This window comes from Neovison vison, chromosome 2 (assembly GCF_020171115.1).
Source record: "Neovison vison isolate M4711 chromosome 2, ASM_NN_V1, whole genome shotgun sequence".
In the NCBI taxonomy this organism is placed as follows: Eukaryota; Metazoa; Chordata; class Mammalia; order Carnivora; family Mustelidae; genus Neogale; species Neogale vison.
Genome location: NC_058092.1, coordinates 41,409,320 through 41,986,035, shown reverse-complemented (window position 1 = coordinate 41,986,035; position 576,716 = coordinate 41,409,320). Strand labels below are relative to the sequence as shown.

The 576,716-nt window shown below is 39.3% G+C and overlaps 6 protein-coding genes, 1 non-coding gene and 2 pseudogenes across 13 annotated transcripts; 7 read left to right on the top strand and 2 right to left on the bottom strand.

Moving 5' to 3' along the window:
- Positions 1-21,033: 21,033 nt before the first annotated feature.
- On the bottom strand, positions 21,034-43,038 carry BTF3L4 (basic transcription factor 3 like 4). The gene is made up of 6 exons (XM_044238225.1): positions 42,966-43,038; positions 39,290-39,356; positions 35,248-35,361; positions 23,332-23,533; positions 22,031-22,090; positions 21,034-21,487 (listed from the first exon to the last, which is right to left on the bottom strand). Exons 2-6 carry the CDS (start codon positions 39,341-39,343, stop codon positions 21,441-21,443), a joined length of 477 nt encoding a protein of 158 aa, XP_044094160.1. The 5' UTR covers positions 39,344-39,356; positions 42,966-43,038; the 3' UTR covers positions 21,034-21,440.
- A 1,178-nt stretch (positions 43,039-44,216) lies between these two features.
- On the top strand, positions 44,217-77,117 carry TXNDC12 (thioredoxin domain containing 12). Its single transcript, XM_044238224.1, has 7 exons — positions 44,217-44,441; positions 64,202-64,262; positions 70,796-70,848; positions 71,654-71,727; positions 73,577-73,646; positions 74,376-74,459; positions 76,264-77,117. Exons 1-7 carry the CDS (start codon positions 44,345-44,347, stop codon positions 76,341-76,343), a joined length of 519 nt encoding a protein of 172 aa, XP_044094159.1. The 5' UTR covers positions 44,217-44,344; the 3' UTR covers positions 76,344-77,117.
- KTI12 (KTI12 chromatin associated homolog) lies at positions 65,650-68,008 on the top strand. Its single transcript, XM_044238223.1, has one exon. The coding sequence runs from the start codon at positions 66,400-66,402 to the stop codon at positions 67,462-67,464; it is 1,065 nt and encodes a 354-aa protein (XP_044094158.1). The 5' UTR covers positions 65,650-66,399; the 3' UTR covers positions 67,465-68,008.
- A 21,303-nt stretch (positions 77,118-98,420) lies between the features above and the next one.
- On the top strand, positions 98,421-169,743 carry RAB3B (RAB3B, member RAS oncogene family). Of its 2 annotated transcripts, XM_044238222.1 has the most exons (6): positions 98,421-98,593; positions 108,214-108,441; positions 146,505-146,623; positions 150,297-150,421; positions 163,782-163,969; positions 168,366-169,743. In XM_044238222.1, exons 2-5 carry the CDS (start codon positions 108,214-108,216, stop codon positions 163,967-163,969), a joined length of 660 nt encoding a protein of 219 aa, XP_044094157.1. In that variant the 5' UTR covers positions 98,421-98,593; the 3' UTR covers positions 168,366-169,743. The 2 variants fall into 2 exon arrangements, with proteins under 2 accessions (XP_044094157.1, XP_044094156.1); XM_044238221.1 differs by lacking the exon at positions 168,366-169,743 and having other exon boundaries at positions 163,782-164,363.
- Positions 169,744-189,463: 19,720 nt separating this feature from the next.
- On the top strand, positions 189,464-189,541 carry LOC122901403 (annotated as a pseudogene).
- A 17,820-nt stretch (positions 189,542-207,361) lies between these two features.
- Positions 207,362-323,006, top strand: NRDC (nardilysin convertase). 2 transcript variants are annotated; one of them, XM_044238215.1, is made up of 33 exons: positions 207,362-207,871; positions 254,333-254,660; positions 257,652-257,785; positions 258,697-258,766; positions 258,923-259,004; positions 259,864-260,017; positions 286,430-286,503; positions 290,152-290,247; positions 291,732-291,854; positions 294,140-294,197; positions 296,108-296,181; positions 297,551-297,620; positions 300,363-300,440; positions 301,761-301,881; positions 301,958-302,016; positions 302,307-302,361; positions 305,621-305,725; positions 307,208-307,331; positions 307,876-307,962; positions 309,896-310,015; positions 311,360-311,411; positions 312,292-312,442; positions 312,901-313,028; positions 315,389-315,551; positions 317,310-317,341; positions 317,587-317,725; positions 319,746-319,793; positions 320,087-320,139; positions 320,552-320,635; positions 321,274-321,364; positions 321,597-321,713; positions 322,540-322,629; positions 322,787-323,006. In XM_044238215.1, exons 1-33 carry the CDS (start codon positions 207,528-207,530, stop codon positions 322,982-322,984), a joined length of 3,702 nt encoding a protein of 1,233 aa, XP_044094150.1. In that variant the 5' UTR covers positions 207,362-207,527; the 3' UTR covers positions 322,985-323,006. The 2 variants fall into 2 exon arrangements, with proteins under 2 accessions (XP_044094150.1, XP_044094149.1); XM_044238214.1 differs by lacking the exons at positions 257,652-257,785; positions 258,697-258,766 and having other exon boundaries at positions 207,363-207,871.
- Positions 323,007-323,681: 675 nt separating this feature from the next.
- Positions 323,682-496,685, bottom strand: OSBPL9 (oxysterol binding protein like 9). Of its 5 annotated transcripts, XM_044238217.1 has the most exons (24): positions 496,547-496,666; positions 459,124-459,174; positions 436,708-436,786; positions 397,264-397,340; positions 367,840-367,935; positions 367,025-367,072; positions 364,951-364,980; positions 363,999-364,049; positions 353,764-353,802; positions 349,435-349,525; positions 347,465-347,569; positions 342,190-342,349; positions 338,331-338,443; positions 337,918-338,036; positions 332,708-332,793; positions 331,362-331,533; positions 330,022-330,106; positions 329,120-329,230; positions 328,789-328,852; positions 328,526-328,666; positions 327,111-327,189; positions 326,177-326,268; positions 324,660-324,795; positions 323,682-324,384 (listed from the first exon to the last, which is right to left on the bottom strand). In XM_044238217.1, the coding sequence occupies exons 1-24, from the start codon at positions 496,655-496,657 to the stop codon at positions 324,310-324,312; spliced, it is 2,211 nt and encodes a 736-aa protein (XP_044094152.1). In that variant the 5' UTR covers positions 496,658-496,666; the 3' UTR covers positions 323,682-324,309. The 5 variants fall into 5 exon arrangements, with proteins under 5 accessions (XP_044094152.1, XP_044094151.1, XP_044094153.1 ...); XM_044238216.1 differs by lacking the exon at positions 353,764-353,802 and having other exon boundaries at positions 496,547-496,685; XM_044238218.1 differs by lacking the exons at positions 397,264-397,340; positions 436,708-436,786; positions 459,124-459,174; positions 496,547-496,666 and adding an exon at positions 382,901-383,056.
- On the top strand, positions 478,026-479,483 carry LOC122899965 (annotated as a pseudogene).
- Positions 496,686-556,854: 60,169 nt separating the features above from the next.
- LOC122901569 lies at positions 556,855-556,963 on the top strand. Its single transcript, XR_006383571.1, has one exon. It is a non-coding gene; the product is annotated as a U6 spliceosomal RNA (small nuclear RNA).
- Positions 556,964-576,716: the final 19,753 nt, after the last annotated feature.

Genomic DNA, 576,716 nt, shown 5'->3' with positions numbered 1-576,716 from the left:
AACTGTAGGAAGTTTCATTAATGTAATGATTTTGTCATGGGCCAAACTGTTTTCCTATTATTGTAGCCATTGCCAAAGGACTCCATTCATCAAGGAATTTTTTATCTTAGGAATATGAGAGCACCACTTAGACAGTGTATAATCAAGTAGTAATGCCTGGGAAATTCTCAAGAAACCTTTCTCATCATTCTCTGATAGAATCTAGAAAATGGAGAGTCAGATTGAGGTTATATTAAATCTGGAGTAAAATAGTAAAACCTGCCATTCCAAGTTTGACACCTGTAATTTAGTGTTAGAATCTCAGACTTTGATAGAAGTTGGAGGTCAAAAATAAAATACAAAAGTCACAGATTAGAACTTGGTATTCTAAATATAGATCTTGAGTTGCCATTATTGAAATTCCTAAAGTAAAATTTCTAGTTGTGATTTCGGAATCTAATTATACAGGGTGCCTGGGTAGCTCAGTCTCTTAAGCACCTGACTCTTGATTTCGGTTCTGGTTTTGAGACTGAGCCCTGGGTTGGGCTTCACACTGGGCATGAAGCCTGCCCAAGGTTCTCTCTCTCTCCTTCTGTTTCTCCACACCTCCCATCTCTCTTCATCTCTAAAAAAAGAGTAGAAAAGAAAAGGAAAAAATTATAGGATTCAAGTTCAAAGAGTAGAGCCTGTGCTTTCAGTAGCAGAATTTTGGTTTCCAAGTAGTAGCTGAATTCTGTTGATAGAATTCTCAGGTTCAGAGAATAGAACCTGAAGTTTCAGTAGTAGATATTGGAGTTCAGTACCAAAATCTCAGGCTCTGAATTTGGAGCCTAGAGTTCTAATAGTACAATGTCAGGTTATGAGAGTAAAATCTAGAAGTCCAATAGAATTTCAGCTTCAGAGAAAGAATCTATAGTTTCTGAAGTAGAAATTGGAGTTACAAGGTTAGAACATGGAGTTATATCATTAGAATCTTGGATTTTTGAGATCAAAACTTTAAGTTCTGATAATACAGTACTGAAGTTTAAAGGCTTAGCTTGAAATACAAGCATAAAATATGGGATTCAGATAGGACCATCTTGAATTTCAATAGGAATCTTGACGTGGTGTAATGGTACCTTGAGGTGCAATATCAAATTATGAAAATTTGAAATTGGAATCTAGTTTACTAGATTACTATTAGAATTTACTAGATTACTATTTTACTAGATTACTAGAATACTGTTATAATCAGCGATAATGCTAATGAATAACATTTATCAAGTGCTTACTATGGGGACACCTGGGTGGCTCAGTTCGTTAAGCGGCTGCCTTCGGCTCAGGTCATGATCCCAGCGTCCTGGGATGGAGTCCCGCATACGGCTCCTTGCTCCGCAGGGAGCCTGCTTCTCCCTCTGCCACTCTGTCTGCCTGTGCTCACTCTCTCTCTCTCTCTCAGACAAATAGATAAATAAAATTTAAAGAAAAAAGTGCTTACTATGTGTCTAGCAGTAAATGCTTTACGTGTAGTATTGTTATTATCATTGCATTTAATGTTTACAAAAAAATCTGCCAAGTGAGTTCTATTATTACTATGCCTATTTTACGAACAAGAAACTGAGGCCCAGATAATTCTGAGACTGAATGTAGAACTTGGAGTTATATTGGTGGAATCTTGATGTAGTTAGTTTTCATCTCTGTTTTCAACCATTATCCTGTATTAATAGTGAATTTATTTTGCCTCAGCAACAATAACTGTTTGCTGTTTACTGAGGGAGGACTCTTTTAATTTTTTATTTAAGATTTTATTTTCAAATAATCTCTACACCTAATGTGGGGCTTGAACTCACATCCCCAAGATCAGGAGTTACATGCTCTGCCTCCTGAGCCAGCCAGGCACTCCTCAATGAGGTAGGACTCTTAATCAGAAAGTAGGATATTGTTGGTGGTAGTGGTGGTAGTAAGCAGGATCTCCGCTGAGCAGGGAGCTCCATGCAGGACTCTGTCCCAGGACCGTGAGATCATGACCCGAGCCAAAGGCAGATACTTAACTGACTGAGCCACCCAGGTGCCCCAGAGAGTAGGATTTTGACTGCAACTCTTAGAAGTGTATAAAATTGAATGTAACCTCCCTGTGTTCTTTGGCTGTAGATGAAAGAAGTCTTCCAATCAATGAGCCATGCAATTAGGCTTATGTTATGTACTCTGAAGCATTCCAAAGACAAGACCCTGTCCTTGTCCTGCGAAGCTAGCCATGAATAAGCCAGGACAACCCCAATATAGAGCAGAATGTAATCCAGTGCTAAACTGTGTGTGTCAGCATTATTCAAACTGAGGGAAAAGATCAGCATAGGTTACCACAGTCAGGGAGGCTCCACAAAGGAAGCTTTCAAGGCATTTCAAAGATAGGTAGAGTTTAAATAGGCAAAGAAGAAGATGGGGCATGTCAGTTGGGAAAATACTCAAGGAAAACATGGAAATATGATCTAACATGGTATACACTAGCAATTTTTCAGCAAAGAAATATTTGTGGAATGTCTACTACTCACCAGACACACTGTAGGCCCTGGAAAACGAAAAAGAAATCACAAGAAGTTTCTGCCCCTGAGGAAATCGTGTGGAAGAACAAGTGTAATGACATTGGCATTAGACATACCTAGGTTTGAAAAACCGGCTCGTTAACTTACTATGTGACTAAGCAAGCCCCTCTGTATCTTCGAGCTAGTGTCTTCCTTTATGCAGAGGATAATGATACTTTCCTTAAAGCGTTGTTGTAAGGATTGTTGTTCTTTCTCCACATTCTCACCAACACTTGTTATTTCTTGTATTTTTTTATTTTAGGCTGGTTTTATTATTTGCTGAAACATGTGAGATCAAGTTGCAGTCTCATGACCCTTTACTCATAAATACCTTAAGGATTTATCTACCAAGAAAAAGGACATTTTCAAATACAATACAATTCTCAATTTCAGGAAATTTAACATTTGTTAAATATTTTTGTCTAACACATAGTCCTTACATAATTTTCACTCATTGATGTCCCTTAGGCCAAAAAACAACTCTCCACAAATATTTTCGCTTTTCTGCATAGGTTGGGCTTTCTGAGGAAAAAAAAAAATCCGTTAAACCTGGTTTGAATAGCGATCCTAAAGAGAGAGACTTCTGAAGAGATAAAGTCTTACATTCCCCACTTCTCAGCCACTTGTTAACATTCCACAAAGATGAAGTCAAGATCTTTTCCACCTTTCCCCAGATAGGAAGTGTTTACATTCCAGAGCCAAGATAGCTCTGTCCATCTCTGGAAGGAAGGATGGGCAGCTATGAAGGCCATTCTAGATTAACTCTGAGGTTCACAATTTTGGAGTTTCTCTTACATAGTACAAACACCACTCTACAAGCAGGTGACACCAGGCCTCTATCACCCTATGGGAAAATAGGACATAGAAAGCAGCTGCTAAGATTGCTGTGTCAGTAAAAATAGTCTCTCTCTGATCCAGATCTGGTGATTTCATGCTCCTGTCTGTGTGCGTGCGCGCGAGCGCACGTGCGTATGTGTGTGTGTGTGCATGTGCATACAAACAAATTGCTCAAGTAAGGTAACATCTCAGACCCCTTACTTACAGTTTAGGACTTAACCCTTTATAGCTTTTTTCCCTCCCCAGATCCAGGATCTTATTGAGGAATCACATGCTGCATTTCCTTTGTCAAGTTTCTTTAGTACCTTGTAATATTCACCCTTTAACCTTTCTTTGTCATTCATCACACCAACACCTGTGAAGATTTAGACCATTTGTTCCGTAGTTCCCTTCTTTCTTACCACAAAAAAAGGATACAATATATACTCTTCTGTATCTTGCTTTATCACTTAACAATATAGCTCAGAGCTTAGTATATTGAGATCTTTCTTTTTTTCTACAGCTGCATAATGTTTCATTGGTTGGGAATCCTGTTTCCCTAGTATATAGCATATGCAGTAGGTATTCAGTGAGTGTTTGTTGAGGAAGTAGAAGATCCTAAAAAAAAAAAAAAAAAGGCACAAAGCTGAAGAAGTAAATGTGAAACAACTGAGCAGAAGAGCCATATATGGCCTGGACAGAGACTACTTTGGGGTCAGACAGACTGGGAATACGAATCCAGCTCTCTTGACATTGGATAGTGTGGCACAGGAGTTAAGCAAGCAAGCTCTGAAACCAGATACCCCAGTTGGTTTGACTCTCCCACTTACTTAGCTCTGTTTCCCTGAGAAGGTTGCTAAACCAATTGTGCTTCAGCTTCCTCATCTGTAAAATGGAAATGATAAGAGCACCTACTGCATACAGTTGTTGTGAGAACTCAAGAAGTATGACCTATCCTTTATAGAGAGAGCTCAGTAGTGATTAGCTGTACTTTATAACTATAATTTTTCTAAATTCCAGTTTCTTCATATGTAAAAGAGGGCTAGTAATAGGCATTCAGCAGAGAAGCTGTTGAGGACTAGGTGACATAATGCCTATGAGGCATCTAGCATAGTGATGAGCACAGAAAAGCAGTCATTAAAGGAATGTGATTACTGGGAGGGTTGTCAGTACTGTAAACTCCCTGAGGATTGTACTGTTTATCTTATTCATTAACTCAGGCCCAAACACAAGACCTGTCACGTTGGCTTTAGGTTAGACAAACCTATTTGTGTTTATATTCCAGTTAGGACACCTGCAAGCTGTGTGATGTTGGACAAGTTACTCAACCTCTCTGATCCATATTTCCTCAGTGATAAAACAAGGATAGTAGTACCTATCTCAGGGTTGTTGTTGGAATTAAATAGGATGATAGGTATAAACCTATCTGATCTCACCTTAGATGATGATTAAAAAAAACAAAAGTAAAGCCGATACCTGCCCGTGTATGTATACACTGCAAAACAGTTTTCTAATTCTCTTCCTGTGGTGGCCATGACAGTGTGACTTGCAAACCTCCAACTCAGTGCCACTTGTAATTTTACCTCCAAAACAGGACTTTTAAAGTGCGTGGAGATCTGTATGTGCAAACTTGAAAGCTAAAATAAATCAAAATTAAATTCGAATTCATTGAATGAGGTCATCATAAAAAGTAGCTATGTAGTTTAGTAAACTTGAGGTCATGACTGGTCATGTTCTGGGGGATAGGGCACAATCAAAGCTGTGGATTTAGTTCTAAACTAAAAGCTTAGGTTTTAGTTCTATTTTATTAGGCTCAGGCAATAAGGTTAAGGAAATGACTCTCACAAGCAATGCCAAATGAGTTTCATTGTTCTGCTTTATTACCACTACCCCCAAACAGCCCTCAAGCCCCAAGGGAAGGAAGAAAAGGCAGATAAGAAGCAAAATAACACAAGGGGCAAGGTAGGAATCCTCTTGTGCCCTTCGTGAAGGTCAGGGCTGGGTAGCCCCTGGTGCAGGCCATCAGAGCCTCCGGCAGAGAGCAGAGAGTTTTACTGAGGAAGTCACTTACAGAACCAGCGCTGTGTCCTATTTGCTGTCCCATCTGTTCTAACAGGCAGGAGTTAGCAAGATATCCCAATACCACTAAAAGGTCTAATTAGACAAATTGCACATTCAGAAGTTTATCAATGGCCTAGATTCTGGCGCTCTGGATTCAGTCATAGTCAAGATAATCTGACCTTAGTGGCCAATGATTCAACAAAGAATACATAAGGTATGCATGTTCTTGTAACTATTTTGTAAAACATATGTCACACTTTCACAAACATTTTTTGTTATCTGCAGAATAGAACTTTGATTCCTTTTATTACTTGGTATACATTTTATAAAAATTAGGAAGACATATACTAAAATCCAACACATGGTTTTCAGTCATAATAGAAACCTGAGAGTAAAATAGAAGTCTGGCATCTTAAGGACCAATTTTTCTCCTGTGCCTCACAATGACATAGTTCCTTTGTAAGTTATTGAATGAATGAAGTAGCAAAAAAAATGATTTGAATTTATGTCTAATTCCTGGACCCTTTTTCATTTTACTTGGCCATATTGTACAGATAAGTAGTCCTCTCTATTGTTATTTTTATTTTTTTTAAGATTTTACTTATTTGACAGAGAAAGAGACAGTGAGAAAGGGAACACAGGCAGGGGGAGTGGGAAAGGGAGAAGCAGGCTTCCCGATGAGCATGGAGCTTGAGGCAGGGCTCAATCCCAGGACCCCGGGATCATGACCTGAGCCTAAGGCAGACACTTAAACGACTGAGCCATCCAGGCGTCCCTAAGCAGTCCTCTCTAAATCCTGTGAAAATTATTCTGTAAGAGGAATAATGCTAATGAGTAAAATAGAAAGCTGTCATTTTTGTGCAAAGCTAAAACACTGACCCTCCATAAATATTAAATAACAATGGGAGTAATCCACCAGTGGTAGTGGGCTTAACCCTTATAGAATCATGTGGAATTCCAGGAGGTAGAAAAGATCATTAGGGATTTTCAAATATGTTCAGGTAATAGAGGTCCTAGAAGTCATAGTGCTCTTTGCAAAACATCACATTACTAAGAGCTAATATCATTACATAAACAAGAAATGATCTCACTAGCAGACACAGCATGGTGTAATGGGAAGAAACAGCCTTTGAAGTCTCACAGATCTGAGTTTTCCATTCATTAGCTTGAGACTTTGAGTAAGTTAATTACTCAAGTTGGTTAATCTTTCTGTGCCTCTAAGTCCTCACGTGAAAAGTGGGGAAAGCAAATCCCTGTTTCAGGGTTGTTAAGGATTACTTTCGACCTATGTATAGTTTATATGTGGACAAGTGATAGCTATAGGTCCATAATTTTCTATCCAAAATTCTCAGAGCCAGATTTATTTCAGAATTAGGAAATTTTTTGGATTTAAAAAAGTTAACATAAGACATAGGTCTTATAAGTAAGAGTCCAGGTGAATCTGAGGCAGTACCCTATAATCAATTTTTATGTTTCTGCAGCTTGTACCACATTTATTAAAAATATACTTTTTTGGGGGGCATCTGGGTGGTTCAGTTGGTTAAGTATCTGCCTTCGGCTCAGGTCATGATCCCAAGGTCTTGGGATTTAGCCCTACATCGGGCTTGCTTCTCAGCGGAGAGCCTTCTTCTCCCTCCTCCCTCTGCTGCTCACCCTGCTTGTGTGTCCTCTCTCTCTCACTGTCAAATAAATAAATAAAATCTTTTTTATTTTTTAAAAGATTTTATTTATTTATTTGACAGAGATCTCAAGTAGGCAGAGAGGCAGGTAGAGAGAGAGGAGGAAACAGGCACCCCACTGAGCAGAGAGCCTGATGCGGGGCTCTGGCCCAGGACCCCAGGACCATGACCTGAGCCGAAGGCAGAGGCTTTAACCCACTGAGCCACCCAGGCACCTCAATAAAATCTTTTTTTTTTTTTAAGTTATATATATATACACGCTTTTTTCCAACCCATCTTTTTTTTTTTTTTTTTAAGATTTTATTTATTTATTTGACAGAGAGAGATCACAAGCAGGCAGAGAGGCAGGCAGAGAGAGAGGAGGAAACAGGCTCCCTGCTGAGCAGAGAACCCGATGCGGGCCTCGATCCCAGGACCCTGAGATCATGACCTGAGCCGAAGGCAGCGGCTTAACCCACTGAGCCACCCAGGTGCCCTCAACCCATCTTTTTTTCCCCAAAGATTTTGTTTATGTTTGCAGAACCCAGGACCTTGAGACCATGACCTGAGCTGAAGGCAGATGCTTAACCAACTGAGCCATCCAGTTGAGCCACCCCTAAATCCATTTTGAATCTGGTTAGGATTTTGGATTTGTGGATAAGGGATTGTAAACACATATTATTACTTGAAGATAACATGACTTTATATATATATGTAGATCTCCAAAGTCTAAGAATACCTTTGTTTTTTTATGAAGGATGTGTTGGTGCCAAATTCAAGTCCTTTTTGCCAGTTGTGCATCCATTCTCTGGTAGCTGCCAATGTTGGCTGTTAACAATTCAGTTTTCCCCCTTCTTGGAAACTTGTCCTCAACCAGACAAGTTTGGGGCAAGCGAAGTGGGGTGAATTGTCTTGGGGGCAAGGGAAGTGGGGAGAATTGTCAATGGCTGTCTAACATAGTCCCGTGTCTGAGGAGATTAATCTTGGAGTACAGTTCTTGTTTTAGAGTTTCCCTATGGGATTACTCTTCAAATCTACACTTTTCCTTAGTTTTCCTCCCCTCTCCTATGTTGCTTCTGTCTCCTCATTTGAGCAAATCCCTCAATAAATCACTTGAACCAGAATCCCTATCTCGGGCTCTGCTTCTAGGGAATCTAACCTATGACATCTGTTGCCAAGAGTCCTCCTAGAAAGCAGATTCTAATGATGGTATCCTGGAGTTGGATCACACAAGGACTATAGGGTACGTGGGATATGAGATTCCCTGACATACTGTAGAGGTAATTGCAGTCTTTCACCTGTAGTGATTTGGGGTAGGATACAGGTAGAAGGAAAGGGATGCTCAATGTAATAGCTGCAATGTCTCAAGCATTTGAAAGATAGATGGGAAATAACAACTATAAGGATTGTGGAAGTGGGTGACTGTTGCTAAGAGCCATTGATTAACTCATGAAAGAAAATGACAGGCTGAGATATGTTAATCAACAATTCAAAGCAAAGGACCTCACTGTTAGTATTTTTTTTTTTAAGATTTATTTATTTATTTATTTGACAGAGAGAGAGATCACAATAGACAGAGAGGCAGGCAGAGAGAGAGAAAGGGAAGCAGGCTTCCTGCTGAGCAGAGAGCCCGATGCGGGGCTCGATCCCAGAACCCTGAGATCATGACCCGAGCCGAAGGCAGCGGCTTAACCCACTGAGCCACCCAGGCGCCCCTCACTGTTAGTATTTAAAGAGACTCTCATTTCTTGGGGCACCTGAGTAGTGCAGTCCAAGTTAAGTGTCTAACTCTTGGTTTTGGCTCAGGTGTTAATGTCAGGGTCATGATCTCAGGGTCATGATTTCAAGCCCTGCGTAGGGCTCTGCATTCATTGAGGAGTCTGCTTAAAATTCTCTTTCCCTCTCCCATTCTCTCTCAAATCAATCAATAAATCTTTTTTTAAAAAGATTTTACTGGGGGCAGCTGGGTGGCTCAGTGGGTCAAAGCCTCTGCCTTCAGCTCAGGTCATGATCCCAGGGTTCTGGGATCAAGCCCCGCATCGGGCTCTTTGCTCCACGGGGAACCTGCTTCCTCCTCTCTCTCTCTGCCTGCCTCTCTGCCTACTTGTGATCTCTGTCTGTCAAATAAATAAATAAAATCTTAAAAAAAATAAAAGATTTTACTTATTTTTTTGATACAGAGAGAGGGAGAGAGAGCGAGCACAAGCAGGCAGAGTGGCAGGTAGAAGCAGGCTTCCAGCTGAGCAGGGAGCCCAACATGGTGCTTGATCCCAGGCCCCTGAGATCATGACCTGAGCTGAAAACAGAGACTTAACCAACTGAGCCACCCAGGCACCCCAATAAATAAATCTTAAAAAAAAAGATAAAAAATAAAGAGACCCTCAACTCTTACAACCAATGGTCAGAGACAATTAATTATGAAGCAGAACTGTGAGAATTGGAGAATTATAGAGAAGTTTGAATTCTCAGTGTATGAGAGGCTCTTCATAAAATTTGGGTCCTAAAAAAAAAAATGGGGTCCTGATAGGGAAGAAGTAGTACCCTTGATTTGAGGTAAAGATATCTAAGTAGAAGCCTGGGTGGCTCAGTGGGTTAAGCTGCTGCCTTCAGCTCGGGCCATGATCTCAGGGTCCTGGGATCGAGTCCCGCATCGAGCTCTCTGCTCAGCGGGGAGCCTGCTTCCTCCTCTCTCTCTGTGTCTGCCTCTCTGCCTACTTGTGATCTCTCTCTGTCAAATAAATAAATAAAATCTTAAAAAAAAAAGATATCTAAGTAGAAGCACTCGATAAATATGAATCCCAAGATTCCTCTGAATCCTCTTGTAACAGAACTAATGTGAGTTCACTTCTTAGTGAGTCACAGATAGAAACTACACCAGCTGAGTTGTCACACAAATGAAACTTTATTTGCAACAAATAAGGAGATACAGGGGGTAATTTCCAAAGATGTGTCTCCCTGAGCAAGGGTGAATGGGTTTCTTTTATTTAGGGTCAGGATGAATATTTAATTGAGGAAGGCTTATTGTGTGTGTAGAGGCAAGCATAAGATCACACTTGTGCCTTAAGAAAACATGCCTGTACATGTATTGTATATTATGTAAGTGAAGCTTGTACTCTTCCTTGGGTGGAGATTTTAATATTGTAATGAAATAAAGGTAATTATTAGTGATTCCAGAGGTCACGCCATGGCTCATCTGCACAGGTGCAAGTTGTTGGTGGTGGGGGGTTAGCTCAAACTGGGTCTGGGTGATATGGGCTACCAGAGCTCTTCCTCTGTTTGCAGAATAGTTTTGGTTTCCATCACGGGATGTTACACCAATAAGGTCTTTTGTCTGAGTTAAGAAGTCAACTGGAAAGAAGGGAAATGTGGGAATGCTTAAGGGAAATGTGGGGCAAAGGTCTGTGGATACAAGCAGGTGAGCTGTAAAAGTTATGTCTTGGGTCTAGCTGGTAACACCCTGAGCCTATAGGAGTGACCCATTCTCTCAGGAAGGAAGATAAAGGCTCATCCCTCCCCACTTTGAAGTCCCTCTCAGGATATTTTCCAATTTCTCTTCCTGGCCATGGATCCATATCTAGAATCAAATAGCCTAACTAGGCAAGATTATATCCCAAAGTAGCTATAGGACCTGACTTACATATAATGACAAGTACCAAGAGAGTATGCCAGAGGGTTGGATAAATGGGGGTGGAATTTAAGGCTGGATAAGGGACAATTCATCAATATCAGGGCACTCTGCTGTGGCATAGGATTTAATACTCTGCCAGCCCCAAGAGATGGTCCTACACTGCTGGGATGGTTCCTTGAAGCTTGAAAAAGTGATAAATCTGTATTAAATCAGGTAGGCAGGAGTGACTGGGTGTCTCAGTTGGTTAAGTGTCTGCTTTTGGCTCAGGTCATGATCCCCAGGGTCCTGGAACTGAGCCCTGAGTCAGGCTCCCTGCTTCTCCATCTCCCTCTGCCCCATACCCTGCTTGTGTTCTCTTTCTCTCCCTCTCTCTCAAATAAATAAACAAAATCTTTAAAAAAATAATAATAATAGGTAGGGGGAGCCTGGGTGGCTCAGTTGGTTAAGCATCTGCCTTTGGCTCGGGTCATGATCCCAGGTTGCTGGAATTGAGCCCCATGTTGGGCTGCCTGCTCCACAGGGAGTCAGCTTCTCCCTTTTCCTCTGCCTGCCACTCTGCCTACTTGTGTGCTTTCTCTCTCTCTGTCTCTCTGTCAAATAAATAAATAAGTAAATAAAATCTTAAAAAAAAATAGATATGACAGAACTGCCAAGAAAACTATGGTTAAATGAATCAAAAGTCTCCAAGAAGTGGGCCTGCTATAACAAATCCGTTACCTAGGACAGAAAAATCCACCATGCTTTATGGAAGAGCCTGGAAGACACTCCATTTACGGAAGCAACAAGGAATGCTCTAGCTAAGGAAAGTGTTAGAATCACTAATAAATGGAGTCTTTGGCCAGAACATCTCACATTGGTTCCACTAGGTACATGGACCTAGCCAGTTATTTTGCCTATTCCTGAATGTACAATAGGAATGGGCATACACAGAAATGGAAGAACCCTCGCATTAGTTTCTTGACCTGTAGAATGAGAGCTACTAAGTATTAGTAAGAAACGCCAAGTGGAAGCCTCTGAAATTGCTCCTTGACAATGGCCAAAATAAATAAAAAACCTGTCACATTTTAGGGGACTGGCAGAGTTTAGTGCCTCAAAACATTAAAGAATGCAAGAATGGTGGTCCCTGTCATATTCACATTTAATCCATCAGTCTGCCTCTACAAGAACTGGTAGGTCATGGCAGATGACAAGTAGACTAGCAGAAACTTAATCAAGTAGTATCTCCAACTACACCTGCTATCCTAGATGTGATACTTTTCTAGAAGAGATTAGTGGAGCCTTAGGTACATGGTGTATAGCCACTGATTTGGCAAATGTGTTCTTTTCCACACCCATTTGAAAAGATGATCACATTGGATGGGCAACAGTAAGCATTCATGATCTTGCCCCAGCATAATGTTAATTCACATGTTCTTTGTCCATAATATAATCTAAAGGGATCGGAACTTTTTGAACATCTTGCAGAACATCATATTGGTCCAGTATGTCAATACTATCATGTTAATCAGACACCATAAGAAGTATGTGGTGATTAACCTGGATGCCTTGGTGAGGCCCTTGCGCTCCAGAATATGGGGGAGAAACCATACAAAGGTTTAGAGGCCTGCCACATTGGTGAAGTTTTTAGGGGTTCAATGATCTGGAACTTTTGGGGATGTTCCCTCCAAAGAAAAGAACAAACCATTGCACAAAGTACCTCTTGCCACCAAGAAGGAAACACATTGGGGCGCCTGGGTGGCTCAGTGAGTTAAAGCCTCTGCCTTTGACTCAGGTCATGATCCCAGGGTCCTGGGATCAAGACCCGCATCAGGCTCTCTGCTCAGCAGGGAGCCTGCTTCCCTTCCTCTCTCTGTGCCTGCCTCTGCCTACTAGTTATCTCTGTCAAATAAAATAAATAAAATCTTTAAAAAAAATCTTTAAAAAGAAGGAAACACATTAGGATTCTCTGGGTTTCAGAAGCATCATATTCTGCACTTGGAAATACTGCCATGACCCACTTATCAATGGGTACGGGTTAGTGCCTTTGATTGGGTCCCAAAGCAAGAAAGGACTCTGAAAGGTCAAGACTGAGGTATGAGTAGTGCTGCTGCTTATGCTATATGACTCAATAAATCCCATGATACTTTAGCCATTTGGCAGTAGAGAACAACACTGTGTGAGATCTCTGGCTGCTAGTTGACTCAAATACTTGGTCATCCATGCATTTATAAATTAAATTGATACCAGTTTACCTTATATGTGCTTACGTATTCCAGGCTCTGTCCTGGACACTGAAGACACAAAGATGTAATAAAACCTATTCCCTGTTCCCAAGTAACTCAGAGTCTAATTGTACTCTCACCGTTGCATGCTATTTGATTCATCCATTCCTCTCTCTTTCCTGGCATTTGCTAAGATTCAGGTAGTGATAAAGAGGGCTTGAATGGGGAAAAACTTGAGAAAAATTCTATTAACTAAAAATATATTACAGGGGTGCCTGGGTGGCTCAGTGGGTTAAAGCCTCAGCCTTCTGCTCGGGTAATGATCCCAGAGTCCTGGGATGGAGCCCCACATCAGGCTCTCTGTTCAGCAGGGAGTCTGCTTCTCTTCCTCTCTCTCTCTGCCCACCTCTCTGCCTGCTTGTGATCTCTCTCTGTCAAATAAATAAATAAAATCTTTTTAAAAAATAAATGAAAATTAAAAAGTATATTACAAACTGGCCAAGACCACCATGATTTGATTTGAATAGGCCATATTAGTCATGCTTTAATAATAAAAACTCATTTTGATTCCCTACAATATGCACGCACTTCATAAACATTTATTTCCCCCAATAATTCTGCAAGGTATGGTCACCTCTCACTCTCCACGTGGAAAAATGGATGTCTAGGCAATTAAGTAAATCATTCAAGTCATATACAGAGTGATGGAGCTAGAATCTGAATGGACAACCACTGGTGGCCCCTCAAACCCTCTTTACCATTACACTGTTCTACCTTCATGCTAATTTCACTGGTCCATAGTGGTCTGAAAATACCTTAATCTATTCCAACTCCTTCATTTAACATTAGATTCCCATCTGACACCCTCCAGTGACAGTCAGCTCTTCAAAGCAGTCCTTTTCATCTATGATCCGGAGATTCTTTTGGAGGAAATGCAAATGTCTTCTCTCTAGGATCATTTAGGTACAGGGAATGCTCACTCAAGCTAGCTGAAACAAGCAGTAATGGTGGCAGAGAGAGGTTTTTGTTTTTGTTTTTAATTTATTTGACAGACAGAAATCACAGGTAGGCAGAGAGGCAGGCAGAGAGAGGAAGGAAAGCAGGCTCCCTGCTGAGCAGAGAACCTGATGCGGGGCTCAATCCCAGGACCCTAGGATCATGACCTGAGCCGAAAGTAGAGGCTTTAACCCACTGAGCCACCCAGGCGCCCCGAGAGAGGTATTTTAAAAACACAAAAATCTCACTGGCAAGTTAGCATCCCAGGAGCAGAAAAAGGACAGCCAGTCTTCATGAGGACAGGACTTTTTTCTGAGGCTGTATTCTGTCTAGGGTTGTGTAACCTATGATTTCTGCTTCATTCTTACCAGCCTCCCCAGCTTGCACATTACCCACCATTAACACTCTAGCTCCATCCTTCTTGACCTTTTAGTTCAAGGGTCCATTGTTATCTAAGTCTAATTTTAGTACAAAGTGTTTAGAAATAAATGGGTTGGCCCACCAATGCCTGGGGTGGAGTCACTCTGAAAACATGACTGTCTGGTCTTGAGCAGGATGTGTGGATATAAAACAGTTTCAGAGGGGAGTATGAGCTGGGTTTAACACACTGTGCAACCTTGTATAGAAAACAAAGATGAACATCTTCTGTGACACTTAAAGTCTATGGCGCTTACCTGATTCATGGTATGATTTCTTTTTAAAATTTTATTTATTTGAGAGAGAGAGAGCAAGTAAGAGAGAACATGAGAGGGTAGAAGGTCAGAGGGAGAAGCAGACTCCCGGTGGAGCCAGGAGCCCAATGCCGCACTCTATTCTGGGACTCCAGGATCATGACCTGAGCTGAAGGCCGTCACTTAACCAAATGAGCCACCCAGGAGCCCCATGGTATGATCTTTTATTTTCAATGTTTACTGTTTTCTAACTGTATTGTAAGTACCATGGAGGTAGGATTTGCTCCTATCCATCTCGGTCCTTCACAGCATCTATCCAAGTGTTCTCAACATTGTCACCTTGGAGACAACTTGATGCTGAGGTAAACTGTTTTCATAGTATTTGTGGTGGGATATAATCACCTATTGTTGGCCAATCTCTTAAACATAGGGTAGTGAGAGGCGTGCTGACACTTTTTTTGAGTTGGGGAGAAAGGGCGGGGGTGGGGGGAGAATCCTAAGCAGGCTCTGTGCCCAGCACAGAACCAGACAAGGGGACTAGTCCCACAACCCTATCATGACCTGAGTCAAAATCAAGCATCAGGTGCTTAACCAAATGAGCAACCAAGGTGCCTGACACTTTTTTTCTTATTGTGGTAAACTGTATGTAAAATTTACCACTTTAACCATTTGTGAGTATACGGTTCGGTAGTATTAAGTACATTTATATTGTGCAACCACTACCACTATCCATCTCCAGAACTTTTTCATTATCCCGGACTAAGTAACCACTGTTCGGTCTCCATACATTTGACTATTCTAAGTTACTCATATAAGTAGGATCATATAATATTTATATTTTCATGTCTGGCTTACTTCACTAAGGAGATTATCAAGGTTCCTCCTTATTTTAGCATGTATGAGAATTCCATTCCGTTTTAAGACTCAATGATATTCCATTATATGTATATGCTTTTTGTTGATTCCTTCATCTGTTGTCAGACATTTGGGTTGTTTCTACTTTTTGGATATTGCGAATAATGCTGTAATGAACATGGATGTACAAACATCTCTGCTTTTGAGTATATACCTAGAGGTAGAATTGTTGGATCATATGGTATCTCTGTTTAATTTTTTGAGCAATCACTAATCTGTTTTCCTCAATGGCTGCAAAAATGCACAAATGTTCTAATTTCTCCACATCCTTGCCAATACTTTTTTTTTTTCAATGTTCCAAGATTCATTGCCAACACTTTTTAAAAAATGATTTGTTTGAGACATTCAGCATGAGCAGGGGGAGGGGCTGAGGGAGAAGGACAAGCAGACTCTCTGCTGAGCAGGAAGCCTGACGCGGGCCTGGATCCCAGGACCTCACTGAGATCATGACCTGAGCAGAAGTCAGACACTTAACCAACTGAGCCACCCAGGCACCCCAGTACTTTTCCTTCCCCAAATAACCATTCCAATAGGTGTGAAGTGGTAGCTGATTGTAGTTTTAACTTGCATTTCCCTGATGACTAGTGGCATTGAACATTTTCTCATGTGCTTACTGGCTATTTGTGTATCTCCTTTGGAAAAAAATCTATTCAAGTCTTTTGCTCATTTTTGAATTAGGTGGTTTTTTGTTATTGAGTTGTAGTTATTTATATATTGTGGACATTAATTCCTTTTTCAAAAAAAGATTTTATTTATTTATTTGACAGAGACAGACAGAGGGAACACAAGCAGGGGAGTGGGAGAGGGAGAAACAGGCTTTCCACTGAGCAGAGAGCCCAATGTGGGGCTCTATCCCAGGACCCTGGGATCATGACCTGAGCAGGACATTAATTCCTTAGCAGATGTATGACTTGCAAACATTTTCTCCTATTATTTTTTTTTAAGATTTTATTTCATTTGAGTGTCTCAAGAGAGCACAAGCCAGGGGGAGGGACAGAGGGAGAGGGGCAGCAGACTCCCCACTGTGCAGCTAACCCTATGCAGGGCTCCATCCCAAGACCCTGAAAGCATGACCTAAGCCAAAGGCAGATGCCTAACAGACTGAACCACCCAGGCACCCACTTTCTTCTATTCTGTGGGTTGCTTTTTTCACCCTTGATGTCCTTTAAAGCACAAAAATTAAAATTTTTATGTAGTCTAGTTTGTTATCTGTGCTTTTGATGTCATATCCAAACAATTATTGCTAGATTCAATGTCATAAACTTTCTCCTGTCTCCTTTTCAGAATTTCACGGTTTAAGTCTTAGTTTAGGTCTTTGATCCATTTTGAGTTAATTTTTGTCTGTTGTATAAGGTAAGGGTCTACTTTCATTCTTTTGCATGTTGTTATCGTTTTTCCAGTACCATTTGCTGAAAAGACCATCCTTTCTGCATTGAATGGTCTCTGTACCCTTGTCAAAATAATTTGAGCACACATGTGAGGGTTTATATCTGGGCTCTCTATCCTCTTCTATTGGTCTATGTGCCTTTCTTCATGCCAGTATATTGGAGCCTTGTAGTAAGTTTTGAAATTAGAAAGTGAGTCCTCCAACTTCAACTGTTTCAAGTATTTAGGACCTCTTATGATTCTATATAGATTTCAGGATGGGTTTTTCTATTTTTACAAAAGATTTTGCTGGAGTTTTGACTCCAACCAACTGAGCCACCCAGGTGCCCCTGAGTGTAGAAATATTTTGCCTCCTTGGTTAAGTTTGTTTCTAGGGGCGCCTGGGTGGCTCAGTGGGTTAAGCCGCTGCCTTCGGCTCGGGTCATGATCTCAGGGTCCTGGGACTGAGTCCCACATCGGGCTCTCTGCTCGGCGGGGAGCCTGCTTCCTCCTCTCTCTCTGCCTGCCTCTCTGCCTACTTGTAATCTTTCTCTGTCAAATAAATAAATAAAATCTTAAAAAAAAAAAAGTTTGTTTCTAAGTATTTTATTCTATTTGATGCTGTTATAAATGGAGTTGTTTTCTTAATTTCGTTTTTGGATTATTCATTTTTATGAATAAATCAGAAATATAACTGATTTTTGTATGTTGGTTTTGTGTCCTGCAACTTTGCCAAATTTATTAGTTCTTTCTTACTAGACTTTTTTTTTTGAAGATTTTATTTATTTATTTGACAGACAGAGATCACAAGTAGGCAGAGAGGCAGGCAGAAGAGAGAGGGGGAGGCAGGCTTCCTGCTGAGAAGAGATTCCGATGCAGGGGCTTGATTCCAGGATCCTGGGATTATGACCTGAGCCGAAGGCAGAGGCTTTAGCCTACTGAGCCACCCAGGCACCCCTTGTTTTTGTTTTTTAAGTTTATTTATTTTAAAAGATTTGAGAGAGAGAGAATGAGCAGGGAAAAGACCAATGGGGAGGATATGATAATCCAGGCAAACATATATGGCAGAACAATTTAAAGGTTGAACTGGAGGGTAGCAGTGTAGAATGGAGCCTTGCTGTGCCTAGAACCATGAACTCCTTTCTGCCATGACTTGGGAGATGACACACCTGAATCATCTTTCATCTTCATGTTAACCATTTAAGGGGTTCTAAGGAACCCTATCTGACCATTTTTCAGGCTTATTTTACAGAAGAGTTATTAACAGGTTCAGAGAGCAAGGCCATCATTGCATTATTACAGGGGCACTATTCACACTGTGTTCTACAAAAATGGTGTTCCCTAGAACACAAGAAATATGAATGACAGCCTCTGAAGTTGTATACTGCAGCAGCCTGGTTGCAAAGGTTACAGCATGGTACGTAATGGAACTGATGTCTATCTAAAAACCTGTGTATTTCCTACTATACCATACCATGTCTAATCATGATGTCATTTATGGATACATAGCATAATTGGGTTAAACACTGACTTACAACAAAGAAACAAATCAAACACAGCCCAATATGGGTCTTCACAGGAACCTGGTATGCATACTAAATTAGTGGAATCCCATAAATACTAATTAACAACAAATCAAAGTGCTTTATATATTCTTTTTTTTTTTTTAAAGATTTTATTTATTTGTCAGAGAGAGAGAGTGCACAAGCAGGGGGAGTGGCAGGCAGAGGGAGAAGCAGGCTCCCCACTGAGCAAGGAACCCGACATGGGATTCGATCCTAGTACCCTGGGATCATGATTTGAGCCAAAGGCAGACACTTAACCCACCTGAGCCACCCAGGCTTCCCATTTCTTAAACCATTACTTAATAGGAAAAGTAGGATAAAACAAGTATAGGGTCCCAACTATTTACTTTGGACTTCCCTAAGACAGATAAATGAGGAACTTCACATGAATGGAAAGGACTAATCACAAAAACTAAGACCATGAATCAATTTTGTACAGACATTTCTTGAATTATCCCCAAATTTTAAGGTAAATTTTCCCAGCAAACGCTTATTCTATAGTTATCTTGGCAAAAAATACATGATCCTCTTGGAAAGAATACATTTAGTTACTATGTCATATATTAAAAAGCTGTATAATTAATATTTATGCCAAGAACACTATTTACAAAAGTTTCATCCATAATTATCCATGCCTGCTTACTCTGAAGGCAGGAACATTTCTTTGGATTGAATCAAGATCTCAATATGCCTTCTCCAGCAAAGGGGAAGGTATGAAAATACAAAACAAAAAAGAATACTGGCCCAGCTCATTGCACCCAATGGAGACCAGCCATAAGAGTAGTCTGGGTGAGTAGTTAAAATATGATCAAAAAGGAAAAAGAGGAAACACATACATTTTGTATGTGTATGTATACACATACAAAAAAACTTTATGGGTCTTGATAAAAACACACATTTCTGAAAATATATAAAATCAGTTCCTTGAGAATTTTCAGAAATGAGATTCACTGAATTACAGGAGCAGAAAAAAATGTTAAGATTTAGAAACATCTCACTTGTCTGATGATGAACTTCAGAGCAGTTAGGTGACCTGGCCAGGTCACATAGTTAACGCCAAGCCTGGACCAGGACCCGAGTTTCCTATTTCCAGATGAGTGCTTTTTTTCAGTTGCTATACTATCTCTTACATGTTCTTAATCACTTGGAAGTCTCCGTAACTCTCTCTGTCCCACAATGCGCACATTGGGGACAGTCAGAGGAAAAGAATTCGGGACTATGTAGACCATTTAGAGCTATTAATCTAACAATGGATGAAACATTATTTCAAATAATAACTGGGCTGAAATTCCTCTGGGGTTGGGGAGTAGAGAGGAAATACAAAAGAAGGAAATTCTGTAGACAATAATAAGAGAAGCACAAGAGGAAATATTATCCTCTTTTGTTATTTTATTACTGTTACTTTATTTTGTAGTTAGGTCCATATATTATATAAAACAGAACAGGAAAAATGAACAAATTTATAAAATAAACTGAAGTGTCTGGATGAAAAAAATACAAGAGCTTTGCCTTCTTGTCTATCGATCTCTTGATATGTTTGTTGGTCTTGCACTTTAGATATCAAATAAAGATATCTAGCTTGAAACAAAAGTAGATATGCTGCAAGGTTAAGCCATAGTTAGTTTGCTGGTGGGCCAGGAAATGATAGATTTTCTAAATCTTATCCTTAAATACTGGCTATAACAAATGCTGATATAGCAAAATGCAAGCTTTTATCATCAGACAGCAAGAGGGAAACTTGAATTAATAAATGCAACTTACCTCCAAGTCCTCTGAAAGGAGGTGAAAAAAATAAATACTGTATTTTACCAGTGTTCCCTAAAAGCATTACTCTAAGCATGCAGGAGGATGCTGTGAGCAGCTACAACAGTGAGATCCAATCCAGAGGTAGGTTCAAGACCAAGAGTTAGGAGAGTGGTTGACGAAATCCTCCTGGGGCCGGTACCATTTCATAGAATGACCATTTGTGCTGGGGAATGAGTCTATGACCCATCTTTTTCTGATTCAAAAGGACATTCCTAATTTTAACCTTGCTGAATGTAACAGGCATTTTTGCACCAGCTATTAAGAACAGCTAGTATAGAGGATAAGGCTGGCATAAAATTATTTAGCAAGCACATGCTAGCTATTCCAGTTTGAAATCTACCAAACTATAAAATCAGGGAGGAAATAAAAAGTTGAAGATGGAGTTGTTGTTCCTCAGGATGAGAGAAAAATGTCTTACCAAAAGAGGGATTAGGCACTCACTTAACTCTATATGGAGAACATCCTTCTCAGGCTAGGTAGAAGATGAGGAAGAGCATTATCAAAGGCTGACCAGGCCACTGGGAGACCAAAAGGAGAGCGAAAAGGATTTAGGAAGAAAGCCAGAAGAAAATCTTCTGGGTCTGACTAGGTAAGTGAATCTAAGGCCATGTACCAAAGATATGCTATCCACTATACCAACATGGAGCTGGTGACAAAATATCTGAAGACATTTGAAACCCAGAAAAATGTATAAAAAATATGGTAACAAAGCAAATTAAAACCAAACTTCCAAGGGTAAAATCTCCTCAGATCTGAAATCCAAGGTACTCACTTTTCTAATTCTGTGCATTATTAGAAAAAAATAAAAAGTAACAAATGTAAAGATTTGTTTTATTTTCTACTGGGGGAAGAAGGAGGATAAATAGAACTGTTTTCCAATTTGCTCTCCACTGTATACACACATACCCACACGCATACATCACATACACACCAAAAATACCCCAACAAAAAAACAAAACAGAAAACAGAATCAAACACCAAAACACCCTCAAACTGCACCAATACTTCGTATTTTGACCAAAAGAATAGATCCTGGGAGGAAGTGCAAAATGCAAAATCAAATGACCGAAAAATGCTGAACAAACAGCATTATCAATATACAAAATATTTATATTACTGAACTAGTAACAGTTGATGTTCTCCATGTCTGTAAAACTTTGGAACCACATAGCTGATTTGTTAAATCTAGTCCATGCCAGTTTCCAAACTCCAGAAAAAATTTTAGTTAGCTTCATTCTTTGATGCCTCATCAAAATTTTCTACGAGATCTGGAGGAAAAAAAAAGTAAATGAGTTAAAGATACAAAAGAAGAGAAAGAGGTAAATGAAATTCCTAACTTCTAAACCTAATAAAAACCAAATTGTGGCTATTAAAATTAGCCTGAAAACATAGAGGACAAGAAGAAGAAATTAACTGGTGGTATTTCACTAATAATGCTTCATTTATCTGCTTTTAAAATACTAATCCTAAGGAAATGTTAGTCCTTTTTTGTCTGAGCAAACTCAGATGAACAGCATTTTCGTATGTCAATCACAATTCCCATGGAAATCATGTAACGGTAACTATGCAAATTTAAAATCACTGTGATTCTAATTTAACAAATGCAGGCAACAGAGCTTTTGTGACAATTTCTGATTCTAAGTTCTAAATGGGAAGACTTTTATTCTTTTTCTTTAGATTGTATCCATACTATTGTGAATCAATTTAAATTCACGAGTTCACCATCAAAAAAAACTGTAAGTCATTATAAAATGAATTAAATGAGATAAGCAGGCTGCTAAAAATCTTAGTGCTAAAGAAATGTCTCTTACCTGGAACATCATCATCCTCTTCATCAATGTCTTCTGGTTTTGGTGCTTTGCTATCCAACACTACAAAACATTTTAGAATTAGTTCTTAAGAACAAAGGCCTTTAATAGAACACTTATATTGTTTATTCTTTTCTCCTGTCTAAATCTTATAATAGTTGTTCAGAAAAAGCTAAAAAGATTGTCTGACCTAATACCATATTTTTTACTTAACACTAAAATCAGTAACACTTTAACTTTATTAGGTATATACTAAATACAGCTGGCAGTTTCAGTGGGCAGTGAGGGTAAAATTTATTTGGAAAGTGAAATAATTCTGATGGCTGGAATAAAAAGATACTACAGTTAATTTATTTTATAAATTTCATATGCTTAAATTTAAAAAAATCAATATTCAAGACTTTCCATCTCTTCTGATATAAGGAAGTATTCAGCCATATAGTATTGGCACTGATAAAAAAGGCTCTTGGATTTTGAGGGGTGACAAGACATTTGAAACCAGGGCTATTGTGGAAATTCAGAACTTATAGTTGCCATGCCTGTAGTTCAATCAACAATATTAAACAAAAATACAGTTCTCTCCTAACAGTATCTTCTTCTTGTAATTAGTCAGAAGTGAATATCATGGGGAGCCTGGGTGGCTCAATGGGTTAAGCCGCTGCCTTCAGCTCAGGTCATGATCTCAGGGTCCTGGGATCGAGTCCCACATCTCTGCTCAGCAGGGAGCCTGCTTCTCTCTCTCTCTCTCTCTGCCTGCCTCTCCATCTACTTGTGATTTCTCTCTGTCAAATAAATAAATAAAATCTTAAAAAAAAAAAAAAAAAAAAAGAAGTGAATATCAGGGGCGCCTGGGTGGGTCAGACCCTGGGCATCTGCCTTCAGCTAAGGTCGTGATCCCAGAGTCCTGGGATCCAGGCCTCATTGAGCTCTCTGCTCAGCAGGAAGCCTGCTTCTCCCTCTTCCACTCCACCTGCTTGTGTTCCCTATCTTGCTGTGTCTCTGTCAAATAATAAATAAAATCTTAAAAAAAAAAAAAAAAAGTGAATATCAAATGCTGTCTGTAAAATGTGGTCTACAGACCTTTTAGGTAATTACAACTCTATTACCAAAATGTATCCATATATTCTATAAGCTACACTGCACCATTATTAAAGAAATAAATTCAAAGATTTATGAAGCATATGAGTAACATTCTGTATGTAAAATTTACATACAAATAAATCCTTCCAGTATAAAATGGACCTTTTAACTCATTAGGTTCTTTAGATTACAGCGAAGGAAGGATACTGAACGGAAATACCTACCTTGCCGTGGGAACTGTTCAGCTAACTTCCTAAGACTTGTTAAGCTGTCAGCACCAAGCTGACTTAATATTCCAGGAAGCATTTCTGTGATTGGTTTGGCTTCTGCATGACCAGTAATTGCAAAGGTGTTAGCAGAAAGGGAAGCTTGGACTTTGGGATTGTTGAAATGAATAACTGTCCCATCATCTTTAATCATGTTCACCTGTATGATCATAGAAGAAAAATATACTCACATATCTGGTACAACTAAAACATTATCTGTTTAAATAACAACTTAGCCAATTATGGTGTTTTTGTTTTTAAAAACAATCCCAAGGTAGTAATTGTCTAAGCAGTAGATAATGGGTGGAAAAAGACCCTAGCAGCAACAAAATAAAATGGGGTAGACAGCACAAATTACTAGGATGGTCAAGAAACATTTTATTACAGAATCTAGATTTTAAATTCAAAGACTTTTGCTACTATGAGAAAGAAGTTCATGCCATATTTTAAAAATAATGGAATTATCAGCTAAGAACTGGCTTCTTAATAAAATTACCCACTGTCTTACCCGATTTACACCACTAAACTAAATTGGTACATCTGGTGGGTGGGACAGCATCTTTCTCTTAGGTGACACATTGTAAAGGGTAATAGTGTATGGTAAAAAATAACCACTGAAAATCCATAAAGAACACTCAGAAATTTAACCAGATGTTTCATTCCTCTCAACACTTAGTAAATCTACAAAAATTTCAGTTTGTTCTCATATCATTCTTTATAAAAGATTTTGTCAGTTCCTCTAACTCTTATGTATAGCTTCTCAACAACCTTCAATAAGCCTTGTAAATGTCAAAGAGGCTCTCCAACCCACTTGCCTGGCCACCTGAACATGCTTCATCAATCACTGGGAAACCTTTAAAATCATCCTCACATTGTTTTGGTAGCTTTCACCACATGAATTGACTGTTTCAGATTCAATTTTATCCACTGCCTGAAAAGGAAGGTTAAACATGTGCTATTTAAAAATTATTTTTCTCTCTCACTCATGCACTTTCTTATTATGTTTTAGTAAAGCTGAATTTGCATAAGTTAAATGTTTGAATAATGTGATTCCACTAGTAGTTAATTCCACTGTGTAAGTTACCTTGATGGTAACATGCTTATTTTAGAAAAAGGTTAGGAGAGTTAACTCTTGGCTACTTTAGAAGCATTTCATGATCCATCCAAAAACTGCCCTTGTCAAAATCAAGCAGAGATGCGGTGTTCTCCATGGTCAGTGGAAGTGGGAGATCATCACCACTGATAGCACCAGAAAGGAAGGGGAATAAAGGGCTTCTAAATTTCAGGCATACCTGGAACACAGAGAAAGAAGGCAAATCCTCTGGAAAAAAATTGCAACTAAGATCTACAAGTAATTTCCTAGGTTTCTCTGACAAAAATCACTATCTGAATTCTATACCGTTCCCTCTATCCATATTTTAATTAAGGTTCTATTATACATATTACACCCAGTAAGCATTCAATCCAGCTGTTCTGAACAAATACCATTGTGAGTTAAAAACAATTTATACTGACTTTACAGAAAGAGAAATTATATAGTTCTGAAGATAATTATAGTTTAGGTAGAAAAGTTTAACAGTAAAGTGGCTGAAAATTTGGAAGAGGAAGGACTTGAGAAGGAGGTGGCATAGTGGATATGGAATGGAATGTTCTGCATCTATCCTAGAATGGGAAAAGAATAAAGATATGGTAGGACTCTATATTCTAAATTAAGACCAAATCTCTATAATACATCTAGGAATGAAAAGAGTCTGAAATATTAGAATCTGAGATATTTATTATTTATAAATGTTAAAATCACAAGAGATTTGAAATCAATATTGGTCCAAAAGTCAGGCCATGTATTTGTTGAAAGAGGTTTTCTAGTTCAAATCCCTTTTAGAGAAATAAATACTAAAGACAAAAGCTCTTGTTTAAGCAACATATCCAAGGACAAATAGTTACATGCAAACCTAGAACTTGAGTGTGGGTCCCCGAATTTCTGTTTAGTTTCCTTCCTCATTCTTAAAAATGTTTATTTCCCTACAAAAATTCAATTCTGTGACCTTGTGAAAGCTTGCCAGAGAATTATTTATCTCAAAATACAGGCTAAATGGAGAATGCAAAAAAATGCAACACAGATATATACATAATATATATCTTATTGGCTACAAAACAAGCAAGAAGCCCTAGCCCTGGCCAAATCATGAATTTTCCTGTGTTTAAGATTCTTTACCAAAGGCTAAAAGTTAGGTCCTATTTTACAACCTGATAAAGGTCTTTGTAGTTTAAATTGAGTTTAGTGTGAAAAGCAGGATGAATTCCATCTAAGGCTGTGAAATAGAAATAAATTTAAATATGGTTATTTTAAATAGGGTTGCACAAAAGTTGTAGCTCTGTGAATAAAAAGGTCCAAAAAGGAGTGGAGAGTTTAGTTAATTTTAGAAATGAGAATTAAATTTTAGAAGTTAAAGGCTAGAATATTTTCTTTCTACCATTCCTTCCTCTCTACTGAGCAAATAACATGGTTATATAAGGCTCCTAGATGCAAGCTATTAGACTATCAAAGGATGAATTGTTGGGTTGAGCAAGATCAGTTAGACACTTCCCCCACCAAAGGAAGGGATAAGGAACTTGTTAAATTCCCAAAGCAAACTGTACGCATTTCATATGAAGACTTCACTTTTTCTAGTGATTTTACTGCTGTGTGTTCCACATAAGTGGTAAAATCTACATACGTATAAAAATAAAGAGCACACAAGGAAACAGACTATTAACCTAGCCACTGTACCAGCTCAGGTCTTTTCCCAATCAAATAACCCTTTTATATCAAAATGTTTTTTCCACTTTAACAGGTAGCTGAAGGTAAAGGATGCTACTTGAGCAATGGAGGAAGTAGCATTTTTGAGACCCTAGTGCACACCACCAGATAGATGCCCTTGCTCTTATTTTTTGCTTGAGTAATGCTGACATGTTTTGTAGTTATCGAAAATATTATCTCACATGCCTAGTACAATTACATATGCTGTTTTCACTGTTTAGAAGAACCCTTTTCTTTTCCACGTTGCAAATTCCCATTTATACAAGACTTGGATCAGATGCTTCTTTCTCTGTAAAAATTTAGGATTCTTTGTGCACTTCCTGCACCTCATGGGTATTGCAAATATATGGAATTATCTTGTAGTGTAATTGTGTTTGCAAGTCTTTGACTTTATTAGAAGGTGAACACTTTCTGATCAGAGACCATGCCTTACTAGACATAGTATGCCCCCAAGTGTCCAGTACGTAACAGTCACTCAAATGTGCCAAATGAATGGGACACCTCAAATTCAATTTATTTTAAAATCTTGGATGCTGTCAGACTTCAACTCTCCAAATGCTAAAGGGTCATCTCAAATTTAGAAATAGCTCCAGTAGTTCTCTTAATGAAGATGCTGAGAACCTCCTGAGCTATATCTTAGCCTTGACTTTTCTTATTGTTCAGACTTTTCAGAATCAGCCTGAATGCCCTACAGCATTCAGGAGCATTTAAGTCATTCTTGGCAACTGCTGGGTGGCCCCATTATGCTGTTATCAAAACCAGCAAAGGCTGACCTCTGAGGAGGTCACATATATTATCACAGCAACCTTCTATCTGGTAAATCTGATGTGTGCTTTAATCCTACACAACAATACGTTTTTATGGCTCTAGGAGGCTCACAAATTTATCACTGACTCTACAGCTCTTGCTGATAACTGCCCTCTCAGTTCACAGAGGAAGTTGAAATTCTTCCATGTGATTTTTTGGGTATCTAAGTCCCCACTAGGCTGGCTAGCTGCGGTTCTGAGAATTGACATTGTCTTAAAAATCAAGTTTTACTGCTACTCCTTCCTTTATGTAGTGGCATTTATTTATCTACTTATTTTTAAAAGACTGCATTTTTAAATAATCTCCACACCCAACATGGGGCTTGAACTCACAACCCCGAGGATCAAGAGTTGTATGCTCTACCAACTGAACTAGCTAACTGCCCCTGTAATGGCATTTAAATGTTTATCAGGAAATTCACCTTTTATTGCCTTACTCCTGTATCTTAATGGGGTGAAATAATAGACATTTTAAGAAAAAAGGACATAGCGTCTGGGGTTTTGTGAGGCTAAGGGAGGTAAAAGTTTGAAAATTATGGCCTTGGTGCATACTTCCATAAGTATCTTTCACAATCAGTCCTTTTAAGCTTAGCACCTGCTTATTTCTAAAGGCTAGTATGAACATAATCTATTATTGTTGATATGAAATAAAGCTAACAGCTGTAATTAAACTGTACAATATGCTGGGATCATTTTCTCTTATGCTTTGGAGGCAAGAGTCTGATGAGATGGATTCTTCACAGCTATGCTATAGATAGTATAAAATGACACAACTATTTGAAAAGCAATTTGGCAACATGAAAAATTCTAAAATGTTCATGCTCGTTCAGCCACTAACTGTATATCCAAGAATCTTTCTGAAGGAAATTAGAGATAAAGATACATATTATGTATATTGAAACCAAACATGTGATTCTTTTATTATCAAAGCATCATAATGTATTATAAATTATAATGTATTATAATAATGTATAATAATGTATTATGTATAATGTATTATAAATTAAGAAATGTTAAATTATGGTATATCCATTGGAACATATGCAGACATCTACACTGTTGATTAAGAAGAAGTTGTTTGTTTGTTTGTTTAAAGATTTTATTTATTTATTTGACAGAGATCACAAGTAGGCAGAGAGAGAGGAGGAAGCAGATTCCCTGCTGAGCAGAGAACCCGATGTGAAGCTGGATCCCAGGACTCTGAGATCATGACCTGAGCCGAAAGCAGAGGCTTTAACCCACTGAGCCACCCAGGTGCCCCTGTTTTGTTTTGTTTTTAAGATTTATGTAGTTATTTTAGAGACAGAGAGCGAGAGACCATAAGCAGGAGGGGCAGAGGAAGAGGGAGAGAGAATCCAAAACAGACTTCATGCTGAGTCTGAAGCCCATCATGGGGCTTGATCTCATGACACTGATATCATGGCCTGAGCCCAAACCAAGAGTTGGATGTTTAACTCACTGTACCACCCAGGTGCCCCAAGAAGAGTTTTTTAATGATATGAAACAATTTTCATAATATAATGCTATTTGGGGGGAAAAATTCTGAATTGTGCATCTAACTACAGTCTCAAACATGTTAAAAGTACATGCATCCAAAGATAGGAAGGAAAGAAAAAGCTAATAGTAGTTGTTTCTGGGTAGTGGGGATTATGATCAAATGTTCGTAGCTTTTTATCTTCTGTATACCCATAACTTCCTATAATGACAATATATATTTTTAAAGATTTTATTTATTTGTTTATTTATTTGAGAGAAAGAGAGAGAGAGAGACCACAAATATGTGAGCAGGGGAAGGACCAGAGAGGAGAAGGCAAGAATCTCAAGCAGACTCTGCACCGAGCATGGAGCCCGACATTGGGCTTGATTCCATCACTCTGCAATCATGACCTGAGCTGTAACCAAGAGTCAGAGACTCAACCAACTGAGCCACCCAGGCACCCTGACAACAAAATATTTTTATATTGGAAGGGGGATGCTATTTTAAAAAACAGAAAATGTTCATCAACAGATGAATGGATAAATGTGGTATTATCCATACAATGGAATATTATTCAGCTATAAAAGGAGTGAAATTCTGATACATGCTAAAACATGGATGAACCTTGAAAACATTATGCTAAATGAAGTATGCTAGACACAAAACAAATATTGTATTACACAAAATATTTACAACAGGCATATCCACGGAGACAAAGAATAGGTTACGGGCTATCAAGTTGGGGAAGGGGGAATGAAAAGTTATTGCTTAATGGATATAGAGTTTTGGTTTGGGATGATAAAAAATTTTGGAAATAGGGGCACCGGGGTGTCTCAGTCAGTTAAGTGTCCGCCTTCAGCTTAAGTCATGATCCCAGGGTCCTGGGATTAAGCCCAAGTGTTGGGACTTTCTGTTCAGTGGGGAGCCTGCTTGTCCCTCTCCCTCTGCCTGCTGCTCTCCCTGCTTGTGTTCTCTGTCAAGTAAATAAATAAAATCTTTAAAAAAATTAAAAAAAAAATTTTTGGAAATAGATAATAGTTGTGGTTGCACAACACTGTAAATATAGTACTACTGAACTGTACTCAAAAATGGTTAAAATGACAAATTTTATGCTGCATATATTTACTACAATAAAAAAATAGTAAAAAAAACCCCCCAAAATCAGGATCTTAAAAGAAAAAGTGAGGCTGCTATGATAGGATAAGGTAAGTGGGACATGGTATTTCCCTTTTACTCTCCTGTACTCAGAGCTGTCTACACATTGCCACCTGAGGCTCTGGTTGGAGGAAGAAAGAATTGTAGTTAAGGGTCAACCAAGGTTCTCCTTCTGGTATAAGTGGTTCAGGAAAAGTAAGAACCAGGAAAAGGAAAATATAAACAGTAAAACTTATGAGGACAATTATAAAATTTACATTCTCAGCCCTAAGTGTTTTCCTGAGCTCCAGTGTCCTATGGCTAACTTTTTTTCTTTTTAATAAGTAATCTCTATGCCCAACATGGGGCTTGAACTCACAATCCTAACATCGAGTTGTATGTGCCACTGAATAAGCCAGCCAGGCACCCCAATGTCTAACTTCTTGAGAACAATTCCATCTCAAATAATCAGTATCCCTTAAACTTAATAGGCCCCAAATAAACTCATCATGAGAGCATGCTACAGACTATAATGAATCAACAAGGTCCCTGCTATCAAGTTCTTATAATCTGAAAAAAAAAAAAAAAAAAAAAAAAAAGACTAATTGGTTAATAAGTAACCATTATACCCCACAATATGAGGTTGTCATTAGTAAATGTATTACAGCAGAGCAACTTAAGCTAAGGGCAATGGAAGTAGAAAGGGGTTGATTAATTAATCAGACCTGGAAATAAAGGAAAAGTTCCAGAGGCAGAATCATATCCTAGTTACTTACAACAGAAGATGCCCTCTGAATATAAAACTCTATGAAGCAACTAGGCCATCTAGATCAAAGATTCCAATTTTTGATGACACTGCTTACCAAATAAATTTGATAAAATCAGTAACTTCTGAGAAATAGAACAGATCCCACTGTTGACAGATTTATGTTATCAGGTAAAGACAGGTAACAGCATGGTCGCTATATTCAACTAGATTCTAGATTACCAAAAAAGAAGCACATCCAAATACCTTCAAATGTTATAGCATATAAAACATTTTTAGAAATTTAGATTATAAATTTGGATTTTGGAATTTTGGATTATAAATCTTCTGGGGTCTGCCTAGGAATTCCTTCGTAAAACCTAGGCTTTTGTATGAAACAGTCTCTGACACTCCAGTACCCTTACTTTTTGCCAGCTTTGCATTTCTCTGTCTTTGGTAACATGTAAAAGAAATCTATCTATGACTTATAATTTATTATACGAAATCAACAAACTAATGAATACATCAAAGACCAGAGAAACGTGTCTTAATCCAAATAGTCCTTCAGTTTTTTAAAGTTTCTAAAGAGTACATAAATTAAACTTTGGGAGAGGGAAAAAAATCACCAATACCAACAACTTAGAAAGTAAGATTAGAACTTTACTTGGCAGAAGTATATTCCATGAATTTTTGGAATCTATCACTGATTTCCCTGTTCCCCACCCACCAAACTGAATACTTTCTACTTGTTTGATGTTTTGAAGGTCTAAGTACAGAAAACACAGTAATATTATTTTTTGTTTTACAAGAATGGCAATGGTGTCTTCTCTTTTTGGAAGTTTTTATCTGCTTTTCTAAAAGTGCTGAAAAACAGAAAGAGTACTTTCCTCAAAGGTCAGGACTTTTTTTTTTTTTTTTAAAGTAAACTCTATATCCAACGTGGGGCTCAAACTCATGTCCCCAATATCAAGAGTTCCCTGCTCTACTAAGCCAGCCAGGTGCCCCAGAATTTGGCACTCTGAAACAAGTTTCAGACATTCCAAATAAAAGATGACAAAATTGTAATTAATGTGTTTCTTCTATGCTGATATATTTTTTTCACATCTTAGTGTTTCTGAAAACTTCTGTACAACTTTTCATGTTTATATTTTTTAAAAAAAATTATTTATTTATTTGACAGATAGAGATCACAAGTAGGTAGAGAGGCAGGCAGAGAGAGAGGAGGAAACAGGCTCCCTGCTGTGCAGAGAGCCCGATGCAGGGCTCAATCCCAGAACCCTGAGATCATGACCTGAGCCCAAGGCAGAGGCTTAACCCACTGAGCCACCCAGGTGCCCCTTTTCATGTTTACATTTAATGCAGTAGTTTCTTTTCTCATTCCAAGAGCTGTTTTTAAACCAAATGTGTCATCATTTTCTTTAAAAATTTTTTGAAAAAAACTCTACGTTAAACTTAGTAACACAAACATAATGTTTGAGGCAAGCTAGGTTATATATAGTATACTAGATATTCCTACACAAAATCTGCCAAGTGTTATATAAAGTACAAGTATCTTAGCTCTCAAAAAACCAATTTTAGAAAGAGGGAAAGAAGGAAAAAAGTAAAACTCCTCCCATCTTAGCTTCAAATATTCAGAAATTTTATAGCTGTTACCTTACATTGTTGATGATCTTTATGCATATTTTCTCTTTAGTCTGTGAGGGCTGGAAGACATCATACACACATACAGGGTTGGGGTGCAATGAGTGTGTGTATGTGCTTATTATGTAGCACTAATTTTCTTTTCTTTTTTTAAAGATTTATTTGGGAGGGAAGGGGAGAGAGAGGGAGACAGAGAGACAGTGACTGAGACAGAAGGAGCAGGGGGAGCGGCAAACAGACTCCTCGCTGAGCATGATCCCAGGACTCTTCATGATCCAGGGCCTGAAGTTTAACATTTAACCGACTGGGCCACCCAGGCGCCCCAGTAGCATTAATTTTCTGTGCTATGACTCCTCAAAAAGCTAGAAATGCCATCAGTAGTAGCTACAAAAGGAATTCACACCACAGTTTAATAAATGCTATAATAAAATAAATACAGGACATTATAAAGGCACACAGGAAAAGCATCTGACCCTTCTTTACGCAAATGTGTTAAGTGTGTTACCAGGAAGGCTTCTGGGAGAAATAATGCCTGCATTAAGACCTGAAAAAAGGGGCGCCTAGGTGGCTCAGTGGGTTAAGGCCTCTGCTCAGGTCATGATCCCAGTGTTCTGGGATCGAAAAAAAAAATTCTTAAAAAAAAAAAAAAAAAAAAAAAGACCTGAAAAAAGAGAAACATCCATGTCTTTGGAAATACTGATAGGGATTTCTTTTATATGTAATGGTGTAACTAATTCTGCATGGTATGTGTTCAATAATACAGGGTATAAGGCAGATACTTTCTTTCTCTGGTGATGGTGGGGGTTTGAGGGATAAAGAGGGGAGCAGGAGGAGAGGAAAAGGCCAAGAGAGGATGTAAGAAAGTGCAACTGAAAAGACCAAAAGCAGGATAAAACTGACAAAAAGAATGAACTCGGTTTTAACACTTAGACTCTAACACTTACTAGCTAAGTGATCTTGGGCAGGTACCTAATTCTGTCTCTGCTTTCTTCTCCGTAGCCAGTAACAACTGACTCAAAGAGATATAGTGAATCTGAAATGGGATAATATGTTTATCTTGTTATCTAATTAATTTCCCTATTAGACTGTAAGCTCCAAAGAACAGAGATTCTGAATAATAACTTATGAACTACTATCTAGCAAGTCCTTGGCAAATTGCTTGGCACACAGTAGATGTCCACCAAGAATATTGACTATCAATACTTTATTAGCAACTACAAAAATACCATCACTTCAGCAATGCACTGTAACAAATTTGGTTGTATTCTGAAAAGATCAAAGACTGTTAACTAATTGGTTTTCTTATTATAAAAATCATTTATAAAGTTAATGCTATCTGACCACAAAGAGTTTTATTAATCATAACCATAAAGTGTCCCAGTTTGTTTTCTGAACAAAAACAAACATTTAGAAAAACATGCCCTTGGAGATATTACATAGTTAAATCTATACTTCAAAGAGGTATAAATAGAAACTTTTCCTCTCTCTAAAGAGGTATTTTTCAACCAAGGGTGACTTTGTCCCCTAGGGGGCATGTGAAAAAATCTGAGGACATTTTTGGTTGTCATAACTCTGCAGGGAGGGTGTGTGTGTGTGTGTGTGTATATGTGTGTGTGTATATGTGTGTGTGTGTACATATAGTGGGGCTACTGGTATCTAGTGTGTAGAGGCCAGGGAAGCTGCTTAAACATCCTACAATACACATGACAGTTCCCACAATAAAAACTAGCTGGTTCAAAATGTCAATAGTGCTGAGGTGGCAGGGCAGGGAGGGGGTAGGGGGAGTCAGAGAGTAGAAATGCATGCAAGGTTGTAAGATGGCCAGAACATTTATAAGTTGTTTATGTTTAAGGGGCGCCTGGGTGGCTCAGTGGGTTAAAGCTTCTGCCTTCGGCTCAGGTCATGATCTCAGGGTCCTGGAATCAAGCCCCACATTGGGCTCTCTGCTCAGCGGGGAGCCTGCTTCCCCCTCTCTCTCTGCCTGTTGCTCTGTCTACTTGTGATCTCTGTCAAATAAACAAATAAAATCTTTAAAAAAAAAAGTTGTTTAGGTTATCAGAGTTATTGTCTATTATTGCAATTTACTCTTTTTTTTTAACCAAGATTTATTTGGATTTTTTTAAAGAGAGGTTTAGACGGTTTTTTCCTCATATATACCCCAGATAAAGAGAATGATCTCTCTGAGAATTATTTTGAGGTCAATAAAAATATATAAAAACTTACAATAGCTCAGAAGAAAAAAATGCATATAAAATGCTTAATTTCAAGACTTGCAAACGAAGTTCTAATCTTTATCAGAGTAGAAATGCACAGGTACATTAAGCAAAAAGGAAGAAAGATACACGTGTCTTACATTTTCTACCATTTTATCAGTATACTAATTTTGAAAGTACAAAACAGACTTAAATGATGTGTTAATATTTATTCATATATGCACAGTAGGAGGAACATGTGGCCATTTCACTGCCTCTTCTCTGGTACTCTGCTATTTATTAGTGATCCTTGCCTCCACATTATCTCTGATCTGTTTTATAGCACATGGGCACGAATGATCTGTTAAAAATTGTGAGGTGGTACCATACATAGTAATGATATTAAATATAATTTAACTTAAACATTCAATTTAATTTATGGCAGTGAAAATTTAAACATTGGTTACTATCAGAAATGGAATTATCAGGTAGGAGTGAATTTAGATGGTAACAGGTCATAAAGAGCTGATGTTATCATTTTTCTTGCGCATCTTTTGAAATAACATCCTTTGGCTTCATATTTAAGAAAAGTAGTATCACCAAAATATAATGAGATGATTTAAAAAGGTTAACCAATAATTTCCAGAAAAGGTATAATAACAAATCCAATCCATGTAAAGCTATTGCTAGAGCTTCTTGATTGAGGTAATAAAAAGATACTGTTGAGTAAAAAGGGAAAAAAAATCCACCTTATTTGAAGAAATCTTGGAGTTTATTTCTATATTATTAGGAAAAAATAACTTATTTTACAAGAAAATTTAAAAGCAGTTCCATAATTTTGTCACATATGCCAAATTCTTTGAGACAGAAAAATATGAATTCCTTATCTGTCAACTAAAATCATTTTTTTTGATCATCCATTTTTATACAATAAGCAAATTCAACACCTAGTCCTTCGGACACCTGGCTGACAATATCTGATTCTTCTAAGCTGATATTTTTCATCTGAAAAGTGTAGATAATTATCTATCAATGTGCTATTTGTTCACATAATTTAACCATTTACAAAATGACCATACCTCTTCAATACCAGCTATATTATTCACAGCCAGTTTTTTTAGAGAACTCTGGAGTTTTTTGTCATCAGCTGTAGCTGTTCTATGTACCACCTTCTTCTTTCTGCGAGCTGTACCCTGAAAAATAACCAAACAGAAGTATTAGGATGCTTTGCATCTTGGCAAGTGTAGTCAGTCACATGTCTTCCTATTCCCAATACTCTAATTAAAACCCACATAAGAAATTGCTGACTTAATACTAATGACCAAGAAGACTGCTCAGAGTTGTGTTAGCCTAACCAGATTTTTGACGGTCAGTTCTAGTCAGTTCTTATTTTTTCTAATATCCATTTATCATTTCCACATATCATGTTTCAAAAGTTTTCAATAATAAAACAATACAATTGTGTTTTATGACAACTTCCAAATATTACAAGGAATGCTTTTTTATAGTACCTGCCACCCCCTGACAATAAAGTTAAATCTAAAGATATTCTGAAACTTTGAAGATTCTGACATAATTAAGAATCAAATGCCTACAACTGAGTGTTCTACATTCCTAGAATCTAGGAATGAAAACAATCAAGTTCTTACTTCAAGGAGCATACATTACAGTGGGATGGAAAAGTCAATAAATACATGAATGAATTAGATCTTTTCAAATGGGATATGGGTATTAAGGCAAAAAACCCCAGCACAGTACTAAGAGTATTTATTGGGTGGGCGCAGAGCAGTACTTTATTGTTCAGGGAGGACCCTCTGAAGAGGTGACATTATGAGCTGAGATCCAAGCAGAATGAAACAAGAGTGAACCTATTGTTTCTACAGAGAGAAAACAGGTCAGTCATGGTTTTGGCAGACTGTACAAAGGGGAAGGAGGAGGAAAATGCAATCAGAAAGATAGGAAAGGGCCAAATCACGTAGCCTAGAATGCCATGGGTAGGAGTTGGATTTTATTCTAATTGTAATACGAAGGTTTTAAGCATGGGAATGATTTATCTCATTTATGATTTTTACAGATGACTAAAGTTGCTGTAAATAATGAACTATAATGAGATCAATCAGGAAGCTACTGCAGTCTTGATGAGAGATAAGAGTTCTGGCAGTGGAGATGGTGAGAGCTTAGACTCTCTGAAGAACCAACATGCTCATGGATTGGACGTGGGATATGAGGAAAAAAGAAATCTAGAATGATGCTCAGGATATTGGCCTGAGCAAATAGTTTGACAATTATACTATTCACTGAGATAGAAAGAGCTCGTTTTTAAATGGATACTTTGAAACTTTAGATATATATTTCCACTGAAAAACTATTTAAGGGGCATCTGGGTGGCTCAGTGGGTTAAGCCTCTGCCTTTGGCTCAGGTCATGATCTCAGGGTCCTGGGATCAAGCCCCACGTGGGGCTCTCTGCTCAGCAGGGTGCATACCTACCCTCACCCCGCCCTGCCCGCCTCTCTGCCTGCTTGTGATCTCTGTCAAATAAATAAATAAAATCTTTAAAAAAATGAAAGAAAGAAAAGAAAAACTATTTAAAATAAATTCCGGGACCAATTTAAAAGAAAATATAACCTAAAGCAGAAATAAAATGTTACCAAAAGAAGCCTAAGCGTTGAGGGCTAAATCTTTCTGAGTCCTGGAAGGAGGAAAGGAAGGGAGTTTTCCATCTCTGGGTACCTCCTGAAGTACTCAGGGAATCAGCTTTATAGAGAGTAGGCAGGGGCTTCAGCCTCAGCAATGCTGGAGGGAGTGGAAGAATGTTCTGTGAGTAGCAGCAAAGGTTGTGACAAAATCCAGTTGTTGAAGGATGGACTAGAGGTGACTATTTTCACAGATGGTCATTTATTTGAGAAATGTTCCTAACTCAGGGGAAGCTCAACTGCTTGCTGTATGCCTCAAATGAAATGATTCTCAGGTACCTCAAATTTGACATGTCTAAAAGCTTGAGTCCATGAAACTATTCCTCCTATATTTCCTAAGTTTTATAGCTGGGGGTACCACCATCTACCTAATCTTTATTTCTCTTCATATAAATTATGTCATTCCAACTCCCAAATTTGTGTTCCATATAAAGCAACAGTCTCTCAACTGTTCTCCTCTATGCCAAACTTTCATTTCATTCCTTTCTCCATGTTGCCAGCACCTATCGTTCTAAAATGATTGTTCTTAAAATCTTTCAGTAGTTGCCCCCTGCCTATAAAATCCTATACTCCATGGATGCCAGGGTGGCTCGGTTGGGCAACTGCCTTCAGCTCAGGTCATGATCCTGGAGTCCTGGGACTATGTCCCGCATCAGGCTCCCTGCTCAGTGGGGAGCCTACTTTTCCCTCTGATCCTCCCCCCTCTCATGCTCTCTCAAATAAATAAATCTTTAAAAAAAAAAAAAAAAATCCCGGGTGTGCCTGGGTGGCTCAGTGGGTTAAAGCCTCTGCCTTCAGCTCAGGTCATGATCCCAGGGTCCTGGGATTGAGCCCCACATCGGGCTCTCTGCTCAGCGGGGAGCCTGCTTCCCTGTCTTTCTCTCTGCCTGCCTCTCTGCCCACTTGTAATCTCTGTCTGTCAAATAAATAAATAAAATCTTAAAAAAAAAATCCCATACGCCATAGTATGACATATAAGACTATGATACAACCCCCAATTCCCTGGTTGTTTCATCATTCTTTATCCATTATATAGTCTAAACTCTAACTATACCAAACTAAAGCAAGCCATTCCATTAAGCGCCAAGCTACCACAGCATCTTAAGTGCCTTAGAAAGCATGAGAATGACGATCCCCTTTTCCCTCTACCCACTTACCCTCACCTATCTAACTAGTGATAAATTCTTGTTCTCCAAATCTCAGCTCAGTGATGAGTTCCTTGTCCCTCCTAGGCAAGAGCACCTTGTACCTCATTTTAACATTTATTATTCTGTAGTGTAATTGTAAGCATGTCTCTCTTCCAAGCTAAGCTGTGTCAAGAGAAGAAAATCTTGAGTAGTTTCTCTACTATGTGTCTGGAACATAGTAGGTACATAGTAAACTAGTTTTATTTACCACCTGGTTTAAAATATGTAATAGTGCTGAACCAAGCTCTTCCAGGTACATTCTATGGTTCCTGAATATACCTAGATTTTGCATTGGTTCATTACCTTATACTTGATGCTACAGTGTGACCACTTTGGTTACATGAATGTGTTAATATGACTCCAGAGTCCTATAACTGTATCACTATGGAAGGAGAAAATAAGTCACTTCTTCCCTTCCCCTACTATCTCCTTCCCTAGGAGCTATGGTTACCATCATAGTAAATGAAAAGTAGAGTTGCTACATAAGTGTCCTACCTACCCTCTTCCCAGGTCTGAACTGAGTACTATTCTCACTTTTCCTTTTACGAAGATTGTTTTGGGCAGAGATAAGGGCAGAGTACTCTCCTTGAGCTGGGGGCTAGAACTGAAGGGAATCAAAGATTCTCAGGATGAACTCTTCCTCAGGCTTCAAAGTACATGGAATAAGAATGTCTGTGCTCATATTGACCAACACAGAAGAACAGGCAGGAATTTGGGAGGAAAACCTAGCAATGGACAAAACACACAATCAGCTTGAGCATTTCCAGTTAAACCTAATAAACCTAGCTGTACAAGTAGGTATATCCAGTCAAGATGAGGTAACCTCAACATCTGGGATGTCCTGCAAAAGAGTCTAACATAACAATCGCTATCGTTTATTAAGTATGCATGCTGTGCCAGACACCATGTTAGGCATTTCATAAGTATTACTTTAATCCTCAGATGCATCTATTTCTGTTCTGCAGATGGAAAGATGGAAGCCTAACAAGGTCAGATAACTTGTTCATGTCACATAACTACCAGATGTTAAGAGGATTCAAACAAAGGTGGCTATTTCCATTGCACCACCAGACAGAAGTTTTCTAGTTACCTCTTTTAAATCTAGACAAGTTATTTTCAAATTGGAATGTGGTTTGATCTTGATAAAAGATTTTAAATTTTCAATGACCACAAATCCAAAATAATACTACTATCTGGCAATAATACATTTTCCTCTCAATTTTTCTTATGCCACACTCACCTTGCCCCCTATCCGGACCTGAGCCTGAAGTTTGGCTAACTTTTCTTGATTCATGCTGTTGGTAAATCTAGGGGGGGAAAAATAGATTTGTTAAAGTCACTGTTTTACCAAAATAAAATAACTGTTTATGCAACAGTACCTTCTGGCTCACTAGGCTTGCAATATGCGTCACCATTATGATCATATTAATACTGTCTCTATATTCTTAATAAGTATTAAAAACTCGTTCTAGCTTTATAAACCAGATATTAAGAGAACCAAAATTAAATAAGACCACAAGGGAGACAAATATACGAACAGAAAACAGAATGGGACTCAAAGTTACCTATTTGAAGATCCCTCCTTAAAAACAAAATTCACGGGGCTCCTGGGTGGCTCAGTTGGTTAAGCAGTTAAACATCTGCCTTCAGCTCAGGTCATGATCCCAGGGTCCTGGGATGGAGGCCCGCAGGTCAGGCTACCTACTCAGCGGGAAGCCTGCTTCCTCCTCTCCCTCTACCCTTCCCCCCTGCTCATGTGCATGCTCTCTCTCTGAAATAATGAATAAAATCTTAAAAAAAAAAAAAAAACCCACATCAAAATTCATTTTGTTGGCATTCAGTAAAACCTACCCAATTATAAAATCTCTAGACAAGCCAGTTTTTTCCCCCAGAGATTTTTACAGCAGAGCAGTTACCAAATGTTATTAGCACAACCTTTAAGCAGACTTTTTCCTCCCAAATCATAAATGAACCATATATAACCTTGTAACCATAAATAGACCCCCCCCCAAAGAAACCTGGACAAAGAAGAAATTCAACAATAGGCTGTCTAGCTGTCAAGATATGAGGTAGTCATATCTTTTATTCAAGGTCAGATGGTATGTTAATAACAGGAAAAGAAAGCCAGATTTTTCAGACATTCAGCACTTTAGCAGCCCCTTCCACAGAGTTCATTCAATATTTTGCACTGATATAGTATGTCACACTGGTCAAGATATTCCTGCATACACGGTAAAATGCTTCACTGCACAATTTGATAAAAAAAATCTCTGCTACATTAACTCTAAATCTTTGTGTGTTTAGTGGGGAGGAGATTCTTAAATATAAGCTTTTTAAGGCTAATTTTGATTTTGAAAATTCTAAGAAAATTGTAAAGTCATAAATCCTAATCTGATCAGTGATATTCCTACTAAAGAAAACAGTTCTTAAATTTATAATGGGTTGTAACATTCCACACTATATAAACAAATACAAGCCAAGGTTAAGGGGCATCTGGGTGACTCAGCTTGTTAATTGTCTGCCTTTGGCTCAGGTCATGATCCCCAAGTCCCTGGATTGAGCCCTGCTTCAGGATCCCTCCTCAGTGGGGAGTGTGCTTCTCCCTTGCTCATGCTCTCTCTCCCTCTCTCTCTCAAATAAATAAATAAAAATCTTTAATAATAACAATTAAAAAAAAAAAGCCAAGGTTAAAAATCTTGTTTTACTCGTTCTGTGGACCAACAGATTATTACTAAGATTTGAGAGAGGGAATAAAAACTTTTACGGCCAATTCTCTAACTGCTTTATAATTATCATTCACATGACAAAGATAATGTCTTTCAAAGATGAAAGAGAATCAAAGATTATATAAGCACTATTCTGTATTCTGACACTGGACTTTAGCAGTAACCTGTATATACACATGCTTCAAGCTAAATAAAGTCCAGCTCCCAAACAACATTCAGAATTTATGATTCCTCAATCTTTGCCCATCGCTGTATCACAATGCTCAGCAGCTAAAAACTCCTTTACAGGAGGAATACAAAGCCAGAAGGCTTAGGTGTGTGACAATCTCAACTCAGCCACAGACCCACAGACTTAAAAATTGCTGATGCAAATTCCAATGTCTATATTCAATATCCACAGAAAAGGACAAATATTCACTTTCCCCAAAGGAACGTGGCCCCAAAAGTACAGTGAACTAACAAAGAACCTAAAAATTTTTTTACAAAAAAGGGGCTAAGTGAAAATATTAGAACTAGACACGGTAAATCTGAGACTCTTCTGCATTTTGAAGTACCAATCCCCAAGAGAAGAGATGGAAGACAGGAGAGACTGAAGTCAAGATGAAGAGCCTTGACTTGTTTGAAACAAAAGAAAAACCAAAATTAACTCTTTATCAATGTGTAGATGAAAGAACAGATTCCATTCTATGTAATCAGTACAACAGAAAACTTGTTCCCAAAACTTATCTCAGAGAAAAACCATTTTAGGGAAGTTGTAAACTCAAGGAGGGTGAAAGGTTGTCCTTTGTCCACTAGCATGTTGGGGTGTGTGGAGTTGTAGTAGTAAAGAGGATTGGACTCAGTCTATAAGAGATGAGATGCCAAGCTCAGAATCTAAACTAGACCTCAAAGATCACTTGATTTAATTCTCTATTCCTCAATCAACCTTTACTTCATTATACCCAATATTTCTGTTTTGTATGTGAGGCCATCTCAAATACCCACAAGCAACAGTAGGGCAGAAATAAATTGTAAACAAATAAAATAGATCATCTCTCTCCTAATTTAATAGATTTGGAAATGAGGGTCCAAAAGGGAGAAGTCACTTCCTACACCCAAAAGGCAGAAGTAACTTCCTAAGAACATAAATTACTGAATTCTTCCTTGGGGACCCTAGGGTCATTTAATCCTTTACTCAAGGACTCAAGAAAGGTGTAATGAGATCATAATCAGTATTTATTGAGTGCCTAAGTTCTAAGCATTATGGTAGGCACTTTCACCATGTTTACATATCCTGTTTACACACGGATAAAATAACTTCAACCTTTAGTCCTAACTTTTTATTATGTGGGGTATCTCTAAGAGAGGCACAAACTTTGGAATCAAAAGGATCAAGGTTCTACTACTTAGGACTTCGGAAAGGCATTTTACTTTCTGAACTTGTGTTCCTTCTGCATTAGAAAAGGTTTTAACACCACACATCTCATACGGTTGTTTTAAGGATTAAAGGTTAAGTTATTGAGCACAGGGTATGCCTCACTGTAGATACTCAAAAACTGGTAACTATTGTTACCACTCCCGAGGGGACAGCTATGGTGTTAAGTGAAAGAACGTGGGAACGGAAGTTGAAACCGCCATTCACTAGCAGTGTAACAGGGTGCCCGTCGGTCAATCAATTTCCTGACAGCCTACTATGCTTCAGGCAGTGTGATGGGGCTATCGAGATGGTCAAGGCAATTTCTCAGGGAGGGAACAGAACTGTAAACAAATACTGCCATTACGAGGTGAAGAGAGCTGTAACGGAATTCAGTCCCAAGCGCGTCGGGGCTGCTAACCTCAGTTTCCCTATCTGTAGAGTGGGAGGATCAAAGGAGACTACAACAGATAGCTGTTGTCACAGCACTGTTGTTGTGAATAAAAAAGAGTAACGGGAGAGAGGCGGGGGACCACCCGCCTCCTGGGACTGAATCTGGGCGGCAACAGCGCGGGCCCCCACAGGGAGCGGTGGTGCTGGGGACCTTCCCTCAGGTGCCGACCCCCAGCTGCGCCGCCGGTAACCGACAAGCCAAGCCAGCCGCCTCCGCCCCCACTCGGCGCGCCACGGCGGAAGTGGCAGCCCGAGTGGTTGGCGGGTGTCGGAAGAAGAGGGCGGGGGGAGACCGTGCGCAGCGGCCTATGGCCGTGGAGTGGCGGGACCGCCGGGGGTCTCACCTGAAGCAGGGAGGGTCCTCCAACAACAGCACGCGGCAAGAGCAAGATGGCTGCCTCAGTCGAGACAGAGAAAGACGACGGCAACAGCAGCGGCGGGAGCGGGGCCCACGTGATACAAGCAGCTCCGCCTCTCTCTCTCTCTCTCTCTCACAGGAGCAGCCTATCCCGGGGAACGCATTTATGAACTACAAAACCCAGGCTGCTCTGCGCCTCCCAATAGAAATGCGGCAGGTGCAGGTGGCCGCACTGCATTCTGGAGCTTGCAGTCTCCTGAGAATTCCATTGTGTCTGTGCCTACAAATTTGTAGGGATTCTAATAAAAAAGAGGTGTGTATTTTTGTTTGGGTGTGTACTTTTGTCACGTTATCTTTCACTAAGCATTAACTCCGCACTGTCGGACTCAACTAGTGTGGACTCATTAGTATGGAGACTCAGCCAGTCTCTGAGCGAGGAGACGGGAAATTTTGATCTGTTTGTTGTTTAAAAAACAAAACAAAACAAAACAAAACTGAGAAAGAAATAATTAACCCAGAAAGCTTAAAAACAACTAGACAAGCAGATTTAACCAGAAAAGCTTTACGCTTTAAATGCCTGCAGTGACTTTTGTCCTGGTTCCCCGAAGAGCTAGATCAGTTTTGCAATAAGAATCCGAAGTTTGGTTTTCTCGGAGCTTGCATCAGTTGGTTGCATCATCCCTGAGTGGAAGAACTGCGGCTGTAAGGAAAAATAAGTCCAGCGCTGCTTCTCCAGCAGGAAAAGGGCATTCTTGTTAAGGCTCAAGACCAGGCACTGCAGAACAGGTTTGCCAGGTCTCGTGGCCCGGGCAGGTACTTAAGAATGAAATCCGGTTGTCTAGTCTTTTTTTTTTTTTATTTGCAGAGCAAGAAAGGGGAGACCAATGGCAACGCGCCCACTGTTGGGAACTGCTGACTTCACCGATCAATAATTAGCTCTGTGAATATTAAGTGCAGCGGTTCTTGGTGGGGAGGGGCTCGCTTGCAGGCCGACGCAAACAGCACTGGTTCTCCCGAGCCCTCTTCCCGTACCCCACCCCCGCTATCTCCTCCACCTTTTCCCTCCCGGTCTTCCGACAGAACACCCAGAATTGAGGGGAAGCAGCTTGCGCTGGAGAGCAACTCGCACACCCTTCGACGTGATCTGCACCTTTAAACTTACTCCATCTCAAACCGGGCCCCGGAGGCACCACCCACATCCGTCTAACATCACTTCCTCCAGGGTTACGGAGGCGCGGGGAGGGGGGAGAATCTGGGAACGCGAGGGGTTGGGCTGAGCCGCACTTGGGGAACGGCGCGGACCTTCTGCTAGCACTCTGGTTGTCTCCCGTCTGCTCAGCCCAGTGGCCCCGCGCATCTACTTCCATGGAGCTCCGGTCTCATCTCGGGGCCACCTGTTTGCTGGGCTTCAGTTTCCTGCTTCTCGTCACCTCTTCTGATGGACATATTGGGCTTGGAAAGGGTCAGACCAACTTCTTATCTTAATCTTTTCTCATACTGGGCCCAGCCCAGTATAACCCTCCTGTGCTAACACGATTCTCCTCCCGTTCTATCTCTTCGGCCACGCCAGGATTCTTACTATCCTCCCTAACCGCTCCTAGATTTGAGGATTTCTTGAGGGTAGGAATAGCGGGTCTGGGGAATGTTGAGATGAGGGAGTTGTGCTGGAAGCCTCCCTAAATTCTTGGGTTGGGAGTAAGGAATGACCCTTCAATTAGGGAAAGCATGTTTAAGAGTCCAGCATACGTCCCTAGCACTTGATAAGCCCTCAGGAACATTCAGTCACTTTTCCGGAAGAAATAGGGCTTCTGGACACCTGCATATACAGAGATCTTTCCTTGGCTCTGAGATCCCCACGCTTACCTCTTCCCTAAAGAGTTGGGTTCTTGTCTCGTCTGTACAGGTCTTGGGGAGACTGGGCCTTCCATACCAGGAAGGTGTGACTGGTATATAAAGAAAGGCCAGATGAAGGGTAGAAGTTCTGATGTTAGAGGGTAACTAACAATTGTCCTTGGTGTGCTTCAGTCAATGTATTTGAAGAAACTGTATTTTTTTTAAGATTTTATTTATTTATTTATTTGACAAGTAGGCAGAGAGGCAGGCAGAGAGAGAGAGAGAGAGGAGGAAGCAGGTCCCCGCTGAGCAGAGGGCCCAATGCGGGGCTCGATCCCAGGATCCTGGTATCATGACCTGAGCCGAAGGCAGAAGCTTTAGCCCACTGAGCCACCCAGGCGCCCGGAGAAACTGTATTTTTTTGAGGAGGGAGGCAACGGTGGTTAGGAATGGGGGATGGGAGGTGTGACTCCCTGCTCTATCCCCTTCCCTACATCTTGAAGCTCAGGGTTTGTGCTTTTGCTAAGTGGAAGAGTGGTAGCATGGATTCCGTTCTCCCTCCTTTTTTTGTATGGACCTTACTGGATGGAATGATTCTGATGCAGCTCTGCTGTTTTAAATTCTTCTATATCCTTCCTATTTGCATATTTATTGGTAGGTGGACATTCAGTGTACCTGAATATGGTCACTCTAGCAAATAATTAATTTTTGAACCCCTGCTGTATTCCAGGCACTGCCCTAGGCACTGGGGATATAGCAGTGGACAGGATGGATAAGGTTCCTGTTCTCGCAAAGTTTATATTCAAGTGAGAGATACAGAGAGTGGACACATGAACAAGAACAAATTAAGAAGCAAGGTAATTTCCGCTAGGGATAAGTGCCATGAAGAAAATGAAACCATGATGGAGTAGGATGTCTGGGGAGGTTAAGGGAGCCAGCATTACATGAGCTAGAAGCCAAAGAAGGCTTCTCTGAGAAGGTGATATGTAGGTTTCCATCTCAGTGATGAAACTGCTTGGTGAATTCTACTGGGCCAGAATGTTTTCAATACTGACAATCCCATTTTAAAACAGATTACTGTATATTTAGCACAAAATTGTAAGTACCAAGGAAGACAGAATGTGGTGTTAGGAATGTGCGTGTAGATTTGAGTTTTATTTCATTCTGCTATTGACCATGTGAGAGGCTTAGGACAAGTTGCTTAACCTTTCAAAGCCCCGTTCTTCATCTGCAAAATGGGCATAATAATAACTACCTTGGATACTTAGCAACTAATTTATTACTGTTTATTACTGTTGGGTATAGGCAGTATCTTGGAGTCACCTATTTAGTATCTTTATTCCTTGTTAGACATTAAGTCATGTGTGGTGGTTCCAATTGCCATTGCTGCATAATAAACTACACCCAAATTTAGTGGTATAAGGATATCATTTTGTTATGCTCATGATTCTGTGGGCCAGAAATTCAAACATGAAGGCATGGTGGGAAAGGTATGTCCCTTGGTTCTGTGTCTGGGGCCTCAGCTGAGCAGGTTACTTCTTTCTGTGGTCTTTCTTCAGGGATTAGGTGTGGGCTTCCTCCCGGTACGACAGCTGTATTCTGAGAGGGCCCGCCCCAAGAGAACAAAGAGGAAATGCGTTGCATTTTTGTCATCTGGCCTTACAAAGTCTCATAGCATCGCTTGTACTGTAAGGGCATGTTCAAGAGGAACGACCCCCATGGAAGGAATGTTGAGGTAACTTTGTAAGAAAAAGCACATAGAGTGAGAGATATTATTGCAAGTATAGTCTGCCACAGTAAGCCGGGACCATTTTCATTCATGCTTAGGAAGAGTTGTCAGAAGAAGAAGTGAATGGTACCTGATCATTGAGATCCCTGTCTTTTTTCAGCTTATAGTCTGAAGATTGTCAGACAAGTAAGCAAGCAATGGCATAGACTGTGTATGTACTGGGAGCAGGGGAATACCGGGTAACTGTAGGAGGTGGGGGGGGGTGGGGACTTGAGGCAGGAGGGCTGTGTTGCGAGGATTAAGTGAAAAAGATGCTAGGCACTTCATATTGTGTTACAAACTTAGAAAGTATTTAGTTAGTATTATTACGCCCTCCCAAGGGAGAGTATTTATTTGTTCTGAAAGGAATTAATAATTTTTCAAACCTTTGTTTTTTTGTGTTTCTTGGGTATTTCTTTGGAAATAAATTATAGCCCACCTCCCCCACCTCCCCAAAATGTGTTAGCTGAAGCAGGGTTCCTGAAAATCTTGATAGTTGAGATTTATTCCCAAATGTTTCCAGAAGATGGCCTGTTGGTTTGCAGAGAGGAGAGACTAAAAGACCCTACTTTTTCATTAAGAACAGGAAGTATGGTGGTGTACTGTGAGCACTGGATGGGAATCAGGAGGCCTGCTTTTTAATGCTGGTCAGACCAGGGAAGCCTGGGGACTCTTTACTGAATGAGAGTATTGAACTATATATAATTCCAAAGAGTCCTTCCAGCTCTAACATAATGTTCTCAAATACAGTTGACTCTTGAGCAACACAGGGGTTAGGCGTGCTGATCCCCCCACACCCCATATTCAGTCAGCATATAACTCCTCCAAAACTTTATTGATAGCTTTCTGTTAACCAGAAGCCTTACCAATAACATAATCAATAACACATATTTTTATGTTATATGTTTTTATATAATAAAGTTTTTATATAATAAAGTAGCCTAGAGAAAAGAAAATTAAGAAAATTGTAAGGAAGAGAAAATATATTTATAGTACCGTACTGTAAAAAAAAAAATCCTTGTATAAGTAGATTTATGCAGTTCAAACCCATGCTGTTAAGGGTCAACTATAATTTTGTTGTTCTCTGTGTCATAAAAATTTGGAATATGTCACCAATGGGGGAATTGTAATGACTAACATTTTCTGTACATTCACTATATTCCAGGCACTGTACTGTGCATTTTTCGTGTTTTGACTGGTTTAATCCTCATGATACCCTCTAAGATGGGTAATACTTTTTCTCATCATCCTCATTTCAAGAACCTAAAATGGGGTAAGGAGTGGGGGGATCACACAGCCAGTAAATGGACTCTCTGGGATAGAAATCCCAGAGGTTGTCCTTTTAACCAGTACACCGATCCTGCCTCTGACTGCAGAAACTCCTTTGAAGACTTCACAGGAGAAATGAGAAGGCTGTTAATGGGGGCCATTCATGTGCTCTCCAGCCTGAAACAGAGATGGATGACTATGTCAAGTCTCTGGAATAAAAATTTGGCACATCAGAAGTATTCACCTTCCATACTGTGCACAGTCACAATAACCCTATGGGATAATTTGTTAGTCATATTTTGCATTTGTGAAAATAGTCAGAGGATGGAACTAGGCTTCCAGCCCAGGTCTGCTCCACTGCAGAGAGACTCTCCTTTCTTAGCCACTGTGTTATTCTACCTCCCGGTACAGTGTTGCTTGTTTTAGAGGCTTGGCTGCCAGCTCTGGCACTTGACCTTTTGTTTTGTCAGCCCAGGAAGGGGTGGGTAATACTTTTCTGATTACATTCATGAAAACAATTTTAAGATGAAGGACTTGGGAACTCTGATGTAAATGCTGTGTTTAGAAGTGGTCCCTTTCCCCTCCCTCCCTCCCTCGAAAATTAATGTTTTAGGGGAAGGGCAACTGGATGGGAGCCTTTAGCTTTGCAGATAGCGGCGTAAGGTAAGTGGCTGTGCATGTGACACTTGAGGAAATTGGACTGTCTTCCAGTGCTCCACGTTGGCATGTGTGTATGCATGGGTGGTGTCAGGGAAGTAGGTGATTTTCTTTTCCTTTTTTTTTTTTTTTTTAAGATTTTACTTATTTATTTGACAGGGAGAGAGAGCACCAGCTGGGGGAGCTGCAGGTAGGAGCAGGCTTCCTATGAGCAAGGAGCCTCATGTGGGATTTAGTCCCTGGGTCCTGGGATTATCACCTGGGCTGAAAGCAGACGCTTCACTGACTGAGCCACCCAGGCAACCGAAGTAGATGATTTTAGTAACAAGGTTAACAGTCTACCCCTTCAAGTTATTTTGAAAGGAAAACAAAAGCACTGGTTTTCTAGATCTGAAGCTGGTGTTTTCATTCTTTTCTTTTTTTTTTTTTAAAGATTATTTATTTATTTATTTGACACAGAGAGAGAGAGATCACAAGTAGGCAGAGAGGCAGGCAGAGAGAGAGGAGGAAGTAGGCTCCCTGATGAGCAGAGAGCCCGATGTGGGGCTCGATCCCAGGACCCTGGGATCATGACCTGAGCCAAAGGCAGAGGCTTTAACCCACTGAGCCACCCAGGTGCCCATGGTGTTTTCATTCTTTGTTGGTGAGGCCATATTCATTCATTTGTTCATTTAACCTTTGCTAAAGAGGCAGTATACTAGTGTGTGGTTAAAGTACAGACTCTAGAACCTTATCACCTAGGTTCTAATTCTAGTTCTGCCATTTATTGGCAGTGTAACCTTGGGCAAGCTGTTTAACTTCAGCTTCCGTATCTGTAAAATGGGGATAATTAGAGTTTCTACCTCATAAATTTATTGTGAAGGTAAGATAATATATGTAAAAGCATAGAAAACAGTACCTGGCATATAATGAATGCTGTATGAATGTTAGTCATTACTAATATTATTGTTGTTATCATCGTATTATTGTGATTATCACAAAGTAAACATTCAAAAAATGATAGTGGTGATTACCACTACTATAAAAAATTCCAAAGTACTTTAAAAATTATTATTATTTATATTTGATTAATTAAAATATAATGTATTCTTAGTTTCAGAGGTAGAGTTCAATGATTCATCAGTCTTATATAATACCCAGTGCTCATTACTTCACATGCCCTCCTTAATGTCCATCACCTAGTTACCCCACCGTCCTAACCCCTCTCCCAACCTGCAACCCTCAGTTTGTTTCCTATGATTAAGAGTCTTTTATGATTTGTCTCCCTCTTGTTTGTTTTATTTTTTCCTCTCTTCCCATATGATCCTCTGTTTTGTTTCTTAAATTCCACATATGAGTGAGATCATATGATAAATGTCTTTCTCTGATTGATTTATTTTGCTTAGCATAATACTCTCTAGTTCCATCCATGTCATTGCAAATGGCAAGATTTCATTTTTTGATGGCTGAGTAGTATTCCATTGTGTGTGTACATAGATAGATAGATAGATACACCACATCTTCTTTTCAAAAAAAATTTTTTTTATTAACATATAATGTATTATTAGCCCCAGGGGTACAGGTCTGTGAATTGCCAGATTTACACACTTCACAGCATTCACCACAGCACATACCCTCCCCAATGTCCATCACCTAGGCACCCTATCCCTACCCTCCCACCCCCCAGCAACCCTCAGTCTGTTTTGTGAGATTAAGAGTGTCTTATGGTTTGTCTCCCTCCCTATCCCATCTTGTTTCATTTTTTCCTTCCCTATCCCCCACCCTGCCTCTCAAATTCCTCATATCAGAGAGATCATATGATAATTGTCTTTCTCTGCTTGACTACTTTCACTTAGTATATTACCCTATCCATCCATGTCTGCAAAAGTTAAGATTTTAGGTTTTTTGATGGCTGCAGAGTATTCCATTGTATATATACCACATCTTCTTTATCCATTCATCTGTTGATGGACATCTAGGCTCTTTCCGTAGTTGGACATTGCTACTATAAACATTGGGCTCACGTGCCCTTTTGGATCACTCTATTTATATATTTGGGGTAAATACCCAATAGTGCAATTGCTTGGTTGTAGAGTAGCTCTATTTTTTACTTTTTGAGGAACCTCCATACTGTTTTCGAGAGTGGCTGCATCAGTTAGCATTCCCACCAACAGTGTAGGAGGGTTCCCCTTTCTCTGCATCCTCACCCAACATCTAGTTTCCTGAGTTGTTAATTTTAGCCATTCTGACTGGTGTGAGGTGGTATCTATCTCACTGTGATTTTGATTTGTATTTCCCTGATGCCTAGTGATATGGAGTATTTTTTCATGTTGGCCATTTGGATGTCTTCTTTGCAGAATATCTGTTCCTGCCTTCTGCCCATTTCTTGATTAGATTATTTATTCTTTGGGTGTTTAGTTTGATAAATTCTTTATAGATTCTGGATACTAGCTCTTTATCTGATATGTCATTTGCAAATAGCTGCTCCCATTCTGTCAGTTGTCTTTTGATTTTGTCAACTGTTTCCTTTGCTGTGTAAAAAGCTTTTTATCTTGATGAAGCCGCAGTAGTTCATTTTTGCCTTTGTTTCCCCTTGCCTTTGGAGATGTGTCTAGCAAGAAGTTGCTGTGGCCAAGGTTGAAGAGGTTGCCGCCTGTGTTATACTCAAGGATTTTGATGGATTCCTGTCTCACATTTAGGTCTTTCATCCATTTTGAATCTATTTTTTGTGTGTGGTATAAAAAAATGGTGCAGTTTCATTCTTCTGCATGTGGCTGTCCAGTGTTCCAACACCATTTGTTGAAGAGACTGTCTTTTTCCATTGAATTTTCTTTCCTACTCTGTCGAAGATTAGTTGACCAGAGTTGACCATTTCTGGGTTCTCTATTCTGTTTCATGGGTCTAGGTGTCTGTTTTGTGCCAGTACCATACTGTTTTGATGCTTACAGCTCTGTAGTAGAGCTTGAAGTCCAGAATTGTGATGTCACCAGCTTTGGTTTTCTTTTTCTTTTTCTTTTTTTTTTTTAAAGATTTTATTTATTTATTTGACAGAGAGAGATCACAAGTAGGCAGAGAGGCAGGCAGAGAGAGAGAGAGAGAGGAGGAAGCATGCTCCCTGCTGAGCAGAGAGCCCGATGTGGGACTCGATCCCAGGACTCTGAGATCATGACCTGAGCCGAAGGCAGCGGCTTAACCCACTGAGCCACCCAGGCGCCCCTGGTTTTCTTTTTCAACCTTCCTTTGGCTATTTGGGGTCTTTTCTGGTTCCTACAAAGTTTAGGATTATTTGTTACAGCTATGGAAAAAGTTGATAGTATTTTGATAAGGATTGCATTGAATGTGTAGATTGCTGTAGGTAGCTTAGACTACCTACAATATTTTTAACAATATTTGTTCTTCCAATCTGTGAGCATGGAACATTTTAATATTTCTTTGTGTCTTCCTATCTTTCATGAGTATTCTCTAGTTTTCTGAGTACAGATCCTTTGCCTGTTTGGTTAGGTTTATTCCTAGGTATCTTGTGGGTTTTGATGTAGTTTGTACAGATTGACTTCTTAATTTCTCTTTTTTCTGTCTCATTGCTAATATATAGAAATGCAGCTGATTTTTTTTTAAGATTTTATTTATTTATTTGACAGACAGATCACAAGTAGGCAGAGGGGCAGGCAGCAAGAAGGGGGGAAGCAGGCTCCCCGCTGAGCAAAGAGCCTGATTCGGGGCTCAATCCCAGGACCCTGGGATCATGACCTGAGCCAAAGGCAGAGCCTTTAACCCACTGAGCCACCCAGTGGGTTAAAGCCTCTGCCTTCGGCTCAGGTCATGATCCCAGGGTCCTGGGATCGAGCCCCGATGTGGGACTTTCTGCTCATCAGGGACGTGGGGCTTTCTGCTCATCAGGGAGCCTGCTTCCTCCTCTCTCTCTGCCTGCCTCTCTGCCTACTTGTGATCTCTGTCTGTCAAATAAATAAATAAAATCTTAAAAAAAAAAAAAGAGTGAGAGTTTGGCTTCTTTGCCAGATCAGATGCCTTTTATTTCTTTTTGTTGTCTGATAGCTGAGGCTAGGACTTCTAGTACTATGTTGAACAACAGTGGTGAGAGTGGACATCCCTTTTTTGTTCCTGACCTTAGGGAAAAAGCTCTCAGTTTTTCCCCATTGAGAATGATATTCACTGTGGGCTTTTCATATGGCTTTTATGGTATTTTATCCCTCTATCCTTATTCTGTGAAGAGTTTTAATCAAGAAACATATGCTATACTTTGTCATATGTATTTTCTGCATTTTTTGAGAGGATCATATGGTTCTTGTCCTCTATTTTATTTATGTAGTGTATCACATTGCTTGATTTGCAGATGTTGAACCACCCTTGCAGCCCAGGAGTAAATCCCACTTGGTTATGGTGAATAATCCTTTTAACGTATTGTTGGATCCTGGGGTGCCTGGGTGGCTTAGTTGGTTAAGCATCTGCCTTTGGCTCAGGCCAGGACCAGGCCCCCGTTTTAGGCTCTCTGCTCAGTGGGGAGCCTGCTTCTTCCTCTGCTGCTCCCTTTCCTGTGTGCACACACACTCTCTCTGTGTCAAATAAATAAATAAAACATTTAAAAAAATCTACTGTTGGATCCTACTGGCTGATATCTTGGTGAGAATTTTTGCATCCATGTTCATCAGGGATCCGTAATTCTCCTTTTTGGTGGGGTCTCTGGTTTTAGGATCAAGGTAATTCTGGCCTCATAGAAAGAGTTTGGAAGTTTTCCTTCCATTTCTGTTTTTTGAAACAGCTTCAGAAGAATAGGTATTGATTCTTCTTTAAGTGTTTGGTAGAATTCCCCTGGAAAGCCATCTGGTCCTGGACTCTTGTTTGTTGGCAGATTTTTTTTTTTTTTTTTTGGCAGATTTTTTATTACTGCTTCAATTTCCTTGCTGGTTATGGGTCTGTTCAGATTTGCTATTTTTCCTGGTTCAGTTTTGGTAAGTGTAAATTACCAAAGTACCAGATTGCCTAATTAGTTGGCATATAGTTGTTCATAATACGTTCTTATAATTGATTGTATTTCTTTGGTGTTGGTTGTGATCACTCCTCTTTCATTCATGATTTTATTTATTGGGATCCTTTCTCTTTTTTCTTTTTGATTGCCAGGGATTTATTGACCTTATTAATTCTTTCAAAGAACCAGCTCTTAAGTTTTTTTTTTTTTTTTTAATCTGTTCTGCTATTCTTTTGGTTTCTATTTCATTGATTTCTGCTTTAATCTTTATTATTTCTCTTCTGCTGGGTTTAGGCTTTATTTGCTATTCTTTCTCTAGGTCCTTTAGGTGTAAAGTTAGCTTGTGTATTTGGGATTTTTCTAACTTTTTTGAGATAGTCTTGTATTGCAATGTACTTCCCTCTTAGCCCTGCCTTTGCTGTATCCCAGAGGTTTTGAACCAATGTGTTTTCATTTTCATTCAAATTTTCATTCAAATTTTAAAAATTCTTCTTTAATTTCCTCATTCACCCAATCTTTCTTTAGCAGGATCCTCTTTAACCTCCAAGTGTTTGAGTTCCTTCCAAATTTCCTCCTGTGATTGAGTTCAAGTTTCAGAGCATTGTGATCTGAAAATATGCAGAGAATTATCTCAGTCTTTTGTTATCAGTTGAGACCTGGTTTGTGACCCAGTATGTGATCTATTCTGGAGAATGTTGTATGTGCACTTGAGAAGAATGACTATTCTGTTGTTTTAGGATGGAATGTTCTGAATATATCTGTGAAGTCCATCTGGTCCAGTGTGTCATTCAAAGCCCTTGTTTCCTGGTTGATCTTCTGGTTAGATGATTTGTCCTTTGCTGTGAATGGGGTGTTGAAGTCCCCTACTATTAATGTATTATTATTAATGTGTTTCTTTACTTTGGTTATTAATTGGTTTTTATAATTGGCTGCTCCCACGTTGGGGGCATAACTATTCAAAATTGTTAGATCTTATTGATGGATAGACCTTTTAAGTATGATATAGTGTCCCTCTACATCTCTTACTACAGTTTTTCGTTTAAAATCTAGTTTGTCTGACATGAGGATTGCTACCCCAGCTTTCTTTTGAGGTCCATTACCATGATAAATGGTTTCCACCCCCTCACTTTAAATCTGGAGGTGCCTTTGGGTCTAAAAATGAGTCTCTTGCATACAGCATATCAACGTGTCCTTCTTTTTTATCCAGTCTGATACCCTGTGTCTTTTGATTGGGGCATTTAGCCCATTTACATTCAGAGTAACTATTGAAAGATATGAATTTAATGCCATTATATTACCTGTAAAGTAATACAAAGTATACCTGTTACTGTAGATTGTCTCTGTTCTTTTCTGGTCTTGTTACTTTTGGGCTCTCTCTTCACTTAAGGGATCCCTTTTAGTATTTCTTGCAGGGCTGGTTTAGTGATCACAAATTCTTTTAGTTTCTGTTTGTCCTGGAAGCTTTTTATCTCTCCTTCTATTTTGAATGACATCATTACTGGATAAAGTATTCTTGGCTCATATTTTTCTCATTCAGCATCCTGAATATATCCTGCCAGTCCTTCCTGGTCTGCCAGGTCTCTGTGGTTTGGCCTACTGCTGGTCGAATGTTTCTACCCTTGTAGGTTACAGACCTCTTGTCCCGAGCTGCTTTCAGTACTTTCCCGTTGTCTCTGAGATTTGCAATTATATGTTAGGGTGTTGTCCTATTTTTTTTTTTTCCTAATTTTTGAGGGGGGTTCTTTGTGCCTCCTGGACTTGCATGCCTGTTTCCTGCCACAGATTAGAGAAGTTCTCTGCTATAATTAGCTTCAGTATACCCCCCTCTCACTTTCCTATTCTAGGATCCCAATTACTCTAATATTTTTTAGCTTTATAAAATCACTTATCTCACAGATTCTCCCCTCAGGATCCAGTAATTGTTTATCTCTCTCTCAGCTTCTTTACTCTCCGTCATTTGGTCTACTATATCACTAATTCTCTCTTCTGCCTCATATATCCTAGTAGTTAGAACTTCCATTTTTTTATTGTATCTCATTAAAAGCCTTCTTGATTTTGACTTTTTGTGATTTTAGTTCTTTTATTTCTCAAGAAAGAGATTCTTTAGTGTCTTTTATGGTTTTTTCTTTTTTTTTTTTTTAAAAGATTTTATTTATTTATTTGACAGAGATTACAAGCCCAACTGGTATCTTTATTTTTTTTTAAAGATTATTTATTTATTTGACAGAAAGACAGAGATCACAAGTAGGCAGAGAGGCAGGCAGAGAGAGAGAGGAGGAAGCAGGTTCCCTGCTGAGCAGAGAGCCCGATGTGGGGCTTGATCCCAGGACCCTGGGACCATGACCTGAGCTGAAGGCAGAGACTTCAGCCCACTGAGCCACACAGTCACCCTGAGCCCAACTTTATAATCATCATTCTGAACTCTAGTTCCGACATCTTATTAATGTCCATACTGATTAGGTACCTAGCAGTTAGTACTGCCTCTTGTTCTCTTTTCTGAGGTAAGTTTTTCCATCTTGTCATCCTGTCCAGAGTAGAATAGATGAACAAGAAAACAAAATACTAAAATGGCAATAACAACCCTAGAGAAGTATACACCAAACAAATCAGAAAAGACACAAAATCGAAAAAAATAAAAAAATAAAAAGAGACTATAATCAGACAGATGAACAGAACAGAGCAATATAATGGATCCTGTGTGTATTTTGGTCTTTTTGTTAGAGAACTAGATCCCCAAATTGTAAAGAAAGAAAAACTTAGGTATGTATAAACATAAAATTAAATATAGTGGAAGAATAGAATGTAACTGTAAAAATGAAAATTAAAAGACACACACACAAAGAAAAAAGGAATAGAAATAGACAGATGAACAGAACAGAGCAATACACTATATCCTGAGTGTATTTTTGGTCTGTTTTTTGGAAGAAACTACATCCCAAAATTGTAAAGGAAGAAAAACTTCTATAGATACAAAAATAAAATTGAAATACAATGAAAGGATAGACTTTAAGTGCAAAAATGAAAATTAATAAAGATTTTTAAAAAGAGTTAATAAAATAAGATATTGGTTGAAAAAGGAAAAAGAACCAAAAAATGAAAATTGAAAGACTAAATAATCGTGGGGGGAGAAAACCGAGAGAGATATATATGTATAAAATACTATTTTCCTTTCATGCTGGAGTTTTGCAGTTCTGTGTGGTTGTTAAAGTTGGTTTTTAGCCAGATGTTCTTGCTAATCTTCTGGGGGAGGGGCTTGTTGCACTGACTTTCAGATGTCTTTTCCCTGGTGGAACTGCAGGTCCTTTCCAGGTGAATTGTTTCAAACTATACCTCTAGGCTTACTCTTAGGGATAATGCAGTAGGGCAGCTACACATATGTTGGATCACTGGGAAAACATGTTAATTAGTAATCAGGAGATCTAAATTTTGGTTGTGGCTTACTATGTAGTTTTTGGGTAGCCTTTTCTTTTTTATGAGAGGATTGCACTAATCTCTAAGCTTCCTAATAAAGTAGCACTAGCCACGTATCACTTCTAAGTTTTAAATTAATTAAAATTATAAATTCATCTCTAAAGTTGTATCAGCCAACTGACACTGTCAGCCAACAGTCAGCCTGTGTCAGGTATTCAGTAGCTACTTGTGGCTAGTGGCTATCTTGAATAGTGTAGGTATAGAACATTTTCATCACTGTAGAAAGTTCTATTGAATGGTGCTTGAACAGGGTGTCTTTTAGTAAAACCTCCTATGACTTTTAGCTCTGTCAGCTAGCTTCTTAGTAGCTCAGATGTATGGAGAAATTTAATTTTACCTGATATTAATCTAGCTTCTCTGACTTTCTCTTGGGTGACATTTGCCCAATACATAGTTTCAATCAACTTACTTTGAACTTTTTCAAGTTCCTGTTTTAAATCTTTTTTTTTTTTTTTAAGATTATTTATTTATTTGACAGAGATCACATGTAGACGGAGAGGCAGGCAGAGAGAGAGAGACAGAGGGAAGCAGGCTCCCTGCTGAGCAGAGAGCCCGATGCGGGACTCGATCCCAGGACCCTGAGATCATGACCTGAGCCGAAGGCAGCGGCTTAACCCACTGAGCCACCCAGGCGCCCTCAAGTTTCTGTTTTAGATGCTCTTACATTATAGGATAGTTTTTTGTTTTGTTTCGTTTTTTAACTAAATTCTGACAGTTTCTTTTAACTTTAACTGAATAAGTTAAATAAATAAGTTTAGCCTACTTATTTTTATGTGATTATTAACAGAGCTGGTCTCTTTAAAAAAGATTTTATTTATTTAGTTAAGAGAGCACGAGGGCTGGGGGGAGGAGCAGAGGGAGAGGGACAAGCAGACTTTGCTCTGAGTGTGCATTCTGACACAGGACTCCATCTCACAACCCTGAGATCATGACCTGAACCAAAATCAAGAGTTGGACACGTAACCGATTGAGCCACCCAGGCACCCTGACAGAGCTGGTCTTATTTCTTTCATCCAGTTTGCACTGCATTTTTTACAAGCTTTGTGCCTTTTTTCTTTCCTTTTCTTTAGGGGTTGAGTATTTTATTGTTCTTTTTTGTTTTATCTCCATTATTAGTTTGAAAGTTGGCTCTCTAGTTCTGTTCTTTTGGTGGTTACTTTTTTTTTTTAAGATTTTATTTATTTGACAGAGAGAGTGACATAGTGAGAGAGGAAACACAAGCAGGTGGAGTGGGAGAGGGAGAAGCAGGCTTCCTATGGAGCAGGGAGCCTGACTTGGGGCTCAATCCCAGGACCCCAGGATCATGACCTGAGCTGAAGACAGCTGCTTAACAGCTGAGCCACCCAGGCCCCTTAGGTGATTATTTTTGAAATTTTACTTGCATACTTACAAAATCTAACATTAATATCTTAACCCTCGAATGGTAAGAGGGTCTTAAAACATTTCAACTTAAGTTATCTCCTCTTTACTTACAAGAAGGTATTCAGGGATTTACTTTTGTCTTTTAACTGTACAAATTGACCATTAGCATTCTTTGTATAGGTAATATTTAGATTTATCTACATGTTTGTCAGTGTATTTGCTCACTACTCCTTGTACCTAGGTTTTCTTCTGGAATCATTTTCTTCCTGAAATATGCCCTTTATTCATTCTTTTAGTTTCTCTGTTTATTCTCTCCAAGGGGATTATTTCATATTTCCCTTTGTCTTGGGAAGTTATTTCCCAGTACTTCCTCTACAATCTTTGCTCTCACCAGGTGACCATGCTTCCTACGTAACAGAAAACAGAAGCAGTCGGAAGAGGACTTTCAAAAATTGTCATAACTACATCGACCCACCTTCTAGCACGACCCTGAGATCATGACCTGAGCCAAATTCAGGAGTCTGATGCTCAACTGACTGAGCCACTGAGGTGCTCCTGAAACTCTAACATTTTTATACTAGCTTTCTTTGTCTACTCAGTACCTCTTGGCCTCTTCACATTTTCTCTCTTCTTATCTCTCTGTGCTGTAGTCTGGATAACTTTGATTTATCTCTCCACTTGTCTCTAATTTGCTCTTTCAACCTATCCATTGAATTTAGTTTTTTTTTTTTTTTTTAAAGATTTTATTTATTTATTTGACAGAGAGAGATCACGAGTAGGCAGAGAGGCAGGCAGAGAGAGAGAGAGGAGGAAGCAGGCTCCCTGCTGAGCAGAGAACCTGATGCGGGACTCGATCCCGGGACCCCGAGATCATGACCTGAGCCACCCAGGCGCCCTGAATTTAGTTTTTAAAAGAATTTTTTAAAAGTTCATTTATTTAAAAAAAAGTTTAATATTTTAAATCTCTATACCCCACATGGGGCTCAAACTCAACCCCGAGATCAAGAATCGCTCACTCTTCCAACTGAGTCAGCCAGGCACCCCTCCATTGAAATTTTTTTTAAGTTACAGAATTTATTTTTTGAACAGTGTAATGTCTATAAAAAAAATTGAGATGAGAATAGAGTTCCCATGTAAGGCCTCACTTTCACTACCCCCAGTTTTCTCTATTATTAACATCTTACATTTGCATGGTACGTTTGTTAAAATTGATGATCCAGTATTGATACATTATTATTAACTAAAGTCCATGGTTTACATTAGGGTTCACCTTTGTGCTGTACATTCTATGGGTTTTGACAAGTGTATAATGAGATATGTATGAATTTGCTCGGGGTGCCATAACAGATTCTACAGACTTCGTTAAACAACAGAAATTTATTTTCTCAAAATCTAGAGACCAGAAGTTCAAGATCAAGTGGTTGGAAGGATTGGTTTCTACTTGTAGATGGCTGTCTTTCTGTGTCTTCACTTGGTCTTCCCTTTATATGTGTCTATGTCCTAATCTCTTCGTAAGACTGCAGTTAAAATGGATTAACACCCACACTAATGACCTCATTTCAATTTAATTACCTCTTGAAAAACCCTGTCTCCAAATATAATCCTGCTCTAAGGTATGTGGTTTAGGACTTCAACAGACCAATTTGGTGGGGTAGACACAATTTAGTCCATAATAACATATATCTGCCATTACAGAACATACAGAATAGTCTCACTGCTATAAAAATTCTGTGTTCCACCTACTCATCCCTCCCTCACTTGTGAACCCCTGGCAACCACTGATCTTTTTTACAGTTTTCATATTTTTGCTTTTTTCAGAATGTCATGTAGTTGGAATCATACATAGCCTTTTCATGTTGACATTGTTCACTTAGCAATATGCATTTAAGTTTCCTCTGTGCCTTTTTGTGGCTTAATAGCTCATTTCTTTTTATTACTGAATGTGCATTGATTTTATATTTCAAGATTTTTCTTTTCTTTCTTTTAAAGATTTATTTATTTATTTATTTGACAGACAGAGATCACAAGTAGGCAGAGAGGCAAGCAGAGATAGAGAGAGAGAGAGAGAGGAGACTTCCTGCCGAGCAGAGAGCCCGATGTGGGGCTCGATCCCAGGACCCTGAGATCATGACCTGAGCCGAAGACAGAGGCTTTAACCCACTGAGCCATCCAGGTGGCCCCCCTCCCTTTTTTGAGACAGAGAGAAAAGGAGGCAGGCAGGGGCAAAGGGAAAGGGAGAAGGAATCTCAGGTAGGCTGTATGCCCAGTGTGGAGCTCAGTCTTACCACCTAAGATCATAATCTGAGCTGAAATCAAGAGCCAGACACTTGACCAACTGAGCTACCGAGGAACCCCCCCCCCATTTTTTTTTTTTAAAGTAGGCTCCAAGCCCAATGTGGGGCTTGAACTCCTAAACCTGAGACCAAGGGTCAGATGCTCCACCAAATGAACCACCAGGCACTCCTATATTTTTAATTTCCGAAAGTTCTGTTTGGTGCCTTTCAGATTTGCCTGTTCATTCCCTGTGTTGCATTCCCATTTTTGTGATCCCTTGTGTTATTTCTTCAAATGTTCATACCTAGTTATTTTATATCCTATGGCTGATAATTCTAATATGTGAAGTCCTTAAGAGTCTAAATCTATTTGTTGCTTTTGCTGATTCTTAATTGTGGTGGCTTGTTTTCTTACATGCGTGGGGATCTAGGATTGTGAACTCGTAATTGTTTATCTGTGGCTATTCTGGAGGCCTAAACAGGGAAGTACTTTCCCCTAGAAAGACTTGGCATTTATTTATCTGGAGACCTGGGGGTGTTATCACTTTAGTCTTTTTTGAGTTGGTTTATTATCGAGTCTCAGATTTATCTCCTCCATTTTGCTCTATTGTAATGCTTTATCTTCAGATCAGTCTTCCCTTTTGCTAGTCGCTCACTATTCCTCATCTGGTTTTAGCTTATTTTGTGTTTATCCCTGTAAGCTTAGTGAGCACATTCTGAAAGTCCATTTTGTCAGGATTTTATTGTTTTGTAGGTGACTATCCCTCCAGACTATCTAGTTGGGCATTCCACCAAAGTAGGATTCAGTTGCCTCAGTTTAAGTGTTGACAGGTAGAATGGTGGTGATTAGTCACATTAGGCACCTTCCAATTCTCCCAGTTTCACTCTCAGTTAATCATTGACTCATCAGGTTTAGACTTTGGGCCCTAGGCAAATGACACATTTTCTCTTGGCTAGCAACTCTTGCTGTTGGGAATGAAAAGTGATGATGATTAGTTTGGACAGTGCATCCCTTTGCTAATCTGGATGATCTGTTTATTCCCCTGTGGTAACAGTGATGGAAATTTGAATTTATTTCAGGGAAAGAAAGGCCCGAAAGATAGTATAAAAACTGGGATGTCATAAAATTGAAGTTTAAATCCCAGCATGGCCATTTACCAGCTCTGTGACCTGGTACATGTTATATAACTTCTCTGAGCCTTTGACGTCTCAAGCTGTCAAGAATAACAAACAAAGCTGCTCTTTATTGATCATTTATAAAATGCTAAGCAGTGTACTGATACATATAGTATTTCTTATGTAATATTCAGTAACAATCTTATGAGATGTAGATATTATTATACCTATTTTACTGATGAGAAAACAGAAGTATAGGGAAATATAGAAAGTGTTATTCAAGCCAAATTTAAATGAGATAACGTGTATTTAACACAAGTACACATAAGGTGACCAATAAATGACAACATTATTATGATCACTTAAATTTTCCAGATATAAAATTAAGTCATTTACATGATATGGCCTAAATAAGATTCATTTACTCAATAAATATATTTTTAAAGATTTTATTTATTTATTTGACAGAGATCACAAGTAGGCAGAGAGGCAGGCAGAGAGAGGGAGGGAGGGAGAAGCAGGCTCTCTGCTGAGCAGAGAGCCCCATGTGGGGCTCGATCCCAGAACCTGAGATCATGACCTGAGCTGAAATCAGAGGTTTAGCCCACTGAGCCACCCAGGTGCCCCTCAATAAATATTTTTATGGAGCACTTACTATGGCCATGTGTAGTGCTCAATGCTGGGGAAGCTGGAAGGAATAAGATAGATATGGCTTTGGCCCTTAGGGAATTCCCTTTAGAGTGAGGGAGACAGGCACATAAACACAGTTCAGCCTGGGAAGTGCTGTGATGAGGCAAGAAGGTGGTGTTTGGGAGTTAGAGTAAAATTAAAAAAAATATATTTTATTTATTTGAGAGAGAACGAGCGCATAGGCATGATCCTGGGAGGAGGGGGAGGGGCAGAGGGAAAAGTAGGCTCCCCACTGGGCAGAGAGCCTAATGCTGGGCTCAATCCCAGGACAGTGCGATCATGATCTGAGCTGAAGTTGGATGCTTAACTGAGCCACCCAGACACCCTGGGAGTCAGGGAAGATTTACCAGAAGTAAAGATGCCCTCTAGATTTGTACTTGAAGAATGAATTGGAAGTGAGGGTGGAAGATCAAGGAGGCAGCCAGTTTAAGGAAATGAAAGTAGTTTTGTATATAGGATTTTAGACAAAGTATAGAAAGTGAGCCTTGGGAGATGGGCAGATTCTGAAAGCCTTTGTAAGTCCTGCTACCAGAGTTTAACCTTTCCTTTTAGGTAATTGGAGAGCCTCTGAAAGGTTTTTACTCAGCAGAGATGTGATTTTTTTTTTAAAGATTTTTATTTATTTATTTGACAGAGAGAGATCACAAGTAGCCAGAGAGGCAGGCAGAGAGAGAGAGAGGAGGAAGCAGGCTCCCCGCAGAGCAGAGAGCCCGATGCGGGACTCAATCCCAGTACCCCGAGATCATGACCTGAGCCGAAGGCAGCGGCCCAACCCACTGAGCCACCCAGGCGCCCAGAGATGTGATTTTAAAAGATCACTCTGGCAGAAGTGAGGGGAATAATAAGAGTAGCTTTACATACATTATCTCATTTAATCTTCACACCAACACTAAGAGGTAGCTATTATTTTTTTTTTAAAGATTTTATTTATTTATTTGACAGAGAGAGATCACAAGTAGGCAGAGAGGCAGGCAGAGAGAGAGGAAGGGAAGCAGGCCCCCCGCTGAGCAGAGAGCCCAACACGGGACTCGATCCCAGGACCCTGAGATCATGACCTGAGCCGAAGGCAGCGGCTTAACCCACTGAGCCACCCAGGCGCCCCAGAGGTAGCTATTATTATCTTGACTTTAAAGATGAGGAAATTGGGACTTGGAGAATTTGCTACATTCACACATTTAATAGGAAGTAGAGTCACATACCCATGTATTTCTTTTTTTTTTTTTTAAAGATTTTATTTATTTATTTGACAGAGAGAAAGATCACAAGTAGGTAAAGAGGCAGGCAAAGAGAGAGGGGGAAGCAGGCTCCCCGCCGAGCAGACAGCCCGATGCAGGGCTCGATCCCAGGACCCTGAGATCATGACCTGAGCGAAGGTAGAGGCTTAACCCACTGAGTCACCCAGGCGCCCCCCCATGTATTTCTGACCCTAAACTTATGTTGCTGTATTGTATCCAACTAGTAGTGATTTGTATGACCTACTTTATGTTTTCTTTATGGAAAATTCTCATTCATTCTTACAGTATTATTTACATACTCGGTGTTAGTTTACAAAGCATTTCACAGCCATTATTTAATCTCCTTAAAACTATGAATTATGTGGTGTTATCTCTATTTTATAGGTATGAAAGAAAACTGAGGCTTGAGGTATGGGACTGTTCATGGTCCCATATACCTAGAAAGTGGTGGAGCTGGGACTTGAACATGAAGCTCTTGACAAAGGAAAGATTTTTTATGCATATTTTATGAATAGGCCACGTTTCTTTTTTTGGGTTTTTGTCCTTTGTTCACCAGTTTATGTTTATAAGGCTCTTTCCTTCCAGGTTTTGGAGATCACATTCATTGGAGGACACTAGAGGATGGGAAGAAGGAAGCAGCTGCCAGGTACAAGATATGGTTTTATGTTATTTATGGGGGAAGGGGTGCCTGGCTGGCTCAGTTGGATAGAGCGTTGTTTATGTTATCGGTAAGGCTTCTTACCCAGGTTGGGCCTAGAGATTACTTTTTTAAAAAAATACATTCAGTAGGTTATATATGCTAGCAAAACATTTTCCAGCCATCAACTTAACATTAATTACAGGTGAAGGTTATGCCAAAACAGCCAGAACTGAGTAGTTGCCTGATGATAACACTACTACTACTACTACTACTACTGAGTGCTTATTATGCACCAGACACTGAATTATGTGAATTAACTCATTTAATTCTCACAACAGCTCTTCTGTAGTGGGTACTGCTGTTACCTTCATTTTAGAGATGAGAAAACTAAGGCACAGAGCAGTTAGGTAACTTGCTTAAGATTACACAGCTAGTAAATGGTGGAGCCAAGATTCAAACCCAGGCACTCTGGATTCAGAGCCTGCACTCAACCAGTAAACTATATTGCCTAATAGTCTCAAGTTGAATAGTCTTAACTTTCAATTATTTTTAGTCTATCCACTGATGCAAATAACTGATAAAGGAGGGAGAAAAGACAGAGCAAGGGAGGGAAAGCTAAAGCACTGATCTAAGTGCTTTACATGCATTAATTAATTAATTATATTTATTAAATAAATTATTTAATCCTTGTAATCTATGAGGTTCAGCCTTTGAAATAAGAACTGTTGTTATTATTTTATGGGAGCGGAAATTCAGACACACAATGATTAAATAACTTGTCAATAGATTACACAGCTGGTAAGTGACAGAGCCAATATTTGAATGTTCTTTACTGTAGTATACTGGAGAGACACAAAGACCCACACACTTCTGCACCTACAAAATTACAGTTGACTTCTGGACAATGCTGGGGGCGTTAGGGGTGCTGACTACCTGCTTAGTCAAAATCTGCATATAACTTTCGAGGCCCCAAAAACTTAACTACCAGTAATCTCTTGACTGGAAGCCTTACCGATAACATAAACAGTCAATTAACACATAGTTTGTATGTTATATGTATTGCATACTGTATTCTTACAACAAAGTAAGGTAGAGAAAAGAAAATGTTAAGAAAATTATTATAAAGAAGAGAAAATACATTTATAGTACTGTGCTGTTGAAAAAAAAAAGTCTGCATTACAAGTATATCTGTGCAATCCAAACCCATAATTTTTCGAGGGTCAACTGTATCTTGTTAGAACAGATCCTGCACCTTCATGGCTCTGAGTCTCACACATTCTGTAGAATAGGGTTGCCAGATTTAACAAATAAAAATACGGATGCCCAGTTAAATTTGAATTTCAGGTAAGCAAGAAGTAATTTTAAATATGTCCTATTCAATATCTGAAACATATTAAAAACATTTTTTGTTGCTTTTCTGAAGTTCAAATTTAACTACGCATCCTGTATTTTATCGGGCAGCCTTACCCAGGAGAAAAAATTGTTAGTTTTTCACGTTCTAAATCCAACGACTATTCCTCGATAAAGTCTTAAGTAATTTTTTGGGGCAGTTTGTTTTCCTCTTCTCTACTTTTACATCCCAATCTACTCTATCCATTATAGTATTATCTTACTCTGCTTGTAGGTGCTTGATTTTTCCCGTTCAGATCCTTAACCTCCTATGGGGGGAACTGCCTGATGTTCATTTCAGAATTCCCAATCATGGAGAAGTTAAATGATTGAAAAGGTTATTGAGTAAACAGTTACTGAGAGTCACTGGGTATAAAGTATGAAGTGGAACTAACATTTGTGAATGGTCCTTTTCCTTTTGCAAGCTGAATGTAGGCAAGCTGAATGTAGTGCTGATAGTGCTCATTAAGGCCCTATTAAAAATGGTTGGGCATTGTTTTTGGCCACAGGGAGAATCACATTCTTTTGATAACTATATGACATAAATAACTGCTGTCATTCTAGTTACCATCACCTTTCTGAGATAGCAAGTCCTAGAGTTAGTTGGGGTTTCACTCGTGTTCCTATAGCAACAGTAGATCCTTTAAGCCTCGAGAGGGACAGGAAGTGCAGTTTGCCTTTCCGGCTTGCGTCCGTGACGTTTACGCCCCGGAAGTTGACGCTACGCCGTTGCACATGGCCGCGCCCTGTAAGGATGCCGCTGGTGGTGTTTTGCGGGCTGCCGTACAGTGGCAAAAGCCGGCGCGTGGAGGAGCTCCGTGGGGCTCTGGCGGCCGAGGGCCGCGCGGTGTACGTGGTGGATGACGCGGCGGTGCTGGGCACGGAGGACGCGACCGTGTACGGCGATTCGGCCCGTGAGAAGGCGTTGCGCGGCGCTCTGCGAGCTGCGGTGGAGCGGCGCCTGAGTCGCCACGATGTGGTCATCCTCGACTCGCTTAACTACATCAAGGGATTCCGCTACGAGCTTTACTGCCTCGCGCGGGCGGCGCGCACCCCGCTCTGCTTGGTATATTGCGTGCGGCCCGGCGGTGTGAGCGGGGGACCTCAGGTGGCGGATGCGACAGACAACCAAGGCCAGAACGACAGAGTGAGTTGGAGGCCGCGCACTGAGGAAAGAGGGAGACCTCTGGCGGCTGGCAGCAGTGCCCTCAGGGAACCCCAAACAGTGGACTTTGTAGTTAGTGGAAGAACCCAGGTCAGTGTACCTAAGGAACTGGAGCAGGAGAATACCAAGGCGCCAGATCTTCCAGCTCGTGGGACTCCAGACTTCGATAAAGATGCAAAGGGTGATTCAAGTGCCGTATATCCTCCTGAACTTATGGAGGCCCTAACACTGCGCTTTGAGGCTCCTGACTCTCGTAACCGCTGGGACCGGCCCCTCTTCACGTTGGTGGGCTTAGAGGAGCCGTTGCCCCTGGCAGAGATACGAGCTGCCTTGTTTGAGAACCAGGCTCCCCCACCCCATCAGTCTACACAGTCCCAGCCCCTTGCCTCTGGCAGCTTTCTGCACCAGTTGGATCAGATTACGAGCCAGGTGTTGGCGGGATTGATGGAAGCCCAGAAGGGCGCGGTTCCTGGAGACTTGCTTAAGCTTCCTGGAACCACTGAGCACCTGCAGTTTACCCGGGCTTTGACCATGGCAGAACTGAGTCGCCTCCGTCGCCAGTTTATTTCCTACACCAAAATGCATCCCAACAATGAGAACCTGCCTCAGCTGGCCAACATGTTTCTGCAGTATCTGAACCAGAGTCTGCACTAACCAAGGCTCCTGCTATAACCTCCCCTGCTCTCTGTTTTGCTTGATGGAGTAATCTTACAGTCTGCAGAACATGTTGGTGTGTGGCACTAGAGCTGTTGTGACTGATTTACTTTCCTCTGTGCCAGGCCTTGAGTTTACAGCATAAGTTGAGACTAGAAAAAAAATGGAGAACTGGCTTGGAGATTCGTGGCAAGTTTCTCCAGGGGACAGAGTTCAGGTGGACACGGTTTGTTTAGATTGGGTTCTACTTGGGGTATCACACACTGATGATTTCCCCCATCTGAATTGTGAGAGAGCAGACTGGTTGGATGAATTGTTTTAAAACAGTTCGAACAAGAACTGAAGATGGCCCTGTTCATCTGCACTCACTTTGTTCATACCACAAATAAGTTTTTGAGTACTGTGCCTACTTTTTGTTAGTCTATTCTGGGGTCAGGGGTCACAAATAAATCCACTGGTTTTTGTTCTTGGGAAACTTTGGTTTTAGTGGAAGTGAAAGATTTAACTATTGGATTATTTCATCTAATAAAATCTTTTAGAAGAAGTAAGTCTGTTGGAATCTTTTTCACTTAATGTAACTTAATATTCTTCATGTAATTTACCTAATGTAATATTTAGATATGTGAGTATCACTGTTATGCCTTTGACCAAAATAGTACTTTGATAGTGCTTAGTGAGAGACTAGATATTTTGGTCTAACCTAGAGTAATTACGACAACTTCTATTACTGTTGAGCTTCATTCCGTTTTTTTTTTAAAGATTTTATTTATTTATTTGACAGAGAGAGATTACAAGTAGGCAGAGAGGCAGGCAGAGAGAGAGAGGAGGAAGCAGGCTCCCTGCTGAGCAGAAAGCCCGATGCGGGACTCGATCCCAGGACCCTGAGATCATGACCCGAGCCGAAGGCAGCGGCCCAACCCACTGAGCCACCCAGGTGCCCTCATTCCGGTTTTTAAGGCAAATTTCATTTTAAGCTGTTTTTCATTCTTTTATTGATTTCTTTAAACAAATGGTGGATATCTGCCTTGTCAGCATTTTTGATTTTCAGAGATGAATTAGATATGCTTTGTCCTTGAGAAATTAATAGTTTAGTGAAAAATACAAGTAAACATGATTATGGGATGAAAAGGGTTGGCAGTTGCAGGATGATGACAGAATGCTTTGGAACCCCAGAGGAGGAAAGGACTAGTTAGCTGTTGAGAGAAGGTAGTTTTGCGAAGGCTTCATAGAGGGGTTGATATTTGAACTGTCACTCTAGAACATGGGTCAAAAAGGGTCAAATATCAAATATTTTAGGCTTTTGATAAGGTCTCTGTTGCAGCTTATTAACTATAGTGCCTTGTATCACAAAAGCAGCCATATACAGTAAGTATACAACTGAGTATGAGTGCGTTTTAATAGAACTGCACTGAAGGGTGAATTATATTGAATTTTAACATCACAAGGTACTATTTCTTAGATCTGTTTTTCAAACATTTAAAAATGAAACTTCTCAGTCTGTTGCAGGGAGACAGGTAAGAGAGTTCAGTGTAGTAAATGCAGTGATCATATACACTGTATGATGGTGTGGTGATACAGGGGTTAGATGAGGGAGAAAGTCAGTGGCTGCTTACATAGGACTCTCGTACAACTTGGGGTTTTAGCCTTGAGAGCTTAAGAGCTTCATCTGGCCAAGACTGGTTCAATAATCCACCACTGGCCAAGGTGGATTATGTTGTTCATCATCTTAAAAAAGAAAAAGTTTTTTCTTCCTGCTTATAAAAATTACATTTAATTATTTAAAAAATTGGAAAATGCAGAAAAAAATATAGTAAAACCATAATCCCATCTTCTAGGGATAACTGCTATTATGTTTTGGTATGTTTCTTTCATTTCCTTTTAGGAATGAAAAAGAAGTTTTTTGTATGTTACAGCTCTACAGAAGCAGGCAGTGGGCTGGATCAGGTCTACAGACTGGTTGGCTAAAATCTGCTCTAGAAAGATAAATAGGAATTTTCTTGGGAGAGGAGGGAGCAAGGCATTCTTAAATGCTCTGTAAATGCATGGAGTCATTAAAAGGATGGGCTGCATTGTTGGTGATCCGTTTCTTGCGCATCAGGCAATCTTAGCCACCATTTGTTAATACTAGATATTTTGGATGTATTATAATTACATGTGATATATTAGATGGAATATGATATATTAGAATTCCTGGGTGAAATGGAGGTTTGGATTAGGCAACCTCTAAGGCCTTTAACAACCTCTGTTCTCTGATTCAAAGTTAGTTGATTATTGGTTGTGGATTGCCATCTTAAATTGAAGTAAACTTTAATGGTCAGAAAGAACATTGGTTTTGGAGCCAGAATTAATGAATTTAGCTAGTAAGTGGCAGAACCTAGATTTTATGTGGTCAGATATTTAATTTCTTAGAACTCTTAGTCTGTGTTTTCTCCCTTCTTTTATAAGAACAATAATATACCTCAAGATTGTTGTGAGGAATTTTTTAAAAAAAAGATTTTACATATTTATTTGAAAGAGCGAGAACATGAATAGGGAAGGGTCAGAGGAAGAGGGAGAAACAGAATCCCTGCCGAACATGAGGAAGGAGTCCATCCCAGGACCTGAGATCATGACCTGAGCTGAAGGTGGATGCTTAACTGACTGAGCCACTTAGGCACCCCTATATTTGTTCTTTAAATTTATTTTATTTTATTTTCATTATTTTTAAGATTTTATTTATTTATTTGACAGAGATCACAAGTAGGCAGAGAGGCAGGCAGAGAGAGAGGTGGAAGCAGGCTTCCCACTGAACAAAGAGCCCGATGCGGGGCTTGATCCCAGGATCCTGGGATCATGACCTGAGCTGAAGGCAGAGGCTTTAACCCACTGAGACACCCAGGCGCCCCTTTAAATTTCTTTTAAAGTAAGCTGTATGCCCTACGTGGGTCTTGAACTCAGGACTCCAAAATCAGGAGTCACATGTTTTTTTTGACTGAGCCAGCCAAGCACCCCTGTTCTAGTTTTTAATTTGACATAGCAATGAAAAGTTTTATTAACTTTTTCAATGGTTATATAACATAACATTTAGAAGTACTGTAATTTGATGTTTCCTTCTCTTTTTGTCTTTTCTCCCTAGCTTTAAAACCCAAATTTGCAGAATTTACAGGAATGTCAAAACTTACTAATAATTGTACTACAGTAATCTATAATATTTAGGTTGCCTAAAAGTTTTCTTAATCTAACTCATACTACGTTGTACATTAACCTTTGTCTTTATCAGGTGGTCATTTTATTAGGATAGACTTAAATAAGTGGAATTACTAGATTGTAATTTCTTTGTTTTCTTTTTAAGTGGGTTGCCTCTGATGGTGATTATCCACAAGTCCTGGTGTGGAGCTTGCAAAGGTAAGTGCAAATAATTCAACCTCTAATGGGTTCTTAAATATTAACACTTAAAAAATAATAGTACAGACTTTGCCCCTGCATTGCTGATAGCTGTAAGGACTACCAAAGAAATATGTGGTATAGATTTCTTGTCCCCAAGAAGTTTGCAGTTATCTATGCAAGGGATTGGAGGGCAAAACAATGAGATATGGTTAGGGAGAGTTATAGGATTAAGTGCTACAGTAGTCATATGGACAGTAAATTAGGAGACTGAAATATATAGAGACATGAGATGTGTTTAGGGAAGCTTCCTGAAAAAGGTGGAAACCAGAGTTATTTGTGACATGTGTTTTTCTGCTGGGCCAACTTGCTGCTTCCCAGTCAGCTTTTTTCTTTTGTTTGGTATGCTACACTCTACAGAATCCTAACTGGAAAAGGAGTATGAAATTAGTGCAAATAGTGTAACTATATATATATACATATATGTATATATATATAATGTTACTTTATTGTCTATTACTTCAATAGAAGTTACTGAAATGTGGCTATAAAAAGCAAATAGAAATAATTGTTTTCATTTGTATGCTATTATCCATATTTTATAAGTGGGATAAAAGCTTGAGAGAAATGAAGTCAGTCACTCTGGTGACATACCTGTGTGGGTAAGTGACAGAAGCATGACCAGAATTTAGGTGTCCTGATTTCTGGTTCTTAGGAGTTTAAAAAAAAAAAAAAAGTTTCATTTATCTGAATCAACTTAGCAAATTAGGGTTTGGATTTGACAATGATGTTTTCGTGTATTCTAAGATATATTTTCCCCTCTTAGCTTTGAAGCCCAAATTTGCCGAGTCTACAGAAATTTCAGAACTTTCCCATAATTTTGTTATGGTGAATCTTGAGGTAAGACTTTGAGAGTTTCTCCTTTCGGCTATGATTTTAAGTCTTTGTTGTTTTAAAATGATCATCATTAATGGTATAAAATCATATTCAGCAGAGCTGTCTTCCTGTATACAGTGTTTTCCTCTTGCTCTCTAATACTAAGGCTTGTGTGTCAGCTGTAGAAAGCTGTCCAGCCTCTACTTGTCAGAGGAAGAAGAGGAGAAATGGGATAAGATGACTACATTTTAAGGTCCCTTCAGTCTTCGTCTAGGATTATGACATGTTTTACATCATTGTATGGCTGTACTAGAGGTACATGCAAGACACAGATCCCTATGTGGTGCAGTTGAGCCCCTTCTCTGTGCTGGGCTTGTATGCACAATCTTCTGGTTTCTTCATTAGATAGGCTTTATGTACTTGGCATAGATTATAGGTCTGTTACTATCAAGTCAGATACCAAATTTTAGAAGGGATTTTTTTCAGCTGCTGGGACTCTATCTCTGTTTTGTAGAAAGAGCATCTTGGGACTGAAGGAATTAGGTGATTTAGCCAAGTTCAGAGAGCCTAATAAATGATAAGAATAGGTGCTGTGACCTAACTGCTGAGTTTTAGGCTGTACTCTGCAAGTGAGGGATGCTTGGATGCTCTATGATGAAACATCTAGCCCTAAGTTTCTGTGAAGATAGCATTACTTAAACATAGGACTGGAAATCTTTTGAGGACACTAATGGGGAATGTTGAGGCAGCTAAGGGATTGTAAAGGATTGCTGTATGACTAGTGGATAGTCTGAATGCTGACACACCTCGCTCAAGGCAAAATTATATTCATTTGAAGAAATCCCATTTAACTCCTGAAATGGGATCCATACCAAAAATAACAACAATCAACAATACTGTTGATTTCTTATGCATATGAACTTTTTATCACTTTTCAAGTTAGAACCATCACTCAAAGGAAACAGAAATGTCTTAACTGAGCATTCTCCAAATTCAGACTTTTCTTCAAAAGAAAGCTAACCATGTGGTTATATCTCCTGGGAGGACTATAACTCCATAATTATAGCCAAAATATCAGTCTCATTAATTCATTGATCCAAGAAATACTGTGTGCAAGTCACTGATGTGGGTATTAGGAATCAGTGATGGAAAAACAGATAAAATTCCCCACCCTTACTGAAGTTACATACGGGAAAATGAATTATAGGGAGGCAGACAAATCAGTTAAACAAAATATGTCAGGTGATGTTAAATGCTATGGCTAAAAATGAAGGATGGAGGGAATAATTTGCAATTTTAAATAGATGGTTAGGAAAAAAGGTGACATTTGAGCAAAGATTTGGATCAAAAAGAGAGTAAGCCATGTGGATAATGAAGGAAGGAAGTCCTGGCAGAGGGTAAGAACAAGTGCAAAGGCCTGAGTGAGGTGCATGCCTGGCTTGTTTAAGGACAGCAGCAGCAAGCAGGTCAGCATCATGGAAAAAGACTGAACAAAGGCTAGGACATAAAGTCAGAGAAGTGCCCAGGTGGCAGATTATGTATAGGCCTCTTAGGCCACTTGGGACTTGGGGTTTTACCCTGAGTGAGAGGGGGAGCCCCTGAAAGGTTTTTTGTTTTTGTTTTTGTTTTAAGATTTATTTACTTATTTGAGAGAGAGTCAGAGCCAGAGAGAGACAGCGGGGTGAAGGGGCAAAGGAAGGTAGAGTCTTAAGCAGATGCTGCACTGAGCGTGGCGCCTGACTTGGGGCTCAGTCTTACAACCCTGAGATCACAACCTGCGCTGGAACCAAGACGGCACCACCCAGGCACCCCACCTCTGAAAGGTTTTGAAGAGGAAAAGGACATGATCTGACTTAAGGTTCATACTTAATAGGATGAAGAGGAGCCCAAGGATGAAGATTTCAGCCCTGATGGGGGTTATATTCCACGAATCCTTTTCTTGGGTAAGGTGAAAGATCTTAATCTGGGGATCTGTGATGTGGAGGGAGAGATAAAGGAATCAAGGAACCCTCTCTATTTAGCAAAACTATATGAGGATGGTTAAAAACAAAACAAACAAAAGCTAGTTTCAAGAGAACGGGGGAGTTCCAATGCCAGAACTTCAAGTCTGAAAGGAATTTTTTTCCATTAGCTAACTGTTTTTGTGAACAGTGACAGAGTACTGATCATCCATTATTCATTTGCGTATTAGCCGTATGTCAAACACTGGTAGGCACTACAGGGACAGAGATAAGCCACAATTCCTACTCTGTACTACAATTGCACTCTGATCTCAGAGTACAACTGAGACAGCGGAATACTATAACCAAACGTCTTTCCACAAACAATTTACAAAAGATGTTAAATTTAGTGGCCATCTAATCTTTGCTCAGCATTCTGCTGGATTCTATAGGGGAGACAAATAGAAATGTAGAATCCCACCATCATCAAGAAGAAAGGGAGCATGCCAGGAAGAGAGAACAGCATAAGCCAAGGCATGGGGGACATGAGTTCAGGGAGCTGCAAGGAATTCACTGTGATTACAGCAGAAAACACAACGGGTAGAGTGGTGAGAGAGTGGGCTGCAAAGATGGGCAGGTCTCATTTTCTAGAGGGCCTGATGTACTATATAGCATTTGAAATACCTCTTTGTTGTAATTATTGCAGTCCTTGTCCCATTTTGTCTATAATAGATCCCAGTGGCAAGGTCCATCCTGAAATCATCAATGAGAATGGAAACCCCAGCTACAAGTATTTCTACATCAGTGCCGAGCAAGGTATGGTTATGTTGAGAGAGAGAGGACGGAGAATTGCTGCTGAATTTAAGTAAAATGGAGCACATGCAAGGTCTAGGGGAGGAGACTCAATGCTGTGTGTTAGCTGAGCATCTCCAGCATGACTAGCTTTTGGCTAGAACCTGTGTAGAGTATAGGAGAAAGATGAGACTGAGCCCGTTCCCTCGCTGCTTACAATGCAGTTTGGAGCTAACAGAACAGAATTCAGAGGAGGGGGAATGCCATTAGGTGATCAAGTCTAAAAGGTTTCATAAATAGTAAGCTTTAACTGGACATAGAAGGATAAGAATTTGTCTCTATGGACATATGTGAGGACATTTCAAGCTATGGAAGCAAGGGTGGGGGTGTAGCCCAATATGGAGAGTACGCAGGCTTGCCAGAGGACACAGTGACTGGACTGAATCCTGAAGAATGAGACCTAGCCAGCAGAAGAATGCAAAAAGCATATTCCAGGCAGAAAGAATAGCATCAGCACAAACAGGTGAAGGAAGGTTGAAATCATGTCAGGCCTTCTTGTTCTCTAATCCTTGAGCACAATCATTCTGGAGGCAGGAGGTTGGAATTCATGTTAAGTACTTTCCTTGTTTTCCTTCCAGAGTTTCTCCTGTCATCTATAAGGGGGTTTTTTGCTAAGTCGCCATGTGTCCCACATTGCCATGGTGTCAGGTTGTTGCTCACTTTACGTTTTGAGTCCTTGGAGCTCTTGTTTCTCAGAATAGGGAGAGGAAGGAGATCTGGCGAGGAGATAAACTCGCCAGATCTCCTTCCTGTGGGTAAAGAGAATGTCATCTTCCTTACCCAAATGCAGATCACTGGAGGCTGGCCTTAGAGGGAAATTTCCCACATGGGAAGGGCAGCTAGCTAGATTTTAGGTCCCCAGCTCTTGACCCTGGGGATTCACCTTCTCTTTAGAATTTCATCCAACTTGCCACAGCCATCATCAACTTTTAATATTCACATATTGTGTCCAAAGATAGACACAAGACCCTTGCTGAATCCCCCATGACTCAGCTGATGTGGAACTGGAACATCAAGCCTGCCTTTACTAAAGCCTTCAGCACAGCAAAAGGGAAATAATGAACTACACTACTTGTCTCTTATGAGGTCATAGGCTGGCTTTCTGTGATTTACAGACTCTGGCTCAACCAGCTCCTGGCCTGTCGCTGTGTGGAGAGCCTATAACAAAGCAGCTGCCCTCCTTGAAGCTGTGTTGACAAGAATGATGTCCTGAGATAGTTCGGTTCTTTTTTTTTTTGCCTGAGAACTTGGCTCCTTCTCAGTGTAGTTGGTGCTAGAAATGACTGCCTCCTTCATTGAAGATCATACCTCCTCTGAGTACACGCACATACTCACCTGTAACTTCCACAGGAAGTGAAATAAATGCAGCATCCATCCGAAGAATATCATGGGATGGGTGGAGGGTGTTTTCTCTTCCCTTAACGATGACAAGTGAACATCTGTAGTCTGTGACAGGGATTCAGCCCTAATCCTGGAGGATAAGCCATAGTAACTGGTAGTATTTTTGTAGTATTTCATAATTTATAAAGCTCTTTTATTATCCATTCATTTAATTTTTTATAATAATCCTGTGTGAAGTAAGTAGTGTTCCCTCATTTTACAGATGGAGAAACAAATTCAAAGAGATAATTGACTTTCAAGGACTCAAATCCAGAATTAGATCCTGTGCTCCTATAGTATTTCTCCTATAATAAAAATCTGTTAGTTGCCAAATGTCAGATATTAAAAACCTGCTTCATACTCTCTCCCCCCAATCTTTATTTCACAGTTGTTCAGGGGATGAAGGAAGCTCAGGAGAGGCTGACGGGAGATGCCTTCAGAGAGAAACATCTTGAAGATGAGTTATAACATGAATATATCCTTTCTTTCATCAGAGTTAGTGCTCTGGAAGGAAAGCAGCAGGGGAGGGAATATTGAGGATTCGCTCAGAACAATTAAACCAACCAGGAAACCTTGCTCCTGCCTACATGGGGAGGAGCGCTCTCACTGTGGAAGACTTCTGCTGACAGGAGCTGGTCTCCACGCTTGTGGATCCAGCAGAGTGTGGCAGACTTCCTTCTTCCGCCTCCTCCTAGGTGTCCGTCACTGAACGTGAATGACAGCTTTTGACACAAAACTTGAGCCATTTGGAGTTGTACTCCTCACAGTTCAGTATTTGAATTTTTTTCCGTTTCCTCCTGCTTTATTCACCTTGGTGGTGAAAGGAGACCAGTAGCATCTTTTCTACGGTATTAAAATTACAGAAATAGTTCACCATTTAAAAAAAAAAAACCTAAAGGTAAAACAGTAATTCTACCCCCACTGAAGAGATCAGCCTATTTCTTCTCCTTTTCTCCTGGGAATAATTTTGGGCTTCTTCCTGAATCCTGGTAACTTCCATCCTCTTCTCCTGCTTGGGCTTCCCTGTTTGCACGCATGTGTATGCAGGAATGGCTGTGTGTTTGGACTCAGCCCCAGCTGGAAGCATGCTTTCCCCTGGTACTGTTACAGAAACAGAAACCTTCAAGCCCTAGGTGGAGCCATTTTTGTCAAGTCGTCAACTGTATTTTTGTACTGAGGTTAACAAAAAAATTTAGAAATACTAATTGTTCCATTAAACTTTAATAAAACTTTGAAAGGAAATGAGTTGTGATGGCCTTTTTGTTACTGGAGAATGGAGGGAGGGATGGAGATCACTTCAGGAAGAAAACTAACCATGAGGGCCTGATCTAGGATTCCTCCCACTCCTGCTCCTCCTACATTTAAATGGGCATCAGAGCTCTTCTGCTCTTTAAATAGCTGAATTCCTTCACTGTTACTGTTACTGTTTTCCTGCAGGGCAGGCTTTTTCTATTTCCTGGACTATCTATTATGACAGCCTCTTAACTTGCCTTCTTAGGCCCAGTACTCTCTCCTCCTACAATCCATCCTCCTTGCTTCCCACCCCCATCTTCTCAAAATGCATATGTGACAGGGTCACTCCCCTCTTTAAAGTCTTTCTTGCCGCCTCAAGGCAGTAGTATTAACATGAGATATTTGGACATCCGGTGTGTGTGTGTGTTACCTTATTTTGTTTGCGTTTAGTCCTAACATCCCTATGAGAAAGTTATATAACAATCTTCGTTTTACAGAATAATTTGAAGTATACAATGAAACCGAGGCACAGAAGAAAGTCGAGATCTTTACCATGGTCTTTAAAAAGCTGCCTGCTTGGGGCACCTGGGTGGCTCAGTGGGTTAAAGCCTCTGCCTTCAGCTCAAGTCATGATCCCAGGGTCCTGGGATTGAGTCCCGCATCATCATCATTATCATTATCATCATCATCATCATCATCATCATCATCATCATCGGGCTCTCTGCTCAGCAGGGAGCCTGCTTTCTCTTCTCTCTGCCTGCTTCTCTGCCTACTTGTGATCTTTGTCAAATAAATAAATAAATAAATAAAATATTAAAAAAAAAAAGCTGCCGGCTTCTTCAGCTGCATTTGTTCCTTTCATGTCTTTACATTTCGTGTCATGACACCAAATTTGTTCAAGTTCCCCTCACAACATGCTTTTTTATGCTTTTGTGTCTTTGCTTGGCTTGCTTCCACTGCTCCCTCTTCCTTAGAGTCCTTCCTGACCTTTCTCATGAGGAGAAAGTATCCCCTGTACCTAGTCCCACAAGCACATGTGGCCTCACACTACATTACATTGTAGTTCTGGCCTCACACTACATTACATTGTAGTTCTCTGCACATCTGTGGCTGTTACCAGGTGGCCATGCTTCTCCTCTGCCCTGTGTACCAAGGTCCCAGAATGTAGTTCAAGTGAATTGTCAACCTCTCTGGTAGGTTCCTTTCATCTGTTCTCTTTATAGTTCTGTGGGATAGGTATTGTTAGCCTCATTAATGGAAAAGGAAACCATGGAGAGGGAATTGATTTGCCCACAATTTCTAGACTAAGTAAATACTGAATTATAACCATGCTTATCATACTTCAAACTTTTTTCCGACCACACATTGCATTACCCCCCTTATGTCCCAAGGTGTGACTCAGAACAGGAGTTTTCAATCTGGGGTACAGACTTTATAAGAGATACATGAACACAGAAACTTAAGTGAATTGATATTCAGCTCATTTTTCTTAAAACTGATTTCCCAGGATTCCTCAAAAAATTAAACATAGAATTACTGTAGGATGCACCAAGTCCACTTCTGGGTATATACCAAAAGAACTGAATGCAGAGATTTGAATGGCCTTTTTCATAGCCTTTTTTTGTGATAGCCAAAAGATGGAAGCAATTCAAGCATACCTTTGTGGATGAATGGATAAACAAAATGTGATGTATGCATACATCAGAATGTTATTTGGTCTTAGAAAAGAAGGAAGTTCTTTTTTTTTTTTTTTAAAGATTTTATTTATTTGTCAGAGACAGAGGGAGAGAAAGCAAGCGAGCACAGGCAGACAAAGAGGCAGGCAGAGGCAGAGGGAGAAGCAGGCTCCCTGCCAAGCAAGGAGCCCAATGTGGGACTCAATCCCAGGACCCTGGGATCATAACCTGAGCTGAAGGCAGCTGCTTAACCAACTGAGCCACCCAAGCGTCCCATAAAGAAGGAGATTCTGAGGCATGCTATAACATCAATGAACCTTGAAGACATAGTTATGCTAAGTAAAACAAGCCAGTAACAAAAAGGATAAATATTGTATGGCTACACTCATACAGGGTATCAGTCAAATTCATAGTTGAAGTAGAATGTGGTTGCCAGGGGCTGAGGAAAAGGGGAAATGGGGAACTAGTGTTTACAGAATTTCAGTTGAGAAAGATGGTAAAATTTTGGAGATAGACAGTGGTGATGGCTGCATAATGATGTGAATGTATTTAATGCCATAGACATGTACACTTAAAAGTGATTTAAATGGTAACTTTTTAGGTATATATATTAACCATGATTTTAAAAAGTTTTCCCAGGAAGTGTTATCATTCCCTCCTCCATTTTCTTTTTTTTTTTTTTTAGATAATTTTTTTTAAAGATTTTATTTATTTATTTGACAGAGAGAAATCACAAGTAGATGGAGATGCAGGCAGAGAGAGAGAGAGGGAACAGGCTCCCTGCTGAGCAGAGAGCCCGATGCGAGACTCGATCCCAGGACCTTGAGATCATGACCTGAGCCGAAGGCAGCACTTAACCCACTGAGCCACCCAGGCGCCCCCATCCTCCATTTTCATTATTCACTTTTCCCCACTTTACTGGGGGGGGGGGAAAGCATACCTCTCACTTTGAATCTTGATGGGGTGCATTGCCTTATCGTGTAAAAACCTCTGAGGGTACCAAACAAAGGAAAACTGAAATATTACAAGGCTTCCATGATTAAAGCTTTTTGTCCTGTCCCTAGTTCTGTCTTAAGCATAGTTGTATTAGGAGCAAAATTTGAGATTAGAAATGAGCAGTTTGCCCCATTTGGAGCTGTTCTGAATTCAGACAAGTTGTATAGTGGAGAGGTTGAAAATTTTCTTCTTCCATTCCCCAATTATTATTTAGAAAGGCATCTCTCCCAAGGGAGAATTCAAAGGAAGGATAGAAGAAAGTTTGAAGTCATCTGGTTGGCAAACTCAGGGCAAGTCTTCATCTTTTAGAATTCAGAATTAATCTTAGAATTTGGAGCTAGAATAGTTGTCAACAGGGATTCATGTTACCGTGTTTATTTGAACTGAAAAATGGAATTACGATGTTGCCCCTGGGCAAAGACTTAAAGAGATACTTCACAAAAGAATATATATGAATAGCCAATAGGCATATGAAAATGTATGATATTATCAGGCATCAGAGAAATGCAGATTAGAGCTAGGAGATAGCATTTCCTACCTACTGGAATTGCTAAATTTAAAAAGACTGATGATACCAAGCGTTGGAGAGGATTTGGAGCAACTCTTGTATACTGCTGGTGAGAATGTAAAAGGGTACAACCACTGCGGTAAACAGTTTGGGAGTTTATAAATTTAAAAAATGCACTTACTATGTAACCCACCAATTCCGATATCATGACTATATGGATTATATGAAACAGAGGTCTACAAACAAAATTGTAGGAGTGCTTGGGTGCTCAATCGGTTAAGCAGCTACCTTCGGCTCAGGTCATGAACCCAGGGTCCTGGGATCAAGTCCCACATCAGGCTTCCTGCTTAGCGGGGAGACTGTTTCTCCCTTTCCTTCTGCCTGCTGATCCTCCTGCTTGTGCTCGATCAAATAAATTTTAAGAATCTTAAAACCCACAAAAACTTGTACAAGAATGTTCATAACAACTTTATTCATAATATCCAAAATCTGGAAACAACCTAAAAGTCTATCAACAAATAAATGGATAAATAAGGATACCTCTCAGAATAAAAAAGAACAAAACTACTGATACATGGAACAACATGGATGCATTCTTGAAAACATGCTGTGTGAAAAAATAGACATAAAAAAGAAGAATATATGTATATGAAGTTTTTGGGACAGGCGAAACTTACCTATAGTCTAAGAAATCAGGGCACCTGGGTGGCTCAGTGGGTTGAGCCGCTGCCTTCGGCTCAGGTCATGATCTCAAGGTCCTGGGATCGAGTCCCGCATCGGGCTCTCTGCTCAGCAGGGAGCCTGCTTCCCTCTCTCTCTCTCTGCCTGCCTCTCCGACTACTTGTGATTTCTCTCTGTCAAATAAATAAATAAAATCTTTAAAAAAAAAAAAAGAAATCAAATAGTGGTTACCTGGGAGGCAGGCAGAGGGAGGTGGCGGGGATGGGGCAGCGGTCACAGAAGGGAACTTTCTGTGGTGACGGAAGTGATGGTTACATAGGCGTATACCTTTGACAAAACTCATTGTACTGTAAACACACATTTTATTGTATATAATTTATATGCCAATATATTCAATTTTAAAACACCTATTCCAAATCTCCAAACTGAAGTCTCTGAAGAAAGTCTGATGCAGCTGATTGATTTAACAGTGAAGACTGACTTGGCCAATTAGGTAATACATAAAACTTTTCCCATAAATTGAATGAAAACCAAGTGTTTGATTAAAACATACTTAAATCACGTAAGATAAATAGATTTTGTCAAAGTATATATTTTATTTATTTTTTTAAAGTATATATTTTAAAGTTTTTATTTAAATTCCACTTAACATACAGCGTCATGTTAGTTTCAGGTGTACAATATAGTGATTCAGCACTTCCATACAACACCTGGTGCTTATCACAAGCGCTCATCTTAATCTCCATCACTTATTTTACCCATCCCCCACCTGCCTCCCCTCAAAGTATATCGGATTGGCAAAGATTTTCTTAGCCATTTCTGAGGAATTGGGTTATACAGTATACCTCAAAGGCAAGGAAAAAATCTGAGATGTAGTTAACAAGTATTTTATAAGTCTTTGTGGCATACTTCCCAGAAACTGAGAAGGAAAATGACTAATGAATGAGCAACAAATTCTTTCACAAAGTAGATGTTTTCTACTTCTTTGCTTACAACGTGATTGAAAGATGACCTAATTGAATTATCAACTGATATGTCATTTGACATTTTTGATGTTAGAGCACTGTGATTTTGGGGGATATCACTCAGTTAAGAGTTGAAAGAATTTGGGCGCCTGGGTGGCTCAGTGGGTTAAGCCTCTGCTTTCGGCTCAGGTCATGATCCCAGGGTCCTGGGATCAAGCTCCACATCGGGCTTTCTGCTCAGCGGGAAGCCTGCTTCCTCCTCTCTGTCTGTCTGCCTCTCTGCGTGCTTGTGATCTCTCTCTCTGTCAAATAAATAAATAAAATCTTAAAAAAAAAGAGTTGAAAGAATTTAATGCCATCGCAGTATCAAAACTCCTTCCATTCCCATGTATTTATTTATGTGAATATTTCTCAGCATTTATATTTCTAAAAATAATAACTAGTGTAAGAAAAATTGTTTGAAACTTTTAATGTTCTTGTAAAGCATTTTTGTAACAAGCTTGCATAAAGGCTTTTCTGATTTTCCAAGAGACTGTAACTTAATTTGGTTTACCACTTACTATTAAAAAGGGTACAGACAGTGCTCGCTTCGGCAGCACATATACTAAAAAGGGTACAGACATTTTACAACTCAATGGAGTTAGATGTTAACTTACAAGAAAACTAATAAGATGAAAATATTTTTTTCCCAGGGAGAAGATAACCTTAAATGTGATGGTTCTATTGCTTTTAGATCACTAACCAGTTTTGTATTTGATTTAGCAGCCTTCTTTCAGGATTCCTTTTTGTTACTGACAATAAAGATGGACATTTCTTATATCCTCCTTTGAATGGGTTGTGTCATTTTGCTGATCCTCATTAATGAGTTAATAAAAAATTTGCAGGTGCTCAGAAACTGAGAATGAGGTTTTTTTTAACATTTTGAGAATTGCTTTTGATATAAAAGTTAATGCTGAATCCTGCTAGCCATAAGTAACATTCTTCCCTCAGATACATGAACCATATTTTTAAAAAGTTTTGTCACTAATAGATGGACTTCCAATAAAGTTTTACTTTTATATTTAATAATTAATGCTTATTGGGTTTTTTTATTGGTTGTTTTTTTTTTTAAGATTTTATTTATTTATTTGACAGATTGAGAGATCACAAGTAGTCAGGGAGGCAGGCAGAGAGAGAGGAGGAAGCAGGCTCTCTGAGGAGCAGAGAGCCCGATGTGGGGCTCTGGGATCATGACCTGAGCTGAAGGCAGAGGCTTTAACCCACTGAGCCACCCAGGCACTCCAATGCTTATTGTTTTGATTGATTCTTATAGTGATAACTGAATCTGGAAAAATGTTTTAAAATTTTTTAAATTAAAAAAAATTGTTGGTTGCCTGGGTGGCCCAGTTGTTTAGGCGACTGCCTTTGGCTCAGGTCATGATCCTGGAGTCCCAGGATGGAGTCCCGCATCAGGTTCCCTCCTTGGCAAGGATTCTGCTTCTCCCTCTGACCGTGCCCCTTCTCATGCCCTCTCTCTCTAATAAAGAGAGAATTCTCTCTCTAATAAATAAATAAATAAAATCTTTTTAAAAAAATTGTTAACTTTTACATTTTTAGCTTAGGTTCCCCTGAAAGCCAGGCCTGAGATAAGACCTTCTATACAAGTCACATATTTCAGTAAGAGATTCTAGAGAACAGGAGTGGGAAGCTGGGGAGAGTGAAGTGTAGGAGGGATAGTTAAAATAGGGTTTATTATTGAGCTGGTTATCTTTATTGGTCAAGGATTGCCTCAGAGAAGTTAATTTCCTGAGGGAATATACATACAGAGGTAATAGCCTTGAGGCAGAAAGCAAGACATAAGCAAAGGCTGCACTTTTTTTTTTAAAGATTTTATTTATTTATTTGACAGAGATCACAAGTAGGCAGAGAGGCAGGCAAAGAGAGAAAGCAGGTTCCCACTGAGCAGAGAGCCAGACGCGGGGCTCGATCCCAGGGCCCTGGGATCATGACCTGAGCTGAAGGCAGAGGTCTTAACCCACAGACACCCAGGATCCCCGCCAGTGCTGCACTTTTTTTTTTTTTTTTTTTGCTACCCTACAATCCAGTAATTGCACTACTAGGTATTCACCCAACACCCAAAGGATACAAAAATACAGATTCAAAGGGGTATATGCACCTGATATTTATAGCAGCATTATCAACAATAGCCAAATTATGGAAATAGCCCAAATGTCCATCGACTAATGAATAGATAAAGAAGATGTGGTAGATATACAATGAAATATTACTCAGTCATCAAAAAGGATGAAATCTTGCCATTTTCAATGATGTGGATGGAGCTAGAGGGTATTATGCTAAGGGAAGTAAGTCAGTCAGAGAAAGGCAAATGCCATATGATTTCACTCATGTGGAATTTAAGAAGCAGAACAGATGAACATATAGGAGGGGGGAAGAAAAGAAGGAAACAAATCACAGAGACTCTTTTTTTTTTTTTAAAATCATAGAGACTCTTAAAAATAGAGAACAAACTGAGGGTTGATGGAGGGAGGTAGGTAGGGGATGGGCTAGATGGGTGATGGGGTTTAAGGAGGGCGTTTGTGATGAGCATTGGGTGTTGTGTGTAAGTGCTGAACCACTGACTTCTACTCCTGAAAGCATATTGCACCGTATGTTAACCAACTAGAATTTAAATAAAAAATTGAAAAAAAAAGATAAGGAAAAGCACTTATAGCTACGTGTCCTCATCCTCAATCTCCTAATATAACAGGTTGCTGCAGCAACAACTAAAGGGGAGAGAAAGAGGGTAAAGGATTGTAAAACAAGACATGAAAGTTATTTAACATAGCTAAAGTTATTTAACACAGCTAGAGCTAACATAGTTAAATAACATAGTTATTTAACATTCCTCTTACAGTCAGAGGAAATTTTAGCATTTTAATTCCAATTAAGGGCATAGTTTTACTATAGAGAAGTATGGCATGGTGATCAATAAAATATTTTAAAGTATATAAAACGTTTCATTAGGTTAAAATTCTGTGAGTAGAGTGAGAAAAAAACAAGTTTAAGGAGGAACTATGATATCAAATTTACAGCTGTTAAGAAGAGCTTGTGTATGTATTAGTTTTAAGTGGATAAAGTGGGCCAGAAATTATGTTCTTTACAGGTATTTAAATAATGAAATTTTAAATATCAAGTTAAAGGTGTCAGCTTTAAAGTACATAGTTTTCCAAAATTCTTTCAAGGATTGTTCAACCTAAATTTCTTTCAAGACTACTGATTCCAAACATTCTTCATCTGGTAATGCAAATACTTATATAGCACTATGTGCCAGAAACTGTTCTTAACCTTCCTGTGATATTTACTCATTTGATCCTAATAACAACCTGATGGATTTGGTTCTATTACCATCATTATCATCTCTGCTTTATTGTTAGGGAAACTGAGGCACACAGTGGGTAAGTAACTTATCCAAGATAGTAGATATCAGAACTGGGATTTGAATGTGGGCAGTTTGGTGAATCCATGTTTTTGGTTTTGTTTTTTGTTTTTTTTTTTAATATTCTTATTTTATTTTTTAATTTTTTAAAAAAGATTTTTATTTATTTATTTGACAGACAGAGATCACTAGCAGGCAGAGAGGCAGGCAGACAGAGAAGGGAAGCAGGCTCCCCGCTGAGCAGAGAGCCAATGCGGGGCTCGATCCCAGGACCCTGAGATCATGACCTGAGCCAAAGGCAGAGGCTTTAACCCACTGAGCCACCGAGGCACCCCTATTTTTTTTTTTTAGATTTTATTTATTTATTTGACAGAGAGAGATCACAGCGAGAGGCAGTGAGGCAGGCAGAGAGAGAGAGGAGGGAAGCAGGCTCCCTGCTGAGCAGAGAGCCCGATGCGGGACTCGATCCCAGGACCCTGAGATCATGACCTGAGCCGAAGGCAGCGGCTTAACCCACTGGGCCACCCAGGTGCCCCTATTTTTTGTTTTTTAAAGATTTTATTTATTTATTTGACACAGAGAGAGAGACCACAAGTAAGCAGAGCAGCGGGCAGAGAGAGAGGGGGAAGCAGGCTCCCTGCCGAGCAGAGAATCCAATGCAGGGCTAGATCCCAGGACCCTGAGATCATGACCTGAGCCGAAGGCAGAGACTTAACCCACTGAGCTCCCCAGGTGCCCCAAATCCATGTTTTTAACCACTATATCATCCGATGCAATTTCTAGTCAAGCAACTCAAGGAATGGATCAATAGCTATCTGTATAGTGGGTCTACATTTTCAGGATAACTAATACAGTCACAAAAAAAGGGAACATAATTGTAGATTCCAAAATTTTTTTTCTCAAACCCCACTCTTCATGAAAACAAAGAAATTTTTTAGAGTCAGATCTGAGATTTTCCAAGTATTTGAGATTTAAACTGCCTGCTTTTTAAATTTTTCTTTTCTTTCTTTATTTTAAAAATTTATTTATTGGGATACCTGATGGCTCAGGCAGTTAAGCGGCTGCCTTTGGATCAGGTCATTGATCCCAGAGTCCTGGAATCAAGTCCTGCATGGGGCTCCTTTCTCAGCAGGGAGCCTGCTTCTCTCTCTGCCTGCCACTGCCCCTGCTTGTGCGTGCTCTCTCTCTCTGACAAACAAATAAATGAAATCTTAAAACACAAATAAATTTTTAAAAATATTTATTTATTTATTTTAGTGGGGAAGTGTGGAGGGAGAGAGAGAATCTTGAGCAGATTCCTTGCTGAGCGTAGAGCACCATAGAGGACTCTATTCCATAACTGTGAGATCACACAACCTGAGCCGAAATCAAGAGTTGGACCCTGAGGCCACTGAGCCACCAGCCACCCACATTTTTATTCTCTTCTCCCTGGAGTGACATCTAAATCTCAGAGAATTATGCAGTGTCATGACATCAGATAGGAGACATTGCCTGTGCTCACATCTTCTAGATGTAGGGTGTCCTACCTTGTCCTGGCACATCCTTCCATGAAAGCATCTGTTGAGATGTCTACTTTCCAAAAGCCTCCAGTGGCCAGTCCACTCACTCTCTTCCTTTATCTTGTCAGCAAGACCCCTCTGGCTCTATCAGCTTCTCAGTACCACTTCCATTTTCTTCTGCGGGCAGGAAAATGTGACCTCCCTCCTGGGCCGCTCAAGGTCCTGAGGAGCAGGACAGCATCAGGGCTATGGCTCCCGGTAATGCATCTTCTCCAGGACTGGCGCTGCTGAGTGTCCACTTTGCCAGCAGAAGCAATCAACGCTGAGCCTCCGGACTTGGTGCCACAATCCAGAGCCTCCAGCCAGGCACTGAATCAAAATCCATTCAATTACACTGGTTGCTGCCTATCATGGACGAAAAGAGTGATTTGACTTTATTGGAGGAGAGTCTTTTTTTTTTTTTTTTCCTAAGATTTTACTTATTTATTTGTCAGAGAAAGAGACAGAGGGAGAGAGCACAAGCAGGCGGAGAGACAGGCAGAGGGAGAAGCAGACTCCCTGCTGGGCAGGGAGCCCAATGTGGGACTTGATTCCAGAACCCTGGGATCATGACCTGAGCCGAAGGCAGACGCTTAACTGACTGAGCCACCCAGGGGTCCCTGGAAGAGAGTCTTGATCTGGATTTCTCTCCCACTAAGTTTCTTTCTACTATAGCATCACCCTTGGTGGATTTACAGACTGCTTTGTTTACCATCATGCTACCTTGCTCAATATTGCCTTTGAGCAGTGAACTCACTTTCCAGCAATGCTTGCGTGAGGGACCTGAACTGGAAACTGTTGGGGGAAGAGCTGGCAGAGCATAAGTCCTCCATTTTGCTGGCAGGACCTTGCAGGTAAGACATGGCTCTGGGGCTAAGTGTTCCGGCAGCAGCTTCCTGATCCCAGCTTGTAGCAATGGTCGTGTATTCCAGGAGGACAGTGGCCTCCTTATCCCCAGATTACAGCCAAGGTGGTATGACCCTGGAACCAGAACCTAGGAGGCTAGATTCCTGATTCTCCACCTTCCCTATTGATGTAAAATTTTCATGTCCTTTTTCAGGACAGACTATGATGTTGTGGGAGTCAATCCTTGAGGTCCGGCCCAGTATCTTTTGCATCTTTTGCTATAGACCTCCTGCTGATTTTTTGGGTACCTAATTCTCTGTATTAAAGGATTTTCTGACTAAAATAGTTAGAATTGCTCCTATTAACCACAACAGAACCATACTGGTTATAGTGGTAGACTTTTTAATTAAGATATCACATATACAGGGGCACCTGGGTGGCTCAGTGGGTTAAAGCCTCTGCCTTAGGCTCAGGTAATGATCCCAGGGTTCTGGGATGGAGCCCCACATTGGGTTCTCTGCTCCGCGGGGAGACTGCTTTCTCCTCTCTCCCTGCTGCCTCTCTGCCTACTTGTGATCTCTGTCTGTCAAATAAATAAATAAAGTCTTTAAAAAAAATCACATATACAAGTGTAACTCCAAGTTCATCACTTCAAGGTTCTAGATTTGTAACTGGATGTAGTAAATTAAGAGACTTGGGGTTACACCAACTTTAGTGAGCGGGTAATTGCCCTTTGAGTTGCATTATATTAATTGGGATTTTTCTGAAGTGTAAATATGGGGCAGGGGAAGGACAGAGTTCATGTAGGGCAAATAAATTAGTGGATTGTATGGATATTTTGATTCTTTTTGGCCATTGCATTAAAACCCCGTTCTTAGGTTTAAGAAATCCTTCAACTTTAAAATTTTGAAGACGGGCAAAGCCCCTTTTCCATTTTAGAAGTTGGAAATACTAGATAATTGTTTTCCTAGCCTAGGTAGCTAGACTTTTGGCACATGACCTAGGCTCAGCCAATCAGACCCACCTTCTGCAGCTTTCTGTAGAAGAAATTTGACTGAGTTCTTGAGAGAATGCTGATTGTACTGTCCATGGTGGTGTGTAGGGTCAGAAGATAGTTGTGTTGGCTATACAAGCTTAGTGTTTAACAGCGACAGTAGTGGTGCTTTCCCCGGCATGTCTGCAACACGTATCCCCAAACCTGGTTCTCTAGCATCCCTGGATATTTTATGATCTATTTAATGTATATAATATTCTTTCCTTCCATAAATAAGCCAGAGTAATTTTCTGTGGTTAGCCACTAACCATGACTGATTTGGTTATCAGTAACTATTGTTTAAAATGTTATAGCCTGGGGCACCTGGGTGGCTCAGTCAGTTGGGTGTCTGCCTTAGGTTTGGGTCATAATTCTGGGGTCCTGGGATCGAGCCCTGCATTGGGCTCCCTGCTCAGCGGGGAATCTGCTTCTCCCTCTCTCTCTGCTGCTGTCTCTCTTTCTCTGTCAAATAAATAAATAAAATCTTTAAAAATAAATAAATAAAAGATTATAGTATATCATGGAACACTAAGTCCCCTCAAAAAAGAGTCCATGGCTCGCTAAGTTTGGATGGCCAGGTTTCTCTTGGAATGATTCATAATTCAAAGGAATACTTTAGAAATTCTGAGAGGTCTCCCAATAAAGAGATTTGTGCTTGTTAGCAGACTGAGTGTGAAGCTGACACATGGAGGGAGGGGACACACTGAGAAAACTGCCAGAGAAACATGGCTGGAGCCAGTGGATTAAGTCAACTTTGAATTGCACTTTGGTTTTGGACTTTGAGATATATGAGATAACATTCCCCTATATTTAATACAGCTGAATCTCAGCTTCCCATTACTTGCCATGAAAAGTGATGAAAAACATCACCTAACAGCTTCACCACTCATTTATTTGACTTTCTCATCACCAATGACCTCCACTCTCTCTCAGTCTCCCCCTCCAACTGTCTCTCTTATTATCATTCAAAGACGTTCTACCTTTGAAACCTTGAACTTGGAAATTCTATTCTTTGACCACAACCACCTATTTGTCCTTCCAACCCAACTGATCAACATCTTCTATTACACTTTGACCTTATCCAGAGGAAGTTAATTTTTGTTATTTAAGTCACTGGGTCTGTGGTTCTTGGTTATCGCAGGCCAAGCCAATACATTCTTCATCATCTCTGTCACCACCAACAGCAGTATTTGTTGCCCAGATTTTTGTAGTGTAAGATCCATCAGGGCTTTTATCTATCTTATTTGCTGCTGTATCCTCAAAGTCTAGGGGAGAGTCTGGCACATACTGGGAGTTTAATAAATATTAAAGAAACAGGGCACCTGGGCGGTTCAGGTCATGATCCCAGGGTCCTGGGATAGAGCCCCTGCATTGGGCTCCTTGTTCAGTGGGAAGCCTGCTTCACCCCTTACCCCCACCCCGTCTCTCATGAATAAATAAAATCTTAAAAAAATAAATATTAGTGAAACAGCTAAATAAAGGAATTTATTTTAGTTATTTTAGGTGGTGTCCTTGCATACATCCTTCCCCTCTCTCTAGCTGATCTCCACAGAGACTACTTTCTTTATGTTAAAATTCTGGTTATATCATTTCCCTGCTTGAAACTCTTTATTGTCTCTCTTCCATTATTTTAAGGATGGAATCCAAAATCAATAATATTGTTTAAGTGGGTGGTGTAATTTGACCCACATGTCTGTCTCCATCTTCGATGCATGTAATTCTCCCATTCTATCGTGAACATTCCAGCCACAAGTGTGTTCTTTCCATTTCTCAAATTTCCTCAGGACCTTTACACATGCTCCTTCCTCACTGGAGTATCCTTCCCCATATTTTCACCCATGTCATTCTTCAGAAGTTGCACTTAAATGTTACTTTGCAAAACGTTTCCTGATCATGCCACCACAATGACCTTTTATATCCCCACTGCTTTTCCTTCAAAACAATTATCACGATGTTAATTATTGATGTGATTATTTAATATCTGATTTACTCATTAAAATGTAAGCTCTGTGAGAATAGACTCTGTTTTGTTCGTTATTGTTTTTCTAGTGCTCAGACTGCAAACATACCTGTATCCCATAAATGAATAGTTGTTGAATGAAAGTAGGGGGAGTGTTAATTTCCTAGGGCGGAACGTTCTACTTCACCTCTTAGTACCAACAGCCAGAGTAAGGTCTAGAAATAATACAAAGGAGGGGATGATTAAATTATCTCTAAGTAAGAAGGGTGGAATGGATGGCAGGATGAATAAGGAGTTTTCTAGGTAAAGGAGGGGTATTGAAGACACACAAGGTAGAAAAGGCATGTGCAAAAACACTGAGGTTTAAGGTCATTCTGTGTGTCCAGAGAGCAGAGACCAAAACCATTAGTAGTGATAGATAAAGAAAGAAAAAATGATCTGATCAAGTTGGCTAAAGAGGTTAAATTTTATTCTATAGTGCAGCAAACATCACTGATTTTTCCAGTTCTTTCCTTTATTTAGGTCTGCTTTGTCTCTTATCCATGGATACTTGGAAAAGTCATTTAACCTTGCTGAGCTTCAGTTTTCTTTTCTGTTGAATGGCTGATGAGAGATATGAGATAGTGCATGACTTCAGACGTTCCAGAAATAACACAGATGCTTATCAGATGTTAGTTCTCTTTGGGGGTGCCTGGCTGGCTCAGTCAGTAGAGCATGTGACTCTGGATCTCCTGGACATGAGTTTGAGTCCCATGTTGGGTATGCCCAATGTAATTTTTTTTTACTTAAAAAAAAAAAAGTTCCCCTTTTTTTTCACCGCTGTAGTCAGGTTGATTTCAGCACCATAGCTTTGGGTCAGTCCTGAGAGAATGAAGTTCCGATTTAGAGCACAAGAGGGAGCACGAGACTGAACCTTTGCAGGGGGTCACAGGTCTGATTTCGCCTCCCTTAGCAAGCCCCAGGAGAAAAGACAAATAGAGAAGAGACATTCTTCCAAAACTAGAAAAGTAAGCTGACTTATTTTAAAGATTCCAAGTAAGTGGTAACTGTTCTTCAGGTTCCTGAACATGTATTTGAAGGGGTGAAACCATCAGCAAGCATAATGGATTTAGTTACAAGAGCTATGAGATCCCTTAAAGTAGCTGGCATTTTTGAACATGTTATTATACACTAACCTATTTTCCATACATTATCACTTTTAATTTAGCTCTCCCAAAGAGCCAGTAAAATAATTCTCATCCTCTTTGTACAGATGGGCAACCTGTGTGATCAAGAGAAATTTAATCACATAACTACAAATGGTGAAAGTGGGATTTGAACCTAGACCTCTCTGACTCCAAAGCTTATGTGCTTTTGATGACCCCACCCTGCTTTCCCTTAGAAAGCCTTGGGGTTTATTTTAATTCAATTCCCTTATTTAACAGAGATGGTCTAAAAAGAGAACAGATCAGTAGTGAGTGATAACTGATGAGACCAAGGGGGATGTGTGTTCAGCGTGGGCTTGTGGACAGGAAGACCCTGACCACAGACCATGGCTATGCCCGTGCCACTGCTGTATAAACATCCTACAAGAGGGGGAGGTTTCCAGTTTGGTCAGTTAGCCATAGTCTAGAGACACCTGTCCTCTTCGACCCTTAAGTTCCTCATCTCTGAAACGAGCTGACTCTTTCTCCTCCATCTGTTCTCAACTCAAATGTCACTTTCTCAGAGAGACTTTCCATGTTTAATAATTCTAAAATAATTCCCTCTCCTAGTTACTTTTATTCCATCCTATTGGAATATTTCCTCAAATGCGCTTATCACTAACTGAAATTATCTTTTTTTTAAAAAAGATTTTATTTATTTATTTGACACACAGAGAAAGATCACAAGCAGGCAGAGGCAGGCAGAGAGAGGGGGAAGCAGGCTCCCTGCTGAGCAGAGAGCCTGACTTGGGGCACGATCCCAGGACACTGAGATCATGACCTGAGCCGAAGGCAGAGGCTTTAACCCATTGAGCCACCCAGGCGCCCCAACTGAAATTATCTTATGAATTTTGTTTACTTGTTTATTTGTCTCCCCTCCTAGAATTCATAACCTCCCAATAAGCAGGGTTCTGTCTGTTTGTTGATTTAAATATTTTGTCTTATTTATTTAAGTAACCTTTACATCTGACAAAGGGCTTGAACTCACATCCCCAGGATCAAGGGTCACATGTATCCAGGTCTCCTTGTGGTAGGGGATTTTAAACTGGGTTTCAGGAGAGCTCTCTTCCTCTACAATGTAGAGCTTGTATTACAAGAGAAATTGGAGTAGCAGTTGGAGAGTGAGGAGGCTGTTGCCCTGGAAGGAATGGAGTGGAGAGTTCTCAGGAGGTAGAATGGATCAGCTTCTGTGAAGGACTGCCAAGGTGGGTGAAGGAAGTGGGAGGGGGTGGTGGGTGGTACCTGGGTTCTGACTATTCACATCTTGAATGTTTTCCTGTTTGTCTCAGATTGCACTCCTGCTGACCGTGGTATGCCCTGATGATGGGATGGTGTCCTCAATGTACATTTTAACCAATTTTACTTATAAACTTTTGCTAGTGGGGAGAATGGCCATGCACATTCATTTATTTTACAAATCAAGAAACTGAAGCACAGAGAAGGAAGGAATGATTAGTGCATGAAGTGACATCTGAGATACTCATTATCTAAATCTGTTCCCACTCCTGTGGTAGATTGTTGAAAGGCAATAGATTTCTCTCTTCCCTGTATCCTCGCCATGCCCCTTTGTGATGTGACTTTGCTATTCTTCCCAATTAGAGGTGAAGTTTATTTCTCTCCTTGGAATCTGGGCTGTGCTGGCTACTTGATTTGGCCAATAGAATCAAGTACACATGATGTTATGCAATTTCTGAGGCTAGGCCTTTTATTTATTTTTTTTTTAAAGATTTTATTTATTTATTTGACAGAGAGCGACAGCAAGAAAGGGAACACAAGCAGAAGAATTGAAGAGGGAGACCAGGCTTCCTGCCGAGCAAGGAGCCCCATGTGGGGCTCCATGTGGGGCCCAATCCCCTAGACATGGGATCATGACCTGAGTTGAAGACAGATGCTTAACAACTGAGCCACACTGGTACCCGATTCTGAGGCTAGGCCTGAAGAGATTGCATCTTCTGCATTTACCCTCTTAGAATGGTGCCCTGAGACCACCAGGGAAGCTGAGCTAGCCTGCTGGTGGATTAGAATTGGAGAAGCCAGACCTCAGCCAGAACCAACTGTCAGACCCAAGAGGGAGGCCGTTTTGGACCTCCCGGTGCAGGTGAACTTCCAGCTGATCTCACCTAAAACCAGCAGACTAATCTGTTCAGCCATCCACAGAATTGTGAAAAACAATACATTATTGCTGTTTTAAACCATGCATTTTTGGGAGTGGTTTGTTATGCAGCAGTAGGTAACCAAAACATCTTCTGTGCTTCTGTTGTCAGTAAACAGCTTCCCTGTCTACCTGGTTGTTTATGCCAGTTCCCTCTCCCTCATATCTCACATTTAATCCTTCCTAAATATGTATCAAATCTCTCTACTTTTCACTTTCCCTATTGCTAGGACTTGAGTTCTGATCCTCTTCATCTCTCACCTGGACTATCACAGCAACCTCTGACTGTGCTCCGTGTTTACTGAGCGCCGTCTCCCTGCTTCCTACCTTTCCCATCCAGTTTGTCACACCCACCACAATCAGAACATTCTTTGTTACATGCAGATGTAACCACGTTACTCCATTGCTTAAAGCCTTTTGCTTGCAAGGTAAATTCCTAAATCTTTAGTATGATTTATGAGTCCTTAAGATCATCTGGCCCCTGCCTCTTCTCCGTCCTGTCTTCCACCACTCCTCTCATTGAACCCTGTGTTTCTAGAGCTGCTTTACAGATTCTGGTGACCTCCTGACACCTGCTTAAGCACCCTATCCTGGGGCACCTGGGTGGCTCAGTGGATTAAGCTGCTGCCTTTGGCTCAGGTCGTGATCTCAGTGTCCTGGGATCGGGCCCCCACATCGCATCGGGCCCTCTGCTCAGCAGGGAGCCTGCTTCCCCCTCTGTCTCTGCCTGCCTCTCTGCCTACTTGTGATCTCTCTCTCTCTGTCAAATAAAAGAAATAAAATCTTTAAAAAAAATGTTTAAGCACCCTATCCTAATTGCATGAGGCAACCTCTGAAGGGGTCAGATGAAAACACTTAACCCATCAACATACCTAAGTTCCTAGGCTGGTCATGAGGGACTCATACAGGGGTGTGGATTTGAACCTTGTAAAGATTTGAACATTCCAAATGACATCCGCCTTTATGATACGAACTTTTCTAAATGACTGATTCTCATTCAATAAAAAGCATAAAAAAATAAAAAGCATCAATTTTATATTCCATATAAAAACCAGGAGCTGGAGAAGGCTGATTACTCTTACAATTAGAAAGGTATCTGGTTCTGCCATTTATCAGATATATACCCTTGGCAAGTCACTCGAGTTTTCTGAAATCTGTTCCTTTATTTATAATATAAAAGGGGATGACAAGTCATACATTGCGTGATTGTATTGAAGACTAAATGAAATCAAATATATGAATGAACCCGTCATATTTTAAGGTCTTAATGATTATAGTTATATTTTTTAAAGATTTTATTTGTTTATTTGAGAGAAGGCATGAGTGAGGGAGGGGCAGAGGGACAAGCAGGCGCAGGACCCTGAGGCCATGACCTGAACCCAAAGTCAGATACTTAACTGACTGAACCACCCAGGCATCCTTTAATGATTACAGTTATTAATCAATCTGATCCAAGGCAAAAGATAGACTTTTGGGTTAGAATAAGTCTTTCTTCCTGTTTTTATTTGGACATTTAGATCTGGAAGTGAAGACAGTTAAATATAATTGATATGTTCTTCTCTCTGGTGGTAACTTGCTAGTTAATCGTGAGATAGCTGTTGGGGGACGTTACTGATACAGCTCAAGTGTCAGAAGTGGCCTCTCTGCCCCGTTAAGATCCAAATGCAATGGGCTTAAAATTCAATTTTCATATTTACAGCCCTTATAAGTTCTAAGCCTTCCTGGAAATTTTTTTGTAAATTCTATGAGGGCTGTGCTTTCATAGTCTCTGTCTCTAGCTTTCGTTTTCAACTCAGAAAAACAAAGCCCTTTGCACTAGTTCCCTACTCACTCATCTTCAGTACTCCCTTCAGAAAGCATTCCTGAGCTTAATGACCCATACTAAAGTCTCAAGAGTCAAAGACAGTGGTCACATCGTACATGTGACAACATATTCATTTTATGCATCCTAGAGCTTAAACACTCTTTTGTCTGCTTGCTATGGGAGGGTTTCTTCTAACCTTTTACCCATGTAGCCCCTACCCTTACACTGATTTTTCTATTCATCTTTTTCCTTCCCCCCTTCAAGTTCTCTTTATTTCCTCTTCCTCCTATTTTGCCAAGTAAATTCTAAATTCTCCCTTTTCTGCCCAGAGCAATATAGTATTCCTCCTTCTCTTCCCATCCTTACATAGCCACACCCTTCAAGGCCCTGAGTAGGACAAAAGGGCCTTCTGTATATTAGGGTCTATCCTTCTTGGAAGGCATTTGTGGCTAAAAATAACATTTGTTTATAATAACCACAGTTTATTATGTACCTGGCACTGTATCAAGTGCTTTCCAGCAGCTATCTCATTTTCTTATTTGGTCTTCACAATGACTCTAGGAGGTAGCTCTCATTATTTCTATTGCTACAAGTGAGGATGAGGTGTGTGTCTGTGTGTTCAAAAAATTATGCAGTTTGCATAAGATCACACAGCAAGCAACTGGTGGAACAAGGATTGAAAACAAGATCTAGCTGGCCCCAATTCTATGCTCTTTCCATTTTACTACATGGCCTTCCAGGAGAAGGAGAAAGAGAAAGTAATCAGAAGACCTGAGGCTACATAAACACAACACCATCTGTTCTCATATTGTTTCACAACTTTAAAAGTTGTTTTATATGTTATCTCATTATTCCTGTGAAGAATGAATAGTCATTATCATTACACCAATTTTGAAGTGAGTAAACTAGGGCCTGGTAGGAGACAGGGAGTGAGGGAACAGGTAGTATAGGATATTTGATTTTAAGATCACAGAGGCACTAGTTTGGGGTTAGTAAGAAGTTTAGGGTGTGACCATGGGAGCCAGTGGCCAAAGTGAAATGAGGAAACCAAGGACTGAGGGATCAGGAAACCACGTGGCTACTGAAGTCAGGATGGCAGGGCAGGGGATAATGAGAATAACCGCAAGCAAAGGATTGACATTTTCAATGCATAGGGAATAACTGGGGGCCTGTGTGACATTTGCGATGAGTAGAAGGAGGTATGGCTGAAGAGCAAAAGAGAAGGAATTCTTACAGAAGGGTAGGAGTGGCAATGCTGACTCTACCCCCTAGTTTTAGGGAGTGGGAAAGTGAGAAATCTTCTTGCAGAGGGGCTACAAGAGGAGTCCTGGAAGAGGGTCAAGTTTCAACAAAGGCAAAGAAATAACCTGAAAACTCTCTGAAGAAGCAGAGGATGTAGGAGAGTTTATTGATAAAGGAACAGGATTCTAGAGGGCACAGTGGAAAGGTCTGCTGGGGAGGTGGGCAGTGGGAAGGTGAGTGAAGGGGAGGAGGATGGAGAAGCTCAGAAATGTATAAGGATGAGTCTGAGAGAGAAGTTAGACAACCAGAGGGACTATCAATTGGGCAGTTTCCCAGGTTGGAGAGACAAATTGCAGATAGGGTCATAATGGAACTTTGGGGAAAATGGTTTTGGTATTTGACTCAGACCTCTAAGATTTCAAATGGGAGAAGAGTGTGGGGAAGAATGATGTTTCTAAATTAAAACTGGCAACTACCCCTATGCTCTTGGGAAGATTTAAAGTGAAGTCCAAGTTAGGATGGGAGATCAAATGCCTCCTGTACTTGCCTCCTCTGACAGAATTGGGACTTCCTAATGAAGGCAGTAAGTTTCTCACTCCAAGCTACTGCTAGCAATGGGGGAGCCATTGGAAGTTTTTATTTTGTTTTGTTTTAATAAGGTTGATGGTAACATGGTGACATCTAGAACAATCACTCAGGCTGCTGGTGTGCAGGATGAATTGAAGAGTGTAGGTGGGGAGATCTATTAGGAGGTGGTTACATTAGTCCAGGCAAGAAGTGATGAGGTCTGAACCAGGGTGAGAGCTGTGGAGATGGAGAGGAAGGGCAGGGATAGGATATATTAAGGAGCTTTTATTACCAGACTGATAGGATGTGGGAAATGAAGGAGTGCATAGACTAGAGGACAATGCCCAGGCTTCTGACTTAGTTTCCTCTTGTAGTCAGCGGCCCAGGTTCTGCCTTTCTCCCTGGGCTTTTGTGGGTATGAAGCAATAGGACAGGAGAGTGCTTTGGAGATGGCAAAGCTGCATATCCATCATCATCATCTGCATTATTATCAAAGCTCTCTGATCACCATACATAGTAAGTTCAGTCTATTGAATGAGATGTGACAATTAAGACAAATCACGGTAGTCACCCAGAAATCGGCGAACTCGGGATGGAGGGGGCGAGTCCAAGATACAACGAATTTCCTGCACCTGCCGGCCCCCGGAGCCCGGGGCGGAGCGAACACGGACCCCGCCCCTAGGCGGGGCGTGGGTGGAGCCTGGATGCGACGGTAGCGGAGCCGAGCGGGAGCCGGAGCCTTAGCCGTAAGTAGCCGCGGTGGGTGCTAGACCCGAGCTGCACAGACTCGCACGGACTCGCACCGCCCCGCACCGCTCTGCCCGAGAACCCGGCTGAACCTTCTGCCGCGTGCCGCCAGGTCCGCCGTCCCGCTGCTTTACCAGCAGCCAGCCGCTCGTCCCGCACCCGGAGTCCCAGGTAAGGGGCGCGGCTCGGGCACCCCGCTCGGAGAGAATCTGGGACCCACCCCGGCTCAGGGCACTGGCGACAGCGAGCGGGCGCTGAGGAGTGCGGGCAGCGGAGGGGACACCGAGGATAAGGGGCTGGGGGAGGCCGCTGAGGAGGGGGCACCGTGGCCGGGAGAAAGGCGCGTAGCCTGGGAAGGGGCGCTGAGAGGGGTCTACCAGACTGCGAGGACGGCGAGGGGTGCTCCGAGGGCAGGGGGCTGCGGCAGGTGGGAAAGGGGTGGCCACTGGAGCGCAATAGGCGCTTGCTGGGGGGAAACATGAGGCGTTGGGGGCGGGGAGATGTAAGGAGGGACCGAGAGGGGCAGTGCGGGAAGGGGGTGCCAGGCCGCCGAGAGGCGTGAAGCGGGCGCTGAGCGAGGGCACTGAGGACAGCGAGGGCAAGGGGGCGGCGTGGAGGGCAGTAGACCGGGTCCGCAGGGGTCGTGGTGAGCTGAGAGGAGTGAGGTGATGAGGGAAAGGGGCGCTGGGCAGAGATGGGTGTTGGTCGGGGAGAGGGGAAGAGGGCGAGGGCATGTGAATCGAGAGCTGGGAGCGAAAGGGATGCGGAGCCTGAGGCCAGCTTGTCGCGGGCACGGGGGATAACCGTGAGTGGGGGCTGGGGGGGTGGGGCTCGGAGGAGGGAAGCCTGCAAGAATGGGAAGGTGGGAGGCAAGGCTGGGTCTACCCAGACTGCAGAGGAAGGGGGCGGGGAGCTGGTGGAGGGAGAAGGCAGTGGCCTTGGATATGGGCAGTGGGCGCCTGAGTTCTGGCTAGGGGTGGGAGTGGAGGGGCACTGACGGCTGGGGGTGGAGAAACTGTCTGGGAGCTTGGAGAGATTAGGATAGTGGGTGTGTTGGGTTAGGTTGGGGAGGAAGGCAGGTGTGGGTTGTGTGAGGGTGGAAAGATAATCGGACCCGTGCGGAGTCCATAGACACCCAGGTGCTAAATCTGTCTTAGCTATTCAGAAGGCCTAGGAGGGGGCGCAGGCGCTGAACTCTGTTACACCACCACCTGGGATCATAGACAAGAGAATTTTGGATAGAAAAATTCATCCACTGGCTGCCTCTGTTCCTGAATCCAGATGTAGGAAGGACTTTAGGGAGAGCAGGGTGGCAGCCTCTGGAAGCTAATACAGGTGTGGAGGTGGGTGGGAGAAAGACAGGGCCCTCCACCCCAACTTCCTGAAATTCAGATGGAAAGGGGTTGGGGACAGTAAAAGGAGTGTGTGTTTACAGGTGGCTGTCCACCTGTTCTGTGCATATAAAGGGAGAAAGACCATGGAATACCATCAAAAGCCCTGGCTGTAGTAGTGGGAAATCCCACATTGTGTTAGCCAGAGAAGACATTTTGCCAGAAGACGATGGGTAACGGAAGTCTTTCTGGTCATGAAGGAATTAGCCAGCAGTGGAGGAGTTGTGTGCCTATCAGAGGAAACACTATGGGAAGAGGCAAAACTCGAAAATTATCTGCAGTCCAATAAATAAATCTCCAGTTTCTTAAGGAATATCCTGTGAAGAGAGATAGCAATAACCCATAGAGGATGTTTTAAAAGGTTTCCCCCCTAAGCTCAGAACTCCGTACAGTTCCTTTCCACCTCCCCAGAGTACAGAATGGGGTGCAGTGCACAGTAGATGCTCAGTGAATGTTGATTCAGTGAACAACTGACCTGTGCTGGTGCTCCTGCCTCCAATTCACTCATCACTCTCCCCCCTCAATTGTTGTAAGAAGCAAATGTGGTAACATGGGTGAAAAGAGCTTCATAAACTATAAAGCAGTGTACAAAAGAGAGAGGCCACTAATATTATGCAGGTGTGCCTACATTCTGTGCAAGATAAAATGCATCAAGAGCACTTAATAGAGTGCCTGGCATTTAGTAGGTGTGCAATAAATGGTAGCTATTATGATACAGTTTCTGTGGCTTGAAGAGACTTGGGGAAATAGTGAAGAGGTGGGCTGGGCTAGGCTGACTGTACTGGGTTGGGGAATCTCTAAAGAAAAGTTGAATTAGGGGCACCTGGGTGGGTGAGTTGCTATCTGCCTTCGGCTGGGGTCATGATCCCAGGGTCCTGGAATCCAGCCCTCGTTGGGCTCCCAGCTCAGCGGGTAGCCTGCTCTCCCTCTTCCACCAGGGAACCCTGGTGGTGTTCCCTCTCTCACTGTGTCTCTGTCAAAGAAAGAAATAAAATCTTTGGGGAAAAAAAAGGTTGAATTAAACAAGTTAGTAGTGTGGCATTAGGGCAGAGTTTGCATATAATAGGGTGAGGTCCATATTTGCCCAACTCCTTGCCTATCCTCACAAAGTAAATGTTCCCAATGAGAAGATGGAGTATGTTTATTGAGCATCTGCTATATGTCATATATTATCTAGATGCTTTACCAACATTGACTTTAATTTTCCCAACAATGCCTGTGTTACAAATGAGGAAACTGTGTCTTAGTCATGTAAAATTTCTTGCCAAAGTCTCACAGCTAATAAATGACAGATCTGGAAACTGAATCTAGTTTGTTTGATTTGGAACCCTAAGCTAGTTCTACTACCTAGGATGACTAGGTAGAAGAAAACATGAAGCAGACAGACCAAAAAAAAAGCAAAAGGAGGTTTATAAAACACTCTCCCATATATTGGTTTTAATTCTTGCAACAGTTTACCAGGAAGTCTTTGATTAACTCATTTTATAGATGAGAAAATTGATCTGCCTAAGGTTTAAAACTGCTGAAAGAGCCAGGGCTCAATCCAGGTCTCTCGGACTCAATTTGTGCTCTATCAAAAGAGAGTTCGGGGGTGACTGAGTGGCTCAGTTGGTTAAGCGTCTGCCTTCAGTTCGGGTCATGATCCCAGGGTCTTGGGATCGAGCCCTATGTCAGGCTTTCTGCTCAGTGGGGAGCCTGCTTCTCCCTCTCCCTCTGCTGCTCCCCCTGCTTATTCTCTCCCTTTCTCTGTCAAATGAATAAATAAAATCTTAAAAAAAAAACAAACAAGAAAACCCCCCAGAAAAACAAAAGAGAAGTTTAGGGTGCCTGGTTGGTTCAGTTGGTTAAGTATCTGTCTACCTTCAGCCCAAGTGATGATCTTAGGGTCCTGGATCAAGTCTAGTGTTGAGCTCCCTGCTCAGCAGGGAGTCTGCTTCTCCCGCTGTCCCTCCCTCTCTGTGCTCCCTCTCTCTTTCTCTGAAATAAATAAACAAAATCTTAAAAATGAGAGAGAGAAAGAGAGAGGCTCATTCATTAACTTGTTTACTGCATGTAATGAGTTGATCTCTTACTATATTTTCAGGCTCTCTCCTACTCTCTCCCCTCTTTCCTAGCTGGAGTTAGCTTCTTCTTAGTGCTTCTTTCTGCTGCCTATCAGACTGAAAGCCTTGTTTTTCATACCAGTCCTCAGAGGGGTCGTTTCCTTCTTTCCCGCAGCTTGGGACCAGAGATGACTTCTCAGATGGTCCCTGGGCCTTCATCTTTATTGCTTGTCACGGAGACAGTGAGCTTACCCAGCTGTATCATTTATGTGACTGGCACAAAAGACAGGGAAGATCTGACTGATGATTATCTTACAAATGTGTTCTGCACTCACCACTGTGCCGTGACCTGTCTGCTCATATCTGCCTCAGGCGGCTGCCTGCTGGGATGCTTTTTGCCTCTCTTCCAGATGTCCGTGTAGCCCCTGCCACCTTGCTGAAAAGATTCCCTGGGAGGCCTCCATCTGAATATGCCTTTCAGCAGAACCTCTCTGCCCTCCACCTCTCCCTATTCTCACACCACCTACTGGGAAAGCTACGCTGTGTGCACATCAACAGATCTTGGCAGTACACTATGGCAGGTGGTAGAAAAGAGCTGCGCAGGGTGCTGGAGATGCTCCTTTACTCACCCTAAACATGTTGAAGTTTGAAATTTTCCTAAGCCTAATCCAGTCTGGGAGTCATTAAATAACAGAAGGTTATCACACTCCAACTGACTTGCTGTATGACCTTGGACAAATCACTTCTCTTTAGGAAGCCTCATTTTTTTTTTTTTTTAAAACCTGTGAAATGAAGGGTAGTGGATCAGATTAGGAACTGAAACTAGTTTTTACTCTTGCCTCACTCCCTGTGGCAGACGTAGCTCATAAAGGCAGGCACCTTTCCCACCGATTCTCCAACGAGGCCACATGTGTTTCTCTCAACACCGTTTAAGAGACACATGGATTCTCTTACTTAAAATCCACCGCAGCTTTCGGAGGTAGGTAATATTATCATATCATAGATGAGAACACTGAGGTTCAGAGTTTAAAATGACTTGCCCAAGTTCATACGTTGAATTTTGAGAAAACTGGGACCAGGAGCCAGCCTTTTTGTGGTAAAGCTGCCACTCCCAGTTCCGTTCTTCCAAAAATCTAAGAGTGGAAACAGCTGCGTCAGAGAAAATGAAGACTAATAATATGACATCTACATCAATAGTCTGGCACATGGCAATGCTCAGTAAATGTTTATTGAGAGGTGTAACGTACCCTAAAGATTTGCTATAGGTCCAGTGTTGACAGGGTGTAAGGATGGATAAAATTCAGAGGAATCCAGAAGAGGAGGCAGACAGCTAATTGTAAAACAAGCTCCAATGATGTAGTCCAGATTAGGAAGAGAGCAGTTCAACAGGATTTGACTGCAGAAGTGAATTAAAGGGGCCAGTGAAATAATATTTATTGAGTACCTCTCATGGGCCAAGAAACCGTGCTAGATTAATTACATATGGCAACTGCTCATTCTGTTTATACCACAACTCTGTGAAGGAGGTAGTGTTTTCTCTATTCTAAAGTAAAAATGCTGTGACTTTGAGAGGTGATATGACTTGCCCAAAAATTCAGCTGAGGAATAGAGCAGGGATTTTGAACTTTGCTCTAACAAAGCACGGTACTAAGTCTAGTCTCAAATGTTGGCTGTGAGGCTTGAGCAAATCCTTAATTTCTGGTTCTCAGTTTTTTCTTAATTAAATGGAAATAATAATATCTGTCTTCCTAATTTTACCTCCCAGGTTTAGAGGATAAAATGAGATAGAGGTCGTGAAATGAGGTAAGGATCAAATCTGTGTTTTCATAAAGTTACTGAAAGTTTATTCATTTATAACTGCTGATATTTAACCAGCAGTTCCATTTCTAGGGATCTTTCTTAAGGAAAAATAGGAAACTGAGCAAATATTTATGTAAAGATACAATAATTAAGAATAGAAAAATAAAGGTATGATATTAAAGAAAGGGTCCTATGACACTTCCAAAGGATGGAATATGATGTAGTCAATTGAAATGACGTTTATGAAGAGTTTTAAAAGTCTCAGAAAAAATAGTTATGGTATAATGTTAAGTGAAAAGAAGCAGGATAAAAAATGAATGGAAAGGTGCCTGGGTGCCTCAGTGGGTTAAGCCTCTACCTTCAGCTCAGGTTATGATCTAGGGTCCTGGGATTGAGTCCTGCATCAGGCTCTCTGCTCAGCAGCGGGCCTGCTTCTCCCCCATGTCTCTCTGCCTGCCTCTGTGCCTACTTGTGATCTCTGTCAAATAAGTAAATAAAATCTTAAAAAAAAAAAAGAATGGAAAGTATGATCTCAGCTATTAAAATACACATAGAAGATAATAGACAAGGATATATGGTATGCTATCATTTATATATAGATAAAAAATATAAACAGACCTCTATGTTTGTAGATACAGAGACTAACCCTGAAGAATATATACATTGGTATCATATGTGCCTCTGGGGAGAGGAAAAGAGAGGCTGGGAATCAGGGGTGAAAGCAGGACTAACTTTTCACTATAAATCTTTAGGTTGTATATTACTTATTTTTTATATTATCTTGATGAGGCTGGAGAAGGCTGGCTGAAGACGAAGCACAAGCTGACACCCTGCAGCCTACCACCCCTGGCTGGGATTTGTGCAAAGCTCCTCCAGGCATCTCCCAACAACCTAATGTTAAGACCTCAAGAGAGGGGAAAACAACGGCAAGGCACCCATTATCTTGTAGGTCCTCTTTTGCATATAAAAGTTCTTTTTTTTTTTTTAAAGGTTTTATTTATTTATTTGACAGACAGAGATCACAAGTAGGCAGAGAGGCAGGCAGAGAGAGAGGAGGAAGCAGGCTCCCTGCTGAGCAGAGAGCCCGATGTGGGACTCGATCCCAGGACCCTGAGATCATGACCTGAGCCGAAGGCAGCGGCTTAACCCACTGAGCCACCCAGGCGCCCCTAAAAGTTCTTTTGAAACCTCCCTTTTCCTAACCTCCCCAACCCCATAGTTTATCATTAGCCACCCCTCACAACCCCATGCGGCAACTCTTTCTGCCCACCAGTCCTGTTGGTGTGCTTTAATAAAGTCACCTTTTTGCACCAAAGATGTCTCAAGTATTCTTTCTTGGCCATTGGCTTTGAACCCTGACATCTTTCTTACATCATTAAGGCCCGTTAATAATCCTACATATCTGAGTGAACTTTCTTCAAGAGAGCTTTTAATTTTCTACATTTGTCAGTTTCTTGTCCTTGTCACCTCAGAGGCTTATAAAGCTAATTCATCCAGTCAAAATCTCTTTCTTTTCTTTTGAGGAACAAAAACAGGAATTTCTCTTTTTTTATTAAAAAATTTTTTAGTTTAAATTCAATTAATTAGCATATAATGTACACTCAGTTTCAGAGGTAGATGTCAGTGATTCCTCAGTTGCATATAATACCCAGTGCTCCTTACATTTGGTGCCCTCCTTGATATCTTCATTCGGTTACCCCATATCCCACCTCTGTCTGCTCCAGCAGCCCTCAGTTTGTTTCCTATGATTAAGAGTCTCATAAGAGGTTTATCTCCCTCTCTGATTTTGTCTTATTTTTTTCCTCTCTTCCCCTATGATCCTCTGTTTTGTTTCTTAAATTTCACATATCAACAAGATCATATGACAGTTATATTTCTCTGATTGGCTTATTTTGCCTGGCATAACACCCATGGGTTCCATCCACATCATTGCAAATGGCAACATTTCTATTTTTTTGGATGGCTGAGTAGTATTCCATTGTATCTGTATACCACATCTTTATCCATTCATCTGTTGATGGACATCTGGGCGCTTTCCATACTTTGACTATTGTAGACATTGCTGCTATAAACATTGGGGTGCATGTGCCCTTTAGGATCACCACATTTGTATCTTTGGGGTAAGTACCCAGTAGCGAAATTGTACTTCTATTTTCAACTTTTTGAGGAACCTCCATACTGTTTTCCAGACTGTCTGTACCAGTTTGCATTCCCATAACAGTGTAGGAGGGTTCCCCTTTCTCCACATCCTTGCCAGCATCTGTCATTTCCTGACTTGTTAATTTTAGCCATTCTGACTGGTGTGAGGTGGTACCTCTTTGTGATGAGTGATGTTGAGCATTTTTTCATTGTCTGTTGGTCATCTGGATGTCTTCTTTGGAAAAATGTCTGTTCATAACTTCTGCCCATTTCTTGATTGGATTATTTATTCTTTGGGTGTTGAGTTTGATAAGTTGTTTATAGATTTTGGGTATTAGCTCTTCACCTGATATGTCGTTTGCAAATATCTGCTTCCATTCTGTCTGTTGTCTTTTGGTTTTGTTGACTCATTCCTTCAAAAACAAATTTCTAAAGAGAGTGACATCCTGGACATTATCTCATGTGAGGACTGTCCTCCCACCCTCCTCTGATCGCTTACACAGCCTGTCCAAGAACCCAGTGCTGAGCATAAGGAGAGATTGCAGGTGGACAAGTAGGGCACCTGCTACTCCAATAGGACTGTGGGGCCGAGTGCTGGATTATGGGGTTCAGATCCAAAGTGATCTAGGAAAGGTGGCAGGTTTGAGAGAGCTGGGATCTCAGGGAAGGCCTGGCACATAAATAAATACTTGATGAATGGATGAGTGAGCAAATAAGAAAATAAATAAACAAAGGATTGAGGCTTTAAAGGATTTGGAACAATAATGACTTATATTCGCAGCTGTGTGGGATTTACCAGTTTATTAAAGTATTACTTATTGTTATCTCATTTGCGTCCTGTAACAGCCCTGTAAGAAAATCAGGACAGAAATTGTCCTTTCCATTTTCCAGATGATGAGATTGAGTCCCAGAGGGATGATATAACTTTTATTAATCCAGAACACATTTACTGATTGCTTATTATATACTAGGACTTGTGCTAGAGGAGAAAGATGCAGAAATGAAGTACATTAAGTCCAAGATACTTGGTCTGAAGGAGTAGCTGGAGTGGTAAACAGTTTTGAAATGATACCAGGGCTGATAGTGTACTCTGGGGGCATGGAGGCAGGAGTGCAATCCTTTGCCTTGCACAGGGAAGGTGAGACTTCATTTAGATCTATAAGGATGAAGATGAGTTTCTTAGAAGGGTATTGTAAACAGAAAGAATATGTGTCTAAAGGGACAAAGCAAGAAATAACATGACATATTTCAAGTATGTCATTTAAAAGTGGCATAAAAGGGGGTGCCTGGGTGGCTCAGTGGGTTAAGCCTCTGCCTTCGGCTCAGGTCATGATCTCAGGGTCCTGGGATCAAGCCCCGCATCAGGCTCTCTGCTCAGCCGGGAGCCTGCTTCCTCCTCTCTCTCTCTGCCTCTCTCTCTGCCTGTCTCTCTGCCTACTTATGATCTCTGTCAAGTAAATAAATAAAATCTTAAAAAAAAAAGTGGCATAAAAGGTGTAAGAGTGGCACAGGTTGGTAGGGAGAAAGCTGAGGGGAAGATAAATTTTAGAGAGTTTATTCTTTGGTTAGTTGGTTCTTTGTCAGGTTAACCTGTTTAACCTAAATAGGTTAAGATCTTTAGATCTTTAGAGCCATGGGGAGCCATGAGCGTTTTTGAAGGAAGGGAATGATAACCCTATGCTGAGCCTCTCCTGGGATATTCATGTGTTTACTGTTTTCATTTTTTCTTTTCAAAATTTAGCTCAGGAGCTGCCTCCTGTGGGAGACTCTCCTTGACCATGATGCCTTCTTTTTATTTATTTATTTAACAGATTGAGAGAGAGAGATTACAAGTAGGCAGAGAGGCAGGCATAGAGAGTGGGGTGGGGGGGGGAAGCAGGCTCCCTGCTGAGCAGAAAGCCCGATGTGGGGCTCAATCCCAGGGCCCTGAGATCATGACCTGAGCCGAAGGCAGAGAACCAACCCACTGAGCCACCCAGGGGTCCTGACCATCATGCCTTCTAACTGGGTTGGATGTTAGATGTTTCTTGTGGGCTTCCTGGGCCAAGGCTTCCCTCCATCTTATGACTTATCTACTGCCTTGTTACCTGTGTTTACATGCTTTTTCACTCTAATCTGTGGCCCCTCAAAGGTTATACCCCTTGTCTGATTCATATTTGTAGTCCCTATACTCAGCACAGGACTTGACCCAGAGCAATGTGCTCAGTAAATATTTGCAGAAGGAATGAATGGGAGGAACTGTGTTCCACCCCAATCCGAGACAACATTTGGAGCAGGTGCAGTACTTGGGTGATTCTGTGGTGTGTGTGTTTCTTCAGTGATGCTTGGGTGGAGTGTATGTGTATGAATGGTGGAGTGACCATTAATGATTGGTGACACTGAAGGTGTGTTCCTGAGTGACCGCAGGTCTCTCCTACAGATGGCTTCAGTGACTGATACTAAAGCTGGAGTCAAAGATGCTTCTGACCAGAATTTTGACTACATGTTCAAACTGCTTATCATCGGCAACAGCAGCGTTGGTAAAACGTCTTTCCTCTTCCGCTATGCCGATGACACCTTTACCCCAGCCTTCGTCAGCACAGTGGGCATTGACTTCAAGGTGAAGACAGTCTACCGCCATGAAAAGCGAGTGAAGCTACAGATCTGGGTGAGTCCTGGGCATCTTGCATGGGATTATCAGGGGGTGACTAGTCTGCTAGGATAAGGGCTGGGAGGTGGGGGCCAATTTGGAACTTTTGGGTCTTAGGGCATCAAGCACTAGTGCTGTTGAAGGCCTGGCTTCTGGACTGCCCCTTGCTGATTTTATAGAAGAATTTCTCCTCTTGGGGACTCAGTTGCTTCTGCTGCTTAACTGTCTATGAGGCTTTATCCTGCCCATACAAATGGGTGACCAAGAATCTGGGCTTTGGAGTTAGAAATTTGGATTCAGCTTCCAGTTCTGACACTTATTAATCATGGAATTGTGACTAAGTTACTTAACCTTTTTAGGCTACATTTTCCTTTTTGAGGATCATAATGACATCTACATCATAAGGCTCTTGTTTCTTAGCATAGTTCCTGGAATATAGTAAATGCACAGTAAATGTTAGTTCTTTTGTCCATAATCTGTCACTGTATAACAAATCACTTCAAAACTTGATGGCTTAAAAAAACAATAATTCATTATTACACAGTTTCTGTGGATCAAACATTTGGGAGTGGCTTGGTGTCTGTCTTGTGGTCTCTTAGGAGGTTGCAGCCAGATACTGGCTCGGGTTGCAGTCATCTGAAGGCTTGAGTGGGGCTGGAGGGTCCCATTCCAAAGCTACTTACTCATGTGTATCAGGTATTGGCTGTTAGCAGGAGGCCTTAGTTCTTTCCCATGTGGTTCTCTTCATGTAGTTGCTTAAGCATCTTCATGGCATCCCCCAGGGGAAGAGAGCCAAGAAACCAGAGAAAAAGTGGCAATGTCTCTTATTACTTAGACTTAGAGTAGTCTGCTGGTCATTGAATCAGTGTAGGAGGAAAGTAAACAGGGTATGAATCCTGGGAGGTGAGGATCATTGGGGACCATTTTGGAAGCTGGCCGCCACAACTACTATTATTGGTATTTACTACAAATTTATTAGTACAGTGGTACAAATTAAATAAATAAATGAGTATGTATGGATATATTTGAGATGATATAGTAAAGTGTGGATCATATACTTTTCAATAATGAATTAGTACCAGGATTGGAAATTCTGAAGATTAGTGATTTAAAGTATTCAAAGCATGTGTTATTTATTATCTCTCCGTTCAACTTGTTAAATGTACATTAATACATTGTGCATATATCTTACTGGCTGTATACAACACTTTCGTTTTATAAATTATCTCTGTATGTTATTATCTTACAATTAACCTCATGGGGCAGAAGAAAAAAATCCAGACTCAGTAATTAACTTGCATTAGATTGACCATACATTTGCAAAGTGGTATTCCAACTCAGACCTTTTTTTTTTTTTTAAAGATTTATTTATTTATTTGACAGACAGAGATCACAAGTAGGCAGAGAGGCAGAAGCAGGCTCCTTGCTGAGCAGAGAGCCTGATGCGGGGCATGATTCCAGGACCCTGAGATCATGACCTGAGCCGAAGGCAGAGGCTTAACCCACTGAGCCACCCAGGTGCCCCTCAACTCAGACCTTCTGATGATTCCAAGTTATGTGCTCTTTTCTCTACACTGTGCTGTTGAGTCTTCCAGAGCCCATATTTCCATTTATGATAAAGTTAATTATTAATTTATATAGAGATAAAAGTTTATTTTGTTCAGTTAGTCTCTATTAAAAGTATTGAGGACTTATGAGTTATTCGAGATGTGAGAAGCTGAAGAGACTTAGTTCAGTGGTTCTAGGAGCATTACCTGGGAATTTGTTAGAAATGCAAATTCTCACGTCCCTCCTGAGACCCACTAAGTAAGACACTCTGATCTCTGGCCCCAAAATGTGGTGTTATAACAAGCCTTCCAGGTGGTTTTGAGGCAGGCTAAAATTGAAGAACCACTTTGGTTTAACTGCCATTTGGTTTGCCAATCGTATGGTGAGATTCAATAAGCATTTATTAAGTATGTGTGCCGAGCGCTTCCCCTTGTGTGGTCTAACATCCTTTTCACAGTCAATGCATGGAGAGATGAGAGCACAGAATATGGGGGCATGGTAAGCAATACAGGGGAAATGGAGCAAGGCTGTGAAGAGGAGGGAGGGGTGCTGAGAGAGAAATTTGCTGGAAGGCAGCATCTTGAAGGTCAGGGAGATCTTTCAGCAAATAGAAGTTTCTTATAATGGGCCATAGTTTACCTACCTGATGATTGTTGAGAGAGCTGAAGAAACAATTAGAATTTATTTTTATCTATGAACATAAAATGCATATTTACTAATATTTCCTATGTGGATTGACAAAGATGTCTTCATGAGATCTCCATATCACATGGTCACATATCCTGAATTCAAAAAGTCTTCAAGTAAGGGAAGACATTCTGTCCTTCTAAGGGATTGGCAGTGGTGGCTCCCTCACGCCTTCATTTATGTCCAGCTGTTGTGAGTTTTTGCAGTGGATTTACTCATTATACCACCTGATTTAACTAAATAAACCTTCACAATAGATATGTGGTTTTAAAACTGTCCTGCAAAGAAACCTCTGCCTGAAGACGATACTCAGTATAGTAAGCCCAAGAGAACACGGAAAATGGCTGAACTGATGTTTCTCTGACTCCCAGCACAAGTTCATTGTCAAGCATGTTTAGAGGTAAAATCAATGATGATCTAAGTAGATCTGACATAGTCAATCACATTCCTTTTGCTAAAAAAAAAAAAAAAATTACTGAAGAGATTTTGTGCATGTATGCATGTGTGCTTTCCAGTAGAAAAAAAGGTCTGTACTGTTCATAAATACATGAAAATGTGAACACTGAGATAGTAGTTATATCATTTTTATGTATTTTAACATCTTTTGTGTACAGAAGTAGATAAGTATGTACATATGATCTAAGTAAATACACAAATATTGTGGGAATGTGCTCACATGGCCTTACAGGGGCTTAAATTTGGAGACCATTGCCAGACAGTTTTTAAAACAGAAAGTTTTTAAAACAGAAACAGTTTTTAAAACAGAAAGGTTTTAACAAGGACGGCTTTGCATTTTAGAAAAATCTCTTGCTTCAGTTTTGAGGATAGGTGGAAGCAAGGCAAAGAAGCCAGTGGTTCCAGTAAGTTATAAAGGGCTTGAATTAAGTGTATTAGTCTGGTCCGGCTATGGTAACAAAATGCCACAGATTCGGTAGCTTAAACAATGGAAATTTGTTTTCTCACAGTTCTAGAGACTGCAAGTCGAAGGTCAGCGTACCAGCTAGGGTGATGTGTGGTGAGAGCTCTCCCCTAGGGTTGCAGGTGGCTGTGTTTACATGGCCCTTCTTGGGGCTTATGTATGGAGAGTGCCCAGGCTCTCTGGTGTCTTGTCTTATAAGGACACTAATCCTATCAGATCAGGACCAGACTCTTACGGCCCCAGGTAACCTTAATCACTAACTTAGAATCCATCTCCAAAGATGGCCATATTGGGGGTTAGGGCTTTAGTGTATGAATTTTGGGAGAATACAGCACTTGGAACATAATAGTAAGACTGACAAAATGACCTAAGGGATGAAAATGAGAGAGATCTGAGAGAGATTTAGGATTGGAATTTACAGAATTGGATGATCCATTAATTGTTTAGGAAGGAGGAGGAACACATAGCTATTTATATATATCAACTTACACATATAGACTTCTATAAACAAAGGTTCTGTGATTTTTTTTTAAAGCCGTGTGAGCTTTGGTAAGTTACCTTATTTCTGTGAATAGATAATATCCTTAACTGTAAAAGGCTCACAGGTTTGTCGATGGGGGGGCTACATGTGATAACATAATATTGGGCCTGACATGTATTAGGAACACAATAAATGTTAGGTTCTTTTTTTTCCTCTGCCCCTAGTTCATATGCAGAGGCTAACTGGGTCCTTTCGCAGGTTTTCCTGTGGTTCCAGGAGTGCTGGAACAGGACAGGCGCTGTCTGAAGTGTTCAGTTAAATTTCTCCAGCCAATTTGATCTCTCAGGATTTCAGAAAGCCTTTGTCAGGGTGGAAGGTAGAGAGAGAACAAGAGGAGTTTCTGAGCACTGCTGAGCAGGACCATTCACAAAAAGAGTTCTCTCATCTCTGGAGGATATTGGATGATGAAGGCATTGGTAGTGCTTTGTTCCCTGGGGTCCTTGGCTGTATAGGTCCCTGAGAGCCCCCTCTCTTTCATGAGAGGTTAATTACTGTACATCAAGAAGAGAATCTTCTTGGGGAGGTGGGGGTGGGGGAGAAGTCTCATTACTAGAGAGTGAGAGCATGCACAGGTGTGAAGGGAGAGAGACTTGGTAACTCCACAGCAACAGACCTGACTGGAGGCCATTTACTGCTGGGTTCTGGTTGCCAAGCAACCACTGGAGGCCTGTGGGAAGAGATGAGTGGGAGAGGGCCTTCCACAAGTTCCATTTGGGGCCCACTGGTGGAACTCTTGGGTCTGGCGCTGGTCAACGGAAGAATCAGGGTCTGTAGGACTGAACTGACCCAGGACTCTGGAGTCCTGGGTTTTAGTCCTGGCTCTCTGCCCTCTCATCATGTGATCTAGAGGGAACTTTCTCCTCCATGGGCCTGTTTCCCTAACTACCAGAGAGAGAAAATAATCCTTGCTCTTCTTGCCTCATGAGTTGTTAGGAAGATGAAATGAGGAAATGCAAAGGAGAGCCTAAAGAGAACTCTGAAACCTTGAGGAGATCAGGGGATCATGGATGTTTTTCCCCATGTAAATTCTTCTTGTATGTGATTTCAATCATTCTTTGTATCTTTCCCAGCTTCCCTCTGACCCAGGGAGGTAGTTATCTCTGTAAAAATGGGTATTTGAGGGGTGCCTGGGTGGCTCAGTCCTTAAGCATCTGCCTTCAGCTCAGATCATGATCCCAGGGTCCTGGGATCGAGCCCCACATTGGGCTCCCTCCTCAACGGGAAGCCTGCTTCTCCCTTTCCTGCTCCCCCTGCTTGTGTTCTCTCTCTTGCTGTGTCTCTCTCTGTCAAATAAATAAACAAATAAATAAAATCTTAAAAAAAAAAAAAAGAATGAGTGTTTGACATTGGAGATGTGAAGTTCCTTATGTGGATCCAAACTGTAAATTTCATTCTTTAATTCATTCAGTAGACTTTGTGCCAGGCCTTGTACTAGCTGTGGGGAAACAGCCTTCCTGCTCACATGGCGTTTATCTCTAGGAGGGAAGAGAGACACAAAGTACATGAATAAAAAATACCTAATTTGGGGGATGCCGGAGTGGCTCAGTCATTTAAGCCTTGGACTCTTAGTTTTGGCTCAGGTTATGATTTTGGGGTCATGAGATTGAGCCCCAAATCAGGCTCCATATTCAGAACGAGTCTGCTTGGGATTCTTTCCCTTTCCTCCCTCTGCCCCTCCCCTGCATTTGTGCTCTCTCTCTCTCTCAAATAAATAAAATCTTTTTTTTTAAGATTTTATTTATTTATTTGTCAGAGAGAGAGAGAGAGAGAGAGAGAGCAGAAGCAGGGAGAGGTGCAGGCAAACAGGCAGAGCAGGCAGAGGGAGAAGCAGGTTCCTCACTGAGCAAGGAGCCCATTGGAGAACTTGGTCCCAGGACCCTGGGATCATGACCTGAGCTGAAGGCAGACACTTGATGGACTGAGCCACCCAAGTGTCCCAGTGAATAAAATCTTTAAAAAAACTAATTTATCTGTGGTAAGGAGAAGAATAGACTTGTTTCAAACTCAGGCCCTGGGACCCAGAACTCTGAAATCACTGAAATATGACTTTAATCTCATCCCTAAGCTTTCAGCTGGAGTTCAGGGTCAATTCTATTAACAATTTAAAAGGCTAGCTTTGTGGATGACCTTTACCACACCAGTTCACCTCAGGCCTATCTCTATCAGGAGACATGATGGCAGGGGTCTCTTTTGTGGAAAGATAGTATCTCTCCTGCCTGTTCCCACCAGTGAGGCATTTTGGTGCCCTGCATGTCCAGAAGACTTTAAAGATAGGAGTGCTTCATGCATCTGGGATTATTTGTATATAAATTGGGAAAGGACCGGCTGGCCTCCCCAATATTCTTCTTTGATTGTTTAAGAACTCTGTTTTGTGAAGGTTTTATAGGCCACTGTCCTTACTCCTGGGCCTATGCTGGTATCACAGTTTTCCATCATCTTTTCTTTCTCTGCAGCTCATTCCTCTGAAGCCCTCAGTTACTACAGCACTTGTGTGTACCACCATTATTCTGCTTGTTGTATTGGCAATGATATTGGAAGGATACAATGTGTAAAGCACTAACATAATGACTGGCTTGGAGTAAACACTCAACAAACAGTAGTTTTTGTTAAGGTTCCAGGGAGATCAAGAAATGATACTCCTTTTCTTCCCTCCTTAAGTTTGGAAACAAGTGAGAGATAGATGCGGGAGTCAGAGAGATGGGGAGTAACATGACAGCCTTATTGCTGATAAAAGGTGGGATGAAGAAATTCCACAGGGAGGTGGAGCTTGCTAATACTTCACTCTGGAGTCAGTAGATGTAGAAACCAATCATAGGCCAACATGCGCCAGCTGCAGTTAGCTTATGCAGGGTGCACCCAAGGTTAAAGTCCATGTGGCCCAGCCTTAAAATGCTTCAGGCCTAAAGCATCCCACCCAGGTCTATATTAGATGCCTAATAATAATAATAGTTAGATAATAGTTAGATAATAGTTAGATAATAATAATTAGATGCCTGATTCAGGTCTCCATGTTCAGTCTTCCTCATGGAGGGAGGGAGGGTCCCTCCTCCAATAGCTCTTTTTATAATTGAAGAGATAGATAGAGGTAAGCATTCACTCCAAAGGGAAGTTGGGCAGAATAATGAAAGTTGGGAAAAATAGGAGGAGTCCTAAGAGATTTCCCAGGAATCCTGAATTCTACAGTAATAACAAGTGACTTCATATATCACCAGGAGCTGAGAATAATAAGACCAGATGAGATAGGGCTGTTGGGAGGTCAGCTAGGTTCACTTAGTAGCCAACTCCCTTATTCCTTTAGCTACCTTGTTGAAATTTAGATGATCAAGATGGCTTTTGAGTCACTTATGAATAAGAGAAGTAGTGAATTAGATTGGGGAATGTCAAAGACTTATATCTTAGAACCAGTAATATAAGAATGCAATAAATATGAAGTATCTGGGTGGCTCAGTCAGTTGAGGGTCAAACTCTTGATTTTGGCTTAGGTCATGACGTCAGGGTCATGAGGTCGAGCTGTGCATAGGGCTCCATGCTGGGTGTGGAGCCTGCTTAAGATTTTCTCTCTTCTTGGGGTGCCTGGGTGGCTCAGTGGGTTAAAGCCTCTGCCTTCGGCTCAGGTCATGATCTCGGGGTCCTGGGATCAAGCCCTGCGTCGGGCTCTCTGCTCAGCGGGGAGCCTGCTCCTCCTGCCCCCTACTGCCCTGCCTGCCTTTCTGCCTCCTTGTGATCTCTGTCTGTCAAATAAATAAATAAATAAAATCTTAAAAAAATTTTTTTTTTCTCTCTTCTCTTCCTTTCCCCTTACCCCTCTCTGCCCTGCTCTCTTGCTCTTGCTCTTAAAAAAAAAAAAAAAGTGCAATTAATGTAATGGAGCTTAGGAATGTGGGGAAATATAACCATACTGGAAACCTACATTAAGAAGAAGGATTATGGCTCCTTTTTTTTTTTTTTTAAGATTTTATTTGTTTATGAAAGAGCAAGAGAGGGAACACAAGCAGGGGAAGTTGGAGAGGGAGAAGCAGCCTCCCCACTGAGCAGGGAGCCTGATAGGGGATTGATCCCTCAAATCATGATCTTGAGCCGAAGGCAGAGGCTTAAGGACTGAGACACCGAGGCACCCCAGGATTGTGGCTCTTAAGCAGTCTTTTAACAAATATTTACTATGGCTTACATTGGGGATAGAGAAATTAATAGAGTGACATACTCTCTGCTCTCCAGAACTAGTGAGACTGGATTTACCTCTGAGCTCCAAAAGTGAAATAAAATGAGTAGCACAGTTCTCTTGTTCCTGTTAAGGGAAATAAACTAGGACATCAAGAGAGAGATTATTTTCAAGAATTTAAGTATCTATAATAATGGGTTATTATATGAGATTGGGCAGCTGTCTCATGGATGTCTGTATTAGTTTCCTATTGCTGCTCTAACAAGTTACCACAAACCTGGTGGCTTAAAACAACACAGATTTATTATCTTACAGTCCTCGAGGTCAGATGTTCAAAATTGGTGTCACTTGGTTAAAAATTGAAGTGTTGGTGGGTGTGTGTTCCTTCTGGTGGCTCCAGGGGGGAATCCATTAACTTGCCTTTTCCAGTTTCTAGAAGCTACTTGTTAACTTGCCTTTTTCAGCTTGTAGAGGCCACTTGCATTCCTTTGCTTGTGGCCCCTTCCTCCACCTTCAAAGCCAGAGATGCAACATCTTTTGATTCTATGGCTTGCTCTTTGACCTTCCTGCTTTTCTCTTACAAGGACCTTATGATTATCTTGGACTTACCTGAATAATCAGGATAATCTCCCATCTCCAAACCTTAATTTAATGCTATTTGTGAAGTCCCTTTTGCCATGCAAGGTAACATATTCATAGGTTCTGGGATTAAGATGTGAGTATCTTTTGGGGTGCTATTGTTCTGACTACCACAGCATCTGTTGATAACATGGAAAAGGTCTATTGTACACATGAAACTAATATTACACAGTGCGTTAGCTGGAATTCATTATCTATCTATCTATCTATCTATCATCTATATATCTATTTATCTATCTCCTTCTTTATTTTTGAGAGTGAGAGAGCTTGTGCATGCACAAGGGGCAGGGAGGGGCAGAGGGAAAGAGAAAATCATAAGCAGTTCCACACCCAGTGCAGAGCCAAACATGTGGCTCAGTCTTACCACCCTGAGATCATGACCTGAGCTGAAATCAAGAGTTGGATGCCCAGCTCACTGAGCCACCCAGGAACCCCATTAACCAACTGGAATTTTAGATAAAAACGAAAAAAGAAACAAACAAAACAAACAAAAAGGACACCTGGATGGCTCAGTCAGTTAAGCATCTGCCTTTGGCTCAGGTCATGATCCCATAGTCCTGGGATCAAGTCCCACATCAGGCTCCTTGCTCAGTGGGGAGCCTGCTCTTCTCCCTCTGCCTGCTGCTCCCCTGACTTGTGCTCTCTTTCTCTCTCTGAAAAATAAATAGATAAAATCTTCTAAAAAACAAACAAATAATAACTAACTAGAAGTGATAGAAACAAAAAAATAACAATAACACAGAAAAGGATCTACTATCAATGCCCCCCATCCTTTAAGGCTGTAACTTGGGTTCCCTAGCCTCCGGTAATAGTCCCCTCTGCTAACTGCCTGCAACAGGTACAGTTTGCATCTTAGGCTCACACTGCCCACGGAGAGTGCCTGTCCCCTTGTAAGGTGCCAACAAGCCTATGAGGTTAGAGCTCGTTATATCTCAATTTCCCATTTTAGACATGAGGAGGCTGAGGTCCTGAGAGAGATGCAGACTTTACTAAGGGCTCACAATGAGGTTTCTTAACACATTTCAGTGCTCTTCCTGCCACTTGAGGAAGGTAAAATCTGGCCACCTGAACATAGATGGGGACCCACAAAGGACAGGTGGGCAGCACAGAGGAGGCTGGAGGCTTAACAGGGATGCCAGGGCTCTGACGGGTCCCTGTGGCTCTAGGAATATGGAGACAGTTCCTGGGTACAGCATCTCATACTTAGCTCTTACAATAATTAGAATTGATTTTTCTAGGCAGCAAGTTTCCTGGTGTGGCTGCAGCGACATGTTGACACTTTCATCTCCCCAAAGCCTGTAGGAACCAGCTGCTGGAGAGGTTTAATCTGATTTTTAAAATCACAACAAAGACTATAGGAAGTCAAATCAGAATCACAGGCATAGTCTGCCTTTGCGGTTTGCAAATGAATTAACTAAAAGGCATTATTGGCTATGTGACAGGCCTCCATTCTTCCAGGCCACTATCCCCTTACCTCTACCTAAGACGGTGTGGGAGAAATATAGATACCTACAAGCCATTTGTGTACTCATTCATTCAATAAACCTATATCTATTATGTTCCAGGCACTGTCATAAGAGGACAAATAAACAGCTATGATACAATATGAATGATATAATAAAGGGATCAAGAAAGTGCTGTGGGAAAGGGAAAGGAGCTGTTACCTCTGCCTAGGGAAGTTATTTTCGGCTTTGCAAAGGAGGGGACACTTGAGCTGGGTCTTGGCAAATGAGTCAGAGTTTTTCAGGTTAATGCCAGGGAAGATCTTTACAAGGAAAAGAAAAGACATTTGCAAAAGCATGATTGCTTTTAAGGACCCATCGTATGCCTGGCTGTGGTAGGGACCGGTGAGATAACATCCATATCTCTAAGGGGCACACAGTGGAGTAAGAAGACAGATATAACATGTATACAAATATCAGCATGCTATAGACATGAATGATGCCTCGAGAGGTGCAGAACGTTTTAAGGGAGTTCAGAGAGGGAGTGGTCCCTCAGCTGGAGAGCATCAGGGAGGGTTTCACGGAGGAGGTGGCCTATTGTAATGAGAGTCAGGTCTAGCAGATAATAACATCCTCAAAGGCAGGGCTCTCTGTCTTGTTCATTCAGTTCTGCGGTCCAGACTGACCGCTGTTTTTGACTCAGTGGCAGTGTTCTGACATTGCCTGGAATGATTTGCATGTTCAGGAAGCTGTGCGGCATGTCCTTAGGAGCAGAGGTGTGGGGTGAGCCAGACCCCTGCTCCAAACCCATGTCTGCCATTGTTACCTTGTTCAAGTCTTGTTACCTCCCTGTGCTTTGCTTTCTTCTTTCTGAAATAAGGAGAATTTTAGTAACACCTACATAGTGTTGAGAGAAGGAAATAAGATAATGCTTAACATAGTCCCTGGCACATAGTAAACGATCATTAGTTGGTAGTTTTTGTTTTTATTAACTCTGGTACCCACAGGCATTGATTTGTGGCACGAGAAGTCTGATGTGATCTCGACTGCATCTCTTTTAAGGTTTGAAGTGGCGGGGGGGGGTGGGAGGTTGGGGTACCAGGTGGTGGGTATTATAGAGGGCACGGCTTGCATGGAGCACTGGGTGTGGTGAAAAAATAATGAATAATGTTTTTCTGAAAATAAATAAATTGAAAAAAAAAAAAAAGAATCGATGAACATCCACTTGAATTCTTCCTCTGAGTCCTGATGGAGTCCGTGATGGTTGGTGGCTAACCCTTTTGGCAGAGCTGTGCCCTCACGGCAAGAGCTGTTTAGTTGAGGAGTTAAAACAATTCAGAAAACTGTAAAAAACTAAAATGTGTGGTGCAGAGTGAATGCAATGGAGATGTAAAGGAAAGAGTTCAGTATCGGGAGGAGTGGGTAAAAAAGGCTTCTGGGAGGAAAATGGGGTGGGGGGGCTACATTACAGGACAGGGAAAGAGGGAGTGGTGTCATGGAGACATCCCGAGCAAGGAGGTTGACATTAAGGGAGGGCACGAGTTGTACTGTACTTTGGGCAGTGTTTTTCCTGTGAGGTGATTGGACTTCTCCGAAACCCACTAGTCATAGCTCCTGCCTCTGCTTCCTACACCATGTGGAGTAGCCATTCCCTCCACAAGAAACAGAAGGAATGGCAAATTCAGAAGGCCCCTGAGGCCCCGAGGCAGGGGTATCCCTACATTCCGGAAATAGTAAGGGAGTATGGCTTGAGCAGGGAGAAGGCAGTCAGAGGTGAGGCCAGAGAGTTGGTGGGAGGGAACATCTTAGAGGACTTTAGAGGTCTTTGTAAAAACTTGGGTGTTTAAAAAAATTTTTTTAATTTTAGTATAGCTGACACAGGATGTTACGTTAGTTTCAGGTATACAACATAGTGATTCAACTTCTCTATACATTAAGCTGTGTTCCCCACAAGTGTAACTCCTACCTGACACTCTAGAATGCTGTCATAACATCACCGACCTTATTCCCTATGCTGCGTCCTTTATTCTCGTGACTTGTTTATTCCATAACTGGACTTTGGGGGTTTGAAAAACAGCTTCATTAATGTATAGTTGATACACCAAAAAAGGTACATATTTAATGGATGCCATTGATAAATTTGGACTTAGGCAAACTTGTGAAACCATCACCACAATCAAGATAACAGACATATTCATCAGGTCTAAAAGTTTTCTTGTGTCCCCTTCCCCACATCTTGTGTGTGTGTGTGTGTGTGGTGGTTTTAACATGAGATTTAACCCTTTTTATAAAATTCGGAGTGCACAGTACAGTATTATTAATTTAGGCACTATAGGCACAGCAAAAACATCTCCCTATTTCCCCCTCCTCCCAGCTCCTAGAAACCAACCAGTATTCTATTCTCTGCTTCTTTGAGTTTTACTACTTTAGTTATGTCATATAAATAGAACCATGCAGTATTTGCCTTGCTGTGATTGGCTTATTTCACTTGGAATAATGTCTTCCTGGTTCATTCATATGTTGCAAATGGCAGAATTTCCTTTTTTCAAAGGCTGAATCATATTCCATCGTATGTGTATACTACATTTTATTTATCCATTCATCTAGCAATGGACATTTGGACTGTTTCCATATCTTAGTTTTTGTGAGTAATGCTGCAGTGAACATGGGACTGCAGATACCTCTTTCAGATTCTGATTTCAGTTCCTTCAGGTATATACCCAGAAATGGGATTGCTGGATTATATGGCAGTTCTTTCAAAGGATTTACAAAGACATTTCTCCAGAGAGGACATGTGAATGGCCAACAGGTAAATGAGAAAGACTCAGCGTTACTAATCATCAAGGAAATGCAAATCAAAACCATAAGGTATTACCTCACATATGTTGGGGCGGCTATTATAAAAAAAATAACAAGTGTTGGTAAGGATGTGGAGAAATTGGAACCATTGTTCCACTTGTACACTTTTCTAACTTTGTGCGCTGTTGATGGGAATGTAGGTGCAGCCACTATGGAAAACTGAAGTTCCTCAGAAAATTAAGGGAAGTCTTTAGGTTTTACTCAGAATGAGTTGGGAGGGCTTTGAGCAGAGGAATTACATGATCTAACTAACATTTTAAAAACCAACTTTACTTTTGGGTAATTTTAGATTTATAGGAAGTTTGCAAGGGGAGTACAGCAAGTTCTCATATTTCCGTCACCAAGTTTCCCTAATATCAACATCTTACATAACCATGGTGCATTTGGCAAAACTAAGAAATTAAAATTAGTACAATATTATTAACTGAACTATAGACTTTATCTGGATTTCACTAGTTTTCAAATAATGTCCTTTTACTGTTCTAGTTTTCAAATAATGTTCCTTTTACTGATTCATGTTATATTTAATAACATATTGTAGAAGTTGAGCTATAATCCATAGATCATAAAATTCACCCTCTTAAAGTCTACAGTTAGTGATTTTTAGTGTTCCCCAAATTGTGCAAGCATCACTACTAACTCCAGAATATTCTAGTGACTCATGCCTCAATATTTAATAGGATTGCTCTGAGGAAGGATTATGACTGTTTCAAGGATAAATCATAACAGACAAAGGGCAGAAGCAGGGAGGATCAGTTAGGATTTGTGATAATCCAGGCCAGGAATGATGTGGCTGGAAGTAGAGTGGTAATTGTGGTGGTCGTGAAAGTAGTCAGATTCTGTGCATATGTTGAAAATATTGCTGACAGGATTTACTGATGAATTGAATGTGGGCACAGAGGAAGAGGAGGGGTCAGGGATGATGCTGAGGGTTTGGGCTGAGTGACCAGAAGGTCAAAGATCCCTCTGATGTAGAAAGGAAGACTTCAGGGAGGGCAGGATTCAAGGAGACAGTTGGAGCTGAGTTTTAGTTAAGTTTGAGATGCCTGCTGGAAAACTCTGTTATCTCTGAGTGGAGATAACAGAATAGGCTGTTGGATGAATGAATCTGCAGTTCAGAGCAGAGGCCCTGGCTGGAGATCTAAATTACCAAGTCATCAGCATAGAGGTGGTGTTTTAAAACCATGAAGCCAAATAAAATCAACGGATAGCAAGAACTTAGAAAGAAGAAAAGTTCTGAGGACTGAGCTCAGAGGCATTCCAGCACTAAAATGTTTGGAAGATGAGTAAAAGAAGGAGCAAAGGGGGCTGAAAAAGAGCAAATGAAAAGGGAAAGTTTGGTGTCTTGGCAGCCAAAGTAGAGATAGAGCTTTTTGGAGGAAGGAGAGACAAACTGTTTCAAATGCTACTGCTAGTCATGAGTGGGAGGCCTGGGAATTGACTTCGGGATTTAGCAACACGGAGTTCAGTGGTCACCTTGATACGAGCTATCTGCTGGAGTAGTGGGGACAAAAGCCTAATCAGAGTGGGAGAAGAGAAAACAGACCAAGTATGCATGGCACCTTCAAGGCTTTTGCTCTTAGGAAAAGGAATCAAATGGGTGGTAGCTGAAGGTGAAGGGGGGCGGTGTTAGTCAGAAAAGGTTTTTGTTTTTTCTAAGATGGTTGAAGTACTGGTATGTTTGTGGGCTGGTGGAGCAATCCAACAGAGATCAACCAACTAAGCAACCACTAAAGAAACAAAAACACAAAATTGATGCTACAGGAGAGAGGGGAGCATTGCTGGGATAATATCCTTGAATTGATGAGCATGGCATCACAAGCAGAGGGTGAGCCCTTGCTAGGAGCACAGACTGTGCAGCCACATCAACACGGGAGAGAATAGCGATTATGGGCACAGTTGTGGCGGGGGCGACATGTGCTGGTGGAAGTTCTCCTGATATAATTTGCTGATAAAGTGGGAAGCAAGGTCATCAGCTGAGAGTGACGATGGGGGACAGGAAGTACGGAGATTTGAGGAGAGAGGAGAGTATCATCTAGGAAGGCAGAAGAGTGAGCAGACTGGGGAAATGTAAATTGATTGCTCATTAACATTAAGGCTCCAGCTGAAATTAGTGATCATAAATTTAAATTCATGAATTCATGAATTTGAAGCATGGTTGTGTGTTTCTTTCCAACCGTGTTTTGCTCTGTGGATACAGTCACAGAATAGGCAGAGAGTTGGATTTAATGAAAGTGTTGCTTTGCTGAGTATGGACAAAGCAATAGAATGCCAAGGTAGTCAGGAGTGTGTACAGGAAGTCATTGTATAATTGGCCAAAGGATTCAAGCCTGGCAGAGAGGGAGGTGATGATGTAAGTGGGGTAGAAGACAGTGAAAAGATCATAGGGGTTGATGACCATTGAAACAATGAGCTAGAAAGATCACAGAGATCTGAAGATGGGAGGCTGGAAATGACTATTGACAATGACAAAGTACAGGGTACAATGATGAGGGTGAGTGGCTGAGCTGGGAGAGGTTAGATATGAACATCACTGAAGGAAAGAAGTTCAAGGAGTAAAGAGTCCAAGATGTTGGAAGGCTCATCTCTCCGGACGTTAAAATCTCCAGAATAACAAATGAACCAGGAGTTATTGACTGGACAGTAGACAGATAATGGTGGCATAGTGTCATGATGTGAGATTCAAAGCTGGAGGTGTTTTGTTTTTGAAGGAGGAAAAGAAAATGATCTGGAAGCAGGGTGAAAAGCAACTATATCTATTCCACCTTCTGGCCTAGAGATTTAAAGGTGGGGAGGGAGGAAGCAACCATCAGTTTGGAGGCTTTAGAGGAAGTGTATCCTCAGGAGAAGCCAGGTTTGGGTCACCATTCAGAGAAGAGGGAGAAGAGATTTCTCTGATGACTGTCTGTGGGTTTTAGAAGGCCCAGGGAGAAGTGTCAGTGGGGAGGGGTTTGGGCTAGAAAAGGTAAAGTGCAGAACTGTATGGGATTCAGAGTACAGAGAAATCAAGGACGGCTTGAGAAACCTTGGGCTGCTTGTCATGACTGACATGAATAGAGGAATAACAGGTACAACATAAAAAGTTAAAATGCAGACAGGTGACACCAAGACAGACAGTGGTTATGGAGCAAGGGAGAACAGGGCCTTGCTTTTTCTTGATCTCTGCTTTTAGAGGTCAGAAGGCTGGTGCAGGGGCCCTTAGGTGGTTCAGTCCATTAAGCATCTGACTCTTCTTTTGAAGATTTTAATTAATTAATTAGAGAGAGAGAGAGTGAGCACAAGCAGAGGAGCAACAGAGGGAGAGGAAGAAGCAGGCTCTGAACTGAGCAAGGATCCCAATGTGGAGCTCCATCCCAGGACCCCAGGACTGGGGCCTGAGCCAAAGGCAGACACTTAGTTGACTGAGCCACCCAGGCTCCCTAGGCATCCGAGTCTTGATTTCAGCTGGGTCATAATCTCAGGGTTGTAGGATGGAGTCCCGCATCTGACTCCATACTCAGTGGGGAGTCTGCTTGGGGTTCTTGCTCTCCCTCCCTCCGCTCCTCCCCCCATGCACATGCTTCCCCTACCCCAAGTAAATATATAAATCTTAAATAAAAAAGAGGTTGGTGGAGGTGCCATTCTTACGTGGAATGCCTCCCCCTGGATTTCATACATCAGTAATTATTGTAGCAGTAAAACCCCAACTATCACTTATGTAAAATATTCTCACCTGTGACGTGGGGCTATTAATAGCTCTCACGGGGCTGGTGTGAGCTGCCAGTGGCACTGGCTGATGGCCATCTGTACTCAGTGCCTTTTAAAATATATATATATATGTTTATGTTTTAAGTAATCTCTGCCCCCGGTGTGGGGGTCAAATTCATGACCTGGAGATCAAGAGTCACATGCTCCATCAACTGAGCCAGTGAGGCACCCCTGTCCTCAGTTCTTTTATGAACCCATTTCATCCTTACAAAACCCTGTGAGCTAGGTACTGTTATTGTCCCTATTTTACAGATGAGTAGACTGAAGTGCAGAGGAAGTTAGGTCGCTTACTTCAGTTCACATAGGTAGCAAGTGGCAGAGTCCAGATTTGAATTGAGGTCTGTCTTCACAACCCCTTTTTGTCCTATGCTCTGTTCCCCTCCCCTCCTTGTTATATCTTCACATGGGTAAGGGCTTGGGTGCTTAAAAAATACTCAATAGAGGGTGACAATGTTGCTAAGAGCAACTATATATTGTACAAATGCTCTCCATGCATTTTTCAAAAAATTATTACAACCATAATGCACAGAACAAATGAGAAAACTAAGACTCAAAAGTTAAGGAACTTGACCAAATCTTACTAAGATTGGTAAATGGCACAGCTGGGATTCAAAATTAGGGCCATCTGCTGCCAGAACCTCTATTCTTTTTTTTTTTTTTTTAAGTTTTATTTATTTGAGAGAGAGAGCATGTGCACGAGCGAGTGGGAGGAGGGACAGAGGGAGAGAATCTCTAAGCAGACTCTCTGCTGAGCGTGGAGCCTGACTCAGGGCTGCATCTGGGCTTGAACTCACGACCCCTGAGATCCCATGAGATCATGACCTGTGCTGAAACCAAGGGTCAGATGCTTAACTGACTGCGCCACCCAGGTGCCCCCAGATGGCCCGTATCATTTTCACAGCCAGCCCCCACCGTCTTCCCACTGCCCTGTGATACTGCAAGGAGTTCACGGGTGGTTAGGGAGACAATATCATTGCTGAAATTTGGAGCCTCGAAACAAACACCCAGAAAGGATGGGTTATGTGTTGTAAACTATCTCCTCTTAGCTTTCCAGCTGCCCTCCTTCTGCTCCCTCTCTCCACCCTCCTGCAACTCCACAGGTGATTCTGATGGGCATCCAAAGTTGTGCCACAAGGATATATAGGTATGTAAGTACGTGACTTGGCACTTAGCATAGTAGTGTGTAAGGAGCTGCTGCACGACCTGGCGGAGCGAAAGGAAGGGTGGGGCTGGCTTAGTTTGGCTGTGGTAGAAGCAGAATGAAAACACGGCACCAGCAATGTAAAAAATAATGATGTCTCTGAACCTGTTTCCTCAGCTGTAAAACAGGAATAGTATTAGTGGCTATTTCTCAGTAGTGCAGTAAAGATTAAATGAGACAATATAAGGAAAGGGCCCAACATGGTGCCTGTAACATATTTGGTGCTCAATAAACTTGCCCAAAGCCATGTGGTGAGTGTAGAGCTGGGGTAAGTTCATGAGTGTTGTGGTGCGCCACGTTATTGTGACTGATCTTGGTTACTGCCGTTTCAAAGACTGTGAGGAGTGGGGTTTGCAGGGTGGAGTCCATCAGCAGAGAAATTAGATATAAGTCATGGTGGAACTCTTACTCCCAGTTTCAGTGAGCGATAGAGCAGCAGGGCTCTGCTTCTAAAGGTGCCCAGTTGCCTTCGAAGCCTTTGAAGCTTCTCCCAGCTTGCTTGGGTCCTGCCTGATGGGTTGCTGAGGGAAGGGGTGGGAGGAGGGGAGGCCATGCTATTGAGGCTTTATAATTCCTTTCTTCTACGGCCTCCCCTTTTCCCCATACCGTTGCCCCACACCCTGGGTTGCCAGGGGACAACTGGAAACTCTTATCCTGTCTGTACTCCCGTGCTTCTGCCTTTCCTCTGTGAAGTCTGTCAGCTCTGTGCTAATGACGCAGAGGCTCTGAGCTCAGGCCTCAGGGTGGAGGTGGACAAGAGGGCAAAAGGAGGGGAGGTGAAGGCCAAGGTAATATCTATACTCCCTCTCTTTTTGAGCTTCTGCCTCAACACTGAGGGTCCTCCTTTTTTCCTCTCAGTTCTTGTCCTAGTCATCTCGGTGTTCATGCGAACTCTCAGTTCTCCCAAATTTCCCTCCTTGGTTCTGCTCCATAAACATTTATCTAGGGTTAACTGCGAGCCTCCCTTCTAACACTTTCCTACCTCAGGTTCCTTTTACTTTCCCCCCTTAGACTGTAGCAGCAACTGAGTGGCTCCCTCTGCCCCAGTCTTGCTCGCTCCATATGCTATCCGATTCCAGTCACGCCACTGCTTAAAACCCAGAAAGGGCTATCTACTGATACCCAATAAGTTCCTTTTCCTGGCACTCCGGGCCCTTTTTTGCCTTCAAACCATCTTCAGTTACTCACCCTTCAGGCAGTCAGTCCACACTCCACCCATATGTTATCCAAATGCTCAGTCCAAACACAGGATGCAGTTTGAAAAACCAACCAAACAAACAAACAAACTCTATCTTTCAGAATAGTTTTAGGGGCGCTTGGGTAGCTCAGTTGGTTAAGCATCTGTCTTTGGTTCAGGTCATAATCTCCGGGGCCTGGGATAGAGCTTCTTGGCTGACTCCCTGCTTAGTGGGAAGTCTTGCTTCTCCCTCTGCCCCTCTCCCTGCTTATGCTCCCCTCCCCCTCTCTCTCTCAAATAAATAAATAAAATCCTGAAAAAAAAAAAAGAATAGTTTTAGACTGACAGAAAAATTAAAAATATAGCACAGAGTTCTCATTTACCCCACACCCAGTTTCCCCTACTATTACTATCTTAATATGGTACCTTTTTTCTTTTTCTTTTTTTTTTTTTTAAGATTTTATTTATTTATTTGACAGGCAGAGAGAGAGGAGGAAGCAGGCTCCCTGCTGAGCAGAGAGCCCAATGCGGGGCTCGATCCCAGGACCCTGAGATCATGACCTGAGCCAAAGGCAGAGGCTTAACCCACTGAGCCACCCAGACGCCCCTGGTACCTTTCTTCTAATTATAACCAATATCGATACTTTGTTATTAACCAAAGTCCAGAGTTTATTCATATTTCCTTAGTTTTTACCTAATACCCCTTTTCTGTTCCAGGATCCCATCCAAGGTATCAGACTGCATTTTTTAAAAAAGATTTTATTTATTTATTTGACAGAGAGAGATCACAAGTAGGCAGAGAGGCAGGCAGAGAGAGAGAGAGAGAGAGAGAGAGGGAAGCAGGCTCCCCGCTGAGCAGAGAGCCCGATGCGGGACTCGATCCCAGGACCCTGAGATCATGACCTGAGCCAAAGGCAGCGGCTTAACCCCCTGAGCCACCCAGGCGCCCTATCAGACTGCATTTAATTGTAATGCCTGCTTTAGGCATCACAAGCACTAGGCATTAGGCTCAACTGTGAGCATTGGGATGTACCTTATGTGTCTTGCTTTCCCTTTCCCTAGGGATTACCCTCCCCTTTCTCCCCCTCTCATCCCTTAACCCCCCTTTACCACCAGCAAACTTCCATTTGACCTTAAAGGCTCAGTTCATATAGAACCTCTTCTCAAAAACCTTCCCTGACCCACCTCACCTCTAGCCTGGGTTAAAGAACCCAGCCTTTACTTCCTACACTTACCAGCAGTACTGCAAGGGTTTGGTACTTGATTTTCCTCCCAGACCACAAGTTCCATGAGGATAGGGTCAGGTCTGATTCATGTCTACACTTCTGTTGCCCAGCAGGGCCTCGCAAAGAGTAAGCATTCAAGAGAGCTTGGCAAAATGGAAGTCAGTGCTCAGGCCGTGCGTGGCTTTATACTTCTCCAAGTCAAGGCCCGCCGTTCTTCCTGCACCTGGCATGCTGACCCTTCTTTTGGCCCTGTATTAAGTTTTGCTTCCTCCAGCAACCTGCTCTGGTCAGTTCTGCCCCTCTGTGGCTGGGAGATCAGAAGGTCCTCTTCGGTTGGCCCCTCTGTAGAATAGCCAAACTGCTTTTTCATGGGCTCTCCTCTCAGAGACGTGTGGACACCAGTCCCGTTAGATCATTGGATACATCAGTGATTTCATTTGATCCTGCGAGGAGGTCTTGTCATCCTCATTGGACACATGAGGACACTGAGGCCCGGAGAGGTGGAGTGTTTGTACTTTTCCAGAGGTCACACAGCTGGCAAATAGCTTCAGTGAGACAGGAACCCAGGCGTTCATGACCCACCTTTAAACCTGGGCTCTTCTCACTGGATCACAGTGTTTCTACATACAAAAAAATGAGATCTATCCGAAGCAACAATTTAGTGCTGTCTTGGAGCCATCCTGGGATATCCCTGGCTCCTCCACAGGCACCGTTTTAAAAGAGTACTCCAGGGGTGCCTGGGTGGCTCAGTTGTTAGGTCTCTGCCTTCAGCTTAGGTCATGATCCCAGGATCCTGGGATCGAGTCCCACATTGAGCTCCCTGCTCAGTGGGGTGCCTGCTTCTCCCTCTCCCACTCCCACTCTTGTTCTCTGTCTTTCTGTCAAATAAATAAAATCTTAAAAAATAAAAAATAAAAAAATAAAGAGGACTCCAGGCTGAACCCTTCAGTTTCCTCACTAGAACTTAGGGAGGAAGAGATAAGGGAGTTAAGAAAGAAGAGAAAGAGTGAATAGAGGAAATCAGAGGTGATTCTAAGGTTGGACATGGTGTCCAGGCTCCTAGGAGGTGCCATTTTGTGAGGGGAGAAAAATGTTCTCTCAGGAGACTGTGCTCCCCCACTGCTGTGTTGCTGTGTCAACTGATTGAGCCCGAAGGCTGGCCTGGAAATTTACCACCAGTGGAGGGATAATTAGCCTTTTAATTTCCTTTCAGCGGAAGTTTGCTCAGGTAGTTACCAGCCCTGTTTTCTTGGGCTTCTCCCTCTTCCCACTTTCCCACACCTCCAGCTCTCCGGGAATCTGCCTGCTCTGAATGTGGCACCAGGGGAGGAACAGCAGATAATTGAGGGCAAACTGTAAATTGAATGAACATGACTAATGTTTATACAGAGCTTTACAGCTGTGCAAGCATTGTCACAACATTTATTTTATCCTCCCATGAATGCAGGGAAAAGGATATTACTATCAGCCCCATTTTGCAGCTAACAGATCAACTCAGAAAGTCAGATAACTGGTCTAAGGTTACACGTCAGGAAGTAACAGAGCTGGAATTTGATCTCAGGTGTGTTCGACCCCCAAATCCATCCTTTTACTGCTGCCCCTCATAGTACCCACTCACTAAATGCTTATGATGTTTAAGTGACAAATAAGTGCTGAAGGTACACTTAAATTAGGGGGACGATGAGAATGAGGATTTTAAGAGGCTTCTTGGAGGAGGTGATACTACCTCTGAGATGGGAATAGAATTGACTACTAATACATGGAATTTTAAAAAGTATTTTTTTTTTTTGGTCTTGTTTCCAAAGGGATTTATTTATTTTTTTAAAACAAGATTTTATTTATTTATTTGACAGAGAGTGACACAGCCAGAGAGGGAACACAAGCAGGGAGAGTAGGAGAGGGAGAAGCAGGCTTCCCACTGAGCAGAGAGCTTGACGCAGGGCTCGATCCTAGGACCCTGGGATCATGACCCAAGCCAAAGGCAGGTGCCCAAGGACTGAGGCACCTAGGCGCCCCTCCAAAGGGATTTATAGTGTAAAGAAAGGTTAGACAGAGTGAAGAACTTCATCTTTCTTTTCTAGGTTGGTTCTGACTCTAGCCTGATTTTTTCCCCTCAGGTGTGCTACTCCAAATAACCTCCCAGCAGTTCAGTCAATCCTAAAAAGTAAAAACCAGGCCAAATGAAAAACAAAATGGGAAGAGCTTGTGGTCTCGTGGATAAGACAACTTGGCAATTCACACAGTATTCATTAAGGGAGGGTAGAATGGAGGTTAGGAAGGCTGTGGGGTCAGTCTTCCTGTTTCAGAACTTTTTCAGCTGCATAACCTTCGGCAAGTTTTTAACCTCTGAGTCTCCATTATTTCATCTGTTGAAGGGGGATGATAATGGAACCTCTCTCAGAAAGAGTAATAACGAATTAGCACACTGCCTAGCACACTCTAAGTCTCAGCAAATGGCAGCCAGTCATTACTTCTGCCTGTGGGTTATTGGGGGAAAATGTGAATCAGAGAAGAGGAAACATTTGAACTGAATTCTGAATGGTAAGTAGGGACTGGGTCAGCAGGGTAGGGGATCAGGTTGTTCTAGGCAGAGGGAACAGCATGAAAAAAACAGAGACTTTGAAGAACACAATATTTGGGACCTGGAGAGTAGCTCAGGGTGGTTAGAAGCTGGGTAGAAAGAATGGGAGGAGTGGCATGAGCTTAAGGCAGTCAAACTATTAAGTTAGAAAACCAGGGATAAATTTAGCATCCTAGCATTCTGGAAGGCACGGGGGTTAAACTAGCTTCAGCATTTACTAACTTGGACAAGTAGTTAACCTCTCTGTGCCTTGTTTTCTTTGTCCTACCCATCTCATAGAGCTGGTTGTGAAGATTGTGAAGTATAATACATGAAAAACACTTGTCACAGTGCCTGACAGTTGGTAATACTCGATTTATCTTAATAATTATCATTATTACTATTTATCCTGACTCCTTAGAACTAGAAGAGGCCCTCAAAATTACCTAGTCTGATATCCCTATTTTAAAGATGGAAAACCCTTATTGTCAGATGAACGGATAAAGATTCCACACACAATGGAATATTATTCCACCATCAAAAAGAATGAAATCTTACCATTTGTGACAGTGTGGGTGGAACTAGAGTGTATTATGTTAAGTGAAATAAGTCAGTCAGAGAAAGACAAAGACCATATGATTTCACTCATATGTGGAATTTAAGAAACAAAACATATGAACACAGGGGAAGGGAAGGAAAAATAAAAGAAGATAAAAAGAGAGAGGGAGGCAAGCTGTAAGAGATTCTTGACTGTAGGAAACAAACTGGAGAGGAGGTGGGTGGAGATGGGGTAACTAGGTGATGGGCATTCAGGAGGGTGCTTGAGGGAAGGAGCATTGGGTGTTGTATGCAACTGATGAACTGCTAAATTCAATCCCTAAAACTAATAGTACAGTATATGTTAACTAAATTGATTTAAATAAAATTTTTTTTGAAAAGATGGAAAACCCAAGGCCCAGTGTGGGGCATATTTATAACTCCACAAAGCAAGTTAGTGGTAGAATTAAATCATGCCCAGGCCTCCTGACTCCCAGCCTGCACCATGTGGCTCCCTTACTATCATCAGGTTGCCTCTGACAGATTCCCCCTCCCTCTTCTGATGATTGTCTCCCATCCCTTGTAAATACATTTCAAGGCATTTGCTTTGTGTTTATCCTATTTTTAGAACACTCTGGCACCTGTATGCAAATGATCCTCAGGGGCCTTGTCTGCTATGGTGACTTGGGCCAACTCCCCAAAGAAAACAGCCATGAAACCAAAGAGAAAGCACAGCCCGGGGCAGGGGGGAGGTCCCGGACTGTGTTTCTAGTGAAGTCCTAGAATTCCTGGGGAGTTTATCCTCATCTCTCAGCTGCCATCTCTATTTTAACTCTTTGTGTCTCTGTTTGGAAATGAGTTCATGAATAGGTCTCTGGCCAGGCTCCAAGCTGAGTTTTTGGGATTTGAATGTCATGTCAGAAGGTGCTGTGGAACCCAGACATGTGGGTATTCACATCAGGTTTTCAGCTGTGGTGCTGGCTCAGGTTCTGGAGAAATTATCCTTCCTTTCAGGAAAGTGGAAGTGCGATAGGGGATTGGAGGGAGAAAGACAACTTTATGACAACCCCATGGTTCTACCCAATTCAAAGAGAATTGGTTCTCAGGAGGTGATGAGGGGTCAGAGCAAGGCCTCAAACACTTCTCTCAAAAGCGCAATTTCCCTGGCCCTTGGCATATGCAGCAGTGTCCTCATCCCCATGGGCCTCACCGTTTAGCACTTTCTGAAGTCTTGCAGGTGATAGGCCCTATGTTGGACATCACAAAAACCCCTCAGGAGTTCCCTGTTCTCTCCAGGACAATGTCCAAGCCCCTGGCCTGTCATTCAAGACCTTGATGATCTAGCTAGCTCCAGCCTTACGCTCGACTTCACCCCCCCCATCAGTATTTTAAGTACTATTTTTCAGAGAATCTAAAATGCTATCAATTATAATTTATATCCTTATTTCAGAGATGCTAAAATTTGGGAAGAAAATGGACATCTTAGAATCCTTCTGAGTATTTTATACTTCAGTGAAAATGGAACTGCCTGTATTTTCCCCAGACACCATGCTGTTTCAGGCTTTATTATTTTTTTTTCTTTTTAACTGTTTCTTATGGAAAATTTCAAACACACACTCAAGTAGGGATACTAAATATAACGTCACCTCCATAATACAGCTGCAACAATTATCGACTTACAGTTTATCCTCCATGTTTTCCCCATATTTTGTTCTCCTGGGACTGTTAGTATGAATATCAACTGCCAATACTTACTATGGGCTTAATTTTTCTTAATTGTATATGCTCATTAAAAAAAATACTTTAAGATTACAAACAAGCATAAAGAAGAAAACATTTTTGATGTTTTGGTTGGTTTCTTTCCAGTTTCTTTTCCATGAGTTTTTAACATAATTGCAGTCATACTGTACATTCAGTTTTATATCCTGCTTTAAAAAAATATATAGCATTATAGGGGTGCCTCGGTGGCTCAGTCATTAAGTGTCTGCCTTCAGCTCCAGTCATGATCCTGTGATCTTGGGATGCAGCCCCACATTGCATTGGGCTCTCTGCTTGGTGGTAGGCCTGCCTCTTCCCTCTCCCACTCCCCCTGCTTGTGTTCCTTCTCTCATGCTCTCTCTCTCTGTCAAATAAACAAATGAATAAATAAATAAGTAAATAAAATCAATCTTAAAAAAGTAACATTATAGCATAAGTATAGCTAACATTAGAAAATCTTTATGAATATGTTCTTAATGACTTCATTGTACATTAAAGGGAGGATGTACCAAATTCGTTCATTAATTCATGCATTCAACTGTATTTGTTGCACTTACATGTGTTGGGTACTCTAAATCATGGTAAAAGAATAAGCCACAGTCTATGGCCTCTAAGCTAAGCTTAACTGTTCTCTGTTATTTGAATGTTTAACTACTTTTCAGTTTGGAGCTGTTATGACTCATGTTACAGTGATCAGTGATCATCCTGTGTGTAAAACTTTTCCTGGGTTTCAGATTATTTCCTTTAAATAGATTTTCAATAGTGAAATTCCTATTTCACTCTATCTTTGCCAGCATGGAATATTACATTATTTAATTTTAGCTAATTCAATAGGTTAAAAAAATGTTATCTCATCATTTCAAATTGCATTTCTCTGATTACTTATTGAGCAATCATCTGTATATTTATTAACCATTTGTTTTCCGCAAATTGTTCAAAAAGATTCCTATTTTTATCTCTGACAATTTCTCAGTACAGGTCTGACTCTCCTATCCTTTTACTTGCTGTGACCTGGGAATGTATTAAGTATAATCTTGTTCCAAGCTTCTTTTTTTTCCTGCTAGCCCTCTTTCTACCTCACTTCTTCCGCCACCTCTTCCTGTCTTGAAGGGGAGTTGGGTGAGTCACCCAGAAGATACAGGAAGTGAAAAATTAAGTGAATTCCCCAGAGAGACTTCTCAGAATGCTCTTAATGGTGCTGATGTCAATTTGGAGGCAAAAAGGGTGAGGAGGAAATGGTTTGGCAAGTCTGATGCTAAATTTGTCCATGCCAAAGCACTCTGGTCTTATGGATGATGGTTCATTCAGTGTTCATTCATCTTTAAAATACCTGCTACGTGCCCAGGCCTGTGCTGGGTACTGATAAGGGCTTATTAGTTAGAGAAGACACAAATGAAATAGGTCATAATTAATAGTCAACTATGTACATTTCAAAGGCATTCAGACTAAGTGGAGAGGTTCAGCAGATAATTGGAAATTTCCATCTGAAACTTGGAAGTGAGGGGCCCAGGGGAGGGTAAAGAGCCAATGTAGAAGACAGAGCAGGAGTAGGGGGAGATAAAGTTAACATACTGGTGAAGCAAGGTTTCATAGTTGCAGAGGAAAGGAGGGGTTTCAAGACTAGGAATGTGTGTCTGGAGATGTCATCTTTGTTAATTAGGGCAACAGAGAAATCACATTATCTGCCCTTCTCTCCTTCCTTCATTTCTTTGTTCATTTAGTATTTTTGAATACCTGCCAGGTGCCAGGCACTGCTTTAGATATTGCTGAAGGTACAGAAATGAAAGACATAGCCCCTAAACCACAGTCTAAATGAGGAGATACAGATGGGAGTGGAAGCAAATCCTTGATACAAGTGCTGTGATGTATTCATTCAGAAAATATTTATTGAATACCTAAGACATGTCAGATATATTGAGGGACAATGAAAGGAAGTCCTATGACCTTTAGTTTACCTGCCTGAAGTAAAATGTCATGCCTATATCTTAATGGAAAGCAATAGTTATATCCTTGAGAGATTCTGAGTTTTCAGTTTTTGAGGGTTTTGTGTAAGAGACCAATGCCAAAAATAAGAATCCAGGGCACTTGTTTCTCTGGGCCTTGGCTTCTGTAAAATGAGGGAGTTGACCCTCTATATATCTATCATGGAATTTGTCACATCTGAGATACCTTTCTCATTAGACTGAGAATTCCCAGAGCAGGGATTACATGGAACTTTTTCACTGGCACAGTGTGGGCTCAATAAATAGTTGTGGAATTGATTATTCTTGGAAGGGAAGCTTCTGCTCTAATATTCTGCACTCTGCTGTCACTAAAATAAAGTCCCATGTACATTCTGTGGAAGCTCAGAAGGAATGATGACAAACTTTGATGCTGGATCCTAAAGAACTTTCTGGAGTAGATGCCCTTTGACCTGGACCTCAAAGATTAGATAGGATTACAGCAGGCAGGGAAGTGCTGTATAATCAATCCCCAGTCCTGGATTCCAGTGACCTCTTTCCTGCCCTTCACCATCAAGCCTCCATCACTTACTACCTATATGCCCTTAAACTTTAATTTTCTCACCTGTAAACCAGTAGTGATAATAATATATGGTATGCTGGAAAGAACATCCTGTGGAGTCCAAATAGATTTGAATCCCAGACCAGCCAAGTAGCTGTATGACCTTGGGAAGACCTCTAGGTCTCAGTTTCCCTACCTGCAAAATAAAGGAATCAGACAGGATGAGCTAAGATTGATTTCTTTTGGCTCTAAAAAGTCTGCATCCAGGGTTATTGTTAGTATCCAGTGAGATGATGCAACAAAATGTTTATAAACTGTAGGTGCTCTGCAGTGTGGTTTATACTGCTGAGGACAGATGGTTATAACACCAAGTTAGCTCCAAGAGATCATTTTTTCCATTCCTCAGTCCTCTGCTTCTCCCAGGCACCACCAAACCTCCCCAAAAAGCCCTCTATCTCCGATTTCCTACCATTACCATGGGACATAATGCCTTAGCTCCCTGCTGCTGCAAAATACAGAGAACTTGGGGCATGGCAGCTATGGGTAAGAGGGTGGGGTGTGGGGAGAACCAGTCCAGAAGCTCTCCTTACCTGCCTTCTTGGTGTTCATTATTTCTAATTCCCAGCATGGCTCAGAGATAGTGAATTGAAGAGGGAGGAGGGAAGAGTCTGGCCGGGGAAGAAGGTATGCAGCAGGGTGGTATCCAGGGATGGAGGCCCCAGAAATAACCTCTTATTAGTTGTGTGACATTCCAAGTTCTGTCACTGCTCTGGGCCTCTCCCTTTGTCTATAACATGGAAAGGGACCAGTAAGAGGAGGTGGTTTGTACGATCTCACAGACCCTTTTCTAACCAGTATTGAAGTTACTAAGTGAGTTTTCCCTATCCAGCTCATGCTCACCCCTTGAGTTTCATTCAGCATTCTTATTAAGAGCCTACTGTGTGTCAGGTGCTATAGTCAAGGGTCTGGTATTTAGGTAAATATAAAATTGGGTCTTAAGATGTTCATAATCTGAAAAAGGAGACAGATAAATAAACCAGTAACTACATTAAATGTGACGTGTTCAGGGATGTAATACCAAAGCATAAAAGAGTGGAGAGGGAAGTTATTTTGTCAGGGGAGAGAGGGTCAGGGAGAGCTTGAGAGAGGATGTGACCTTTGAATGAGTTTGTAAATTAAGAAGAGAAGGGGATTCCAGGCAAACATCTGCAAATCTGCAAAAGCCCATACGTAGTTAGGCAAAACTAGAACTCATGGGTTGAATGGAGCTAAGAGAGGGAAGGAACTGGAGGGGAAGCCTGAGCTACTTCCTTGAAGGGTCTGTGTGTTCTACTGGGAATTTTGGACCCTGTGGTGTGGGCTGTGGGAGGCCAGAGAAGGGATTTAGGTCAAGAGGGAAATAATGAGATTTGGATTTTAGAAAAGACCCATCTGACATTCAGTGTGCTATATTGAAAATGTTGCAGACACCCAATAAATTCATCCTTCCCACAAGTATTTATTGGAAACCTCCCCCACCTTATGTGCTAGTGCTGTGCCGGGCACCGAGACACAATAGTAAGCAGAACCAGACATCCTGTTCTTGTGGCACTTGCAGTTTGGCAGAAGAAACAGACTTTAATCCAATAATTACACAAATAAATACAAAATTACAGTGGGGATGAGTGCCACAAAGGAGAAGTACACGGTGCCAGGACAGCATGTAATTGGAGCATTTGACTTTGCCAGGATGGTCAGAGGAGCTTCTCTGCTGAGCTGAGTTGCACTTCAAAGGAAGAGTATTGCCTCAAGAAAAGGCACAGGAAGGCTCTATGGGAACAGGCCCTCGGGCCTCAGAATTCCATCCAATGCGTGTGTTTACCTTCTGCAGCAGATTTGATGCCAGTATGTGTTGTAGTATCCTTTGATCGTCAGGACCTGGCCAACACTGCCACAGCCAATGAAGATTTGAAAGAAAAGAAAGGCAAAGGAGGGAAACCTGTTAGGCATGTTAGATATTTGATGATAGCAGTGCTAGTCCCCAGAGTACTAAACATCTTCCTTCCTGTGGTTGTCCTTCCATGATACAGTTTCAAGTTCCCGTCACTGTTCTGGTCCTTCAGCTAATTGTCCAAGTCCCTGTGACAGGTGGTTTAAAACTGAACTGTAGCCTTGTGTAAAGAGTCGTGGTCCCTTGGAGCCAAAAGACCTGGTTTTACTTAAGCCCCCTTCCATCATTTACTGTCTTTTGCCTCCGCAAGCTTCAGTTGCCTCTGTTGTGGAAAGGGGATTTGGTTCTTCCTCTCATAGGATTTCTTTGGGAATTAACTGAGATAATAAGAACAAACTTTATAACCTCTAAGAGCTAAGCAAACATAGGATTTAAATATTTGGAAGGCTGCCACAGGAGTGAAAAATTAGATTTATTCTTTGTGTCTCCAGAGAACAGAATTAAATCAATGGATAAAAATTACCCCATACAGAGTTCAGCTCAACAGAAGGAAGAAATGTTCTAATAAACAGAACCGTCCATCAGTGGAATGGCTGCCTTTTAAGGTGGTGGGCATCCAGCATTAGAAACACTCAATACAAGTATGCTGTAGAATGAATTCCTATTTTGAGCAAGAGGGTAAATTGAAAACTCTTAAGGTTTTCTTTTAGCTTTAGAATTCAACAATCTGGTAGTCAAGACAAGTGGAGGAGCTAAGAAAGGGAAGATGTGGCAGAGAGTAGCATGAACAGAAATATGGAGCAGAAATGAGTGTGGCACGTGTGGGCGACCATGAGGAAACTCTAGAAAGAAATGAAGGGTCTGTGTTGGGTTGGTGAGTCAGTGGAAGATAAAGAAGATAACTAATATTGATTGAGCACCTGAGCGCCAGACACATGTGATTATATTTAAGCGCTGTGGGTACAGCCTTACCCTCTGGTGGAGGGGAGATCATTTGCCCCAGGAAGCCTTAGAGGACCTCCTATCTGGGGGGATGGTGTGCTGCAGAGTGGGTTGGGTCCTATCTTAGGGGGCATAAAGGGATCAAGAATATTCTGGTTGGGCTGTAGGTTGTATTGAAAATGCACAGGCTGTGGTCAAAAGACAGAATTTGATTCCTGACGCTATCTAAGTAGCAGTTTACTTAACCTCTGTGACCCTCAGCTAATTTATATATAAAATGGAGACTCAAACTTATCCTGCTTTAGGCTGCTGCAACAGATAAGAGAAACGATGGGAAATAATGGGCATCCTGGGAAGAGGATGGGCTTAGGAATCAGACAGACCCCAGGTTTGACTCTGTCTGCTATGAACTGGTTACAGGATCTTAGGCAAGTCATTTAACTTTTTCTCATCTGTAAATAGAGATAACAGTTTGTCAAGGCTGTTTGGTGATTAAATAAAATAGGAAAGGTGCTTAGCATGGTGCCTGGCATGTAACAATGTTCAACTAGCAGTTTTATTTTATTACTGTAAATAATGAGATCCTGTATATAAAGCATTTATCAAAATGTCTGGCACATGGTAGGTGTTCAGTTGATGTTAGCTTCTTTCCCCCTTGCCTGTGTGTCTGTCTGCCACGTGCGGCTGCTGGAGGCTGGGCAGTGGCTTGCTCACCCTGGTGTCTACTCTCTAGCGTAATGCTTGGCCCACAGAAAGAGCTCAATGAATGCCTGTTTCATAGAAGTGAATTGATTGCTTTTGATGACATGGTCTTTTTCCTCAAGTAGCCAGTGAGTCATGCCTCTTTCTCCTCCTTCCTGTCTCCTCTTTGGTTCTATTTCTGACTCTCATCAGTAGGAGGGGAATCAATGTTTGTCAAAGTGATTTTTAAAAATAAAAGAGAGAGGGAGGTTCAGGAGCAATTCTCTGGGCTACTTTCCATTGAGCACAGGATGGTGAGAGCTGGATTGTTGTTGTTCCAACCTTGTGTTTCTTCAAGTGAGAGAACCATAACAACAATATCAACAGTAGTAGCAGGAGCTACTGTGGGCTTTACTAAACACCTACTGTGTGCCTGGCCTTCTGCCAGGCACTACAAATACATTATCTGTAGTCCTCACACAAGCATTTCAAGGGTGGTATTATTATCACCACTTTACAAATGAGAAAACTAGGGCTTAGAAGAGTTAAGTAATAATGAAAATGATATGTACTCCCATATTTGAGTAGTGGTTATGAGCTAGACATTTTAAAAAATCTTCTGTAATTGCAAACAGCCTACAATGGAGGCATCATTATTTCTAGTCTAGGTGTGAGGAAGCTGAGTCTCAGAGAGACTGAAAAAAAAAAAAAAAGCAACAAGCTTTCCAAAATCACACAACTGATGAATGCAGAGTTGGGAGTCAGACCAAACCCTGCTCAACTTTTATGCTCATCCGATCCCTTTCTATCAGACCATTTGCTACTCCCCGAGGGAAGCATCATATTAATACTCTGGCTGGAGGCAGCCCTGGGCAGGTTTGAATGAGTGGGAAGTGACACATTTCATGAAGCTCATCTACTCCAGCTGGGCAGACCCTGGGAAGCTGGCCCTGTTCCTGGGGCTAACTCTGGAAGTGCAGAAATAACAATTCTGATTCTTTTATGGCACTTACTATCTACTAGGAAACATTCCCAGCATTTTAGATATAATAACTTTCTTAATCTTCACAATACGTAGATACCACATTTATTCCCACTTTATAGATGTAGAGAATACCACTCAGAAAGGAAAATTGCCCAAGGAGAGGATTACATTAGAACATAAATACCAGGGGCCAGTGATTTGGGAGGCATTTTAGAGGCTGCCTACCATAGCTGTATAGTAAGTGGTAGAATAGGGATTCACACCCAGGAGTCTAACTTCAGAGACCACACTCAGTCTCAAAACTATGTGGCCTTTGTGTTTAGCGAGTGGTGATTGAATCCCTACTGTATGCACAGCCCTATGCTAGGCTAGGAGCATGGAGATGGAACTGGTTCCATGTCCAAGCTCATTTATTACTCCATACCAGAGCTTGGCTTCTTTTCTTTGTTCTTTCCTTTTCTCTTCTCTTCTTCAATCTCTACACCCAATGTGGGGCTTAATTGGACATCAACTGGGTGACAGGACTCTCCTGTCAAAGAGTTGGCACACAGGGCCAGGCTCTAGTCAAGAGGTGGGGGATTCTCACGTCTCACAGGGAAATGCTACAACACAGATGGAGTGAGAAGAGTTGAGACCTGCTAGCCATGCAGCTGCTCAGAAATCCTGCCTGGGCCTCTATGTCACTGCTTGGGATGGTTGAATAAACTCTAGACCCTATGGGACAAGATTTGAGGCCTGCCCTGCCAATGGGTGGAAGGAGTCTCATCTGTGGTGTTGACTCCAAGGAGTTCAGGAAGCTGAAGCAAGGGTATGTGGGGGTGGAGTGGATCAAATACTGTTGGTAGGTTCCAGAGGTACACACACAACTTCTGCATAGATATGGCAAGCTGATGATTTCTCTCAGTGGTGCCTAAAATTTCCAGGGTTACATGTTCACTCACTCATCCATCTCCTTACTCATTCATTAATTCATTCATCTGCATACTCAATTATGAAATGGAGAAAATTATATTTGCCAGAACTCTTAGGGAGAAGTACTGTATGCGGTTAGAATGAATACTCTGATAAGCCTCTTGAGAGGAAGAGTAAGATACCCAAGGACCAGGGGTGCCTGGGTGGCTCAGTGGGTTAAGCCTCTGCCTTTGGCTCAGGTCATGATCTCGGGCTCCTGGGATTGAGTCCCACATGGGGCTTCCTCCTCTCTCTCTGCCTGCCTCTCTGTCTACTTGTTATCTCTCTCTCTCTCTCTCTCTCTCTCTGTGTGTCAAATAAGTAAATAAAATATTTTTTTAAAAAAAGATACCCAAGGACCATGCTCAACAAAAGGAGATCGAGATTTATATGCTCCCCAAGAATGGTGGGTGTAGTAAGTACAGATTCAGTTTTTCTGAGTAAGGTTGTGCAAGTCTGGGCCAGAGCTGAATTGCTGAGAACAGGGAGAAAATAAGCCCTGCCAGAAACACAACTGTTATCTTTAATTTCTCATCTCTTCACCTCTAATCCATCACCATGTCCTATAGCTCACCTCTTAAACACCTCTTGGATCTGTTTCTACTTCATTCTCACTGCTACCACTCTATTTCAAATGCTTATTGGGACTCTTTGGAACCACTGCAAAGATCTTCTAACTAGCATTCCTGCTTTCCATCTCTTCTTCCAGTCCATTCTCTGCATCACAGCCAGAGTGATCTTTCAAAATAAAGTTAAGATCTAGTTATATTAATTCCCTGCCTCAAAATATTTCATTTTAAAAGATAAAGTCCAGAGGTTCCTGAGTGGCTCAGTTGGTTGAGTGTCTGACTCTTGATCTCAGCTCAGGTCTTGATATTGGGGTCATGAGTTGGAGCCCCATGTTGGGCTCTATGCTGGGCATGGAGCCTTAAAAAAAGGATAAAGTCCAAACCCCATAGCACAACCTTTAAAGCTCTTTGTAGTTTTAGCACCTACCCATTTCCCATTTCCTACCATTCTTTTAGTTCTTTTGGAGTAACTCAATGGCAAAAACTCTTCCTTCTACCATAATACTTTCCTTCACTTCTCTGCTTGGAAAATTCTTCTTTAGAAAGAAGTCCATGTTGTCCTCCTACTATTGTCAGATAAGCACATCTTCAGGCCAGTGCTTCTGGACTTGGTACAGATTCCATTAGTGGGAGCTACGCTGTCTGCCACATTTATGATTCTCCTCCTGGGCATATTAAAAGATTGCATTTTCTTGGATGTGGGTGTATGACTTGCTTTGGCTAGTGAAATGGGAGAAGTGGAAGAAGTTTTAAGAGCCAGCACATGACTCACACTTTTTCCCTCTGGTAGCTGCTCTGTTGGTCTTTATCTTGGAATAGGAAGACAAAAAGCAGAGCACCCAGCTCTTAATGGATATGTAGTAATAGTAAAAAATAAAACGGTGTTTAAGCTTCTGAGATTTAGGGATTGCTTTGTTACTGAATAACTCAGTATATCCTAACAGATACACTATCTCTGCTTTGACATCTTCTATAATTACTCAAAATCACCATGTTTCTACCTTATCTGATTTGTGTGACACGTTTTCTTTATACTGATTATCTGGAACTCAAGACATATTGCCACATACTTCTTATTATCAGTCTATCAGTGTATGTCTTAGCTACCTCTGCTCTTTTACTGAGGCTCTTTGAGGGCAGGTATAGTGCTTGTTCCATTTTTAGATCACACAAAGTATGGTTCATGGCTATGAATTACATATTCATAGTATAAATTCATAATATAATTGTAATGAGTGTAGGAGTCATATAGATTTATTTTGTGTTTTTTTGTTGTTGTTGTTTTAAATTTATTTATTTATTTCTTTTTAGTATTCCAGAATTCATTGTTTATACACCACCACACCCAGTGCTCCATGCAATACGTGCCCTCGATAATACCCACCACCAGGCTCACCCAACCCCCACCCCTCTCCCCTCCAAAACCCTCAGTTTGTTTCTCAGAGTCCACAGTCTCTCATAGTTCGTCTCTTCCTCCAATTTCCCTCAACTCCCTTTGCCTCTCCATCTCCCTATGTCCTCCATGTTATTTGTTATGCTCCACAAGTAAGTGAAACCATATGATAATTGACTTTCTCTGCTTGACTTATTTCACTCAGCATAATCTCTTCCAGTCTGGTCCATGTTGCGACAAAAGTTGGGTATTCATCCTTTCTGATGGAGGCATAATACTCCATAGTGTATATGGACCCCATCTTCCTTATCCATTCGTCCATTGAAGGGCATCTTTGTTCTTCCCACAGTTTGGCGACTGTGGCCATTGCTGCTATGAACACTGGGTACAGGTGGCCCTTCTTTCCACTACATCTGTATCTTTGGGGTAAATACCCAGTAGTGCAATTGCAGGGTCATAGGGAAGCCACATAGACTTATTTTGAATTGCAATTCTGACAGTGGTGATCTGTCTAAGCCTCAATTTCCTCATCTGGAGTAAAATGGAGTAACCTACAGAGTGTTTCTGAGTATGTGGATAACAGGTGCAACATATGTACAAATAATGACATGGTGTAGTTATTATTGTTCCTTTATTTGTTTTTATTATCATTGTAGATTGTGTTCAGGAAATATTTGTGTGTACATCCTTCTTTGATTAAGGTTTAGTGGTATGTGCTTTGGATCTGGAATCACAAGTCCTGGATTTAAGGCATAGTTTGTGTCACCAGCTTTGTGACCTTGGGAAAGTCACATGCCCTGTCTGCATTTTTGTATTCTCAGCTATAAAATATAAATGCTAATAATACCTACATCACAGGGATTTTATAAAACTTAAATAAGCTAATATATGAGGAAATGTTTTATACATGCTCGAGGTTCATGCATTCTGAAATTGTAATGAAACAGAGAAGATTGGCTGGTTCCTCACAAAAGGGCTGTGTGGACGTTTGTGAAGCATCCCAATGTGCTCCAGTGACACCACACTGTTGGTCTTGTTTTTGCTTGCTTGATTACACGTCTGTCTTGCCAACTGGGCTGTGATCTGCTTGAGATAAAGAATTGTGTTGGTTATTTTTTAAGCAAAATATTTATTTCTCCTTATATAAGAGCAACATGTGCTTATTGTAGATAAAATAAAAGTGCATGAAAAAAATTAAAATCCCTGTAATTCTTGACTCTTATACAGAGATAATAACTATTAATCCTTTGATATGCTTTTTTCCACTTTTCTTTTCTACATCTATAGTTAGAAAAGTGATACTATATCACATATACAAGCACTGCTGCATGTCCCAACAAATATTTTTGTGCATAGGTCTGATTTTCTAATTTTGTAGCATAAGTTTTGAGGAGGAAAATTTCTGGGTCAAGAGTGCAGCCTTGCACTCCATCAAGAGTGGGAGCCTTGATGGCTCAGTCATTAGGCATCTGCCTTCATCTCAGGTCATGATCCCAGCATCCTAGGATCGAGTTCCACGTCAGGCTCCTTGCTCAGCGGGGAGCATGCTTCTCCCTCTCCAGTTCCCCCTGCTTGTGTTCCCTCTCTCACTCTCTCTTTCTGTCATAAATGAATAAAATATATATATATTTTTAAGATTTTATTTATTTATTTGTCAGAGAGGGATCACAAGTAGGCAGAGAGGCAGGCAGAGAGAGAGGAAGGGAAGCAGGCTCCCTGCTGAGCAGAGAGCCCGATGCGGGACTCGATCCCAGGACCCTGAGATCATGACCTGAGCCGAAGGCAGCGGCCCAACACACTGAGCCACCCAGGCGCCCCTAAAATATATATTTTTTAAAGGTGCAAATATTTTTAATGATCTTGAGACTTCCAAATTGATTTTCAGAAAGACTCAACCAAGTTTCCATGAGCAAGGTGTGAGGTTGTACATCTCACTATATCCTCATCTATAATGGGAATTATAATTTAAAATAGTTCAAATCTGGGTTACCTGGTGGTTCATTTGTTAAGTGTCTGTCTTCGGCTCAGGACATGATCCCAGGGTCCTGGGATAGAGCCCCGCATTGGGCTCTCGGCTCCACCAGCCTGTTTCTCCCTCTCCCACGGCTTGCTGCTCCCTCTCTCTGTCAAATGAATGAATGAAATCTTAGAAAAAAATAGTTCAAATCTTTTAATATAATAATTATTCACTGGTCTCTTCTCCTTTGAATTGTTTATTCCTCTTGCCATTTTTTCTGTTGAAATTTCAATTATTTTCCCTCCCTCCCTTCCTTCTTTCCTTCCTTTCTTCCTTCCTGTAAACTCTGCCCTCAACATGAGGCTCCAACTCATGACCTCCTGAGATCAAGAGTTGTCTGCCCTACTGACTGAGCCAACCAGGTGCCCCTCAATTATTTTCTTATTAAATTTTATGAGGTTTTATTTATTTATTTATTTATTTATTTTTAGTTTATGCATTTTCTTTTTTTTTTAGATTTTATTTATATATATATTTTTTCCAATTTATTTATTTTCAGAAAAACATTATTCATTATTTTTTCACCACACCCAGTGCTCCATGCAAGCCGTGCCCTCTATAATACCCACCACCTGGTACCCCAACCTCTCACCCCCCCCGCCACTTCAAACCCCTCAGATTGTTTTTCAGAGTCCATAGTCTCTCATGGTTCACCTCCCCTTCCAATTTACCCAAGTTCCCTTCTCCTCTCTAACGCCCCTTGTCCTCCATGCTATTTCTTATGCTCCACAAATAAGTGAAACCATATGATAATTGACTCTCTCTGCTTGACTTATTTCAGATTTTTATTTATTTGAGAGAGTGAGAGCATAGGGGGTGGGAAGGAACAAGAGGAGAAGGAAAAGCTGAGCAGAGAGCCCGATATGGGGCTCAATCCCAGGACCCTGAGACCATCACCTTAGCTGAAGGCAGATGCTTAACTGACTGTGCCACCCAGATGCCCCAGTTTTTATGAGGTTTTTAAAAAACATTTTATTCTACCCACCAAATACAATACAAGACACACAATAGGTGCTCCTTAAATATACCTTGGGTTATTTTTTAATTATTCTGAGGACTTTTTAGGAACAAAAGTAGACTTTCTAGGAGGCTAACTCTTTCTCCTATGCAGGACACTGCTGGACAAGAGCGATACCGGACCATCACCACAGCCTATTACCGTGGGGCCATGGGCTTCATTCTGATGTATGACATTACCAATGAGGAATCCTTCAATGCTGTCCAAGATTGGTATGAGATTCATTCATTCACCTCATTCATTCATTCACCTCACTCATTCTTTATTCATCAAACTGTCTAGAAAAATCTAATGTGTGCTAGGCCTTGTGTTATATGCTAGGGAAATCTAGAAGAATCAGACATGGCTCCTGGTTTCAAGGAGCATGTAGATGAGAGGAGAGGACAGAGCACCAAGCAAGCAGTGAGAATATCATGATGTGCAGTAATGGAGACACGCACCAGGGTTGTGGGAACCCAGTAGAGGGCTCAGACCCACTTGGTTAGCAGGAAAGACATCCTAGAGTTGTTGACTCAGATGCTACATTTTGTAAGATGTAAGACTTTGTAAGACTTAGCCAGGGGGTGAATAGATAAGAACATTACAGGAAAAGAATGCAGATGTGCAAAGACCAGAGGTAAGTGAGGGATATAGGAAGACCAGAGGTCCTGAAGAATTTTGAGTGCTGGGGTAAGGAGTTTGGAGTTTATCTCCTAGCTGATGACATTTGAACAGGGAACCAGCAGGTTCAGATTAATGTTTTGGGAAAATCATTCTGGTTACAGTAGTGAATGAATCCACGTATGACTTCCCCATAAAATTTATCCCTAGGCTGGGGGTCAAGAGTACATCCAGTCCAAGTTTATAAAGATTCAGTATACCATGGAAATTAGCTCCAGAGGTACAACCTCTGAGTAATTTACAAATTCCTTCCTGGAGCATAACTCACAGGGAGAAGGGAGCTGAAGGAAAGGATAGGTAAGAGGGAGGGCCAGGAGCCTTGCCCAGTGGAAAGGATGAGGATGGGAGGAGGTGGAACATCTGTGCCATGGGTCTTCTTCAGAATCAGAGAGGCTGAACAGGCCAGGCATACAGCAGCAGTGCTGGCCAGGGCTATGCTTACCTCCTGCTCCCCTTAGCATAATAGCTACCCTTTGAGGACTTCCCTTCTCTGACAAAACAGTTGCCATGATCTGTGAAGTACTGTTGGTGCGTTGCAGGCTTGAGCTGAGAGTGGCTTTGCCGACTGTCCAGGGTGCAGTCCACATGTCTGTCATTCACAGTGATCTGTGTTCTCCCTCTCAGCCTAGTGGTCACCTTCCCCTTCCTCCTTTCTCTCTCTTCCTTTCTAACAAGTACCCCCTATCTTCTTTTTCACCTTTCCTTCCTCTCTTTCCTCTTTACTCCTTTTTTCTCTTCCCTTTTCCTTTCCCCCCTTTTTATTCCCTCTCCTCTCTTCAGTCATGGTCTGTCTCCCCTCCTCCTCTTTCCCTCCTTCTCCATCTTTCCCCGCATCTCCTATCATGGATGAGCTCTTTCTTTAAGTGTCTCCACGCTGCTCATTCCCTGTCGGCCTTGACCTTCTTCCTGTTCACCGTCAGTCCCTGTTCCCTCTGTCTCAGGAACACAGTGATTTTAACACCTGGTGACGATTTCTCCAAGAATAACCTGAGTTGCTAATCTGGGAGCTGGGAGTGAATGGGGGTGGGAGGAGGGAGGAAGAGGACAGGAAGAGTAGTTTGGGGAGACCTGGAGACTGGGCTCCAGTTATCTGCCTTGAGGCTGAAGATTGAGTGTCTCTTTCTCCCAAGCTCTGGCCTTTCAGTTTTGCTCCTAGCAACGTGGCCCGAGACTAGCCGTCTAAGCCCCAGTGCTCAGCACAGAATCTGGTGCTTTGTCAGCCCACAACAAATGTGGCTGAGTGAATTCTGTACCTTGAAGGAATGGCTTCTCACCCTTAAAGAAAGAAAAGATTAGTGAGGGATCAGCTTTAGGAGCAGAGTCATTAATAGGTCCATGTTGCAGTTAGGCTTGAGTTAGAGTGACAGGGCCACATTTAAGATCTGCTTTGGGATTAACTATTAGCTGGCTTATCCGTTCATCAGACACTTGCTGACACCTTCTCTGCTCTGTGCTGAGGACTGGCACTCCAGAGATGAATGAGACTATCCTCGCCTTCAAGGAGGGACTTACAAATCCAGCCAAATGTAACAGGTGCCATGGTAAAGGTGCAGGGGACCAAAAGGAGAAGTAATCATTTCTATTTGATAGGGTAATTAGAGACAGAGTCCTATCCCCACAAATAGCTGTATCCACAATACAAGGTTCCTATTTTATTCATTATATTAAAATTTTGTTTCTCATTATATAAGTAGCATATGCTCATTTTAAAAAATTTGAAAAATACAGAAAAATGTTTTGTAAAGATTTTATTTATTTGAGAGAGAGAGAGCAAGCAAACAGGGAGGGGGAGGAGCAGTGGGAGAGAGACAAGCAGACTCTACACTGAGCTGGAATCTGACTCTAGGCTCAATCCCATGACCTGAGATCATGACCTGAGCCAAAATCTAGAGTTGGTTGCCTAGCCAACTGAGCCACCCAGGCGCCCCTACAGAAAAGTTTGTTGTTGTTGTTGTTTTAAACATTTTATTTATTTGACAGAGAGAGAGACACACAGTGAGAGAAGGAACACAAGCAGGGGGAGTGGGAGAGGGAGAAGCAGGCTTCCCGCTGAGCAGGGAGCCCAACTTGGGGCTTGATCCTAGGACCCTGGGATCATGACCTGAGCTGAAGGCAGATGCTTAATGACTGAGACACCCAGGAGCGCCCAGAAAAGCATTTTTAAAAAGTTTCATAACCGGGCGCCTGGGTGGCTCAGTGGGTTAAGCCGCTGCCTTCGGCTTGGGTCATGATCTCAGGGTCCTGGGATCGAGTCCCGCATCGGGCTCTCTGCTTGGCAGGGAGCCTGCTTCCTCCTCTCTCTCTCTGCCTGCCTCTCTGCCTACTTGTGATCTCTCTCTGTCAAATAAATAAATAAAATCTTTAAAAAAAAAGTTTTATAACCATCCCATGTGAAGGAAACCACTGCTGACGTTTTGGTTTCCACAAAGAATCACCATCTGAGGCTTCAGTGAATGTTTGTAAGTCACAGGGGATCAGGGAGAGGCTAGCTGGGCCTGAGAAAGCCTGGGAAGGCTTCCCCCAAGGAATTATGAAACTAGCCCTGGGCCCTGGGGGATGAGTTTGTGTGGGGAAGGGACTCCCAGTATAGGCAAAGGCACAAGCCATGGAAGAGCATTTCGGGATAGTGAGAAGTAGGAGGAAGTGGGATGAAGCTAGAGAGACAGGATGTGAATGGTCAACACCTGAGGGTTCTAGACTTCATCACACAGCTAGTCAGGGGGCCATAGAGAATCCTTTTCAGAAACGACTTATCGTGGTCAGTCAGATGTTTTAGGGATGCCTGGGGGGCTCAGTTGGTTAAGCATTTGCCTTCGACTCAGGTTATGATCCCAGGGTCTTGAGATCAAGTCCCACATCAGGCTCCTTGCTCAGTGGGAAGCGTGCTTCTCCCTCTGCCACTCCCCCTGCTTATGCTCTCTCTCTTTCTATCTCTGATAAATAAATAAAATCTTTTTAAAAAAATTAAAAAGATAGGTGTTTCCAAAAGAGCTCTCTGTCCATTGAGGAGAGGGATGGACAGATGTATTAGAGGAAGTCTTCTAGGATCTGGGTTGAGGTTTGCAGGCAGAGCTGGGTCAGGTGTCCATCTGTCCTCAGCTGAGTTCATTGACACAACTTGGATGTAGCTAGCCCCAGAAGGGAAACCACGTCTTTGAGTTTTGCAGGGTCCTTGCTAGCATAACTGAATGTCATTAACACTGTCCTCTCTCTGTCTCTTTTTAGGGCTACTCAGATCAAGACCTACTCCTGGGACAATGCACAGGTTATCCTGGTTGGGAACAAGTGTGACATGGAGGAAGAGAGGGTTGTTCCCACTGAGAAGGGCCGGCTCCTTGCCGAGCAGCTTGGTATGGGCACAACATGTGTGTATGTGTGCATGTTTACATGGGAATGTAACATGAAGGGTGTGTTGTGATTGTGAATTATGTGCATGTGTGCTCTGTGTATATTGTTTTATGTTTGTGCAATGTGCATGTAAGCTTTGTGCTAGTGAGTTTTAGGTAATTTGTTATTTATGATGTGTATATTTTATTACACTGAATTACTAAGTAAAAGTTAAATTTTTAAAAAACATTTTATTTATTTATTTGACAGACAGAGAGATCACAAGTAGCAGAGCAGTAGGCAAGGAGAGAGGAGGAAGCAGGCTCCTGGCTGAGCAGAGAGCCTGATGCGGGGCTCCATCCTAGGACCCTGGGATCATGACCTGAGCCAAAAGCAGAGGCTTAACCCACCGAGCCACCCAGGCACCCCAAAATTTAAATTTATGAACTCTTTTATTCATCAGTTCTTTCCGCAAAGGCTCTGAGGTGTCTTATAAAAATCATCATAATACATCAATAAAGAAATAAGAAAATTGGAGTAAAGGGAAAACAAAGGTAGGAGAAAAAAAGGGGAAGCCAGGGGGAGATAAATGTGTATGTTTTAAGTTCCCTGACATGCGTGAGAGTTGGGCCAAAATGTTGGCTTTGAGCTTCCTACCAGCCATACAAGGCAAGAAACATAATCAAGTACACAGTCTCGAGATGGTCTTTAAAATAAAAACAAACCCATTTTTCTGAGAAGCACTTCTTTTCATTGGCAGCTGTAGAGCAGGCTCTATATGCTGGATGTGACCATGTCCTTAATATCAAACGTCCTTATAACAATCACAACAATACGTCTTAGAATTCCTCTCAATGTAAACTGAGGTTTCTTTACCAAAACATAATTCACAACAAAAATAATTGTATGAAGGGATGAAACCATGTGGTTTAAGCGCACAGCTCAGTGATGCTCTGGCATTTTCCAAGGTTCAAGCACCTTTAACTCTGTGCTTCTCTGAGACCAGGTGTCTCAGATGTGTCTTGGTGGCCTGACAGCAGAACTCCTACCAATACTTGCTTCAAAGAGCAGCACCCTGCCTTGCCTTGCCAGAGAGAGAAAGAGACTGCACAAGCAGGGGGAACAGCCAGCAGAGGGAGAAGCAGGCTCCCCACTTAGGAAGGAGCCTGATACGGAACATGATCTCAGGTCTGTGGGATCATGACCTAAGCCCAAGGCAAACGTTTAGCCGATGGAGCCACCCAGGCTTCCCTGTTTTGTTTCATTTTGTTTTCTTTTTTTTCTATATTGGGGTTCAGTGTAGGGTCACCTCAGAGAAAACTTCCCCTGAAAGAAAGGCTCTATTGCTTAACTTTTAACCAGTCTCCCTAAATATGTCTTATAACTTAGGTCTTGTAAATGTTGAGGAGTAGGGAGTTTAAAGTTGTTTTCTCTGATGGTCTCTGACGTATAGATACTTGGGCTTGTAGGTGGACAAACTGTATAATATACAAATGTGAGTTGTGTGTGGTATGTATTTGTATCACACGTATTATGAGTACATGCGTGGGAGAGTGTCTTATACTTCTTTTTTCCCTCCCCTGCTCCCCAGGGTGGCCTGGAATAGAAATCAGCAAACTGTAGGTGTTTAATAAAGAGGGAGGTTGGGTTATCTGGGATCTTGCTGTTCTTACCCCATCACAGAAGTTCACAGCATCCAGAAAGTGCCTGTGCCTGTCCCCCTGGTTCAAACAGTGAACCAAACATTTGGGTGACCTTAGGCTATTACTTATGCCTTCAACCTGCTGTCCCCAGGGAGACTCCAGCACTTTTTCCTGGAGTGGCTACACCGCCTCTGTTTAGAATTCTCTTTTCTACTTCCCACCCTGTACCCTCATCTAGCCAGTAAACCTCCACTCACTTTTCAAAACAGCTCAAGCTTCACATTTCTATGAAGCCTCTCCTGGCCCCCAGACCTCTTCCCTTCGTGCCCCTGCCTCCCACACAGCAGACCCAGTCCTTATCACACTTGGGTGCACTTGTTTACTTGTCCATCTCCCCTAAAGTTCCATGAAGACAGGAAATGAGTCTAGTTTATTTTTGTGCCAACAGTGCCTATTTCGATGACCTGGCACTGAGTAGACGCTGCAAAAATATATTTTGATTAAACTTTATTATGTTAAGTATTTGGCTACTTCATTTTATTTCAATCCAGTTAAGACTTCCTGAGTGCCTACTGTATGCCAGGTCCTGTGTAGTGGAATAGGACACACACTCCCCTGTCTGAAGCACAGAAACAGTGATACCCCATGTGATTGGTGTTGTGATAGAGGGATATGCTGGGGTTGTGGGGGAGCACAGAGGAGACCCCTGACTCAGGGGGACAAGAGAACATGATGCCAAGCTGAATCTTGAAGACAAATGGAGCAGCCAAGTAAGGAAGAGAAGAAGCAAGGATATTTCAGGGGAATAAACTGGTAAAGGCAAGGACAGCACTGTGTGTTCAGGGAACTGTAAATCATTGACAGTGTTAGTCAAGAGTAGCCTTTCCCAAAGAGACTTATGCCATTGGAGGGGTGCAAGCTGATTTTATGTATATACTTTGATGTATTAGAAACAAGGATATGTAATCAGCATGTCAATCCTTAGAACTAAACGAGACTAAGTTCTAAAAGGTGAGTTAGTTTTATATTTGGAAAAAATATAATTGGCATGCCAAGCCCTCATGACTAAGATTTTTAACAAGTGAGTTGGTTAAATATTTATTAGGTGCTTACCTTGTGCCAGGCACTATTCTGAGTGTTTTAAAGTAATATTCATTTAATTTAATTCCACTAGAGCCCTCTGACATACATACTTCTCTTATCTGTAAATTGTTTTTTTTTTTTAAATAGCTGAGAAAACTGAGGCACAGAGAAATTGAGTAACTTGCTTAAGGTCACACAGCTACTAACAGGTAGAGTCAGAATTTGAACCCAAGCAGAAGTCTGCCTCCATAGCCTGTGCTCCTAACTACTTAACCTCACTGTATAGTAACTATGATAGTAGGTGACATTGATCCAGGCATTCTATGAGATGCTGTGTATTAATTATTTCATTTAATTCTCACTATAACCCTTCTAAGTAGGTACTCTAGGGTATGTCCAATACTCTGAAAAATGAAGTTCAGAGGACTTAAATAATTTTCTCAAGTTTATGAAGTTAATAAGTAGTGGAGTCAGTTTAGATATATCAGATTTATGTAGGAACATAGATGAAGTCAGATTAATTCTTGAGTTTAGGGAGGCACTTAAAGAAGGCCTTAATCAATAGGTCAGATTTGGGCAGGTCGTAGTAAACCATGTCTGTCCTACACAATTTCCTGAGCTTCCCTCTGTTGCTTACTAGTATTTGACTATTTGGACACCTGTCTATCTTGCTAGACCTCAAGAGCAACAAGGTTTTTTCTCATTTGGTTCATTATCCTAAGTACCCAGAATAGGTTAGATATTCATTCATTCATCCATTTTTTCACTTATTCATTGAGCACTTAGTCTAAGCTGGGCTCTGTCCTGGTACTTGGGTTATAATAGTGAACAGAACAGCTATTATATTTATTATCATGGAACTAATGGATAAGGGACAATAAACAAATAATTATACAAATATATAATTTAACATGTTTTAAAGAGACAAACTGAATGGTGTGTGAATTATCTCAATAAAACTGTTAGAAATTGTGTTAAGTTCTGCATGAGGTAGGACTCTTGTTATGGCAAGTGATAGAATCCCAAATCTGTTTTTTAATCTTTTTTTTTTTTTTAAAGATTTTATTTATTTATTTGTCAGAGAGAGAGGGAGAGAGAGTGAGCACAGGCAGGCAGAGAGGCAGGCAGAGAGAGAAGCAGGCTCCCTGCCGAGCAAGGAGCCCGATGTGGGACTCGATCCCAGGACGCTGGGATCATGACCTGAGCCGAAGGCAGCTGCTTAACCAACTGAGCCACCCAGGCGTCCCCCAAATCTGTTTTTAAAATAGATTAAAATATAGCATGGAGGACATGGGGAGATAGAGAGAAGGGAGTTGGGAGAAATTGGAGGGGAGGTGAACCACGAGAGACTATGGACTCTGAAAAACAATCTGAGGTTTTTGAAGGGGTGGGGGGTGGGAGGTGGTGGGTATTATAGAGGGCACAGATTGCATGGAGCACTGGGTGTGGTGCAAAAATAATGAATACTGTTATGCTGAAAATAAATAAAAAATAAATTTAAAAAACAAACAAATAAATATATATAAAATAAAATAGATTTAAAATACTGTTTTTAAAATAGAATTTATTAGCTCTTATACCTGGAAAGTCCACTAGATCTAGGATTCAATTGCACGTTCCATTTCTCAACTTTGCTAATCCCTTCAGCCTCCTTCCTTCTCCAAAGTCTATGAGGAGTAAGATGGATGATGGCAGCTCCAGATTATCTTCCCAACTCCTGCAAAAAAATGCCTTCTGTGTCCCAGCCACCATATAGCAATGTCAGGGAAGACTGTGATTGGCCACCCCGTGAGTCACATGCCTGTCCCAGTGGCGGGGGAGGCGGGTATGATAACCTATAGTGCCACCACAACTTTTTAAAATAGTGATTCCCTAAAGGAAGGAATGGTGGGCAGATAAAAGTAACATAAGTTACAAGTGCTGTGAAGAAAGTGAGAAAAGAGAAACCTAATTTTAGAGACTCAAGATCTTCTGAGAAAGTAACACTGAAGCTGAGAACTAAAAGATGAGAAGAAGTTAGCCAGGCAGAGTGGGTGTGAGTGTGTGTGGGGGTGGGTGTGTGGGGGGAGGCAGAGGGCCATATTCCAGATCAAGAATAGTCCTAATGTGGGGTAGAGCTTGAAGCACTCATGATACTGAAAGAAGCCCATGCCACAGGGACTAGACAATCAAGGGGAGAGTAGTATGAGGGGAGAGTAGAGAAGCAGGCAGGGGCCAGGTCATGAAGGGTCTTGTGGACCACGTTAAGACTTTTGCAAGGATGTGATCAGATCCGGGAACAGTGAGGGAGGGTGCTCAGCCTTCCTCATCCCCACATCCATCCTATCGCTCTGCTGTTCCAACAATTAAGTAAGTTTCAGTGGTGTGCTGGCCACCATAGAAGTGCTTCTCTTCTGCTTTATGGGATTCCTCTTCAGGATTCCCTTTCCTTTAGTTTTTCTCAGCTCACTAGGCCAAGACTAGTGATACAGCCAGCAGCTAGCTTTTATTAAAGCTGTGAGTAGCAGCAGGTCATCAATATCCTCAAAGTTCCTGGTATATGGGTGAGACCATGGAGTCACTGAGGCAAGTGGATCTTTGGGAGAGTACAGGAGTTTCAGGGACTCCTGTTCTTTTTTTTTTTTTTTTTTTTTTAAGATTTTATTTGTTTATTTGACAGAGAGAGACACAGCTAGAGAGGGAACACAAGCAGGGGGAGTGGGAGAGGGAGAAGCAGGCTTCCTGTCCAGTAGGGAGCCGATGTGGGGCTCCATCCCAGGATCCTGGGATCATGACCTGAGCCAAAGGTAGATGCCTAATGACTGAGCCACCCAGGTACCCCAGGGACTCCTGTTTAAAGAAACATGGCATTTTAGGGCCTCTGCCCTCCTGTGATCCTCAGAAAGGGACTTCTTGTCCCTTCCCTAAATCTGAATGCAAATGGGTCTAGCCAAAACTCAAAGGATAGTAAAAGAGAAATGCACTTCTGCCTACAAGGGAAGGAGAGACTCATTTACAATGTGGTTTTGGAACACACACATACACTCACTCCCACAAAGTATAGTGGAGTTAGGAGGCTGAGGGGTAGGACTTAGGAGGCTGAGGGTTTTATCCTTTTTCTGCCACTAGTTTACTATGTGACCTTGAGCATCATGTTTCCTGTCCCTGGGTCTTAGTTTGGCCATCTAAAAAATGGGATTTGGATTCATTGAATGGGAAGGTACATTTGGCTCTATTTCTCTTTGAGTCCATGATTTCAGTTCCCATAATTCCTACTTATCACTCAGACTCCACAGACCCTTATACACTGCCTTGCTTATGTTAGGTGCCTGTTAGATGTTGTGGTGTTTTTTCATTTGGTGTTTTTGGGGTTTTTTTTTGGATTGGAATGAACAATTGAAACCTGCATCACTGACCCTGGTTACAGAGAATCAAAGACCCAACTGACATTGATAATAACTAACTTTGGTGCAGTGACTATAGTTTACAAGGTGTTTTCACAAACAATTTTCTATGATCCTCACTCTTAATTCTAGCCTGGAAGATGCCATTATCATCCGTCCATTATACTGATGAAGAAGCTGAGTCCACACTCGTGTTTTCTTGCACATAATGAGCTGTGCCACACTTCTGTGTCTTTATTTTTTCATTGAAAGATTATGTAATTTTTCTAAATGATTCAGGTAACAGGTATTAGGTCCAGTACTCAAACTCAGGCTTTGGACTAAAAATCTTAATGTCCCCATTATATCATCATCCAGTGGTGTTTTCCCAAAAAGCTTGCCATGGTTTCTCATCAAATTTCTACCCTTGGTCACAGTGTTAGTGATATTTCTTTAGTGATAACATATAACTCAAGTTAGGAACTTAGATAATAAAGGTTTGTTTCTCACAGATGCTAGCTACAAGTCAGCTGTGACTCTGTTCCATATGTCTTCTTACTCTGGGATCCAATCTGAGGTGGCTAAACTAGACAAAGGCTCTTAAATCTTCTATTGGGACTTGGAATGCCCACATCCATTGGCCAAAGCAAGTCATATGACCAAATCTAATGTCAGTGGAACAGGGATATATTCCTCCCACAAGTAGGTTCTGCAAGCCACTTGCCAGTGGGAAAGGGAGCCAGATCCTCTAGAGGAAGGCAAGGGAATGATCTGCCACAATCACCTAACACATGATGGACCCTGGGAACACAGGGTTACCTGCCCTTAAGATGCTCATTGGTGGGGTACCTGGGTGGTACATTCAGTTAAGTGTCTGACTCTTGGTTTTGGCTCAGGTCATGATCTCAGGGTCAGGAGATCCAGCCCTATATTGGGCTCTGTGCTTGGTGGTGAGTCTGCTTGAGATTCTCTTCCTCTCCCCCTTGCTCTAGATAAATAAATTAAATCTTCAAAATAAATAAATAGGAACGCCTGGGTGGCTCAATAGTTAAGTGTCTGCCTTTGACTCAGGTCATGATTCCAGGGTCCTGGGATAGAGCCCCATGTCGGGTTCCCTACTCCACAGGAAGCCTCCTTTACCCCCTCCTACTCCCCCTGCTTGTGTTCCCTCTCTCTCTGTCAAATAAATAAAATCTTAAAAATAAATAAATAAATAAATAGATAGATAAAATATTTTAAAATAAGATATTCATTGACTAGGGGAACAAAATAATAGAGAGATAATTTCAACATCCTTTGGGTAGATGGCTTTGCCAGTCCTTAGCCTGTGTGCTGTCATTCTTCACTCTTTTCTCTCTCCTGCAAACATGCCCATCCCTTGCCCCGGGTTTGACATTTGTGGGCTGTGTTTCCCTGGCTCCTGTGACAGTGGCTTCTGTCTGGATTAAGCCAAGGAGAGACACTGGCAAGGCCAAAGGGGCACCTGTATATTCCCACTCCTCATTCCTCAAGTAGAGGCGGCTGCTCTTCTCTGGCCATGGTTCCAGCTTCTTTTGGCCGTAGTAATGGATTTATTAGTTTGTTTGCAGTTGATGAGCTCTGGTTTCCTCACTATTCTGTCTGCCTCTTTGTTCTTCTATCACCTGTATAACCAATTCCCTCTGGTTTACATGTTAAGAATAATTCCCATTTTCCTGTTGGAATCTGACTGAAACGACTGTGTAAGGTGCCATGAGAGTACAGTGGAGAGGTACATCGTATGTTCTGAGTGGCGGAGATGGGGTAGGAAGAGAAAAGGAAGCTCTTTGCAATCAGTGATTCCACAGGTGAAGAATGAAGGTGATCAGGAATAGGAGCTGGAGAGTAATAACATGAGCAATGACACCAAATAAGAAAGTGTTGGTGGGGGGTGGAAAGGTGGGTGAGCCTGGTGGTGGGTATTATGGAGGGCACATATTGCATGGAGCACTGGGTATGGTGCATAAACAATGAATTCTGGTACACTGAAAAGAAATTTTAAAAATTAAAAATAAAAAAAAAAGGAAGAAGAAAGTGCCAAGAGGTGCCTGGGTGGCTCAATTGACTAAGTGACTGACTCGGTTTTGGCTCAGGTCATGATCTCAGGGTCCAGGGATGGAGCCCCGTGTTGGGCTCTCTGCTCAGTGGTGAGTCTGCTTCAGGATTCTCTCTCTCCCTCTTCCCCTCCCCCTACCCTCTCTCTCACTAAAACAAACAGATAATCTTTTTTTTTTTTTAAAGATTTTATTTATTTATTTGACAGAGAGAAAGAGATCACAAGTAGGCAAGGAGGCAGGCAGAGGGCAAGGGCTAAGCAGGGAGCCTGATATTGGACTTGATCCCACTCCATCCCGGGACTCCAGGATCATGACCTGAGCTGAAGGCAGTCGCTTAACCAACTGAGCCACCCAGGCGACCCAAACAAACAGATAATCTTAAAAGAAGAAGTATCAATGTCTCTAGAGCATTGTGTGAGCCAGGAAGATGAGGTTGGGGAAGTAGATAGAGGTCAAGACATGCAGGTTCTTGGGTGCTAAGCCAGTGAGGCTGGGTGTTGCATTAATTAGACCCCTGTTAGTCCCAGCTATATAAATCCAAGTCAAAATAGCTCAAATTATACAGACAGAAGCATAGCTGAGCAGAATGGAAGAGAAGGTTTCTGTAAATGAGATGATGAATTCAGGGTGTTGGATGAATGGTCCACATGAAACTCAAAGTTTCTGAACATGAGAACAGCTCTGGACAGAAAGGAACACAGTGAGTCCCTTGCCAAATCATCAGTGACTAGAAGGGCATGAGTTGAAGATTGATACATGACAGAGATGGGAGGTATCAGAGCGAGACAGAAAAGGAATTTGAACATTAAAGTGGAGGAGAGATGTTCTGGGGCAGCATCAGGATGAGGAGCGATGAGTTCAGTTGGTCATGGGTTTTGAGTAGAATTCAGAGTTCAAATTCAGAAGTAGGCAGTGTGGACAAACTCTGTGGGTCTGTGGCAGCTGTCTTTGGACGGGACAGGTAAACATGATCTTGGGGGTGGTAAGGATTATTTCAGATTCAGCTAAGATTGGGCCCTATTAAAGACAGCAGAAATATTGTTCTGAAGCCAATTAGAGGGAGGAAAGGATGGAGGGCTACTCTGATTAATTGGTTGTCATCTTCCTGACCTCACTAGGCTCTCAGCTCCTGAGAATCCTTATTAATGAACCTGAGGAAAAGGTTACCATCTGGGCCTGCCAATGAAGGGCCTTCGAGAAGTCTGACAGTAATTGGGTGGGTGTGCATTTGGGGTGGTTCTGCTAGGAAAAAAGACCCATGAGCTGGCTAGGGCCATGAGCTGCTTATTTGAATCAGAGCTCTGATACCTTGGGTACTTTTGAGATGACAGTGACAGCATCTCCTTGGCATGACATATGAGCTCTCCATGAGTCTCCACAAGACTTACTGCTTCATCGCTCATCTGCTGCTTTCTGCTCTAATGATAGCAAACTGCTGTTCTTTGCCCCATTATCTGTGCTCATGCTGTTTCCCCTGCCTAGTAGGCTACACATGTATGTGCTCACACATACACTCACAATCACCTGTCTTTAGCTGATATCTGCTTAGGAATCACCTTCTCCAAGAAGCCTTCCCTGGCTCCCAGGACAGTTAGGTACCTCCTCTTGTGCCCTGCTAATCCCCTCACTTTTCACCATTCCAGCATTTATCACTGTGCTGTCATCAGAGTGTCTGTCTCCCACACTAGACTAGGATCTCCTTGAGGGCAAGAACTCCTGATTAATCTCAGTGTCCTCATGCATGTTAAGCTGAGCTCTCATGACCCGCACTGTGCATATCCTCTCAAGCATGCCCTCCATGCTCATTCCCAACTCCTTCATTCATCTTTTCAACCAACACTTACCAAGCACCTTTTCCTCTGGCTAGTGCTGGGGCTCAGATGAATGACATGATCCCTGCTCCGGGAGCTCCTTATCAAGTGGACTTCTACCATGCTGGGTAACATGTGCTATAGCAGAGGGAAGCACAGAGGGAAATGAAGGGGCTGTATTTAAGCCGAGTCCTGAAGAATGAGAAGTTAGTTAGGTGAAGAGTTCTGCTCAATGCTAGCCTTAAAGTCTCCCCTCTCCACCAACTTCTGGAAGCCTCCTCCTGCAGCCTCCTCCCCTGCCGTGCTCTGTCTCCCCCTGTATTCCAGCACAGCCTCTGGTTTGCTGTACCTGGTTAGTAAATGTTACAGTGTGTTTGGTCACTGGGCTAACTGAGCGAGGGGACATAAGGGATAGAGCCCTGGCTTATGCCCATCTCCGAGTCTAGGTTTTCCTATCTGTACATTACAAATAACTTCTGCCTTGCCCTACCCTGCTCACAAGGTTTTAAAATTATATTTTCGTACTGTTACAGGCTCACCCCATTCCACAGATGAAGAAATAGAGGGCGAGAGAGATTGAACAACTTGCCCGAGGTCACACAGCTAGTAGCTGACAGGGGCTATATTCAAATCCAGACTATATGACTCCTGGGCCTCTTCCCACTGCCCACCTATGCAACATGACATGTCCTTTCCTTGGTGCCAATTCCTCAGAAGGGATTTGTGCCCCTGGCCTTGACCTGTGTCCTCATCTTCATCCATACTGATAGAGCCTATTTCCTTCTTTACCTGTTTTCCCCTTTCTGAGGCAAGCAACACACTTCCTCCGCCTCCCCAAACGTTGTCATTTACCAAGAAGTCAATTTTTATGATATTCATTAAGGAAGACATGCTGAGGGGGGTTCTCTGAAGCTGATGGGGTTTCTGTGGCCCAGATAATGACCCAGTAGCCAGCTCCTTCTTTATCACATGGCGACAGGACACACTTCTGCTGCTGGCCTTTCTCAGGTTATGAAATGGGCCACAGAGAGGCCGCCAACCAGAGGAGGGCTGGGAAGAGTTGGAAGTGCCTTCAAGCTGAGATGGCGGGGGAAGAAGAACCCTGTCTGTACCTGGGGGCTTCAGCCCTCTCTGTGGACAGTGCACTAATAGGGAGAAGGAGGGAGGGGGAAAGAAGGCCCCTCCTTTGTGGGGAAAGATGATAAAAGAAGAGAAATGGGATGAAGAGGACATGAGAAGAGCAAGGTGAAAGTACAGAAAAAGCAACTGTGGTTCCAACAGGTAATTGTGGGCAGCAGTTAATCCGTCGTCTTGCTCAATTCTCCCAGTTGCTCTCTGTAGAAATGTACTGTGGCTATTCCCACTTAACAGCCAAGGAGCCTGAGACTGAGCGGCTAAGTGATTCAGAGAAATAAAGTGACTTGCCCAGATTCAGACACTGTGGTAGTCAAATTAAAGCAAAGCGGGGCAGGGCGCCTGGGTGGCTCAATCAGTTAAGCATTTGCCTTTGGCTCAGGTCCCAGGTCATGGTCCCAGGGTCTTGGGATTGGGCCCCCCACCTTGGACTCCCGGCTCAATGGGGAGTCTGCTTCTCCCTCTTCCTCTGCCCCTCCCCCTGTTTCTGCATGTGCTGTCTGTCTCTCTCTAATAAATAAATAAAATCTTTAAAAAAAAAAGGCAAGAGGGGACCAAAGGGACTTGTAAGGAGGGGAAGATATGGTCAAGGAAGGAAGGAAATTGAAAGGGAGAAAGAAAAAAAAGAAACAGAGCAAGAGAAGTGGGAGACAGGGCTAGGTATGGACATGGAGGCAGCCAAATCCAGATCTAAACCCAATTTCTGCTAATATAACTATGTGACCTTGTGTGAGTTATGTAATCTCTTGGAGGCTTCATTTTCTCATTTATAATTTGAAGATGATTATATTTACCCACAGGCTGTTGTGAGGATGAAGTGAGATAGTATTTCCCAAGCTCCTGGCATAGTGTCTGACATTTAGTAGGTGCTCAACAAATATAAAGAATACCAAGGAGAAAATATGAGGAACATAAGGGAAAAGAAGGAGTGACACGAAAGGGAAGAGAGAAGGTTTTGAGAAGAAAAAAAGATGGGCCTGGAAGGAGAAGAAAGAAGAAGGCAGATGGACAAAAGAGGAGGGAGGAGGCTAGGGTAGGAACATGTAGAGAAGAGCTGCCACCAACCTGGCCAGAATTCCACAGCTGGAAAGCAGCTATATTGTCTGAATCAAGAGGGTCTTTCTTATTTCTCCCCAGCCAAGTTCTGTTCATTGTCCCTGAAAGTGTCATTCAAGATCATAAGGTACAAAACAGACAAGATATCTCACGCGTCAAGTGCAGTCCTCCAGGTGCCTTATGTAGGGTTTGTGTGGAGAGGAAGAGATACAGGGGAATTCTAGGGGGGATCTGTGGAGGAGGAACCTCATGGAGTGGAGATACGCCAGTGAGTTTGGGATGGAAAGGGCAAATGAAACTTTGCTTGTTCAGTGTGGATCTTGGGATGCCTTCCAGATCCTAGACCAGAGCTTGCCAGGCTGAGATGAGTGAAAGGCAGGGGAAAGAGGAGGAAAAGCCCTGGTCAAAAAGGTCAAAGCCTGGACTTTGTCAAACACTCGTTCCTCTGTTTATCTTGGGCAAGTCGGCTTGTTTCTCTAAGCCACAGTGTCTGCATTAGTGAAATGGAGAGGGTCTGCAGAGGAGATATGAGGATCCGATGAAGTAATGGATGTGAGAAACGCATTGGGAGAATGTGAAGTGCTGTGTACACATATTGAAATATTCACTCTTTCAGAAAACACCTAATGACACCTACTCTGTGTCAGGCACAACGCTATACACTTTACTTGCATTATCTTGTTTAATGAGGTAGGTAAAATTATCCCCATTTATAAACCAGGGAGTTGATTCATAAAGAGAATTAGCTGACTTGCTGGGGGTAACACAGCTGGCCAATGGTAGAACCAGGATCTAGCTGACTCTACAGCCAGTGCAGGTAACCCTTGCCCTGTACCACCTCTTTATTTATTTATAAATTTTATTTTAATTTTGTTAAAGGTTTTATTTATATATTTGAGAGAAAGAGTGAGAGGCAGCGAGCATGAGTGGGGGAGGGGCAGAAGGAGAGGGAGAGGCAGACTCCCCACTGAGCAGGAAGCCTGATGTGGAGCTCAATTCCAGGACCCCAGGACCATGACCTGAGTTGAAAGCAGATGCTTCCCTGACTGAGCCACCTCGGGCACCCCTGTACCATCCCTTTAAAACAGAATCCTCTGCCATGGAATTAGGCCTCCGTGCTTCGCTGCTTTGCACCAGCTATATTAATCCGGAGTTTTCTGGCCAGGGGGCATAAAAACGAAGGGAAAAATCCTTACTGTTATCTCTCTTCTCTCCTTAGGGTTTGACTTCTTTGAAGCTAGCGCCAAGGAGAACATCAGTGTGAGGCAGGCCTTCGAGCGCCTGGTAGATGCCATTTGTGACAAGATGTCTGATTCGCTGGACACAGATCCCTCCGTGTTGGGCACCTCCAAGAACACCCGTCTCTCAGACACCCCACCGCTGCTGCAGCAAAACTGCTCATGTTAGGCAAGGTCCACCCTCCTGATCTCCCCTTCTTGTGACCCCACACCCACTCTGCTTCCCCTATTACAGTCGGTCCACCCCCAGCCCCATGCAGGCTGAGTTGCTGTCCTTTGCCTGCAGCAGAGGCGGAAACATGCCCCTTGAGTTCTCTGTAGATAGTCCCACTAATAGACACCCAGTCCTAGACTAAGAGCCAGGTCACAGCATGGGTAGAGATTCATTTTACAAAAGAAGACTCCATCTTACAAAGGGGATTCACTTCAGGGACTTGGAAAGCGAGTCTCTTTTCTGTCTTTAAAATAAGATTTCCTCCATTTACCAGAATTTGACACAGCATACTTTGCAGGGCCCACCTGCACAGCTAATCCTATTAAAGAAAACGTCCTCATACACAACATGCTTGTTTCCTATCAGGCTCCCTGTGGGGCTACCTCTCACTGCAAGCCAAGCTTTGACTCTCAAAGCCCTATGCCTGTTACCACGGATGCCCACAGGGCCTCGGGCAGTTGCTGTGGTGACAGGCCAGAGCTAATCTCCAGAGAGCTCAGACTCTCTAATGATGCTGAAGGAGCAAAGGCTGAGTCAGAAATATACTTAAAAGAAAAGATTATTCCCTGCCAAATGTCAAAGGTTCCGTCTATATAAAAGAGCAGGAGGGTGAGCTCAAGAAAGACAGAAAGAAAAGAGAAACACAGGCAAGATGAAGGAATAGGTCATGACTTTCTGGTTTTGCTGCTTTCCAGCTAGTCTTAACTGTGGGAACTCCATGAAATCGGTCTTTGTTTTTTAGACTCCCAGAATTTGAAATATTTAGAGTTACCTAGTCTGACTAGTCAGTTTCAGTCTTCACATCTCTGGAAAGTGAATGCCAGGCCTCACAACCAAATCTCTTTCTTCTTCTTCTTTTTCTTTTTATTTTCTTTCTTTCTTTCTTTTTTTTAAAGAATGTTATTTATTTATTTAGAAAGAAAGAAAGAGCGAGCAGAAGGAGCAGATGGAGAGAGAGACCCTCCAGCAGACTCCCTGCTGAGCCCGGGGCCCAACTTGAGATTCTTTCTATCCCACAACCCTGAGATCATGACCTGAGTCAGAATCAAGAGACAGTTGCTTAACTGACTGAGCGACCCCAGGCACCCCACCAAATCTCTTTCTTCTAAAACACACCTTCTAGGCAGGGCTGGCTGGGAGCTCATTGTCTATACCACTCTTGGGCAGCTCTCATAATCAGAAAGTTTTCTTTGCTTTAAGCTGAAATCTGTCCCCTGGAAATTCTTCTTCCTCTCCTCGCCCCATTTATCCCAGCTCTGCTGTCAGAGACCTCACAGTCCATGCTTCTTCAGCTCCTGTCACCCTCAGATGATTTGAGAAAGAAACCACGACCTCTGCCTTCTCTGAATCAAGTAGTTCTGCTGTTCTTTATAATGTCTTCCTACCATCCTGCCCTTTCTTCCCCCATCTTTCAGTCGCTCCTGAGTAGTTTGACTGCAAAATGTAATTCTAAGCAGGATAAATCTGAGGGGACATGACCCTAACAAAGTTGGGAAAGCTGAACTCAGGTCCCAGTCCCAAACTCATTCTCTTGGGAGTGAAATCTTCATTTCTCCTGAAGAGTGGATTTGAAACCACTCCAAATGGAAACTGCTTAACTAAATACCTGAAGGGAAAAACTAAACCAAAATCAAAACCACAAAACCCTCTGACACCAGAAACAAACCGAATGGATTCCAGTTTGTCTAGACATGGCAGATGTTTGGTTTTTAGCTGAAATAATGAAATGGAACTAGCAGTGATTCCTGAAAATCTCTCCTTCCAGGCCTGACCCAAATCCCTATCTTCCCCCTGCACTGACACGCTACCTCAGAAGTTGGTGAGGGAAGAAGGTGTTGGAAGCGTCTCTTCCAAGTTTTCTCTCCATTTCAAATGCCTCTCATTATCCTAGGAAAGTGCATTGACTCACATAGTTCCAGTGACTACCTAAAAGGACCCTCCAGAGTCAGCCCTACGGAGATGTTGCTTTCTGATGCAATGAACAGGATAGAGCTTTGGACATTGGAATCAGGAATCCTGGACTCTGCCCTTAAATCAAGTGTGACTCGGGATCAGTCACTCCATCTCTGAGTATTGATTTCCCACCTACAAAATGAGGGTGCTATTTGGGTAATCTTTAAGGTCCCTTCTAGTGCTAATAACTCTCTGATTTTCTTTTTCACCTTCATCATTTCAGTTGATCTGCAGAAAAAAACAAAGAGATGAGGATTATCCCCCCAGTGTCATTGTAGCTAACACTGATGTCATCCTTACTGTGTACTAGACATTGTTCCAAGCACTTTACATGTACTAACTTACTTATCATCTCAACATCTTTGTGAAGGAGGCACTCTAATCAACCTCATTTAAATATGAGGAAACTAAGTATAAAAAGATTCTCTTAGCCTGCCCAAGGTCACATAATGAGTAAGCAGTAGAACAGGGGTTCCAATCCAGGCAGTAGGCTCCAAGGTTGATGCTCTTACCACATTCTGTACTACATTTTTCATGAATAAACTGTGACCCAAAAAGGTTAAGAACATGGTCAAGATGGTGCAGCTGGCAAGTGTGAGAGCCGTGTTAAGATTCAATCCCAAGGCCATCAGATTCTAAGTCCACTCGAGAAAAGACTTACGTCTCTTTGTTAACAAATCTCTCAACTATTCAGACTAATCCGAGGAGATGGATGTCTAATGCATCTGGAAAGTAGTTTCTGAGGCAACCAGGTCCTAAGAGACGGAGCAAAAATTGTCCAGCGTTTCTCAAGTTCAAGTCCCTGTATCAGCCTTTGTCAGGCGGTTCTTACCTAGCCCTCAAGTAGTGCTTTAAGCAGCTGCCTGCTCCAGCAAGGGGACATTTTGCAGGAATGACTTGGTTGACTTCTTTGACCATGGAAGGATGTGATCCCTTTACAGGCAGTGGTTCTAGATGTGCTTTTTACACCGTCAAGTCTATACAGGTCAGGCATAATTACAATTTTCCTGGGCAGTAACACCCATCTGCTCTAGTCCTTGGATTTCAGACTGAGCTCCTAGTGACCCTTGGATATTTTAGGACATATATCCAATAATCTTTTGTTTCATATTGGATATCCAGGCAAAGACTGAAATTTTTACTTAAAAATTGTTAAATTGTTTACAACTCAGGAGCCAGTGTAAGCAATTTTCTTCACAACAGATAGAATCGAGAGTCAAATGTAATTGTGGCAAACTCTTCTGCTGGGCAGCAGACAAGCAGAGCTGCTTGCTAGATGGCAGTTCCCCAGCCCTGCTCTGTGACCTTGTTTCTGCTGCGTGGAAGGCAGGAGCTTCTAGCTGATTACGGTGCAATGTTTGTCAATCACAGTAATAGTGCAATTAGCCACCAAGGTTCAAGCTGCAGAGTATGTTAGTAGTAACTTGTCCTGGTTTTCCTTTTGCTTAACAATCCAAATAAAGAATTAAAAAGAAAAACAAAAACTCTTGACCTCAAAAGAGGCAAAAGTAGGCCAGATGTGCAATACGGTGTTGTAGCTTTTTACAGAACCTGTTTTAAATGCATATGTATCAGTAAATACAAAGTGATTCGTGACTTACTCTTGTCTCCTCAGTCTGTAGCATTAATTAACTTCTAGGAGCATCAACGGGGTAGAATGGCCACAGACTTGTCAAATATTAGATCAGGAAGGGAGCTTAGAGAAAATCCTGTCCAGGCTTCTCATTTTACAAAGAGGAAGGTTGAGGTCCAGAGAGGAAAAGGAAATTTCCTAGGGCCACTCTGAAAGTGTATTAGTGATGGAGTCAGGACTTCGTCTTGGAGCTCCTCTATGTAGAAATTAAATGTATCTACTCTGGGCCTGGTGCTGTTAAACACTGGATAAATATATTTGAAAACAAGTGATTCCCTGCCTGCAGAGTACCTATAGTCTAATTGGAGGTACTATTTCTAAAATATTATCCCAATTTGGCAGTCAAGGAAACATAGCCTTGGAAAAGCCAACATATTCAAGTCACTCAGTAATATAATTTAAATTCACTTCTGATTCATGCTTATTCCATTTCTTTATTCGGATTTCTCTCAGATGAAGGGTATATGGAGTGGTGGTAGTGACAGGCTCCAGTGTCCCAGCTGATATTGGTTAATTAATTCTGAGAGTCCTTGGTCTCACAATTACTTTGTGACTGCAGCCTTATAATGTCCAGAGAATGATAAGAATATCTGCCAGACTTGACTTTCTTGTTCACATTACCTGCTCCTGCTCCAAAGCTCTTTGCTTGGGTGTCAAGGTTCCTAGAGTGTCTTGAGGAATGTTTGTTTGAGTTTGTTTGCTGAGAGTTTGGGGTAAGGAGAAGGAACTACAGTAACCAGTGTCCTGGGATTTCATTGATTTCAGATTCTGCATCTCTACTAAGTTATTCCTGATGACCTGCCACAGTTGGAGGATCAGCCCATGCCTGGGATTGCATGCAAGAGAAGACAGGCCTGTGAGATACAAATACTGTTAAGTGATGTTTTTGAAGGCCTTCATCCCTTATATAAAGTAGGCAAAACTAAAATTTATGCATTCAGATTTATTCAATAAATAAATGTATGTGTCAGGATATAATCAGTGGCAGACTAAATACAAACCTTGTCTTCATGAAGCTTAGAGTCTAGTAGCTTGTGGTTTAGTCTAGACATTGTAAAATAGTCACCCAAATATAATTAAAAAGTGCTCTGAAGAAAAGATACATCATTCTATGAGAATATAACTGGGAAAACTGAATCATTTGTCGAGTTGTTTCAGGAGGCCTAGAAAATCTCCACTGCCCCCCAAGTACCTCCGCTATCCACTGACTATTGCTTTATATTCTTCAAGCTTTCATCCTTTAGTTCAAACCTTTGATGACTAGTCAAATACAAATCCTCCAGAAAGAGTAAGGGTGAGAGAAACAGTATTTGTACCTGTGAAATATGTTTAGACTGCCTGGTTCAGAGTTAATTATTGTCTTCTGAGGGACATAAGAAAACATAGTGATTTGAAACAACAGACATTTGTTATTTCTCATGATTCTGGGAGTTGGCTGGCTGATTCTTCTTCTGGTCTAGAATGATGTCATTCACATGCCTGGAGTCCCAACTGAAATGACTAGGGTGGTTGAGGTGCCTCTCCATGTGTTTTCATCTTCCAGAAGGCTGCCCAGACTTGCTCACTTGGTGGTAGAAATTTTTCCAGTAGCAAGAGAGGGCAAGCTCCTGTGTAGAAGTACTTCTTCTTGAGCCTCTGTTTGTATTGTGTCTGGTAATGTCCCACTGACTAATGCAAGTCACATACAAGGGATGGAGAAATAGGTGCCATCTCTTGATGCAAGGAGCTATAAAATATTGTGGCCATTTTTTCAGCCCACTGAAGGAAGCAACACTAAGCCATCTGAAACCAAGTCTGAGAAATTTCCCTGGGTCTTAAAACCTGGTATCCCCAAAGAGAAACGTCACAATAGTTTGCAGCAGGGCAATATCACCATTTGTTTAGTTTTCTGAAGGGTCTGCTTTGGAGGAATGAAGACACATCTGTATGGTGTTTTGATGCATATTTCACCATTCATTTGGTTACTTCTTAGCTACTCCTTGAGGGATGAATCTGGCTTCTCATTCTGTGGAATTAACTGTAATAACGATTGTGATTCCCACCTGAGATTCCTGGCTGGAGGCCCAGCAGAAGGATTCAATGTATGCAGAAAAGATGGCTCAAAGGATAGTTGAGGGGCATCTGGCTGGTTCAGTAGGTAGAGCATGAGACTCTTGATCTCAGGTTTGTAAGTTTGAACCGCATGTTGGATGTAGAGATTACTTAAAAATAAAGTTTTTTTTAAAAAGAGGACAGTTGGTCCCTCTGTTCTAGCTGTATTGTCTTCCTTGGAGACCTCATCTGGTCCTGTGGCTTTAGACGCCAAGTCTTTGGTAATGATGTGTATACACAGTGTCCAGCAGATATCTCCATGTCCACCTTGGAACTCTTAATTCTTAATTCCTTCTCTTTCTTTCCTTTTGTTTCCTTCCTTTCTTCCTCTCTTTCTTTCTTTTCCTTTCTTCCTTTCTTTTTTCCTTCCTTCCTTCCTTCTACCTCTAGCACAAGTCCTGTGAGTCTACTTTTAAAATATATTTCAAATCTGCCTACTTTTCTCCATTTCCATTGCCGTGATCTTGGTCCAAGCCACTTATTTCTCCCCTAGAGAGCTACCATAGAGTTCATAACCAGTTTCCCTAGTCCACATTTGTTCTCCCACAGTCCATCCTCTACACAGCACAGCACAGCACAGATCTCTTAAAAATATAAATGCTGGGGTTTACTTCAATACAACACATGAAAAGAATCCAGAGACTTCAATTACTATTAATTATTAATTATTCAATTATTATTAATAATGGTTATTTTATCAATTCTGTTTCTAGCCCTGAATCTGCCCCTAACTTACTATAGGACCCCTGGTAAATCATTTCTTGTAATAGCTAGCTATGACTTCTCCCCAGAATTTCTTCTGGAAATAGTAATCTCTTCTTTTGTAGCACTACTACTCGTTCATCCAAACCGGGTGATTCTTGTGAAGACTGTCAGTAAAGTGGGCATGTGATCAAGCAAGGCCAATCAGAATTCTTCCCTAGGATTTGAAAAGAAGAAATTGGAGCTATTTTCTTCCCTTTTGAGTGGGAAATATTATGAAGATGGGTTCTCTAAAATTGTGATGACCTATCCTAAACCTTGTATAGAAGAGGAAAAAACAAGGCCATCGTGTAGACAGAGGCATGGGTATAAGATGGGAAAGTGTGTCCTGTGGCTTTCTCAGCCCTGATTCTGGCTTCTTGAGGTTTGGCAGATCACCTCTTCCTTTGATTCTCTTAGACACTTCAGTGTTTTCAACAAAGTCCCCATTTAGTTTTGCTCATTGGAGTTAGGTTCTTAACACTTAATAACCAAAAATATATTGTCCCCCTTTGCTCCTCAGTTTTCTCCTTTATACATCTGTTTAGCTCCAGAGTACAGTAAGTCTAATTTTTAAACACTGAGTCTTTCAGAAATATTCCATTTCTGTGGACTTTCTGCTGAAGATTTTTGTATAATCTGGAACAAAACCGCTCTTCACCATTTTCTCTTCATGAGCCTGAATAGAGGAGGAAGAGGGATTTCTCAAGGTGAAAACTAGTTGTCCACAAACACTGATGATAGCACAGAAAAAGGTTCCTGTGGTTAGGTTACTAGTCCACATGCAGACTAGCCTCTCAGGGACCCAGAAGCTAGACAAAACAGCTCACACCTCTGCTGCTTTTTCTCTACATCTCTTCCTAGGTCTACCAACTCAGTGACACCCACCATCTTGACAGAATACCATGGACTGCACTGAGTTGTGTGACATCTTTTTTGCCTGCTTCTCCTCTATCATTTTGAAGTGGCCAAACAGCAAATTACCCAAATAGGAAGTCTCAGGGAGACTTGAATAAGAGTTCTCTTTGTTGGTACAAAATCACGTCATAGAAAGGCTAATGTCTGACAAAGTAAATCAGCAAGTCCCTGAGGGGTGTGATTAAAATTCCCAGCTCCCTTCAGATTCTGACGCATCTCTTCCCAAGTTTTACCAATGGGCTGGGATAGGCAACCTTGATTAAGCCACTCCCTATTTCTGGGCTTCAGGAGTTTATACCAGTTAATTTCTGCAGGCCCTCTTGGAGCTAATGCGCTGTGATTTTAGGCCCATTTTCTGTCAGAGCTGCAAGTGGCAAACAGGATTTTGGCAGAAATATTTTCATTATGAAAGCCTTATTTCTTCTTGGGTAGGATGAAAACAGTCAAGGCTGTGTGGACCCCTGCCCTCATCACCCAGCAAGGCTTGTGGCCTTGATTTCCCAGGCTTCCAGAAAGCATGTTAGTAATTAAGTGCATCTGATGGTCCACACTGCTTGTACTAGGCCAGAGGTTCCTAAAGGTAAATAGGAGGGGAGAGGAACAAGAATCTCTGATGATGCTTGTTGAGAACAGAGTACAGACAGACATATGGATTTGAGAAGCGATACCAGGCATCCATGTTTAAGAGCCAGAAATGTATTCCAATTCAGGGGAGAATTAATTTACCAAGCACTAAACATGTTCCAGGCTGAGCTGGGTAAGATCTTTCTTTTTCTTATTTATTTATTTGTTTGTTTGTTTGTTTGTTTGATAGAATGAGAGAGACAGCATGAGAGGGAACAGAAGCAGGGCAAGTGGGAGAGGGAGAAGCAGGCTTCCCACTGAACAGGGAGCCCAATATGGGGCTCAATCCCAGGATCCTGGGATCATGATCTGAGCCAAAGGCAGATGTTTAATGACTGAGCCACCCAGATGCCCCTGGGTAAGATCTTTCTGAGGACAGTTGCTGTCATACAGCTGGAAGCCTGGAAACTAAAGACTGAGAGATTTGTGCTGAGCTGTCTTCTAGTCCCTCCAAACATCAAGTTACAGAATGAGGACTGAGACAGTAGCATGGTGGAGTGGTTAAGAGCATAAAGTTTGTAGTCCAAGAGATCCAGATTTAATCCTTGGATCTTCATTACTAAATAGTTGTGTGACATTGAGATCATTACTCTTGGAGCCTCAATTACTTCCCATATATAAATGGTATAATAATCTGCCTCAAGAGGTTGTTGAGAGGATTAAATTTGGGAATGAGTGTAAAGCCCTTAGTGCAGTGCCAGACACCCATGGTAGGTGCGGAACGTAGTGTTGATGATTGTACTACCCAAGGTCATTCTAGTTAAGCAGAGTGTCCTGGAACCTTTGTCAAAAGATGCCCCACTGACGGGTACCTGGTTGGCTCAGTTGGTAAAGCATGTGACTCTCGAGCTTGGGGCATGAGTTTGAGCCCCACATTGAGGGCAGAGTTTACTTTTTAAAAAATGCCCCCCAGTGCTGAGAAAACCAGGATTCCAAAAAACCTGGGTTTGAGTCCTGTGATATACTGTGTAACCTTGGACAAATATATTTTCATCTATAAAATGAGATTAATCATCTTGCCTACTTTGCAAAATAGTTGTGAGAGTCAAAAGTGCATTTTAGAAACTGTGAAGTATTGTGGACATATAAGATGGAGCAAATGTGAGGGGCTGGGAGTAGGCAGCATTCATCCCAGAATGAAACTGGGCATACCCCTCCTGGAGCCATTTCCAAGGGTCCTGTCCACCTCTACCAACTTTCCCTCCCCCCACCATTTTGGCCCCAGGAACCTAACCTCATGTCACCATGCCTTATACCCAGAAATCTGGTTGGCTAAAGAGAAACTTGCAGAGGCTAAGATCTGCCAAAGAGAATCAGCCAGTGCATGCTGAACAGAGCAGTGAGCTGTGGTTGGGGTTGGGGCCCAGGAGGGGCAGACAGTAGAGACCATTTGTACTATGATTAGTATATTATAAGAAAAATCATCAATTGTGTGTTTGGTACTTTACAGCTCCCAAAGTACTTTCTCAGTGAAGCTTCAGTGGTCTTGACACAACCCTGTGATGTGGGTTTTATTATTCCCAGTACTCAGATAAGGAAAACTGAGGCCTGCATCAGTGAAGCAACCTGCTCGAGACTGCATAACAAAGGCAGCAAATGGCTTAGTTGGTCTCAGAACAGGGTAGGATCTGCCCTCAAGGAGTGAGCAGTCCTGATCCTGAACCTGGCCTATTTGGGGGGATTGATGGTAGCCAAAGAGAAAACCTAGGCATCAGTTATGTGTACATCTGGCTTTCTCTCTGCTTGTGGGGAAGAAGGAAGGAGAGAAACACACACTCTCCTCACCACCCCTATACCCTTAATGCAATTAAACTTAGAACAGAGGCTTTCCTCATATCATGGGGCCAGAGGATGATGGTCTCGGCAGTTACACAGAGAAATGTCACCTTACTCAATTTGCACACCACCTTCAACTCCCCAGTTGCTCTTTCTAATTTATTCAACCAGGGACTGGGCTGGTCTCATGCCAGCCTAGGAGATGTGCCATAATAGGAGAGCAGAGTTCCTCAGGAGAAGCAATTAGCAAAAATTGGAGTTCTCCCTCTATGGGACCAAGCAGAGAAAGGAATAATAATGCTCACATCTCTCCCCATAAGATTCTAGCTAAGCAGATGTTTTCAGGCTTTTTAACAATTATTATCCCTGTGTCTGTACACTGAAAGCTATTCTCAGTGATATATGAAACGTTAAGTGGTATTGTGAGTTTCTACAAATGCAAAGATACACACACACACACACACACGTATACACAGTAACAAAAGGGAAGATCCCATTTGCAAATATCTGCAGTGTCTCCCTGTTCTGTGTTGACATGTTTTATTGATACAAACTGGCTTATATTAATGTATCTCCTATCCTTATTGTAATGACAATGATGGTATGTGCATTAAAATTCATCTGAACTATACATCATTTATGGAGTGACTCTTCCTGGGCTTGTACTACAAACTTTGAGGGTAGCCTTCTGCGATCTTAGAAAGAAACTGGAAAAATGGGTCCAGCACCAATGCAATGGAAGCCACGGTACAAGGCAGTATTCAAGTTCATGATGGACACGGCAAGTTCATGATGGACTCAGGATAGGGAAAAATCAGGGTGGTTATAACTGTTGGGATGGCTTCAGGGAAAGACTGGCACTGCAAGAGATCAGGGACAGCCAATCAGTTTGCACTTCTGGGGACCCCGTGGCTCCTGGCTGTACATGGGCTGTTGTAGAGAATGCAGAGAATCCCAAGGAGCAGTGTGTACCCCAACAAAGGGTTAAGCTCTACTGCTGGACAGCGCTAGAAGCAAGTCTGCCAAGCTGGAGAGAAAGTGGTGAGCCCACCAGAAAATGAAATAAAATGCAGACAGAACTGACAGCTCTGGAAAGCAGCCCAACCCACTCCCCACCTGCCAATGCCCCCAAACTACAGCAAGTCTAAGAAGACAGAATATTCAGTCCAGTTCTTCACCCATTCCTGCTGCAGTAAGGTAGGGAACCGTTTCCCTTTCTTTAACCTGGTTAGCTCCTCCTCATCTGTCAGGACTCAGGCGTGGAGACCCTGAAGGGCCAGAGCAGATGAAGAGCTGGGGAAATGCAGAGCAGGGGTGACAGAAGGGTCAGATTCGGGATCCAGTCAAGATTCTTTTGATTATAAGTGACATATCCCCACCTTAAATAATCACAAGAAAAGAAAGAGGTCATAGTTGGAGGGGAATTTGTTAGCTCCTGTTACTGTAAAATCATGTGGTGTATCTCCCTTCAGGCCCATCTGGAACTAGGTGATCAGCTTATATTATCAGGATTCTCTGGGTTGGCTTCATTCTCAGTCCACTCCAGGCTTACCCTACCAATATAGCCCTCTGGAGAGAGAGTCTTTGCTTTAATAGTATTGGCAAAAGTCCTGGGCCATGTACCTATTCTAGGATTAATGATGCCAAGAGGTGAGGTGTTCCGGTTGGCTGAGCCTAGGTCTTGTCCAGCTCCGTCTCTGGAGTTGGAGGCTGGGGTCAGTACTACTCAAACCAGATGAACTGAAAGTGGGAGAGGAGTGGTTGCTTAAAAAGAAAATTAGGGCACTTTTTCCCGAAGAGGAAAGAATGGATGCTGGCTAGGCAAAAATATCAGCTATTCACAGGAGATAGAGAATCAGATCATTGCATTAAGGACATTTTAAAGCTGGACAGAAGAGAACAAAAGTGGGTTCTTCCCTTAGGGTATGGGAATGGAAGAAATAAAGTGGGCAGGGATGGAGGCATAGAGCTCAGGCTATCAGCTGAGCTCAGAGCAGTCAGGCAGGGTCTGATATGACTTGATAGGGTGTGTTTTGCCAAGGGGGACAGCAGGGTTTGACTAGGGATTGAAATAATATCCTCGGGGTGGGTGGCTCAGTTGGTTAAGCATCTGCCTTCAACTCAGGTCATGATCCTGGGATCGAGTTTGGCACCAAGCTCCTTGCCCAGTGGGGGGCCTACTTCTCCCTCTGCCTGCCGTTCCCCCTGCTTGTGCTCTTGCGCGCGCGCTATCTCTCTGACAAATATATAAATACAATCTTAAAAAAAAAAAAAAGTGAAATACAGCCTTGGCTCTAAGTGCAGAACGTTGTATCTTAGTGAGGAGTTACCTCCACAAGGAGGAAGGATTCCCTTGTATAATTCACACTAAAGGGCCATCTGCTCACCAAAACCATGAGTAGAGGGCCAGCATCCAACCAGAGGGGCCACCTATCTCCAGTTTGCTAAAGGTGCTGCCATGGGTTGAATCACGTCCTCCAAAAGTTGTGTAAGTTCTTATCCCTGGTACTTCTTAAAGTGACTTTCTTTGGAAATAGAGTCTTTGAAGTTGTAATCCAGTTAATATGGGGCTATTTTGAACTGGGGTAGGCACTAAAACCAACAATGGTGGCTTTACAAGAGAAAGGAGATGGAAAATGGACACGGAGACACAGAGGAGACATGAGGAAAGCTATGTGATGATACAGGTAGAGATTGGAGGGATGCAGCTACATACCAAGGAAGGCAAAAGATTGCTGGCCACCACCAGAAGCTAAGAGACAGGCACGAGAAAGGTTCTGCCTCAAAGCCTTCAGAAGAAACCAACTCTCCCAACACTTTGATTTTGGACTCCCAGCTTCCAGATCTGTAGGAGAACAAATTTCTATTGTTTTAAGCCTCCCAGTTTGTGGTACTGTGGCACAGCATCCTTTGGAAACCAATACAGGTGCTACATGAGCTAGTGGCAATCCTGAGACTAAGTCTCTCCTCTATCCCCGTGTCCTGGTGGCAGAGATAGACAACCCAGGTTCTTAGGAGATCCCAACAGAAAATCTGGACCTGCTCATGGGTCCTTCTGCCTAAGAGTCTCCTGGAGGTGCCCATTACCTTCACTGTCACACAGAGAATAAACACTATTTTTAAATGGTAGTAGTTCATCAAGTGAGGGCTGCTAATAAAATGAGGGGCAACCTTTCCTTAGTTTGAGAAGAGGACTGGGCCCCATGTTAGAGGTGAGCTTCTGCATATTCTGTTCTCTCTACTCCTGGTTCCCAACCTGAGTTAGGTACCTTCTCTGGGAACCATATCCCCCTTTGTTTTCCTTTGCCGTAGAACCAACTGTGCTATACTATGATTTCCAGGTCATTTGTGGGAGTAGATAGTCACATGTTTCTGTGAAATAAACATTTTTTTTTTCTGTGAAATAAACAAGGCAAGCAGTAGGCAAATGGGCATAGGAAGTCTGGAGACCTACTTCAACAAGGCAATGAGACTCCAGTAGTTTTACTCACAAAATTCAGAGCTGTTGAAATGTGTTGAGGTAAACACATTTGGGTGTTTGTGGCTGTGAACACAGGCCCCTGACAGGGAAGGGCACCTCTGGAAGTCATTCATCAGAGAAGTATACCCCAACGTCTTCATACCCCTTCCTCATCTTGTTTTACCTATTATCTTTTCATGGCATGGATCATGATGAAATTATTTTATTTGTTTAATGAAATTTGTGTGATGGCTGGGACCATGCCTGTTTTGTTCACTGCTGTACCCTCAGAGCCTTTGGCAAGCTACTTCACTTCTATCTTACTCAAAATCTTTGTTACAGGGGGATGTGCGTGGCTCAGTGGGTTAAAGCCTCTGCCTTTGGTGAAGGTCATGATCCCAGGGTCTTGGGATTGAGCCCCATATCAGGCTCTCTGCTCAGCGGGGAGCCTGCTTCCTCCTCTCTCTCTCTGCCTGCCTCTCCACCTACTTGTGATTTCTCTCTGTCAAATTAATAAATAAAATCTTTAAAAAAAAAAAGAAAACCTTTGTTACAAACCTCTCATTTGCATAACGTACCTCATAGGGTTATTATGAGGGTTAAAGGTGTTAACGTAAGAGCTTAGATTGGTACACCTGGGACATAAGTGATAGTCAATACTGGCTGGCATTTATATTGTTCCAGGGCACCATACTAAGCCCTTTACCTACATATTAATTTAATCCTTACAACTTTCTTAGATAGGTTTCATTAGTATCCTTATGAGATAGATACTATTCTTAGCCCCATAATGATGAGGAAACAGAGAGGGTATTTAACTTTCCTAAGGCCACATAATTAGTAAATACAGAGCAGGGATTGAAAACCCAGAGCCCCTCCCCTTAACCATGACACTTGTTGTCTCCTAATACAAATCCTTTTTGAATGAATAAAATCACCAAGAGAATGGAAAGAGATAGAGGCAGGGAACTGATTAAAAAATCAAAACAGTACTAAAGAATAGTAGTTGGGGTCTGTGAGGCATAAAATTTGCATCTAATTTGTCCTCCTGTGGGCAGGCTTGTGCCTGGGAAAGGGCTGTGAGGGTCAGTTAATAAAGTAAGGAGTAAGGTAATTCGTGGTTGAGGGTAGCCCTGGGATGGAGTGTCACCTTCCTTCACATCCTGAAGAGGTTCTGAAGCTTGGTCAGGGATTCACTCTAGTGACAAGCACAGGGACTGATGCTGGAGACCCAGGTCCCATATCAGACCAAGTATCCCACATGGGATATACCCAAAGCAACCCCCTCTGGGGTGTAACAAAAGCAGAGGAAAGGATCTGTCTTAACTGGCCCTGTTTCAGATACCTCTGGCTTTGGTACCTGCATCAGTACTTTATAGAACACTGCTGGGGCATTCTCTAAGAGATAAATGTGTTCTGGGGTCCAGCCACTTTCTCTTTGCCACCACTAAAGAGTGAGCTGGAGGTCAGGGAAGAGGGTTTTATTTCTGTCTCAATCTCCTGATTTCCACAGATGCCAACACATTAAGGGTGTCCAATGGCCATTTGTTGAAAGAAGGGAGCTGAATGCTCGTTCTGAACAGATGGGATGATTTCTGGACAAGGCAGTTGCTGATACCTTAGATTTTTAGCTGAAGGATGATGGTGGTGATGGTATTTTGGAAGGGTGTTCAGAGCATGCAGGAATCACAGTAAAGCTAGTTCTGGAGGGGGCCATGAAGGAAATGGTTTGTTCAGGTGGTCACCAGTTTAAAGCCCTTCAGGGCCAAAGGCCTTATTTAAATCCTTTTGTAATGCTTCTACAGTCTGCTTAAGTTGGAAAACCCCCTTTTTTCCGTTTTTCTTCAAAGATGAGTTGACTGTGATACCCAGAGTCACTATCAGGCACTTATGGGGACCTGTCTTTCTAAACTTTTACAAGAGCTGCCGGGATCACAGTTGTGCTTATTGAAAGGGAAGCTTCTATGCCTGCCTTAATGATGTCCTCCTGCCTGTCATGGTGTACAGGATACCTGTGAATCAACTGGTAATTGTCTAAATTAAATACATGGGTTGTCTATGCATGACTCAATTAACTGACTTTAAAAGAACAGCTCTAAAAATAAGAATAGCTATTTTTCAACATATATATGTAAATATATATAAAACATTATATATATAACATTATATATGACATTATATGTATATATATATATCTTTATGTAAGCAGATTTCTTTACATATATTGAAAATATGATTCCAGAAATACTTCTCCACATACTTGCTTATCGTGGCAGATTAGATCTGCATAAATATTCCTTAGCTACTAGGATCAGGATCACCCCTCTCTACTTTCATCAGTTCCTCTTTGCAAGGAGTGCCACCTTTCAGGTAGCCATAATCTCCATGTTGTCTTAGATCCTGCTCTGTCTTACTCTAATATTAAAGTGACCACACTCCAGATCCTGACAGACACTAATAAATTATTCTCCCATTGAGATGATCTGAAAGGCACTGGCTTAATAAATAATCTCTCCAGAGGAACTAACATGAAATAAGCCTTCAGGAACTGAAGTCCCTCGGGGTAGACTCTCAGGCACTATGACAGGTTAGCAAAATATACAGAGAATCCAGGAAAAAACTGATACATATATTGAAACAAGTTTTTTGTCACAGAAAGCATTTGCAGCCAGTTGGGCAAAAAATGGACTATTCAATAATTGGTTATCTATACGGAAAAAATTAAATCTGACCCTTACCTTACACCATACACAAATATCAGTTCCAGGTAGATTTAAGACTCGGCTGTGAAAGACTGAAAGTTTATAGTATAATGCAAAGTAATGGACCTTTTAGAAGACAAAATAAAAATCTTTATGACCTCAGCATAGCGAAGGATATTTTAAAGGGGAACCAAAAGTGCAAACCATGAAGGGAAAAAAGTATAAATTAGATTATGTTAAAATTAACAACTTCTGTGTCCCAAAAGATACAATATTATGAATGAAAAAACAAGGCATTAAAGGGGAGATGGTATTTATAACACATATAAATGACAAATGAGCAAAAGAAAAAATAATCATACATATGGCCAATAAGCATCTAACTTTGTTAGAAACAAGGAAGTGAACATTGGAACCCAACAAGATACTATTTCTCACCTATCAAATTGACAAAAGTTAGAAGTCTGATAATACCAGGTATTGGTGAGACAACGGAATGACAGGAAGCTTCATTGAATGCTAGTATCAATGCGTATGATTTTGGAAAATGGTGTGGTATTATCTATTAACCAAAAGCTAGAAACAATCCAATGCTGATCAACTGTAGAGTGGATGAATGTATTGTAGTAGAGTCATGCAACGGGATTTACACAGAACTGAATATGAATGAACTACATCTACACACTTGAACTCTCTAATGAATAAACAAAAAAGGCAAGTCACAGAAGAATACACAATATATGACTCCAATTATGTAAACGTAAAAAGACAAAATAAGCAATGTATTTAGGCTGAATATCTTCAATTTACCCCTCTAGATTTACTCTCCGCATTTCTACTGCCAGAAGACTAAGCTGCATGGACCCACTCAAAGGGCTCTTTTAACTCTTCTAGCTTCTGGTTAGGTTTGGTTGATGGTAGGCACCAGCAGAAGATTGGAGAACTAGGGGAGCCTGGGGTCAGGTATTTATTCTCTAGTACTCTCACTGTGGGTTGCTCTGAGCTGGTTGGATTCCTTCCACTCAAGGTCTCACACACAGCCTACCATTTCTCTCTCTACACAGACCACCATTTCTTACTTTTGGTAACTACTCTCTTCTCCCCCCACTTCAATCCTATGGTGGAAAAGAGCACTTTTACAAGCCTCAAAATAGTATCCTATAGTATTCCTTCTTTTCCCCCCCTAAGATTTTATTCATTTATTTGACAAAGAGAAAGAGAGAGAGACAGCAAGAGAGGGAACATAAGCAGGCCTCCCACTAAGCAGAGAGCCTCATGCTCAATTCCAGCTCCCTGATCTCATGACCTGAGCCAAAGGTGAAAGCCTAATGACAGGGCCACCCAGGCACACCATTATCCTTTAGCATTCTTACAATACCCTGCCTCTTTATATGCTACCAGTTTTCTGCCAGGACCCTGACTGGTACAATAATGTTTAGGGATATGCAGACAGTATGGAAAAACCTATAAAGAAAAGTGAAGGGGGGGCGCCTGGGTGGCTCAGTGGGTTAAGCCGCTGCCTTCGGCTCGGGTCATGATCTCAGGATCCTGGGATGGAGCCCCGCATCGGGCTCTCTGCTCAGCAGGGAGCCTGCTTCCTCCTCTCTCTCTCTCTCTGCCTGCCTCTCTGCCTACTTGTGATCTCTCTCTGTCAAATAAATAAATAAAATCTTAAAAAAAATAAAAATAAAAAAAAAAAAAAAAAAGAAAAGTGAAGGGGCACCTGCGTGGCTCAGTCGGTTAAGCGTTCGGCTCAGGTCATGCATCCTGTGTACTGCTCTTTGCTCAGTGGGAAACCTGCTTCTCCCTGTCCCTCTGCCACTCCCCCTGCTTTGTGCTCTCTCACTCTTGTTCTCATTCTCTCTCTCTCCTTTTTTTTTTTTTTTTTTAGATTTGACAGAGAGAGACAGCAAGAGAGGGAACACAAGCAGGGGGAGTGGGAGAGAGAGAAAGAGAAGGAGGCCTCCTGTCAAGCAGGGAGCACAACCCAGGGCTCCATCTCAGGACCCTGGGATCATGATCGGAGCAGAAGGCAGGCACCTAACGAATGAGCCACCCAGGCGCTCCTCTTTCTCTCTCTCTCTTTTAAAGATTTATTCATTTATTTATTTATTTGACACAGAGAGAGAGAGAGCACAAGCAGGGGGCGTGGCAGGGAGAGGGAGGAGATGCAGGCTCCCCACAGAGCAGGGAGTCCAATATGGGGGTCAATCTCAGCATGTTGGGATCATGACCTAAGCCGAAGGCAGTCGCTTAACCAACTGGGCCACCCAGGCGCCCCTTGCTCTCTCTCAAATAAATAAATAAATAAATTCTTAAAAAAAAAAAAAAGAAGAGTAAAGAAAAGAAATTGTTAACACAAAAATCCAGGATGGTAATTACTTGTATGTGTGTAAACATGATGTAAAAAAGCCAGATGGGGACTCATTATGTACTGGAAGTATTCTATTTCTTAAGCTGGGCTGTTCGTAGATGTATTTGCTTTATGATTATTCTTTAATATGGTCCCATATGTTGTGTATAACCTTTTGTATGTACATATTCCAACAAAGATAAAATATAATAAACTCCCACTAGAGTGAAAAGTTGGGAGGGTAGATTCTTGTCTTGTTCCTTTGCTAGAATGGTATCGATACATTAACTATTAAATAAATATATGTTGAATACTGACCTAATGGATATCTAACTTTGGTGGAGAACCTCCTTATCCATGATACAGAGTCAAGAAATCTTCTCTCAGTCTTTTTAAAAAAAGAGTTATTTATTTATTTGAGAGAGAGAGAGAGAGTATGCACTCAAGTGCACGTGGAGGGTGGGAGAGGAAGAGAGAGAATCTTTTTTTTTTTAATGCAGTAAATAATTTATTTCCTATTCAATGCTGCTTACGATTATGCTGGAGAAAACCATGTGACATCGTGTCTCATTACATTTTCACTAGGAAGACAAAATTAACATAGTCATTCTAAACAAAATAAGGCTATAAAAGATACATTATAATCTGATCCCAAAATGAATAGCTCAGACAATAAATAACATCAATGTCTAGAAAAAAAAGAGATAAAGATGGGACATGCAACACATGTTTTTCTCAGTGCTTGGATTTCCCTTATTCTCCCTGTTCCTTGCACCTGGCTAATATCAGGTTTCTATACAATTAGAACCTCTAAAAGGCTGTTTCTGAAATATGATCTCTCTCATCTCTACAACAATGCATTTATACAACTGAGGAAGAGAGAGAATCTTATGTAGACTCCCCACTGAGAGGGGACCCCAACGTGGGGCTCAATCTCATCACCCTGAGATCATGACCTGAGCCAAAATCAAGAGTCAGACTCTTAACCAACTGAGCCACCCAGGCACCCCTAACATGTTGTTGTTGTTGTTGTTGTTGTTGTTTTTAAACTCAAAATCCCATTGTACAAGCCAGGAGCTTCCTTTATTCTGTCTCCTTGCTACAAGCACCACAGACTTTGTCTCCTTTTCCCTCTTTCTCTTCCCTCTTCCTGATGGTTACCACCACACACACTCTCCACCTCATCCCTCTCTCAATCCAGCTACAGAATTAGATACACTCTCTCTTCATCTTTCTTCTTCCTTATACCACAAACTCAAAGAGTCATTTTTTAAAAAGCATTTTATTACCAACAATTTTAGGGAAATACAAAAGGAATAAAAAAAAGAAAGATGTATTTGCAAAGGTCTTGGTTGCCAGTGTGGTTTGACTTCCCTGTAAGAAATCAGGTTAGATTTTAGTCCTTCCCTTTTAACTATTCTTCTTTTGGGTTTGGTCATTACCACTTCTTACTCTGGGTTGGTCATTGAAGAAACAAGCTTGACAGACCTCCAGGGAGGGTCATTGCCCATTCCAGGAATAATTTTCATTTGTACAAGTTTCTTCAACATCTGTCTAGATAGTGATGGTGAATAGTGGGATAGTTAAGAACAGGCTGATCAGGATAAGAAAAACAAAACAATAAGTATTTTATTTTTTTTAATGATTTGGTTTTTAAGTAATCTGTACACCCAAAGCTGGGCTCAAACTCACAACCCTGAGAACAGGAGTTGCATGCTCTACTGACCAAGCCAGCCAGGCATCCCAGAACAAGAAGTATTTTCCAAACTGTTTCCCACAAAATACTGGTCTTGTAAGACTCTGTGTTGCCCCTATTTTCTGAAAAAGAGGTTGTTTCTATGGTCAGGCAATTTTGGGAAATACTACATACTATTTTGTCCTCTTGGAGAATCAGAATATATGTTAGCAAATTAAAGACCCTGAGAATTAGCTCTAATTTATTCAACCCATGTTTCTCAAGTTTATTGACCATGGAACCACTTTTCTGGATGTCTATCAATATTCTGCTGAAGTTCTGTTGAACACCCTTTGGGGAAGATCTGCTCTCATTAGAAAGTAGAATAAGTTGGTGGGAATGCAAGTTGGTGCAGCCACTTTGGAAAACAGTGTGAAGATTCCCTAAGAAATTAAAAATAGAGCTTCCCTATGACCCTGTATTACACTACTGGGTATTTACCCCAAAGATACAGATGTAGTGAAAAGAAGGGCCATCTGTACCCCAATGTTCATAGCAGCAATGGCCACAGTCGCCAAACTGTGGAAAGAACCAAGATGCCCTTCAACGGATGAATGGATAAAGAAGATATGGTCCATATATACAATGGAGTATTATGCCTCCATCAGAAAGGCTGAATACCCAACTTTTGTAGCAACATGGACGGGACTGGAAGAGATTATGCTGAATGAAATAAGTCAAGCAGAGAGAGTCAATTATCATATGGTTTCACTTACTTGTGGAGCATAAGCAATAACATGGAGGGCATTGGGAGATGGAGAGGAGAAATGAGTTGGGGGAAATTGGAGGGGGAGACAAACCATGAAAGACTGTAGACTCTGAGAAATAAGACTCTGAGGGGAGGAGGGTTGGGGGTTGCATGATCCTGGTGATGGGTATTATGGAGGGCACATATTGCATGGAGCACTGGGTGTGGTGCATAAACATCAAATTCTGGAACACTGAAAAGAAATAAAATAAAATGAAAATAAAATGCAGGGAAAAAAAGAAGAAAGTAGAACAAGGTCTCCTTTAGTCCACTAGGGCTGTTATAACAAACTATGGCAAACTGGGAAATTTATTTTCTTATTTTCTGGAGGCTCTAGGTTCAAGATCAAGTGTGAGCACATTTAGTTTTCCCTAAGGCCTCTCTCTGTGGCTTGCAGATGGCCAACTTCTCATTGTGTCCCCACACGGCCTTTTCTTAGGTGTGCCCCTTGATGTCTATCTTTCCTTACAAAGACTAAGGGAGTCATTAGGACTCCACCCTTATGACCCCATTTAACCTTAAATGCCTCCTTAAATGTCCTATGTCTAAATACAGTGATTTTTGGCTTTAACATGTGAATTTTGGGTGGACACAATTTTGGTGGACACAATACTAATAGGGCCATACCTTTATGCCTTCTCTTTCATCTCGCATTTAAACAATTCATCACACAAGTAAATCATACTCCCTGGGCCTTCATGTTTATCCCATGAAGTAACAAAATCAAGAACTTGGGTGGCTCAGTGGGTTAAGCCGCTGCCTTCGGCTCGGGTCGTGATCTCAGGGTCCTGGGATCGAGTCCCGCATCGGGCTCTCTGCTCAGCAGGGGCCTGCTTCCCTTCCCCTCTCTCTGCCTGCCTCTCTGCCTACTGTGATCTCTTTCTGTCAAATAAATAAATAAAATCTTTAAAAAAAAAAAAAAGAACTTGAATTAGCAAGCCATGATTTAATTATATACCTATTGACCTACGTGGCGCAAATTACTTTGCTAGGTATGGCAGAGGGATACAAAGATGCTGGTGATAAAGGCCAGATCTGACTTTCAGAACTAGGACCTTCATCAAGACTATCCCTAAAATAGATTATTCTGTCTACCACCATACTTTTCCTATTCTTTAACAGAAACTCTGAGTCAAAAAACTTAGATTATTGTATTAGTTTTTCGTCTAAATATCACATAGGATCCTTAGTTTCATGGAGACTAGATGCTAAAAACATGATACAACTTTGGAATAAGTTATAAGTTTTGTGAGCTCAATCTTCTTGGTTTACTAATATAAGATGGAAAATAAACTTGGAAAGACCTTATTTTCCACAGGAATCATTCCATTTAATCTTAAAGCAACACTTGAAGGAAGCACAGATGGACAAGCAAGGAATAAAGGAGGTTATTTTTCTCAGAATGGGAAGAAGGGAGAGGTACAGGTAAGCTAACCAAAGAGGGCTTCTGAGAAGGTGCAGGTAATGCGGCCAGAATCAGGAGTAGTTTGAGCCAAATCCTGGTGAATGGGAAACATTTGAATAGAAAAGGCTGAAAAGAAAGCATTTCAGGGACGCCTGGGTGGCTCAGTTGGTTGAGCAGCTGCCTTCGGCTCGGGTCATGATCCCAGCATCCTCGGATCGAGTCCCACATCGGGCTCCTTGCTCTGCGGGGAGCCTGCTTCTCCCTCTGCCTCTGCCTGCCATTCTGTCTGCCTGTGCTCGTTCTCTCCCTCTCTCTCTGATAAATAAATAAAATTAAAAAAAAAAAAAAAAAAGAAAGCATTTCAGGGGCACCTGGGTGGCTCAGTCGGTTAAGTGTCTGATTTCTTGATTGCAGCTCAGGTCATGATCCTAGGGTGGTGAGATCCATGATGGGAGTGGAGCCTGCTTAAGATTCTTTCTCTGCCCCTTCCCCACCTCACTCCCTCATGCTCTCTCTGTCTCCCTCAAAAGTATTTCAGGCTGAGGAACTAGCCAAAGTAAGGGGGTGGAAATAAGCATGTTGTTGGGGAGTGAGCATTGAGGAAACATCTGGCAAGCACAGACAAGTTTATACATTGGCTGTGCAGCAGATCATGAGAGACTGAAATTTAGGGCTAACAGGTATCAATTCTTCAGAAGCAGGAAAGCTTCAGCCCCTGGGCCAAGGACATGGTAGCAATATCAAGCCAATTTCAGTGATCAAGTTGATCTGCGAAGGGCCCAATGCAGTGTTCCTCAAAAATGTGGGCCTAGGAATCTGGATTTCTGACATTTAAACTATCTCCCTAGTTATTTTTTTAAGTTCTCTAAAGTTTGGGACTTATACATTTGCCTGGTGTTGAGAAGGCCAGACTCAGAATAATGCCCTGAGTACTAGGCTTCACATACTGAGTTAAAAAAGAAAGGGTGTGGCTCCAAAGCATCTCTCTACCCTCAGCACTATGTGGATAACGTTTGTTAAACCCTTACTATGATCCAGCCAGTATTTTCAGCCCTCACAATTCTTATGTGTCTGTGAGATACGTTCTATTATCCTCATGACACCTGGGGAAAATTGAGGCACGTTGAAGCTGTGTAACTTGCTCAATATCTCACGGCCTTAGAGCCTAGATTTGAATCCAACTAATCTGACTCCACCATCTCCACTGTGCTAAGCTGCCAGTTCCCTGTAACTGCTAGATGTTAGTTTCTTCATTTAACAAATATTTACTAAGCACCTAGCGTGTCCCAGGCTTTATGAATAAATAAGAAAATTAATCAATAAAGTAGCAGAGTTATTTTCTCATCTTCATGACAGCAGGAAAAGCAAATTGAGATAAAACTCAGGAAATAATTTCCTATGAGTGTTGAGTTATTTGTCCATTCAGTAAGTATTACTGAGCACTTACTGTGTGCTACAAATTATGGTAGTTTAAAGCTTAAGGATATCAATCAGGATTCTAGGACTCTGACCCTGACTAATGGAGCTTCACAGGGGAGAGACATATATACCGCTAAATCTAACAGCAGACAGAGTTAAAGACGTGCTATAAAGAAGTCATTGATGACCAAAGTACTGTGGACATCCAAAAGAAAGAAATGCCCAACTTTTGTGTTGTGAATAGCAGGATTTCCTTCTCTTTTATGGTTGAATACTGTCCAATTGTGTGTGTGTGTGTGTGTGTGTGTGTGCGCGCGCGCGTGCCACATTTTCTTTATTCCTTTCTCCATCAGTGGGCACTTTAATGTTTCCATGTCTTAGCTTTTGTAAATACTGTTGCAGGGAATGTAGGGTGCAAATATCTTTTCAAGTTAGTGTTCGTTTTCTTCAGATCAATATCCAGAAGGGGAGTTGCTGGATCATCTCTTCTGTTGTTTTCCACAGTGGCTACACCAATTTACACCAACAGTGCACAAGGGTTCCCTTTTCTCCACATCCTCACCAACCCTTCTTATTTCATATTTTTTGTTTATAATAGCCATTCTAATAGGTGTGAAGGGATATCTCATTGTAGTTTTGATTTGTATTTCCTGGATGATTAGTGATTTGAGCATCTTTCCAAATACCTGTTGGTTATGTGCATGTCTTCTTTGGAAAAATGTCTATTCAGACCTTCAAAACATGTACCCATTTTTCTTTCTTTCTTTATTTTTTTTAGAGATTTTATTAGCGATATTAGAGAGAGAGAGAGAGAGAGCATGCACATGCAGGTGCACAAGTGGGGGGAGGGGCAAAGGGAGAGGGAGAAGCAGAGCAGGAGCCTGATGCAGGGCTTGATCCCAGGACCCTAGGATCATGACCTGATCTGAAGGCAGATGCCCAACAGACTGAGCCACCCACGTGCCCCTCCTCTACCAACTTTTAAATTGAATTATTTGCTTGTTTATTTGCTTCTATTGAATTCTTGATGTTTTAGATATTAACCCATTATCAGATATATGATTTGCAAATATTTTCTCATTCCGTGGGTTGCCTTTTCATTTGGTCGATGGCTTCCTTTGCTGAGCAAAAGCTTTTTAGTTTGATGTGGACCCACTTGTTTATTTTTTATTTTGTTGACTTGGTTTTTGGTGTCAAATCCAAAACATTATTGCCAAGACCAATGTCAAGAAAATTAACCCCTATATTTTCTTCTAGGAGTTTTATATTTTCAGGTCCTACATTTGAGCCTTTAATTTATTTTCAGGTTCTTGGGGCACCTGGGTGGCTCAGTGGGTTCAGCCTCTGCCTTCAGCTTGGGTCATGGTCTCAGGGTCCTGGGATTGAGTCCTGGATCAGGCTGTCTGCTCAGCAAGGAGCCTGCTTCCCCCTCTCTCTCTGGCAGCTGCTCTGCCTACTTGTGATCTCTCTCTCTCTCTGTCAAATAAATAAATAAATAAAATCTTTAAAAATATGTTTTCAGGGTTTTTTTTAATGGTGTAATATAAGGTCCAGTTTCATTCTTTCGCATGTGGTCATTTAGTTTTTCCAGCACCATTTATTGAAGAGACCATCCTTTCCTCATTGTATATTCTTGCTCTTTTATAAATTAACTGACCATGTATGTGTTGGTTTATTTCTGAACTCTTTATTCTGTTCTATTGATCTATGTGTCTTTTTTAATGTCAGTATAATACTATTTTAATTACTATGGCTGTGTAATATAGTTTGAAGTCAGAAGGTGTTATGTCTTCAGATTTGCTCTTCTTTCTCAAGATTGTTTTGGCTATTTAGGGTCTTCTCTGGTGCCAAACAAATTTTAGGATTACTTGTTCTGTTTCTATGAAAAACGAAGACTATACTTTCAGGGATCATTTCTATAGTTTGTTACTATTTCTATGAAAAATGCCTTTGGAATTTTGATAGGAATTGCCTTGCATCTATAAACTACTTTGGGTCATAGGGACATTTTAACAACATTATTTCTTCTAATCTGTGAGCACGAAATATCTTTCCATTTATTTGTGTCTTCTTCAGTTTCTTTTATCAACATATGATACTTTTTTTTTTCAGTGTACAGGTCTTTCACTTCCTTGGTTAAATTTATTCCTTGGTATCGTATTCTTTTTGTTGTGATGATAAATGGAATTGTTTTGTTGATTTCTCTTTCTGATAGCTCATTATTAGTGTTTAGTGTTTAGAAAGGCAAATTGATTTTGTTTCCTGTAGCTTTACTGAATTTGTTTTATTAGTCTCACAGTTTCTTGGTGGATTGTCCCTCTCTCTCTGCAAATGAAGACAGTTTTACTTTTTCCTTTTTGTTTTTTGTTGGTTTTTTTTTTTTTTTTAGAAAAGTACTTTTATTTATTTATTTGACAGAGAGAGGGCATGCACACAAACAGGGGTCGGGGCAGAGGCAGAAGGAGAAGCAGGCTTTCTGCCCAGCAGGGAGCCCTATGCGGGACTCAGCCTCAAGACCCCAAGATCACGGACCAAAGCCGAAAGCAGACACTTAATCCACTGAGCCACTCAGGTGGCCTACTTTTCCCTTTTTTATTTAGATGCCTTTTGTTTCTTTTTCTTGCCACTGTTCTGGCTGGGACTTCCAAGACTTTGTTTAATTCTTAAAGCCACCCCATGGAGTATTATTGGTCCCATTTTACAGATGAAGAAACTGAAACCTGGAAAGACAAAGTGCCTTATTCAAGATCACCCAGGTAGTAAGATACAAATTATAAACAAGGGTTCCTTTCATTCTTAAACCAAAGCACTTATATTTTCTTTTGCTCCCAACTAAGATTCCACATTATGCTGAGATTAGCAATAATATCTCTTAAACCCTTCCATTCTTCTCCGTTCCACTGCCATTGCTTCAACTTACAACATCAGTTCTTACCTCAACAGAGGAATACAGTGGTTACGAACATAGACTCTGGAAATAGACTATGGATTTGAATTATGGTTTAGCTCCTTACTAGTGACTTTGGGAAAACTACTTAATCTCTCTATACCTCAGATTCCTTATTTGTAAGAAGGACTACTTCATAGAGTTGCTGTGGGCATTAAATGAGTTAATGTATATACTATTTAGGAGAATGCCTGGGACATACTAATGTTGTTGTCAAACTGTTTCTTGCTTCTTTCTATGTCAGTTAGAGTCCTGGCAGGAAATAGCACACTCAGACTAGATCATTTCCATTGTGTTTAAAAAAGGATCTATTTACAAAATGTGTGAGGGTTTGGGGAACCAATAAGGGATACAAACTCCCCCTGGGCTAGCAACAGTGGGCATCATTACTAGCCAAAGTCATGAAAAAATAAGAGAGAGAATGATCACCAGAATCTGAAGAGGGCAGCTGAATGGAGGGTGCTATTTGATACGAGCTAAGAACTTTGGTGGAGGGAAGTATCCTTACAAAGTAACTCAGCAGGGAGGGAGCTGGGGGATAAGTACTCAGACCTTTCTTTCCTTCTGACCTCTGATCTCCTGAGGCTATTTCCCAATGCTGGCCCAGCCAGGAAGCCAGAGGGCAAGGGAGCCTGTAGGGAGCCTATATAGGTCAGGCTTCTGTGGCACAAAACAAGTGGAGTGGGGTGGAATGACCATCTGGAGAGACAGACAGAATATTGAGTACACCTTCCAGCTAATTTTGCCTTCATCTAGTCTCTATCTTGCAGGCAGAATGATCTTTCTAAAGCATGAATCTGATCTTGTCTTGCCCAAACTTGATGTCCTTTGGTGGCTCTGCATTGTCCTCTGATAAAGTCCATACTCAACATGAAACATAGGGCCTAATGATTTATTTCCACCTTACCTCTCCAATTTTAACTATTGCCATTCCCCTCTCAGTCTTTACTGTTAAGCCATATGTAATTACTTTCAAACCCACAAGGACACTGCTTTTTCTTCCTTGACTCTTTACAAGTTTTGGAACTCAACTTCAAATGATCTTTCCTCTTTCTTTCTTCACTGGGCTAATGCTTATTCATCCTTTAGTTATACATAGAGATAAAGGGGTTTCTTTCATCTAATTAGATTTTGGGAGAAATCTAGGCTCTGCTTCTACAGTTCGTATTTTCTTGAGCCCTAAAAGTAGTGGCCCTTTGAAGTTGGTATTTGATAGTACATTCATCTTCTAAGTGGACTTTATGATTTTATTGAGATTCTAATCCTAATTATATATAGTATGTATATAAATTTTTGAGATTATAATTATAATAGGTCATAGCCTGTAAGATCGTGCTTGAAGGTAATGAGAGTTCAGCTTTTAATGAACTTATCCAAATACAAAGCGATCCTCTGAGAACTGAAGCCAAATCTATATCCTGAGAATCCTGGGATGTTAAACTAGACTTTTAGGAGTCCTATTCTCATGAGGATTGAGTGGGCTTCTTGGGAGAAAGGGCAAGTGCCTTTTAGACCAAAGAGTGCAGTCAAAAACTGTCCTGGGGCTCCCGGGTGGCTCAGTCAGTTGAGCGTCTGACTCTTGATTCAGCTCAGGTCAGGATCTCAGAGTCATGAGATCAAGCACTATGTCGAGTTCCACATTCAGCACATTGAGATGCTCTCTCTCCCTCTGCCTCTATATCTCTCCCCCCGCATGCACTCTCGCTCTCTAAAATAAACTAATTTTCGGGACACCTGGGGGGTTCAGACAGTTGTGTCTGCCTCCTTGCTCAGCAGGGAGCTTGCTTCTCCCTCTGCCTGCTCTGCCTATTCTGCCTGATGCTCTCCATGCTTCTGATCTCTCTGACAAATAAATAAATAAATAATCTTAAAGAAAAAAAAAAAGGTTTAAAAGAAATAAATTTTCAAAAAATCTTAAAAAGCAAAACAAAACAAAAAACAACAAACCCATCTTGCCTCTTGTCTCTGGACTGAGGAAACAGAAGAAAATAAATGTATTAAAGATTTTCTCTCATAACAGTTGTACAGTCATCTCTTCTGTACCAGATACCATATTTTCTCCAAGTGGAAATAAAATTCACATTATTAAAGAATGGTTGTTAAAAGCTTCTATTTGACTGTCTCTGAAAAACAAAAAAATAAAGACAAAAAACAAAGGCTCTTATAATGGAGGAATGGGTGAGGGTGTCTTAAAGGCAGATAGGATTTATTCTGGCAAGACCCAGATAGAAAGCCCACTTTTACCCCTTAAATTCAAAATTCCAGAGTCAAGATATACATTCCTGTGTCTCTACCTCCACCTTGTGGTTAATCAAGAAATCACCCATTCCAGAATCTTCGTGAATTAGGTAAAGTAGCCATCAGGATCTTTATTAATACTTGTCAACAGTTCTTAGAAACATTGAGCCAGGCTCTGTCATAAGTGCTCGGCAAGAGTTATGACATATGGGGTGCCTGGGTGGCTCAGTGGGTTAAAGCCTCTGCCTTCGGCTCAGGTCATGATCTCAGGGTCCTGGAATCAAGCCCCACATAGGGCTCCCCGCTTCCCTTCCTCTCTCTCGGCCTGCCTCTCTGCCTACTTGTGATCTCTGTCTGTCAAATAAATAAATAAAATCTTTTAAAAAAAGAATTATGACATGTAATTCTCCCACCAACCCTATGAATGATGTGTTTTATAGATCAGAAAACTAAGGTTAAGAGAGTTTTTTTTTTTAAGATTTTATTTATTTATTTGATAGAGAGAGATCACAAGTAGATGGAGAGGCAGGCAGAGAGAGAGAGAGAGGGAAGCAGGCTCCCTGCTGAGCAGAGAGCCCAATGCAGGACTTGATCCCAGGACCCTGAGATCATGACCTGAGCCAAAGGCAGCGGCTTAACCCACTGAGCCACCCAGACGCCCAAGGTTAAGAGAGTTTACCAGAGTTTGGGATTTGTCCATGATCATAAAAGAGGCAGACTCAGGATTGGATCAAGCCTCTTCTAAGCCTTCCTTTCTTTCTTAACTGTCTGCTTATATACTAAGGCATAATCTATCACATATGCTTTTCTCTCCTTTTTACAACCCATGTGTACAACCATTATCTTATTTAATCTGCTACTGGAAGGATTTGTATTAATCTTCTGCAAGGATTTACATTTGCAAGGCAGTCCATAAAAAGTGGATCATCCAAAGGAACAGATTGGCATTTAAGTCACGGCATTAAATTAGGGCACTGGGCCCTGGGAGGAGCTACTCCTGATGAAGAAATGGTATAAATGGAAAAGCCCTGATCCTTGCGATAGGATTTGTAAGTGCTGCATAAACTATATAAGGCATCCTATATTTGAATGCCTACTCTGCCACTTACTAGCTGTATGTCCTTGACAAAGTTACCTAATGTCACTGGCCTCAACTCCCTTATTTGTTTAATTAAGAACCACTGGACTCAGAGAATACTAATTTTTGTAAATCAGACTCTGGCTCATTTTTCATTAAAACGAATTTCTAGAAATTAAAAATGTATTAGTAAACAAAGTGTCCTATTAGAATCTGATGATTGATTTTCAATAGATGGAAGAATCATTCATATCATGATTTAAGATGTTAGAAGTGCTCAGGGAGGGGCGCCTGGGTGGCTCAGTGGGTTAAAGTCTCTGCCTTCGGCTCAGATCATGATCTCAGGGTCCTGGGATCGAGCCCTGCATCGGGCTCTTTGCTCAGTGGAGAGCCTGCTTCCACCTCTCTCTCTCTGCCTGCCTCTCTGCCTACTTGTGATCTCTGTCTGTCAAATAAATAAATAAAATCTTTTTTTTAAAAAAAGTGCTCAGGGAATTTTGGGGAAGTGAAACTTTGAAGAGCATACAGATGATAGAGTAGTGGCCCCCAAAGTTGTCCATGTGTTAATCTCTGGATCTGTTAATACGTTAGAATACATAGCAAAAGGGAATTAAGGTTGCAGAAGGTATTAAGGTTGCTAATCAACTGACCCTAATATAGGGTGATTATCTTGGATTATCTGGGTAGGCCCAACTTTAATCACAAGAGTTTTTACAAATGGAAGAGAAAGAGGAAGATGTGATTATAGACAGAGGCACAAAGAGATGCACTGTTGCTTGCTTTGAAGATGGAGAAAGGAGGACATGAGCCAAAGAACATGATCAGCGTCTATAAACTAAGCAGGTCAAGGAAATGGATTCCCTTGTAGAGTCTGTAGAAAGGAATGTAACCCTGTGGACCCCTTAATTTTACCCCACTGAGACCTTTGTTAGACTTCTATTTTACAGAATTACAAGCTAAGGTATTTGTGTTGTGTAAGCCACTATATTTGTGATAACTGGTTACAGTAGCAATAGAAGATTAATACAATATCTATGACCATCGCTGTGTCCAGACTTGTTACCTGTTTCCTATGATAATGTTGAAAAAGCGCTGGACTTGGAATCTGAAGACCAAGCTTGGCATTAAATGGCTTTGCTTGCTATTAAATGGCTGTGTGACTTCTGGTAAATCACAGTTCTCTGAGCATATTTATCTTGTGATGGCACCCACCTCATTCGTGATATAGAACAAGATAATGGATTTGTAGGTGCTGCATAAACTGTAAAGCATTCTATACATGTGAGGAATTATTATTTACAGTACCTGATACACAGTGGGAATGCAAGTAGTATCAATTGTCAATTGAGATCAATTATCCTTTGACAGTCTTTGGAATGTGGAAATGTGATGACAAAACCTGCTGGGTACCATAACCACAGAGTCATCAAATCATTGTGCTGTACACCTGACAATTATGTGATGTTGTGTATGAACTATACTTGAATAAAACACACACAACAACAAACAAAGATACACTGGCCCCCCTGGGAAGAAAAAGATCATATATGGTGACTGCTCCTAAGCTGATTGTGACATAATTATGGAGACGATATACTCATGAGAGGATTTAACAAGAACCCCAAAATTATGTATGATAATAGGACAAGAGAGGTCATAAGGTTATAGACGATTAAATGCCGAGGAGGTGATGCAAAAAAATATGTACCCTGAGTGCTGGTATGGAATGGATGATGAGTGTGGGCTGGAAGAGTCAAAGAAGGCTTCCAGAAGGAGGTAGATTTCTATCGGGATCTTGGAGGGTGTGGTTAGATGGAGAATAATTGCTATTATTAAGCCCATAAAGTAATGGTTTTCTACCCACAATTCAAGGAATCACATTTTCCATTTAAGACATTGTCAGTCAGTTCCAATGTTTGGAATATTGGACCCCCTTCTTGCTAATATTTTTTTCCTATTTATTTTAAAAGATTCCTATTTATTTTAAAAGATATTTATTTATTCCTATTTATTTTGTTTTATTTTTTTATAGATTTCAAACTTACAGGAAGTTTACAAGAACAGTACAAAAAGTATATTTTAATTTCTAAACCTTTGAGAGTATGTTGCCCGTATGATTTTTTATCATTCACAAAGTGTAAAAATCAGGCCGTTAGCATTGATGCATTACTCTCATCTAGTCCACAGACTCCACTCAAGTTTAGCCGACTGTTCCCAATAATGGCCTTTATAGTGATGCCTTTAATTATCACCTTTTGTGAGTCTTTAATCAAAACACTTCCATAGCCTTTCTTTTATTTTCATGACCTTGCTACTTTTAAAGATTATAAGTGAATATTTTATAGAATGTTTCTCAGTTTGGGTTAGTCTGATGTTTCCTCTTCATTAGATTCAGATTATGCATTTTTAACAAGAATAGCACAGATGTGATGCTGCTTTTCCCTCATTGCATGCCATCAGGTGGTAACAATTTCAATTTTCCTATTACTGATGTTAACTCTTCACAGATTAAGTGGTATTTGCCTGTTTTTTTCATAGCAAAATTGTTCTTTTACCCTTCTTAATTGATAAGTATTTTTAGGGAAGTATTTTGAGGCTATATAAATACCCATTCCTCATCAAATTTTCACCAAGTGGCTTAATTAATTCAGCCAAGAAATTTCTTGGCTTAATTATTACTACAATGGTTACCAAATGGTGAACTTCTAATTCCATCATCCCTTCTACATTCATGTTGACATTCCACTTCAACAAAAAGCTTTCTTTATTTATATCAGTTTAGATGCATGGATTCCAATTTAATACAATGGGTTATAACCTGTTGCTGTTGTTATTTATTTTGATTCCCAAATTGTCCCATTCTGGTCATATGGGAGCCTCTTCAGGCTCTCCTCTGTGTCCTTTTGACATGGTTTCATCCTTCTTTGAATACTTCCTTACTTTCTGGCATATAAGATATTCATCTTGTACCTTTCCTACCCAAGCCTTGGAATCAGCTATTTCTCTAAGAAGCAGTTCCTTTTAGAGGAAAATGGCCTTTTAGTAAAGAACAGAATTTGGAAGCCAAGATGGAGATATTAGGTATGCTTATTGTTGTTAAGGTGTTACTGCTTCCAGGCCCTGTCAATTGAGCAATGCTTGAGAATATATGTATGTATATACATGTTCACATATGCATATACATTTATCTGGATTTATTTCTATATCTATGTATTGAAAATTTTGAGTTCATACTGATACCTATAATTCCAATCCAACACCACAAAGTTCACTCTAAGTTCACTCTAAAGTTCACTTTTATTTGTTTGTTATTTGTTTTAATTTTTATTTAAATTTAGTTAACATATAATGTATTATTGGTTTCAGAGGTAGAGGTCAGTGATTCATAGTCTTGTATAGTACCCAGTGCTCCTTACATCCCATGCCCTCCTAAATGTCCTTCATTCAGTTATCCCATTCCCCCACCTCTCTCCCCTCTAGCAGCCCTCAGTTTGTTTCCTATGATTAAGAGTCTCTTATGGTTTGTCTCCCTCTCTGATTTCATCTTGTATTTTTTTCCTCTCTTCCCTATGATCCTGTTTTTGTTTCTTAAATTCCACATACCAATGAGATCATATGATTGTTATCTTTCTCTGATTGTCTTATTTCGCTTAGCATGACACCCTCTAGTTCCACCCACATCATTGCAAATGGTAAGATTTCATTTTTTTTGATGACTGAGTAGTATTCCATTGTATCTATATACCACATCTTCTTTTTTTTTTTAAGATTTTATTTATTTATTTGTCAGAGAGAGAGAGCCCAAGCAGTTAGAGAGGCAGGCAGAGGCGGAGAGAGATGCAGTCTCCCTATCGAGCAAGGAGCCTGATGGGGGACTCGATCCCAGGTCCCCGGAATCATGACCTGACCCAAAGGCAGCAGCTTAACCAACTGAGCCACCCAGGCATCCCAACCACATCTTCTTTATCCATTCATCTGTCAGTGGACATCTGGGCTCTTTCCATAGTTTGGCTATCGTGGCATTGTTGCTATAAACATTGGGGAGGAGGTGCCCCTTCAGGTCACTACATTTGTATCTTTGGGGTAAATACCCAGTGAGTTCACTCTAATTTCTGCTTTGCCATATTTATAACTCCCTACTCCTATCTCCCTTCAGTAAGAAGCCTGACTCCCATTATCCTCAACATATTTATTTATTTGATAAACCACCCCCATATGTAACCAATTGCCATTGCCACTGCTGCCATCATCCCTCACCTCTTCACTCTGCTTGGATTCTGATATCCTGCACCATCCACCCACATATTCACTCTTCTCATATTGCTCATGCTCCAACACCTCTCATCAGGCTGCTCTTCCACACCCTGGGCACAGGACCTAGTTTGCTTAGCCCCACCTATGCAAATGACTTTTAGATATAATGACTCAGAAAGGAAGGAAGGTAGGCTGATGGAAAGCCAGATGCTTTTCTTAACGATACTTATGAACCATCCTTTTGGGATATGTAAGTTATGACATTTGTTATTTTGAATATTGCATTTAAAAACTGGACTGGGTGTTAATCACAACAAGGGATATCAATGATCAAATTAATGAATGAGAAGGCATCATGTAAGACATAAAAAATAAAATTTTTGGAATTTTTATAGTACTACTTTCCTATTGTGTGCTTTTGTGCAAGTTATCTAACCTCTCTGAACCTCAGTTTCTTCATCTATAAACTGGTGAATAACAGACTTAGGTTGTTATGAGGAGTTATGTAAGGTTAATGTAAATAAAATGTTTGGCCCAAACTATTGCTAATCAGGAAATGAAAACTACCAAATGGGCTTGGCTTCAAGATGGATGAAATTTAAACAAACTAAAAAAGCAAATATCTTATTTACTGATCCCACAGAAGCAGGACCCATCATTCTCTATCCCTTCATTCCCAGCATTCACTTTGTATTACATTTCAAAAAGAAGGTGGACTTGTTAAAGATTTTAATTTATTTACTTGAGGGAGAGAGAAAGAGAGAGAGAGAGAGAGAGAGAATGCATATGCATGCAGGGAGGGGCCAAGGAGGAGGGAGAGGGAAAAGAAGACTCCTTGCTTAGCACAGGGTCCCACACAGGGCTTGATCTCAGGACGCTGAGATCGTGACCAGAGCCCAAATCAAAAGACCGATGCTAAACTGACTGAGCCATTCAAGTGCCCTGGAAGATGGAGGCTTTTAAATTTCTACCCCTTCATTCCTCCTCACAACATTTAAAATCTTTGTTGCTGGGCGCCTGGGTGGCTCAGTGGGTTAAAGCCTCTGCTTTCGGCTCAGGTCACGATCCCAGGGTCCTGGGATCGAGGCCTGCATCGGGTTCTCTGCTCTGCAGGGAGCCTGCTTCCTCCTCTCTCTCTGCCTGCCTCTCTGCTACTTGTGATCTCTGTCTGTCAAATAAATAAATAAAAATCTTTAAAAAAAAAATCTTTGTTGCTTTTGTACCTCTCTGTGCCTCTTTCCCTCCATGCCCAATGATAAAATGTCTGTTTCTAATTTAAGGCTAAGCCTTCTTTTCTTCCTCCCTTGGGACCTTATAACTTCAATGGTCCCCTCTTTTTCCTGTATCATCATTTATTAATTCAACAAATATTTATTGAGTACTCACTATATGCCTGGCACTAGTTTTGATGCCGGGGACATGGTGGAGGACAAGATAGACAAAGTACCAATTCTCCAGTGGACCTTATAAAATAGAGGGGATATATAGACAAAAATAGCATACTTTCAGTTAATGAGTGCTATTTTAGATAGAATGTTAAGAGAAGGCCTCTTAAGAGGTGACATTTGAAATGACATATGACTGGTGAAGAGAAGCCATGATGCAAAATCTAAAGGAAGAACAATACAGGCATAGGAACAGATGTAATGGCCGTAAGGCAAGAACTACCCTAGTGTGTTGAAAGACAGTAAGAAAACCAGTGTGGGGTGCCTGGGTGGCTCAGTCAGTTAAGCGTCCAACTCTTAATTTTGCTCAGTGGTGATATCAGGGTTGTGTTCTCCGGATGGTGAGATCAAGCCATGCCTGGGCTCGAGGCTGGACACAGAGCCTGTTTGGGTATCTCTCTCTCTTTGCTTGCCTCCTCCTCCACCCCTGCAAGCAAGCATGTGCTCTCTCCCTCTGTTGCTAAAAAAATAATAATAAAAATAAAAAGAAAGAAAGAAAAGAAAACCCAAAAAACAAAACAAAACAGTGTGAATGGAGCAAAGGCATACAGGTAGATGAGATTCTAAGCATAGAGGAAGGTTAGAAATCATAAGTGAGCCTTATTGGCTATGGTAAGCAAATAGATTTTATTCAAAGTGTAAAGAGAAGCCATCAGTAGGTTTTTAAAAAGGGAAATAATATGTTCTGACTTACATATTTTATTTTTTATTCATGATTTATTTATTTATTTGAGAGAGTGAGAGCGCAAGCAGGGGGAGGGGCAAAGGGAGCAGGAGAGAGAGAATCTCAAGCAGACTCTGTGCCCACGACCCCAAGATCATGACCTGAGCTGAAACAAGGAGTCAGATATTCAACCAATTGAGCCACCTAGGTGCCCCTTTATTTTATTTTTAATTTTTTTATTACTTTTTTAGGAGGGGTGAGGCAGAGAGAGAGAGAATCTTAAGCAAGCTCCAGGCCCAGTGCAGAGCCCTTGGGTCAATCTCATGACCTGAGCTAAAATCAAGGGTCAAATCTTAGCTGAACTACCCAGGTGCATCTGATTTACTTATTTTATTTTATTATTATTTTTAAATATTTTATTTATTTATTTGACAGAGAGAGAGGGAACACAAGCAGGGGCGGGGGAGTAGGAGCAGGAGAAGCAGGCTCCCCACTAAGAAGGGAGCCAGATGTGGGGCTTGATCCCAGGACCCTGGGATCATGACCTGAGCTGAAGGCAATGCTTAATGACGGAGCCACCCAATAGCCCCATGATTTATTTATTGTAAATATCATTTTATGCCTTCACAGTCTCCCTTCCAGGCAGATTCTCAAAATCTGTACCTTTAGATCAGAGAGTAAAGCACTTAGCTGGATTTATGGTAGAATAACTTTTCATTTGACATAAAGTTTTTTTAGAATAGCTCCTAATTTCTTTTGAAGTTTGAATACCAAATTCTCTCTAGCACTATATTAATAGTACAGAAAAAAAACAGTTTTTTAAAAAAGATTTTATTTATTTATTTGACAGACAGAGATCACAAGTAGGCAGAGAGGCAGGCGGAGAGTGGAGGGGGAAGTAGGCTCCCAACTCAGCAGAGCGCCCGATGCAGGGCTCGATCCCAGGACCCTGAGATCACGACCTGAACCAAAGGCAGAGGCTTTAACCCACTGAGCCACCCAGGCACCCCAGAAAAAAAGAACCGAAGGCAGAGGCTTTAACCCACTGAGCCACCCAGGCGCCCCAGAAAAAAACAATTTTTATGATCACACAAATTCCTTGGAATGTTGTACACACATTTGGTCTCCCAAGAGAAGACTGTTTAAGAACATACCTACTTCTTGACCTAGATACAAAGCTACCAAATATGGAGAGCAATCATTGGGCAGGACACTTAATAACTAGAGCTTAAAGATATAATTGTGTAAAGTGTGGGCCCAAGATAACATTGTAAATAAAGTAAATAATACATCTCTTGTTACCTACCTCCTCTTTCTGTGCCTTTCTTCCCACATTCAGCAACCTATTCAATCACCCCAGGTTCATGGTGATCTCACGATGCCCACAACGTGTTTCAAAAATGGGAGAATAAAACAAATCTGCTCATAAAATGGTGGTAGTTTTTCATTCCTTTCAGGGTTATCATTGGCAGTGAAAAAGAATTCTAAAGAGGACAAAGATTCACTAATGGGGGAAGTTCAGACGTAAAGTAAAAAAGATAATTTGGGGCTTGAGAATTTTATTTTTGTTTTTGTTTGTTTGTTTGTTTGTTTGTTTTTTGGGGGCTTGAGACTTTTTAATGGGCTCACAGCACTCCCAATCTTTTCAACCTAAAATCAACATTTCATATTTCTGACTTATCATGACTCTCAAATATAAAGGTGGTAATGGGGTTAATAAAATAATTCACCTTTGAATTTTTAGGATTAGGGCTTGATTTGTCACTTTGGGATGTAGACAGCCACTGCATTGACTAATCACGTTCAAAGGGAAGCATCAAACATAGAAATTATACGTATTTAATTTTTATGATTTCTGATCTGTCTTCAGAAAAATAGGAGAGAAGGATCACCAGACCTAATGGTGTATGTGTGTGTGGCGGGGGATGGAATCCTTTAAGTAAAAATAGGAAGGGAAGGGTGGCTGAAGATAGAAGAAAGCATTTAAACACTCCGAGAGGACCTGGGTAAATGAGGCTAAAACTCACAATATGTGATCTTCAACTTTTCTTTCTTTCTTTCTTTCCTTTTTAAGAGCTTATTTTTAAGTATCTCTGTACCCAATGTGGGGCTTGAACTCACAAGCCTGAGATCAAGTGTCACATGCTCCACCACCTGGGTGCTCCTGTGGATCTCAAGATTTTTAACTTTCTAATGTCTCAATTTCTTATAAAATGGCAATAGTTTACTTTGTTTTCTCTGAGGAATATTCATAACAATAATTATGAATATTCAAAAGAAGACTGACAAAGTTCTAAACTACAGTTGTCTCTTAAACAATATGGTTTGAACTGTGTACAATAACTTACATGCAGATTTTAAAAATAAATACAGTACACTATAAATGTATTATCTATACTGTAAATGTATTTTCTCTTATGATTTTCCTAATAACTATTTTCTCTAGCTTTATTGTAAGAATATAGTTTATAACATGTATAACATACAAAATATGTGTTAACTGACTGTTTTTGTTATTGGTGAGCCTTCTAGTCAATAACAGTAGGCAATCAGTTGCATGCAAATTTTTGCTTCCATGGGAGGTCAGTGTCCCTAAGCTTTGCATTGTTCAACAGTATTTTATTTTATTTTATTATTATTTATTAAACATATTTTATTTTATTGTATTTTGCTTTATTTTATTTTTTTGAGACAGAGAGAGCAGGGGCTAGGGCAGAGGGAGAGAGAGAATCTTAAGCAGACTTCATGCCCAGTGCAGAGCCCAACATAGGACTTTATCCTACAACCCTGAGATTATGACCTGAGCCAAAATCAAGAGTCAGACACTTAACCAAATGAGCCACCCAGGCGCTCCAGGTTAACTGTATTTTAAATGGGAAAACAATACTTCCGATTTGGAAGTCCTGGCTGTGCCACAGATTGCTTATGATCTTTACCTCTCTGGGTAGGTATTTCTCTATCTGAAGAGGCCAGATTAAAGTATTTCTGTGATCCTTTGCTAGTTCTCATATTTTATACATTTAATCTGACACTCTGACATTTGCTGTAGGGTCAGAATTGTATTAGGCTAACCATCAAAGAGGTATTTTTCCTGGAATATTACATTCTTCTGGTTTTCCTCTTACCATTGTGGTAGCTCCTTCTCAGTGTCTTTTGGGAGCTCATTTCCTCAAAGTTCCTCAAAGCTTGGTCATTCAGCCCTTTTCCCTTTTTGTTTTACAGCCTCAGTGTAAGTGATCTCAATATGCTTTTGTTACCACCTATGAACTGATAAATTCCAAATTGGCATCTTAATTAAAGCCTCTCTTCTCATCTCTGCTCTAAGCTTTCTTTTGCATGGCACACAAATGACTCAAACTTAACCTTCCAAAATCAAGCTTATGCTTTTCTCCTCTAAAACCTGTCCCTGTTTCAGAATTTGTTTACTGAGATAGGTCACCATGGTCTACCTTGGGCTCTCTAAACAACAGAAACTGATAGGAGCCCAAAGGGAGTTTTAGGCAAGGTGTTACTAGAACTTTTGCTTGAATATAAGGTAGACAACACAAAGGGAAGAATCCTCAGTTTGACTCCAGGAGGAGAGGTCAGGGAGAGTAATTTTAAAGAAATTTAGGTGGGAAAAGGGTGATGTCTAAGCAGGTAGAGGCTGGGATTTATTAGCACCTGTACATTTAATGTCATGCTTCCTCATGTGTTCCATATCTAACTGGCATATAAAATCTTCACCCCCAGGAGAATTTTTAGTGTTATAATGAGGGAAAAAGTTGGTGAAATTTCAGCACTGGGGGCCATCTTGGCACAGACTGGTTTAGTCCAGTCTTCACCAGTTTTCATAGTAAGCGTCCTCATTTTGGTAAGCATCTTCCCTCTGCATTCCTGCAAGATATGCTACTGAAGAGGCACAAAGATTTAGCCCCTCCCTCCCTCCTTATGGAGGAAACCAAAGAACATTGGATTTTGCAGTCAAAGTGGGGAGGACCTGAGTCCACTCCCTGCTCTGTCTCATACTCATCCAGAAAATAAGATACCATGGAGTTATATTTGACACTTCTCTCTTCATCTTCCACATTAAATCAATTACTATACCCAACCAGTCAATTCCACTTCCTAAATATGTGACATTTCTGTATATATCTCTCCATCTCCACTATCACTCCTCAAATCCAAATTATAATTTTCTATTGCCTATGTTACAGGGTTTCTTTTCTTTCAGTGTTCACGGTTCTTGGTCACACCTCTTCAAAGAGTGAAGAGGTGGACCAGAGGAGGAGTTGTAGGCAGCAAAGCAGTTTGTTGAGTGATAGTACATCCCAAAAAGGAGGGGATCCTAGAGGGTTGCTACTGTAGTTTCTAAGTCTAGGGTTTTTATGGGCACGTTGCTGGCTGTTTTAATCTGATTAACCCTCTATATGCCTGTCATCCAATCAGGCTTTTATCATCTATCAATCACCTAGGAAAGGGCAGAGGACTCCTTTCAGCATGGTGTAAAATCTTTTTAGGGGTGGTTTCCTCTTGGGGCAGGGGCCCTTTGTTGCTGCCTGCCTTTCTTCTGACTGTCCTTCATTACCTGTATTTAATACTCTCCTGATTTCTCTCTTCTTACGTTTAGTCCCACCCTCACCTCCACCAACTAAAATCCTTTTCACACACCAACCAGAGTGATCTGCTTGGAAAAAACTTGTGATCCTGTCTTCCTGTTCCATTTGTTCAACCATTATTTAGTGTGTATCCTTAGTTGTTTTTAAAAGTAATTTCTACATACAATGTGGGGATCAGATTCACATGCTCTACTGACTGAGCCAGTTGGGCACCCCAGTGAGTGTCTTTAATGTGCCAGATACTATTCTAGACGCTAGAAATCCAGTGGTACACAAAATAGACAAGGCAATTACTTCTTTTTACTCTTATGAAGGTTATGTATGATCTTGGCCACTGACTCACTTCTCCTTTACTCCCAGATTACTACAGTTAAGCCATACTGACTTGCTTTCTTAGAGCTTTTGAATAAGTTTATTCCTATAAATTATACATGAATTCCAATACACTTTTCAAATTTATTTTTTTGTTTTAAAGATTTTGTCAGAGAGAGAGAGAGAGATAGAGAGATAGAGATAGAGCGAGCGCACAAGCAGGGGGAGAGGCATGCAGAGGAAGAAGCTGAGAAAGGAGCCCAATGCAGGACTTCATTCCAGGACCCTGGGACCATGACCTGAGCCAAAGGCAGATGCTTAACTGACTGAGCCACCCAGGTGTCACCAAATTTAAGTTTAAACGTCTATTGTTTAAAGAAACTCTCTGACTAGACTAGGTCCCTCTGTATTTTTCCTCTTAGACCTTTTCACAATGATAAATTTAAGTTTGTTTAATGTCTCTCCTATTGATTCTCTTGTAATTCCCAGTATTTTGTATTCCCAGTACCTGGAACATATTAGGAGCTCAACTTGTTTTTTGAATGAATAAATGCATTTCCTGCTACATAGAGTGTTACCATATCTCTACAGTCAGGTGAACTGTGTAAGATTCAGAGGCCTCTTCTTAAAGGGAAAAACTAACAGGTCACACTTTAGATGCAGCCTCTCTTTGTCCTTATAAAATTCTAATGACTGGCTGAACCCACAGATTCCTTCCTTCGAGTATTATTGCTTTGGTAAGTAAAAACAAAACACTCTCAAAATAGACATGTCACTTCAGGTATTTATTCAACAACTAACATTACTGAGTGCTTTACATTGTACTGACTTGGAAACTACGCTAGGAACTGGATATAAAAAGAAAAAACATTTCCTTGAAGGAGGGCATTCCCGAGTTTTTACCTTAAAAACTGACAAATTCCTGAAAAGATGTATGAAAATAAACTGGGCAATTTGGACAATATTTTTCAATTAACTTATCTCATGCGCTGCCCTAGTTCAGATTTTCATCAACTGTCTGAATCAATACTTAGCCTTCCCAACTCCTTATTCGTTTATTATTTGTGAATTATTTGTCATCATAGCATTCATTGTTTTTAAAAAAATGTATCGATTTTATTGGCTGTTTATCCTCATTAGAATGCAAGCCCCAGGGGTGCCTGGCTTGCTTAGCATGCAGTGCATGCCCATCTTGATCTCACAGTCTGAGTTGGAGCCCCACACTGAGGGTAGGGAAAAAAAAAAAATCCAAGTCCCATAAAGACAAGGATTTTTGTTTGATCATGATTGCATTCCCTGTGTCTGGAGCTCCGGAAGCCTAGAAAAATTTAAACACCTTTAATAGCCGTCAATACTTCTTTCTGCTTGACTTCCTCCATTCATTTATATATATATTCTTTCCCTCTATGTGTGAGGATCTTTTGTTTCACGGTGTTAGTATATTGTATCTTCTTAACATGTCAGTTGCTTATATTTTTCAAGTATGTCTGTCTCAGTCACATTGTAAATGATGGCCCACCAAAGACCATTAGAGGCAGGAAAAACTTTAGAGAAAGGTACTTAAGGGCAGCAGACAGACACGCTGTGAACTCTAGGCTGTGGAGGAGCTAATGTTCTCGCATGGAAGAATGAGCACATCTACACTAGTCTTTCAAGCACTTTCTTAGGCTCTGAGCGGGAACAGCACCAACATTTCCCAGGCGATAAGGCGGAGAACCACAACCACTATCTCGGGCATACAGCTCAGCTTCATTCCCTCACAGCTTCCATCCGGCCGCGAAAAACACTTCCGGCGTTCCGCTTTTTACGTGCTGAGTCATGGCTGAAGGCTACGCCCCAGGTGTGGAGGCAGAACACAAAAAATATATAATTGGGGGGGTATTTAGAAATTCATCTTCTCCACTCAATTCCCAGTTGTTCTCATCAGGGGAATACTTTTTTTTAAGAGCCTCAGAGCATTTTTCAGCGGCCGCCTCACACCAACGCCACTTGTACGTCATAAACGCGGCGCAAGCGCTTTTCTTCCCGTCGTCCCGCGCGCCACTGTCTCCGCCTCTTCTTCCTCGCCCCGCCCACCCTAGGTTTCCAGGTGCTCCGAGAATCCGGCCCGGTCGCTTTGGTTCCTTTTATTCCCTGTTCCCATTGGTGGTTTGCATGAGCGTGACCTCTCTTCTTGCCTCCTGATTGGCTAGAATCAGCAGCGTCATCGGCGGCCGGGAGGGCGGGGGTATGAGGGAAGCTGGCGTGAGGCACACCGGGTTGGGGGAGGGGTTCAGGCCTGTCCTCCCCAGCGGCTGCGGCAGCACCAGCGCCGGCCGCCGCCGCCTCTGGAACGCGGAGGAGGAGGAGCGGCTGGAGGAGTAGGAGGAGGAGGTTGTCCCTAGCGAGCGGGATGCTCATGGCTCCGGCTTGGTGGTGAATGCTGAGGAGAGTCACGGTTGCTGCAGTCTGTGCCACCGGGAGGAAGTTGTGGTGTGAGGCCGGGCGGGAGCTCGCGGCGCTGTGGAGAATCCAAGCGCGGGGTCGGTGTGAAGACTCGGCTGCTGCCGGACCCTTTGCTATTCTGACCATGCCTGGAAGGAACAAGGCGAAGTCTAGCTGCAGCTGTCCTGACCTGCAGCCCAACGGACAGGATTTGGGCGAGAGCGGCCGGGTTGCCCGTCTAGGAGCTGATGAGTCTGAGGAGGAGGGACGGAGGGGGCCCATTAATAATGCCGGAGACCCCGAGATCGTCAAGTCTCCCAGCGACCCCAAGCAATACCGGTGAGGGAGGAGGCTTGGACCGGGGAGGAGAGCCGGGGTGCGGGCCTCTCTGTTGCTGACGCCGTCACTTCTTGTCTCTGTTTCCCGAAGGAGCAACAGGGGCACACTTCCCATCCCAAGTGCTTCTTGGGTGGAGGTGGCAAGGGCAATTAGGGGCTTCCATGTGGTTTCAGCTGGGCAAGTGCAAAATCTTGGGTTCTAGAAGGAATCAGGATGTCAGAGTGGAAAGGGCTGTTCGAGTAATTTTGACATTCACCAAAGCAAGAATGGATGGTTCTCTGAGGAAGGCAAGCTGGATGGTGAGGGAGTTTTGGTATTAGGTTATGAGGAAAGGTTGAAGGAGTTGGCAGTTTTAATTCTGGAGAGGATATTTAAGGGGCATATTATCACTATCCAGAAATATTTTAGGTGCCCATGGCTGAAAGTGGGGTAAAACTAGTGGGTGGAAGTTGCTAGAGGATGGTATGGCCTCAGTAAAAGAACTTAGGCATCCTAGTTGGCCAAAATGAAGTGGCTTGTTTCCATGGGTTGGTCTTCATTTACTAGAATGGGGGATCTCTTTCAAGGTCTTGGCTCTCAGTTGGGTGAGTCATAGAAGACTTGTGAGGTTTCTTCTAATCCTGAAATTGTCTACTTTTATGCTGGAGTCCTCTGAACGTCTTTGGTGGCTCAATTCCCCACCTGAATATTTCTTTCAGAGGTAGCTTATTTCATAGAATGTTGTGACTGTGATGTAAAGAGAGATTATATTGTCCAACAGCTTCTTTTTCCAGGTTGAAGAAATGAGATCTAGAGAGTTGGCTTCTTAGAATTACACAGCTGAGTAGCAACTGATACTAAAACACTGTCGATTGGACACCCAACCCAGTGCACCATTTACTGATTTTTATAATGTTCTTACTCATTTTGGGTTGGAAGGTGAAGGATTCTAGATCCCAATTTCTTATAAGCCTCTATAGTGTTAGAGCGGGAAAGAACCTTGGAGGTAATCTTTTCCACTCCGCGTTACTCCCACTTGACAAATGCCTGAAACTGAGGTCTAGAAAGAAGTGATTTAGCCCCAAGTTTAAGACTGGCTTAATTTCTCCTTTCATGCCCAAGCCTAGAGATTAACAGTATACAGCTCTTTGTATTATATTTTGCAGGCTGTAGGGTCAAGAGATATTTGTGGTGGGCTAAATTTTTTCTTTTTCTTGTCAAAGATGAGGATGGTTGCGTTAGTAATACGGGAATGAGCAAATTGAAACCTTGATGAAAGGTGCTTACTTTCCAGATGAAATGTTGAGTAACAGCTTCAGTTTTTTCTGCCTATATAAAATTGTACATAACAGCTCATGTTTATAGAATATACACTATGTGTCAAATACTGTTCTAACTGCTTTAGATATTTCATTTAATGACCTCATTTTGGTAAATTTATTTGACAAATGCTTAAGTTCTCCTGTGTGTCAGGTGTTGCACAATCTTAAATCTTTTCTAAAACTTGACTGAGTATAACTTATTCTCAGTGCTGGGCATACAAAAATGTATGGAGCTTCCAATCTCAAAGAGTGGCACACACGTTTAGAAAAAAAAAAAAAAAGGTAAAATTAGGACACTAACGTATAGAAACCATAATGGAAGTAAATGCTAGATATATTGGGGAGTAATATAAGGAGTTACAGACTACCTTTAGGGGGAAAATTAAGAAAGACTTAAGAGGTAATACTTCAGGGGTATTCTTTGAATATATTGTTGCATTTCTATTTTGATGTGGTCTTTTATCAAATCATTGTTCTTCTTAGTGTCAGTTCTTATTTTAAAGTGAATGAAGTTGGTTAGAACAACGTGTTTTCCAGCAACTTTCTCCTCTCAAAAAGCAGGTCCGTTTCTATCTATCTTACATACTACAAGTTTCAATTAGACTTAAAAGGAAAAGTTCTGTTCCTTTTTTTTTTTTTTAAAGTAGGCTCCACGGCCAGCATGGAGCCCTATGTAGGGCTTGAACTCATGACTGTGAGATCAAGACCTGAGTTGAGATCATGAATTGGACCCTTAACGGACTGAGCCACCCCAAGATTCTGTGACTGTAGAATAAAGTTGAAAAACCTCCGTACTAGACGATCTTTAAAGACTTATCTAACTTAAAGTGAAATTCTGTGAGTTTTTGTAGTCAGAAACAGACGTGAGGCATTTATAGCCCAGAGAGCTGAATTATCCTTCCAGGACCCTCTCAGATGTTATCTTTGTGAAGTTTTTACATGTAGAACCAATTCCTCCTTTCACTATATTTCAGTCGGATTTTGTACATGGTCTGTTACAGTACATATCCATCATATTATGATTATGTGTCTTTGAGTGTGTGAATAAGCCCCAGAGGCAGACCTGAGTAAAGGAATATTATGGGGAAATAAAGACTGGAAAGATTTGTATACCAGTCTGCATTTATTAAGTAATAGCCTGTGGAATTTTACTTATGTATGTGTAATTTGTATTTAGCTTTTTTGAAATGTTAAACGTACCTGCAGGACATCCATTCTGGTTTTTTTTAGGGATCTGTATAAGTGGTAAATTTGATTTCCTTCTCATCTGCAGGAGTTAAGGGACTTTAGGTTGGAAACTAGTGTTCAAATCTTTATTGGTATAAAGTGGAAACTAGAAGGACAGAATTATTTACTTCAGTCTAAATAGTAAATTATTTTAATAATGAAGAGCAGTTAGGAAGTTTGGATTGACTTAAATGAGTATAAAACACTGGGGCACCTGGCTGGCTCAGTCTGTGAAGCATGTGACTCTTGATCTTGGGATTGTGAGTTCGAACCCCATGTTGGGTATAGAGATTGTTTAAAAATAAAAATCTTATTTTTTTAAGCTTTTATTTGTTTGTCAGAGAGAGAGAGGGGGGAGCAGGGGTAGTAGCAGGCTCCCCACTGAGCAAGGAGCCTGACAAGAGAAACCTGATCCCAGATTCCTGGGATCCTGACCAGAGCTGAAGGCAGACACTTAACTGACTGAGCCACCCAGGCTTCCCCAAAGTAAAATCTTAAGAGTATAAAACATTTTCCATGTTTAACCAGTTTGTTTTTCTGTGGGGAAGGGGAGAAGAACAACATGAAAAGTCTTACAAGCTTCTGAAGGGCAAGCTCTTTTATTTTAAATTTTGTTCAGACTGTTACAAGTAAGAGGTTGGTTATCTTAATAAATTCTCAATATACCATAGAAAATAATGAATGTGAATTGAATAAGGTACAGGTTACTTCTGAATGTTGTTTGCTATTATATGCTGATGAATAGAAGGATGTTCACAATCCAAGTGAATATATGCTGGCTTCCCAAAGTTAAGAGTTGGGTGACACACTTCTGAGCAGAAGCTTTAGGCAAATCTCAGAAATCAAAATATACATCAGATAACATTTTCTTTTGTATTGGATGGGAAGAACGTGGGTTTATTTCTTGATCTTTTCAACTAAAACCATCTGGAATAGTGATGCTTTTTGCTTTTTTTTTCGTATATGAGACAGCAGTTACAATACACCTTATTGGTAAGATTATGGAATCTGAGAACTACAAAAGAAATCATGTACTTCTATTTATATAAATTCTAGAAACTTGACACCGTCCAACCCCTTGTTCTGATACCTGAATTTAAAACTTGATGTTGATTGTACCTTCTTAGTCTTGTAGAGACAAATTCCTTGTGAGATTTGAGCTCCATTAACAAAGTAAGTGCGTCTGTGGTTGAAACACATTAAATCTTCTGAATACTAATATGACTTTAATAAATGTATCTTTGTTACAATTCCTTAGACTGATTTCTTCAATGTGGACTGATGGGCTGGTAAGAATAGGAAGAACATTTTTAACTAAAATGTTTCTTTTGGAAATAATATTTAGCATTAATAAGATCTCTAGCCCATTAAAAAGAATTCTAGTTCATTTAGACTCCTGGTGGAGTTAGGGAACAGATACTGAAGCACAAATGCATTAAATTTAATATGTGCTAGAATGTGTAAAGTATGGCATTGTTAGTCCTTTGTGTATCTAGTTTTCCGTCATTAGTTATGTGACCTTGAGCACATAATCTCTCTAAGGCTGAGGACCTTTAAGGACACAGAAGAGGAGCAACTCATAAATCATTGAAGTTGAAAAGGAACAGTCACAGAGCAGGAGGAAATGCTAGTGTCCTCTCCCCATCCTTTTTTTCCAAAGTGAGGAGCCATTGGAGGAAGAATGCTTTAAGTATTACATTATTAGATTATTCTGACAAGTCAGGTAGTGTAAGAACTGAGAACAGTCTTGTGGAGACCCAAGAAATTATTTGGCCCCGATGAAAGCAGTTTCAAAGGAATGGTAGGGAGGCAGAAGCTAGATTGCAGTGAGTTACAAAATGAGAAATTTTAGATAGATATTTCTGAAGAAGTTTGGTTTTAAAGGGGAGGGGCTGAGGAGGTTTTAGGGTGAAGTATTATTATATGGGGTCAAGGGAGAATTTTTTCAAGACAGAAGAGATATGAGCACGTTTATTTCCTGAGGAAAAAAGGAATCAGTAGAGAAAGAGGTTGAATATACAGAAGACAATAGAAGGAACAAGATCCTTAAGATGATTGTGAGGTGGAAGGGTCAAGAGTATAAGGGAATTTGTTTTAGCGAATAGAAAATCTCTGTTGAAAATGGAGAAAGGTGTAATGAAGAGTATGGATGCAGGCAGTTCGATGTTGAAAGCATTGCTTTATAGACTTTTCCCTCTGCAAAGTAGGCACTGGAGTTTATGTAAGTGGTTTTTTAAGAAGTTGTGGGGTAAGTGATAGGAAACAGAGGAAGCCTTTAGTGGTAAAGATTGAAATAGCTAATGTAGAGAATAGGTGAAGTATATTTGGGAAATAACTAAGAGAAGCTGTGGGTACTTGATATGAAAATGACGTAAGTAAACCATTGTTTTTAGATTAATCTAAAGATAGTTTAGATCCATCAGATGAGGCAAGACTGGTATAAGAGGTAGTTATAGGGTTGCTTGGGTGGCTCAGTTGGTTAAGCGTCTGCCTTTGGCTCAGGTCACAATCCCAGGGTCTTGGGATCAAGTCCCACATCAGGCTCTCTGCTTAGTGGGGAGCCTGCTTCTCTCTCTGCCTCTGCCTGCCACTCCCCTTGCTTGTGCTCTCTCTCTGTCAAATAAATAACTCAAGATCTTAAAAAGGTAATTAAAATTGTGTATTGAATGGTGTGCACTGATATATACTACTTTTTCTTTAATTGAAATATTCCTTTTTTACTTTTTTTTTCTTTCCCCATATTAACTCAATTTAGCTAGGCTAACAACCCATGAGACCATGCCCTCTTGTTCACTTAGTGTCCAGCACATAGTAAGTTCTCAAATAATATTTGTAGAATGTATAATTGCATGACTGATCGTATGCTAGGTGTTTTCATGGAACTCTTGGAGATATTCTGCCAGAAATTTTTTATTTTTATTATTTATTTATATATTTATTTTTAAGATTTTGTTGATTTATTTGAGAGAGAAAGTGAGAGCTCGCTAGTTGTGGGGAGAAGCAGAAGGAGAGGGAGAAGCCGACTCCCTGCTGAGCAGGGAGCCGAGCTGGCCTCAGGGCTGGTTACCAGGACCCTAGGATCATGACCTGAGCCAAAGGTAGATGCCCAACTTAATGAGCCACCCAGGCACTCCAGAATTTATTTATTTATTTAAAGATTGTGTTTATTCATATGACAGAGAGTACAAGCAGAGGGAGCAGCAGGCAGAGGGAGAGGCAGGCTTATTGCTGAGCAGGGACCCCGATGTGGGGCTTGCCCCCAGGACCCTGGGATCGTGACCTGAGCTGAAGGTAGATGCTTAGCCAACTGAACCATCCAGGTGCCCTCCAGAAATATTTTAGATTAAATTTTTAGATTAAAACAAAATTGATATTCAAGGAAAACAGTATGAATGGGTAAGTTACAGAGGAAAATATTAATTATACAAGTAGTAATGTGTATAGTAATAATTGTAGTGTATTTAATTCATGTAGAAGCTTGTGGAGCTTGGCAGCTAGTTAGCAATCAAATGTTAGTTACCATTTTACTATGTTCCCAATTATATTTGCAGCACTGTAATAGCAAAAAGTCAGCAATTTTATTGTCCATTAGTTGGCTAAAGATTAGGTTATTATATAATGACAACAATATGTAGCCATTAAAAAAGAGATGGTTTTATAAATTAAAATGGAAAGATGTCCCGTGTTTTATTGTTGAATGAAAACAGCTGGTTGCTACCCAAAATACATTGTATAATTCCATTTTTAAAAGGAAAAAATAACACCTCCCATTTTATGTTTACCTAAAATACAATTTTTTATGTTTAGATATGTATGGAGATAGGAATGATAGTAAGCTTATTTCTCTAGGGAAAGATGAGAGGAATTTGAGTTGTTTTATTTCCTTTTTAATAATGAGAAAAGATCAGTCAGTAAATAAAAGTTATTATATGGTCATTGTAGGAAATTTAGATAGTGAAAAGAAAATTTTAAAAAATCCCTGTAGGGGCGCCTGGGTGGCTCAGTGGGTTAAGGCCTCTGCCTTCGGCTCAGGTCATGATCCCAGGGTCATGGGATCGAGCCCCGCATCGGGCTCTCTGCTCCGCGGGGAGCCTGCTTCCTCCTCTCTCTCTGCCTGCCTCTCTGCCTACTTGTGATTTCTCTCTCTCTGTCAAATGAATGAAAATCTTTAAAAAAAAAAAAAATCCCTGTAATCATTCCATTTAGTATTAACCATTTGTAACTGTATTTTTATAACCTTTATTCCTATGCATTTATAATTTGTGTGTGTGTATATGTGTGTGTATATATATGTGTGTGTGTGTATATATATATTTAATTGAAGTATACTTGACATATAAGTTTCAGGTGTACAACAAAATGATTTGCAAATTATCTGTTGTCATATGCTCATCATGATAAATCACCACACAAAATTGTTACAGTATTATTGACTGTATTCCCAATGGTGTATTTTTCTTCCCTGTGACTTATTTATTTTATAACTGGAAGTTTATACCTCTTAATTTCCTTTACCTATTTTACCTGTCCCTCTACAGTCTCCCGTCTGGTGATCAGTAGTTGTTCTTTATGAGTCTGTTTTTCTCTGTTGTTTTGTTGTACAGATTCCTTATGTAAGTGAACCATATGGTATTTGTCTTTCTCTGACTTATTTCACTTATATACTCCTGTGGTTCCACCCATGTTTTCACAAATGGCAAGATTTCATTCTTTTTCATGACTGAGTTAATATTCCATGTGTATGTACACCACATCTTTATCCATTCATCTATCAGTGGGTACTTAGGTTCCTTCCATATCTTGGCTGTTGTAAGTAAAATTGCAGTAAATATAGGGGTGTGTATATCTTTTTGAATGGTTTCATTTTTTTCTTGGGTAAATACCCAGAAGTGGAATTGCTGGATCCTATGGTACTTGCATTTTTAGTTTTTGGGGAACCTCTATACTGTTTTCCGTAGTGATTGCACCAGTTTACACACACTAATAGTGCACAACAACTCCCTTTTCTCCACATCCTTGACTCGTTACTTCTTGTCTTTTTAGCTATTCGGACTGGTGTAAGGTGGTTTATCATTGGGTTTTGATTTGTGATTAGTAAGCATCTTTTCATGTTTCTATTGGTCATGTGTATGTTTTCTTTGGAAACATATCTATTCAGGTCATCTGCCCATTTTTAATCAGATTATATTTTGGTGTTGACTTGTATGAGTTCTCTATTTTGGGTGTTAACCCCTTATTCAATATATCTTTTGCAAATACGTTCTCCCATTCAGGAGGTTGCCTTTTCATTTTGTTGATGGCTTCATTCTCGTCAAAAGCTTTTTAGTTTGATACAGCCCCCATTTATTTTTGCTTTTGTTATCCCTTACCTGGGTAAACATACCAGAAAAGTATTGCTAAGGTTGCTGTGCAAGAGATTACTGCTTGTGTTTTCTTTTGGGAGTTTTATGGTTTTAGGTCTTACATTTAGGTTTTTAATCCATTCTGAGTTTATTTTTGTGTATGGTGAAAAAAAGTGGTTAAGTTCCATTGTTTTGTATGTAGCTGTCCAGTTTTTCTACCACCATTTATTGAAGAGACTGTCTTTTCCTCATTGTATATTTTTGCCTTCTTTGTCATAATCATGTAAGTGTGTATTGGTTTATTTCTGGGCTCTCAATTCTGTTCCATTGATCAATGTGCTGTTTTGTGCCAGTACCATACTGTTTTGATATACATTTAAAAAAATGGTCATGAACATTTTCTTATTGTTTCTCAATATACTTTGTCTGCCTCGTGGTCCATTGTGTAGATATACGATAATACTGTAATTTAATCATTACTATTTTAAAAGATAGATTGTCAAATTTTCTTTACCTAAGAAGCCTTTTTATTCCCTACAGAGTCTTTTGGGAGTGAACCCAATCATAATGAATTTGGTAGGTATGTAGGGTAACCTCTGGTGATCTGGTCTGTTTCAAGGATATTCTCTAAATGGGAGACCTGGTAGGCAAGAAGATTGGTTTATTCTGGGACTTCCACTCTGACATAGACCTCATATTCATACTGTTTCCCAGAGTGAAGTCAGTGCAACTCACAAGAAGTTGAGTAGATTAAAGGCCTTTTATTGTAGTTCTTTCTAGTATTGGGGTGGGGAGGTGGTGGCTGGAAGGGCTCAATTACATGGTTGGACCAGAATTTAACTGTTTGAAAAAGGTTTGGAAGTAGACTGTAGTTTGAAAAGTTAACTTGGTCCTTTGGAGAGGTGTTTATAGGGTATTTTTATTACTGAAACCAACAGTAATACTGCTTCTCCTAATACTAATAACTGTATTTGTTGAGTTATTAGTAAATAACTGTATTTGTTGCTTACTATTTGTTGCTTATTATTACTAAATAATAACTGTATTTGTTACTTACTATTTACTAGGTCCTGTTCTAAGGAGTTTATGTAGATTACCTCATTTAATCCCTATTTAACCCTATTAGATAGTGTTCTTATTACATGATAGCCTAAAATTTGTTCTGTGAAAACACATTCTGAGCAGGTACAGACACTGATTAGTATAAGTGGATTGTGTTCTCTCATTTGGTTCCTTCCAAGCAGACTTCTTACCAGGGCAGATAAGCTCTGAGCCCCTCAATTTTTGGTTTCTTCCTAGCTCTGTCTTCTGTTGTGCTGTTTTGTACTCTTTCTCTTGCCACACTGTACTCTTTGGTCATGTTTGCCTTGTGAGTTGAAGCATTACCTCCTTTGTGAGTCCTTTTATGTATGTATGTATGTATGTAATCTTTGTGACCAAGAGTTGCATGCTGTCCTGACTGAGCCAGCCAGATGCCTCTTGTGAATCCTTTCTGACTCTTCCTTCAATCCTACCCTCCCACATTTGAGTTATTTACTCCTTTATGTACCCCTGTAGCAATTTTTTTCAAGCTGTCGTATATTTTTATAAGTTAAATTTATCTTTCCCCCTTATTCTGAAATCTTTGTCTCTTAGAATCTTACATGCCTTTTCTTCTGTTACTCATAAGTCACATGTCTGTGTTTAAGACCCATTGCTCAATTTTTGCACTACCCATCCCCTTTATCGATACTACCATCAATTATTCTAACAATTTTCCCCCTTTCATTTTGCATCATCCATTTTCCCCTTTCACTGGATCATTTCTTTGAGTACACAAATATGTTTTATTGTTCCTGTCTTCGGGGAAAAGATATTATTCCATATCCCCTCTGAGTTACACCCTTCCAGCTACTCAAGTTTCTTGGTTTTCTTTATAGCAAAGCTTGTTATAAGAATTGTCTGTATTTGGGGCATCTGGGTGGCTCAGTCAATTGAGCCTCCAGCTCATGGTTTCGGCGCAGGTCATGATCTCATGGATTGTGGGATCGAGTAGAGCTTCATGTTCAGCAGGGAGTCTACTTGAAGAATTTCTTCCTCTGCCCTTCCCCTGTTCATGCATGTATATCTGTATGCTCTATCTCTCTCATAAATAAATCTTAAAAAAAAAGGTCTATACTTGAAATTTGAAGTTTATTTATTCTCATTATATATTTTTTGAGAATGTCCATTTTAATTTGTAATTCTTTTCATTTAATGTATGATTTATATCTTTCATTGACATTAATATGTTCCACAGCATCATTAAAAAATTTTTTATTGATGTATAGTTGACACATTATTTCTTTTCTTCTTCTTCTTTTTTTAAAGATTTTATTTATTTATTTGACAGAGAGAGATCACAAGTAGGCAGAGAGGCAGGCAGAGAGAGAAGAAGCAGGCTCCCTGCTGAGCAGAGAGCCCGATGTTGGTCTCTATCCCAGGACCTTGAGATTATGCCCTGAGCCAAAGGCAGAGGCCTTAACCCACTGAGCCACCCAGGTGCCCCAACACTCACATTATTTCTTGAACTCAGAGTGGTCTTTTGCCATTATTGCTGTATCAAAATAGCTGTTTTCAAGATCACCAGTATCCTTTACAGTTGGTTAGTTCTCAAGTTCTTACCTTACTTGGTCTTTCAGTATCGTATGACATGGTTAATCATTCTTTTCTTGAAATGCTTTTTTCAGATGGCTCCCAGGTCAATCAGTACTGTTCTACTTCTCTTTCTGCTTCATTCAAAGATTCCTCCATATGAGGATTCCTCCTTATCTCCTTGACCTTTAAATTTTGGAGTGCTGAGGCCTCCGTCCTCAGACTTCTTCTTTTCCCTGTTTTCCTTTGCTCTTTGTGTTATCTCATTCAGTTTCATTGGCTTTAAATGGCACCCTATATAAAGTAACAATTCTACTCAGGTTTTCAATCCCTATACCCTTATGGCTATGTTTCTTCATAACACTTATTGCCATTTGATATACTATATATTTACCGGTTTTTTAGAACAAGGAGTTTGTTTTGTTCACTGCTGTATCCCCAGTGCTTAGATTATTAGTGCCTGTCTCATAGTCTTGCTTACATCCCTGACTCCATCCTTTTCTCCTGCTTCCCCCCCTTCTCCCTGCCTGCTTCTCTGCCTACTTGTGATCTCTCTCTGTCAAATAAGTAAATAAAATCTTAAAAAAAAAAAAAAATCACAAGTAGGCAGAGAGGCAGGCAGGGAGAAGGGGAGGGAAGCAGGCTCCCTGCTGAGCAGAGACCCCCCCCCCCGATGTGGGGCTTGTGGGGCTTGATCCCAGGACCCTGAAATCATGACCTGAGCTGAAGGCAGAGGCTTTAACCCACTGAGCCACCCAGATGCCCCGAAACAACTCATTTTTAACTAGATGTTGCTAAAGTACTCTTCTAACTGGCTGTACTATTTTACATTTATGCCAATAAAGCATAAGAGCATAAGGGTTCCTCCTCCTGTACCTTTCTACCAACTCTTGATATTGTTGGATTTAAAAATTATTGAGAATCTGATCTGTAGGAAACATTTTTCTTTTCTTTCTTTCTTTCTTTAGAGAGCAGGTGTGTGAGCACGAGTGGAGTGGGAGGGGCAAAGGGAGAGAGAATTTTAAGTGGACTCCATTCCCTGTGCAGAGTCCAGCAAGGGGCTCAGTCTCATGAGCCTGCGATCATGACTTGAGCAGAAATCAAGAGTCAGATCCTCAACCTGACTGAGCCACCCAGGTGGCTATTTTTCTCTTCTAAAAAGTCCTTTTGTTTGCATTTTCTCTTATTACTAATAAGATCAAGCATTATTTCATGTTTCCTGGCCTTTGGATTTCTCCTTTTATGAACTGCCTATTTTGGGGGGAGGGTGTTTTTTTTTTTTTTTCTTTTCCTCTTTAAAATGGACTTGCAGGGCGCCTGGGTGGCTCAGTCGTTAAGCATCTGCCTTTGGCTTGGGTCATGATCCCAGGGTCTTGGGATCAAGCACCTCATTGGGCTTGCTGCTTGGTGGGATGCCTTCTCAACCCCCTGCCTCCACCCCCCCGCTTGTATTCCTTCTCTTGCTGTCTCTCTCTGTCAAATAAATGAATAACATCTTAAAAAAAAAGAAGAAAATTGACTTTTAAGAATTCTTTATATATTTTGAATCCTTTATTGGTTATATGAGTTGCAAATATATTCTCTAAGTCTATATAGCTTTTCTTCACCCTATGTTTATAAAGTCTCAAAATTTAATCAGTTTTTTTCGTCTTTATGGTTTATGCTTTTTTCATCCGATTTATTTTCTTCTAGAAGTTTTACAGTTTTTTATATTTGGCTATGGACCTAATTTTATTACTATTGTATAAAAATACATACAACCAGGGCACCTGGCTCAGTGGGTTAAGCCTCTGCCTTCAGCTCAGGTCATGATCTCAGGGTCCTGGGATCGAGCCCCGCATCGGGCTCTTTGCTTGGCGAGGAGCCTGCTTCCCCTTCTCTCTCTGCCAGCCTCTCTGCCTACTTGTGGTGTCTCTCTCTCTCTCTCTAAAATAAATAAATAAAATCTTAAAAAAAAAAAATACATACAACCATTGTCCAAGCACACCTTTTGAAGTCTATATCCGAGAAGTCACCAAATGTTTTCTGTAAAGTGCTACATAACAAACATTTTTGTTAGGTTTTGGCAGTCAAGAGGCAAAATTAAAGACATGTATGTACTTTTATAACAAGGAAGAAAAATTTCTGCAATTTTTTTAGATTTCTGCAAATTTTAAATAAAATTTTTATTAAGTTCAAAATATAGTAATAGTCCTTAAAAATAATTATGTATTTAAGAGAGAGAGAGAAAATGAGCAGGGAGAAGGGGCTAAGGGAGAGAGAGAGAGAGAGAGAAACAGACTTGCAGGAGCCTGATGTGGGGTTCAGTCCCAGGACCTAGAGATGAGGACCTGAGCCGAAGGCAGACCCTTAACTGACTGAGCCACCCATGTACCCTGTAATAGTACTTTTTTGATAATACATATAAACTAGTGAGAAGAGTAGAATTCTTTTTATTGGGATAACTTTTTTAGGGGGAGTTCAGTGTTTCTCATTATCGCAGTTGATTGTGACTGTTCATCTGTTAATACTGGTTAGTAATGAGACTTTACATATTTCATCTTTGAAAATGTGTTTTCGTCATGACAGGTACTGTCAAATATTGATGTCAGTCCATTGAGTATATGCTTTTAATTTAGCATATTCATTGTTTGGGAGGCATTTATTTACAGAATTCTTTCAGATTCTTGTGATATTTTTGCTCTTTAGCATGTCATTACCTTTTAGATTAATCATATTTTTAAAGCATAATTAAAGAGAATCTCCTTTGTTTGGAAACCTTTTGTATTGGCTATGCATCCTTTCCCACAAATATTAATGTTTCACCTTTTTAAAAAATGATTTTATTTGTTTATTTAACAGAGAAGAGCTGGAAAGCACAAGCGGGGATTGCTGTAGAGGGAGAGGAAGAAGCAGGCTCCTTGCTGAGCAGGGAACGGGTACAGGGCTGGATCCCAGGATGATCCTAGGATCATTACCTGAGCTGAAGGCAGTTGCTTAATCAACTGAACCACCCAGGTGCCCCTCACTTCTGATTGAAAATTAGGTGGGAACTCCTCAATTAGTTGGGAGTCTTTGTACAGTTAAAAGGACTTTGAAATAGGGAAATTTCTTTTGTGCTTACACCAAGGTCTGAAAAACATTGTTGGAACTATAGTTTGCTTGGAAAATGTAACTGTTGCAAATTTGTGTGGTAATGGAGATATGGCTTCTTGTTTTAACCTTTGACAGCATAAGAAGTATATAAAGCAGCTTGCCATTGTGGGTGATTCAGAGAACAGTTGCTGTTGAAATGACTTTACCATAAGATGTTTTGCTTAAGTGCTATTTTGTAATTTAGGATTGAATTCATTAAGAAACACTATGGAGTCTTCAGGAAAAGCTAATTTCCAAAGCTATTTGGTTTTTGACAGTAGTGGTTGTAGGCTGTTCTTTTTCAGAAAAATTTCAGTCTTGTCTTGAAACTCAAAAATTGCAATTAAAAAATTGCAATAAAATGTTCCCATTGCTAAGCCATCAAACCTCTCTATAGTAAGGTAATTCAAGATACTTAGCTTCTGTTTCTGAAAAAACATTCATGGAATTGATCATTGTAAAGTCTATAAGAATAAATTATATTATTGTTTCATTAATACATGATAGATTCACATATTTTCTCTAAAGTACATTAGCAGATGAGGAAGACTGAATAATCAGTCATAGGCTTTGAAACCCCTCACAAAAGGTGAATTTGTCCAACTAAATCTTTTTCTGCTCCACACAATTTTTTTTTTTTTTAATTTATTTGACAGAGATCACAAGTAGGCAGAGACGCAGGCAGAGAGAGAGGGGGAAGCAGGCTCCCTGCTGCGCAGGAGATCCTGATGTGGGACTCGATCCCAGGACCCTGAGATCACGACCTGAGCTAAAGGCAGACACTTAACGACTGAGCCACCCAGGCACGCTGTTCCACACAAATTTTTACCAACAGTATTACTAGTATGTATTAGATTCCACTTCCAGTTGTAGTTCTTCGTGTTTTCTCAACCTCTTTGAAAATATTCATATGGGGCGCCTGGGTGGCTCAGTCAGTTAAATGTCTGCCATCTGCTCATGTCATGATCTCAGGGCCCTGGGTTCAAGCCCTGAATTGGGCTTTCTGCTTAGCAGCGAGTCTATTTCTTCCTCTGCCTTTGCGGTCTCTCTTACTTTCACTCTTTCTCAAATAAATAAATAAAATCTAAAAAAGAAAAAGAAAAGAAGAAAATATTGCCTCCCAACCCCTGGCAACTATCTACTTTATTTCAGTGAATATAACTGCTCTAGGTAACTCATGTAGGCCCTTTGTCCCTTTGTATCTGGCTTACATCATTTAGCATATATTCAGAATTCATCCGTGTTGTAGCATATGTCAGAATTTCCTTTTTTCCTTCCTAAGATTTTATTTATTTGTCAGAGAGCGCACAAGCAGAGGGAGAAGCAGGCTCCCCACTGAGCAAGGATCCCACTGTGGGACTTGATCCCAGGATTCTGGGATCATGACCTGAGCCAAAGGCAGATGCTTTACCAACTGAGCCACCCAGGGATCCTGATTTTTCTTTCCTTTTTAAAGGAATAATATTCCATTGTATGTATATACCACATTTTGTTTATCCATTCATCTGTTGATAGACATTGGGTTGTTTGCTGCCTTTAGCTATTGTGATTAATGCTGCTGTGAGCATTGATTTCCAAATACTATTTGAGTCCTTGCTTTAAATTCATTTGAATATATATCCAGAAATGTTATTGCTCAACCATTTGCATTCTCCTAGTATATTAATATTGCTGTGTAAAAATCTGCCTCACAATTTAAGTAACTCAAAGCAACAATGATTTATTATTTCTTAAAATTCTATGGACTAACTAGGTACTTTTTGTGCCTCGGGTCACTTATATGACTGCATTCATTTGGTGGGTTGGGTGGTCTGAGAGTACCTAGGATGGCTTTAGTCACATGTTTGGGCCTTGGTATGGACAACAAGAAAATGGGCCTTCTCTTTGCTCACAATCTCTTTATTTAGTGTGGCTTGTATTACTTCATGTGACAGCTGAGTCCTAAGAGAATAACGGCAGAAGCTGTAAGACATCTTGAGGCCTAGACTTCAGAACTTACTCATCAATTTCACCACAATGTATAGGACAAAATGTACACAACTAGCCTGGATTCAGTGGGTAGGGAGAAAGAAGATTAGCCAGGTTAATGCCTGGGCCATTATTAAAATGATCAGTCACACTTAATAACCGAACAGCTCTTCCATAATGAAGGAACCTTGAGAAATGGGGAAGGACTGCCGTTTGGGGAGCAAAATGTATTTCTGGTGAATCTTAAATGGGGTGGCTTGGTATTATGTTTTAACAAGTAAAGAGGCATATGGGTTTTTTGAGCTTGGATATTTGCAGGAACTATGTTTTATTATGCAGGGTTTTGTTTTGTTGTTGTTCTTCTTTTTAATTGTTGTATGGTTAGCTTTAAACTGATGGAGCTTGGGCAAGAAGGCCTTAGTTGACTCAGGCAGGTCATACAGCTTTAGTATGGGGGCTATTTTAACTTCAGAGCTGCAGCTGGCCTAGAATTATAGGCAGTGCCAAACAGGTTTTTTTTTTTTTAAATTCATCAGTGGTAAGTGTATAGCTATAGTTTGTTCATTTTCATATCCCCTTGTATGATTATGTCTCAGTTTTTGCATCCATTCCACTGTCATTGGTTATTTAGGTTGTTCCCTTGTTTTTGCTATTTCTTTTTTTCTTTCTTTTTTTTTTTTAACATTTTACTTACTCATTAGGGATTTGATTTTTTAGAGCTTTTTTGGGCATAATAATACTTAATGCTTTTATTGATTTCTCGAGCCAGGACTGCAGTTTTAAACTGCAGAGCTGTCTAAAATTACAAATGTGCTGTAGAGTAATTAATGACTAAGGCACTAGACTTAAATTGGTAATTCCAGTTCTAGACAGTACTAAATCTCTTTAGGTTAAAGGAGGGTATCTGGGAGAGCTTACTTTGTAGCTTTGTAACTTGTCATCACCCTTCCCATCTCTACCATGTGGTCTCAAGTATTTTTGGATTTAAATATGTGAGCTCTTAACTGGTAATTTTAGTGACTGAAAGTGGGTTTCTTTTAAAAAGGTAGCTTATTAAGGAACAAATAAAAATGTGTGGGTGTATAGTTTATTATAGAGAGAACAATACTGTACTCTTGATTCTTGGATATGGTTTGAAAAATCTACTTTGGTCTTTTGTGTTAGTTTAGGAGCAATGGGAGAATGAAACCAAATAAATGAGGACAGATTAAGCTAGAGGAAGAGAAGTTTTTTTTTTTTTTTTTTTTTAAGATTATTTATTTATTTATTTGACAGGCAGAGATTACAAGTAGGCAGAGAGGCAGGCAGAGAGAGAGAGAGGAGGAAGCAGGCTCCCTGCTGGGCAGAGAGCCCGATGTGGGGCTCGATCCCAGGACCCTGGGATCATGACCTGAGCTGAAGGCAGAGGCTTTAACCCACTGAGCCACCCAGGTGCCCCGAAGAGAAGTTTTCTTAAAGAAAGACCAACATCTTATATACATATAAATATTTGAGGCTACATGGTTTGGGGGAAATTATCAATCCAGTTATGTAGTTACAAAGTTAGCACCCAAGTATCCTCTTTTGACCTAAAATGATTTAGCACTATCTATCTAGGCCTAGAAATAGCAATTTAAGGCTGGAACCTATGTCACTGTTTTCTCTCTATATATGAAAATGAGGTCTTGAAGGCTGTATAGTATGCTGTGTAATGGCTGGCTATAGGATAATTTATTTGCACATTCCTCTATCTGTGGACAGTTGGGTGATTTCCAGTTTTCTCTGTCAAACGTTGCTTCAGTGAATACTCTGGACATATCTTTGTGCATGTATGTGAATATTTCCATGAGATACCTAGAAATGAAATTACTGGGTTAAAGGTATGCAGAGTTTACATTAAAAAAAGGTATAACCATATTTCTATATAAAAACACTATACCAGTTGAGATTTATAAGCAGTATGTGAGAATATTCTCTCCCCTTGTCAGTATTGGATAACACTAATTTTAATTTATTTTCTTAGCTAATTTGCTGGATGAAAAATATTTTATTTATAATAAATTATATTTATTTATAAAATAAAAATATTTTAATTTGATTATCTTTGATTTCTAGTGAGTTTTAGCATCGTTTCATATTTTGGCTGTCTTGTATTTCTTCTTGAGATGTTTGTATACCTTTTAAAAACCTGTTTTCATTCTTTGCTCATTAATGTGAAAGAACTTTTATATATTGTTAATCTTTTCTCTCAGTGAAGGCATACCTTATTTTACTATGCTTCGCTTTATTGCACTTCCCCGCTACTGCATATTTTTTACAAATTGAAGGTTTGTGGTTATTGTTTTTCAAGCAAGTCTGTCAGCACCATTTTCTAGCAAATGTTCCTCTGTGTCTCTGTGCCCCATCTTGGTAATTCTCACAGTATTTCAGACTTTTTCATTATTATTATATTATGGTGGTCTGTGGTCAGTTATCTTTGATGTTACTATTGTAATTGTTTCAGAGTGCCACAAAGTGCGGCCATATAAGATGGCAAGCTTAGTCGATGAATGTTTTGTGCATTCTGATTGGTCCACTGACTAGTCATTCCCCTATCTCATCTCCTCCCACTTGGGCTTTCCTGATCCCTGAGATACAACAATATTGAAATTAGGTCAGTTAATCCCTCTACAGTGATCTCTAAGTGTATAAGTTAAAGGAGGAGCCCTGTGTCTCTCACTTTAAATCAAAAGCTAGAAACAATTAATTTTAGTTACTGAAAGCTAGACTTCTTGAGCCAGTTAGCCAAGTTGTGAATATAATAGAAGTACTACTTCAGTGAATACACAAATGATAAGAATGATAAGAAAGCAAAAACAGCCTGTTATGTAGGAAATTTGAGTATTCTGGATAGAACATTTTTTCCTTAAATCAGAGTCTAATCCAGAACAAGGCCCTAACTCTCTTCAGTTTTATAAAGGCTGAGAGAGGCGAGGAAGCTGCAAAAGAAAATTTTGAAGTGAGCAGAGGTTGGTTTATGAGGTTTAAAGAAAGAAGCTGTCTCCATAAGATAAAAGTGCAAGGTGAAGGGGCGCCTGGTGGCTCAGTTGGTTAAGTGTCTGCCTTCTACATGATTCCCGGTCCTGTGATTGAGCCCTTGTCATTGTCCAGGCTCCCTGCCCAGCAGGGGAGTCTGCTTCTCTCTTTCCTTCTGTCTCTCCCCCTGCTTGTGCTTTCTCTTTCACTCACTCTCTTTCAGACAAACAAACAAACAAACAGATACATACATACATTCATACCTGAAAAAAAAAGTACAAGATGAATCAGCAAGATGTAGAAGCTGCAACAAGTTATCCAGAAGATCCAGTTGAGAGAATTAAGGAAGGTGGCTACACTAAAAAACAGATTTTCAGTGTAAATGAAACAGCCTTCTATTGGAAGAAGATGCTATTTAGGACTTTTATAGCTAGAGAGGAGGAGTCAGTGCTTGGCTTCAAAGGACAGGCTGACTCATGTTAAGAGCTAAAGGCAGCTGTTGACTCTAAATTGAGGCCAGTTCTCAGTTACCTTTCTGAAAATCCTAGGTCCCTTAAGAATTAATTCTTAATCTACTCTGCCTCTGCTCTATAAATAGAACAACAAAGCCTGGACGATAGCACGTCTATTTACAACATGGCTTACTGAATATTTAAACCTACTGTTGAGACTTACTCCTTAGAAAAAAAAATTTTCTTTAATATTAGTGTTCATTGGCAATGCACTTGCTCACCTAAGAGCTCTGATGCAGATGTACAATGAGATGAATGCTAACACGGTGCGCATTCTGCAGCCCATGTATCAAGGAGTAATTTTGACTTGTAAGCTTTATTTAACAAATGAATTTTCTAAGGCTATAGCTACCATAGGTAGTGATTCGTCTGATGGATCTGGGCAAAGTAAATTAAAAATCTTCTGGAGAGGATTCACTATTCTAGATGTCATTGAGAACATTTGTGACTCATGGGAAGAGGTCAAACTACCTTGCAAATACAAGAGCAGGAGTTTGGAAGAAGATTCCAACTCTCATGGATGACTTTGAAGGATTTAAGATTTCTGTGGAGGAAGGAACTGCAGGTAGGGTGGAAAGAGGAAGAGAACTGGAAGTGGAGCCTGAAGGTAGGACTGCATTGCTGCCACCTCATGATAAAACCTGAATGGATAAGGAGTTGCTTCTTATGGATGAACAAAGAAAGTGGTTTCTTGAAATAGACTGTACTCCTGGTGAAGATGCTGTAAAGATTGCTGAAAGGACAACACAGGATTTAGAATATTGTAAAAACTTAGTTGGTAAAGCCCCAGCAGGGTTTGAGAAGATTAACTCTTAATTTTGAGAGAAATTCTGTGGATAAAATGCTATCAAAGAGCATTGTGTGCTATAGAGAAATGGTTTGTGAAAGGAAGAGTCAGTTGATGCAGAGACAACTTCATTGTTGTCTTACTTTAAGAAATTGCCTCAGCTAACCCACCTTCCAGCAACCACTACCCTCATCAGGCAGAAGCCATGGACATTAAAGCAAGACCTTCCACCAGCAAAAAGATTCTGCCTCACTGAAAGCTTGGGTGATGATTACCATTTTTTAGCAATAAAGTACTTTTAAATTCACGTATGTACTTTTTCTTAGATATAATAATAGATAACAGTATATGGTAAACATTAAGTTATATACACAGGGAAACCAAAAAGTTCCTTTGACTCGCTTTATTGTATTTGTTTTATTGTGGCAGTCTGGAACTGAACCTGCAGTATCTTTGAGATATGTCTGTATACAGTTTGCTCTTTGGTTTTGTTTATGATGCTTTGTTTTAGAAAAGTTTTAAATCAGAATATAGTAAAATGTTTCCTTTTTTTTTTTCCTTTATAAACTTCTGGATTTTGTGTTTTGTTGAGCGGATTTACTTCACCCCAATATTTGAACAAGATTTCCTCTTAAATACTTAAAAAATACTTTTAGTGGACCCTCTACTCTATGGTCAATTAATCTTCGACAAAACAGGAAAAAATATACAGTGGAAAAAAAACAGTCTCTTCAATAAATGGTGCTGGGAAAACTGGACAGCTATATGTAGAAGAATGAAACTCAACCATTCTCTTACACTGTACACAAAGATAAACTCAAAATGGATAAAAGACCTCAACGTGAGACAGGAATCCATCAGAATCCTAGAGGAGAACATAGGCAGTAATCTCTTCGATATCAGCCACAGCAACTTCTTTCAAGATACGTCTCCAAAGGCAAAGGAAACAAAAGTGAAAATAAACTTTTGGGACTTCATCAAAATCAAAAGCTTCTGCACAGCAAAGGAAACAGTCAAAAAAACAAAGAGGCAACCCATGGAATGGGAGAAGATATTTGCAAATGACAGTACAGACAAAAGGTTGATATCCAGGATCTATAATGAACTCCTCAAACTCAACACACACGAAACAGGCAAACACATCAAAAAATGGGCAGAAGATATGAACAGACACTTCTCCAATCAAGACATACAAATGGCTATCAGACACATGAAAAAATGTTCATCATCATTAGCCCTCAGGGAGATTCAAATTAAAACCACATTGAGATATCACCTTACACCAGTTAGAATGGCCAAAATTAACAACACAGGAAACAACATGTGTTGGAGAGGATGTGGAGAAAGGGGAACCCTCTTACACTGTTGGTGGGAATGCAGGTTGGTGCAGCCTCTTTGGAGAACAGTGTGGAGATTCCTCAAGAAATTAAAAATAGAGCTTCCCTATGACCCTGCAATTGCACTCCTGGGTATTTATGCCAAAGACACAGATGTCGTGAAAAGAAGGGCCATCTGTACCCCAATGTTTATAGCAGCGATGGCCACGGTCGCCAAACTATGGAAAGAACCAAGATGCCCTTCAACAGATGAATGGATAAGGAAGATGTGGTCCATATACGCTATGGAGTATTATGCCTCCATCAGAAAGGATGAATACCCAACTTTTGTAGCAACATGGACGGGACTGGAAGAGATTATGCTGAGTGAAATAAGTCAAGCAGAGAGAGTCAATTATCATATGGTTTCACTTATTTGTGGAGCATAACAAATAGCATGGAGGACAAGGGGCATTAGAGAGGAGAAGGGAATTTGGGTAAATTGGAAGGGGAGGTGAACCATGAGAGACTATGGACTCTAAAAAACAATCTGAGGGGTTTGAAGTGGCGGGGGAGTGGGAGGTTGGGGTACCAGGTGGTGGGTATTATAGAGGGCACGGCTTGCATGGAGCACTGGGTGTGGTGAAAAAATAATGAATAATGTTTTTCTGAAAATAAATAAATTGGAAAAAAAAACACTTTTAGAACATTTTTTTTCCTTTTAGCTCCATAATCTCTCTGAAATTTATGTGTTGAGTTTAAGGAAGTAGGTTTGGTTTTTTTTTGTTCCCCTCAAGTAAATTTCCCTGTTGTTTCAGCATCATTAATAAATCATAAATGGTGTTGCAACAGTATTACAAACATTGGTGTTTCTAGAATGCCCTTTCATTGATCTTTAAGTGTTTCTGTATCAGTATACAGTTTGATTTCAGTTGATTTAAAAATTCATATTTTTATAAAAGTGGTAAGGCCATGTCCCCTCATTGTTTTCTGTTTTTAAAATGTTCTTGCCATTTATGTGATTCTTCTCCACATGAATTTTGGAATCAGTGTGCATGTCATGATCCATAAAAAAATCTTTTTTTTTTTTAACATTGGAATCACCTTGAATTTAGAGATTCATTTGGGAGAGGAATTTATATCCTTACAATATTGGGTGTTTCCATTCAACAGCATGGTGTGACTAGTCAGGTCTTCTATTATCGTCTGTAGTTTTCTCGTTTTCCTCATGTTGATTGTGTCGAGTAATAGTGAAGAGGATGGGCTCTAGTGCCATGCAACTTAGGTTTAGTCTCTGCTAAGCTTGGGCAAATGAAAAAAAACCTTTGGGTTTCAGTTTCCTCATCCATGAAATGGGAATAATAACTCATCGGGGTTATTGTGAGGATGAAATGTTTAAGACTTGTAAGTGCACATATTTAATATATTAGCTAATGTTAATAAGTGTATATTTAGGTATTTTATAGTTTCTGTTCTCTTGTGAATAGGATCTCATATGTAAATCTCATTTTAAGGGCCCCTGGGGGGCTCAGTGGGTTAAAGCCTCTGCCTTTGGCTCAGGTCATGGTCTCAGGGTCCTGGGATCAAGCCCCGCATCGGGCTCTCTGCTCAGTGGGGAGCCTGCTTCCTCCTCTCCTTGCCTGCCTCTCTGCTTATTCATGATTTATTCGTCGAATAAATAAGTAAAATCTTTAAAAAAAAACTCATTTTAATTGGTTATGTTTGGTATATCGAAAAGTTAATGATTTTTTTGTTTATAGTTCTTGAATACTTTGCTGAATGAACTGTTTAGTATTAATATTTTTGTTTCATTTTTCTAAATTCTTATATTCTCTACATAATCATTTATTTTGCAATGAATTGTTTTAGCTTTCAATATTTTTCCTTATTTATTTACATTTTGGATAATTTTCATTGACTAGGACTTCCAAGTCAATGTTGAATATAAGTGATGATAAAGAGCATTTTTTTAATGAGTCTTTAAATGGATTTGATGTTGATTTATAAAAATTAGCCCTCTATAAAGCTATGGGCTTTGTGTGTTACAATTTTATTAACTAGTGGGTTTTGGATTTTTATTAAATTACTTTTACTATACAAATTAACATTTTTATTACAAAAGATTGGGAAAGTATAGAAATTATGAGTATACAGAAATTATAAAGCACGGAAGTTCTTTTCATTGTTGTTCTACCTTTATTCCTCTCTCTGTATATGACTGTTACATTTGATTTCTGTCCTTTAAATTCTTCTGTGATACTGTTAGGTGTTAGATTTTCATTTAGCAGATATTAAGTACTTTTCATGTATCAGGCATCAACCTTCTTTTGTTCATTCAACAAATATTTCTTAAATGTTTCCTAAGTGCCAAACAATGTCTCTGGTGCTATGGTATGTTTGTGAAGAAAAAGAATTGCTCTGCCCTCAGAGCTAATATTTTAAACCTGCAGACAAGAGAAAGGAAGGGAAGGAGGAAGAAAGGAAGGAGCCAAGTATTGATAAATGGTGTGAAAAAAGTTAAGACAGATTTGCAACGAGGTAGATGGAACTAGAGGGTATTATGCTGAGTGAAATAAGTCAATCAGAGAAAGTCAGTTATCATATAATCTCTCTGATATGAGGAACTTGAGAGGCAGGGTAGGGAGTTGCGCTGTAGGGATAGAAAAAATGAAGCAAGATGGGATTGGGAGGGAGACAAACCAAAAAAGAGACTCTTAATCTCACAAAACGAACTGAGGGTTGCTGGGGGTGGGTGGGGTGGTATGGAGAGGGTGATTGGGTTACAGACGTTGGGGAGGGAGGGTATGTGCTATGCTATGGTGCGTGCTGTGAAGTGTGTAAGCCTCTTGATTCACAGACCTGTACCCCCGGGACAAACAATACATTATATGTTAATAAAAATAATTTTTAAAAAATTGAAAAAAGAAGTTAAGGCAGAATAAAAGAGGATAGAGAATGGGGTGCTGTTTTATTTTATTATTTAAAAAAATACCTACTTTTTAAGAAGATGTATTTTGTTTATTTTAGAAAGAGAGCACATGCAAGTAGGGGGCAAGGCAGAGGAAGAGAGAGAGAGAGAAAATCTCAAGCAGACTCTGCTGAACATGGAGCCCAATGGAGGGCTCAATCTCACAACCCTGAGACTATGAGCTGAGCCAAAAACAAGAGTTGAATGCTTAACCAATGGAGCCACCAGGCACCCTGTGTCTTCTAATAATTTCTGAAAATTTCTGATTTGCTAACAGTGTCTTTTTCTATTTTCTGAGTCTGTCATTATTTTATTCTCAAATAAAACCAAAACAAAATATAATCACAAAAATTTTTTGTTATTTACATGTGATTTTTGTTTTGAAAGTAGACAAATCTGTATGTTCAGTTTTTCATCTTTTTTTTTAATTTTATTTAAAGATTTTATTTATTTATTTGACAGAGAGAGATCACAAGTAGGCGGAGAGGCAGGCAGAGAGAGAGGCGGAAGCAGACTCCTAATTGAGCAGAGAGCCTGATGTGGGGCTTGATTCCAGGACCCTGTGTGTATACCCATTGTGTATATATGCTGCATCTACCTTATCCATTATCCAAAATCCATTCATCCATTGATGGGTATTTGTGTTGTTTCCATATCTTGGCTCTTATCAATAATGCTGGAATAAGCATAGAAAATAGGCATAGGTGGAAATGCTGAATCACATGGTAGATCTATTTTTAATCTTTTGAGGAATCTCCACATTGTTTTTCATAGTAGTTGGACCAGTTTATATTCCTACCAGCAATGTTTTTAAGGGTTTTCTTTTCACCACATTCTCATCAGCACCTGTTGTCTCTTGTCTTCTTCATGATAGCTCTTCTAACAGGTGTGATTTAATATCTTATTATGGTTTGGATTTGTATTTCCTGGATAACTCTGATGTTGAGTATCTTTTCATGCATCTGTTGGTCATTTTGGTGTTCACTTTGGAAAAGTGTCTCTTGAATTCTGCCCAATTTTTAACTCATTGTTTTTGTTGTTAATTAATTTGTTCTTTATGTATTTTTGATATTAACTCCTTACCCAATATGTGGTCTGTAAAAATTTTCTCCTCTAGGTTGTCTTTCATATTGTTGTTTCATGGGCTGTATAGACGCTTGGGTTTGATGTAGTTCCATTGTTGGTTTTTTTTTTTTTTAAGGATTTTATTTATTTGTTTGATAGACAGAGATCACAAGTAGGCAGAGAGGCAGGCAGAGAGAGAGAGGAGAAAGCAGGCTCCCTGCTGAGCAGAGAGCCCAATATGGGGCTCCATGCCAGGACCCTGGGATCATGATCTGAGCCGAAGGCAGAGGCTTTAATCCACTGAGCCACCCAGGTGCCCCTGCTCTTTTTTTCTTAAGATTTTATTTATTTATTTGAGAGAGAGAGAGAACATGCAAAGAGGGGAGGTGTAGAGGGAGAAGGAGAACCAGATTCTTTGCTGAGCAGGGAGCCTGACACAGGGCTTGATCCCAGGACTCTGGGATCATGACTTGAGCCAGATGCAGGTGTGGTGCTTAACAGGTGCCCCTCTAAGTTCTTAAAACATGTGTTTATTGCTATAAACTGTCCTGTAAGAACTGCTTTTGCTGTATCAAATATTGATATGTTGTATTTCCATTTTCATTTATATTGGGGTATCTTTTTTCTCTTTCGATTTTTCCTTTGATCTAATTGTTTAGATATGTCTATTTTAGTTTCCTCATATTTGTAGATCTTCTCACTTTCCTTTTGTTGTCAATGCCTAGTTTCATACCATTGTGGTCAGAGAAGATACTTAATATGATTTCAGTCTCAAATTTGGTAAGACTTGTTTTGTAGCCTATCATATAACCTATCCTGGAAAATGTTCTGTGTGCACTTGAGAAGACTATATTTTGCTGGAATGGACTATATTTTGCTGGAATGTTCTGTATGTCTATTAAGTACATTTGTTCTTTTTTTTTTTTTAAGATTTTATTTATGTATTAGAGAGAGAGAGAGAGAGAGAGAGAAAGCACAAGCAGGGAGAGTGGCAGGGAGAGGGCTGCGAGAGAGAGAGAGAGAGAGAGAGAGAGAAAGCACAAGCAGGGAGAGTGGCAGGGAGAGGGCTGCCTGCCAAGCAGGAGCTCCATCCCAGGACCCTGGGATCATGACTAGAGCTGGAGGCAGACGCTTAACTGATCCAGTCACCCAGGCACCCTAATTTGTTCTTAAGTGTGGTTCAATTCCAATATTTCCTGTTGATTTTCCGTCTGGACGAACTACTCATTGTTGCTAATGGGGTATTGAATACTCCTATAATTATTTTTTTAAATGTTTTATTTATTTGATAGAGATTACAAGTAGGCAGAGAGGCAGGCAGAGAGAGAGAGGAGGAAGCAGGCTCCTCGTTGAGCAGAGAGCCCGATGCGGGGCTGGATCGCAGGACACTGGGATCATGACCTGAGCTGAAGGTAGAGGCTTTAACCCACTGAGCCACCCAGGCGCCCCTCTCTTATAATTATTGTATTGTCTAATTTTCCCTTAAGATTTGTTGTTATTTGCCTGATACTGTGGAGGCCAAAAAAAAAAACAAGGCTGTACCAATCTCGAATCTAGCCCTGACATAAGTGCAGCCATCTTGATGTACCAGATTATCACACAATATTTCTTGGATTCTGACCTACTTAGGTTAGCACTTTAAACAGTCCCTCTCTCCTTTAATGATTGATTTAAACCCCTGGCTCAGCTGCCTCTGTCTTTCATAACTCCCCTATACATTCCCCAACTGATCAGTGTTGACCTGAGTAGGTAGGGACAACTCTACGCTCCTACTCAGCAGGAAGAAGTTATAGAAGATGAGACCTTCTACCTTCAACAACCTTAAAGATTTAAGGGTCAAAATTGTTCAGGGGGAAATGTGGAGGCCGAGAAAATCAAGGCCATCCCACCTCAGGTTTAGCCTTAGCGTAAGTACAGCCATCTCAGACCCCTGTGCCCAAGGGCTGAACTTTCCCCTACTTTGCTTTAGTTCCAGGAAGCCCCACCCTGCTTTGGTTCCGGAGACTCCCACCCTGCTTTAGTAACAGGAACCCATAAATACCCCTGCCTTAACTAAGCTTGGGGTACAAGTCCCTACTCCGCTGTGTTGTGTCGGGTATACTTGGGCCCAAGCTTAAGCTTGTCGAATAAACCCTCGTGTGATTGCATTAGTGCTTGGCTTCTTGGTGGTCTCTCGGACGTTAAACTCGGGCACAACAATATATTTTGTTGCTTGAGCAACAAAATGTTGGGCAACAAAATATGTTGGGAGCATATATATTTATGATTGTTATATCTTCTTGATGAACTGACACCTTTATCATTATATAATGACTATTTTGAAGTCCATTTTGTCTGATGAAAGTATGGTTGTGCACTTAGTATGTCTTGAACGTTTTAAATTACTTCTCATCCCCCTGTTTTTGGTAGAATTGTTTTCTAAGTCTTGATCTTAGCTTTCCCTGTAAGAATTTTGTGTACTCTGTAACATCTTGGTTTTGGTAGTTCAGTTTTTCTAGTAACTTTTTTAATATGCTGTGCAAGATTGAAAATTTGAGTATGTAGTGTATATGATATTAAATTGTGAATTAATGGGACTTAACAATATAACAGTGTATCAACATGTGAAGAAATTGATACTTGATATACTGTTGAGGAAAATTAGCTTCCAGATTTTAAGCTGGCAGGTCACAGGAATAACTCTTGGAAAAGAATCACAACTACATGATTTTTTAGATTTCTGTTACATATGTTAAGAATTGTACAAATTGAAATATCTGTCTTCAGAACAACCAATAAAAACTTAATTAGGGGGCGCCTGGGTGGCTCAGTGGGTTAAGCCGCTGCCTTCGGCTCAGGTCATGATCTCAGGGTCCTGGGATCAAGTCCCACATCGGGCTCTCTGCTCTGCAGGGAGCCTGCTTCCTCCTCTCTCTCTGTCTGCCTCTCTGCCTACTTGTGATCTCTGCCTGTCAAATAAATAAATAAATAATCTTTAAAAAAAATTAGGAAAGAAAAAATATTTCATAGATAAAAATAGTCCTTTTTCTTTTTTCTTTTTAAAGATTTTTTTTTATTTATTTGACAGAAATCACAAGTAGATGGAGAGGCAGGCAGAGAGAGAGAGAGAGAGGGAAGCAGGCTCCCTGCTGAGCAGAGAGCCCTATGCGGGACTCGATCCCAGGACCCCGAGATCATGACCTGAGCCGAAGGCAGCAGCTTAACCCACTGAGCCACCCAGGCGCCCAAAAATAGTCCTTTTTCTTCTGGTACCAGTATATCTTCATTTGTCTCTAAAGGTTCCATCATTTTACTGTTCCCTTTTTATATTTTTGATAGCACAAATTACCTCTTTTTATGCTGTAATTTTTTTTTACTTAGTTGTAATAGCTGTAGTTATTTTTAATGCTCTTTTCCTTTAATTTTTATGTTATAATTAAGAATTTAACATATTCTAAGGAAGAATTGTAGTTTTTAAATTCTTCATATCACCTTTAATTATGATTTAGTGTACTTACCTCTTTTTGTCAGCTTGAAGAGGTCCTTTGGACATTTAAGGCAGGTCTAGTGGGTCTTGTGGTGGTAAACTGCCTTAGCTTTTTGTCTGAGAAAGCCTTTTACTTCTCTTTCATATCTAGAGGATAACTTCAGCAGAGTATTCTCGGCTGACAGTTTTTATCTTTCAACATTTTGAATATGTCATTCCATTCTCTCCTGGTCTATAGATTTTCTGCTGATAGCCAAATGTGGGTTCCTTTGTAGGTTGTCTTTCTTTTCCCATAGCTACATTATAACAAAGGAAAGGGAAGTAGGCAAACAACCAGAACTGAAAGAGAATGTCTCTTTCAGTTTTTTTCATTTTTGACTTTCAACAGTTTTACTATTTAAAAAAATTTTTTTAAAAAAAGATTTTATTTATTTATTTGACAGAAATACAAGAGATCACAAGTAGGCAGAGAGAGAGGAGGAAGCAGTCTCCCCGTGGAGCAGAGACCCTGATGTGGGGCTCGATTCCAGGACCCAGGGATCATGACCTGAGCCAAAGGCAGAGGCTTTTGACCCACTGAGCCACCCAGGCATACCCCTTTAAAGATATATATATATATTTTTAAAAGATTATTTATTTATTTATTTGACAGAGAGAGAGAGATCACAAGTAGATGGAGAGAGAGGCAGTCAGAGAGAGAGAAAGAGGGAAGCAGGCTCCCCGCCGAGCAGAGAGCCCGATGCGGGACCCGATCCCAGGACCCGGAGATCATGACCTGAGCTGAAGGCAGCGGCTTAACCCACTGAGCCACCCAGGCGCCCCTAAAGATATTTTTAATAAAGATTTTATTTTTTATTTTTATTTTTAAAAGATTTTATTTATTTATTTATTTATTTGAGAGAGAGAGAATGAGATTGAGTGAGCATGAAAGGGAAGGTCAGAGGGAGAAGCAGCCCCTCCCCAGTGGGGAGCCCTATCCGGGCTGAGATGCCAGGACTCCTGGATCATGACCTGAGCTGAACGCAGTTGCTCAGGCACCAACTGAGCCACCCAGGCACCCAAAAAAGTTTTTATTTTTTTAAGTAACTGATACACCAAACATGGGGCTTGATCTCACAACCCTGAGATCAAGTGTCACGTGCTCTGTATTGACTGAGCCAGCCAGGTGCCCCTCAACAGATTTAATATAATGTGTTTTGGAGAAGGTCTTTTTGCATTGAGATAATAAGGTGTACTTTTGACTTTGTGGACTTGTATATCCAGTTCCTTTTCCAGGTTTGGGAAGTTGTCATCTATTATTTTTGTTAAATAAACTCATTTCTACCTACATTCTCTCCTCTTTTTCTGGAATTTCCATTATTCTTATGTTGGCTTTTCTAATGAAGTTTAATAGTTTCCCCTGGGTTTCTTCATTTTAAAAAAATCTTAGTTCTCTCTTCTTTTCCACCAGAATCATTTCTAGATTCCTATCTTCCAGCTTGTTAATTCTGTCTTCCAACTCTGTGCTCAGTTTCTAGTGCATTCTCATACCTGATTTATTGATTTATTTGGCTCTGGAATTTTTTAGTTTTATTTTTTAGAATTTCAGTCTCTTTGGTAAAGTACTCCTTATGTTCATTCATTTTCTTTCTGAGATCATTGTATTGCCTGAGTTTTTTGTAGCTTGTTGAATTTCTTTATATTTTGAATTCTTTATCTAATAGATTGCAATATTCCATGTCTTTGGGTTCAGTTGCTAGAAAATTGTCATTTCCTTTTTGTGATAAAATGCTTTTTGATGGTGTTTGTTGGAAAGTGCTTCTTCTGCAGCATTTAAGTAGCAAACATCTTATTTAGGCAAGGTTTTGTTTACTTTTTTTTTTTTTTGAATCTTCTAATGATGGTATGCCTCTTCATTTATTTATGATTTTTTTAAATAAATTTTTTAATTTTTTATAAATATATATTTTTATCCCCAGGGATACAGGTCTGTGAATCGCCAGGTTTACACACTTCACAGCACTCACCAAAGCACATACCCTCCCCAATGTCCATAACCCCACCCCCTTCACCCAACCCCCCTCCCCCCAGCAACCCTCAGTTTGTTTTGTGAGATTAAGAGTCATTTATGGTTTGTCTCCCTCCCAATCCCATCTTGTCTCATTTATTCTTCTCGTACCCACTTAAGCCCCCATGTTGCATCACCACTTCCTCATATCAGGGAGATCATATGATAGTTGTCTTTCTCCGCTTGACTTATTTCGCTGAGCATGATACGCTCTAGTTCCATCCACGTTGTCGCAAATGGCAAGATTTCATTTCTTTTGATGGCTGCATAGTATTCCATTGTGTATATATACCACCTCTTCTTGATCCATTCATCTGTTGATGGACATCTAAGTTCTTTCCATAGTTTGGCTATTGTGGACATTGCTGCTATAAACATTCGGGTGCACGTGCCCCTTTGGATCACTACGTTTGTATCTTTAGGGTAAATTCCCAGTAGTGCAGTTGCTGGGACATAGGGCAGTTCTATTTTCAACATTTTGAGGAACCTCCATGCTATTTTCCAGAGTGGTTGCACCAGCTTGCATTCCCACCAACAGTGTAGGCGGGTTCCCCTTTCTCCGCATCCTCGCCAGCATCTGTCATATCCATTCTGACTGGTGTGAGGTGGTATCTCATTGTGGTTTTGATTTGTATTTCCCTGATGCCCAGTGATGTGGAGCACCTTTTCATGTGTCTGTTGGCCATCTGGATGTCTTCTTTGCAGAAATGTCTGTTCATATCATATGCCCATTTCTTGATTGGATTATTTGTTCTTTGGGTGTTGAGTTTGCTAAGTTCTTTATAGATTTTGGACACTAGTCCTTTATCTGATATGTCGTTTGCAAATATCTTCTCCCATTCTGTCAGTTGTCTTTTGATTTTGTTAACTGTTTCCTTTGCTGTGCAAAAGCTTTTGATCTTGATGAAATCCCAAAAGTTCATTTTTGCCCTTGCTTCCCTTGCCTTTGGTGATGTTCCTAGGAAGATGTTGCTGCGGCTGAGGTCGAAGAGGTTGCTGCCTGTGTTCTCTCAAGGATTTTGATGGATTCCTTTCTCACATTGAGGTCCTTCATCCATTTTGAGTCTATTTTTGTGTGTGGTGTAAGGAAATGGTCCAATTTCATTTTTCTGCATGTGGCTGTCCAATTTTCCCAGCACCATTTATTGAAGAGGCTGTCTTTTTTCCATTGGACATTCTTTCCTGCTTTGTCGAAGATTAGTTGACCATAGGGTTGAGGGTCTATTTCTGGGCTCTCTATTCTGTTCCATTGATCTATGTGTCTGTTTTTGTGCCAATACCATGCTGTCTTGATGATGACAGCTTTGTAATAGAGCTTGAAGTCCGGAATTGTGATGCCACCAACTTTGGCTTTCTTTTTCAATATTCCTGTGGCTATTCGAGGTCTTTTCTGGTTCCATATAAATTTTAAAATTATTTGTTCCATTTCTTTGAAAAAGATGGATGGTACTTTGATAGGAATTGCATTAAATGTGTAGATTGCTTTAGGTAGCATAGACATTTTCACAATATTTATTCTTCCAATCCAGGAGCATGGAACATTTTTCCATTTCTTTGTGTCTTCCTCAATTTCTTTCATGAGTACTTTTTAGTTTTCTGAGTATAGATTCTTAGCCTCTTTGGTTAGGTTTATTCATAGGTATCTTATGGTCTGGGGTGCAATTGTAAATGGGATTGACTCCTTAATTTCTCTTTCTTCTGTCTTGTTGTTGGTGTAGAGAAATGCAACTGATTTCTGTGCATTGATTTTATATCCTGATACTTTACTGAATTCCTATACAAGTTCTAGCAGTTTTGGAGTGGAGTCTTTTGGGTTTTCCACATATAGTATCATATCATCTGTGAAGAGTGATAGTTTGACTTCTTCTTTGCCGATTTGGATGCCTTTAATTTCCTTTTGTTGTCTGATTGCTGAGGCTAGGACTTCTAGTACTATGTTGAATAGCAGTGGTGATAATGGACATCCTTGCCGTGTTCCTGACCTTAGCGGAAAAGCTTTCAGTTTTTCTCCATTGAGAATAATATTTGCGATGGGTTTTTCATAGATGGCTTTGATGATATTGAGGTATGTGCCCTCTATCCCTACACTTTGAAGAGTTTTGATCAGGAAGGGATGCTGTACTTTGTCAAATGCTTTTTCAGCATCTATTGAGAGTATCATATGGTTCTTGTTCTTTCTTTTATTGATGTGTTGTATCACATTGACTGATTTGCGGATGTTGAACCAACCTTGCAGCCCTGGAATAAATCCCACTTGGTCGTGGTGAATAATCCTTTTAATGTACTGTTGAATCCTATTGGCTAGTATTGTGGTGAGAATTTTCGCATCTGTGTTCATCAAGGATATTGGTCTATAGCTCTCTTTTTTGATGGGATCCTTGTCTGGTTTTGGGATCAGGGTGATGTTGGCCTCATAAAATGAGTTTGGAAGTTTTCCTTCCATTTCTATTTTTTGGAACAGTTTCAGGAGAATAGGAATTAGTTCTTCTTTAAATGTTTGGTAGAATTCCCCCGGGAAGCCGTCTGGCCCTGGGCTTTTGTTTGTTTGGAGATTTTTAATGACTGTTTCAATCTCCTTACTGGTTATGGGTCTGTTCAGGCTTTCTATTTCTTCCTGGTGCAGTTGTGGTAGTTTATATGTTTCTAGGAATGCATCCATTTCTTCCAAATTGTCAAATTTGTTGGCGTAGAGTTCTTTATAGTATGTTCTTATAATTGTTTGTATTTCTTTGGTGTTAGTTGTAATCTCTCCTCTTTCATTCATGATTTTATTTATTTGGGTCCTTCCTCTTTTCTTTTTGATAAGTCTGGCCAGGGGTTTATCAATTTTATTAATTCTTTCGAAGAACCAGCTCCTAGTTTCGTTGATTTGTTCTATTGCTTTTTTGGTTTCTATTTCATTGATTTCTGCTCTGATCTTTATGATTTCTCTTCTCCTGCTGGGCTTAGGGTTTCTTTCTTGTTCTTTTTCCAGCTCCTTTAGGTGTAGGGTTAGGTTGTGTACCTGAGACCTTTCTTGTTTCTTGAGAAAGGCTTGTACCGCTATATATTTTCCTCTCAGGACTGCCTTTGTTGCGTCCCACAGATTTTGAACCGTTGTATTTTCATTATCATTTGTTTCCATGATTTTATTCAATTCTTCTTTAATTTCCTGGTTGACCCATTCATTCTTTAGAAGGATGCTGTTTAGTCTCCATGTATTTGGGTTCTTTCCAAACTTCCTCTTGTGTTTGAGTTCTAGCTTCAGAGCATTGTGGTCTGAAAATATGCAGGGAATGATCCCAATCTTTTGATACCGGTTGAGTCCTGATTTAGGACCGAGGATGTGATCTATTCTGGAGAATGTTCCATGTGCACTAGAGAAGAATGTATATTCTCTTGCTTTGGGATGAAATGTTCTGAATATATCTGTGATGTCCATCTGGTCCAGTGTATCGTTTAAGGCCCTTATTTCCTTGCTGATCTTTTGCTTGGATGATCTGTCCATTTCAGTGAGGGGAGTGTAAAAGTCCCCTACTATTATTGTATTATTGTTGATGTGTTTCTTTGATTTTGTTATTAATTGGTTTATATAGTAGGCTGCTCCCACGTTGGGGGCATAGATATTTAAAATTGTTAGATCTTCTTGTTGGATAGACACTTTGAGTATGATATAGTGTCCTTCCTCATCTCTTATTATAGTCTTTGGCTTAAAATCTAATTGATCTGATATAAGGATTGCCACTCCTGCTTTCTTCTGATGTCCATTAGCATGGTAAATTCTTTTCCATCCCCTCACTTTATTTTTTTTTTCCTAATTTATTTATTTTCAGAAAAACAGTATTCATTATTTTTTCACCACACCCAGTGCTCCATGCAAGCTGTGCCCTCTATAATACCCACCACCTGGTACCCCAACCGCACACCCCCCAGCCACTTCAAACCCCTCAGATTGTTTTTCAGAGTCCATAGTCTCTCATGGTTCATCTCCCCTTCCAATTTACCCAAAAGCACATACCCTCCCCAATGTCCATAACCCTACCCCCCTTCTCCCAACCCCCCTCCCCCCAGCAACCCACAGTTTGTTTCGTGAGATTAAGAGTCACTTATGGTTTGTCTCCCTCCCTATCCCATCTTGTTTCATGGATTCTTCTCCTACCCACTTAAGCCCCCATGTTGCATCACCACTCCCTCATATCAGGGAGATCATATGATAGTTGTCTTTCTCCGCTTGACTTATTTCCCTAAGCATGATACGCTCTAGTTCCATCCATGTTGTCGCAAATGGCAAGATTTCGTTTCTTTTGATGGCTGCATAGTATTCCATTGTGTATATATACCACATCTTCTTGATCCATTCATCTGTTGATGGACATCTAAGTTCTTTCCATAGTTTGGCTATTGTGGACATTGCTGCTATAAACATTCGGGTGCACGTGCCCCTTTGGATCACTACGTTTGTATCTTTAGGGTAAATTCCCAGTAGTGCAATTGCTGGGTCATAGGGCAGTTCTATTTTCAACATTTTGAGGAACCTCCATGCTGTTTTCCAGAGTGGTTGCACCAGCTTGCATTCCCACCAACAGTGTAGGAGGGTTCCCCTTTCTCCGCATCCTCGCCAGCATCTGTCATTTCCTGACTTGTTGATTTTAGCCATTCTGACTGGTGTGAGGTGATATCTCATTGTGGTTTTGATTTGTATTTCCCTGATGCCGAGTGATATGGAGCACTTTTTCATGTGTCTGTTGGCCATCTGGATGTCTTCTTTGCAGAAACGTCTGTTCATGTCCTCTGCCCATTTCTTGATTGGATTATTTGTTCTTTGGGTGTTGAGTTTGTTAAGTTCTTTATAGATTTTGAACACTAGTCCTTTATCTGATATGTCGTTTGCAAATATCTTCTCCCATTCTGTCAGTTGTCTTTTGGTTTTGTTAACTGTTTCCTTTGCTGTGCAAAAGCTTTTGATCTTGATGAAATCCCAAAAGTTCATTTTTGCCCTTGCTTCCCTTGCCTTTGGCGATGTTCCTAGGAAGATGTTGCTGCGGCTGAGGTCGAAGAGGTTGCTGCCTGTGTTCTCCTCAAGGATTCTGATGGATTCCTTTCTCACATTGAGGTCCTTAATCCATTTTGAGTCTATTTTTGTGTGTGGTGTAAGGAAATGGTCCAATTTCATTTTTCTGCACGTGGCTGTCCAATTTTCCCAGCACCATTTATTGAAGAGGCTGTCTTTTTTCCATTGGACATTCTTTCCTGCTTTGTCGAAGATTAGTTGACCATAGAGTTGAGGGTCTATTTCTGGGCTCTCTATTCTGTTCCATTGGTCTATGTGTCTGTTTTTGTGCCAGTACCATGCTGTCTTGATGATGACAGCTTTGTAATAAAGCTTGAAGTCCGGAATTGTGATGCCACCAACTTTGGCTTTGTTTTTCAATATCCCTTTGGCTATTCGAGGTCTTTTCTGGTTCCATATAAATTTTAAAATTATTTGTTCCATTTCTTTGAAAAAGATGGATGGTACTTTGATAGGAATTGCATTAAATGTGTAGATTGCTTTAGGTAGCATAGACATTTTCACAATATTTATTCTTCCAATCCAGGAGCATGGAACATTTTTCCATTTCTTTGTGTCTTCCTCAATTTCTTTCATGAGTACTTTATAGTTTTCTGAGTATAGATTCTTAGCCTCTTTGGTTAGGTTTATTCATAGGTATCTTATGGTCTGGGGTGCAATTGTAAATGGGATTGACTCCTTAATTTCTCTTTCTTCTGTCTTGTTGTTGGTGTAGAGACATGCAACTGATTTCTGTGCATTGATCTTATATCCTGACACTTTACTGAATTCCTGTATAAGTTCTAGCAGTTTTGGAGTGGAGTCTTTTGGGTTTTCCACATAGAGTATCATATCATCTGCGAAGAGTGATAATTTGACTTCTTCTTTGCTGATTTGGATGCCTTTAATTTCCTTTTGTTGTCTGATTGCTGAGGCTAGGACTTCTAGTACTATGTTGAATAGCAGTGGTGATAATGGACATCCTTGCCGTGTTCCTGACCTTAGTGGAAAAGCTTTCAGTTTTTCTCCATTGAGAATGATATTTGCGATGGGTTTTTCATAGATGGCTTTGATGATATTGAGGTATGTGCCCTCTATCCCTACACTTTGAAGAGTTTTGATCAGGAAGGGATGCTGTACTTTGTCAAATGCTTTTTCAGCATCTATTGAGAGTATCATATGGTTCTTGTTCTTTCTTTTTTTGATGTGTTGTATCACATTGACTGATTTGCGGATGTTGAACCAACCTTGCAGCCCTGTGATAAATCCCACTTGGTCGTGGTGAATAATCCTTTTAATGTACTGTTGAATCCTATTGGCTAGTATTGTGAGAATTTTCGCATCTGTGTTCATCAAGGATATTGGTCTATAGCTCTCTTTTTTGATGGGATCCTTGTCTGGTTTTGGGATCAGGGTGATGTTGGCCTCATAAAATGAGTTTTGGAATTTTCCTTCCATTTCTATTTTTTGGAACAGTTTCAGGAGAATAGGAATTAGTTCTTCTTTAAATGTTTGGTAGAATTCCCCCGGGAAGCCATCTGGCCCTGGGCTTTTGTTTGTTTGGAGATTTTTAATGACTGTTTCAATATCCTTACTGGTTATGGGTCTGTTCAGGCTTTCTAGTTCTTCCTGGTTCAATTTTGGTAGCTTATATGTTTCTAGGAATGCATCCATTTCTTCTAGATTGTCAAATTTGTTGGCGTAGAGTTGCTCATAGTATGTTCTTATAATAGTTTGTATTTCTTTGGTGTTAGTTGTGATCTCTCCTCTTTCATTCATGATTTTATTTATTTGGGTCCTTTCTCTTTTCTTTTTGATAAGTCTGGCCAAGGGTTTATCAATTTCATTAATTCTTTCAAAGAACCAGCTCCTAGTTTGGTTGATTTGTTCTATTGTTTTTTTGGTTTCTATTTCATTGATTTCTGCTCTGATCTTTATGATTTCTCTTCTCCTGCTGGGCTTAGGGTTTCTTTCTTGTTCTTTCTCCAGCTCCTTTAGGTGTAGGGTTAGGTTGTGTACCTGAGACCTTTCTTGTTTCTTGAGAAAGGCTTGTACCGCTATATATTTTCCTCTCAGGACTGCCTTTCTTGTGTCCCACAGATTTTGAACCGTTGTATTTTCATTATCATTTGTTTCCATGATTTTTTTCAATTCTTATTTAATTTCCCGGTTGACCCATTCATTCTTTAGAAGGATGCTGTTTAGTCTCCATGTATTTGTGTTCTTTCCAAACTTCCTCTTGTGGTTGAGTTCTAGCTTCAGAGCATTGTGGTCTGAAAATATGCATGGAATGATCCCAGTCTTTTGATACCAGTTGAGTCCTGATTTAGGACCGAGGATGTGATCTATTCTGGAGAATGTTCCATGTGCACTAGAGATGAATGTGTATTCTGTTGCTTTGGGATGAAATGTTCTGAATATATCTGTGATGTCCATCTCATCCAGTGTATCATTTAAGGCCTTTATATCCCTGTTGATCTTTTGCTTGGATGATCTGTCCATTTCAGTGAGGGGAGTGTAAAAGTCCCCTACTATTATTGTATTATTGTTGATGTGTTTCTTTGATTTTGTTATTAATTGGTTTATATAGTTTGCTGCGCCCATGTTGGTGGCATAGATATTTAAAATTGTTAGATCTTCTTGTTGGACAGACCCTTTGAGTATGATATAGTGTCCTTCCTCATCTCTTATTATAGTCTTTGGCTTAAAATCTAATTGATCTGATATAAGGATTGCCACTCCTGCTTTTTTCTGAGGTCCATTAGCATGGTAAATTCTTTTCCACCCCCTCACTTTAAGTCTGGAGGTGTCTTCGGGTTTAAAATGAGTTTCTTGGAGGCAACATATAGATGGGTTTTGTTTTTTTATCCATTCTGATACCCTGTGTCTTTTGATTGGGGCATTTAGCCCATTAACATTCAGGGTAACTATTGAGAGATATGATTTTAGTGCCATTGTATTGCCTGTAAGGTGACTGTTACTGTATATTGTTTCTGTTCCTTTCTGATCTACCACTTGTAGGCTCTCTCTTTGCTTAGAGGACCCCTTTCAGTATTTCCTGTAGAGCTGGTTTGGTGTTTGCAAATTCTTTCAGTTTTTGTTTGTCCTGGAAGCTTTTAATCTCTCCTTCTATTTTCAATGATAGCCTAGCTGGATATAGTATTCTTGGCTGCATGTTTTTCTTGTTTAGTGCTCTGAAAATGTCATGCCAGCTCTTTCTGGCCTGCCAGGTCTCTGTGGATAAGTCAGCTGCCAATCTAATACTTTTACCATTGTATGTTACAGACTTCTTTTCCCGGGCTGCTTTCAGGATTTTCTCTTTGTCACTAAGGCTTGTAAATTTTACTATTAGGTGACGTGGTGTGGGCCTATTCTTATTGATTTTGAGGGGCGTTCTCTGAACCTCCTGAATTTTGATGCTCGTTCCCTTTGCCATATTGGGGAAATTCTCCCCAATAATTCTCTCCAGTATACCTTCTGCTCCCCTCTCTCTTTCTTCTTCTTCTGGAATCCCAATTATTCTAATGTTGTTTCGTCTTACGGTGTCATTTATCTCTCGAATTCTGCCCTTGTGGTCCAGTAGCTGTTTGTCCCTGTTTTGTTCAGCTTCTTTATTCTCTGTCATTTGGTCTTCTATATTGCTAATTCTTTCTTCTGCCTCATTTATCCTAGCAGTGAGAGCCTCCATTTTTGATTGAACTTCATTAATAGCTTTTTTGATTTCAACTTGGTTAGATTTTAGTTCTTTTATTTCTCCAGAAAGGGCTTTTATATCTCTGGAGAGGGTTTCTCTAATATCTTCCATGCCTTTTTCAAGCCCGGCTATAACCTTGAGAATTGTCATTTTGAACTCTAGAACTGACATATTACCAATGTCTGTATTGATTAGGTCCCTAGCCTTCGGTACTGCCTCTTGTTCTTTTTTTTGTTGTGAATTTTTCCGCCTTGTCATTTTGTCCAGCTAAGAGTATATGAAGGAGCAAGTAAAATACTAAAAGGGTGGCAACAATCCCAGGAAAATATGCTTTAACCAAATCAGAAGAGATCCCAAATCATGAGGGGGGATTTCTCCCCTCTCACGATTGGGTTAGGGATCTCCTCTGATTGGGATCTCCTTTGATTGGGATCTCCCAATCTCTTCTGATTGGGATCTCCCAATCTCTTCTGATTGGGATCTCTTCTGATTTGGGGGTAAAAAGAGGTTCAAAAAGAAAGAAAGAAAAAAAAGAAAAAAAGAATTTAAAAAAAGAGATTGAATTAAAAATTCAATCAAGAATTTAAAAAAGAATTAAGAAAAAAAAAGATTGAAGAGATTAGGATCTCTTCTGATTTGGGGATAAAAAGAGGTTCAAAAAAAGAAAGAAAAAAAAAGAATTAAAAAAAAAGAAAATGAATAAAGAAAAGTATAAAAAAGAAAATATATATATATTAGATAATCTAGTTAAAAAACGTTAAAAAAGAAAAGGGTAAAAGTTATAAAAAATTTTAGCAGAAGAAGAGAAAAAAAATGAAAAAGAAAAAAATTAAATTAACTGCAAGACTAAAAAATCACAGGCAGAAAGCCATGAGTTCCGTGGTTTGTTTTCTCCTCCTCTGGAATTCTGCTGCTCTCCTTGGTATTGAAACTGCACTCCTTGGTAGGTGAACTTGGTCTTGCCTGGATTTCTTGTTGATCTTCTGGGGGAGGGGCCTGGTGTAGTGATTCTCAAGTGTCTTTGCCCCAGGCGGAATTACACCGCCCTTACCAGGGGCTGGGCTGAGTGATCTGCTCGGCTTTGCTTTCAGGAGCTTTTGTTCCCTGAGTGCTTTCCGTAGAGTTCCGGAGGACGGGAATACAAATGGCGGCCTCCTGGTCTCCGCCTGGAGGAGCTGAAAGCCCGGGGCCCAGCTCCCCTGTGCGCCCTCAGCGAACAGCTCCTAGTAACTCGCGTCTGCCTAACCTCCGACCAGTTCAAGGCAACACCGAGCTGTGAGCTTACTGTTGGCTCTGTCTCTGCAGCCGGCTTTCCCGTTCCAATAACCGCAAGCTCTGCGACACTCAGACACCCACGATCCTTCTGTGACCCCACGGGACCTGAGGTCACGCCGACCCCGTGTGGGCCTCGCCCCGGTTTAGCCTCCGGAGCGATGTCCCTCAGCGGAACAGACTTTTAAAAGTCCTGATTTTTGTGCTCCGCTGCTCCGCCGCTTGCCGGGAGTCGGCCCCTCCCCCCGCGGTCTATCTTCCCGTCGCTTTGGATTCACTTCTCCGCCAGTCCTACCTTTCAGAAAGTGGTTGTTTTTCGGTTTCTAGAATTGCTGTTCTTCTTCTCTTCGATCTGCCGGTGGATTTGCAGGTGTTTGCAATCTTTAGATAAGCTCTCTAGCTGATCTCCTGCTAGCTGAGGTAGTCTCAGCCTGCTACTTCTCTGCCATCTTGACTCCTCCATCCCCTCACTTTAAATCTGGAGGTGTCTTCGGGCTTAAAATGAGTTTCTTGGAGGCAACATATAGATGGGTTTTGTTTTTTTATCCATTCTGATACCCTGTGTCTTTTGATTGGGGCATTTAGCCCATTAACGTTCAGGGTAACTATTGAGAAATATGAATTTAGTGCCATTGTATTGCCTGTAACGTGACTGTTACTGTATATTGTTTCTGTTCCTTTCTGATCTACCACTTGTAGGCTCTCTCTTTGCTTAGAGGACCCCTTTCAATATTTCCTGTAGAGCTGGTTTGGTGTTTGCAAATTCTTTCAGTTTTTGTTTGTCCTGGAAGCTTTTAATCTCTCCTTCTATTTTCAATGATAGCCTAGCTGGATATAGTATTCTTGGCTGCATGTTTTTCTCATTTAGTGCTCTGAAAATATCATGCCAGCTCTTTCTGGCCTGCCAGGTCTCTGTGGATAAGTCAGCTGCCAATCTAATATTTTTACCATTGTAAGTTATAGACTTCTTTTCCCGGGCTGCTTTCAGGATTTTCTCTTTGTCACTAAGACTTGTAAATTTTACTATTAGGTGACGTGGTGTGGGCCTATTCTTATTGATTTTGAGGGGCGTTCTCTGAACCTCCTGAAATTTGATGCTCGTTCCTTTGCCATATTGGGGAAATTCTCCCCAATAATTCTCTCCAGTATACCTTCTGCTCCCCTCTCTCTTTCTTCTTCTTCTGGAATCCCAATTATTCTAATGTTGTTTCGTCTTACGGTGTCATTTATCTCTCGAATTCTGCCCTTGTGGTCCAGTAGCTGTTTGTCCCTGTTTTGCTCAGCTTCTTTATTCTCTGTCATTTGGTCTTCTATATTGCTAATTCTTTCTTCTGCCTCATTTATCCTAGCAGTGAGAGCCTCCATTTTTGATTGCACCTCATTAATAGCTTTTTTGATTTCAACTTGGTTAGATTTTAGTTCTTTTATTTCTCCAGAAAGGGCTTTTATATCTCTGGAGAGGGTTTCTCTAATATCTTCCATGCCTTTTTCAAGCCCGGCTAGAACCTTGAGAATTGTCATTCTGAATTCTAGATCTGACATATTGCCAACGTCTGTATTGATTAGGTCCCTAGCCTTCGGTACTGCCTTTTGTTCTTTTTTTTGTGGTGAATTTTTCCACCTTGTCATTTTGTCCAGATAAGAGTATATGAAGGAGCAAGTAAAATACTAAAAGGGTGGCAAAACCCCAGGAAAATATGCTTTAACCAAATCAGAAGAGATCCCAAATCGTGAGGGGAGAGAAAGGGGATAAAAAGAGGTTCAAAAAAAAGAAGGGGAAAAAAGAAAAAAAAAATGAATTAAAAAAAAGAAAATGAAGAAAGAAAAGTATGAAAAAGAAGAAATATATATATTAGATAAACTAGTTTAAAAAAGTTGAAAATGAAAAGGGTAAAAGTTAAAAAAATTTTTTTTAAATTTAAAAAAATTTAAAAAAAATTTAAAAATTTAGCAAAAGTAGAGAAAAAAATGAAAAAAATTACTTTAACTGCAAGACTAAAAAATCACAGGGAGAAAGCCATGAGTTCCTTGCTTTGCTCTCTCCTCCTCTGGAATTCTGCTGCTCTCCTTGGTATTGAAACCGCACTCCTTGGTAGGTAAACTTGGTCTTGGCTGGATTTCTTGTTGATCTTCTGGGGGGAGGGGCCCGGTGTAGTGATTCTCAAGTGTCTTTGCCCCAGGCAGAATTGCACTGCCCTTACCTGGGGCCGGGCTGAGTAATCCACTGGGGTTTGATTTCAGGAACTTTTGTTCCCTGAGCGCTTTCCGTAGAGTTCCGGAGGACGGGAATACAAATGGCGGCCTCCTGGTCTCCGCCCGGAGGAGCCGAGAGCCCGGCGCCCCACTCCTCAGTGCGCCCTCAGAGAACAGCGCCCAGTAATTCCCGTCTGCCTGACCACCGGCCACGCTCCGAGCTCACCGAGCCTGCGGCCGGTTCAATGTAATCCCAAGCTGCGAGCTCACTGTCGGCTCTGTTTCTGCAGTCGGCTTTCCCGTTCCAATACCCGCAAGCTCTGCAACACTCAGACACCCCCGATCCTTCTGTGACCCTGCGGGACCTGAGGCCACGCCGACCCCGCGTGGGCTTCGCCCCGGTTTAGCCTCTGGAGCGATGTCCCTCAGCGGAACAGACTTTTAAAAGTCCTGATTTTTGTGCTCCGTTGCTCCGCCGCTTGCCGGGAGCCGGCCCCTCCCCCGGGGGTCTGTCTTCCCATCGCTTTGGATTCACTTCTCCGCCAGTCCTACCTTTCAGAAAGTGGTTGTTTTTCGGTTTCTAGAATTGCTGTTCTTCTTCTCTTCGATCTGCCGATGGATTTGCAGGTGTTTGCAATCTTTAGATAAGCTCTCTAGCTGATCTCCTGCTAGCTGAAGTAGTCTCAGCCTGCTACTTCTCCGCCATCTTGACTCCTCTCCGGTTTTGTTTACTTTGTTTTTAACAGTTTAACAGGCTGGTAAATTAGGAGCCTTCTTTTTGTTTTCCAGAAGGTGGTACTAGAGTACACCAGAGATAATTTGAAGAGAAGGGCGGGAGGGAGGAAGGAAGGATGGAAGGAAGGAAGGGTAGAAGGAAGGGTAGAAGGAAGGAAGGGTAGAAGGAAGGAAGGAAGTATATACTTAGCATTTGAGTATCCCCACAGCCTGGTAGGAGAATCCTCCAGGAGTCTGTGGGCGGTCTCTTTGCCTAAACCCAGGACACACAACAGGAGACATTCTCTTTCAGTTCTGGTTGTTTGCCTACTTCCCTTTCCTTTCCTTCCCTGCAGTCGTTGCTGTTACTCCTCAGTGCAGTGAGTCTCTCCAGCTCCAGAATTTGCCGTCTGGCACACCTCCACCCACCACCTTGACTCTCTACTTCTGCCAGAAGCGTTGTGCTGTTCTTTTGCTGGACATGCTGACACTAGCTCCCACAGCTTCTCCATGGCCCATTCTACCCACTTTGAGTTAAATGAATGGATGTCTCAGGTTTCCTGGTTTGCTGTGCAGATGCAGTTTTTTTCAGCTATGGAAGTCCAATTAGTTGTAAATGAAAGGGAAGAGAAAAAAGGAACAACTCACTGAGCTGTAGTTCATTATGAACTACAAGTGACCTAAGTAGGTAATTTCCAAACTTTGTTCATCTTGATGAAAGTTTCATCTCAAGTTAAATGTACCTTGCTTTAAGGGCTTTCTGTATTGCTTCCTTCATTCTAACATTCCATGTTTAGCTCTATCATTCTGGATCGTACTGGCTTAATTGAATCATATTTTACTAGAAGTGAATGATAGTCATTTTCCTGCTAGGCTACTAGTCAGTGGGATTTAGTTTTCTTTAAGATGTAGTCACTTTTTTTAAGTCCTTAAAGGAGTTCTGGAAGCTGGTATAAAATATCAAATAAATAAAATATCAAATAAAATATCAAATAAATAAAATATCAAATTGTACCAAAGGGAAGGAACAGAGTTTAAATATATGAAATTTTGTTTTAATATTTAAGCTGACCTGGCTGCTCTGTGTATTGAGTGATATGCTTCTGTTAGGTTGAGTCTTCTGGACTGATAAAATATTTGTAAAGTACTTATAAATTAAAGAAATAGTAAGGGAGGCTGAGTTGTGGGCTTGTTATCTGTTTAAGTTCTAAAATTTGGTTTTTGAACAGGTAAATGTATTTTCATAGTTCAGAATCAAAAAGACAGTGAAGTGTTTCTTTTCTGTTTAGTTACTCAGAAACTGATTAGCTTTTGAGGTTTCCCCTGTGAAGAAACAGCTAGTTTTATTAATGTAAACATAGTGTTGAGGGTGTGTGTATGTATATGTACTTTTTTTTTTAATTGCCTGCTGGATTTTTAAAATTTTTATTTATTTTATTTTTAATAAACATATAATATATTTTTATGCCCAGGGGTACAGGTCTGTGAATCGCTAGGTTTACACATTTCACAACACTCATCATAGCACATACCCTCCCCAATGTCCATAACCCCACCCCCCTTCTACAACCCCCCTCCCCAGCAACCCTCAGTTTGTTTTGTGAGATTAAGAGTCATTTATGGTTTGTCTCCCTCCCAATCCCATCTTGTTTCATTCATTCTTCTCCTACCCCCTTAACCCCCCATGTTGCATCTCCACTTCCTTATATCAGGGAGATCATATGATAGTTGTCTTTCTCCGCTTGACTTATTTCGCTAAGTATGATACCCTCTAGTTCCATCCACGTCATCGCAAATGGCAAGATTTCATTTCTTTTGATGACTGCATAGTATTGCATTGTGTATATATACCACATCTTCTTTATCCATTCATCTGTTGATGGACATCTAAGTTCTTTCCATAGTTTGGCTATTGTAGACATTGCTGCTATAAACATTTGGGTGCATGTCCCCCTTCGGATCACTACGTTTGTATCTTTAGGGTAAATGCCCAGTAGTGCAATTGCTGGGTCATAGGGTAGTTCTATTTTCAACATTTTGAGGAACCTCCATGCTATTTTCCAGAGTGGTTGCACCAGCTTGCATTCCCACCAACAGTGTAGGAGGGTTCCCCTTTCTCCGCATCCTCGTCAGCATCTGTTATTTCCTGAGTTGTTAATTTTAGCCATTCTGACTGGTGTGAGGTGATATCTCATTGTGGTTTTGATTTGTATTTCCCTGATGCCCAGTGATGTGGAGCACCTTTTCATGTGTCTGTTGGCCATCTGGATGTCTTCTTTGCAGAAATGTCTGTTCATATCATCTGCCCATTTCTTGATTGGATTATTTGTTCTTTGGGTGTTGAGTTTGCTAAGTTCTTTATAGATTTTGGACACTAGTCCTTTATCTGATATGTCGTTTGCAAATATCTTCTCCCATTCTGTCAGTTGTCTTTTGGTTTTGTTAACTGTTTCCTTTGCTGTGCAAAAGCTTTTGATCTTGATAAAATCCCAGTAGTTCATTTTTGCCCTTGCTTCCCTTGTCTTTGTACTTTTTTTTTTTATTCTGCTAAGATGATCATTTGTGTTGGTGTGTGTAAAGAGTAGCTGACTCGGGGCACCTGGATGGCTCAGTGGGTTAAAGCCTCTGCCTTCGGCTCAGGTCATGATCTCAGGGTCCTGAGATCCAGCCCTGCATTGGGCTCTCTGCTCAGCAGGGAGCCTGCTTCCCCCCTCCTCTCTCTCTACCTGCCTCTCTGCCTACTTGTGATCTCTCTCTGTCAAATAAATAAATAAAATCTTTAATAAAAAAAAGAGTAGCTGACTCAAAATGTTTTGTGATTTTTTTTTTCTTTCTTTAGATACATCAAATTGCGGAATGGCTTGCAGGCACTTTTGATTTCAGACCTAAGTAATATGGAAGGTAAAACAGGAGATGCAACAGATGATGAAGAAGAAGAAGAGGAGGAGGAAGAAGAAGAGGAAGACGAGGACGATGATGATGACGATGATGATGACGATGATGAGGATTCTGGAGCTGAAATAGAAGATGATGAAGAGGGTTTTGAGGATGAAGAGGAGTTTGATGATGATGATGAACATGATGATGATGATCTTGATACTGAGGATAATGAATTAGAAGAATTAGAAGAGAGGGCAGAAGCCAGAAAGAAAACCACTGAAAAACAGGTGTGAATCATGTCTATAATTATGTCTTTTTTTAATTTGGGAATTCTTTGGGATAATTCCTAAACTCATGTTTTATTTCTTAATGTCAAAAAGTAAGTGTATATTCATTTTTTGATCTTCATTAAAGATCTATTTTGTATGAAAATAATATTTAAAAAACATTTTGCTCTGATTATAAGAGTATAAAAACTTATTATAGAAATGGATGGAAAATTTAAAAAAACATACTCTCAGAAGTAATCACTGGTAATATTTGAGGATTTGTATTATTCTTAGCATGGAGTAGAGGGATAAGAGAGTATATAGCCTTTGGAGAGACTGGAAAAATAAAAGAACAAGGTAGTATAGAATTCTCACCTGGGCCTGTGATTCTGAGAGTCCTCATGGGTAATTTCTGCTTAGTAATTTCATGTGTTTTCATCCCTTTTTATGGGAAAGCACCAAGTAATTTGGAGGAATTGAAATAAAAATGGTCAGTTGAGCTTCACGTAATACATATAGTTGACTGTTGAACAATGTGGGGTTTAGGGGTACCAACCTCCTGTGCAGTTGAAAATCCTTGCATAACCTTTGATTTCCCCTAAAATTTAACTACTAATAGCTTACTGTTCCCTGGAAGACTTGCTGATAGATAGTTGATTCACACATATTTTTTTAAAAAAACATTTATTTGAGACAGAGTATGGGACAGATAGCATGAACAGGGCAGGGGAGCAGAGGGGGAGGGAGAAGCAGGCTCTCCACTGAGCAGGGACCCCAATATGGGGCTCCATCTCAGGACCCTAGGATCATGACCTGAGCTGAAGGCAGATGCATAACATTGAGTCACCTAGGCACTCTGATTATTTTGTATGTTATATGTATTATATGTTATATGTATTATGTACTGTATTCTTAAAATAAAGTGAGCTAGAGAAAAGAAAACATTATGAAGAAAATCATAAGTAAAAGAAAATACATTTACAATGTTGTATTTATTAAAAAACATCCAAGTTAAGTGGGCCTGAGCAGTTCAAACCTGCCTTGTTTAAGGGCTAAGTGTAATAACAATAAATAAATATAACAATAGGGCTTGATAAGGAGAATTTCCCCTCTCTGGACATCTTTTGACGAATGCCTCCATTTTATAGTAGGGAGCACCTATATTAGAGGATAATATTTTTTTGGAGACATTACAGTGGAATTGATCAGCTAATGTTTGTTAAAGCTAGTTTCTTGACTATCAATAATACATTCAACATGACATAGTCAATATACAAATGAAATAAAATTCATATTATTAAGTCTAAAATCTAGATGTCAAACATACTATAAGGTGGTCAGCCCTCAGAGATATAAAGATGTGAGAATACAGGTAGTAGATATTTTATGAATAAATCCATTTGTGGATAGTCAGTCTTCCTGGAAAAATTACTTTCTTAAAGAAGGTTGTACCAGTTATTACACTAAGTTGTTGGGGGAATTGGATCACGTTTTTAAGAATCTATTTGCCCCTTGCTATATATATTATGAATGATGCGTGTTTTGGGGTAACATGATAGGACAAGTGGTTTTAGTTGGAAAACTTGAGGAATAAAAATGAAAATACTGAAAAGAAATAATTGATACTCTATATTAAGGTCTTTATGAATAAATCCAGAACTGATACATTAACTTAATTTAAAATAGACCTCATAATTCCAAATAGAGCAATAAAAGAAAGGAAGAAATGATAAAAGTCACAGAGTAGAAAGAAATCCACATTCAAGAAACCTGAGTTCTAATTCTGGCTCTGTCTCTATCTGGATGGTTTTATGCCTTTTCATTTTCTCATTTCTAAAACAAAAAAATTAGATTATTTACATAATTTTTTTTAAGTTTTTTTTTTTTTTTTAAGTAGTCTCTCTACCCAATGTGGGGCTTGAAATTACTTGATCATGAGAACAAGAGTTGCATGGTCTACTGACTGAGCCAGCCAGGTGTCCCTAGATTATATACATAATTTTTAAGGTCCATTTTAGCTCTAAAACTGATGATGTGATAACTTCATAGCTGAATATTTCCTGTCTGAAAGTTTCTATATGTATCTATTAATTACTTTTTCCATGCTTTGAACTTCTTTATGTCGTCTGTCAACTGATAAGCAAAACTCTAGGGTTAAATTAAAAGCTTGTTTTGACAGCCAGTTTTATTGTCTAGATGTAATAAAATACCTTAGATTTACGTAGCAGTTGTGAACCCCTTTGACAAATGAAGATGTGCATCCAGTATTTTGGTACCCCTTTTTATTTTGCTTATGTGGATCAAACTCTATAAATGTTTACCTTTTCTAGAGCATCAAGATCAGATTATAGTGATCATTTAAAAATGGCTTAAAGCTGCCTTTCTTTTCTGAAAACTCTCGTATGATATATTGCCTCATAAGATATCAATAGCTAGTGTTCTGGATCATTTTAGAAAGGAATGCAGGAACCTAATGTAGTTTGAAGATGAAATCAAATTGTTCAGATGCAGTGGTTACACTCGTGAAAGGAAAGGTCCTATGATTGTAACATTGGAAATGGTTTATATTCGTTGAATGAATAAGTATCTGCAAAAGGGAAATAAAGTTAGATAGGCAAGATAAGAGGTGCCTTAAGAGTAGTTTAGGGTTTTGCATTGGTTTTATGATTTAATTTTTATTGGAAAAATGTGGACCTTGTTTAAGGTAAATATGAGAATTAGTAAAAGAAGTAGAAAGAAATAATTTTGAGGTTTTTGGAGAATATTTACGTAATTAAGAAGTTAACTACTATTCTGAGGATCATTTTCATCCCCCTCCATTTTCCTCATCCTGAAAGGAAGTTGTTCTTGGTCTGAAAGTTTTGATAAATTGAAGAGGTTAAAATTTAAGTATGATATATACAGAATTAATGATTTGTTCAGGGTTTTCTTAAGTCAGTTCTCCAGTATGAATTTCTCAAGTATGAATTTCTTGGGTAGATAATTCTCAAGTATGAATTTCTTTTCTAGCAATCGCAGAGCCTGTTTTTGCTGTGGTCAAAGCTGACTGATAGACTGTGGTTTAAGTCAACTTATACAAAAATGTCTTCAGCCCTGCTGGTCAAGACAAGAAATCTTTATGGGGTAGTTGGAGCTGAAAGCAGGTTAGGCATCTATTAAACATCATAGAACAGGTTAGACTGTGGTTCGAAGAAGTGGATATTCCCCCATGTTTTAACTGAGTTTATGTGCCTGTGTCTACAAAATGGGATTTACATTATCAAAGGAGGCTGTTTGGTTCTTCTAAAAACATATTTTCATTATCTGACACATGGTTAAACTTCATACCAGGAACATGCTATTTCTTAAGAGTTCTCTTTCTAAAAGAGTAACCATTTATCAAAACTCTCTTTGATGCCAAATATGTTAGCCTTTTAAAATTGATATTTGAAAAATTTGGGTAAGTTAATAATTCAGCTTCCTATCCTTAAGGATTCAGATTGACTTATTTTCCCCTCCTGTTTTGTGTCTTTTAATTTACAATGACATAATGGTATGCCCTAATCATTTTAAGTGGTGTACTTAATCATTTCTAAGTGACGTACCTAATCATTTTTAAGTGGTATACCTCTTGACGATCTAATTTGTTAAAAACCTTTGATTTGCCAAAGGTATTGGGGGAATATCTATTGATATATGTATTCTATATATGAAGACGTGAAGAACTAAAAAGCCTCTTTAAAGTTCTATAGATTTTTAATAAAGATTTTCTTTTTTAACCATTTACTCATTTTCTTTATTAGATGTTTTCCTGACATGTATTTACCATTTTAATAAAAATGAAAATTTTTGAATAACACTGAGAAGTCTCTCATCTATTAACTGAGTTACTGAACAGAGAGTCTTTAATTGCTAATTGCTAGACATATTACTTATGCAGATTTCCAAAATCTAATAAATAAGGAAATATGACTTTGTTCAGAACTCTGAAATGCTGGCAAGAAATGATATTTGGTAAGCTGGCTAGTCCCCTTCCCTTTTTTTTTTTTCTCTCTGTTTCTGCTTTTTCCCTTAGGTCTGCACCTGTTCAGCATTTGGCAGGATGGCAAGAGGAGGAGCAGCAGGGTGAAACTGACACAGTTCTGGTGAGTTTCACTTTGCTGCTCCTCCTGATACTCAGGGAAAGAATTTTATTACTTTCTGTTGGAAACCATCAGTCTCCAAGTGAATCCTTAATATGTGATGACAGTATTATTTCTTTAGGATTGACTCACTATTTGTATGTGTTCTACTTATTCCAGTCTGCAGCGGCTCTTTGTGTTGGAGTTGGGAGTTTTGCTGATCCGGATGACCTGCCCGGGCTGGCACACTTTTTGGAACACAGTAAGATCTTTGTAAAATACCATTCCTGAGTGTGTTTTTTCCTCCATATTTGTATGAATTGATTTCAAAGATGAGTAACTGGTTTGATAGAAGTATGATATGATTAAGAAGGTAAAAGGCTGAGAAAAAATATTTATGAATATTATAGCTGAAGACTTAAATTTAATCTCCTTAACCATACTAGTTTTGTGGATTAGGATGAAACCACTTAGAAGAATATTTTAACAAGTAGATTTTATTATTGTTCAGGTATGCTAAGGCCAACAGATCAGCAGATAATTGCCTGTCTCTAGAAATCTAGTGTTTAGCTTTGGGAAGGGCTGTCTCTCCCACGGTTAGCAAGTTCCCAAGATGTCAAAGCATTAGAAATACAGAAAATTAAAAAAACTTGATTAGTATCAAAACAAAACAACATCTTTGGTTTAACTATAAATGTACCTAAATAAAACCTGTATGGATGCTATATAGATAGAGACAGAGGTATTTTAATCCATTTGTTTTCTTGAATTATTTATATATTTTTTCTAAGCTAATTGAGGGCAAACTTCTCTCCTTAGGAGTTATTATAATAACAATCTGCATACATGCTTATGTTGTTTGCATTTTAATGTTTTTACAAATGAAATATTTCTTAGTTTTTTTATGCTTAGTTTTTTTTTTAGTATAAAACTAATATATGAGCATTATAGAAAATTACAAAAACAAATAAAATGAAGAAAGTATTATGGAGACACAACCATTGTTAACATGTTGGTATATTTTCTTCCAGTTTTTTTTTGCATTTGAGAAGTTTTATCCTTGATAATAAAAGCATTGTCTTACTCTTTGTCTTCTGTGACTTTGTGTTCTTTCCACTTAGTGGTATTCATGGGTAGTTTGAAATACCCAGATGAAAATGGATTTGATGCCTTCCTGAAGAAACATGGGGGTAGTGATAATGCTTCAACTGATTGTGAACGTACAGTCTTTCAGTTTGATGTCCAGAGAAAATACTTCAAGGAAGCCCTGGACAGGTAACTAACTCAAAATGTATATTTATTTTAATTATCTAATGACATTTTACAAATGGTAATAGTGGATGTTGTTCTCTGGTATTTCTTTCTAAGCAGTACTCTAACTCTGTAGAATTGTCATAGTATTTTATTTGGAGAAATGAGCAAACTATTAAATGTCCTTGGTTCCTGTTCTATAATACTTGGTCTTTGTATTGAGTTTCATAAATGTAATCTGTGGTGGCTCATTATTGCAATTATTTTTCTAATTTAGTAGAAAATACAGAAAACAGAAGCAAAAAAAGGGTATGATTGCTTCTAATTTTATCATTTAAAGATAACTATGGTTAATGTTTGGTATATAGCCATCTATATCTTTAAATGTTTATGGGATCATATTATTCATATTTTTTTGTTTTTGTTTTTGTTTTCTTTTTTTAAAATTCATATTTTTTATATTTTAATTTTTAAGTCTTAATTCCAGTATAGTTAACATACAGTGTTAAGTTTCATTTCAGGTGCACAATATGATGATTCACCAATTCTATATATTACTCAGTGCTCATCAAGATAAGTGTACTCTTATCCCAAAAAAAAAAAAAAAAGATAAGTGTACTCTTAATCCCCTTAATCTATTTCACCCATTCTCCTATCCACCTTTCCTCTGGTAACCATCCATTCTCTGTAGTTAAGAGCCTGTTATTTGATTTATTCCTTTACTTCCCTTTGTTTTGTTTAAGTTTCACATATGGGTGAATCCTTTTATATTTTTAAACAAGGTATATCATTTTTACACATCATTATATAATTTACAAAACATAATATTAAGGGATTGGGTGTTATTTTTGTTGTATAAGAAGTATCATAATGTGTTCAAGTTACATATTTTTTTAAAGCTTTCTGTACTTACTGCAAAATTGTTTTCTTGAAAGCTTATGTCCATGCGTTAGTAGAATTTTGATATCAGAAGGTTGCAGACCAAAGTCTACACTAGAAAAAATGAATCATTTCATGCCAAATTCTACATAAATAAAAGATTGAAATATAAAAAAAGAAATCTTGAATTTGACCAGTATAATGTAAGCCTTTGAGGGCAGAGTTTTTTATCTATTTTTTTGTTGTTGATATCTTTGCAGCATCAAGAATTTGATAGATAACACAGATAAATTTGTTGAATGAATTCATAGTGTTTCATTATAGAAAAAACTACCATAAATGACTAGAAAATTCTCAAAACATGACAAACGTTCAGTTTTCTTAAATTGTCTCTTAAGAGATTAATTTGATGCTGAAAAATTTTTTAGGTAAAATTCCGTAAGTTGAAAGTATATACCGTTATTTTCAATGAAATAAATATGTGTTCCTGAACCCCCAAATTATCAACTCTTTTGCTAAAACAATGTCAAAATCCCATTAAAATTGACCCTATTGCTTTGATAACACTATCATAGGATATAACCTTCTGGTTTTTCTTCATTAATCTCTAATATGGCTGCTGCCTTGTTCATTGAATTATTTTATGGCTGTTTTTAATTGAATACTTAAGAACATACTCATAGCACATACATTTGATACTCAGTGTTTCTGTAAGTCAACATTTAATCCCAAAATAACAAACAAAAGGATAGGGACAAAATAAATCAGTGAAGGCAGAGCAAATGATACTAAAAGCTATCTTTCCTGTGAACTTATAAAATCAGGAATACTCTGAGGATGATTGCATGTTTGCTCATTTCAGAGTTCTTAGTTCCCAAGGTTCACAAAATCCAAACAGGTCTTTGTATGTGTAAAGAAATCTTAAGCAGTAGTCAGGTTGAATTCTCATGACTTTATATTTTATTACAAAAACAAAAGTAGCCCTCAAGATAAGCACACCAGTACCCCTCCCCACCCCCACCCTCCCCGCCAAAAAACCCCCCATTTGGTTATATCTAAATATAAAGAAGGAAGAAGGGGCACCTGGGTGGCTCAGTGGGTTGAAGCCTCTGCCTCAGCTCAGGTTATGATCCCAGGATCCTGGGATCAAGCCCCGCATCAAGTTCTCTGCTAGGCAGGGAGCCTGCTTCCCACTCTCTCTCTCTGCCTTCTTGTGATCTCTGTCTGTCAAATAAATAAATAAAATCTTAAAAAAAATAAGGAAGAAACCCATTTCATTGGAAAAAAGATTAGGCAAAGGGTATGTTGAATAAATTCTGACCACCTCAGATTTGATGAAATATGGTATAAAGTTTAGTTAAAGAACTTGTTGCATTTCTTCATTCTGTACATTTCTGATTTAAGGATGGCTTTAGGAAATCAAAAGATAATTATATATTTGTTTCTACTTACAAAAAAAGAACCTACCAGATAAGAATACTACATTAGTAGTATTAGTAGAAGAAATTAATAAGAATATCAAATCATGAATATATGACAAATGATAGTGGTAGAGGATTAAGTATTGCATCTACTATAATAATTTTGATAATATTATACTTCTACAGTTACTAAGGAATAAAATGTCTTTGGTTTGTTTGCAAAGGACTCATATAGCATGCATTGAGTGTGCCAGTATTTTTTAATAATTGGTCAGTAAAATTCAATTCCTTCACATAAGTCACATTATTTGTTAGTATCTTGGATCACTTAAGTAAAAAGTTGAGGAAATGACTGAATTTTTACTCTGGTAAGTAAGTGAGAATGGAAGCTGCTTTTCTCCTGGTGGCATTTACTAATTTCAGTATATTTGGACTTGGCTTTATCATTATCTCAGGCCAAGGGCAAGAAATATCAAAGCCTTGGATGTCCACAAAGTGGGATATCTAACAGGAGACCCTTATAATAAGCTGGGACTCAGGTCGAGGAAATGGATCAGACATCCAAAGGAATTACAGCCTATTTTCAGAATTCCCGAGTTTTCTGGTGAACTTCAAGCCTTGATTGTGATTTAACACAGCCCAGAATTGGTAGTATTCTTGGATCCCTGAGAGAAGCAAGCACAATTCTTTAAAAAGAAAATGCTTCCATTGATGCATAAATGGAAGAAGAATATATGAAATATCTATAGATAGATGTAGACAATGGAATATTATGCAGCCATGGGAAAGAAGGAAATCTTTACATTTGCAACAACATGGATGAACCCAAGAGGACTTTAAACTAAGTGAAATAAACCACACAGAAAAAGACAAATACTGTATGATCTCACCCATGTGGAACCAAATTTTTAAAAAAAAGGAAAAGAAAGAAAAAATCCGAATTGATCGAAACAGAGTGGGATGGTGGTTACCAGAGGCTAGATACTGGGAAGATGGGAAGATGCTGGTCAAAGGGCATACACTTTCAGTTACAAGTTCTGAAGATACAATGTTCGGCATGCGTGGTGACCATGATAATACTGTAATGTACACTTGAAATTTGCTAAGAGAATAGATCTTCAGCATTCACATAAACACACACACACACACACACACAGAGGAAATTAAGTAAGGTGATGGATGTGTTAATTGTGGTAATAATTTCACAAAGTATATGTATATCACACCATGTTATATACTTTATTTTCATAAAAGATTTTAATTATTTATTTGAGAGTGAGAGGGAGAAGCAGACTCCTTGCTGAGCAGAGAGCCTGACATGGGGCTTGATCCCAGGATCCTGAGATCATGACCTGAGCTGAAGACAAGATGCTTAACTGACTGAGCTATCCAGGTGCTCCTGTACATTTCCATTTTTTATTTTTAAAGATTTTATTTATTTATTTGACAGATAGATAGCAAGAGAGGGAACACAAGCAGGTGTAGTGGTAGAGGGAGAAGCAGGCTTTCTGCTGAGCAGGGAGCCCGATGTGGAGCTTGATCCTAGGACCCTGGGATCATGACCTGAGCCAAAGGCATTTGCTTAAGGACTGAGCCACCCAGGCGCCCTGTACATTCTAAATATATATAATTTTGGGAGTGCCTGGGTGGCTTAGTTGGTTAAGCATCTGATTCTTGGTCTCCGCTCAGGTCTTGATCTCAGGGTCATGAGTTTAAGAATTGAATTGGGCTCCATGCTAGGCATGAAGCCTACTTTAAAAAAAAAAAAAAAAAGGAAAAAAGTATATAATTTTGTCAATTGTACTTCAAATAAATCTGCAGAAGAGGGGGAAAAAAGCCCCCAAGAAAATGCTTCATCCTAGGCCTTATATTATTGCTTGTATAAATAGCTTTCCAAGTAAAATGATCACCATTCAGTCAAATGTAAGGAGACCCACAAAACAAGACATGAATGAGAACAGAAAGACCTTTAATTCATTGGAGATCTTAAGCATTGGAATAGTTAGACACAAATTATAAAAATGATTATACTTTCTGTTTTAAAGAAATAAGGCATTGGGGTGTTTGAGTGGCTTGCTTGGTTGAGCATTGACTATTGATTTTAGCTCAGGTCGTGATCTCAGAGTCTTGGGATTGAGCCCTGCATCAGGCTTCGTGCTCAGTGGGGAGTCTGTTTGAGGATTCTCTCCTTCTACCCCTCCCCACATTCACAGGCTCTCTCTAAAATAAATCTTAAAAAAAGAAGGCACAAGTTTGAATACAGTTGCAAGTAATAGGAAACTGTAACATGTGACCTATGAGATTTGGAAAATAAAAATAAAAACATCTTGAACTGAGATATGAAGATTAAAATTGAAAACTTAATGGATTGGTTTAAGAAAAGAGTAGGTACAGATGAAGATAGAATTAGTGAACTGGAAGATAGGCCAAAAGAAATTCAAAATACAACATAAAGAGGGGAAAATACAGAGAAAAGGAGAAAGGGGTATAGAAGATAGAGCAGAAATGTCCAGTGGAGTCCTAGAAGGAGGAGAGATAAAAATGGAGAGGACATAGTATTTGAAGGGTTGATCACTGGAAATTTTTCAGAACATCAAGTCAGATGTTACAGAAATCTAACAAATTCCAAAAGTGCACATTAAAAGAAATCCATATATAGAGAAACAGTCATCCTGCAGAAAACCAAATATAGGAAATCTTTGCCAGATAAACAGGCAAAATTCCTCCAAAGGAATATTAGTTAAATTGCTAGATGACTATTTAGCAGCTGTAGTAGAAGGTGAAGGACAGTGGGATATCTGCAGTAGCCTAAAAGGAAATAACTACCAACCACAAATTCTACACCAAGCAAAAATTTGTTTTAAGAATGATTGTAAAATAGATCTTCAGACACACAGTCGAGTTTGCCACCAGCCAAGTAGGAAATTCTAAAGAATTTATTTCAGGTAGAAGGAAAATGAAGGTCAGAGATTAAAAAAAAGAACAATGAAAGTCATTTTACATGAGTAAATATAAATGAACGTTGATTATTTAAAGCAATAATTGTGAAATTTAAAAAGTACATAGAATTAAAGCAAAAATAGCGTATCAGTCAGTAGTAATATAAATGAAGAAAAGTTATTTTGGGGGGTAAGGTTTTGATTAACATTAGACATTGTTAAGTTAAAAGAATACATGGAATATTTTTTAGGGTAACTTCTAAAAGGACAGAATTTGAGGGGCTCCTGGGTGTCTCATTTGGTTAAGCATCTGACTTCTGCTTAGGTTAGGATCTCAGGGTCTTGGGATCAAGCCCCACATCAGGCTCTGTACTTAGTGGGAATTCTGCTTCTCCCTGTCTCTCTTCCTCTGCCCCTATCTCCACTCGCGCTCTCTCTCTCAAATAAATCTTTTAAAATATAAATAAAATAAAATAAAATAAAAGAACAGAATTTGAGTGTAAAAATTCCAAACGAGTACAGGGAAAACGTTTGGAATTGTTTTTTAAAAAACATTTAATTAAGTGATAAGTTAGGTGGCACCAATTCTTAGTTCTAAGGGAACTCACAAAATAAGATGAGAATCAAGGAGGGCTTGCTTTCTGAAAGAAGTGGTGTTTCTGGGATCCGAAGGATGAGTAGGAACTGCCCTAGGCTAGAGGCAGTCCATCTGCTTTCTAATAAATCTCTTTCAAGTGGTGAGAGTTGAAGCTGGGACATGGCTGCCCAGTTTGATATTTTCAGCCTCCCTTGCAGTGAGGTATGGACTTGTGGAAAGTCTTGCCAATGAAGTGTGAGTGGAAGTAAGATGATCTCTGACCCTACACCTCAGCTGGAAAGGAAAAAACTTTTGAAAATCTTGTGTTGAAAATGTCAGAGTCATTATCATCCTGAGTCTCTGAAAGTCTGAATGGAGGAGAGATACCTACGGATCTGGTTCATCTATCTTGGACTGTTATAGTAGCAGGAAATAAACTTCTGTCTTCTTTGAGCCATGACATTTTTGGCTCCTTTGTTACAGCAGTTAATATATGTCTTTGCATATGTGTGTGTGTCTTTGTGTATGTTTGCATGTATACATGTGTGGGGTTTTTTTTGTTTTTGTTTTTTACAAAAATAGAATATTTGGGCGCCTGGTGGCTCAGTGGATTAAAGCCTCTGCCTTCAGCTCAGATCATGATCTCAGAGTCCTGTGATTGAGCCCAGGGCTCAATGCATCGGGCTCTCTGCTCAGCAGGGAGCCTGCTTCACCCCCCCTCCGCCTGCCTCTCTGCCTATTTGTGATCTCTGTATGTCAAATAAATAAAAAAAATAAAATAAAATAAAATAAAATAGAATTGTACCATATGTACTATTTCACTTAACAAATCCATAGTATCTATATCTGTATATATATATTTTAAGATCTTATTTACTTATTTGACAGAGAGAGATAGAGAGCACAAGAAGCGGGAAGAGCAGGCAGAGGGAGAGGGAGAAGCAGGCTCCCTGCTGAGGACCCTGGGATCGTTGACCTGAGCTCAAGGGAGACACTTATTCAAATGACTGAGCCACCCAGGCATGCCTCAATAGGTATATTTCCATGATTTTTTGAACCTTTAAGTTGAAAGAATAGTACAGACAATACACACTACATTTTATCTTGTCAACTTGCTTTATCTCTCACTCTGTATATTCTTTTTCTGAACAATTTCAAAGTGACCAGGCTTTATGATGCTTCACCCTTAAATACTTCAGTATGCATCTCCATCGAAACAGACATTCTCCTGCAGTACCAGCACTGCCACAATACTAGTGCCTTAAGAAAATTTAATCATCCCTTACATTATCTAATATGTAGAGCGTATTCAGTCTGAATTGTCCTCCGTTTTTCTTTTAGTTGTCTTGATCTATGATCCAATCGAGGTACATGCATTGCATGTAGTACATCTCTTTAGTTCTCTGCCATTTTTGCTTTTTTTTTTTTTTAAATCATTTTTACTATTTTGAAGAGTCCTAGAATACCTTATTTTCTGAATTTGATTGACTCCTCATAATAAAATTCAGGTTAATAAAAAAAATTTCTCTTAAATAATGAATTCAGAGGAAAAAATGGGAGAGACAGAAACAGAACACACAATGAATATAGTACAAAGGGGAAGGGGGAAGATGTAGATCCATATATATCAGTAATTACTGTTAAATGTATATGAATTAACATCCAGTTAAAAGATAAACGCCTGGGTGGCTCAGTGGGTTAAGCCGCTGCCTTCGGCTCAGGTCATGATCTCAGGGTCCCCTGGAATTGAGTCCCGCATCGGGCTCTCTGCTCAGCGGGGGGCCTGCTTCCCTTCCCCTCTCTCTGCCTGCCTCTCTGCCTACTGTGATCTCTCTCTGTCAAATAAATAAATAAAATCTTAAAAAAAAAAAAGATAAACATTATTTTCAAACCTGGTTTTCAAGATTTAGATATAAACATAAAAATACAAAAAGGTTGAAAGTAAGAGGGTCATAAAATAATATATCATGCGGATAGATACACCAGTGTAAAGAAGGCTAGAGTACTTACATTGATATCAGAAAAAATAGGTATTTTAAGGCAAAAAAAAGTTTACTGTTGTTCAAGGCTTACTTCATGTTGTTGAAAATTTAACTAGGAAGACATATTTGTTTTAAATTTGAACACATCTAATTAACATAGCCTCAAAATAAATCAGATATAAGGACAGATGCACAAATAGCCAACCTCTGTGGGATATTTAACATTTCCTTTTCAGTAATTGAGATAACAAACATTTCCGTGGTTTCCAGGTTACAGATTTTTCCAGGTGTAATAGAATGCTTTAAAAGTTTGACCAGGGACGCCTGGGTGGCTCAGTTGGTTAAGCGGCTGCCTTCGGCTCAGGTCATGGTCCCAGTGTCCTGGGATCGAGTCCCACATTGGGCTCCTTGCTCGGCAGGGAGCCTGCTTCTCCCTTTGCCTCTGTCTGCCATTCTGTCTGCCCGTGCTAGCTCGTGCTCACTCTCTCTCTCTCAATCTGACCAAAAAAAAAAAAAAAAAAAAAGTTTGACCATATTTTAAGCCACAGATTCAGTCCAAATTTCAAAACACTGGAGTCCTATTAATTACAATTTCTGATCACAGTACACTGTTAAAATTCAGCTAGGAATCAATAGCAGAAAGATAGCTATAACACCCACTTTTTTTTTGGAAATTAAATATACTAGTATGAAATACCTGGGTAAAAGGGGGAGAAAGCATGTCTGAAATTAGAAAATATTTGGCATTGAATTATAAAAATATGGAGTATTGTGAGATGTAGGTATAGTAATACTTCAAAGGAAATGTATAATCTTAACTGCATATGTTGTTTTTGTTTTTTTAAGATTTTACTTATTTATTTATTTGACAGAGAGATCACAGTGAGAGAGGGAACAGAAGCAGGGGAAGTGGGAGAGGGAGAAACAGAGTTCCTGCAGAGCAGGGAGCCCGATGAGGGGCTGGGATCCCCAGACCCTGGGGTCATGACCTGAGCTGAAGGCAGCCACTTAATGACAGCCACACAGGTGCCCCACTAACTGCATATGTTAGAAGAGAAGAATGCCTTAAAGTTTATGAGCTAGAGAGTCTCAGGAAGTCTGAGCAAAATATGCCCAAAGAAGGTATAAGGAAATGATAAAAATAGGAGCAGAAATTAAAATGTAAAGCAAACTGACATCACCAGGAAGGGTGAAGTAAAAGTACGTCTGAAAAGCCTGGCCTCTATAAGAGCAATGAGAACATAGCCAAAACTCATCAAAACATTTTTTCAGAACGCTGGATATTTAAGAAGCTCAGCAGATTGTAGAAAAGAATAAGTTTAATGACATCCACAAGACATAGTATAGTTAACTTTTTGAATGCCAAATATAAAGGGAATATTGAAACTAGCAAGTCAGAAGCAGGGGTGCCTGGGTGGCTCAGTTGGTTGGGTGTCTGCCTTTGGCTGGGTTCATGGTCTTGGGGACCTGGGATCGAGTCCCTCATTGGGCTTCCTGCTCAGGAGAGTCGCTGCTCCCACTGCCTTTGCTTGTGCTGCTTGTGCTCTCTCACATGCTTTCTCTCTCTCAAACAGTCTTTAAAAAAAAAAAAAAAAAAAAGTCAGAAGAAGCTCTTATACAAGATAATCTTAATAAACAGCTAATTTCCCATTGCAGCCTTGGAGGCAAGAAGGCAATGGTATTACATTAAAGCTGCTGTAGATTATAAACCAAGAATTCTTAAAAAAAATTTTTTTTATTAACATATAATGAATTATTTGTCCGAGGGGTACAGGCCTGTGAATCATCAGGCTTAACACATTTCACAGCACTCACCATAGCACATACCCTCCCCAGTGTCCATAACCCAATCACCCTATCCCTATCCCCCAGGCCCCAGCAACCCTCAGTTTGTTTTGTGAGATTAAGAGTCTCTTAATGGGGGCGCCTGGGTGGCTCAGTGGGTTAAAGCCTCTGCCTTCGGCTCGGGTCATGATCCTGGGCTCCTGGGATCGGGCCCCGCATCGTGCTCTCTGCTCGGCGGGAAGCCTGCTTCCTCCTCTCTCTCTCTCTGCCTGCCCCTCTGCCTACTTGTGATCTCTGTCTGTCAAATAAATAAATAAAAATCTTTAACAAAAAAAAAAAAAAAGAGTCTCTTATTGTTTGTCTCCCTCCCGATCCCATCTTGTTTCATTTTTCCAGGAATTCTATTTTAAAGATTATTTTTTTTTACACATACAGCAAAACTTTTTTAGTTTTTTATTTTAATTCTAGTATAGTTAATGTACAGTGTTAAATTAGTTTCAGGTGTACGATACCCTAATTCAACAATTCTGTGTAGTACTCAGTGCTCATCAAGATAAGTGTACTCATAATCCCCTTCATCTGTTTTCATCCATTTCTCTACCCACTTACCCTCTAGTAACCATCAGTTTGTTCTCTAAGAGTCTTGTTGTTTGGTTTGTTTCTTTTGTTTGTTTGTTTCTTAAATTCTACATATAAATGAAAATCGTAACAGTATTTTTCCCCCCTCTGGTTGACTTATTTATTACACTTAGCCTTATTCTCTCTACATCCACCCACGTTATTGCAAATGGCAGGATTTCCTGTTTTTATGGCTGAGTAATATTCTGTTGTATATGTGTGTGTATATATACAAAATCATCTTTATCCATTTGTCTGTTGATGGACACTTGGATGGCTTCCGTAATTTGGCTATTACAAATAATGCTGCCATAAACATAGGCAATTAGTGTTTTCATATTTGTGTAAATGTCCAGTAGTGCAGTTACTAGATCATATGGGAATTCTATATTTAGTTTTTTGAGGAACTTTTAAACTGTTTTCCACAGTGGCTGTATAGGTTTGTATTCCCACCAGTAGTGCACGAGGGTTCCTTTTTCTCCTCATCCTTGTCAATACTTATTGTTTTTTGTGGTTTTGATTTTAGCCATTCTGACAATGAGATGATATCTCATTGTGGTTTTGATTTGAATTTCCCTGATGGTGAGTGATACTGAGCATCTTTTCCTGTCTTTTGGCGATCTGTATGTTTTCTTTGGAGAATGTCTGTTCATGTCCTCTGTCCATTTTTAACTGGATTATTTGTTTTGTTTTATATGAGTTCTTTATATATTTTAGATATTAATCCTTCATCAGATATATCATTTGCAAATATTTTTTCCTATTCAGTATGTTGTCTTTTGGTTTTGTCAACTGTTTCTGACTTTGTGTGGAAACTTTTTATTTTTGGTGTGATCCTAATAGTTATTTTTGGTCCCTCTATAAGGAGACATATCTAGAAAAATGTTGTTACAGCCAGTATCAGAGAAATTACTGCCTGTGCTTTCTTCTAGGATTTTTATTGTTGCAGGTTTGACATTTAGGTGCTTAATCCATTTTAAGTTTATTTTTGTGTATGGTGTAAGAAAGTGATCCAGTTTCACTATTTTGCAGGTAGCTGTCCAGTTTTCCCAGCACCATTGGTTAAAGAGACTATCTTTTCTCCATTGCATATTCTTACCTCCTTTGTTGAAGATTAATGGATCATATAATCGTGGGTTTATTTGTCGGTTCTCTGTTCCATTCCACTGATCTCTGTGTCTGTTTTTGTGCCAGTATCATACTGTTTTGATTACTACAGCTTTGTAGTATATCTTGATACCTGGTTTTGTTTTTCTTTTTCAAGATTACGTTGGTTGTTTGGGGTCTTGTCTGGTTTTGTACAAATTTTAGGATTATTTGTTCTAGTTCTGTGAAAAATGCTATTGGTGTTTTGATAGGGATTGCATTAAATCTGTAGATTGCTTTGGGTAGTATGGGCATTTTAACAATATTTTTCTTTCAGTCCCTGAGCATGGAATATCTTTCTATTTGTTTGTGTCATCTTCATTTCTTTCATCAGTATTTTATCGTTTTCATAGTACAGTTCTTTCAGCTCCTTAAGTTCATTCCTAGGTATTTTATTATTTTTGGTGTAATTGTAAGTGGGATTGTTTTATTAGTTTTTTGGTGCTTATTATTAGTGTATAGAAATGCAATGCATTACTATATATTGGTTTTTGTATCCTGCAACTTTACTGATTTCATTCATCAGTTCTAGGAATTTTTTGGTGGAGTCTTTTGAGTTTTCTATATATAGTATCATGTCATCAACAAATAGTGCAAGTTTTACTTTTTCCTTACTAATTTGAATGCGTTTTATTTCTTCTCATTGTCTAATTACTGTGGCTAGGACTTTCAGGATTGTGTTGTATAAATGTGGTGAGAATGGACATACTTGTCTTGTTCTGACCTTAGGAGCAAAGCTCTTAGTTTTTCCCCATTGAGTATGATGTTAGCTGTGTGTTTTTCAAATACAGTCTTAAAATGTTGAGGTATATTCCCTCTAACCTACTTTGTTGAGTTTTTTTTTTTTTTTTAAATCATGAATGGGTCTTGTACTTTGTCAAATGCTTTTCCTGTATCTATTGAAATGATAATATGATTTTTAAAATTCTTTTCTCGTGTTGATATGATGTAACAAAACAGTTGATTTGCAAATATTGAACCATCCTTGCACCCCAGAAATCCACTTGTTTGTGGTGAATGCTTTTCTTAATGTATTATTGGATTTAGTTAGCTAATATTCTTTTGAGGATTTTTGGTTCTGTGTTCATCAGAGATGTTGGCCTGTAGTTCCTCTTTTTTTGTAATGTCTTTATCTGTTTTTGGTATCAGGGTAATGCTGGCCTCATAGAATGATTTTAGCAGCTTCCTTCCTCTTCTTTTAGAATAGTTTGAGAAGAATAGGTATTAACTCTTCTTTAAATGTTTGGTAGCATTCATCTGTGAAGTGGTCTGGTCCTGAACTTTTGTTTCTGGGAGTTTTTTCATTACTGATTCCATTTAATTGTTGGTAACCAGTCTGTTCAAATTTTCTTTCTTTCTGATTCAGTTTTGGTAGGTTAGGGGCGCCTGGGTGGCTCAGTGGGTTAAGCCCCTGCCTTCGGCTCAGGTCATGATCCCAGGGTCCTGGGATCGAGCCCCACATCGGGCTCTCTGCTCAGCAGGGAGCCTGCTTCTCTCTCTCTCTCTCTCTGTGCCTCTCTGCCTATTTGTGAACTCTGTCTGTCAAATAAATAAATAAAATCTTTAAAAAAAAAAAGTTTTGGTAGGTTATATGTTTCTAGGAATTTAATGATTTCTTCTAAGTTGTATAATTTGTGGGCTTATAATTTTTCAGAATATTCTCTTATAATCCTTTGTATTTCTGTGGTGTCTGTTATTTTTCCTTTCATTTCTGATTTGTTTACTTGAGTCCTCTGTTTGTTTGATGAGCCTGGCTGAAGATTTATCAATTTCGTTGATTTTTTTTTTTTTTTTGTCAAATAACTGGCTCGTTTCATTGATCTGTTCTTTTTGTTTGTTTCTGTTTTGTTTATTTCTGCTCTAGTCTTTATTATTTCTTTCCTTCTGTTGGTTTTGGGTTTTGCTTGTTCTTTTCCTAGCTCCTTTAGAGGTAAAATTAGTTTGCTTATTTGAAATATTTTTCTTGCTTCTTGAGTTCGACCTGTATTGCTGTAAACTTCCCTCTTATAAAAGCTTGCTGCTTGTCAAAGATTTTAACTGTGTGCTTTCATTTTTATTTGTCTCCATGTCTTTTTTTAAATTTTCTCTGATTTCTTGTTGACCTGCTCATTGTTTAGTAGCATGTTATTTAACGTCCATGTAATTGTGCTCTTTCCAGATTTTTTTCTTGTGGTTGATTTGTAGTTCATAGCATTGTGGTTAGAAAAGATGCATGGTATAACTTCAGTCTTTTTTTTTTTTTTTAAAGATTTTATTTATTTATTTGACAGAGAGAGATCACAAGTAGGCAGAGAGGCAGGCAGAGAGAGAGAGGAGGAAGCAGGCTCCCTGCTGAGCAGAGAGCCCGATGTGGGACTCGATCCCAGGACCCTGAGATCATGACCTGAGCCGAAGGCAGCGGCTTAACCCACTGAGCCACCCAGGCGCCTGGTATAACTTCAGTCTTAAAAGTTGTGTAGACTTGTTTTGTGGCCTAATGTGTAATCCTGGAGAATGTTCCTGTGCACTTGAAAAAAAAAATGTTCTGCTGCTTTAGGATGGAATGTTCTGAGTGTATGTTTTAGATCCATCTGGTGCAATGTGTCATTCAAATTCATTGTTTCTTTGTTGATTTTCTGTTTGAATAATCTGTCCATTCATATAAATAGAGGATCAAAGTCCCCTACTATTACTCTGTTACTAGTGATTACTTTCTTTATGTTTATGTTAGGCTCGTATATTGGGTGCATAAATATTTACAATTATTATATCTTCTTGTTGGGATTGTTCCCTTTATGATTCTACAGTGTCCTTCTTGTTCTCTTGTTATAGTCTTTGTTTTAAAGTCTATTTTATCTGGTAAAAAAAAGTATTGCTACCCCAGCTTTCTGTTCACATCCATTTGTGTGATAAATACTTCTCTATCTCTTCAGTTTTTCTTTCATTTTTTTTTTTAAAGATTTTATTTATTTATTTGACAGATCACAAGTAGGCAGAGAGGCAGGCAGAGAGTGGGGAAGCAGGCTTCTTGCTGAGTAGAGAGCCCGATGCAGGGCTCGATTGGATCATGACCTGAGCTGAAGACAGAGGCTTTAACCCACTGAGCCACCCAGGCGCCCCCATCCATCCCTTCACTTTCAATCTGTATGTGTCTTTAGGGCAGAAGTGAGTCACTTGTAGGTAGCATATAGATGGATCTTGCTTTTTTATCCATTCCATTACTCTATGTCTTTTGATTTGAGTGTTTAATTCTTTTATATTTGGTGTAATTAGTGGTATATATGTATTTACTACCATCTTATTACTTTTTTTATGGCTGTTTTGTAATTCTTCTCTATTCCTTCTTATGCCCTCTTCTGTCTTAATTATTTGGCTTTCTTTAGTGAAATACTTGGATTTCTTTCTCTTTATTTTTTCAAATCTGTTACTAGTTTTTGATTTATAGCTACCATTTGGTTTGTGTATAACATCTTCTGCATATAGCAATCTATATTAAGTTGATGGTCACTTAAGTTTTAGCCCATTCTTTACTCCTCTCCTCACTGTGTTTTAGGTATACGGTGTCATACTTTACATCTTTTTCTTTTGAGAGTGTCTTAACTGACACTCTCAAGATATCTTAAGTATATCTTAAGATATACTTATTTTTACCACTTTTGTGTTTCCTACTTTTTAAACTCTTATTTATAGTCTTTGCTTTCCACTCAGAGTCCCCTTCAGTATTTCTAATAGGATGTTTTGGTGGTCATGATTTCTTTTAACCTTTGTCTGTCTGGGAAACTCTTTAGCTCTCCTCCTGTTCTGAATGGTAGCCTTACTGGATGGAGTATTCTTGACTGCTGATGTTTCCCCTTCAGCACTTTGGATATATCATGCCACTCTCATCTGACTGGCAAAGCTTCTGATGAAAAATCAGCTAGCAGCCTTATGAGGTTTCCCTTATATGTAATGGTTTTCTTTTCTCCTGCTGCTTTTAAAATTCTCTATCACTACTTCTGGCCACTTTAATTACTATGTGTCTTGGTTTGGACCTTCTTGGGTTGATTTTTTTGTGGGTTCTCTGTGCTTCCTGGATCTGGATTTCTGTTTTCTTCACCCAGATTCCGGGAGTTTTCAGTTATTTCTTCAAATAAATTTTCTGTCGCCATTCCTCTCTTCTGAGATACGTATAAAATGAATGTTAATATATTTCATGATGTCATTAAGTTTTCTAAGTCTATTTTCATTTTATATTTTTTTCCTCTCCCCCCATCTTGATTGTTTTCTATTATTCTGTGTTCCAGGTCCCTGATCCATTCACCTGCTGCTTTTCATCTAAAATGTATTCCATCTACTGTATTTTTAATTTCAATTATTGAGTTCTTCATCTCTGATTGGTTCTTTATGTTTTCTGTCTCTTTGTAAGGGGTCTCACTGAGGTCCTTCAGTCTTTTCTCAAGTCCAGTGAGTATCTTTATCATCGTTAGTTTAAATTCTCTATCAGGCATATTACTTATCTCTGTTTCATTTACATCTCTTACTATAGTTTTGTCCTATTTTTTCACTTGAGACATATTCCTCTGTCTCTTCATTTCGTTTAACTTTTTGAGTCTGTTTCTGTATGTTAGGCAATTCAGCTATGTCTCCTGCTCTTGAAAGTAACAGCCTTTTGAAGAAAAGGTCATGCCCTGTAATGCAGTATCCTCTGTTCACTAGAACCTGGTACTTCAGGGTGTCTCCTGTGTGTGTTTTGTATGTCCTGCTGTTGTGGCTGAGCTGCTTTTTTTTTTTAGTCCACTTGTCTGCAGTGCAACTTCTCTTTTGTTTGTTCGGTTCCTTTGCTGTTAGTGGGCCAGTCTGGGGCCACCTTGGGCTTTAGTTGAGTCAGATTGAGCATTTGCCAGAGATGCTGTAGCACCAAACTCTAGAGTGCTTTTCCTGTTTTGTCCCCTGAGAAACTTTTGTTGGTGGGCAAGGCCTGCAATCAGACCATCTGTATACTCCCAGCCCACTGTTGGGGCTGCTGTGTGACTGGTATATGTGGTTATCTTTCCTTTTCTGTGGGGCAGGAGTCACTTTGGAGGGGTGCCGGCACATTGGTACCGCTTGCACACTGTCAGGCTTGTGGCATTACATTGGATAGGCTCTCACCAAGGGTGTATTGGAGGGGGCAGATCTGTAGAAGCATGTAGGATGCAGGTTGTTAGTGAAGTTTGCCCTGATCTGCTGTGGAAAGAGATGTGGAGAACAGGCTTGGCTGAAGGGGCATGTCCACAGGAGAATGCAGGTGTGGGTTGGCGATGTTAGCAAGTTAGGTAGCGAGTGTCAGCATTGTGTTATGTGCTTAGGCTGGTAGTAGGGGGAGGAAATTGGCCCCTCCCCAACTCCTTTGTTCCTGGAGAAGTCTCCCAACTAGTCCCTGTTCATATAGCACAGGCTCTGAGATTAGTAAATCTCCCTCCTGTGATCCCAGGTGATTTTCAAACTGCTGCTTCTATGCTGTCTCTGTGGGACTGTTTGTTTTGCTGTCTCTTTAAGGGTAGGGACTTAGTTTCCTCTTGCTCTTCCAGCTCTCAGAGCCAAGCCCACTGATTCTTCAAGTACCAGGTTTTAAGTTCTGCTGGTTATAAGAACTTGTGAAATTCAGCCCCTCTGTTTTTCAAAATCAAATATTATGGGAATTTGTCTGGGCTCCCCAGTGTGGGAGTCTTTCTCTCCCCTCTGTGCACCTGGCACCCTCCCATGGACAGTCTTCAGTGTTTGTTTAGCTCACAACCAGACTCTGGTCCTGGGATCGAGTCCCACATCAGATGCCTTGTTCAGCGGGAAGTCTGCTTCTTCCTCTCCCACTCCTCCTTCCTGTGTTCCTTTTCTTGCTATGTCTTTCTCTGTCCAATAAATAAACTCTTAAAAAAAAAAAAAGAAACCATAATAGTTATAAACATACATTGATCTGTCAAAAGCCCCAAAACACATGAAACAAAACTGGCATAATTGAAGGGAGAAATACACAATACAATAATAATAGTTGGAAGTGTAAAATTATACTTTTTAAATAAGATTTATTCATTTGTTTATTTATTTGAGATAGAGCACAAGCAGAGGGGAGGAGCAGAGGGAGAGGGAGAAGCAGACCCTCTGCTGAGCAGGGAGCCCAACATGGGGCTCAATCTCAGGGCCCCAAGATCATGACCTAAGCTGAAGGCAGATGCTCAACTGACTGAGGCTCTTAGGCACCCCTCCACTTTTTTTTTTTTTAAACATGTATTTATTTTAGAGATAAAGAATGGGGTTGAAAGCGGCAGAGGAAGAGAGAATCTTAAGCATACTCTGCACCACGCACAGAACCTGACATGGGGCTCGATTTTACGACCACAAAATCATGATCTGAGCTGAAACCAAGAGTTGGATGCCCCATTGACTGTGCCACCTACGCATTCCAAATTCCACTTTTAATAAAGCATACCACAACTAGGTAGATCAACAGAAAATGGAAGATGTGAACATCAGTCTAAACTGGTAGATATCTATAGGATATTCCATCCAAAGTGAGCAGAATACACACATTCTTCTTAAGTGCAGCTTGGATCATTCTCCAGCATTGACATTTATTACCTCATGAAAATAATTCCCAATAAATTTGAAAGCATTGAAATTAAAGACTGTGTTCTGTAACTGTAATGGAATGGAATTGAAAATCATTAATGGAAGGAAACTTGGAGAATTCTACATGTGTAAAAATTAAACCATAGACTCTCAAATCAGTGGGTCAAGGAAGAAATCACAAAAGAAATTAAAAAATACTTAGAGACTAATGAAAATGAAAACAGCATATGAAAATGTATGAGATGCAGCAGAAACTCTGCTCAGAGGGACATTTATAGCTGTAAATACCTCCATTATAAAAGAAAGGTCTAAACTTACATCTTAACTAGGCAAGAAAACACAATTTAAGCCCAAATAAACAGAAGGAAGGATAATAAAATTTAGAGTGGAAATTGATGAAATAGGGTATAGAAAATAGAGAAAACCAAAAAGTTGAAAAAGAACAAAATTGACAAACCTCCAGCTATACTGAAAATGAAGACTCAGATTATTAAAAGCAGGAATGAAGTAGGAAACATTTCCTTTTTCTTCTTTCCCTTCCTCCCTCCCTCTCTCCCTTCCTTCTTTTCTTCTGTCCTTCCTTCCTTCCTTCCTATTTTTCATTTATTTACAGAGAGAGGAGAGAGCATGAGTGGGTGTAGGGGCAGGCATAGAAGAAGATGCCCCGGTGAGAAGGGATCCTGATGTGGGACTGGATCCCAGAACCCTGGGATCGTGACCTAAGCCAAAGGTAGCACTTAACTGACTGAGCCACCCAGGTGCCTAAAAGTAAACATTTCTATGGTCTTACCAAAATTAAAAGGACTACCATACAATATTGAAGCTACTAGGATGAGATAGGATTTAAGGATTTGGAATTTAAGATCATAGTGTGTGTGTGTACACATTTTCCCCTAGGACAGTGGTTTAGGATTTGCTAGTTCAGCAGTCATGGCAGCTTTAGAGAGCATAGCTACCACAAATAATAAGAATTTGTTTATACATAATCCTACAAATTCCACAGAAGAACTGTTAGAGCTAATACTGAGTTCAGCAAAGTTGCTGGATAGAAGATGGGTGTACAAAAATCAATTGTATTTCAGTACACAAGCAATGAAAAACCCAAAAATGAAATTAAGAAAAAATTCCTTTGACAATAACATCCAAAAAAATAAAATACCAAGGAATAATTTTAATAAAGGAAGTATAAGAGTTGCATGTTTAAAGCCACAAAAAATTGTTGAAATAAATTAAAGAAAACCCAAATTACAGCAAAAACAACTCATGTTTATAGATTGTAAGACTTTATGTTGTTAAGATGGTAATACTTCCTTAGCTGATTTACAGGTTCAGTTTAATTTTTTTTTTTAAGATTTATTTATTTGAGAGAGAGAACAAGTGTGTGCATGCAGAGTAGGAGCACAGGAAGAGGGAGAGAAACTCTAGCACACACTCTGCTGAGCATGGAGCCTGTCTCACAACCCTGGATCATGACCTGTGCCAAAATCAAAACTTAGCCACCCAGCGGCCCCTCAGTTTAATTTGTATCAAAATTTCAACTGCCTTATTTGCAGAAATTAATAAGTGAGCTTATCTTAAGATTCAGTGGAAGAGGAGAGACCAGGATAGCAAAAATTATTTTGAAAGAAAACAAAACTTGAAGGACTTCTATTCCCAAATTCAACACTTACTGAAAGGTGTAGTAATCAAACCAGTATGGTACTGGCATAGTGATAGACAGAGTGAAATAGCGTTGAGACTCCAGAAATAAACTATTACATTTATGGTTAGTTACAAGGGCTCCAAGACAATTCATTGGGAAAGAAAAGGTTTTCAACAAATGTTACTGGGATAACTAGATACAAACATTAACAAATTGAGTCATAGACTTAAATGTCAAAGCAAGAACTACAAACTCTGAAGAAAACATAGGCATAAATGTTTGTGACTTCGGATTTGACAATACTTCTTTTCAGATATGACACCAAAAGTAAAAACAAGAAGGGAAAAACTAGATAAATTAGACTCCATTATAATCAAAAACTTTTTAGCTGTAAATTGCCATATGTTGAAAGTGGGAAGACAGCTCACAGAAGAAACTACTTTTGAATCACGTATCCGACAAGAGACTAGGAGAGAATATGTTTAGAACTCATAGCTCAACAATAAAAGACAATGCAAATTTAACTTAAGAATTAAAAATGGGTAAAGGATCTGAATAGATAGTTCTCTGAAGAAGACATATAGATGGCCAATAAGCACATGAATAAGATGCTCAATGTCAGTAGTCACTAGGGAAATGAAAATAAAAAACCACAATGAGTTACCATTTCACACCATTTGAAAAAGAATAATAATAACTAGTGAATATTCCAAGAAATTAGGACCTTCATACATTGCTGGTGGTACAGCTATGTGGGAAAACAGTTTAGTGCTTCCTCAAAAAGTTAAATAGAGGTATCATATGTCCCAGCACTTCCCCACTTAGTATGTAACCTAGAGAATTGAAAAAACATCTACACAAAAATTTGTACATGGATGTTCATAGCAGCAGTTACATTCATAATAGGTCTGAGTAGAAATAACCCAAATATCCATCAACTGATGAATAGATAAAATATGATATAGCCATATAATGGAATATTACTTAGCAATAAGAAGGGAATGATGTCCTGATACATACTACAACATGAATGAATCTTGAAAACATTATGCTAAGTGAAAGAGGCCGGACTTTTGTGTCTGTCATAATGTGTGGTTTCATTTATAAGGAATGTGCAGAATAGGGAAATTCACAGATACCAAAAGTAGAGTAGTAGTTGCCAAGGGCTGGGATGATGGGGAATAACTGTTAACAAGTACAGGGTTGATTTAGGAGGCAATGAAATTTTCTGAAATTGTTGTTTAGTGTTTTCACAATCCTGTGAATGTAGTAAATCTGCTTAATTATACTCTTTAAAAGGGAATTTTGCAGATTGTGAGTTATTTCTCAGTAGAAGCAAACAATATGTATTGTTTAAAACAAAACTGGAAAGCTAGATGTGGGTTCTTGGAAAAAACTGATAAAATAGATAAGCCTTTTACAAAACTGGTCAAGGGAAAAAAATACGTGCAAATGCCAGGAATGAAAAAGAATATGACTTAACGATCTTTCAGATATTGAAAATATAATAAGGTATTTTGAATACCTGTGCCAGTAAGCAAGAAAAAAAAAAAAACCCTGGAAGTACATACATTCTTAGAAATAAAATTTATAAAACCCACATGGGAGAAATTACAATAAAAAGTTTGAATAATCTTCTAATCATTTAAAGAATTGAATTTATAATGAAAAAATCTTCTTAAAAATAAACTGTTAGGTTTAGAGTTCTATAAAAACTTGAAGGAAGAAATAATTCCTCCCTCATTTATGGAGATACCATGACCTTGGTATAAGAAAGTATAGTATAAGAAAAATTATAGACCATAATTATATACAAATAGCAATATCTAATAAGGATAATACAGTAGTATTGAGTTGGGTTAGAAAATATGAGGTAATGTTAACATGAGAAAATCAATTAATGCAGTTTATCACTTTGTCAGATTTTTTTTTTTTAAAGATTTTATTTATTTGACAGAGAGCACAAACAGGGAGATGGCAGGCAGAGGGAGAGGAGGAAGCAGGCCCTGGCTGAGTAGGGAGCCTGATTTGGGGCTTGATCCCAGGAGCCTGGGATCATGACCTAAGCTGAAGACAGCCACTTAACTGACTGAGCCACCCAGGTTGCCCCCATCACATTGTCAGATTGAAGAAAAAAATATATGTAGAAAAAAAATTATGTGATGAAATTCAGTATCTGTTCATGAAGATGTTCTTAGCAAACAGAGTATGTCTGCTTTCTCAATATGATATTTGGTATTTTGAACCAAGCCTTATATTTAGTGTTGAAACCTTGAAAGCTTTCAAGTTGAGATTTGATGCGAGACAGAGATGCAAGTTGTGATCGCTTCTGTTTATCATTCTATTAGGCAAGAAAGAAAAATAAGCAAAATACACAGCTGTCATAGTAGGTAATATGATTGTGAATATAGAAAATTCAGATTTTTCTAGGGATAAATTATTAACATTAACATAATGCAATGTGGCTTGATATATAAATTAAAAAGTGACAAAATGGTATGTTTAATATATAAAAGTCAGTAGTATTTCTCTGTAGGAGCAACAGTTAAAATACCTTTAAAGCTGTAAAAATAAATAAATACTCAGAAGTCATTCCAAAAATTGTGTCTAAGTCCTATGTTCAGGGAATATGTTAAAACCTTATTGTGAGATAGTAAAGAACTAAGTAAATAGAGAAGAAATAGTATTCTTGGATTTGAAGCCTTATTTATTTTTCTTTTTAGTGATGTCAGTTTTACTAGTTAATGTACAGATTCAGTGATATTGCAGCCAAGATCTCAGAAGATATATGTAGTTTTTTTTTTTTTTTAAGATTTTATTTATTCATTTGACAGAGAGAGATCACAAGCAGGCAGAGAGAGAGAGGAGGAAGCAGGCTCCCTGCCGAGCAGAGAGCCCAATGAGGGGCTCGATCCCAGGACCCTGAGATCATGACCTGAGCCGAAGGCAGAGGCTTAACACACTGAGCCACCCAGGCACCCCAGAAGATATATGTAGTTTTAAATAGAAAAGCTAAGTCTAAAATTTGTAAGGAGAGGCAGAGGTCCAATTATTTTTTCAAAGGAAAAATAACAGGATAGCAGGACTTGTGACCTGGTAGATACTTAGATTTGTTTTATAATTAAGACATGATGTTGACAGGGGGCTAAGCAAAGAGACCAATGGACCAGAAGAGAAATCCTGGAAATAGACCAACACATAAGTAGACACTTGATTTTTGATAGGGGCACTGTGGAACGGTGATGAAAGAGCTTTTTAAGAAATTATTCCAATATAATTGGGCTTCTATAAAGCCAGAAACAAAATTGACTCCTTGCCTCACAACATACACAAATGGTTAATTCCAGGTAGATCATAGATCAAAAAGTACAACTAAAAGTTTCAGAGTTAAGGGTAACTTTAGCCTTGGTAAGAGTTACCAAACAAGGTAGAAAAAGCACAAAATGTAAAGGAAAAGTGATAACTACATTATGCTAATCAAAAGATACTATAGGGGTGCCTAGGTGGCTCAGTCAGTTAAGCAGCTGCCTTTAGCTCAGGTCATGATCCCTGATCATGGGGTGGATGGAGCTTCACATTAGACTCCCTGCTCAGCAGGGAGTCTGCTTCTCCCTCAGCCCCTCCACCCCTGCCCCCCTCTTGTGTACTCTCTCTCTGTGTCTTTCAAATGATAAATAAAACTTTTTTTTCCCCCAAGATTTTTTTTATTTGTCAGAGAGATAGCACAGGCAAGTGGAGTGGCAGGCAGAGGGAGAAGCAGGCTCACTCCTGAGCAAGGAGCCCAATGCAGGACTCCATCTCAGGACCCTGGTATCTTGACCTGAGCTGAAGGCACATGCCTAATCAACTGAGCCACCCAGAAGTCCTAATAAAAATCTTTTAAAAAGGGCACCTGGGTGGCTCAGTGTGGTAAGTAAGCCTCTGCCTTCGGCTCAGGTCATGATCTCAGGGTCTTGGTATCGAGTCCTGCATCAGGCTCTCTGCTCAGCGGAGAGCCTGCTTCCCCCTCTCTCTCTCTCTGCCTCTGCCTACTTGTGATTTCTCTCTCTGTGTGAAATAAATAAATATAATCTTTGAAAAAAAAATCTTTTAAAAAAAGTTGCGATAGAGTGTGGGGAAAAAAGCAAGTTTAAAGTAGAAGAATATATTTGCAACACATATAACCAAGGACTTATATTTAAAATAACTCTCACTGATTTTTAATTATTAGATTATATATATAATTATAACATAATTAAATATATAAAATGAATAAGCATATATATTACTAGAATCAGAAAAAATACAACCTAATAGAAAAAAAGCCTCAAACAGGTATTCTACAAAAGAAAAAATTCAAATGATATATTTTTAAAAGATTTTATTTATTTATTTATTTGACAGAGACACAGTGAGAGAGGGGACAGAAGCAGGGAGAGTGGGAGAATGAGAAACAGGTTTTCCACCAAACAGGGAGCCTGATGCAGCACTCAATTCCAGGACTCTGGGCTCATGACCCGAGCTAAAGTCAGATGCTTAACAACTGAGCCACCTGGGTGCCCCTGAAATGATTAATAGATATATGAAATGGTATTCAGTCTCATTAGGAATCGAGAAAATGTAAATTAAAGCCAGTATGAGATTTAACATACATACTCTTAAAAGTTGCAGTAAATACTAAAGTCAACTATACCAGGTGAGGGTGATACAAATTTTGTTTTATTTAGTGCTATTAAACATGTGCATGCATACACTATTATGTAGGAGTTCTTTCCTGGATTTATACCTAGACAAACTTGTGCAAATGTGCCCCAATACACTTTGCTAAGAATTTATGGCCGCATTGATTGTAATAGTTCAAACCTTAAACTAGACCAGATGTTCATTTGCAGTACCTTAGATGAATAAATTAATGCAGTGGAATATTCTGCAGTGAAAATAAATGAACCACAGCCACATGTACCATCATGGGTGAATATTAAATAAGTAAGATGTAAAGAATATGTACAGTATTTCCATTTACATAAAGTCAGAAACAAAACTAGATTTTGTCTAGAACATGTATTCTTAGCAGGGATGATCTTTTTCCTGTTGGTGGCAAAAAATTGTTCTTTGGAGGTGAAAAAATGGTCAGAATTATAATGGTTTGTCACCCTCCAAAGCTTAACGCTACCTGATAAAACCTTTACTTAGTACCTAATCTCTGTTTTGAGTTTTCTTGAGCTTTTTTTGAGTTTTCATGAGCACCACTTATAGTGATATGAATTCATAAAAGACATATAAAGCATATGCAATGTCAGTACTACAAAATTGTGTTGGATAGGTGATTGGAGGACTTTCAAATTATTGCTTGATTTTGAAGTCATCAGTAGAGGTGGTCTGCACATGCCAGTTGGTTCCGTTTGCTGCTTTGTGAATGATTGTTTGATACTCTGTGCTTTTGTGTATGACTTTGGCGTTAAGAATTAGATAGAAACATGCTGTTTTATTATTTAATTGAACAGAAGTTATCAACCCATTAGTTATACCAGTACTGAAAAGAAGAAAATGTCAATTATCTTAGTATTTAGTAGCTAATTAAAAGTTTCTTTTTTGAACCAAGCAAAAGGGAAAAGTTTACTAAGAATTGTAGAAAATTAACTTTTTCAGTTTTATTTGCTGGAAAAGTGGATGTTAATTTAAAATTTTTTTTACATTGTTATTCTTATATAAATGTAAATATATGTAATTTGATGCATCACAATTTATGTAAATAAATTACGTTAAAAAGCAAATAACAGTTATAAAGCCAAGTGAAATTTTTTTTTTTTAAGATTTTATTTATTTATCAGAGAGAGAGAGGGGGAGAGAGCAAGCACAGGCAGACAGAATGGCAGGCAGAGGCAGAGGGAGAAACAGGCTCCCTGCCGAGCAAGGAGCCCGATGTGGGACTCGATTCCAGGGCGCTGGGATCATGACCTGAGCCGAAGGCAGCTGCTTAACCAACTGAGCCACTCAGGCGTCCCAAGCCAAGTGAAATATTGATAGCCTTTAAAATTTTAATTTTTAACTTAAAAAATTTAATCATTTCTAACCCTGCATTGAATAAAAGAGTAGGCTTTATATACCTATTATATACCTATTTTTTTAATATGTGTATTAAAAAAATCACAGATACATATACAGATAAACAGTATATCTGATATTAAAAGTTCAAGGAGAGTGATTGAGGGAAATCTGAAAAGGCTACCTAAGGTTGATAATGGGGAAAAAGAAAGGCAAGAAACACTGGTCTAGTAATGTATATATGAGTGATAAAACTATAAAGAAATGCAAAGAAGTGATTATCATGACATTTAAGATATTTACACTGAGGGATAAGCTAGACGCTAGGTGCTTTTAGAATTATGACACTGGTCTGTTTTTTGACTTATGGGCTAGTCACTCAGGTGTTTACATTATAGTTATGTGTTAGTCTGTGTTCATGTTTTATGTACTTTTCTGTATGAGTGTTACCATGAAAAAAAGGTAGTTTGTAGACTTTATGGAAATGCAGAATATTATTTAGATTTTACATATGCATGATTATGAACTAATTTTCCAACCTTATAAACTTCTTCTTTTTTTTTTTAAAAGACTGTTTATTTGTTGAGAGAGAACGTATGTGCCCACAAGCCAGGGGAGGACAGAGGGGAGAGGGAGAGAGAATCTTAGACTTTGCACTGAGTGTGGAGCCTGATGTGGGGCTTTACTTCACAACCCTGAGATCATGACCTGAACTGAAATCAAGAGTTGGAGGCTTAACTAGCAGAGCTACCCAGGCGCCACCAACTTAGTAGATTTCTTAATAAAAAAATAGATGTTGACCGATTAAAAGATTTCTCTGAACAGAAACAGAAATGCCAGGGCTTGTTTTGTTTTTCAGATGGGCTCAGTTCTTCATTCATCCACTAATGATAAGAGATGCAATTGACCGTGAGGTTGAAGCTGTTGATAGTGGTAAGATAAGTGCTTTACGTTTTATGATTATTTCTTGCATTGAACTAGGTATTTAACACATACATGATTCTTTATCACTAGACCATTTTATCTTTATATCATAAAGGGCTGAAATGAAATAAATGTATCATTTATTCCTAAACCATTAAATGTCTTAATTCAGTGTAGATTTGAAAAAAAGAATGATAGATTATTGTTTTTCAATCTTTGTTTTTTGAGGGTTTTACCATAGTGACTAATCTTTTGCAGGATGGTAGCCTAATCCTTAAAGCTAATGCTGTGTGTTGAAACTTTAAAAGCTCACAAAACTCCTTTTGCATGAAGAGACTTTTTTTCTGAGACTTTAAGTACTGATGTTTAAACAGCTTACCTTTTATTACCTCTATGTGTCAGTGCTTTGTAGTTTAAATTTTGGTAGTTCTGAAAACAATTGTGATATATTTATGGATGAAGAAGCTAAATCCTTGAATAGGAAATGCATTTAATTTTGTTTTTTGACAGTTTTTCTTGTCTTTAGTATGTAAAGAATGAAGACCATAAGGAAAACTGTACTTATATAGGGTGAGGCTTCATTATAGAGCTGTGCTATAAATATCCCTTAATTACAGAGTACCAATAAATAGCACCACCATAGAATAACCCTGCATGCTTTATTTTAGCACTGAAAACATGTAATACTAAACTTGGGAGCACTTTCAGTTCATACAGGTTAGGCTTGGCTTGCAAGAACTCAAGAGGCAGGTTTTTGCACTTGTTTTCTCCTTTTGTGGCATTTTCCTCTTTGGCTTGATTCAGTGTTGAGTTGTAATACTGGCTTACTGCATTCATTAAGCTGAGTAAACTATAGATGGTTAGAAAGCCATCTGCTGGAAGTCAGCAGATTTTGTGTTTTACTTCTAAAAGTTTAACTGACTATGGCCCTCAACTTATTTGTAGAAGAGGGTGGAGTTATATTCCTCCAAGCTTTCCTATCTTCTTATAATCAAGAATTTATTTTCTTCATTTTTGTTATTTACCTACGACAAATGTCTCTTTTATCACAGATCCAGATAAGTATTTGTTGAGTGGATAACAAACCAAAATAACCAAGGAAAACTCTAAAAGACTTTTCTACTTTTTGGGACCTAGGAACTGTTTTCTGTCTTAAATACTTTGAAGTATGTTTTTCCTTATACAGTTTCTACATTGGGTTGAAGTGTTGGTATTTATGAAATTAAACCTGTAATTCAATTTTACAAGTTTAAGTCAAAATATATTTTATTATATTTTGAAATATTATATAGAAATAGATATGTGATATATGACATGTGGATACACACATGTAATAAGTAGTTTTGGTTTAAAATGAACTTAAGCTAAAAGCTTTGTTGTTTTTGTTTTGCTCTGCTCATTTGTTTTTGATGAGAGGAGACCTAGTTCAATTTGTGACCTGATACAAAGAGCTCAGTATATGTGATTAGGCACTTAGCCTCCCAAATGTGAAGGGTTTACTTAAGATGGGGGAGATGGAAGAGCTCTTAAATTGTAAGATTACCATTCATTACATGAATTACAATTCATTAACCAGTTTCAAAAGTTCAGTAATCTGATGTTACTTTCTTCTATTCAGTTGTGATAATCTTTCTTCTATCATTCTTATATCAGTTACATGTTTTTAGTTGCCTGCTTGCCTGGATGGTCCATTCTTTGTTAGAGAAGTTGAAGGGAGGTTCAGTTTTCCTGGCAGATTCATCTTCTCATTTTCCTTTTTTATTCCTTTTCATCTGCTTATAAAAAAAGAGTCTTTCCTGGGTTTTTAATTTATACGTAGTTCTAACTTCATTACTCTATCACTGTGCCCTGCATTGACAATCTATTTTTGTTCTAATCTTTCAAAGGAATGGTTAGGTGCTTATATTTAAAAGCATTTGTTTATACATTGCAGATAGGTATGTTCAATGTTCTACAGTTTTCTTGAATACATTTGATAACAGAAACTCATGTCAATGTCCACAGGGTAGGTTTTAAAATGGGATTAGCTTATTGCTAAAAGAAGATGGTAGAGAAAAAAAATTGTTCTTAATGATTAGCTTTTTATTTTAGTGATAGTTCATACTCACATAAATGTGTATAATTTCCTACACAATGTGTCTTAGTGATTGAGTTGAAAATATGGCCAAAGCCTTTTTAAATCTAATCAAGTAGTGGAATGTGTTCTCTAAAGTGTTCAGATATTTGTACTCTATTTTTATCAGTTGTTGTGGATGTATCACTTTTGTGGATATGTTTACATGTCTGTTATCTTTCTGTTGCCACTAAAACAGATTATCAGAAACTTGAGTGCTCAAAATATCACAGATTTATTTTCTTAAACGTTGGAGGTCAGAAATCTAAATTACTTCCTTCTTAGCTGCATTTCTTTTGGAGGCTGTAAGAGAGAAGCTGTTTCCTGGCCTTTTCCATCTTCCAGTTACCGTTTGTGTCCCTGGCTATGGCTCAGTGAGGTATTTCTTGTCTTAAAGCCTTTGAGTTTATAATTTCCATACCTAGAAAACTTCCCCCAGAACTTCTATGATGTCATCCTCACTTTATTTGGATTTTGCTCACTTGTCACTTACTCAGGCCTTTTATGACCACCCTGTTGTCACACTCTATTCTCTTACACAGATTTAGTTTTCTTATAGCACCCACCACTGTTTGTGGTTTATTCATTGTTTATCTCCCCTACTAGAATGTAAACTCCTTGAGGGCAGGGCTTGGGTCTACCCCCGCCCCCCCCCCTTTTTTTTCACATTTCTGCCTCTAGCAACTGGTTCAGTAGTACCTGCCTCATAGTAGATGTTCAGTAAATAATTGTTGAAGGAATATATCTTATTTTTTTTAATCCTTATAAAAATCCTATGAAATAAGTAAAAATAACTCCATTTTATAGATGCAGAAATAGAATCAGGGAAGTTAGAGAATATCCTCAAGGTTGTACAGCTTAGTATATGGCAGAAGTTGGAAGATATTTCTGACTTCAAAATGATTATTCTTTTTTTTTTTTTTTAAAGATTTTATTTATTTATTTGACAGAGAAAGATCACAAGTAGGCAGAGAGGCAGGCAGAGAGAGAGAGGAGGAAGCAGGCTCCCTGCCGAGCAGAGAGCCCGATGCGGGACTCGATCCCAGGACCCTGAGATCATGACCCGAGCTGAAGGCAGCGGCTTAACCCACTGAGCCACCCAGGCGCCCCCAAAATGATTATTCTTAACCATTAATACTTTCTTACTGACATAGCTGGTTTTGGAGGAAATTTCAAGAACATATACAACAAAGTTCTCTGGTAATAAGGAGTTTAACATCTCATTAGCACTTTATCAGTAAAATCTGGGACATAGCAACCTAGAATTAAAACTTCAGGTCGTTAACTATTTTGTTTCATTTGAAAATAAGGGAAAACCTCTAGAAAGAAGTTGCATTAACTGCCTACAGTTACAGAATGTTAAGTCATAGAGCCTGGCCTATGTCATTGAGTTCCCCATTTCGGTCTTTTATAACATGAAATTCATAAAATTAATTTTTGTCACTTCCTTACTTTCAGTTCTGTGCAGTTTGGTTCTTGAATTTCCATTAATAAAGCAAATACTGAATTTCATTTTATTAAAAGTGTTTCTTTAAATCTGACAGAATATCAACTTGCAAGACCTTCTGATGCAAACAGAAAGGAAATGTTGTTTGGAAGCCTTGCGAGACCTGGACATCCTATGGGGAAATTTTTTTGGGGTAAGATGCTAAATATTTAATCTTATTTCATGTTTTCTAATTGAGGAAAATTGAAAATATGAAAAGTTAATAAAGAATGGAAGAATATGAAAGCAGAGTAGCTAGGTACCTTTTACCTTTTAGGATAAGTCAGCAGCTTTTCAAGCACGTATTTGGTTCTCTAACATTGGATATATCAAGAATAGCACCTAACATTTTGTGAATGCTTTTTGAGTATCAGATACTCTGTTAATTCTACATGAATTACCTCATTTGACCATCATAACAATGTTATGAGCTGGGTACCATTATCTCCATTTAAAGATAAAGAAACAGGCTCAGAGAAGTTATTTAATTTGCTTAAATCACACAGTGGTGGATGTGAGATTTGAACCTCTGTTTATATAATTATAAAGTCTGTGCTCTACCCCAGCCTGACATTTCCATTTATCAACAGAGATTCAGCAATGATTTCTCTAATAGTTTTTGAGCAGTGACCAAATTTTGTTTAATCAGTAAGCTGTTTAAATGGTGTCTGTTTTTCCATAATGGCTTTTTCTTAAGTGTTAGAGTTCAGTTACAACCTAATGTTAACTCTCTTGCCATAGTGTAGAATCTGGGATGAGTTGATCTAAGTAGTACTCAGCCATTAAAAAAAATGAAATCTTGACATTTTCAATGACATGGATAGAACTGGAGGGTGTTATGCTAAGCAAAATGAGTCAATCAGAGAAACATAATATCATATGATCTCACTGATAATGTGGAATTTAAGAAACAAAACAGAGGATCATAGGGGAAGAGAAGAAAAAATAAAGCAAGATGAAATCAGAGAGAGGGATAAACCAAAAGAGACTCTTAATCATAGGAAACAAACTGAGAGCTGCTAGAGGAGAGGGAAGTGGGGAGATGGTGTAACTGGGTGATGGACGTTAAAAGAGGGTATGTGATGTAATGAGCATTGGGTATTATATAAGACTGTATCACTGACCTCTATCTCTGAAACCAATAATACATTATATGTTAATTAATTGAATTTAAATTTAAAAAATGGGAAATAAATAAAACTTCATTCAAAGGATGTTTTGTACAGTTACATACATTTTATATGACAACCTTGATTTATATGGTTTATTTTTAAGGATTATATAGAATAATTCAGAGATAAAACCTGAATTGAATACTAGACGACTTATTAAGAGAGAAAGCTTATGGCAGTTGTTGTTAAGGTATTGCCAAATGGATATTAATTCCTTATGTGTTAAAATACACATCACAATTGTTTTTGTGAATTTTTGTCCTATATTGATATTATTGTTATTATTATATACTAGTTCTATATTCTTGAGTCACTTAGGTTATTTCATTACTTGTACATTATTAGCAGAGTATGCATTTTTGGTGTAGAGACTTTTGACAAAGTAAACTTTAAAAAAAATTTTAAATTTCAGTATAGTTCAAAATAAAACTATCATTTCTGTGATCTTTTTCATCATTTTTTACAGGAAATGCTGAGACACTCAAACATGAACCAAAAAGGAATAATATTGATACGCATGCTAGACTGAAAGAATTCTGGATGCGTTACTATTCTGCTCATTACATGACTTTAGTGGTTCAATCCAAAGGTAGTGTATTATGTAATGACCCTTAGAATTACTTTGAAGTAGTGCTTTCTTAGGCTTTGTTTGCCTTGATCAGTTTTGCAGTGTACTATTAATTACTTTAGTGCTTGATTCTAGTATGACTTGAAATCAGGATTTGGAAAAGTCACATAGCAAGTGGAATAGCTTTGAGGAAGCACAAAACTATCTGATTCTCAGGCAACTGTTTTTTTTTTTTTAATTTTAGAGACATAGGTCATATTTCTAGGCTAGTCTGTGAGTTTGTGAGTATACTAATGTACTAATAGGTCATGAATTGGTCTTTTAAGGCACATTCAGATGCTGTCTCTATTATCTTTGGTTTTGCATTTAATCTGTATTGATCATAAACTCTGACAGGGCAAGATGTCTGTCTTTTCATCTTTACATAGGGTCCAGTGGCATGATTAATTGAAATCCATCATAGTAATGATAGCAAAAGTATCTTAAATGTAAAGAACTGGGTCAGTATTTCTTTTCTTTTTCTTCTTTTATCATTATCTTCAGTAACGTGTGTTAACTTTTTCTCATTAAATAAATGGTAGCTTTCTTTTGTTTTCCTTATATTTCAGCCTCTTTAGTTCAGTTGTCAAAATATTCCTTTTTGACATGTCTTACAGTTTGCACATTTATTTTTGAAAAAGTAAACTTCTCACCTGATATGACTCTTTGTTTTTATAAAAATTTGTTCTCTCATGTCAAAATTTAAATTAAAGCTGACTTGGCTCTTAAGTAGAAAAAACATTTTTGCATTTAGGATTAAAATTTGTCCACTAAGTTGACTTGAATATAAAGCTTTGGTTACAGAATTGTAGATTGTTTTGTTCAGACTGCAGATGTGCATCTAGATTCCTTTTACAGCATTTGTTAAAATAGGCAGTTCCATGTTCAGTATAATATTTCAATTTTTAATTACTGTTGTCAAGTCTGTCACAAATGTGCATTTTTCTTCAACTGTATTATTTCCTTTGCATTCTCTTGTGATGACAAATATGAGTATTTATTTATTTGACAGCCAGAGATCGCAAGAAGGCAGAGAGGCAGGCAGAGAGAGAGGGGGGAAACAGGCTCCCTGCTGAGCAGAGAGCCCGATGCAGGGCTCAATCCCAGGACCCTGGGATCATGACCTGAGCTGAAGGCAGAGGCTTTAACCTACTGAGCCACCCAGGTGCCCCCAAATATAAGAGTGTATGAATGCTTGTTGCAAATTTCTAAAATAAGTCCTAGATGTTTGATAAGAAAACCTGGTACAATTCAAATTCAATTGTTTTTAACCTTTAGCATTTATTATTACATTTAAGAGTTAAATATCTACGGGTGCCTAGGTAGCTCAGTTGGTTAAGCATCAGAATTTTTATTTCAGCTCAGACCTTGATCTCAGGGTAGTGAGTTCAAGCCCGATATTGGGTTTAAAAATATATATATATGTATATTATATGATTTATAAAATAATGTTTGCAAGTGCATAAAATAAGAGTTAAATATCTATATAAGTGGTATAGAGTAAATTCACAGCTTGATTAGTTTAATTTGTATCTTGTTTTTTTACTGGGCACCTTTTGAAAATTAGTGAAACTTGTGTCTGGTGGAACTAACATACTATTCATTGATAGTAATGAGTCAGTGAGGTACAGGTAAAAGGTTTCTTTTCCCACTTAGATCTGCTTTATTAGAAATTTCAAAAAAATTTTGTATATATCAGAATCAAAAGAAGATAGAAATCATATGAAACCTAAGAGGAAGACTTACAGATTGAAACCTCAGCAAGTATAAATTAATGTAAAATAAATGGAGTGTAAAAGTACTAATGAGATCCTGAGAAAGAAAAATCAGTACGGTATGGGTTAATTGGGAGAAATGTTCCTTGAGGAAGTGAGTTTAGAATGGAGTAGGAGGATGATTAGTATATTCTTATCTCTTGCCCCTCTACACTGCTTAATGATAAGCGAAAACTTTCTTTTCTTCTTCTTCTTCTTTTTTTTTTACTTGTGTACTTTTTTCTAACTTTATCAACTAGAAATACAGGAGTCTAATAAAATTATACGTGTCTTAAGGTTTTCTTAATTGTTGTTATTTTGTTGTTGTTGTTGTTACTCATTCTGGTTAAGAAGTGGCAAGTAAAGCCCAAATCAAAATATCCCTTTGTTTTATACCTAAAGATGGGTGAGATATCTAAGTGCATTTCTAAAGATGGGTGAGATATCTAAGTGCATTTCTACCTTAAATAACAATATTGCATTTTCCTGTCTCCTTCCTGCTCTCCCCACAAGAAACACTGGATACTTTGGAAAAATGGGTGACTGAAATCTTCTCTCAGATACCAAACAAGTAAGACATTCATTTTCATAAACCATATACTTTTAGAGTTAAAGAGGCATCTTCTTGTGTGAGTCCCAGAGGTTCTTTTTTTTTTTTTTTTTTTTTTGTGGGGGAAGGGGTATTATTTTTTTTTAAGGTGATTAAATTAAGACCTAAAATGGTTTTAGCAAGATCACAGAGACTTTGAGTGGGAAAACTGAGATGAGAATCCAAGTTTCTGTAATTTCTGTAGTTCAAAATTTATAAGCTTGTAAACTTGCAGTAAGCAGTAATTCTGAAGATTTTATGGCTCCTTTTACATTTAGAGTTTTTCTGTTACTGTGTAGAGTGTTTGAAACTGATATAAAAGCAAGTATTATATTGTGAGGTGGAGTATGTATATATTTATATCCCTGAGAACAAATTGTGTTCTCAAAGTTTGCTTCTTAAGGAAACTTAAGTTGTTTGGGACTTGCAGTACTCTCCTCTATAAAAGAAATAATCTTGTAGGTGATGATTGACTTTCCATATTAACTAAAAAGTCTATTTCATGTAGTTGATCCAAATTATCTTTTTTTTTTTTTTTTTTAAGATTTTATTTATTTATTTGACAGAGATCACATGTAGGCAGGGAGGCAGGCAGAGAGAGGGGGGGAAGCAAGCTCCCCGCTGAGCAGAGAGCCCAACGTGGGGCTTGATCCCTGGATCCTGGGATCATAACCTGAGCTGAAAGCAGAGGTTTTAACCCACTGAGCCCCCCAGACGCCTCAATCCAAATTATCTTTTTTTAGAAATTGCATATATGGTTCCAGTTTGAAAAGCTGCTACTTTTTGTTTACCTCAAATTCATCAACATGATACAGATATTTAAAATACACTTTGTTGTATTGTAATAAAGAATATCAGAAAATTAATTCTGAAGCAATTAAGTCCTTCTTCCTACTCCTAGTATTTGTATTTTCATGCAGTAAATGAAGTCAGGTTTTTTTTTTCTTGCATCAGGTGAGTAAGTTAGATTTTTTTTCCAGTTCCTCATTCTAGGACATAATTTACTTTAAATTTATGTAAGAAAAATTGGCTATGGAAATGTTAGAATATTTGTAGTAACAACTGATTGGTTATTATTAACTTGGCTTTATGTAAATTTTCATTGATAATTTAGCAGTACTTTTTAGGTATGGAAAGATAATGAAAGCCATGCCAAAGTTATGGGGTTGTTTTTTTTGTTTGGATAAGAAATGAGTATGAGCTATGGAAATGTTGAATGGCAGATTGAAATGTGTGAACCTTTAACAAAAAATCAGGGGTGTGTTGACAAGAGGAATTCATTAGGTCCTGTCAGTCCCTGGTAGGCAATTTTTAGAAGTTCTCTTAGTAATCACTAACAACTTTGGTTCCTTAATTGGACAGGTTAAAAAGTCTTCTGGGTATTTAATAATAATTCATATTGACAGTGTTTTAGAAGAGACAGTTAACAATATCTTCAGTCAAATGAGAAGCCCCTAGAAAGAGAGTCCATGTCTTTAAATACCAAGTGCCTAATACACTGCTCGATAACCTAATAATCATTCCATTTATACTTGTTGAATTAAAAATACCTCTAGTATGTTTTCTTTCTGAAATGGCTTTATATGGGAGGAGAATTTAAGTTGAATGCGGCTGATAGAGGCAGTAAATATTGGGAAGGGAGGCCCTTTCACTTCATTTTTTTCTCTCTCCCATGAGTTTTGGAGATATTTGAGTTACTGGGACTGAGATGAAGACTAGGTTAAGCTCAGGATTTTGTGGCATTGTTGCCATCTATTTGCTTATGCCTAGAATGCTTTTTAGCCAGGAGTATGTAGAATAGATTATAAATACCTATCAGTTAGGCATCCCTAAAGATACTGCTTATAGAGGCTTTTGCCAATTAAATTTTAATATATTTGTTTTATTTTCAGTGGGTTACCCAAACCAAACTTTGGCCATTTAACGGATCCATTTGACACACCAGCATTTAACAAACTTTATAGAGGTTCGTGAACCAAAGGTTTAAAACTGTTTGAAATAACTGTAGCGCATTCTCTAAAACTTACTTGAGGCTGCCAATTTTCTTTGAAAATGACAAGACAACAGAAAGTACAGCTGGGTTGGAAAGAGAGTAAGAAGGAGAGAGGCGATCCAGTTAGTGACAGTCAGCAGACCAGTAACAGATTGGTCTGCTGCCTTGCTGCTACTCAGTCTGTTTTATGCTTTCTCCTTGTTTTCCCCTTACTCCCTTTTTTTCTTTGATTGACGTTTCTTTCCAAGTTCATTTTATCTATGCTCTGCTCTTTATTACCTTTAAAAGGAGAAAAACAGAGGAGGGATAAGGCTTTGAAAATTATTTCCTCTTATCTCAATTATAAAAACAAATTCTTTTAAATGAAGAAAAATAAAAATAAAGTGTAAAGAAATTGGAAAATCACCCTTAAATCTTATCATCTAGAGAAGGCATTTTGGCAAATTTTTTTTGAGTTTCTGTAGGTATATTTTAACATAGTTGAGATGATAAAGTATATACACGTCTCTTACTTTTTTCATTTAATATTATATTTGTAAGAATTTCCCAATGAGCCACCACATGGTTATGCTATAATTTACATAACAAATTGCCCATAGTGAATATTGCAGAAATATTCCTAATTCAACTTCTTTCTTTCTTTGCTCTTTCTATGATGGCAGATCCCCCCCGCCTTTTTTTCCTGATTGCCTAGGTATTCCCTCCTCTTCTTTACCCCACTTTACCCCATTGCCAATCTCTCTCCTCTTCCTTTCTTTGATCAATGACTGTTTTGTCACACCCTTTATCTGCTGCCCACTCCATTCTATCTAAGCTGACTCTTCCCAGACACAGCTTATTTCTGTTGTATTCTTTCTGGCTTTGTATTTTCTCTTCATAGAATCATGGAGTAATAGCACTGGGAAGAATCATAGAGCTACTTTAGCCTAATCCCCTTTCCATATGATAAGAAAACAGATACAAAAAGATTTAAATGAGAATGATTTTCCTCAAGGTTACATAAACATATATAGCAAGATAGATGTAGGGCTAGATTTCAACCATGGGTCTCCCAGCTCCTAGTCCTGTATCCTTTCTTGCAAGAAGGGATCCTTCTTAGGAGTATTTCATATTTTCATAGTTCTTTTATCCATTTTCTCTACCTATGAAAGCACACTGAAAAGAAATTTTAAAAATTACATTATTCAAATTGGAAAATTGGCAACTTGAAATAATAATTGCATTGTATTTAACCTTCCCCTGTTTACTGGAGGATGAAATATATTTAAAAAATTCGTGTAGCATAAGAAAAATTAATGGAGAAACACTTATATCTGTTTTTCTGGAAAATATTTTTGTTTAGTTGTTCCAATCAGAAAAATTCATGCTCTGACCATCACATGGGCACTTCCCCCTCAACAGCAACATTACAGGTAAGAGTTCAGGGCAAATTTACTGCATTGGAAACTGAATGAGAGTGATATTTTGGAAGCATATTAAACAGTTTAAATTTGAATGTTCTGTTATTTGATAAACTGGGACCTCACTACTGGAGTTTTTGAACCTGGCTATATATTTTAATGTCTTCTTAGGTATAAATACTAGAGTTTTCTTATAGCTAGTTGCCTTTTCTGCGTCTTTGAAAATGACTATCTTTGTGTGAATGTAATTATATTCTTTAGTACTTTGAGTACAAAATATATTAGCTTATGGTTGATTTGTTAGAGGTGACCACTTAGTTTGAGCTTGTCAAAAAGTAAAGTATTTTGAGCCTGGAATATGACTACAACCTAAATCTGAAGGACCTACACCTTTGAGGTAGTAATGAGTTATATAGATTAGGAAAACATTTTTCCAGCTTATTTATATAGTTATCTTATATGAGCAGAATAGCAAGGGCAAGAAGTTCTTTAAAGGATCAGTCAATGCCTACAAATACTTTTCTGATTAAAACAAATGCTAAGGAACTGATAAAAATTTACTTTATTTTTTAAAAAAAACATTACCAACAGAACAAACCCATGAGGATAAACACAGAAGCAAAAGGAAAGCAATATTGCTTAAGCTCAGTAAAAACTTCTTTTCACATATATGATAGAATAATCAATCATCCTATCAAGTTAACAAGAATGGTATGCTTCCCTTAAGAAAGCAGAGAACATGTATTACCTACTTGCTTTTGGTGCAAGGATAACACAGGAAAAAGCAATATACATTGATTCTGTAGTTATGGTAGAGTGTCTTTGAAAGTGTTAAAATTATTATATGCATGTTTAAAAGCTCATTGTATTTAACTTTTTACTATAAAAATAATACATTCTTGTAAAATATTAAAATAGGGCAAAAGAGTATTAACTAAAATAAAGCTGTGCTTCCATTTTTTGTTTCTGGGAAATAGACCCAACATTAATACTTTCTTATATATCCTTCAGACATTGAAACAGTGAATATAAAACCTTTTTTTAATGGAGAAGAAACTATACTATATATACTGTTCTTCCTTTTTTGGGCAATGCTTATTTTTCTAATTAATAAAGGCTGATTTATCCTGATTGATTACTAAGGTAGTTTATTGTAGAAATCTTGAAAATTACTGAAAAGTAGGAAAAAGTCATTCACAATTATGTTTTCCAAAGAATGTTAAAATTTCTGTATGTTTCCATCCAGTTATTATTTTTATGGGCTATTTGTTTTAATATGCCCTTCATCATTCATCTTGAATCTCTAATTCTGTGAATTAGCCTTTTGGGGAAGCCTTTTTTTGTTGTTCCCTACAAAGAAGTCCCCCCTTTTTAAAAATTAAAATTAGACAAAGAAGTCCCCCCCTTTTTAAAATTAGTTATCTTTTAATTTTACAGATGCTCAGAGTCATACACATGTAATTGGCAGAGTTGACATCTGAACACTGACATTTAAATTTTAGAATCTGAACTCTTTTTTTTTTTTTAAGGATGAAACGGCTTATTTTTATTTTATTTTATTTTTTTAAATTAACATATAATATATTTTTTGCCCCAGGGGTACAGGTCTGTGAATCATCAGGCTTGCACATTTCACAGCACTTACGATAGCTCATACCCTCTCCGATGTCCATCCCCCAGCCACCCTATCCCTAACCTCCCACCCCCCAGCAACCCCTCAGTTTGTTTTGTGAGATTAAGAGTCTCTTATGGTTTGTCTCCCGCTGTATCCCATCTTGTTTTGTTTTTTCTCTCCCTACCCTTGTTTATACCTACAGAGTAACCAAATACAAAACCATTAGTTTTGTTCAGATGCAGATGTTGTGTAATCTACAATATTCATTCTTTAATTTATTCCCCTATATCAGTCTTAGGATAGATATAATTCAAGTTTGTATTTTGAAACAATTTTGTGTGGGGTTTGAAGATTGCTTAATGTAGTCAAGATCCTAATACTATAACTTAACTTTTAAGAGTTTATTGAATTCCATAAACTAATTTTAAAATTTAAGAATGCTTAGCTTTCTTAACTTTATTTTTCTATATAGTTTTATTTTGTAGCAATACATTTCTGAAATTGTAATAGAAGCCAGTGGGAAAAGACAATTTAAATAATATATATATAATTACTCAGACTAACATTTTTACACCTGTTACATTACATTGTCATGAAAACTCTATGAGTAAGTAGCTGGGCAAGTGAAGAGAAAAAGAAAAATACAATGAGGTTACGTCTCTTGTTCAAGATCATGCATTTACTTAAAGGAATAACTAAAACTATAAGCTAGATTTTCTGACCCATAAAGCAATACATTTCATTTTACTACAGAGCTTGATGTAATACTGAAAGTTTTTCCTGACACTGAGGGATTCATTCTCTGTATTAGGTTCTAAAATTATAATCTATATTATTTCCATTTGGGGTGAAACAAAAATGAAATATTTTACCATAAAAAGAAGTTTGGCATTCAAGAGAAAAAGTTGTAGTCTTAGTTTTGAAATGATCTTATTCAGTGATTTCAGGTGAAGTTAAATTTTACCATGTTTTCTGTATTTACTGTGCTATTATCAAGTTAATAATAATTTCATGTGTGGTGGAATTTATGTGGTAAGTTTATAGTCATATTCTTAAATATCATAATAGTTGAAGTAAGAATTCCTTGGTGCTTATACCTTAATTATTTTTATTTTTGACCTTAACATTTTTTTTTAAAGGGTGAAGCCACTTCATTATATCTCTTGGCTGGTTGGGCATGAAGGCAAAGGCAGCATTCTTTCTTACCTTAGAAAAAAGCAAGTATTTAATTAATAAGTATTTTCAGTGTAGCAGTCTCTGAAATATAATAGACAATAAGCATTCTATAACCTATTCTTCTTGTTTTATCTGTCAAAAAGCCGAGAATCAGATCTAATGCTTAATTATAGTCACTTTAATACCTAAATTATTTTAATAGCCCTATTGTATTTGTGCATTTTCTCAGAAGCTACCATTTAGTCCTTATTGGAAGTTAGTTGTACACAAAATTTAAAAAATCATAAATAAATGGATTCCAGAGTTACATAAAAGCTTAGCTCTAATCAAGAATTTAGATTTGAATGGTAAAGTAGTCGATTATTTAAATGCTGTGGATCTCCAGCCTTTCCCAACCCGGAAGGTGGACTTTAATGAAAACTACACTGGGCAGAGAAATCATAACAAATAGTGGGACTGTGAACATTATATGCAACTGTGTTAGCAGAATGTTTCCTAATGCATTTAATAAGCACTTGGTTAAGTTGCCTAGTCAAATCATAGAAAGATAGCTTTAAATCAGGACCAATAATTAAAGTACTTCCTTGTTTGATTTTTCTGTACATTAATTCAAGAATGGAAAGGAAGATGAGAAATTTAAGTAAGTACTTTAAAGGAGTGGTATGACTAGAACATTCAAAGAAAGCTAAAAGACTAGGGTTATTATAAAAGAATAAACTGATGGTATTAGTTACATGTATATCTTACATAATATATGCAGTATGCTTGAAGATGTACACAGTTTTTCTGCCTTACCGAACTTTGTTAGAATTTCACATTCTTCATTCTGGTTTCTTCCCTTCTTCTTTTAGGTTTGCAGGATTATTCTAGTCAGGAAAAGACAGAGTCTCATTGCTTCTTTCTTAGACAACCTGTAGAGGTTAGCTGATAGTCTCAAAGAGCTCATTTGATATCCCAAGTAGGGATATATCTGAAGTATTTTAAGCTTCTTCTCGGAGACAGGTTCAAATGGGATGAACGAAATGTCTCCCAGCAACCATAATTTTAATATTTGGTGCTGTTGTCTTCAACAGAAACTACTGTCTCTTCATAAAACTATTAATATTATTACTGTGTTATAATATGTATCAGTGCGTCCATAAATATGGCTGTTATCTCCTGGTGATTCTTGCATATAGTACAGTTGCTTGGGAGGCCTTGTACTTCAAAAATTTATACTTTTAAACTTACTTTTGGAAAGCACGTTTTCCTCTGAGTTTCCCAAATTTTACAAAGAAAGCCTACCTATTTTGTTAATTTGAAGTATTTGTAGACTGTCAATCCCAAGATGATTGAGTGGATTCATTTTTTCCTAACAATAGGTGCTGGGCTCTTGCACTATTTGGTGGAAATGGTGAGACAGGATTTGAGCAAAATTCTACTTACTCAGTGTTCAGCATTTCCATTACGTTGACTGATGAGGGTTATGAACATTTCTATGAGGTAAATAATTAAAATGGAATTTAAGAAATATAGATATTACTTTATGCAAAAACATAATCAGATGTTTTGTTTTCAGGTTGCTCATACTGTCTTTCAGTATTTGAAAATGCTGCAGAAGCTAGGCCCAGAAAAAAGGTAATATGTACATAGTAGAATTAGGCTAGAAATCAGTCCTAGTGTGTTTTAGCCATCAGTCTGCCAAATAAACATGTTTTAGTCCTACCATGATGGTTTTTCAGGCATTTCCTGCTTAAGTTCCTTCACTGACTCCATATTCTGATTCTTTTACATGTGAATACTGCATGGGAAACTTGAAACATTAAGGGTTTACATTAATGTGGCCAGTCTGCTTTTTTTCTCTTTCCTTGCTGAAGAGTCCAATAAATTTAAATATATCTTCTACTTAAAATTTTCTTCTTTCACAGAATTTTTGAAGAGATTCAGAAAATTGAGGATAATGAATTTCATTACCAAGAACAGGTACTGGAAGTCAAATTCTTTTTGAGTGTTATCTGTGACCAAGTTGAAACTGGTGTGGACATTATTCCTCTTTTTGGAAGTGTCACTGGAGTTTTAATTCTGCCACTCTCTGTCATGTGAGTCCTAAGATGGCCTTGAGGTTATCTGAAAATTAACTCCTTGTGTTTTTAAGTACGTATCTTGAGTAACAGTGAGAGCATTAGGTGGATTGACACAGATCTTGTGTGACAGTCATTTTATCTATGAATTCATCCAACTGTGTGTCCTTTGATAAACATTCATGGATGACTTGCTATGTTACTTGATATTTTGGGAATTCTGATATGACAAAGATATTCTACAGGGTAATTCTGTGATAATTACCTTATGTACTACGAGAAACGGTGTACTTTAATTTCAGGGCAAGGAGAACATTTGCCTTCCATCTGAATAGAATCAGGCAAGGCTCCATAGATGTGGTAAATTTGAAATGAGTTCAGCATTAAAAAACAGATAAGGTTGGATACACTGTAAGCAATGAGAAAAACATAAATAAAGAATTCTGGGTTATTGTGAAAAAGTAAATGATCCTATGTGTCTTTGAAAGGAAGGTATAATATAAGGCTGAAAGGTAAGGAGTTTAAAGCAGGATTTCTTTAAAACCCTTTTTGTGGGGCACCTGGGAGGATCAGTGGGTTAAGCCTCTGCTTTCGGCTCAGGTCATGATCTCAGGGTCCTGGGATTGAGCCCCACATCAATGGGGAGCTCAACAGGGAGCCTAGTCATTCGCCCCCCCACCCCACCTGCCTCTCTCTTGTCTGTCAAATAAATAAAATCTTGAAAAAAAAAAAAACCCTTTTTGTGTCTTGGATCTCTTTGGAAATCTGTTGAATCCTCAGAATAGTATTTTCATCCCTTCAACTTTTTTTAAGCTCTCAGAAATTTGTCATAGTGGTACAGTGACCACTGATTTATCCCTCACCTAGATTCACTAGTTGTTAATAGCTTTCCATATTTTCTGTTCTCTTTCTTTAAAAGACAAATTTGTGGTTTTAAAAAAATACTTTATTTGAGAGAGAGAGAGAGTGAGCAAGAGAGACCACAAACAGGGTGAAGAGCAGAGGGAGAAGCAGACTCCCTGCTGAGCAAGGAGCCTGAGGTGGGACTTGATCCCAGGAGTTTGGGGTCATGACCTGAACCAAAGGCAGGCACCCAACTGACTGAGCCATCCAGGTACCCTATATTTTCTATTTCTTTCTTTCCTTATATATGCATGTGCATGTATGCATATCTTTTCCCCAAAACATTTGAGATTTAATTAGAGATATTATGATACTTCACTTCTGAATGTTTTGTAGCATATATCTGCTATACAAATGTATTCTTTTGCATAAACCTCACTAAAATTGTCGTACCCAGGAAATTACATTGAAACAATGTTGTCAAATATTATACAAACCAGGGATGCCTGGGTGGTTCAGTCTGTTAATCTTCTGACTCTTGATCTCAGCTGAGGTCTTAATCTTAGAGTCATGAGTTCAAGCCCTGCATTGGACTCCACACTGGGTGTGGAGCCTACTTTAAAAAAAAAAAAAATACGTATACATACATATATGGGTTACACAATTTTTAATTGTGTACTTTAAAAGTGTGAATTTTATAATATGTAAATTATATCTTTAAAAAAAATGAAAGAGTAGCATTTAAGTGTTTTTCTTAGTACCTGTTCCATTGCCTTGGCACTAGAGATCTGCTTTTAGCCAGGGTCCTTAGTGGTTTCTCATTGGAAATATTTTGAATCATTCATTTTTTTTGCATACCAGAGCAGTTAATTTATAAGTAAGTGGCTGGTGAGAATAAATTACTTAAAAAAAAAAAAATGGGAACAGAGTAGGTGGAATTGTTTTAAATAATAATAGCACCTTAGTAACTGGTCAACTTGATGATTCAGGAATGTTTCCTGAGGTAGGAAGTGGAAATTTTCTATTTTTTTCTTATTCTATTTTTATGTGATAATATAGTAGATAACATATACCTGTGGTCTCTAGTTCACTGTATGCATGTCTCATTTCTTCTCTATGAATGCAGTAACCTTCACTTCTCTTCTGTCTCCCGTTATATAAGAGAACAACCCATAGTGTCTAGTAAAAGACTGAATAGTGTGGTATTTTGGAGAGTGTTTGCTGCTACATTAGAAGGCCCAAGTTCAAGTGTCTACTCAACCTTTTATTTACTGTGTGGCTTTGGGCAAGTGTATTTCCTTATAAAAGTAGGAGTGGAACCACTTGGTATCTGAAGGACTTGGCAGTTTTAAGATTCTGAACGTCTGGGTGCTCAATAAGTATTTGATTGCTTTCCTTTGTAAAAGCATTTTCAGAGGCACCTGGGTGGCTCAGTGGATTAAAGCCTCTGCTTTCGGCTCAGGTCATGATCCCAGTGTCCTGGGATCGAGCCCTGCATCAGGCTCTCTGCTCAGCAGGGAGCCTGCTTTCCTTCCTCTCTCTCTGCCTACTTGTGATCTCTGTCTCGTCAAGTAAATTAAAAAAAGAAAAAAGAAAAAATTTAAAAACTCTGACTGTAATCTGGTTCAGGGTCCAAGTCCCTACTCTGCTGTGTCGGGTATACTTGGGCCCAAGCTTAAGCTTGTCAAATAAACCCTCGGGGAAAAAAAAATTTTTCATTTCATAGGTTAGAGAACTTTTGGTTACTCTTTCACTTTTAAATTGGGGAAATATACTGATGAATATAATTTCTAATATCAAGACTTTTATCTAATGACACATTTTGATTTCTGCATTGATTCATGTTTACAGGTAGTTTTCGGTCTTAGGCTATAGTGATAAAATGATGAAGACTCTCTCTTTAAGGACATCGGTCACATGGGGCACTTCTAAACAAGCATTTACAGTTCAGTATTGTAATGCTCTCATGATGAGGCTGTGACGTGATCAGAGCCTAGTGTGTTATAGGGCTCAAGATGGGGATGGGAGGGGTGTCAGGTTAAATTCCTTAAGGTGGTCAATTTTCTTTGGCTAAATTTTCTTAGAATTCTGAGCATCAAATTACTCTCTTTTTCCTTTTTTTTTTTTTTAAAGTGATTGCTATGCCCAGTGTGAGGCTTGAGTGAGGATCAAATTCTTAGCCAAAATTATATCTGCTCAGTATATTTCTGTTCAGAAGCTTTTGGTTTCACTGTTTAAAGAAAAGAAAAGTTATTTCTGTTCTGTGGTAAATTAAGAATAATGGAAGTTTCTGGTGTGAAATAATTCTCTCTTTACAGACAGATCCAGTTGAGTATGTGGAAAATATGTGTGAAAACATGCAGCTGTACCCACTACAGGACTTTCTCACTGGAGATCAGCTTCTTTTTGAGTACAAGCCAGAAGTAAGGTTTCATTTCTAAGAGTTACTTTTAGACAAAGAGGAGGGGGACAAAGTGCGGAGATACACTTAAGAACTGTGGAAATGTAGAAAACTTGGCTAAATTTGTTGAATTTCTTATTTAAATGAAACAGTAGTTTTGTGGGTAATTTTTCATGATTGTTGTATTTGATCATGTTTTAAATATGAGGAGAAAATCAAGTCCTTTTGTCAGGTACAATTATTATCACTATTTTTCAAGGGTTATAACATCTACTAAAAAAGTGATTACTAAGAATTATGTGCTTTAGTTGCTAGGCTTACTTGGAGAGTTGTTTTGCTTACCTTTTAGCTCAGTTAGAGACTCTGGACAATGACATTTTAACCATTTTGAAAATATTTATGAGAAATGTAAGATTCCCTGAATTTTGAAACATGTGACTTTTGTATATTATATACAAATAAATACTTGGTTGGGTTTTTCCTTCCTTCCTCTTTGGGAGTAAGTCATTTTACTCCATATGAGTTCTCATAGCAGTTTTCAGTTGGATGATTTGCCCCCCAGGGGATATTTGTCAATGTCTGGAGACATTTCAGTTGTCACAACTAGGGTTAGATCATCTAGTAGGTGAGAAGCCAGAAGTGGCAGCTAACCATCCTACAGTGCAAAAGACAGCACCCCACAGTAAAGTATTATTTGGCCCAAGATACTAATAATGCTGAGGTTGAGAAACCTTAATAATAGGGTATTCCAAAATTTTAGAGGTAGAGAAAGGTAAAGGAGGAAGCAGTAATCACACATTCTTGTTATCTCCTAGAAAGATTGGGCCCTGGGGTCCAAGTATTCTATTCTGAACCTCCATTTATTGTTTTTTCTCAAAGAAATAGTCTTTAGTTTGTAGTTAGGGTTTCAGACCTTACCCACAAAATCTTGTGTTTACTCCTACTATAGTTGAAGGATTACTGAAGGGGGCCTTGCTGAGGGATCATTTTACTGATTCTTGGGGATGAAGTAGTGTAAGCATAGTCTTTGGAACCATGTACAAACTTGTTTAGAACTCCACATTTGCTATTTCTAGCTGTGTTGTTCTGTGCATATTATGTAATCTTTAACCCAAGCAAATTAGATAACTTTTAACAGGAACCTGAGTCGTATTCTTTATAAAATTGAGTATACCTTAGAGTTGTTTTAAGATTAAATGAAATAATGTATGTTAAAGACTACCTGGCACATAGTAAAACTTAGTAAATGAGAGCTATTTTTACTGCTAGTTCTATTATTATGTAGGATTTGAAATGAGCACAGTTTATAGTATTATTAAGAAACATTTGAAACAATAGACTAATGAAGTTTTATAAATTGGGGTGTTAATGAGTATAGATAAATTTCATGTGCATCAAGATGTCAGGATCTTGGGGATGCCTAACATAATATGGCTTTGCCTTTTTAACAGAGATGTATTAGGTTAAAGTTGTTATTGTGTGTGTCTCCTCCTACCCCAATTAGGTCATTGCTGAAGCCCTTAATCAGCTAGTTCCGCAAAAAGCAAATCTTGTTCTACTGTCTGGTGCTAATGAAGGAAAATGTGACCTCAAGGAGAAATGGTTTGGGACTCAATATAGTATGGAAGGTAAAATACTTTAATAATTGTCCTACAAGTTTAAGTTCATCTGACTCATCTGAGAATTTTTATTCCTTAATAATTTGTCTGATGGTTCCTATGGGAAAAAAGTGTAAACTTTTTTAGAAGTTTACTTTGAAATGAAAATTATTCATACTGCTTTGCAGAAAATTACTTTCTACTATGTTTATATTTATTATGGCTAGTGAAAAAATCCTGTTTTCTGGGTAGTTTGGGGAGGAGTTTTGACTATGTTTTAGAAAAGTACTTCTGAAACTTCAGTGTATGTATATATCACCTAGAGATCTTATTAAAATACAAATTCTTATTCACTAGCTCTGGGGTAGGGCCTGAAATTCCGCATTTCTAATAAGCTCCCAGGTGGTACCAGTGACACTAACCACACTTTGAGTAGTAAATGGCTAGCATGCCTGGATATATTACAGTTTTCCTGAGAAAGAAAAATTGATTTGTGAAGGCTAGTTGTGAATTGGTTTGTTATTGAGAATTCTCAGCATTTTTTATTGGATCAGTTTGTTTTTCATCTCTACAGATGTTGAAAACTCTTGGGCTGAACTATGGAAGACTAATTTTGACTTAAATCCAGATCTTCATCTTCCAGCTGAAAATAAGTACATAGGTTGGTGAAAAAGTAGTTATTATACATAATCCATTTATGTATCAATTAAACAAATAGCAGATGTATAGTGCATTTACAGAGTGTCGTTTGAATTCCTATTTGAGCTTCCCAGTAACATTGTTTTCTTACTTTTTTGAATGAGAAAACCTGAGGCTTAAAAAGGCAAAGTGACTTTTCCTAGACTAGTCAGTTGGTGAAGGGAGAAAATAGGACTTAAATGTATCTTGGGACTCCCTGAAACTTTTGCTTTTTCTTGGGAATCATAGCTGATCCTTTTATGTCAAATCTCTGTAGGAACAGCCATTATCTTTCCTGGTTGTTCTAGTGTTTTTTAAACCAGAAGTTTTATGAAATCATTGTAGTGGGTTTTCAGGTCAGTGTGTAATGAGTTATGAAAGCATTAAAAAAAAAAAAAACCAGGATGGAAAATAGCGAAATGTTTAATTGCTTTATAAGGAAAGGGTATTATTTCAAGAACTTTGGTTCTGTATAAAGATATATGTGTATCTGCCTGCCTGTCTACTTGCCTGCAATGGGAAACATTCTAACTATGAGAAGGTCACTGGTCTAGGTCAAAGGTTACAGTTGATATAACTAATTTAATCAGAACGCCATTTCCCTAGCAATTCCACTCCTAGGTATATACCCAAAAGAATTGAAAAAAAGTAGCCAAATAAATACATGTACATGCATGTTCATGGCAGCATTATTCATTAATGGGAAATAGCCCATATGTCCATCAGTGAATGAATGGATGAAAAAATTATGGTAAATATATACAAAGGAGTAATAGTCATAAAAATAAATGAAGTATGTACATGCTACAACATGGATGAACCTTGAAAACATAATGCTGAAGAAGCGAGACATAAGGGGTCATATAGGATTCCATTTATATGAAATACCCAGGATATGTAAATCCATAGAGTCGGAACACAAGTTGATGGTTGCCAGTGCGGGGAGGCAGGGGAGTGGATAATGGGAAGTGACTATTTATTGGAGTATAAAGGTTTCCTTTTAGGGTGATGAAAATGTTTTGAAACTGGATAGAAGTGGTGGTTGCACAACATTATGAGTGTACTAAATACTTCTGAATTGTTCACTTTAAAATGGTTAATTTTGTTATATGTATCTAACCTCAGAAGACCAAAAGCCTTTTTAAAAGTCTCATATATTTTAAACAATTCAGTTCCACATCTTGAACTTTGAGTATCTAAACAACCCAGTTCTTTTTAATAAATGTAACAAGTAGTTTTTTATATTCTTGTTTTCCTTTTAGTAGCTTTTCTCACCTACATATGGATGAAACAATTTATGTTTTCATTAACTTAGAGAACAAATTTGACTTTGTTTTTTGGGGTAAGATTTTATTTGCCAGAAAAAGAGCAAGAGAGAGAGTGAGCAGAAGCAGGGGGAGCAGCAGGCAGAGGGAGAAGCAGGTTCCCCGCTGAGCAAGGAGCCTGATGCGGAACTTGATCTCAGGACCCTGGGATCATGACCTGAGGTGAAGACTTAAGTGACTGAGCCACCCAGCCATCCCAAGTTTGACTTAGATAAAAACAGAACTTTTTTGTTTCAGATGTCCTTAAGGTTGATAAAAGACATTTTCATTCAAGAATGGATTTGTTTATAAATTGGTTTATACAACTATCCTGACTAAAGGCCCCTCTTACAGTTAAGACTGTCTTTGAGAAAGACAAAGAAGCAGAACGTGGAGAGATCAGAATTGATCATTAGGAAATTATAGATCTTCAGAGTTCATGTAAAGGCCAAGAGAATTTTCTTTTCTGTGTTCTAATTTATTATATTCTAGCATTTGAATTTGGCTTATTTTTGCCACAAAGAAAAGTTATCTAGACTTCTAAAACCAAGAACAGATTATTGGGAATCATGTTAAATTACTTGAATGAATTATTACTCTTTTTTTCGTTAGCCACGGACTTCATGTTGAAAGCTTTTGACTGCCCTGAGACAGAATACCCTGTTAAAATTGTGAATACGCCACAAGGTTGCCTGTGGTATAAGAAAGACAACAAATTCAAAATTCCCAAAGGTAAACTGTTTCCCTCTGGAAAAGGAGTGAGCTAAGTATAGCAACTCTTTCTCCACTTGGTAGCAGCCTATTTCTGTGTGTCTGTCACCTGTCTCCCTTTCTCCTTCCGCTTCCAGTTGAAGATCTTTTCTTTTCTTTCTTTCTTTCTTTTTTTTTTTTTTAAAGATTGTATTTATTTATTTGACAGAGAGAGAGACACAGTGAAGAGAGGGAACACAAGCAGGGGAGTGGGAGAGGGAGAAATAGGCTTCCTGAGGAGCAGGGAGCTAAATATGGGGCTCAGTCTGAGGACCCTGGGCTCATGACCTGAGCCAAAGGCAGATGCTTAATGACTGAGCCACCCAGGCGGCCCTGAAGATCTTTTCTAGGCTTATCTATCAGATCCATGCTGTGCTCCAGTGCAGTTGCAGAAATCCTTGTATAAATTACAGATTCTAGGAAATACATAAGGATTCAAGGCTAAAATGCAATTGTTTTTAAATATTCTTCTTGCAGTTAAGTGAAAGCAGAGCCAGGTGTTTGACCATCTTAGGGAATCGGTGGTGTGTTAAGAGTATGCTGAAGGAGATTATTCTTAGACACAATAGCTAGCCTATTCCAGTATTACAAATGTAAAATATCCTCCATCACTCTCCCTCTACCATTTTGCTTTTTTTGTAAGAGAATCACAGTATACAGTTAAATAGACTTAAGAGTTCTTGTCTTTAATGTTGACCCAAATGTCTTTAAAGTTGACCCAGACTGTGTTGCATTTTTATTTTCTGTTCTTGTGCATAGCATAGGAACTTACTGAAGCAGCTTGGGATCCAAAAAAATAAATAAATAAAATGAAATCCTTTCATTGCCATTTAACCCAGATCCCCAAGCTTAACACAAATGTTCCATGGCTCTTAGGCCTTCTTGAGTTTTGGGGAAGGTGTTTCTTGAATTACTTACCAGTGTTTCTTAAAAATGGTCTTAATATTTATTCAGCTTCTTTGGAAAGTCTCTGCTATAGCTTTCTGTGAGCATTGAGATTGTTTTTTAATGTTTTTGACATATATACCTCTGTAAACATTTTCTCTGAAAAAAGCTATTAATAAATATAGCATTCCTAGGCTTCTTTGTATGTCTGTGTATCTGATCTTCCCACAGATTACAGTGTGCCTTCTGGGTATACTTAGAATGGTAAATACTACTTTTTTAAAGATAACTTGAGGATAAAGATGTAACAAGGATTTAAGGGCTAATAGTTTATTTCAGAATTTTTAGAATCTGATGTTAGGGGCATATAGCAGATGTACAAAATATTTGAGGCCTCTGGCCTGTATTTTCTTATCTTTTTTTTTTTTTTTTTTCTTTTAGCCTATATACGTTTCCATCTGATTTCACCTTTGATACAGAAGTCTGCAGCAAAGTAAGCATTTGTCCCCTTTACTGGAAAATGTTTCTTTTTGAGAAACTATTTTGTTTAATTCTGAATCATTCCTTCATTTTCTCTATTAGTACTGAGCTGTGCTGCTGATTTATGTATTTTTTTCTGTGCCCTAAACAAATTATTTGTATTGATACTAAACATTAAAATGGAGTTGTGGCAGCTCCATTTCCAGCACCCAGTTATAAAACATGCTGATAGTGTACAGTAGTCATAGTATTACTGGATTGAGAAAGTTCTTTAGAGAGGAGTTTGGATTAGCTTCCAGTCTACAATAAGAACAAATGCATCTGTTGATCCTATATTTAGAAACTCCCAAGGAATCTGATTATACTTTGTTTGTAGCAAATAACGTATTTATAGATAACTGCACTGTGGGAGGTCAGTCCTAGAATGTACCTGAGAGGTGCTCAGGAAATGTTAGTATACTTCTTCCTTTGCCGCTTAAACTGCGGAATCTAGCCTTAGAATGAGAGGCAGCACTAATATTTATTAATACCACTTGAAAGAGTATATTAACCGCCTTCCTTCTCTCAGATTTTTAATTTGTCAGTCAGAAAACCTGGGCTGCAGGGATGGCCAGAGCCTTTGGGCCAGTTGCCTTTTACACGTACCCCATTTTTCAGTATAAGCACTAACATTTTACATGTGTGCGTAACATGATGAGGATTGGGAAGCACTGCTGAAGGTAGATATTCTGTAATGTGCCTATAAAACGAGTCCTGGTAAGCTCTATTTACCTTTGAACTACATTATGGAGTGGTCACTGTCTTTCTAAACATGGAATTTCCTATTCCAAAGCACATTCGTTCATGTTTATTTCTTGCCAATTAATGGTGGTGTTTGCATTTTATACTCTCAGTGTGGTCCTCTTTGATATCTTTGTCAATATCCTTACCCATAACCTTGCGGAGCCAGCATATGAAGCAGATGTGGCCCAGCTAGAGTATAAGTTGGTAGCTGGAGAACATGGTTTAATTATTCGAGTGAAGGGATTCAACCACAAACTACCTGTAAGTACAAGTGTTCTGTTTTGCTCATAGAGAGGTTTAAATTTTATGTTTGTTGCCCCTAAAGCACCAAGTATAGAGGCTTATGGATGAGTTGGTATAAACAGAAAGAAATGTTCATTGATGTGGATTAGCATGTTTTCTTGGCTGGTGACACATAAGAGCAACGTATTTACTACTTACTAGCAATGCATGCAATACAGCCTCTGCTTCAAGCTTGATTTCACAGCCCTTTGCTGTCAGTTTCTCTGCAGCCAACACTGGATAGGATAGTTTGATAAAAGTTGTCATTACTTCCAAAATTAATATATAAATGTAATGCCCTCCCAGTTAAAGTCACATTTAGGGGCAGTGAAGATAGTGAATAAAAAATTACTTAAGTTTATTTGGAAGAAGAAAATCTTTAAGAAGAGTGGATTTCATGCTTCTTTACTCAAGGTTCCTCTTTCTTTTCTTTTTAGCTACTATTTCAGCTCATTATTGATTACCTAGCGGAATTCAGTTCCACACCAGCTGTCTTCACAATGATAACTGAGCAGTTGAAGAAGACCTACTTTAACATCCTCATCAAGCCTGAAACTCTGGCCAAGTGTGTATACATAGGATCAGCTTATATTTTGAAGGCCTGAAAGTATTTGCCTTTCTAGGGGTTAGGTGTAGAGGGAATGAGGCTGTAGTTTCCGTAATAATTTTTCAAATTAGAATTGGCTGTGGTTAAGGAGACCATCCATTGGGTTATAGGATTTCTTTTTCTTTTTTCTTTTTTTTTAAGATTTTATTTATTTGACAGTGAGAGAGTGGATACAAGCAGGGGGAGTGGGAGAGGGAGAAGCAGGCTTTCTGCTGAGCAGAGAGCTCCACATGGGGCTCCATTACAAGACCCTGGTCTCATGACCTGAGCTAAAAGCAGACATTTAGTGAGCCACTCAGGTGCCCCCAGGTTATAGGATCTCCAAACATAGCTTAAGTAACTCTGTGAGTAGGACTAAAATAAGCCTACTGACTCTACTCAGAGGCTAAAGGTAAACAAGGATGTTTTTTCCAAAGTTTGTAAGTAAACAACGGTTAAAGAAATACTGGCTTTGGGGCGCCTGGGTGGCTCAGTAGGTTGGGCTGCTGCCTTCGGCTCAGGTCATGATCTCAGGGTCCTAGGACCGAGTCCCGCATTGGGCTCTCTGCTCAGCGGGGAGCCTGCTTCCCTCTCTCTCTCTCTACCTGCCTCTCTGTCTACTTGTGATCTCTGTCAAATAAACAAATAAAATCCTTAAAAAAAAAAATGGCTGGCTTTGTTATAGTTCAAAATTGCTTTACTGCTGATTTTAGTATATTGGGTATTGTTGTGATGAAACAGTTGAGTTTAATTGCTTAACCTGTCACTTACCTGGAAACTGTAGCTATCCAGAATTCAGCCAAGTTTCCAGAGGACAGCAAAAAGGCTTCTGACTGTATAATAATGCTTAAACCCTCTGCTCATAACTCCTTGAGGCTTTCATTAAAGCCTGTTCTTTATGTTTTTTTTTTTTTAAAGAATTGAAAGCATAGTCTTAAAAGAGTTTTTTTTTTTAATGATTTCATTTATTTATTTGACAGAGACACAGTCAGAGCAGGAACATAAGCAGGGGGAGTGGGAGAGGGAGAAGCAGGAAGGTCAATACAGGGCTCGATCCCTGGACTCTGGGATCATGACCTGAGATGAAGGCAGAGGCTAAACAACTGAGCCACCCAGGTGCCCCGAGCCTGTCCTTTTGTCTAGGGCTAATGGTAGCCTAGCTGTACCTCTGTGTGAATCAGAAAAAGTACCCTTTTGAAGAGGAAGTACCCTTCCTCTTTCAGCAGGAAGAGCCTTTGTGGGAGGGAGAAAAAAGTCCCCTCTATGCAGACACAGCCCTTTGAGCATGTGGCTTGCAAGCCCCTGCTTGATCTTGCTGGGCATCTAGAAATGGTAAACAGCACAACCTTATATAGAGACCCTACTCTTGACACAGTTATTTGTTTATTTCGTGGTCAGTTCTTTATTTATTTTAATTTTAAAATTTAAATTTAGTTAATTAATATATAATGTACTTTGGTTTCAGAGGTAGAGGCCTGTGACTCATCAGTCTTCCATAGTACCCAGTGCTCATTTTACATCACATGCTCTCCTTAATGTCCATCACCTAATTACCCCATCTCTCCACCACTCCTTTTTGACACAGTTATATGGAGCCCACATATGAACAAAATTCAAAAGCAAGGCAGGTGGCAGTTAAGAGTCAGACCGGTAATTACCGGTAGTAATTTGCCACGTTCCAACAGTTTAGTGTGAGGAGGGAGGAGAGTTCAGGGTGGGAGAAGTTGGGGGGATGAGGAACAGGGGTTGGTCTGATTCTGGCCTAGAGCCACTATGTGTACTATGTTGTCACTGCAGTAATAGATTCCCATAATGCTGGCCCCTAGTAATTAATAAAATGTTAATGAGATTTCAAACAAAATAGTAATATTCTAAATTGGTGTGTGACTCATCTGGCAACTAATGTGAAACTTTTATTTTGCAATTGAGACCAGTAAGTGAGTTGTACCAGAGAGCAAATCTATATATAATTTTGTGTATGTAATTTTAAGTGCTTTTTGGTGATTATGACATTTTCTCCCCCATCTTATGATAGAAATTCTTTTTTTAAAAGATTTTATTTATTAATTTGACAGAGATCACAAGTAGGCAGTGAGGCAGGCAAAGAGAGAGGGAAGCAGGCTCCCTGCTGAGCAGAGAGCCTGATGCAGAACTCGATCCCAGGACCCTGAGATCATGACCCCAGCCAAAGGCAGAGGCTTAACTCACTGAGCCACTCAGGCACCCCAAAAGTTCTGTCTTTTTAGAAACATGTCACCTCTAGAAACTTAACAAAATCTTTTTTTTACCTTAAGATTCATTTCAAAATGATGAAACTTTTTTTTCTGCCCTCTGAACAGAGATGTGCGGCTTTTAATTCTGGAATATGCCCGTTGGTCTATGATTGACAAGTACCGGGCTTTGATGGATGGCCTTTCCCTTGAGTCTCTGCTGAGCTTCGTCAAGGAGTTCAAATCCCAGCTCTTTGTTGAAGGCCTGGTACAAGGAAATGTCACAAGCACAGTGAGTGTGAGGTGCTCTCTTGCTCTTGGCTAGGTCTGAATGCTGCTGTGGGCTCCGGAATTGCATTAGTTCTCCAGAAAGAGAAGCTCTATAGAGTTGTCATAGCACAGCCATTCTGATGCAGTGCAAGACTTTCTTAATGAGAAGATTGCTGATAATGGATAGAGCTTTGGATGAAATGGATTGGGTAAATACATGGTATTGGTTATTTGTTGAAGATTGTGTGTGGAAACGACAGTTTAGAAATTAAAGTGTAAGCTCTGGGGTATACTGAGGGATGTACACAGACACACACACACTTTGGCGGAACTTGTATATCAAGGTTGTGTGTTAAGGAGCTTGGGCTTTATCTTGTAGTAAATGGGAAAATCAGTGAAGCATCTAAAAAGGGATTTGTTGTTAAGAAAGATGCAGGGACCAGTTAAGAGGCTTTTATAAGAGTTGACATGATTCCAGAGTTTATGAGGTATCCAGAGTAGTCAAAGTCATAGAAACAGAAAGTGGAGTAGTGGTTACCAAGGGTTGGGAAGGTGGAAAAAAGGGGGAGTTGTTTTATGGGTACAGAATTTCAGTTTTGCAAGGTGAGGAAGTTTTGGAGTTCCGTTTTACAACATTCTATTTATACTTAACACTATGGAACTGTACACTTAAAAATGGTTAAGATGGTAAACTTTGTTATGTGTGTTTGACACACACACACATACACATACACACACACATGCACGCACACATTGAGGCAAAAAATGATGAAGCCTGAGGTTAGGCAAAGTAAATGAAAAGAGAAATAGTGCGGTAGAGGATGGCTAAAACTCAGTGACTAATTGGATGTGGGTCTAATAGAGGAGGGAGGGGTTTAAGATGATGCCTGAATTTCTTGCTTGAACCAGTGGGTTGGTGGAGGAGTGGGAAAAATAGGTTCGGGGGGCATATGAGGAGTTTGTTCTGACATATATCGAGTGGGATAGGTCTGTGGATCTTGTAACTAAAAGGCCTCTTCCAGCCAAGAATGCTTGTTTGGGACTCTGTAAATTACTTGGCTGTTGACCATCTTTCTTCATGGCTTCCCGGTTTCTCAAGACTGGCCCTTTGATGGAATATATGACTGGCTGTTATCTCCTCTCCACTTCCTGTCTTTATTCCCCAGCCTTCAAACCAGCCTTAGTTTCTTTCCTCCCCCTGTTAAGTTTAAAAGCTTCCACTCACAGAGAGAAGCAGGGTAGCTGCCTGCTTTTCTGAGCACAGTGGGAGTACTGGGCAGGGGTCCTTTTGGTCCAGAGGACTTAGTACCATGAATTGCTCTAGGTAGAAACCACTGTAGAGTTGAGCTGACACCTCCTTTTATACCCAATTTTGTAGATAAGAAAAAAGAAGTCTTGAGAGGGGAGAAGCAGCATTCACTTAGTGTGAAGTGTTGTTTTATTGCTCTATGCCGTGTTCTGTATTTATAGACCGAGGTTTTGATAACAAAGTCATAGGTGTCACAGAGGACACAGCCTAGTAGACTAACCTGGACAGTTAAGTTTGATCATGTCACAGTGTACAGGTAAACAGAATGCCAGTGGAAGAACAGAGGAGATGTTCAGTTGTGAGAGCCTCTTAATTTTCAACAGTCATAATCAATGTTGTTGAGAGACTATATCTGCTTTCCTTAATTCTATCCAGGGCTTCTTAAAGAATTAGAATATTGATATTAGTTGCTTCTGGGTGAAATTAATGTCAGGAGAGCCTGCTATAGTTATTTTCTCTTTTGCTTCCTAGGAATCAGTGGATTTCCTGAAATATGTTGTTGAGTGAGTATTGGTTTTTCTCTGTGGGAGTTGTTTATTCCTACCAGCAGTAGGGCCTTGAGCCACAGCTCAGTTATTACTAAATCCACAATGGATGATGCTCCTTATGGTAGGTTTTCTTGAAGCTGGTTGTGTAAACAAAGTTGATTCAGAAGGGACTGTGGGCAGCCTGACCCTTCACAGTAGTTTGTGGGTGGGGGTAAGAGGATAAAGGCACTGCGCAGTGACCCATACTCATTCTTTCGCAGCAAGCTGAACTTCATGCCTCTGGAACAGGAGATGCCTGTGCAGTTCCAGGTGGTAGAGCTGCCTAGTGGCCACCACCTGTGCAAAGTGAGAGCTCTGAACAAGGGTGATGCCAACTCTGAAGTCACTGTGTACTACCAGGTCAGTTGGCCCCTTTACAGATGGCCATCCTCATGGCTAAGTATCTTTAGGGCACTAAAGCCTAAGTACTAGGGCACTAAAAGTCCAAAGTACCTGGAAGTTGTGACCCTACGACTTTCAAGGTCCTTTTGCAGTTACCTCTGTAGCTTTTAATCCTTAGGGTCATTTGTCTTCCTGAAGCAACTGAATTTTAAAAATTGCTCCTATTAGTGAAATGGATCCTTTTACAATCATAGGGCTTCACTGAATCATTCAGCTGCTAGTCCAGAGGGACAGAGACTGAAGAGTGGTTGGAAGTTCCCATGTGTTCCCCTGACAAAACCCCAAGTAGCAGGGTATTTTTTAAAAGGACAGTTTTGAAAAAGAGACAAAAGTAACATAGCTAAGTGATCAATATATAGCAAACAGAATGACTACCAGAGTCATAATTAAAAGTTTTAAAGCATCTGAGATAAAGGACTTGTCACTGTATTTTGATGATGAATACGAAGTCCAGAGCCCCTTACTTCCCTGAGGTCCTACTAATTGGGGCTTGAATCTATTCCTTGTGTCCTCAGATCCTGTGTTCTTTCCACACCATTCTAGAAGGGCGGGATGGGGCGGGTTCCTATGCTATGGTTCCTGGATGTCCTGCACGAGGAGGTGACTTATCTTGTCAGGCCCTGTGAAGATCCTCCTGGTCTGGGCTTTGGGCAGGCCTGTCACCTGTCCTTTTACTGTCCTTTTACTGTGTTTACTGTGTTTCTCGCCCTGGACCTACGTCTTCCTATAGAGACCTACCTTGTCTGTGGAGCTTATCTCACTCTGGCTATAGATAACTAGTTTGCTTGCTTTTATCCAGGTTCTCAGTTTTTCTTTAAGATTTATTTGAGAGAGCAAGAGAGCTAGCGAGTGAGCGTGCACGAGCAGTGGGGAGGGGCAGGAGGAGAAGCGGACTCTCTGCTGCGCAGGGAGCAGGATATAGGACTCCAATCCCAGGGCTCTGGGATCTTGACTGGAGCTGAACGTAGACGCTTAACCAACTTCAGCCACCCAGGCGCCCTGTTCTCAGCTTAGTATTTAAAGCTGAAATGACTACTGGGCCCAGATTTCATAAATGATATGCCTGGCCCTGCTTAGCCCTGTCCACATTTCCAGTGTTTCTTCTGCTCAAAATCCATAGTACTTTACCTGTTGTAGGGTGAGATTTCATATTGTGGGAACTTGTTTGTTGAGGCACTTTCTATCTATTACCTCTTAGCACTTCCAAAACAAGCTTTCTTTACAGAACCACTTCCCTCCTCCCAGAGGGCATTTTGAACAGAATATCTCCTTGTCTAACTGAACAGGACTTGCAGGACACACAGGCTTTTAGCCTTTCTTTAGTGAAGTGGGAAGGGACAGAGTCTGTTAGAGGAACCTGACTGTGGGATGTACTAGCAGCATCCTTGCTTGTTGGCCTCCTGCTTTCTTTCATGCTGACTGCATCATTTTGCTACTCTCCAGGACAGCCAGGATGTGGTCTCCCAAGTATGGTATCCATCTGCCTTTTAGGAATTTGTTGACTGGTTTGGGTTCCTGTGTGTGGCCTTAGAAGCTTCTATTCATACCCGTTTTGTCTGAGGAATCAGTCCAGATACCCTTCATTGATCCCAATTTTCTGTTCTTCTTCTTAGGACCTTGAACTTCAAGTACCTAACTTCAGGTTTTGTTCTTTGGGTCTTGGACAGGAGCCGGCAAGTTGGGTATTACTCCAATACCCAAAGTCCAGTTGGGACTCACCTCCATTCGGACATACAGTCCTGTGCAAGGGCCAAGAATACAAATGATCAAGTGTGATTTCTGTCCTCACAGGCTGTCTAGTGGGAAGGTAGATGTGTCAACAAAATTGTAAATAAGGAAATAGAGAGTGTGATCAGTTCTCTTGGGGGAAGAGAGTAGGATGGATTCCTGAATAAATGGTTATCAAGAATAGCTTGATTCTTAAAAAGTACTTTAAGCCACTGGATTTTCAGTTGGTCTGACCAACCTCTCCTTTCAGTCAGGTGCCAGGAGTCTTAAAGAATACACTCTTATGGAGCTGCTTGTGGTAAGTTGTAATAAAGAAGAGTTAATGTGTTCAGGAGCCTCTGACCCACTATGAGGACTGGCCTTTCTGCCTGGGAGCCAGGGACTTGGGAGGGGTCGGGGACCTGTTTGGTAGGTGAGAGGGTTATTTTTGGTATTGTCATCTGCTATGAGCATGGAAAGGGGGCCTGGGTAATTTAGGAAGAAGGCAGTAAGGGAGGCTGGACTTTGGGGTTATGTACACACTTGGGGGTTAGAAATGGAGGTTTCTGTGCTGGGAGGAGTTGGGCTGATGGGTAGTATGTTGAATTACAGATGCACATGGAAGAGCCTTGTTTTGACTTCCTTCGAACCAAGCAGACCCTTGGGTAAGTCTGCTGGCAAGAGCACTGAGCTCAGATAAAGGTCTGGGGCTTATTTTGCAGGCTGTATTATCAGATATCCTGACTGAGTGCAGCCTCTTGGAGCTTGCTGGTCCTTCCATGTTTTAGAGTCATACTGGTCAAAACAACTAGAATCTGCATCTTGGACTATGATCAGGTTTTTAGTTCAGTCAAGTTTCAAAGATTAGCAAGGAAAAAAGCTAGTGCGTAGTTCTCAGTTCAGAAGAGGGGTGGACACCCTAACCCAAAAATGAAGTAGATGCATACCAACTGTATTTTCTTTTAGATCTCCAGGTCCAGTTAGGATGTGCAGAAACCCTTCCAACTCACCTCTAGTCTCTGAGGGCAGGGCCCTGGGGACTACCTGAGTTCACAGAACTTTCCATTCTGGCCGTAGGTACCATGTTTACCCTACCTGTAGGAACACATCTGGGATTTTAGGATTCTCTGTCACTGTGGGGACTCAGGCAACGAAATACAAGTGAGTAGATGGGCCCAACTATTATTCTTAGCCTGGAGATTGGGGGCTATAGCTGCTTCCTTAAACCTCAGCAACTCTGACTGAATAGGGTTTGCTTCACTTGGGGGTGGAGATGCAGGGTGGATCATAGATGGCCTGATCCAAGATGGATCAATAATGGTTCCAATGATCCTAGAAGGCCTAACTAAAGTCCTGTGGTATTCCATGGTCACTGTGCAGGGCTTGCCAGTGTGTCCTCTCTCTAGGCAGGCCTGAGGACAAGAAAAGCAGAAATGGCTGATCTGGCATTTATCCTAGAACCAGGGTTCAAGTCTTGCTGGTTCTCAGCTTTGGAGCGGGGTCAAGCATGGGTTGTCACTGCTTATGTGCTGAGGATGTCAGAAGGTGGGCTACTAGAGTTAGGGGTTGGGTCCTTTTCCGTTCTCTCACTAAGCTTCGGGAAAGAGTACTGAGGCCTGGAAGAAAAGACTTCAGTCTCTTTCTAGAACCATGCCTTAGCCCTTTTTCTCCTTTGCATTGTTTGAGGTTTTTTTTTTCTTTTTTGGTGCAAAATACTGGTTTTATTAAAGCATGGGAATAGGACCTATTAGCAGAACTGCTGCCTCTGGTGACTTTTAATTGAAGATATTTTGTTTTAGTTCTGAAGTTGTTGATAAGAAGATAGAAGAGTTTCTTTCTAGCTTTGAGGAGAAGATCGAGAACCTCACTGAGGAAGCATTCAACACCCAGGTCAGTAATGCTGGCCTGGTCTTTTGTTCCTTTGGCCAGTTCTTGAGTTTTGTAGTTCCACATTAATGTGACCAAAATGTCTTCCTAGCTTCATCCCTCCCCTTCCTGCTGGCAGGTCCCAAGTGAAGGGATCACAGCAGGTCTCTCATAAACCAGACCAAACAGGATCAAGTGTGTGCTGGGGCAACTGGTGTGATGCTACATCTGAGGGTTTCTCTCTTTGGTGGAATAGGTCACAGCTCTGATCAAGTTGAAGGAATGCGAGGATACCCATCTTGGGGAGGAGGTGGACAGGAACTGGAACGAAGTGGTGACCCAGCAGTATCTCTTTGACCGTCTTGCCCATGAGGTAGTAACACAGTTTTGAGTATCAGAGTCCTGACCGGGACTCCTGATTTTATGAGTCACAATCCCAAGCAAATCAGTATTGTGTGGAAAAGACCAGATCCATTTTTGTATTGGTACTGTTTCTGTGTAATGTAATTGTTTTATATATTGTGTTTATATTGAGGCTCACTACAGGATTTGTGAGGGAAAAAGGTTTCTGCTATTTAAAGAAAATTGAGAACTTCTATCTTTGGAGCAATTCCTCTCCAGATTTATTAATTCTGGGTGTCAGGTCTTTTTGACCTACAAAAACAGCTCTAGGACCTGCAGTATAGCTCTCTGAGAATATAACCCTACATGATGAATTAACAAAGACACTGAGGCAAAAGGGTGGTTTAACAAGAGGTTTCAGCCCAGCTCAAAAGGTGCTCCAGTTTCCTGATAAGAAGACAAACTTCTCTTCATCTGTTTCAATTGTTACTGTATTTTCTCAGGCAAGAGTATGCCTTAGCATGCACCTGAGAGGTTACACGAAGGTGGTGGGTTTTGGCTCCAAGTGTACTACTCAGCTGTAACTATAGCATCTGCTACCCTTTCTTGCTTATTTGCCAGGGTTAACTATTGCTATGAAACACAGAAAGGTGTGTCACAGAAGCTCATTTTCATCCTTCTCTGGAATGTTGAGGGCAAGCTGAAACCTGGAAGAATAAAATGATATGCTCAGGTGCTAAGCAGAACCAAAGAGATCTGCCTAGGGGGCATGTTAGTTTAATAACAACTTTTTCAGAAAATACACTGCTAGTCTTTTACAGCTTTCCTTCTTTCCTGCCTTCCCTTTCCCCTGCAAGATTGAAGCACTGAAGTCATTCTCCAAATCTGACCTAGTCAACTGGTTCAAGGCTCACAGAGGACCAGGAAGTAAAATGCTCAGTGTTCATGTGAGTATAGTAACTGAACTATAGCTCTGTCCTTTCCAGAGCAGTCATTCAGCCCAGTTAACATTCCCTGAGTTTGGGTTGGGACTAGAGATTCTAACAGGTCTTTGCCCCTATCTGGTCAGCATGTTTCTCACCTCAAGTCTTTGGCTTCTTTCAGGTTGTTGGATTTGGGAAGTATGAGCTAGAAGAGGATGGTTCCCCTTCTGGGGAGGATTCAAACTCTTCTTGTGAAGTGATGCAGCTAACCTACCTGCCATCCTCTCCTCTGCTGGTAGACTCTACCATCCCCATTACTGATATCAGGGCTTTCACATCAACACTTAACCTTCTCCCCTACCATAAAATAGTCAAATAAACTGCAGTCTCGTTGGCCTGAAGCATTGTGTATTTAAAAACGTGTTTGTATTTTATGAAATTACACTACTACTAGTGCCACTGAATTTTTTGCACTGCCATCATAGAATTTGATTTATACCTCCTTCTCCCACATTATGACTAACAAACCAAGGGTTACTACTATAGCAGCTGGCAGAGAGAAAGTAGCAGGGTATGCCAAGTGTTACCAAAAAACTTGCAGAAGCAGTTTGAGAAGACCCGGCCTGTCTTGGTTCTCTCAGATGGAGAACCTTGAGGTGCCCTGTCTGATGTTTTAGTGCCTAAATGCTAGGTGCTAATACATGTGTGGGTTTTTTTTTTTTTTTTAATGTATTTTTAAATAAAGATAGTTCTGTAATGCCCTTCAGAATGAGCCATTTGCTGCTGTGGCATTCTTTTTTATTTGTCTCAGTGTGGGGTGGGGATCTAAAACCCTCTTCCTAAACCCTAAGGCAATAAAATATTTTTGGATAAAATGTTGGGAGGCCTATGTGTGCTGTATGAGAATTCAAGGAACTCTGGAGAATAGCATGGTGGGGATAAACAGAGAACACAGAATATAAGGGAGGGTTGAGAAAAGGGATGGACCCTCCATTATTTTAGGAGAGTCCTTGTGTAAAGCTACTTAGCTCCTGGATTCAAGGTTGCCAGATAAAAGAAACACATAAAAAAAAAAATTTTGGAAAAATTACTTTATGAAGCCTTAAGAAGCATTGAGTATAATTAAATATAGTCCACAGTTAGATACAATTTAATAATAGTCCAATTCCAAAACAAAAGTTGTTATAAGTGAGGCCATGAAATTTCCTAACACTTGATTTTAATACATTGCACTAAGTTTCTAAAACAACTCAGAGGAACCAATATTTACAGTAGATGGAATATTTATGAAAAATCTGGCATCAGGTATATATGTATATGTGTGTGTGTGTGTTGTGTGTAGAACCCAAGATTATGTGAACTAGGAACAGATGTGTATCTTAACAGCCATACTAGGTGTGCAAGGGTTAAGATCGAGATTTATAAATGCTTTTTAAAGCATGGGGTTTGGGGAAAAAAGCAGACATCTTGTTTTCAAAACCTGAAGTTTTTCTCAGGACTGAAGTCAAAATTGTAACTGCCACAGAAAAGGAAAAAAGGGAAGCTTTTCTCGCTTTAATTGTTCATCTGCATCATAAAGTCCAGTATCCCTGAGATAGGAACCACTGCAATAAGAAGGGAGTGAATAGGTTCTCCCAAAGGAAGATTGCTGCTTAATTATGCCTATTGCCCTGGTCGTCAGGTGTAAACTTTGCATTTCCCAACCTAATGCTTGGCAGCACCAAGACGTTTCAGTAATGGTTCATCGTAAACCCAACATTCTCCATCTTCATGAAATAACTGTAAAAGAAAGGGGGAGAATTCAGTTATTCACTTGCTTTGTCTGTCTACAAATAATATCAAACTTCTTATTATTTTATGTCTTCTCCCCCTCATTACACTGAAGTGAGTTTCAAGCAGGGACCAGGGCTCACCTTGTTCGTCACTATGCTTATTTAGAAGTGGTACACTACACACTACTTCAGTATTCACTGAAATGAATGAATGACTTACAGCACACGGTACAGGGGGAGTAGCAGCTGGTAGGTTGGGGCAGGCTCCCCAGTCAAGCTTACCCTTGTCTCCCACTGAATTTCCTTCTCCTTCCTTTCCCGAGCTTCTGCTCTTTGTCTTTCTTCAAGTCTATGCTTGGCTTCGGTTGCTGCATCAATGTCTCTGATTTTTAAGTTGAAAGTGACATCCTTCCAAAGGCTAAAGGAAAAGAAGTCAAGGCACGGAGTATTAGATGGACAGAGGAATTAGCAAACTTGAGACTGAAAGACTAGAGCCCCACTCAATTCAGCATAATGCAAGTATAAGTCAAATGGCTTTAAGAGTAGTTCACAGACTGCATTTCCTTAAAGTGGTACCAAGGTACTGGAATAATGGACAGAGAAATAGAAGATTCCACTGCTAGTTTCAAAGGAATAAAATAAAGGATGGGCAGAAAGCTGGATATATGGTACAGAAAACAGAGAAGAAAACAGAACTGAAACTTGGGATTTTACTTCTGGCTGTACCTCTATCTAGCTATGCAACTTTGGGGCTTATCAGCTCACCTCTCTAGGGTGTGAGTTTCCCTTACTGTAAGTCAAAAAGCGTTAGATAAGGGCAAAGACATACCATTTCAGAAAAACTCCCCTGAATAGTGAAATCTGGAGAAACAGTCTGAACAGAGAGAATAAGGATCAAGAGGTGAACGGCAGAGACTTATGGAGGTAGGAGATGTGGTTTCTTCTCAAGGCCTGGAAAATGATTAACTAGGTAACTTTACAACGGAAGACACCTAAGGACCAGAGAAGTGGCCATGCCTAAGATCCCCCTGTGGTGAGGAGCAAAGCACAAATTTCTATAGATGTCCACTTACAAATACGAGCAGGCAGTCCAGCCACGCAGACTGTTAACAAGTTAGAGACAATAGCTGGGTAATGATTTGTAAGATCCTCTTCTTTCACTTAAGAAATGCCCGAATATGCTAAACAAAGAACTTCAGTGTGTGATTCTCATCCCACTGAAAGATCCTGATTTTACTGTGGCAAATGGGAAAGGAAAAAGGTATGTCTGAAACCACTGAAAATCTGAATACCAACTAGATCTTTTGATGATATTAAAGAATTGTTTCTTCCAAGTGTGATATTGTGGCTAGTGGTTTTTAAGTCATTTTAGAGTTTAAATACTCAAATACTAAGGGATGAAATTTTTTTTGAAGTTTTTTGCAACAAAAGACCTTAGGGTATTTGTACACACCTCGATTAAGGGAACCTCACTGCCTTCTCTTATAAACCACAAAGATGGTGGTAAGGCTGCACACAGTGAATATCCATTATATCCCAAGCATTATATATACGATGTGTTTATCTCATTCAGTCCTCACATCAACTGAGGTATCTCCCATTTTAGGAAAGAAGGCAAAGAGAGGCAAGCTGACAGTCATGGTTAAAAAGCTAGTAAGTGGGAGCTCATATAAACCCAGGTATTCAGGATTAGTCTGTGCTCTGTTATGCTCTGCTATCGTGTCTCCAAAACCCAGCCCTGCCTTTGCTTAGCCATTAGCAAGGGCACTGCGACAAGAGCTCTAACAAAGTCCTCTTACCAGCGGGATTCATACTCATTCTGATCTTCCAACTTCCTCACTTTCTTCTTAATTATAGGCAACTTCTTGGTATCTATAAAAACTGCATTTTCCTAGAAAACAAGAGGTAGATGTTTTATTTGTTCAAATTGTTCCAGGAGGAAAAGTCAGCTCTTCCCAGAAGGCTTTAACAGATTTAATAAATCCCACATGGGAATAGTATATGTAGATTTTGAGTTTCATATGCTACCTTCAGCTTAAAATATAGTGGTGTATCTAAGTCTTGGTAGGAGGTCAACAGAGGTTTTTAATGTGGCTATGTGCTACATGCTCAATATTAATCTCTTAGGAAAGTTAGACTCATAAACAACTAATTCTAATGTTAAACACTGAAGTGCTTCTTACATTTCAAATTCTCCAAGTCCAAAATCCAGTTCGTTTGCTTCTCCTGTTAATCCCATACCACCTTCTTCCTACTTTAATTAGGTACTGTTTCCAAGTTTCTTGAAGTCAAGGACTATCTTACTCATTTCTGTATCCGTGGTGTCAGGCAGTAAATACATTTCTTATAAAAAGTCAAGTTGTGTATACAAACACTAATTAGTTTAGCACTTAAAACATACAACCCATTCTAATAAGACAGCTGTCACTTACTGGGTATTTGCTATATGCCAAGCATTATTTTATTTTATACATATATAAAATAACATATTTATATATAAATATTTTATATGTATATTATATATTTAAATATATTTTTTACATATACTGAGTATTCTGAGAGGAAAGGGGAAAATAAAATATATTGCTGGGGAAAAGGTGGGGAATGAAAAGATTTCCTTGAAGAGATGGCGTTAGAGTTGGCCTTGGTGTTTAAATTTCTGGATGAAAAGTGTCTACAATATAGCCTACGATAAGTGTAGAATATAGGAAAATATAGAATATAGGTTCTTACCCCTGTTGCATATTTTGCATACATTACACCATTCCATTCCCCTTCAACTGAGCAAAAAGACTTCTTATCATTTGGAGAACTAAACAGAAAAGGAAACGTTTCTGTTAGTCTTAAGCTGAAAACTATCAAAGTAACTGGTCAGAGCAGAACATGGAAGAGCAACTGTGAAGTCTTGGGTAAAAGCAGCTTAGCAGAACTGGATTTCCCTGAGCCAGCTGGAAGAATGAGGCCCCTAAACAAGATGCTAATGAATGCAACATCCCATGAATAGTGGATAGGAGGTGAGCAAGAGAACCCTGTGCTGGAGGTCCTGGGGCTACAAAGGATGAGGGATGGTCCCTGCTCTCAAGCTGTTCACAGCCTAGTTGTGGAGGCACTGCCACTGAGATTCTGGGTGGTAAAGTGCTATGGTGAGTTTATGTGAACAGTGGCGATCAAGGGCAAAAGTGTTGAAGTTCAGAGAAGGTCTCACTTAATCACTTAAAGATGTAAACCTGGAGACCAGGCTTTTCATCCTGAGGAAGGATCCTGAGCTCAAACGGTCCAAGGTATCCTGAGGTCCTAAGGTCAAACAGTTTGACTTGCTGGTGCTGGTCTGGTTACCTTCAAGGAACATTGAGAAGCAGGCCGACCCATGCCTTTGTTCTGGACATCTGATTTCCACCATCAATTCCAGTGGTGACCTGTGCTGCTCTAGCTCTGCCCATATTCTCTGATTGCAGTAATTTTTTAGATTTTACACTGATCTTTAGGTAAACTTCATTATGTGTTCATGCACCTTCCTGCTCAAGATTTCTTTGGATGCTAATTATGCCATCCCAATTAATTTCCCTGGAAAGCTGGTTAACCAGTCATGTATCTTCTTCCATCTGCAACCCTATTCCTACAGGGCCTCTTAGGGAAGACAAAGTCCTGCAGATTCTTCTCTTCCAGGCAGATTCTGAATCCACCCAACTGACTGTTACCCAGACAGCACAACTATCTTCATTTGACCCTAGATGGAACCAAGCCAAGATGTGATGGTTACTGTTTTTCCCTAGTAAAGGCAAAGAAAAAAGGACTGTGAGGACTTGGGAGACAATGCAGTGGGAATCACAGGGTCTACTATACAGACTGGCCCATGGTCCAATGAGTCAGGAATCTATGATTTGCATTAGCTGGCAATCTAGTAAGACTCCTCTCAGGTTCCGAGGAAGGAAATCCCAACAGTGAATGATTCCTGTTCTAAACTGAGATTTTAGGTCTCCTTCTGATAAGGAATTTCAGGAAGAGACACACAGGATGTGAAACAAGTTTACAAAGACAAAACCACTGAAACAGTTAATTCCTCTTAATAAAAGTTATAGTTCAAGACGAAAAAGAAAAGTATTTCAGAGAAGCAGAAGAGAACAGAAGCAGAAAAACAAAATACCTACAAAATCTCAGCAGTAATTCTGTGCTTCTTGCCCCCATAGAAAGGTTTAGTGTGGAAGACGATATTTGCACTATAGCCAGTTTTGGAACAACTGATGTTGCATTCTCCGCCTAGTTCCACCCAGGGCACTGTGAGGATAGACCTGCAAAACCAAAAGTGCAGGTAAGGCTGCCAGTTCAGAGGACAGAAAAGAGGGTGTGTAGCTTAAGGAACAGCAGGTTCTGCTGCCAGCTGATCAGAGGAAATGGATATAGCTCTACTTGCCTTCCATAACCATTGGGGAATGTGAGAATATAATGTTCATCATAATCTAGACACGAGACACAGCCTGTGAAGAGAAGGGACAGAATCTCTGATGAGCATAAGGCTTTACCGTCTGGATGCTGGATACTCCAGGATACTCCATTCAATTTAGGGAAAAACAATCCTGCACCCTCCCACCCCTGGTCTCCTCCCCCATACACATGCTTATATGCAAACAATGACATCCAGTCTGGCTTTCTTGGTGCCATTTTCCCTCACGGGACAAGGGTCCAGCATATATTACAATAAAATTCTATTAACACTCTAGTCTACCCAATGCTCAGAGACTTACCCTGCCCTATGTTGTGCACCCCAATCGACATCCCAAGGAATTTTGATTTGGTCCAGATATGAGCATTGAATTGTATCTTCTTGTTAAAGCACTCAGCATAAAAGGCTGAAACTGAACAGAAATTGTTTTCAATTAGTGCACTACATAGCTATAGTCCCCTCTCCAACTCAACCTGGAGAAAGAACAGGCTTCATGGGGAAAACCCTGGTGTCCCTCAAAGAACAGCTTCAAATGAGGCCAGGAAGGACGTTAACTGCCTTTTATACTGATTCTCCCAATGCAAGCACAACATAGGACCATTCTGCCAGGAACTTCCCTGAACCATGAGGGAAGCAATCCTGGAGGCTAAAAATCCTCTGGTCAGCAAGCATGTTCTTGCCCCACCGCAAGCTGGGCCCATCCACTATTTCCAGTCTTAACATTGTTGAGCAAGTAAGACATTAAAGATATGCATTCTCTCCACTACATCAAGGACATACTGTGTAGAAACTACATCTCATTTATATAAACCCAAAATTGCTGAGGTCTCTATAGCACAGCTCATTATACGTGTGATTTTAGAAGGATAAGTTAGTTTCCCATATCCCTGCTTTTTACACACAGCTAATCAATGGAACAGAATCTTTGGTACTTACATCAGAAAGAAGAGGAACCAATCTTCATAAGGTTAGGAAGATATAAGGATAAAATGCCATAAAATCCATACTATAGTGAACTCCGCTATGGAACTTTTGTGTTTTTTATTATTTTTTTTTAAAGTAGGTCCATGCCCAACTCTGAGATCAAGAATTGCATGCTCTACCAATGGAGCCACCCAGGTGCCCCAGCTTTGGGGCTTTTAATGACCCTCTTTAGACAAAACAGTTTGAGAATGGATGGTGCAAAGGAGCTCTGTAACTTACTAGGTGGATGATGGGAAACCTGTTCAGCCACAAACGTCACACAGTTTTTGGAAACCCATGGAACTGGTCCTTCTGAAACTAGCTCCTGCAAGTAGATATAACATTTTCTTTTGGCATGGAAACAGAAGTGACACTGTGGATAATCTAACAATTAAGAGTCTCTGCGCCTCCCATGGTGGTTAACTATTCCCTCTTCCACAAGTCCAAGCCACCTTATACGTAACTTTTATTACGGCACTTAATCTCACTACTAGAATTACAGCTTTGTGTCTGTCTCCCTTCACTAGACCTCCCTGACCAACAGTTCCTTGAAGGCAAGTATTAAGTGCCTAACCCAGGGCCAGGCATGGCACAGATGACAGTCACTTATCAGTCTGCCAAATGAGTAAGAACAGACACATTATACTGCCTTGTCTTCAGTAAGGACCACATGTAATGAATCATACAGAAAGGGAGAGATATGGAGAGTTCATGGTTTGCTCAGAGGCTATTACGTGCCAGGCACTATGCGCTAGGGCCTCTCTACATTTGCTTGAGTCTTCCCTTTTCAACATCCTCCTCAAACCAATCTCTAGATGTTGGGGCCCTGAGAACTCAGGTCTGCGTTATCTACTCTTCTCCAGGCATGCTGTCTTACTAGCTAAGTGTACCTGGTTCCAGTACTTTAAATGCCATCTAAATATACTGAAATCTCTAAAAGCCCCATTTTTATCCTAGACTTCTCCCTTAACTCCAGACTCTTAAAAATTCTGACTCCCTACTTGACAACTCCACTTAAATGTATGTGTAACTCACACTTTATATTTCCAATTAGAGTTCTTGATTTTTCCCTCTCCAAATCTAACTTTTTTTCCTTTTTTGTAAATGGCATCAATGAACTGCTGAAGCCCACATGAAGGGTTCATCTGTCACCTTTTACCTCCCCTGGCCACCTGTAAGTACTACCTCCACAATATACCATGAATCAACAATGAATCTTCTGGAATAATGCCAAAACTTCCTCAGCTATAGTCTTGCTTCTATTTTTGCCCCTTTCTGATTTATTTTTCACAAAATCATTACAGTGATTTTTTAAAAACAAAAATGCAATCCTGGTAAGCCACAAAATTACCATTACAGCCCACAAGGTCTTGCATGACATGATCTCTGAATCTCACTTCATGCCACTCCTTTCCTGCTCACTATTATCTGGAGGATGTTGACCCAACAATTCTGTTCCTCTGGGGGTGCTGTGCATCTTTTGATTACTATCTTTACCATTATTATCTGCCCCCAAATAAAATAAAATCTTGAATCAGTATGCAATTCACTATCACTAAAAACATCAGTTCAGAACTCACTGTGTTCTCTTCAGTATCATTTGGCAATGTCCAGTGACACTGAAAGATTTCACCTAAAATGGGATTGTATGGCTTTTTGGCAACCGATCCTTTCCTTCCTGCATGAAAGGCGGAGAGGTACCATTTCACAACCTGAACCATTCGATCTCTGGCATCCTTCTGGTCACTAATGCTGCAAGGCAGAAAGACAAAATTTAATGTCTTGCTTTCTGACAGGACATGAGCTGATGCTGCACTCCTTCACATGGTCCACTATAAGCCAGGGAGAGAGGACCCAGGACCGAGAGTTTTTAAAACTGAGACATAATATACATGATTAAACGCACTAGTCTTAAGTGTCTGGCTTGATGAATCTGATAAATGTATAGTTAATTAACCTGAATGACATAGGTTTAAACTGTGATTCCTCTTACATGTGGATATTTTTTGATAAAGTATTGTAAATATTATTTTTCCTTATGATTTTAATAATATTTTTCCTCTAGTTTACTTCATTGTAAGAATACAACATATAACACATGTAACATACAAAAATATGTTAATACTGTTTGTGTTATCAGCAAGGCTCCCAGTAGGCTACTATTAGTAAAGTTTTGGGGAAGTCAAAGGTACATATTTTTGCCTACATGGGAGGTAAGCACCCCAAAGCCCCACACTGTTTGAGGGTCAACTGTATACCAGTGTTAGCCAATGTGTCCATCCATTGTGAAACCTCAAAGTGATTTCTATCTGGTTCCAGTAAACCATAGTCTAAGGCCAAGGAATGTAATAAGAAAAGATGGATTGTAACACCCTGCTTTAAAGAAAAATGTCCTGCTACCAGTGAAAAGCAATGTGAACTCACCTCCTTGTAAATCAGTGCCACCTTTACTTTCCTTTTGCATACATATCTACTATTACAAGCTAATATTTAGAAGTTATGAGTCAGTCTGTAATCTGGACACTAGACTACCAGCTTTTCAAGGGCAGACACTGACTTTTTTTTTTCCTGGCAAATGCCAGGTGCTTCAGAAAGGTTTGCTAAATTCAGATAACTGAATTTTGTTGGGATGAAGTATAATGAGTGATTACCAATCCCTGGATCAAATATGATCCAGCCTTGGCTTTATAAGTACTGGCTACCTATTAATGGGCTCTCAAGATTTTTTTAGTCTCTAACTTGACTGTTTAACATCACTACCATATAACCTAAGCAAACAGACAGGCATCTGATATAAACAAAGTATTTAATGCCTTTTCCTAGAAATGTCTGAAAGGTAAAAGGAAAAAAAGAATTCATCTATTCTGTACAAAGAGAAAGCTACTGAGTAACATCCTAAAAATTGGAAACTAGAGTGTTCAAATACCTCACAAACAGGTCCGGATGTGCAAAAAAGTCTGCATACATTTCTAAAAGAGATCTTCTTTCAAGAATGAATGTTGGAAGAACTACCTGAAAAACATAAACATTTGATCCTTGAGGATCAAATTCCACTACAGATAAACAGATTGCTGAATTGTTTTAGAAAACACAAAAACAAAACCCCCCAAACCCCAAAATTCCATTCCAATCACGGTATACCCACCATGTACTGCCCAGGCATGCTTCCGATACCCACTTCCCAAACTATTCTGATTCAGAGATGCCCATTAACCTGCCCAACAGATGGGAAATGAAGAACAGATTTTGAACATTCAGATGTCCCTTTCTTCGTGCAATCTCCCTAAAGCTCCTGAATCAGAGTAACAATGACAAATGACACTCAGTAGCTACCCTCTGATGCCTGCACACATTATGTTCCTTTACAACAATCCTGTTCTGAAGAAACTATTATCCCTATTTTACAGTCAAGAAAAATGAAGCTCAAAGAAAATGAGAAATTTTTTCACTGCTCTGTACTGATGTGAATTCTGTACTGAATCTCTGCACTTTCTAATGCTGCTTCTCTGTGATCATTAGTTGTATTAGGCAATTTACCTACTTATGCAACTGTCTTCTCAAATAAACGATCTCCTAGAATGTGAGGACTACACTTACACATGCATTCATAACTACTATTATACAGCAAGAGATTTTTAAATGAGCACTAAAGGAATCAATAAGAGAATAAAGATGGGAATCCATCTGAACTCTCTTCCTACCATGGGGCTGACCCCAGGAAGAAAAATGTTGAGGGCCTAGGAATGTGGCAGAGGAGAAAAAAACCAGTAAACTGGAATATGGAAAGAATGAATGAGAAAGATTAGGAACAACCAATTAAAAAGAGAAGTATTTCACTAGGAAATGAAAGAACAGTTTTTGAAATGTCTATCAGATTATAAATTATTCATTACGGAGCACCACAGTCAACAAAAATTTCCTTAAATTTAGTAATTACTGTGCATCTACTATATTCAAGATCCTGTGTTAAATGTTGTGGACAAGGCAAAGGTAAGGATGAGAGAATACCATCATCAAATTTTAGGTGGAATACTGGGGCACCTGGGTGGCTCGGTCGGTTAAGTACCTAACCCTTGGTTTCGGCTCAGGTCATGATCTCAGAGTCGTGGGATCAAGCCCTGCAGCAGGTTCCATGCTCAGCACAGAGTCTGCATCAGATTCTTCCCCCTTCCCTCCCTTTCTATCGTCCCCCCACTCAGTATATGCACATACCCTCTCTGAAGAAATAAATCTTTAAAAAAAAAAAATTTAGACGGATTGTGACAAATATACAAGAGATGTTCAGTGTCCTGAAAGTTCAGGAGAGGGAAAGATCATGTTCTGCTGGGGTACCAGAATGAAGGCAGAGCTGGGAAATAATCCACTGAGGTGGCACTGGAGAAAAGCCTTAGATAAGAGTATGGCTATAACAGAGGAGAAAACAGAAGAACAAGACATGGACATGGGAGGGGGAGAAAAAAAGGCAGAGAAAGGAAATACTGCATCAAAAACTAATGATGTACTTATACAGAGAATGACCAGTGGACCACTGTGGCTGGGTATATAAAGACTACCTAAGAGACTGATCCAAGGAACACAGTTTAGAAAAGGACATTGTGGCTCTAACATTTAGAATGTTTATAATAAGACTCCAGAGTTTACATTTTAAGTAAACGGTTTCCTATGTATGTTTCCTTCCTATGTATGTTCATAATCTAATGTGGTTAGACTGGTAGGTAAGCTTACGTGCTGACTTGGTGCAATGAATTTAGAACTCTTCAACAGAGAAATTAAAAATGCCAAGAAAGAATGCTGAATAACAAAACGGGTACTTTCTTTCTTTCTTTTTTTTTTGAGAGGGAAAGAGAGAATCTAAGCAGGTTCCACCCACGGCACAGATATCCTTTGATATCTCATGACCTGAGATACTGAGCTGGCCAAAATCAAGAGTTGGAAGCTGAAACGACTCAGCCAGTGACGCACCCCAGAAGTAAATACTTTTAAATATAAAGAGCTCTTAAAAGAAAAGATAAAGATTACTATTACCAGCAGAAAAATGGACAAAAGAACTGAACAGGCAATTCAAAAAGAAGAAATGGCCAAAAACCAAAATTTGATATGTAATAAAAAGATTTTTTTCCTCCCTACTTAAAAAATTTTCCTAAGAACTCCATTCACCAGATCACCTTCAATGTTTTTACTACTACACTGATACCAGCCATCACATCAAGTAAATGGAACAGAACTAGATTGTCTTTGACCTGGGTTCAAGTACTTACTTTGCTGCCACTTCATGTAAGGAGGCCCTGGAAATGAACTTGACATCCCTAAGTTTGTGTAAAAGGAGGATAATCCCATACCCTGCTTATATCTTAGAACTACTCTGAAGAAAGAAGAAAAAAAAAAAAACTACTTTGAAGACCAAGTGAAGTAAATGGGACAAGACTTTATAGTACTTCCAAACACTACCAAGTGCTTGGGAAAATAAAAAGTATCTGAGGTGAGAAGATACATTTTATAAATAGGAGAATGAGATAAAAATTTATGGCATTGTCAAGCAAAGAAAGACAACTGTCATATGGTTTCAACTTAAATGTGGAACATAATAGAACAGAGGACCTTAGGGGAAGGGAGGGAAAATGCACTGGGAAAAAATCAGAGAGAGAGACAAACATGAGAGGCTCTGGACTCCGGGAAACAAACTGAGGATTACAGAAGAGGGGTGGAGGGGATGGGGCAACCAAGTGATAGGTATTAAGGAGGACACGTGTTGTGATGAGCACTGGGTGTTATACCAACTAATGAATCATTGAACACATCAAAAACTAATGATGTACTTATACAGTGAACATAAAAAATTATTGTATTATTGTAATACTCTGGAATGCATAAAGGCATCAAGATTTCAGAATCTGTTGGCAATCACAGACCTTTGTGCCAGTAAAGATTTCTAAAATAGCTAGTTTTTAACATTTTTGGTAAAAAAAAAATTATTCTATCTTTCATAATATAAGAAGCTTACAGTGGCTATGGACCAAATATAGATTATCTGGCAGAGAAAATTATGTGAGGCACGATTTACAAAACTGAGTATTGCAGACACTTTTGGTTGCCTATGCACATCCCTGCTTCATCCTTAGTTAACAGAATTCTGATTCAGTTTAGGTTCAGGCTCTAGGTAGCCGTGTGGTTCGCAGATCTCACGGGGTGAATGTGATTAATCTGTATCATTTAACTTCCCTTGCTAGTGACTGGCTCCGGTGTGGGCACACACATAGCTCTGGCCAACGAGATTCAATTGAAAGTCTGAGCGGCCTGGAGGCCTGTGTAGCTCAGTTGGTTAAGTGTTTGCTTGTGCTCTCTGTCAAATAAATAAATAAAATCTTTAAGGAAAAAAAAAAGGGGGGGGGGGGAGTCTGGGTGCCTGGGTGGCTCAGTGGGCAGAGCCTCTGTCTCAGGGTCCTGGGATCAAGCCCGCGTTGGGCTCTCTGCTTAGCGGGGAGCCTGCTTCCCTCCCCCTCACCCCCACTTGCTGCTCTGCCTACTTATGAACTCTGTCAAAAAGAAAAAAAAAAAAAGGAAGTCTGAGGGGCCACTTCAGGAGAAGACCATCCTTCCCTAACAACAACAACAAATCCATGAAAAGAAATTCTTTTTCTGCCTCTTGACATTATTTGCCCAAGGATGGCATGACTGGAAGCATGCCACCCATTTTGCAATGACAAGGAGACAAGCCTGAATGTGAAAGTCAATATGGAAGAACAGAGTTTCTTTCTAACACACAACTGATTGAATTAATCAGTCCCACAACTACTTTACTTCTAGCCTTCTCATTGTATGAGCTAATAAACCTGGTATTGTTCAAGTTATCTTCTGAGGAGTCTTCTATTACTAAAGACCAAAGCCGACCATGGTGGAAGATACAGAATAGAAATATTTAGATGTCAACATCTAAAATTAAGCTCTAACTTACAAATCAGAAGTAATAATTCTGCTCTAGTAAATGCAATCTAATGACCACTGAAAAAGTTCTGGGACAAACCCCGAACATTCCTGCCCAATTTGCTGGATTCCACAAATAAATGCTAGCCTTGTGTTTCTGTTCTCACTTAGATTTGAGATAAAGGGTTTGATTATAGACACTTATTAGAAAGTATTATGGATTAGTTTTTTTTTTTCCTCAATAGCCCTCAAAATCCAAAGTCAAAATAAAGCTGACTGGTGTCAAAGACTATCTAGCACTGTATTTGATTTGGTAGTAACAAAAGTGAGACTCCTAAATTTTATTAACTTTCTAAAGCCAGATAGAATAATAATCTATCCAAGATGAAAGTTACTGCAGCTCAGGTCTTTAAGATGAGACACGGCAGTAAAAAGACTGGATTCTGAGATCACAGACCATATTAGAATCTCAGTTTTGCCAGTTACTAGGACTCAGCCAAGTTACTCAGCCTCTATGAGTTTTAGTTTTCTCATCCATAAAATCTTAACAGTAACACCTCTGCAGAGCTGTGAGAATTAAGTACAAGGATGAGGTTTCCAGCACAGTGGTGAGATATATAATAGGCACCCATATATTCTAGTCTCCTAACTTAACAGGGCATTTTGTTTAGAGAACTAAGTTTAAATTCAAATTCAAATTCATTGTGTGGCTCATTGTGCGTCATACCATTTCTCATTTATGACCTGTTCCAATCCTTAACAACCCTGTGAAGTGGCCACTGTATGTTCATCTTACATGAGAAACATAAAGATCACAGAGGAAGGGACTGCTCAAGGTCACATGGCTTGCAAACACAGGATGCAAACACAGGTCCTCTAAGCCCAAGATTTCAGAACTCTGTTCGTTTTGGTTCTGGGCACACTGTACTGCTTAAGGTTTTATCCATAACTACTAATCAAACGCAACATTATTTTGTTTGCCCCCAAGAAAACACAATCTAATTCATATTATCCACATATACTATATTTCTATGAATTCTAGTTTACATATTTTATCCATTTATAAAAATTGTTTATTCATCTACATTATATTAAACCACAACTGTAACAGAGGCTATGTCATTATGCTACATTTACAAGCCATTCACCGAACAATCACTGAGAATCCACACGTACATGTTAAGACTTAGAGCAAATGCCAAATTTAATTCTTACCTTAGTAAGATCCATTCCAAGCCTAACCTGTGACAAGAGATGCATGATAACGCTTTTGTGCTCTTCCACCGACCCTGCCTCCCCTTCATCATCTCTATCATCATGTGAGTCGAAAAGGTCTAAAATAAAACAGATCTGCTTAGACTGGTATTAAACTGGGCCAACATGTGGATGCTACCAGAGCTACAAATCGTTTTTTCAAAAGAATGTTTTTAAGACGAAGAGTTAAATTTGGGGCACCCCAGTGGCTCGGTCAGTTAAGCGTCTGCTTGGGATTCAGCCCCTCATCAGGCTCCCTGCTCAGCAGGAAGACTGCTTCTCCCTCTCCCACTCCCCCTACATTTCTCTGTGTCAAGTAAATAAATAAAATCTTAAAAAAAAAAATGGGAGTTAAATTCTCCAAGGTCACTTACCAGCATCACTTGTTCCATTGGACATGGAAGAATTAAGTGACTCTGTGGTATCTGGGCGCTTTAGACTATTTCCTGAACTGCTGTGTGTCAAGACTGAGGCAGATCCAGAGGAACTTTAAAAAAAAAAAAAAGCAGTAATTATCTTCTTAAGCCTTTTAAGAAAGCAATTCAGTCCTAGTAAGACATTAACCTATAAAGCTATCTGAAACCAATATAGGCAGACAGATGACAGAAACAAGCTAGACTTACAGTGAGCTGGACACACACACACACACACACACACACACACACACATTTTCCAACTCCCTGTCACCCTCATTCTGAGACTGTAAACTGTAAAGTGGGATGACTGTTTCTTGTCTTGTGCTTTTTACGTAGTGTGTGCTCAGCCAAGCCATGCTGAAAGGTCATCAAAAATTAGTAAGAGGGGCGCCTGGGTGGCTCAGTGGGTTAAAGCCACTGCCTTCGGCTCAGGTCATGATCCCAGGGTCCTGGGAGCCCCACATCGGGCTCTCTGCTCAGTGGGAAGCCTGCTTCCCTTCCTCTCTCTCTGCCTGACTCTCTGCCTACTTGTGATCTCTGTCAAATAAATAAATAAAATCTTAAAAAAAATTAGTAAGAGTTTTGCTTCTGCAACTAAGTTTAAAACTAGAGTTCATTTTCTTTTCACATTACTTTGCATAAAATTACATATTACTTCTCTGCAACAATTTCTAGAACCTGAAAAACTGCCAAGTCTATTACTTAAGTCTTAAAAGATGTTGGGTCTATATTTTTGAGATCCTTTGATAAAAGCCCACAATGGTATTTAATGTTCTTCCCAGTCATTTAAAAACTGTATTTGAAATTACAAAATAAAAAAGCATGGTATTTTTTAAAAAGTAAGTTTATGCTAACTGAAATTATGAGCTAATTAATAGGTTTAAAAAAAGCTTCCTCTCTTATTGTACCTGTAATCGTAATTCACCCAGATTACTTGTATATTAATAATCAAAGGCATACAGTTTACTTAAGAGTAAAAAGAAAGCCAAATTTTTCACACTGCAGATTATTATTTATAAAACAGTACACATATAACCAGTTTTTGTGAAAAGCTTATGGATGTAAAGCCTATTATATATTCTAATTTAAACACACTTTGCCCTAATTACTTACCTTCTCTTGATTTTTTATTTAATAATAAATTCTGGTTGGTTTTTTTTAGACTTTTTCACAGCAAAACTAAGTAGGAAGTACAGAATTCCCATGTCCCTTTTCCCCCAGACATGTACCTCTCTCCCATATCATCACCACTCTTCACCAAAGTGGTACACTAGTAACAACTCATGAACCTACAGCGGCACATCATTTTCTGACTCAAAGTCCACAGTTTACATTAGGGTTCACTCTCAGTGGTGGACATTCTATGAACTTTGCCAAATCCACCACTGTAGTATCGTAAAGAACAGTTTTCCCTACCCAAAAAAATCTGTGTTCCATGTATATTAGAACACTGAAATACTAGAACATTCTAATATTAAAATATTAGATCAATATGTACTCTAATTTAAACATAGTTTGTCCTGGTTACTTACCTTCTTTTATCTATTTTTCAAAAATCCTTAGGTAACTAAATATTGCTTCTTTGATAATTTAGTAGTATACATCACAAGGTACTATAACCAATGTCTACCTCACCAGTTTTGAAAGCCAATAGTAAGAGAGATCAAATTATCATTAAATAAAAGAGGTGCAGGTTTTGTGGCTCTTTGGTATATCATCAAAATAGAGTCAATCTTTTAAATCCATTCACCAAAACCCCCAAATTCTTTAAAACATGTATCTTATTTTAGATGCAATTCTGAAGGTCAGATCTATGCTGTGCTTTTTCTTTTGTACTCAGGTTAGAAACCATGTTTGGGCCAAATGAAATGCTCAATAGAGCTCAAAATGAAAAAGGTGATAAATTCTCATTTATCCATTTCATAATTTACCTCAATCAGGAAAAGAACTGAAAGAATGCAGTTAAAAAATAAGAGCAACATTGATAAAAATGATATGCATACAGGAAAGACTTATCTGCAGTGAACTAATTTGTATAGTATGTAATCATAATATCATAAACTAAACCAAAAAATGTGAAGGCTGAACTGAATTATAACACAATCTAAAGTCTTACTGAGTACTAAGGTATGTGCCAAATGCTGTGTCTTTATCTCCATAACACTTTAACCTCCATAGCAACTGTATAAGATAGATATGATTATTCTCCTCATACATGAATGCTCAGCTCAGAGGTTCAGTGACCAGCTTGAGATCACACAGCTGGTAAGCAGTGGAGCCATTTCAAAGGCACGTCTGGCTCCAAAGCACAGGTTCTTTCCAATGTGGACTTCCATCTAGTTTATAATTGTGTGCAACCATACCGTTCAGTGACTTAGTTCACATAGAAGCTATCAGTACTGCGGGTCTTTAGAAAGTAAGCAATGTAAAACATTTTCACGTTCTCTTCCTTCAGAGACCGAAAAACAGTAGACAGAAACTTGATGCCAGAGTAAAAAAACAAGTAGTAGCAGCTGATAACCAGCAGGTGTCGCAGGCTCAATGCCTATCAAGATCAGGCAGAGACCATAAATACTGTGAACTAGGCTAGATGATAAGGAATACAGACCTGGAGGCAACATATTCAATTTGAAGGGATTTAAGGCTCCGTAGCTCACTCAGTTGAGTGTCTGCCTCCGGCTCAGGCCATGATCCATGGTCCTGGGATTGAGTCCCACACCCGGCTCCTCGCTCAGCGGGGGAGCCTGCTTTTTCCTCTGCCTGTTGCTCCCCTGCTTGTACACTCTCCCTCTCTCTGACAAATGAATAAATAAAATCTTTAAAAAAATAAAAAATAAAAAAAAACACCACCCCCCAAAAGTCAACAAACACTCTGCTGGTCAAATAAAACATTTGCAGTCCCTACCAGTTTGGGAATCCAGATTAGGGCATACAAGGAGAGCATAAAATTGAGGGAGGAAAGGAATCCAGTGGTTAGCTGGACACAGAATTTAACTCTGGGCCCCTTCAAATGGGAGGTTCATCAATTGTGTATTTGTCATGGGATGGGTACCAGGAGAGAACAGAGAAGGAAGCTTACAAGGAGAAAACAGAAAAGCCCATGAGCCTACCAGTGACTCTGCAGACATGCCTATTAAATGTACAACAACTAAGTATTTTTAAATTTATTTCCTATTTCATAAAAATTTCAGGAGAACCCCTTGAAACTGGGGCCAGACTCAGATACTATAAGCTTTCCTGAATATGGTTTTATGCTTCTGGAGGACAGATGAATGTGTTTTGATATTCAATTGTACTCTGTTTAGCATAACACCTAATGTTCGATATAAGATGGTATTCTTGATTCTGTTTAAAGAAAACTTGCTTGGAAACATCAAAAATCAACAGTAAGTTTTATCAGAATTTTCTTCCAAATGCTTATTTCCTTTTAACCCCACTACCATTAAAAAAATATATTTATTTATTTATTTATTTATTTTCCAAAATTAAAGCTAATTCCTACTAGCAAACTGCTAACAATGGTTTCTTTCTAGCTTTCTCAATCTCATCTGACCCTCTCCTAATGTCGGCGCTATGGAAATAATGTCAGGAGTTCAATTAACAATGCTGGCATATTACTTTAGCTGATGCTAATTTATTCCATTTAAATTAAGTCAAAAGTATTCGAATTAAGTCAAAAGTCACAGAACTGGCTTTGCTCAATAAGCCAATCAAAAAGGGAGCTTTTTTATAAGGGAGTCTGTCAATCCTACCAGTCTCAAAATAAAATTAATTTTTAAAATCAAGAGTCATTTAAATACATAGCTCAATTACTTACTCTATTAAGCGCTTTGGGGATGAGCCACTTTGATGGAATTCATCAGCATCATAGAATTCATCTTCACTGCTAGAATAAGAGAACTCGGGGACAGTATTTGGAGACAAGTTGACATGGCTTGGAGAAGTCAAACTGCTACTAGGTGGTGAGTGCCCACTGCCTAGGAAGTAAAAACATTTTAAATTAGGAGACAATGTTGGTAATAGAGGGAAAAGAATTAGGGAGATGGAGTCAAAACAGACTTTTCTAAAATCAAGAAAAGTTAAGTTGGTAGAAGTCCTTACACTCTCTGTAAAGAAAATCAACACTTAACCTAGCCAAAGAAAAAGGCAAATCACGCAACAGAATGGGACATAGACTTTTAAATGAAAAACTGCTATCTTCCCATTTATAAATATCCATAATTAGAAAGGGAGCTCTTTCAGTTGTAATCACAGTGTGTGAGTTCTGGGGTCTGAAGCCCCACAACAGATATAATACCAATGGAGAGCCAGGCCTCCTATTTTATACTACAGAACCAGATATTTTAAAAACACAGCAGGGACACAATGAGAATGCATAATGGAAAGAATACCAAAGACCACATGAAAGTTAAAATATTATCCAGGATATCACATTCACATTAGTCATTATGTTGTGGCAGTTACATGAAAACACAAAAACACACAGCCCTAGCACTCAACATCCAAACTCCTTACTTCTTTTCTACCTACGTCAAAGTCAGATGCCTGGGGCTCAGGGGCAAAGAAAAACAGAGGTCTACTATGGGAAGAATGTGGAAAAGGAAAGGACTAGAAAAAACATCTTTCTATACCTAAGCAGTCTAAGGAAACGGAAATTACCAGAGATCCACAGAAAGACTACTATCTAATCTCTGTGATCATGATTCACTGTCTAGTAACAAACAATAAAAGTATCAAACCATGGAGGACTACTGAGATTAATTCAACAAGTGTTTATAGAGCATCTACAGGCTCTTGGCAATTTATGCCCATCCGCTATAGATGCTTGACAGAGATTAAATTTAATTAAGTCAATGATATTAATCTAAAAACCAAGGCCACAGTTACAGAAGTTGAGAAACAGCAGCAACAAAAATGAATCCACAGTCACCCACGGACTGTTAGCCCATTCTTGCGTCAACAGTTAGAGAAAAAGCACATCCACCGGCCACATTTAGTTGCCATGTTCACAAAGATACTTTAAAAACATTAACAGAAAAAGTTTGCACCAAAAAAGGTAATCTTACTGTGGAAATGCCAAAAATAGTTCATCTTAGCAAATAACTTTAAATTCCCCGCCCCCTGCAATACTGGCAGTAAAACGGGAAAGAGACTTTCTCTTACTGAAATAGGCAATAATGATGATAATAATAATAATAATAATGCCCCCAAACCACCCAGGAATTAAAAATGATTAAGGAACATGCAAACACTCCAGGTGATCACACAATTAAAAATGTGTCCAAGAAGAAAATGAGTTTGGGAACTTAAAAAAAAAACAAAACAAAAAACCCAACAAACACAAAAACTGAGTTTTCCTTATAAGAACAAACAATATTATTTTTTTTCCTCAGTTGTTACCTTGTTTCTTTTTTGTATCAGAGAGAGTGAGTTAAGGAAAGGTGAAGAAGAAATCAGGTTGGAAAAAAGCAAGAAATAAATCACATGTTGATTTCATTTCTAAAAGTCCTTTAAATATACCTACGCTAAAATGCTGTGTTTTAAAAGTTATCTTCTGAAATAATTATATCCTAAATTACTTATCATAATTATCCTAAATGTACACAGGAAATATACCCACTTTTTCAAAGTTTGTAACTGATTTTATGTAGTTCTAAACAGACAATTCTGGCTGTTTCCAAGCTGACATAATCCTTTCTTTAGTAAAATGTGAAAGATTTTATATAATCTGAAGAGAAATCAAAGTATCCTTTTTTTTTTTTTTTTTTTTGAGAGAAAGAGGGAGAGACAGGGAGAGTGAGAATCTTTATTTATTTATAATATTTATTTATCTGACAGACAGAGCACAAGTAAGCAGAGCCGCAGGCAAGAAGCAGGCTCTCCGCTCAGCAGGGAGCCTGACATGGGGCTCAATCCCAGACTGAGCCACCCAGGAACCCCAGGGAGAGTGAGAATCTTTAGTAGGCCCCACACACCAACCAAATGTGCCCGATGCAGGGCTCTGTCTCAAGACCCTGAGATCATGACCTGAGCCGAAATCAAGAGTCCGATGCTTAACTGACTGAGTCACTCAGGTCTCCTAGAGTATCCTTTTATATTAAAAACAAAACAAAACAAAAAAGAAAACACAGGTACTATTTTTAAAATGAACAAAAGGTGATACAAGTAATGAAATACAGGGAAAAAGTCAGCCAAACATTTCAAGCTCATTATTCAAATTACTTGTATTTTCCCAAGAACTTCAAGTAAGAGCTATTTTTGCTTTCTTTCAAATTCAGAAGACAGCGGCCCAAGCCGTTAAATATTAAAGAACAAAGTAACAGCATCAGCATCTTTACTAATTCAAATTTCAAAAAGGGCTAAAGTCGCAAGGTAATTTTCATTATTACAAGACAGGAGGAAAGTCCTGTCTAGGAAAGAAATCTGTGGAGCAACAAACAGGGGCTCACCTCCTACTTCCTCAAGGCATAACAGGGACAAAAGCATGACGTTTTCCTGTGAGTTGATCTCAACATAAAACTAATCAGTTTTCAAACAAGAAATTAATCTAGTACTAACACTGACAGTATGCCTGTAAATTACAGGAAAAAATAAAGGCCATAGTCTAAATAAAGAGAATACATGTTAAAATGAAGTATCTTTTTTTGCTTATAAAATGACAAAAATGTGAAAGAGTAATACATTTAACCTTAAAAAAATATATGTGCCAAAAGTGCTTGTACAAGGATATTCACTAAGTACTGTTTGTAACAGGAAAATCCTGGAAACAACCTAAATGTCCATCAACAGAAGAACAGGTAGTATGCACTCAGGCAGCCATAAAAAGAACACTGCAGACCTAACAGTATAAACACAGAAAGCTCTCTAAATGTTCTCTGTTAAATGAAAAGAGTAAGTCACAGAAACACATGATGTCATTCAGGTTAAAACAACAAGAAGAATACAAAATATATTTTCACAGAACTAGAACAAATAGTACTAAAATTTGTACAGAACCACGGAAAACCCCCAATACCCAAAGTAGTCCTGAGAAAGAAGAATAAAGTAGATTACAACACCAGATTTTGAAATACACTACAAAACTGTGATGATCAAAACAGTATGGTACAGCCATAAAGACACACAGATCAGTGGCACAGAACAGATACCCCCCAAAGTAGATCCATGATTATACAGTCAATCCATGACAAAGAAGGCAAGAACACTTAACCTGTGACAAAGGAAGCAAGATTATACAATGGGGAAAAGACAGTCTCTCCAATAAATGGTGCTGGGAAGGCTGGACAGCTGCAGGTAAAAGATGAAACTAAAACACTTTCTAACACTATACACTCAAAAATGGATTAAAGATCTAAATGTGAGACTTGAAACCATAAAAATCCTAGAAAAGAGCACAGGCATGAATTTCTCTGACATCGGCTGTAGCATGTTTTTCCAGATGCATCGCTCTGAGACAAGGCAAACAAAGGCAAAAATAAACAATAGGGATTTACATCAAAATCAAAAGCTTTTCCACAGCCAAGGAAGCTATCAATGAAACAAAAGGACACCTCAGTGAATGGGAGAAGATATCTACAAATGGTATGTCCAATGAAGGCTTAATATTCATAATATACAAAGAGCTTCTACAACTCAATATCCCCCCCCAAAAAAATCTGTTTTAAAAAGGGGCAGAGAAAGAAAGGGGAGGGGTGCTAGAGGACTGAATAAACGTTTTCCAACAGACAGATGAAGAGGTGCTCAATGTCATGAATCATCAAAATGCAAATCAAAACCACAATGATATCACCTTACACCAGACAGAATGGCTAAAGTCAAAATGACAGGAAATAACAAGTGTTAGAAACACTAATTCAGGGGATGCCTCGGTGGCTCAGTTGGTTGGGCTACTGCCTTCGGCTCAGGTCATGATCCCAAGGTCCTGGGATCGAGTCCTGCATCGGGCTCCTTGCTCGGCAGGGAGCCTGCTTCTCTAGCTGCCTCTGCCTGCCTCTCTGCCTGCTTGTGTGTACTCTCTCTCTCTATCTCTGGCAAATAAATAAAATCTTAAAGAAAAATAAAAAAGAAAAAAAAAAGAAACACTAATTCAGAAAGATACACACACCTCTATGCTTACTGCAGCTTGATTTACAACAGCCGAGAAATAGAAGCATACCCATTAGGTGAATAATGAAAGGAAATGTGGTGTACACACACACACACACACACACACACGAATATTACACAGCCATAAAAAGGATGAGATTGTGCCATTTGAGACACCATGGATGAACCTAGAGGGTATAATATGCTAAGTGAAATAAGCCCAACTGAGAAGGACAAATACCACATGACTCCACTTATGATTTAAAAACATAACAAAACAAAAAACTCCACAAACAAACAAACAAAAAGCAGAATTAGACCTGTAATACAGTTAATAAAAATGATGGTTGCCAGACAGGAAAGGGGTGGAAGGTTGAGCAAAATGGATGAAGGGGAGAGGGGAATACAGGATTCCAGTTATGGAATGAGTAAGTCATAGGAATAACAGGCACAGCATAGGGAATATAGTCAATGACAGCGATTAACAGGATAGATGGTAGCTACACACTTGGGGGAACATAGCATAATGTATAAACTTGTCAAATCACTAAGGTGTCACCTGAAACTAATGTAACATCGTTCATAAATAAATAAATAAATAAAATTCTGGGGCACCAGGGTGGCTCAGACAGTTAAGCAACAGCCTTCGGCTCGGGGTGTGATCCCAAAGTCCTGGGATCAGCTCCACATCAGGCTCCTTGCTCAGCAGGGAGCCGCCTCCTCCCTCTGCCCGCTGGTGCCTTGCTTGTGGCACAACTTGCTCTCCCCCAACTCCGTGTCAAAACAAATAAATAAAATCTTCCAGGAAAAAAAAAAAAAGGCAATTACTACTCAAGCTTCTGGTTCCATCACAAAGTTAACCACTTCATGTATAGAATGATGGTAAAATTGTACTTCCAACACAAATATGTAACACACTTCAACCGTTTTTCCCATCAGCAATCAAACACAAACCTTAAATGTTAATGGGGAGTTATGAGAATTAAAGAAATTATATAAATTTGTACCTGTACTATTTGGTGTTGGAGTCTGATGATGTCCCAAGGTAGTTAATACAGGTCCAACAGGTAGTGAAGATGGACGCTGTTCTGACTTACATAGCTGAGAAGGTTCTAGAAGATTTGAACATATGAAATAAGTTAGAAAAAAAGCCAAATACAACTGTGTTTACTGCAACTGTGTGGAAGTTAAAATCCTAAAGATCAGTAATTTTTGAAACTGTTTTCCATTAAGTCAAGTTCCATGCTGCTCCCTCTTCCGGATCATCTCTCCCCTTTAAACTCAATGGTGATAAACTACCATTTTATCTAAAACATTAGGATATCAAGAGACTAATCAAGGCAGGCCAAAACCTCAGCAAAAATGTTCTATAAAACTAGCAAACGCTTCTGATGATAAGGTCTAAGCATCAAACCACATAAAATCATTTAAAACTGAGGCACATGGGACACCTGAATGGCTCAGTTGGTTGAATGTCCCACTCTTGATTTTGGCTCAGGTCTGGTCTCAGGGTCATGGAATCAAGCCCTGCACTAGAGCTCTGCGCATAGTGTGGAGCCTGCTTGAGATTCTTTCCCTCTTCCTCTTGCACACACATGCATACTGGGGCGCCTGGGTGGCTCAGTCGGTTATGCATCTGCCTTTGGCTCAGGACTCATGATCCCAGAGTCCTGGCATCAAGTCCCCTATTGGGCTCCTTGCTCAGCAGGGAGTCTGCTTCTTCCTCTGCCTGCCATTCCCCCTGCTTGTGTGTCACTCTCTCTCACCAATAAATAAATAAATCTTAAAAATACACAAATCTTTAAAGAAATAAAATGGGGGCACAGTAGTATTTCCTCTTTAGCCCAAGATATTATGTTCATTCTCTTAAAGAATCAAAATTCGCAAAAGCACTTCACATACTTCTAAGGTTTTTGTTTTTTTTTAAAGATTTTATTTATTTATTTGACAGAGAGACACAGTGAGAGAGGAAGAGAAGCAGGGGGAGTGGGAGAGGGAGAAGCAGGCTTTCCGCTGAGCAGGGAGACAGATGTGGGGTTCAATCCCAGGACCCTGGGAACATGACCTGAGCTGAAGACAGATGCTTAACGAATGAGCCACCCAGGCACCCCTACTTTAAAAGTATTTTTAAAGGGATTTTTTTGTTACATTCCTGACCTAACTAAATCATCGAGAAAGCAGAAATGTTGGATTCAACAGAAGGTAAAAGGAATTCATACACACAGCTGTTGTCCCTAAGCCTTCCTTTGTTAGTTTAAAAAAAAAGTTTAAAAAAAAATACTATTGATCACTCTATACTTAAAAATACAGGTCCCTTCTAATCAATAGGCGTAACAAATTTCACCTTTCCCTTCCATTACCTAGAGTTCACCACCAAGAAGAAAACATTTGTATTCTTCATAGCTATAAAAAGTATCCCAAAATAGAAAGTTTCTGGATTATCTCCAAGTAGGTCAATATATATTAAGATTTCTTTGGTAGCATGAATCCTGGGTCATAGGATTCTGTCCCACCAGCTAATCTACGTCTTAGTAACCATGTTTTCCTTTCATCTCACTATGAAAACGAAAAGCTCTTTCACTGTATTAAAAAAATCCCCCAAACCAAAAATATTATCACCTTTTTCCAGTTCATTTTCTGCTACTCCTTTTGTTTCCTTTTGTTTATCAAAAAACAAAACGAAGGGTGCCTGGGTGCCTCAGTTGGTTAAGCGTCTGTTTTCTGCTCAGGTCATGATCCCAAGGTCTTAGGATCAAGCCCCACATTGGGCTACCTGCTTAGTAGGGAGCCTGCTTCTCCCTCTCCCTCTGCCACTGCCCCTGCTTGTGCTCTCTCATTCTATCAAATAAATAAAATCTTTAAAAAAAAACAAAGACAAAACAATAAAACCAAAAACGAGCCCTTCAAGATTTATGAAAGCTGTACAAATTAAGTTTTTTCTAATCAATGAAACTGAAACATTTTTGCAAATACTTACCTGGAGGTAAGACAGTCTGGGTAGGCATTGTGTTGATCACAGGTTCCAAGGGACTAGGTTGATATATTGCATCTACAGGATTAATAGTACTCTGAGATAAAGAAACACAGTATAGTTATTTTTAATTAAATACCCTTCCAGTGCTCACCCTCCCAAATGTACGAAGTGCCCACATTTCTGACAGCAAAGTCCTGAGGGTAGCTATAAAGAGATGTGGCTCAAAATGCAAAGAAGAAATGAAATGCATTTATGATATAGAAGTCTAAGAGTTTCTTAAAAAACAAAACATCGTAAGGAGGGAAAATGAAAGAATTTCCGTCATATGGAAAGATAAAGCTAAATGAAAAAACCTGCAAAGAGTTGTAAAATGGTGTGGGAAAATTTCAGGAAGTAAAAATAGTAACTTCTGAATTCAGTTCAGTACTTCTCACTTAATTCTTAATTCACCACAAATAATGTTTCTCTATTGAAGACAGAAATACTCTCTCTTACTCTGATGTTATTAAACATCCTACAACTACAACTGGTAAATATACCTGCACCACTGGGATTTTATTTTTCCATCTCATACTATTGCTACCTTCTACCACTGTGTACATAATGTACAGGTACCTAGTTTTATAGTCACTAAATGCAAAGAGATATATCTTCTAATTGGGGGATTCAGGGAAGAAAGCTTTCTTTTTAAGGATTTAAAAGAAAAAAAGTAAATACGCAGTTACAGTTTTAGAGGAAAAAAAAGTCTATGTCTTTCTGATTTCAAGCCAAGAATTTACTCTGCTAGCATAAGGACATTTTAAAAACAAGACTCTATAGTTTACTGATGCTTTTTTACTTCGAGGTGGGTAGTTAAGTTTAAACTAAGGTCTTTCCCAGAGTAAAATTTAGATCTATCATTTAGAAGACTATACCAGATAAAACCCGAGAAAGAAAATTTTAAGTTCTTTAGTTTTCTGTGCTCCAGAAAACTAAACTTCAAGTATGTATTAGGGAAGGCTTATAATAGGAAATAGTGAAACAGATTTAGAAGAGAAATACTTTACTGATGAATGAGCCCCAAAAGTATTCATAAAACTTTAGAAGACCCTAGCAATGGAAACTGAGTTAAGGGGTAAGTTTTTATAGCATTCTCATTTAAAGCCTAAGTTTGATTTTTTCTTTAAACCCCTTCTCTGCTTAAATATTAAAAATCATTAAATCAGATCTCTTAAATCAACTGACTTGAGCACAAGAATGTCTGATGTTTGTCACAACAATAGTCTACTGACTAAATATTTTAATAGGAAAATAAGGGGCACCTGAAGAGAAGAGACCCTGAAAATAATCACTAATAAAAACCCTAATAAAATGAAGTAGGGAAGGTTTTGAAGTACTGGGAAGAGCACAGATAAAACAGACTCAGAATTTTAATTCCTTAGAGTCCTTATTCTACCAAGATTTGGCAAATCTTTTATCTACTATGGTCCTCGCTTTCCCATTCTGTAACATGAAGAAATGTCTGGATTTTATGTTCTACAGAGGCTTTCTGGTTATTACTTTGTGATTTTATCTTCAGATACTGGACCAACACATAATAACTAAACAAATGTCTCAACAAGTCCTGCAGCTGTTTTCAGTATAAATTCCTTGTTTTTACCTAATGGTTTTCTTCAAAGAACTCCAAGTGCTTTACAAAGGCAAAATTCCACCATTAATATCGATTCACAGGAAGGAGAGTATGTCACCTCCTTATCCACACCTTTTATATAAGAAAAATTACTGAAGAGACTAAGAAATAACTTTGGAAAAAGGGACCAGCAAAATTCTATCTTTTGAATGTAATCTTTTGTCTTCCAGATGAAATGTTCTAAATCTAAAGATTTAGCTAATCTGAAGATCAGATATTTGCATGTACAAGTACCAAATATCTTTTGTTGCTTGCTTTAATAGAAAATGTAACTATTCCATACTTATCTACAGCTCTTGTTCAATCAATTTCAGGCTAAAATATGTCAAACGACATTCTACATCTTGCTTTGAAAATGAATGTGCAGCACTTTAGAAGCACAAATAATCCTCAGCTTTAACCAGCTGTAACATTAATAACATTTACGTAAAATAAAAATTGTATGTACATGTATTTATGTATAGCTAGCTAGCATTTATTGATTCTGTGCTCATCCTGTACCTTATAACAATGTTCATCTGATGTAGACCTAACCACTGTTCTTTAAAGATGAGGAAACTGAGGCTCAAAGGTCAAGTAACCTGCCTAAGATCACAACTAGTGAGTAGCAGGGCCAGGTTCTAGCTGTGTGGGTCTAAGATTTGAACCATGAACACTTCCCTTTTTAAAAATAAAAACTCTTGGGGCACCTGGGTGGCTCAGTGGGTTAAAGCCTCTGCCTTCGGCTCAGGTCATGATCCCAGGGTCCAGGGATAGAGCCCCACATCGAGCTCTCTGCTCAGCAGGGAGCCTGCTTCCCCCTCTCTCTCTCTCTTTCTGCCTACTTGTGATCTCTGTCTGTCAAATAAATAAATAAAATCTTAATAAATAAATAAATTTTTTTAAAAATAAAAAAAATAAAACTCTTAAAGAAAAATGCTATCGTTTTTGCTCAGTGATTCAAGCACAGTTATTTTCTAAAAGTTTAGATTTTTTTGTAAGTATAAACTTTCTAGATGTTTTTAATTGCAAATGACCAAGCATTTTTGGTATGTAAAACTGCCAATTTTGGGGGTGTCTGGGTAGCTCAGCTGGTTAGGTGGCTTGGCTTTGGCTCAGGACATGATCTCAGGGTCCTGGGATTGAGTACAACATTGGGCTCCTTGCTCAGTGGAAAGCCTGTTTCTCCCTCTTCCTCTGCTTGCCACTCTGCCTACTTGTGCTCTCTCTCTGTCAAATAAATAAAATCTTTAAAAAAAAAAACACAAAAAAACCTGCCAATTTCTTAACATAATAAAAAGTAATTTTGCTTTGAGGAAAAAGAGAGAAAAATAATTGCCAACATGATTTTCCTTAGGATCTTTGGGGACCACAACATGTTAGACAACATATATAGTCCTTTTCCATGAGGCTTACAATCTTAAGTGGTAGCTCAGGAAAATATACTACATTACATTACACTGTATTTAGATCACATAATTGTATTATATCACTCTGGCTCAAACTCTGAACTCACACTGTGAAAAGAAAGATAAAAATTCCAATGTCTTTAATTCAAATTTTAAAAATGCTTCTTCTCGGGGCGCCTGGGTGGCTCAGTGGGTTAAGGCCTCTGCTTTCGGCTCAGGTCATGATCCCAGGCTCCTGGGATCGAGCCCTGCATCGGGCTCTCTGCTCAGTGGGGAGCCTGCTTCCCCCTCTCTCTCTGCCTGCCTCTCTGCCTACCTGTGATCTCTCTCTGTCAAATAAATAAATAAAATCTTAAAAAAAAATGCTTCTTCTCTTATCTCTGGCTTCTCAAGAAAAATGCAAACAATATCGATATTTAACTTTTTTCATTTTAAACCAAATATAAAGATAAGATGCTTATCCTTTTAAGTTCAATCATGAGATGATTTTGAAGATTTTGAAGTTTCCAGGTCTCAGACAAGTAGACATCTGTAAAGTCTTGGGACAAAAAAAGGGGCGGCCTCCTACTTTAGAGACCTCTAAAGAGAAGTTATCATAAAAATAGGGTCACTCCAAATACAATCTTCAAACTCTTTTATTTCCAGATGGGAAATACCCACAATAAAATTTTCTTTTCTTTTTAAAGGAGAGGTTGAACCTAATGGAAGAGTAAAATGCTGAGGAGGAGGAAAGAATAAGAAAATGGCTATAAGTGAAAGAATTCATGTTGCAATTTGTTCTAATAAAAACACAATATATATACCACAGTAACAATGACAGTTAACACAACACACAAAATCTAAAAATAAAACAGAAACCAATTAACAATATTAAATAGATTAAGGTATGTTTCAATATTGAATCCCTCCCTCCCCTTCTGCTTTCATCTGAGAAAAAAAGAAGTTTGACAAGAAATAAAGCATTGTGAGTTATGCCTTAGTCATAAAAGCTTTATTTTCATACCATGATTAACCCCTCATGTTAACACATGCAAAGTGATTCAATCTGAACCAACACTTAGAAAAATTTTAACATTTCCCCTGCAAATGATTGCTGAAAGATGGCTAACTTTAGAAGCTTAAGGAAAATTGCAAGAATCAACAACAAAAAGCAGTGAGTAGGTGAAAAAAGGAGTTTGTGTTGAAAAATGAGTAGAAGTTCAGGCTTCTCCTGACATGACTGGTTATAATGCTCTGCAGAAGTAAAGGGAAAGAAAAAGATTAGATTAAACTTACTATAATTCCATCTGCGTGCTTTTCCGCATTACACTGGTCCTTAAGGAAAAATGTTAAAAATATTAACTTCATTCTTTTACTTAGGTAAGTCCTTGTGTACTTGCTTTCCTATTATGAAAGCTTATTTTACTATTAAGTAACAATGTTAGAAAACTATTTTTTGGCTTTTATTGAGATTTTAATTCCATCTGTACATCACTAGCCAAACGTAATTCCATCACTGGCTACACAACCACCACCAGCAGCAGCATGGCAATTGTTTTTCTATATAGGCACTTAATTAAATTATTAATATCCTATGGAACTGTGTAGTCATATCAGTATCAACTATTAACAGCAGATACACTAATTAAGGATTGAAGACCCTGTATATTATACCAAAACCCGCAACCCCCCAACTCTCACTATACTTTATTATTTTTTTTTAAGATTTATTTATTTATTTGACAGAGCAAGAGAGATCACAAGTAGGCAGAGAGGCAGGCAGAGAGAGGGAGGAAGGGAAGCAGGCACCCTGATGAGAGCAGAGAGCCCGACGCGGGGCTCGATCCAGGACCCTGAGATCACGACCCGAAATGAAGGCGCAGAGGCTTAACCCACTAAGCCACCCAGGTGCCCCTCACTACACTTTAAAAGTGTAAGAATCATATATCCTTAAAAACTTGGGATGTAAGACATGATTTCCTGTATTCTGGCTACAGGCCCAAGAATTATACTTTTCTAAATAGATGAGGTTTTTCTTTTAGTAAACATAGTCACTGTATCCATAGAATGACATAGGAATTAACTTACTACCTGACAAATATTTTGCATTTATTATTCCACTTACTCCACCAATAACTCTATAAGGTAGATGCTATTATTATTCCTATTGGACATTTGAGAAAATTGAGACAGAGAGAGGTGCGGAGCGAGGATTCCAATAGTCTGGTTTCAGAACTCATGTTCTTAATATGCTATTTTGTCTTGCTTATCTTAAGGATGTACTTCAGGAAGAAGGTGGTGGAAAGTTATCAACACATATTCATTTCTGTAATTATAACCCAATTATTTGTATTATGTAGACAGTATGTTTAATTTTAAATAAACTGTTTAAAGTTCTAGCTCATACTATCTGGAAATCGAAATTTCAAGTTTTAAATTTTATTTGGTCTTGGTCTTAAACATAATGGCCAAGTTATATCTCATTTCTCTCTGTAACTTTTTCTTTACTGAGTTTACTCAGAAATATACACATTGAAGGGTCAACCAAGACCAATTTGAAGATTTGGGAATTTTTTTTTTTTAAGTGCAGATACAGAGAAGTATTAACATAGCAGGCTTATGAGCCTGCAAAGTTGACCTTTAGCTAGGAACTTGGATTTCAGGACGGTCCCCACCACTTTATGTGATGAGACCGACTCACTGTGCCTAAACTGTTTAAGTAAACAATAGGGTTTATGCTAACAGCTACCTTTCCTTCTGGAAGTCTGGAATCTTGGTAAGTGCTAGGTAGAGATGCTTCATGTCAAGGTCCCAAGAAAAACTGTGGGTGTTGAGTCTTCAATGAGCTTCTCTGGTAGACAACATTTTACATGCAGGTTTGTTTTTGCTTTTGTTTTTAAGATTTTCTTTGAGACAGACTAAGAGAGGGAGGGAGGGAGAGAGCGAGCGAGCATAGTGGGGAGGAGGGACAGAGGGAGAAGGCTAAGCAGACTCCCTGCTGTAAGCAGACATCCCACTGAGCAGGGAGCCCATGTGCGGCTGGATCCCAGGACCCTTAGATCATGACCTGAGCAGAAGGCAGAGACTTAACCAACTGAGCAACGCACATGCTCCAAAATTTCACGTATGTTGTCACAATTTGTTGCTGGCAGAAGTAAGCACAGTCTGAGTCTACTGGAGGAGGAGAGGATACTTGGAAGTTTGTGTCTGGTTTCCTCTGGATTTTGTCCCATGTGTCTTTTCCCTTTGCTGAATTTGCTTTGGATCCTTTGCTTTAACGAAGTGCAGCTATGAGTATGACCATACACTGGGTCCTGTGAGTCCTCCAAGCAAATCATCAAAATCATCAAACCTAAAGGTGATATTGGGAACTTCTGGCACAGAAGGTATCTTTTACATATCCTTTTCAATGACTGCATTTTAACTGTGTAATTCATGCTGGGATTCCCCCCTATTTGAAAAATCAGCTATATATTTAGAATATCCAAAATTTCAGTTAATTTTTTTTTTTAAGATTTTACTTATTTATTTGACAGAGATCACAAGTAGGCAGAAGAGGCAGGCAGAGAGGGAGAGGGAAGTAGGCGCCCTGCCGAACAGAGAGCCTGATGTGGAGCTCAATCCCAGGACCCTGGGATCATGACCTGAATCAAAGGCAGAGGCTTTAACCCACTGAGCCACCCAGGCACCCTCAGTTAATTCTTAACAGACACAGAAGAAAATAAACTGAGAATTATAGAGAAAGAGAAACTAAAGTTTCTTGCTCAGATGACACTTTAATTCTGGCCTTCCCCTATTAATTTCTAAGTATTAAATTGCTTTTTCCAAGGGATTTCCTGGAAAGAAATATTACATACTTGTGATAGAGTAAATTTTCCAGGAACGGTTCCAGTAGAGCTAGTGCTCACCCTTACCCTAGAACACAGGGGAGCCTTTATGACGGTCTCTACCATTAAGTACAGCAGAAGTGACTCTATGTATTTTCTAAGACTAGGTCATGGAAATGTCACAAATTTTCACCTTGTTTTCTAGGAGCCCAAACCACCATACTCTGAAAAAACTCCAAGCAGCTGTAAAGAAGACTATACGGAGAAGCAGCTAGGCCCCCACTCCAACTTTTCAGGCATGTGAGTGAGCCACCTTGAAAGGAGATCCTCTAGCCCTGTATCGAGTCATTATAGGTGACATTTCATGACAGAAACAAGCCACGAGGTCTACCCAAACTGCGTATTTGTGAGCAAAATTTAAATGAGTGCTGCTATTTTAAGACACTCAGTTTGCTATGCTGTGACTGATTACCACATTATGTATGCATATTATCTAAGAAAGCAACCACTTTTAAATCTGGTATAATTTAAAATAAATTTCAGTATCTGACAAACTTTTCCCCAGAATGTTCTCAACTAATAATATAATATATGCTACCTACAGAGTATTTTAAAACAGGGTTCTTTTTTTTTTTTTTTTTTTTTTACTGTTGTGGTCTTTTAAGACGTAATCAAATCAGGGGCACCTGGGTGGCTCAGTGGGTTGGGCCTCTGCCTTCAGCTCAGGTCATGATCTCAGGGTTCTGGGATCAAGTCCCACATCGGGCTCTCTGCTCAGCAGGGAGCCTGCTTCCTCCTCTCTCTCTCTCTGCCTGCCTCTCTGCCTACTTGTGATCTCTGTCTGTCAAATAAATAAAATTAAAAAAAAAAAAAAAGACGTAATCAAATCAGATTTTATTCTATTACCTAAAAAGGCTACATTCATCCCCTCCCCACTCCCACTTCTATCTTTCTTTTTAAAAATTGTTTTCTTTTTGTTTTATAAGTATGACAAAAGTGATCTTTAATCATGGTCAGCTAAAGCTAAATCTCAAGTATTACTGAACTAGAGATTTGACTGAACTCAATACGAATTATGTTAATGAAACAGAAAAGAATGCTATTTCCCACTTAAATTATACTGTATGTTTATCTGGTTCTAAATCCCTCATTCCTTAATACAAAAGCTATTCTCTTCTCAGAACATAGCAGCATGACTGAGATCTGGAAATACGATAATGAACAAAAACATCAGCACAACATAATTTGGGAAGACATCTGACCAGAGGACTCCAGTATTTTTAAAACCATGCCTACCAACAAAATACATACAATATACCCTCATCTTTCTAATAACGCAATGCGGTCTAGTTAAAGCTCCCTTAATTATGGACCAACAGATTTACTAATTATATGCAAGAAAAAATAAAGACACTAATTCAAGTTTGATGTGATTAAACAGATGAGGCTAGGACGACTGGAAATCTACTGCAGAAAAATAAATTTAGACCCCTACCCTCACACCACAAAGATGAACTCAAAGTGGATCATAAACAAATATGAGCTAAAGCGTTAAAACTCTTAGAAGAAAACACAGGAATCAATCTTTGTGATATAGGATTAGGCAATGACTTCTCAGATAAGGCACCAAAGGTACAAGCAATAGATAAACCAGACTTCATAAAAAATAAAAATATGCATGTTTCTCAGGATGCTATCAAGAAAGTAAAAAGACAACCCACAAACTTGGAAGAAAAATATGCAAATCGTATGTCTGGTAAGGATCTGTATTTAAAAGATATAAAATCACTCCTACAACTCAATGAGATTACAAACAACCCAACTAAAAAATGGGCAAAGAATTTGAACAGACATTTCTCTAAAGGTATATGAATGCCTAATAAGCACAAGAAAAAATATTCAACATCACTATTCCTTAGTTAAAGGCAAATGAAAACCACAAGGTGCCACTAGAATGGCTATAAGCAAAAAGACAATCACAGGGGGGATTCCATATTCACAAGTCCTGTGGATCCATTATTTATTTATTTTTATTAACTGAAGTATAGTTGATAATGTTTCATTAGTTTTGGGTGTACAACACAGTGATTTGACAAGTTTATATATTACGCTATGTTACCGCAAGTACAACTACCATTTGTTACCATACTATTACAATACCATTGAGTATATTCCCTGTGCTGTATCTTTCATCCCCATGGCTTATTCATTCCATAACTGAAAGCCTGTACCTCCCATTCCCTTTCACCCCCCCATTCTGCCCACTCTCCTCACTTTCCACCCTCTCTGGCAACCACCAGCCATTCTCTCCATTTATGGCTTTGTTTCTGCTTTTGTTGTTCATTTGTTTTGTTTTCAGAGCCCAAGTAAGTGAAGCCATATGGTATTTAGATAGAAGCATTATCCAGGTGGATCTGATCTAAGCTCATGAGCTATTGAAAGTAGAGAGCTTTCCCTGGCTGGTGGCAGAAGAGAAGGTCAGAAATGTAAACCATGAGAAGGATATGATGTGCCACTGCTTGCTTTGAAGATGTAGAATCTGTGCAAGGACCAGAGAGAGGCCTTTAATAGCTGACACTGAGTTCTAGCCGACAACTAGCAAGGAAATGGGGATCTCATTCCTACAACAAGGATCTAAATTCTGCCAACAACCTGAATAAGCCTGAAAGTGCATTATTTGCCAGAGCCTCCAGACAGTTCAATCTGTCTAGAACCTTAATTTGGGCCTTAGGATATCCTGAAGCACAGGACCCAGCCCAGTCACTTTAGAGTCTGATCTACAGAACTGTGAGCTTATAAATAGTGATGCTATAAGCCACTTTAAAAGGAAAAAAAAAAAAAAAAAAAAATCACAAATATTGGTGAGGATGTGGAAAAAATGGAATTGTAATACTCTGTGAGAATATAAAATGGTACAGCCAGTTTGAAACGTAGTTTAGCAATTTCTGAAAAGGACAGTTACCAGTGACCCTGTTAATGCCACTGCCATGCATAAAGTTAAAAGAAATGGAAATATACCTCCATACAACACCATTATAACGCAGACATTCATTGCAGCATTATTCATTAATAGCCAAAAAAATGGAAACAATCCAAATGTTCATCACCTGATGAATAAACAAAATGTGGTATATCCATTCAATAGACTTTTATTCAGAAATGAAAAGGAATTAAGTCCTTATATATGCTACAATATGAATGAACCTTGAAAGAAGTCAGTCACAAAAGATTACATACTGTGGGATCATAATAACGTGAAATGTACAGAATAGGCAAATCTAGAAACAGATGAGTGGTTGCCAGGGACTGGAGGAGAACAGGGGCAAGGATAACAAGGGAAAGAGGAACAGGGAATGACTACTTAATAGGTACAATGTTTCTTCTTGTGGTGATAAAAGTGTACTATAATTTGATTACAGTGATGATTACACAACTTTGTAAATATATCAAAAACCAATGAAATATACACTTTAAATGAGATGTAAATTAACCCGTTATTTTTAGAGTCAAAAGAGAAATTTACAAACACTTATGAAAACAAAAACTCTATGAAGGAAAATGTTCTGGGGAGATAACCTGAAATTCAAAGACAACTTAAATATACAATCTACTTTGAAAGGATAATCTAGACCTGTACTGTCCAGTTTGGGAGGTACTAGTCACATGTGGCTATACTGAGCACTTGAAATGTAGCTGGTTCAAAGTGTAAAATACACTCAAGATACCGAAAACTTAGTACCAAAAAAAAAAAAAAAAAAAGAATATGAAGTTCCTCATTAATGAATTCTTATACTGCTTATGTTGAAGTGATTTTGGAAATACTGAGTCAAATACATTATTAAAATTAATTTCACTTGCTTATATGAGTTGTGCCATATAGGTCTTATCATCTAATCTTGATAAGGAACTGGTCAAGTCCTCTAATATAGGGGCCTCCCAGGTTATTTCTGCTCTTTTCCACCTACCCCACTGTCCTGTGCAGTTTCCCATGAAACATCAGCTGCCTCTATCTATGGTACAAAAAATGAGGTCTTCTGAACTAACAGAACCCACCTGAAAATCCCACTAAGCAAGTGATGCCCAAACTTCGCTGCATATTACAACCACCTGGGAGTTTAAAATCCCAAAGCCTAAGGATTAGGCTATTACCACATATATATTACCACACAATGTCTGGGAGTGGGAGCCAGGCATGAGACTTTAGTTCAAGATCCCTAGGTGATTCCAATGGGTAGCCAAGTTTGGGAACCAATGCATTAATCATTTAGGCAGGAGGGGAACTTCTGGCAGTGAGACTAAAATTAAAGAATTAAAAAAAAAAAAAAAATTAGGGGCGCCTGGGTGGCTCAGTGGGTTAAAGCCTCTGCTTTCAGCTCAGGTCATGATCTCAGAGTCCTGGGATCGAGCCCCACATCGGGCTCTCTGCTCAGCAGGGAGCCTGCTTCCTCCTCTCTCTCTGCCTGCCTCTCTGTCTATTTGTAATCTCTGTCAAATAAATAAATAAAACCTTTTAAAAAAAAATTAAAGAATCAGAACTGGAAGGGATTTAAAATCCTACCTATACCATGCTGCCTCTAGGAAGCTAATACTAAATAAACTCCAAACTACAAAGGTATTAGATTCGCTATCTTCCTATATCCCTTTGGGATCTCAGGTGGCAATCTCTCGAAGTAGCTGTTTTCAATATTTTATTAACCTGTCAATAAAGGACAGTCTTCCAAAATGACTAGTAATATTACTGACTAGTAATTTATATTATAATTTGTATAATTTATATTATTTATATCTATTATATTTATATTAGATAGAAATTCTGCCATGTTTACCAACAGCACAAGAGAGAGGTGGCTAAAAAAAAAAATACATGAAGTGGAAACACTAAATTATGCAACCATTAAAAATTATGCATTAGAAACATCCATTCAAAATTTGTAATTATCAGGCCCCTACTATGTGGCAGGCAACTGTTCCAGGCACTGAGGATACAGTGCTGTTAAGGAGTGAATATCTGTGTGTCCCCACACACCACCGCCAAATTCAGATGAAGCTCTAACTCCCAGGATGCCTGTACTTGGGGATGGGGTCGCTAATGAAGTAAATTATGGTTAAATAAGGTCCTTGAAGATGGAGCCCTGACCTAGTAAGTGTCCGCATCAGATACCAGAGCTCTCTCCTCACCTTTTCTCTCCCTACTCTCCCTCTGTCCCTTCCATCTACTCCTCCCCACTCCCTCTCTTTTCTCTCTCTGTTATTCTGTGCACACACCAAGGAAAGGCCACCTGAGGACAGAGAAGGTGACTATCTACAAGTTAAAAAGGGTCCTCACAGGAAACCAAATTGGTAGGCATCTTGATGTTGAACTTGTAGCCTCCAAACCAAACTGTGAGAAAATAAATTTCTGTTGTTTAAGCCACCCAGTCTATGGTGGTTTGTTAGGGCAGCCCAAGCAGACTAATAAAATGGCAAACAAGACAAAGTCCTTAAGGAGATTATAGTCAGGTCCCAGAGACAATGAACAAGATATCCTGTAAATCTGGCTACTGATGCAGGGCCATGAAGAAAAAAAAACACAAATGAGAGATTAGAGATTACAGCAGTCAGGAAGGTCCCTTCAAAGAGATTTCACGTGGGCAGAAATCTGAATAAAGTGAGGGGTTGAGTCCTGGAAATCTGGGGGGAGGTTCCTTCTAGGCAGCAAGGAAACCAAATACACATCCTTGAAGCAAAAAAAGTCTGGTCTGTGAAAAAGAAAACAAGCCAATATTGTTGGAATAGTGTGGATCAAGCGAGGTGAGAGGTGAGAGAGTACGGATGGTTCAAGTGATGTAATTACTCTAAGTAGTTTAGACTGGATTCCAAGTGAGATGGGAAACCATTTAATGGGATTTGAGCAGACTAATAAAGTGGTCTGATTTACATTTAAAGATACAGAGAATTCATATATACACATTATTTGAGGGATAGTATTTTAATACAAAAATCCTTAATAAAACTTCCTTCTGGAGAAAACTGAAAAAGCCAAACTCCATTTATTTATCTTTGTTACCCGTTCTGAAGGACCTTGAAATATAAGTTTATCAAGCTGGGCTAAAATAAACAGAGAGGTAGGAGGTATGGACTAAATAGCAGAAACTTTTAGGAGCACCTGGCTGGTCAGTCAGTGGAGCATGTGGCTCTTGATATCAGGGTTGTGAGTTTCAAGTCCCCATGCTGGGTGTAGAGATTACTTAAAAATTTTGAAAAAAAAAAAATCTTAAAAAAAGAGAAGTAGAAACTTATGAAAAAGAGTATTAGTAATCTGAATGCTAACTCATTCCAAATCTTGATGGGTAGCTATCAAAATGTTCTTGATGGGTAGCTAAAAAGTGAGCTACTGAAAGAGGCTTGGCTGCCTTGTTTTCCAACTATTTAAAGTATTTTTTTTAAGTCTTAAATGACTTGTAGAGGTTATCCAAACCAGTCTGAACACTATCAGCTCTTCCACTTCCTCAGTCTTCAAGAGAAGGCATTGTTAATCCCTAAAATACCTACCTATTCACAATGAGCAAGATGTAGTTTACTGGTTATCTATCTATACACTGTAGAGGCTTCTGGGTAATAGTAGGTAACCCACCCACCCGTGTAATTTCAGTCAAGAAAAACAAAAACCTTACCACTCCTTTTATGCCTCCAACCCCATCCTCCCTTTAGAATATATTCTGATCCACAAAAGCAGATGAAAAATTTAGACACACACATAGGAAATCATCATAGTGGGAAAAACAAAAACAAACCTAAAAGCTCTGACACTTTGGTCTCGAAAGAAAATGACACTGCCCCCCTTTAACTTATATGCTGAATATCCTTCCTATGGAAGTACAGATTATCCTATATGACTGTGTCATTAACAATACTAGGTAAAAAGTGACCATTATCAGGCCAACAAATACAAGCAACTGAGTAAGTAAAATAGGCCAGTAATTAAAAATCCAAGCAAACATCACTCCCAGTAGTGGCTACTGCCTACCCTCTTCTAGTCACTGGCCAGAAATACAGAGCTATAGTCAGGTAGCAAAAATGGGGGGGTATTTTTTTATTCTATTTTCAAACATTAAAATGCTTATTTCTCAAAATACCAAGCAATCAAATCTACATTTAAGCTGAATACACCAAAATCTTTCAGAAAAGCAGGCACAAAAACCACAAAATTTTTACTGCGCCACAGTAATTCAAAATACATTTTACTGCATGAATAAGAACAGCAAATTAAAGTAGTGGTTCACGAATATAGTTTAGTACCGAAAAAAAATCTACAATTAAAAAAGTATATCCTTATTATATTCCTTATTATGGATGAGAAAAAGAACTCTTGCTAAAATTTAATTCCTTTTCTCCTAAGAAAAACTGATCTCTGAAAGGTTTTGCAAAGTATGTTCTTGCTCCAAGCAGTGATAATGGATAAAATGGAAGGAAGGGGTGAATCATTCAAACATACTCCCCTCTTTCCCAGTCACATATCAGAAATTACCTTATCAAAAACAGGCACATGCTGGTAAGGTAGTATCCAAATACAACAGTTGTTCAATATACCAGTAACCCCACAATACAATTTACTGCAGGAAGGTATCTATTTCAGAGCCAAGTCTCCTGGCTACTAAAAGAAAAATGCCATTATAATTTTTACATCTCATTAAATGAAAGTAATCAAAAGTAAAATTTACTTACTTTAGCAATCTGCAGCAACACAATGCAGTGCTTAATTGATTCTACCATGCTCTATAAAACAGAATACTGATTTTAGGATCTTGCACCAAATAAAATGGTCATTAGACATTAAAGCTTAAAATATAAAAATAAAAAAACTAAATATGTTTTTTATATATATGTAAAATATTAAATATATAAAATATAAAATTAAATATAAAATTTTAAAAAATCAGTCCAGATGTACAGGATTTAAGTCTATATGCAAGAAATACCCTCTCTGGATTCCAGTAGGTTCTATTATACTGACCGTGTCAGAGGAAGTTATCATTAGCAATTCTATCATTAAAGAATGCCAAAAAATTGTTAATTTATATTGAATAACATTCTAAATGGTTTTTCATCACTTTAAACAGAAAAAGATGTGAGTATGATTAACTTCCAAATTCTTACATCAATAGCAGGGAATCCCAGTGTAAATTTCTAAAACATCTATATAAGACTTCTATGGAATTACAAAGAATAAAGAATTCTATCACAATACTGGTGAAACTAGACTACTACTACTTTGCCTGTTTTTTTAAAACTGCTCTTGTCAAAATACAGACCTTATTAGTAGCCTATTATATAAGGTGAGAAGGCCAGTAAATCAGAAAACTTGAATCAAAATATATTTTCATTATAAGATTATTCATGGATGACATTTTTTATCCAAGGTTCTTAAAACAAGTAAGACCAGAAACAGATAAAATGGTACATGAAGTGAATTTTAATTAAGCATTATTCAAGTCCTTTTAATTCTTTTAGGAAATAATAAAATTCTTAAACACCCTTGTAAAAATTTATAAAAATTAAATCTCAACTGCTCTTTTTAATAAAGCAATTTATTAATTTAAGCAGTAGTTTAAAATAGAAGTAACATTTTAAAGCACTTTCTAATGCAAAGCCAGAGTTTACCAAGCACATAACTTACATTTGTTGTCTCTTTGAGAGTTTCAATTTTCTATGAAAAATGAAAAGTTTAAAGAAATAATGAGAAGCACAAAGAAGTATCATTGCTGTTTTTTTACTAGTCATTTAAAGAATTTTACTTTACTTCTCCCACTCCCCCTGTGTGTGTTCCCTCTCTCTCTGTGTACACTCTCTGTGTCAAAGAAATAAATAAAATCTTAAAAAAAAAAAAAAAATGGGTGCCTGGGTGGCTCAGTCATGATCCCAGAGTCCTGGGATGGAGCCCTGCATTGGGCTCCCTGCTCGGTGGTGGGAAACCTGCTTCTACCTCTCCGGCTGCCCCTGCTTGCGCTCTCTCTCTCTTTGTCAAATAAATAAACTCTAAAAAAAGAAAAAAGAATTTACCAAAATGCACTCATTACTCTAGGCAAGTGCAAGCAAATTAGAAAGGGAGTATTTTGTTATACTTGTTAAAAAACGTAAACAATTAAAAAAATTTGTTTTAAGTTTACTCATTTGAGAAGGATACAGAAACAGAGATAGAGTACAAGCAGGGGGAAAGGCAGAGGAGAGAAGAAGTAGACTCCCCGCTCAGCTGGGAGCCCGACTTGGAACTTGATCGGAAAACCTGGAGATCATGACCTGAGCAGATGCTTAACCATCTGAGCCACCTAGGTGCCTCCAAAACTGTTTTTCATATGATTCAAGATTTCTAAGAATAACACAAAACATTATTTCCTATATGAAAAAATGTTGTGTCTTTTTTATAGACTATGTGATTTTAAAACACATGTTCTACACAGTGATTTGAAGGGACACCTGTGCCCCCGTGTTTACAGCAGTAATGTCCATGATAGCCAAAATATGGGGAAAGCCCAGACATCCATCAACAGATGAATGGATAAAGAAGAAGTGGTGCCTATACACAATGGAGTATTACTCAGCCATCAAAAAGAATGAAATCCTGCCATTTGCAATGACATGGATGGAGCTATAGTGTATTATCCTAAGCAAAATCAGTCAGTCAGAGAAAACACAAATATTGTATGATTTCACTGATATGTAGAATTTAAGAAACAAAACTGATGAACATAAGGGAATGGAAGAAAAAATAAAGTAAGACGGAAACAGGGAGATAAACCATAAGAAACTTTTAACTATAGGAAACAAACTTGAGGGTTGTTGGAGGATAGACGGGTGGGAGGATGGCACAACTGGGTGATGGGCATTAATGAGGGCACTTGATGTAATGAGCATTGGGTGTAATATGCAACTGATAGATAAATCTCTAAATTCTACTCAGAAACTAATAATATACTGTATGTTAATTAAATTGAATTTAAATAAACACTTGTTTTAGAATCACTTTAAACTTTGTCTAGTTGTTTAAAAATGAGATGGAACCAAATTCCAAAACTAAGAATGGAAAGGGAGTTAAACATGAGTTATTACAGGTACCATCACCAAGTGTTAAAGAGCCAAATGCAAAGCTATGGTCAAAAGAAATGCAAATAAAGAAATGATACTGCAGCAGGAGGAAAAATGTTAACTAGAAAAAAGAAAAACTAAAAAAAAAAAAACAAAAAACTACAAAGTAATTATCAGAAATTCAAGGTGGGGGGCAGTAGCGGGACTATACTTAAAGCATAACTCAGGGGCACCTGGCTGGCTTAGTCGGTAGAGCACAACTCTTGATCTCAGGGCTGTGAGTCCGAGCCCCAAGTTGGGTACAGAGATGGACATACCAATTTAATAAAATAACTATCTATTTTCAATATCAAAAACCTCAAGAAGAAAGAACTTACTCCGAAGAAGGTGGTACTTACAAAAAAGGCATATTAAAACTTTGTACATTATCCTTTTGTTTGTGAAACCATAATAGAAATTCACCAGATAATTCCCCCATGAATGTTTTATGGCAGTACTATCACACCATATTATATGTACCATATATATGGTAGGTACCATATATGGTACCTATCGTACCATATAATAGTACTATTATAGTAGCCAAACACTGAGGTCCTTCTGTTACTTCTCTAAAAGGCTCTTGGTTTTAAAGCGGTTTAAGGCAAAATAATGACAGTAGAACTGACCTTTCTCTGTTCATCATCTTTGCAGTTTTGAAGTTTGTCATCAAAAAGCTACAGGATTAAAAAGAAAACGATTATATTATCAAGCCATTTTACTATATTGTATACATTTACTAATCATAGAAAAGGAAACTTCAGTTCTTAAATACATTTCTTCCAGGGATGATCTATATGTATTTTTAAAATAACATGTGTTTTTTCAAGGGACTGTATCAAGTCCAATTCTACTGAATTATTTTAAACAGTTAAGATCAATTACTCTGGTAAAATTACAAGCAAAAGAAAACAGACAACAACAGAACTTAAAATATCAACTGAAACCTAAATTCTTTCTGCTTTGTCATCCTAGTTTATCAATACTCCATTTCCTTCCCAAGACTTTTGCTTATAATTAACTCTAAAGTAGGAATTGAAGGAAACAATTTCATCAATGATAAATGAAGTAGAGAAATCACCTCCTCCAATGCCCTAACTCCCCAAAATGGAAAAATGAAGCCCTCAGAAATTGAACCACATTAAAATTTAGCAGTTTCACAGAATTTTAAAACAATATGAATCTAATCTTATTTTCTTCTAACTAGGTCTAAATATTTACTTTTTTAATAATCAAAAAAGTACATTACATATACATACTATTTATCAATATAATCAAAGGCAAAGATCTTTGAGTAAGTCACCCAGATCTTTTAATAAGTCAGCTTTAAAAATTGCTGAAGAACCGTATAGGGGTTGTAAATCAGATAATTTTTTACACTAAAAATCAAGCTTGGTAACACTTACTGCTTTATACCAATTCAGTATATAAACTAATGCCATACCTTTAATTGTTCTATCAGGATTTGTAGGTAAGCATCAGCCTCTGTAAGTTTCTTATCGAAGTCTTGGACACTAGGAACAAATCCTGAATCCAAACCCTACAGAAAAAGAAAATTTGTAATAAATCTACGAAGACCCAGGCCATGTTTAATAGTACAGAAGATACGTCATCCTTCATACATGACATTTTAATTTTAAAGTAAGAATAGTACTTTTACGTAAATAATAGGTATATTTAAACTATCTAAATTCTCCAAGAATAGTGATACATCTATCTCTCTCTTGAACTTCTAGCTCTGTTCCCTTATCAAACGTGTGCTTCTTCTTAAATTAGGACTGACCTTGCTCTTCATTCACTTTGTTCTCTCCCACAAAGTGACTCCCCGTGACCTCCAGAGAACAATAATTTAGCTGAAGGACCTATATTACCACCTAGATTACCTTTTTTTTTACCCCCACTTTTTGTTTGATTCCTCCAGTCCTTTAATCTTAACTTCATACTCTATTTAGTTCTCCTATTCCCCAACCCACCTCATTAGCTCTGATGCTTTCTCTTCTTCCCTTATTAAAAGAAACAAGGACCTCAAAATTATCACCTCTTCTAAGAAGAGGGCCCTCTCTAAGTGAAAGTATGCTTACCTTAATCAAGTTTCCTACTCACATTCACCCTTGGCATGAACACTACACTCTGGACATGGTGTAAATGTTTATTTATTTAAGGAGCCCATTTAAGTTTAACAGTCCAGCATTCGCATGTCCTACTTTTTGTATACTAAAAATTTTAAACTTCAAGAGCATGGGATTCCTGTTTTAACTTTACTCAAAAACAAAAAAACAAAAAAAACAAAAAAACCACCTGAGTTCTTAATCATATGTGAAAAAAACATCAATCCTGGGTGTAAAAGACAAAAAGCTGGAGTCTGAACAAGATGCCCAAATGTCATATAATTAAATAAGGAAATAAAATAAGGCCATAAACTACTATGTCACAATCCCAAACCAACCACATTCTGTACTGAATGGATAAAATACAGTAGTTGCACATACCATACTTGATCTTTACTTGTTGGCCAACACCTACTGATCATTTTCACATCTCCCATTTTAGTAAATGGAGGTCAGAGTTCATTGTATGTCACACCAATACCTCATCTTTGCACAATACTTTATTACAAAAGCACTTTTAGAGCCATTATCTCAAACACCAGATTAAGACCACATAGTATTATGGAAAACAATGGGGTGGCAAGCCTGGTTTCTTACTGCAGCTCAGCCACTAACAAGATACTGTGGTCTCTCTAAGCTGCTGTTTTCTTACCTGCCAAATACAGTCATCCTCCACATACTATTTTTTTTCACATACTATTATTAATGTGGCAGCTACTACCTCTACTAAAGACTACAATTACTAACACTATCAGTTACTACTATTACTATCTATTGTTGCTCTTGCCAAACTAAAATTCAAATTCTGAATCAGAACAGGAAAAAAACCCGTAGGTTCTATCAGACCACGGGAAAATCAACTTCAAATTCAAAAGCAGTAAAATGGCCTTTTCCACATACATATAAAGAAACTACTTGAAATGAGTACTGAAAAATCCCTTCCCAATGAGATGCCATGATTAAAGACAAAGTTGAAGAAAAATCATAATAAATAACATATGTAATAAAACTGTGGTTAAATATCTTTATTTTTAAGGATAACCAAAAAAAGTTCTATTAAGAACATTTACTATATGAAGTATAATAATAAAAGATGTGGAAAAGGAAGAATAAATCCATTACATTTTGGATATACTATAGTACTGTATTAAAAAAGAAGGGAGTGAGTTCCTTCCATGTTACTGTACCACAGAAAAACTGGAACTTCTTGACTCAGTTTTTGTTTTGTTTCACACAGTAATTTAACATAATTATTAATAAGTGTAAGATCCAGTTAAGATCTGTAAAATACTGTTGTGCTTGTGAAATATCAAAAAGTTCAATGGCATATTCATAAACAAATTAAGAAGTGAAGCATCTAAATAAGAAAAAATGATTTTTAAGAATTTTCCCTCTTTTGAATCCATTTAGAACTAGCTACCACTATAAAAATAATTAATGAATACTGTTACGCTGAAAAGAAATATAAAAAATAAAAAATAAAAATATAATTAACATATCCTTTTGAACAAATCTATCTCATTAAAAACCCTCCAGTAAATAAATGGAAACATAATTAATTACTGAGCTCTAAAACTATCCAAATTAATTCTTAAAAAACAACCCTTTGGAAAAAAAACAAAACAAAAAAAAACAACCCTTTGATGTTGCTGTAATCCTAGCACCTCACCCTGGCTCGCTTCTCAGACCTACCTCTAGATAGACTTCCACAACATTTCCTTTTATTTTAGAATAAACTCCACACATAACATCCTAGTCAAAGATCTACTCACGAAATCACTTTTATGTAACGTATAATAGGTGGTTTATAACTAGAGTTCTTAGCATAAAATCCCAGAACTGGCCTAAACTCCCTTGTACAGTAACCCATACATCTTTGGAAAGAAAGAAAATCTAGGTATTTATAGTTGCCCCAACTGCAATCAATAAAATAACATGCACAAATTTTATCAGTTACATGGACAACTGACAGAAATTAAACTGTTTTCTCAACCTTATAAGAATAATGCATACAAAAAGAAAATGCAAATTTTTGCAACGTATTATGACTTACAGTACACAGAAACAAAGCCATCTAGTCCAACCTCCCTCTCAAAGAAGTTTCTAGTCTTCACTTGAGTAACTCGACAAGGGACTCATTACCTCCTAACATACACTATTTCATAAAAATTCCCTTGAAGTCATAGCTATTCCTCTTTCAACATTACAATATAAAATCCTACACTTACTCATGTCCTTTTAAATGGAGTTTTTGTTTTAAAACAAATCAGAATACAGTCCTTTACACCATTTTGAGAGTGTAGTCTTCTTTGTAAAGAACTCTGAACAGAGCAGATCCTTTAAGACAGGGTGCGACTTCATACTTCTAACTAGGACATCTTGAGGAATTAGATTCAAGTAAGCAGATACACATTCTCTGTCACTCATTCAACACTACAACCTCCAGGGCTGGTTCAGCCTTGAATAAATGTATGTGGTACTAATTGCTGTGTCTGACAACTGTTGCTGAAGTGATACAGTCATCCCCATGACCTCGCACTCCTCTCCCCTAGATTCCTCTTGCTTTTCTGCTCTCTTTCTCCTCCACTTTGTCTACTCCCTCACTCCCCTCTTCATGTCCTTCTTTCCTTTTTGTCCATGTTCTTTGTGGACACTTTGTGACCGAAGTGGTTATGTTGCCCTTTTGGCATTCAGGACCAAAGAGGTTGCTGCTCCCTAATTTACTATACTGATGAGCCACAGTTCTCCTTTGATGACTTCTGTGTGAATTCATTAAAGTTTAGGTTAAACAAAACTATTACAGACAAATAAAGGCAACTGGTCTGCAGTGTAAAAAAAATTAAATTAGAATAGAAATTAAACCCAATCTATAAATTAAATAAATCCATAAAGTTAGAAATCTATGTAAAGGGAAAAAATTATGTGGCAAATATATTGAAAACAAAATAGTCCCTAGTATTCAAGGATACTTTGCTAATAAAGAAAGTAAAGTACATTTTAAAATATTATTTTTATTAACATATATTATTTGCCCTAGGGGTACAGGTCTGTGAATCATCAGGCTTACACATTTCACAGCACTCACCATAGCACATACCCTCCCCAATGTCCATAAAACAACCACCCTCTCCCTACTCCTCCACCCCCAAGCAACCTTCAGTAACGTACATTTTTAAAGTCAAGAAGAACACCACATGATTCTACATAAGCCAGGACCTATGTATCCAGTTTAAAATACATAAACAGAAACATCTGACCTAACTTCAAAAATAGTATCTAGACTAGTAGAAGAATATCAAACTGTCTCAAAGCTTATATGAGTACTTCCTACTATCTTTCTAATACTTACATTGAAGAGCATCACTTCTCAGAAGGCACTTCAAAACTAACAAATGTCAGAAAAATTAAATGAATTCCTATTAATGACTTTAGTTGGAACATTAAATATTATTTATATATACATACAACCAAAGGCTTCACCTCCATTTAAAAAAAGACTATTGCAAGGATGTCCTTAAAACTGTCTGAAATAGGGGCGCCTGGGTGGCTCAGTGGGTTAAGCCGCTGCCTTCGGCTCAGGTCATGATCTCAGGGTCCTGGGATCGAGTCCCGCATTGGGCTCTCTGCTCAGCAGGGAGCCTGCTTCCCTCTCTCTCTCTCTGCCTGCCTCTCCATCTACTTGTGATTTCTCTCTGTCAAATAAATAAATAAAATATTAAAAAAAAAACTGTCTGAAATACGTATGAATTGTAGCTGCTTCGCAGAGGTCCTTTTTTAGTACAACAGTACAGGAGGCAATTTTTGAGGCAGGGAGTAAGAGCTTTTAAGGTAATTCCTGGTGACAGAGGAAGAGTAATGAACAGTGGAGGTAAAGGTGGTAAAAGGTGGCTTAAGGTCCTGCTGAGATCAGAATCAGGAAATAAGAAAGTCATGAGCAATTTGAGGAACTGAGGAGAATAACATAGAACAGGAAGGGCTATGGCTGAATACCAACACTGTAAAAAGAAATTAACAAATGAGTAATATTTTCCTACCAAATCTTACTTTACAACAAAAATGTAAAGGACTAAGTACCCTGTATTTAGTGTTTTCTCTTACATAGGAAAAAAAATAGTATATAATAAAAATATGTTGCAAAGGAGAAAAGGAAAATAGAGAAATTAGTCCATGTAATTCTCACAAGAAAGTTCAGAATAACAAGAACACAGAATTTAAGTTATCAGTAGAACCACAAAGGGGAGTAACAGCTTAAAAATTTAACAAAAGAAAAACACCAAAGAAATAAGCCTCCTAATGAAAAATAAACAACATGAATCCAGGCAAAAGTAGATGATTTTTAAAAATTAGCAAAACACATACCCTATCATTAAAATAATGAAAACTTTGCAGAAATGTTGTTTTGATTAAAACATGAGAGTTTATGGAAACTCTCCATAAACATGGAAAGTTTATGTTCACAATTAGCAATTTGAGATGACATACATCACAGATATGCTTTCATCCAATGAAAGAAGTATAGAGCATACTTACAATTGAATCACTTACAATTATTTTTGAAAATTCAAGAACTGGAGAGATACCAGAAGACTGGAAAAAAGCAAGTGTGGTACTGATCTTCCATAAAAGTAAGGAAAAGAGAGAATAGAAAGTTACTTTACCATGCTGTGAGTCTGACATCAATAATTAAGTAAAGGAATAATAAGAGAAAATTCTCTATTCAGAGGAAAAGTAGGTACATGAGCAGCAAATGCTAAGTTAAAAAAAATATTATGCCAAACTTACTGGCTTTTCTGTTCCTTAGAAATTTGCAAATTAAGTTTTTTGAGAAATGATATCATTTGTCTCCTTACCAAATGACTTATAAGTTGGTTTAATGATGAAAAAAGTATATTAAAGAAACCAGAAATATTAATGAGATCACAATTTTATGTGGGGTATACTCATCTGTTACTTCCTGGGATTAGTGAAAGCTTAGAAACATTTGTAATTTATAATCTCTATTGTCTCTGTGGTTTAACCACTTCAGCTAAAGGAAGAACAGGGTTTAGAGGTCTAGGGAATTTCTCAGGGCAAGAATTTCTATTTTTAATCCTAAAGAATACTCAACTCATTCAACTTCAATTCATTTGAAGTGAAGATTACCAATTTGAAACTGTCAACAAAATTGAGCCCATTACTACATGACTTCTTTCACTGTAACTTCATGCTATTTTCCATTTAAGTTAGTGTTCTGATAACCTAAGGCTCCAAATCAGGTTCTCTTTTATCATCATGGTGGCTATAGTTATCTTACCAGCATATTAGGTACCCCCAAGAATATCCTAAAAGGAAAGGTCTTTTTCTAATCCCATGGATTTGCCATGGATGTACCTTATATACTGAAAATTTTTTCAGAGTATTAGATCCTCTGCAAGACACTTAATAAAGTTTTCTCATTTGATTATGACAAGACAGTAAGGTACACAGACACTAACCCTATTTTATAAGCATTTACCCAAATCATGAAGTGGGGGGTTTTCTTTAATTGGGATTTCAAACTATTCCTTTGACTTCAATCCGTTAAGACTTTTCTCTTGAATCACAGTAATATCTGAAAAGAATTCATGGCACAAGAGCACTAAAATGTAATTTTAAAATTGCCTGAAGGAGCTTGATGTAGTTAAAATGAGCACAGCTTTAAGGTCAGACTGATCTGGTTTTAAGTCATCAATCTACAACTTCCTAACCTATATGATCTGGCCAAGCTACTTTCTCCACCACCATTTTCTCATCTAGAAATGGGAATAACAAACCACTCAAAAGTTGTTGACAGATGAAAGAATATGTGTAAAGTAACACAAGAGTAAGTTTTCTACTTCCTCTTCATAATTTGCAATCATAAATAACCAGAATTCACTACTCCATCTCCCTGCCCTAAAGTAATGCCTAATATAAAGACAGCACTCAATGACTGATGGATAAAAACAAAATAGACTAATAACCAGATAATGCCATAAAACAATTTTAAGAGATCCATAATCAATAAAAGGATATAAGCATAAGTTAAACTGTACAATGTTCCTTTAAAAATGGAAAAGAGGAACTTGATAAACTCTGAAGATAATAAATAGTAATAAAAAAGGGATGAGCAATACACAACTTATAAAATAACAGTTCTAGAAAACAGATTAGAAAAAAAATTCCGTATGACATTTTCAGAAAAAGACATTCAGAAAAGGTAAACTGTACTGAATTATTAACTTGGTAACAAAGGGCCAACAATATAAGGGAAGTCCTCTTCCGCAATAAAATAACTGATTTTTGAAGGTACATCAACTCTTCAAAAATAGAATCACTTTTACCTTTAAATTAAAAAAAAAAAGGTTTATGCATAGTATTAAGTTCCTGTTTAAAAAACATAAATATTACAAATCTGAACTGCTCATATAGTTGGGAAAGAGAGTTACTTTGTCAAACAGGAATCAGATACAGATATCAGTGTCAAAATTCATAAACTTAAATCATTAACTCTAACACAACTGCTTATTCTTCATGATCTCTTGATCCAATACTGACACTATTATGTAACCTTTTGACTTACAGAAGAAAATACTAATATTGATTCCATAAAGTGATTTGGTTACTCAAACTAACTGCACAAAAAAGGTTTGCGATTTGTACCGTTTTCTATTTTTAAATCACTGAAGCTTGTCTTTCCAAAAGCCTCAATTTATTTTTTAAAAAAGTCATATAAAAAGTCTTGTCAAAATACAAATAAAACAAATAAAAACCCTAAGTTTATGAATAGCATAACCATATACCCTACTTTGTCTGGGGTCATCCATGTTTATGTCTATTGTTGGAGAAAATAAGCAGCCTCCCTCACTCTCAAAAGGGCTCCCCTTTGGACAATAAATTATATAGGCTCCTTCTCCATAAAAGATGTAACTGGCCTTTTAGAGATATAAATGTCTAGAAGGCATGTAAGATTGCCTCTGAAGTGTCAGAATGCAGCAACAAATTACTTAAAAAATTATTTTAAATGAAACATAAGTTTACAGGCTCTGAATGTTGAAAGCCAATTTTATAGAAATTATAGAAAAAAGCTCTACCAGAATTCAATGAATATTAACTGGGTGCTTACATTAAGGTAAATGGACACATGAAAAAAAAAATAATATAGAAGCTACATTTTTTTAAGTTATTTTATTTATACACACAACCTGCTCAAATAAAATGCAAGACACAAAACACATGACACATATATATTAATAGTGGGAACTGGGATTAAGGAAGGGGGGCATTTGAGACAGGGACTCTTGTAATTTTTTCTTTATACATTCATTTGTCTGATTTTTAAAAGTAAGTATACAATTATTTTAATTCATAAGCTCTTATAAAAATATTTGGAGACTGAAGTTTATAAATATTTTTCAAAAGTCTTATAACTGTTTGAGCTTGCAAGATCAATCAGCTTCATTCTCTTAAAATTATCTACAAAATCCTAAAATGTCTTGAGAGTAAATTTGGCAATACAGCTGCTCAGGTACACCTTTCCAAGCAAAATGTAGCATAACAAATTTTTAACATCATTTACAAATAAAAAGCACAAACTTGGAGGGGGGGGGACACTAAAAAATTAGCAATCAACACTACATTGGAATAAATACCAAGAAGAAAAACAGCCAGTAAAATGAAGCAAAATACCTAACTTTTTTTCTATATCCTTCCTGCCAATAATATAATAGTGATTCAACATTCAAGAAAGCAAACTCATAAAAAACAACTACATCACTCCCTCTTAACAAAGCACTCTGTGACCATGTGGTGCTGGCAATCAGCTAAAGCTTTTCTTTTCACCCACTTGGTTGGTCAGGCTACCGGGCACATCTTTCTTGAAAGTTACAGGTTAACTTATTCCAAGATCTATATAAGCTCTGAGTGGCTTACTACAACAGGATGGAAAAATATACATTCTTCCTCTCTCCAACTCCAAATTACTACCTAACATTCAGTTTAACAGCATTCTGGAAAACAAAGAAGTCTCACTACTATTAAGGATCCACCAAAAATAAAAGTTTTAGGTAAATACCGGAGATTTACTCCAAGCATAACTAGGAGAAACTAATATTCAAACATATGAATCCTTAAACTAAGTATTTTAGTAGGACAGGTTTTGAAAGACTGCAGAATTCTCTTAGCATAAAAGCTGTTAAAATTTTGATTGTGAAATGCTTTAAGAAACAAAACTTGATATATTTCTCTGACAAACCTGGATCTCTCTGTATAGCAAAATAGAATACACTGAAAATTAAACACCCAAAGGGAGCTAAATGATGGAACTAGTCAGACCAACAGACAATACTAAAAGCTTAGGTCTCACAGAAACCAAACAAAATAAAACAAAAACAATGCTGAATTGAAAAGGATACTCTAATTAGTTTGACTTTTATCCCTTCAAATTATATATGCCAAAAACAGTTTCTGTATATCTGATTTTAGCTGTCAGTGAACATTACACAGAAGGAACAGGCTGAGTTTTTGCTAAACTGTTAAAAGTATAATATAGGGGCACTGGGTGGCTCAGTTGGTTGACCATCGGACTCTTGATTTTGGCTCAGGTCACGATCCGGGTTGTGAGAAAGTCAGGCTCTGTGCTGGGTGTGGAGCCTGCTTAAGAGTCTCTCTCCCTCTCCCTTTGCCATCTCCACCAGAGTGTACATAAAATTATCCTAGTTTTGTTTAATTGTGGTCAGTAATCTACAAAGATGGTTTAAACCTAACTAGAATATATCAGGGCAGGACTTAGTGTTGTTCTTAACTGTATCCCCAAGGCCAGTGCTTGTTTTGTAGTGAAAATTTTGTAAATTAATGACTTAAGGAATTCTGAAATGTGCCTATCTGCTAGCATTTAAGCATAAAGTAATCAAAGAAATTATATTTGAGTGTATTCACGAAAAAAGTATAAACAACTCATTTACCTTAAAGGATTTATTATATTACAAGTACAGATGCTGACTTTCTTATGGCCAATTAAAAATTTTTAAGTAAATAAAGAAACCAAGTAAAAGGTAGGATACTATATTGTACAGGCAGTACAAGAAGCAAGACCAGGCAATGACAACTGACTTGTCCCTCTAAAAACTCATTCTTCTCAGTCAATTCCTCTCATGAGCACTTTTACACATGCAGGTTCACCTCAACTTTCAAAAGTCTGTGTTACCACTTTGCTTTTACTAAAGATCTTCATCAGTACCTGCTTTCACTAACCAAAAGAAATCTGGACAGGATTATCTGCTTTTTACAGAAAGAAAGGGGGGGGGCAAAAAGAAAAAAAAAGCATTTAGCATTTGTTTTGCATCAAGTTGTTACAGAGGTAGAGTACCATACCACAAGCAAGAGAGGCACCACCAAGCTCCTTCTCTGGAAATTACACACAGCATCTCCACCATAAGCTGCCATAGCTTTGAACTTTGTGAGCACTTGTACTTTATCTTAATTTTTTGTGTATCGATTAGCAAGACATCCTAAGGTGTTAGAAAAGCCCAAGAGGTTATTTTTAGGGCCAGGGATGGCTCAAAAGTCTTTTCATATAAATTAATGGTAATTGCTTCTTCACTTTATACCATTTTGACTTAGGAAAGCTTTCACAGGAATGCTCTACTTTCGAATAGCAAGGGAAACCTGTACTGCTGCTCAAGGGCTGGAATTCAGTGTTACAATAATGATTTATTCATCGGGTATCTCTTTTGACTACTGCACTGTGCTGGATGCACTGGGGATGCCAAGACAAAGCAGCTATAGACTATACCCTAGGAGTTTCAAATCTCTAAGAGAAGATAAAATATCTGTCTAAAAATAACTGATTCAAGCATGGTAAAATAAGAGTTATAAGAAAAGTACTAAGAGAACAGAGGGCAAAGTTGAAGGGATGAGAAAGGTTTCCCAGAGACATCATTGTGAAGTACAAGATGTGGACAGAAATATAAGGGGGAAAGTATTATAGCAGTGGACGGAGGCTGGAAACAGCATAATGAAATAGAATAGTTCAACTTCTCTTTAATGAAGTGGCCACAGAAATGAGAGCAGGGTTAGGTAAACGAACAAGGGATGCTGAGGTACCCAGGAAATAGGAACAGCAGGAAGCCTTCACAATTCTAAGCCTGGAGGAAAAGGAAGGAAACTGTTGCCATGGACCACCTGGAGGTACTCAAAGGACACTCTAGTTATAGTTATGTAGCCACTGCTCAAAACACATCAAAACAGAGGACCAAGAGGAATAAATACCCCAAGAGTTCTCTCTTTTCTTTCTTCCATCTTCTGTCACTGCCTCCCATTGGCTAACCCCAACCAGTATCCAAAGGAGAAAGAACTTCAGGTGACATGGCTATAAAGGTTAGCCTCCTGGAGCAAAGAGCAAAGAATGGCAAAGAAGGAATCTGCAGGAAAATGGAGAATAACAGAAAAGGCATACTCGCAGGCTAAGAGTTAGTGTAAGCGCAAAGAGGCTAGAAAGCAGAAGGAAGCCAAATGAGGAACAATATCTTCCACAAAAAGATGGTTATTTTTCATATCCAGATGCTGACTCTGAAAGGAAGTAAGAATTAGTGGCTGAACTGGAAAAATTACTAAGGTTTGGGGAGAGAGGAGAGCAATGGATGAAGAGCAGCAGCAAGGTAGCACCCAAGTTCTCCCTAGAGTCAAAAGAGCAAGAATTACTGGGCTCTAATCCTAGTTATTCTGGTCTTTAACTGTGTGACCTTGGGCAAGTCACTTCTCTGAGACTGTTTTCTCCACTATAAAAATAGAGAGAGGTTAGGGGTGCCTGGGTGGCTCAGTTAGTTAAGTGCCTACCTTCAGCTCAGGTCATGATCCTGGAGACCCAGGATTGGGCCCTGTGTCCCTGCATAGCAGGGAGTTGTCTTCTCTCCTTAACCTCAAATAAATAAATAAAATCTTAAAAAGAAAAATTGGTAGAGGTTATATTAAACTTGAAGATCCTTCCAATTCTAGGAGTCTGTGAAGCCAGTATCTCCAGGTAAATAACCATGTTCCTCAGGTGAGTAAATACCTTAGGGCATTTGAAAAACCTGGAGTCCACTCCTTTACTCTAATAAAAGTAGTAATTTCATTTAAATAAAAACAATAAGAACTTAAAGGTTCCATCTGAAGCCAAGTCCTGCACAGTAAGACAAAGAATGTTAACACAAGCAAATTCTATCATTTAGTGTAACCTTGAAATTGAGTGAGAAAAAGCAATACAACGAGATTTTAAAATATGTTTTGGAATGCAGAAAATGCAAACAAACCAACCAAGTAAGCAGGATAACTTGAATGAAGTGGCACATTTTGGAAAAAACAAAATTGGGTGCCTGGTAAATACAGCAAAGCAAAGTTCTAAGAGGTATCTCCAGAAATAAATGAATTCCAATGTAAAAGGCCAAGTCTGTTTCTGTCTCTGTCTCTGTCTCTCTCTCTCTCACACACACACACACACACACCCCAACCATTCCTTCATGACACAAATATTCACTGAAAATCTGTTATGTACCAAGTACTACCATGGTCTTCAAAGGAACAACAAATATCATTTCATTACCTAATCTGGAATGAGTTCAAATTTCACCCCTTCCAAGCAACATGCTCTGACTTCCTATAATACTAACTACAGTAGAACTAATTAGTGCTAGTATTCTTTAAACCATATTAGAGATCACAGAGATTGGGGGGCAGAGAGAGTTTGCCTGGGAATCTGCTCACCATTTATAATATTGTTTCTAAGCATTGTCTCCAATCCCATGGCTTCGGTGTGGTAGCAACCAGAGAGCTTGGGGCCTTAGGTTTCTTAGCTCCAGTACAAGTGAGACAAAGGTCTGCACACTAAGTACATCATTAAGTCACAAATTTTCATCATTTAACAAGCATTCAGTGAGTACCTACTATGTGCCAAGCACTGAACTATGGACAAAGGCCCTGGAGATACAAAGATAAGTAAAGACCTCTGCCCTCTAGAGGTTAGGGTATAATGCAAGAATCAGACACGTGAACAAAAAATCTACAATACAACCTGGTGAAATGCTGTCCATAGAGAGATTAACAAAGTGTTACAGTAGCACACAAAGGTCAACAGTAACTCTAAATGGCTCTGCCTGTAGGAAAACGTTAAAGAAAAAGTTAACATATGAAGTGTATGTTAAATTGAGGAAGAACTGGAGGTTTATCACTTGCTAGAATTCTCAGCAATTCTAGTTCCAAGCAAGAGGGGAAAGGCTGTGAAAGGATAAAGAGCTGAGAGGCTAAGTCATGTTCTACATGATTAATAGTTCGTAGTGCTGGAGTGGATAGCTTGGGTAGAGCACCTGCAGCTGAGTTCAGAATAAGAGAGAGAAATTAGGACCAGGTTGTGAAGGGCCCTGAAGGACCTGACAGGCAGCTGACTTTGGCAAATGGATTCAAAACAGACTGTGAAGCACAGGAATGACTCAGTCTGATTTGATTGGAGATAAAGACAGGTAGGAGTAAGACTAGTTAGAAGGAAAAGTCCAGGTAGAGATGATGAGGCTTGAATTAAACTATTATCTCATGGGAAAAGGATAAATCAAATAGGTATTACTAAGGCAAATTTAACAGATCTGGTGACTGGAGATGGAAAATAATAGCTTTCAATGACTAACTGCCAACGTACGGTGGAACTTCACTTACTTAAAATATTCAGGGAGAGATACTTTAAATCTTTATTGAAAAATCTTCCTAAATATAATCTGTAGGCTAACCACATAATCATTAAAACTGTCTTCTTCTATAGAATCCTCACAAACATCAGTTATCACTCCATACAAGGTCTAGATACTAATAAAACTTGATATATCCCAGGGGATACCCCAGAATTTGCTTTCCAGAATAAAAGCCTGATATCTTTCTCAGGCAATAGGCTGCAAACCATTAACTGCTTGATTTTCCAACCAACAAAATATGGCTGGATCGCAATGTTTTTTCCCGGCTGAACCAAACTTAAATTCTCTGTTCATCTTCTTATCATCTGGGGATGTTTGAGTAGATTACTACTACTATGATTACTACTATTTTTGCACTAAAAAAAATACCACCTAGAACTTAAAAAATATCAAAATGGATGTGACCAGCCTAGTATTTATTGAGGGGTACTTCAAGCATAATGCCATCTCTGTCAAAAACAAATTCAGGATACTTTGGAAACCAATCTGGTTTCTCTGCAGTAATTCTTTTCATTTAAGCTCTCAGACTAAAAGTCTGATTTTTGGTGGTTTCTGTCTTCCCTGAGCTAGGAAAGGTGACACAGTATTTTTACTTAAGTTGCTTCTGGCTGGGCTGCACAAAAAGGAAAGTTTAAAAAAAAAAAGTTTTTAAGAAAATGAGATGTTGACAATATTCACTAAAGGGCTTTATCACAGTTCAATACAGGCAATGTTCTGAAAGACGATTCACAGACAGTGGACTAGACTTTCCAATTTAAATTTCACTACAAAAGCTCTTTTAAAACTGTGACTACATCCCTAAACTCTGCTAAAAACTAGGAGAAATAATTACTTGATTTGTTTTTAATTTCCTGAACACAGCTAAAAGCAATCAATCTGACAAGCAAAACCAAGTAATACTTCAAATGAGCAAAAAGTTTTCTGCTTCAATACATTTCTCCCTCGTAACAAAAATACTTGTTGAAGTGCAGTATGAATGCTGAAAAAATGCATGATTCAATCTGGCTTTCTAGTCATTATACTCAACTTTCCACAACTGAGCTGTGCTGAGAACCTAAACCTTTCCCTCCAGTTTTTATGAGAACCTCACACTATTCCAAAGTTTTCAGTATTTTCTTGCACAAGCTACTCAAGAAGCGTGAAACCACTCCCCTCCCCGCACACAGACTCACAAATAATAGCACCTATTATTATTACACACAAAAATACTACGCCAGGCTGAAGAAAACAGTGTCCAAAAATAAAACAGAAAATGTTTGGCCTGCAACTGGAGACTCTATTAATGGGCAACTGGTCAAAATTAAGCTTTCACATTACGGGAAAGCTTAACTTCTGTGTTTACAGCTTGAGACAGCTTTCGAAAAGGAAAGTGAGTTCCACAAAAATGTAAAAAAGGGGAAGAGATGCCCTCTTCCAGTATGGTTTGGTGGCGAATGACCTCTCCGTGAAACTGGAGGCTCCTAGCCTCACCCTCCAACCCATCTTGGCTGAAGAAGTGAGAAGAGCTCCCCAAGAAGAGAGGGCCTGCGCGGCCACGGCGTCCTACTCACCCCAGAGGGCAGCGGAAAGGAGGCAGGGAGAGAGCGACATTCGCGGCCACAGCCCGGCCGGGCCAGGCAGCAGGAACCCCGGGGACTCAGGGGTGGGGGCCGGCCCCTTTCCCAGACCCTCAGGGTCTACTCACTCCGCAAGTGGCCAGCAAGAAAGCCATTCGCCAAGGCCCCCGCCCTCTGTGCCTCCAGGGGAGGGAGTCGGGGGCCGCTTCCGAGCACCCCTTTTTTCTCCCTCGGGCCGTATCCCCCACACTGCAGTGAAGTCGATCCACTCAGGTTTAGCCTGTCCCCCGGGACACCCCCCACCCGCCCCCACACCCTTGCCCCACCCCCAGCCTGGGCCTAGGGACCGCACCGATTGGCCGGCCCTTACGGCTCCTGGCAAAGAAACCCCTGGCGATTGGCCATAGGTCACCTGCTGTAAAGGAGGGGAGCGATTGACGATTGGCCGTTAGGCCAATTTTGGGTGGAGAGGAGGGAGCGAGTGGGCCACCCGCGGGGGGTGGGAGGGGAGCGGGAGGGGCTGGCAGCAGCGGGTGGGCCCGGGAAAGCCCAGCTTGCCCTGTCCAGATCCAACCCCGGCTCCCACCTCAGGGAGCCCAGGGCTCACCTTGGGGGCAGTGGGCTGGGCACCCAAGCCCACACCAGGACCTGTGCTTCCTGACCTGCAGCTGCTGCCAGCTGAGCTCACGCCCTCCCCAGGAAAGGGAGGTCCTTGCTGAAGGGAGCTCTGCTTGGCTTCAGAACTTCAGCCCCGGGAACTCCCATAACGTGGCAACCGGGGAAGACGAAAAACTGCTTCACCTACACCCACCGACTGTTAATTCACTGTCCCTAAAATTCTGGCAACTGTGGAACCAAGTTTCATCTGGATAACTGCTTTTGGTTACTTCCGGAAAGTTGTTTGTGTCGAGTCGGGCGGGTGTGGAGGGGAGGATCCTTTCTCCGTAAACAAAAGCATGGGTGCCCTGTTTTATTAATCAGGGAAACTTCGTGGGTCTGCTGTTATGCCACAGCTCCATAAGGCATGTAGGTGGCTTGTGAAGATGCCAAGTCCATATTGGCTTCAAGAAACCAAATGGCAGAACTTCAAATTAGATAAAAAATTCGGGCATAGAGGACCTTAACAAGACTCACCCAAAATGCAGGGAATCACAGACATAAATAATTAACTTACTGCTCTGGAGAACAATCTCCTTTATCTTAACAGTTATTTTTCTGGTCATTTATACATCTGCAACTAACTCTAATTTCCCAAGCATCTAATTTTTGTAGCTCTATTAACTAACCCCTACAACTAGCCTGGTCTGCACCGCACGGAAGGTTCAATAAATGCTTGCTGCACTCTAGGTTAAAGATACCTACAGTTTTATGTAAATTTTTTCAAAATGCCCAAATACCAAATGCACTCTCTTCTTGCCACATCTGCTTCTCAAAAGCATGGCCTTCCCGTACTGCCTCTGTATCAGTAAATGAAAACCACTATTGTCCACTGTAATATGCAAACCATAAACCTAGCAGTCTATGATGCCTCCCTCATTCCATATTCAGTCCATCTAGTTCCATCATTTTCACCTCCTTAATACAGTCTCCATTCTGTCCACTTCTATTATGACCACTCAGTCCTAGGTCTGGGCCTCCTGCAATAAACTTCCTGAATCCACTCTAGTTCCTCCAATTCATTCTTAACACTAGAGTCACAGTAGTTGGTTTCCAAAGCCAATTTCATTACTCCCTCATCACACCCTACCACAACCAATTAAAGAACTTCAACTGCTTTCCACTGTGCTTAGGATACAATTCAGTCTTTAATAATGGCTTACAAAGTTTAGCCCTACTTATCCTCTAGCTCCATTTTACACCCTCCACTCCCTCATTTACTGCACTACACACAATGACCTTTTTTCAAGTTTCTTCAATTTGCTATGGACTTTTCAACCTCAGGGCCTTGGCAAAGGCTGTTATTTCTTTTACACTATTCCTATGATACCAATCCTCTTCAGTTTACATCTATTCATCATCTTGTCCATCCCACCTATGTGAATTCTTCCTATCATATATTCTCATGGCCCCTATCATATGTTCTCATGGCTCCTGCAATTCTTTTTTTTTTTTTAAGATTATTTACTTATTTTAGAGAGAGACAGATAGTGACAGAGATAGTGAGAGAGCACAAGCAGATGTAGAGGGAAAAGCAAGCTCCCATGGAAGTGAATCCCAGGACTCTGGGATCTGACCTGACCTGACGGAGCTACCCAGGTGCCCCTGCAATTCTTCTTCTTATCCCAGCTATAATTTTATGTGTATTTGAGTTATCTTTAATTAACCTTATTGAATAATTTACATATAATAAAACGTGTTTTAGATGTACCGTTCAATATACTTTGATAAATGTATGCACACATGTAATCACCACCACAATTAGAACATTTCTGTCATCCCCAAATTTCCCTAATGGCCCCCCAGCAGTCAATTCCACCAACCACTTTTCTGTTTCCTATCTAGCTGCATTATTCTTTCATTAATGTTTATCACTAGACTGTAAACTTAATAAGGCAAGGATCTGATTTTGTTCAACATTATATCCTTAGTATTTAGCCACATGCCTGGTACATATTAGTGCTCAATAATGGATTTCCTATGGTAACAGGTTCTGAAAATAAACATCAACTAAATGATAAATATCAATTAAACCATAAACAATGATGTAGAAAAATACATTAATTTTGCCAAATGGACAAGGTCAATGTCTAACAATTTCCACAAATATCTTTTCAAGTTTTCCTTTAATATCTGCATTTCCAAGAGTTAATTTTGTGCCTGAACTGCCTAAAGGATGTAATTCAATATTGGCTGATCCAGCAGTTCTCCAGGCCAGGGGGAAAAATCTACATCTCTAATTCTGTCTATATAATAAACTGTTTGAGTCCATAAAAGATGTAATACTTATTTATATCGTTCTTGCTTACCAGGTCCTTCATGTGCTTATCTCCCCAACTAGACAGAGAGACCCATGAGGAGTCATTAGTGACTTCGTATTTAACAATGCTTACCAAAGAATCATTTTTTTTTTAAAGTGTCTTCCTCATCACCTATCATCATCATCATCACCATCATCATGAGTCAGCAGTTTCAAAATCTGAGGGCGATCTGGCTGCGACATCTGTCACCCCACTGATCGCCAGGGTTGATTCGGCTGATCTGGCTGGCTAGGCGGGTGTCCCCTTCCTCCCTCACCGCTCCATGTGCGTCCCTCCCGAAGCTGCACGCTCGGTCGAAGAGGACGACCATCCCCGATAGAGGAGAGGACCGTTCTTCGGTCAAGGGTATACGAGTAGCTGCGCTCCCCTGCACTGTCATTTTTGATAGAATAGTGTAAATAGTAAAGTTCTAGTAAAATTTTAGCAGACCCAATTATCACTAGTTTTTATTAATAGGCTTAAGTGTTATGGTTAGGGGTGATGGCCAATAGCTAAACTATGGAAAGAACCTAGATGTCCATCAACAGATGAATGGATAAAGAAGATGTGGGGGGGGTGTATACATACACACACATATATATAATATATACATACACATACATACATACTCAATGGTATAATCTGCAGCCATCAAAAAACCCCAAATCTTGCCATTTGCAATGATGTAGATGGAACTAGAGGGTATTATGCTAAGCAAAATAAGTTAATCAGAAAAAGAGGGCAGGGAGTCGTGGGGGGCAGGGAGGGAAAAAATGAAACAAGATGGGACCAGGGAGGGGGACAAACCATAAGAGACTCTTAATCTCAGGAAACAAACTGAGGGTTGCCTGGGGTTGGAGAGGAGGGATAGGGTGTCTGGGTTATGGACATTGGGGAGGGTATGTTCTATGGTGAGTGCTGTGACTTGTGTAAGACTGATGATTCACAGACCTGTACCCCTGAAGCAAATAATACTTTATGTGTTAATAAAAAAAAAAGATTAGGGGTGATGACAATAGAGTATATTATTTATGATGGTCTCTTAATACAACTGAGTCTTCCTCAACTGCATATATAAAACTCTAGGGTTCTAGTTACCCATTTAAAGAGGTCACAGCTAAAGTGCAAAGTTTACCTTTTCACAGTTTCATGCAGAGATAACTATTTGTTCTAGACATGTAGTTCTCATTTTCCTAACCCTTGTATAATGTTAGTATGCATAAAGATGTAGCATTTATTTATTTTTTATTTTTTAAAGATTTTACTTATTTGACACGGAGAGAGAGATCACAAATAGGTGGAGAGGCAGGCAGGCAAAGAGAGAGAGAAGGAAGCAGGCTCCCCAACTGAGCAGAGAGGGGAGCTCGATTCCAGGTCCCTGGGATCATGACCTGAGCCGAAGGCAGAGGCTTTAACCCACTGAGCCACCCAAGCACCCCAAAATGTAGCATTTAATATGAAAAGTAACTGCACACTATGAGGCAACTTTACCCAATTTATCCCAATAAATTATAGGACTTTTAAGCAAATTTGGCAACTTGAGCAGTCATTTACTTCAGAAGAAAGTTAAGGGACCAATGTCTTAAACCCATATATAACAACTGATTTCCAATATATGTATCAAAAAGAAAATCTTCAATACTTCTCTTTAGACTACATAACTAAGGCTATTACATGATTAAATTATATTAGTGCTTTTTTCTGCTTTTGTTCAAGATAAAGAAGAATACAGTAGGATGACTAAGAAGTACATAAACAACCTGAGAAAAATAAAACTATTAAGATTCAGGGTGAGGTGGTCTTTCAACTGGCAAAAGTCAAGCAAAAAATAGGCCACATTTACCTACAGCTATTAAGATGAAAAAACTTTTTTAACCAAATGGAATTTGTGCATTACTTTCAAAAATATTATTTCTGCTAGAGAGCCCAGTAATGTTTACCTATAAATCACATTTTGCTCTGGTGTCACCTCACAGAGACAACAAATACTTTTGGTAGCACAAAAAAAGGTAGTAATTAAGAGGAAAAATCCATAGTTTCCCTATGAATTTGCTTTGTAACGCTGGCCAAATGACTGGAATGGATAACATTAAAAGACAACTCTTGGAAGGAGGGTATGTAGCTCTACTGTTTTGTCTGATCAGTACCTGGAAGTCTCAAAACTAAAGTTAGCCAATAAATTTCCACATAGACACTTAGGCCATATGGAATAAAAATACCACTTGTCCTATGGTAGAAGCAGTCCTTATCATCTCATGATGAAGGTGACCATGTTCCAAAAGTTTGTTTTATTTGCTGTTCTCAAAGCATTATCAAATTGAAGAATTATTTTATTCAAGGTTAGGAACAAACACCCTCTATAAACCTCATAATGGCTATGATAGTGTACTGCCTTGTTCACCAATATATCGGTAGTATCTCCTCAACACTGGGATTGATATGCATTAGGTGCTTAATTAGGTCTCTTGAGTAGAATGAAGTATCAGGTACTGTAGTATGAAATCAGCAGTATAAACAAAAAGGCTGAAAATAGCTAGTCTAGCAAGCAGAACAGAGAAAGCAGAGAGACAGAACGCTGTTGTTTTGATGCATGAGCCTTTTAGTACCATTTAATTTTTAAACTTATACTAGGTACTATTGCCCCACTTTTCAAACATAAAATCCAGCACCTGTCACTTAACTTTCTCCTCAAACAATTTGCAGGTTTCATTAAAAACACATGAGTTAAAAACAGCACAAGCTGCCGATTTTGGTGGAAGTACATAGCTCCTTGCCATAAGATGGGTGAGATGGCTTTGTATTACATAATTACTCTTCATTTTAAATGCTCCCACTTTTATGCCCTCTAACTTTAGAAGAGGAAGTTAACAAATGAGAACTGTGTTTATCTCTAAAGAAAGGGTGTGGGAAACACTACTGTTTTTATTTTATATACTTCTGCATAGTTTAAAATTTTTTAGAAGCATGACTTATGTCATTATCACGGTTTTTAAAAACTCCAATCCTCATTTTCTTTCAATCTTTCCTCTTTCAATCCTCGTATCTTTATTTTCTACTTTATACTAGGACTGAGCTCTGTAAAGACAAGGACAACATGTCATTTATTCATAATAATATCCTCTACAACTTGTATACTGCATGGGACACATTAAATACAAGTAAGTATTCACCAAATACATAACTTCTTTTTTTACTCCATATGTTCTGAATTGAACATGAACTTTTTTATTTTAAACTTTATTTTTATACAGAGAAGGCAGGACATGTAAGTTCTGAAAGATGCCCATAAAAACAATTAAGATAAATTTCTGGCAGTAAAAGGAAAACCTTTAGCAGCTATAAAACTGGACTTTTTGTTCTTATTTGTTTCCCAAGAGCTCAAGATAGATGGGCCACCACTAGAACAAAAGAACTGAATAAAAAAATGAATCCCAGAATGAATCCTAAAAATGAATCCTAAGTTGGAGCCAGAAATTCACCTGCCCTCAGTAATACCAAAGACAATGGTAACAACCCTTAGGGAATTTTCCTTTGTTAAAGGAAACCCAAGTAAATGGCTACTTCTCTATACCGTTTTACCTGTGGAAAAAGTGACGTATCTATACTGCAATCATTTTCTTGGGATAACAAAGCATTTCAAGGGAGAAAAACAATATACATTTATTTTTCTACATGACACAAAATCTTGAGGTGGCAGGAGAAAACAATGGTATTAAACAGATCTTTATATATTGAAAAATTGAAATGTATGTTCAAAACACTTGGGACGCCTGGGTGGCTCAGTTGGTTGGACGACTGCCTTCGGCTCAGGTCAGGATCCCGGAGTCCAGGGATCGAGTCCCGCATCAGGCTCCCAGCTCCATGGGGAGTCTGCTTCTCTCTCTGACCTTCTCCTTGCTCATGCTCTCTCCACTGTCTCTCTCTCTCAAATAAATAAATAAAATCTTTAAAAAAAAAAAGAATTCAAAACACTAATCTTCAGGGAAGTGGCTTAACAAATCATACCTTAAATACTAAATTTGTGTTTGTCTAGTAACAGAAATTTGGCAGGTACATAATTAACTGAAGGATCTAATTTTGGAGGGGAAAAAAAGGACTTCAAAATGGCTCTATTATTTTTTTTTTAGCTTCAATAATGATTTGCCACCTGAATTCTATCACATTTCCTTTATGAATGATGATGTTTTACTCATAGATTCAGGGGCATTTCTGGTGAGGTTTCTACCAGCCCTCTCTCTTTCCCTCAGCCATATTCTTACACAAGGTATCATGTTCCTTCTCTCTAGGGGCTTAAGACCAAAGCCAATGGACAGTGAATGTATAGTAAAGGGCAAAAATCATAAAATTACAAGACAGCAGCAATGAAATTCCGATTTGATAACCACCTAAGATGCAGTCTACAGCGGCCTACATAATAAACTTAGATAGATGAGAACAATTATAGTCCAATTTCTTGGCCCAAACAACTACTAGAGAAGCCATTTTGGCATAAAATTTTTTTGAGTACCAACTAAGTTACAGCATAAAACCAAAAAGTGTAAAGGTCCACACTACTCAATTAGTATACATCCACATGAAGGTTTTTAAACTGGGATCTAAAAAAATATCTAGCACAATCATCTATGTTTTCATTTTGATAACCTATAGAAATCTGTGTAACTGCACACTGAGTCATCTCAGTAACAACCTTAAATCCAAGTGGTACCAAATTATTTCATTGTCCATTTTTGTTTATGATCAAGTTGGCACCAAGTACAACTACCTTGTTACAGAAGAGCCTTGACCATGAAAATGACGTAAGTGCAAACTGAAGGTCAAATAACCTCATAGGATGTGATATACAACTGAAGGTTTCCCAGTAGTCAGAACAAAGAAAAATGGCAAGATGACAGTCATAATCCACAGTAGTGTACTCATGTCAAACTTAAAAAGAATCTATACCCTAAAGGTCTGTACCATTTTCACATTGTAACTGGTGACCGTTTTTATAAGGCAATATCATTTATCACAGTAAATAAATGTCAACTTAGATTTTATTGCTTTGTGTTTCATTTGCATTTCACTTTCAATTTTCTTTTGGATGTAAATTTAGTTCTGCATGATTTTAAATCTAAGAAGTTTATACCTAGCTTTGTTTGCCCACATTGAATAACATTGTATATATAATACTTTAAACACTGGAATTCTGGGCTTGCAAGAGTTTTCTTCTAAAACAGGCCCAAATTTACTGAAGGTTATACAACTCTTTATACATCTGTATGATATCCAGGCAAGCTGCTATGTTTCACTATACTTTGTATTATATAGGATGATACTGCAAAACCTACACAATGTAGCATCCTATCTTCTTCCAGTGATAAATTCCTTTGCTTGGCAATCTCTCAGCATTTAGTTCATACTAAAACTTAGTAGGGCAAATAAAGAATCTGAAAGGTTTGCCTCCATTAATCAGTATCATCAAACATCCACTGAAGACTTCTTACAGGCTAAGAGGAAGGTAAGATTAAGAAGCTCAAAAGCACCTCTTCAAGAAGTGTCCTATTTAGTTGGGTGTAAATACATGAAAAGATAACACAAGCTAACATACAAGTTTAGACTGACTACTGGAAAATCGAGTTCCATAGGAGTTGAAAGGAGAGAAGATTTTTTAGTTGTCTTCTCCCATTCTCAGACTATCCTAATTGCATTTTTAAGATACCCATAGAAGGGGTGCCTGGGTAGCTCAGTCGATTAAGCATCTGACTCTTTGTTTCAGCCCAGGTCATGATCTCATAAGTCCTGGGATCAAGCCCTACATCAGGTTCTACGCTTAGCGTGGAGTCTGCTTTAAAGATTCTCTCCCTCTGCCCCTCTTCCAATGTGTGTGTGCATGCTCTCTCTCAAAAAAATAAATCTTAAGATACCGACAGAAGAGTGAGAACAGGAAAAAAAAAAAGAGGAAAGATGGTAGGAAAGGGAAAAGGTACAAGACATGCTCTAGATGGATTTACTGTCAATCAGAATGGAAGGAAGAATGGAACAAATATTTATGACTATCTTCACCATACAATGTGTAATGTGCTAGAAATAATATAACATCTTAACACAACTACTTGACTGAGGTTTTGTGCCTACCTTTAAAGATCAGCTAAGGTTTAAAAGAGGTTTAAAAGAAATTAAGTACTTATTCCACATTAATATACATCTAATAAGATGGCATAGTCAGGACCCAAGGACTGGGCAGCCTGGCTCTAAAGATTTTCTATTATAATATACTGGTTCTTAAACCATATTCAGAAGGTTAGTCAGGGCCTGTTGAGCTTGGCATAGGTGCAATGGAAAAAATACTATCAAAAAAATGTTTATAATCTCAAGTGGGCAATGAGTTATATAATAATGTATTACTGTAAGAGATAATGCAGTAAAGTATACATGCAGTTTGTGGCACATAAGAAGTGCTCAAGTATTAGTTGCTACTGTTATTATTATATACCAGACTGCCATATGAGCTACACAGAAGGGGAAATTACAGCAGAGGTTAGAGAGGTAAGAGACTACTTTTGATTACAGTGGTAAGAAAGAGATGAAATGAAGAGGTAATATGTGCACTGGGTCTTGAATGACTGGAATTAATCACACAGAGGCAAATTTGAGGACTCAGGATGGTGAGGACATAAGAGAGAGTAGCATGAGTAGAAGCATGAACAAGGAACATGTAGAACAGGAGGTGGAAAAGGTAGGTTGGCATCAAATCAAAGAGAGCCTGAAATCCCCTAATAAGTTTTACTTCATCCTACAGGTAAATGTAAATCATTAAAGGTTTTTCACTGTTAAAAATGCCCAGAGGTCATTTATTCAAGGTACTCTTTTATAAGATAAAGAGAATAAATTCAGGAAATATTACAAGGGCACCAGAGAGTTAGCAAGATGCAACTTACATGACAAAGTGAACATCAGAGGAGTAAAAGTGATCCTACTAAACACACATACACACACACACACACACAGAGTTTGACAGTTTAGAAATTACACCCAAAAGGATTCTCAACTTTCAAACTTCATGGCTCAGAGAATAACACTGTCATTAACAGAAACAGAAAAATGAGAGAAAGAGATGGGTTTGAGGAGACATGATAGGTTCAGTTTTAGCCATGCTGAGGTTGAGTTCCTGGGAGCCATCTAACTGGCAAAATCCGCAAGGGAAGAGTGTGGACTAAAGCTAAATATGAAAAGATGTATATGTAAAGAAGGGGAGGTGTGGAGGGAAAGAAGAGTCACCTCCACAGAAATTTTGGCCAAATCCATTAAAATGGTTGAGGGCTACTGGAGGGAGAGGGTCATAGTCTCAAAGGAAACATCATGCAGTCACATTATGGGTGTTGTATTAACTCTGGGAAAGAGTAAGAATGTTTTTCTTTGAAATATGCAAAGCATAAAAAATAAGTATAGGTGAAATCACTAAGAACTACTGAAGTGAGGCTTTTTTTTTTTTCCGAAGATTTTGTTTATTTATTTGACAGAGAGAGATCACAAGTAGGCAGAGCAGCAGGCAGAGAGGCTCCCTGCTCAGCAGGAAGCCCAATGTAGGGCTCAATCCCAGGACCCTGGGACCATGACCTGAGCCAAAGGCAGAGACTTAACCCACTAAGCCACCCAGGTGCCCCGAGACCTTTTTCTATAAAGAAGGGAGCAGGCTGTATTAGATACTAAAAACTAATTTAAAAAATATTCCACTGTGGGGATTTAATAAAAACCCAGGAGTCGATAAGAAGACTGTTAAATAGTTACAGAAATCCAATTAAAGTTAGACAAAATTTAAATTGTGATATATACAGCCACTTAATATTATGACCTCTAACAGTACTAGAAACAGAGAAACCAGACAATGGGGGCCCTGGGGAATGGAGACCAGAAATGGCACACAGTACAAAATCCAGTGACAAAAAATTCTAAAGGTGATAACAAAATCGGTTTGAAGAAGCAAATAAAAGGTCTATACTGGAGGATGACATAGGCAAAATAGAAAGGTACTAAATGGCCAGGAAAAAAGGAGAAGAGGCGCTCAGACCAAAATGAGAGAAGGAAAGTTCAGAAGTGATAAGAGGGTGAAGATGATAAAACTGTGACCAAAGAGAAAATACTTTTAAATTCGGTATTTTGGAGGTAGTGCAGCCCTCAGTAATGACAAGGCCATAGTATGGTTTAATGGCTGAAGCAGAGATGAAATTCAATGGAAAAGGAAGACATGTAAATGCCCTTCCTGCCCATTTGGAAGAAAGCTCCATGAGCACTTACCTGCAGTGCCTGAATGGAACACTATACATCTCGAAGTACTCAATAAACAGCAATGGAAAAGCAACCTATACATCATGTTTCTTTGTTAATTCCTTTAATTATGTCTTCATCTAACAGCTACTGACTCTTCAGAATGTGAAGTACTAAGAGTGGAAATAGAGTAGTTTCATTAGAAACAACAGCTACATTTGCCAAGTTCTCACTATAGGTAGGCACGACTTCAGCAAATTTGCATGTAACTCATTTAATCATCAAAACAACTCTGTAAAGGCAGGTACTTTTATTATCTTCATTTTATAGATGAGGATATGGAAACACAGACTAAGTTCAATGTAAAGAGTTAAATGTAAGTGGTAGCACTGGAATGTAGACCAAGACATCTGGGCTCCAGAGTCAAGTTCTTCATCATACCTCCCTATCTGTGGGAGGAGACTCTACTCTCCAAGTATAGGAGACTCTACTTGCCAATCAAATTAACATTTGATTACATATTTCTAAGTGTCCTATCTCCTGCATACATTAACTTAAGGAAAAATACATATAAAGTTTCTCTTGTACAAGGGTATGTTAAATATCAAAGCTATCAGAGTCTAAGACTTTTTAAAATTTTCTTATTTCTTCTGAGAAAAAGCTCAGAAATTCCAAAACTGGATCAAATTAGGTACCCAACCTTAAGGAGTCCAAATCCTAATTGGGGAGATTGGAGTTACACATACTTTCAAAGTTAAACAAAAGGAGTATGATAAGGGGGCGCCTGGGTGGCTCAGTGGGTTAAAGCCTCTGCCTTCAGCTCGAGTCATGGTCTCAGGGTCCTGGGATCGAGCCCTGCATCGGGCCCCCTGCTTGGTGGGGAGCCTGCTTCCCGCCCCCCTGCCTGCCTCTCTGCCTACTTATGATCTCTGTCAAATAAATAAAATCTTTTAAAAAAAAAGAGAGAGAGAGAGAGAAAGAGAGTATGATAAGGACTTAGTGAATTGTGCAAGAAGTCTGGCATCCAGAGAAAGAGATCACTTTGAGTTTGGACTATGGGGAGAGAGGAGTCAGTCAGAGGAGGCTCCACAGAAGAGGTCAGATCTGAACCAGGCTTTGAAGAAAAAGGGTGGTATACAAAGGTAGAATGGAAGCAGATGGCATGTCAGAGAGAAAGAGAGAACATCATGTGCAAGAATGTGGAGACCAGAAAAGATAAGTAAACAGCAGCACTCTATTAAAAAGCTGATGGAGAAACATGGATGGGACTGGAAGAGATTATGCTGAGTGAAATAAGTCAAGCAGAGAGAGTCAATTATCATATGGTTTCACTTATTTGTGGAGCATAACAAATAGCATGGAGGACAAGGGGCATTAGAGAGGAGTAGAAAATTTGGGTAAATTGGAAGGGGAGGTGAACCATGAGAGACTATGGACTCTGAAAAACAGTCTGAGGGGTTTGAAGTGGCGGGGGGGTGGGAGGTTGGGGTACCAGGTGGTGGGTATTATAGAGGGCACGGCTTGCATGGAGCACTGGGTGTGGTGAAAAAATAATGAATAATGTTTTTCTGAAAATAAATAAATTGGAAAAAAAAAAAAGCTGATGGAGAGATATAACAGTAGAAACGACTAGAAAGGCAAGTTGAGAATAGATCACAGAGACTTGAATGTCAGTCTCACCAACCATGGAGAAAATCTACACTGCCACATTCAGGCTAATTCCTTTTTTGTTGTTGTTAGATTTTATTTATTTATTTGACACACACACACACACAGCACAAGCAAGGGAAGTGGCAGGCAGAGGAAGAAGCAGGCTAATCCCAGGACCCTGGGAACATGACCTGAGCCAAAAGCAGACACTTAAATGACTGAGCCAACCAGGCAGCCCCAGGCTAATAGGATTCTTAAAATACTTATCATCATACCGAATCACAAATTTGCTGAAATGATGCCACATTCATTAAATGGACTAAATTTAGAAATTATGAAATGGCTTTTAAAAAGCATAGCTCAAAGAGTAACTTACAGATCTCCCAGTTCTACTCCATATTAATTTCTTATAGTCTCTTAATAACCACATCCTTGAATAATGTTTTTTAAGCTTCTATTTGAATACTCTCAAGAGATGGGAGTTCACAGTCCTGCAGGACCTGGGATGCCCTACACCACCTTAACCACCTTGTCTATTCAAATCAATTCCTGGTACAGGACAAAAATAAGTAGAGAAAAAGAGTTACAAAATGTCACTTTTGTATAACTCAATCGTATCACTCAAAATAATTAAAACAACATCCTCCAATGCCACAATATAAGCTCTTTCATTGAGGAATAAACATGGAAAACTATCCTCAGTATGACAGAGTAGACATTTGTTGTTTTTGTCACCCAGCATCTTCTTTTTCCCTTTTCTGACTTTGCTTGGTGGGGACCATCTTCTATCCTAACAGCAAAGTGTTAAAGCACATAACATCCCAGCTACTGGAGTGAACATATGACTGTGAAACTGTGATTGGTCAGGATTAGGAAAATGACTGAAGTTTAGGTAATCAGCACTAATCCTATTAGTCCTACAGTGGCCCGGGAAGAAAAACAGCCTCCTGTGGACTGGAGCACCTAAAGCAATTCTCCTAATAGCAGGTTATATATCTCAATAATGGGAGGCTGAAACAGCTGTAACCATCTTACTATACCACAAAGAGAACCCATCTAAAAATAAAGCCACCCCAGAAGGAAAGAAGCATGAAAACAGAAATGGTGAATCTGGGTCCCAATGACACTGGTGAAGTGCCTACTTCAAACCACAACTCAGCCAGATTTACTTTTTACTTAAACCAGTTTGGGTATTTTTTCCCCCCTATTACTTTCATCCCAGAGATTCCTGCCTAACACATGGTAACTGCCAAATCCTGTAACAAGAAAAGGTGGTCAACCTCTTAGCATTTATCTATGCAAAATTTGGTTTTATCAATAACCAACTAAATTTAAAATAAATTTAAAATGATACTAAATTTAAAATTGATACTAAATTTAAAAATGATCTGGCACATTTTAACATAGCATTTCATATTCAATATTGCCTTGAACCGTCTTATTTTAAGATAAAAATCAGTATTTTACCCTATAGAAAGCACAAGAAAATGCTTTATAACTTTACTATATAACACTATGAAGGTAAGAATAAGCGATTCAGAAATAAGTTTTATTACATCATTATCACAGTTATTTTAAAAAACAGAAAACAAACCAAAAAAAACTAATGCACTATCCAGAAGCCATGTCAAGACTCTTACTTGAAGCTGAAGAGTATGTCGAAGAATTGTTTCTTCTAAGGCATGGATCCACTTCTCTCGCTCATCAGCATCACGAGCTGGAATAAAAGATTATAAAAATTGAAATGTTAATTTCTACAATATAGCTTCATGTTTGAAAATTAATATTTTAAACCTCAATACTAACAGGAAAAGTTTTTAGTTGCACCATTTTCTGAACAGGTTCAATTTCCTATCCTTTCTAAACATGCATTCTACTTGCAGCAGTTTACAACAATGGGAATAATTATGATCAATAATAGCAAGCTACTTTCTCACTGAGAACAACTAGAAAAACTGGAATAATTATTAAAAATAACTCACTGGAGACAACAGAAAACAACAAGTAGTAAAGAATTAACAGGACAAAATTTAGAAGACAAACATCCAGAAGATAAGCCTCATATTTAAGGACACTTTTCTTCTGGAGGAATTGTAAATTCCAGGAGAGCACACTCATTAAAAAAATTCGACGAAGTATTCTTCATGCACACATGGATAATGTCTGATGCAAGATGGCAGAAGCAGGAAAGAACAGAGCATCAAAAATAATAAGCACACAAAACCATAAGAAACCTAGGAATCAACCTAACCAAAGAGGTGAAAGACCAGTACTCTGAAAACTATAAAACACAGATGAAAGTAATTGAAAAGGAGACAAATAAACGGAAAAACATTCCATGCTAATGGATTGGAAGAACAAATATTGTTAAAATAAACAAAGCAATTTACATATTTATACATTTAATGCAATCCCTATCAGCATAAACCATAAACAATGAATTTTGGAGTACTGAAAAGAAATAAAATTAAATTTAAAAAGAAGAAAAATACCACAATCATTTTTCACAGAGTTAGAACAAACAATCCTAAAATTTGTATGTAACATAAAAGACTCCAAATAGCCAAACACATCTTGAAAAAAGCAAAGCAAAGTTGACATCACAATTCCAGACTACAAAGCTGTCGTGATCAAAACAGTATGGTACTGGCACAAAAACAGACACATACATCAATGGGAAGAGCCAGAAAACCTGGACATGAACCCACAACTATACAGTCAATTAATCTTTGACAAAGTGGTAAAGAATATTCAGTGGGAAAAGGACAGTCTCTTCAATAAATGGTTTTGGGAAAACTGGACAGGAGCATGCAGAAGACTGAAACTGGATCACTTTCTTACAGCATATACAAAAAGAAAATCAAAATGGATTAAAGACCTAAATGTGAGACAGGAAACCATCAAAATCCTCAGGAGAACACTGGCAATAATCTCTTTCTGACTAAATATACCTCCTGAAGAGAAACAGAAGGAAAAATAAACTTCATCAAAATAAAAGCTTCTGTACAGTGAAGGAAACAATGAACATAACTAAAAGGCAGTCTATGAAATGGGAGAAGATACTTGCAAATGATGTATCTGATAAAGAGTTACTATCCAAAGTATATTAATATATAAAGAATTTATATAACTAAACACTGAAAAAACAAATAATCTAATTAAAAAGTGAGAAGACATGAACAGACATCTTTCCAAAGATGACATACAGATGGCCAACAAACACATGAAAAGATGCAACATCACTCTTGACCAGGGAAATACCAATCACAATGAGGTATCTCCTAACACCTGTCAGAATAGCTAAAATTAACAACACAAGAAACAACAGATGTTGGCAAGGATGTGGAGAAAGGAGAAGCCTCCTACACTATTGGTGGAAATCTAAACTGGTACAGCTATTCGGGAAAACATTATGGAGGTTTCTCAAAAAGTTAAAAACAGAACTACCCTAGGACCCAGCAACTGTACTACTAGGTATTTTACTAGATATTTACCCAAAGGTCAAAAAAATACTGATTCAAAGGGATACATGAACCTCAATGTTTATAGCATCATTATCAACAACAGTCAAACTATGGGAAAAGCCCAAGTGTCCATCAACTAATGTACAGATAAAGAATATATACACACACACATACACACCAATGGAGTTATCACTCAGCCATAAAAAAGAATGAAATCTTGCCATTTGCAAGGACATGGATGGAGTAGGAGTGTATTGCGCTAAGCGAAGTCAGTCAGTTAAATACAAATACCGTATGATTTCACTCATATGTGGAATTTAAGAAACAAACAAAGCATAGGGGAGAAAAGAGAGAGGCAAACCAAGAAACAGACTCTTACTAGAGAGAACAAACTGATGGTTGCCAGAGGGGAGGTGGGTGGGGGACAGGGGAAATAGGTGATAGGGATTAAGGAGTGTACTTGTGATGAGCACTGGGTATTATATAGAAGTTCTGAATCACTAAATTGTACACCTGAAACCAATATTATACTGTAATATTAACTACCTGGTATTTAAATAAAAACTTAAATTTTTTTTTAAAAAATGGTTTAGTATGTGGGGAAAACTAAATGAATACTAACTACATAAAATACACTCTTGTGATGTTGTAAATAAATACATACACAATTAAATACAAAACAATTGCAAGTAGACTGGGAAAGAGAAAATGGAATTAAAGAATTCTAACGTTCTGCAATGTTCAGGAAGAAGATAAAACTACCAATTGACATTAAATTTTGGCAACTGAAGGATTTGTTACAATTTTTAGAGTAATCGCTAAAAGGTTGTATTTAACTTACAACATAATAAATTTAAAAATTCAATAATGAAAAATAATCCAAAACTTGACAAGAAAGAAAGATAAAAGAAACAGAATATGGAAGACAAAAAGAAAATGTATAGTAAAATGATAAATTTTTAACCTTAAAATACCAACAATTAAATTAAGTGTAAATGAAGTATGTAAATGTTCCAATTAAAAAAAGAAAGGAGGGACACCTGGGTGGCTCAGTCAGTAAGCACCCAAATCTTAACTTTGGCTCAGGTCATGATCTCAGGGTGGAGAGACTGAGCCGCACACTGGGTTCCCCAGCCCTGGGCATGGAGCCTGCTTGGGATTTCTCTCTCTCTCCTTCTGCTTCTGCCCCCCTCCCCCTCAAATAAGTAAATATTAAATTTTAAAAAGGGGGGGGCGCCTGGGTGGCTCAGTGGGTTAAGCCGCTGCCTTCAGCTCGGGTCATGATCTCAGGGTCCTGGGATCGAGTCCCGCGTCGGGCTCTCTGCTCAGCAGGGAGCCTGCTTCCTCCTCTCTCTTCTGCCTGCCTCTCTGCCTACTTGTGATCTCTTTCTGTCAAATAAATAAATAAAATCTTTAAAAAAAAAAATAAATAAATAAATAAAATAAAATAAAAAAGAAAAAATGTTTAGGGACACCTGGGCAGTTCAGTTGGTTAAGCATCAGACTCTTGGTTTCAGCTCAGGTCATGATCTCACTGTCCCAGGATCTAGATCTAACCCCACAACTAGCTCGACACTCAGCATAAGAGTCTGCTTGTCCCCCCTCTGCTCCCACCCCCACTATTTAGCATGGGTGTATACTTATACTCTCTTTCTCTCTAATAAAATATTTTTTTAAAAAAGGCGGGGGTGGGTTTTAACAAGATTTTATGATGCTGTGCAACGTAGTGAAAAGAAAGGCCATATGTACCCCAATGTTCATAGCAGCAATGGCCACAGCTGCCAAACTGTGGAAAGAGCCAAGATGCCCTTTAACAGATGAATGGTTAAAGACAATATGGTACATATATATACAATGGAATATTACACAGCCATCACAAAGGATGACTACCCAACTTTTGTATCAATATGGACAGGACTGGAGGAGATAATGCTGAGTGAAATAAGTCAAGTAGAGAAAGTCAATTATCATGTGGTTTCCCTTACTTGTGAAGCATAAGGAATAACATGGAGGACATTGGAAAGAAGAAAGTTAAAGTGAATTGGGGTAAATCAGAGGGAGAGATGAAGTATGAGAGACTGTGGACTCTGAGAAACAAACTGAGGGTCTGGGAAGGGAAGAGGGGTGGGGGGATGGGTGAATCTGGTGGTAGGTATTAAAGAGGGCACGTACTGCATGGAGCATTGGGTGTGGTGCATAAACAAGGAATCTTGGAACAGAAAAAATTAAAATTAAGATGTTAAAAAAAAGATTTTATGATGCTTACAAGAGACACTAAACATAAGGATGCAGAAATACTAAAAGTAGGAGTAGAGAAAAAGACAAACCATAAAAAAAGATCATAGAAAACACTAACTCCAAAAAGTTGCTATTATTAAAACTGCATAAAATAGACTTTACCAGGAGATGAGAGGTTCACTTTGCAAATACAAGAGGTTCAATTCATCAAGAAGATAAAATAAATGTAAATTTCTATGTAACTAAAAACATGGATTTAAAAAAAGTTCTATATGGCAAAAGCATAGAGAATACAAGGATAAATAGACAAAATACCATAATCATAGTGGCAGATTTTAATACATCTCATTGATTAATCAATTAGATGAAGTACACAAAAATTAGTAAGAATTTAGAAATTATGAATAATCTGATATAAAGTTGATCCAATAGACGTACATAGAACACTACACACCACAAACATAAAACAGACACCGTTTTCAAGCACACACAGAACATTTCCAAAAACTGACCATATAATGAACCCTAAAACAAATCTCAACAAATTCCAAAGGACTGAAATCATACAAAACATATTCATAGTGAAAATATAAGCTAGAAATCAGTTACAAAGTATAAATTAGAAAATATTCAAATGTTTAGGGGAAAAAATACTACTAGATAATCTATTGTTCAAAGAAAAATATCTTATTAGAAATTAGAAAATGTTGAAAGACGCCTGGGTGGCTCAGTGAGTTAAGCATCTGGCTTCACCCAAGTCATGATCCCCGGGTCCTGGAAATGAGGCCTGCATGGGGCTCCCTGCTCAGTGAGGAGCCTACTTCTTTCTCTCTCTCCTTCTGCACTGTCTCCACACCCCACCCCTGTTAGTGCATCTCTCTCTCTTTCAAAAAAATAAGTAGAATCTTAAAAAGAAAAAAAAAGAAAGAAAGAAAGAAGAAAAAAGAAAGAAATTTGAAAATATTTAGAACTGCCTGAATGAAAATGGGACATACTGAAACTCGCTGGATGCAGTTATAGTACATAAAGGGAAATTTATAGCCTTAAATCTATGTATAGAGAAGTGAAAAGGCTGAAAACAACAGGAGATTAAATTCAAAATGAGTGGAAATGATAAAGAACATAAAATAATCAAATTGAGGACAGACATAAAATAGAGTTAACCTGAAATAACTAATGAAACTGACAAATTACCTACATACTGTAGGTAGGTAGGTAGGAAGGTTGAGGAAGTGCTTGAAAAGAATGGGAGCATGTCAAAAGGAAACAGGAGTCAACCTGAAGGAGCTCCAATGGCCAACTCCTGAAGAATTTGAGCCATAGAATGGTAACACAGGGCTATAACCCACTGAATAAAATAAATCCAAGAATCTAATAATGATATAAGTAATTAATAAGTAAGTAAATAAATGGAGAAAAAGGCACAGCTCTTTCTTCAGAAGAATTACAATTCATTAGTACAGAAGGAATGAGAGAGATTTAAAAATCATCGTTAGACAAAAACCACAGCAGTAATTATCACACGCAAGATCCACTGAAGGCATATTGATAGCTAAAATCAGTGGGCAAAAGTTTGAGAAGAAACTAGATATTAGCAAAGTCTGAAAGTGTTTTCCCCAAGATACTTATCAATTACAAAGAGAAAGACAGTAATTTTAGGATGGAGAAATCTGGCAGACACCACCTCAGTCCAGTGATTAAGGTTAACATCACCAGTAATACATTTATTGACATCATGTACCTCCCAATACAACCCATGGAGGAGGAAACAGCATCACTTCTGTGGTATTCTTCCAAAAATATATAATCTCAATATAATCATGAGAAAACATCAAATATGCCCAGATTGAGAGACATGCTACAAAATAATACTTATCAAAAATGTCAAGGTCATCACTGTGCCTGGGTGACTCAGTTGGTTAAGTGACTGTCTTTGGCTCAGGTCATGATCCCAGGGTCCTTGGATCAAGCCCCACATCCAGCTCCCTGCTCAGCAGAGAGCCTACTTCTCCCTCTCCCACCTCCTCTGCCTGTGTGCTCTCTCTATGCCAAATAAATAAATAAAATCTTTTAAAAAACAAAAATTAAAAAGAAAAGTCAAGGTCATGAAAGACAAGAGAAGAGTAAGAAACTGCCATAACTAAATGTAATGTGGGAATCCTGAAACAGAAAAGGAACATTATAGGGAAAAATCTAATGAGCTCTCTGGTTTAGTTAGAAATATTATACCAAATTGAGTGAAAGATCCAGCTCAGGACATCAGAGCCTGAGCAAGATGTGGAGGGCCTAGAGTACTCCCCGCCCTTATTGACAAGGGATATGTTCCAAGACGCCCAGGATGCCTGAAACTATGTATAGTACCAAACCCTATATAGACAGTGTTTTTACCCATACATATATATGATAACATTTATTTATAAATTAGTAAGGGACTAACAACAATAACTACTAATAAAATAGAACAATTATAAGAATATACTATAATAAAAGCTGTATGACTGTGGTCTGTTCCTCACATACCCCTGTGCCCTAAAAATATCTTCATGTACTATACTCACCCTTTTCGTGATGATGGGAGATGATAAAATGTCTACATGATGAGATGAAGTGAATTAATACAGGCATTGTGAAGTAGCATTAAGCTACTACTGACCTGGCATTATGTCAGAAGGATCATCTGCTTCCAAAACTCAGTCACCTGTGGGTAACTGAAGCCACAGAAAGCAAAACTGTGCATGAGGTGGGACTACTATACATCATACCAACGGACAATGTGGCATGAGGCATCAAAGACCAAACCAGGATGGAGAAGGAATCCACAGAAGTCCAGCATGAGGAGTCAGAGTGAATCCAAGAAAGGTGAACAGGGAGCCAACGTTGCAGGGAACACAATCAACCTGGCACAGGTTTCTAAGGCTGAGTGGAATAAGGATGACATTCACATAAGGAAATAGGTAATGATGGGGTACTAATTACATACAGAAGGATTGGCCAAATAAGTAGACATAACAAAGATAAAAGGTTTCTCACTTAAAGGGGCTGGAAAACAGTGTTACAAATGTGTAAGTGAGAAAACCAGAATGATTTCTAGGAATAAGGTATTGATATTAACTCATAGTTTCAATATATAAGTAAACAAATACACATGGACATGAATGCCTATGTATGTGCACATATGTATATAACATATATGTTTCCTAGCTATGAGAGGGCCTGGGTGCCATGACACCTAACAGCATCAAATACACCTAACACTACATGTTGACTTCTAAATACCACTCTCCATTAAAAGGTACCAGAGCTTCTTAGAAAAATGGTTGACTATGGAACTAAATGAGTAAAGGAGAAAATAAGCCTGGAACAACTTTTTTTGGTGCCAGCAAGTAAGGCAGTAAGGGAATACTTTTTTGTGCCATAAAGTAAGGAAATATCAGAGAATTATAGGGAAATGTCAAAAGAACAAAGAAATCAGCTTAAAGGGAATTCTACTGGCCAAATTGAGGGCAATCTGGGCATCAAAATAAATAATGATAGTAAAGAATTATAGTCTTGTTGGGTAAAATAGGAAACCACATTTACTACTGATATACATAAACTAAAAGTTTATGACAAGGAATGGGATATAAGCACAGTTTCTAAATACTTCCCCACAAAATATTAATTAAGAAGGGAAAAAGATGAAATTTAACAACCTGGCAATACCACCTTAATGAGATGGTCAAAGTAAGTAACATCAGAGTGGGACAAACCCTGCAATAAGAACATAGAATCATTTCCGTGATCTTTGGGCCAAAGAGATATAATCTCAATCAAATCATGAAAAAAAAATAAAAAAAAAAAAAACAAAAAAAAACCAAACTTGGGGACATGATACAAAATAATTAACCTATAACCTTTACAACTGTCAAGGTCAGGGGTACCTGGCTGGTTCAGCAAGTAGAACATGTGACTCCTAGTCTCAGAACTGTGGGTTCAAGCCCCATGTTGGATGTAGAGACTACTTAAAAATAAAATCTTAAAAAAAAAAAAAGGTGTTAAGGTTATAAAAGTCAAGGAAAGACTATGGAACCATTTCAGACTGAAAGAGACTAAAGAGATGTGAAAACTAAACGTAAAATGTGATGCTGAACCAGATCCTATTGCTATAAAGGACATTACTGGGACAACTGGAGAAATTTGAACACACTCTAAGGATTAGAAGACATTAATGCATCAGTGTTAATTTCCTGATTTTAGTGGTTATATAGTGTGTATACCAGAAAATTTCCTTATCTGCAGGAAATATAAAGCATTCAGGGGTGATGGGACATTAATTTAGCAATTTACTCTCAATCTGGGGGGGTTGTACAATACTTGCTACTTTTAAGTATAAAATTGTTCCAAATTTTTAAAAATTATATTAAAAACTATGATAAATCAAAGAAGACATGAGTAAATGGAAACACCACTTCAAGAATTGGAAAAATTCAATACAGCAACATACTCAAATTAACCTATAGATTAAAAGCAATGCAAATTAAAATTTCAAAAGGTATTTTTAGAATTTGTCAAGCTGATTCTAAAATACAAATGCAAAATGGTATAAAAATAAAGAACAACAAAGGATTTCTGGAAAAGACAGAACTATTCTTAGATGGTTTACTCTACCAAATATAAAGTCATATTATAAGGCTATAGTAATTAAGAAAAAGTGGTTTTAGAGCGGGGGGGGGGAGTGGAGGAGGGGGGGAGGAGGAGGGGGAGGGGGAGGAGGGGGAGGAGGAGGAGGAGGAGGAGGAAAAATAATAATGGGGGGCGCCTGGGTAGCTCAGTGGGTTAAGCCGCTGCCTTCGGCTCAGGTCGTGATCTCGGGGGTCCTGGGATCGAGCCCCGCATCGGGCTCTCCGCTTAGCGGGGAGCCTGCTTCCTCCTCTCTCTCTGCCTGCTTGTTACCTCTCTCTGTCAAATAAATAAATAAAATCTTATAAAAAAAAAAAAAGAAAGAAATAATAATGGATAAGCCCTTAAAATGTTCAAGCTTGAGACTGACGGTCTAATCTGTGTATCAGCAACATCAATCTGGCAGTACTATGGAGAATGAAAAATGGGGCAAAACTGGAGGGGGCCACACCAGTTAGGAGATGGTTGTAAGAGTAAGGCCTGAACTGAGTAATGGCTGGGACATGACAAGAGGTGCCATTCTCACTGCATCAGGCCACCAAATAGCAACCATCTTTAAATCTGCCACCCCTCGAAAATGAAAGCAGATACAAGGCTCATCAGATTCTTCCTTGATACAGTCCCTTTCTATATCCTTACTTTCATTTCCTCCTGCCTACATGCTCATTCAAGAACTCATTTAGTCTCATGTCTGTAAACAAAGTATCATCACAAATGTAGTACATGTGCTATACTCTGCTACCTCCAAAGCAGCCTGCACACCTCACTAGCTTATACTGAAATGCTCTTTATAAAAAACCTCAACATTCTACCATATTCTAGAGAATTCACAAAACCTCCCTGTTAGTAAAATCCCTCCACATCTTCCATTTCATGCTTGTTTTATATGAACCAAAATATCTTCTCATAGACCTCTAAATACTCTAAAAATCTTCCTGTTCATGGAATACTTTGTCTCTCCTTTAATCTTAACATTCACTCTACCCTCCTCCCATGAATTTAAATCCCACAAACCTCAGAAGTCCTAGTTCTCCTCCATGAAACGTTAGAAAACTAGTCCAGCAGCAGTACTCTTTTTCACCTTAGAACTCCTAGAGGACTTACAAATGCTAATGCATCACCCAATTATTCTTCAATCAAGTATCTACAGGCAAACTATAAAATTTAATCTTAACCCCCCACACACTGCTATTTACATTTTTCATGTGTTTAAGTTTCATCTCTATGATAAGATTTTAGGTCTTCTGATTATATTAACCATAGTGCTTAACACAGTATTAGATCTATCCTTCCATCCTCCTGTCCATCTATATCCACCCAACATTCATTGAGAAACGATTGTGTACCAAGTACTGTTAGAAAACTGGAGATATAAGTCAAGTAAGACCCAGTCCCTATCTATACAAAACATACATTCAAATGACAGGGAGAAATATATGTCAAATGACAACTGCTACTACACAGAATGACTGAGTAAATCTGCGTAAGCAGAGTCCAAGAACCTACCCCAAGGGGTGTATGTTTATGGACATGAACTCAGGGAAGGCTTCTGGAGCAAGGAGATTAGGTCAAGTTTTTAAAAGTAAGAATTAGAGGCAAGGTGTGGGTGTGTGGAGAAAGAAGGACAGAGAGTTTGGTGAAGAAGAGGGAGGAGGGATATGTGAGGGGGGCGGGCATTGACAAGGGAGGCATTCAAAGGTAAAAAGGACAGAATAAGCAAAGGTAACCGCGTGGCAAATTACTGTATGATAATATAGAGCTAAATGTCAGAATATATAGCCCAAGGGTACTTGGGTGGTTCAGTTGGTTAAGTGACTGCCTTCAGCCCAGGTCATGATCTCAGTGGGATCAAACTCCATGTGGGACTACCTCCTCAGCAGGAAGTCGGCTTCTGCTTCTCCCTCTGCCCCTCCGCCCTCTCCTGCTCTCACTCTCTCTCTTTCAAATGTATCAGTAAAATCTTTTTAAAGAGAAAATATAGCCCACGCTTTGCTACTTTTTTTCTAGTGTTGACGTTAGCAAGTCACTTACACACCTGAATACTCATTTTACCATCTTCAAATTGGAGGCTTACTGGCATAAAGATAAGCATATAGACCAATGGAAAGGAAGAGAGAGCTCAATTTGCATGTGTGGCCAAATGATTTTTTTTTCTTAAGATTTTTATCTATTTATTTGATAGACAGAGAGAGATCACAAGTAGGCAGAAGGCAGGCAGAGAGAGAGGGGGAAGCAGGCTCCCCGCTGAGCAGAGAGCCCGATGTGGGGCTCGATCCCAGGACCCTGAGATCATGACCTGAGCTGAAGGCAGAGGCTTAAACCACTGAGCCACCCAGGTGCCCCGCCAAATGATTTTTGACAAGAGTGCCGAGACTACACAATGGGGAAAAGTCAGTCTCTTCAACAAATGGTGCTAGGATAACTGGATATCCACATTCTAAAGAATGAATTTGGACTCCTACCTTACACCATATGCAAAAAATTAACAAACTAGATTAAATCTAAGACCTAAAACTATTAAACTAGAAGAAAACAGAAAGAGAAAGCTTCAGAACACTGGATTTGGCAAGGAATTCTTGGATATGACACCAAAAGCATAGACAACAAAATGAAAAAAATAGACAAATGGAATTACAACAAACTTAAAAAAATTTCTGTGCAAAGGAAACAACTGAAAGAAAAAAATGAGAATGAGAGAAAATAACTGCAAATCATATATCTCATAAGGGGTTAACATTCATAATATGTAAGAACTTCTATAACTCAACAACATAAAACTACTCAATTTAAAAATGGACCAGGGACTTGACTTGACATTTCTCCAAGAAGACACTCAAGTACTGTCCAATAAGTACATGAAAGGATACTCAGCATCACTAATCATTACAGAAATTAAGGCCAAAACCACAATGAGATATCACCTCACACCTACCAGGATGACCACTACAAAAAGAACAAAATATTAAGTAATGATGATGGTGCAAAGAAGCTGGAATCCTTGTGCCCTGTTGGTGGGAATATAAAATAGCAGAGCCATTATGGAAAACAGTATGAAGGTTCCTCAGAAAATTAGAACCAGAATTACTACATGCTCTAGTAATTCCATTACTGAGTATTTATCCAAAAGAACTCAAAATAGAATCTCAAAGAGATATTTGCAAATCCACAACACATTATTCACAAGAGCCAAAAGGTGAATGCAACCTGTCACTGACAGATGACTACATACAGAAAATGCAGAATGCACATGCAATGGAATATTATGCAGCTTTTAAAAAGGAGGAAGTCTTATCACAAACTACCACATGGACGATCCTTGAGAGCGTCATGCTAAGCAAATGAAGCTAATCACAAAGGAACATACTATAGGATTTTATTCATATGAATATCTAAAATAGCCTAAATAATAGAAACTAATTAAAAATGTGGTTATCAAGGGTTAGGGAGAAGAGGGAGGAGGTATTAGTATTTAGCAGGTATGGTGTCTCAAGACGAAAGAAGTAGGGTTTTTTTTACTAATTTTTTACAACAATGTGAAAATACTGAACACTACTAAACTATACATTTAAAATGATTAAGATAAATTTAACATTATGTGTTTTTTATGATAATTAAAAATGAAATTGGAAGCTTGGACTCAATCATCCATTCTACCTGAAAATTCAATACTCTATTATTTTGACTAACCTGGCTCACCTTCTCCCATTCTCCCATGAGTCAGTAAACAAATCTCTAGATTTGTTTATTAGATCCACTGGATCTAATATGAAAAATATCCTGTGTATATGAAGAACCAATAAGATGTCTGGTTATTATTTAATAATAATAAATTATTTATATGAAAAATAAAAATATAGTTATGATATGCACAATTCACAAACCACCTTCAAAAGCAGTTCTCTGAAAGTGATATTAAAGCTATACGATTTGAGTGAACCCTTGCTAAAAGGGCCCTAAATTTAATAAATTAGTTAAAATAACTTATAAATAGTGCATTATTTTTCCCAAATGTGTAGATAGGTTACTCTTCCTCCTTTTAAAGTTCATTTATTTTTTTAATCTCTATACCCAACATGGGACTTGAACCCATGACCCTGAGATCAAGAGTCAAATGCTCCTATGACTGAGCGAGCCAGGTGCCCCAACTCTTCCCCTTTTTATAATATTATTTATACATTCAGTTTATCTCTAAAATTTCTTCTCTAACATCTATGCCTCCTCTTCATTACATTTTTCAAACTCTTTCCATTCTCTGAGCTAGAAGGTTACAAATTTTGTTTGACCCACGATAAGATATACATTTGGGGGCACCTGGGTGGATCAGCTGGTTAAGCACCTGACTTGATTTTGGCTCAGGTCATGATGTCAGGGTCGTGAGATTGAGTCCAGCGTCATGCTGCATGCCCAGCAGGGAATCTGCTTAAGATTCTCTTTCTCCCTCTCCCTCAGCCCCTCCCCGCATTCACTCTATCTAAAAAAATAATGGACTTTGTGACCATGACCCAGTTCCACAATACATATACACATATATGTGTACATAAAGATATACATATAAAACTGAAACATTAGTTTCACAAGAAAATGTCTGCTCTAACTACCATGCCATACACACTGACATCTCCTTTGTGTAGTATCTCACTTTTTAAAAAATGCTCATCTCCACAGTTTGGAAAACACTGCCCTAAGCCACCCAATGTCCCACAAAGCTACTGCTGTCCAGCATCTCTTAGGCAGCATAGTACAAAAGCCAGGAAGGTTGGTTCTGATACCTACTTTTGCCCTTATTCAGCCAGACCTAGTTACTTAAAATCTCTAAGGTTTATAATCTAAGTATGATGATATTACCTATGGGAATGATAATAGTAGCTAGACATTATAAGGCTGTTGTGATGTTTAAATAAGATTATTGAGTTACGCAGCGGAAGTGTGCTGGGCCCATAAATAAGATTATTAATCTGGGGGCACATGGTTGGCTCAGTAGGTTAAAGCCTCTGCCTTCAGCTCAGGTTGTGGTCCCGGGGTCCTAGGATCAAGCCCCGCATCGGGCTCTCTGATTGGCAGGGAGCCTGCTTCCTCCTCTCTCTCTGCCTGCCTCTCTGCCTACTCATGATCTTTGTTTTTCAGATAAATAAATAAAATCTTTAAAAAAAAAAGATTATCAGTCTGTACACTACTTATGATAGTGGCTTACATATACTAAAATATGTATATATTATTATTACAAATAGCCTCAAGAGAAAATTCTATTAATAATCTACTAAATGGGGCACCTGGGTGGCTCAGTGGGTTAAGCCTCTGCCTTCAGCTCAGGTCATGATCTCAGAGTCCTGGGACTGAGCCCCTCATCAGGCTCTCCGCTCGGTGGGGAGCCTGCTTCCCTCTCTCTCTCTGCCTGCTGCTCTACTTGTGATCTCTCTCTCTCTGTCAAATAAATAAATAAAATCTTAAAAAAATACTCTAATAAATGATTAGCTAGAGTAAAAGAATAGGGAAGAGATCATTCTAATTCCTAATTCCTAATAATGCCTACCTTATATACAGAAACAATATAACGTACACAGAAGGAAAAACAATACTCATTTGGTAAATAAAATACTTACATTTTCAGGATTCTGTAATCTTTGCTCTTTATTATGTATCTATTCACATTTCCTACATTATAGACATTTGAAGCAGATATTTTTAAAATACATTTTAAGACAAGTTTCCAAAATTCGTATACTTTGCCATTCCTGAGGCACTGCTTAGGAATCCGTCCTCTTATGCTCACATTTTCTACTCCATTAAGGTATATGACAACTGCAAATACATTACTGCCTATCTGCAAAAGGAAGGGGTTATTTGCCTGTTTTGTAACTGGAGTAGAAAGAAGAATTAGACTCTAAAATCAGGAAGGTCTTGTTTTCTCTGCAAGTTATTGTGAAATAAAAACATTATATAAAAAACATGTTTACATGATTAAGTGCTGAGACACTCCTCAAGTATCTACTGAGCCCCAATATGAATCAGGTACTGTGTTACAGATGTAAGCAAGGAGAAGACACCATGATCTGAATTAATTTATCCTGAAAGTACAATCACTAGGCTGGGTAGCACATTGTTGAATGAGATGTTATCTTTACCCATTCTGACAACCTCTAATATCTGCTTACTAGAAACAGATTCATTCTTCCGAAATGTCACCTTCTCTACATATGTTGTTCATGATAGGAGGACCTGCTTTCTCTTTCCTTAAGTGTCTTCAAATATTCCAGTATTCAGGTAGTATATAAATACATGCCATATACCAGCTATTGTCTCAGGCATTAGGGGCACACTTTGAACCATAGTTAGTAACTGTAATCCAGCAATAACAGGGTCCAAATCTACCTCTTTCCTACTCACTTCCCAACATATTCCTCCAGGAGCCACTATAATCAGTTTTATGGTAATTAATGCTCACATGAGTCACACTTCCCAGATTTTCCTCAAGTTCCCCCCTCAGCTGAAATGCTTGAGTCTTATCTCTGTGTAAATAATCAAAGCTAACTCCATTGAGTACTTAATTTGTATTAATACAGTCTAACTCATGTCTAAACAAATACATGTATGGGGCGCCTGGGTGGCTCAGTGGGTTAAGTCTCTGCCTTCAGCTCAGGTCGTGATCTCAGGGTCCTGGTATCGAGCCCCTAGATCTCACTGGGCCTCTGCTCAGCAGGGAGAGTGCTTTCCCTCCCACCCCCGACTGCCTCTCTGCCTACTTGTGATCTCTGTCAAATAAATAAAATCTTTAAAAAAAATAACATGTATTAACTAATTAAATCCTCACAACTATGTGAGATAAGTATTATTATTATCCTTATTTTCCAGAATATAGAAACAGAAAAGTTTAGTATTTTGCAATGACATAATACCCAGAAAGCAGCAAATACAAATGAAATCTCTAGGCTTCAAGCAATCCTACCTCTGTTAAATAAGTCTCATTCCATGTCCCTTTTGCTAGACAAAGTCCTTAAGAGATAACAATATAAACCTTTCCACACTTTGGAGACAGTATATAGAGCAGAAAGAACAAAAGCGAAAAATTCTAGTCCAAAAACTTGGGTCTGAGTCCAACTTTTACTACTTTTGTGTCCACCTGAGGACAGTATTTAACACCTCTGAGTTGTACGCACAAATTTCAAGAGGTTAGTATCACCAACTACCTCAAAGACTTACTGTGAAAACAAGATGAAATAAGATACCTAACAACACCAGGGTCCAGTGAGGTCAAGGCATTCTTAGGGCAAAGCTACTTTCATGACAGTACTAACAGGCTATGTGTGTTTGTCACTGTGTTGACATTTGTGCTGATGGTGCAAGAGCAATGGTGATAAAACTGCCAGCACCTTAGCACAAATGGAGGCCATGGCTCCAAGCTGAACTGGCAGTTTTTCTATTTTTCACCACCATGTACTTTTAAGAAAAAAATTCCTGTTTACTTAAGAATGCTCCTGAAAAAGGAAACATTATTAAATCTCACCCTTACGTATATGCTTTATAACAGTCCATATGACAAACAGAGACTATGCACAAGCACTTCTGCTTACCAAAGTGTAATAATTATCTCAAGGAAAACTACCTGTGTTAATTGTCTGAGTTATAAACTAAGTGGCACTTTTCTCATAGAACAGCATTTGTAGAAAGAACAACTGACATATTTACTGTATTATTCAGATTGGGGTACTTGGCAGACACTTTCCTGAAAGGATGGAAATAAGCCTGTCATTTCAGGGAAAAGTGAGAGAAGGGGTTGCCAATTATAAAATCCAGGCTTTCAAGCAAATATTAGAGGTGGTTTTTTTTAAACTTTTTTTTTTTAATTTCTTTTCAGTGTAACAGAATTCATTGTTTATGCACCACACCCAGTGCTCCATGCAATATGTGCCCTCCATAATATCCACCACCAGGCTCCCCAACTTCCCACCCCCGCCTCTTCAAAACCCTCAGATTGTTTTTCAGAGTCCATAGTCTCTCATGGTTCACCTCCCCCTCCAAAATATTAGAGTTTTTTTTTTATCCTTTTTTTTTTTAAGATTTTTATTTATTTTTTTATTTGAGAGAGAGAGAGACAGTGAGAGAAAGAGCATGAGCGAGGTGAAGGTCAGAGGGAGAAGCAGACTCCCCATGGAGCTGGGAGCCCGATGCGGGACTCGATCCCGGGACTCCGGGATCATGACCTGAGCCGAAGGCAGTCGTCCAACCAACCGAGCCACCCAGGCGTCCCTAGAGTTTTTATAAAAACCTGTATTTGCCAGCCACCATGACCTTGACAGATTTTTCAGTACTTAACAGCCTTTTCTAGTGAGTTTAAGGCAGTATCAACAAATGTGATTCTTTATGTCACATAATGATATGTGTCAATATTTGTAAGATCCATGTATGACAAATGCACGATGTTATAAATCGTACCTTGGGTAAAAGATCCATTCAACGTGTCAGACAGATGAATGGATTTTAATGTTAACAGAGTATTTTCATATGTAAATTTCATTGTTATAGTTTAATAAACTATCACCTATTGAGTTTTGGTGAACCATAAAAAGAGTATTCACATTACCCAAAAGGCTATTAAAATACTCCTCCTTTTCTAACTATGTATCAGTATGAGACTGTATTTTCTTCATAGATTTCAAGCAAAACACATCAGAAAAGACAATACAGAAACAGGTATGAGAATCCAGTTATCTTCTATTAAGATGGACATTAAAAAGATTTACAAAAATGTAAAACAATATATCATTCTTCTCTTTTGTTTGGGAAAATGGTTATTTTCTCATAAAATGTTATTAGTATAATGGATTTGTTACTGATTATTTTTAAGTAAATACATAATTTTTTAAGTCCCTCAGTTTTAATTTCTAACCTGGTACATATCAATATATATAACCCAAATAAACAAAAAGTTTTTGGAGTCCTCAATAAGTTTGTATAGTGGGCCTTGACACCAAAAGACCAAACACTGGTGTATAATATATATAACATCTTAACTGATTACATATTGATTGCTTATTCCACTAAAATGTAAGCTCCTCGAAAGCAGAAGCTTGTCTTATTTGTTGTATCTCTAGCACTTAGCAAAGTGCCTTGCACATTTTATAGGTACTATTATACACTTATTCATGGATAAATGATTAATGACTGGACTGATACTGAATAAAAGATTCCACTTAGATAACCAGGTGGTTCAAGGTGCCACTGACTGTAATTTTTAACAAGTTTGGACAGGTTGGGTAGTCAGAGGGTCTTTTTTTAAAGAAAGAAGAAGTATATAGAGAGAAAAACCAATTCACATAACTCTAAATCTAAAGTAACCTAAGCCAATATTCTGATACTCAAGTTTAAGAGACATAGTTTTAAATAATCTGCTTACCATAATAACATCAATGGTGAGATCAAAGAAAAATCTATGTACACTTCTATCAAGGCATCTGTATCAATATAATGCCTGTTTGTTTGTATTACATTTACCTGGGGTTTAAGATGGAATCTGATATTCTCAAAGTATAACGTGTTCTTAGCAACTAATAAATATTTACAAGACAAATGATAATTCATCATCTTCTCCAATGACACATTTTCAATGATGTCTCCTGACCAGCATAAAAAAACGCCCCCCACCCCAGACCAGCATGGCCAATTCCCTATATCCTGCTCTACTTTTTTTCCCCTCCAGCAAACTGACTCCTTCTAACAAATGTATGTATATGTGTATATTTATTATTTATAATCTGTCTCTTGTCACTAGAATATAAACTCCACCAAGGCAAGGATCTTTATTTACGGATATAACCCAAACCCTGAGAATCATCCCAGGCAAACAAGTGTTCAATAAACATCCGTTGATTTCATTACTCAATATATGGTTCCACTTTCATATCTGAAATCTAAAAATAGATTTACGTTCCTAAAAAATCATTATTTCTGGGGTTATGGATATTGGGGAAGGTATGTACTATAGTTGAGTGCTGTGAAGTGTGTAAACCTGGCAATTCACAGACCTCTACCCCTGGGCTAATAATACATTATATATTAATGAAAAAATAAAAAAATTTTTAAAGATTCAAAAAAATCATTACTTCTGCTTAGTAACCTTTAAAGCTGCACAATGGACTCCCCCAAAGATCTAGAAACAGTTTTAGCTGTTAAAAAGATTTACAAAAATTTCCAAACTGTTGAATAAAACACAAGCAAATATTTACAAAAGTGTTTCATCCCCACAACTTCTGCTTTGACTGTCTGAAGCAATACTGTGTTTCTTCTGGACAGAGTCAGCATTGTATTGGGCAACTCTCTGATTCAGTCAAAACAGTGAAAATAAAATGTAGATTAATGGGTTCTTTTTAATTTATTCTATAATCACATGCCTTTTTTTAAACTTTATTTTTTCAGTGTTCCCAAGATTCATTTTTTTATGCACCACACCCAGTGCTCCATGCAATATGTGCCCTCCTTAATACCCACCACCAGGTTCATGTAACCCCCCCACTCTCCTCCCCTCCAAACCCAAACAAATTTGTTTCTCAGCATCCACAGTCTCTCATGGTTCGTCTCCCCCTCCAATTTCCCCCAACTCACTTCTCCTCTCCATCTCCAAATGTCCTCCATGTTATTATATCTTATGCTCCACAAGTAAGTGAAACCGTACTAATCACATGCTTTTAAGTCAACTTATTCCTGGCAAATGAAAATCCTCACCAAATTTATATGTAAATATATCCTAATAATTTTATTTTTTTGAAGATTTTATTTATTTGAGAGAGAGAGCGCACGAGAAAGGGTAGGGTCAGAGGAAGAAGCAGACGCCCCACTTAGGGAACCTGATGCGGGCCTCAATCCTGGGACTCCAGGATCATGACCTGAGCCAAAGACAGTCGCTTAACCAACTGAGCCACCCAGACACCCTCTCCTAATCATTTTAGCTCCAGCAGGTGTTTCCCAACCACTTTAACTCTAGGTTTTAGTAATGGGGTCACTATCCCTTACCTTGAATTTTAAAAAATTAGGATATGAGTTTTCAATCTTTAAGACTTATAATACTGGGGTTATGGGATGGGGCTTAGGAATAAAGGGTTTTAGAAAGCTCACCCAGACATCATAAGGAGGGTACTTTGCAGAACAGAGATGAGAACAAAGGAGAGAAGAAGTTAAAAATGATAGTCAAAAAACTACAAAGAAAGAAATAAGACTTGGACTCTGGGATAGAGAGGGTAGACAGACGGATAGAGAAAAGTAGAATTCAATGGACATGGTGACTCAGTGATGTAGGGAAAATGCAGAAAATGCAGATACAGAGAAAGTGTATTTGGTTATACTTTCTCTGTATCTGCATCTCTTTCTTTGTATAAATTTGGTTAATTGGGTAAGTGAAAGTGCTAGTCCACAACACAGAGGATAAAGAAAGAAAAATAGGTTGGGAATGATAGGCTGAAAAATTTTATTTTGGGTTTGAAAAGACTCAGATTCAATTAATTCCGAAATTTGGTAAATCTGGCCTCCTAAAGAATCTTACTATCGAAAGTTCTATTGAGTTTATTGATTATCAGTTAGTACTCAAATATATTTTACTAGAAAACAAATCCCTTCTCCAGTGGAAGCTAAAAGTAGAATACATCTTTATAATACATTCTGGGGAAGAGAAGGGAGAGAGAACGAAGGGATAGAGGGTGATTTTGCGAGGCTGAAGCCAAGTATCCATTTATGAAGAGACTGAGAAGAAATATAAAACTTCAAACATATTTTCACTGATTGCCAAGGGTAAGTGTTACTCAGAAAGGAAGAATGGTGCTACATAATCACTCAATTTTTGGCTTAGGCAATGAAAGGAAAGAGGGAAAAAAGTTAATATATGTTAGAAAATTCAGGAAGAAAATTAAAGCAAAGCAATAAAGTATATCTATAAGAAAAGAGCGTTTGCTACTTATTCTTTTGTCCACTTCCAAGGCAAACAAGGCCAAAATAGATGTAGTCTAACAAAATGAAAGAGTCATATTAATAACACACTATCATGATTGATTTATGTTACTTTAAGTAAAATGCTTCACAAGTTTTTCAAAAATAGGGATTCCTGCACACTGTGGATAGGAAGCCCTTTAATACTTAAAAAAAAGGTGCTAGTGTATCCTTAGATATAAAGTATAGTTGAGGCCCTTCTACATTATAATCTTAAAATATTCCTAGTGAATAACTTTTCTAAAGACTTCATTCCTTGCCCCCAGTAGTTCTCCAAGGAATTTTGCTCAGGCAGCGAGATACCTAAAGCTACCTCCTTCTTTCCCTGTATTTAGCTATAAGCTGTTAATATACTATCTTCACTGTTCTTCAGGGAAGCATGTATTTCCAGACCAAGACTGAAGTATAATCTCAGACATAAACTCACATTCCACAGGCTTTAACTCCATCCTATAAAACACAACCTAGATATAGCAAAATGTCACTAATTCAGCTGTCCTTACAATTTCTGACTTATATTTGTCATAATTTATAACATGTCACTATGTTTAAACCAATTCACTAAGTACAAAGAGTAAATAACATTAAAAGAAATTCTTATGGGGGTGCCTGGATGGCTCAGTGGTTAAAGCCTCTGCTTTAGGCTCGGGTCATGATCCCGGGGTCCTGGGATCGAGCCCCGTCGGGCTCTCTGCTCAGCAGAGAGCCTGTTTCCTCCTCTCTCTCTGCCTGCCTCTCTGCCTACTTATGATCTCTGTCTGTCAAATAAATAAATTTTTAAAAAAAATTCTTATGATGACAAATCATTCTAAAAAAAAAAAATCAGACAATGTCAGCTTAGTTCTAATATCTATACATAAAACTAAAAAGGGCATTTCTTTCCAAACAGCCTATACCTCAGATTTACTTCTCTCTGTCCACCATGAACCATCCTGTCCACATGACTAGAAGTACATGTTGTGCGTATAGAATTACCTTGATTTATCTCATTTACATAAAAATGTAGATTCCTAGGGGCACCTGGGTGGCTCAGGGGGTTAAGCCTCTACCTCCTCTACCTTCGGCCCAGGTCATGATCTCAGGGTCCTGGGATGGAGCCCCACATCAGGCTCTCTGCTCAGCAGGGAGCCTGCTTCTGCCTCTCTCTCTCTCTACCTGCCTCTCTGCCTAGTTGTGATCTCTCTCTCTTTCTCTGTGTCAAATAAATAAAATCTTGAACAAAAAAAAAAAGTAGATTCCTAAAAAAAAAAGTAGATTCCATTTGATTCATATTCTTAAATTCTGCAAGATGGCTACAAACCCATAGACAGAAAAATGGTCAAGAGTCAATGCACATACTTCTAACAGTTATATTCTACTCATATTCTTTCCATTACTCTGTGCAAATAAAAGTCAAGACACTGTTCTCCACTTATCTGAGAGATTGTTCCCAAGTCTAAATCACTGGTCTTGTAACTCTTTTTATTTTATTTATTTAAAAAAAGATTTTATTTACTTATTTGACAGAGAGAGACACAGCGAGAGAGGGAACACAAGCAGGAGGTGTGGAAGGAGGAGAAGCAGGCTTCGCACCAAGCAGGGAGCCGGAGGTGGGGCTCAATCCCAGGACTCTGGGATTATGACCTGAGCAGAAGGCAGATGCTTAACCAGTTGAGCCATCCAGCACCCCCTGGGACTCTTTTTAAAGGAAGATTGTTTTCTCAGGAATCTGAAGCTCTGAAGCTTCCTTAAGTAGGATAATTCCACATATTTTTCCTTAACAATTACATTTACCTCTGCTATATTCCAAAATTATACTTTCATCCAACAACTGCATTTATGCGGATATGTTCCAAAACTATACTTTTCATCCAATAAAATACTGAGTGCATACATGTCCACAGCAGATAGACACTGGTGACAGAGCAGTAAAAAAGACACAGCCCTGGATACATCTCTCAGAAAGCTGGGTATAATTCTGAACTTCTTTTCCCTTATTCTCTTACATGCAGTTAGTCACCAAATTCTGTCATACATCTTTTGTGTTTAACCCCTGTGTGGTCACTCTTATTGCCTTTACTCAAGCTCTCATCACCTTTCACAAAACCTCTGCAGTAAGCTCCAAACTGGGCTCCCTGCCTCTAATCTCCCTTCTCCCCAGAGCATTCCGCAAACAGCTCCCACTGATTCTTTGAAGCCACAAATGTGATAATGACATTTCCATGGCTAAAATAACCAATGCCTCTCCTTAACTTATAAAGAAGGTATTTTATTACTCTGCTCCATGACACTTTTGAAAATTTTTTTAAATTTAAAAAAAAAAAAAAAGTTGTAAGTAAGCTCCATACCTAGCATGGAACCCAACGCAGGGCTTAAACTCAGGACCCTGAAATCAAGACCCAAGCTAAGATCAAGAGTTGGATGTTTAACCAACTGAGCCACACTAGCGCCCCTATATTTTTAAGTAATCTCTATGCCCCCAATGTGGGGCCTGAATCCACAAACCCGAGACTGAGTTGCACACTCCACTGACTGAGCCATCCAGGTGCTCCCATTAAGCCTTTGATGATCTATTTAGTTCCAGACTGAACTCATATCTCTTCCCCTTACCTGCTATTTATTCTGAAACATGCTATACTCTTACATTTATCAAACAAGTCATCCTTTTTCATACTTCCAAGTTTTGCGCATACTTTCCCCATACCCAGAATATGTTTCTCCTTTCTCTGAAGTTTGGTAATTTTTAAAAATTTTTAATTTATATTTATATATTTGTTTATATATATTTATATGCTTATATGTTTATATATTTATTTGTATACTTATATATCTATCTATCTATGTAGGCAGGCTTCCAGCCCTGCCTATCCCTCTTTTTCATCCTTCAAAACCTGTAACAAAATCATCTCCTCTGTGATGCTTCCCAGGTCTCTCTTCTACAATTCCTTAGTCTCTACTGCACTATAGTCTCTATTGTACTGTAATTATTGTTCTAAACTGTGTACCCCAGATAAATGATTTAGCATTCTATGTCTCAGCTTTCCTCATAACTGTCTCTTGGAGTTGTTAAAAAAAAATTAAATAAAACGCATGCAAACCTTTGGTAAAGAACCTATACCCAACTGTTATCATCATCATTGCTTTTCTAATAAATATTCTCAGTAGGCTTTCTTCTATAAAACTGAGAGCTCCCTGAATAACAGGCAATCAGCTTTGCATCCTGGTTATCATGTTCAGTGTGTAGCATTTTCAAGAACCTAATTTCGGGGACGCCGGGGTGGCGCAGTTGGTTAAAACGACTGCCTCCGGCTCAGGGCGTGATCCTGGAGTCCCGGGATCGAGTCCCACATCAGGCTCCCAGCTCCATGGGGAGTCTGCTTCGCTCTCTGACCTTCTCCTCGCTCATTCTCTCTCTCACTGTCTCTCTCTCTCAAATAAAAAAAAAAAAGAACCTAATTTCGGGGGCGCCTGGGTGGCTCAGTGGGTTAAGCCTCTGCCTTCGGCTCAGGTCATGATCCCAGGATCCTGGGATTGAGCCCCCAATTGGGCTCTCTGCTCAGCAGGGAGCCTGCTTCCCCTCCAACCCTCCCACCCCCGCCTGTCTCTCGGCCTACTTGTGATCTCTCTCTGTCAAATAAATAAGTAAAATCTTTAAAAAAAAAAAAAAAAAAAACTAATTTCAGTTACCTGTAGCCAAAACCCTAGGCTAGAAAAAAGAGAAAAGAGAATTCCAGACACAGCAGCATGATTGATCATCAGCAAAATGAGGTAAAATTTTAAAAAATAATAGTAACAGCTACTAATATTTGAGTCCTACTAATATTTGAGTCCTGCTACTTGCCAGATTATCATGTCGAGTATTTATATGTATTTTCTCTGATCTTACAACAATGCCAAAGGTTGACACTGCCATCCTCATTTTGCTGGTGACCCCCTGCTCCACATTTAGGCTTCCCAGGTAGGCAAGACTTCCTCTGCAAAGGAGGAATAAATATGAAAAGTATGTTGGCTTGTTTTCCTCAATAATTGGGTTTTACTGATAATTCAGTTGACATATTAAGAGAACTCTGCAGTCAGTACAAGAATAAAATTAAATACAGTACAGGTCAATATTTGACTTTCTGCCCTTTATATCCTTACACGGAATATTCCTAGTCCTTTCTCTGGTCAATCTTCCAAGCCTCCCTCATCCTTGGTAACAGATTACTCCTTTCATGTTATGACTCCCCCCAGTTGTCTTCTGACCAATGTCTCTGTTCCCTTGCCTTCGGTGGGCTCCTTCCTAGTGACAACTATCAACTTGGATGTATAGTACACACGGGAGAAACTCCTGGCAACCAAACCACCTGAAAGCATGAAAACACTAACTAGTATCAGAGTTAGAAAGTGTGCTGTTCTGTGTAGAGGATGAGAAAACAGCACTGAATCTAGAGCCACAAAGAGACTAAGGCAGGGTGAAAAGAGAAGTCAGTGTGGGGAAGGGTAATAGAAAGGAGAGGCGTGAACAAACAGAACTGTGTAGTGAAAATAGCATGTATTGGAATCTAGACTTGGCCACTTCTCATAGATGTTACCTTGGATAAAAACTCCTCCAAGCCTCCGTTTCCTTATCTACAAAATGATAATAAAAGAACCTCATAATCATGTGTAGGGTACATCAGAGGATTACCACGCCAAGCACAACATTATCTGCATTCTTGGAGAAGTATTTGCTTCCTCTCTTTCTTTTATTCATCTAAGGGTCAATTCTGGAATATATCACCTTTACCAGAAAAGATATCCAATCATCCTCCCCAGGATGAAAAAAAAAAAAAAAAAAGCCCACTGACATCTAACACCACTTGACTTAAGTCACCTATATGCATGGGCTAGCTCCATTCTCTTTTATATGCTACTCTGATTCCTTCTACTAGACAATCACCCAAAACAGATGTCTTCATTAAGGCCAGCAACCCAGCAAAGATGCAGCTTTTCTTTTTCCTTTCCTTTCCCTTTTCCTTTTTCCTTTCCTTTCCTCTTTCTTTCTTTCTTTGGTGCAAAAGAAATGATTTTATTAAAGCACAAGGACAGAATCCATTGGCAGAAAAAGCTGCTGCCAAAGATGCAGCTTCTTTACAGTTTTCTGAATTCTAATTATTTTTTCTGGGGTATTAATCAAACTATCTTAGGTCCTCCAAATTTAGTATTGAGAAAATGCAATGATAAACACAACTTCAGTTTATATGCTGGACTAATGATACATGTGGAGTACACTGATGGAAGCCTCACAATCATGAGAATCAATGTTCATAAACTTCATGTGGAGTTAATGTAGGAGGCTAAAAAGACAAAGAGGACTGTGGCAGAGTATTTTCTTAGAATTCATCAGCTATTTCGTTGCCTAAAAGTAAAACAAGGATGAGTGCAGTCCAGGCTACCATAAGAAAAAGCTTTTACTCAGGGATATTTAACCTGGAGTCAGAGTACTACCTGAAATGGTACAACTAGAAAACCTCTGGAATAATGATTTTTCAAAACATGAAATACTTGAGGATAAGCATTTTGCTTTGCTCACTACTTTATACTCAGAAACTAGCCTAGTGTCTAGTATACAATAAACACTCAAATATTTGTTGGCCATTAAAATGAATGACTAAATGGATGGAGGGAAGGAATAAATTTCAACACTGGTATTTTTTCAAAGTGCCTATGAGCTGCCGCAGGCAGAGCTCTAGGCCCTCCAACCCTCTGACTTCAACCAGATGAATTCTACTTTTTTCTACCTCACACCTGGGTTTCTAAATAAGATTGCATTTGTTAAAAATGCCTTCATTTCAAGTTTGAAAACCATCGAAAATCTGTCAGTATCACTCCCTTCCTTGAACCATTACACTTACAAGTGTGTATCACTTAATACTTAATTGTCCCTCAAATTACTGTTGAGTTCCCAAAGTTTCCTGAGGTAGGATATTACATTTTTATGTAAGCAGTACTTGCTTATTCAACTTTCACATACCCTACACTTTCTTGTACACTGACTCCTCAGAGGAACATCTGTATTTTTTTAATATCAAGCAACAAATGGACATTTTGTACCACTACACTGAGCTAAGTCTGCCATGCAACAATTTAATTCTTGCAGCATCACCATCTCCATTTGAAGAACAGCACTCATGCAACCACTTCAATATATTTTGCATTCTATTCCATCATTTTTTTAATTAGTAGAAAAATTAAAAGTGTCAATAGGAATGACAGTAAGTGTAAATTTTATAAACATAATGTAATTGAGAAATCATTATGCATGCTGCAAACAGTAAATTTGTATCATTAATGGAACACTCCTTAGACTTTGGCACATAAGACTTTGGTCCACTGCCTATATGGCTATTTTTGAAGGAAAGGAATTAAAATGTATGAATACGTCTTACGAATAAATATTGTATACGGGGGAAGGTATGATTAAGGACTTTGCAGTATGAAGCAGGAATACATCCCCCTCACATTCTGCAAGTCTTTGTTCAACTCACAGAGCCTACTTTCATGCATATTTTCAAATACACATTACATAATATACTAATCATTTCCTTTGTATGTCTTCATTTACTCTCCACACTAACACCTACCAAGCCGTGTTCCAAACTAGGTAAAGAACTGGTGGGAATGCAAGCTGGTGCAGCCACTCTGGAAAACAGTATGGAGTTTCCTTAGAAAGTTGGAAATAGAGCTAACCTATGACCCAGCAATCACACTACTGGGTCTACCCTGAAGTTAAAAATGTAGTGATCTGAAGGGGCACGTTCACCCAAATGTTTATAGCAGTAATGTACACAATAGCCAAACTATGGAAAGAACCTAGATGTCCATCAACAGATGAATGGATAAAGAAGATGGGGTGTGTATATATACACAATGGAATACTATGCAGCCATCAAAAAACCCCAAATCTTGCCATTTGCAACAATGTGGATGGAACTAGAGGGTATTATGTGAAGCAAAATAAGTCAATCAGAGAAAGACAATTATCATATGATCTCTCTGATATGAGGAATTTGAAAGGCAGGGTGTGGGGTCGTTGGGGGTAGACAGGAAAAAAATGGAACAAGATGGGACTGGGGAGGGAGACAAACCATGAGAGAGACTCTTAATCTCAGGAAACAAACTGAGGGTTGCCCGGGGTTGGGGATAGTGACAGGGATGCTGGGTTATGGACACTGGGGAGGGTATGTGCTATGGTCCTATGCTGAGTGCTATGAAATGTGTAAGCCTGATGATTCATAGACCTGTAACCCTGAAGCAAATAACACATTATTTATATGTTAATTTTAAAAAGTTAAAAACTAAAAAATTAAAATTAAAAAAAAAACCAAACTGGGTAAAAAGATTGTTTAATGGGGTGGCTGGGTGGCTCAGTCATTAGGCATCTGCCTTCAGCTTGGGTCATAATACCAGTGTCCTGGGATTGAGTCCAGCGTCAGGCTCCCTGCTCAGTGGGAAGCCTGCTTCTCCCTCTCTCACTCCCCCTGCTTCTGTTCCTTCTCTCACTGTGTCTGTCAAATAAATAAATAAAATCTTAAAAAAAATAATTTAATGTATATTAGCAATTTCTCAGATGGTAGGGTTAATGCATGAGTCTAAGACTACTTCCCATTCCCTTTCATCAAAGAAGGATATAAGAAAAAGATGAGCTAGCACCAACAACCAAGTGGACAAAAGAATGAACAAGTTACCAAACAAGAAATAAACACATTAAAACATATTTTCGAGGGGCGCCTGGGTGGCTCAGTGGGTTAAAGCCTCTGCCTTCAGCTTGCGTCATAATCCCAGGGTCCTAGGATTGAGCCCCACGTCAGGCTCTCTGCTCATTGGGGAGCCTGTTTCCTCCTCTCTCTCTCTCTCTCTCTCTGCCTGCCTTTCAGCCTACTTGTGATCTCTGTCAAATGAATAAATAAAAAAATGAAAAACAAAAAAAACCTGTATTTTTGAGGAGAGGCACTGGCTGACATTCTCTTAAAATGATAACATTAAGTACTGATGCAGGGTGTGATGAAGCAGAGGGAGTATAAACACAATCTCTCTTGAAAGCAATTACGGAGAACTGTTTCAGAAACATTAAAAATATGTATGTCTTTTGCTCTGATAAATTCTCTCAGAATTTACCTATCCTAAGGTAAACAGAGACTTTATTAAAGATTTATGTGCAAGATGTTCAACACAGCATTATTTAAAATAGAGAGGGTGCTTGGGTGACTCAATCAGTTAAGTGTCTGACTCTTGGTTCTGCCTCAGGTTATAAACTCAGGGTAATGAGATCTCACAGCAGGGCTCCCTGCTTTTTGGGGAACCTGCTTCTCTACCTCTCCAACTCTGTCTCCCTCCACCCCTCAACCCCACTCACCAGGCATTCTCTCTAAAATATGTAAGTAAATCTTTTTTAAAAAATTAAAATCCTGAAATTTTTATACAGGATAACTCAATTTTATTACACATACACAAATTAAAGGATCAGAAGGAAATCCACAAGCATGTTATGAATAATTATCTCTGGATGATAGGATTATGGTGATTATTAGTATCATCTTTATACTACTCTATAATTTTCCCAAGTTTCTACAGTGAGCAGGTAATTTACTACTTAAAAATTATGGAAAAGGGAATGATGGAATAAAAATGTAACTTACTAATAAAAAGTCAAATATCTACTCTAATCCTAGCTACTCAGTAAGCCCAACAGTCTGTAACTGGCTAAAATTGGAAAAATAATTTCAAATATTCAGTGAGGGTCTTAAACAGAAAGCAAATTAAGAAGAGAAAAAGTATACCACAGATATCTCCAATCTTCATCCAACACAACAAACTGCCAACAAATGAATTCAGTGGCATTTCCCCCACTTTTAAGGCCTACATCTAATTAAGAATTATAGTTGATTTACCTCCTTTACACAAGGTCTTTTTAAATGGTTATCTGGTTTTGAGGAGGGGTTATCATGTAAAAATCAAAAATATGAAACTGCAGGGGGAGATTTTTCAAAAAATCATTAATAAGATAATGAATTTGTTTACTAATAATAAGGCTAGGATGATTATTTTAAAGCAGAAGACACATAAGCCTTCAACCACAGGTTAGTCTAATGATGTACTATCTATCCTTCTAAAATGATTAATGTAAGAATGTACCATGTTGCACTGATTAATATTAATGCAGTAGGGATGATATTGCCCTAATATACTTGATCAATAAAACTTTCCTGAAATAAACCCTTTCCTTTACCACTGGGCTGATTTGTAGTAATTCTGCATTTTAATAAATGAGAAAGCTCTAATGGATGGAGTTGAAAAGGTCAACTATCAGTCCAACCACAGATAACTTCTACTAACACACAATTCCTGAAGATTCTAATTTAAAGATTTTTTAATGTTTAAAAATACTGTATTTTGTCTTATGCAACTTGTGTTGTTTTAAAAGTATATCCAAGTAAATTTGCAAACAAATTTCATAGTTGAAATCATTTTGGAGAATATACTGCCTAAATGACATCTTCAGTAAAATCCTTTGAAAGTAAAGGATTTTATGAGGAACTAAAACATCTAATTTCCATCTTTAAAAATTTTAGATTTATCACACACCAGGTTTGCTTAACCCAAGACACTCCCTCTAAGTAGGTTAGGGCATACATAGTAAGATAATCTAAGATCAAGACCAGGTCACCTGACTGTCTCATTTCACTCATATATAATTTGAAGATATTCCATCTAACGTGTAAGTGTGTTAAGAGAGGAAATTGGAGTAACATGTGAAACCACTGGATCCAGACCAATGGCTCTCAAACTTCATAGTACATCAAAATCACTAGAGGGCTCATTCCCAGAGTTTCTGATTTTGCAAGTCTGGAGCCAGACCAGAGAGATTCCCTTTTTCTAACAAGTTCCCAGGTGATGCTGATCCTGCTGGTCCAATAGCACACTTCAAGAACTACTGATCTAGAGAGGCCTGAGCACTAATCCACCAATCCTGGACACTTAACTTCTCTAAACCTGCTTCTCTAACTCTAAAACTACCCTTATTGTTGAAGAGCTGAACTATGGAAGGAATATACAGTGCCTACTGAACATTGTGCCTGGTTCTTAACAGATATTTGGTAATAGTAATGGTGATTGTTGTTACTACCTTCACTACAAAGTAACGGAACATGCAGAACACGAATACCACAAAAAAATTTTTTTTAATTGCATTAAACTGCATTGTAATTTAAAGTTCCTTATGCTTTACATTAATTCCTTTTCTAATAAAATTATAAAAGTTAATTATAAACTAGTTAACAAATCTCTACAATAACTATTTTGTAGCACTTAGGAGAATGGCCCCAGAGCACAACTGTTTGTGTTCAAATACCACTTCTGCCTTGCAAAATCTATCTGTTGACAGTTTCCTTATCTGTAAAATAAAAACAGTAATAGTACCTCCATCATAAGATCATGAGAACAGAGTTAACACAAGTAAAACTCTGTATAGTGATGGCATAAGAAAAATCCAATAAATGTAGCTATCATTATTATCATTCCAATACACTATAAGTAACACTGTAAACCCTTATATATAAAGCATTAAATAGACACAATTTTATTTGAAGGTAAAATTCAAATGACTGGGTATTTTTCTAATTATTAGTGTGAACTAATAGTCTTAGTGTGAACTACCTAGTCTTCTATTATTGGATTAAGCCATATGAACTGCTGACAGGCAACTATAAATACAGTATTTGCACAGGTTGAAACTAATATTTCATCCCAATCTCTCCGAACATTCCTTTGAGCCTGTTGATGGTTCCTCTCTAATGTGCTCCCAGATTTGATCCTTAGCTCTCTTCTCATTCAGATCTCCCAGAAAGGTCATACCCACTATTCTATAGTTTTAACCAGAGACTGAAAATATAGAGAGGTTTTATCTAGCCCACAGATGCGTTTCATTCGCTTACACAGTTTGTTGCTGTTATCGTTTAATTTAGAGATTTAACATATACATAGTCAAATCCCACACACACAAATAATGTCTGATTTTCTGGCTTCTACTGAAAAACCTGATAATCTGCCGACACTGGACAAGCACTACCAAAAGCCTACAACTGTCTGGAACTAAGCAGCAACTAACACTTCAAACATGGCATGAGCTTTCCAAATTGCTAAAATCTTCATCTAGCTTTACCCCTCACTCATTTACTTATCTGCCTAGCTCTTAGGCATTCAATTTCTCAACTGCTAGTTCTACTTACTGCTAGCCACAGATCTCCCATCTTCAGTGCAAATTCAGATCCAATTGCCATCACCATCTATAGCTAGATGTGTCCCACAGACACAGGAGATCCCTCACCAACTGTACCTGTTTCCCTAGCTCCTCAACTTCAGATATTGACAATATCCAAACAGCAAGCCAAGCCAGGAACACTACCTTTATGACCACCATTCTCTCACCTCCCATTTCCCAGCAGTCACTAGTTTCTACAGATCTCAAGTCTAAAATCTCAAGTCTATTTCCTCTTCTCCTTCCCCATTACTGCAGCTTTAACCCATTCAGGGCCTTACCAAACAATCACAACTATTTATCTAAAGCCCATGTTTTTACTCTGTCTCTTCTCTGCTTAAAACTCTGCTTTGCGGGGCGCCTCGGTGGCTCAGTGGGTTAAGCCGCTGCCTTCGGCTCAGGTCATGATCTCAGGGTCCTGGGATCAAGTCCCGCATCAGGCTCTCTGCTCAGCAGGGAGCCTGCTTCCCTCTCTCTCTCTTTCTGCCTGCCTCTCTGCCTACTTGTGATCTCTCTCTGTCAAATAAATAAATAAAATCTTTAAAAAACAAAAACAAAAAACTCTGCTTTGCTGGCTCTCCACTGACCTCAGGATAAAAATATAACTTCTTTGTATTAGATGTACACCTCTGTCTCATCTCCTCATCATTCTAGCAGTACCAAACATTTGTAGTTCTCTGAACACACTGGCAGCAACATATTTCCATGCCTTTGCACATGCTACAACATCTCTCAGCCTAACAAACTTCTTCAATCTTTAGAAGTCTGCCACAGAGAAGAGCTAAAGAGGAAGAGGAGGGAGAAAGAACCCGGTGATAGGAATCTTTTAATTTTTACATTATATACTGCTGCACATCTTGACATTTTTACAGTTACTGTTACTTTTATTTTTTTATTTTACTATTATTTTTTGAAGATTTTATTTATTCATTTGAGAGAGACACACACAACGAGAGAGGGAACATAAGCAGGGGAAGTGGGAGAGGGAGAAGGCGGCTTCCCGCCAAGCAGGGAGCCCAATGGAGGGCTCAATCCCAGAACCCTGGGATCATGACTGGAGCTGAAGGCAGATGCCTAATGACCAAGCCACCCTAGGCATCCCATATAGTTACTGTGATTTTTAATTTTGATTATAAAAATAATCACCTGGTAACAAAAAATCCTACTCCTCTATAAAACACAGAGTAACTGTCTTTTTTGCCTCCTCATTATTTCAGTGTCTTACACATATTTCCATTGTGAGAGCACCTTTCATATTTCAGTCCAATTACTTCTTTACAAGCTCCCTGTCATCATGGCCTAAATCTTATATACCAGTATACTCTCAGTTCTGAGAATGGGGAATTACACATACTATATACACAATTATGTTTGAGCTCAATAGCCAGTCTAATACCAAAACTGCTTTCCATTTACTGTCTAATAAAGAATCTAAATGCAAATAACTTTAGCTGACAGGTAAGAAAGGGAATGATTTTTTCTGCCCTGTTCAAGAAAAAAGAGGCAGTTCATAAAGATAAATTGGCAAATATTTTTCATCTCTGAAAGGACAGAGTGAAGTTGTAGTTTTCAAACCTGTTTAAAGATCTAACATGCTAGATTGTAATTTCAGTGATTACCTATATAGAGTATTTTTTTTTCTCAAATCTCAAGTTAAATTAAATTGACTTTGTTTTGGGGTGCCTGGGTGGCCCAGTCAGTTAAGCATCTGCCCTAAGCTCAGGTCACAATCCCAGAGTCCTTGCAGAGGGAGAGCCTGTTTCTCCCTCTGCCTCTGCCTGCCACTCACCCTGCTCGTGCTCTCTCTCTTGCTAGCTCTCTCGCTGTGTCAAATAAATAGAATCTTTTTTAAAAAATTAACTTTGTTTTGATAATTTTATGGCATCTCTTTAAAACTGAAGATATTTTGAAATACCTATTTTGAAATACCAAGTTACCAGAATTAATCATTGCAATGATAAATAATCTGTTTCAGGAAGGTTTTTTTTTTTTTTTTCCTGGTACCAATCCTCTTTAAACAAATGATGTTTCACATACAGGATATGGAGGGTAGCTAGAAATTTAAACCACAATGGAAATGAAGGTGACAGGTAACAACCTACCTACATATATTTTCATACACTTGACCTTCTTGTTGCTATGAATGAACTGTCTGTTCTCTTAGCAAAAGGCAATGCCTCCTCCACCTGTGTATTAGATACCATTCTCTCTAGCCTTCTCAAGAACAGTCATCCAGCAATTCTCCCCCTTCTCTGTTGCATCAATTTTCCCGTTTTTACTGAAACACTGCCAGTACCACATAAACATGCCTCTTATTTCCCTTATCACATGAAAAAATTTGTTCTCACTCCCCTCTCCAGCTACTACCATATTCTCACCTTCCCTTTACAGCAGAAGTTGAAAGCACTGTTTATTTCTATCTTAAAATTGTTCTTCTCGATATCCAAATGGCCAACAGACACATGAAAAAGTGCTCCATATCACAGGGCATGAGGGATATACAAATCCAAAACCACAGTGAGATAGCACCTCACACCACTCAGAATGGCTAAAATTAGTAAGTTAGGAAACGGCCAAGTGTTGGCGAGGATGTTGAGAAAGGGGAACCCTCCTATACTCTTGGTGGGAATGCAAGCTGGTGCAGCCACTCTGGAAAACAGTATTGAGGTTCCTCAAAAAGTTGAAAATAGAGCTACTCTATGACCCAGCAATGGCACTACTGGGTATTTACCCCAAAGATACAAATGTAGTGATCTGAAGGGGTACTTGCACCCCAATGTTTATAGCAGCAATGTCCACAACAGCCAAACTATGGAAAAGAACCTAGATGTCCACCAATAGATGAATGGATAAAGATGATGTGGTATATATATGCAATGGAGTATTATGCAGCCATAAAAAAAACCAAAAACAAAATCTTACCATTTGCAATGATGTGGAGGAACTAGAGAGTATTATGCTAAGGGAAATAAGTCAATCAGAGAAAGACAATTATCATCTGCTCTCACTGGCAATGAGGAATTTGAGAAACAAGACGGAGGATCATGGGGGAAGGGAGGGAAAAATGAAACAAGATGAAACCAGAGAAGAAGACAAACCATAAGAGACTCTTAATCTCAGGAAACAAACTGAGGGTTGCTGAATGGAAGGAGTCAGGGGGATGGGGTGGCTGGGTGATGGACTTTGGGGAGGGTATGTGCTATGGTGAGCACTATGAACTGTCTAAGACTGATGAATCACAGTCGTGTACCCCTGAAACAATTATGTATTAATAAAAAAGAAAACAGAAAAAAAAATTGTTCTTCTTGGGGCACGTGGGTGGCTCAGCCAGTTGGGCAGTCAACTCTGGGTTTTGGCTCAGGTCATGATCTCACTATCATGGGATTAAGCCCCATGTCGGGCTCTTCACCCAGCATGGAGTTGGCTTTAGATTCTCTCTGAAGTTCTTCTCAATGTTATCAGTGGACTCTGAATTGTTAAATCCTCTGATCCCTTCTCATCCCTCAACTTACTTGATCTATCAGGAGCATATGACACAGCTGATCATGCTTCTCCCTTTTTAGAAATACTCTTTTGGCTTCCAGACTATTGCATTCGCCTAGGTTTCCCCCTCCTTTTTCATTGATTCTTTTCAATCTTCTCTGCTAGTTTTACCTCAGCTCTGTTCCATTTAAATAGATGTCGGAATGCTTCAGGGCTCATTACCTAGACCCCTCTTGTCTCTCTACACTTACTCCTAAATTCTTGTGGCTCTAAATACCATCTATATGCCAATGACTCCCAAATTTATTTCTTCAGCATGAACTTTTCCCCTAAATCTGACACTTCAACTGCCTATTTGACATCTGTCTGGATGTCCGACAGGCATCTAGAATTGTTCGTAAGCATGTCCAATGCTAAGCTTCTGATGCCCACATCCCCTTCCCCAAACTAATTCCTCCAATAGTCTCCCCATCCCAGTTAATGGCAGCTCCACTCTTGTGGCAAGCCAAAAATCCTGGTGTCAACCTAGACTCCTTTCTTTCACATGCTACACTTTGACCTTTGAAATACAGTATCATATGACACACTACTACTTAACAATATAAAAGAAACAAACTACCAATACATATAACAACATGGATGACTACGAAAAACATGATGCTGAGCTAAAATAAAGCCAGACAAAAGAGAATACATAAAGTAAGACTCTATTTACATGAAACTCTCCAAAAGAAAAATCTGTAGTCATAGAAAGTAAATCAGTGGTTGCTTGGGGCCAGCAGCTGGGAGTAGATACTGGAAGAAGAAAGGAATCTCTCGGATGATATTAATGTTCAATTTCTTGATTGTGGTAGCAGTTATGACTAAATAAATTTCTCAATACTCACTGAACTTTTACAATGTACACATTTTGTGGTATATTAATTATACCTCAAAAAGTTTATTTTAAATACATATGTAATTTAACCATTTCTCACTGCCTCTCTATCCCAACTGCTACCCTGTGGGAACCACCATCACCTCTCTTCTGAATTACAATAGCCTAACTAGTTTCCCTGCTTCTGTCCCTGCCTCCTACATTTTATTCTCAACAGAGTGGCCAGAGTGATATCGTTAAAAAATCCCATCGTGTTACTCCTCTGCTCAAAACCCTCTAATGGCTTCTCTTTTCAGTAAAATTCAACATTCCTTTTTTTTTTTTTTAAGATTTTATTTATTTGACAGAGACAACAAGAAAAGGGGACACAAGCAGGGGGGGTGGGAGAGAAGCAGGCTTCCTGCTGAGCAGGGAGCCTGAGCCCCAGGACCCTGGGATTGTGACCTGAACTGAAGGCAGACACTTAACAACTGAGCCACCCGGGCACCCCAAAATTCAACATTCTTACCATGACAGATGAGGCCTCCCATGATCAACTTCTGTTACCTTGTATACTTCATTTCCCACTACCCCTCCCCATGATTATTTGCATTCCAACTAGAACTGGCCTCCCTGCTGTTCTTCAAATGTGGCAGGCACACTCTTTTGCGCTTACTATTTCCTCTGCCTAGTAATGATGTACCACCATCCCCAACAAAGCCTTAAAGCTTCTTCCTTCACTTCCTTCAGGTCTTTCACCACCATCCCAATGAGTCTTTCCCTAGCCACTCTCAAATGTCAAAACCTCCCTCTGCCTATACACAATCTCACTTTATTTCATTTTCTTCTTTTCTGCTTTATTTTTTTCTTCCCAGGATTTAGCACTCCCTTATTCATATTTTACTAGCATACACACACACAGTATAAGTAACTTTTTATTTCATTGGACTTTCTCCTCTACCAGATGGATGACCCAAGAGGATAAAGAATTTTATCTGTTTTGTTCACTACTGTATCCCCAGAACTTAAAATAATGCCTAAAATGGATGTTGAATAAATGAATGTATCTCAACAAATTCTAGTTTTCCCTTTAACAGTTGATAGTAAGTAGAATTTGCTTTAGAGAGGTCAACTGATACTTTTATTTGCTTTAAAAAATTCCAGTAAATGAAATAAAAACTTCAACACATTTAAGCATATGCTAATATATATCCAGCCAAACTTGCTTTCAATTCTGATCAAGAATTAAGATCAGACATTGAAAGCTTATCAAATTTTCAGAGATTTTCTTTTAAGTAAGGACCTATGTGAAATAACTCTCATTATTGCCAAGAATATATAGAAAGAGGTCCTGGTGAGTTCTTTACAAAAGCCAGATAATGTCATGTTGTTCGAAGCTCCCCTTACTATAACAGTAGAAAATAATCAATCTGACAGTCTCAGAACCCAAGAAATCATTTGAAAAATACATTTAAGTCTTAAAAAAAAAAAGAGTTGCATGCTCTAAAAATACATTTAAGTCTTATTTACACTTGTTATTTAAATCGTTTCAGGAATTAAAGGAATTGTTTGTTTTATAAGCAAGTCACATAAATATTGGAATATTTAACATAAATAATCTAAATAAATCAGAAGGTACAGGTGTCCTTGCTCTAGAGGTCTGAGTCTCCTCTCTTTTAAACAGGCAAATAAGACAGCTTCCAGAAGTCCAAAGGCGTTATCTCCTTAATAACGGCAGAGGAGAGAATTCCATACTGTAGCCTTCACCTGCATCTAGGAGCTATTACCTGAAATGCATTTAAGTATTCATCTTTAATCAAGTAAAGAGTTTCAGCGTGGGGATGTTACCTGCTTTAGCTTATAAACAGCATTATATAGTCAACCTAAAAATAAAGGCCCTGTGCTTTCATAATATTTAACATGTTCTAAAAAGTTAAATGCATGGAAAATTTCAGGAAAGTATCATTAGTTAAGCAGCTCTGAGTAAAGAGTATGACCAAACACCATGAATATTTTAAGAATGCTTTTCCTAAAAGCATCAGAGATACCACTATTGAGTTATATTGGTTTGTCTCTATCACATACAAGCTGCATCTTTCATTTCTATGAGTCAATTTCTTAAACAAAAGTGACGAACAATAACTTCAATATACTATCCTAGCAATGGAAGGACAACAGCTGTCTCCACATCTTACATAATATACCTGATCACTGTTAGACCCCATAACCAAAACATTTTTAAACTACAAACTTACTTAATATTTATTTACAATGGTATACCTAGCATCTATCACAGTGTATTGTCACTTGTAGTTCAGAGAAACTGCTAACATCTCCAAAGCTTCTAAGTTTCCTGGACGGCTTTAAATGTAAAATAGAGGTTACTCTGGATAAGCAAAATAACAAAAACATTAATAGCAAAGCTAATAAACACTTCTAATAGATGAGAGGTACATTAGGACAGCATCATTAAAATCGGCTTTTATGTGCTGCTTTAGAGTTTTCAAAGCAAGATGAAATGAGAATGATCATACAGTACCTTACCCTTTCTACCGGCGAACCATAGCATGCAATGTCGAAACATAGCAGTGGCAGATGGCATGGGTGTTATTAACTATAAAAAGGATAATAGCAGAGAAATGACGGCTGGCAGACAAGACACAGAAATACAGATGAAATGAATGCAAACTTGCAGTTCTTGAAGCAAAGCAAAACCTTTAAGCCAAAGGCTGCCATTAGCTTCAATTTAATTTACATTTTGAGTTCCACACTGACAAACACTGCAACCTTCACAATCAGTCTTTAGACTCTTCATGCAGAGGCAGAACCACACTCCTCGATAAAAGATCAGCAACCTTCTGTAAACACAAGCCAGCAGCAGCAGCAGCCCATTACTCTCTCCCTTCACTGATTTTTATCCTTTAAATGTTTAATCTCCAATTGCAGTGTGATCCACAGTCGTCTCAAATAGATCTGTATCCACTGCAGATACAAATCCCTGCCTAACCTGCAGTACCACTTCATCCAGAACGTTCCCGTGCACTCATTCATGCAGGATCAGTTGCAAAACCATTCAAGTCATCCAGCAAACACCCAAAAGAGGGAGGAAAGAAGCAGTTAGGGCTGTGAAGAGAAAGAATCTCTTCTTTTAGCTCACCCTGGAAATGGAAGGTTTTCTGATCAACAGTTATTGTGAAGGTGCTGTCGTCCTCATCGTCTATACCAATCACAGCTCCCTGTGAAACAAAGAGCAAAATCCCAATAAGGCAAACAATGACATCAGCAATATTCACTACTGCTACAGCCCTGGAATGCTCAATGCACGGAGGACACTGGCAGTAGGCTAGACACAGAAAGGGGGAATCATCTGCTTAGCGAGGAAGATTTAAAAGAGAGAGGATGCCAGAGCACTGTTAATACTCTGCACAGCTACCTTTTATCCTTGCATAAGGGGCATGGTTGCAGTGAGTGAGGGAGGGGACAAATATAGAAGCTGAGTCTAGAATCTATGTTCAAGAGTCAGCCACTGAGCTTTTCTGAGCTTTGGACTACTCTTTAAAATGGGGAGCCAGAAACCTCCACCACTCCCGGTTATTGTGAGGCCAAAGAATGCAGGTCCTCTTCATCCGGCTGCTTCTGTTTACACTTGTTAGTACAGAAATGCCAGGTGACACTTGCTTCAAAACATGGTCCCAATCACTTCTTCCACATGTGCTCCCATAACCACTCACACATGGCTCTGCACCTTCCGCTGCAATGTGTTTATACGTCTGCCTCCTCCCACTGAACTGCCATGAGATCTTGAAAGTCGAAGACTGTATTATTTATTGATACATGACCTTCAAGTATACACCCAATATGAGTTTTTTTTAAAATAAAAGCACGAACAACTCCCCAAAAGATGGGGGAGGAGGAGACTGCATTTATTTATAAGTTGTTTGTTTCAAGAAGGTAGATAGGGTAAGTTTCAAATTTTTAAATATTTGTATTCAATTACAAACAGCCCATTAAGACAACAGGAATTAGAAGACTGGAAGCTATGCAACACAGTTAGTGTACTGGTTAATGCCTTAAGAAACAAGTGTCTGAAGTATTTCAGAGAAAAAAGCTAGGGAACATAACATAGGTAAAATGCCCCAGAATGGTAACAAAAGCAGCAGCACACCAGGACCTTGAAAATGGGGACTGAAAAGAATCAAGGGGCCAAAATACCTAATCCTATGAATAAAGGCTACTCCGTCCCAAGAGGATTAGGTAACAGAGCTAAACATTTGTTAATCTCTTCTCAGAGGTTGTCTAGATAAACCCCAACTCTATCCAAATCCCATCAACTTGAATTATCTTAGTTATTCCTCAGTTTCAGATTGGGTTGGGACTTTTATCCTTGTTTTCAGTTAAGTGTCTCCAGAGAGTATAACAACGATATAATGACTTACCCAAGGTCACAAATTAATGTCAGAACCTGAACCACTGGCATGGTACCAACTTATTCCATGACAGCAAACAAAAACACATCTCAGGGAGTAAGCATGTGTGGGAGCAGATCATTCTGGTTAACTTAATTTTGTGGTTACTGAGTTAACTTCTAATTTATGATGTATCAAATTTTTCTAAGTTACAACTGAATACAAAAATATGTGCTAGATACAGCTCTAGAGTATATAACAATAGTCCCTGCCCTCAAGGCATTAATGTTGCAGAGGAGGAGATAAAACATGCAAGGAGGTGAGCATGATACAAGGTAAAAAGTGATCCTCTACACGGGTAACTTTGAAAACATTATGCTAAGTGAAAGAAGCCAGTCACAAAGGACCATAAAATTCCATTTATATGAAATGTCCAAAATAGGTAAATTCATAAAGACTAACAGTACATTTAATGGTTGCCTAGGGCTGGGGGGAGGGATAGAAGTAGGGTAGCATGGGGAGTGACTGCTAATGGGTATGGGTTTCTTTATGAAAACATTCTGAAATTGATTGTGGGAATGGTTGCACAACTCTGTGAATACACTAAAAACACTGAATTGTATGCTTTAAATGGGTGAATTGCACCGCATGTTAATTATTAATTATCTCAACAAAGCCATTATAAATCACCCCAGTACCAAATGTTTCCTCTTTCTTTTGGGTCTCTTATTGTGAATTTATCAGTTATACAGTCAACTCAGACGGAAACCACTAGGTTCTATAAACATTCTCCTTCATTCCATCACCCCAAGTTGTGTTCATTCCACCTCTGAACTATAATCTCAAATATACCAACTCTTCTTCATCCCATGAACTGCCAATGCCCTAATTCAGGCTCTCATCACTACATGCTTCACAGGCAATCTGTCTCCTTTCAGTCTGGCTACCTTTTAGTCCAGTCTTTGCTATTGCCAGAATAGTATTTCTAAAGCACAGCTTCTCAAATGAGACAAAGATATTTAAAAGCTTCCTTGAACTAATGTGTAAAGTCAACATTTCTTCATAATGCCATTCAAGATTACTCAAAATCTGGCCCAACCAACCTCTTCACCGTCATCAACCAGACCCTTCTACCTTTCCACGCTCTAGGGGAAAAAACCAAACACACCAAGTAATTGCACTTTTTAAATGTTCTTCCTCAAGCTCAATTTCCAGCCATTTTTTAAACAAAAGCAAAACGCTGTATCTCCTCCTAACTACCACCTCCTTTCTCACTGCTTTCACAGAGGAGCTTTTTGGCAACTGTCTGCACCTTAACCTTTCACCCACTCCTGTACTCTAGCTTCTTTCCCACCTACTACAACCACGCATCACTACTACCAAACTATACTCACAGGTCTCCACGACCACTTTAGCACTCTCCAGTTTTGTCATATACCACCAGTAAAAGGCACTGTTGCTGGTGCTGACCACTTCTTTTTTGAAGTGTCATTGACCCTTAATGACCTAAGCTGTGCTTCAGAAATATTTCTACCTAAATACCTGTGACAACCTATACAGGAGGAAACATTCTTTTCTTACCCCTTACACTTTTCCCTTCCTCTATCCAAATGCTTCTCTGAAGACCCTGGAAGCTAGCTAACAACCTCCTAGTCCCATCAGGTCTTGCCATTACTCTGAACATTCACCCACACCTATAATCATTCTTGCCTCCTTTTCTACTTGTCACATGAAAAAAGAGCTCCATACCCTTATCACCATTCCTTAGGTCTCTCACTCTACCAACTGTCAACTTCTTTGACTATTGGCTCTTTCCCAATAGCATTTACACATGTTCAAATTCTTTACCCTGTTGAACAACAACAATCATTTTCAATTACACGCCTTCATCCAGCAGTTCGTATACCCCTCTCATTCGCTTCCAGTCAAGATTATTCAGACTTGCCCAAACTCCTGCCTAAATTTTTTTTAACCTCCCATTCCTTGTAGGGTATGTAACTGTATCAGTGGCTCTTCTTCACCTTCAAATAAGGGTACCATATGACCTGATTTGCCTGTGACAGTTCAATTATTCCTCTTGTCCTGGTTAGGGGTTATGGTCACTTTGCCATAGCCTAGCGTACAGTGTCCTCGGTGATTTGCTCCATGCCTCTCATCTCTTACCAAATGCTACAGCTGGACAGCTTGAGGTTTACCAACTGCCCCAGATTCTCTTCTGCCAAACATCCATCCTCTCCCTTTATTTGAGTTTAAACTACTAATTTTTTACACCTGGCAAAGTGAAACTCCTTTTGCTAATCCACATATAAAATAATATTCTATTGTTAAGTGAAGTTCTTTATTATGGTAGTCCATCAAAATGCCAAAGTTTTATTTCAACCCTGCTTCCATGGCCCACTGTCCCAACATAATAAGCATGTATGTGTGTGTGTGTGTGTGTGCGCACGCGCGTGTGTGTATACACCCATACATATTTTAGTGACTTTTCATGATTTTTCTTCTGAAGATAAGAGATGATTCAACCTTCCAGGTTATCAGTACTTGGGCTAACCAAGGAACATGCTGCTTCAGGGTCTCACTATCCAAGTTCAAGATAAAAAGTAACTGGGAGCGCCTGGGTGGCTCAGTGGGTTAAGCGTCTGCCTTTGGCTCAGGTCATGATCTCAGGGTAGGAGGATAGAGTCCTGAATCGTGCTCTGCTCTGCAGGGAGCATGCTTCCTCCTCCTCTCTCTCTCTGCCTGCCTTTCTACCTCCTTGTGAGCTCTGTCAAATAAATAAATAAAATCTTCAAAAAAAAAGGAAAGAAAAGAAAGTTAACTGGAACTGGAGTCTAGTGCAACCAGATTAATTTCCTGACTTTCCCTCTTCTCCTCTCCTCTATATACACAAACATATTTCAGACATGAGTCATAATTCTGATACCAAAGAAAATTTTACTCTCATGGCTTTGAGGGAAAAAAAAAAAAAAAAAAAACCCAACCCACAAAACAGAGTTCTTGCTATTTTAGAGCCAATCTCCCTTTGCAAAAACATAAACTAGGTTGGTAAACTAGAAATAAAAAAGAAATGATGACTCTCCTCTGGGACACAGATTGCTCACACAACTCCTAAAAGGAAGGTAGACAGTGCTAAGAATACAAAGCACAGCTACTCCCACAGTAACTTCACAATCATGTATTTTCTCTCCCTGGTGAAATATTAGAAATCTCTTACACTCATGTAACACATTTAAATATGGTGTTGGAGATTTAGGCAGAACAGGTATTACTCTTAGAAAACTGAAGCTCAGAAAGGTTTAAAAAAAAACACCAAAAACTGCAACCTAAAAAGCCGGAGAATTGAGGTCTTACAATTCCTGATTCAAAGCCCTCTCTTAACACTGCATTATTATAATAAGCAATATTCACTAATTACTTCTACACATTTATCAAATGCCTATTCTAAGCCAGGATCATTAATAGCCAGGGAATGTAGATAGGAATAAAATATCTCTCTGCCCTGGAAAAGCACATCACCTAGAAGGAAAAAAAGAGGAGTCAACTAAATGGAGGGAAGGAGGAAAGCTTGAGGTTTAGCCTGCTTACCAAAGATGCTGCTGCATGGAGGACCTACTTTAACATCATTTATTGATTCAGTGAGTATTTTATTCTAGGTAATAGTAATAGAACAGCAAACAATTTTTTTTCACTCAATATTGAAATTTGTTCATGTTAAATAAGTAAATGCATATATATACTTTATACATAAACGTACATATTTATACATATATACATACATTTTCCATGCTGAGAATATATGTAGGTACATACACAATCCATTTTGAGAATATATATGTACATTTTACCTGCTATGTAGTATTCCATTATGTAAGTATACCACAATGTATCAGTTCTCCTATGCAGAACATTTAGGTTATTTTTAATTTTTCCTACTCCAATAATGCAGCAATAACCATCACTGTATGTCTCCCGGTAACACTTCTGTAAGAAAGTGTCAAGCATATGCTCTGAAATGGAATAGAATTCCACTTTTATGCGGAGCTGGGCATCCTTTCAACTTTACTAAATACTCCAAACTGGCTCTACTAAGTGGTTGCAATGATTTATGTCCCAATCAGCACTGTATTGATTCAGCAGAGTTCCTATACCCCCTAGTCACTAGCCAACACTAAGTATAATCAGACTTGATAAATTCTTGGCAACATGACAAAAATACTGTATTCCTGAAGTTTTAATTTGCATTTTCTGTTATCACTGAGAATAAGAACCTGGCAAATGGCAAACATTTATTGCCATTCTTATTTCCTCTTACATGAATTTAGTGTGCATATCCTTTGTACATTTTCTTTTGGGGTATTCTTTTATCTTTTGGGGCATTCTTTTTGTCTTTTGTATGTGTTCTTCAGGTTTTATCTTTTTTATCCATTTGTAGGATTTTTTTTATATATTCTGGATATTAATCCTTTGTCAGTTCTACACAATGTAAATATCTTCTCTTCTGTCCATGGGCTATTTTTCTCTTTAATTGTGGTGTTAATTACCAGTTTCATAAAAAGCCTTAACATCTGGAATGGCAAGTCCCCCAACTCTTTATTCTTCAATTTTTTTCTTGCCTCTTTACCATTTTAAATGACTTTCAGAATCACTTTACCAAGTTTTTTGATAAGCCTACTTGTGGTTTTAACTTAATCAAATGTCTTTACAGATTTAAAGGAAATAAGCATATGCATGATCGAGTCTAACAAGCAGAAACAGTATAGAGCTTTTTCAATGTTCAGATCTTCCTTTAGTCTTGCAAAGATGTCTTACAATTTTTCTCCATCAAAGGAGTACACTGCTCTTGTAATACGTATTCCTAATAAAGTACAGTTCTTATTATGAACATTTTTAAAAGATTTTATTTATTTACTTGACAGAGAGAGACAGCGAAGAGAAGGAACACAAGCAGGGGAAGTGGTAGAGGGAGAAGCAGGCTTCCTGCTGAGCAGGGAGCCTGAGGCAGTGCTGGATCCCTACACCCCTGACCTAAGCCAAAGGCAGATGCTTCACCAACTGAGCCACCCAGGTACCCCTATGATAAATATTTTTTAATAAATTTTTCCTAACTGTCTGCAGGTCATATGAGAAATGCTATGTTTTCTGCATATTGATTTCATATCCAATAACTTTGCTGAAGGTTAGTCATTTAAATAGTTTTTCTGTAGATTCTTGTGAATTTTTTTCCAAAGATTTATTTGAGAGACAGCACACGTGAAGAGGGCAAGCAGGGGAAGAGCAAAAAGAGAGGGAGAGAATCCTTAAGCAGACTCCCTACTGGGCACAGAACAGACATAGGGCTTGATCCCAGGACACTGAGATCACGGCATGAGCCCAAATCAAGAGTCGCAGGGCACCTGGGTGGTTCAGTCGGTTAAGGATCTACCTTCAGCTCAGATCATGATCTCAGGGTCCCAGGAAGGAGTCCCACATCAGGCTCCCTGCTCAGCAGGGAGTCTGCTTCTCTCTTTCACTCTCCCTTTGTGCTCTCACTCTCTCAAATAAAGAAAATCTTTAAAAACAAACAAACAAAACAAAATCAAGAGTTGGACACTCAACTTACTGAGCCATCCAGGTGCCCCAGGATTTTTTTTTCTACAGACATCATACCTGCAAATACCAGTAATGTTTATTCTTCCCTTCCAATCCTTTTCCTTGAATTTATTTCTCATTCTCATGTTACATGTTTGTCAGGACCTATAGTACAGTTACAGAAACATCATCGGCAAATACTCGTTTTGATTCTTCCTTCCAAGCCCTTTCCCTTGTCTTTTGTCTTACAGCATTCACTGGGCCCTCCGGAGTACAATATTTAAAGATGCAGCAAAAGCAGCCACCTGTTTGCTGTGGATTTTAAAGAGAATGCTTCTACTTTGTCACTATTATCACTGGTAGCATTGTAGCCAGTACCCCTCACCAGGTTAAGACTATTCTTTTATTCCTAGCTTGCTTGACTTTTATAGCATGTTTTCATTTTAGTCACTGCTTCTTCTGCATTTATTCAAATGGTCATGGAGTTTTTCCTCCTTTGATCTATTAATATGGTAAATAACTTCAACTTTAAAATTAGCATCCTAGATTCAAAATGGATGGAAGACCTCAATGTGAGAAAGGAATCCATCAAAATCCTTGAGGAGAACACAGGCAGCAACCTCTCCGACCTCAGCCGCAGCAACATCTTCCTAGGAACATCACCAAAGGCAAGGGAAGCAAGGGCAAAAATGAACTATTGGGATTTCATCAAGATCAAAAGCTTTTGCACAGCAAAGGAAACAGTTAACAAAACCAAAAGACAACTGACAGAACGGGAAAAGATACTTGCAAACGACATATCAGATAAAGGGCTAGTGTCCAAAATCTATAAAGAACTTAGCAAACTCAACACCCAAAGAACAAATAATCCAATCAAGAAATGGACAGAAGGTATGAAAAGACATTTCTGTAAAGAAGACATCCAGATGGCCAACAGATACATGAAAAAGTGCTCCACATCACTCAGGGAAATACAAATCAAAACCACAATGAGATACCACCTCACACCACTCAGAATGGCTAAAATTAACAAGTCAGGAAATGACAGATGCTGGCAAGGATGCAGAGAAAGGGGAACCCTCCTACACTGTTGGTGGGAATGCAAGCTGGTGCAACCACTCTGGAAAACAGCATGGAGGTTCCTCAAAATGTTGAAAATAGAACTACCCTATGACCGAGCAACTGCATTACTGGGTATTTACCCTAAAGATACAAACATAGTGATCCGAAGGGGCACGTGCACACAAATGTTTATAGCAGCACAGCCAAACTATGGAAAGAACCTAGATGTCCGCCAAAAGATGAACGGATAAAGAAGATGTGGTATAGGGATGCCTGGGTGGCTCAGTTGGTTAAGCAGCTGCCTTCGGCTCAGGTCATGATCTCAGCATCCTGGGATCAAGTCCCACATCGGCCTCCTTGCTCGGCGGGGAGCCTGCTTCTCCCTCTGCCTCTGCTGCCACTCTGCCTGCCTGTGCTCGCTCTCTCTCTGGCAAATAAATAAATAAATAAAATCTTAAAAAAAAAAAAAAAAGAAGAAGAAGAAGAAGATGTGGTATACAGACACAATGGAATACTATGCAGCCATCAAAAGAAATGAAATCTTGCCATTTGCGACAATGTGGATGGAACTAGAGGGTATCATGCTTAGGGAAATAAGTCAATCGGAGAAAGACAACTACCATGTGATCTCCCTGATATGAGGAAGTGGAGATGCAACATGGGGGGTTAAGGGGGTAGGAGAAGAATAAGTGAAACAAGATGGGATTGGGAAGGAGACAAACCATAAGTGACTCTTAATCTCACAAAACAAACTGAGGGCTGCTGGGAGGATGGGGGTTGGGAGAGGAGGGTGGGGTTATGGACATTGGGGAGGGTATGTGCTATGGTGAGTGAAGTGTGTAAACCTGGCGATTCACAGACCTGTACCCCTGGGGATAAAAATACATTATATGTTTATAAAAAATAAATAAAATAAAATAAGCACCCTAGTATTCCCAGAATAAATTCCATTTGGTCATAATACCTTTTGTTTATACATTACTGGGTGTGGTTTGCTGTATTTTGTTTAGGATTTTGACATCTATGTATTTTTAAGATTTTGTGTGTTTATTTGAGAGATCAAGCAAGCTGGACAGAGGGCCTGAGCAGGGAGGTAGGGGCAGAGGGAGAGGGAGAAGCAGACTCCCCTGCTGAGCAGGAAGCCTAACTTGGGGCTCAATCCCAGGACCGTGCGATAATGACCCGAGCCGAAGGCAGACTGCAATTGACTGAGCTACCCGGGCACCCCTTGACATCTACATTAATAAAGGAAAGGACTCTGGCCTAAAAATTTCCTTTGTTATTTTCTTGTTACTTCATTATTTTCTAATTTTTTAATTTAATGCTTAGTTCATTAATTTTCAATCTCTGTTTTATACTAACTTAAGATAATAAATCATAGGTTGCCTTAGATGCAGTTTTAACATGTTGTCCCTTCATTATTATTCAGGTTTAAATATTTCATAATTTGCATCATGAAATCAAATTCACCAATGAATTATTTAGAAGTATGCTGTGTAAAGCCATGAGTGGCTACTGTTTCATTAAGAGATTTCTAATTTACACCACTGTTGATAAAGAATGTTATCTATGTGATATTGCATTTTTATTAAATTCTTTTTCTGTAACAAATAATTTTTCTTAAAGTCTATTAGGTCTCATATTAATACTGTTTCCAAGCTTTCTTTTGGCCAACATTTCTTGGCTAACATTTCATCACCTTATTTTTAATTTATATTATACACATTCAGAAAATATAATAAAGTGGTATCTATGTACCAATCACAGATATTAAGCAGAAGTTTACATGTTGCCCAAAGGAGGACATTTTCAGTGTCAAATTCATAGAGATGATGCTTGCAAAAAAGCTATTGAATTTAAAGGCAGAAATCAATAGAGTGATTTTTCATAATGAAATAACAAAACAATAAACAGGGGCTCTTACACAATGCAGATCTAAGGGGACAAAAATGAAGACATTCTTTTTTTTTTTTTTTTTTAAGATTTTATTTTTAAGTAGTCTATATACCTAGCAATGGCTTGAACTCAAAACCCAGGATGAAGAGTTGCACCCTCTACCAACTGAGCCAGCCAGGTACCCCCAAAAGTGAAGACATTCTTGAACTTACACATTAACCTAAAAATGCCTTTTTTGCATCCACTCTAAGATGGCAATGATTGTAAGATGAATCCCAAAGCCTGGGACGTTACCATTTGAAAAATATAATGTACAGTCAATTAAATAAGGCACTACCAAAAAAGAGCCAGCACTATAACTATTAATAATCCATGATAATACACCGCTGACCCCTCTTATGATGGACTAAAAGAAAAGAGAACAGATGATGTATCCCTCAGGGAAAATCAGTCAACTCTGATGACCAGCACAACTGGTAAATGGAGTACTCACTTCACTGGGCTGGGTAAAAATTGTTACTTGAAGTCACATGCTGACCAACAGTTTTTGAAAACTCACAATACATTCAGCATAAAAACTTTGTTAAGTATAATTCACCCTACTTTGGTGATTCCTAAGGCCCTACAGAATTCTTCTGAATCTGAGATTCATTTTATCAATTAATTACAACACTAACCACCAATCATTAAGAACCTAAGTCCCAAACAATGCATTGGAATACTTTTTATTACATCAATTAATTTGATATTCATAATTCTATGAGTAAATAGTATGATGCTCGTTCCAGAAAATAGGACTCAAAGCTAAATAGCTGAGCTGCCTGAAGACACGAAGCTAGTAAGCAGCAAAATCTGGACTTGAATTCCATTTCATGCATGACGTCTTGTTTGTCTATATTACATACCACCTTTTTAATACTGCTACATCTCCCTTTTGCAGATTTTTCCTAGAAATATCATTGTTTTATTTTGGCTAATATGGGAAGGAGGGGGTGTCAGGGGGGTGGAATTAGACCCCAGGTCTCAACCAACGTTCTACTTTTCTATTAAGGCGAGGGCACCACCTAGTGGCATACACTTTGCCACCAATATAGTCAAAGACCATAAAAATACTGGGAAGGAAATGGTTTTTCACTGTTCTGCTTTCCTCCACTTGCTTTCTTTCCTACACAACCTTTTAACAAGCTGGGAATGTCTAAATTAACTCCTATAAATCAAAAATAATAGAGAAGCTTGGTAACACTAAGGATTAAACAAGAGTTTTGTAATGAGACAGACACGAATTCAGTCCCAGACTCAGTATTTACATCATGACCTTGGTAAGTTACTAAAAGTAACTTGAGTCTGTCTCCTCCTAACGCCATTTACTGAACAGGATTATCATAGAAATTTACATGTGAAAATCATCCAGCACAGTGCTTGATCCAAAGAGCTTCCTCAGTAACTACTGAATCCTTTCTCTATTCTTTATTCTTTTACGTAGTCTAAAGCCACATTATGTGTTCTGCTTTGTTTTTAAGTAGGCTCCACACCCACCTTGGGACTTGAATTCACAACCCAGAGATGAAGAGGTGTATGCTCTACCGACAGAGTCAGCCTGGTGCCCCTTGCTTTTTCTAGAAATCATACCACACCACTGGCTCGTTCTGTGTTTAAGATAACTTCCATAGTTCTTTTTCTATGTAAACTATAGTAAAGGCAAATTCCATTAACTGTTATTTTTGTAAATACACAAAATCAACAATAAGCATTTTTTTGAGTACCTACTTACTATGTACCAGGCACTGTGACAGTGGATGGGAACGCACTATCTGGGTAGGGAAAAGAGAAAAAATGTGTAATACTGTGCAATAGTGCTTTCATTGACATATGTAGCAAATGCTGAAATGATAAGAGGAGGACAAAGTCTGTTAAAAGGATGTGGATCAGGGTTGCCTGGGTGGCTCAGTGGGTTAAGCCTCTGCCTTCGGCTCAGGTCATGATCCCAGGGTCCTGGGATCCAGCCCCACATCCGGCTCTCTGCTCAGCAAGGAGCCCGCTCCCCCCATCACTCTCTGCCTGCCTGTCTACTTGTGACCTCTATCTGTCAAAAAAATAAACAAAATCTTAAAAAAAAAAAAAAAAAGTATCTCCCTTAAAAAAAAAAAAAGAAAAAGAATGTGGATCAGGAATGCTACACAAAAGGAGGCACATTTGAAAAGTCTCTAGAAGATGAGCCCACCAGATATGGGCATAGAATTTCTGATGTAAGAAAAAAAAGAAAGAATTTCTGATATCGGGATATCAGAAGCATGAGGAATGAAGAAACACAATGAGGGAACAGAGAGAAGTACAGTGTGGTTGGAACATAGTCTGGGATGGATAAAGAACTGGGGAGAGATCTGTGGCACACATCAACGATAGCTCATTAAGTTCACTTGGAATCTAGATGATAAATGCATTACCTATCACCAGCATATCATCATCATCAATTAGATATGTAACTATGTGCCAAACCCTGTAAGTAGGTAATTGCTAAGTCTCACAACAACCCTTCAAGTTACAGGTTATCTTCACAGAGGTTAAGAAATTCGCCCAATGGCACAGAATCAGTTAAGGGGTACAGCTGAGTGAGATTCCACCCCAGGTCTCTGACTCTTTCTACTACACTAGTGGTTCCAAACTTAGCTGCTCAACAAAATCACAAAACAAAATGTTTTTTTTTGTTTGTTTGTTTGTTTTTTAAAAGATTTTATTTATTTATTTGTGAGAGAGAGAGGGAGAGCGAGCGAGCACAGGCAGACAGAGAGGCAGGCAGAGGCAGAGGGAGAAGCAGGCTCTCTGCCGAGCAAGGAGCCCGATGTGGGACTCGATCCCAGGACGCTGGGATCATGACCTGAGCTGGAGGCAGCTGCTTAACCAACTGAGCCACCCAGTCCCACAAAACAAAATGTTTTTAAAAATAGGTTCTAGACCCTATTCTGAAACAGTGTATCTGAGAGAGTAGAACCTGGGAACCTAATTATAAACAAACTCTCCGAATGATTCATAAACAGGGAAGCTAAATGGCAGTCCAACTTTTTAGGAAATACCATAGAGACTCTTAAAACGGACACACATACACACACAACTAATTAGGTGGAAGCTATGTACCAGGTGCCCAATCCTCACAAAATTCAAGGGTATTATAATCTCCCACTTTCAAGAGAAAACTCAAACTCAGGAAGCTTACAGGTAACTTTCCTCTTCCAGTCAACAAGGGCAAAAAAATAAGATTCAAAGACAGGTATGTCTGGTTCTTCTCCATCATGCTACATGGTAAGCAGAATTCTTTAAAACAAACAAACAACCCTAAATGATCCTTGCCCCTATATAATGCTATAATGTCTTTCCCTTTTGGTGTGGTTAGAAACCTATGAATAGGATGAGATATCCTGAAGTGATTAAAGTGATATTACAGAATGAGTTATCACTGGAGTGATCAGGGCAAAAGGGAGATTATCTGGTGGCTAATCACAGGAGGCCCTTTAAAAGGAGTGGCAGAGGCAATCCTGTCTCCTAAAAGGAGTGGCAGTGTTTTCTATAGCTAGTAGCAGAATGGGAAGTTAGACTCAAAGCAACAGAAAGATTGAATGCACCAGCCCTGTTGCCTTGAAGATGGGAGGGGTCACATGACAATATGGGCAGCTTTCAGAAACAAAAAACCCAGCTGACAGCTAGCAAGAAAACAAGAACCTCAGTCCCAGAGTCACGTGCAACTGAATTCTGCCAATAACCTGAAAGACCTTAGAACAGATTCTCCCTTAGATTCTTCTCAGAGCCTCCAGGTAAGAACCCAGCCCAGTTAACACCTTGATTTCAGCCTTGGGAAACCTTAAGCAGAGAATGCTTTTGAAATATCTGGTCTACAGAACTGTGAGATAATAAACAGATAAAAGTGTTTCTCCCCCCTCCACCCCCCCCAAAAGGCCCCAGAGGATTTTTAATTGTGGTAATAAAAGATTTACCATTTTAAGTGTTCAATTTCGTGGCATTAAGTACATTCATGCCATTGTGCAACCATCATCAATGTCCATCTCCAGAACTTTTTAAATCTTCCCAAACTAAAACTATGTACCCATTAAACACGAACTCCCGGGACGCCTGGGTGGCTCAGTCGTTGGGCTTCTGCCTTTGGCTTGGGTCGTGATCTTGGGGCCTGGGATCGAGTCCTATGTCCGGCTCCCTGCTCAGTGGGCGGCCTGCTTCTCCCTGTCCCACTCCCCCTGCTTGTGTTCTTTTTCTGTCAAATAAATAAATAAAATCTTTAAAAACAAAATAAAACACTAACTCCCCAATCTCTCTTCCCTCCCACCCCTGGAAACTACCAGTGCCCATGAATTTGACTGCTTTAGGCACCTCATGTAAGTAGAATCATACAGTATTTATCTTTTTGTGACTGGCTTACTTCACTTAGCATAATGCCCTCAATATTCATCCATGTTGTAGCAGGTGTCTAAATTTCTTTCCTTTTTAAGACTAAATAATATCCCATTGAATGTATCTACCTCCCTTTGCTTATCCATTTATCCACTGAATAAAGACTGAGTTGCTTCTAATTCTAGGCTACTGTGAGTAATGCTGCTATGAACATAGGTGCACAAGTATCTATTTGAGTCTGCTTTCAATTTTTTTTTTGGATATTTATAAAATCAGTGTTGTTTTAAGTCAATTCCTTATCTTAAAAGCTGGATAAGTGAAATGAAGTAACCAAGCATTTATCCTGTTTATTTGATCTGCAGCACTGGGTAACCAAATTCACGAAAAGAACTCCTTATAAAATATGTCTGATAAAAATTAGAACTAAACGATGAAATATCATAATTTTGCAACCCCTAGATAAGCTGATGAAATCTAGGTACTGAGCATCAGTAGCTGCTAGTATCAATAAAAAGCAAAAGCCAAATATTATGTACCTCTTGATAAAAGAACACACCATCACTTACAGCCTTACCAAAGGGATGAAACCTGAGTCTTATCTACTCTCTGCATCCAGTTGCCAATCTGCAGAAAAGCAGAGGGCAGAAGAATATGCAGAATTACAGCTGTATGCAATCAGTGTATGGAAAACTCCTAAAGGTCCTATTGGATTCTTCAATACATAAATTACAAACAAGAGGTATCAAGTTAAAAAGAAGGGCAAGACAAAGTACAGAATTTGGGAATATAAATTCAAGAAGTGATTACTATAGAAGAGCAGTTAATTTATGAGACAGGGAGGGGCCTGTAATTAAATGAGGCACATAAAGAGGCTTCCAGGGTAGCTGCCAAAATTCTATTTCTTAACCTGGGTTAACCTATTTCTTAACCTGGATGGTAGTGACAAGGGCTAATAATTAAGTTATATTAAAAGAAAAAATAGAGGCACCTGAGTTGCTCAAGTCAGTTTAAGCATCTACCTTTGGTTCAGGTCATGATCCCCGTGTCCTAGAACTGAGCCCCGTACTGGGCTCCTTGCTCAGTAGGGAGCCTGCTTCTTCCTCTCCTCCCCACTCAAGCTCTCTCTTGCTATCTCTGCCACTATCTCTGTTGCTCTGCCAAATAAATAAATAAAATATTTTAAAAGGGAAGAAAAAAGGAAAGAAAAGAAAATAGTGCTTAAATTTAACAGTGAGACAGCAGCCCAAACCCAGACTGAATCCAACTGACTGAGCAATCTCAGTACAGCTCTGCCAAAGTCGCCCTACTTAGCTATCTCAAGCCAAGAAACCAGTTAATGCCAGACTGGGTGGTGACTAACGTCAGTAAAAAATGCTTAGAAAAGCGGTAAAACCAAGACGACAAAAGGGAAACCAAGGGGGGAAAAATAATAAAAATAAAATAAACAGTATAATAAGCTGAATTTTTAAAAATCTATATGCTATCACATATACAACATCTGCTCAAAATAAGCCTGTCTCACTTCCATCCTGCAAATTCACCATACTTCTATCTCAGCCTGAGAGTTTTTCCATTAGATTTGTGTCTTTGGGTTGCAGTTTCAGATGGCAAGGTAGGAAGATCCTAAACTCCTCTCCTCCCATAAACATACTGAGTCTACAGTTACACATGATACTTTCCTCTTGAAAAAAAAAAAAGACCTTGGTTGGGGTGCCTGGGTGACTCAGTGGGTTAGGGCCTCTTCCTTCAGCTCATGATCCCCACACATCAGGCTCTCTGCTCAGCAGGGAGCCTGCTTCCCTTCCTCTCTGCCTGCACCTCTGCCTACTTGTAATCTCTGTCAAATAATAATAAATAAAATCTTTTTTATATATATGTATATATAAATATGAGAGAAATAAAATGTAAGGAGTTAAAGAGAGGATCCTAATAAAAATCCTTGTGATATTCAAGAGAACCTACATAAGATCATAAGCTGATTTTTCAACAGAAACTTCACAAGGGAATGAAATGTTGTATTTGAAGTGCTGAAAGAAAAAACTTCCAACTAAGAACTGTACCCTGCAAAGTTATCATTAAAAAGTGAAGGAGAGTTTTCCAGACAAGTTAAAGATAAACTGGCCTTTTAAGCATTATTAAAGTGACATCTTTAAGCTGAAAAGACAAGACACTAACAAGAAAACATATAGAAGTAGAGATCACATGCATAAGGCTACCACATAGTAAAGGCGATGGGATTAACCACTTTTATAGCTATTTTAAAGGTTAAAAGACAAAAGTAGTAAAACTGTAATTACAAAAATTAGTTAAGGGAAACACAAAATAAAAAGATGTAAAATAGGACATGAAAAACACAAAACTAGGTGGGGGGTAAATATAGTTTTTACAAAGCATTCAAATTTAAGTTGCTATCAACTTAAAATACACTGCTATATATAAAGGCTATAATATGTGAACCTCATGGAAACCACAAAGCAAAAACCTATAATGAGAAAGGAATCTAAACATAATACTAAAGAGAGACATGCAACTATACAAGGGTAGAGAGCAAGAAAAGAAAAACCAACAGAAAGAACTACAAAAATCCCCAGAAAACAATCAACAAAATGGCAATAAATACATACTTATCAATAATTACTTCAAATGTAAATGAACTAAATTCTTCAATCAAAAGACAAGGAGTGGGGACGCCTGGGTGGCTCAGTTGGTTAAGCAGCTGCCTCTGGCTCAGGTCATGATCCCAGGGTCCTAGGATCGAGTCCCACATTGGGCTCCTTGCTTGGCAGGGAGCCTGCTTCTGCCTCTGCCTCTGCCTCTGCCTGTCTCTTTGTCTGCCTGTGCTTGCTCGCTTTCTCTCCCTCTGTCTCTGACAAGTAAATAAATAAAATGTAAAAAAAAAAAAAAAGACAAGGAGTGGCTGAATGGATAAATAAAACTAGACTCCTTTATATGTCACCTGAAAGAAACTTACTTCAGATCAACGGACACAAACAGACTGAAAGTGAAGGGGCAGTAAAGATACTCTGTATAAATGGAAACCAAAAGAAAACTGGTATAGTTACCCTTACATCAGACAAAATAGACCTTAAAACAAAAATTGTAATAAAAGACAAAGAAAAGTATTACATACTGGTAAGGGGTTAATTCAACAATACACCATAACATTTGTAAACATTTATGCACCCAACACAGGAGAACCAAAATATATGAAGCAAGTATTAACAGACCTGGAGACACTGATAGCACTACAATAATAGTAGGGGACTTCAAAACCCACTTTCATCAATGGATAGATCATCCAGGCTGAAAATCAATATGGAAACACTGGCCTTAAAAGACACATTAGACCAAATGGACTTAATAAATACAGAACATTCCATTCAGAAGCAGAATACAAATTCTTCTCAAGAGAACATGCAACACTCTCCAGGATAGATCACGTTACACCACAAAAGAGGTCTCTATACATTTAAGAAGACTAAAATAATACAAAGCATCTTCTCTGATGGTACAAAACTAGAAATCAACGTGCAACACTGTGATTTATAAGAAATACATATTTGGTTATTCAGAAGACCAAAATATGTTTCTTATATATATTTCATCTTCACCTACACTTTCTGGGTCAAAGTTCCCAAAACCTTTGGAATTTCTCAGGTGTTGAGAGTGATTAAAGTCTTTTATTATGTAAATGGAGCAACTTTTGGAAACTGCCTAAGGATGGGAGCTGGTTGGGGTGCCTGGATGGCTCAGCTGGTTAAGCATCTACCTTTGGCGCAGGTCATGATCTCAGGGTCCTGGGATCAAACCCTGCATCCAGCTCCCTGCTCAGCAGAGAGCTTTCTTCTCCCTTTCCAACTGCCCCTCCTCCCTCCACTTGCACAAGCGTGCTCTCACTCAAATAAATAAAAATTTTTTGGAATTGGGACAGAGGGAGGGATGGCAGCTGTGTGCCAGGAGGAGAGACCATGTGATTAGAGTTGGAACTTTTAGTCCTCCCCACCTCCAACCACAGGTGAGGAGAGGTTGGAGGCTAAATCAGCTAATGGCCAAAGAGTTAGTCAATCATGACTATGCATTGAAGCTTCCATAAAAACTGAGAAGGACTGGGTTTAGAGAGGTTCCAGGTTAGTGAATACAGAGAGATGGCGTGGGGAGAGTGGCATGCCTAGAGAGGGCATGGAAATTCCATACCTTTTCCCCCAATCTTGTTTTATATCTCTTCATCTGGCTGTTGATTCACATCCTTTATCATACCCTTTAGTAAACGGGTAAACATGTTTCCCTGAGTTCTGTGAGTTGCTCTAGCAAATTAACTGAACTTGAGGAAGAGGCTGTTGGAACCTCCAATTTGTAGTTGGTCCGTCAGAACACACGTAATAGCCTGGGGCTTGCAACTGGTGTCTGAAGTAAGAGGCGGAGAGCAGGCTTGTAGAACTGAACCCATAACCTGTGGTGATTTTTCAAATACATCAACCTATGAAATGGAATAGAGAAGCCAGAAATAAACCCACACACATATGGTCAGTTAATTTATGACAAAGGAGCCAAGAACATACAATGAGGAAAGAACAATCTCTTCAATAAATGGTGCTGGGAAAACTGGACAACCAAACGCGAAAGAATGAAAGTAGAACATTATCTTACAGCATACCCAAAAATTAACTCAAAATGGATTAAAGACTTGAGCACAAGACCTGAAACCATAAAACTCAGAAAACATAAGCGGTAAGCTCCTTGACATTGTTCTGTCTCCAAAAACAAAGGCAACAAAAGCAAAAATAAACAAGTGGGATAACACCAAACTAAACTCTTCTGCACAGCGAAGGACATCAACAACAAAATGAGAAGACAACTTACTGAACAGAAGAAAATATCTGCAAATCACATATCCAACAAAGTTAATATCCAAAATATATAAAGAACCCACATACTAAATAGCAAAAAACCCCAAACAACCCAATATAAAAATGGGCAGAAGATCAGACATTTTTCTAATGGAGCCATGTAGTTGGCCAATAGGCACAGGAAAAGATGTTCAACATCACCAATTATCAGGAAAATGCAAATGAAAACCATGAGATAGCATCTCACATCTCAAAAAGTAAGAAATAACAAGTGCTGGAAAGAATGTGCAGAAAAGGGGGCACCTGGGTGGCTCAGTGGGTTAAAGCCTCTGCCTTCAGCTCAGGTCATGATCTCAGGGTCCTGGGATCGAGCCCCACATCGGGCTCTCTGCTCAGCGGGGAGTCTGCTTCCCTTCCTCTCTCTCTGCCTGCCTCTCTGCCTACTTGTGAACTCTTGTCTGTCAAATAAATAAATAAATAAATAAATAAAAAAGAATGTGCAGAAAAGGAAATCTTATATACTGTTGGTGAGAATGTAAATTGGTGCAGCCACTATGGAAAACAATATGAAGGCTCCTCAAAAAATTAAACAGAACTATCATATATATGATCCAGCTACTCCACTTACGGATATTTATTCAAAGAAAAACAAATGAACAAACCAAACTCATGGATATGGAGAACAGACTGGTCATAAGAGTGGAAGAGGGCTGAAAGGTACAAAAGGGGTGAAGAAGTCAACTGTATGGTGATGAATAGTAACTAGAATTACTATGATCACTTTGTAGTGTATATAAATACCAAATTGTATCATACACCTGAAACTAATATGTTATACCAATTTTACCACAAAAAAAAAGAAAGAAAACGAAGGTAAACGTCATAATTGTTTTTATGAAGCAACTAAAAAAAAAAAAGGCCAAGAAATAATAAGTGTTGGTAAAGATGTGGAAAAAACAATTCATGCAGTGTTGGTAGAAATGTAAACTGGTGTGGCTGCTACAGAAACACAGTGTGGAGGTCCCTCCAAAAATAAAAAAACTACCATATGACCCAGCAATTATACTTGTATGTATTTATCTGAAGAGAATGAAAACACTAATTCAAAAAGATATATGTGCCCCCATGTTCACTGCTGCAATTTTTACAGTAGCAAAGATACGGAAACTACTTAAGTATCCAGCGATGGATGAATGGATAAAGAAACTGTATTATATATATTTCTTAATATATCTCTGTGTGTGTATACGGGTATAAGCATACCCGTATACACACACATACCTGAATATTATTCAGCCATAAAAATAAATGAAATTGGGTCATATTTGACAACAGGAAGACCGTAAGGCCGTTACACTAGGTGAAATCAGACAGAGAAACAAATACTGTCTAATCTCTAAAACAACAACAACAGAAAAAAACCCACTCTGTATCACACAGATTGTCAGTTACCAGAAGCATGGGATAGCCTAGGAGAAATGTTCACTGTTTGGGTTTTTTCTTTTAGTTTCAATAAATTGGAAAAAAAGTAGTAATTTGGTTTCTTTCTCAGTTATTTCCCATTTCTGCCAATTCATTACTGTTAATAAAGGCAGTAATATGCTTACCAAATATATTCATATCTTCAAAGCAAACATGCAGAAAAAAGATGGCAGAAAGAAAGGAACAGAAGCCAGAAAAAGACAAGACTACAAAAAGCTGATCTACATGGTTATGATAAAGGTAGACTCATCTTTAGATATAATGGAATACTAGAAATTATACCCCCAATCTTGCACTTTTTCTTGCCTTTAGAAACTTGGACAATGAAGGAACCTGAACAAGCAATTAAAAACAGTGTGAAGCGGGCGCCTGGGTGGCTCAGTGGGTTAAGCCGCTGCCTTCGGCTCAGGTCATGATCTCAGGGTCCTGGGATCGAGGCCCACATCGGGCTCTCTGCTCAGCAGGGAGCCTGCTTCCTCCTCTCTCTCTGCCTGCCTCTCTGCCTGCTTGTGATCTCGCTCTGTCAAATAAATAAATAAAAAATCTTTAAACAAAAAAACAACAAAAAAAAAACAGTGTGAAGCTATAAGCCTGCACTATCCAGTAAGGAAGCCACTATTTAGCCTTATGTGGTTACTGGGCACCTGATACGCATCTAATCTGAACAGAGAGAAGCCGTAAGTGTAAAAGACACACTGGATTTTGAAGACTAACTATTTAAAAAAAAAAAAAAAAAAAAAAGGTAAAATATCTCATTAGTAATTTTTTACTGTTACATGTTGAAACAGTAATATTCTGGAATATGTTGGCCTAAACAGAATACATTAAAATTAACTTCACCTGTTTCTTTTTCCTTTTTTGCAACCGTCCCTCAGAATAATATACTGCTTAAACTATAACTTTAACGCAAGCATGCTTAAAGATGACCTTGAGAAAAACATGTTCTAGCTGTAGGCTTTTGGTGGAGGAAATGATACATACACATCCTTGAAGCCAAGCGGCTGGGGATGCCTGGCTTGCTCTGGGCGGAAGGCCGCCCTGCTTCCCTTTTTCGTAGTCTCCCCTGCCTCAGAGAAAGCCTGCTGTTAAGGTAATCCCTTTAAGTTAGCTTGCTCAACTACAAATCCAGCTGCAGGACCAGACACACCTTACTCCTCTTCTTGTTTACCTCATTTACCTTGTGACCAACGCCTGACTCCCATTCCTTCTTGTTGTTACCTACTAGACATATGGCTGTTGTATAACCTTCTTTTCTTCTCCTTTGTTGCTATCTTGTATCTAATAAATATGGGACTGAGGAACTGGGATTGAGGAGGAGTTGGGGGGGCAGGCGGGGGGGGGGGTAGACAGTCCTTCCAGCTGTCATCCCCTGCTCCCTCTCTCTCTCACAGCTGACTTGTTTGGGCCTCATTCTTCTCCCGTGCCCATCAGGAAAGCGGCACTTTTTAAATGTGACTACAACAAAATTTTAAATTATATACGTGGCTCACATTATATTTCTGTTGGACATCACTGCTACACAGACCCTTATTAAATATTGCTGAATAGTAAAAACAAGGCAACTATTAAGTAGGGATTTTTCAGAGTTATTCCTACTATTTGCTCTACTACTAACACTATAATTCATTAAGTTCTAACCCTGGTCGGTCCCTGACTGTAAAATAGAGGTTAAAGAAAAAAAAATCAGTAGCTCCGTTAAGTCATGGATACTACATTAAAAGAACAAGTATAAGAATGGCATTCTAGTCCTGGTTTTGCACTGACTAGTAGTTAAGATGGAGAGATCTTTTTTTTCTGAACCTTGGTTGCCTGTCTCAAAAATTAAATGAGAAAACTAAATTTAGACTTACGTGATTCCATCAAAATATTTTTTCCCATCAAAATTGGTTTTCATAAAAATGAATAAATACTCACTCTGAGTCTAACACATCCTCTGCGAGAGCCTCTCATCATTTTGTCCTTGGACTAAAAGAAAACAAAAACATTCAATGAATAAAAAATTACAGACTATATTTAGAATCATCTGGGGATAAAGAAAAAAATTACAGTAGTAAATACCTCCATTCTTTATCCATATCTTCCATCCCCCCCCACCTCCCAAATCACTGAAAGATAGGAATTAGCAGTTTCAAACGAGTATGTTTTAAAGTGGTGGTGATGACGTTGGTGCACTGTTGGTGGAAATGTAAATTGGTGCAGCCACTACAGAAAACATCCTGAAAAAATTAAAAATACAAATACCATATGATCCAGTAATTCTACTTCTGGGTATTTACCCAAAGAAAATGGAAACACTAATTAGAAAAGATACATGCATCCCTATATTTATTGCATTACGTACAAAAGCCAAGAAATGAAACCAGCCTAAGCACATCAGCAGATAAATGGGTAAAAAAGATACAGTGTGTGTGTATACACACATGTATACACACAGTGGAATATTACTTGGCCATTAACAAAGAATGAAATCTTGTCATGTGTGACAACATGGATAGACCTACGGGGTATATTGTTAAGTGAAATAAGTCAGACAGAGAAAGATAAATACCTATGATTTTATTTATATGTGGAATCTAAAAAATGAAACAGAAACAGACTCAAAAATACAGAGAACTGGTAGTTGCCAGAGCACAGGAGGTTGGGGGGGATAAGAAAAATAAGTAAGGGGGATTAAAAGGTATAACCTTCCAGTTATAAAATAAATTAAGTCATGGGGATGAAAAGTACAGCACAGAGAACATAGCCAATAATACTGTAATAACTTTGTATGGTAAGATATGATAACTATACTTACTGTGATGAGCACTGAGTAATGTATATAAATGTTGAATCACTATGTTGTATACCCAAAACTAATACTGAATGTCAACTATAAAAAAATAAAATGAAAGCCTTTTATAATTACACAAATAAACCTAATCATAGAATTCTGTGTGCCTTTAATATGTTTATTACACTAATTTTAATTCTTCCTCATGCCCCTTAACTCTAGCACAGTGTTTTTCATATTTCAGAGTGTTTGAGAATTACCTAGAGGGCTAAGAATCACCCAGAAGTTTTAAGATTCACCCCCAGTTGATTATGACTCAGGCAGATGGAGGGCCACATTTTGAGAAACACTGCTTTACCTTTTTTCAAGTGCCCAAATATGTCACATTTTTTGCCTCTGAGATTTCTCATCCAGTGTTCCTCAGCTTGGAATGTCCCTGCCCCTGATATTCTGTCTTGCTGTCACTCATTAACACCTTATCTTACCTATGATTTGGATTCCCATTCTTCTCCCAGAGTCTCCTGTATGTTCTCATCACGGCATGTACCATCCTGTGTTGTGCTATAATGGCTAATTTACTTGTCTAGTTCATCCACAAGACTGCCTATTCCCTAGGAAGTAGGAATTCTATCTTACACTTCAGAATAGTTTCTAGTGCATATCAGATGTTTAAAAAATATTGACTACTAAAATGCTGCTCCCTTACTAGACTGGGCTGAGGAAAGGCTATGTTCTGCATAATAAACCTTATGTTGATATTTAGTAAATAGTCCTAAAATTAAATCTAGTCGTGTGTAATAAAATAAAATGAATCCTTAAATATAATCAAAGTTTTAAAAATATTTAGTACCTCAACAACTGTTATTTTTCTGTACTCCCCTAAGCAAGAAAGAAGTAAAATAAGGCAATATCATGAAATTATATTTTAAAGAAAACTGTCCCACTTTTGAGGGATGCCACGGATGCCTTATATCTAACGTACTATACACCACAGGTAAACTTTGAGTTATGATTATAAAGGACTTAATGTAAAGCATTTTCAATAATTAACAATACTGTACAGTATACCCAAAAGTTACTAATATAGTAGATCTTAAAAATTTTCACCACAAAAAAAAAAAGAATTATGTTAACTAACCTACTGTGGTTATCATTTTGCAATATATATATTTATCAAATCATCACACTGTACACTTTAAACTTATACAATGTTATAATCAATTATAACTCAATAAAACTGGAAAGAAAACAAGTATTTCTTGGGGATATTTGTATGTCAATATATAAAGATCTGCCTTATCCCTTTCATTGCCTACAGTATTTTCTAAGAATATAGCCTATGCCATTTTCACGGACTCAAACTTATGAATGTAACAATATTACAATGATAAATCAAAGTTGATTCTTTAATAAAGTACTGAGCCACAGGAATTCATGTTCAAAATTATTTTTAAAAAATGATTTTTAAGGGACAGGAGACAGTCTTCTTTATTCCACTTAAAAATACAAGGATTCATACATTTTATTAAAAAATTCTCACCAAGCCTTCCGCTTGGGTCACAATCTCAGGGTCCTGGAATCCAGCTCCGCATGGGGCTCTCTGCTCAGCAGGGCGCCTGCTCCCCCCCGCCCCCCCCCCCCCCCGCCTACTTGTGATCTCTCTTTGTCAAATGAATAACTAAAATCTTTTTTAAAAACTCTCACTAGCAAGCACAGTCATAAGAGTTCTTTACTAGCAATACAGTTAGCAAAAACACAATTAACAAAAGCATTCCCTAAGCATTTAATAGCCCTTTACTATACTCTAGACTTACCTTTAGAAGTGTCAAGGCATACATAAAAATAGTAATTACTACTGAAAATACCCAAAGAGAGTTAGAATACAAATCAAGGTAAGAACCAACATACTCATCCTTAATTCCTCTTTCACTTTTTTAAAAATATGGTTATAGTGAGCAGGAAAAGAGTAAGACAGATCCCAGTGATGGTACTATTATTAGGGTTATGAATTATAAAACACTGAAAGAAGTGAAAATAATTAAAACAAATATAACTAGGAAACAGACAAGGCCAGAATGTGGAACATCCCACAAAATCGTCCTAGATTCTTTAAAAAGGTCCTTAAAGAAAAAAAAGAAGACTAGCATGTAAACCACTATAATATAATGAAAAATAAATTATATGATTATAGGCACGAAGTGCCATGAGCTACAAAAGGCCCTCTGCTGTGGAAAAGGATCAGGGAAGACAATACTGAAGTGACCAGGTTTCAAGTTTCAAGCTGGGACTTTTTAAAAAAAGAGGTTCTGATAAGAAAAGAGGGGAGGTAGAAGAAGAGGGCATTCCAATCCAAGGGACCACCACCAGCCAAAGCACAGGTACAGAAAACTCTACACACAAACCATTCATAGGAGAGTATATTTACAGACCCAAGCACAGAGTGCAAAAAAGGAACATGAAGAGAGACGAGGCTGGAAAGGAGATATGGGAACCAGATTCTGAAGAACTGAAAAAAATACTGAGTTGTTAAGAAAATCAAACTTTATTCAATGGTTAAAGAAGAGCTACTGAGTATTTTTTAGAAGGGTAATTACATTCTCAAAAGGTGTGTTTTAGAAAAGTAACACTGTTATATATAACGACTTGAGCAAAAGAATGATGGTGACATCTGCAATCACAGCACTATCAGTACATTCTCACCGGATGCCCTCTGCGTGACAAGCACTTTAGAAAACAGTCAACCTCAAGAAACTTGGCATGGTAAGAATTATTCATATATTACAGATGAAAGTGACACCAGGGAGATCAAGTAATTTTCAATATTACATATGTAAAATGTAGCAGAGTTTGACACAAGATGGGGGAGTCTATGAGCACATATGAGCAGATTTTGGTCTGGGGAATGATTTGCAGGGCAGCCATTACAAATTGTAATTTGTAATGGCTGCCCTGAACAATTTGTAATGGCTGCCCTGCAAATCATTCCCCAGACCAAAATCTGCTGTTAGCCTGGCATCCTCTGCTACAATGGCACAGGTTCCTCTCCTCCTCTCTCCACTCAGTTCTAATATGCACCTAAAGGGAAGCCGGTGTGATTATGTCCCCCAAACACAGTGAGTGCTAAAGGGGTGGTGTCATGGGACCCACTACCCCACAAGGCAGAATAAAGTCTCTTTCCCAGGACAGTTTCCTCCTGGAGCTGAAGAAGAGCTCTTCCTATCTGTTCCTGAAGCTCTGAGATAAAGTTGCCATGAGGCATGTGCCTTCTACGTGAAGAAAGAAAGCCTACCTACACGGTGAGATGACACATAAGAAGTGGGGGGTCCTAGCTGCCAGTGTCCAGCTACACCCTCACCTGAGGCAAACCTGCCTAAGCAAATGCAACTCACTGAATATCAGGGGGTTTTTTTGTTTTGTTTTGTTTTAATGAATACAAGTAGCTTCTGCTAATCCAAAAAGGCAGGGCAGGCAACCCCACTCCAGTAATCTTCCTTCCAGATGTTATTTTACCAATGTTCTGAGCCTTACAACAAATTTTTAACAGGTTGGAACAGTCATACAACCTATAACTTAGATGAGCGGCGCCTGGGTGTTCAGTGGGTTAAACATCTGCCTTCGGCTCAGGTCGTGATCTCAGGGTCCTGGGATGGAAGCTCCCCTCTCCTGCCCCCAACAATCAGGTTCCCTGTTCAGTGGGGAGTCTGCTTCTTCCTCCCCCTTTGCTCCTCCCCCTGACTCATGTGCTCACACGCTGGCTCTCTAAAATAAATACAATCTTTTTTAAAAAAGCAAAAGACCTATAATTTAGATGAGTTTCCTCTTTCTGCCTCCAGGTACAAAGTCAAGCACCTCAAGAAAGGATCACTCTGAAATGGATGCTACAGTCTTTTAGGCTGGATAAGGACTCCCCCATGAAGTGGAGAGATATACAGCTGATATTCTACTCCCTAAGAGGCTAGAGGACTAGCAAAAATTTTGGGGTTTTATGGTTGCATTTGCTAGTTTCTCATATTTATTAACACAAGGGCAGTGGGTCCTGTTACAATAAGCCATGTAATCAAAAATTATTTTTAAGGGGCACCTGGGTGGCACAGTCAGTTAAGTGTCCAACTTTTGACAGGCTAAGGTCACGATTTCAGGGTGGTGATACAGAGGCCCGGGCGAGGCTCCTTGCTCAGCACTGAGTCGGCTTGAGATTCTCTCTCCTCCTCTCTCTGCCCCTCCACTGTGCACACCTTCTCTCTCTCTCTCAAAATATATAAATCTTTAAAGGTTATTTTTAATAATCCTAGGCTAATTAGCTAACCCCAAGGTATGGATTCAGATTACAATTCATATTAAGATTTCAAAGTAAATTACCACAAATACAATATAATGCTACCTATAATAGACTGTATGTCCCCCAATATCCATTCTCTTCTCTTCTTCCTTTCTGTAATAAAACCCTCCACCCACAAGTCTTAACTGAACACATGGTTCTCCTGTTGGATATTACATTCCCAGCCTCCCTTTCAACTAAGTATAGCCATTTATCTATATAATAGCCAGTGGACTATGCAATGTATGCAACACATTGTGGCTTTAAAAGGAAACTGCTTGCAGGCCACCTAGCTGGCTCAGTCAAAACAGCGTGATCTTGGGATTATGAGTTCAAGCCCCATGTTTGGTGCAGAATCACTCTAAATCAATCAGTCAGTCTTTTAAAAATAAAAAAATAAAAAAAAAGGAAACTCCTCTTTTTTTAAGAGCACATGGAATGCTCTCCAGGACAGACCAAATATTAGGCCATAAAACAAGCCTCAATAAATTTGAAAGGATGGGAATAATACAAAGTATGTTCTTTAATCATGATGTATTAAAAGAAGAGCTCAGTTAACAAAGGGAAATTTGGGAAATTCAAAATGTGGAAATTAAGTGACATACTCCTAAATAACTAATGGGTCAAAGAAAAAAAAATCAGAAGGGAAATTAGAAAACATCTGCGATCTGAAAATGAAAACAACATGCCAAAACTTTCAGGAGATAGTGAAAGCATTTATAACTTTAAAAGATCTGAAATCAATAACCTAACTTTACACCTTAAGTACACAAATTAGGGCAAAGCAAGCAAAGAAAGGAAATAATAAAGGCTATAAAATTGTAAGCAAAAATAAATGAAAATAGAAAACACCAAAAAAAACCGCAATGAAACCAAAGGCTGGTTCCTTAAAAAAGATCAACAAAATGGACAAAACTTTAGCTTTACTAACCAAGGAAAAAAGAGAAGTCAAATTAGTAAAATCAGGAATAAAAGAGGAGAGACATTACTAACAACCTTACAGAAACAAAAGGAAATCTAAGGTAACATGATGAATAACAAATTAAATAATCTAGACGTGATAGACAAATTCAAGAACAAACTGTCACAACTGACTAAAGATGACAAAAAAAATCTGAATAGGCCTCCAAGAAGTAGAGAGATTGAATTACTAATGAAAAAACTTTTCACAAAGAAAAGCCTAGGCCCAGGTGGCTTCACCAATAAATTCTATCAAAGTTTAAAGAATTAACAACTTTTCATTCTCTTCCAAAATTTTAAAAGAAGCAAGACTTCCCAACTTTTTCTATGAGGCAAGTATTATTCTGGTACCAAAACCAGACAAAAGTATCACAAGAAAAGACCAACATCTACTATGAATTAAGATGCAAAAATCCTCCGCAGAATACTAGCAAACCAAATCTACCAACATGTAAATAGGATTATACAGCTAAACTATTATGCTCTGAATGTGTGTACCCTCCCCCTTCCAAATTCGTATGTTGAAATCTCAACCCTCAAGATGATGGTATCAGGAGGTGGAGCCTTTGGAACAGCCCTCGTGAATGGGATTAGGTCACCTAAGAGAGCTCACTTGCCCCTTCCACCATATGAGAGTAAAGTGAAATGATCGGCATCTAAGAAGGTGCTCACCACAGATACTGAATCTACCAGCACCTTGATCTTGCCTCCAAAACTGTGAGAAATAATTTCTGTTGTTTATAAGCTACCCAGTGCATGGTATTTTTTTTATAGCAATCCAAACATACTAAGACAATGACCAAGTGGAATTTATTCCTGGAATGCAAGGTTGAGTCAACACATGAAAATCAATCAATATACTATATTATTAAAACAAGGAACAAAAATGACATGATCACCTCAAAAACAGGGAAAGCACTTGACAAAATCCACCATTCTTTCAGGATAAAACCACTCAAGGAATAGAAGGTAACTATTTTATTTCATAGAAGGACATCTATAAAAACCCACAGCTAGTATCATACTTACTGATATCGGACTAAAAGCCTTACACCTTTACACCTAAGAGCAGGAACAAGACAAGGATGTCCTCTCTCATCACTCCTATTCAACACTACTAGAGGTTTCTCCCTGAGAAAATTAGGTAAGAAAAAGAAATAAAAGACATTCAGATTGGAAAGGAAGAAATAAAATTATTTGAGATGACAGAACCTATATGTGCTCCTGGAGTCCCGGGATCGAGTCCCGCATCAGGCTCCCAGCTCCATGGGGAGTCTGCTTCGCTCTCTGACCTCCTTGCTCGTGCTCTCTCTCACTGTCTCTCTCTCTCAAATAAATAAATAAAATCTTTAAAAAAAAAAAAAAGAAAATCCTAAGGAATCCACCAAAACACTATTAGAGGTAATAAATGAGTTCAGTAAGTTTATAGACTACAAGACCAATATATAAATTGGTCTTATATATTGGTCAATATATAAATTGGACTACAAGACCAATATATATAATTGTGTTTTCTTTTTTTTTTTTTTTTTTAAGATTTATTTATTTAGTTGAGAAAGAGAGAGACAGAAGAGAGTGGGGTGGAAGGAGAAGGAGGGAAAGGGAGTCTTAAGCAGATGCTGGGTTGAGCACAGAGCCCAACTCAAGACTCGATCCCACAATCCTCGGAGAGATCACAACCTGAAATGAAACCAAGAGTCAGATACCTGTACCACCCAAGTGCCCCAAAAATCAACTGTGTTTCTATATTCTTAGAACAAAAAAATTTAAAAGTGGAATTAAAAAACAACTCCATTTATAATGTCAAGAAGAATTTAAATACTTAGTAATAAATTTAATTTTTAGAAATACGAGGCTTATACAATGAAAATTGCAAAGCACTGTTGAAGGAAACCAAAGAAGACCTAAATAAATGCAAATACGTCTCATACTGATGGAGTGGAAGACTTGATCTTGTCACAATGGCACTATTCCTCAAACTGACTTACAGATTTCATATAATCCCTATCAAAATCCCAATGGTCTTTTTTACAGAAACTGACAAGCTGATCCCGAAACAGCCAAAACAATCTTCAAGAAAACAATAACAAAGTTGGAGGACTCACAATTCTTAGTACAAGAATACAAAAAAGCTACAGTAACAAAGACAGTAATTAGAACAATGAAACAGAATTGAACGTCTAGAAATAAACTCATACAGCTATGGTCAATTGCCAAGACTATCCAATGGGGGAAAGAATAATCTTTCTAACAAAGAGTACTGAGACAACTGGATATATCCCTGTGCAGAAGAATAAAATTGGACCCCCACCCTATACCATATAAAACCATTAAACTATTAATAATAAACTAAAATTATGAAACTCTTAGAAGAAAACACAGGTGTAATTCCTGTGACCATGGATTACACGATGGTTTCTTAGGACACCAAAAGCACAAGCAACAAAAGAAAAATAAGTTGAACATCAAACTTGAAAAAAAAAAAATTGTGCTTTTCAAAGGACACTATCAAGAAATTTAAAAAAACACACAAAATGGAAGAAAATATTTACAAATCATACATATGATATGTATGAAGAATATATAATGAACTCTTCTATGAAGAACTCATAATTCAACAATAAAGACAATGAAACTTAAAAATGAGTAAAGGATTTGAATAGATATTTCTCTTAAGAAAACCAAATTAACAAGATAATTTCAGCCAGTGATAAATGTTAAGAAGAAAATAAAGCAGAGTGATGATCAGAAAACTGTTGTGGGGAAGAGGGGTTCTACTTTAATCTAGATGGTTTGGGAAGACTCTTGGAGTTTTATCTGAACTGAGATTTTAACAAGAAAAGCCTCAAAGTAAAGAATCTGGGAGGGAAAGTTTCAGGCAAAAGGAATAGCAGGAAATGATTCATCAGTAAGCTTGTTCTCCCGTTCATTCTCAGCAAGGGATATTTCAAATTTTCTCCATTCTCCCATCATGCATACTCCCTCTGCACATTTCCACTTGGCTTTCTCACAGGCATTTCAAACTCAACATTATCTGAAACCAACTCGTGATTTTCTCTCTCAAATCTTATCTTTCATCCATCCAAACTCCCCCCCCCCATTTCTGTCTCCTAAAAATCTCTCACATCCTTCCACTTAACTTCATCTCCACTGTAACCACCCTAATCCAGTCCTCCATAATCCATCCCCTAGGCCACATCACCTTCCAAATCCTCTATATCTACTCCCCCTCTCCTCTAATCCTTTTCCAGATAGGAGCCAGAAGAATCTTTTCAAAACAAACTTGAACAGATCACTACCTTGATTAAAAACAGAACAAGCAAGCAAAAAAATATTTCAAGGCTCTACATTGCTCTTAGGATAAAATCCAAATTTCTTCATTTATCTTCTACAGAGACCCTCTTTGTTCTGGCCCTAGTTGATCTCTAAAGTCCCCATTATCTCTGTACTCCAGCCACACTAACCTTTCACTCCCTGAACCAGCCAAATGCCTTCCTGCTTTAGGCCCTTTACACAGACTGTTCCCATTACCTGAAGTGCTTGCACTCATCTATCTTCACCTCATTAAATGCATAATTCCTACTCATCCCTCAATTCCCTAAGAAGAAAAGCTTTACCTGAACCCCTAGACTAGACTACCCACCACTCACATAATATTCTCATATAACACCCTCTTCCTTCATAATATGGTTGAGAAATAAAATCTCCCTGGACTTCTCAGTGTCACTGTCAAAAGCCCTGGAGTTCTCCAACATTTCTACATCCCCCAAAATTAGATCTGTTGTTTTCCCCATCTGAAAGGATAATAAAACTTACATTTCCCCCCAAAAAGCTAAAAGGTCAAAGCCTGGCGTAGGTCCCTAGGCTAAGCCCCTAACGTGCTAGGAAGAAGGTAGCAGGTCTCTCCCTAGGTATTTACATATAAAGGAAGGAAGGAAGGAAGGAAGGAAGGAAGGGAGGGAAGAACAAAGGAATGGAGGAGTGGAGGGTGGGAGGAAGATGGACTAGACTGGGGGACGGAAGGAAGAGGGAAAAAAAGGAGGGAAGGAAAGGAGAAAGGGAGAAAAGCAGAGGAAGGAAGGAGAAAGCAGAAGGCAGGCAGGCAGGAAAAGCAAGAAGAAAAAGAGAGAAAAGAATGAATGAATGAATGAAAGAAAAGAGGAGAGGAGAAAGAAAAGAATGAAAGAAAGAGAAAGAAAGAAAAGGGAAGCCTCAGAACTGGAAAAGGCCTCTAGACTGTAAATGCAGAGACCCACAAGGCTATCTGGCTCCAGGAAAGATTTTACTTGCATACCGAGTTAGATACAAAAGTAAGGGGCTGAAGTTAGGATTTAGATTTAGGCTTATTACCTTTCTAAGGCGACCCTTTTCAGGAGGAGAGAGATAGCCACCTCTTCAAAAGCAGAGAAGAATCATTTTTCCTCATCCTTCACCTACAGCTACTCAGCTGTATGTGTACAAGTGATGTGGTTCTTACAGCACTGCCCTAGGGCTAAGGACTAGGGCAGAAGCAGGCCAACACACTTATGATTATGAACTCTGTCTCTAACCCAGAATTCCTCATGTATGCATTCAGAATAAAATTAATAAAAATGAGTATTTTTAAAACCCACGAAGTATTTAAATAATTCTGAAATTAAAGTTCATCATCCCTGTTAGCCTATAAATTTTAAGAGAATAGTCTAATATACATAAGATTCAAAAATATTTGTTGAAAAAAAAATTTGTTGAACGGATGGTGGGAAGACTATGTATAAATGCAGACAGCCATTTTCAGTTTCAATAAATAGCGCCTACAGCCTTATATACTATGTCTCAATAGCAAGTAATCCACAGCTTCCATTATTATTTTGGTTACGTTGGCAAGAAAATGAAAATAAAGTTGTTAAATAAGTTACCTCAGCACAAATTAAATTTCATAGCTTTTTGTCTGTTACTTAGCCTCTTAAGCCTGTCCCAAAGGACTACCTTCTTCATACCTGCTCGACACTTAAAGATATTTATTTTGGCACTGACTGCTGCTCCCAGGAAGTCAAGAAACAGAGCCTAAACCCCACCTGTTCTGCTTAACAGAATAGGTGGGGATATAATCACCACATTCATAACCCACCAAGAAATCTAGGCTGGGGTTAAAGCAACCAAAAGAAGCTTTTTGCTGGCTGCAGAATAAAGAACCTTGTGGAGATAATTACTAAATTAATGAAACCAAAAAGTTTTCCTTTACCCATGGTAGTGAATTTCTTACAGTCACAAAGGTCTGTCAGAAAGAAGAATTTACACTGACAAAATTAATTGCACCAACTATTACAGAATGTAACTTTTTTTGGCTCACTTAATGAGCGAGACAAACTGTATCCACAGAGATACATATCATCTCTCTCACTCCAAATTCACTGGCAGTTACCAGCACCACTGCCTCCCTGACACATACATACTTTCCCAATGATCACTTTAGGGAAAATACATAAAATAATAAAAAATACAGATTATTTATATGCTAGTTTAAAGTAAATGGACTTCACTTTAGATATAAATCACATTGTGTGATTATAATCTCAGCCATAGTTCATCAGGAAGTTATCAATGAACACACCACTGAACAGTTAAATAGAAAATACTGTAATTTCAACCTCAAGTTGCTTTAAAATACTTTGTGGACTGGTCAATAATCACTAAGGGATGTTACTGAATTTTTTTTTTTTAAATATTTTTATTTATTTATTTGTTTGACAGAGAGAGAGATCACAAGCAGGCAGAGAGGCAGGCAGAGAGAGAGAGGGGGAAGCATGCTCCCTGCTGAGCAGAGGGACCTTGGGATCATGACCTGAACCGAAGGCAGCGGCTTAACCCACTGAGCCACCCAGGTGCCCCTGAATCTTATTTTTAAATAAACCTTCTGGTCTATCAGGCTGCAGGGGAAAGGAGAAAAGTTTTTCTTTCATCTGAGAATTCCAGAACCATACAAAAATTTTTATAGAACATGCGATTTGAAATTGGTTGTGAACTGAGTATTAGGAAACACATAAGCAGAAAACGCCCAAACCAGAGTGGTATGACAGTAAATGAGCTGTGTTCTTAAGAGAACAGCACAAAATAATTTATAGAGTGCTCTGCCTGTTCCGTCCACTTCTTAAAACCTTAGGAAAAGGTTACTTTAAGGACACTGAAAATTACTAAGCTGAATGTCAGTCTTAAATCAGTTTAATGTACAACTGCTTCTCACAAAGGAGTTAATGCAATCTAGCAGGTCCTCTTAATTGTTACACTCTGGATATACTTTATTACTTTATCTGAACTTCTGTGTACCACATAAAAAACATCTTCTGAAGGGATGGTTACACATGTTTCAAAGTAATTTAAATTAAGAACAGCTCAAAATATTCTCCATTTAGGCTTCTAAGTCTATAGACATATGAAATCTCTCTTTAAAATGTACAAAATATGGGCACCTGGGTGGCTCAGTGGGTTAAGCCTCTGCCTTTGGCTCAGGTCATGATCTCAGGGTCCTGGGATTGAGCCTCGCATCGGGCTCTCTGCTCAGCAGGGTGCTGGCTTCCCCCTCTCTCTCTGCCTCTCTGCCTACTTGTGGTCTCTGCCAAATAAATAAATAAAATCTTTAAAAATAAATAAAATAAAATGTACAAAGTAATTTCAATCCTTCAAGCATGTATGTGCTTTTTAATAAACGAAAAGCAAGTACCATTTGTAGGGAAAAAAATGACATTATGCATATCCAGAGATAAGTAACTTACATTGTCCTATAGACAGTGCCATTTAATGAAATAACATGAGCTGTAGGGTGAAAAGATAAGGTTTTGAACTTCAGTCCTGCCAACTTGATAAAAGGGTGACCCAGACTAAGTAACAAACTCCCAGAGAAGGGTTGTTATATACTTTCATTGGATCATTGCAAGCACTGAGTTAGTACAAGTAAATTACTTAGCATAACACTTGGCATATAAAAAGCACAAGACTCATGCCCCTTTCTCCCTTCTACCTTAAATACAGCAGGAAACACACAATCATTTTCTCTGAACGTAAGGTAACCATCAGACCGTGGTTTTAGGCATGTCTCCTACCATCAGCTCAGTCCCACACAACACACCCACACACCCACCCACACAGTCCCCAATCTGCTTTAATAACATGCAGCCACCACAAAAAAAAACAATAAAACAAATCATAATTTTCTCCTCCTTCATGCTCACACACTTCCTTTGTGGACTCCTTCCCAATCCAGCTCCTATGCTCAGGTACAATTTATCCCATTCTATTCAATTTATGGGTGTTGCTATTGTATTAGTTATTATATTTTTGTTACATCTATTTTTCTTGTCAAACAGTGGGTTTGACTGTTTCTATATTACTAGTATTCCCATACTAGCTTATAGAACCTAACTGATGCCTAGAACCTGGAAGATATGAGATAAATGTCTGCTAAATGAATAGCCCTAACCCACCTGTGTGGCTCAGTGAGTTGAGCATCTGACTCTTGGTTTCGGCTCAGGTCATGATCTCAGGATCCTAGGACCCTGGGATCGAGCCCCACCTCTGCCTCTGTGCTCAGTACAGAGTTTGCTTGAGATTCTTTCCCTCACCTTCTCCATCCCCCTCTGCTCCTGGTCTCCACTCTCTTTCTCTCTCCCCCGAAAAAAATAGAATATTTAAATGAATAGCCCCAAGGGCACCTGGGTGGTTCATTCTGCCTTCTGCTTGGTTGTAATCTTGGGGTCCAGGGATGACTCCCTGCTCAAGGTGGAGTCTCCTCCTCCCTCTCCCTCTCCCCCTTCACTCATGCTCTTGCTCTCCCCCTCTCAAATGAATAAGTAAAAAAATCTTAAAAAAAAAAAAAAAACGAACAGCCCAGCCTCCTCTCCCTGGCACCCTACTCATTCAACAAACATAATTTACTCAAAATATGCCCATTCATTCCGATTTAGGGTATTCAACAATTCTGACTAAAACAGCAGAAACTTTTTTCCCCATTTCTGATACCTTTACATCTCTTTTGAACAAATTTCTTATATTTTAAAATCTTACCATAAAACAAATAAAGAACAAGAAAAATCTCCAATAATGTTATGTAAGCACTAAATCAAATAAAACTTGGCACCGAAGTTACCACTTATTTTTATCTTTGTTATAACTAGTTAATTGTACCTTCAACAGGACTGTAAGTTTTTAAATATTAGTTCAGCATATTCTACTATACTAAGTACTCAAAAGTATCTTAATGAATTAGCTAACTCACAATGGTATACAGTGCCATCAATCAAAACCTGTTTAATTGGAAATATAACTGTGGATTAGTAAATCCATCTGCTTCACAGAGCAAATGAGCCTGGAAAAGTTTTGCACAAACATATTCAAAATTCACAGGGGAAGATTAGTTTGCCATTTAAACTAATTCTACAATCCTTTTATAAAGCAAAGAATGCCTCCCCAAACCTGTTAAAGACACTTAAATTCTTATTTGAATGTTAATTTTACTTTGCTTGAAATAAACTATCTATATTTAAAAGATCAAGTAAAAGAGTCTCATCTGATGTGCTCTGATTCTCTCACAGCTTAAAGTGAGGTCTTCTGAACTTCGTAACACCTAGCATCCCATCTCACCTTCCTTAAAGCACATATTACTTCTATTTTGTATGTAAATAATGTATGTGCATGACTCATTGCTTCTCTTAGAGGGCAGGGCTTCTGATTCATCCTCTGCCCCCACCCAACACCCCTGCTATACCTTTGGAAAGAATAAACATTTAATACAATGATGGCAGAGTACTTGTGAACATATGTCAAAATGGTCTCTCTCCTTTTAACATAAATGTAAACACTGCCCCAGTATTAAGTCATATGTCACTTCATTTCCAACAGCTTATTAGATTGCCTCATAGCCAGTGTTGGACCTTGGGCCATGTAATCCTGGAACATAGGTGGTCAATCTGGTAGGCAAAACTAACCCACAAAGAGAGAAATCACAAGAGACTGACTCTAGGACATGAAATGGCCAGGAAAGGGACAGGAAGGAATTCTGCAGGATGGCAGCAATGCTTTTGGGATATTTTATATTTGGGACAGGAAGGAATTCTGCAGGATGGCAGCAATGCTTTTGGGATATTTTATATTTTGGGATACTGGTAAAAAGGGTATGAACTGATTTCAAAACTCACCTAACTGTATACCTGAAAACTATGGGGTTTTTTGTTTTTTACTGAATGTAATCATATCTAAAAAATAAATAAATAAATAAATAGTACTTCCCAGAATTCCACACAGGTAACACTGCTTACAACAGCAATTATAAAACCTAAAATGACAGCAGTTATTCCTGTCATCTCCTCTCTATTTGGAGAGCATGAGCTCCTTAAACTATCCTGATAGTATTTAACGTACCAGAAAGCCTTCACCAGCTAAGCCTTCACCAGAGAGCCTTCACCAGAGTCTTATGGGCACTCAAGATTAAAATGTCATCATGCTACTGGAAATCCACACCAATAAAAACTTGGAGGAGCCAAAGGCCCACAATAGTGGAAGAATTTCCCCCCATTCATCCCTCAAGTTATCACAGATAACTCCCTCATCTCCCACCCATCCCCCATTATAGAAATCTTCATGTCCCGCAAAAGATTTGTGGTGTCTATACTACAGATAAAGCCTCAGGGAAGTATACTGAATCAGTACACAAGGGAACAGTAATATTAAGGGTCTAAGATCCTGGGAAGACAGCTGCTTTTCTTTAAAAAAAAGACCTATATTAGAACAAATATATACAAGATCATCTTTAAGAGCTGGAACAGCCTGGCGGTCATTATACTAATTATGGCTAATTAAGTACCAGAAAGTTTTAATAGTATCGGAAACTAAAGTAAGATGGCCAGAGCAAGAACCACAAGGCCAGAAGAAAAGTTTTTCTGACCAAAAGATCAGACCTGCTGAGTTCTCGTAATAAGTATGTCTCTAATACTGAGATACTGTATTATGATATCAGTGTCAGATGTCATTAAGTATCTGTAACACATTACTCCCTTTGGTCTGCTTCTGCTTAGAATCTGGCATTCCATACAGCTTGCTTTCAGAGAGTATGTGCACTACTGCACTAATCAGATAGCCTAAGTATGCATACAAGTCTCAACAGTTCTATTTGTTATGAATTAATAAATTGGAATACTAGTTTATATAATGTAAATACAATGGCCATGAGTTTCTACCACAGTTACTATAAATCTGGTTAAGTCCTCCTTCAAAGATTTTCTGAGTCAACAAAAGCTGAGTGTCAAATCAGCAATCCTTCTGAATTCAGCAGTATAAACGTCATCCTATAAAGAGACTTGCAGCAGTGCTTCTGAAGCTGTACCCCTGCCTTCCAAATTACCTCTAGCATGTAAACCCTAGGTGACTAACTCACAAATATAGGTCCACATCCCTTACCTGAGACCTTTGCTTCAGATGTTTTGAAATTCACAATTTGAGAAAAATAATATACATATAGTACATAAACTGTGTCACAGTCTAGGGATCTAGGGTATCAAGCATTTAATTAATTTCACAAACATATTGGCATTTCTATAGTACAACACATATTTACACCAACTATGGTAAAGACCATAAACAGCCTTAAGGTTCAAGATAGACTTTACTTCCAAAGAAGAATAAAGTTAGTGGAAAAAAAACCTTTGGAATTCAGAGATTAAGGGATTTCAAAATTATATGTAAAGGTTTGTCAGCGTGTGTGTGTGTGTGTGTGTGTGTGTGTGTGTAGGTAGATTCCATGTCCAGCATGGAGCCCAATGCAGGTTGAACTCACAACACCAAGATCAAGTCCTGAGCCAAGATCAAGAGTCAGACACTTACTTAACCGACTGAGCCACCCAGGCACTCCATGGGCTTATATTTTGATCTAGTGACCTATTACACTGTAAAGTCTCAGGTCTTTCACTATTTCTTAAAAAAGATAATTTTATCAAGTCAGAACTTAAAGCCAACAGATCAGTGGAAAGAACTACTTTCACAGCTTTTAACTTAACTAAGCACAGCTATGAAAATATAGTTTTCACATCATTTCTAAAGTTAAATATTAAATACTGAACAGCAGTTTAGATTGTGCAGATTAAAGGATGTTAATATATGGACCCTAATGTAAATTTTCCATTTTTGCTGTGCTTCTCACATATTTCCAGAATAGTAAATAATGATTAATGTTATTTCACAAAAAAACAACTGAAAGAAATGATAGAAGCAAGCACGTTAAGCTCCAGGTGGTTTGTGCTATAGATTAGTACTTCTCTGTGCAGTGATAGACCATTATCTTTCCACTTCACTTCTCTAACAAAAATTGCCCAGGAACGCTTTTCCTTATTTAGAAAAGACTAAGTCAGGGCCCAAAGCAATAAGGTTATGAAAAAACAAACAGTAAAAAGAACACTACGAAAATTTAAAGATGGGAAATTTGGTACAACACAAAAAATAATTTAGTTAGCATGAACAATAGTCAGAACGACAGTATTTTGAATTCTTAGTCCTAATTCTAAGACTCATCCTCGGGCTCAATTGAGAAGGGGACATGCTCCAAAAGAACAAATTTTTACATAGGAACTGGTAAAAAATGGTTCCCAGGAATTCAAGAGCTATGGCTAAAGGAATTTCTCAACTTTTCAAACTTCTCAAGAGAATGTTCAAGTTCTTGAGAAGTTAATCATCTACAATAAACATATTTAACTTCCACATTCAGGAGGAAAAACAACTTTTAAAAAAGCAGTTTAAAAGCCTTCATTCTTTGTCAGGTCTAATTTTACTTTGGGTTTCTTTAAAAGGCAAATGAAAAAAAAAAGAAGGAAGAAGAGTGAATATGCAAGCACAAAACGGTGGGTTAGTCATGCCTAAAGCTTGGTATCTGCTCCTAGGGGTCTTCTCCCCATCTGGTAGGCTCTCAGCGAGATGTAATAGGAAGGAGTCTTTTGTTTATCATTGGCATTTCAATAGGGATAATCTAAGTCCCTATCTTACGTCTTAGATGTAAAAAGATTCATTACTTTTTAATGATTAATCAAAGCAGTTAGCATTTTAGAAGGATCTTTGCAAAAAGTTTATTTCCCTGTGATAATGACATAAACTATTGTATGTCAACAGACGAGTAATAACTTGATATCACTTTTTTAAAAATATTACTGCTGGAGCAATGATGCAGTCAGTTAAGCATCTGACTCTTGGTTTCCACCCAAGTTGTAATCTCAGGGTCTGGAGATCCAGAATATGTCAGAATCTGCTTGAGATTTTCTCTCACTCTCCTTTTGCCCTTCCTGCTCATGTGAGTGTGTACGCACTGGGGCACATGCTCATTCATTCTCTCTCTCTCTCTCTCTCTCAAATAAATAAATAAGTAAATCTTATTTTAAAAATTACGCTAGTGCAATTCAATATCCTCTAACAGAAAGAACATTCTATTTGGGTAAGAAAACTTGATCAGATACACAGAAACTATCGTGTGATTTCGTAAGTCTCAATTTCTTCATGTGTGCAGGAAATAATATCAACTACTTCATACTAGTGTTAATTCCGTATTTACTGAACACTCACTAAATGCCAGCTACTGCTCAGAGGCTAGAGGTAAAATAATGAAGTTTCTGTTCTCATGGAGTTTATATTCCAGAGTAGAGAAACAGACAATAAACAAGAAAAAATAATTTCAGCAGCTAACAATAAACACCATTTAAAAAAAAAAAATCATTGTGGTCCCATATTGAACTCGAGTTGGAAGAGGCGAGTCGGTCTCAAAATGGAGGGCCATGATCCAAAGGAACCAGAGCAGTTGAGAAAACTGTTTATTGGTGGTTTGAGCTTTGAAACTACAGATGATAGTTTAAGAGAACATTTTGAAAAATGGGGTACACTTACAGATTGTATAGTGATGAGAGACCCCCAAACAAAATGTTCCAGGGGTTTTGGTTTTGTGACTTACTCTTGTGTTGAAGAGGTGGATACAGCAATGTGTGCCCGACCACACAAGGTTGATGGGCGTGTAGTGGAACCAAAGAGAGCTGTTTCTAGAGAGGATTCTGTAAAGCCTGGTGCCCATCTAACAGTGAAGAAAATTTTTGTTGGTGGTATTAAAGAAGATACAGAAGAATATAATTTAAGAGACTACTTTGAAAGTATGGCAAGATTGAAACCACAGAAGTTATGGAAGACAGGGAGAGTGGAAAAAAGAGAGGATTTGCTTTTGTAACTTTTGATGATCATGATACAGTTGATAAAATTGTTGTTCAGAAATACCACACTATTAATGGGCATAATTGTGAAGTTAAAAAGGCCCTTTCTAAACAAGAAATGCAGTCTGCTGGATCACAAAGAGGTCGTGGAGGTGGATCTGGCAACTTCATGGGTCGTGGAGGGAACTTTGGAGGTGGTGGTAACTTTGGCCGTGGTGGAAACTTTGGTGGAAGAGGAGGCTGTGGTGGTGGTGGTGGTGGTGGTGGCAGCAGAGGTAGTTATGGAGGAGGTGATGGTGGATATAATGGATTTGGAGGTGATGGTGGCAACTATGGTGGTGGTCCTGGTTACAGTAGTAGAGGAGGCTATGGTGGTGGTGGACCAGGATATGGAAACCAAGGAGGTAGAAATGGAGGTGGTGGTGGAGGATATGATGGTTACAATGAAGGAGGAAATTTTGGAGGTAACTATGGTGGTGGTGGGAACTATAACGATTTTGGAAATTATAGTGGACAACAGCAATCAAATTATGATCCCATGAAGGGGGGCAGTTTTGGTGGAAGAAGCTCGGGCAGTCCCTATGGTGGTGGTTATGGCTCTGGTGGTGGAAGTGTGGATATGGTAGCAGAAGGTTCTAAAAAATTTTCAGAAGAAAAGGGCTACAGTTCTTAGCAGGAGAGCGAGGAGTTGTCAGGAAAGCTGCAGGTTAGTTGAGACAGTCATCCCAAATGCATTAGAGGAACTGTAAAAATCTGCCACAGAAGGAACGATAATCCACAGTCAGAAAAGTTACTGCAGCTTAAACAGGAAACCCTTCTTGTTCAGGACTGTCATAGCCACAGTTTGCAAAAAGTGCAGCTATTGATTAATGCAATGTAGTGTCAATTAGATGTACATTCCTGAGGTCTTTTATCTGTTGTAGCTTTGTCTTTTTCTTTTTCTTTTCATTACATCAGGTATATTGCCCTGTAAATTGTGGTAGTGGTACCAGGAATAAAAAATTAAGGAATTTTTAACTTTAAAAAAAAAAAAATCATTGTGACAGTGACTGACAAGTGAGGTCTACTTTAGATAGGCTGTTATGGAAAGGATTCTCTAAGCAGTGACATCTGAAAAGACCTATGTAACAAGAAGGAAATCAGTCATGCTACAGACTAGGAGTAATAACATGGCAGAAAGCTATGCAAAGGCCCTGAGGCAGGAATAAATCTGAGGCACTCTAGGAACAGAAAAAAAATCTAGAGTGGACAGAAAGTGGTGAGCAAAGAAGTACTATAGCAAAATAAATGGAGGCAGATAACCAAGCACATCTAAGTCATAATAAAGAGTTTGGACTTTTTCCTTAAGTCACTAGAGAATTTTAAGCAGGGAAATAACAAGATCTTTCATTTTTCTTTTTGTTTTCTAAGATTACTTGGGCTGCTGATAGAAAATGCATTTTAGAGAGCAAAAATGGAAACAGAACAGTTACGAAGTTTTTTACAACAGATCAATTGAGACATGATGGTGGTTTATATACTACCATGGTAGCAAGAAAAAATGGGAGATGTTGAGAGGCTTAATGAGGTGATATATTTGACAATATCAGAAAATACCTACAACAGTGATTAACATCTAGCAGAGGCTTATGGCAGATTGTATTTTCCAACAAAGACCTACAATAATATGACTCACCCCACAAACTCTTCTATAACTTTGCCACTGACTCATTAAAAAGTGGAGCCTTCTACCTGTGGGTGGTCTTCATAAACTGCCTTAAGTAAGTAAACTATTACCCAACTGAGCAGAACTATAATAATGCCGATTATTGTACCTTCTCTTCCAGCATCACAAACAGCACAGGAATCTTAATCTCCCAAAACCAGATAACTGAGCCCACATTAAGTAAGGATGAAGGAGAAATGGGATTCTTCATTCATTTTGCTACCTAAAGAAATGCAACACTAAATTATATGGAAAGTTCTTAATAAAATGTTATTAAGTTGTAGAGTATCATGCAAAAGATGATCTAGTTTTATACAAAATACATACATGTATATTTAAACATAAACAATTTTTAGGAAAACTATTTTCCAAAACACAGAGGAATTTCAGATGGGACTTTCCTGCCTTCTACTGTATATGCTTTTCAGTACTGTTTCAATTTCTTAAAATTAAGGGTCTCATCTCTTTAAGAACAATAAAACCACTGTTTTAAAGCTTTAAAAAAGGAATCAATGTCACCAAATTATGCAGAAACAGTGCTATTAAAATTAAGTGTGAAAAAGGCAAGAGTACCCATTGGATTTAGACCTTTGTTAGGATTTTCAGTAAAATCTGGAGATTAAGACTGCTGCAGAGTAAATGTAAGATGGATGGATACAAACAGTGCAGAAAAGGCTTTCCACAGGTTTAAGGAGAGAGGTCAAGATGGTATTTCCAGAGACACACAGAATGAGCAGAGACATTTTTTGACTTGGAAGAAATATGACCATGTTAATTTGAATAAAAAAGTCAAGCAGGTCCTAAAATTCATATAGAAATTCAAAGGACCCAAAATAGCCAAAACTATCTTAAAAAAAAAGAAAAAAGAAAAAGGATGAAAGACATACATCCCAATTTCAAAACTGATTACAAAGCTATAATAATTATAACGGTGTGACACTGACTTAAGGGGAGACATAAAGATCAATGGAGTAGAATTAAGAGGCTAGAGACAATATACAGTAACAGTCACCTTACAGGCAATACAATGGCACTAAAATCATATCTCTCAATAGTTACCCTGAATGTTAATGGGCTAAATGCCCCAATCAAAAGACACAGGGTATCAGAATGGATAAAAAAACAAAACCCATCTATATGTTGCCTCCAAGAAACTCATTTTAAACCCGAAGACACCTCCAGACTTAAAGTGAGGGGGTGGAAAAGAATTTACCATGCTAATGGACATAGAAGCAGGAGTGGCAATCCTTATATCAGATCAATTAGATTTTAAGCCAAAGACTATAATAAGAGATGAGGAAGGACACTATATCATACTCAAAGGGTCTGTCCAACAAGAAGATCTAACAATTTTAAATATCTATGCCCCCAACGTGGGAGCAGCCAACTATATAAACCAATTAATAACAAAATCAAAGAAACACATCAACAATAATACAATAATAGTAGGAGACTTTTACACTCCCCTCACTGAAATGGACAGATCATCCAAGCAAAAGATCAGCAAGGAAATAAGGGCCTTAAACGATACACTGGACCAGATGGACATCACAGATATATTCAGAACATTTCATCCCAAAGCAAGAGAATATACATTCTTCTCTAGTGCACATGGAACATTCTCCAGAATAGATCACATCCTCGGTCCTAAATCAGGACTCAACCGGTATCAAAAGATTGGGATCATTCCCTGCATATTTTCAGACCACAATGCTCTGAAGCTAGAACTCAACCACAAGAGGAAGTTTGGAAAGAACCCAAATACATGGAGACTAAACAGCATCCTTCTAAAGAATGAATGGGTCAACCGGGAAATTAAAGAAGAATTGAAAAAAATCATGGAAACAAATGATAATGAAAATACAACGGTGCAAAATCTGTGGGACGCAACAAAGGCAGTCCTGAGAGGAAAATATATAGCGGTACAAGCCTTTCTCAAGAAACAAGAAAGGTCTCAGGTACACAACCTAACCCTACACCTAAAGGAGCTGGAAAAAGAACAAGAAAGAAACCCTAAGCCCAGCAGGAGAAGAGAAATCATAAAGATCAGAGCAGAAATCAATGAAATAGAAACCAAAAAAACAATAGAACAAATCAACGAAACTAGGAGCTGGTTCTTCGAAAGAATTAATAAAATTGATAAACCCCTGGCCAGACTTATCAAAAAGAAAAGAGAAAGGACCCAAATAAATAAAATCATGAATGAAAGAGGAGAGATTACAACTAACACCAAAGAAATACAAACAATTATAAGAACATACTATAAACAACTCTACGCCAACAAATTTGACAATTTGGAAGAAATGGATGCATTCCTAGAAACATATAAACTACCACAACTGCACCAGGAAGAAATAGAAAGCCTGAACAGACCCATAACCAGTAAGGAGATTGAAACAGTCATTAAAAATCTCCAAACAAACAAAAGCCCAGGGCCAGACGGCTTCCCGGGGGAATTCTACCAAACATTTAAAGAAGAACTAATTCCTATTCTCCTGAAACTGTTCCAAAAAATAGAAATGGAAGGAAAACTTCCAAACTCATTTTATGAGGCCAGCATCACCTTGATCCCAAAACCAGACAAGGATCCCATCAAAAAAGAGAACTATAGACCAATATCCTTGATGAACACAGATGCAAAAATTCTCACCAAAATACTAGCCAATAGGATTCAACAGTACATTAAAAGGATTATTCACCACGACCAAGTGGGATTTATTCCAGGGCTGCAAGGTTGGTTCAACATCCGCAAATCAGTCAATGTGATACAACACATCAATAAAAGAAAGAACAAGAACCATATGATACTCTCAATAGATGCTGAAAAAGCATTTGACAAAGTACAGCATCCCTTCCTGATCAAAACCCTTCAAAGTGTAGGGATAGAGGGCACATACCTCAATATCATCAAAGCCATCTATGAAAAACCCACTGCAAATATCATTCTCAATGGAGAAAAACTGAAAGCTTTTCCACTAAGGTCAGGAACACGGCAGGGATGTCCATTATCACCACTGCTATTCAACACAGTACTAGAAGTCCTAGCCTCAGCAATCAGACAACAAAAGGAAATTAAAGGCATCCAAATCGGCAAAGAAGAAGTCAAATTATCACTCTTCACAGATGATATGATACTCTATGTGGAAAACCCAAAAGACTCCACTCCAAAACTGCTAGAACTTATACAGGAATTCAGTAAAGTGTCAGGATATAAGATCAATGCACAGAAATCAGTTGCATTTCTCTACACCAACAACAAGACAGAAGAAAGAGAAATTAAGGAGTCAATCCCATTTACAATTGCACCCCAAACCATAAGATACCTAGGAATAAACCTAACCAAAGAGGCTAAGAATCTATACTCAGAAAACTATAAAGTACTCATGAAAGAAATTGAGGAAGACACAAAGAAATGGAAAAATGTTCCATGCTCCTGGATTGGAAGAATAAATATTGTGAAAATGTCTATGCTACCTAAAGCAATCTACACATTTAATGCAATTCCTATCAAAGTACCATCCATCTTTTTCAAAGAAATGGAACAAATAATCCTAAAATTTATATGGAACCAGAAAAGACCTCGAATAGCCAAAGGGATATTGAAAAACAAAGCCAAAGTTGGTGGCATCACAATTCCGGACTTCAAGCTTTATTACAAAGCTGTCATCATCAAGACAGCATGGTACTGGCACAAAAACAGACACATAGACCAATGGAACAGAATAGAGAGCCCAGAAATAGACCCTCAACTCTATGGTCAACTAATCTTCGACAAAGCAGGAAAGAATGTCCAATGGAAAAAAGACAGCCTCTTCAATAAATGGTGTTGGGAAAATTGGACAGCCACGTGCAGAAAAATGAAATTGGACCATTTCCTTACACCACACACAAAAATAAACTCAAAATGGATGAAGGACCTCAATGTGAGAACGGAATCCATCAAAATCCTTGAGGAGAACACAGGCAGCAACCTCTTCGACCTCAGCCACAGCAACATCTTCCTAGGAATATCGCCAAAGGCAAGGGAAGCAAGGGCAAAAATGAACTTTTGGGATTTCATCAAAATCAAAAGCTTTTGCACAGCAAAGGAAACAGTTAACAAAACCAAAAGACAACTGACAGAATGGGAGAAGATATTTGCAAACGACATATCAGATAAAGGACTAGTGTCCAAAATCTATAAAGAACTTAACAAACTCAACACCCAAAGAACAAATAATCCAATCAAGAAACGGGCAGAGGACATGAACAGACGTTTCTGCAAAGAAGACATCCAGATGGCCAACAGACACATGAAAAAGTGCTCCATATCACTCGGCATCAGGGAAATACAAATCAAAACCACAATGAGATATCACCTCACACCAGTCAGAATGGCTAAAATCAACAAGTCAGGAAATGACAGATGCTGGCGAGGTTGCGGAGGAAGGGGAACCCTCCTACACTGTTGGTGGGAATGCAAGCTGGTGCAACCACTCTGGAAAACAGCATGGAGGTTCCTCAAAATGTTGAAAATAGAACTGCCCTATGACCCAGCAATTGCACTACTGGGAATTTACCCTAAAGATACAAACGTAGTGATCCAAAGGGGCACGTGCACCCGAATGTTTATAGCAGCAATGTCCACAATAGCCAAACTATGGAAAGAACCTAGATGTCCATCAACAGATGAATGGATCAAGAAGATGTGGTATATATACACAATGGAATACTATGCAACCATCAAAAGAAATGAAATCTTGCCATTTGCGACAACATGGATGGAACTAGAGTGTATCATGCTTAGCGAAATAAGTCAAGCGGAGAAAGACAACTATCACATGATCTCCCTGATATGAGGAAGTGGTGATGCAACATGGGGGCTTAAGTGGGTAGGAGAAGAATCCATGAAACAAGATGGGATAGGGAGGGAGACAAACTGTAAGTGACTCTTAATCTCACGAAACAAACTGTGGGTTGCTGGGGGGAGGGGGGTTGGGAGAAGGGGGATAGGGTTATGGACATTGGGGAGGGTATGTGCTTTTGGGTAAATTGAAAGGGGAGATGAACCATGAGAGACTATGGACTCTGAAAAACAATCTGAGGGGTTTGAAGTGGCGGGGGGGTGGGAGGTTGGGGTACCAGGTGGTGGGTATTATACAGGGCACAGCTTGCATGGAGCACTGGGTGTGGTGAAAAAATAATGAATACTGTTTTTCTGAAAATAAATAAACTGGGAAAAAAAAAAAAAGAATTAAGAGGCTAGAAGTAAACCCTCATGTTTATGGTCAACTGATTTTCAACAAAGGTGCCAAGATAAAAAAAGAGTCTTTTCAATATAGGGTGCTAGAATAATTGGATAGCCACACATGAAAAGAATAAAAAATGATATAAAATTTACGAGAAAGAATGTCACCTTAGCTCACACCATGTACAAAAATTAATTCAAAATGAATCAAAGACCTAAATATAAGAGTTTAAACTTTAAACTCTTAGAAGAAAGCAGATATAAAACTTTCTGACCTTAGATAAAACAATGGTTTTATGTCACCAAAAGCACAAGCAACAAATGATAAGGTTAAACTAAACATAATCAAATTTGAAAATTTTGTGCTTCAAAGAACACCATCAAGAAAGTAAAAAGACAGGGTAGTTCATTTTGGTTAAGCAGCTGTCTTGGGCTCTAGTCATGATCTCAAGGGTCCTAGGATCAAGCTTCCTACTCAGTGGGGAGTCTGCTTCTCCCTCTACCTCTCCCACTAGGATCATGCTCTCTCACTTTTTTTCTCTCAAATAAATAAAATCTTAAAAAGAAAAAAATAAAGTAAAAAAGACAACCCACAGGAAAAAAATTTGCAAATTATGTATCTAATAGCAGACTTGTATCTAGGATATAAAAAAAAAAAGTCTTACAACTCAAAAAAGACAAATAACAATTTAAAAATTAGCAAAGGGGCTGGGAGCACCTGAGTGGCTCTGCTGATTAAGCAACGGACTCCTGATTTTGGCGTGGGTCATGATCTCAGGGTCATGAGATTGAGCCCCACCTCTGGCTCTGTGCTGGCCTACTTAAGATCCTCTCTCTTCCTTCCCCTCTGCCCCTACCCCACCCCCCTGCTCTAGCGCACGTGCTCTCTCTAAAAAAAATAAAAATAAAAAAATAAAAATTAGCAACAGACCTGAATAGATATTTCTCTAGAAAAGATACAAATGGGGCGCCTGGGTGGCTCAGTGGGTTGGGCCCCTGCCTTTGGCTCAGGTCATGATCTCAGGGTCCTGGGATCGAGTCCGGCATCGGGCTCTCTGTTCAGCGGTGAGCCTGCTTCCCTTCCTTTCTCTCTGCCTGCCTCTCTGCCTACTTGTGATCTCTCTCTGTCAAATAAATAAATAAAATCTTTAAAAAAAAAAAAAATACAAATGACCAATAATCATATGAAAAGGTGCTCAGTATCAGCAGCCATCAAGGAAACTAAAATCAAAACCATAGTAACATAGTACTTCATACCCACTTAGGATGGCTATAATCAAAATGACAGATAATAACAGTACTGGCAAGGATGTAGAGAAATTGAAACCCTTATACCTCTGGTGGGAATGTAAAATCATGCTGCTGCTTTGGAAAACATTTTGGCAATTTCTCAAAAAGTTAAATATAGAGTCACCATATGACCCAGCAATTCCACTCCTATGTATATACAAGAGACATGAAAACATACGTCCACACCAAAACATATGTACACATATGTTCATAGTAGCATTAGTCACAATACCTAAAAAAAAAAAAATGGAAACAACTCAAATGTCTGTTAACTGATGAATGGATAAATACAAATGTATAATACTCATACAACAGAATATTCAGCTGTAAAAACTATTGATATGTGCTATAATATGGATGAATCTTAAAAACATTATGCTAGGGGCGCCTGGGTGGCTCAGTGGGTTAAGCAGCTGCCTTCGGCTCAGGTCATGATCCCAGGGTCCTGGGATCGAGTCCCGCATCGGGCTCTCTGCTCAGCAGGGAGCCTGCTTCCCTCTATCTCTCTCTCTGTCTACTTGTGGTCTCTGTCTGTCAAATAAACAAATAAAATCTTTAAAAAAAAACATTATGCTAAATGAAAGAAGCCATACTAAAATTATTTAAAGAAAACTTTTATAATATGATTCTACTTACATGAAATGTACAAAATAGGCAAATCTATAGAGACCAAAAGCAGATTAGTGGTTGCCTAGGTTGGGGTACCAGTAACAATATAATAGAAAGTGTTTCTTCTGTGGGTGATCAAAGTTTTCTAAAATTGTGGAGACAGTTACACAATTCTGTGAACATACTAAAAACCATTTAATTGTATTCTTCAAATAGATGGTATGTGAATTATTACCTGTTCACACACACACACACACACACACACACAAGCAACAAGCAGCCCAAAGATTTCCTAAAAATTTCCACATGAAATTGTTACAACAAAGACATTTAGGTGTTGTATTGCAAAATAAATATTCTTAAAATAAACAAACCACAAAAGCCCAACATAGAAAGGAATTTTAAGATACATGAGAGAAAAGGAGTAGAGAAAGCAAAAAAGGAGAAAATCTATAGACTGGGGTCCTTGAAAATTTGTGAACAGATGGAATCCAGAATACCCAAGGATTACCTCTTCCACTATGATGGGGAAGAATGCAGGCAAGGGTTGGCAGGAAAGTAGGTATACTACTAAGGGTGGGTACAAGACGTTAAGAGTCTTCCCACTAAATGTACTCCATTGTCTCTGGGAAGCACGGCACCTTCCCTGAATGACAGAGGAAAGAGAAGGGTTGAGAGAATGTATAGACAGCTGTCAAAGGGACAAAGCAAATATTCACCCAATATTTTATCTATCCATCTGTGTTATAGTAGTAATGCTAAAATAAAACACAACAAATGAAGTAGACAATCTTAGCATGAAGGCCTAATGTCAACATAACTCCAGGAAATAGCAAATGGACTTTCATAATAATCTTAATATTATCATGTGAATGGGAAAAAATTATGAATACCTCAAAACACTTCCTCTGAATATAATTCCATTTGTATGACTCCATGTACCTTATAAATGTAACATTTGCAATAAATTTTTTTTTAAAGATTTTATTTATTTATTTGACAGAGAGAAGTCACAAGTAGATGGAGAGGCAGGCAGAGAGAGAGAGAGAGGGAAGCAGGCTCCCTGCTGAGCAGAGAGCCCGATGCGGGACTCGATCCCAGGACCCTGAGATCATGACCTGAGCCGAAGGCAGCTGCTTAACCCACTGAGCCACCCAGGTGCCCTGCAATAAAATTTTTTTAAAAAAGTAAAGTCCCTTTTTTAAAGAACTCGTCTAAGAGAATCCTTCATGATAAAATGAGAAGGAAAACAAACGACTGGGCTAGCCATTTGTTTGTCTTCCTCTATCAGCAATAAAAGGAATAAATCCTTAATCTAAATCACTTGTGCATTGTCTTGGCTTTGATTGGAATTAGTTAAGTATTTGAAAATCTGATCCTATGACAATTACCACATACAGGAGTGGCATATTTAAGAATAATCTATTTTCCATCCTTCCACAAATTATCATCATCAACAAAACTGCTTGCAACAGAACCAAGAGCTGACTGCTTATCTGATACAACACTCTAAGCAAAAGATCCCACACAATTCTACAGGCTCTGGATAATAAAACAAAAGCCACTGCTGTTGATGTAAGCTCAATCATGTTTTATATAAACCATGGAATATACATTATTTGTTGTTAGCATATTCTGCAAAACTTACAAGGCTGTGTAAAACACAATTCCAAACAGCCTTCTGAATCTCATCTCTAAACCAAGTTTTAAGGGCCTTGGACATTCCATTCACTACAAGAACAATGCACCACACTGTAGGACTTGAACATCATAATGCTCAGTTACTGACACTGAGGAGTTTACAAATTTGTAAAGATAAAGAATGTACTATAGATATGGCTAGTTAATGTTAACAAATATAAAATGATTAAAAGCCCAAAAATTATATAAGCAAGTTTCAAGGGTACTGAAAGAGAAAAATCAAGGCTGACTAGAGTATTTAAGAAAGCAAACAATACAAAATTTCCATATTCTTCTTCCCACTGATACTCCTTACCATTTTAGAAGCTTCCTTTGTTTTCTTTTCAGCATATTTAGATTAGATACAATTTTTCTTTTGTTTCTTTTACAGTTCAAAAACGACTTATTAGCTTTGGACTTCTAATATACACCATATAAGCCTAATAAAAACTGTCAGAAACAGTTTATTCAGAAAAGTATAAATTCATTTTAACTGTCTGATGGGAGTGGCACTGGTATCTTTCTAGAATATGCAACTACCTCTTCTACACCTTTGTAAGAAAAATACATATTCTTAAGCTCTTCAAAATTCTTGATCATCTTCCAAACATTGCTAAGGACTGCCAAATAACACTTAACTGTGTTTCAACTACCAGTGGTTCTTTTTTGTTGTTGTTGTTGAGTTTATTTATTTATTTATTTGACAGGAAAAAGAGAGTGAGTCCAAGAGCAGGGGCCAGGGAGGGAGAAGCTGACTCACTCCTGAGCAGGGAGCCCAAGGCAGGGCCTGATCACAGCACCCTGGGATCATGACCTGAGCTGAAGGCAGACACTTAACAGACCGAGCCACCCAGGGTGGCCCCCAACAATCAGTAATTCCGAAATGTAAAATCTCTCCCAGGTAGCATGTAATAGGTAAGAATATATGATTTTTCAAATGATTCTTTTTACAAAAAATACTTTGAGTGGCACCGGTAGGTAACTTACTAATTCGCTGTTTCTAACTTTCTCTCTAAAATGTTACAAAAACAATATAAATAGAGTTAAACATTTTGGGATAATGATGAAATAAATCAAATGTTATAATCTCAACTAGTTCCTGAAACAACCTAATAACCTTTAATGTGTCCCTAGCCATTCCATTTTTCCAGGTACCAAGGCCATTAAATCTTTTACTATACTCCTTAAGTCCTAACTCTACTCTTATTTTTAACATGGATCTTGATTCCTGTTCTACATTTAAGCAAAATCCTACTGTAGAAGGCCTACCCCTTAATTCCATATCCCTCTCTGCCTCTTTCAGAATAAAACATCTCAAGCAATCTACATTCACTTTTTCTACTTCTTACACCTTACTCTTTAAACCAGTCCAATCTGCCTTTCCTCCACACCAACCACCCAAAAGAAACTGATCTCACTAAGGGCATCAATGATCTCCAAACTGATCAATCCAGTAGATTTTTTAGTCTTCACCTATTCAGTCTTCTCAACAGTACTCAGGCCAACTCACTATTCCCACCTTGACTGCCACATTCTTCTGGTTTTTCTCTTATTATATCTCTGGCTGTCCCTTGTCACTCTCCTGTGCAGCTTTCTTCTCTCCCAATCCCTTGGATGATTGTGGTTTAAAAATCTGTCCACAAATTCTTTGACACTCCTCTCAAAAGGTAGGGCCTAATTCCCCTTCCAATGCCTCAAATTCCTAATCCCATGAGAATGAGCTAAACTCATTTCTAATGAACAGAATAAGGCAGAAGTGATGTTCTCAGACTAAGTCATAAAAGGCACTGTAGTAACCTCCTCACTTTCACTTTGATCACTCCCTCTGGGTGAAGCCATAAAGCCAATCAGAATGACACTAATCTAGCCCAATGGAGAGGCTGACCGGTGAGGAACTGAGGCCACATTCCAACAGCCAGTAAGGAACTTAGGCCCTGTGCCAAATGCTGGATGAGTGAGTCATCCTGGAAGCTGATCCTTCAACTCCAGTCACGCCTTTCACAGGACCGCAACCCTAGCCAATGTCTTGACTACAACTTCTTAAGACCCTGAGCCAGAACCACACAGCTAAGTCACTCCCAAAGTTCTGAGCCACAGAAACTATGATAATGTTTGTTGTTTTAAATTGCTAAGTATTGGGGTAACTGACTACAAAGCATGTACTAAGCCAATGATGTTTCTCAGCATGCTAATTATTCTCTCAATTCTCCATATATAAAGCTAATACATCTGTAACCAGACTTTTTTCCTCAATTCTAAACTATAGGACATCTTTTTATCAATTTCAATATGCCCCAAAGCAACCTCTTCCCCAACCTGTTCCTCCTCTCTTCCCTATCATTATTCACCCATATAAAACCAAAAAACTCCGTTTCATTAGACGACTTCTCTCCTTATACTCATATCCAAACACTAAGTCCTAAAAATATGACCTGATTATTTCTCTGCAGTGACAGTCTTCTTTAAAGAGTACCTGTACCTCCTGATCAATTTTAAAATCATAGAGACAACCAGGTATCATGTACCACTTGAGGTAATGTTTCACCTATGAAGAATTCTTGCCCAGAAGAAAAAAATTATCTGATTAAGTTTCTAGCTCGACTTATCCATTTATACAGTTCCTATATTGTAGGAAATACAGACAACAAAGGAACATAATTAAACACACCACAAAAACACTGCCAGTAAAAATCCAGAATGTGGAAAATTCTACAGAATAAATGATCTGGTTTCTTCAACAAACAGAAAAAAGAAAGAAATGGAACTGGAATTCTGACTCAGACCAACTGGTGAGGGAGAGATGTTTGAGACAATCAAGGAAATTGAACACGGATATTTCATATTAGTAAATTATTAGTAGTAATACTTGTAATAATGATATTATGGTAACTTTTTTTAAAAAAAAAAGACCTGAACTTTTAGTAATACATCTGAAATATTCACAAATTAAAGGATACAGTATCTGGGATCTACTTTAAAATGAACCAGTGGAGAAGGAAGGAGCTGGTGAAGTATTAACAAAACTAGATTGGCTACATGTTGATAACTGTACAAACTGGATGACAGGAATTCATTTTAATATCCTCTTTTATGTATGTTTGAAATTTTATGTAATAAAAATTTTTCTAGGGGTCCCTGGGTGGTTCAGTGGGTTTAAAGCCTCTGCCTTCCACTCAGGTCATGATCCCAGGATTCTGGGATCGAGCCCCCATCGCATGGGGGGGGGGGGTCTCTGCTCAGCGGGGAGCCTGCTTCCTCCCCTCTCTCTGCCTGCCTTTCTGCCTACTTGTGATCTCTGCCAAATTAAAAAAAGAAATTTTTTTTTCTATAATAAAAAGTACTTATAACACTTAATGATTTCCACTGCCCTGGAGGGTAAAGTTCAAATTCCTTAGCAGTTTACCAAGAAAGCCTTTCATTATCTGGCCCCTACCTACCTCTTCAGCTCATCTCATGTCCACCTCACGGCCCAAACTTCAGAGCTATCTAACTCCTTACTCTTGGCTCCTTTGAAAACATTTATTCCCACTATCTCAAGCAGTTCTCTCTCTCTCTCTGCTCACACAGCTAACTTCTATTTATCACAGGTCACAACAAACTTGTTTCTTCTAGGAAACTTTCCATGACCTTCCAAGACTGAATCAAGTTACTTACCTACACACCCCCAAGCATCCTATGCTTCCCTGATCACAGCTCTTACTTGCTGTATCCCCCAGCAGACTCCAGGCGTCATGAAAGCATAGATTATTTCCATTTTATTTGCCATTTTAATGCCTCCTTTGGGCATTGCACCTGGCACACAGTAGGTTCTCAATAAACATTTGATAAATTTACAAAAGGCATGACCTTCACTAATTTCCTAACCTTCCAACTCCCCATAGAGAATTCCCTCCATTTTCCTTCCTTTTTCACCTTCTTTTGTGATAATGATTCACATAAATGGTTGGCTGTTCACAGTGTTCCAAATTTATACCTTATCTTATCTAACAAACTCATTACTTATATGCTATAAACTAACATTTATAGGCCTGAACTACATTTCCAGGCCTGACCTATGGCTCCAAATGCCTTCCAGACTCCCACTATCTCCCATATACAGTTTTACACCAGAGCTGCTCAGAAACCCTCAGTATCTTCTTAACGCATCTTTATGTTCTCAAGTTTCCCATTTTGTGCATATTTTCCATTGCCTAAAATGCCCTTCTTGGGGCGCCTGAGTGGCTCGGTTGGTTGGACGACTGCCTTCGGCTCAGGGCGTGATCCTGGAGTCCCGGGATCGAGTCCCGCATCAGGCTCCCAGCTCCATGGGGAGTCTGCTTCGCTCTCTGACCTTCTCCTCGCTCGTGCTCTCTCTCACTGTCTCTCTCTCTCAAATAAATAAATAAATAAATAAATGCCCTTCTTCTCTTCTCCCTTTATCCTATAAATCTCAGCTCAAATGTCTCCCTCCCCTTTTCTAGGCAATGTTCCCACAGCACTCTATTCTTATTTCTACTGTAGTATTTATCATATTGTTTTGAAATTTATCATACTGTTTTGAAATCATGTTTAGTTGTCTGCTGCTAGACTGTGAGTTCCTAGGTAGAAGGGACTCTCTTTCCTTCATTCTCTACCACCACCATAGAGAATACAATGCCTGTTATAAAGTCTGCCCCAAATAAATGCTTGCTGAATGAACTACACTGTATTGTTTCTAATAATTAAGAGACTGAACTGGAGCTGAAAAGATTGTCTAAATAATACTTTCCTAAAGCAGACAATCAGTTTCTCTCTTCTTGTATTGGGCAGAACAATACTATATGAAGCTCTTTTTCAAAAAACTGGAAATTCAGAGTATGAAAATTAAAGAAAGATAAAGTAAAAAGACCATTCATTCCCAGAGAACAGGTCTAGGTCTGGGCCCAGGCCCAGAGAAAAAGATCCAGGCTGAGATGATGTTTAGGCGAATCTATTCAGTTCATGGCACTCCCAGTGATTCTAACCTAACTCTTGAGATTATCCCACTATCAAATCCCAGTACAGGCAAACTCTAAAGCAAGGCCAATCTACTTTAGTTCAGGGTTTTCATGGCCACCCTGGAATAGATCTCTGACCACAGAGTCAGACCAGAGCCTGATTTTGGAAACAAGGTACAGAGTGATTGCTATTTATTACTCTGCTAAAACGCTAATGTAATTAATTCAGATACTTTTTCTGGAAGATGTAGCTCCAAGTTATTAGACCCATGCAAATCACTAAGCTGTACCTTCTATGCCTTCTAAATGCTAATATACTAAAACACTGTCCAAGTGTACAGAAGTCCTTGCCAATGTTCAATGTGTCTCTTTCTTTAAGCGAATACCTATCCTCTTCTCATCTTTGTGGGACCTCCTCTAATTTGGGATTAGGTATCATTTTATTTTCACAAGATAATTTTACTTTGTAATACTTCCTTGCTGTTTCTCTACAAGCAAATGCTTTAATACCAAAGAACCAGAAGAGGGAAGGGGGGGAAGACTTCTAAATAGCCATTAGTGAGAAATATGATATCTCCTTCAGCTGACAAGGATGATGTTTTAGAGTCTGGTCTCAGAAGGCAGAAATTAAGTACTGGGGGAAGGGCGGGAGAAGTATACGGAAAACCTGTATTTAGTTAATAAGGCAAGGAGTGATTATCAAGGTATTCAAAAACTAAAAGGGCAAGGAGGCAGAAAAAGGATACACTAAAAAAAAAAACCAAAACAAAACAAAACAAAAAAACCAGGAAAAAGGAAGATTCTGTCTGGGCTAGGCGCTCCTAAAAACCCTAGCTTGGGGCTTCTCCAGTATGGCCCTAGATTTAGACCAATACAAATTTGGGACTTGTAGAATTAACGTAATTCCATCGTGCCACTTTACTGAAATTACTCTACCCTGAACAGGCTGGAAAGAGTCCATGAGAATTTTGGATTATCACGTCTATTAAAACCCAACAGTACTCTTCATCTGTCTGAGCCACGGGATTTCATAATTGCAGAGTTTTCAGAATGTAATGTTCAGCTGCATCTCTTCAAGGCTACCTAAAGATAATCTTGAACAGTAAGTTTAAATCGCATTCAGGTTTGGTCTTTTTCTCCCTTCAAAAATTTTGTAAAGAAAGGACGTTGATAGTTAAAGGATGTTGAAAGTTATATTTTTTTACTCCTGCAGACTAGCCTTTAGTAACTCACAGCTTTCACTTTTCTCCTCCCTGCAGGTTAAGTGCAGTGAAAACAGAAAGCCAGGAATCCGGAATCCTCATTACACCACTTACTGCTAGCTTTGTGATCTTGAGCAAATCATTTAAAAGCCTACAGCCTCAGATTCCAAAACTGTAAAATGAGGATAACAAATACCTATCTTGCGTTAAGTTATTGTGAGTGAAATGAATTAAGGAAACCACTAAACCAGAATATAAACTCCAGAGAAAATGAATGGTAAATATCTTAATCGCTGTTGATTCTTGCTCACACGCACACATTATGTGCACACACAACCCCACACACACGTAGCTCAAATGTTAATAATATAATAATAATAATTAACATATAGTGGGAGTTCAGTAAGTATTTTTCAAATGAATGAAAATACTAGTGCCCCCACCTCTCTCATCATTAACCCAAAAGTGATGATTTTCTTCTTCTATAATTCTCTGAAGCCTTCAAGAAATTCTATTTTGTCCTTTTAAGCCATTTCTTCCCTTTCGTTGGCTATTACGAACTATACACTATTCAGAGACCGTAACTTTGTAAGTAATTTCTCCAATACCACCCACGTATTTCTAATGCGGTAGGTGTGGAACGGATAGTCAGAACATAAGATTCACGGCAATTCGTGCACTTGCTTGCGGCCACTGGTTCGCGTTTAACTACAGCAAGGCCCTCAACTCAGCACTCCCCAAAATACAACTTTCAGGAGACGCTTCATACCCATTTCTGTCTTCGCCAGCAAAAGCCGCCTGGGTGGGAAACCCTTGGCTTCAAAAGTTAAGGCATCAGTTACGCTCGCCTCTCACAGAATAGCGGAGTGCGTCCCATGAAAGAAACACTCAGGGCAGACAGGAGGGATTTCGGACTTGTTCGTGCAGCTAGTCACCTTACGACCTGGTCAAGCTTGTATCAACACCACTCGGAGAAAACAGCGCTCTTTAACCCCTGGAGAGAAGCTAAGGGGCGCGGCCGTCTACAGGGCTGGGTGGGCCGATGTCAAGTTCACGATAAAGTGGGGAGACCACACGGACTGCGTAACCTGACCTTTTAAATCATGGCTAGGACCACCCTCACCCGCCTACACCCCGGCTGGATCCCACCACAGCTTAATACCGGACCCTAAAAAAGGAACGCGGCTCGCCCCTAACCCATAAATCAGACAACCACTGTCTGCTTATTGGCTGCGCCAGCATCTCCTTCACCCTCATTGGCTATCCGGGGCGTAAAACCTCCCCTCACGAGGGAACCCTCCGGTACGGCGGCACCCCCAGTTTAGCAACCTCTACCCCGCTACCAAAAAGCCCGCCCCCCCACCCCAGGGATAGCGACCTCCGAGGCGCTCGGAGTTTTGCCCCACGAGGTCTCACCGTGTAATACGAAAGCAGCCCTGCATTGTAGTCCAGCACAAACCAACGGTACTGCCAGCCCTTCATCACGTTAGTCCATTTACTCAGCGGCCCTTCCATGATAGACGCCATCTTGGGAGCCGCCAATGACAACAAACGGCCTGACGTCACTCGCCTATAAGGCATTCACCATGTGGGGGCGGGGCCGCCGCGGGAAGAGGCGGGACCGGGCGGGGCCGGGGCGGGGCCAGCTTGCTGCTCCTGGTAAACTCCCTCCCATGCCCACAGCTATCAACCTCCAACAAGCTTTCTTGGGGCGTCTATTGTGCGTCCATTGTGTGCAGAACCCGGTGCCAGGGATGTGAGGAATGCAAGCATGAATACCGTTAAGATTATTTATTAACATAAGTAATTTTATTACGCATGATGATACCTTACAAGTCCCAAAGATTTCACATCTGCTATTCATTTATGCATTCATTTCACAAATCCATTCATTTAAGAAATACTTGCTATTTTGTGTTAGATACTCTTGGGCTTTGGGGATTCAGCAGAGACTTCATGAGGGGTGGAGGGAAACAAGCAATAAAATAGTAAATTATGTAGTATATTAAACACTGGTAAGTGCTGTGGACAAAAATTAAGCAAGGAAAAAGGCAGAAAGTGGGAGATGCAATTTTAAATTCCCAAATAGAGAAGGCTTGAAGAAGGTAACTTTTGAGCGAAGACCTAAAGAAAATGAAGGAGAGAACCTAGGAGAAGACTTCCAAGGGAAGGAATAACAAGTACAAACACCTTTAGCCTGGCATGTTGAAATATCAGCAAGTTCAGTGTGAGTGGATGTCATGAGCACACTGTGAATTACATACACAGGCTGTGTCTTTTCACAAAGTCAGCTTTATTCAGTCATAAACAAAGTTAATCACAATTATAAAGCAGGTCCAGGATTCCAGATTCAAGGATTCATTTCACCATGTGATTAAACTTGGCTTCTTAGACAGCACATAGAGCAGGACAGAAGATAAACGATACAACAAACAGGATTACGGAAAGGTGTAGGAAGTTAAGGAACAAACACAAAGTCAGTCTGTGGGTGCACAGTTGAGATAAGGCCTCAGTCTGATCCAGGTCAGCTTTCAGCGCTTACTGTTTATTATGTTCATGTCCTGAAGGATCTCAGTTCTGTTCAGAGATCAAACTGACCAAGACTTTGGTGGCAGTTGCCTTTTTTAAGTGGTCACACATAGAGAGGTCATGTCTGAAGAGTCTGTTTGCTGCAAAAATCCTCCCCTTTTTTTTTTTAAGATTTTATTTATTTATTTGTGAGAGAGAGAGGGAGAGAGAGCGAGCACAGGCAGACAGAGGCAGAGGGAGAAGCAGGCTTTCTGCTGAGCAAGGAGCCCGATGTGGAACTCGATCCCAGGACGCTGGGATCATGACCCGAGCCGAAGGCAGCTGCTTAACCAGCTGAGCCACCCAGGCGTCCCTTTTTTAAGGCATTTAATTGGTCTTGGGACCCTGCAGGTGTCTTCTGGTTCTGCTTGTTACCAGTTCTGGGCTATCAGATGATGCTGGTCCCAGAGATCTCTCCCAGGTCCTGTACCTTTAACTACTTGTGTCATTGCTTGACACAGGCTCCTGTTTAACAGGAGTGACTTCATTTTGCTTTCTATGGTGCAACAGTGAGCTAGAGAGAAAGTTGTAGGAGACAAGGTCAGAGAAGTAAGGGTAGGGGTGGCTCAGTGGGTTAAGGTCTCTGCCTTCGGCTCAGGTCATGATCCCAGGGTCCTGGGATTGAACCCTGCATCCAGCTCTCTGCTCGGCAGAGAGCCTGCTTCCCCCTCCCCCCTGCCTGCCTCTCTGCCTACTTGTGATCTCTGTCTGTCAAATAAATAAATAAAATCTTTAAAAATTAAAAAAAAAAAAGAAGAAGTAGGGGTAGATCACTAAGAGCCTATAAGTACAATAAAAAGATTGTCATGTTATATTAAGCACTGTTCAAGGTCCTGGAAATGCAACAGTGAAGGATCCAGAAAGGTTCCTTCCTTTCTAAAAGCCTAAATTTGGTGATGAAAAACAAACACTAACTAAAAAAGTAAATAAGAAAAATGTCTAATACTGATTCAAAGATTTTTTTTTTTAATTTGAGAAAGAGAGAGAGCATGCGAGGAAAGAGGTCAGCGGGAGAAGCAGACTCCCTGCTGAGCAGGCAGCCTGATGTGGGACTCGATCCTGGGACTCGATCCCAGAACTCGATCCCGGGACTCAATCCCGGGACTCAATCCCGGGACTCCAGGATCGTGACCTGAGCCGAAGGCAGTCGCTCAACCAACTGAGCCATACAGGCACTCCGTCTAATACTGATTTAAAACAAAAACAAAACCTTGCAGAAAAGTTAAGTAAGGTGATATAATAGGAAGTCAGTGAGTGGCTACTTTATATTGGGGATGGTTGATCCAGAAATGGCATTTAGATTAAGATGTGAAAGATAAGAAAGAGCCAGCCATGAATATATGAAGGAAAGAACTAAAAGGGGAGCTGAGAAATGGGGCATTAGCTAGAAGTGGAGGTGAGATCAAGGGAGAGGTTTTCTTTATCTTTTATTTATTTTTTGAACTTAAAAAGTATTTTTATTCAGGTCTGTTTTGTAAATCCCTTCTCTTTGCTGATAACACAAATGCTAGGAAAAAGTTTAGCTAAACAAAGAACCTATTTACTAGCTAATCAAATTAGGTGCAAACCTAAAGTAAGATTAAATTGATGCGTTTAATCTTACTATCTTTTTGGGCGCGTGGATGGCTCAGAGGTAAGCATCTGCCTTCCACTCAGGTCATGATCCCAGGGTCCTGGGATTGAGTCCTGCCTTGGGCTCCCTGCTCAGCCTGGGGTCTGCTTCTCCCCCTTCCCACTCCCCCTGCTTGTGTTCCCTCTCTCACTGTCTCTCTTTCTCTCTGTCAAATAAACAAAATCTTTTTTTTTTTAATTTATCATTATCTTTTTTCCCAGTTTTTTGAGATATAATTGACATATAACATTGGATACATTTAAGATGTACAACATAATTATATATGTAAATATAAGTGATTATATACCTAACTAGATATATAACAAAATGATTACCACACTATGTCTTGTTAATATCCTCACCTCATCACACAATTTTTTTTGTGTGATGAGAACTTTAAAGATCCATTCTCTTAGTAACTTTTAAGTATACAATATAGTGTTGTTAACTACAGTTACCTTATAGTACATTACATCCCCAGAACTTATTTACCTTATAACTGGAAATTTTAACTTTTGATTACCTTTTAATTTGACATAGTCTTACTTTTTGCTTTTTGCTTTTGTTTCATATCCAAAAAAATCATTGCCAAGACTAATGTCAGGAAGCTTTTTCCCTGTTTTCTTCTAGGAGTTTTATGGTTTCAGGTCTTACAATGAAATTTTTAATTCATTTTGAGTTAATTTTTGTGAGGGGTCTAATTTCATTATTTTTCATTATTTTGCATATGAATATCCAATTTTCCCAGTACCATTTATTGAAAAGACTATCTTCTCTCCATTAAGTATTCTAGGTTCTATGTCAAATACTAGTTGACTGTCCAACATGAATGGAGGGTAAGTGAATGCTAAGTGAAATAAGTCAGTGAGAGAAACACAAATACTATATGACTTCACTGACACGTGGAATTCAAGAAACAAAAACAAACAAAGAAAAAAAGGGACAATAATAACAACAAAACCAGACTCAAATACAGAAAACAAACTAGTGGTTTGGGGAAATGGGTGGAAGGAAGGGTGAAATAAATATAGGGGATTAAGAGTACACTTATATTGACGAGCACATAAAATTGTATAGAATTGTTGTATCATTATATTGTCCACCTGAACCTAATATAACACTATATATTAATTATACTTCAATAAAAATAAAATAAGAGGGCAACTCCGATGGACATTCTCCAGATTAAAAAATATAAAAATATAAAATATTAAAAAATTAAAAATATTTTTAAAAATTTAAAAAATATAAAAATATTTATATAAATATATAAAATATAAAATATATAAATATAAATATATATTTAAAAATATAAAAATATATTTAAAAATATGAAAGTTGGGCCTTCATAAATGTTAATTATAAGAATATTCTCTCCTCCCCCTGCAAAGAACTTTTGATCTAGCTCAGTTCAGCAATTCAATGTATTAAATTGTATAGAGCAGGGGCACCTGGGTGGCTCAGTCATTAAGTGTCTGCCTTCAGCTCTGCTCGAGATCCCGGGGTCCTGGGATTGAGCCCCACATTTGACTCCCTGCTCAGTGGGAAGCCTGCTTCTCCCTCTCCCACGCCCCGTGCTTGTGCTCCCTCTCTCCCTGTCTCTCTCTCTCTCTCTGCCAAATAAATTAAATCTTTAAAAAAATTTTAAAAATATACTGTCTAGAGTGAAAGACACTGATTTACAGATATGTGGATGAAGTCCCTCCCCTCAGAAAGTTTCTAGTCCAGTGGGAAGGATGAGTCATACCCACAAAATTCAGAGGAAAATAAAAGTCATCAAAGAAATACAAAGAAAATGCAATTGGAAGTCATAAAAAGGAGAAATCTGTTCAGGGAATTGAAAATGATGATCAGTCAGCAAAGGTGTTTATTAGCAAAAGGCCACTCTCATAATTATTGAAAACATATCATGTGTTTCCTACAGTCAAGAGTCTGTCTGACTATTGGCAATTCAAGAATCTGAGTTCTTCATACTATTCATCGCAAACCACACATTTTTTTTAAAGATTTTATTTATTTATTCGACAGAAAGAGAGAGTACAAGCAGAGGGAGTGGGAGGCAGAGGGAGAGGGAGAAGCAGTCTTGATGTGGGGCTCGATGTGGGGCTCGAGCTGAAGACCCTGAGATCATGACTTGAACTGAAGGCAGGTGCTTAACTGACTGAGCCACCTGGGCACCCCATAATTTGTCTTAAAAGAAGTCCATTGATCTCAATGTGCATGAGGAATATTTTCTTTATTATCCTTATTTATATGACTTTTCAATATTTTCCATAAAAGATAGAAAAACAGAATAGAAAGAACTTGACCCTAGAATTAAAGAGCTGAGGATGAGGTGTCCTAGTCCTGCCATTTTGCTAATGGCTTGGGTAAGACTTAAATTCCTCTTCTGTAATCATGAAAGTAATCATCTCCATCTATTTTAAGGAGCAAATGAGAATATATATGAAGGGGACAGAAGTCAGTAAAAGTTACCTTCCTTCCTTTTCTTGGGAGAGCCTCTTTCCTGTAGGTTACAATTCAACAAAATTTCTTGAGAACATGGCACCTCTTGACACATTCAAGAAAGCTAAAGAAAGAGTTTCTATCCAGTAGCTAACCTGGAGCATAAAACATGTATGCAACTGAGGTAATACAAAGCTGTTCTCTTCTTGGATATATTTTTTCTCATTAATTCTGCCACTTATTGAGTAGCTACCCTGTGCCAAGGACTGTGCTAGGAGTGTGATATACCTTCTCAAATTTAATCACTGCAATAACCCTATCAATGTATTAGCCTCCATATTTTGCAAATAAAGAAAATGAGATTCAAAAAGATTGACCAATGTGCCAGTATTAATAGTATTAATCAGTGAGTATTAATAGTATTAATCAGTGAGTATATGAGTCCATATAAACACATGTCTATCTTTTTGGCCACACTACACATTTCTCAGAAAAAGTTGATATTCTAGAAACATTATCCAGCAGAACATTTCATGTTGCTGATACCTTTTGGGATAAACCAAGTATTGGGATCTTGAAACATCATGGTTCAGACTGAGTAAAAAGATTTACATAGTGTTAATTACTACTTCTCTGTTAGCTTCTTCTTTTTCTTTTTTTTAATCTTTTACTTATTTGACAGAGAAAGAGAGAGAGAGCACAAGCAAGGGGAGTGGCGGGCAGAGTGAGAAGCAGGTTCCCTGCTGAGCAAGGAGCCTGAGGCAGGACTTGATCTTAGGACACTGGGATCATGACCTGAGCCAAAGGCAGATGCTTCACCAACTGAGCCACCCAGGGGTCCCCTCTATTAGCGTCTTAAGAGCAACAACCTGGTCTTATTTATCTCTGTAGCCCTAGAAACTAGTCCAGTGCCTGGTACACAGATGTGCTTAATAATTATTGCTTGATCTGAATTATGTATTCTGTTGAAATTGACCTAAGTACCAAGGACTGTGCTAAGAACCATCACCTACATTTTCTTTAATCCCCACAACAATCCTTTAAAATCATCACACCTGGGGCGCCTGGGTGGCTCAGTGGGTTAAAGCCTCTGCCTTCGGCTTGGGTCACGATCCCAGGATCCTCAGAGCCACCAGTCGGCCTCTCTGCTCAGCGGGGAGCCTGCTTCCCCTCTCTCTTTTCCTGTCTCTCTGCCTACTTGTGATCTCTGTCTGTCAAATAAATAAATAAATAAATCTTTAAAAAAATAAAATAAAATCATTACACCCATTTTATGGATGAAAGCATTGGGGCACAGAGTTATTGAGTGGCTTATCCAAGGGTGAACAGCAGAACCAGAATTGGAATCTGGGTCTTTTCAGCCCAGATCCATTTCATTCCAGCTGCATGCTATATTTGCATTGTCTCTGTGTAAATAAATGTCTTGGGCATGACACAGGCAACACAATCAACTACTGAATCAGTTTTAACTTTTGCCAGGGTCACTAGAAACCAACAGGCTCTACTTAGCTTCAAATGTTAAAACACAGGTCCTTAGGAAAAGGCAGAAGCAAGGGCAGTTCTTGATCCCTAAGACCATGTGTGAGTGTATAGCACTCTGTCTACATCCTACACCAACAGTCCAACTACATGCCTTAGATCATCATCTAAAATTAAACATGGCAGAAATACATCAGCTCTCATGGCCACATTCCTCAGTGACGGCCTCTCGTGGAATAAGGTAGCAGCTGAAGCAGAGCAGAAAATGAAGATTAGATTTAGAATCAGAAGATACAGATTATATTAACCATTGAACATCATAAGTTCATCAAGGGCACACACTGGGACTAATTTATCCTGCCACTTAGAATATCAATAAATATTACCATAAAGATATGATTTTTAAAAAGATCACTCTCAACAAAATTGAGAACAAATTGGAGAGCGGGAAGACTAGAGGCGGGAAGACAAGCTGACTTCTAAAAAGCCAACCAAGCAGTAGCGTCTAAGTGACACGGGTCAATGACAACAGGAATAGAGACCAGGAAAGAAGCTGTACTGTATACTTATTGAGAAATATTTTGGAGATGAGGTTTTAAACCTCACTAAACAGTGGAATTAAATGAAGAAGGAATAAGAGGAGTCAGAGACAATACCAAGTTTTCTAACTTCTATATAACTGAATGAGTATTTAAGTGACCAAGTTTGTTTGTTTGTTTTTTTAAAAGAACAAAAATGGCTTGTGTTTCTCAACATGAAGTTTCCTTCTTCTACACAGCTGTTTAAAAATGTGATTTTTTTTTTTTTAGTTTCTAGCAAAGATGATTTCCAACTTTTCCACAGCCAAGATTGTAGGTGCAAATTGCTTCGTAATGCATTCTGTTGTTGCTGGTTTGCCGTCTTCCCTTTTTAAACTTCCCACCAACTGCTTTTTGTTGTTGCTGTTATTGTTGTCATGTTTCTTAATTGGCAGTTGTTGTGAATCAAATAATAACAATATTTACAAAATGTTGCCTTCTTGAGGGAAAACACAGAAACCTATAAAATTTGACTGTCGTTTGCTGAGTGTAGAGGAAACGGAAGATCAAGTGTAAATATGGAAAAAAAAAAAAGACAGCCTATTTTGTCCAAAAACAAGTCCTAGTTCTTTCCCACTCTTTCATCTAGCCACATAGAGGAAAGTGAAATGTCAAGTGTAGAAAAATGTGGCTATGATTTTGAGACAGAAGGGAGCTGGAAAAGGGAGAGAAAATATTTTAGTTATAGGCTCTGTAAGTGTTCTAACAGGAGAAAAGAGGAATGCACTTATCTTTGCCCCCCTCACCAAATGTCCCCTTGGAGATCCACATCCCAGTCACTCCGGGCTTTAAACGTTTCAGAAACATCCTCCCTCAGATGGATTTGACTCCTCACTCCCTTGTACTCCAGCTGTACCCTAAACAAACTTCTAGCAGAGAATCCAGAACACCCCACAGCGTCTACTGATTCACAGAGACTGAGTGCCCCCTTGACAGTGGGTTCTTTGAGGACTTGGTCATATGGACCTCCTCAAATTTGGCACAGTGCCTGATATGGACAGTGATGGAACAGGGGAAGCAATTTAGCAGCACTAGGCAATCTGGATAAAAGGTCAGGGGAAGTGGGTTTGCTGGAAACACAATTTTTATTTGTATTTTATGTTTATTTGGATTGGCTTAGAGAAACTAATAGAAATTAAGGAACTAATTTTCCTGAACCACCCTCCTCAATAAGTGTCAGTCAAAAAGTAGTTCCTCCAAGGGCACCTGGCTGGCTCTTGATTTCAGCTAAGGTCATGATCTTAGAGTGTTGGGATCAAGCCCCACATCAGGGTCCCCACTAAGTGAGACGTATGCTAAAGCATTCTCTCTCTCTGCCCCTCCTTCTGCTTGCTCTCAATCTCTGAAATAAATAAATAAATATATTTTTTAAAAAATGTAGCTCCTCTAGACTATAATCTTCCTGAGGTCAATGACTTACCCACCTCTGTATGTCCAATGTTAGAATACCGCCTGAGTCAACAACCCACACTGAATGTCCTTTTCCTTCTCTCTGGATTGTCCTAACCTTCCTTCTCTGCTTTGGGAACTTTTTCCTCATCATTTGAATCCCAGTTCAAATGACAGTTTCTCTTTGGGCCTTCTTTGAACACCCACTCTGTGCCAACAGCCAGATAGAATTAATCTTACCCTTTACTTTGTCTCACAGCAGATTACACAATCCTCTAATACAGATAGCAATATACTTTACAACGTCTTGAATGATTTCATCCACAACGTATTGTGACAGTGCATGCAACATCATCAGGATGTGTTGTAGAACAACTCTATCTACTATGACCAGAAAATGCCATGCTGTAGTCAAGAAGACCACAGTCTGTAAGAGGAGTCTAGGGGAGAGAGGATAAAGACTGGATCAGAGCAGTCTAGAACAGAAGAGATGAAAAGGAAGGAAGACAATGGAGAGGAGAAATGTTAAGGGATAGGGAAAAGGGAGGAATCAGGTGACCTCCAAATTTCTAGCTTGGGAACTCTGGAAAAGGTGTGGATTTGGGAAAATACTGATAAGTGAAATATTGGATAAGTGAAATGTTGAATTTGAAGGATGTGGCACGTTGAGATGGAAGTAGATGTTCAGCAGGCAAGAGGAAATACTAATTTGGAGCTTAGGAATGAAACCTGAACTAGAATTATAAATTTGATAGTTTTAACCCATAGGTGATAGCTAAAGGCATGGGAAGCATTGAAATCACCCAGGGAATGTGGACAGAGTATACGGGTCAGAATGGAACCCTGGAGGACAGCAGTGTTTAAAAAGGGGGCGGGGCTGGGGAGGAGAAGAAAAATCAAGAAAAAAGAGAATGAACAATTAGAATAAAGAAAGATGAGAGGATTGGGGAAACAAAGGCTGAAGAAAAACATTTCAAGGTCATATGCAGGAAATTAAGAGGTCACCTCATCAGGGAACTCTTTCTGTGTGAATTAGGTCATTGGTAGATAATTAGAGGGGAAGTATGAGGCAGGAGTAGGGTAGGGAGACAGGGAGTAGACTGGATAGTGAATTTTAAAAGAGGATGAAGTGTGAAAGGCAGATGGGTGGGGCTGTGTGACGTGGAAAAGGATTTCCAAGTAGTAATGGGGGCTAGCTGAGTTTAAGGATACAAACTATTAGCAGCAACGGCTTAACTGGTTGTGGGATTATTTTTCCCCCAGCAATTCTTAGCAACTTGACTGTAAGCATAGAAGAAGTGCATAATTGGAATTATCTAAGTTAGGGGGATCTAGAGGGTAGGCATGGCAAAACAGCTAGGAGGAAAGGAGTTGAGAGTGTTGGTTGAGGTGAGAGATCATGAGATTTAGGCTGACTACAGCAGAAAGAGAAAACAGATTAGGAAAAAGGAGTCAAGAGACTGCATAGGATCTCCTGTGAGGTTTGAAGTTTTAGGAGGATTAAGAGGGCTTGGAGGAAAAGAAGGTTAAATAATCAGAGGAGTTTCAGATTTCACTAGTAGAGCAGTTTCAGGTAACGGAAGGTTAAGAAAATAGCCATAGGAGTGGAGAGCTGAAGTGTGTTGGGAGGTATAGACTATAAGAGACCCGGAAGTCAAGGAATTGTGAGGCTACTATACTGGATAATTCATTCACATGAAAGTTGAAATGACCCATTTGATTGTAGGGGTTAGAGTTGAGAAGAAAACTGTGGACAAGTGCCACAACCTCAATGAAGGAAGTTGCTAAATAACAATGACAAAGGGATTCTTCTGTGATTACCCAACTTTCCCAGGAGCCTAAGCAGAAGACTCAAGAAGGCTGAGTTTTGTAAATTATTTGTGGCTATCAATTATCTATGATATCCCTTCACATGACCAACATGGGCATTCTCCAGTTGCTGCAGCAAAATAACATCAAGAACCTCTAGGAATTTATCAATAAGGAAGTAATCTGAGATTTATATGCTGGGATGTTGTTTGTAATAATGAAACCCTGGAAACAACCTAAATGCACAATAACATGGGAAAAGTTAAGTAAGTTATAATAGATCCATATGTTGGGCTAAGGTATAGCCATTAAAAGTTGTTTAAGATATAATGATAGATGAAAAAAGTTATGATATAAAATTATATATGTATATATCAATAGGTATGAAATGGCTAAAAATTTTTATATAGAGTATGATTCCAATTTTATAAAAATATTTGTGTCTTCCTGGAAGACTATAAGGATATATAGAAAAACATCTGAAGTCAGTTTGTAGGATTGTGGTAGAGTTTATTTTTCTCTTTATCCTTCTACTGCATTCTCCAAATTTTCTACAAGTAACAGACAATTGTATGTATTATGAGGAAAAGAAAAGGCCATTTTGTGAAGGAATCTTTAAAATAATATAATAAAAAATACCACCAGGTAATTAATTACAACAACTCTGAAATTTTTCAGTATTTGCCATTTGTAGTCATAATATGCCTGTCTTCTTAAGGAGCTGGAACAAGCAAGTTCAAACAGTAACATCCTGCCATATCCCAATAGTCACTGTCCCAGTCAGGATGCCTGCAGAATTCCTATGCCCTCTCCCTCATTCTGCATCCTTCTGTCTCCATGTTAGCTGACACCACAATATGTCACCTTTGCAAACTTACAGAGGAGTCACCGCAGACATGAATTTGCAGTGCATTCGTTCACTCCTTTTTTCAGGAAAGTAGCCTTCACTGAGCAGCAGATCTGTGTCAAGTCCTGGAGCAGCGCTAAGGATAGAGATGAGTCATGCTTGGTTCCTGTCCTCAAAGGGGTTCAGAGTCTGTAGAGAAATATAATGTGTTGTTGCACAAGGTGATTTATGCTAAACCAGTGGTGAGTAAGGAGGCACCTACTGACAGGCAGTGTAGTGCCTGTCAGACAGCCTAGTGATAGGGTGGAGTTTATCAGTGTGCTAAGGAAATAAGTAACCTTTCCTTTTTTTTTTTTTAATTAACATATAATGCATTATTTGTTTCAGGGGTACCGGTCTGTGAATCATCAGTCTTCCACAATTCACAGCACTCACCATAGCACATACCCTCCCCAATGTCCATCCCCCAGCCACCTTATCCCTCCCCCGCACCCCCAAAAAACCTTCAGTTTGTTTCCTGAGATTAAAAGTCTCTCCCCAGTCTTGTTTTATTTTTCCCTCCCTTCCCCCCCCACCGTTCCTGTCAAATTTCTCATATCAGTGAGATCATATGATAATTGTCTTTCTCTGATTGACTTACTTTGCTTAAGATAATACCTCCTAGTTCCATCCCTGTTGTTGCAAATGGCAAGATTTGGGGGGCTTTGGGTCTTTTTGATGGCTGCATGGTATTCCGTTGTGTATATATACCACATCTTCTTTATCCTTTCATCTGTTGATGGACATCTAGGTTTTTTCCATAGCTTGGCTATCGTGGACATTGCTTCTATAAACATTTGGGTGCACATACCCCTTCGGATCACTACCTTTGTATCTTTAGGGTAAATACCCAGTAGTATGATTGCTGCATCACAGGATAGCCCTATTTTCAACATTTTGAGGAACCTCCATGCTGTTTTCCAGAGTGGTTGCACCAGCTTGCATTCCCACCAACAGTGTAGGAGGGTTCCCCTTTCTCCAAATCCTTGCCAACACCTGTTGTTTCCTGACTGGTTAATTTTAGCCATTCTGACTGGTGTGAGGTGGTATCTCACTATGAGTAACCTTTCCTTTTCCTGTCCACTGCTACCATCTTGGCTCAAGCCTGCACCATTCTATGCTTGGATCACAGTAGTAGCTTAGAGTTATCAACTTCACTATCACTCTCTTCAACTTGACTTCCATACTGATGCTAAGAGACATTGGTGACGGGGATAAAGAGCACATTTACCATGATGAGCACTGAGTAATGTACAGAATTATTGAATCACTATATTGCACACCTGAAACTACTATTACACTGTACATTAATTATAATGGAATTTTAAAAAAGAGTAGATTATGCTAAGACCAATTTGGTATTTGAACAGAAAGAAAAAACAAATTTCAAACTTGTATTAATATGCTATTTGGCAGGATGCCTGGGTGACTCAGTTGGTTAAACATCTGACTTTTTTTTCTTTTTTTGAAAAATGTAGCTAAGCATGCACCTCTTTCCCCCCCTCCCCACTTTGGAAAGATCTTATTTATTTATCAGAGTGAGAGAGAGAGAGCATAAGCAGGGGCAGTGGCAGAGGGAGAGGGAGAAGCAGGCTTCAACAGGGAGCCTGATACAGGGCTCAATCCCAGAACCTGGTGATCATGACTAGAGCTGAAGGCAGATGCTTAACCAACTGAGCTACCCAGGGGTCCCTAAGGATCTCAGACTTGATCTCAGCTCAGGTCTTGATCTTGTGGTCATGAGTTCAAACTCGGCTTGACTCCACGCTGGGCATGAAGCCTACTTAAAAAAAAATATGTGGGGGGGCAGTAAAAAATTCACAAAGCTCCTTTTCCCCCTATGAATAGTATTATTATTGTGTTAAAGAATAAATAATTAAAAATATTGACACAGAATAATCCAGCTATCATTTTTTAAAAAGAGAGAAAAAAAAAAAAAACAGGACTCTTAGAGAATGGAAACTAGAATAGGCTCTGCTATAAACCAGCTGTGTGATCTTGGGGAAAACACTTAACTTCTCAAACAAAGAGATTTTGTTCCCTTTCTGGGAAATAGAGTTAATATCACTCACTTCACTGGGTTTTTGTGAAGACCAAATAAGTTACCGTATTAAAGTGTCCCATTGGGTTCCCTAAATGGAACTCTTAAGATGGTTTTCTCTCCAAATCTAAAGATCTTTTTCTCAGTCCTCATTCTCCTTGGCCTCAGTTAATTTATTATGTAGGTATGCAGTATTGTTTTTCCTAATACTATTTTGTTCATTATCTTTTTCACCTGCATACAGCTTGTGTTCTCATTAACATTGGTAGCTTCCAAGGACAGGGATTTTATCTTATACTTATTTATAATTAAATGAACTTATATATTTGAAAATGGTTTACAGACTGTGAAGTGCTTTATTGTTATCCACCTCATTCCGTCACAGAGTTTTGAGCACCCACTGTATGCCAATCATTGTGCCACACGTTAAAGATACAGAGTGAAGTAAGAGTTGTCTCTGAGGGTGTTGGGGTGGCTCAGTCAGTTAAGCGCCAGACTTTGGCTCACGTCATGATCTCAGGGTCCTGGAATTGAGCACCACTTTGGGCTTCTCACTTAGTGGGGAGTCTGCTTGCCCCTCCCCCTCCTTATACTCTCTCAAATAAATAAATATAATCTAAAAAAAAAAAAAAAAGAATTGGTCTCTGATTCAAGAGTTTAGTGAAGAAATAGCTTATGCTGGTGAATAAATAAATTACCACACAGTTAGATGTGTTAGAGTAGGGGTACGATGGAAAGGCTAGGAGAGCACCAATAATAGAACTGATTTTCCCAAGAGAAACAGCCAAGCAAATCCAGATTCCAGCGCCACTTTCACCGTTTGCCAGCATGAGACCTTAGCTAAGACAACCAGTAGATCTCAGGTTCCTAATCTGGGAACTGTGAACAAGCATACCTTCCACACAAAATTGCCCTGAGGATTAAATAAGATGATAAATGCAAAGGCTCCTGCATAGTGTTTCTACATAAGTGTGTCCAGCACAAATGCATTCCTTTTCTTCCCTTCTAGAAAGGGAAAGTAAGAAAGGCTTCCAAAGGAAATAGCACTTGAACTGAGCTTACCAACATGAAAACTTTGCATTTTTACTCAGGAGGGGAAACTAATACTTGTGGAGTAGCTTCTAGAAATAGGTACTCTCTCTAGAGTTTCCCAGAATGAAGAGAGGGAAGAACATTGCACACAACGAGAACAGTATAGGTACAGACACAGCATTTTGGAAGTGTGTATTATGCACTTGGGAAATGGCATATCCTTCCGGCAGTGGGGTTAGGGCAACCAGTGAACGCGTGGTGGTAGAGAAAGCTAGAGAAAGAGAGCAGGGCAGGATTGGGTAACTTTGCAAAATTCTTTTACTTCTGCTATCTATTGTTTGGAATTTAAATGTCCAGCTAACACTTGCAGAACTGCAGATACACTGTGTTTAGACAGAGAAAAAGTTCTCATGGATCCTCAGGGTTTCAACACTTAAGTGGGAGCATATCAATTACAAAGATCTAACCTCCTCTCTAATTCCCAAGACTACACAGTGATTCCCAAAACACGGCCTGTGGTACATAATTTATGCACTCACTTTGTAACTTTGTAATTAAATCTGTAGAAGATTTGGAGCTATGCAGCAATACTGGTAAAACTCCTTGCATGTGTAAACATACCATATAGGACTATAAAATTGGTGGTTTTCAAAACTCCCCTTTCCTATCTACATAGCTAATGATAGACTGTGTTACACTACACCACCAATGCTGTATGATAGATTGTGTTACAAATGCAGTTAAGTGGATCCAAGGCATGGATGCACTGACAAAAAGTCACAAAGGATATGAACTGATTGACTCACACAATCCCTCCGGACCCAAATTTCTGTTACAGTCAGAGTCTGTTTGTATATATACTCCAGCTTTCTGGTATCTATGATGTATGTCCTAAACTGTTCTCTAGGGCTTCTGGTCAAAGAAATCTGACAACTGTCAAGTGTTTACTGTATTCTGGCACTGTGCAGATAATTTCACATTCATATTATTGAGTGCTTACTCTGTGCCCAGTGTTCTAGGGACACAGCTGAAAATAAATTAGATTGGGTTTCTGCCCTCATGCAGCTTCCAAGTATCACAAATAATCCTATAACAACCCTCTAAAACTGGAATTTTAAGGAGAAGAAAATGAGAAGTAGATGAGGTTAGTAATTGGTCCTAGAGCCAACTTACCTTTCAGCTCAAAGGCATAGTGCCTAGAGCCCAAGAAAATTATTTTAACATTATTTTTAAACAAGAAGAAAACAATGAATATAAAATAATGAATCCAAACATAATGCGTTATGTTTGTCTTTATGCCATGCAGTCATGAAAACGTATTTAAACACTTTTCTTATGAGGAAGGGGTTCGTGAAGGCTAAAGTGCCTAGGACCTACAGAAGTCATAATACGGCCCTAACTGGCCCAAGATGACACTGCCGCTAGGTGATAGAAAAAGATCAGGCAGGCCCTGGCAAGCCTGACATCCCTTTTGATTGTTGCATCAAGAGAATGGCCTTTATTCCTCTCCTGGTGCTTGGTTTGTAGGGGTAGCCAAATAAATGCTGAATTAAATTGCATTGAGTCATTCCAAAGGACTCTATACAGTGAACCATCAAAAGTACATTCTTACAGATTGAAGAAAACCCTGTGGCTGCTGCAAAAATTATGTGGGCCTATCTGATCTGGAAAAGAAATCTGTAAATGAAATCTAAGCATTTTATCAATTTGTACAATTTTTGGATGAAAAAATTAAAACAGACAAGCAAACATTTGTCTTCTACAATATATTAGACACCTGACAAATCTCCAATATTAGTATGATATCCTAAAAATAAATATAATTATGTAGATAATAAAGTTTAAAGATTTAGCCATTTGTTTAACATTCACTCTGCTAAGGAGAGAAAGTATAAAAACAAAGAATCCACACTGTCCTTGAGGAACACATAGTCAACTTAATCTACTTGTTTCACAGACACAAAAATGAACAGACTGTGGGAAATATTACAAAGTAGTATGAGTGAGTCCCTGAGCTGAAACACAATACCAGCATTCATATGCTGAATATAACAATGGTAGAGATTATTACTGTTAAGAGAGGATTCTTAGTGTTCATCTTGTCACATTCCTTTCAAAACCCCAGACCTCGCCAGGGCCCAGAGCAGTGATTCTCAACTGGGGACCAATTTTGTACGCACATCCCCAGACAGACATTTGGCAATGTCTGGAGATATTTTTAATGGTCATGGCTGTTGGGAGTGGTGCTGCGGACGGTGGTGGGGGGCGGGGGTGCTAGTGGCATCTAATGTGTAAAGGGCAGGGATCTGCTAAACAACCCACAAATGCAAAGGACAGTCCCCCACAACAAAGAACGATCTGACCTAAAATGTCAATAGTGCTGAGTTTGCAAAACCCTGGCTAGAAGAACCAAATACAAACTCCCACTGGTGTGCAAGGCTGGGACAAATTTGGTTTTTCCCACCTTTTTACTATATCTCCTGTGCCGCCTTCTCTTGACCCACTATCTTAAGAGCCTTATGCTTCAGCCTTATCAGACTGTTCCAAATTTTTATTTTATTTTAAATTTTTATTAACATATAATGAATTATTTGTTTCAAGTGTACAGGTTTGTGATTCGTCAGTCTTACACAATTCACAGCATGTCACAAAATTTTAAAGAGTGATTAAGTGCTTGGGCTCTGAAAGTCAGGCAGACCTGGCTGTGGCTACAAGCTTTACTACCAGGCATATGTATATCCTTGGTAAGTTACCCACCATCTCTGAGAGTCAGTTAACTCTTATAAAATGGGGAAAACTATAGTTGTTGTTATTGTGAGGACTGCATCCTACCTGCCTACCCTGTCCTATCTGCCTTTATCTCTTCAGAGCTTGGCACAGAATTCTGCCCACAGTAGGTGATCAGTAAATATTAGTTGAATTGCCATTTTGACACTTCCTTTAAAAGAAGAACACCCTGCCAATGGGTAAAAACCTAAAATTCTAAAGGAAGCTCTTTCTTTGGGGGCAAGTCTTGGTTTCCTCTGCTGCCTCTACTTTTTCTGCTCACATCTCAGAGTTGAGGGTCTCCAGGGCTGGGGTATATGGCATAATTCTTGTCCAATATCCTCTCCCTCTTTAAAAAGATCTATGTCTTCTAACTATGTGGCCAAAACTACTACTCATATACCCACAAATTTGTAAGTAGAGCCAGGGCCTTTTTCATGAACTCTGGATTCATATATTTTAACTGTCTACTTGATATTCTCAATTGGAGAATAATATATATTGACATATATATTAGCACACAGCAATCAAAGTGATCTTTTTAAAATGGAAATCTGGTGATGGTGCTCCTTTTAAAGGCTTCTCATCGCACCAATTATAAATCCTTCCCATGGCCTATAGGCCTCTTTGAGGTCTTGATTTCTTACCTTCTGACATCGTCCACCTTGCTCACCGTGCTCAAGCCACATTGGCCACGTTTCCAATGCTCAAATAAGACAAACTCATCTTCTTTCTCAGGGCCTTTGCACTTGATGCTGTCTCTGCCTGGAACACTTGCCCCCAGATAAATACATGACTTCTCATTCAGAGCTCAACCAGTGTCATCTCAAGAAGGACTTCCCTGGGGGCACATGGGTGGCTCAGTGGGTTAAGCCGCTGCCTTCAGCTCAGGTCATGATCTTGCGTCCTGGGATCGAGTCCCGCATCGGGCTCTCTGCTCAGCAGGGAGCCTGCTTCCTCCTCTCTCTCTCTGCCTGCCTCTCTGCCTGCTTGTGATCTCTCTCTGTCAAATAAATAAATAAAATCTTTAAAAAAAAAAAAAAAAAAAGGACTTCCCTGCCATCTTCCAGCCAATCAGCCTTCCCCCATCTCCTTCTAACTTGCTAAGTCATAACTCTGTTTTACTTTTTCAGAATGAATGTCATTAGTTGATATTTATTTGCTTTTTTAATGATTTTCTGTCTCTCCCACTAGAAGGTGGTCCCTGTAAGAGCAGGAAATTTGTCAGTCTTGTTTTCCACTGTATCTTCAGCATCTAGCCCAATGCCTGGCACATAATGGAACCTCAATGAATAGATATTGAGTAAATGAATAGTGGAATCAAGGTGCAGTGAAAGCACCGGAATGAGAAGACTTTAGTTCTAGTCCCTATTCCATCTCTGTGTGACTTTGGCAAATCACTGTGCATCTCAGAGCCATTTGTTCATCAGTAAAGTGAGCATAACACTGACCCCATGAGACTGGCATGAGGATCAAATGATATCACTCATGTTAAGTCAGTGCTTAGCATACGGTATGATGATCAACAAATATTAGTGCTTTTTCCTCTCTTTCCTGACAATAAAGGAAATTCCTCTGTTTGCATTGTATTAAGTTGTTGTAGAAGTGATATTAACTTACAAATCTTTCCCTCCCCTGGGCCTTTGCACATAATATTACTTTTGCTCCTGTCCCCTCTGCTCATTTTTGTCCTGCCTGGCTAACTCAGAGTCCCCTCCTCTAGGAAAATCTTCCTGAGATCTCATACTACACTGGGGCCTCTTCGGGTCCCCCTCAGGCCTTAGGTGTTTCTATTAAACTAAACAGATACTACACTACTATTGCTCTGCATAGGTCCAGAGGATGGATGAATAGATAGAAGGTAGGATAGAAGGACAGAGGGAAGGAGAGAGAGAGAGGGAGACAGCACGTGTGCCAAAGGGATGACGGAAGGAGGCATGTGAGAGCACTTTGAAACTGATCACACCAATATTAAGCAGGCTCATGGGACCACAGAGGCCAACCTTAGCTGGCCTTGCCACACCCCCACTCCCTAGGAACCCTGTCCTATAGCTCCCTCAACACTCCGTTGGTCCCCTCCACTTTGGTCTACACTCTCAGTACATGGTCATCAAACATGGGCTGCGGTGCTTACTACCCATAAGGCCACAAATGAGAGGCAGTCAGGTGCAGGGCGCAAATGGTCTCAGCCCCTACCCCAGTTTCCCAGCAGAGGTGGTGACATGGGTGGACTACCTGGCAGCGGAGCAGCTCTCCAACGCATCACCGGGACAGTGGCCTGTGGGATGGTCTGCAGCTGCTGCTGCTACTGGCCACCCACATGCTGGGAGTTTGGAGGTAGAGCTGGGTCTAGTTGTGCAAGGAGTTTGAAGACCAGGGTAAGAGGCCCATGCCAAGGCAGGGGTGGCAGGGTAGGGGAGGATGTGGAAAGGAGATGTGAGACCAGACCCCCCCCTGCTGATCATCAATCACCTGCTGCTCCAGTCTGCAGTTCAAATCCCTGCTGGTTCCTTCCTCACTATGGGATCCTGGGTGAGGAGCTTACCTTGCCTGTGTTTCCCTTTCTTTCTCGATGAAATGAGGACAGTAGTATGGATCTTGTTCTGAGAATGGAATGAAGTAAGGTATGCAAAGCATTGGGGGGCCTGGGTGTCTCAGTGGGTTAAGCATCTGCCTTTGGCTGGGGTCATGATCCCAGGGTCCTGGGATCAAGCCTAGCATCAGGCTTCCTGCTCAGTGGGGAACTGCTTCTCTCTCTCCTTCTGCCCCTCCCCCTACTTGTGCATGCTCATGCTCTCTCTCTCTGTCAGATAAATAGGTAAAATCTTAAAAAAAAAAAAAAAGTATGCAAAGCATTGCCTCAATAGAGTAGGTATGCAATAAATGCTTGTTTTCCTTCCTTCACCCTAAGGACACAAACAAATGAACTCTAGAGGGAAAATGTGAACAATACTTATGATAGTGATTTTTTTTGTATTTCATAATATATCAGAGCTCAGAAGATCTTGAAGGTTGCCTTGCCTAACCCCTCCCTGGAACGTGTCAGGAGCATCAGGGAATTATGGCAGCTTACTTACTGAAGGACAGATGTTTAATGGTACTGTTTCATCACATAAAATAGCGTGTGTGTGTGTATAAAATCTGATTGATTCTCTGAGAGTGAGGTGAATAGGGCACTTGTCTAGGAATCAGGACTTTTTGGAGTTGAGTCCATATTCACCTTTAAGCCTGAATAAGCCCTTTCCCTTTCTTGAGACTCAACTTCCTCATCCAGGATACAAGTAACACTGTGTTGAGAACGAGGTGCAGACATGGTGCAGAGATAGGAATGAATAAGGCCAGGCAAGGGACTGAGTAGAGAGACTTCAGGGAGAAAGAGAAATCAGAGAAACACTTTGAAGGATGAAGAATTTATCAAATGAGCAGGGATGGAAAGAAAGGCATTCCGGTCAAGAACAGCATGTACGAAGGTTTGAAGTTATGATACCGTCAGCCCTGTCATCCTCAGGGAACTGGAAACTATGAAGGGAAAGGTAGTTAAGGTGAGGCTAGAGAGGAGGCAGGACCTAGACCAAAGGGGCTAAGAAGCCTGGCCTTTCTCTGAGCAGTGGGGAGCTAGTGAAGGTGGTAAACAGAGGGAAGAAAAAAATTCTGGCCTGGGTATTAAATAGAGCACTTTAGCAAAAAATGTGGAGGATGTATTGTGAAGCTGACCAGAGTTCAGATTGGAGACAGAAAAATCATTTGGGAGGCTATGGCAATCTTCTTGGTGAAAAGTGGAGAGGCCTATGTGGGGGCATGGGAGTGGTGGGGAATATTAGGGGAGGAGGAACCAGGAGAGATGGTCAGGAGTTGGCTGACACGTGGGATGCCAGAATCTCACAGTTTCACTGACTGGTTGTGGGGGAATCTTCTGACAAGGCACAAGCCTCACCCGAGTGTAGGTTGGTGGTCCCCCATTTCTTGATTGATCTGATTATCCTTTGCAGTAAGCTCTATGAGGCTAAGCTTCTGACTAAATCTTGGGCCTACCCCTCTGCCTGGGTGGCTTTACTCACACTGTAATCCCTGCTGTTAGAAGGCAGAGAGCATGTACAAACTCAGTCACTTCCCCAAGGACTGAACTCCCCTTACCCAATGTGGCAAGAGTGAAATGCCCAAGGATGTCACTGACAAATATTTCAGAAAGTCTCCTTGGAATCAAAGGAAGAAAGGGTTTAAGTCCCAAGCCCCAAGACAGTTGATGAGGCCAAAATCATGAAGAAAACCCAATGCTTTGCGCACAGGAAATGTTCTAGGTGACCTCACCTTTTCCCAGAAGCCTTGCCTAGACCTCCTTTAGTTCCTTCCACTTCTGGGCTTCTTGTGTGTCAGCCCTGCTCACACTGTGGTTGTTTATCTACCTGATTCTCCTCTCTGTTGTGCAAACAAGTCAGTGCCTGGCATAGAGAGGTGCCCAGTAAAGGATTGTTGAATGTTGAACCCTTGACACACATACGCACACCCACAAAACTAAAAAATCACACCGTGTTAAGAGAAATGATGTTCCAAGAAATCTTCCTGCAGTAGGATTTAGAGACATGTACTTGTTGAGGTCAAATACCTACTTTAAAGGAACCAACCCAAGATGTGATAATGATGCCAAAAGGAGAGAGAGGTCAGAGAAACATGTGGAGGGGCTGATGCTGCTTACTGGCAGTGCAGGATTAGCAAGCAGGTCACCAGTGTTCTAAGGTGTATGGTCGATTTAGTAGATTCAGAAATCCAATACTGTTGGGGTACTCAGAGCTAGGAAGATCTAGGCACTGACTTGTTTTACCAAACTCATGAGTGGCTGGTGTATAGAGCATGTCCATAAATTCATGAGCATCTCAGATTTAACATGTCTAAAGCAAGCTCTTGTCTTTGCAAATCAACTCTAGACTTGTTCTCTGCTGGTCTTCTCCACATTAGTAAACGTCCCAAACATTCACCTGGCTGTTTAGGTCAAAACTCTGAGTCATCTTTGATTCTTTTGTTTTCTTCTCCTTTACCAAACCCATCAGCAAGTCCAATTGACTCTACCTTCAAAATATATTTCGAACATGATATTTCTACCTCCCATATTGCTTCCCATCCTAGTCCAGGCCACCATCATCTCTCATTTGGCCTATTGCTGTAACTTGAATGGCTTCTTCGCTTCTGTTTCTGCTTCTCCCTAGTCTCTTCTCATCACAATGGTCCTTTGGAAATGTAAATCAGATGGTTTCATTCTGGAATTTAAAAACCTCCACTGCCTTCCTGCTAGATTTAAAATAACATCCAGCCTTCTTCTCACCATACCTACCTACAAGAATCTCCATGATCTAGAGGCCCCTCCTTACCTCTACAGTCTTATCTCCTTCTTCTGCATTACATTCCATCCAAATTGTCTTTCTTGCTGTTTCTTGGACACTCCAAGCTCAACCCCAATTCAAGGCCTTTGTACTTGCTGTGACTTCTGTCTAGAATCCTCTTCTTTTCAGTCTTCACATGGTTTATTCGTTCTCACCATTCAGGTTTCTGCTTAAGTGTGCCCTTCTTGATTGGCCTTTCTTCTTCATCCTAGCAAACATTACTCTACCATATACAGTTATGCTCTCCTCCTTTAAGTGACAGTTTTTTAAAACTCAATTTTTTTGAGATATTGTTTGTTTATTAAATATTTATTTATTTATTTTAGAGGGAGAGAGTGTGCAGGGGGTAGGGGCAGAGGGAAAGGAGGGAGAGTCTTAAGCAGATTCTGCACTGAGCACCAAGACCAACACGGGTTTAAGCCCGACAGTAGGTTTAAGGGTAGATGAGGACCGAGACAATGAATAGAACAGGTATGGGCTATGTTTTAGAGAACTGAGAGAAGTAGGGAGCTCAGTTAGGTAATTTGGAATGCAAAGGAAGAATGGAAGTTTGGGATGAAAGGTAAATGGGCAAGGAAGTTGGGAGGAATGAGTGAGGTGACAGATCCACATCTCTTTCAATATTGCAGACTTGCATTTGGTGCAGTGCTTGCACATAGAAAATTCTCAATTAAATTTTGTGGAAAGAAGGAAGAGGGAGGGAAGAAGGAAGCACTGTGAAATTTAGATAGGAAGGAGTCAATCGACTGAAAAAAAATGGAGAGGATCAAAGAACAGGTGTACTTTAAGTAATAGAGTATGAGAACTAGAGGATAGGAGACCACAGTCATGAAGGGGAAATTTGAGTTTGAAATATCAGAAGTGGAAGAGTTTCCTGGTGATGGTAAGGCCCAACGTGTGAATGTAGGGGCAGATGGCTAAACTGGTGTGGAGGGAAGGTCAGTGGAGTTGGGGGTGCATTATTAATAGCTGGGAACATTTGGAGACAAACCTAAATGTCCAATGGCAGGGCCCAGTCAAGTAAAATATGATACATCCATAGAATTTTTGGGAAGCCTTTAACGTCATAGGGAAATCTTTATGATATAAGCTTAGATGTAAAATGTGCAAGATTGGGGGCGCCTGGGTGGCTCAGTGGGTCAGAGCCTCTGCCTTCAGCTCAGGTCATAATCCCAGGGTCCTGGGATCAAGCCCCGCAGCGGGCTCTCTGCTCATCGGGGAGCCTGCTTCCCCCCCACCCTCTCTCTGCCTGCCTCTATGCCTACTTGTGATCTCTCTCTCTGTCAAATAAATAAATAAAATCTTTTTTTAAAATGTGCAAGATTATATCTAAGATACACATTGTCACTATTACAAAATACATTTGTGTGTGGAAAAAGGAATAGAATATTCCAAAATGTAAAAGGTAGATGATAGAATTCCAGACAACTTTAATGTTTTCTTTATTTCCTACAATGAACTGGAGTTAGTCTTTTAACTTAAAAAAAAAAAGAAAGAAAGAAAGAAAAAAGGAAAAAAAGCTATTAAAAAATTAAGAGAAGTGTTCAGCCAATCCATTTCTGCTTGAAACTAAATTCCCTCCATTTTTTTTTCTTTAAAGATTTTGTTTATTTATTTGACAGAGAGAGATCACAAGTAGGCAGAAAGGCAGGCAGAGAGAGAGGGGGGATCAGGCTCCCCACTGAGGGGCTGGATCCCAGGACCCTGAGATCATGACCTGAGCCAAAGGCGAAGCTTTAACCCACTGAGCCACCTAGGTGCCCTGAATTCCCTCCTTTTTAAACTCCTTTTTAAACTTTTTACAGCAAAATTGTATCAGAAACCTTAACTAACCTTTATTAAGCACAGTATTACTCAGCAGACACGATGCCTTATATACTCCAGTCTTTGCCTCAACTCTACAAAGTAGTTTTTTCCTTTTTCCCAGTCTGTAGACAGTCTAACTGAAGCTCAGAGGAACTGAATAATTTGTCTGATGTCACAGTTATTAAAAGGCAAAGCCAGAATTTGAACCTAGGCTATATGATATAAAAACTCATCTTTCTTGCATTACTCCTGCTCCCCACCAAACCAATGCCCATGAGTCCAGTAAGTTGAAGTCCTTCTAGCTCACATTTTAAGTAATATTTAGTAACCTCAAAGAAGATAAATCTTAGATTCTTTGATGTCAGAACAAAAGGGCCCTAAGAGCTCATATAGTTCCAAACAGCCTCCTTCTTCCCATAGACAGATGAGAAAACTGAGGTCCAGAGAGAGGATAGGACACAGCAGGACCATTTAAAGCGTTTGTTCCAGAGTTTGATTCCAGCTCCTTTCTTTATGCTATTTTCCCAGACTATTCCAGGCCACAGGGCAGCTCACCAACCAGTAGGCATGCCAGACCTTTAGAATCCAACCCTCTCATTGTACAGATAAAGTGGAGCCCCAGACAGGAGAGGTGGTTTCCCAAATTCACACAGTGAGTTGGTGGCAGAGATGCTTGTTGAACCCAAGTCTCTTGCCTCCGTAAAGGAAGTTCTTACTGGCCACTGCTACCAGCTGCCAAGTGTCAGTGGGCCAGCAGGAAGTAATACCAGTGGCCTCAGGGGCAAAGTGAGCTTTTGGAATCTGAGATCTTGCATAGGGGCTGGCACATTAAAATATGCAGGAATGTTGGCTGATTGAATTGGAGAATCACTGAATTCACAGTACAAGTAAGTGTGAGGGGAGGGCTAAGGCAATGGCAGTGCCATTTGTAAAAGTACAAAATCAGGCAGAAGGAAACTGGAATTCAGATGAGGATCTAAATGATGCAGAAGGATGCACAAGGAGGATATGTGTGTGTGTGTGTGTGTGTGTGTGTGTGTGTGTATGTGTGAATGTTAATTCTGTTAACTCAGACTTGACCATGAAAACTTGGCCGAAGAGACATTCTGAGACAAAGGGCCTCTGTGCCCAGCTGGCTCAGACCCACAGAGGACAGCTCCAAGGCTGAGGAGCAGCCTCTGCTACTCAGGCCTCCAACTTGATACGCGATTGGGACCATCTGCCAATTGTGGGTACTTGGACATGCTTGGCCTGAAGAAGAATCACCCTGGACAGATGCCCAAACCAAAGAAGCCAGATCCAGCTGGTCTTTCCAGGTCTCAAGTGCAAACTGATGGTAAGGGTCTCTGCAGAGGAGGCAAGGATGTGGAGGGCGAGGAGGGGCCATTGTTAACGTATAGAAAACAATAACAAAAAGGCTGGAAGGAAATATGTCAGAATCTTGACAATGGTCTTCTCTGTGAAGTAGATTATAGGTGTTTTTACTGCTTATCTGCTGCCTCTTGGGCTTTTTACATTTTCTACAATATATTATTTTGCTTTGAAAAAATCAAGAAATATACAATAAGAAAAAAATACATTATTTGCCTATCTTTCTCATTAGACTGTGAGCTCCTTGAGGATTTGGGGCTCAAGGAATTAAGTCTTACTAGTACTTTGGTGGCACACACTCACACTGGAAGAGTACAGGAGCTCTGTAAATATTAAGTGAATGATTTATATCATCTTCTACTTCAAGCATTTAGGCTCTTATTCAGTGCCCACTTTCTTAGCAGACTTGGCTATGTGCTTCCTAGGGTATAGTTGATTAGAAATGACAATCTATAAAAATGAATGGAGGACCTACAAGAAGTGCTCATTCAATGACAGCAAAACTACTTATTTTTAATAATTATTAATGGTCACAATAATCATAATTATTATCATCTTATTTAATTGGGCCTTCATGTCATTCTGTCATTCAAAAAACATTGAGCACCAACTATGTGTACAGTATTCTTTTCTTTGAAGAGTTTAAAAAGAAACCTTATTTACAGATGAGCACACAGATTCAGAAAAGTGATTGGCTCCTGTCACATACAGAGTAAGGTGGGGAGGCTCAGATTGCTATCCAGTGCTGTTTACTACCCCACAAAGCATTTTATCAGTTAATGAACATTTGAATGGCTATAGTTTTTGTGACCTACGTGCAGATAGACTGGTGGGTAAAAAGAAAGAAAAGTAAATGGACAGATAAGCTGGTAGGCAGGTAAGCAGGAACATAGGTTCCCCAGTTTCCAGAGCTGAGTATGCTGCTAGAGGAAATCACATTGACCCCAGGGAGAAGTGAATGCTCACAGCAGAGCAAAAACAATGGAGACAGAAAATTTTCAAAGGAAACCATACCTCTGTTGTACATTACAACCTAATATAGAGTTTGAGTCTTTAAGAAACTTTATATTTTGTTGAAGATTCTCTATACAGGAGGTCAGAGTCCTTTATAATGTTTACAAAAATTTTCCACTGAAAGTGGTAGATAAAATGTTGGTACCCAAAGAACTAAACTTTAGTATACCTAGCAAATTCTCTTTTGCAAAATATAATCTGATGACGTTGGATAAATATTGCAAATGTATACTTGCATGTAATTTTACAAGCGTTTTCTAAAGGATCTATTGTGTCCCAAGCTTGGGACTGGGTGTTGAGGAAGGCACAAGTTTTACCTTCAAGGCTAAAAATATTTTTCTCTCTTTACTTTTGATGTTATATATCTTTATGAACATGTACAGATATGTACAGATTCTGATTCAAGTAGTATTTATTGAGCACTTACAATGTGTCTGATCCTGTGTTGCATGCTATTTTATTTAAGTCTCCCAGAGACTCAATGATTTAGGTAACCTCTTTCTACGGATGAAGAAACTCAATCTCAGCAACGTTTAAGATACTGCAAGAGCTAGTGGCAGAGATGAGTCCCTAGCCCAGTCTTTGGATTTGAACTCCATCACAAACCAGACACGGTAGGAAGTTCACTGTGGAGATAAATTCATTTGTCATAGGAATCATGGTTATGAGGCCTCATTGGTTTATCCCTCTATAGACTTGGATATGATTATGTGCATTTATCAGCTAGACGTACCAGTTTCCAAACTCCGGTTACTTTTTGTTGATTGGATCTCTGGGGACATATAATATTTGACCAATTTGAAGGAAAAACTTATCAGAGGAAAAAAGGTAGTAGCATCCAACCTTGGTTGATATACTGCTCTCATGCCCTCGGTTAGTAAGAGCTCTCCTTGAGCTATTCCCTATTTACTTTCCTCTCCTCTTCCCTGAAAACCATTCTGTACTGTTTGCATTTTCCTTGAAACACCAAGCTGTTTGATGCTTCTGGGCCTTTTCATGAAGTGCAAGATATTCCATTTGGAACAGCCACTCCTCACCTTTTCTGCCTTTTCAATTCTTACTTCTTCAGGTTTGCCTTCTCTGAAGTCAACCCTGTCTTTGGAGGGCAGACAGTGCTTTTCTTTCTTTCTTTCCTTTTTAAAGATTTTATGGGATGCCTGGGTGGCTCAGTTGGTTAAGTGGCTGCCTTTGGCTCAGGTCATGATCTCAGCGTCCTGGGATCTGGAATCGAGTCCTACATCCGGCTCCGCGCTCTGCAGGGAGACTGCTTCTCCCTCTGCCTCTGCCTGCACTTGCTCGCTCTCTCTCCCTCTCTCTCTCTGACAAATAAAAAAATAATATCTTAAAAAAAAGATTTTATTTATTTATTGGACAAACAGAGATCATAAGTAGGCAGAGAGAGGCAGAGAGAGAGAGGGAAGCAGGCTCCCTGCTGAGCGGAAGGCAGAGGCTTTAACCCACTGAGCCAGGCGCCCCCAGGCAGTGCTTTTCTGAATTTTATTATCCCTGTGCTTTCTTCTATCACTGTCCTTACCGCACTGTATTGTAACTGTCTCCTTGTCTGTCTCTTCCATCAGATTCTGAGCTTTCTGAAGCTCACAGGTCTCTAAAGGGAACTTGTCAGATTCACGTCTGTGTGCCTAGTGTCTTGCGCAAAGTAAATATTCAAGAAGTATTTGTTGAATGAAGAAACAATGAGCCCAGTGCCAGGGTGCAGAAGAACTGGGTTCTAATCTCAGCTCTGCAACGGACAATTTTGTGTCTGTAAACAAGTCACTTTCTTCTCTAGGTTTCAGTTTCCCTGCCTGTAATATGAGGAGGTCAGACAAAATGACCACCGGGAGTCATTTTGGATTGAGCCTTCTATGATGTTTAGATGTTATGATGCTAAGAAGAAAAGTCTAAAACATTAAAGTAGGACTTTATTAACCATGTGACACTATTCTCTTAACAAGATAGGCTCCTTATTTTGGGACATCTTAAATCATGTCAGGTTTGATATACTGTTCACCCAGAAAGATAATTACTCATAAGAAGTTCTGAGTTCTGGGGGCGCCCGGGTGGCTCAGTGTGTTAAGCCTCTGCCTTCGGCTCGGGTCATGGTCTCAGGGTCCTGGGATCGACCCTCCTCTGCTCAGCAGGGAGCTTGCTTCCCTTCCTCTCTCTCTGCCTGCCTCTCTGTCTACTTGTGATCTCTCTCAGTCAAATAAATGGATAAAATCTTTAAAAAAAAAAAAAAAAGAAGTTCTGAGTTCTATCCTAACCTTTCTTACCATAAAGTTCAAGATTAAAGCTGTACAACTGTTTCTACATACTTGTTAAATTCATTTACTATTTTTCAAATGGATTAATATATGAATCAGTCTATTTGTAAGGCTGAGAATATTACGGCATAGGCAAAAGAAAAGGTCATCCATACATCCATTCAGTCATTCAACAAATATTTTGGCAATTAACACAATGCTAAGAAAAATAGTTACGGAACTTACCAGTCTGGTGGTGTCTGGGAAAGACAGACATCACTCAAATTATATACAAATAATTTTATTACAAACTGTAAAGGCTTATGTCTCTTATTTTTCTGTGCACTCTTTAGGTTATAAAGGGCTTTTCACACACATCACTTCATGGGAAGCCATAGAGTGTGAGGGTTAAAGTAAAGATTTTAGTGTTGTATAGGCCTGGGTCTGAATCTGGCTTGTGCACTTACTTACAAACTGGGCTCTTGGACAAGTTTCTAAGCTTCTCTTTTCTCATCTTTTGAATGGGGGGAAAATAGCACATTTGTCACAGAGCTATTATGAGAATGCAGTGAGATAATGCATGGAAGGCACTCAGCACAATGCTTGACATACGGTTGCTGAACAGTAGCTGTTAGTATGATTATACAATTTTTTTGTTCTTTATAACATTTTCCCCTGTATCCCCCTCTTATTCCAGAAGAAAGGCCGGGTCTTACTAGATACAAAATGAAATTAATAGTATCTTTTCACAGCATTATCCATCAGAATAAACAAGGAGAAATTTCTAAGGGACTCACATGAAGGCCAAACACATTACCAATATTTTGACTTTGCTATCCATTCTTATCCTCCATTGGATGAACTGTGTTTAGGGGATCGGTGTTCACTCCAGTCTAACCACAGTAACATTAGATGGAGAGAAGCTCTTGGGGCCCCACTGTCAGGAGTGGTGGGTGAGGTGGCCACTGAGGTGTCTTGGCCTAACACTGAGATCTTGGGATAGGGCAAGACTGGGGAAAGCAAACCCATCCCCTGGGCCTCGTCGGGGAGGTAGTTGAGTTGTTGGGCTTGAGTAACAGGAGCTGGCAGAACCAGCTCAGCGTGGTCTTACTGGATATGGAGTTTTCAGGGGCTAAGAGCTAAGGCAATAACCCTAGATATTGGGTAGCGGAATTTGACAAATATCCATTCAGCTGTAGGGAGGAGATGACGTGAAGGTTACACCTAAGGCCTCTTCCATCTCGAGCTGCCAAATTGCCCTGTGACTCTCAGACCACCGTGGGACCAGGAAGTGGGAATCAGCAACTCTGAGGCATAAAATCAGAAAGGCACTGAATGTTTGGATGCAGTGCCAGGTCCCAAAAAGAATGCCTCTTTGTCTGTATGCCTTCTATGCCAAAGCAAAACAAATTTATCAGCATCTCCTCAAAACTGCAAGGGAGAGTCTAAAAAGTCTAAGCAATAAAAAAGGGCAAATGGAAATTGATTATTTAATATCATCATTATTAATTCAAGAAGTATAAAATGGTATTACTAACCTCTTTACTTGATGAGGTGATTTTATTGTTTTATCCTACTTAGACATAAATATGTGTAAGGGCTTCATTCCCCTAACCATATTTTCTTCTGTCTATTTTTAAGAGAATGTCTGAAACCTTTCAACCATACATTGCCATGCTGGTTTTTGGACTTCACTCCCATAGAGGAGGGTAGACTGGAGCATTAACATGTAAGTGGCTCAGATATTTGGTAGTCAAGCCACTTCACATGGTAGGGCACAAATGGTGGAATTTAGGCATCAGATAGCAAAGGGGATTTCAGAAATACTGGAATTATCACATGATATTCTCTTACTGTTCCTGCCAGCTTGGTCAGCCCCAGCTGCATCTTACTATCTTTAAGAAAACACAAATCATTTCTATATATTGCTTTTCTTCTTTATCCCATTGATGGATGGAAAAAGTGATGGGTGGAATCCAGGGCTGGATTATGGTAATTTCGGTTTACTAAAGGAAAATTTTGTGGAGACAAAGGAAAGGATAAAGGTAAATGCTGAAATTCAGGAATATACTGATTGACTGGAAAAAAGTTCGATTTTATACAGTTGTTTTTACACATATTATCAATTGTTTTCTCTTCGTTAGAATAATAAAAAGTAGTAGAGAAGAATGAACTGTCCACAAAAATAATAATGATCATTTATTAAATAAAGGTATTCAGGGGTGCCTGGGTGGCTCAGTTAGTTAGGCATCTGCCTTCAGCTCAGGTCATGATCCTGGAGTCCTGCTTAGCAGGGAGCCTGCTTATCCCTCTTCCTGCTGCTCTCCCTGCTTGTGGTCTCTCTCACTGACTCTCTCTCCCTGTCAAGTAAATAAATTCTTTAAATAACAGGTATTTGAAACTAAGCCCTTAGACACATTATCCCCATTAATCTTCCTAACAACTTCATGAGATGGTTACTGTTATGTTCCCAGTTTTGCACAGGAGCCCCAGAAAGGATGGGTAATTTGCCCAAAGCTGTATACACAGTTGGTGAGAGCAGAGCTGAGATTAGATTCTAGGTCTGACTCCAGGACTGTGTTCATTACTGCTGGACTAGCCAGCTTTTCCCCCACCCTGGGATTTTTTTATATAACAGTGTACTTGAAAGAGGGAAAAGCACTGTATAACTCCAAATGTTGCTTCCCCTAGAGCAGCTTGATACAAAGGAGAGTGGAGCAGACAGACCTAAGGCTAACTCCCATGACTCACTAGCTGCATAATTTGGGCAAGTCTTTTTACTTCTCTGAGCCTTGATATTAGATGGAGATGATTATCATCAACTGCCATGCTCATTAGACAGGGCTGCTGTAAGAGCCAAATAATATTATGAAGGAAGGGAGAGCTCTGAGGACAAGGTCTACGGGCAAGGATTTTTTTTTTTTTTTGTCTGAGAAAGCTTTTATCCTATAAATAGAATCCATTGATTGTCCCCTGGAGTAACTTCCCATCTTCTCGCTCCTGGCTACTGTTGTGAATCTCATTTTCATGTTTATTAAAGGAGAGAATTACAAATAGGCTTGAGCATTTAAAATCTCATTTAAATCCACTCTGGAAAATTGTTTCCAAAGGAGAGAGAATTCCAGACTGAGTGACTTGTGGGATGCCTGTTTCTTGGTGGCTCTGGGGGCAGTTGGCACAGCCACCCATTTCCTCTCAATTTGACTTGTATATTGCTCTTCCTGTCTCATCCAGCTCAAGTTCATTAAATTCCCCTTGGTTGTCTAGAAGAGCTCTTGGGTGCAAATAAGGCTCAGTAAGGGAATGGGTGGGGGGGATTGCGTTGGACTCCATAGCAGGATCTGGTAGAGCCTGGTCTTCTGCTTATAGGTTCCGTGTTTTTTCCCTTGGGCTCACTCCCTTTCCCTGAAGTCTTCTTTAGCCACTTTAACCTCACATGAGGCCTTCAGGGAAGTAAGCATACTCTTTAAACTACAGACAGTTCCTAATGCAATATCAGACATGAAAGTGCTTAGCACTTAGCACTCGTTTGCAATAAATGCTTTAGAGACAGCTGAATCAGGAGCTGTGCTGCTTCTGTGCAATTTAACACCTATTTATTGAACATTTCTTCTACGCCAGGCCTTGGCCTAGATGCTAGGAATATAAAGATACCCCTGTTCTTCAGTAGCTTAAGAACTATTCAAAGAGACTGAAATAAACCTACTTGTAGCCTAGTGTGACCCAGGGAAATACAGAGAGCTATGGAATCATGGAAGAAGGATCCTCTCTTAAGCATGAATAATGATAGCCCCTTGCATTTTATGTTGGCAGTTTACAAAGTGCTTCTCACAGCTCTTACCCATTTGACTATCATGGGATCCCTATGAGGTAGGAATAATTATTCACATTTTCTGATGAGGCAACTGAGGCTCAGAAAGTTGAAATGACAGACAAAGTCATAACCAGTAAACAGCTGGGCAGGAGCATGGAATAATGGAAAGACCACTGACCAAGTCAAGAGACTTGGCTTTTATGTCTGTCATTTGTGACTATGCAATCTTGGATAAGTAATTTTCCCTCTCCGGGGCTTGCTTTCCTCATCTATGAGGTAATGTACTTAGACTAGAAATGTTGAGTGGGTCTCAGGATAAACAGGGTCTAGTTTTGTAAAGCTGCAGAACAGTATTTAACCATCTCCTGAGAAATCAAGGCAGAATAGTATAAGGGGGAGAAGGAATCAGAGAAACATGGATTAAAATCCTAGTTGAGTTCCCGTTAGCCATGTGGGTCTAGGCATGTCATTCCATCTCCCTATGACTCAGATTCCTAATTTGTAGAGGTAATACCCATTTTTTAGAGTTCCTCTGAGGCTTGATTGAGGTAATGTGTCCAGCATAGCACTTGGCACATAGTAGGTTTATAAGAAAGTACCAGAGGTAAGAGAGCCCAAGTACTGGGTCTCTCTGGCTGTTCTTTGAATATGTAAGCCTGAAGATTCTGTGTTCTCTGCTCCCAGGTTTCCAGACCAGTGAAGATGCCAAGTTTTATGCCCTTTCAACCAGGTTTAAGCCATTCAGCAATGAGAATGAGACCTTGGTGGTTCAGTTTTCAGTAAGACATGAGCAAAGCATTGATTGTGGTGACGGGTGTGTGAGACTCTTTCCTGACACCCTAAACCAGGAGGATGTGCATTCAGAATCTGAGTATTACATCATGTTTCTAAGCTCTCTGTAGCGGTCACTATAAGCCCCTTAGGGTCTTAACGAGAGCCATTCTAATTGTTAACGAGACTCAGATTGACCCAAAACAGGAAATTTCTAATCCCTATTCCTATGCAGTAAGACTCTTCAACAACCTGAAAAAAAAAACAAAAACAACAACAAAAAAAACTTTAAACCTAAATGTTAGTTTAGTATAAGTAGAACAAAGAGTTAGAGAACCACATGGTATTAACATGGCTGCAGTTCTCAAAAAAGGAGAAAGAAATCATAAACTGTGTGGACACTCTCAGAATGTACCTACTATGATAGGCTTTGTGCTCTGAAGGGGGTTCCTGCACTTGAGAGAGAAGGCACAGGAGGTCAGGGAAATCACCTTGATCTAGCATTTATAATGAGTCCAGAGTATTGCATCTATAACCTTAATAATGTCACTAGGCCTCCTTGGGTCAATCTAGCTCTTACTTCACTCCAAACTCGAACGGTGGTTGAGATTAAAAAACTAACAAACAACAAAAATTAACCCAACTCCCAAAGCTCTGATGAAGAATGTGGATTTTACCAAATGTTTTTATACAAAGTCAGAGGAAAGTGTTGTACCACATGTCATACGGCAAAATTTCCTTAAAATTCTCTTTAAACTTTTCTTTCTTTCCCAAAAGAGTTTCAGATCTCTTGCTTCAAACCCTTGCCAAAATCTTCCTCTTCATCCTCTTTCCCTTTTTCTGTCTGCAGCCCCTTCCCCCAAGTCTTTCTCTCTCATCTTTCAATCTTATCCATGCATAGAATGATATAGCACTCTGGGGGTCTAAATGCCCCCTCACAAGGAGTTTATATGTGTATATGTATGAGGTGGTTATAGTAGAGAAATTGAAAATAATTTTTCTTTTTTTTTAATATTTTAATATTTTATTTATTTACTTGAAAGAGAGGGAGAGAGCACGAGAAGGGAGAGGGTCAGAGGGAGAGAACGCAGACTCCCTGCTGAGCAGGAAGCCTGATGTAGAACTCTATCCTGGGACTTCAGGATCATTACCTGAGCTAAAGGCAGTCACTTAACCAACTGAGCCAACAGGCACTCTGTTTCAAATGTGATTTTTTCATATGAATATTATTTGTTCAATGCTCAAACAACCAAACCAGTTTCAGCTGTTATCAGCTCCATTTTACAGATGAGGAAGAAGAGGTGAGAAATTTGCCCAAGGTGAATAAGTGAGAAGGCAGAATTTTAACCCAGTCCATCTGACTTAAAGCCTGTACTTTTTTCTATTCTATGTGTTTGCCTTCTATTTGGTGGGGACACAGGCATGTGAATTGTTCTTTAAAAGGCAGAACGAAAGAGATACTTTAAAAAAGATATTAGTGAGGAGCTATGAGACCACAAAAGATGGCATGACTCAGTCCAACTGGGCGCTTTTGGAGGGAGTATTAATTGTTCTTTGAAGAATGAGTTAGATTTTAATAGGCAGAGAAGGAGGTGAAGGGACTATAATGAAGACAGAGGAAGCTGTGCAAAACCTCAGAGACGTGAAATTGAAATGCAAGTAGAAAAATGACGAGACCCATGTGGCTAGAGCACATCGTGTGTGTGTGTGTGTGTGTGTGTGTGTGTGTGTTTATGTTTAGGATAGTCAGAGAGCAATAACATGGGAAATGAGGTTGAAAAACTAGCTTAAAACCTATTCTTGGACCTTTGTCACATTAAGCTTTCCAGGCTCAGAGCCACTGACCCACAAGTGCTTCTGAAGTTTTCACAAAGCAGAAAGAACCCCAGGCTCTGTTACTCCCTAGGCTTGGGCTGAATCCCAGCAGTGCTACTTATTAGCTCTTTGACCTTGGGCGAGATACTTAACTTTTCTGAGCCACAGCTTTCCCAGCTAAAAGTGGAGATAGTAACAGCTACTTGTCCTAAGAACTAAATGATATGGTATAAGATAACTGGCATGGGAGGGGCTTTCTGGTTGGATTTGGTCAATGGAAGCCTTGGCAGGAGATCAGAGGGAGGGAGAGAGCTGTGGCTCTCAACTGAAAGTTACAACTTCCCTCCTGGCCACCCTCCCCAAAGGACTTTTTTTCTTCCAGGCTCTGGTAACTACTCTTGCTCCTTGCAAAGACAGGGATAGGAATAATCCTACTGTTACTAGCTCACAGAACAATGCTATTCTTATGTCTTCTTAATGTCCTGCCCCCTTCTTTGTAAATAGTTCTTTTATTAAATTCCTGTCAAGTAATCCTAAATGTGAGTGTGCTATCTGTTTCTTGCTGAGACCCTGATTAATACAAGGCTATGCCTGTCTTAGCCTCATCCGAGGCAAACTGCCTAAAAATGATACAAAATCATGCACGAGGGTTTAATTTCTAGGCGCTGGCCCTGGTATCTGTGGCTTTGGCAATAACAAAATACAGGGCTTCCTTTGCTACCTAGGGAAATATCATGAGAACAAAAAGACAATCAAATGCAGGGTGGTATGTGGGCTGGTCTTCAGGTTTGGAGAGAAGGATAAGCATTTTGTATATGTTATCTCACTTAATTCTTACAAAAACCCCACAGATTAAATATATCAGAAAATAGATATAGAGAAGTGCTATAAACTACAGAAGTTCACATAAGAGCAGTTTCTGAAAGGCTAGGAAGTCAGATAAGGTCCCCTCTTGGAAGAATGTTTGGCATGGTCTAGTTGCCCACTAATAAATACTGAAGGGATGGGGGAGGTAGGGAGTGCTGGGCTTAAATATGTGTGATGGGTATATCTTAGTAACATCAAGTTAGAGAGATCTAAGTTGGTTGGATAGCTGGATTTTATTAACAACTCAACAGTCAATCATCAAATGCCAACTCTGTTTTGGACCTTGGGCTAGTGATAGAGTGAGTCAGACATGGCCCTGATCTCACAGTTCAGTGAAGGTATGAATCAAAAAAAAAAAAAAAAAAAAAAGGAGAGGACTACCTAGTATGTTGAGGGTCTGGGGAAGCACAGAAGAAGCACCCTACATAAACTGGAGGTTTAGGAAATATTTCTTAGAGGACTTAGAGGACTCCCCCATGCTGAGTTTTGAAAGATGAGCATGAATTGGTTTTGTGAAAAAGTGATAATTTTATGATTTAATTCCTGGAAGAGGGAATCACATGAGAAAAGTCAAGAAGACTTGAGAAATTTGCAAGGAATTTGGCACAACTAGAGTGCCAGAGAGGGGCAGGAACTGGGTCTAGAAAAGCCCATAGGACCTGCGTCATTGGAGAACTTGTCCTTTGTCATCAAGTCCTTTGTCATCAGGACTGTACCTGCAGGGTTCCCTGAGGTCTTCCTCGAGGTAGGCTTTGTGTTGGAAGCTGCAGACACAACAAAAGAATCAGACACTACCTCTTCCGTAGAGAAGCTTACAATCTAGGAGGACATACGGAAAAACAGACAAGATCAGAGAATGACCAGAGCTGTGATGGAAGAAAGGTGAGGGTTAGGAAAGACCAAAGGAGTGTGTACTTAGGAGAATGAGATCCAGAGTCTCTATGGGGTTAACCACAGAAATGGGAGGAGGTATGTGGTGAAGTATGTTTGTGTATATGTGCGGGGTGGCATTCAGAAACTATTTTTGGTAGTGCATTTAATGCTTGAGGTCCAAAGATGTCCAATATGGACTGAGATATTCCCTATCTCCTTTCTAGATCAATAAAGACATTCACCTATGCACTCTGACCATTCACCCCAATGCTACTTATGAGGTCAAAATCAATAACTAGCAAGTGGCAACTGGAGGTCTGGAGGATGACTGGGACTTCCTGCCTCCCAGGAAGATAAAAGCCCTCTGTGCCTGGAAACCAAGGAAATGGGAAAAATGTCTGCAAACAGAGAATCCTAGAGATAAGAAACCTGAGATTAGACAGTGTTTGTCTGGTGGAGATGTCAGCTATTGGAGTAGGGAAAAAAAGGCTGGGAATAAAAGCAAAAACTGGGGCATTAATCCCTTAGGGAGGTATCCAGCTAAATATTGGTATCCAAAGAGGTGTGGAGAAAAGAAGGAAGTAATTCACATTTTTTGAGACATTATTGATCCTTCTGGCAGCCTCTGTGAACAGTGGGCTCTGATTGCTGTTATGAATAAGGAAACTGGCACTTAGAAAATGAAGTGACTTGCCAAGCATATGTACATTAGCACCAGGATCTGAACCTGCATCTCTGATTCCAGAGTTATTGAAATGGGGAATCTGTGACATATATTCACTGATTTATTATCATTCACTGGGAAGCTCTATTGGATATAGCTATGGATAGGACAATCCAGGGATTGAGAATCCTCCTGGGATTCAGAATCTAGTGTGGGATGCAGACAACTACACAGATGAAGATCATACTGTGTAATTAGTGCGGAGAGGGAAGCCCAAAGCCTGTAGAAGCTCCTAACCTAACCAAAAGAAGCTCCTAACCTAGCCTGTATTAGGGTACAGACAGTGCTCTAGGAAGGAGGAGCCAATGTTTGAGTGATTGTGTTAACCTATGAGTTAGAAACAGACTCTGGAGTTAGACAGATACAGATTTGAATCCGAGTTCCATCCTTTACTACCGATGAGACGCCAGCCTACTTGCAGTTAGATTTTAGGCAAGGTATATAATTGTCATGAAAGTCAATTTCACAAAAAGGGATTATTATAATACCCACAGGTGAAGGTTGTTGTGAAGATTAAATGAGCTAACATACATAATACAGTGACTGGTATATAGTAAGTCCTTAATATATGGGATTTATATGTTAATAATGTACTGAATTTCAAATGCCGAATTCATTAGAGCAAGCAAAGTAGGAAACTGGGTTGGAGGGAAGACATTCCAGACCCAGAGAACAGCAAGAGCAAAGGCACAAGAATTAGGCAGAAAGCAACATGGTTGTGTAAAGAACTGAAACAGCAGTTTAGTATTGGGGGAGCTTCAAGTTTGAGGTGGAGACTGGTAGGAGATGAGGTTGGAAAGGTCTGTTGGAGCCAGGTCCTGGAGGGCCTCACTTACTTTGTTGCTGTTCCACAGGTCAGAGCAGAATCATCCTCATGCAGAGGAGATGTTTGGGGTTAAACAAAGAGCAACATAGGACCCAGCAGCTGGAATCCCTAAGAAGTCCCTAAGAAGAGGACTGCAGAGTGGTGGGCAGTGCCCCAGCCATGTGTAGGGTGATTTAGCAAAGGCCTCCAGTTCCGTGGGAGGGAAGTATAGCCAGAGAATTAAGACAGATGATCCAGGCTGTGTCTGTGCCTTTAGCACCACAGGAAAAATAGGGTCTAGGTTTCTTCCAGGCCCAGCAGGCAGGCTCAGAGCAGCAGGCAGGCTCAGAGCAGCAACAGACCTTCACTCCTGTTGGTGACCGTGCACCCGTGCACCTGGCTCAAGGTTTAGGGAAGAGGAGAGAGGTTACAGGCCTCTATGCTCCCTGCTGAGTAGAACTAGAGAAGATGGAAAGTAGTTAGATAGGCAGGGATCTATTTAGACTAGAGCTTCCATGATGGGATGCTGACTGGTACATGTCAGGAATCAAAAGGCAGCTGAGACAGCTCAGGAACTAGAGAACTTTCTTAGTTGCAATGCTAAGGAATAACTTTGAGTCTGGTAGGCTTTGCATTGAAGCTTTCAGTCAGTCTTGGCAAATGGTTAGCACCAAGGTGAACTGCTAGGTAGACAGAGCAAAACTGGTGGCTCCACAGCAGAAGACATATGAAAGTCAGGGTAGGGTGTTTGTGACTTGGAGGTTTGTCTTGGTAAATAGAAGGGGCCTGGAGTACAAAGGACTTTTATAGGTCTGGGAGCATCTTGGGTACAAAGCAGAAGACCAAGAGAGGTCTTCAGGAAGAGGGATACAGGCTAGAAGACTTGTTCTGACAATAAAGGCACATGATTGAGGGAGGGTGAGGGTCAGACACAAGGGAAATTCACATACTATTTGAGCTTAAAGTATTCAAGGTCAAAGTGATTGTGAACTTGAGGAGGAGCTGGAGTTGCTTAAAGGCTTTTTCTCTCCTGTTTTGGGTTTGCTTACAGAATCTGGAGCTGGGCTCTCATAGTGGTAAGGACAGGACAGGACAGGACAGGACGTTGACAGGGTCAACGTTGACCTAAGGAGCTAGGTCTAGCCTGACTATATGGACCCAGTTTCATTCCAGCCCACTCACCTGTCCTAAAGGAGGAATTTTGTTTTAGGACTGGGAGGACTTTGAATACTTCCTAGACAGAAACATCAAGAAGCCAGACGACTGGAATGAGGTAATGGATGGGGAGTGGGAAGAACCTGTGATACCAAACCTGAAGGATAAGGTGAGGGGGGCCTCTCCTTGCAATGGGTATGAGAAGTAAGACAGAAGAGCTGTGAAGTTTAATTTGTAGAAAAGAAACTCTGAGATCCTGTGGTTTTCCTCTCACCACCACCCACTGCCCATAAGACTATTGCCTCATTTGTGTCCTAATCTCAGGGCTGTGTCTACCTGGGTGGGGGTGGTCTGGTAAAGGTCAATGCTGAGAGGGGGAGATCAAGCCAGCCCTAGACAAGGGGTTTGTCCAGAGTGGTGGAAAGCAGCCAAAGGAACATGGTCGAAATAGGAAATGGGTCTGGGGTCGGGAACTGGAAATCTCAGTAGTGATTCTGAAAGGGAAAAGTAGGACATGAATGAGCCAAAGGTGTTGGGGGTGGGGATGGGGAACTTCTTTTTAAGGACTAACTCCTGACCTCCTATCAGATGTGAGATGAAACCAAAGGAATCAGCTACCAAATGGTCCAAAGATAAAACTGACATAAGCATGATTTTATTTGGCTATAGTTTCCTGTGTTACTGTTCAGGAAGAGAACGGTCCCAAGTGCCAAAGTCCTTAAATGGTGTTCCCTGTGAAGCTACGTTTTCTTTTTTTTTTTTTTTTTATAATTCTTTTTTTTTTTTTTTTAATTTATTTATTTATTTGACAGAGAGAAATCACAAGTAGATGGAGAGGCAGGCAGAGAGAGAGAGAGAAGCAGGCTCCCTGCTGAGCAGAGAGCCCGATGCGGGACTCGATCCCAGGACCCTGAGATCATGACCTGAGCGGAAGGCAGCGGCTTAACCCACTGAGCCACCCAGGCGCCCGAAGCTACGTTTTCTTAACTTCATAAACAAACTTAGGCACAGAGAAGGGACCAGGCTCAGAATGGGTTTCTGTCACCTTGTTCAGCTCCCACTGGGTAGAAAGGAAAATCAGGAAGAGCCTCATTTTGAGCATTAGCTCAAAAAAAGAGAAAGAAGCTACAGGAATTCTGCTCTAATATACATCTGTCTTTATAAATTATTTGGTCTTTCTGATTATATGAGAAGAAAGGGAAAATACTAATGCCATGTTCACTCTTTGGTTCTTTGTTTAGGGACAATGGAATCCTCAGATCATTGATAATCCCAGTTACCAAGGGGAGTGGATTCATCCAGAAATAGACAAACCTAAATGTAAGCCTGACCCCACCATTTGTTACTATTAGAACATCAGTGTTCTTGGCCTGGACCTTTGGCAGGTTAAGTTCTCTGGGCTCAGAGCCACTGATCAACAGTCCCTCTAAAGTTTTCATAAAGTGGAACTGCAGGCTAGAAATCATAAGACTTAAATGAGTCTTGATCTTTCTAAGCCTTAAATTGCTCATCTTTAAAATGGGACTAATTATATTTGTCCTGATAACCACAAAAGCTAAAATGTACTGAGTCCCTACCATGTACCAAGTACCAAGTACCATATCAGAGACTTTGCAAATACTACTTGATTCATAGATTCTTGATTCTATGAAACCTCCTATTTCTAAATGTATAACTGAGGTTTGGAAAGGATAAATAATTTGCCCAAAGACACATTTGGTGAACAGAAAATCTGAGATTTGAGTGTAGGTATTTCTGAGGCCAGATTCAGGCTTCTAGTACTTTAGACTGCCCTGCTGGCCCTGCATGATTCTTGGGGGTGATTTTGGGCATAGGGAATCATCAGCAATGTGGTAAAATTTTGAAATATTAAAATCCCCAGGGGCTCCTGGGTAGCTCAGTAGGTTAGGCAGCTGACTCTTGTTTTTGGCTTAGGTCATGATCTCCAGGTCCTGGGATGGAGCCGGCTCAGACCCCCCATTCAGGGAGGAGTCAGCTTCAGGATTTTCTCTCTCCCTCTGCCCTTCCTGCTGCTCTCTCTCTCTCTAAAATAAATAAATAAATCTTTAAATAAATAAATAAAAATAAAATCCCCAGACAGATATCAGATGTGATTGGCCCAGCTGTGACGGTAATTCTTTCTTACAAATTTTTTTTCAAAGATTTATTTATCTGAGAGAGAGAGAGAGAGTGTGCATGCTCGAGAAAGAGTAGGGGAAAGGGTAGAGGAAGAGTGAAAATCTCAAACAGATTTCCTGCTGAGTGTGGAGCCTGAAGGAGGGCTCCATCTCATGCCTCTGGGGTCATGACCTGAGCCAAAATCACGAGTCAGATTTCAACTGACTAAGATGTCCAAGGGGCCCGTGATGGCAGTTCTTGACCTAGCATTTCTCTCTCTTCTAGTCATCTTTTCTGGCTCTGGCTGGAAGGGAAAGAGGAGGGCTCAGATACTTAGGCTTTCATAGAATTGTTCTCTCTCTCTCCCCTGAGACCCGTTATTGAAGATGGGGAGGATTCTTTCCCAACTCAGTAGAAAAGAGAGCACCTCAAGTGCAGGCCCTAGAATGAAAGTCTTAGCCCAAGAGGCCTCTGAAAGACTATAATCTATACAAAAAAGCAAAAGCAAAAACTCTGCAATCTATATAGTCTTGGAACTCCCTTGGAGAGGAAGGGAATTCACTTTTGTTAAACACAGGCCTGGGATCTATGCTTTACCTGTATTACCTCCTTTAATTCTCCTAACTCTGTAAAATAAATACTATTTTATTTATTTATTTATTTGACAGGTACAGATCACAAGTAGGCAGAGAGGCAGGCAGAGAGAGAGAGAGAGAGGAGGAAGCAGGCTCCCTGCTGAGCAGAGAGCCCGATGTGGGGCTTGATCCCAGGACCCCGGAATCATGGCCCAAGCCGAAGGCAGAGGCTTTAACCCACTGAGCCACCCAGGCACCCCTAAAATAAATACTATAGTCTCTTATTATCCCATTTTACATCTGGCTGAATTGAGACTCAGAAATGTCAAGCGACGCACCCAAGCGCACACAGCTAGTACATGGGAGAGACGGGAATCAAACAAAGGTCTGTCAGCCTTTATTGATTATGCCCACTATACAATCGAGCCTCTAGAAACTGAAGCCCCTTGTCTTTGTATCCTGGAAGGTTCCATAGCCAGGGAAATCTGTCTGCAGTTCAGGGCTGCCAAAGGACTCTTGGACAGACACCCCTTATATGAAGCTTTCTTGATTTATTTATTTTCCGCTTTATTTTCTTTTTAAGATTTTATTTATTTATTTATTTATTTATTTATTATTTATTTATATCACAAGCAGGCAGACAGGCAAGCAGAGAGGCGGGGTAGGGAAGCAGACTCCCTGCTGAGCAAACAGCCTGATGCAGGGCTCCATCCCAGGACCCTGAGATCATGACCTGGGCTGAAGGCAGAGGCTTAACCCACTGAGCCACCCAGGCACTCCATCCACTTTATTTATTTCCAGTTTCTTGGTTTCCTGGTTCAGTGAGACCAGCACAGGAGGGCAAGGAGGTGATGTATATAAATTACCACATGCATAGCAGGGGTTCAGGAGAGAAAGATGGAGGGAGGGAGGGAAGGTAGGAAGGGAAGGAGGAAGGAAGGAAGGAGAGAAGGAAGGAACACATGTCCTTCTTCCTTCCTTTCCTATCTGAAGAATGTGGATACAGTTTGCACACGTTCTCATTGTTACCTCTTTTTTTCAGTTGTCTCTTTGTAATAAATAATAGGAATTTTCTCTATCTTATATAAATATGTAGCCATATTAATATGCCTAATCTGTTTCTTTCCTTAAAATGCATTGTGATTTTTTTTCACTGAAAACATAAAGGTATAGATTTAAAACTGTATCTTTGTTAAAAATTTTATACAGAATTTTAAAATGATTTGGCACTAATTGTTTTGGGTTGTATCAACCTCTCCAACAGGCAAACCTTCTATTTGAGAATTTAAATTCTCACTGAAGGAATGCTTCTCACACTTTAATGTGCATACGAATCACTAGAGGATCTTATTAAAATGTAGATTCTGATACAGCATGTCTGGGACAAAGCCTGAGAGACTACATTTCTAAAACTCCAGCATTATCTCTAAATTGTTGTTTTTCTTGTGACATAGTTCTGCATCATGCTTACATTATCCTTGCAGGCCTCCTTTCCTTCTAGGTTCTAACTGGGTCTGATACTCCCAGTCTTACTTCACATGACACACTTAACTAACTGGACACATCTGGTTTACCACTGGGTCCCTGAACCTTACTGATAAAGCCTAGGGACTCTCAGCATGGAGATAGATGGGAATTCCCTCCCTCGTCCTGTCTCAACGGGGGTTTCCAGCCTCTGTGAGCCCAGTTGTCCTCCTGATGGGACCTAGCCTAGAAAGCTGGTCAACTTTCCTGCCTGATCCCTGACTCTTTCCCCTCTGTTCTGATGCCTCCTTACATAATCCCCTTAGTTCTGTTGTTGTTGTTGTTGTTTAAGCAAAAGTGGTTGCATTGTTTCATCAGGACAGAGGCTGGAAGGAGATGGCCATAAAGAAAGAAAATTCTTTCTCTTGGGCACTTGAGTATTTCAGTCCGTTAAGCGTCTGTCTTTGGCTCAGGTCATAATCCCAGGGCCCTGGGATTGAGCCCGCATTGGGCTCCCTGCTCAGCGGGAAGTCTGCTTCTCCCTCTTGCCAACCCCTTGTAATCTTGCTCTCTCCCACATAAATAAATAAATAAATATTTTTTAAAAAAAGAAAGAAAATTCTTTCTATTCTTTTTGGGACCCCTTATGATCTTTGAGGGAATAATGATACAAAATCATGCAATGAGTATGGCCTAACCACAATGGAAAGCACCATGAATTTAATGTTAGGAAGATGGGAATAAAAGGGCACTGAAGAGAACAGGGAAGATTAGGAACATTTTTTGTGGAAATAGGACAAAGGAAGAGCCAATAAATGAGTTGTTCTCTAACAACTCAAAAGAGGAAAAAAAAAATCCCAAAGGTAAAAAAATCTCTTAACGTTGTACAAGGAATTCTTAAAAACAACTAAGAAATGGCTCTGAGCAAAATACTCTCTATTCAAAACAGCTTTTGTTTTGTCATTGATTCTGTTGGAGGCAGGGTGGTGGGATGATATAAACCAAATGAAAGTCTTCTCATCAAAACCAAACTTTTTTCAAACCTTGGAGGAGGAACACATGATAACTCATGTTGCAAACGTTCTTTTGGTCACACACTGCTCCCACACAATTAACCAACATACTCCTAAAATGAAGAAATACAGAATGACCCTCTTTCTGCTCCTTCTGAAACAGATCCAGATACTGAAAAGTTATGATAATTACTGCCATTTATTGAGTGACTATTACCTGCCAGACTCTGCACTTTACATACATTATTTCTAATTCTTTTTTTTTAAAGATTTTATTTATTTATTTGACAGACAGAGATCACAAGTAGGCAGAGAGGCAGGCAGAGAGAGAGGGAAGCAGGCTCCATGCTGAGCAGAGAGCCCAATGCGGGGCTCAATCCCAGGACCCTGGGATCATGACCTGAGCTGAAGGCAGAGGCTTCAACCCACTGAGCCACCCAGGCGTCCCCATTATATCTAATTCTTATGATAACACTGGGAGGGAGATATTCTCAATATTTTACTTATGAGGGAAGAGGCTCAGGGGAGTTGAGTAATTTGCCCAAAGTCATACAGCTAGTATGTGGTAGAGCTGGTTTGTCTGACTCCATGACTTGTGGTCACTGTATTCTGTTCCTTTATCATTAAATCAACAAACACTAGACTTATATTATGCCATTGACTTAGTTTATCTTTTCCTTCAATTGTAAATACTAAATATATTAACTTCAGAAAATAGAGAAATAGAGTAGAGAGTTTAAATTCTGCTCACACTTTTTGTCATAACTTTTTCTTATGTTCTCTTAGTTTTTCTGATTATTTTAAGGAGAGAATCTTTAAAAGGGCATCTCTAAGTGGCACGAAAGGTAGATCCCATCAATCTGAGCTGGGACAAGTGTCACTGGGCAGCAATTTGGAGCCTAGCAGAATGATGAAAATTTCTTCATAATAGTGGTCAGAGGTTTGAGGAACACAAATCTTGGGAGACGGTAAATTAATTTCCTTCTAGAGTGGATCAGCAAAGGTGGTACAACATTCTGGACCCTCTGTATTATTAATCACCTTTGCATTCCTCCCATTCTGCCTCAATTACTGATTAAAATCTCTGGGCCCATTGCTTTTGAATTTGCACTTAGCAAGGCCTCCAAGTGAATTTTTAAGCCCTTCAACCTCATTCTAATCCCACTGTTTTCATTTCAACAGGTAAAATCAGGTAGCATTTTAGAGTTTGCTGAGGAGATTGGAAATAAGACCTAAAATAAGAAAAGTAAGGTACTCCTCCACCCTGAATTCCAGATGTCTGACTCCTCAGTTGTGCAGTATTCTTTGCATTTGCAAAAGCAGCTTAATAGTCATTATCTCATTTGCTGGTCGCATGTTCCTGAGAGGAGGGGGAAGGAAAGAACTAGACACCCACAGCTTTGTACTTGAGCACCTTCCAAAAGTTATCCTACTTAGCCCTCAAAATCACCTAACAAGGCAAGTGTTATTCCCATTTTTCAGATCTAGGAACTGAGATTCAGAGGGTATATATCAACTGCCCAAGGTCACACACAGTGTTAAGCTTGTTGGGTTAGAAGTCCCACTCCTTCTGTGTCATGTTCCTTGCTCACAGTGTGGTAATCTAGAAGACGGCTACTGAGCCCACTTCTGATGCATGGCTTGGAGAAAGATGAAAGGTGTTAGTGAGAGCTTTCCTGCTCTCCTAGAACTGTTTTATGGGTGGACTAATATTTGGGACAATGGCTTAATGACTGCCTGGTTCTGCAGAAAGGTCCATTCAAGCAGGTCTGTGGCCAGTGGCAGGTCTGGTTACCCAGCAGGCAGATTTAACTCATGCTTAGAATACCAGCAAAGCACAAACACCCAAAAAAATCTTTTTGAAAGAACTTTTGTACTTAATATTTCCAAAGAAGCATTGAAGTAGTCATCATGGAAAAATAAAAATCTATTAAGCCTTTTTGGGGCACCTGGGTGGCTCAGTGGGTTAAAGCCTGTTCCTTCGGCTCAGGTCATGGTCCCAGGGTCCTAGGATTGAGCCCTGCATTGGGCTTTCTGCTCAGAGGGGAGCCTGCTTCCTCCTCTCTCTCTCTCTCTGCCTGCCTCTCTGCCTACTTGTGATCTGTCTATCAAATAAATAAATAAAATCTTTTTTAAAATCTATTAAGCCTTTTTACACTTTTTTAGTCTGGTTTTGTTTTGTTTTTACTTTGGGGTTACCTGATATTGTTTCATTGAGGCAGTATTACGTATTAGTTAAGAGCATGAATTTTATTCTTATTTCTTTTAAAGAAAAAAATTCCTCATTGAAAAATAAAAGGAAACTAACTTTAACTCAGCCAAATTTACAGTGTCTATTTATATATTATCAGAAAAGTCACTGTCTGACATGAAACATTACCAAAGATGAAAAATGATATTGCTAAATATATATCTTTCAAAGAATGATTGCCACAGTTACATGATCTATAGTGAATTCCAGTTTCAATACAAGCTAGAGCATGATTTTTAGAGCTACAAAGCTGATATTCAAATCCAGGCTCCATCACTTACTAGCGGTGTGATCTTGGGCAAGTTATTTAACCTTTCTGATCTTCAGTTTTCTCATTTGTAATTTGGGAATGATGATAACAACTCTCTTATAAATTCCTGGCATACAGTAAGTGCTCAGGGTATGGTGCCCATTATTATTAAACCATACATTCACTCAACAAATATTTATTGAATACTTGTTCAAAGTACTGTTATAAGTCCTAAAGATTTCTAAGTTAAATAAAACAGAAGTGTCTGTCCTCATGGGGCTTACACTCAGTTAGGGCAGACCAACAGGAAATATACAAATAAGTTAAGACATATGTGTGAAATAAGCTACAGAGAACAATAATGCAATAGAGAAGGCTATGATCATGAGGTTGTTGCTCCTTATAATAGGGGTGATCATGAGAGGCTTCACTGAGTAAATAACACCTAAGAAACTTGGAGGAAGGAGCAAGAAGGTAGAAAATAAAGAAAGTAGAAAAGGGAGGACATGAGCTGGTTGGGTTCTAAAGAAAAATAGGTAGACTCAATGGATTGTCGTAGGTCCAAGTGGAGCTGAGGAGTTGTGGAATTGGCAGTCTCTGGTTACCTTTGGCAAGAGCAGTTTTGGTTAAAAAAAAAAACCCAAAAACCAAAAAACCAAAAAACAACAGAGGGTGGGAGCCTATGAGCCAGTAGAGCAGTGAGAGAGGGGAAGTGGAAAAATAGAGATCTTAGTTTTAGTCAGTGCTTTCCAGACATAAGAAAATGAAGGCATGATTGAAAGAGAAAGTTTTTCCTCTAATTAATGCGGGAAACAGAACAAGATGTCAAGCATTTGCTCCCAGCAAGATTCTAGAAGGATCCAGCTTACTTGGTGTGCAGGTTCACAGTCTAGCTTTGTTCATCCAAACTGGGTAAAAGACCAGTTAGCTCAGATACTCTAGATGAAGATTAAAACCATACAGGAATTTAGACTGTATGGCTTCTTTAATGACCCTTTGGGTAGAAAAATCTATGAAGTTGGCTCTAGGGGTCAAATTCTGGGACTTAGATGAACATATTAGTGAACATAAAAGGAGTCCCATTTCTGACCTAATGCACATTTGTACTGATCACAGGTCAAAAACAAATTCAAAGAGTTCCATAAAGATTGTGTTACTAAATATAGCAGAAACAGGACCAGCCTCAGATCCAGAAAACCTGTGTTTCTAATTCTAGTTCTACTGCTCACCAGCCATACAGCTTGGACAAGCCTAATTTAAACAGTCCAAACCTCAGATCCCTTATCTAGGAAGTGGGACTAGTAACATTTACCTCACAGATTGTCATGAGGAATAGAGATAACATGTGTAGACTGTCTAGCACTATGCTTAGCAATGCTGTAGGCATTCAGTACATGATTGTTGAATGTGAACCAATTTTATTTATGAACAAATTACACACACACAGAGTTCTCTCCATCTCACACATACGGAAAATTTGTAAATAAACACCATCCCAGAAATCTTTAAAAGTGTGGGAAGACAGCAGACATTTCTAAAGTGGGTTAACTTTTTTTATACCGTCTGTAAATTATTTTGAAATTCTACATTCTAAACAGGACAAAGAGAAGCAATGGAAGGAACTATATGAAGAAATGGAAAAAGAAAACAGGCAGGAAAAGCCAAGAAGAAAAAAGAAAAGGGGGAGGAATGAGAAGATGACATCTGGGGAGTCAAAGAAGAGGGAAGTGAAGAGGATTATGCTGAGAAAACAGGAAATGACAGGCAGCGGAAGAAAGATGATGCCAAAAGAGCCTTTCTGGGTAAAAAATGAAGAAGTCTGTGTTGACCAGAAGGATGAACTGTAACTGGGTAAAAAAAACAAAACAAACAAACAAACAAAAAACCCCTTACACTCAGAGGCAAGGGATGTTGCTAGGAAAGAGAAACGTTGATGAGGTTGGCAGAATCTGGGGAGCAAATTTATGTCCTCTTTTTGAACATATTTGGATTTGTATTTTTACTCTACCTCCTTTAGATTGTATGGCCTTGGGAAAAATCACATCACCTCTTGGGGCTTCTATTTCCTTGTCAAGGGAGAGGGAGTGATAATTACTATTTCATGAGGTTGTCACATGGGTTAGAAGAGCCATGTATGTACACCGCCTGATATAACAATAGAGTCAACAAATAGTCACAATTCCTACTATCATTATTGCATTGTTTAGGAAATTGTTGGTAAATAAGCTATATAAACTTGATCCTCCCCTTCAGTTTATCTCAGTACATCCAGGGAATTTTATTTCATGTAAATATCTGTACTTAGTACTTGCTGAGTAGTTCTAATGGTTGTACTTGTGGGTGATGAGGTTTTCTTCTTACAGGTGTTATCAAACACTTAAAAACAAAATCAGACTTCCTCTTAACATAAAGAAGGTACTTTGTGAAAGTCCTTTTGCTTCTCTGTTGTTTTGTGCCGTAATTTTAAAATAATTGTTACTTGTTTGCAGGGTTGCTGGTCTTATCTTTTCTTACCACCTGCTCATAACCTCACTATCATAGGCACATGCTCTTCACAGATTGCAAAGCACTTTCCCATAAATTTGAGGCGTTCCTGTGCTGTGCTCATTTAACCCTCATGGCAGCAGTTGTAGAGGATACAGTTATTTTAATTTTATATAAGTAGAAATTGCTTAGAACAGGCAAATCATTTGCTAAGGGTAAGGGACAGGGCCAGTATCGGAACTCAAGTTTGTCTGGTTCCAAAGCTTTCTGGTTCCTTGTATTGCACTAGGCTGTTGAATGAGTGAGTGACTGTCCCTTATATTGAATATAGATCATAGGCATCATCCCACAGAGAGGAAATACCATTTTAAGATAAATAAGGGGTGCCTGGGTGGCTCAGTTGTTAAGCGTCTGCCTTCGGCTCAGAGAACCATCCCGGGGCCGTGGGATCGAGCCTTCCATCGGGCTCCCTGGTCAGCGGGAAACCTGCTTCTCCCTCACTCCTCCTGCTTGTGTTCCCTCCCTTGCTGTGTCTCTCTGTCATATAAATAAATAAAATCTTAAAAAAAAAGATAAATAAGCAAAAAATAGTTTTCCTGTTTTAAAAATTATTCTAAAACCCAAGCATACAAACAATTGAGTGAAGCGTGTCAGCTTTTTATACTAAGAAATGACACAACTAATGTGATTGTCAGCTGCTGGAGGCCGCCATGGTAGATTCCTGGCTCTGTTTACTTACCAGCTATATTTTCTTGGGCAAGTGATCTAACTTTCCTTTGCCTCATTTTTCACATTTGTAAGACGGGGTTAATAACAGGACCTACCGCAAACTCAGCTGTGAGGATTAAGTGCTGACTCCTTCCTGCCTTTGTTTTTACAAGAAGTAGATCAAGGACTAATTCCAGTCCAGCCGGGGAGTCAGGCCCAAGCACAGCTGTCATATGATAGCACAGGGCTACAAATACCAGTCCAGAACATAGTAGGTGCTCGATAAATATAAGCTGAAAGATTGAACAAAACTCTGGCTGGTGTTTTCAGGGAAGATTTCATGAAGGAAGTGGCTTTTGAACCAGATCTTGAAGAATATGTAAGAGTATATGTGTGGACCCAATTTCAGAGTGAATGAGCAGGGCACCCATATAACAGGAGTTGGGTGATGAGTCAGGGGGGAATAGCAAGTATTCCTCCTCCTGTTTTCCTGTAGGCTGCTGCCTACTATAGTTTTTTTTTTTTCTTTTTCTTTTTTTAAAGATTTTATTTGTTTATTTGACAGAGATCACAAGTAAGCAAAGGGGCAGGTAGAGAGAGAGAGGAGGAAGCAGGCTCCCCGCGGAGCAGAGAGCCTGATGTGGGGCTTGATCCCAGGACTCTGGGATCATGACCCGAGCCGAAGGCAGAGGTTTAACCCACTGAGCCACCCAGGTGCCCCCTACTGTAGTTTCTGAGCCTTACAATCTTTGGAATATTCTGGGTTGGGAAACCTGGGCTTTGCAGAGGAGGCAAAACTTTACCTCTATCCTTCCGGGGTCTTTGGTTGGGCCTGAACATTTCATTGACATAACAGAGATGAACAGGAGAAAAGCATAGAAATGTACTTAATATAAATTTTATGTGACACAGGAGCCCTCATAAGGAAATGAAGGCCCAAAGAAGGGGCAAAACTTAAATGCTTTTAAAATAGGTTGAACAAACAAGAGGCAATTGTGGAAAAATAACAAAAGGGTACAGGGAGGCTATAGGAAGATAGGAATTATTTTAACAAGGTCTGTGTGGAATTCTCTTAGTTTCAACTTTCTGTCCTTGATGATAAGAATGTTTCTTTTCTCCTGGTAGATGGAAGGCAGCTCTCACGTGGGAGTTTTATCTCCTGTTCTCAGGAAGAAAAGAGGAGATCAGAGTGTCCCTATTGTATCTGCTGTTTTTCAAGTGCTTTTCACTAAAAATAATCCTTAATGCTAAAGCGGCATTTTTTTGGTGGCATATTTTGGCACCCTTCATTTTTAAACCTATTTATATAACATAAGCATCTTCCCATTGTGAAAAAGAGCAAAGCTTTTGGTGCCTGAGTCTGAACATTGTGTTGGGGCTGGAGGGCTGGCTAGTGGGTAATCTAAATTTTAGGCATTCCAGTTTGATGTGAGCATTGTTTACTACCAAAGTCTGCCCTAACTTGTTAGGCACATGCTCTACTAATTGTTATGTATTTTGTATTTTCAAATATCACCAGATAAAGATACTGATTTTCATGCAAAATTTGAGGGGAGAAGTAAACAATATGGATCTATTTGAATATTTTTTAAAGCTGCTGCTTTGGGAATCTTAAAAAATTTTTTTAAATAAAGGGTGCCTTTGTGACTCAGTTGGTTGGGCACTTGACTCTTGATTTTGGCTCAGGTCATGTTCTTAGGTTTGTGAGTCGAGCCCCACACCTGGCTCCATGCTCAGTGGGGAGTCTGCTTAAGATTCTCTCTCTTCCTCTCCCTCTGCCTTCCCCCACTCCCTCTCTTTCTCTATCTCTCTGTAAAGTAAATAAATAAATCTCTTTTTTAAAAAATATTTTATTTATTTATTTGAGAGAGAGAGCATGAGCAGGGGGAGTGGCAGAGGGAGAAGCAGACGCCCCTTCTGAGCGCCTGATGCGATTGGGGGACTCCAGGATCATGACCTGAGCTGAAGACAGTTGCTCAACCAGCTGAGCTACGCAGGCACCAAAATAAATAAATCTTTAAAAAAAAAAATTAGGGGCTTTTGGGTAGCTCAGTTGGTTGAAAATCTGACTCTTGATTTTGCCTCAGGTCTTGATCTCAGAACCATGAGATTGAGCCATGTGGCAAGTCTGTGTGCTCTGTGGAGAGTCTCTCTCCTTCTCCCTCTGCCAACTCCCACTCCCCCCCCAGCTCATTCTCTCCCAAATAAATAAATAAATCTTAAGAAAAATTAAGGCTGATGCTTTGGGGCATGCAACTCTTGATCTTAAGGTTGTGAGTTCTAGCCCCACATTGAACACAGAGCTTACTTTAAAAAATAAAAAAATCATTTAAAAAAGTGCTGCTTTTACTTTTGTTAAATTTCTTTTGTCTTTATTTTGATAGATTGTACAAACATTATTTCAGAAAGTAAGGTAATTTAACAAGGGAAAATACATGCATAGTTCCACCTTTATGGCACAGACTTTGGAAATTTTTTTTATTTCCTTCCAGGTCTTGTCTTTTGAACACCACCATTCTGCCACTGAAACATAATCCTCCGGGTGAGGTGTTGTTGTTGTTTAAGATTTATCACTTATTTGAGAGAGAGAGCATGAGCACAAGAGTAGAGGGAGGGACAGAGGGAGAGGAAGAGGGAGAGAATCTCAAGCAGACTCCCCACTGAGCATGGAGCTTGGCGCAGGGCTCTATCTCACAACCCCAAGGTCATGACCTGAGCTGAAACCAAGAGTGGGATGCTCAATTAACTGAGCCACCCAGATACCTGAAGTTGTTTTTTTATTGTTGTTGTTGTTTTTTAATTCTGATTATAGGGGCGCCTGGGTGGTTCAGTGGGTTAAACCCTCTGCCTTCGGCTCAGGTCATGATCCCAGGGTCCTGGGATCGAGTCCCACATCGGGCTCTCTGCTCAGTGGGAGCCTGCTTCCCTCCTCTCTCTCTGCCTGCCTCTCTGCCTACTTGTGATCTCTGGCTGTCAAATAAATAAATAAAATATTTTTAAAAATTTTTTTAAATAAATAAATAAATTCTGATTATAGATTTTATTTTAGAAAGTTAATAGGTGTTCAATGTAAAAATTTGGAGTCTATAAGCATATTAAGAAGAATATAAAAATTTCTCATTATCCCCAGATCCAGAGACAACTATACAGTACCAATTGTCTTTCCTCCCAGTATTATGTTCATTTGTTGACTGGATGGTTTGAGTTTAGGTGTAGAGGACTTAGTTAACCACACTCCTCAATACATGGCATTTTATCATCTTAGGTTGGTGTTATACTTTCAAGTTTTGTTATTTATTTTTTCCCTTTTAGTCCCCTCCCTTCCCGCACACAGGTAACTAAGTTCTATCTTGTGTATAACTTTTCGTTTGTAATTGTTCTTACAAAATGTGAATTTTGTTTGGTATGGATGTATTTTAATTTATGTAAATGGTACAGTATTTAAATATCATTTTGTTTCTTCAGATTTTTTACCGAACACTGTTTTTCAAATGCATTCATGGTGCTGTGTATACATCTAACCCACCGCTTCTGATCGCTGTGTAATACCTCATGATATGAAATTTACTACATTTTAGTCATCTATTCTCCAGTGATAGGACACTAAACAGGTTGCCTTTAAGTCGTTGCCATCATAAATAACACTGATTAATATTTTTTTTAAGATTTTATTTATTTATTTGACAGACAGAGATCACAAGTAGGCAAAGAGACAGGCAGAGAAAGAGGAGGAAGCAGGCTTCCTGCTGAGCAGAGAGCCCGATGTGGGGCTCGATCCCAGGACACCCTGAGATCATGACCTGAGCCGAAGGCAGAGGCTTTAACCCACTGAGCCACCCAGGTGCCCCAATATTTTAATCCTTTGCGTGTCTGCATAAGAATTTCTTTGAGGGGCACCTGGGTGGCTCAGTGGGTTAAAGCCTCTGCCTTCCACTCAGGTCATGATCTCAGGGTGTCCTGGGATCGAGCCCTGCATCGGGTTCTCTGCTTGGCAGGGAGCCTGCTTCCTCCTTCCTCTCTCTGCCTGCCTCTCTGCCTACTTGTGATCTCTGTCTGTCAAATAAATAAATAAATAAATAAATCTTTAAAAAAAAAAAAAAGAATTTCTTTGACATATATCCCAGGAGAGGAGCTGTGGGCTCAAAGAGTATGTGAGTTTGTAATTCTCATAATTTATACCAGATTGCTTTCCACAATGGCTATTGTCGTCCATTCTCCTGCCACCATGTGTAAGGGTTCTAGCATTCCCACCCGTCTTTTGCTTATTTTTCTCTAGAGGTTGTTGTTCTTTTTTACTTGCAAGAGTTTTGCATGCTAAGTATTTCAAATCTCTTCTCCCATTCTCTCATCTAGTTACTTCGTCTTTCATCTAGTTACAGTGTGTTGTGTTAAATGGAATCCTTATTATTCATCAATATTATTGTGTTATTCTCTGGGACTTCGAAGTTTTGCCTTTCCCTTTTCCTTGGTCACAAAGTATAACAGTCTTCTATTTTTTAAAATAATTTTTTCACATTTATTATATCTTTAATTCTCCCAGAGTCCAGTCTTATATGAGGCATAGAGTTGTTAAAATATGGTAATTATATTTTTTAAAATATAGTAATTATAGGATTCAAGCCTTGATGTATCAGTTTTGGAGAGGGAGATACTAAACTCTTCAGTTACAATTATGCATCTATCTATTCCTCTCAGCAGTTCTGTCTTAAGACTATATAATTAGGGGCGCCTGGGTGGCTCAGTGGGTTAAAGCCTCTGCCTTTGGCTGAGAACACGATCTCAGGGTCCTGGGATCGAGTCCCACATTGGGCTCTCTGCTCAGTGGGGAGCCTGCTTCCCTCCTCTCTCTGCCTGCCTCTCTGTCTACTTGTGATTTCTCTCTGTCAAATAAATAAATAAATCCTTAAAAAAAAAGACTATATAATTAAGTGCATCTGTGTGTTTGCCTGTTGTTTCTTTTATGAATACATAATTACTTTTTATCACTTCTTATCTTCTGAGAATAAAATTTCTTTTTGACAGAATTAAGATCACAACTCAGTTCATATTTTCCTCATGTATCTCTTTTCATCTTTTTTATTTTTAATCTTTCTGTCCTTTTATGTTTTAAGTGCATCTCTTTTAGCCAATTTATTGTTGGATATAATTTTTATAAAAATTCAGTTGGTGAGATTAACTTATTTGCATTTAATGTTATTCATATATATTAAGATTTAGTCCTACCATCCACTCACTATGCATTCCTTTTTATTTTTTACTTCCATTTCTACTTTCCATTGGCAAGGCTGAATTTTCTTCCACAGGTTTAAATTTTATATATAATATTATATTACTTATGGTAGTAGCCACTGACTTCAGACTCATACCCATGGGTTTTAAGAGTTCCTCCATCTTAATAGCTTGAACAAAAGTCTGAATAGAAGTTCCAAGCTTGACACTCAAAGATCTGATGTGTCATGTGCTTATGGTGATCCAATCACTGTTGCTGAGATGGAGGGTACTTGATCTAAAGGAAACACAGGATACCGTTACAAAAGGAAAAATGGAGCCTGGGAGACCACAGAACAATGTATATCCACTTTTCATACTAAATCAACTTCTTCAAGCCTCATTTTCTTCATCTATAAAGAGTGATAATACATATCTCAAAGGGGTGATATGAGGAGCAAATTGGGTAATAGATATGAATCGTATCTCTTGTGAATCATAAAGTGCTACACACAGATTAGTTGTGATTTTTGCTCTTGCATTTCTCACATGGTATCTTTTGTTTATCTGTATGTATTTGTATTTATTGGTATTGTATATCTGTATTTATTGTTGACACTTACCTGTATTACTATATGGGAAAGTGTCATTCTAGCCAGCACTCTAAAGGGTGCCAATGTCTGTAGAAGTGATTTTTTCTTTCCAGAGAGCAATGAATGGGCAAAATGTCAGGGTGGTGTTTGGGGAGTACGTTTCCATCCAAAGATGAAAGTTTCAGAGCAGGTTAACCTGCTAAAAAGCACCTGAAAGTTTGGTGCAATGGTGCCAAACTGGGCTCTGGTTCTTTCTCTACCTCAAATTAGATATGTGGCCTTGGGCAGATCAGTTAAACTCTCTGAATCTGAGAAATAGAGGTCACAAGAAGACCTACCTCTTAAAGTTGTGTTAGGATTAGTTGTGGTTATATGTAAAATGCCCTGGTCTTAGAGAAAATCTTAAGCTTTCGAGACACATACTCAAATCTCTTTACTGAGTACTTATTAATTTCCATTCTGTTACATTATGGCTAGGTTGAGTGCAGGTTCTTTCTCATCTCTGAAGTACACTGAATTGCTCTTTTTTCTTAGAGAACAACTGTTGTTTCCCTCAAGGCTCTATGTCTTCAGAATTTGGGCCAGCGGAATAAATCTCACAAGAGATCTTGTTTGTTATGCAACTGAAGTTGATAATTCTAATTTTTTTCACATATGAAGATTTAGATTCACACTAGACTGAAAGTGTATACCTGCTATGTTTACTGGACTAGGCTCTTCTACTATATGGTTGCTCATAAACCTATAATAATCCCATGAGTCAGGTACTAATCCCTGTTTTACTGACAAGGAAATAGAAGTTCACATAAATTAAGTAACATGACCAAGGTGACATAGTTGAGAAGAAGGGAGACAGTCTAGGGTAATGTAAGGAATATGGGATTGGAGTCAGAAAGATCTAGATTTAGGATCCCAGCAGTGCTGTATCCTAGGTCTTAAATTCGAAACAGTGACCTAATCTCTTAAATCTCAGTCTTTTCAGTAGGGATTAGAATACCTACCTCATGTAAGTACTGTGAAGTTGAACTGAGAGAGTATTTGTAAAGCAGAGTGCCTGGCACATGGTAGGTACTCTGTAAATCCTTAGGTACCTGATAAGTGTATGGGAACCCAGAGCCCATGGAGCTCACCTATAGTGTTATTTTAGAGGGAACTTCAATCAGTATCAAGCTCCTTTAGAACGTTTGAAGAGACATTCAAATGAGGCAGTGAAATACAGTGAAAGGAGCTCAGGCATGGGAGTCTAGAGACCTGGATTTGGTGCTGGCTCTTATTTAGCATGTATCTGACTTTGGGGAAGGAAACTGAGCCTCAGTTTCCATATTTGTAAAATAGATGCAATATTCTTTGCCTTACGGGGTTGCTGGACTTACAAATGCACGTGGGTATAAATACTCTTTTTAGTCTTAGAAATGCTATGTAAATATAAGGGATCTCAATTTGTGTTTACTATTCTCAGAGGGAGAGTAAACAGAACTCAAGATAACCTGGTGTCCACCTCCTAGGGAACAACTATTGGGGAACCTGACCCTTAAGTGAGACCTGATTAACTATTTGGTTTTGATTCCATGCTTTTCTGGTTTTACTCTCTCTTCACAAGTCTCTCTTAATTCTTCTTGTTTGTCCACCACCATAAAATGTGTGCCTAGTGCCCAGTATATGGCACTCACACCCACCACTGCTGCTGTGGCTGCCGCTTGTGCTCAAATACCAGTTTTACCTCAGCTCTGAGGAAAAGCAGCACTGCAGTACATCGACCCCTTCCCCAAACCCTGCCCCCCATGACTTTTTGGATGAGAACTGGGAATCTGGCCCAAAGAGAAGCAACCCATGAGCTTGTCAATGACCTACGAATGTAGTCTGCCTCCTAAAAAATGAGATGGACAAATCAATATTTCTCTCTCAGGAATTTAAGTTGGGAAATAAGAGGTGATTGAAGCAATTAACAATAAAAACTATGACTAAAGGGTTGCAAAGAGGCCATGAGGTTAAGTAGGGGTCCATGTGAGAGGGAGAATGCATCTAGGTTGTGACAAATCAAAGTGATGAGGAAGCAGAAATTATGAGTAAGCAGAAGCTATGAAGTAGAAAATGATAATATATGTTTATTCAACAAATGTTTCTAGGGTTCCTTCTATGAACAAGGCGCTGTGTTAGGCTCTGAATACACAAAAATGACTAAGACACTGTACTTCACTGGCTTCACTGCAGATTTTAGTGGGGAAGAGAGACAAAATAAGTAAATAAACCAGTAATTAGAAATTGTTTTAAGGACTAAAAAGAAAACAAATATGAAGCTGAGATAGAACATACCAGGAAGGGAGCCACTTAAGAAATAGCACCCTATGGAAAGTTCTCGCAGAACAGATTATTAAGGTGAGACATAAAGAATGAGAGGGAGCCAGGGAGAAAAATATTTGAGGTGGAGGATAAGTAATGTTGACTGGCAGGAAAGGGTTTATCATGTTCTAGGAAGCTGAGAAATAGAAAACAAAACAAAACAAGCCAGGTTGCTGAAGGAAAGTGAAGGAAAGGGAACAACATGAGATGAGTTTGGAGGGGTAAGCAGGAAGCATGTCCCAGAACCCAGCAGGCCTGTGTATGGAGTTGGGAGTTTAGTTCCAGTGAATTTAGTCCCAGCGAGTCCCAGTGAGAAGCCATTGAAAGTATTTGAGGCTGAGTAACACCATCCAATAGGATGTGTAGATAAGCTTGAAGGCTAAAGAGTCATTCCAGGTTCTGCATTCTCCATTTACCAGCTCTGTGGCCTTGGGCACATTACTTAATCTCTCTGTGCCCCAGTTTCCTTTTCTATAAAATTAAAGGTAGAATTAGGTTTCACCTCATAGGATCATTATGAAGATTAAATATGTATAAAGTGCTTACAGAAGTTCCTGGCACATAATACACACCCAATAAATGTAAACTCGTATTATTATTTTGTTTACAAAAATGTCATGGTAGCTACTGTATAGAGAATAAATGTGTGAGGGATATAAGGGAAGCCAGTTATGAGGCTGATGAATAAATAGCCTAGGCAAGAGGTGATGAGTAAAGTGGTAATGGTGGAAACAGAGAGAAATGGACTAATTTGACATATTTTTAGGTAAAATATTCATACTGTGCAGGTGGATTGGACATTGTGGTTGAGGAAAAGAGAGGCATCAAGACTGATTCCTAGGTTCCTAGCTAGAACAACCAGGTGGAGGGAGGTGTCATCTATTGAGAAGGAGCTTGGAGGAAACAGGTTTGGCAGAGAAATTTGGAGTTCTATTTTAGATCTGTTAAACTTAAGATGTCAGCGAGATCAAAGGAGATATCAATCAGGCAGTTGGTTGCAAGTTTGGAGCCCAGAAAAGAGGTCTGGGATGAAGATATGAATTTAGAAGTCAGTAGCATGATTATTGAATGCTGATTAGCATTCAAAGACTCCTTTGCAGGTATCAGCATTTGAAGACACAGAAATAGTTGAGATTATCTAGGAAGAGAAGATACAGAGAGAAGTAAAGGGAGCCAAGAAGAGTCCCAAGGAGCAACACATTTTATGGTGGTGGACAAACAAAAAGAATGAAGAGAGACTTGTGAAGAGAGTAAAACCAGAAAAGCATGGAATCAAAACCAACAGAGTCGAGTGTTTCAAGAAAATTGGAGTGGTCAGCTGAGAGTGCAAATATCAAATATGATAAGGATAGAAAAAATAGTCACTGACGACCTTGACAAGAACAATTTCAGTGAAATGTGTGTGTGTGTGTGTGTGTGTGTGTGTGTGTGCATGTGTGTAGGTGCTAAGTAAGCATCAAATAGGCTGAAAATGAATTGGAGGTGTTCTTACTTTAACAGCACATACACTAAAACTAAAATAATACATAGAAAATTGGCATGACTCTTACATATAGATGACACACAAATTTGTGAAGCATTCCATGTTTTCACATGGATTTGACTTTTGGACAATGTTAACTTTTACATATTCAATAAGAAAACTAAATCTACAAGGATGAAAGCGATCCTAAAACTGAGTATAAATGGAAAACAAATAAACCTAACTGCATATAAATAAGTAATATAAATATTCTGAAGGAAAATAAAAACTAATCCAAATAACTTTTGAACACAGTATTTTGTATATACACCCTTAATCTAAAAACAAATTGCAAACAAATCTTGAACCGGATTTAATAGATTTTTTTAAGTGACATGGATGTAGCAATTCTGAAACTATTCTGTATATCATAACACTGAACAAATGAAAAAAGACGGTGATGCTATTGGGAGTCAGAGTTCTTTCTCACTGTGGGAAAAGGGAGACGCAAGTAAGGAATAGGAGAAAGAACCCTGTGGTGCTGAATTGGAATGAGAGTATACTAGTAATGAACACATGATTAAAAATAGTTGAACTATATAACGTTGCCATTTTTCCTTGTGACTCTGTTTACCTAAAGGGCCTAAAAGCAATCACATCCCAGTAACAATGAGCATATCTGGTGTCCAGATCTTGGTTTCTAACTACCATTGTCCACTAAAAGGGGAGCTCTTTGAAGAGATGGATGATTTCCAAGGCTAGTCAGGAAAAGTACAAGATGAACCTAGAACATCATATTATACCAGAAAGCAAGAAAAGTGCTTAAAAAAAAAAAAGATGGGTGTGTGTCAAAAGGAACCAGTATGAAGGGACTCTCACTGGATAAATCTGGGACAAGTTGAACATTAAAAAAAATAATGACAGTAATAGATTATAATCTATTAAATAAAATAAGAATCTATGAGTCTATACTAATGATAATAATTATATAATTAAGTAAGAGAAAAAGGAAAGATACTGCTTACAGAATGCCAACTAGAAAAATGGAGGTAGAATAATGGAGTTATAAAATCACCATTTTGCAACCATTAGAGTAATTAATTCAGACATTGATTAGGAGTTCTATTTTCGACATGCTTAACTTAGGATGTCAGTGAGATCCAAGGAGATATCAATCAGGCAGCTGGTTGTAAGTTTGGAGCCCAGAAGAGGGGTCTGGGATGAAGATATGAATTTAGAAGTCATTAGCATAATCAGCATTTGAAGACATAGAAGTAGTAGAGATTATCAAGGATCAGTGAATGTTGAAAACTTTGAGCACAAGGTTGAGAAGGAACAAGATATTTATACAGTCTCAAAATATCTTTCCAAAGATCACTTAGTTATTTACATAGGAAAAAATGATAACTCTACAGTGAAAAAACCTGGCAGATGCCACCTTAGCAAACTGATCAAAGTGAACACCATCAATAATGGAATCAAGTGACACCATGTTTTTCCTCAACTTATGCACTGAGGATATACTACCCCATAGGTAGTATGCCTGCTCATTAAAAAAAAAAAAGAGTGAGAGAGAAGAAAAAGAAACTGAATTATAAGAAAACATGGAACAAAACCAAGTAGAGGGGAATTCTACAAAACACTAGACTGTACATTTCAAAAATGTAATTATCATGAATAACAATGAAAGACTGGGGAACTCTTCCAGATCAAAGGAGACTAAAGGGTCATGACAATGAAATGCAATGCGTGATTAGGGATCAGGTACTGGACCAGAGGGAAAACTGCTAAATAGGACAGTATCAGGCCAATAAGTGAGTTTTGAGTATGGACTAAATTATATCAATGTTATTGATCCTAAATTTGATTATCATACTGAGAGTGCAGGGAGGAATGCAGGTATATTAGAGAATGTCGTTGCTCTTAGCAAATACCCACTCAAATATTTAGGATATTAGAGGTAAATACTACAAATTAAATGGTTTAGGGAAAAAATTGTATATATGTGTGCATTCATACATGTAGGTACACACACAGATAAAGAGATTGTGGCAAAACATAAAGTTCTGATGCATTGGGGTAAAGGGCATATAGGAATTATATGTAATATTCTTGCAACTCTTCTGAAAGTTTGAAATTATTTTGAAGTTAAAAGCTTAAAAATAAATTGGAGATGAGGAAATAGAAACAGAATGCAGATAACTCTTTTGAGAAATTTGTCTGTGAAGGGGAGCAGAGAAATAGGATTAGAAAGGGAGTCAATCTCAGGAAACAAACTGTGGGTTGCTGGGGGGAGGGGGCTTGGGAGAAGGGGGGTAGGGTTATGGACATTGGGGAGGGTATGTGCTTTTGGGTAAATTGGAAGGGGAGGTGAACCATGAGAGACTATGGACTCTGAAAAACAATCTGAGGGGTTTGAAGTGGCGGGGGAGTGGGAGGTTGGGGTACCAGGTGGTGGGTATTATAGAGGGCACAGCTTGCATGGAGCACTGAGTGTGGTGAAAAAATAATGAATACTGTTTTTCTGAAAATAAATAAATTGGAAAAAAAAAAGGGAGTCAAGGTTATAAAATAGCTCGTTAAAGACAGGAGAAACTAGGGGGCGCCTGGGTGACTCAGTGGTTTAAGCCTCTGCTTTCGGCTCAGGTCATGATCTCAGGATCCCATAATCTAGCTCCTCATGGGGTTCTCTGCTCAGCGGGGAGCCTGCTTCCCCCTGCTTCCCACCCCCCCCCCGCCTGCTTGTGATCTCTGTCTGTCAAATAAATATTAAAAAAAAAAAAAAAGACAGGAGAAACTTAGAACAGATTTGTGTGCTGATGAGAACAATGGTGAGCCTCAGCACATCCTTTATAAGACAAGAGATTTGATCAATTACACTCACGTCAGGCTCCTCGGAAAGTATTTTTTTCCTTACTTAAACTGCAACCAGGAAGACATTTGGGTCACCACTTGAGGGCAGTACAAAATGATGTTACATGTCACTCTGGTAGTTTTACTGCTTCAGCTGCTGGAACAAAACAAGGTCTATATGTGATTTTCTCTCAAACGTGTTATGTGAAATAAACCTCCTAACATACCACTTTTTCCAAAGGTTTAAATATGAAAAGCCCAACAGAATTCATAACAGGGGTTTGGGGTGAGGGGAGAAGGGGTGAGAAAGAGGGTCTCATGCTTAGAAAAATGCCTGGCACATGTTCTGAGTTTAATACATAATAAAAGGTTAACAGAAAGATTAGAGCATGTCAGAGCTAGAAACAGCCCTAGAGAAGGATGAATCTAGCCCTCTCACCTTATAGACAGGACCTTGGGTCCAGAGGAGTGAAGGGACTTGGCCAAAGCCACAGTAATGTGGTAGAGAATGTAATGGTTTCAACACTTACCTGGTCAGTCTATTAAGACAGAGTTTCTGATACTTTCAAATGACATCATAAATATAGACTGCAAAGGGACCAACCTCATCATTGGCACTGATACTGAGTTCCCGAAAAAAACTGTGACCTCCATTGTGCGACTGTGCCCTTGTGTCTTTCTCTATCCTGGGAGGATATGACCCTTTACCCTCAACTCTTGTCCACTTCAACTGGTCCTAATGCTCTGGACAAATTAGTTTTGATCACAGCTAACTACTTCCCACCCCTTTCTGGCAGGACTCTAAGGAGTAACATGTTAGACTTTCCTACCAAAACGGAGGAATTAAGTGGAAGTTGGAAGATGATGTTAGGAAAAAAGTGAATGGGCATGTGGCAGTATATTGTTTGGACAGAAATTAACAGTATCGGTGCAATAGAGTAGAGATGATCTTACAAAGAAAATCAGAAAACCCTAGTGAAACACAAAATTCTAAATATGACATAAGTACATAATGGAGAAGAAAGCAAGTTTAGGCTGATTAAAATACAGAAACCAATATGACTTCTTATCATGCTATTAAGTTGGCTCAATTATGCAGAAGGGCCCCTAACCTCACTGTTACCTAAAGAAAAATGTTCACGCATTAACCTGGCATTTCAAAGATCTCCCTGGCCATGGCCCACTCTATAGTCTTATGTCCTGCTCCAACCAGTATTTTCTGAACACTTGCTGCAATGGCTTAAGTTCTGTAATATATCAAGCTGTGCTCTGCCCTTGCACCATTTTGAGGCTCACCTCAAATGCTACCTTCTTTGGAAGATTTCCTTGATTTGACCCTCACATTTACTTGAAGATTCCTTTTGGTCCTTACAGGCATTGCATATACTTATCTTGAGCATTCATTTCTGCCTTAGCTTTTGTACTACATAATGAACACTTTGAGGGCATGAACTGGCTCTTAATACTACTATTCTTTTTAAGGATTATTTCCATTTATTAGTAATCTGCTAATAATCTTTCTTATCTTTCTACCACTTCAATATTTCCAGCTCATTCCTTCCAAAACCCCAATTCCAATAGTTCTCTAGTATCCCTGGGCCAGTGATCCTAACACCTCTTGACCATTCCTTACCTATCTAATGTCCTCACTCCTCTTCTTACCCACTTAAATTCCAAGGTCCAATGTTAAAATCATTCCCTTGATATTTCTTCTCCTCTTTTACTCTTCTTGCTTTGTTATTCTGCCTCACAAAACCCCTACCCTGGGCAATCTAACTCTCCACCTGGTCTACCTTTTGGGATGTGGTTGAAGAAAAACCCACAATACTGTCAGTTGGACTCTTTAAATTCATTACTACTAACCTCAAGCAGCCTTTAGTGTTATCTGATAATTTTATTTTAAAAGCCCATACACTTTCCCTAGATGATTACTTCATATTTTTTCTTGAAACCTCCAGCACCTTCTTTTTTTTCCCTCTCTCAGCAGATAACTCACCCACCTGCATCATCCATGCCTGTATACTCCAGTCCTCTAAGTGGTATTCTGAAATCCAATCTTTGCCCCTATGCTCTCTCTTATCTATATCATTAGTATTTCCCTTTCCAAAGGATCATCCCATCAGCTTTAAAAAGTGCTGTGGTGGAGTGCCTGGGTATCTCAGTCAGTTAACATCCAACTCCGATTTTGGTTCAGGTCATGATCTCTGGGTTGTGAGATGGAGCCGTTCAGTGGCCTCTGTGCTCAGTGGGCTCTGGAGAGTCTCCTTGAGATTCTCTCCCTTCCTTTGCCCCACTCCCCGACCCCACGCTCATATACTCTCTCTCTCAAATCAATAAATCTAAAAATAGATTTATTTTAAAATAAATAAATCTTAAAAAGATTTTTAAAAGATTTCTTAAAAGAAGAAACCTCTTTTGACTCCATATTCCCTTCTAGCTATCACACTATTTCTCTCTCTGCTCTTCATTTCAGCCAATATCTCCAAAGAATTATCTGTGTTCCTTGATTTCAAGTCCTATCTTTTCATTCTCTCTAGAGACCACTTTAATTAGGTTTTATCTCCTTTCCTAACTGAAACCGTTTTGTTTTTTTTTTTTACCAAGGTCACCAAAGACCTCTATGTTGATAAATCTGTAGGCAGTCTCAGTTCTCATCCAGCTGGCTTTATGATCAGATATGATACATTTGCTAACTCCCTCCTTCCTTCCTCATTTCTTCCTGAAACACTTGTCTTTACCTGACTCCAGGACAGACACCATACTCTTCTGGTTTTAGTCTAAGTTCACTGTTGGTTGCTCCCTCTCAGTTCCTTCTCATTTGCTAATTTCACTTCATTTCCTTGATCTCTAACTTTGGAGTGACCGCAGTTGGACTTCTTGGATCTACAGACACTCATTGTGCAGATGGTGTTACCCAGTCTCATGGCTTTAAATGCCCCCATATGATATTAACACCCAAATTTATATATCCAACTCAGATTTCCCCCCAAACTCCAGACTCTTATTCCAATTCCATTCTTGACTTGGATGTTTAAAAAGTATCTCAAACTTAGTGCAAGACAAAATTCTTGATGTTCTTCCTAAATCGTTTTCTTCCACAGTCTTCCCTATCTCACCTAATCACTCCAGTTGCTCAGGCAAAAACCTGGCATCATCCTTGACTCTTTTCTTCCCCTCATCCCTTACAGTTAAACCTTTAGCAAAACTATTGGACCCTTCCTTCAAAATATATGCTGATCTGACCACTTCTTACCACTTCTTCACCTAAACCCCTAACCTCCTCATCATGCTGTCTGACCAAAGCCGTCATCATATCTGGATTGTTTCAATGATATCACATTTATTTCACTGCTTTCTGCTTTTGTTATCCACGACCTATTTTTCTCACAGTAGTCCAAATAATTTTTTTAAACCTAAGCCTACCATGTTCTTCCCCTACGCAAAACTCCAGTAATATTCCATCTCATTCAGGGTAAAAGGCAAAGTCTTTGCAATGGCCAGACCTCACTTTATAGAGCATACTATAACCTCTCTGACTTCCTTTCTTAATCATTCACCCTTACCTTTACTCTGCTCCAGCCATATTGGCATCCTTGATGTTTCTCAAATCCACTAGGCACACCCCTGCCTTGCACTGCTGTTCCTTTTGCCTTGATTGCTCCCCACTCTAGACATACTCTTCATCAGTCTCTTACCTTAAATCTTTTCTTTAATGTTTTCTTAGCCATGAGAACTTTTTTGACCACCCTTGCAATCTCAACCCCCACCCCCTTTTAATACTCTTCCATCTATCTTTCTTTCTCTCCTGATACTGTCAACTTATGATTTTATATATACTATATTTATACTTTTATAAATAATTTATATAAGCTACATGAAGGCAGCGTTTTATCTGTTTTGTTCACTGCTATATCCTTAGTACCTAGAACAAAGATTAGCATATAGTAGGTACTGAACAATTATTTTTTAATTAATGAACAAATCCTCATGATAACTTTATGAGCTAGATTCTACTTTTTATCACTTCCATTTTACAAATGAGGGAGCTGAGGCTTAGGAACTTAAATCACATGACTAGCAGGTAGCAGAGCTGAGGTTGGATGCAAGATGTCTTTTTCTTTAAAGCCCACAACTTTAACTACTATGGTATTCTGCCTCCTCTATATCTCCAGAATCAATCCTCTTAATTATATCACTACTGTGCTATAGTTTTGGCCCCAACAATTCTTATCTGTATTTCTTTAAAGCATCCCTGACCCTCTTGCTCCATCTTATACACAGAGCCAGAGTGACATCTATTTTTTTGTTTTAAAGTGTGCATTTAAGTGGTTTTTAGCATATTCACAGAATTGCATAACCATCATCATTATCTACTTGCAGAACATTTTCATCACTCCAAGAAGAAACCCTATGTCCATTAACATTCACTTCCATCCCCCTTTCCCTCCACTTTTGATGACTGCTAACCTAATTTCCATCCCCTTGGATTTGCTATTCTGGAGATTTCATATAAATGGAATAATATGATGTGAGGCATAAAAGCCTTTTACATCTGGCTTCTTTCACTTAGCATAATGTTTTCAAGGTTTACCCATGTTGTAGCATGGATCAGCACTTCATTACTTTTTAAAAAAATTTTTTGAAGACTTTATTTATTTATTTGAGAGAGAAGGGAGAGAGACAGCACACAAGTAGGGGGAAGGAGCAGAGGGAGAGGGAAAAGCAGACTCCCTACTGAGTAGGGAGCCTGATGCAGGGCTCAATCCCAGAACCCTGAGATCATGACCTGAGCCAAAGACTGATGCTTAACCCACTGAGTCACCCAGGTGCCCCGGTACTTCATTCCTTTTTATTGCCAAATGATACTTCATTGTATAGTTATACCACATGTATTTATCCATTCACCAAGGATGGACATTTGTTTTTACACTTTTGGTTATTATAAAGAATGTTACTATGAACTTTCATATGCAAGTTTTTAATGCAAATATATGTTTTTGATTCTTTTGGTTATATACCTAGGAGTAGAATTGTTGGGGAACATAATTCTATGTTAACTTTTTGAGGAACTGCCAGATTGTTTTCCAAAGTGGTTGTATCATTTTATAATTCCACCAACAAAGTGTGAGGGGTCTAATTTCTCTTCACATCCTTGCCAATTCTGGATTATTGTAACAATTTCAACAACATTCTTTTGCATGTATATATGCAGTTGTTATTGTCCATTTAAAAAATTATAACCATTTTAGTGGGTGTGAAGTGCTATTTCACTGTGGTTTTGATATGCATTTCCCTAATGGTTAATGATGTTGAACTGTTAACAGAGCATATGTTGTGCACTTTTTGGCCACTTGTATATATTCTTTGGAGAAATGTCTATTCAAATAATTTAGCCATTTTTAAAATTGGGTTATTTGTCTTCTTATTGTTGAGCTTTTTAATATATTCTGAACAAGTCATTTACCCAATATATGATGTACAAATGTACCCTACCATTCCTTGAATTATCTTCACTTTCTTGATGGTGCCCCATGAAGCACGAAAGTTTTTACTTCTGATGTTCAATTGATCTACTTTTTTTTTTTAAAAAAAGATTTTATTTATTCATTTGACAGAGATCACAAGCAGGCAGAGAGGCAGGCAGAGAGGGAGGAGGAAGCAGGCTCCCCGCTGAGCAGAGAGCACGATTCGGGGCTCGGTCCCAGGACCCTGGGATCATGACCTGAGCTGAAAGCGGAGGCTTTAACCCACTGAGCCACCCAGGCGCCCCTGATCTATTTTTTCTTTTGTTGCTCATGCTTTTGGTGTTCTAGCTAAGAAAGCAAGACCTAATTCAAAGTCATAAAAATTTACATACACATTTTCCTCTTAAGAGTTTGAGAGTTAGGAAAATTACTTTTTTGTAAGAGCTTTATGGACTTAAACCTTTTTTTAAGATTTTATTTATTTATTTGACAAAGAGAGAGAGAGAGAGATCACAAGTAGGTGGAGAAGCAGGCGGAGAGAGAAGGGGAAGCAGGCTCCCTGCTGAGCAAGAGAGCCCGATGCGGGGCTCGATTCCAGGACCCTGAGATCATGACCTGAACCGAAGGCAGAGGCTGAGCCCACTGAGCCACCTAGGCACCCCTGGACTTATATCAGTGACCTATTTTGAGTTGGTTTTTGTATATGGAATGAGGTAGGGGCCACACTTCATTCTTTTGCATGTGGATATCCAGTACAACTTGTTGAAAAGACTATTCTTTTCCCCATTGAATTGCCTTGGCACTCTTGTTGAAAATCAAGGGGCACCTGACTGGCTCTGTTGGTAGAGCACGAGACTCTTGATTTCAGGGTCAGAGTTTGAGCCCCATGTTGGGTGTAGAGACTACTTAAGAAAAAAAGAAAAGAAAACCAACTGGCCATACATGTTTGGGCTTATTTTTTCAGGCCTCAATTCCATTCCATTGATTAAATGTTTTTCCTTATGCCAGTACCACACTGTCTTGGTTACTCTACCTTGGTGGTAAGTTTGAATCAGGAAGTATGAATCTTTCAACTTTGTTCTTTATTTTCAAGATTAGCTATTCTGAGTCTTTTGCAATTCCAAATGAATTTTAGAATGAACTTGTGAATTTTGACAAAGAAGTTAGCTGAGATTCTAATAGGAGTTGCACTGAATCTGTAGATCAATTTGGGAAGTATTGCCATCTCAACAACCTTGGGTCTTCTAGTCCAGGAACACGAAAAGCCTTTCCATTTACTTAGGTTTTTTTTTTTTTTTTTTTCCCCAAATTATTTATTTATTTATCTGAGCATGGGAGAGCAGAGAGAGAGTGAGAGAAAAAAGAACATAAGCAGGAGGAGGGACAGAGGGAGAGGTAGAAGCAGCCTCCCTGCTGAGCAGGGATTTCCCAAATGGGGCTCAATCCTAAAACTCTGGGATCATCCTTTGATCATGATCTGAGCCAAAGGCATCTGCCTTTGGTTTTCTTTTGCTTAACTGATTGAGCCACCTAAGCACCCCTTATTTAAATCTTAAATTTTTTTCAATGATGTTTCAGAGTTTTCAGTTACAAGTCTTAAACATAGTCTTTTATTTATTTTTAATTTTTATTTTTTTAAAGATTTTATTATTTATTTGTTAGAGAGAGATTGAGAGCACAAGCAGGGGAAGCAGCAGGCAGAGGGAAAAGTAGGCTCCCTGCTGAGCAAGGAGCATGAAAGTCTTCTTTTAAATTTTTTCTTAAGTACTCTTTTTTTTGATGCTCTTGTAAATAAAATTGTCATCTTAATTAATTTTTAAATTATTCATTACCAGTATATAAAAATACAACTGATACTGATCTTAAATCTTTCAGTCTTACTGAACTTGTTTATTCTAATAATTTTTGTTGTTTCTTTAGGATTTTCCAAACCTACAAGATCATCTCACTTGTATCTTGAGAAAGGCTTGTACCGCTATATATTTTCCTCTCAGGACTGCCTTTGTTGTGTCCCACAGATTTTGAGCCGTTGTGTTTTCATTATCATTGGTTTCCATGAATTTTTTCAATTCTTCTTTGATTTCTTGGTTGACCCATTCATTCTTTAGAAGGAAGCTGTTTAGTCTCCATGTATTTGGGTTCTTTCCAAATTTCTTCTTGTGGTTGAGTTGTAGTTTCAGAGCATTGTGGTCTGAAAATATGCAGGGAATGATCTCAATCTTTTGATACCGGCTGAGACCTGATTTAGGACCGAGGATGTGATCTATTCTGGAGAATGTTCCATGTGCACTAGAGAAGAATGTGTATTCTCTTGCTTTGGGATGAAATGTTCTGAATATATCTGTGATGTTCATCTGGTCCAGTGTGTCATTTAAGGCCTTTATTTCCTTGTTGATCTTTTGTTTGGATGATCTGTCCATTTCAGTGAGGGGAGTGTTAAAGTCCCCTACTATTATTGTCTTATTGTTGATGTGTTTCTTTGATTTTGTTATTAATTGGTTTGTATAGTTGGCTGCTCCCACGTTGGGGGCATAGATATTTAAAATTGTTAGATCTTCTTGTTGGACAGATCCTTTGAGTATGATATAGTGTCCTTCCTCATCTCTTATTATAGTCTTTGGCTTAAAATCTAAATGATCCGATATAAAGATTGCCACTCCTGCTTTCTTCTGATGTCCATTAGCATGGTGAATTCTTTTCACCCCCTCACTTTAAATCTGGAGGTGTCTTCGGGTTTAAAATGAGTTTCTTGTAGGCAACATATAGATGGGTTTTGTCTTTTTATCCATTCTGATACCCTGTGTCTTTTGATTGGGGCATTTAGCCCATTAACATTCAGGGTAACTATTGAGAGATATGAATTTAGTGCCATCGTATTGTCTGTAAGGTGACTGTTACTGTATATTGTCTCTGTTCCTTTCAGATCATCTCACTTGTAAATAAAGATAGTTTATTTCTTCCTGTACTATTTGGTTGCCTTGTATTTCTTTTTCTTGCATAATTGCCATGACTAGAACCTCCAGGACAATGTTGAAGAGAGTGACCTTACTTCTTTTAAGGTTTATTTATTTGTTTATTTGTCAGAAAGAGATAGAGAGAGAGAGAGAGACAATACAAGCAGGGGAAGCAGGAGAGGAAGAAACAAACTACCTGCTGAGTGGGGACCCTGGGATCATGGCCCAAGCTGAAAGTAGATGCTTAACCTATGCCACCCAGTTCACCAAAAGTGACCTTTCTAAAACACAATTTTGGATTTTTTTTCCCCAGCCTTAGAATCATTCAATGACTCCACATTACCCTTAGAATAAAGATTTCACTTCTCATTTGCCTGCGATGCCAGTTTGCATCCCACCTTGGCTTTGCATCCTTTTTTTTTTTTTTTAAGATTTTATTTATTTATTTGACAGACAGAGATGACAAGTAGGAGAGATGCAGGCAGAGAGAGAGAGAGAGAGGAGGAAGTAGGCTCCCTGCTGAAGCAGAGCCCGATGTGGGGCTCGATCCCAGGACCCCGGCCGGGATCATGACCTGAGCTGAAAGCAGAGGCTTTAACCCACTGAGCCACCCAGGCACCCCTTGGCTTTGCATCCTTAATAAAATCCAGCCCAACTGAATCACAATACCTTTCCCAGCTCTTTGCTCTTTCTTGCTTCTGGGCCTCTGTGTACATTATTCCCTCTGCCTGATACACTCCCTTCTCCAACCAACCCTTGCTTCACCAGGGCAATTTCCATTCATGCTCTAGATATCAGTTTATATATGGCTTCTATTAGGAAGCCTCCTCTCCCTTGTCCCACGGCACAGTGTGTATTTCCACCTCACTGGGATCTTATTCTTTTAACTTTATTATATTGTATTTATAATTGCCATTTTGCTTGTCTGTCCTCCTCGCTAGGCTATGTGTTCTTTGAGGGTGGAGACTATGTCTTACTTTTGTAATACCTCTGCCTTGCAGAGTGCTTGGGACATATTTTGTAATAAAAACTTGATGTGTTGAATAAAATAATAAATGGGAAGAAGCCATTTATTTGCTTTTTGTAAGTTCTATATTTCAGTAAACCTCATTGGTAGTTCTAATCAGTGGTCTGAAAATGAGCCCACAAGGCTGGGAGTTTGCAGGAAGTTGTTCAGTGTTCCCTTATGGGCTTGAGATAATTGTCCCTTGAAGTTCCAATCAGAACCTTCCCTGTTAAGCAGTAAAAAAAAAAAAAAAAAATTTTTTTTTCACAGTGCCCTTTGGGTTGACATTTAATTATAGGGATAATTTGTTTATATAGAATTTCAGATTTATGGCCTTTCAAAACCAATTGGTTTTCTTGAATCCAATTCTTCAAAGTTGATGATTTTCTAGGCCCCACTGCATTTGATGTAAAAAAGTATCCAAAATGTAATGAGGTAGGGAGTATCATTCCCATTTCATCCATGAGGGGAAGAATAGTTTACGTAACTTGTCCAGGTTCCCAGGGGCAGATTTTGAACCCAAGCCTTTTAGACAATAAATCCATACTTTTAACCATTTACTTCCTCCATCTTACCTACTTAAAATGTATAATTTTACAAAAAGAGTAGGTGTGTCTTACTTGAGGTTAAGCTTGACACTTAGTAAGCCAAAATTGTATATCGTCAGAGTTATCCCTGAAAAATTCTAGAACTTATTCAATATAATATACAGACACATTATATCTGCATAAGCTCAACACAGCCAATTATTTTCTTCAGGCTTAAATCAAATCCTTGCCTCTTTGGTTGAGTATCAGCTGAAATCCTTGGCTTGCATGTAGAGATAATATTGAAAGCAACAAAAACCCTTTCTTAAAACACTGAGGGTATATAATTACATTCCTATCAGTTAAATGCAAACATGATGCTACTACCCTTTTTAAATACTTTGATTTTCTGGACTGTAAGATAGAACAGATAGTGCCTCCAGTAAAATAAGTACCTTTAAAAAAAATCTTTCAGTGCCAAATGTTGCTATGAATTGGTACAGTCTCTTCAGACTTTCAAACTTTGACAGATTTATTTGAGATTTCTGTTGCAGGTGAGATACTGACAGTATTTCTTAGGAAAGCTAAAGAAAATGGGGCAGTTATAGAGATAACTAAATCCTTAATTATCATTGTCTTACCCATAATGTGATAGTCCCCATTTGTTGAGTACTTATTTCCATGTGCCAGACAGTGTGTAATGTGCTTTATAAGCATTTAATTTTGTTTAGCACTCTGATGTAGTTCGCATAAAACTGAGGCTCAAAGACTTTTAATAACTTGCACATGGTGTTATAGCTTATAAATGGAGGACTTTAATCCAATCTCAAATGTGTCTGATTCTACACCCTATCCTCTTAGTCACTGTCTTGATGTCAGGGTTTCTGACTTTCTTTTAAAGGGGTAAAATAGGGGTGCCTGGAGGGTTAAGCCTCTGCCTTCAGCTCAGGTCATGGTCTCAGGGTCTCAGGGTCCTGGAATCAAGCCCTGCATCCGACTCTCTGCTCAGTAGGGAGCCTGCTCCCTACCCCACCCCACCCCCGCCTGCCTCTCTGCCTCTCTGCCTACTTGTGCTCTTTCTCTCCGTCAAATAAATAAACAAAATATATTTTTAAAAAGGGGTAAAATAGATTCCAGATTGTCCTTTTAAAAAATTAAGGTGATTAGATTTAAAAATGTCGTCAGTACAAAACAATAATGGTCCCTTTTGTGTCCAGTAGAGATTTTGCTCATCTGAGAATCTCCAGACAGACACATTTCCCTAAGCCCTTCTGGCCCAGCCATGATTCCTTCTGAGTATGTCCTAATATCTCCTCCATCTTTCTCTGCTAATTCCTTCCTCTCCCATCCCTCTGTGCTCCATTCCACAAAACATTTCAGCATGCTCAGAACATACTTGCTCTTCTGTGCTTTGTTGACTCATATTTTCCTTGAAAGACCTGGCCCCTTTGGAGGTGTTGGTCAGGAGTTTGAGAAGTCCCGGAGAGTTTTAAATAGGGAAATCACAAAATCTGGGAAATCACAAAATCTGTTTTGTTTTGTTTTGTTTTTAGTTTTAAAAGATCACTCTTTATGATAGAGAATTGATCTTTATAGGTGCAAACATGAAACTGGGGAGATTAGTGAAGGAATTTCAGCAATGGTCCAGGAGAGAAGTGGTAGTGGCAGTGAAGACAGTGAGAAATGGTCAGATCGAGAATATATTTTGAAAAAAGAATTGGAATTTCAGATATATATAGGAGGTTGAGCCAACAAAACTTGCTTATAGGTTGGACTTGGGCTATGAAAGAAAGCACAGAATAAGTGAAGAAAAGCAATGGACTGAACAAGGCAGGCTCTATTAGTGTTGTAAGATATTCGATACACAGTCATCATTTTAAACTGAGACATAACTGTTATTATAGCTTAGAAAATCTTTGAAAGCGTTGTTTGTCATTATATGTATATGTGGAGTGTCTTAGTTTTCTCTAGCTACATGAACCTGCTAAGTGCATGACACTAGCGCTAGGTATTTTCACAAAAGTTGCATCATTTAGCTTTCACTAAACCCTTAGAAGGAAGAGTTAATATCCTATTTTAGAGAAGAAAACTAAGTCTTAACTTATGATTTGACTGAAGTTATACAGTTGATAAGGAACTTAGTTGAGATTTGAAGTCAAAGTTGACTCTAAAGCCCCTGTTTTTGTCACTGCAATGATTCAAAGATACAAAATCAGAATTCCCCAAACTTTTCTCTGCATTACTTGAAGTCTCTGTTGATTCTCATGTGTCCTATTTTAAAGCCCAAGGCTCGCAAACAGGACAGCTTTGTTCTGTCTGTAGCCCATCCGCTGACTTGTCTTGTGATTTAGGGCAAGCTTCTTAATTTGATGGTGTCTCAGCATTCCCACATGTTAAGCAGGGCTAGTAATTAGTGATGGAGACAATGCTTTGAAATCTGCAGATGAAAGGACCTGAGGTCTTGAGTGCAAATATTTTCTTTCCCATGGTGTTCTTTTGGTGTCTCATAGTTTTCTGGAACCTTCATAAGAGAAGAGAAAAAAAGAAAATAAGAGAAGAGAAAAGACAGAAAAAAAAAAAAAGGAAGGAAATAGGACAAATATAGAACTGTGTATGCTTGCTCACTGGAAGCCAATGGAACTTTAGGGACATAAATGTAATACTCTTCCTTACTCTCTAGTACTTGATAAATATCACTAATGGATGAATGAATTTTGTTTTAAAAACCATTAAGGTAGTTTTTGGAAAACTACTGATGATGTTTAAAAATTATTTCTATTTTTGTTTCTGGTTTCTTAAACCTAAATATTCTCTAGTAAGAAGAAAAAGGAGCTAATGTGTATTTAGTGTCCACTGTGTGCTAGGTGTCACGCTAACTGCTTTCACATGAAACTTCACTTAAGCATCCTATTAGCACAATCAAGTAGGTGCTACCATTACCTTTGATTACAGTAAACAATGGCTTGGTATAGTTCACTGACTTGTCCGAGGTCACAAACTTAAGAAGTAGCAGAGCCGATACTGGACCAGACTGGGGCTTCCCAGTTCTAAATTCAGACTCTTCCCGGGACATCCCATCGCCCTGAAATATTAGCGATGAAGACAGTTTTGAAATGTCCTATCACACCCTGGCTGTATGTGGCATTTAAAAATCTCTTACTGCTTGTTCTTTTCAGTTCCTGGCACAGGGACAGTTATTTGTATAGCACAATTGTTATTATTGTGCAGCTTCACATATTCTTTCTGCCCTGGGCAAACATGAACAATAATGGGCTATCTTTACGCAATGAACAGCTTGGAAGCATGAGCTCCAGATTATCATTACAATTGTAGTTTAATTTTTTTTTTCTGTAGCTTAGCACCATTTATAATGGAAGGCCTTTCTCAAAGTCTCATGCAAATAAACTGGTTCTTTGTGTATTCAGAGAGCGCCTCAGTTTTTTTTTCCCCCATAGTTTGAATCAAGCATCCTGTATTTTTGAATGCTGACATCACAGATATGCAGTGTTCTTGAAAAGCTGATATAACAGTCACCTCTAAAGTTGGAATATAAAGAAATAAAAGTAGCTGTGGTGTCCCAGAAGGGTTGGTTGCGGAGAAAAAGTGGGGTGAGAGTAGGATAGAAAGAGAGATGGAAAGATAGGCTGATGACAAAGTTGTTCGGGATCTAAGTTCTCCTCTTCAGGATCATCTTGGGTTTAGGCCTATTATAAATCTGGAGCCTCATCTTCAGTTTTCCATGTTCAAAAGCACCATTTTATCAAGTCTTCTTGGAGGTGATCAATGTTTACAGGACACATATTGCTAGTAAAAGGGCATGAGTCAGAAGACTTATGTATAATTTCTAGCTTTCTCACTGTGAATTTGGACAAATTCCTCCTCTGTGAAATAAAATTAATAATAATTCCCACAGGGCTGTTGTGAGGATTACATGCAATAATGTACATGAAAGCAGCATTTGTTGGTTGTCAGTATCCAGATTTAAGTCATCAGACACAACTTTGTATAGCACAATTTTTGTTTTGTTTTGTTTTTAGTTTTAAAACTAAACTTTATTACCAAGGGAACATGTACCTTTCCTATAACAGTGATACATGAGTCAGATGTTCAAGGCACTCCTTTCTTATGGCCAATGTATTTGCAAAACTCTCTTAGTAATTGGACAGTTGTCTGGGGGGTAGAATTAAATGGTGATCTTGAAGAATGGTATTCTTATAGCTACCACTAATTAGGCATCTATTCCAGTCAGGACTTTGATAGGGCACTTATACATGATTTGCAGTCCTTATATCATTCCCATAAAGTAGGTATTATTATCTCCAATGTACACATGAGGTATATGAAGCTTAGAGACCTAGAGCCATTAAGTTGTCCTAGAAAAAACAGGCAAGTCCTTTTTGTCAGCTCCATGAAGCTCATTCTTATTATAATGAATTAGATCACAACATATCTTCCATTAGCTACATTTTACTCTCCTAAAATAGATTTGGGATATGACCCAGTGCTTTGATGAGATCTGGGACAGGCATTTGCAAACTGTCATTTAAAAAGAAATCCAGTCCCAGAAGTTCTAGCCCTTTTTAGGAGTTTGGACCATCACTCCTATCACCCATTACATGTCATTTTAAATTTAAACCAGAACCAATGAGTGGAAAGGAAGCCAGTACAAATTATTGGTGGTCTGGAAAGGGGTCTGGGACAACACCCAGGTAGTAATTTTTAGCTTGTCTTCTCTTGCTGTGGGCTCTGATTATCATTATTGTTATTTGAACCAAGGCCCAAAACTACTTTAAGTGGCTTTCCTGAAACAAATTACTTACAAAATATTTGTTCCTTGGATTTCCTATCCGTGAAATGGGGATAAAATAAGGATGCAAATAATAACTATCCATAACATTATGCATTTTTCAAAAGGTTTTATTTATTTTATTTATTTGACAGAGAGAGAGATCACAAATAGGCAGAGAGGCAGGCAGAGAGAAAGGGGGAAGCAGGCTCCCCGCTGAGCAGAGAGCCTAATGCGGGGCTCGATCCTAGGACCCTGAGACCATGACCTGAGCTGAAGGCAGATGCTTAACCCACTGAGCCACCCAGGTGCCCCAACATTATGCATTTAATTCACTTCAACAAACCTTTATCAGGTACCTATTCGACTCTAGGAGTTGTGCTAGATTCTGTATGTGAAAACATTTATAGATTGTGAGTAGCAATTCTGAAAAAAATACAATGTATTGTTTTTTATTTCTATAAATCACATAATGATTATAATAATAATAATTCCTTATGTTTCCTCCATATTTTCATACTGATCTGCTCATTTATTTATTTATTTATTTATTTGACAGAGAGAGATCACAAGTAGGCAGAGAGGCAGGCAGAGAGAGAGGAGGAAGCAGGCTCCCCGCTGAGCAGAGAACCCGACGCGGGGCTCGATTCCAGGACCCTGGGACCATGACCTGAGCTGAAGGCAGAGGCTTTAACCCACTGAGCCACCCAGACGCCCCAATCTGCTCATTTTTTTAAAGATATATTTATTTATTTGAGAGAGATAGAGAGAGTGAGCAGGAGCAGGAGGGGTACAGGGAGAGAAAGTCTTAAGCAGACTCTGTGCTGAGTATGGAGCCCAATGCTGGGCTTGGTCTCACGACCCTGATATCATGACCTGGGCTAAAACCAGGAGTGGGACTCTTATCTGACTGTGCCGCCCATTTTCCTCTGATCTGCTCATTTTATATATGAGAAGCTGAGTCTCAAACGGGCTAAATGGTTTGTCTGAGGCCACACACCAAATGGTTCCAATATTCTCATTATTAGCTGCATACCTAGCCTTTCTGGAAAACTTCCACTCCATTCACACAAGAGCAATATCTTCTTTACTTCATATTGTTTGGAGAAATCTCTTTGAATAGCAAGTGAATTTATAGTTCCCATAGTAATTTATGGGATGGCTTTTTAATAGCAAGTGAATTTATAGTTCCCATAGTAATTTATGGGATGGCTTTCAGATTTCTTAACCTGCATCTACATCTATAACTACCTTCATCTTTAGGTATTTTCATATATGTTATATCATTCATCCTCACAATAAGCCTAAGGTTGTACAGCTGGTAAATGGTACAGCCAGAATTGTAACCTGGATGTTTCTGGTGTCCTAGCCCTATTTATTCCACACTGCTATACTGCTTCAGTTATTAGCTGTATAAACTGGGCAAATCAAGTAACCCCTATAATATTTTTTTTCCTCATAATCTTCATTTACTGCATCTATAAAGTGGGTTTATGCTTTTCAGAGTTGTGAAGCTGAAATGTGATAGTGTAAAATAGAAAAGTCAAATAGAAATATCAGTTGTGGTTATAGTTGATGAATGTACCATGGTAATTTATCCCTCCTCCCTTGAGTTAATAAGAATAACAGCAAAAAGAGACCCAAGGAGACTGTTGAACAAGTGGCTGTTCACCAGACCTGCATGGCTGCTCTTTGTGGCTAGACTTTGTTAAAAGGGGTCTGAGCAGAGTCAGGAGTTTCTGGGGGCTCTTCTGGGATGGTTTGCCCATTTTGGCAAAGGTCTAAAAAGTTAGGTGAGGTTTAACTCCATCAGCTGGCCCTCTTGGTATATAAAACGAGGGCTGCCATAATGGCGACAAGGTCATGGGCCTGATAGAGCTGTGGTTTGTTGGTGTGGGAAGCCACCATGACGGAGAAAGAAGACCAATTCTGGGCAAAAACATTTATTGAGGCCTACTCTGTGGTAGGCTAAATGGCAAGTAGGGTATAGTAATAAGTCAGTCCCCATCCTCAAGGATTTTACAGTGTGGTGGGGTAGAGAAAAGCCTTTAATTAACTCTTAAAAACAAGACGAGTATAATAAGAATCATATTAGAACAACTAAAAGGTGGGGCTGGAGTTCCTAGAACGTTTCTTAAAGTAGTTGGCATATAAGCCAAGTTTTTAAAGATCAGGATTTCTAGTAACTTGTTGTTTATTCCAACTGAAGATGGCAGTATGAGATAGTGGAGGATGTGTTATATTTAACACAAGCAGTAACGAGGCTTTTTATTGAGTACCTGTTGCATGCT

Bases quoted from the DNA above. Each gene is read 5' to 3' on its own strand.
- BTF3L4 (XM_044238225.1), bottom strand. From the start codon at position 39,343: ATGAATCAAGAAAAGTTAGCCAAACTTCAGGCTCAGGTCCGGATAGGG. The intron at 23,534-35,247 runs GTATGGTCATTT...ATGATCATACAG, and splicing joins ATATAGCTGGTATTGAAGAG to GTGAACATGATTAAAGATGA. The intron at 21,488-22,030 runs GTAAGAGACATT...TTTTTCCTCCAG, and splicing joins AGAGGATGATGATGTTCCAG to ATCTCGTAGAAAATTTTGAT.
- TXNDC12 (XM_044238224.1), top strand. From the start codon at position 44,345: ATGGAGCTCCGGTCTCATCTCGGGGCCACCTGTTTGCTGGGCTTCAGT. The intron at 70,849-71,653 runs GTAAGTGCAAAT...TTCCCCTCTTAG, and splicing joins CTGGTGTGGAGCTTGCAAAG to CTTTGAAGCCCAAATTTGCC. The intron at 73,647-74,375 runs GTAAGGTGAAAG...TGTCTATAATAG, and splicing joins TCCACGAATCCTTTTCTTGG to ATCCCAGTGGCAAGGTCCAT.
- KTI12 (XM_044238223.1), top strand. From the start codon at position 66,400: ATGCCGCTGGTGGTGTTTTGCGGGCTGCCGTACAGTGGCAAAAGCCGG.
- RAB3B (XM_044238222.1), top strand. From the start codon at position 108,214: ATGGCTTCAGTGACTGATACTAAAGCTGGAGTCAAAGATGCTTCTGAC. The intron at 146,624-150,296 runs GTATGAGATTCA...GTCTCTTTTTAG, and splicing joins TTCAATGCTGTCCAAGATTG to GGCTACTCAGATCAAGACCT. The intron at 150,422-163,781 runs GTATGGGCACAA...TTCTCTCCTTAG, and splicing joins GCTCCTTGCCGAGCAGCTTG to GGTTTGACTTCTTTGAAGCT.
- NRDC (XM_044238215.1), top strand. From the start codon at position 207,528: ATGCTGAGGAGAGTCACGGTTGCTGCAGTCTGTGCCACCGGGAGGAAG. The intron at 207,872-254,332 runs GTGAGGGAGGAG...TTCTTTCTTTAG, and splicing joins AGCGACCCCAAGCAATACCG to ATACATCAAATTGCGGAATG. The intron at 257,786-258,696 runs GTTAGGCATCTA...TTTTTCCCTTAG, and splicing joins GTAGTTGGAGCTGAAAGCAG to GTCTGCACCTGTTCAGCATT.
- OSBPL9 (XM_044238217.1), bottom strand. From the start codon at position 496,657: ATGGCGTCTATCATGGAAGGGCCGCTGAGTAAATGGACTAACGTGATG. The intron at 349,526-353,763 runs GTAAGTTTAATC...TCTTTATCTCAG, and splicing joins AGCACGCAGATGGAATTATA to AGTACTATTAATCCTGTAGA. The intron at 327,190-328,525 runs GTAGGTATTTTG...TTTTCTGTTTAG, and splicing joins AGAATTACTGCTGAGATTTT to TTCTCCAAATGATAAGAAGT.